The following is a 466,068-nucleotide window of genomic DNA, read 5'->3' as shown; positions in this document are numbered from 1 at the left end:
ACACTGGCACAGGATTATGTTTTGTGCTTCAGTAAAAACTGTTCGCACCCTGAGCCACAGATAGTACTCAAACTGTTTACTGTGACCTTGTTAAAACTGCTTTCTTGTGACTAATATTTTCCAACTTGTTTCCTCCTCCAGATTTGTAAAGGATCGAAGACCGTCCATATCCCCCAACTTCAACTTCCTTGGTCAGCTCCTGGAGTTTGAGAAGGGCCTGCGATTACTGCAAGCTTTGACCTCCGATGACAAGATCTCTGACACCAACACTAAGCAAAGCTCTGAGGTTAATGGAGTCGAGATGAACGGTCACCGCAGCAACTATGACTCTTCTGTGGCAGAGCCCCACATCCCACAAGAACCCAAGCTGCCATCACCCACCTCCCTCCAGCAAGGCTTCAACGGCCTGCACCTCTCCGCGGAGAGGATCATGGACACTAACCGGCTTAAACGCTCCTTCTCCCTGGACATTAAGTCGGTCTACTCCCCTAGCAGTCCCAACTGCCCCAGCATGGCACCCACACACTCTGAAGACGTCCCCAAGCTGTGCAAGCTTGACAGCCCAGGAACAGGCACCTCCAATGGTGTTTGCTCTCAGTCTCCCGTCCTAGACAGCCCCAGCTCCTCCGATTCACCGTTCCCCTCACCAGGCAGTGGGGGCAGCATTGGAGGTTTGCGGCATGGAGGAAGTGAAGTCCATCGGTCTGGTTCTTCCTCATCCAGACCCAGGAGGAAACCCAAACACAGCTCCGGCAGCTCCCCAATCCACTCCCACCCACACCAACCTCCACAGTCCCTCAGCTTGTCGCTGGACAACAAGAGCCCCAGCCTGGAGGAGAACCTTAAGGGCTCCCTGCTCCTGTCACTACCCTCCCTGCCCACCGTGGGCTCTGGGGCCATGTGGACCAAACACAGAGACACTGTCCAGGCTACCACTCCCGTCACTCCCGTCACCCCCACCACGGATGCCCCCTGGCACTTTGGGGCAGAAGAGGGCGGTGAGGGAGGGATGGAGCTGGGAGGAGGAGGGGTCGGACAGGAGGAGGAGTCATCGGTGAGGTTTGGGAGCAGTTCTGCATATGTGGCATTCGGGTGCAGCGAAGGTGTGCGGTTACGAGACAAATCTCAGAGGGAGAAGCCCTCGGCACCACAAACACAGAGAGACCACAGGGACTCCATGTCGTCGTCCACGGTGAGCATGTCCAACAGCGTGAACAACAGCGGGCCTGCGTCGGAGAAGCAGTTCAAGCGGCGCAGCTGTCAGATGGAGTTCGAGGAGGGCATCTCCGAGACACGATCACGGGAAGAACTGGGGAAGATCGGGAAGCAGTCGAGCTTCTCTGGGAGCATGGAGATCATCGAGGTATCCTGACAGATAATGGACATGACCAGAGCTGTCCTTTGAGGGCACAAATGGACCTGGTTAGAGGGAGTACAAGAGGCGGACGGGGAGCAGAAATTGCTTTTTTTTTTGTGCTCCCCCTCACAGACAGTGTTAAAGACTCCAAGTGAGAGAAGGACAAATAGATACACAAGCGAGAGAGTTAATGTGAAAATGTTAGCAAGCGGGCTAACATTGGCACCTGGACAGACAAAGAGCTTGTGATGTGGTGCTTAGCAGACCATAACCATCCTGAACTCTCACACGGATCTGAAGAAAAAGTCTGGGGAAGGGTTAGGGGTACAGGGGGTGACTGTAGGTACTGAAACTCTTAATTCTTCTGAGCTCTGTCACAGATAAAAAGAAACGACCCAGGGCAAGTGTCATGTTGCATCCTTACTATATAGAATATCCCTATTTTGACAGAGTTCGGACACAAACTGCTCGCCTGCGGTCAAATGTAGTGTGCTTCAGTGGGTGTATAGCCTTGTGATTTGAACCAAGCCCTGTGTTTTCCTCCCAAAAGCTTCACCCTCGGTGTCAGAAAGCCTCAGAACCTCGCACGGCTACGTCCGCCCTCCCTCCCCCCCTATCTGCCCCCCTTCCCATTGGCTCTGCCTGCTACAGACTCTGCATAACAACATCATCGACAATAACAGACTCCTTAACAGCACCGTCTCCTCACATCACCACAGCACAAGGCAGAGAGATTCCCAAGGACTTAATCTAATGGCGGTACTGTATCCAAACAATGAAGGATCCTCAGCATTTTTTGCAGCTGAAAAAAACTCTGAGTTGAAGACTCTTTAGCGACGGGCAGTGTTTCCCCCCCCCCCACACCCTAAAAGCACAGTGTGTCTTTCCTGACTTTGGCTCCCTTGTTTCCAGTGTTAACAGCGTGATGGGACTGAGGTTTCGGGATGGTGGCGAGGGTACGCTTTAACGGCCCTTTCGCTCCTTTATAGACCCCCTCAACCCCCCCGTCCCCACTGCTCCCAGCCAACCACCTTATGGTCACCACTGAGCATGCACCAGAAAGGCTGACTACAGACAGACAAATACTATATATACAATATGAATATATATAGCAATTTTAATGGACTTCTAATGGACTCTTTTTGTTCAGTTATAGTTTTAATTTATTGTATTGGTTCATTCTGGTAATGAGAAATAATATAATGTTTTGTGGATTTATTTCATTTTTCTTTTTTGTTGAATTATTATTATTATTATTATTATTATTATTATTTGCTGTATGGTATTTATGAACACACACAAACAAATACACACATTCAACAAAATCAAGCAAGCAATATGTGCTGTTCCTTCTTTTTTGGGGAGAGTGATCTATGACTTTTGAAATGCACTTTTCTGCTTTCTGATAAAACCAAGTTCAGTTACACCCTCACACCCTGGCAACACGATACTCCGAATGCCAAATCTTGAGAGTTGTTTGTGCTAATATAGAGCCTCTGTTTTTGCATTTGGAGGATGATACAGACATCCCACTAGTGAGTGACATAAGAACAGGATCTCTATTCATGGATTATCACAATTGAGGGTTCAAGCATTAAAGAAAAGATTGTTTTGTTTGATTGAGGAAGGCAAAACAGACACACACACACACTCAGTTCACTCACAGACAGTAAAACAGTTTCTTGCCAGCTTCATGAGGGCTTGCATAACAACAACTATATGCAAACAGATGCACGCTCTTACACAAGTCTGAAATTTATAGACTTGCACAGAGAGTGTCCTCTCTCCGAGGAGCCAACACCAGTCCATCAACATCACCACAGCACACGTTCCACCAAAGCTGAAGCCAACACACACACACACACACACACTCCCTATACTGTATGCACTTACATATATTTTCACACATTAAAGCATAGGCCCTACACACACACACACACACACACACACACCCTTTTGTTTATTCTCAGGGGATCTTTCAGTGAGCCAAGCCCGGCACAGGGTACACAGCTGCTGGTACATCAGCACAATGCATGTCCGTAAAGCTCCCTCGCTTTCTCTCTCTCAGTCTATTTTTTTTTTGTTTTGTCTTTTTTTTTGCTCTTATTTCTTATTTTCCAAAGCTTTGATACAAACAGCGTAACAAAACGGAAAGAAAAAAAAAGAGGATCTTCATATCTTGAGGTGACAGAAATGAAAAACTTTGCTCTCCTGGTGCGAGATGGTTATTTATTTATAATGTAAAATGTGTTTATTTTTTTTTCCTTTGACCCATAATTAGCTTTCTCTCTCTCTCTCTGGTGATCTCTGACCTTTGACCTTGGGCTGCTGCAGCTACAGTAAGTTCAGATAGAGTCCTAATGTTCCCCTCCGAGGCTCAAGCAACCTCCCCTCTCCTCGCCCCTCCTCCCTATATTTTTAAGAAAATGTTGTTAGAATTATTTATGACATGTAACAAAGATGATGCAGGCTGTCCCATTTGCTAAAATTGTTGTTATCAAATATTATTATTATTATTATTATTATTATTATTATTATCATTATGTTGTGTAAATAGCAACGCATCTAAGAACACTGATGAATTTAGATGAGTTTTTAAAAAGAAAATCCTGATACCTTAGGCTGCTTGACGCAAAAATACCTCAGGTTCTATTGAAAGGCTTTTCCTTCCCCTGTACATGTTTTGTGAAAATGAGACAAAAATACAGACATGACAAAATACAAACTGCTCTCTGCTTCTTCTTCTTCTTGTGTCCTTGCATGGGGGGCTTGAACGTGGGGGGGTGGCTGGGAAGGGAATTCCAACCGAACAGATGAATAACACATTACGACATCCACGAGTCCAAGAGTCTTGCTATTGATTTTGTGTTTAACCAACTCCTCTGTGACCACACAACACGGCTTCATTGATTTTTTTTTTTTTTTTTTTTTTCTCAGACTGTGCCACATGTTCCAATATGCTGATGGGATGGTGAATAATTTAAGAGAGAAGATGTGTTCAAAATTACTTTCCAGTAAGGGGCACGCCCGCCTTATTATTAAGTTTACATCATATTGCTGATAGTGCAAGAAGACTGGAAGACATTTCAACACAAGTGCTAACAGTGGTGGAAGAAAGTAAAAGTAGAAATATCATAAAAATACTTTGTTAGGATAAGATAGAAGTGTATTAATCCTGAAGGACATTGCTGAAAGTTACGAGTAAAAGCCCTAAAAGTATAATCAGCTAAAAAAATGCATAAATATGACTCTACAAGGAGAAGGTTAGCTTATAGCTTGGAAATAAGGAACAGCTAGCATTAGCCTAGCTCTGTTGTGTTTGTTCAAATGTTTAAAATCTACCTACCATCTATCTACCTACCCCTGAAGCTCACTTAATGATACATGTAAAAAATAAAAACTAGGGTTTTATGTGGGGTTGGATGTAGCCAAGCCAGCTGTTTCTTTGTTTCCAGTGTTCAAGCTAAGTGGAGCTAACCTGCTGCTGGCTGTAGTTTCATATTTACCGTAGGCCTACCTCCGTCAGAGTGGTATCAATCTTTTCGTCTAACCCTCGGCAAGAAAAAAAACTACTTGTAATTCAGAAGACAGAAAAGCACAAAAAAAAATCTGAAAAACAAAGGTGTCTGACAGCTACTAGCTAACTCTCTAGCTTAAATATGCAGGCAGCCACAGGTCAGACCCCAAAGCACACCTTAACAGGAAATAAATGCAAAACATGTCTTTGAGCAGCGTCACCCTGTTGTGTCCTATCTTCTCTCAGACTGACTCAGTGTCTGGTTTTTATCCCTGATGCTTCCTCTTCTCACGCCCAACACACACACACGAACAGTCGGTGTTCAGGTGTTTCCCTCCAGTTTCCCCGCTCCACCTCTTCCTCATTCTGTGGCTGTGGCCACAGGAGCAGGAGAGGGCGGTTGGTGGTGAGGGTGCAGTGTTTGCCAAATGATGTGATGTGTTTGAACAGCGCTCACCTCCAGGGGATGAGAGAATGAGGTGATGTAGCGTGTAGTGTGTGAGAAAGAGGAAGACAAAGAGAGGTATTTGCCCTCAGAGGACACAGAGTACACCGATGTTACAAAAAAAAAAAAACAGCGTCCAAATCCAGCGGGTGGGGGGCCAATTCATCGTGTCCCCTCAATGGGGGCGCGACTACAAAGGGCAGTTTTTGGTTTCATGATGTCATGGTGGAATTTCACCTCGTGCAATCAAACAACATCTCTCCGCAAAACAAAGCAGCCCCTCCTGAAGCCGCCGCCATGCGGTCCAATCTGACCAGAACAACCGGCGTGTTGTTCTGGGGACGGAAGGAGTGAGGTAAGGACGAGCAGCAGAGAAGATGGGGGGGAAAATCCTTTGAACACAAACACACACAATGACACAAACACACACAATGACACATGCATACACAAGCAAAACCAGACGGCCCCTGGCCTTTTTTCAGTGAGCACAATTGTGTCTTAATGAGCGTTTCGCTGAGTCCAATAGGAGACAGGCAGAGGTAATGGCATTACCAGTATCAGCACCAGCTGAGTCCCTCAGCTCCTCTCGTGTGTGTGTGTGTCTTTATTTTATGAGCATCAAGGGAATTCCCCCACGACTAGACCACCATGTGAATGGAATAACCAGTAAATCTTACCTTCTCATTTTCATTCTTCATAACGTGAGCCCAGCATGTTGGTGTGTGAGTTTATCACCTGGATCATAAAGGATAATCCTTTCACAATATGCTTCCTCTGAGTTTGTGTGTGTATGTGTGTGTGTGTAGGTGTGTGCGTGTGTGTGTGTGTTTTTCAAGGTGCCCTCAGCTCGTATTATATGGATCTGCATCTCGGGTAACCTGCACGTCTACAGTGTCCCCTCCGCTGTGCTGAAGTCTGCACTTCCAACGCAGGTTTCTTGTTGCCAATGTACTGTAACTCCTCCACAGGCCTGAAATAGCTTTCTGAGGCAATTTTCCATTTTATTTTTTTAGCTTTCATTTACAGTATATCTTCACTGCTTTTTCAAACACGTTGTAAGTTTAACGTCTGCGTGAAGCGATAATTAAAACGTGTTCTGAGTCAGCACGAAAGAATGCAAATGTGGAGCGTGTCGATACAAAGCAACTGTGTGTGTGGGACACGCTTTTATGTGAGCATTCATAGTCAGCATTGATTCTCGTGAGTTATTTATATTTTGCATGCAAATACGAGTGTGAATGCAGTTGTGTGTGCGTATGTGAATGAATGTGTGATGCTGTGTCCTCACTGCAGCAGCTGACAGATACAGAGACTGTGTCCAAGCTGCAGCTGCCCCCATGTACAGGTGAGTATGAGTGATGCATATGTCTTATTTTCATTATCAATTAATCTACTGATTACTCAAATAATTGTATAATGGTCTGTAAAATCAAGGAAAGATGTCGAAGAGTCACGAGTCGTTTGACCAGTAGTACAAAACAAAATGAATGTTTCATGTTTTAATGTACATTTTTGACAGAAAAACATATTTAAACGACTAACTAATTGTAAGAATACCTGCTGATTATTATTTTGTCAATCAACCGATCAATTAAGCCACTGATTGATTGTTTCATCTCCAATCTGCAGTTGTTATGATCTCATTTAGGCAGGTTTTTCATTTATCGTGTCACCTGTCTGTGCATGTTTGCTGCTCGCCCACACAGTATGTATGTATGTCGGCATAATATGACTGCATCTGCATGTGTGTGGATACAAACTGTGTGTGAATGAATGAATGAATGAATGAATGGTCATGTTGACATTTCGTGCCAGTGGGGCTCATTAAAATATCAAACACACACCTTTGTGTATGCATGAATGTGTGTTGCATGTGTATCCTCCCTCTCACATCGGTTGATGGGTACCAGACGTGTCCACGCTGAGGGGCTGCCTGGCGCCTGCTCCCAGGCCGCCTATATGGAAACAGTTAGGAGCTGTTACGTCAGCAGGCTACGGCACTCTGTCCGCTTTTCCACTCGCGCTCACATCCAAAGTGCACTCACGCACACACATATTTTCACACAACATGCCCTTCTTCTTCTTCTTCTTCTTCTTCTTCCTTTTCTTCTTCTTCTTCCTGCGTTGCTCCTTCTGGCACACTTTCATGTCAAACACACGCACTCATTACACACATTTTACTGCTCGAAAGTTGCGTCAGCACAGCATTCCACACTTTTCCACGCGTCACCAGGGATGACTGCCTCCAAACAGCATTTCTTGCCCTTTTTTTTCCATGGAAAACTCTTGTCCTTATATAACCCTGTAGTCTGGCAGCCTGCTCGTCCTACTATTCCTCTCTGTCTGTCTCCCTCCTCCTTAACCTCTCTCTCATCCTTATCCATCTCTCACGCAACCGGGAAAAAAAAAGCTGGAGCTCTGTGGGCTCCGAGGCCCGGACACCCTGTGGTAGTTCCCCTTCATCCTGTGCGTCAGGCCTGGTACAGAAACATACGTGAACAATCATTAAGCACATTCTGTCTTCATTTCTACATGAATGACAAACTCATCGCAGTGGAATAAGCTAAATAAATGAACGCAGGGGGATCATTAGTGCATTTTCTGCAGCGGGGCAGGAGTTTATGTGTGAGGCCTGTGGTGAAGGAGGAATCCCTGGCTGGCTCTGAGGCTCAGCAGGCCTGAGGTAATCCAGCTTAATGCAGTTAGCGTTGTCATGGCCACCTGCGTATTACACACCGCAGCGTTACGGCAAGACGAGAGGGGGTGTCTAGACTGGCAAATCACTGGAAAACAAAGAAAGGGCTGCGAGGGAGAGTACTGTGCTGTCTGAGCCTCTCATGTGAACAACAACAACAGACATTGTTGATTGTTGTTGATTTTTTTCATGAAGCACAGACATGTTCAATATGATCTCCATCTATGGAGGTGATGTGCAGGTTTGATGTGTGCACAGAGCAGCCCTCAGAAAGCAGACACTGATTACTCAGTCAGGTGTTGTGTAACTGACTGCTGCCACCTACTGCTGGCTCAGTCAAGCCTCGGCTTTGTCCCCTGACAGGAAGGTGACAGGCGATCGATACTTTTGTTCCGCGGGTCGAGCCAGCAGATTGAATGTGCATCGGTCCCGTCAGTCCTCAGGTTTCGCTTAGCTCCTGTTTTCAGCGCTGAAACTAAATGAATGGACAAAGAAGAAAAATGTGTGTGTCTTCATTTTCCTTCCCTGTGTGTAAACAGCCAGGCACCACCTCTTCACTGTCAATGAGTGTGTGTGTGTGTGTGTGTGTGTGTGTGTGTGTGTGTGTGTGTGTGTGTGTGTGTGTGTGTGTGTGTGTGTGCATGTGTGTGTATGTATGTTCAAAGTGCTGACTCAAGCAGCTGGACCTGCTGACATCTGTCTCTGTCTTTCTGATGGTGGAACAAACTGCAACTCTCTCACCCGGCATCAGCCCCATCAGCACTCTCTGCCCAGGTCCAAACCCCATCAATGCGTCAACACACACACACACACACACACACACACACACACACACACACACACTGTTCCTGCGCGCTAGCAAACACAGAGTGCATATCCCATATCTCAGCGTCTGCACCTCGAAAAAAAAAAACCCACATCCCGGACCACCAGCGAAGACAGACGGAGCTTCAGGTGGATGTGGCGCTGCTGACACAAGGTCAGACGCTGCTGCTGCCTCAGCCAGCATGAAAACTAGCCTACTGTAATCACAGGCTGTGGCTGTGACACATAAGTGTGAATAGTTTCTCCTCTACTCTGAACCAACCAAACTAATTAAGCACCATAACTGCCTCTTTTTTAGTTTTTAGGGTCTGCTGGGAAAACTTAAATACTTTCCTGTTCTGAATACCTTAAATTGAAGTTAATTCATGAAGGAATGATCAGCTGCGAGCTTCCTCTTTGTGGTGACACTGGCATTAAACACGAAGGTACGTTTCTCCAGACTGAATCAACAACACTAATCACACTAATTTATTCTTTCGGTGGATTTTTTAACACAAAGCTTTAAAGGATTATGCGTAAAACTGGCCTCTGATAAGGAAGTATACTGTTTTCTTTCCATCCTATAGTAATGAAACCTATATTGCTGACCCCTTAACGCCTCGTGGGCCAGAACTCGGCCTCGGATCCTCAAACTCGGCCCTCTTGGTCGCTCCTCAGTCGTGGCTAAAGACCAAAGGGGACGGCGCTTTTCTCAGTCAGGGCGTCCACATTTTGGAAAAGCCTGCCTGAGGGAATTAGACTCGAGAAAACCTTTTAAATCATTTCCATAAAACTCTCTTTTATTATGTGAATCACTACTTTCGCACCGCTGGCCAGCATTTCTTGTCTTTTCCTCCCTCATTTCCCTTTTATTCCTAATTTATTCACTAGTATTTCAGGCTTTAGGCTTTATCACAGAATGATATCACTAAAGACCAAATAAGCACCATGTCAATATGGCAGCTATACAATCACACGTCTATTTAGAGAATAAAGCAGTTTATATCCCACTGTAACACATTTTCATTCATAACTTGTGTTTATATTTGAATCTTTATAAGTTACAGACGCAAAACGACAACAGAGTCACGAAGCAAAAAGTCCATGTCCACTGTAAACACTCGTCCACGATTAGGTCTGGTGAACCGGTCTGACGAGCACAAAGACACGATGACTTGTATGTTGCTAAAACAAAGACTGAATCTCACACACACACACACACACACGCACACACGCACACACACAGCAGACTGCTCGCTGCTGACACACAGTGTCTGTGGCTGCTGCTCTGTTATCATTTCTCCCCTCTCTGCCCATGACCTCAGAGCCACATGCAAGCTATTTCTGTTGAGTTGCTTCTGGCTGAAAATGACTTCATGTCTGATGTGCTTGAAACAGAGAGAGAGGGGAGGAGGGGGGCTGGGCTGTATCACTGTGTGCATGAGAAATGTTATTGCATTAAAAACTGTTGTTGGTTTGAGTTTGATGCGGCTGCACCTCTTCTTCCTACTCCCCCTTTTTTGGAAATTCCTAATGGTTCTGGGTGCCTTCGGTCCACCGGTCCTTCTGGTTTCACTTCCCTCCTTTTCTTAAATCTGTTACATCTTCCTCTCTCAGCTCTCCTTCAACCGTCTGCAGTTTCAGATCCATCCCCCTTTCTTTCCTCCGCCTCTCTAGGATGGGAGCGCTGGAGCCAGGTAGGTCTGCAGACATGAGTAATGTGGCTGAGACTGACTCATACGCAGAGACATCAGCCGTCAGTGTGGAGCCAGCAATGACACAAGCACAAGAGCAAACACACACACAGACACACACACATTAGAGTATATACTGAATCGACACACTGGCAGACAGACTTGGCGGTGCCGACAATATGAAACCCAGTCATGCGAGTGGCCATTATCATCATCACCTTATATTATGTGATCATTATTGAGAAAATGAATCCATCGGCGATGAGATCAGACTGTAAACACATCTGTGACACAAACACACACAAACACACACAAATCTGTCAGTTAGGATAAGGCACTTCTTGAGTAATACGTAATTGTGAGTTTATTGTCATAATAATCTCACACTTAATGAGCTAGCGTGCTGATCTCGAGCTTTGTTTTCCAGGTTGTTACCTGAACTATTTGTGTTTCTGGAAAATAATAAAATCAGGACATTTCCAGTCGAAGTTTCACATTTTAAATATGTAATAAAGTATAAAAACTCTCCTTTTTTATGCTACAAAACAAATGTTACGTCTACTTTTCTGTTGCAATTTATGTAAACACACTAATGCACATGCGCAGACACTCCTCATTGCATCTATGAAACATTTATTATTCATGCAAGAGTAATGTGAGGTGTCTCCGTTTTAATGCCTCCTAATGGCTTTTTGAGTTACCGCTGCCAGCAATGAATAAATCATATCAGTCACGGTGCAGCCAATACCTCACTCAGTCTAGCACTGAGCTGATCTGCTGGTATGTGGTGTGTGTGTGTGTGTGTGTGTGTGTGTGTGTGTGTGTGTGTGTGTGTGTGTGTGTGTGTGTGTGGTGAACAAGACGTAATTTTCACAGGAGACATGTTGATGTATTACAGTAAGAAAAACACAGGTGTAAATCATAAAATCCACAGTGACTCACATGGACACTTGTGTATGTAACAAAGACATTTAAAGGTACAGTTCACCTGAAAAATTGAGCAGCAGCCATTATCTACTCACCCTCAGGTGAAGTTTTGTAGTCCGCAAAACATTTCCGGAGCTTCAAAGCGAAACAGCGCTGCAGCATTCTCCTGAACAGCTGAAGTAGACGGGGACTTGTTTGAAAAAAGCAAAGAAACAACATAAAAATGCCTCCATACAGGTTTTCCTGCATGATTCATGTCTTCAGAAGCCACAAGATCCCAAATGGATTTGAAAAAAAAGTTATTTACACACTTTTTTAAGCCGAAATCTCCACTTTAGCTGCCAAAACAACTGGAAAAGAGTCGCCAGAGATCCTAAAAATACTTGGCGAGATGTTATTTACACCTTTGATGCACGGCAGAGCCTGTGCACCCACTTCAGACAGGGTCGAGCTAAAACTTGGCAGCTAAAGTGGAGATTTCGTCTTGAAAAGATGTGTAAATAACTTTTTTTTCAAATCTATTTGGGATCTCGTGGCTTCAGAAGACCTGGGTCACTCAGGAAAAACTGTATGGAGGCATTTCATGTTGTTTCTTTGCATTTTCAGACAAGTTCCCGTTTACTTTAGCTCTTCAGGAGAACGCTGCAACGCTGTTTTGCCGTGAAGCTCCAGAAATGTTTTGTGGACTAAGAAACTTCACTCGACTTCCCATCGATTGGCATCGGGGTGAGAAGATAACGACTGAATAAGACAAAATATGGATTCTCTCACTTCCTTCATATTGGCCTCAATACAAGGGACTATACAGGACTGTAAAATCATTACAACACAACAGATCCCATCATCGTTGCTGTGACCAGGACAGATACTTTGACACCTTCTTCGTGGAGCTACAGCAGGTAACACCACCCACCACAGCAGCCACGTCACACCTGTATGAGGCCTACACTGTGCAATTTCTGTTGAGATTTTCCTCTCATCCTCCCTTGACAATGATCACATTTATTGGAGGGTTGTTATGTTGTAGATGGATTGAATGAGCTGACGCTGACGCTCGCGCTGCATCGGCCGGGATGATGTGGAAGAGAACATATCGACCCCTGAATGGCTCGGTATCGACGGGCGGATGGATTTCAGGAAGTGACCTTGGATAACTCAGACGAGCACCTGACCAGAGCCCGGCTCATTTTCCCACAGAGCACATCTCTGGCACCAGTCGACCCGCTGAAAAACACACTGCGGCTTATATCCTTGTGAGCGGTAAACAAAGTTCACGGCTCTAATCTGAGGTCATTGGAGAGAGCGAGCAGCCGCTGTTGTATTCAGGCTGAAATGTTGTGGAGGAGTGTATCATAAACGGTGGAGGTCAAAGAGAGTTAATGGAGGAGACGGAGCAGGATGTGACAGTGTGACAATACCAGCACCCCGAAACTGACCATCACTAAGACTAATAAGACTAACAGGAGCCATACAGGCTGCTCATGAGCAAGGCACAGAGTCATGCACAGATAGACTGATAGACTGGATTGTTATTGGTACTAACACTGGCCTAATCAAACAAAAAAAACAACTTTTTCTGTCATTTAAAATGTTTTCTGAGATTCTGAGATCACTAATTCAACAATAATCAGATGATTTAATGATTCATTGATTTTTTTTTACACTTTTTTTGTGTCCAACAGTCTTTTTGTCTTTCTGTGAGGATACATCGTTTATCATTATACAGTCATGTGTTTGTGTATTTTGCCTGTATTACAGAAATTTAAAAAACAAAACAAAAACAACCAATAATCTAATTAATTAGATATTTTTCAATATGCTTAGAGCACCACAAATAAAACTCCACTGACCTCCATTGTACTTCAGTGGGGGAGCAAATTTCTAGAACACATCATCTCAAAAATTAACGAAAACTGTCTACGAAAAGTGATAATTGAGTAAAAGTAAAGATATTGTGTTAAAATATTACTTTTATTCTGAAATTCACCCACACAAATAGTACTTCAAGTATCTGGAATTAAATGTACTTCACTAACAAAAGTAATTTCCTGGCATTAAATGTACTGAAGTATCAAAAGTACAAATAAAAGTAAATTATACATATTATTGGCCTGACCGATTATTGTATCCGATATTTAGTATTTTTTCCAATTATTATTTAAAAATACGCTACTTTGGCTCTGATGCTGCATGTAATCTGCAAAGTAACTAAAGTTATTGAATAATTGAAGTGGGATTGTAAGTATAAAGTAGCAGAAAATGTAAAATATTCAAGTACAAGTACCTTAAAAATTGTACTTAAGCACAGAGAAACATCTTTTACTGTCAGAGGCTGTTTATTTCTGACTAAAAACACTGCTCATCGAAGCTGTGAAGCTATAAATGCAAATATTTTTTTATAATTGGCCCTAAGTTTGATCATTTCAAACCTTTTTTCTCATCATTTGAAGACCTCTACATACTAAATAAACATTTTGTTGTGTATAATTTGAAGGGCCCGACCCCCAACCAGTAAATTAGTTATAACAAGTCGGTGTGACATCTCCAACAGAGACTCTCTCTGTTCTGTCCCTGAGTGGAAAACCTCCCCGAACACTTTATTCCTCCTCCAATAATGACAACAACTGTTTTATAACTGAGACTAAAGGCAGTGTGGTGTCAACAAACATCCCACAGCGCCCTCATGTGGCTCTGAACAGAACCACATCACATCACAACGCTCCACCAGCGTCCTGTCAATCATCTCTGTAACCACGCCTCACTGTGAGCCGATTGGACGGCAACAGGGCGCTGGAGAGGACAACCCAGCCAATGGTGTGTCTCTGCCTGCTGTTAACAGGGCTCATATTCTGGATGCCCTCTCTGTCACCTGTGTGCTGCTGTTATTTATAGAAGCCTGAGGATGCTGAGTGGAGCAGGGGAGGATGACGGGGAGGAGGAGGAAGAGTAGTGAGGAGAGGGTGAGACAGATAAAAGAAGGAGTGGTGGGACTCGATGACGTCCACGAGTCTCGCTCTAATGGTCTCTCAGAGAGAGGCAGACAGGAGCAGAGTCTTTTTTTTTCTTTGTAGGGCAAAGTGCATATTGATCGTATCCATGCAGACTGCATCTGTCTGATTGATGGGTTTCTTAAAGAGGAAAATGGAAGAAAAGAGGAACTGGAGGGAGAAGAAGGAGCTATTAGAGTGGATGGTCAAGGGGTTGAGGTTAAAGCAGAGGTACATGATGAACGACGGGATTAAATATATTCCTGAACCAAAATAGAACCGCCAAAGGCAAATGATAAAGACCAATGTGTGGTCACTGGTTTGCAGATATTGTGTCTTGTGTCAATTATGGGTTCAGCACATCTAGTCACAACAAAATGTTATATTCCCTTTATGCTGCATCTTTTAAGTGTTGAAGATGAGTTCAGGACTGTCACAGCCTGAGGGAAAGAAGCTGCTCAGTAGTCCGGTGGTACAGCAGCGGATACTTCTGTATCTTTAGCCAGACGGCAGCAGGGTGAACACCTCACTGCACCGATATCACTGATGCTGTGTAGACGGGTACCAACGATGTTCTGGACGGTTTTAATCACCCACTGCAGAGCCTTCCTGTCCTGGGCCGCGCACGAACCACGCCAGATTGTGATGTTTCCAGTCAGAGCGTCACAAACTGACTCGGTTCGTGTCTTATTTTACTAATATAAAATAGATTTAATCTGGGAATTTTGCTTCATATATGACTTAAAAGATTATTTTCCTCTTGATCAATTCGCCTAATCAACCTTTTAACCACACTTCTCTGGACGCAGAGTGGCTGATATGAAGGGGTGTTAAAGATGCAGTATGTAAGAATTGGCCACCTGTCAAATTGTTATTCAAAACAAATGGAGGGGCAGCATACCAGCAGAGTACCTGCTAACTGTAGCTGCCTTAAGCTAGTTAGCTCAGTGAGCCGTGCAGCTAATGGTTCGCTGTGGCAGCCAGGGGGATGTTAGTCACTACGTTTACACGATGTTAGAAAAAGTTGGACTAGATCGTTTTTTTTCAAAGTCGGACCGACACACCCAGATAATGCGGCTGGAAGTCAGTCTACTCTTTCATGTATCCGTCTTAGTCGGACCTGAACTGGCCTCGGCGTTCTGCTCATGAACCACAGTCCCAGCGTCGGGCATTGACCCAGAAGTCATCGATGTCATAAATCTGTAGCAGGAAGCCGGGAAAAACAAAAGAAGAAGACGACGACGACGAAGGTATCAAAATGGCGAGTGCTGGAGCAAGAAATACATAGTTTTGGAGCGTGTGTTCACCGTTCGCTGTGCAGCCGCTTCTTAGCTTGTTTGGTATGTGACGTAATAGGTCAACTGGATGAAGGTCCAGTAGCAACTAGCTGAAACGGTGCACATCGCCACCTACTGGGGTGAAGTCAATAAATGGATTCTCCCCTGGTGCTTGTATACTGGGACACTGACAGTAGTCCAGTTAAATGGCCTAATCGATCTATGACCGTAGCTCGACTTAAGTGTGCGTGGACACGTACTGACTGTTTGCACCGTTAGCACAAGACTTTTGGACTGGAATGGGCTGGAGCTAGCTGGTTAGCATGCTAACCTCAGTAGATATCTCTGCAGCACTCTCACAGCACATAAAAAAACAGTCTCTTCCGTCTCTGCAGAGTGGTGTCGGTATGGCTGATAGTATTTAACAATTTAGCCTGTGATGCGTTTGTCATCGCTCTAACTGCCTGCACCGGCTCACAGCGAGGGGTCAGTGCACACGAGTGCCTTCCTGCTCAGATTTACGGCCTCCGGTGACATTTCTCTGGGTTTGGTTCGGAGGCTTCTTCCTATTCTGTATGTTGTAATGATGAAAACTGCAGGAAGCTCACTAAAGGCAAGCGCAATGCGAAGATTAACCGGTGGGCTCCCGGTGGCCCCCGTTGACCCCCTCGACCTTACCAACCTCTGTGCATCGGGCATGTACATTGTGTCACCTCTGATTCCCATCAAGTACAGAGAGGCACACGGAAAGCAGACCGTGCGTGGCAGCTTTAATATGAACACAGACCCGGAGAGGTGACACTACTTTTACGCTGTTGTACAATAAAACTACCTGGCCCGAGGCGTTCTGTGCTTGATTATAACTTTATTTAGGAAATAAAGCACTAAAATCTACAAGAAAGGGGCAGATCATTAGTGTAGCTTTGTGGATATTGTACATTTTGGATGCAAATTCCCAAATAAAGCTAATCAAACGACTAAAACCCTTTAACATTTGGGGCTCCTGGGGGGTCTGCAGCCCTTCTTTTTGCAACACATAACATTTTATTTTGAAAGTCCACTGCACTTTGCACGAGACCTTGTGTTATAATTAACGTGCAATAAGCAGCTGTGATCATCCCGCAGGTCTACAGTGGCGTGGACGGCGTCAGACTCACTACATATCCCATTGCATCCATGTTCGCACAGCCCTGCGTGACACGCATTTTACGCACAGGAGAGACAGAGTGGGTCGGGTCTGTGTTTACTTCCGGACTCCGATTTAGACTTCGCTCAGACAGCAGCAGCTCCAGTGGAGGTTCGAGCTGTCAGCTAGCACGGCAGCCATACAAGGCTTCATGACAGAGGTTACCGGGTTGACCAGCGGCATCCCGACAGACGAGCTCCTCGCTCCTCGGCGCCACCGCACACCGGACACCGCGTCTCCAGGCGGACCCGCACCGCTTGCCCCGCGCTCTCTCCTCCGCTCGCCTTCGTGCTCAAAGTCACTCAATGCTGCGCTCCCGCTAACCAGCTAACAGACCGATCGGGACTGATCCGAGCTAGCTGAGGATCAAAACAAGGACAATCGCTCCAAGTTTGAGGCGGCGTTTGCGTTTGACCGGCCGAGGATCCAGCAGCTGGGAGAGAGCGACCGGACGCAGCCAGGGCAGCGAGGGTGGTGGCTGGATAAACTAAGGGGGGGGGGGTCGCCTCCAGCTCCTGGTGGATTTATCCCCTGCCAGCTAACGTTAGCTAAGCTAGCTCCAAACAGCGCCATGGACTGGTTAATGGGGTGAGTACCAGACTAGCTAACCCTGCCTTAGCCAGCTTTACTCTGCTCCCGTGTCGGGTCAAACTGCGCAGTCTTTCCGAGGCTGGCTGCAAAATTCACATGACGGTGACCGACACCGGCACAGCCCGCAGGAGGCAGGTGCACTGTCGCGTTTGAACGCCGCTCAGTTTTCCACTCTAAACACACATTAATTTAAGCCACAAGCGGCTAGCGTGTTGGCTAACTTAGCTTAGCCCCTGCGATGCTAGCTTGGCAAGCGGGTCTCATGCTGTTAAACCAACCTGAATGTTACCCGGTGGGGGGGGCATCTCTGTGGCCTGCAGCTATTTGGCCTGACGATGGCAGCGCCCAGATTAGGTTCAGGGAATATCTGTGTAGAGGCCAGTTTGCTGCACAGGGAGCTTATTTATAGGAATGATTAACAGAGCGGATGGGATGCTAGCAGTTAGCCGCCTGTCAAGTCTTGCTAACGCTGCACAGCCCGGGGGTTTTGGGTTTATTTCCTTTGCAAGGTGCAGAGCTGGCCGGCTATCATGGGAGCTCCTGTTAGCACTGATGCTAACTGAGCGTTACCTAATGTGGGACACAGGAGAGGTGCAGGTGTCAGATATAAACCTTGGTGAATGGATAGATGAACACTAAGCAGGTGTTTGTGAGCATCTGAAGCTCAAAATATGCTGTTTTTTTTATTTTTTGCATTGATGTAAGCAGGTGACACCTGGCAGACACTGATGATGCATCACTTTCTGCTTGCTTTTGAGTTTTTGGTTTACATCTGTGTCATTCAGACACCTGCCACGATCACCGTGCACAGGATTAACCTGTGACTGACGGAGGAAACCTGTCGGCCCTGCGTTTGCTATCGCAGAACCCAGATATGCTATCTTACAATCGTGTGTGTGTGTGTATTTGTTATGCAAACTTAAAGCTACCAGACCGTCTGGTCACAACAAAAGTGGTATTTGCCTGCGAGTACAGGAGGGACTCGGTAAAGACATTTTCATGCTCATGGGTCAGCTTTATATTTCAGTGGGTTCAGATTTGCCTCCGAACAAGGAGACCATCGACAACATCTTTCTCGTGTCACCGGGTTTGGGTTTGCACAGTGAGGTGTGTCACTGTGAGGTTATTGTTTTTTTGCAGACTGGCTATCAGGGCTGAGGAAGGGTGGAGGCTCGCTGTCAGGGGTGTTTTCTTCACATGGTGACATTTTGGCTGAGAGATAACGAAGCGGTGCCTCGACACCTCCCCCCCAACCGGTGTTTACCAACTCCTACCTCGGCCCGAGGAGGTTTTAATTTTAATAATAATTGAAGATTATACTTTAAAGATAGTTTGGCTGTAGGCAAAGGGAAGTCTGATCGGTTAAGCACCCTCATTACCACTTATAAAGCTGTTAAAATCCTCTGTCATAACTCTGAAGTGTGAGGTTTATGAGCAGAACTAATTTATCTGGCACTACTTCATTCAGCGCTTATCGTGTTGGTCTCGCTTGTATTTGCCTACAACACACTTCCATATTATTTACAAACTCGTATTTTTTTGCCGCACATTTCATCCAGTGTCGGTGCATTTGAAAACCCCTGAGAAAGGTTAGTTTTTGGTGTAGGTGTTCGGTCTCTGAGAGGCTTGTGTTTCCTCCCTCTCACACTTGTTTTCCTGGTTTTGGTGGCTGGTTCTTGCATTGACTTGTCTCAAGTTGCATCAGTGCTCTCTGTTGTGAATGTGATTTATAGGGCTTAACCTCCTGCTCCTTTTTCCTGTTAGTCACATGAAATAATGACAGTTTTTTTGCCCCAACAGTTGGTGCTGTCCGACCTAAACTGGTTTGCTTAGTGATTTCTTAGGAATTCAGAAGCAACACCCAGTTATGTCTCGGTGTCAGACGAGGCGAGGAGCGCGAATAACCGCATACAAGTAAAAGAGAGCCAGGATTATCGTGGACTTAACTAGATGTAGTTGGTATTAATTCACATTCTCCCTCTCAAGAAAGTTGTTGAATCTTTTTTTTTTATGTGTGCGTGTGGTGTCGCCCTTTAAACAAGTCATGCAGCTGCGTGTTAAAGCCTTTACGCCGCCTGTTGTTTATATACGCAGGTGAGGTGTGCGCATGTGAGCTGGTTGCATCGGAGGCGAGCAGGCATGCGTCCAGCGTGCGTCACTGACAGAGTGGAGTCCATGAATGAGTTAACCAAGCGTGTAATCACTCTGAATACAGACCCAGGGTGAAGGACGCCACGGCCAGGACCCGATGGAGGGCGAGGAAGTGAGGGGGAGAAAAGAGAGTTGATGGAAGGAAAAGAGGGATGGAGAGGTGGAATCAGCTGATTTGGGGAGATGAGGAGGGAGAGAGAGGATGAAAGAGGCGTGATGAATGAGAGACTGATAACGGGAAAAGGCAGGGTGATGTAAAGGGATGGAGGAATGGCAGACGGCACGTTTATGACCGATGGACAGGAAGGGGAGGGTGAAGGGTGGAGGAAGGGGATGTGAATGCTTTTGATGGAATGGGTTGATTAGGGAGAAAATAGACGAAACGAGCAGGTGGGGAGGAATGGGTGGAGCGGTTGATACCAAAGATGAAACTCCAGGGAATCAAATGGAGGTCTGTAGCAGATGACGAGCACATGACGGCCTACTAATGGCGGATGGATTGAGGAAAAGGAGATGTAGGGACCGTGATAGGAGGGTACGGCAAGACGACAGGAACAGAATTGTTTCTCTGTGGTTTCAGCAGGAAGCTACAAATATCACCTCTTAATATAAGCGTGCACCACCTCAGTGCATGCCCTAAAAAAACAAAAAACGTGAGGCAGTGTATGTTTGCAATCTCCATTTAGGGGTATCTGCGTGCAGCGTATTTATTTTTTGACGGAGGGCATTATTTCAGAGCTGAATGACCTCATCTGTCCGCATTCAGCAGTCAGACAGGATGTGAAATCAGCGGGGAGAAGCGCGACGCCTAAATGTGTCTTTTTCCTGCTGGGTTGAAACGGGCAGGGTTTTGACAGATGTTTAATCCCCTTTTGCTTTTGAGTGATGGGTCGGTAATGCCGAACGAAGAGCGAGAGAATGGAAACTACAGCAGCTAAGTGGGGCGCTGCTTCAGGCTGCCTGACCTGAGCAAAGAGTCAGGTTTAATGTACACTTGGCTCGCACTGCGTCACCTGTCACTTAATGTCATATAGGCAGCGTGTCGTGGTCGCTGGAGTAACACGAGTAATAGTATGAACAGTAATAGATGAGTTGCTTTATCTGTTGTTTTTTAGGTTCTCGTATTTGGTAAGGCATTCTTTGTTTTTGAAAGTCTTGATTTTCACCCAAAAATCTGTCAAGTGTGACTAAATATTTTGAGATTTAGGTTTATTTTTTCTTGCATGTGATTTAAGGAAGGAAAACCTACCTTTTTCCTGTTCATAATCCTTTACATAATGTATTATTGGGTACACCTAAATGAAAACCAGACCCTTCTACTCGCCAGCAGCGTTCGTACACCTGTGTGCACCTGTGTGTAGCCATATCTATACCGAGCAAGTGAACTGTGTAGCTTCAAGCAAATGTCAGCATTTTTACAATTTTTGATATTTGTTTTTTGTTAGAATAAAAGAAAGTTCTCAGGCTTTCGTTCTCTGGATCTGTTCATGTTTTACGAAGGGTTTAACCAGAGCCTTGCCATTTAAAAATGATATCACAGTCTGTATCCGGATGGGAAAAGCTGTATCAGAACATTTCTAATTTTTTATCGGCTATTTTGGCACATTCAGCAACGTTCTTGTAAGAAAACATTTGCACTGAAAGCTTCAAGAAGTTTGGTTTGTTTCTGAATAATGTGAATATTCCTTCGTCTGCAGCCGAGTCGCTCTCCCTTCAAGAGTGTTTATATTATCGTCCCTTCCTCTCAGACCTTTCACACTGTCAGCTAAAGTTGTTAAAAATAAAGAACGAGAGTGAAGACGACGTCAGGTGATCGGTCTGATGGCAAACAGAGAAGGGGAATTTACAACAACTACTTATAGGCTGAACTTCCTCTCTGGTGGAGACAGTCGGCCTGATCGCTGCGGCTCGAGATGTGAGCTGTGGTGTCTCGCTCACTGTTAACTCGTCTGATTGCTCTCACGTTGCGGTCGTGCATTTTCTCTACGGTTGTGTGAGCCGTGGACATGCTCGCAAAGATCTCATGACTCCTGCAGTGAGACAGCTGCCATGTAAATGTGAATACTGCATGATTTTTAAGTTTAAAAGCGTGGAGGGAACATCTCATGGATTATAGGGGCTGTTTCTTCGAATCAAACCAAACTGTCTAAGTGGTCGGACGTGATCGTCTGTTACAGTGTTTGATCATATTAATAGCTGTGCAGTAGGTGGGTTCACATCCTGCTCCGGGGGTTCCTGCAATAACGACCCCATTCATTTTTTTCCACTGGAGCACTTTGATGAGCGTGAAACTTTCCTATTGAGTCATTAAACCATTAAAAGGTTGATTTCTTTTAAACCCAACATCAAAGGTGTACGAGGATATATCATTTTTGTAGATAAGACTTTGGAAAGAAACGTCAATTCTGCTGCTGTAATTTAAACAGTATTTTAGTATTTAAAAGCACCGAGCATGCCAAACTCCAGCAGGGAAAAAAAGGTTCATTGTTGGGTACAAAGATGAAATATTTCAAGTAACCGAGGACCATAACTTATACCCCCTGTAGCATCATTAAATTATGCAGCAGCCTCTTGTGTTTCCATGTTGAGGTTGTCATAACCTTTAAGTGAGACTTCACAGTCGGGAAATACACTTTCCATTCTGTATCTGACAGGAAGTACTCGGCTCTACCTGTCTTTTCAAAAATATCTTCAAATATCAGTGTGAGAAATCTCTATTTGCATATCAACCGATCTCTGCGTGTGGTCCCCGAAACCGAGCCTGAGACAGTCAGACAGAGACATTTTTGGGTGGTGGTGGTTTTTAGTTGACTTGTAGTTTGACTAACATCCTTTTTGAGCTTTTGACACGCGCTGCCTGTATATGTAGCTGTTCCCAATGGGGATTTTTGCACACTGCAACCCTGTCCTCATTCAACCCCACCGGCTTATTTTCAGCTCCACACACACACACACACACACACACACACACACACACGTTAGCACATGCATACACACACACAGCCTCAGCCCAGGTGGCTGCTTCCGCTGCTCGCACCGCAGATGCAGTGCTGATAATAGGCTGTGACAGATGAGCAGACATCATCTCAAAGCGCTCACCTGCCCGAGAACCGAAGCTAACCGGCGCTGTCACCGCGTTGCCTGGTCTAGACGAGGCTGGAGTGTGACTTTACTCTCTTTTATCTAACTTTAAAATCATCCGCTGTGTTTCTCTGCTACACTGTTAGTTCATTGGGACTGACCTGACGGCGGTGTAGCAGTCAGCTTACCAGACGGTCTCAGGGAAAGAGCTCTTAACTAGCTTCTTACTGTAACAGTGAAGGGAGCTTCTGCTGTCGTTGTGTCCGAGCCCACAGTATCAATTTATTGCGTCCGGCACTGTTGTTGCTTTACGACTACACACCCAAGGCAGCCTAGGCCAAGATGTTTAAGACCACGTAAGCCAGCCAAACCTTTAATGACACTAATGTGGTTTAGTTTTACAAACTCACCTCGTGTTGCGATTGGCAGCCAGCCCGACATCTCAGCAGACGTCGGCTCTATACTGCACCAGGGTTCACAGACTTCCTCTGACTGATGGTGTTAGATACCTTTATATAGATAGATAACTCATTCATAAACTGTTCAGAAAAGTATGAACCCTTGTTTAGACTTGTAATCGCCAAATATTTTGACAATCAATCAATGGTTTCAGACATTTTTTAAGCAAAAATGTCAAATATTAGCAGGTTCAAGCTTCTTATATTTAAGGATTTGCTGTTTTGTTTGTCCTTTATGATAGTAAATTAAGAGTCTTTGGGTTTTGTACTGTTTTGGACAAAAGAAGCTATTTGAAGATGTCACTTTGATCATTTTATGGGCTGAACTATGAAGCGATTCATTCAGCAGATTAATCGATAATGAAAATAACTGTTAGTTGCAGCCCTAACCCTTTTAATATACATTACAATCCAATTTTATGGTCCTCCACGAGCTGCTCAGTGCTGTGACAGTGGATCCTGATGAATTGCATACATTAAAATGACGCGTTTGTCCTCCGTTTACATACGAGAGGCAGCAAATATGAGAAACACCGGCTCAACCCGGAGCCTCGAACCAGCCCGCACAGTTGCTTCAGCACCTCCTCTTTGGCACAGAATCAACAACAAGAATAAAACATTACAATCAGTAGTTATTTCAAGGCATTTCTATTGGATTGCAATCAACTGAACGGAGATGAATGTTTCTGTCATCATCGGTTCATGTGCCTCAGTTTTTTTTTCCCAGTCGAAGCCAAGATCAACTCAGCGCTGCTTTAATGCAGCTGGGCCCTGGCCTTGGGCTCAGCGGTACGCCTCGGGCCATTCTACCGTGATGTGCTGCCGTGCTGAGGGATTGGCTGGATGACAGCAAGGCTAGATGGTTTGTTTACTCCCCAGAAAGGGCATTTTAGTCACTTGCAAACCCTCCACCTCGCTCTTTCGCTTCCTTGCTTAGTTTATCTCTCTCCCTTTAATTCTCTCCCCCCCTCTCTTGCTCTCCTCTCTCTCGGGATGCTGATGTGCAGAGACGTTTGCGTGCTTGACTGCTGCCTGAGCTGGACTGTTTCGCCGCAGAGAGCAAGGCAGCGCTGAACAGGCCCAGGGCAGCCTCAGCCCTCGCCGAGAAATGTTTAACAACAAAAGCTAGCAGGGGTGTTGGCTGCGTTCGGGAGCTGAGCATGTAGGAGGATAGCCTATGTGCAGAGTGATATTGTGCGAGCGCTATCCTGTTGTTTTTTTGTGCTTTGGATGAGGGACAGAGGGAGGAAAACAGAGCTGGAGGGGCAGAGTCTGAACAAACAAGTCCTCAGCTCCCCTCTGTGACATCAGCCCCCATTTTTTGACTTTTGCTGGTGGTCACTGCTAATCAAGGCTGCCTTGTCCATTTTGGGGCAAAAGTAGCAGATTCTTGCTCTCCCACAGCAGCAGGACGGAGCGAAAAGCGAGCAGCGGGGCCATCGCCTCAGCTGTCACAGTTCAGAGGTGTCAATGACTTCGGGTTTCACAGGAAGATGACACCTGGAGCATGAGGTCGATCTCGTAACGAGCACAGCAGGCAGCACACTGGCTGGACGTGTTTGCAGTCAACACATAAAGATCTGCAGCTTGTCTTCCTTTTAAGTGATAAACTGCAAAACTAATTTAAGGTTTTCTGGTGAAAATATCGCACCGTCGTCGAGTGAGTGTTAAGTCGGCCCTCCCCAGGCTCAAAGACACAATACTGTATCATGGAGTGTTTTTAGGACATCAGTGTGCATCATTGAGGGAGATATAAAGGCTCTATTGAATGCCTTTTCTGAGGAGGCAAACAGCCTGGGTACAAGAACACAGACACACTCCTGAGTGAATACGGCTGTACTCTCCGGTTTGTCTCTCGAGACGCCTCTCTTTACTTCCCCGTCTTCCCTTCCTCTTTCTCCGAGACAGGGACACGGAGAGGCCCAGAAAACGAATGCGATACCAGAATGACTCGGCAGTTTGCCTTCCGCTGAATATGCATAAGTGGATAATTGGACAATCCAAATGCATGCGCCGCTGAATTAAGCACTTCCGCGAGCACTCGAGATGGAAACTCTTGCTAGGTGTGGTGTTTTTTTGTTTTTTTGATGCCAGTATGTTTGAGAGTAGATGAGGTTTCAAAAGCCAGAGGACAGTGCATGCTCTGTGAGTATGGTGCAACCCAATACCGTGATGGATCAAGAGGCTGCAAATGCAACCCAACTCAATACCTGAGCTGGCTGTGTTTTTGCGAAGCCTCTCCGCCTACTCAAATGGGTCCTGACCTACTCAAAAAGCTCGAACATGCTGCATTTCACAATGTCAGCGGCACTTTTAACCAGCATCCTCTGATGCATACGCTGAGGTAACCACTTAGACCTCATTTTATATAACGTGCTGGTAAATATTGGAGAGAAATTGATCCTGAGATGCATTTTGTTCTCGCTTTCACTTTAAAGATGTTCTGCTCGTTTGGGCCACACCGTTATCGTGTTGCTCCTGGCATGGCCTCGGGTGTCAGTGTGTCTGTGTGTGTGTGTGCTGCCTCTATTTCACTTGGCAGGAGACTGGCACCATGCTGTGACTGTGTTTACTCTTTCGTAACGCCCTCGGCAGCCCGGCCCAGCGCACACAACTGGCACTGCCGTCGGATGGAGTGAGGCGAGGGAAGAGAAGAGACTGACAGAGGACAGGAACAGTCACGACTAATCAGCTGCTCTCTCTCTCTCTCGTCCCCTCTATCTCTTGTTATTGGTGAAATAAGGACAATAAGTTCAAACCAATGTTGTCACACACAGATCCGAGACTTAACTGGTTCATCCACTGGCAGGGCTGGCCTCCACAGGCCTGGAAGCAGCTACTGTTCTGTCAGAGAGTATCATAGTCATGGAGCGCTGCCAGCTAGAGCTGTCTTAAGATCAGCTAAAATAAGTTGGACCCCCCCCTGCAGCAGGATTTAGGGTTGTTGTTGCTGTCCACCCACAAGGGACACCCTGCAGAACACTCGGCTGCGTCTATTTCAGGACTGGTTGCAGTCTTTCAGATTCAGTTGCGGCTATAAGTTGCATTTAATGATACCTCTCCACATTTTCATCTCTAAATATGCACCCACTTTATTGAAATAAATCAGACAAGTACGAGCTTTCTGTGAAATTATAGGTCATTATAAGAGGGCGACTTCTGAATGTTTTAATATAAAGTGGCATACATTCTCATTAGTAGACGAGCCTCATTCCCAGACAGAGTTTCATTGTGATGTCTAACTTATTGATCAGCCCCATAGTTCTGGTTTAATGCGCTGCTGATACATTTTAAAATGGATGCAAGTCCTGCTGGTGATTATCTATCTAACTACCGTAAGTGTGGTCTTGGACCAGCACTTATATCCTCCAGCCTGGACTTTTCCTACTTGTAAAGATGGAGATTTTTCTTTCAGAAATGACAATGTGCTGCTCTGTATTATTACTAAGTGAACATATGTGGGATTAATCAGAGTCTCCTGAATCACACAGAACCTGATGCATCTCATCTCTCTCCTTTTCCTTTTTCCTTTTGCTTTGAAGGACACGATCTGGTCGAATTGTGAAGCAAACATTTTTTTTGGGCACTGACGGCTGTGTCATTGTTAGACTCACATCTGAATTTGTAAAGATCAACAGATCATTAGGTTTATGTCCTGCCAACAGTCACGTGCATTTTCAAATTCCTCTTTAAGAAGAGCTGGGTGTTTTTACAACAGCAGCTTGAATTTATCCTGTTGGCTTTTTGCACGTTAGGGATTTGCAAGTCCGAACAATATTCACCAAAAATAAATACTCCAGAGTTCAACAAAAAGTACCACCCTTCAGGGATTCAACAATAAACAACAAAAGGTAGAAATTCAGTTTATTACCACGTTTGGTTCCCCACATCTGTCCCGAGTAAACCCTCTTCCCAAACGAATCAATAAAGGATCTCTGGTAATGTCATCAGTTCTGTTCAGTTCAGTTCTTCCCCCGTGAATAAACCTTTTTCCCAAACAAATCAATAAAGGATGATTGAAAAGAAAATACACCCAACATCTGCAATGCTGTAGAAGTTGCCTTCAAGTACCAGTCAGCTGATCGTCCTCGTGCACACAGGATAAGTGTCTGGAAGTTCAGCTGCAGGATACCGGAGAGCCAGCTGTGTCGTTTTTGAAGTGTTGGGGTCTGGGAGAAGTGTCGATCCTGCATTTTAATTTTACTTATTCCAATAGATTTTCAGTGACAATAAAAATAGCTATTTTATTCTGTCAACTGTTGTTGTGATGGTCCACTTGCAGCTGCAGACGAGGCTTTTCAAAACGTACGCTGATATTATCGTGCATCCCTTCTTGAAAGCCTGGTGACTTTAGTGGAGACACTCTCTATTAGAGGCGAGGAGGGCGTCTCTATTATAACACTCATCCTGACATGGAAGTGTGATGTGCACCAAATAACATCATTTCCCACCAAATCTCATTTAAATCTGATCGGTTTTGTGGTCATCTGGCTAACTAACAGACCGACAACATAACCTCGTTGACTGAGGCAGTAAGATGGAGAGTTGGGATGTGAAATGTAGGGACAAAAAATGGGCAGATGGGTTTACTGGAGCTGATTGCAAATTGAAAAGAGAGGGACAGAAGAAGAGAGGGCAGCTGATAAGGTGCAGAGCAGCAGGAGAATATAGAAAGTGCAGGTAAAGAGCGGGGGGAAGGAGGGAAACGATAGCGGCGTGGAGGCGATAGGTGAGATATGGAGATAAATGGGAAGCGGCACCGTGGGTCAGAGAGCCAGATTAGAAACAGCAGAGGTCTGCAATAGAGGACAGAGAGGGAGATTTAACAGCAGGGGCCCAGGCCGCCAGCGACACACAGAGAAATGGAGTTTGGAGCTTTGTGCGAGTCAGAAAAAGGGGGAGGTGAAGGATGGAGAAATAAAACGTATTGGATTCCTTCTTTGGTTTTGATTCCCAACACTTTAAAAACCAAGAGTTTGAGTGTTTGCCCTGCAGAAACTGTTGGTCCTCCTCCTTCAACCAGTGAGATAAGAGACCTAATTTGTCTTGGAGGAGAGAAGCCTTCAAATTCTAGGTGGGTTTTTATTTATTTCTCACCAAGATGTGGTCGGCACCCTTGGGCGAGGCTTCGGCTGAGCGGTGAGCTGCTAAATCTGTGCAGAGCCGGTGGGCTGCTAGCGCTGGTGTAAGCTCGCTAGGTTTGTCCTTGGCGGCTGAGGCTAGGCTGCTAGGCTGGTCTGAACTGTAATTGGATTAGAGATCTCTGCGTTGCATCAGGCTAGGCAAGTCGGGTATACTCACACACACACACGCACTCAGACAGACAGACACACACACTTTCAAAGCACACATGCCTGGAAGCCAAGTTCATCTCGGTACTCGAGGCTTCACTCCTCCTCCACCTCATGTTTTCCTCTCAAACTTTCTTCTTTCCTCAGCATGCCGCTTATTTTCTTTATCCCTCTTTAATCAACAACCTACCCCTTCCCCCCTCCGGCTCTTCTGTACATGCGTAGGTGTGTATGCGATGATGCATTTTCGTGTATGAGCTCGTAAGTGTTTGCGTGCGCGTCTACGGATCAGCCCCTTCACCATGCGTACCCTCTCTAAATGGGACTACAGGAGTTGCAGTGGCGTCCCATGCTGAGAATAACCGGGAGAATAAAAGACAGGAAAATGAAAGGGATGAAAACCCTCATACTGAACATGACGGATGTGAATATGAAGGCACGCTTTCATTCGGTATTTGGAGAAAGGAGTGAGGGAGCTGCTCTTGACCTTTAGTTCAATTGTGAACTTCCTGTTTAGCAGCTTTGGACAGGAAGTAGAGGGTGATGTCATGGGTCGTGTGCATCCTGATTGCCTCATTTACCCCTAATTTCTTTGTGTCAGCATGACTTTAACTGGGTACAGAGCCTGCCTCACTTTGTAGCTCATTAATGTATTTTATGTGTTATGGAGGTTGAACAGATTGGACTAATTTAGCTGCTCCTCCTGTCTTTTAGAGGCCCACGTTAAATGACTGAGTGGAGGGAAAGGTGAATTTCCAGGTCATCAACATTAGAATAATCTTGCACAATAGTCCAAGTGCCCAGGAAACAAAATAAAACCAAAGCCAGGAAGAATAATGGACTTTATTCCACTAAAGGGTGTCAGGTGTTACTGTAACACATGAGCAGGGTGTGGTGAGGTGTGTTGGACAGGTTTATACAAGAAACTGAGAGTGCAAAGAAAGAGAAGAAACCAAAGCAGCAGCAGCAGCAGCTCAAAAGATGTACCAGAGAAACATAAACCCCCCCCTCTCTCTCTTTTATCTTGTGTTCGTACATGCATGTGTGCGGTTAACACTCGAGCAGCACATGTGGATGTGGTCGAGGCGAGAAATTAAACAGCAGCAATGCAGTCGGTAAGATTAGAGGGAGACGGCGATAGAAACCGGCTTAATAGCTGACAGGCCAGCACCAGCAGCCATATGTTTCATATGTGTCCGCTGACAACCCCGCCGTATGGCTCTGATCCGCACATATGGCCTGTACATCTCTTACACTTCCTGCCTCCATGACAAGCCAAGTGAAGGGAGGGAGCAGATAGCATGTGGGCAGAGACGGAGGGAGCTCTGATGTGGGATGATCTTAGAACAAGATGTGTTTTGAGGAGTTGATTTCTGTGTAATTGATGCAAAACACCCAAATCCACACCCAGCAGATATTATTCAGAGCCAAGGTTTCAAACCTGACATCAGTTTAGACTTGTTAATTTAGCTTTCTGGATTTGTTCAATTTTCCAAAGCTCATATTCTGTGTTTTTATGGCAGTCGACAATGAAAATAATTGTTTGTTGCCGCCCTACTGAAGACATATTTCTTTTAGCTTGCACATCCATTAAAATCTTTGTTGCCTTAACTGTTACCTTAAAAAAACATACAAACCTAAAGAATATATATCAGATAGCAGCAGCTTCTTCTTTCTCCACATCTGCCGATTGAACAAAGGCTACTACTGTGGCCCGCCCGCTGCAGCCTGCTAAGCATTAATGTGTGAGTCTGTGAGTGTGGCACAAGCCAGCTCCGCGAGCTGCTTCACATCTAAAAAAGGACGTGGAGGAGGAGGAGATGGATGTTTTCCAGGGAAGAGTTTGACTTGGAATGAAGGCGAAGGGATAACAAGAGAGGGAGCCAGTGTTCAGGGTCGCCTGATTTCCGCTGCTAGGTTAGGGTCGCTGTATGGGAGCTGCCGACGGGGACGCACAACAGAGGAATTGACCCCTTTAAAGGCCTCTGATATTCCCTCGAGGAAGTGTGCATGTGTGTGTGTATGATTGAGTGTAAACACGGATAAGTCTGACTGACTGCGGGCTGACAGGGCCACGCTGGGGAACATGTTTGTCCGTGTGCCGTCCTATTCATGCACACTGTACTTCATTATAACACAGCGGATGTCTGGCGTGATGTCACAACGCTGGCCTTTTTCTCCTTTGTTGTGCGCTCCCAGCCGTAGACCTGCTGAATGTGACCTTTCCTGAAAGCCTTTTTTAATCACCGGTGGTCTCTGAGCTGGCTGGCTCATGGTAAATGCTAACACTGAGCCAACAGTGTGGTAGCATTAGGAGCTAGGTTAAAAGCTAGCTTTGCTGAAGGCTGGCTGTGAACACAGGGTATTATGGAGAGTCCAGGCATGGGAGCGAGGCCAGCAGCTCACTTTGCCACAGTTTAATCCAGGAAACGACGGCAAGGAAGGAGGGAAGGAAGGAAGTCTCACCGTCACGTCCAAATCATTCTGTCAATGATATACTTCATATTATAATGTGAGAGGCAAACTGTGTCTTTCTGTTTCTGCTGTATCTTCAGAGAACTGTTAGACCATGAAAGGTAATTTGGTAATTTGTGGCAGACAGACTTAACAAGACTTAAACTAACTATCAAGGTTTTATTCCTGAATTTAAGAAATTATAAATGTGACAAAGGACAAGACTAAGATCTGGGTCCAACATGTTTTTGAAAAGTCACATGAGCTCCAGCCTGGAAACAAAGCTGGGGAGTGGAAGTCTGCTCTGTCATTCCCTTCTCTACCGTTTTTTATCTTTTACCTCCATTTTTTATCATCCCGGCCTCGTTCTCTGCGAGCTGTCTGGCCCGTACTCCCAACAGAGGTTTTTGCTACCTACAGTAGCTGCCTCGCACTGGAAGCCGGAGTGGGCTGAGTCATATATCAGGGGGAGTGTGCCGAGCTGAACGGGCTCCTACAGATTAGAGGTGAGGGAAGTGTGCGGCTGATTTATTACCGGCTGTTAGCTGGTTAAATGAGGCTAAGTGAGCTGGCCATCTCGGGGAGGTGAGATGGAAGAGATTAGCCTACATAAAGAGCGATGGAGGGAAAAGATCTGTGAAGCGAACTGTGACTCCTGACCTCCCGTCTTTTACATACTGTTTCTCTTCATCTTCTCCCTCGTCCCCGCTCGGCTCAGCCTCTCCGCCCTTCTGTTCGACCTCGGCTCCTCCCTGCAAGTATCTCATGTCGCCTCTGCAAAGCAGTGCCGGCTGGTTTGAGGCTTTTTTGAGAAGCAGCCAACAATGTTCTCAGTGTTGTCTAATTATTATGCAACAAGTTAGTGCTTGTAATTGTCAGTGACAGTGCTGCTTGTTCTGTGTGCAGCATTGCAGCCCCGAAGCTTGGCTTGGTCATACTCTCATTACTAATGTACTGCATGTCAAAACATATCTATTTTTAAAAGTGCAGTTGAAATGGCTTCGTAATTTTCCTCTGTAGTTTGAGTGTCTGTTTGTGGAAGGACTCAGTGCTGAGAGAGACTTCATCTGAATTTCACACCCGCCTGAACCAAAGTTCAGATTTATATTTGAGTCACAAGGAATTTTTGCTGCTCTGTTGACGACTGTGGATCGAGTTATCTTTCATTTGTTGCTATATCTTTGCAATATCTAATGGTTAACTGAATCTTTCAAGTTTTGGACCCTTTATTGAATACACCAAGCCGTTTGAGTACACTATACTGGGCATTATATTTTATTATCTGACATTTTATGGATAGTGATTAGTCCCAAACTAATCTGCAGAGACATTTTTACAGAAAGACAAACCTGACTGATGTTTCTTTAACTTTAGTAGATTTATTAATGGATGAAAATATTGAAGTGAAGTTCAGAAAAGGAGCAGAACGCCCAGGGACACACAGGAAGGAAGGACGGCAATAGCTTTCCCCTCTGGCGTCTATTTTTTGGCCATTTTTAGAATGAAAATAGGAAGTTTCACAGACAAAACCGTTCCTTCAGCAGTAATTTGTACGAAATGGTCATAAGTTTAGTTTAAAATATCCAATAAATGAAGTAACATTATCTACTAAATGTGAAGAAACAGCAGTGTTGACGTTAAATCAAAGACCTCTCAAATACCACTTTGTACCGCAAGAGGCGATAGTCTGATAGCTTAGCCCTCCGTAGTTTCATCGCCTCGCTCACTCATGTCAAACACACTTCGTTCAAACTCGACATAAACAACATGCAGTTCACTAAAAGACATTTGAACAGATATATGCCAAGATAGGTGGATCCTCTTTACACATAGGAGCAACACCTTTCTGACTCTACCACAGATAGAAACATTAAAGGGCCTGTCTGTGGCTCCTGATGAGGCTGTATGTGCACACACACACCCCGGTGGTCTGGACATCCGCTCTGTAAGCTGTTTCTGTCGGTTTGCACGTTCGTTTCTTGTGCAGGCGACAGAGAATGAGAGCGAGCGAGAGACATTCCCCACATCCGTTTCCTCTCGTAGAGGAACAGTAGGTCAGGGGTTTTTGGTCCGCTCTGCTGAGTTCATGTGTTGCTCAGGGCCAGAGAGGAGGGGAGGGGGCAGACCGACAGTGCAAGCAGATGGAACATTTCTCATAATCACTCAGTGAAGTGGTCGGCGAGTCTTTCATGTTAAGGAAAAGTTAGTGAAGTGAGGTTTAGTGAAGTGTGACACTTGCTGACTGAAGGAAGCTCGCAGGTCATGAGTCTTGGTTTGATGTCTGTCTCGTTGTGGTCTCTGTCCTTCCCCCTGACGACAAGCACACATGCAGTCATCAGCGATCTGACTGCATGTGTGCTTGTCTCGCCTTGGTGTGTGTCCTCATGTACACCTCTATCTGTGCTTCTGTTTGCATATGTGATTGTGTGTGTGTTAATCCTTTATCTCCCTCCCGGCCCCTCCCTGTACTGTATCGCGTGCTCCTTTCCTCCTCATTGTTCGGCCTCTCTGCCAGCAGACCAGGGAGTCTGGGGCAGGAGCTCGCAGGAAGTCTTTGTCACTCGTTGCGCTGAAGGGGGAAGGCAAACAGTGAGATGCACAAACACAGGAAGTGCTGTTTTCCTCACTCGGGCTCCAGCTGGGCGTCTTTTCTCAGTCTTTCGGTCTCCTCCGTCTCGCTTAGTCTACGTGTTCCCTCCACAGTCGGTGATAACCGGCTCTGCGCAGCTGCACATGAAGCCTCGTAATTGGGCTTTGTGTCCTCTGCCATATTCGTTAATTTGAGTCAAGTGGCCTCGGGGAAATTGATGACATGTCATGCCATATGCCGTTAGAATTCAGGCAGAAATAAAAAATAAAAAGATACCTGGAAATGTGAAAAACCTCTGATTTAAGGTGGATTTTTCCTTTTAATATGTCCTTATCCTGCGGTGTCTGTCCCAGGAAGTTTAATAAAATGCATAAATTCTTAATTTAGCTTCTTCTGACTTTTGCTCTGAGCTGTTGACCTCGCCATATTACTTCCTCTGGCCGTATATCGCAGTGAGACTCCACTGAAGCTGGGATATTACAGTTATCTAACTCTAACAGCTGAAAGGTGAGCAGCTGCGGTCAAAGGTGGTTAGAGGTCACTGCTCTCTTCAAAGCCTGTGCAGAGACTGGATAATGTACACTTCCACACACACACACACACACACCACTACACATACCAGCTGTTACATAACCACGGGCAGCTGTGGAGCGCACACTACAGGAAGTGTGTGTTTGTGTGTGTGTATGCATTAAACTAAGGAACTGTTTCTTTCCAGTGTGGTGATTAACTACCTGGCTAAAGCCTTTTCAGCTCAGAGCCGCTGAGATCAACGCACGCTTTCTGTAGCGCGTTCACACAATCACGAGTGTGGAGATTTGAATACATTAAACCGAGCGTCATCGCACATTTCCCTGTCGTTTGGATTTGGATCTAAGTCACTCTCAGCCCGCCGCTGTCAGGCTCAGCTCACAGCTCAGTGTTTGGTAATGCGGATCAGGATGGGTCATGTTAATGTTTTTTTTTTTGTTTTTTTTTGTCTTGCTTCTGTCATTTTGCAGAAAGCTCCATTTAAGGATGTTTTGGTCACTGTGACTGAAGCTGTGCGCTCTTATCTGCATCCTCAAGGTCATTTGCGGATTGTCAGTTGTCAGTGTCAAGTCTATGTATTTCTCAAGGGGAAAAAAAGAAGAACAGCTCTGCAGAAGAGCTGTGAAACTACTTCTGTCAAAAATAATAAAGCTACTTATATAAATGCCACCAGATCTATTAATACACCTCAGATCTGCATTAATTTGTCAACAATTTAAACAATGAATAAATTAAGTCTGTGAAATCACCAAATAAGGGATGGACCCCGGGAAGAAAAGCCTCTTTTTTGTTGATCCTTATTATTGAAATGAAAATGACCTTGAATGTTATTGAGACGTCCCAGATGTTCTTGAACATCCTGATGTGTTTGTAACCGTGTGATGGAGGCTGAAAGAGGACCCGTGTTTCTTTTTTACCTCCCTCTTGTGGTTAGTTATTATGTGGCTGCCCTAACAGCTTGTAGACGCTCCTTAGCTAATCTGGTTTGTCAAGCTCTGCCAGGCTCTTTCCTTTTTTCTTTTTTTTTTCACTCTTTCATCAGTCTCTGGGCTGGTAATACTACAGCAACAGCCCAGGATTTCACCATCCTCTTTGTCTGAAATACATGCAGTTATATGTGTGCCACAACCCTCAAAACCAACATTACTAGCTTGACTTTAGATAGGATTGATGGATTGCTTTAAAAACAGCCTCTGGATGTGCTGTCGTTTCACCACAAGAGGGCAGCACCTGTCCACTTCACATGACCGCCCAGTGGGCAGGAGGCAAAAGAAAATGCTTACCTGTCAGCAGTTGGGTAACTTTGTTTGGTCAATCATATTGATTTACGCGGGTCACTTGAGTTCTCTTGTTTCTAAGAGAGGCTGGTGTGCACTCAGCTCTGTGTGACGAGACAGGAAGCAAATCAAAAGTAAAAGAGATGCGCAAAGATAAATGTAGATAAAAGTAGAAAGAGTTCGGGAGAAGAGGAAGAAGGAAGAAGGATCAGGGAGGAGAAGAGAGAGAGAGAGATCCAATGAGCATGAAATCAGATCTTGTTGCATAATCGTGGCTTGCAGGCCTTCCCAGTGTGCACCGGGCTCTGTCCGTTCTTTCCAGTCCCGTATCACATGACCATATCAAGCAGCTACAGTACTAAACCAGCAATACCAGTCGACCAGCAGCCAGAGGCAAACACACATCAATAGTGCTGTTCTTCTCTGTGCTGAGGCGTGCTTTTTTATCTTTCCTTTGAGGATATTTTTACATTTTCAAGTAAAGGTTAGGGGTAATTACTTTTCTTTCCAAAAACCAGCTCAAGCCAGATCATGATCTATTGGTGGTTCAGTGTCTTTATCCCATATTCTCGCCTTGAGGTCTGAAACCGCTCGCCTGGATTTATTTTCTTCACTGAAGAGAAAAAAAGCCCCGAAGCTTTTAAAGATGTTCTTAAAATCTTAGCGTGGGATCCAATCAACGCTCACAGAGCCAACAGCAGGCCTCGCTTCTACCTCGTATCCCTCTGTTCAATGTCTGTTCACATACCAGCAATACCAGATGTCACTGTGGCATCAGCGCTGCTTTCCTTCACCTTCCATCACCATCACCATCCCTTGTCTTTTTCTGTCTTCTTCTTTTTTTTTTAATCTCCTATCCTCACCTCCTCCCTTCCATCGCTGGTGCAAAGCCTTTATTCACATGCCAACAATACCAGACTGCTGCATACCAGTCAACAGGACATCAGTGAGCGCACACACCTTCAGCCTGCAGGTTCTCTGCCGGGCCGGCCTGCTGCCTTTCTCTCATCGCTGCTCCTCAGCCGTCAGCACAAGTCACTTAGCACAGCGAGCCCCAGAGAAAGAGTGAGAGAGTGGAGACGATCGTCTGCTCTTTCCACATGAGCGCTGCGTTATTTCTTGCTAACAGTAGGTGGCGTCATAGTCCCACCATCCTCAGCAGCTTCTCAGATCAGTGCTTCCACTTTGGTGTGTGAGCCATGAAAACAAAGCAGAGCGCGGAGTGATGAGCAGTTCAAACAACGATGGTTTTCTCTTTTAAGGTTGTTATATTTGGTTTGAGAAGCAGAGAGACAAAATTAGACACATTTTCACACATGAAAGTCTGAATAGTGTTGCACAGTCTTAGTGCGGAGATAATGAACAGTTATTTTTCTGGACTTAATATAATCAAACCTTAAGTCTAAAAATGCTCCAGTTAGCCTATAAAATGGCCACCTTTTTTAAAATCTAGAGTGTAAACTCCCTCCAGGCTTTTAAAATGCAAAAATGTGATTTGTTTTCATTATCGTTTGTTCTGTACTATGTCAGAAAATGGTGAAAAGGGAACATTACAATTTCCCAAAGTCTGCAGATATTCAGTTAACAATCATAGAAGGCTAAAAGTTAATTTTCCAGCTGACCTGCACAACCAGAGACGACTCGCAGTTTTAGACGTACGCATGTGGCACCAGTTTTTTTAATAACCAATAAATAACCATAATTGTTAGTTCTGCTTCTTTCTTAAATGGTAAACAGACTGCATTTTTACAACACACATCTGCCTTCACCCATTCACACACACATTTACTGTATACACTGATGACCGAGGCTACCATGTGAGGCGCCACCTGCTCATCAGGAGCAATAACCATTTCGACACAACATTCACACGCCAGTGGAGGAGCGTTTCGGGGTTAAGTATCTTGCCCGAGGAAATGTTGACGAGTAGACTGTACGGGCCGGGGATCGAACCACGACCCTCTTATTAGTGGACGATCTGCTCTTGCCACAGCCGCCCCAATATGACATTCAATTGCCTGAACGTAGGCTAACCACTGCTTAGGATTATTAAAACGGTAACATTAAAACTCAAAATAGCTGATGCCTCATTAGATTTAACGACCACCGTTGAGAAAGAAGGTTAACCCTAAACCTTGTTTGGTGATGTGTAGGTCTTAAACTATGGATCTGGAGCTGCAGAGGCTCCACGAGTTTGCGGGGAGACGTTACTTGTGTGCAGCTTTCGTGAGACGCACTCACCCAAACTACTTCACTATCGATACTGCCCTTCATGGGTCCTCAGCAATACACCCACCATTTGTATTTGTTCAGATGAACAGCTGTTGAGCAAATCAATGGACAGATAGACATACGATCCTTCCATTTTAGATGATTAACTAATCCATTAATCAACTGATTGTTGCGACTCTAAAGGACGCGACCTTTAGTGTTTCCACTCATCGCTGCCATCACACAGTGTTGTCATCATATCTATGGGAAATTTAAAAAAAAAGTGATACTCAGTCTTTTACAAGATAGATGGTTTTCCAATTGTGGCGCTGAACTTCACATTCTCTACATGCCTGAGCAGTGATCAGCGCGTGGGTAAGGTTGCATTTCATTTCCTGGAATTTGAAGGCAGTGGAGATATGGAAAGATAATACTGATTGGGTGCAGAGACCAGAAACACCCCAGACATAACATTTGCCTTTTGGGGGGGGGCATCTGGGAGACACTTGAGAAAATGTCACCATCACTGTTTTTGCACATTATTTCACACTTAGGCTTTCATTAGCTCCGACATACTGAGGGAGTGTTAGTGGAAGCTCCCTGGGCTCAGTGCTGGTAGATGGTCGGACGTGAAACCGAGGCCTATAGGACGACTTAAAGGACAGACAGAGACATAGACTCACTGAGGTAACTATTAAAGGTGAGCTATACTAGTGTCCCCTTAATATAGGCCGGGCTGTGTGTGAAGGACGGACACGCAGACGGCCCGACCGGCTCCTGGCGTCGTCCAGCCTGGTCGTATATATAGGCCCTTTCATACTGCTGCCCCTGGCCCGGCCCCAGCACACATATACCTCTAACTGTGCTCAGTGTGTGTGTGTTTGTTTGTGTGTGTCGAAACATATTTAGAGTGTGTGAGAGAGACACAGTATGTTCTAGGTTCTTGGCAGCGAGACCTTGTGTACATTAAATTGCGTAATACACACATGGTTTTATAAGATTCATCTTTTTTTGGCATCGCAGCAGGCGTGTGTGTGTGCGTGTGTGTGCTTTCTGTCAGTATCACCTCTGTGCCGGGGATCTTGCAGCGACACGGTCTCTCTAAAGCGCTGCTCTCATGCATGCTGGAGCCACAGTGAGTGTGTGAGTGTGTGTGTGTGTGTGTGTCCATTTGTGTGTGTTTGTGCACTGCGGTCCAGCGTTTGCCTCTGTGCAATGTATTCCTGGAAAGCCTATGTAGGAGTGGAGGGGCCAGTGTTACACCACGGCCGCAGCGAGGACTGTTTTCTGGAAGCTTTCCTGTTGCTGTGAATGAAGCAGAGAAACAGTATATGTGTGTTTTTTATTGTGTCCTGTGTATCCACACCTGCAGAGAAGATCTGCAGCTCCTTCCTTTGCATTGACTGGCATCTTTTCACTCCCATTAGTATGCACGGACAGGCGCTTTAAAGTTCACATCAGTCTTGCACAACATGCAGCAGGAAGAGGAATGCAGGGGAGGGATTGAACTGGAGGGACAGAAGGGGAGAAAAGAGGGGCTCGTGATGAGGATTGCGAAAGAAGCAAGAAAAGCTCAAATTAGCTTAATGAAGGGGCTGCGAAAGGAGCAATAAAATCAGGGGGCATTTAAGGTGCAGGCGATGAATAAGTGCAGGAAGGAGGAATGGATTGAGAGTGAATAGGAGGAAGGGAGAAGGGGGGGGTTGTTTTGAACTGCATCAATAAAGCTCCGGCTAATTGTGCCTCTGTGCTCTGCAGTGTTTGTTCACCCTCTTTTTCCTTCCACCGTCCTCCCTTGTTTTTTGTTTTTTTTACTCTTTTCGGTCCCTCCAGAGTCGTCTCATCTTCTGTCAGTCCTCCTCCTCCTCCTCCTCCTCCTCTTCCTCCTCTTCCTCCAGTGGCTGTTGTGTAACTCTGCAGCGACTGAATGAGCAGCAGCAGCAGCAGCGGCGGCGGTGGTGGTGCGATTGATCAGCAGTTCTAGTGCCAGGTTGCTCTTACTGTAATAAACGAGCTCGGAGCCATTGAAACCAACCCTGAGTGCTTTTTTGCAGGAGTAGAGGAAACGCACACACTGAGACACTGTACCGCACTCTCATGATGTAATCTTAAATTTACCGCTTGTCTGGATTCATCATTTTCGTGCTTCTCCCTGCTTCAATCCCTCAAGACCCAAGCACACAAAAGTTAATGAAACATTTTATTTTATTATTAGAGACTTTTTTAGTAGTTGCCCTCAGATGAGCTGTACTTGTCCTTTAATTAATTTCTCGTTATGATCATGGATATATAGTTTTGAAGCTCCGTGTCTACGAATCTCTTGCAAATAGCTTAATAAAAACGTATTTTTGGGGTTGTCTTGACAAGTTCAAGCTACTAAAACACATTACATGTAACCATAAACTATTATTCTGGGTTTAAAATCCAGTGTTGGACCCTGGTTGCACGTCTTCCTCCCCTTCTCAATGCTCACTCTGTAAGAAAATCACATCTGGTCTTTCCATTTTATCACTCGTTGTGGTCTGGCCCTCTGCTCAACATATCCCCACTCTCCCCGTCTCCCCCATCCATCCATCTTTCCTCTTCTCCAGCTCCAGTGTACCAACTTTTTTTTTTTTTTTTTTTTTTTAATCCACAAATCCAGACTTGACAAAACAAGAGATTGTGCCTCACCTTAGCTGTGTCTAGTGTACACACACACCCAGCTGGAGAAGCGGGCTTTGCTTCCCCCCGAGGGCACGCATACACACTCGAGGCCGTTGCTGGGTGCGGCGATAAAGATCGCACTTTGTCATCGTAAAGCCGTTCCAGTGTCACCTCTGTGTCTGCTCAGAGTCACTTTGAGTTAACCTGCCTGTCATTTTCCTCCACATTTTAACATTCCTGGCTGCAGCTAATTTCATTGTGAGTTCTCGCTGTTTGTTGGAGAGGATGCTGATGCTGAAAATGCTGCATAACACGGATGTTACTCACTAGCAGGCCAGTGATTATGGTCCATTGTTATTGGTCACTTGGTCATTGTCCTCACAGCAGCACCTGGTGTTGGGTCAAGAGTTCGTTTGGTGCAGAAGTGGCAGATTGAGTGAGGTAGACCTCCAGTTTTATCATCATTACAAGGCAAACAATGATTATTTTCATTGTTGATTACTCTGCTGATTATATTTACAGCTAATCATCTGCTCTATAAAATGTGAAAAACAGTCCAAAACCCAAAGACTCTTTAATTTACCATCACAAATGACAAAGAAAAGCAGCTAATCCTCACATTTAAAGGTGCAGTATGTAGTTTTGGGGAAGAAATTTCGTTGACTGATATTTTTTTATGCCAAACCAAGCTTACTAAACAAACTCTGTTTACTTTCATGACTGAATTAACTAACTAAACACACACAACACAATTTCATACTGTTTTACTTTGTTTATATGTGGCGGACCCTGCCACCATTTAGCTTCAAACGGTGTTCTGGGAACCTTACTTTCCTTTGAGGACAGCTTGTTTATTCTGAGTTTGTATTATTGCATCATTAATATTGTAAATAATATAATTCAGACTTTGAGTATCTTCTCCAAAAACTACAAAGTGCCCCTTTAAGCAGCTGGAACCTGCAAATGTCTGTCATTTTAGCTTGAAAGCCGACTGAAACACTTAATCGATGATCGGAATAGTTGGCTGATTTGTTTGACTAATTGATTAATCGATTAATTGTTGCATTTCCCGTCAACAACCAGCTGCACAATCATGAAAAGTTTAAATCCCAGAAAGTCATCATGTCTTTCCTTATTCATCACATCCTCTAATAATAATTTAATCCAGTGATATATGTGCTCATGAATTATCAATCAATCCTCTTCCTGGAGTTCAGGCAGCTTCCTGTATCATGAAATGTAAAGAGTGTGTGTGTCCATGAGATAGACACACACACACACACACACACACACTTGGAGGACTTTGGATTTAAATGGCATTACTGGCTCCTCAGCCCTATTCTTAGCCTCAAATCTGTCTCACCCTCCGGGCGGTGACAGGAGCCGCGTTGGGCTGGGGGAGTCTGGTTTGTGTTGGGCATATGGAAGAATATAAACGTGTGTATATTTATATATTTATTTATATATAGCTCCTCAGATAGGAAACGCTGTTGAAACACGAGAACCTCGTGAGGAGCGTGAATGGCGAGAAGGAAGCTGGCGCGCATCGATAACCATTTTTCATAAAGGGGCGGCTTGTAACTGTGTTTCTAATGTGTTTTTTTTGTACGCAAGCGTCGCTTTTAGTTCTGGTTTTATGCCGCCGAACCGAGCAGGAAGAGGGGATGTAGATGTGGACGTGTTGACCGAAAAGCTTTAAGTTTCATCTGGGTGTTTTTTTTGGGAGTGGGGAGTAAAAACGCGGATGTTTGCGTCAGCGCGGGGCTGCGTGGACACAAAGCCTCCACCAGACTCCCTGTAAAAATCACTCAATTCTTCTCTCGCAACTCCGGAGCGCACGCATGTCACCGATACGAGCTGTTTTTCTTGGTTTGAATCGAAACGCCTGCAGCCTGAGGACTCGTTAACCCTGCCCCACGGAAACCAAAGGGGACCAGGGGAGGAGGAGGAGGAAGAGGAGGAGGAGGAGGAGGAGGAGGACCGGGAAGAAGCGATAGAAAGAGGAAAAAGGTGTTGGAGGAGTGAGAGAGGGACCGCAAGGAGCAACTCCGTATTGTTCCGCGGTTGTGTTTGCTCTGCAGCTCCACACACACAGACAGACACACACAGACAGACAGAAAGAAAGACACGGTGCCGTTTGTTTCTTTCGGGGTGCGACAGAAAGCTGAAAAACGCCGTCAATTCTGGATTTCTTTATCCGCTTCCTGTCGTCCAGGATGAGGTTTAAGAGGAACGGGTCCTATACGCTAAATAGGTAAGAGGCTGGTGTAATGTGAGCTGCGGTGACTTACTGTAGTAATGTGTTGTCCATATGGAGAGGTGGAGGTGGAGGAGGAGGTGGAGGAGGGCAGCACGTTGTGTTACATGCCGAGCTCATAAATCAGTTCACTTTCTCTGTGTGATATTTCCACAGTGGTGCTCACACTCACTTCATAGTGTCTTTATTGCACTTTAATGTTTGTCTTTACCATCCCACAATAACTCTTTAATAAATGCCAAAAGGAGACTTTGTATCATTGTATTGCATTATTGTGCACACACACACACACACACACATGCTGCAATGACACCGCTGAAGTCTTTGTTGTGGAGGAGGATGACATGCTGCAGCTAATGTGAAATCACTGCTGTGTAAATTGAACTTGCATCATACAGTTTGTTTTATAATCGTAGATATGTGCGATTTTAAAATCCCTCCGGACGTGTATAATGATGCCAGGGTCCCCTGACTTCACCAATGTGGCGCCCACGTGTAGCGAGCAGGAGAAACCTGTCCGTCTCGCTTTAAGGAGGGGTGGGCTCTCTGTCTTTTGTCTCAAAAGAGCAAAATGATCTCTCCTTTCCCTCCCTCTTTATCTCACTCTCGCTCTCCTTCCCCTCCACAGAAGTGCCCCCTCTCGCCGCCCCCCATCACCTAGCAACTTTGTATGAGTGCAGCAGTATGTGTGTCTTTCCTCTCCCCCCCCATCCTAACCCACTTTCCCCCTTGACATGATTGCATCGGCCCTCTATTCACATCCTGGCGTTTCTAAACCCGGTCACGAGTCGGGTCTTTCCCCCCCCCACCCTCCCTCCCTGCTGCCCAGTGGTTCGGTCCCACTCACCCCCCCCCCCCCTCTTCATTGTGTTATCTCTGCAAGTCACAAGTTTATAAGAAAAATTCTTTCTTTGTCTCCATAACGTCCGCTGACCAAGCTAGCTGTTTTTTTTGTTTTTTTGCATTCAGTCAGAGCGGATGTCTCGCTTTTTGTTGTTTGTCTGGATTTAATGATAAGGCTCAAAAGTTTGAGGAAGCACACACACAACGCACACAACGGCACGCAAAAGGGACCCACAAGAGCTCGTTCGTATTGTTGAAAGTGACAGTTAATTTAAAGCCAGTTTCACTTCTTACACTTTTCCACCGCCACTCCTCTTCCTCTTTCTCCTTGTAATAAGGCATCTGGCCTTCCGCTGTACTTGACTCACACACAAAACCCACATCCTGACTTTTAGGTACCGAAACACAAAGGAGAGCTAATGAGCGCCAAAACACTCGCTTCATCACACGGCACGAAAAAACGTGATAACGATGCTTATCGCTGTATACCTCCGATTCTGTTTTCACTTAGGAAGTGTGGACAAAAAGTGTGTGTTGCTGTCCCCCCCCCCCCCCCCCCCCCCCCCCCCCCCCCCCCCCCCCCCGAGATCATTGTGTGAGATCACGTGCTGCACTCACATCTGTGTGTGTGTTTGTGTGTGCGTGCAGGTGAGAGGGATGAGGTAATTAAACAGTGCAAGGGGAGGCCTGTTAGATGCAGCTCCTGGTGACTGGCCTCCAGAGAGGAGGAGGAGGAGGAGGAGGAGGAGGGATGACGTCATGAGATGTGAAACAGCTTTGCTTTGCTGCTGCAGTTCGTCTTTGTCATCTTTTATCTCAGGAGCAGAAAGAAGCGGCGGAGGAAGGATGTGCGGTGTCGTGCAGCAGTGTTAGGTGGTTATATCCACCAGCTCTGGCCTCTACTGTTATAAATCCATCTCCCTGTTCAGGAGCTCTTTGATAAGTCGCTGACAGAATAAGAGCAGAACTGTTCCCCCTTGTGCGGCTGCCACACAACCGCCATCTTCTGAAGGTGACTGTCACCTCTGCCTCCGTCGTCTCTCCAGCCTTTGTCTTGCCGCAGTCGTTTGTTTTCCTCTGAACGGAGAGTTCGACATTGAGCGTCAGCATTCAGTGTCTGCCTTCGTCACGGTCGGTTAGTCCCGTGTTTGCTTCGATCGCAGCGTCACTGCTCCACCTGACCGCTGCAGTCCTCACGGCTGTTCCTGCACGTGTGTTTTGAAGCGTAAAGAAGGAAGTGATTAGAAAAAGGGCAATGTAACGAGGCCCATGATTCAGTCTGTCCTTCACCTTATTTGCCTCACGCCGGAACAGCCAGCGCTCTGCAGTGATTGGCTCGCTTCCTGGGGGCTTGTCTCTGTGCTAGCCCCTCCCATCCCGTACTGCTGCATCATTTTATGTGAATGAAGAGTTACTGCATACGTGCCCGAAAACACCGCGCGCCCCTCGGCTGCGTGTTTATTCGCCTCGTCAGTGTTTACTTTCGAGTTGACAATTAGCCATCTGCTGTCGTAACCTGGTCACATATCACTTACCGTGCAGACGCGTGAAGAGGCTGTCAGCCCGCTGCACTGATTAACTATCCTGAGTTCTGACAGGAGTCGACTTTGACTGAGATTTACAGTCCAACAGTCTGTGTTTGGTGAGGTGGGATGTTTATAGCCTTTGTTTAGGTTGTATACAGATGGCTGAGATTTCTGCCTCCCAGGGATTGTTTCCCCTCTCTCTCTCTCTCTCTCTCGCTCTCTCTCTTGCTGTCTCTGTGTCCATCTCTCTCTCTTCCCTGCAGTCCACCCTGTGCTGTCCAGCAGTCAGCAGTTTGTTTATGGGACTCTGTTTGCCAAGCTAATCTTCCCGCCTTTCAAGTGGGAGCCAGCAAGTGAACGAGGGAGAGAGAGAGAGAGAGAGAGGGAGGGAGAGGGAGGGAGAGAGAGAGAGAGCGAGGAAGAGTGTGAAAGTGAGGCAGGCAGTTGCAGTAGTTGGACAGGAGAGAGAAAGGGAAGCATGCTCAGAGAAGTGTCTGGTTTTGTGAATGATTTTTATTTATTTATTTTTGTTTTGGCTGAGTCCCTGAACGGCCTTGCCTGCGTGCATCCGTCCGTCCGTCCGTCCTGCGATAAAGTCAGACTGTTTCGATAGCTGCATGATTACACAAGGTGCTATGCTGGAGCTGCTGCACCTGTAGCCAGGAGACAGGACCGGAGACTGGGGAGGTGAAAGGGAGGAAAGGGTGCTGCGGGTCGGAGCCTCGTCACCCCGGCTCTGCTGCCTCACCGCCGGCTGGATGGGGGTTCTAGTGTGCTGCGACTGCTTCTTCTATCGGTAGTTAACCAAGTCACTTTAACTGTTTTTTTGTCTTTTCGTGACCTTTCTGTCCTCTTTACTGTTGTTGTTTGTTGACATCCTACCTGACTTTTTTATCATTGCTCAACTTAACATTAACATTTTCAGACCTTCATCAACTTCTCCATCTCACCTCTCCTCCCCCCCTCCTCCCTCTCCGTCCCATTCACCCTCTCTGTTATGCTGCTGCGGTTTTGTAGGAGACATTTGAGGACAGTGCTGCTGTAGCAGGCAGAGATTCTGCTGTAGTCAGACACACGGCGTATTCTTGACTTGTGGGAGGGGAGGAGGAGGACGAGGAAGAGGAGGAGAAGGAGGAGGGAGTCGAGGACAGAGGGACAGCGATGGCACATAGCCAGCCCCTATAGCCGAGGAGTGTTAGACGTCGCTGGTTACAAGGTTTGTTGAGAAGTTAGCTGGAATGAAATGGCACGAGGCCAGATGTCAGCTAGTCGGTGAGGCTTGCCCAACTTTTCCTCTCGTCCTCCTGTGTGCCCCTTTGGCTTTGCAGCTCTGTTTGTCTGGACACTGTGTTCCCTGTGTACAGAGGGGCAGGGATCTGTTTTCTTTTCCTTTTTTTGTTGTTTGCAGAGCATCGACTTATCAGACTTTGCTCTTTTTGCTGGATGTAAGCACCTGAATTGTCAGTGTAGTCACCCCACACAGATATCATGTGTTAGAGAGATCTTTGCCGTTGTATTTCAAATCTGGCACTGGTATAGCTGGTTATTGTGCTTGAGAGAACGGATAGATGATTTAGGTTAGGCTCTCTGGCAGTCGTAGCAGGATCTGGCTCCCCTCTTTTGTGGTTGTGGGGTTAGCCAGGCTGAGCCTGCCTTAACTGCTGTATAAAGTCTAAATATAACTTACTGGTTCTCTAAGGAGCGTTTTGATGGTGAGTGTAAAATTGTAGCTTTAGCGCAGACACACACAGCACAGCTGGATTAGATTAGGCCTCGCTGTGATTCAGAACTTTGTTTACACTTCACTGCTTCTCTTAGTATGAATAACAGCCTGCCATTTATGTGTGTGTCATGTATCTGTGAGGCTGCACATGTGTTATATACTGTAGGTCTTGGTTAAATACACACAGAAGCCTTGTGAAGGCAGGGTTTGTGCCAGGAGTACTTATGTTCCCTTCTCCCCCAGTCATGATGAAGGCAGGGGCGGGTCCTGGACCTGCACCGATGTCTCACGGGCTCATTAAGCCAAAATGGGCCGTCACGTCTATTTTTAGCATTTCCTCTCCCTCGGCGTCTCCGTCAGCCAATCAGCCGGCCCGGCGATGATGTTATGGCTTGATTGATGTGTGTTTTTTCGGAGGCACACCCATCCAAACAGGTCCTCGTTGACCTCGGTCCCGGCCAGCCCTCCGTCCCCTGGGCTCCGCCGGTGTTTCGGCTTTCAACAGTAGCATTGTGTTGGAGTGGGAACTGCCTGCCAGCAGTGTCGAGACTAATGTTGATCATCCTGTTCTAAAGTATGGAGTGATTGAAAAGTCTCCTGGCGCATGACGTAAAATAAAATAAGTTGAAATTGACCTTCATTTCTCAGAGGAGCAAAGACTTGATGGTTGAGCCAACCAGGTCTAAAATAGCAGGAATATGATAGAATAACACCTCAGTTTAACAATGAATACTATCCAAAAAAAAAATATCAGATTATTATTATAACACCCAGTTCAAGGGAGGATTTGACATTCATTTGAAGGATTTTCTGGAAATATGCCGTTTCACTTTCTTGCCAAGAGTTAAATGAAAAGATAAATAAAACCACTCTCATGTCATGCCAGTTAGCTTAGCTTAGCATTGAGAGTGGACGCACAGGACGGCTAACGAATATCCTGACTCGCTATATCTTTGTCTTGTTTCATACTTACGAAAAACAATGTAAAAACATAACTCTGTGGTTTTATGAAGGGGTTAAGTGCCAGAATATTTCTACACGAGGCAAAGTGACTTCCTGGAGACTCTGGTTAATAAGGAAAACATTCAGAAAAATGCAATATTCCTGCATGTACTGATACCTTTTGACCTTGAAAAGACTCTTTGGCAATAAAATAGTATTTAAACATGTTTTAATGTCATATCCCATGCCTTGTGACACCATTAAAAGTTATTTTAGCATCCTCCCGCTGTGTTCTCTACAGACTGTATGGACATTGACACATGTGAATGAGTTCTCTCACACATACTCAAACTCAGTAGATCAATTTTCCAGGGCCTCCTGACAGTCCTGAGGCATCTACCACAGTTGAAGTTGAATCCTGGGTCAAAGTTTCATCATTTCTTTATACACAATGGCAGCATGAAACTGAAAAAAAATCAAATTTTCAGCTCAGTTATGAGCTCCAGTGTTTCTGTACCCAAATGATGTATTGTTGTCGACATGTTGTTGGAAAGCAGGCACATTCAGACCTGGAGGCTCCAGCACATGACAAAAGCCTGAGCGTGACTGTGTTTGCTCTCAGCGGATCAGTTGGTAGATTTTATAACGTGTGGTGTGCAACAATACTTCTGAGTGTATCATCATACTGTGCGTGTGTTGTATTAGCAGAGAGGGCCATACTGTTTTCCATGTGTCTCTCATTAGGCTATCTTTGGCAGGCCCTGCTGCTTCCATAGAGCTGAGGCGTGCAGCTTCAACAAGGACACCATTCTCCACCAACAAACCCTGCACTCCTTCCCCTCAGCCCAGCAGACTCCCTCCTCGCGTGGCTGCCCTTTACTCAGACGGGGTCTAGTTTGAATCAAGTTGAAAAATCTTGTGGGAAAGTTTCTTGAACGATTTGGGCTGCTGTGGCTCCGATTAGTGCATAGAAATCTCCTCAGATTATGATCTATTTAAAAGCTCTGCCAGGATGCCGTTATTTCATTTAGCTGGTCATCTGTTGTTTCATCAAGCTGCTCTGTTATTCTGGCTGCAGAAAATGTTGAGACACTGAACTAAACAGCAAAAAAGAGCCTGCTTTAATTGAAAATGAAGGTTTGATCGTTGCTTGACGATGTATTTTTAGGAAAGAACTCTTGGAAAAATATGGATCTACTCAATTTTGATTCTGTATGACTTAGTACTGACATCATATCTTGTGGCAGATTTTCCTCATAATGTGCTGGCCCAGTACAACCCAACTTGTGTTAATCATACGGTACTCCACCCAAACACCACTTAAACAAACAGGGCATGCAATCCACTAAGTAGATGCTATCGATTTCTTATTATCAAGCCAAGGTCAGAAAAACTTCCTTCCCTAGAATTGTGATAAAAAAACAGCCTTTTCCTCTGTTTAATGAGCTTGAAGGAGTTTCCACCATCTTCTTTTCTTCTGCGGATTATCTTAATGGACGACAGGTAAACCTGGCCCAAGGTGTGTGAGTGCAGGTGGTCCTGTCAGGACATGTGTCGCGTTAGACTGTCAAGGAGGGACGCTGACCTGCTCGGTGCAGATAGAAGAGGTCTGTCGGTCTTGACTTGACTGACTGTCCTTCTCTGTTTTCACCTGCCCTCCACTCACTGCGGAGGGCAGACCTCACACACGGGGCCAGTTGCATAACATCGACACTGTGTGGTTGTGTGTGTGTGTGTGTGTGTGTGTGTGTGTGTGTGTGTGTGTGTGTGTGTGTGTGTGTGTGTGTGTGTGTGTGTGTGTGTGTTTTCAGGAGCAGCCTAGTCCTGCTGGCTCAGGAGGAGAAAGAGATGGCCTTGCACTAACCTCGCCTCCGCATTTAGATCCACCCAGTCAGCACACACACAAAAGCATTAGGTGTCGTTGCAGCTCTTTTGTTACTGTAACAACTTAATTCAAAAAAAGGAGCAAGAGCACAAGAGCAGCGGTAACACACTACCTGTTTAAAACGCCGCGTCAGTGCTGATCAGATAAACATCACTGGCAGCATAGCAAAGTAAAAGTTGTCTGCGTGTGGCAGCAGGTGCCCTGTAGGCATGGAAAAACTCATTACAGCTGCTTGGTGGCCCAATTGGCAAGTGGATAATGGCTTCATTGTGTTTGGCTCCGTTCGCAGGTTGTTCAGGTGGCAGGAAAAGGGTTAGATGGAATTCACTACCAAAACAACAGGCCTGGAGGCTTAGTGAGTCTGTAAAGGTGGCAGAGAAGTCAGTCATAGCAGTTGTCGCAGCATTAGCAGCAGCCGTGGCTTCTCTGGGAACAAGAGGCCCATTCGAAGGGAGACAGGAAGTGCCTGGGCGCCTCACTTCCTGTTTATCAAATTTGTCCCAGGCGAGAGTGAGAGGGAGGGAGGGAGGGAGGGAGGGAGGGGTGGTCTGGTGCAGCCTAATTGAACGGAGAAGGTGGTGGCGAGTAGGCAAACCCTCCTCATTCGCTCCCAAACTAAAACTCACACTCTCACACACACACACACTTGCCTGCATAGCTGTGTAATTGCCTCTGTGCTGCAGTGCCTTTGGCAGCTGTGCCCCCTCATTTGTTTCAATTATCTACCATCTGACAATGGCGCTGTTACCAAGGATAGACGGGAGAGGAAGAAGAAGAAAACACAAGACAAGCAAAGTTTTAAAGTGCCCTCCAGAAATGCAACTTTATTATGCACAGTCTGTCATATTTCACACCTTAAAAGCACAGCTGGATCCTCACTTGCGTCATGATCAGATTCGTGAGTCACCCCCACACACACACACACACACAAACTGAGCTCCCTCTTTGTGAGACCGTATTGAATCAGAGAGTAGCTGTGGTGGCGAAGAGGCTGCTCCGGAGCGAGCAGGGAAGCTGCTGACTGCAGCATGTTCTGAGGTGACGTTGCTTTCATTTGTTCTGTTCGCTTACAGAACCTGGAGGCTGCGGGCCAAACAGAGGCTAGCCTTACATACCCTTCTGTATCACTGAGGTGTCTCTTGCTTTCTGCCGGTGTGTCAGGGGGCTTTAGTCGCAGTGTTTTTGTTTTTACCTTTGTGCTGCAGACAGATGTGCATGCTGCATTAACAACACCCCCCACCTCCCTCCAGGAGAGATGATGTCACTGCATAAGCTCATCTCCCCAGGTGGGAGCCGGTTACTCCTCTAGCTCCAGCCAATCAGAGGCTTGTTTACACCTGAATCCCCAGACGTGGAGACAGACTCACACACGCATGTTCATCTTCACAGTGTTACGAGCCGCTGATCTCATCTGCTAATAAAATGATCAGATTATATCGTCCTCGGATGCATCACATCCTTTACCGTAGGATGTGATGAACATCAGTGCTCGTCAGTGAGCGGTGGAGGGACACACACGTCCCTGCTGACGCTGCTCCAAGGACATCTATTGATTTGACCTCTCTTGTGCGTCCTCTCTATCCATCTCTCTTTTATTTTCCCATTCTGACACCGGCAGCTGCCTCCGCCCACTTCCTTCCCTCGCTCTTTGATGCACCATCTGTAGACGTCAGCCGTGCTTTTTGTTTAGCGGCATATGTGTTGGAAAATAAGTGTGCTGTGCGATTGTTGGTGTGAGTCTCGAGGATCACATAAACGTTCGCTGGGCGTCTATTCCCTCAGCCTGCCTGACAGGCTCTAGTGTCTCCTTCACGCCAGTGTCTGACAAAGGGCAGGGCTCTGCTGTGGTTTCACTGTCATCTCAGCGATGCCCTCCAGGCGCAAAACATGCGTGGCTTTGTCCAGGAATTTCTGTAACATTTACTGCCTTTTTTAATGTTTTTGTCTCCATGCTTCCCCCCCTCTCTCCCTGGTGCACCCCTTCCTCTCCTCTGTTGTGACCGCGACACAGAAAGACGTGACGTCATCGCCACATCTTCCTGAACAACACCGCTTCGCCTTTGCTGTCTGCCAAACACGTACACAATGTCTGTTTTTCCCCTGATTAGCCCACAGAGACTGATATTTACTGACATCCCTACATGATCTCATGTCAGAGCTAATTATCAGAAAACAGGTCTACGGTGTGTGTTGTAGCCTGTGTGTGTGTTGTGTTGTGTTCGTGCTCTGTGTTATGGGACCTGCTGTGGGCTAACCAGCGGTTGTTTTCGAGCTGGTGGCACTGTTGTTGTTGTCGTTATGGGTGGATGTCCATGAGAGGCGGGTGCTGGTGGTGAAATCACGTCTATCCTTCCAAGTATCTTCCTTTGGATCGGTCCGACTTCCTCTCTGAGCAGGGAGGTGTCGCTTCATGCCACACACACACACACACTCTCATTAAATTAGGCCCTCCGAACACCTCTAAGCCGATTAGAGGTTAAAATGCACAAACGAACTTCCTTCAGGAGCAGCGACTCGCTCATATTTTTCCACCAGCTTGGCTTGTAGCTTGTTAATCTGTTGGCCTCCTTCAGTCTCATGCTTCTCGTCACCTCTTTGCCCAATCCTGGGTGTGACCGCTTCCTACGCCTTCATCAACTGTTAATCAGCCACACACAATGGGCCAGAGTTTCCTCTGCTGAGATCTCGTCTAGTCATCAAGAAGATGTTTCCTTTTCTTTTTTTTTGTTTATCCTCTTAGGGTTTTTGGATAAACCAACGCCCTTGAACTTTTGATTAAGTTTTTTTTTTTTTTTTTCTTACAAGGTCCTTCTTGAAAAGTCTTCAGTAAGATTTTGACAGGTCTTAAAAATGTATGGATTATGAAGTCAAAGTTACTTTTATTACATTGCATGAACTTCAAAATGATGAATTAGATGTTTACATTTCACAATAATATCATAAAAAAGACTCGGTATGTAAGCTTGTGATTGATGCAGGGGGTTTCTACCTTGAGGTTACTGCAAGCAAACATTGTGATCGGTTCTACTGATCTCACTGTAACAAAACTACAATATGAAACTAGCATATATAACCACTAATGCTATCTGTGCAGCCTGGTCAGAATTCATCGTAGCACGCCCAGCTATTGTGTCGCACTGTGGTGTGTGGGCTAACTTAGATAGCTACTTCCAGAAGCAGTGAGTTAAAATCACTTCTGTTTTCGTTACTTTCATCTAATATGGGTAAATTCAACAACATCCAACTTAAAGCCTGTTAAACTTAATGATTTAGAGAGCTAGAAAATTTACTCAAATTAAGAAACTTAACTTTTCTGCCAATATTGTTGATAATGCGTCCTAAACAGCTTTTTATAATGTCCTTAAAAAGGTCTTAAAAGCTCTTAAATTTGACTTGTTGAAACCAGAAAAAACTTTTTACATTCATATTCCTGAGTCATCACTGTTGGAAGAGAACAGCATAGACTGTGTTTAACTCAGGGTAAAAGATAATATATATTAGTGCATTTGATTATAGTTTTTAATCAAGCACCTTGTGAACTGTGGTACTCAGACTGAATGTGTAAGCAGCACTAATGAGTTTTAAAATGCACTACTGAGTGTGTGTGTGTGTGTGTGTGTGTGTGTGTGTGGCCTGGGAGGCACTGGCTGTACTCTCTGAAAATGTCCTTGTTCTCTCTGCCTGACTGTGCGGTTGTTGTGATAAGCAGCAGAGCAGCAGATGTGAGTCGGCTGTTTTTTTTTTCTTTTAAAAGCCTACCAGACTCTCAGAGACCGTCCGCTGCTGTGACGACTGCAGCGATGCTCTCCAAAGATAACGGCCACCGTACAAAACAAGCCGGAGCCGACGGATACACAGCGTTCGCACTCTCGCATCTGTGGACAGCAGCGTTAGTGAGACTGTGTGCGCGGATGGTCATGAGTGAATCTTTATCTCACAGTGAATGACGTGGGCTTCTGAGAAATCAAAGGAAATCTGACAACAGAGGAAGGTTAACACATAAGTCCCATAAATACTGTCCATGTTTACTCTGCTACAAGTTTATTTACCTAAAAACAGAAACTGAATCTGTTTTTTTTCTGTATGCAGGTGTTTTTATGTTTTCTTGCGGTCTGATCTCATTTAAACTCCTCACATAAACTTAATGCAGTCCTGCAATAAATCCTACAGTCATAGTGGTTATAATGGGGTTTTTTTGTTCGAGAGGTGTTGTTTCATTGTATTGCTTTATACAGAGAGGTGCCTTTTGATATTTAGCCTACCCTCATTGGTATTAACGGGGTGGCCCTGTCACTTTACTTTTTTTTTTTATAATAAAATCCTGTGCAACATTTTCCTCCATATCTCCTCCAAAATAACACTTGAGTCCCAATGAGTAGATCAAAAACATTTCCCAAAATATAGAAGTAATTGAAAACGAATTAATCACCCACCCAAGTATCAAGTAGATGTAAAACTGTAGTTACATGTACAAAAGCTATACTAACTTTACAAAATACACTTTATATTGAATACAGTTAAGGCTGGGGGATATGGAGATATCACAATACACTCTCAAGAGCTTCATAAAAGCTCGGACTGGTTGACAAAATCAAATAACACAAAAGTTTCAACCAACTACCTCAACCTCAACGTTGCGACAATATTGTAGGGATGACTATTGGTACAAAGTTTTGTACACACACATGTTTAACGTGGGCAGTCTGTCCAGGTATATAAATGACTGCCTTAGTATATTTGGCAAGTAACAAGTGTTGATAAAGCATAGATCTGTACAGTTTGTGTAATATTCATCAGTAGCTTCATCTTAGCAAGTTTAAGACCTGGTCAGTTAGCTCCATGCTCTCGGGACTATAGAGCAAGAGCCCGGGCCCAAATAACGGATCAAACACAAACGTTGCTGTTCGCTCACATGCCAGACAGTCTGATGAAGTTGTTCTGTCTGCTGCCGATGCAGGAAATGTAGAAATTTCCCCTGGGACAGGGGTCCCTCAAACCTTTCATCTATCATCTCTGTCTGTTATTGTTTGTCCCTCACGGGCCGAGAGCACTGCAGGAGTTATGTAACATACCTAGAAAACAGACTTCAGCGCGTTAAGAAGCCGACTAATGTGATTTGACTTGTGCTCTTCAGGCAGCTCGGTGATCTTATCAGCTTGTCTTTAAATCATTATCATCTCATCTGACTCGATGGCTTCTTTGATTCAGACTCAGCTCCAGGGTGACACTGTGCCGTACCTTTTCTTTATGTCATAAAGATTTTAAACATTTTTCAGATAGTTGCCTCATCTCATCGGTCCACGCTCCGTTAGAGTCGGACAGCCATATGTAGAATATGTCGCTCAAAGCGGAGATGAACTATGTCTGCTCAACGTCGATCAGCCGTTCAGATCGGTTTGTCGGACCGTGAGCGATAATTACGCCACTAAAGGAACATTCTGTACATTCGAGTGTGTTCCAGGAAGAGCTGTATACATGCACATTCCCCAGAAAACGCAAAGGAAATCTGTGACTAAATGCCTTCACTTATGAGTTAATGAGCTGGATCAGGGCAGGCATGCACAGCATCGTAAGAGAAAACAGGAAGCCACCCAAACACTGTGCTTGAACTCCACACCCTCCTCTTTATCCCTGCATCATTTGTTTTTAAGACTCACAGACGGTCCCTACAGGGCTGTCTTTGTGTGCTTTGGTTCTGTCCCATTTTTCCCATTTAGAGCTCCTCGTAGCTTGACAGTGCTGTCACCTATTTTGTAGTAGTGTAAGATGATGTCTGAGCCTGTATTCCTCGCTGCTGTTGTTTTATTTATTTATTCTTAGGACCGTGAAAAGACAGCTCTGTTCACTCGTATGCCTACACATCATACTCCTCCCTGCACACATACATCCTGTGCAAACATGGGCGCAACACGAATCCCTTTTCCCGCCACCACCTCTTCGCTTCCTCCATCTATTCCATGACGATCTTTCTCCTCCATCCAGCCCCCCTCCACCTTATTCTCCACACACACTCGCGCACAGACTGCCTCTTGTGCTCCTGAGCAAACAGTAGCATATGTTTGACCACAGCTCTCCCTGCACCTCTTCCTTTTACGTCACAAACTCTTGCCCCCAAAACCTCACCTCTCCTCGCTCAGTGGTTTCACTCAATAAACTGTTGCTTCATTTATATTTTTCATTTTTCACGCTTTGCTTCCTCTTATGTTCCAGCTCAACCGCACCAGTAGTGGAAAAGTAACTCGTAAAGTTTTACAGTCTTCAAAGGATGCTGTCGTCTGTAGCGCCAGCGAGAGGGCTGGTTTCAAGTGTCACAGGGTTGCGCGCACACACACACACACGCACACACACACACACACACACAGCATCCACACCCTTATAATAAAACCTGGAATGGAAAAGTGGGATGGAAAACTCAGTCTAGCTGTGAGGTTGTGTAAGTTTCAGACAATGTCTGCAGTGAGAGGCCTTTTCCAAGGGTGGGTACCGTTCATGGTGATGTAGCCGTCTCGGTTTCATCGCATTGCATCGCCTCTAAACTTCTCTTCAGAGTCGGGTTGCTGCTCTGTAGGTTTCAGAAGGTTTTGTATTTTGACATCACTTACCTGATGTGAAAAACTGTGCACACCTACATTTTGTGCCAGCAGGTGGCAGTGTTGCTCTCACACCTTAGTTGTCTCGAGGAATGTTTTCTCTCTCTCACAAGCCAAACCACCCTGCACACCGCTGTGTTACAGCAGGAGCTGTAATCTGAAGGTAATGTTTTGGTTTCCTTCAGAAATGTTCAGAATTTTATCAGCATTTGGGAGATCAGCAAGTTCGCTCTGTGTGTGTGTGTCCGTCAGCCTCAGTGCCAAGGTTATCACAGCCTTCCCAGAAAAAGCCACATTCTTTTCCTTTTTAGAGGTTTATTAGAGTTCTGGGAAGACGTTCAGCCTTCGGGAACCTTTTCTGTTTCCTTCCAGCAGCGCACGAGGCATAACACATGCACACACCCACAATTGTGTAATTTGTATACCATGGCAGCTATCAGTTTGAACACTCGCACATTGATCTTAATACTACAATTCCATGACAACTGGGCAAACTCCACAAGTTCATGTGACATGATCACAAGCTCCAGAACAGCTACTAAATGGACCACATTGTGAGATTGTTTTCTTCAGTTTGAGTCCAGAATGAACCCCGAACCTCATTCTGACACCTCAGTTTCCACATACTGTGTACCAGAGCCCGACCAATACTCATTTTTTCAGGCCGATACTGATATTAGAGACTAAAAAGTGACACTAGTGCACTAAAACAATAAACGTACTGAAAATGTGATAATGATAAATCCTCCTAGGCACCTTTTTTCTGCATTATATTCTCTAAAGTAAGAGTTTTGGACAACATACACGCTGATACAGATATATATGTGATAGGCCATTATTGGTTGATAATAATGGCCAACTGATCCATAAAGAAAAGCATTTCCTTGTTGAACACTAGGACCGAACACCCCTCACCCCTCTGATATAAGTCATTAACAGTGCACAGGACACACACTTTCCCACAGTCTCTGTGCCCTCAGTCTCTTTTGTCATGTGAATAATCTCATGACGCTGATGGAGCGGCTCCACCACAGACGAGAGCCATTAGCAGGACAGAGAGCCTCATTACTACTTCCTTTCTACCTGGCGGGCCTCGAGGACAAAGTCACATTCTGGCCGTGCCATGAACACCTGTGAAGCAGCAGCATGTCGCAGGTTCTTCCTCGGGCCGGGCTGCCTCACCTGACTCTCCTCCACCTTGTCCGTAACCTTGTCGCCTCTGTCAGCTCGTTGATCGTTATAGCTGACCTTGCACCTCACAGTTTGTGTGTGTGTGTGCGCTCTTAAACTTGACACACAGGTGTTTGGCTACTCAGGTGGCGATGATGAGATGGATAGAGACTCTCCCCGGCTCAGGAATGTAGGGAGGGAGGAGTGCAGCGGGCGGACAGGGCATGCTGTGACAACCTCCCACGCTGAGCCAAACTCCTTCAGTCCTCTCATCCTCACTTCTGTTATTACTCTAATTCACTCTCATTTTTCTGTTTTTCACCTCCCTGCTCATGCCCTCTCCTCACCCCCTGTCCCCGAACTACCTGCTCCTCTTTCTCATTTCCTTTCTCCTCGTCCGCTGCCTTCTCCCGTTTCATCCCTCGCTCCTCTTCATATTCCATTCTGGCCCATTCCCGCTGATATGATAGTGGTTAATCTAAGCAGTATCCATGGAGATGGTGATTTATAAACGTCTGGACACGAGTCTGGTATTTCTCATCTCCTGTCTTCCGTCTCGCTAAAGCCCTCTCTTCCTTTCGCTCATAAACCAGTCCGAACATGGCCTCCCGTCTTTCAAACATACCTGGCTACTCTTTTTCTTTCGTTTGCAACCTTCCTTTTTGAATTCGCTCCAGTGCCAGAACACATGCAGAAACATCTCAAAATCCAAACCAACCTGACTTCTAACTGGGCTATGACTGCAGTGGTAATTAGGCAGTCGAGTAATATTCCTCTGAGCCATTGCTGCCGCTAAATGGAGCATGAAGTTAAACCCTAATATGTTTGCTCATGAAGTGCACACATCTTACCTCCCAAACAAGAAAAGCCAAGTCAAACTAAACTCAGATCTGCTGCTCTCAGCCTCCTTTAGCTCACTCTTCATGTTGCTCTTCTCTCCTTTGTTTAGCCAGGCTGTGTGTGCACAGAGCGATGGCATGTCTTTGCATGCAGCCCTTCCCCGACAGGAATGCAGAGCAAAGGAGAGATGAAGCCAGCGAGGAAAAGATCACACATGTAAAGAGAGAAACAGGACTTCAAGACCTTAAAGTTGCAAAGGAGAGAAAAGGCCAAAGAAATAGTGAATGACAGGAGCTGGTCCACCTGTAAAGAGCTCGCTACATTCATATTATGTCTGAAAAGCCGTTTATATATATGACAGCAGTGGTAACAGCATTGGTGTTTGACTAGTTTGATGCTGGTTATTCTGGCCACAGTTTTGTCTGCACATGCATAGACATGCTTCATACATACTCAGTGTTTCATGCAGCGCACTCGGGCCAGTTTTTAGAAAATGGAGGGTAAAAGCTTGGAGCCGGTTCTGGGACCTAGATCGGACGATTTTGTTGGGATGCAGAATATGGATGTTTTATAGCTGATGGCCGATACAGATAATTGATAATTTTACATTTTTGTATTTTAAAATGGGCACATAAACTGTAGTTTATGCACACCTGAGAGTAAGAAAGGCTAAGATACAGCGAGAAATTCAACATAATTGCATTTCTCTATATTTTCCCGACAATAATCAAATATTCCTAAAACTTTCAAATCAAACCAATTGTACTAAAACAATACTACAATCACTTAAACCTTACATTTTGTTAGACACGCATTTTTTTTTGTGAAAAACAAACAGTCAAATAATCTTAAATAAGTAATAGTAAATCATCAAAAATTTGTTGGTAACCTTCATCTCTGTGTCCTTTTTTTAGTTTGGAAGAGAGGGACAGGCAGATTATTTTTTGGTTATATTTGCATCTCTTTTAGTCAAGGGCGCAGAAACAGCTCCCGTTTGTGTAATTGAGCAGGTTGGTTTTACCGGTCGGGTCGTTGGGTTCAGTGTGCAGAGTGTCTCCTGGCCCTGCTGACCTCTATCCGGGCCTATAGAAAAACCCCTCTGGCTCTAAAGACCTTCTGTCTGCACTGTTTTCACTGGCTAAGACCTTACCTAAACATACTACACCACTCCCACACACCCAGAACAGCATCGCCAAATGAAGGTCTTACAGAGCAACTTGGAGCTAGCTCTCATTTTTATTTATTCATTTCGGGTTTTTAAACTTGGTTGGGTGCCCGACCCGTCCATCATTTGGGTTCCAGCTACGATTGGCTGGAGATTTGCCGTGGCAGGGCCGGGACTGAGCTGTTGCCAGGCCCCAAGGCGCATCTGCTGCGGTTGTGACTCATCTACTGCTGGCCTGGAATCAGTGTTTTCTTTGTCTCAAAAAGGTGGAATGTCCACTGACTTTCAGACCCAACCTGTTGGGCCTGCCATCCATCTGTCTCGGCAGTGAAGAGAGCGCTGCAGGCCAACATACTATGTCCAAAATCTCCCACTCATTTGGACTTTTGTTGTAGTCTAGTGTCTCTTTCATGTCAGCAGATGCAGCAGTCTTTTCTTGAATTTCTAACATACCAGCATGACATATTTCTTTCGACTAAGGACTGACCGCCTCCTAACTCATGACGTCAACACTGTGAAGAATTTAAACTGGTTGAATTTTTATCTCCTGCTGTCTTTATTTCCCTTGTGTTATCAGTTGCTCTGAGCAGTCAGTGATGCTCATTGTGATTTCTTCACTCATCAGACTGACACATCCATCAGTCACAAGGCGAGTGACGTCACAGTGTTGCCATGAACTGCCTTTATTTCATCTCCTCCCCTCTTTTCAAATGAGTAGTGTGTTTTCTAATGAAATTTACTGTCTGTGTCTCCAGGGTGGTTGTCTTTTGATGAGGTTAGCATACTTGAAGCGGTAATTAAAGTCAGGCTACAAGTGGTTCAGCCTCCAGACTCGACAGGCATGTATGTTAAATTAATCTGGAAAGTGTTGTTTTTCACGTACGTCACAAGTTGTTTTATAGTTTAAAAGATCTTTAGGTCTCCCCACAACTTCTTATGTAACCCCAAGTATGCATCTCCGACAAAGAAATACGTATGTAATCAGAAGACGCGTGTTTTAACTCGTATTTACGCCCCTCGTTCTTTACAACGCAGACGTTTAATTCCCGTGAAAGGCTGGGTGCCAGCAATCGTTACATCGCAGCAACATCTGGTTCGGTGAGAGCAGGTGGCAGGTGAGTGATGCCATGTCTTGTCTGCATGTAGGAAGGGAAGGTGGCTGTGACGTGAGCGGAGAACAAAGAAGTAAACCTCTGTCCGACCAGAAGATGGAATGTGGCCGTTGGTTTCCATCCACGTCAGCCGGTTGCGTAAGACGACCCGGCCGGTGCAGCTTAACGGCTCCATCTCTGTCAGCCTGCCACTCGCATAGCACGACAAACTGCAGGCGTGACCGCACATCACCTGTTTAAGCAAAGAAAAGGCCACTTTGAGTTAAAATCCACCTGCTCTTTGACATTCATTCCTGATTCATTCATTGTCCGCAGTAACTCAGAGGTGAATGCAGAGGCCCAGGCCAAGCCTCAGTGATCTTGAATGGACGTCTTCTATTTTCAGTGACCGCACGGATCCAATAGTTCGAAGCAAATTAATGGAAAGTTCCCTGAGCACGGGATTTCCATTACAGGGACAAACTGCTTTCTCTTGGGCGGTCACAAGAAGCACATGAGCACTTTGTGTATGACAATTTTACACAGTAATATACAGTATCACATAGCTCTGTATATACAGTATGTATGATACACTGCACTATGCTACATGTAGATATGTAGACTTTTTCCACTCGGCTCTAATTAATTTAACACTGTCACATCTGGTTGCAGGTCGCAGTAACCCCCTCACCAGCTCCGTCACTGATTAAGTTGTTCTCATATTTGTGCATACCCACACACAGACTCTCAAACACACACACATAACACACACACACACACGGCATGTTCCCCCTCCCGTCCCCCTCTCTGTACTGTTCTCTGTGTTCTTTATGGGCCCGGCCAGGCAGGCCGATGCTATATTTAGCGCCAGGGGGAAAAGTCAGCGCCCTGTTCTGGTCTCTCTCTCCCCCCTCGACCCTGCTGCCACTGCAGGAGCCGCTCGCTCTGGGGCCCCCGGATCACCCCGACTCCACCCACCGAACCCTGAGCAGGAAGGCAGTCAGTCATGTGGGATGAGGGTTGCAGAGAGGCGCCTGTCAGATCCTCTGTCCCTTTGATTCTTTCACATCGTTCCTTTGGATCACGTGGAGGCTTTTAAACATAAACAAGCGGCGCCTCAGAGGGTCCAACAGTCCACAGTCAACATGCGAAACGCACACGAGCACAGGGCCTCACATGCTACACCCTCACAACGTCTTTTATCTTCTTCACTCGGCTACTTGCACCCACCCGCATGCAAGGAGCGCACATAGCTCCACAGATCCCATAGATTAGCGTGTCTTTGTGTGTGTCCATACTGCAGCCAGCCAGCTGGTCCAGCGATTCTCACATCTGCAGCCACAAAAAGTTTTGTCTGAGGAGACGGAGAGGAAAAAACAGACAAGTTGTGGAGAAGCGGAGACAATGAGAGGGAGAGGCATGTAAAAACAAAACCAAGAAAGGGAGGAGAAATGTGTGAAGAGAGCAATAGAAGAGAGAATAAGAGAGGATGCAGTAATTAAAGGGAAGAAGCAGGGCGAGGGAATGATGGGTCCTTAACACGAGTTGTAATCTTCTCATGAGCCGCACAACTCCCAGTATTCAGTCCTCATTTCCTCGTGTTCATTTTGTACTTAGGTGTCGTTGGCTCAGCTCTCTGTGTTGACAATTTAATTTTAATTTACATCGCCCTCGTGCTTTAAATCAAGTCTGTTATATGAAACGTCTAAAATTATTACCAACAGTTCCCTTGGGTGAAGGCTTGTCTCACAGACGCGCACAGAAGAAAACCTCTGGGTATTCTTGAATCTGGCTCTCAAAACAGGCTTTGTTTGATTCCCTCTCGGCTCCGACGTGTTCGAACAGGCCCGACTGCTGCCAGCCTGCCGTACTAACCAGGTGAAGTTCAGACTCAACGGCAGGAATGTTGCCCCACAGTCTTTACGTGCACGTTGCACTTAACCACCAGTTCTCACGCCGAAAGAAGTGCGACAATGCACACATTTTTTGAACACTTCAGTCGCCTTCACGATCCCGACACACAAGTCCAGTTAGAGTTGTACCCTCTGGTCAGCTTTCTTTTACTTTGCCTGCTTTTACGTCTTTGTTTAACAGCTAATCTAACATCTTGCCAACGGACATGAGTAGAAAATTAGCCTGCGAGTCAAAACTTGCTCATTACAGTGAGAGTTGTTAAACAAAAAAGGATAAAAATAGCTTGACAAAATAATCTCAACTCAAGGTCGACTTGCTGGCTTTTTCCAGACCTTTCAACCACATCTCACATCCTCATTTGCTCAGTTTGATAATGTGCATTTATAAATGTGCCAAAATAATAAGTTGTATGAGATCATGTGTTATTTATAGGAATAAAAACACAAACTCATGTTTTGTTTTTGTTTTATTCTGGCTCTGTAAAGCATTTTGTAGCTATATGAATACCTCCTCCCTTAATTTAAAAAAAAAAAAAGATGAATTATAATGTGACAAACTAATACATTATTCATATTTTATGACTAGTTTTATTTCTTTCTTCTTCTTCTTTCCTGTCATTGCTGCAACAGGCTCATAAAAGCGTAACAACACCTTTTTTAGAGTTCATTGTAGCCTCGCAGTTACTAGCCGACCACCTGTTGCTACATTGTAGCTTCACTTCAGGGAGAGACGCACCAACCACGTCCACATGGGCAGACTGTTGACGTCACCACAGCCCGCCCCTGTCCTCGTCGCTGATTGGTCGACAGAGAAGGCGGGCCTCGTGTGAAGTCCTCCACAAAGATTTTTTTTTTTTTTCCTTGTATTTTGCGGTGCAGCTCGAGATCAGAGCCCGGTGAGAGGCGGACAGGACGCACTGTAACCTGAAGAGAGGAAGAGGGGGGGAAGATACTGTTCCGTCACATATTCATGTTTTAAAAACTATGGTGGGAGATTATTGCTCCTTCTCTGGAGATAAGACGGACATGCACTCTCAGAGAAACTCCAAAAACGGACTAAGTTGCAAAATGGTGCTTCAGGCAGTCGGAAAAGTGCTAAGGTAAAAAAAACTTCAACTCGACACAGTGACGAGCCTTTACTGTAAAAGTGATATTTTCTTGTTTATATGTATACATTTGTTTTACAAAGCGTCGACGGACCGAGAGCCATACAGCCATACCTCTGTTAATATAACGACATTATTGCTTCTTTCCCCCAAGTTGACTTTTCATGTTGTATTACAATGTTACACACGTCCAGTGACTTTTACAGATTGTATATACGTCGAGGACGTAAAGCAAGGTTGCGTTCACGACCCCCCCAGCCTGATGTTTAAAACTAACTTGTGTTTTAAACGTTTTACTCTGCATCTATTAGCTCCAGAAAGACAAGTTACTAGTTGTCTCCTCTTAGTGGGTAATTACAGACGTGTTGGGACCCTCATGTTCAAGGGGTCACAGCAATTCATCAGCCTGTGGTGATTGGGTCGGTGGTGGGGGTCCGTGAATGCCTCATTCCTCTTCCTGCAGCTCTCGCTACTAACAAGACTCAACAAGAGCAAGAGAAATGTGAGACTGTCTCCTCATCTGGTCTGATTTATTATTTAAGAAGCCCGTTAACGTTTTAGCATGGGACTGCTTAAAGGGGAAATAGTTTTAAATCACAGAGCTCAAACTTTTCCTTTTTTAATTGAATTGGATTAAAAAGAGCACATCATGGTTAGAGTTGAGTGTAGTGTGACTTAATCATAATTGATTCCCATCTGAGCCTCCCATTCACACTGTAGCCTACATTATAACCTGAAATTAAAGAAAGCACATGCAGCTATCTCAGCATTTTGACCTATATCTGTGGTAAATAATGTGCCGTATAAATCAGCCGTATGAAAAGGCCATTATATGACCTAGAGCGCGTAAGACTCAAAGAATGCTTGACCTAAATAGGAATGTTACCGGCGTGTTTGTGTGTCGCACAAAGTGACACAAACAACCCCTGTGAAGAATCAAATCAATTCGAGGAAAACCCAGTTAGTGTAATGCAAATTTTAATCCAGTTTACACATGTGTAATCACACCGTCTGTGTCATGTGAGGAGGACGTGGAGTCATTATGAGTGTCTTCCTCCAGGGGGGAGAGAACGTCCTGTTAATGCTTTTGTGGAGTTTCCTGTTACCTTTCAAGTCTGGGGACAGGTGTGTTTTCAAGTTGTCAGCCCAAAGGGCACATGCCTTCAAAAACCTGTTGTGAAGATGTGTGAAGAGTGACACAGAGGAGGAGAAAACATCCACCATCTTAGGATCTCTTTAACAAGATTGTGGGCAGGATGTAATGGACGCAGCAGAGGAGTGTTATCGTACAGTATATTGTTTTGTCTGTTGCAAAACCTGTGACAGGTAGAGACAAGCTCTGCGGCTCGTATGTTACCGGGAACTGAACCGCCTTATTTAGCTGGAAATACACCTTTAATTTATTTTGGGAAGGACAAAAGGGAGGGGATTTCCACAAGTTTGACGTCTTGAGGAAAAAATGAACAAAAAAACACTTCATCAAACTTAACAAGGATGCATAGTTTTGGGTTTTACGAGGGGGTGGGGGGATGCCGTGGACCTGTTTATAGCTCCACTTTCAACCAGTTTCCTCCTTCAGTGAATGCTTCAGTGCCCTTGGCTTGAATGCAGGTATGAAAACTTGACTGGCAAAGATAACTTTAATGGTCCACTACCCTGGGAAGATGTAGTCCTGTGTAATCTTGACACCTTTTCAGGATTGTCTATCTCGGGCTTGAATAGCGTGGGGAGAAAAATCCTGACTCACACGCACCCATTCCCTCTTTGTTTTCCATTCAGATGGACTGATTGCATCAATCAGAGTGTAGAAAATCTAATTTAGCTCTTCAGTCACATCATCCACATCAGTCGCTTCCTATCCGGGCAAATCAATGTTGAAGCTAACCAGTAAGGTAATATTAGCGGAGTGTTTGAACAGCGGCTCGGCCTCGTCTCATCCCCAAACTCCCCCTTTCCTGTCACACACGTGTGTTGTGATGTTGATGAGGCTCCATTATGGTGCTGGCAGGGGGTCCTTACATACTCTGCAGGCCTGAGAGCCACTGAATGGGATTTGGCGCAGAATGACGAGGAGAAAGAGGAGGAAGCCAGGACTGTGCTGGGGAAGGGTCACTTGTGTGTTTGTGCATGTTAAGACCGGCACCTTTGCTACGATTCTCATTTACTGATTTACAGTGCTGCTGACACTCCCATCAGTGATGGTACTGATTAAGTGGTTGCAATTCTTTGTTTTTTTGTTTCCGTCTTATCTCTTTACTCCAGAACTAAAACTGACAGAAACACAGAAACTTTGACGGAGCAGTTACTCTGGAGATTTAAGCACTGCGAGGCTGAACCTCTGGTTAAGTCCATCCTTAACTCTGTCTCTTTTTAGTCCCGTAATGGCTGCTGCGGTGTAGCTCTGGTGTGCTCAGACTGCCTGCTCCCCCTCTGTCTGTGGTTTTTCGGAGAAAAAAGCCATTGAGTCTATTCAATTTGAATCCTGAAATAGATCAGGAGGCCAGGCTCGGAGAAAACCGATCTTCCTGACTGATGCTACTCTTTTTACAAAATGGCAGAGTTCATTCACTCAGTTGAAGTCTTATCTGCTGAGATCGGAGCGATATCCTGTTGCTATTGATGTTTTATTGCCATTTCTAAAACCCTGAACAAGGGGTTTGTCAAGGAGTGAGCAGCTTCCTGACATTTGATTGATTCTTCCTCTGACCTATCAGGTGTTTATTTGAAGGTCAGCTTGGTCAGAAGCGTTTGATTCCTCTGGGCTTCCTCTCCAATCCTCGTCATAAACCGCAGAGGTGTTTTCAGGTAAACCAGTAATGTATTGGGACCATGTGGTGACGAGAACTTCTTCTTGCTCCAGATAGATAACGAAAATGTCCTGTAGCTTAGATATCTTTAAAAATTAGGTTCTTTAATCATTTTCTGCCTTTCCTGTAACGTTTGGCTCCGAGTGCCAGTTGCAGAAGTCAAAAGCAAATCTCTCGGATCACTACAAGCACCCGCCATCTTTATAGTAGATGATCGACTTCTTTTGTTGGACGGATACATGTGCTGTTCACCCCAGCGGATCAGATTAACTGCATCCATATGCCAATAGTTGGATTCCTCTGCTATCCAGAAGGCCAATTCAAGCAACAGTTGTGCAATATCAGGTTTGGCAGCAGCAGCAGGCTTAAGGGGGAAAGTCATTACATGGGTTTTGTTGAACATGCTGCAGAGTGAAGTTGTGTTCAGTCAGAGAGAGAACCGAATCAAAATCCTGCATGTTTTTGTGTCGAGTATGAAAATTCAGTCGGCATGTGTGTATGTGTGAGGGGGTGCAGAGAGGGAAGAAGGAGCTCTTTAGTACCAAATTGTTGTATTTTAGACAAAGCACTTAAACTAATTCTCCAGCATAGCTCTGTAATGTGGCCCCGAGTGATTCCAGCATTAATTGGAACCATGTTCGGGAAAGGAGTCGGGCTTGTGGTGGACCTGCCAGAAAGCTGCTCCTCCTTCCACAAACTTTATTTTGGAAGCGAGCGTGTTCAATGTTCACCAGCCTGCACACGGTCAGCTAACATACAGCAGCTGATACATGCACCACCGCGAGCGAGGCCAAAGAGATGTACGTTTGACACGCTTTAATCGAGGCTGGACCGTGCCCGCACACACAAACACACTCCCGAGGCCTCAGACAGGACTCTCTCTTCTTGTGGACTTTCTCGGGGTCTCTGGTGGGATCAGGCTCGTGAGTGACGCAGCTGTTGTGGACCAGCTGGAAGGGGAGAGGGGTGGAGGGGGGGCTACAGCCAGAGACATGTGTGTCTGTGTGTGTGCACGTGTGTGTTTATGTGTGCAGCCCTTTGTGTGAGTTGGGTGCTGCTGATAGTGTACAGGAGGAAAGGTAGTTTGCAGGGGGGAGGTGGCGTGAGTGAGAAAAGTGAAAGGGATAAGAGAGTGGCTAGCAGACGGAGTTGAACAGCTGTCAGGTCAGTCACTCCTCGGCTCTGCAGCACTGACCTCCGTGTCACCCGACTATCCAACCCTGTTTCCTTATTGTATGCAATTGCAGATAAGCATCAGCATGTGTGTCTTCCTGCTTCACGCCCTCCACCTCAACTTGAAGAGTTCAAAAGACGTCAGTTTCGGTGCACGTGATTTGTCTCATGGCTCTCAGTGGACTCATGTTATTCCACCGAGCCTGACCCGGGGTTTCTAGATTGTGGAGTCTGTATCACAGACTGGTTCCTGTTGGTGCCAGGCAGGCCGCGGCTGCCCCCACCCCTCAGCCTGGAGACATGTGCCTGGCCCTGGCCTCAGTTCCCCTCCACTCCTGCCTTCTGGCCTGCCCTGATCTGGTGAGGAGAAAGAGGCATCTGCTGCCTTTTATGGCAAAGACTTGCCCGGGAGATCTTCACCAAGAACAGACTAAGCTGTGTGTGTGTGTGTGTGTTGTAGTGAGGACAGACTATGTACGTATGAGGGGAGGAGTGTTGGCATAGAGGAAGTTTTCTTTATCCTAAAATAAACTAATGGCTCCAGAATTTCACCTCCCCTTACCACACAAATGTTCGCAAGAAGCGGAGGAGGCGTTTGTATGGAAAATGATGAAATTACACAGGGAGAGAGGCAGGAAATAGCTCAGTGAGACAGAATGTTTTCAGAAGGAAAGGAGGGAGGTGGGGAGCCGAAAGAACCGAGTTGAACCTCTCGCAGGAGCCGAGCGTTTCTTTTTTTTTTTTTTCTTCTAAGGGGCTTAGCGAAGCCTTTGAAAAAGTTGCGAGAGCTGACAGTATCTGTGGATGAAGCTCCATCCTCTGGTAAAGCTCTTTCACATGATGGAACATGTAGCTCACGGTTGCAAAAAAACCACACGGACCACATGAAGCCGTCTGTACCCACATTAGCAGGAAGAAAGGGGGAGAAGGAAGCAGACGGAGATAACGGGGACGAAGAAGGGAACAAATGCTTAAACAGATGCAGGAAGGAGCCTTAAGATAAAAAAAAAAAAAAAAAAAAAAAGAACGTTAATTAAAGTGTGAGTCAGTAGAGGTCGTGGAGTGAGGTTAATAATAGTTGGGGAGGGAATGATGAAAGGCAAGGGCAGATAGAGATGAAAAGAGAGGGCAAGGATGGGAGTGAACCGTGAATTATTGGCTGTTTGAACTACAGCTGCAACTAACGATTATTTTCATTCTCGATTAATCTGTTGATAAGTTGTTTCTCCACAACCCAAAGCTACTCAGTTTTGTGTCATAGAGGAGTAAAGAAACCAGAAAATATTCACTTTTAAGAAGCCGATGCGGTCGTTACAGTGCTAGTTTGGACAGGTGAGCCTGCAGCTATGAAGAAGGAGCGGACAGAAAAGAAATGAATACAGGCCTTTAAGAAAGACAAGGAACTGAAATAAAGAGCAGAGCAACAGGAGAAAAGCGGTGAAACAGAAAGTGGTCACTCATAAATAATTAGCCAGCAGCGTAATCTGCGGTGTCCATGGTTCTTAAATGAGGCCGAAACAAGCTCACGAGCTGCCTGATAGGAAGAGTCCCAGTACCTTGATGAATCATTACCCACCAAACCAGAACCTGAGCGGTGTGTCTCAGTTTTCCAGAGAAGGCCCAAAGGCGGTTTGCAGCTAACCATTTCTCCTGACAGCTAAATTAGATGACAGCAGACATGTTAAAGGGGCGGGAGAGGGGGGGGGGATTTAAACATTTACAAAGGGCTGCAGGCTCTGTGTGCATCCACATGTTGACATGCCTTCCCTTGTTTGCTGTGGTGGAAAAGCAGGGCGACGCTTCCTGGAGAGGGGGAATTAAATTGCAAAGGCCTTTCGAACACCGTGCTCCGGCCAAGAGGCCTCGTGCTCCACGGTCCGTTCATGTTTTGTACGTGTTTATTAGTTCCCATGGATATCAGCCGGCCCTGTGTCGATCTACCTCCTCTCTTCATTCCTCTGCTCCCACTACTCCACCCCTTCTATTCTCAATCCTCTCTCTCCAAATCTATTTCTGATATCTCTGGCTGGACTGTGAATGTAACCCCCTCCCCATATTTCCTGCAGAAACCCCACCAGTCTTTGCTGCTGTCCTGTAAAGTCGCAGCAGAGCCTGAGTGAAAGTGAGAAGGGTTTTTGGCTGCTGCTGGAAAATAGTGTTTATGATCCCCCTCGTCATTACTGCCGTTAGAAGAGCTCTCGGCAGTCCAGGAGCCGGAGCCACCGTCTGTCGGGGGATCTGGAGGAGTGTTACTTGGGAGGAAAGGGTAGAGCCGAGAACACATGGCTGGATCAGTGTGTTTAGACGGAGGGCTGAGAACTTGGAGATAGAGGGGGTGAGTGCAAGATGAGCGGAAATGAGGGTCAACATAAGCGCAGTAAATTCAAGGAGCAAACGGAAACTCCCTTGTCCTTAAGCAAACCCAAACAACGGTAGCAGAGCCAAGAAGAACTGAAGATGTAGGAAAAAGTTGGGAACGGGAATAGAGGAAAGCCTTGAACAGAATACTAATCAAGTTAGCTATTGTAAGCTCCAACTTTCAAAAAGTCTGGGGCTGTCGATTACATTAGTCTGTATTTTGCAACGACCGTCCCAGACAACTCTTCCTCTGTGTGTTTGTCTCACTCATGTATCAAGCCTTTCAACCTTTGACCCCAGATTGCACTGCCTCCACTGATACAAGCTGGGAGCGGGGGGCTGGGTGGAGGAGAGGTTACAGCCCTGGAAGTGCAGGAAGAGTGTGATATGACATCCTCACGCTAAAACTAGCAGTGGAAGTACAAGGCGCTGGGGACGGCTGTCTGCGCCGAGACTATAGAGCTGACATTAGGTCGGAGGTTGGAGTTAGGGGTCAGATACAGCAACAGAGGACTCTTTGTTTGGTCTGCTGAGGTCTGCTGTGAGTTCACTATGGAAAAAGTTGCGGGAAGTTTGTCTTTTATAACTTTTTCAGTTGAGTTTTATTAGATTTGCATAGCAAATAACCCGTCAAGCAACTGTGTTGGCTCAGCATTTGACTTGCACTACCTGAATGTCTGGTAGGCTTCCATATATTTTGCAGTGGCATCTTGTCGTCTGAGCACTGAGCAAAGAGCTTACGTTGTAATTTCCTTCCTTATTTTATTACCCTCATCAAGTTGTTCGCAGCTCCTTAACCTGTCCCTTTTCTACTTCTTCTGTGTTACAGGAAGTCGAAGACGAAGCCAAATGGGAAGAAGCCTCCGACAGAAGAGAAGAAGCAGTACTTGGAGCTAGAGTACACAAAAATCCGCGTGGTGGACTTTGACCTCAAGGAGCTGGTGGTGCTGCCCAGAGAGATAGACCTCAACGAATGGCTAGCCAGCAACAGTAAGTGACTGTGATGATACGTGTGGGAATACATGGAGCTCAAACTGTAAAAGCAAGCCTGTAGAGCCTGTACAAGCAATTTCTTATGGGCATCGTTAAAATGTAAAAGACTCTTATTACCTTATTTATCCCGTAAAAACTCTTGAGTCACGCTTCGACTTATTTATAGTTTTCCTCAAGTGTTTGGAGTTGTTTTTCCAACTCGGTATGTATTTGACGAGATGTTCCAGCGGTGCTGGAGATGCAGCTCTGACAGAGCCAAGCCCTTAACATGATCCAGGCCTGGCACAGTGTTGAGTCTGTTCCCAATAACAACACACACAAACACACACACACACACACACACACACACACTGCTTATTTAAACACAATCGTTTACTGCCAGCTTCAACTGTTACTGGAATTTATAGCTGTCATTACGAGCATCATTTCTGGAGCTCTGTAAACTCGCTGCGTCCCGGCAGCTCGATCGATCTCGTGAGACTCTTTTATTTTGTCCGTCTCCTGGACTTTGTTTTGGTTACGTATCCAAACCAGCCAGGTGCTCGGACGGGAAAGGGAAAAAAAACAAAACAACATTCTTCTTTCCGTTTTATTTTAGAGTCATAAAACTTTCTTACGTAAAGCAGATGGGACATGTTTGCACATGGTAATGTGTTGAAATTGGAAGTTACATAAGCAGGCTTGTATCATCCTGTATCTACCACTAATTGGGCTTTTGCTTCATCACAAAAAAGAGGGCTGCGCCAATGTTTTGAGTAAAGAGGTTTTTTTTTAAAACCAAATCAATAATGAGTGGAGTCATTTAATTCTGCCCACATGTAAAAAACCAACAGTGCAGAATATCTCCCCACTCAGCAGCTACTTTGTTGAGCAGGAAACACAGGACGGTCCTGTGGGACAGAACAACTTTAAAGTGTCCTTGGGTTGTTCGTTCCACATGGAAAGAGATATCAAAGAGTCATTTCACACTGTGCATCCATTTCATCAAGAAATATGATTATTTGCTCAACGTGACATAAAATAATAAGTTTCACAAACTGGATCGAGATCATTGTCTGCAGGTTGAACAGAAAGTGAACCCTCTGAATCACAGATCCACGTTATGTTTCTGGAGGTTATTATTTGGCTTATTTATTGATTAAAGTGATTTAGCAAGTTGGGGATGATTATGTTGACATCGCTAATCGACACCGAATGTTGCTCCAGAACGGCCGAGAATGCTACGCTGACAGTTTAAAAAGGCTTCAAGCAAATTGTTAGCGAAGAAGAAATGTCAACACACCAGGAAGATCCCACGCGTCTGCATCTCACATACAGAACAAAACATTTTTGACATTTTTCACCTGTAACAGACCCCATTATTTACCCAATACTTTGTTGAACAGGCTGTGGAGGAGTTTACCTCACAGTAGAAATACCTGTTTCAGTTTCCAGTCACTGGAGCAACAACTCTCCGTGCTTGCCAACGCTGCAGCAACCTCCCATTTTTCTGTTTGTTTCTGAGGCTCACACACTGTTGAAGGATGTGTTGACCTGACGGATTACTGTTGTACACGTGACTAAGATTGCCCTACTAATCAAACTGACAGATAGACAGATAGTGTTTAGTACTGTAGGTGTGTCTTCATCTTTCACAGAAGAACGTGACATGGCAGTGTCAAGAAGTTCACATTCATTTTTGTGGTACTTAAGTATTTGACTGTCCTCTGTGATTTACACCTGTGTAACAACTCTTTCTCTGTCTTGTTTTTGTCGCAGCAACAACATTCTTCAATCTTATCAACCTGCAGTACAGCACCATCTCAGAGTTCTGCACTGGGGACACCTGTCAAGCCATGACGGCCTGCAACACGTAAGTTATCTCCACCGCTTCTGGTTTATTCATCGCACACCTGCCCGGGCTCATTGGTTTATTCATCAGAAATCTAGCGTCCCATTGGTTAATTTATCAAGGGGACAGTTCCCGACTGTCGCAGCTCGGAGGGTTTTGCTTTCAGGTTCATTTTAACAACCCACCACGCAGTCCATCTTGGAATGTGCAGTATGCAGCTTAATGTACTCCAGCAGGATGTATATTTACCTAAGAGCTGCGGTGGGTTCAGTATGGCACCTGTGTGTCTCCGTGCCTGCTGTGTCTCTGCTGCGGCACATTTTTTCGAGTCTAAAAACCCAATAGTCTTAAAACTATGGTCTGCTGACGCCTCAGCTGTCTGACTTGGAAAAATCAAGTGGTCTACAGCGTTTTTAGTACCAAATTCCTTCCTGTTCTTACAATACTTAGCTGCACACAGAAACCATTTACCCCCTTTTCTGTTGTGCTTTCAGACTGTTGTCTGTGCCGCAAAACCATAGAAAAAGATATCCTGTTTACTGCTCAGGAAATTGCAATTGCTACTGTCCCTGCTTATTGATGTCATTATCACAGAAGAAGATGTACAGATTTTGAGTCACGGGAAGAAAAGGGTGCCACTTAAGAGGTCTAGAAATAGCAAATGAATCCCCTCATGTGATTTATCTTTCGAGTGAGTTTTCTTTTCAGTCAACTGACTGAAAAAATCTGGATTCTCTGTGTGTTTTTGACCTCTTATTCCAGACTATATGTCAGAAACACAGGAGTTTTATAGATCATTGTCATGCCTCCTGTGATGGTGAAGTCATTCTCTGAGTAAAAGTGTCCACATGTCGGAGAAAGATTAAAAAGGCTAAAAGAGCCACAGTATGACTATGTAGTCTGGCAAAAGTAGAACCATGTGCTTCTAGCTGTAAATCATTTAGTTTCGTCTCCTCTCAAGATCCATAACTTCGTCAAACACATCCAGTGTAGCCGCTGCATTAGGATCAATTTATATACAATCTGACCGCAGAGTGGAGCAGCGAGAAACTGAAGACCGGCTGGGGATGGACATGGTGTAACTTCACCTTAATCCACTGCGGTCCAGCCTGTCCAGTGTTTTCTTGCTGCTATCTGAACGTCTGCTAATATCATCAGATGCGGCACTACTCTCCAAGACCTGTAAACGCACTTTAATGTGTACAATTGGTGAAATTGCCCTTTAAAGTCCCCCGCACAGATTCTTTTACAAATGTCTGTGATGTTTTCAGAGGGCTGTTGCAGCTGCAGTTTTCTTCAAAGGTGGTTAATTTCTACTGTGTACAGTAAAGTAAAGCCTGGCATACCTCTGCAGCAGTTAAACGTTTAAAGATAATCATAACACGGAGGCCTGTTCATGCCATGTTAACAGAGGGGGAGGTGACTAAATGCAAGTATTTATCTAACTAGTTTGCCCTGTCAGGGCGGGGTGCCATCTTTATGTGTGAGCTCCTTGTCTTTGGAGAGAGGCCTTCATTCCCCCTGTGTAAACTGAAGGCTGGAAAAACCTGATTACCCACAACTGTACTCGCTACACACACACAGCTCCTAACACATTACCATCAGGCTACACGTCTGCACTCTCCGGAGAGTAAATGGCACAATGGCAAACAACACAACTCTTGAGACGTGACACACATATGACAGACTTGTCACGAGTCGACCTCTCTGTCAAGTGTGGAATTTTCCACTGCTGTCACCTGAAGGTAACTGCCTCTACCCCACACCGTGAGAAAAGGTTCGAGGCGAACATGCTTTGCCTGCGGTATGTGAAGAGCGAAAGACATTAGTGCAGATGAGCATGTTTTTGTTTGCACTGTGTATTGACCTGTTTAAAACAGAAGTATGTCTTAATGGAGAGGAAAAACACAGGATTGTTTGTCTCCACTTTTAACAAAAAGTTTAAATGCAGTTTTTGTTTTTACTGTCAAAACTGAGTTTCTGAGAGGAGGCCCAACATTTATGAAAGTACCCTGCCCCGGTACCCCACCCTTTCCTGCCCGTGCAGGACCCTGGCACCAGTGCCCTCGCCCCCCCCTCCCCTCTGTGGTGACTGAGCCACAGTCACAGCAGCGTCAGAGACCCGGCCCGAAGGCAGCACTCGGCACTATTTTAGGAAGAAAATGTTTCCATGAGCTATGAGGGAACGGAACCATTTGGTAGCTATTTAGACCCATTTGGTACGGATGGGTGGGTAGATGGGTGTGTGTGGGAGAGAGGGAGATGTGTGGTAATGCGCTCACACTGTACATTAACCTCGGGTTTCTTTATAGTCTGCTCCGTTTTGGATTTGGTTCGGAAAATACACAGATTAATCTCATCAAATACTTTGCTTTTTTTAATTTAAGTGTCAAACTTATAAGCAGTTTCATGATCAAACTTTTTATGCTTTTATTACGTCCTTTATACATCCACACTGTGCAGCTGCAGCCTGGTATCATATAGCAATATAATAGTATAGCACTTAACCCCACCTGCAGTACCCCATCCTATAACTCCTAAAACTAAATAAAAATCTATCCAGGAAATAGAGTTGATCCAAATATCGATGCACATCAATTTTGAATATTTTAAACAGTTTCAGTACACATTTTCCGCAGTATCGATACACCAGAACCAGCATCTTCAACAGAAGCTTTTAAGTAAGCAAAAACTGCATAAATTAATAATTAGTAAAGATTAATAGAAGATAACGCTCTAAAGCCCCCGACCCGTCTGTTCATAAACACTAAGTAACTCGTCCTGCAGCTGTATGTGATTCTGTGCATGGCCGTAGTTTCATCATGTCTGAGTGGGATGTCGGAGTGGAGAAGGCATGTTTGTAGTTCAGTCGGTCTCTCCCACACAAACACACACAGTCTAATCCTGTGTGAGTAAGTGTATTGTAAGAGTCTGGTCCTGGTGCTGTGGTCAGTAGGTCTCCCTCCTGCAGGGTCAGTTATGTGGACGCTTTACATTCCTCAGGATTTGTAATGTCTGACCCGCTGCCTCCCAGACCCGCGCTGCTAACACACGTACACATATCTGCGTATTATTAATCGGACCTTTTCCAGCTCGGCGAATCAGTCGGCTCGCCTCGCGTCTCTGCGGTTAACTTATCAGTCCTGATTCACTCCCTCGTTACATTACTAATATCTGCTCGTTCATGTAGTTTTAAGGTGGTGACCTGCTGTACATTTCTATCTATCTGGGTCACCACCTCTGGAAATGTTTGACCAGTAGCGACAGCGGGGGAATTTGGCCCAATGAGGAAAGTAAAGCTCTGGGTCAAAGAGTTCAGTGAGTCCTTTGGATTGAAAGCACGCAAATGTGATATCTGGATAAGGACGCGTCCGTGTGAGACACAAGAGACAGTTTGTAGTCTCACCAGACCGTATCTTCGTATCTTCAAATTGTCATTGGTATTCGTGTCAGTCAGTCACTGAAACGTCATGGGAAGTGTGGGTTTTTCCCTGAATGAGGAAATAGGGTCAGGTGACGAGCCCCAGTGATGTCTCACCTGTGTGTTGTTTGTCTCCCTGCTTGAATGAACCACAGACATTCTTAAGAATACAATCATAATGATTAATTGTATCCGCAGTTCACGGTTGTGTAAATGTCATTTTGCAAGGCGTGTGTGACCACATGGATTGACGTGTTTTCCTCCGTCTCTCTTTTCTCTTCGTAGAATATACTACTGGTATGACGAGAGGGGGAAGAAGACGAAGTGCACTGCTCCACAATATGTTGACTTTGTAATGAGTCTTTGTCAGAAACTGGTCACAGATGAGGAAATCTTTCCTACAAAATATGGTGAGTATCTCTTCTGTTGTACAGGGTTACAGTCTCCTGATGTTGAGCTGCTGCCCCCTGCTGGCTTCACTGGGAGAAGCAGCAGAGGGCAGTGAGAGTAAATGAGTTGGGTCCAAGAATAAAGATTTGAAGAAATGATAGATATTAGTTTGGGGTGCCACACGTTGTTAAACATTTGCAGATGCTCTAACACATCGCTGTTTTCAGTCTTTCTTCAGATTTGTTGTCAATAAAACGAACAACGTCAGGCTCCTGTCCCTAATCCAGTCTCTCCTGTCCCATTTTTCTCCCCTCAGGTAAAGAGTTTCCCAACTCCTTTGAGTCCTTGGTAAAGAAGATCTGCCGGTACCTGTTCCACGTGCTGGCTCACCTCTACTGGGCGCACTTTAAAGAGACGGTGGCTCTGGACCTGCAGGGCCACTTGAACACTCTGTATGCACATTTCATCGTTTTCGTAAGGGAATTCAACCTGGTCGACCCCAAGGAGACCTGTATCATGGACGACCTGTCCGAAATCCTCTGCACCCCCGCCCCGCCGCAACCGGCGCCCGCCGCGGCCCCCTCCACCCCAGCCTCAGCGCCCTCCCCCTCTTCACAAAACCACGTGACGGAGAGATGAGCGGGGGGGCGGCGGCGAGACAGCAGCCCTGGGGGGTGATAGAAGATAAGATAGAGGAGAGAAGGAAAGACAGCCTGGCCCCCTCCCTCGGTGCCAGCAGGACTTTAAGAGACCTTCCACTACCCTTATATTTCGCTACGACACCAACCAACCAGCCGGAAGGAAAGGGGGGAGGGTTTTCGGGGGGTTTGGGGTGGCGGGGAGGGGTTTGTCACGCCAGCAGGAATTGGCGTGAGCGTTCCTCCCATTGGGGCAAATCCCTCCCATCTTCTCTGCAATTTAAACTAGGAACAAAAAAGTATGTGTATGTTTTTATTTTTTGGTTTTTGTTTCACTTTTATTTTTTTTTTTGTTGGAGTTTTATTGAGTTTTATTTTTTGTTGTGGCTGGGGGGGTGCCCTCACCTCCCTCCATCCTCTACCTAACATACAGTACAGGAAGGGGGCTCTGCTTTGCTTCAACCTACTTATTGTACAGTGTTGTTAATGTGTGGAGAAGAGGCGTCTCTGCTCACCTGCGGGCTCGTCCCTCCCTCCTCCTCCTCCTGCAGCGGCGGGGAGGCCGGCCTTGCGGGAGCTACGGCGACTTCGCCGGACAGTAGGGAGCCACGTTACTGCCTGACGGGGCGATACTAGCCAATCACTGTTTGGGTTGTTTATGTGGGGGATGATTAAAGCGCTTCCTACTCAGGACCTGAGAGAATACGTCACTGCTGCCAGAGAGAAGTCACTCTCTCTTTTTTATTTTTATTTTTTTTCATTCTCTGTCCCTCGTTCACCAGACTGCTCAGTCCCCCTCGTACGACAGATGTCGATCGTGTTTAACTTAGTCACATAATCACCCGGTGTACCCCTAACAAACATGTCCCAGAGCCCACCTGTAGAGGGCAGCACACATATAGACAGCGCCTCAGACAGACAGGGAGACAGAGAAGAAAATATAAAGATTGTATGTTAGATATTTAATCTGATCGGAGAGTCGATACTTTGAGACAGACCGGTGCCGGCATGAGGCTGAATCAGAGCTGTTTGCTGGTGTAAGCAGCTCCGCTAACCACCGACACCACCACCAACACCCACTCCTGCAGCAGAGAAGGACAAAGACATGAGGTAATGTCTGCAGGCCCAGAGCGGCAGAGACAGAGAGAAAGAGAAGGGGGTGGGAGGAGACGGTGTGGAGCTGCTCCGCTGTTTAACAGTCACCAGTGCTCCCAGTGCAAAACGACAAACAAGAATCTACCAGTTCTGTTTTTTTGTTTTTTATCTGTCCCTTTAAAAATTTGCTTTTTAAAAAAAAGATTATCAGAGGAAAATTTAGTTCAGAAATAATAACGACGGTATCATTACACATGTATAGAAAATGCACAGTCTGCTTGGACTTTACTGTACAAAGAATCGCAAGCGGGTTCTGTCAGACAATAGCCTCTGTATGGAGGAGGATTGGGTTTATAATTCTCCTTTTTTATTTATTTTAATTCTGTTTTTTTTTTTGTTTATTTCTTTTTTTTTGCAGGGTTCTTCAGTTCTGGCTCTCGTTTTTATGTATTTTAATTATTAACTAAGTTAAAAGCAATTTAATATTTTAAGCTCTGCGGATTATAATCTAATAAAAGAGAGAAATGCCACTTTGTCTCAGCGTCTTTTGTATGAATGAATGTCTTTGTGTTAATTATGCAAGAAGAAGAAGGAAAACATGATCGTCTGGTGTGTCGCCTCGTTAAGATGATGCTCTTTGTAAAGACACAGTTTCCTCGTCATGAGGAGCGTTAGTCGGTCTGTAAACTGTTTTGTTATGTGGTCTGTGACTCAGAAACCCTGATGATGTCATAGTGATGTCATCAGGGTCACGTTTATACAAAAACCTGCCCAGTAACACTTGAAAGATATGGAAATCAACGTGTTACTGGTTGCATTATGGGAAATGTAGGATGTTTTTATGTGTCTGCTCTGACAGTAGCCGTGGCTGAAGGTCATCGAGGGACTTTCCCCAAATTTGGCACAAACGTCCAGTTGGACTCGAGGATGAACTGATTAGTTTTCCAAACACTTTATAATAACCATCATTAATCAATGTTAAATTTATAGTTAATCAAACTTGAGTTAATTCACTGTAAGAAGGTGTTTTATAAACCTTTATTAAGCCGATGTAAAGGTTTATAAACATCAGTTGCGACTCTCTAATGGTCGTCCAGATAATATCTGTAACTTCACAGTATTTGTTCACCTTTTATAAAGTTTTAGAAACATGAGTCGCAACTTTAAAATAAAAAACTAGCTCAAAGCAACATTATGTAACTTTTACCTTGAAATACTAATACTGCCCCTACAGAGGAGTTTTAGGGCCAGAGGTGAGAAAAAAAATGAGAGGAGGAAGTTTTTTCTTCATTCTGCACTTTAAGAATAAAGTTGAAATACTTTGAGTCGACTCTTCTGGTCCATCAGATCCAGTGAGGGAGCGACTGAGCTGCTCGAGTCTACAGTCTGTGTCATCACTACATCCTGGATTGGAACAAAACCTTCAAAGTCCTCATACTGACTTTATTCTACACATTTACACTTTACTCATGAAATGTTTCTTCGTCTTTCTTTTCAACATTTTGACTTTTTTTCTCAACATTTAAAGTTTTCGACTTTTTTCATGAAATTGTACCTCGTCTTTATTTTTCAACTTTTCCACTTTTTTTCTCGACTTTTCCTCTTTTTTCTGAACATTTCAACGTTTTGACTTTTTTCTCAAAATTGTACTTGAACTCTATTTTCAACTTTTTTCTCAATATTTCGGCTTTTTTCATTAAATTGTACTTCGACTTTCTTTTCAACTTTTCAACTTTTTTCTCAATATTTTGACTTTTTTCTGGAAATGTTTCTTCAACCTTATTTTCAACATTTTTACTTTTTTTATCAACATTTCAGCTTTTCCACTTTTTTCATGAAATGTTACTTCGTCTTTCTTTTCAACTTTTCCACTTTTTTTCTGAACATTTCCTCTTTTTTCTGAACATTTCAACGTTTTGACTTTTTTCTCAAAATTGTACTTGAACTCTATTTTCAACTTTTTTTCTCAATATTTCGGCTTTTTTCATGAAATGTTACTTCGACTTTTTTTTCAACTTTTCCACTTTTTATCTAAACTTTTCCACTTTTTTCATGAAATTGTACTTCAACTCTATTTTCAACTTTTCCACTTTTTTCTCAATATTTCGACTTTTTTCATGAAATGTTACTTCGACTTTTTATTTTCAACATTTTGACTTTTTCTCAACTTTTCCACTTTTCAGCTTTTTTCATGAAATTGTACTTCAACTCTATTTTCAACTTTATTCTCGAAATTTCGACTTTTTCTTGAAGTGCATAATGAAAAACCTTCCTCCTCTCATTTTTCTTCTCACTCTTGGCCCTAATACTCTTCTGTAGTGCCCCCATCACCTGTGAGAGTTTGGATCGTTAAGATGACGCTCTTTGTAAAGAGGAACTTGACACAGTTTCCTCGTCATGAGGAGCGTTAGTCAGTCTGTAAACTGTTTTGTTATGTGGTCTGTGACTCATTCTGTGAGGAATAAACCCTGATGATGTCATAGTGATGTCATCAGGGTCATGTTTATACAAAACCTGCCCAGTAACCCTTGAAAGATATGGAAATCAACGTGTTACTGGTTGCATTATGGGAAATGTAGGATGTTGTTTTTACGTGTCTGCTCCGACAGTAGCCGTGGCTGGAGGTCATCGGTCCGTCTGTCACGTTCTTGTGAACACAGAGGCTGTGTCCAAATTCAGGGGCTGCAGCCTTCAAGGACGCGGCCTTTGCGGCCCACGAGGGCCGGGTCCTTCGGAGAGACCTTGAAGGCCACATCCACCGCTGTTAAATGGGACGGTCTAGCCTTCGGAGTATTTCCTGGTTGCGTCACCAGGTGTTCATGCATTAAAGTCTGTTTTGGTTCAAATCTATCAAACGTGTACATTTATTTGTGTGTGTACAATGTGTCAAATCTGAATTGAATTATCAACATTACAAAATAAACATTAACCCATTGGTGAATAACAACTATGTTTACCATAGCATTACCAGCTTCACGTATTTTAACTGAAAGTTAAACTTTGGAGGTTTTATAGTCTCTTGAAGTTTAACATATCTGGCGTTGGATGTTCAAATGAGTAAAAGCCGAGTATAAACCCATTACTTAAATTTAAATGTCATGTCTGCGCTACTTGATGTCGCCATTTTCTCTTGCTTCCTCTTCTGTTTCGGGACTGAGCAGCGGTGCGCAAAGGATCTTGGGATATGTGAGGCCGCGAAGGACAGTAGCGGTGCGTCCTCCTAAACGAGGGTGGGGAAGGCTGCATTTGTGGGCTGCATGTGGAGCAGCCTTCGAATTTGGACAGCCTTCGCGCAGCGTTGTGACGTAATTGGCCTTCAAATGCGCCCTTCGTGGGCTGCAGCCCCTGAATTTGGACACAGCCAATATCTCAGAAACACATCGAGGGACTTTTTCCAAATTTGGCACAAACGTCCAGTTGGACTTGAGGATGAACTGATTAGTTTTCCAAACACTTTATAATAAACATCATTAATCAATGTTAGATTTATAGTTAATCAAACTTGAGTTAATTCACTGTAAGAAGGTGTTTTATAAACCTTTATTAAGCCGATGTAAAGGTTTATAAACATCAGTTGCGACTCTCTAATGGTCGTCCAGATAATATCTGTAACTTCACAGTATTTGTTCACCTTTTATAAAGTTTTAGAAACATGAGTCGCAACTTTGAAATAAAAAACTAGCTCAAAGCAACATTATGTAACTTTTACCTTGAAATACTAATACTGTCTCTACGGAGGAGTTTTAGGGCCAGAGGTGAGGAAAAAATGAGAGGAGGAAGTTTTTTCTTCATTCTGCACTTTAAGAATAAAGTTTAAATACTTTGAGTCGACTCTTCTGAAATGTTACTTCTACTTTCTTTTCAACATTTCCCCTTTTTCTCAACTTTTCCTCTTTTTTCATGAAATTGTACTTCAAGTCTTATTTTCAACTTTTTGACTTTTTTCTCAAAATTGTATTTGAACTCCTAATTTCAACTTTTGAAATGTTTCTTCGACTTTATTTTCAACATTTTGACTTTTTTTCTGAACATTTGAAGTTTTCGACTTTTTTCATGAAATTGTACTTCGACTTTATTTTTCAACTTTTCCACTTTTTTTCTCGACTTTTCCACTTTTTTCTGAACATTTCAACGTTTTGACTTTTTTCTCAAAATTGTACTTGAACTATTTTCAACTTTTTTTCTCAATATTTTGACTTTTTTCATGAAATGTTACTTCGACTTTTTTTTCAACTTTTCCACTTTTTTTCTAAACTTTTCCACTTTTTTCATGAAATTGTACTTCAACTCTATTTTCAACTTTTCCTTTTTTCTCAATATTTTGACTTTTTTCATGAAATGTTACTTCAACTCTATTTTCAACTTTTCCTTTTTTCTCAATATTTTGACTTTTTTCATGAAATGTTACTTCGTCTTTCTTTTCAACTTTTCCACTTTTTTTCTGAACATTTCCTCTTTTTTCATGAAATTGTACCTCGACTTTATTTTTCAACTTTTCCACTTTTTTTCTCGACTTTTCCTCTTTTTTCTCAACATTTCAACGTTTTGACTTTTTTCTCAAAATTGTACTTGAACTCTATTTTCAACTTTTTTTCTCAATATTTCGGCTTTTTTCATGAAATGTTACTTCGACTTTTTTTTCAACTTTTCCACTTTTTTTCTAAACTTTTCCACTTTTTTCATGAAATTGTACTTCAACTCTATTTTCAACTTTTCCACTTTTTTCTCAATATTTCGGCTTTTTTCATGAAATGTTACTTCGACTTTTTATTTTCAACATTTTGACTTTTTCTCAACTTTTCCACTTTTCAGCTTTTTTCATGAAATTGTACTTCAACTCTATTTTCAACTTTATTCTCGAAATTTCGACTTTTTCTTGAAGTGCATAATGAAAAACCTTCCTCCTCTCATTTTTCTTCTCACTCTTGGCCCTAATACTCTTCTGTAGTGCCCCCCATCACCTGTGAGAGTTTGGATCGTTAAGATGACGCTCTTTGTAAAGAGGAACTTGACACAGTTTCCTCGTCATGAGGAGCGTTAGTCAGTCTGTAAACTGTTTTGTTATGTGGTCTGTGACTCAGAAGACTTCTGTGAGGAATAAACCCTGATGATGTCATAGTGATGTCATCAGGGTCATGTTTATACAAAAACCTGCCCAGTAACCCTTGAAAGATATGGAAATCAACGTGTTACTGGTTGCATTATGGGAAATGTAGGATGTTGTTTTAGGTGTCTGCTCCGACAGTAGCCGTGGCTGGAGGTCATCGGTCCGTCTGTCACGTTCTTGTGAACACAATATCTCAGAAACACATCGAGGGACTTTCTCCAAATTTGGCACAAACGTCCAGTTGGACTCGAGGATGAACTGATTAGTTTTCCAAACACTTTATAATAAACATCATTAATCAATGTTAGATTTATAGGTAATCAAACTTGAGTTAATTCACTGTAAGAAGATGTTTTATAAACCTTTATTAAGCCGATGTAAAGGTTTATAAACATCAGTTGCGACTCTCTAATGGTCGTCCAGATAATATCTATAACTTCACAGTATTTGTTCACCTTTTATAAAGTTTTAGAAACATGAGTCGCAACTTTAAAATAAAAAACTAGCTCAAAGCAACATTATGTAACTTTTACCTTGAAATACTAATACTGTCTCTACGGAGGAGTTTTAGGGCCAGAGGTGAGGAAAAAATGAGAGGAGGAAGTTTTTTCTTCATTCTGCACTTTAAGAATAAAGTTGAAATACTTTGAGTCGACTCTTCTGAAATGTTACTTCTACTTTCTTTTCAACATTTCCCCTTTTTTCTCAACTTTTCCTCTTATTTCTGAACATTTCAACTTTTTGACTTTTTTCTCAAAATTGTACTTGAATTCTATTTTCAATATTTTGACTTTTTTCATGAAATTGTATTTGAACTCCTAATTTCAACTTTTGAAATGTTTCTTCGACTTTATTTTCAACATTTTGACTTTTTTTCTCAACATTTGAAGTTTTCGACTTTTTTCTCAAAATTGTACTTCGACTTTATTTTTCAACTTTTTTTCTCAATATTTTGACTTTTTTCATGAAATGTTACTTCGTCTTTCTTTTCAACTTTTCCACTTTTTTTCTGAACATTTCCTCTTTTTTCATGAAATTGTACCTCGACTTTATTTTTCAACTTTTCCACTTTTTTTCTCGACTTTTCCTCTTTTTTCTCAACATTTCAACGTTTTGACTTTTTTCTCAAAATTGTACTTGAACTCTATTTTCAACTTTTTTTCTCAATATTTCGGCTTTTTTCATGAAATGTTACTTCGACTTTTTTTTCAACTTTTCCACTTTTTTCATGAAATTGTACTTCAATTCTATTTTCAACTTTTCCACTTTTTTCTCTATATTTCGACTTTTTTCATGAAATGTTACTTCGACTTTTTATTTTCAACATTTTGACTTTTTCTCAACTTTTCCACTTTTCAGCTTTTTTCATGAAATTGTACTTCAACTCTATTTTCAACTTTATTCTCGAAATTTCGACTTTTTCTTGAAGTGCATAATGAAAAACCTCCTCTCATTTTTCTTCTCACTCTTGGCCCTAATACTCTTCTGTAGTGCCCCCATCACCTGTGAGAGTTTGGATCGTTAAGATGACGCTCTTTGTAAAGAGGAACTTGACACAGTTTCCTCGTCATGAGGAGCGTTAGTCAGTCTGTAAACTGTTTTGTTATGTGGTCTGTGACTCAGAAGACTTCTGTGAGGAATAAACCCTGGTGATGTCATAGTGATGTCATCAGGGTCATGTTTATACAAAAACCTGCCCAGTAACCCTTGAAAGATATGGAAATCAACGTGTTACTGGTTGCATTATGGGAAATGTAGGATGTTGTTTTTACGTGTCTGCTCCGACAGTAGCCGTGGCTGGAGGTCATCGGTCCGTCTGTCACGTTCTTGTGAACACAATATCTCAGAAACACATCGAGGGACTTTCTCCAAATTTGGCACAAACGTCCAGTTGGACTCGAGGATGAACTGATTAGTTTTCCAAACACTTTATAATAAACATCATTAATCTATGTTAGATTTATAGGTAATCAAACTTGAGTTAATTCACTGTAAGAAGATGTCTTATAAACCTTTATTAAGCCGATGTAAAGGTTTATAAACATCAGTTGCGACTCTCTAATGGTCGTCCAGATAATATCTGTAACTTCACAGTATTTGTTCACCTTTTATAAAGTTTTAGAAACATGAGTCGCAACTTTAAAATAAAAAACTAGCTTAAAGCAACATTATGTAGCTTTTACCTTGAAATACTAATACTGTCTCTACAGAGGAGTTTTAGGGCCAGAGGTGAGGAAAAAATGAGAGGAGGACGTTTTTTCTTCATTATGCACTTTAAGAATAAAGTTTAAATACTTTGAGTCGACTCTTCTGAAATGTTACTTCGACTTTCTTTTCAACTTTTCCACTTTTTTTCTGAACATTTCCTCTTTTTTCATGAAATTGTACTTCAAGTCTTATTTTCAACTTTTTGACTTTTTTCTCAAAATTGTATTTGAACTCCTAATTTCAACTTTTGAAATGTTTCTTCGACTTTATTTTCAACATTTTGACTTTTTTTCTCAACATTTGAAGTTTTCGACTTTTTTCATGAAATTGTACCTCGACTTTATTTTTCAACTTTTCCACTTTTTCTCTCGACTTTTCCTCTTTTTTCTGAACATTTCAACGTTTTGACTTTTTTCTCAAAATTGTACTTGAACTCTATTTTCAACTTTTTTCTCAATATTTTGGCTTTTTTCATGAAATGTTACTTCGACTTTCTTTTCAACTTTTCCACTTTTTCCTTGACATTTCCACTTTTTTCTGGAAATCTTTCTTTGACTTTAATTTTCAACATTTTGCCTTTTTTTCTCAACATTTTGACTTTTTTCTCAAAATTGAATTTCAACTCTTACTTTCAACTTTTCGACTCTTTTCTTGACGTGCATAATGAAAAACCTTCCTCCTCTCATTTTTCTTCTCACTCTTGGCCCTCATACTCTTCCGTAGCGCCTTCCTATCACTTGTTCCTGCACTATGTAACTTCAGTGAGAGTTTGGCTCGCAGCGTCACATACATGTTCACTTCAGGATACAAGTTTTCAACACGTTGTGACGTGATGAGTTGTGTTTGTAGTCAGCAGCTACGTTACATCTGACAACATGCTACAGACCTGGGATCTGTATTTACGAAACTGTGGAAGGCGCCAAATCACACAAAATGACAATTTCTACATAATGTTGCTTTAATAAATGGTTTATAAAGCATTTGATTGTTTGTCAACAGGCAAATAACTACTAACTACATTTATTATTCACCATTTATTAATGATTAATTATTATAAAGTGCTACCCTGCCTCCATCAGCCCAGTAACTTTATTGCAGTGCATAGGTCACATTATTGAGCCTCTCCATCCTGAACACACTTCACATGAGACTTTCTCTTTTATTGCTCTCAGACACATGCAGTCACTCTTGATTAAAAAAATAATTAAAGATAAAACACATTCAAAGTGGACTTCCGGTTCTGTGCCCCAGAACAGTCACGTGTCCTGATCCTCAGTGCATTCTGTCTTTGTGCGTCTTCACACTGACCCTGAGTGAAAAGCTTGTTAATCTGACTTTTACGCATATATATTTATATATTATACAATAAATATAATCTTTCTCATTCAACGATCCTCACACTACAACAGCTCTCGTATAAAACTGATCAGCTCTCCATCCTGGACCTGCGCACCGTGCCGCCCCGCCGCCTTCTCACAGACGCCCGCAAGGTGACGCCCTCGTCCAGCTTGAAGCGGGCGATGCCACCCGCCTCGTCCAGTTTCTTGGCGCTGCAGCACGGGGTCGGAACCTTCATGGTGTTGCCGAACTTTGAGTAGTCCACCGCGTACATGCCGTCCTCCTCGGACACCGTGGGCACGAAGCGCTGCCCCCACAGGATCTCCTCCGACACGTACGACGTCCTGGCCTGCGTGGTGATGCCCGTGGTCTCCACCACCCCCTCCAGCACCACGATCACCTCGATGTCCTCGTGCTGCAGGTCAAAGGCGGACAGCCGGTACAGAGGGCTGTTCTTGTCGATCACGTGGCAGATGATGAGGGGGGACACGAGGAAGACGCCGTTGGTCCCCACCGGGTTGTCCATGTGGATGTCGATCTGGTCCAGAGGCACCACCTCGCCCTCCTCCGTGGTGGTTCTCTGCACCACCTGCATCCGCACGGTGGCGCTGATGATCATGCTCTTCCTCAGGTCCCCGATGCGGATCATGAAGCACAGCTTGTTGTTGCGGATGGAGATGACGGCGTGCTTGCTGAAAATGAGCGTCTCCGCGCGCCGGTTGGCCTGCGCGGTTTTCATGAAGATGCAGCCGAGCATGATGGCGTTGATGACCAGTCCGACGATGTTCTGCACGATCAGGATGATGATGGCGGAGACGCACTCCTCCGTGATCATCCGGCCCCCGAAGCCGATGGTCACCTGCACCTCAATGGAGAAGAGGAAGGCGGAGGAGAAGGAGTGGATGTCCGTTACGCACGGGACGAAGTCGTCTCCTCTCTCGTCCAGGTCGCCGTGCGCGAAGGCGATGAGCCACCAGATCATCCCGAAGAGGAGCCAGCTGCACAGGAAGGACATGGTGAAAATGATGAGCGTGTGGAGCCATTTTAAATCCACCAGGGTGGTGAAGACGTCCTGCAAGAACCGGCCCTGTTCTCGGATGTTGGTGTGCGCCACATTGCAGGTGCCGTTCTTGGCGACGAAGCGAGCTTTCCCCGGCTTCGCCCTGAACTTCGGCTGCTGCAGGACATCCTCAGCCAAACGTGTCAGCAGGTAATCCTCGGGGATGAGTCCTTTCCTGGACAACATAGCGCTCCCATACTACGGAACCACAGCCTTTCTGGCTCTGGTTCGGCTAAAAGATGGAGCACTTTCCTCTTTATCGCTCTTTTCTTACCAGCCGGGAGGACGAGTCTTGTGGTCGCCTGTTTCCTGGAGGTATGCGCGCTCCTCACGTTGCTTCCAGATCAGGCGCTTCACAACTGCGGGGTCCCATGAGAAGATTCTTCCTCCGACTCTGCAGCTGCCGCCGTCAGTCACGTCTACGACCGACCGTCCACACATGTAGTCGTGCCACGGCTCCCTGTGCCATCGTGGACCCGCCCGGCGGTGGTGCTCTGCCTCGGGCGTGCAGGAAAAAAATTCAGTGAGATGTAAAATGTTGGTGCTGCAGAATAATGGCCCTCTGAGCTGAGTTTTATCACCTTTGGATGAGAAGGCAGGTTTTTAGTGGCGCAGTTGGCTCTGCTGACTCCGCCACTTCAGTGCAGCTCGGTAACGTGAGATGGAGACGCGGTGAGGTGGAGAGGCAGTCCCTCCCTCCTTCCCTCCCTCCCTGCCTCCTCCACCTCTGTGGTGCCCTCCCTGTGATTCCCAATGAGAATGCAGGAGGGAGACAATTACGCACCAAAACCGTGCAGATGTGCAGCTCACACTGAATATATAATGGGTTAAATGTAGGGCACATCCTCCTCAGGCTGTGTGGTGTGAAATCAGCTTTACATGAATACATAGTGTGTTCGCCCACAGGGACCAGATTTAGTCTTTTTGTTAACGTCCAGGCCTGTATTTTAAACTCTGATCATCCTGTTCTGCTTCTCTGTGGAAAGACTTTATTTTCCAGGCCACTGTGCTCCTCCGGTCGCCATGTGTCTGTCTGATGTCAGGTGTAAGTCCTGGCAGCAGCAGCCGGAGCCTCTCACCTCACTCTGACACCCTGGGGTATTTGAAGATGATCACTATGCCGTGCTTCTGGCTCTTTGCCTCAGCTTGCCCCGGCAGCATCATGTAGTCCTCAGCTGTGCCTCGGGTCATTTTAGACCAGCGATGACTCATTTGGTTTTTTATTTCCAAAGCAGAAAGTCTCACACAAGCACAAGAAACTTCAGTCTGTTCAGTCCCAATCAACCCCAACAAAAAAAAGCAACGTCAGTGATAATTTATGTTTTTATTAACAAAGAATTAACTTTTTTTTATGTACAAATATAATACAACATGGTTAAAAAATAAAAGGAATATATTCCATGGGGACAATTGCACTTTGAATGTCTTCTCTCCATCTCGCTCTCTTCTTTGTGCTACTTGTCTGCTCGCACGAAGGAGGTGAAGACGCTGTCCTCCTTGTCCAGCAGGGCCTCGGGCCTGTCGTACTCCAGGATGATCCCCCGCTTCATCACAATCACCAGGTCGGCATTCAGGATGGTGTGGACGCGATGCTGCGCGGCGGAGGGGAGAAAAAGCAAAGATCAGTAGACTGAGCGCAGAAAAGCTGCTACACGCTACACATCTGAAATCAGACAAACGCTACACCAAACTATCAAGTAGGAGATGAAACTATTTCAAATGTTCAGCTCAGTCCTGCAGGAACCGTCCTTTGTCCACGCTGCATTTGTTTTGCACCAGTTTACAAGCGCTGCACCAGCAGTGCAGGACGGAGGTCAGCACTCTCAGGGGGGGAAATGGGACAGAGCTGCATGCGTTACTGTAAACGCCTGAGGCTCTGGCACAGTGTGGGGGAGATACTCACTGCTATAGTAACTACTGTGCGGTCAGCAAAGGCGGTCATCACCACTTTCTGCAGGATGCTCTCCTGTGAGGACAGAGAGAGGAGGGTGAGGAGGGTGAGGAGGGTGAGTGCGACAAACGTACTTTAATGCTGACTCAAAACAAAAAGTACATGTGTGAGAAATAATAAAGGTCTGTTTCAACACTCTTCTTGAAGCTTATTTTTCAACCTGTCCCTGCTCTTCTTCCTCAATCTCGGCATTCCTGATTAAACGCTCCACTGTGTCTCCTCGAGGGCGATGCAGCTGCGTTACCGTAACCCAGAACGGTCGCTCTTTGTGACCCATCATCCAGGAGAGAGGTCTTAAGTAAGAAGCAGCCATTCTCAGACGCTGACTTCCCCTCAGGCTCTCACTGCGCTCACTATCTTCCCTTCCACTTTATCTTTTTCTGCTTCATGCACACCTCCTCCACTCCCGCTTCCTTTGTGTCCTTCTCTTACATCATAAAGCATCAGATAAAAGAACAAACACGTGATCCACACTTCATTAGAAGCAGCCGTCACCACCATAACCACAGACTTTTTAAAAGGCCGTTAGGTGAAGTGGTTTTCTCTTTATGTCTTTGCTTCACCCTTCACATAAATCTCTTCCTCTTTCCATCGTATTTCCTCTGAATGCTCCTCTACCACCACTCTCTCTCCATCTCTTACACACACACACACACACTCTGACACACACCGTTGCCATGTCGATGGACGCCGTGGCTTCGTCCATGATGAGGATGCTGCTCTTCCTGACGAAGGCTCTGGCCAGACAGAAGAGCTGTCTCTGACCCTGACTGAAGTTCTCTCCTCCCTCCGTCACCGCGGCGTCTGAAGAGGGAAAACAACGTACAGAAATCTTAATGTTTTCTGATGTGTGAACAAATGTGTGACACGTATCGGCAATCCAATATTATTTTGGGTAATTGAGAGGGCAGAGTCAATTGGCTGTTACGGATCAATATCTGAAAACCTGACCTCAGGTCAGCGCACACATGGTTTATAAAACTGATCCTGCTTTAAATCACATGAGAAGCTTTTAATGCTTTCATTTTCTTTCAAAACAAAAAGCTGAGAATGAATTAAACTTTGAAAATAAAGATTTATATGTCTTTTCTGGAATTATCATCTTTATTGGACAGATAAATGTTATAGAGATATAAACACCACTGGGCCACCAGAACAGCCAGAAATTGTAGGTTTTATATGATGCAAGGGGCAAGGTGAGGTGAAAATTTCAAATATTCCTAAAAAATGTATAAAAATGAGAACACCACACCTCCAGATTTGCTGTTTTCCAATAAGTAAAAATCAAAACTACATTTACTACATAAATATGACCAAATAAAAGTGTTTAGCATTAAATAAGTCTATTGTATAATGAAGTAAAACATTATTATTTAGTTTAAACTCACCATCAGTACGGTAACAAACTCCTTTTATAAGCACCATTAAACTCTACACACTGACGCTGTGTGCAAATCTAATTGGGCATTAACTCCGGGGTCACAGATCAATACCAATTTGAACATTTGGCTCCAGTGAACATAAACAAAAGCAGCGACTGGCTATGTTTCAAGACACACACACACACACACACACACACACACACACACACACCGTGCAGAGAGGAGACCAACACGTTCATCATGTATGTAGGTGAAGTCTGCTGCAGCGGCCCTCCACTAATATCTGATCTGATCATGAGACCGTCAGCTCTCCTGTGAGCTAAGAATAATGTGGCTGCTTCACACCCAACACGACTCGGACGGGGAGGTTAAAAATTCATGCTCGTGTGCTCTGATACAGCCGCCCGATCTTTGTACGGAGACACGAGAGCAGCTGACAGATGTGATGATCTCATGTGACCACGGACGAGCCTCACAGTTCAGTCATATACTGTAATAACACTGGTCCTGTCCCGTCTGTGGCGTTACAGCTTGACAACAGTTTGTTTACATGGTAGAGTTGAGCTAAGTTAGTCTGGCCTCATAAATGTGCATCAGTCTGGTCCCGCTCAATTAATTTTTGATTTCAGTGGGTGCATATCAACTTTCGTCTGGACGCAATTGGACAAACCTACAATCAATCAGAGCAATGAAACGTGTGAGTTGCAAGTTTAGGGCGGTTCCTACTTCGTTTTCAGGCAGGAAAGAAATGGCAGTAACACAGTCTTTATTCATATTTGACCAGCATCGCCTCAATCTGAGTTCTGTGAGCCTGGAGGGACCTGCAGCCTGCACGCTATTTGATATACCTACAAGCACTCAGAGTCGTGAAGAGTTAGATGCTTGACTTTTCAATCTGGACCAGTGAAGCTCTTTTGTCCAAAAATAAAAAAGGGGGGCTCCTCTTACTACGTAATCCACCCCTTATCAGTCTGAGGACAAGGAGGGCACCAGGAGCATCAGATCTGAGCAGATTGGTCCTCTTCACAGGCTAATAACACATGCTTATTAGCACCGAACACAAAGTACAGCTGACAGGAACGTAATTAGCTACATTAGAAGTCAGAAGATCATCAATGTTATTACAATTCATCCTGAGGGGAACATGAATGTCGGCACAAAAGTGGTGGAGAAAGCAGTCGAGAAACTGACCGACATTTCCATCTCTGGAGTGCTCAGAAGGGAGAAATTTCAGGAAGAGCAACAGACATGAAATAGAGTGAGTCTCTGTGTGTGTGTGTGTGTTCGGTTTGTGTGTCTGTGTGTATACTGACACACACACACACACACATATAGATTACATCCAACACATTTCCTCACCCAGGCCTCCTGGAAGGGATTTAACAACCGGCTTCAGCTGAGCGATGTCCAGAGCTTCCCAGAGCATCTCATCTGTGGCTTTCATCTCTGGGTCCAGGTTGAACCTGCACACACACACACACACACACACACACACACACACACACACACACATATTAAAACACTTGTGCAGGGACTACTAACTATATTAACACATTCAACACTAACATCAACGTTGAAGAAGTGAAGATCAGCGATGGGGAGTGATGCGTTCAGGGTCAAGACACCAAACATGAACATAACCTTTAAATCAAAATATACTTTTACAAGATTTGACTGAAATAACAAAAACTTGTTTTTCACTCGTGAAGAAAATTTGTTTTTTTCGCGTCAAGCCAAGTTTCCGGACACACAAAATGTTTTTTTGTGTGTCGAGCCGAGTGAAATTCATATTTTTCAGGGGTGAAAATTTTTTTTTTTCATGTGTCGAGCTGCTAAAGCACAACGTGAACTGCAGAATTAATAAAGAATGTTTTCTGACCTCCATCTCAGACACATACAACTCGTTTTCTGTCATTTCTTGCCAGAAATATGCACTTTCTTCATCATCCGAGTGAAAAAAAGTTTTTTTCACAGGTGAAAAAATTTCATTTTCATGGGTGACAAAAAACATTTTTCACGTATCGAGCCAAGTGAATTTTTTTTTTCATGTGTCGAGCTGCTAAAGGACAAAGTGAACTGCAGAACAAACATTGTTTTCCAACCTCCATCTCAGACACATACAACTCGTTTTCTGTCATTTCTTGCCAGAAATATGCACTTTCTTCACTCTTCCAAGTGAAAAAAAGTTTTTTTCCCGGGTGAAAAAAATTGTTTTTTTTGTGTCGAGCCGAGTGAAAAAATGTTTTTTTCACGGGTGAAAAAATTTCATTTTCACAGGTGACAAAAAATATTTTTCACGTATCGAGCCGAGTGAATTTTATTTTTTCACGCGTCAAGCTGCTAAAGGACAACGTGAATTGCAGAATTAATAAACAGTGTTTTCCGACCTCCATCTCAGACACATACAACTCCTTTTTTTGTCATTTCTGGCCAGAAATATGCACTTTCTTCACTCTTCCAAGTGAAAAAAAGTTTTTTTCATGGGTGAAAAAAATTGTTTCTTTTGTGTGGAGCCGAGTGAAAAAATGTTTTTTTCACGGGTGAAAAAATTTCATTTTCACAGGTGACAAAAAATATTTTTCACGTATCGAGCCGAGTGAATTTTATTTTTTCACGTGTTGAGCTGCTAAAGGACAACGTGAATTGCAGAATTAATAAACAGTGTTTTCTGACCTCCATCTCAGACACATACAACTCCTTTTTTTGTCATTTCTGGCCAGAAATATGCACTTTCTTCACTCTTCTGAGTGACAAAATGTATTTTTCACGGGTGACAAAAAATATTTTCATGTGTGGAGCCGAGTGAATTTTTTTTTCAGAAATATGCACTTTCTTGTTGCAACCTCCATCTCAGACACGTACAACTCGTTTTCTGCCATTTCTGGCCAGAAATATGCACTTTCTTCACTCTTCTGAGTTAAAAAAGTGTTTTTTTCACGGGTGACAAAAAACATTTTTCATGTGTGGAGCTGAGTGAAATTTTTTTTTTTTCCCAGGTTGAAATTTTTTTTTCATGTGTCAAGCTGCTAAAGGACAACGTGAACTGCAGAATTAATAAACAGTGTTTTCTGACCTCCATCTCAGACACATACAACTCCTTTTTTGTCATTTCTGGCCAGAAATATGCACTTTCTTCACTCTTCTGAGTGAAAAAAAGTTTTTTTCACGGGTGAAAAAAAAATTGTTTTTTTTGTGTCGAGCCGAGTGAAAAAATGTTTTTTTCACGGGTGAAAAAATTTCATTTTCACAGGTGACAAAAAATATTTTTCACGTATCGAGCCAAGTGAATTTTATTTTTTCACGTGTCGAGCTGCTAAAGGACAACGTGAATTGCAGAATTAATAAACAGTGTTTTCTGACCTCCATCTCAGACACATACAACTCCTTTTTTTGTCATTTCTGGCCAGAAATATGCACTTTCTTCACTCTTCTGAGTGACAAAATGTATTTTTCACGGGTGACAAAAAATATTTTCATGTGTGGAGCCGAGTGAATTTTTTTTTCAGAAATATGCACTTTCTTGTTGCAACCTCCATCTCAGACACGTACAACTCGTTTTCTGCCATTTCTGGCCAGAAATATGCACTTTCTTCACTCTTCTGAGTTAAAAAAGTGTTTTTTTCACGGGTGACAAAAAACATTTTTCATGTGTGGAGCTGAGTGAAATTTTTTTTTTTTCCCAGGTTGAAATTTTTTTTTCATGTGTCGAGCTGCTAAAGGACAACGTGAACTGCAGAATTAATAAACAGTGTTTTCTGACCTCCATCTCAGACACATACAACTCCTTTTTTGTCATTTCTGGCCAGAAATATGCACTTTCTTCACTCTTCTGAGTGAAAAAATGTTTTTTTCACGGGTGAAAAAATTTCATTTTCACAGGTGACAAAAATATTTTTCACGTATCGAGCCGAGTGAATTTTTTTTTTCCCAGGTTGAAATTTTTTTTTCATGTGTCGAGCTGCTAAAGGACAACGTGAACTGCAGAATTAATAAAGAATGTTTTCCAACCTCCATCTCAGACACGTACACTTTCTTGCCAGAAATATGCATCCATCCTTCCGGTTTCAAACGATATCTCAGGCTGAGGGATACCACTGATTGTCGCACATAATTTTGGCACGTGAAGAAAAAAAACGTAAACGTTTCTCATGAGCACGAGAAAGTATCTTGTGCACGTGAGAAGCACGTGTCCCTTTAGGGGCTCCGTAACTCGACACATTTTTCACTTGGCTTCACTTTGAAAAAAATGTTTTTCTTCATGTGTCGAACATGAAAAAATGTTTTTTTTTCACTCGGCTCGACAGATGAGAAAAAGAATTTTCAAGAGTGAATTTTTTTTTTTCACTCTGTTTCACACATAGAAAAATAACTTAGAAAAAGGAGCACCAGAAATAAAAATGTTCTCCCTCGCCCCTCAGGGCTTCAGCAGACAGTGCGACACAGCCTCTTTATATTTCTCCTCCTCTTCTTCTCCAATGTGACAAAGCTTTTATGGTCGCTGCAGCTGATGTCTAAAAATAAACCCTAGCGGTGGAGTTTTCAGAGGAATGTCCTCTTATCTACGAACCCTCAGCTCAACTCATGCTTCAGATAAGTGTGTTTAAAGTGTGTCACGGTCTGCCAACTGGTCCTGTCACTGGAAATCTTGGGCGTTTCTCTTCTTTTTAAAAACTACGTCAGTGTCACAGAATCCAAACCTCAGAGATAAGATCGTCGTACCGGATGGTGCCGCTGAACAGGATGGGGTCTTGGAGGATGATGGACAAGCGAGATCTGAGGGTCTGCAGAGGCAGTTTGGCGATGTCGATGTCATCGATCACGATCCTGCCTGTGAAGAAACAAAAATCATGATAACAAAGTGCCGTAATAACGAGAACATTTTCAGCATTAAAGGCATTTAATACATCACTAAACATCATTGTATTTCAGTTGATTTTAAGCGTTGATGTTTTACCCTCAAACATGTCCACCATGCGGAAGAAGGCCAAGGAGAAGGAGGACTTGCCGCTGCCTGTCCTGCCACAGATCCCCACCTAAAAATAAACACATTCACTCATGAATGAATTCACATTAACGTTCGCCTTTTCCCCCCCAGTTTTACTGACACACAGTGTGGTTACCTTCTGCCCAGGGCTGATGTGTGCGTTGACATTTTTTAACACGGGCTTCAGCGTTGCGTCGTATCGGACGCTCAGGTTCTGGATCTTGATCTCTCCCTGTCGGGGCCAGCCGTCAGGGACCTGAGTCACCGCTGAGACGCACAGAAACATCTTTTTTAACCTCTCAAGACGCCAAAAACAAGATTATAACCACATCAGTTTCTCAGTCACTAAAATTATTTTTTACTCTGACTGACAGTGCATTTTAAAGACCCTCAGGTGCAAACTCTCTTTGGCTGAAAGGAAAGATTTGCATGTAAGGCAGATTAGTAAGGTATCTAAAGGCATTAACTTATACAAAAAACATCTGAAGGGGGATAAAGATACATTTCTCGTGAGCACGATGATACCCTGCTTCAGCTGACAGTGACCAACGTGGCTGTAGTCTGACTTTGATTCATTCTGATGAAGAAATCATAGAAGCCACAAACATGAACCGGGTGTGGTTTATTTTTGTGCACCTGCTGAATCAGTGCAAGACGGTTTGGTTTATGTTGGAAGTGTGAGCGTGTCGCTGCACTCACTGAGCAGCCCCTCGTAGTTCTCCGGTTCAGTCTTGAGCAGGCCGTTAATCCTCTTGACTGAGCCGAGCTGTACTTCCATGTCTGCCAGGTTACGCACCATCCAGTTCATGTAGTTGGATACCTGATATGTGGAGGGAGGAGGAGGAGGAGGAGGAGGAGAAAAGTTGGGTAACTGTCAGAGCAGGCACACGGAGGGCATGTGAGTCCTTTCAAACGTAGATTAATGATTGAATGTTTATCTGATTATATCAACTTTCAAAAGACATGAATAAATTCTGTAAACTTACAAAAAAACACGCTCTGTTTTCAGCTTCATGACAATGTGTTTTTCAGATAGTTTATTTGATTTGACTGGACAGAAATGTAGTAATAGTTAGAAAGAAACACTTCAGACAAACATCTCGTGCCACAGGTGGAAAAATGAGAGAATACAGTAGTTTTTTACTGATTTCAACTATTTTTTAAATAAGTTTATATGTTCGAACAGAATTTCAGTTGGATTTCACGATCTGACATATTAAAAAGTTGTATTTCCTCTGATTATGCATCCAGAGTTGTTGCCTTTGCAAGAAAATATTAAACTACTGAACCAAAAGTGGTATTTTAAAATATATTTTCACCCAGATTTTTGAATAACTTATGCTTTTTTCAGTAATTGATATGGTCTCCATGATTCAAATTAAAAAAAAGAGTTGTTAAAAATAGTTTAAATATTAAAAAGGAGAACAAAATACTTCATTCTGAATTGGGAAAGTTTGGAAAACTTATGTAGAATATGAACAATTTGCAGCTTTAACCACCCGTATCGTCTTTATACTCACCATGAGTGCGTAGGTCAGTCCCAGCCCCACCAGTCCAGTGGACAGCTGGTTGTAGAGACAGTTAGTGATGGAGGCTACAGCTGCCACCAGCACCACACAGGCACCGATATACTCCTGGAGGGACAGAAGACGATACAGCAACAACATAATGCATCACTGAATAATTCAAAAAGGTAGATAAAATAAAAGAACGTCAGCTTTTATAGATCTGTTCGGCGTCAACAGGCATCACAAAGAAGCCCGTTGTTGACAGAACGTGTTTTTCTTCTGCATCTGTGCACATGAATCCATAAACGTGTGTCCCTTTTCTCCTCTGCTGCAGAGAAACACGAGCTGCGTGCAGTCGATACATAAAACATCACACGCACACGGATGCGATGTATAAAAACGATTACAAGTTCAGTTTTTCAGCGTCCCAACAGAGGGAGCAGTTATCCAGAAAAACATCAATAAAATGTGAAGCAGCTGCCGACTGACAAACAGGACTGATCCTGATCATTACCATGCGGACCTCCAGCCAACGGTTGGCTGCCGTGAGGAAGAGAGAGGCGATGTTGTTGGCATCTGTGAACTGCAGTAACCTCTGTCTGAACCTGGGCTCGTACCTGCCGACGGGAAAAACAAAAAGACAAGTCTCGATTTTATTTGTGCCTCTACGTCCTGAGAGTCCACCTGCCTGAAATGGTGGGATAATAATTACACAACTACTGAAGCAAACTACTGTAATCCAGGTGGAGTAATGGAGTGGAGTGGAGTAATCCCTCTCAAACGATGTTGTGCAATAGTCCTCTACTAATAATTCCTCATTCAGTTCAGGTAGTTCAACTTCTGCACAACTCTGAGAGTGCGTATTGTGGAAAAGGGTGTAAAAATGTGTTCGTAACAATCACCTGAGGGCCCTTATAGTGGTGAGACCCTCCACTGTCTCAGAGAAGTGGGAGAGCAAAGGGAGTTGGGTGCTGTCCTCCAGCTGCTGCAGGTCCCTGACAGGAAGACAGAAAACACGGCAGAGACGGAAATATCAACTGAAGCAAAGCTCGGGTCACATTAAAGTGCGTCAGGTTGGAGCAACGTGATATGAAACAACAGCACAAGATGAGGTTCTAACAGTTTGGATGTGTGTCTGATCCAATAGCATCGATGCAAAGCGAAAACATCAATTTATGTCGCTGCCATCGTTAAGATACGCCTTTATTTTGAAATTCCCATGGCAAGTCTGTGTCACCGATTCCTGCCCGGAGGAGAATGGCAAGCAGCCGAGACAAAGACAGATAAAAAGATGATGAGGATATTATTTACTCCCCTCTCGGGAATAAGTCAGTGAAGTGGAAATATTTTGGATTTGGGAGAAATGGGAGTCGATATAAATGTAACTGATTGCGTTAAATGGACATTTGATATCATCTCATATCGATCACAGGCCCCTGTGAGTATCAAACTATACTCGTCATGTACAGTTACTTGCATTGGAGTGATGGATAAAACTGCATATTTCACATCCTATCAAGGCTTTAATTTTGAAAAACCCCTAACTTTAAAAGGGGTATTTTAGTTAAATGTACATGTAATGATCTAAATGCCTTTGCCTCACTCCAAGGAAGGTGGAAACACACATAATACCTCTTACTGTATTAAAATGTTTGAATGTTCTGGGGCTGAAAACACTGAATTCAAATCAGCTGAGTCATAAAACAGCTATTAAAAACCTTCCCTGTGTTATTTGTATGTATTTACAGGATGTAAACTCTTCTCAGGTCGTAAAAGCTTTGAGGACGTGACCTCGGCGTCCTCCACGGAAAAGCTACAGCTCTGATTACAGCAGCGTGAAGTCTGCGACATCCGGCCCTGTGTGTCGTCTCACTCACCTGGAGGCCATCCGGAAGTATTTCTGGATGAAGTAGCAGGTGACGGCCAGCGGCAGGAGGGCGATGAGGAAGACCGGGGTCACGTAGGAAATGACGCCCAGGGCGGACACGCACAGCAGGGTGGAGCGGCTGAGGCACTCCAGGGTGGTGGGGATGTGCTGGTCGATCGTGTTGGTGTCCGTGGAGAACCTGTTGAGGATGCTGCCGAGCGGAGTCGTCTCGAACAGCCTGCAGGCATAAAAAAAAACATATTTTAGAGATTTCCACACGGTTACAATAAAAACATCTGTTTATGAAGCTGTGCATGTGAGTGTGTATGCAGTACGTGCAGGTGCGTTACGTGCATGTGAGCGTATTTCTGTAAGTGATGTCTCCTAGGTTTTGTGTGAGGGACAGCAGATGGTACTCTGGGTAATGGGGCGAAAAAAGGTGCTTTAACTGTGTTTTCCTGCTTTAAATGATCTGTTTTTATCACACACATCTGCCTCCTTCTCAGTCGTCACGAGGTAGAGCTGCAACACACACACACACACACACACACACACACACACTGAGCCTCGTACCTCATGGGGGCCAGTACGATCTTGTGCAGGAGCTTTTGATGAAGCTCTTTGGCCACTTTGAGGCCGGTCCACTCCACGGCCACAGAGGTGGCCAGACACAGGACGATGCCGAGGCAGCACAGCACGCTGAAGATCGACAGATACCACGAGTGACTGAAGCCACAGGCCTGCAGAGAGAGAAAGTGTGGGGGTTTTCCTGTCACTCAGTTTGCTTCAACTGTAATTAAAAGCCTAATTTAACTCTGGGCTGGTTAACGATTAGCTATCTACGGGCAGTGAAGCGTCGAAAGCTGATCTGGCAGCCTTTTAACAAGAAAGAAACTCAGTTTCTCCTCAATTTACCTCCCACCTCATTTCATGCCTGGACTGATTCTGTCTCATCTTTTTCTACCTTCATCTCTCACTTAAAACATTCACATTTGCGACGCCACACAGCCAAGATCCAACTTGACATAAAAATACAAATGTTCATGTGATGCACTGGAACACATGGGACCATCCTCAACACAGAGATCATAAACCCCCAGCAGAGCCTGAGACAAACAACTTCTAACGAACATGTAGCACATTTAATGTTAATGGTGGAGGCGGCTGCGGAGGTGGAGGGAGTGAGGCGGCAGGTGATGTAAGAGCGAGGAGCAGTGTGTGTGCGCTGCAGCAAGAAGAATGAATAATCACCGCTCAGATCATACAGACCACCGACATGAATGGGAAAGATCATGAACATGAAGATCAATTGAATTTATACAGCTCAAAATCACAAACCTCAGATGTCTGACAACTTCTAGCCTTAAAACCTCCTCGCAATTCATAATATCAAACAATTTCTCTTTTGATATTATGGATGAATGCTCTGAATAATAGACTCATAAATATAAATGTGTCATCTAATATTGCTCACATGATAAATACATTGACAATTTTTTATATACTGGGCAGCTACAATATCAGAAGTTTGTTTACATCAGAATTATTGCTTTTCATCACAGCTCAGTCGCCAGAATGAAATGCTGGCGTGGTACGTTTATGCATTTTTCACATTACATGTTTATGACCTGATTTTCATTTCCGGAGGAGGATGGGATGGCGTTCGGCGTAACAGCTGGGCGAGATGGCTGCCAAGCTGGAGACGACTCTGAGAGACAGCGTTTCACATTTCGAAGTGTGAAGCCACTGGATGGTTTCAAGGAGACATCAGGACTTTTCCAGACATCTCAGCGGCAACAAAACTTGATGAAGCTCAGCTCAAGTTCAATCAGGAAGACTATCTTTTTCATTCACCTCTCTCCCTGCTCCCTCCAATCACCTGACACGACCAGATTCGACTCTCCTTGATCACTATCAGACACAATGTTTAGAGTCTAACCGCCAAAGACTTTCTCGTTCTCTTTTGTACACATTGCAATAAATCTTCACATACATTTAAAAAAAACTACGAGTCCCTCCTGATTGAAATGCTTTAAGTGAGACGTCAGGACAATTTCCAGGTGTTTCTGGCGACAGAACCAAACAAATCATGCTCTTCTCCGAACCCTAATCTAGTGGTTTTTGTGCCTAAACCGAACCAGAGCATAAAATTGAAAAACTGAACCTAAAGAAAGGTAAAGTTGGACAAACATTGCCAACATTTTTGAGGCATGTGGTCAAAAATTGGCCGTTCGTACATCTTAAAGCTCCTTTATTTCCAGACAGATAAAAGACAGAAACTGTGCAGATTACAGTGAAGTGAATATTCAGTGTCCTGTGCTGTCACACAGCAGCCTGGCAGTGATTTAAAGTGTCGGCCTTGTGTTTGATAGCAGAACAGGACTTCTGAGTGTCTCCACGTGGATTAGTCTGCAGCACAGCGGAGAGATTAGATAAACCTGGCAAATACTCGCTAAAGCTCAGCCAAACACGATGTCCTCGGCAGTCAAGCGGCAATCTATCTGCACTTAACCGTACATTTTGCCTGTGTTTGTGTGTTATAATGAAACAGAGGAGTGAAGGAGAGACGACTGCCGCTCTTTGTGTTGGATACTTTAACCTGCTGTCACCAAAGTCACAGCCACAAGCACAACAAAGACACGCATGCATCTCATATGTGACTATTAATAATGCCGCCTCACTGGACCTGGAACATGATAACTTGCCAGCAGCTGCTGTGGCCTCCCCGACATGTGAACGACACGGCTTAACCTTCGCTGGTATAAATATTGTGTTTACGAGCATGTGTGCCTGTGTGTCATTTAGCTTTCACAGATTATGTGCGTGTGTGCGTGCCGGACTAAAACTGGGGAGGAGGGAGCTGAAAAGACGAGCTTAAAATTGAATAAAGGTTAAAGAGGCGCATGTTCATGCACACACACTTCTTAATCAATTTATTTAAGGTCAAATCAGCCTCAGACATAATTTATTAACATGATTTTTGCAGCTATTTCACCACATCTACATGAATTAAATCTCTGAATTTTTACATTTCCCAGCAGCACTTTCTCTGAGTCGTCCCTGACAGCCGCATGTGAGGCTTCACAAACACTCTCACTCTGCTGTAAACATCCTTTTTATAAATAGCTTCTTCATTTCGACACAGAGACTCCGTCGATGCATTCTCGTGCCTCTAAAAACATGCAGATGAGTCTGAGCTGCAGTCGCTCCGGGCCGTGTTGGAGAAAACGCTCCATCTGGAGCTGGCAGCGTCTGCGATTGTGTTTTAGGTCAGCGCCGTTCAACTGAGTGAGAAAACTGTTACGTAATTTCACTCTGGTCTGTTTGAGAAAATAACACAGATCTGATTAACTCTACTCGTCCGTACGTGAGTTTATTTTACTGTAAATAAGGGCTGCAACAAACTTCACATTCATTATTGGTTAAAGACGCAATACGTGAGACTCCGAAACAAACGGGGGCAGCAGAGTAACCGCTAATTGCTGCTAAATTTGGTGTTGTCGGGGCTGGGGCTAGCTGGTTAGCATGCTAATTTCAGCCAAAAACCTAAAAATATGCAGTTGAGTGCGTTTTGCAACCTTTTTGGCTGTCTGAGTTCCTCACAGTGTCTTATATTTATATATTTTTAGAGACAAAAGGTATAAAACTATCTCCAAAGACTGGAGATAAAAATCCACATTTGTGTCGTAAAACTTCTCCTTTATTACGCCAAGAAACATCTCACAAACCCGTCAGATCTATCCTTTGACTCAATGGAGGAGTCTTTACCTCCCACTTAGGGCAGAAGAAGAAAATCAGTTAATCGTCATTGAGAGGCTGCATTTAAAGTATTGATGTGTGACCCCTTAAGAGCAGCGACAATCAAGAAGAAAAAAAAAATCAATGGCTCGTTAAACTGCTGATCAGCACAGAGGACAGCTGACAACAAGAAATCATCTTAGTCAATTTTCAACAGGCTCTTACCTGAACGACGGTACAGTTTCGAGCTGTAGCTTCGATCTTGGCTGCAATGACCTGCGACGTCCAGCGTGCCAGCCAGTAGTCGATGGCGACCATGAGGGAATGTTTGAGGAGCTGCGACAGGAGGAGCAGGCTGAGCAGGAGGACGCCGGCGGACGACAGGTAGGTGCCGCAGGAGCGCCAGGGGATGGTGGCGCGCTGACGCATCACCTGCGACAGGTTGTCGTCGTCGTCGCTGTCCGAGGATTCCTCTGGGATCGAGACAGAGACGAGTTAAAATGGTGGAAGAAGCTTTTTGGTTCAGTTTAGATTTGACCAGGCCGACTGCATTTTATCTTTGATAAAGAACACGATGGTGCCCTTACAGATCTGTTCTTTCTTTACATGAAAGATTTCTGTATTTAACTGTGATCTCCTCTGCTGTGACTCACTGCTCATATGCTCTCTGACATTTCTGACGTTCCTCCCTCTACCCTCCTTCATATATAATTGACCGTCATCATTTTGTCCTCATGTTTCTGTCTTGAGAAGCACTAATAGCACAGGAGAGGAGAGGAAAAACAGCAGAGAAAGAGGGCCAAACCAAGCAGATGCTCATTTATGCGATAGGCGTGTTTTTTCAGGTGCGAACAGAGCAGCCATGGCACACTGACCGGGGTCGAGGAGCTAATGTTAACGACCTCCCCACCCCTGATGTAAATATATCACATCACATCATGCGGCAAGCTTTGGAGCATGAGGCTGAGAGGCGAACAGGAGGCAGAGGAAAAATAAATGGAGAGAATGACTGGCAGGGTTAAACAGACTGCTGCTGCCATCATCCACAGAACAATCATGCTGCCATTTTTAGATACTGAGGAGCAGGAGTGACAAATGTTCAGGGAAGAAGTGCGAAAAAGAAAGAAAAAGTCTAAATGGACGATGAGATTCTGAGATGGCGGGAGAAGCTGACACATCCTCGATTTTCTTGCAGCGTCAAGAGTTCACGTCAGTCCATGCTTTCTGGGCACACCTGCTTGATCGAGGGCAGCAGCTGATGCTGGAGCCAGCGCACAAATCCACGCAGGGGTGCCGTCAGCACGTGGGAGACAACACAGAACACAGATAAATAGTACAGCCACTGCACCTCAGCACCCTTCACCAACAGCCAAACATTTAACAGCAGACACACGCACATACATAAAGGATCAGATTCAGTGTTTGGCTTAGAGAGAAGGTGGTGTCATATCTGAGAGGGTCTACAGAGAAGCCAAGACCACCAAAACGGCCTGAAGGGTGTTTAACACCCACGTAAAGTTTGCTTTACACGGACAGGAGAGAATAAATAAAGGACAAGGAGACAAGAATGCAAACATTGCAGCAGTTGTTATCATAAAGCTTAACGCCGCTATTATCATCAGTGTGCACTTATTGATTGCAATCATCCACACGTGTAATCATCAAGCTGCTCATCTCCTGTGACCGCTGACCTTCCTCGTCCTCTTCGGTCCTGATGGCCTCTCTGGAGTACATCGCCCTCCGCAGGTTTTTCCTCTCCAGATCTGTCATACTCGCCGCCTCTGTCTCCTGAAAGAGGCACAAAAGCAAACATTAAGGCAATCTAACTGGGGTTGTTTGCACTTTTCCTGAATCTATAAACTCTTAAATTTAACAAAAGCAAAAGATTTTAAACGTCATTAATCACCGTCTCAAACTCCTGGTCCTGTCTGTGCATCAGGGTTTTCCACTGCTCAAAGAGTTCAGGCTCAGACTTCTGGATGTCCTTCAGAGTCCCTTCAGTCTGGATGGTGCCATCTTTCATGGCAATGATCTATCAAAACACACACACACACACACAATCGGTCGCATTAGCTGACACTGGAGGTCAATCATTATGCGCACCGGGATCTTTCAGAGATAATGTAAACTCTCTGCACCCAGATAACAATGTTTACATCATGAATTATAGAACAGCAATCAAAACGGGCAATCGTATCAATTACTGTGGCTACGAAAGAGTAAACGGGTCTTTAACTCCACAGTTTATCGGGTCGATTGAGATAATAGCTGCCAATATCTCTGGTGAACACACCCGTACACACACACACACACTGGTCTCACCCAGTCTGCATGTGGTAGATACTGTAGTTTGTGTGTGACCAACACCACCGTCCTCTTCTCCTCTCTCAGGAGCTTGAGGATGCCGTCCTGCATCAGATGGTCACTCAGGTGGATGTCTAAGGCAGAAAATGGGTCATCCTACAAAATACATAAACATAATACATACATGAACAAGAACAACTGCAAGGAAAGCATCACAGATTTACAAGAAAAGGCTCTGCAGTGATTAAACCACCCAGAACATCATTGGTACTCATCTACTGAGCATCAGTGATATCGGGGAGATGCCTCCACAGAGCCCAAAGTCTGTCTCAGATGTCTCAAGTTTTGGGGGAGTGTGCGATTGGACTGCAGGAATGATCACCACCATAAGTCGTCTCCAATTTGTTTTCTGAGAATTTGGCAGTACATCCAACTGGGTTAACAATCACAGATGTAGCAACGACAGTCCAGGACCTCCACATCCGGCTTCTTCACCTGCATGTCTGCCTGAGACCACCCTACCGGACAGCTGATGCAACAGTTGGTTTGCAGAGCCATTTAATTTTTAGCACCAGCTGGTCGACATGGTTTCAGGAAAGCTCATCTGTGTGCTCGACATTCTCGTCAGGGTGTGGAGTGAGCTCCTTTACTGGCACTTTGGAGAAATGTGTTCTGCTTGGATGCCTGGGTTTCACTGCATCAGGCAGATGGCGTGTACGGCGTTGTGTGGGTGAGCAGTTTGCCAATGTCAGCGTTGTGAGCAGAGTGGTAACCCATGGTGGCGGTCGGATTATGGTAATAGCAGACATACGCTACAGACAACCCACACGAGTGCACTTTATTGGTGGCAATGTGTACACACAGATACTGTGATGAGATCCTGAGGCCCATTGTCGTGCCATTCATCCACCACCATCACCTCGTGTTGCAGCGTGACGCAGGAAACACTTCAGTTCTCGCAAGGCCTGCAAACTCAACACACGGGTCACCTTTGAGCATGTTCAGGACACTTTGGACCAATATGAACAACATCTGACAACTTAGCACAGGCTGCGTTGGCAAACATTCCACAGAAATGACACTGTGCGCCATATTTGCCATCTGTCATCTGCTCGAAACAGTGAAAACAGAAATTCTTTGGTTGTGCAAACCAACTGTGGCATCAGCTGTCCGGCTGGTTGGTCTCAGACAATATTGCAAGTTGCAAGCAGTAAAATCCATCAAGAACTGACATTTTCGAACTGTCAGTAGAAAGCTGCATCTAACCTCTCAGCCCTGCAGCCGAGCTTAAGACAGCGTGTTGCTATTTCAGTCACATACGGAGGCATCAAAAATAGAGACACTGTTTCACTGTGGAGGCGAACAAAGCTACATACAAGGTGTGCAGACTCACCAGAAAGACCAGGTTGGTCTGCTGGTACAAGGCTCTGGCGACGCTGATGCGCTGTTTCTGCCCGCCTGACAGGATGATGCCCTGCAGCAGCGGTCGGGAAAGAAATGTGAAGAAAATTTTATGACAAAGACGAATGAACAAAATGGTTACATCCATAAATGCCTGTTGTACTCGTCCCCCAGAGTAACACATGAGATCAGGGTGTATTTCTTGTGTTAAGGCTGCATGAAGACATCCAACATGACAGTGCTCTCGGTCTGAACAAGGTCAACGCAGCTCCCTGTACACACAGACATCACGTCCTCGCTGCACAGTAACGATCCTGCACTGCAGTGAGCCACAGTGGGATGTTTGTCAAGATCTGGAAAATAATAAGACCACAGAGGAATTTAAGGAAAAGTGTAATTATTTCTGTGGTACTGACCCGCTCGCCGATCTCTGTCTGGTCCCCCTGTGGCAGGATGTCGATGTCAGGCTGAAGAGAGCAGGCCTCGATCACGGCTTTGTATCTGTGGAGCACAAACAGAAGCTGACTGACAGCAGCTGCTAATCGCCAGGAGGAAACTACAGGCCCGGCTTATCATCAACACTGTGAATATAGTTCATTTGAATTATACATCTTGTATATAACCTGCTGTTATGTATGCACAGCACAAGCCATCGAGGTTTCTGAAGAGAACCGTGGAGGTTAAGTGAAGTAAAGATGAAAAGAGTTTCATCCTTCGTGGTTTAAACTCGAAGGACTTCGCCCACGGTGATCGATCAGACTCGCTTCAACAACAGAGAGAAGACGAAGACGATTCAGAAATAGAAATAAAGACGCACTGGGAACAAATGCCAGTGCTGCATCAGTCGTTCACTCATGTTCAGACGTAGAGGAACATCACGCTGCTCATTTAAACAGGTTAACAGGAAAATATCACCTTAATGAGTGTGCAGCCGTGCTAGCAGCTCTATGAAGCTGGTTTGTACTTGAGCTGACTGTTGTGCACAAACACACAGTGACACAGCAGCAGACACTGTGATTAAATCAGCTTTGAGGACACATTCATTTTTATTTATTTTTTGGGAACACCTGGTGCTGCAACGACGAAGGTGAGTTAGCCCATCTGGATCTTGCCAAGAAATAAACAGACAGCAGGACAGGACAGGACGGGGTGAAGAGACGCAGAGGCGTGAAGACAAAGACAAAGGAGACAGCGAGGACAGGCAGCACACGGCGGGCAAACATTTCCACAGCAACAAACCACAGTCCATTAGACTGAGAGAGAGCCTGGCTGACCTTTCATAAAAGACCATTCGAGTGTGTGTCGGTAAATGTGTGTTTTTGTGCCCACACAGGTGAGAACAGTGTGTTGTTGTTGCCAGGAGTGACATTGCAGACGTTCTCAGCCAGGACAAATCCTGCCTGGAGCTGCCTCAGCGTCTCACAGTTCATCACTGACCGGCTCAACACTAATCAGACATCAACACATCCACTTTACCACAGCGGCCTCAGGGAGCAGGAAGGTTATTGCCTCTATTTTGTATTAACAGCTCGGCCTGACGACTCATTGATTACTCTGCTTTAATTAACATCGCTGGATGTCATTTTTAAAAAGGAGAATGTGCTCAGACAGATAGTTTTATTGTGATTATGGGTGTCACAGCGCTGAAGCCACACAATTGACGGCAGAGAGCTTACACACACACACACACTAGTGGTTGCTAATGCAAGCCTGGAAGGTTTCGTTCAATCAACCAACAACTACACCCAGTTATCAATTAATTAGGTACACTGAGCTTTAATTAATGCAGTCGTGCAATGAATCAACTTTTGTCTGCAGTTTCTGGTGCTGCTCCAACTGCTCTAATCTCAGTATTGAGCAAAATGTTTGTTTTCTTTACTATCTGCCCATTCTGTCATCAGCTTTCTGCTTATTCTTGTATTATATTTGTATTTCTGGTTGCGGTGCCTCGGTGGTCTCAGGGTTTACAGCAGCAACCAGCCATATCAAAGTAGGAGAGGGACCTTTTTTGCATCTCATGTCCCATCTCTCTCCTCTGCCAACTCTTGACCCGGTCTAACAAAGTATCCATCAAACTTGTAGTTATCAAACTACTGAGAAGCTCAGCAGGTTTTGAACCTTAACAGATGTTGGCATCAGTGCAGGTACGAGGATCTTACCTGGATTTGATCATGGGCATCTCAAAGGTGATGTTCTCCACCACCGTCGCATTCAACAGCCAGGGCTTCTGGGAAGCGTAGGCCACAGCACCTCTCTTCCTACCAGCGGGGTTTAAAAACACATGAAGAAGAACAATAATCTGCTCTCTATGTTTACTTGGGAGGATCATTAAACACCGTGATGTGTTTGTGAATCACTATGTGTAGCTGAGGGGTCGAGAGGGAACATCACGTGCTCTCATCTTCGGTGGGTTTCTAGATAACTGTAAGAAAAGCTGTTATATCTCTACTGATAACAGTAATGCGTCTCCATGGAGACCGCCCGCCGTGCAGCGTGCTGTTACTCACCTGATGTCGCCGTCACCTGCTGCATCTCTGTCTGTGGGGCTGCAGAGGAAAGATCGGACACACACACATGTACACATTAGATAACTAATACTGCTCCACCTGAGATAATAGACGTTATTCACACACACACACACACACACACACACACACAACTCCTCACCATGGCAATCATGTCACAGCCCCACAAACACAAACAGGCCGAGCGCTGCCCTACATGAACACGTCTATCATTAGCAGTGATCTTATCCTTCTATAAATAACACACCCGCCCACCCACCTAATTTTTTTCTTCCTGTAATTTGCTGATATAGAAATCAGCGTCAGCCCCGTTTGGATGCTGATATCCTGATTCATCTTGTGTATGACTCTCACTTTAAGTTTCCGTGTTTGAGGTGAGAAGAGATTTATTTGTGTGTGAAAATTTGGCATTTCTGGCGTCAGAATGTGTCAGAAACGTCCAGATTTTTCAAAAAGACAGACAAGGATAATTTAAGGAACTACTGACGTCGTGTTGTTGATCGGTTTTGGGGAAATAAAGGGACGTTCGTGATGTTGAGTTGATTTCTTTCCTCTTCACTTTTACAGGATGGCATGTTTTTTCCTAAAGATTGACTCTGGGTTTGAGGTGACAAACTCTCTACGTGCCATCCTTCCTTCCTTCCTTCCTTCCTGACTAGACAGCAGCGTCTGTCTCTGATCCTGACGGAAACTTTCCTCACCAGTGACAGTCAAAGAGACACGTGGAGCTAAAAAAAGTTTCAACACTGAACACTCTGCTGAGGGTTTGTTTCTAGATAGCAATGATCACGTAAAAAAACACCTAGTGTGAAAGTAATTAGGGAGAAGGCTTTCACTTTGAATGTTATAAAAGCTAAACCACTATTGAAATGTATTATACTGAAGTTTTAAGGTTTTTATCGTCTGTCACACAGTTTTACGTACTACATGATAGGATGATTGTGTTTCTTGCTATTTAATGTTTTGTGTGTGTGTGTGGCCAGTTGAGTTACAAATATAAACAATGATCCACAGTGCTCAAAAATACCATCTACACCTCCTACTTATGTGAGCTAATCCAGTGACGATGATGAATTGTCAGCAGAGCTTTATTTATAATTCTGATTTATAGTTGAACGCTAATGTTTTATGTGCAACAGCTTAATCGAATGTCGACTGTTTGGTTGTGCTTCATGTATTCGCCTCAGATCTCCTTTGAGGGACCATTAAAAACACATCATCGCACTGCTTAGTGCACTTACCTTTCATCTGCCTCCGAGTCAAGTGTTGGCAGGCTGCATAAAAAAATAGAGATATAACTTATTAATGAAAGTGAAAGCAATTTTTTCACATTAAGAATTTAACAAGTACAGTGAGAAGAGCCAAAGGCCAGGAGCAAAGTTATGAAGTCGGCTTATTTGATTGATCAGGCCTCACATAAACTCTTCTTATGTCATTATTAAAATTCATTAACATCTGATTGGCTGTTTGAGGCTTTGCACATGCTCAGTAGCGTCTGCGGTGTATTTTTAGGTTCGACACGCTGACACCTCTCTCAGTCGTCCTGAGAAGGTGACTCTGACCACAGAGCTGATTTACAACAGTGACTCTAAAGCAGCAGCGGAGAGCACCAGCTGTTAGGAAGTGAACTGGCTGACTGACATTTAGGACGCTCGACATGCCACATTCATACATGTAAACACCAACGTTAACTGACTGTGTAAAATAAGGAAAAGAGATTAAATGCTCGGTGTCAGCAGCTCTGGTCAGGAGGTGTTAAACTGAAGTTAATCTAACCAGAGCAGACAATATTTGTATTTATCTGCACATTATTGTGTGTATTTAAAGTTTTATATACAGTTTATTAAATAATTTTTGTTATAGAGACATTAATATAACTCACATAAAACAGACTTTGCTACATTATTTTGTTAGTCCGTATTGATTTTACTCAAAAAATCAGTCATTTTATTTTTAGTTAAAGGTGCAATATGTAATAATTGGCTACCTTGTTCATTTCATAAACCAGAGTAACTGCTAACTGCTGCACATCCGTGTCTGTAGCAGCTGTTAGCTTGTTTGTTAGCCGTGCAGCTAGCCGGACTATCGGGGGAGTGTTGTTTTCAGGCCAGGGGCTAGCTAATTAGCATGCTAACTTCAGTAGGTATCTCTTTAACACAATACACGTACGTCTTTGACATCAAAATTCTTATTTCTTTACATTGTGTTCATAATGTTTGTTTATTTTTTTTAATGTTTTGAACTAAAATTCTTGGCACCTTTAAAAAACATGACAGTTTAAAAAAATAAACATGACAGTGTGGTACTGTTCAGCTGTCAGCAACATTAAATATGACTAAATATACATATATTACTTTTAAAAGTGTATAATTATAGCAAGCCCTGAATCTTAACGATGTATTGGTTGGCTGGCTGTGCCTTGTTTTCCAAAAAGGAGAAACCTTTCTCATCTTACAAGAATGAATTTTGATTTTTTTTCTTCAGAGGACGGCTTAAGATCGACAGCTGCGTAGGAGAAGACAGAGCGGCGTCAAAATCAGGAAGAAAAACTCCCAAACACGATCCACTTCACTTGCAATTAAGCTTAATGACAACAAGGTTTCGGTACTTAAGTACGTAACAAGCACCGAATATTAATCCTTTGTCTTCAAAAGGAAAGAGGCCATGTGTTGTGAATATTCAAATCAACACGTGAAAATCCATTTGACATTTTTGTGGGTGCTTTCTTCAGTTATCGGCGCTAAACTGAGCAATTTCTAACAACAAACAATGAAAATACTCCTTCAGCAAATAACCTCATCAGACCTCATCACCTAATGACACTTGAGAGACACTGGAGACACTGAATGGACAGATGATGGTCTTTGTCCTGCAGCCATCATAAAAACAAGGTAATCACGCTGCAGCTGATGACTTTTTATCTCTGACTGAACCGCTGAGGGCCATTTCCCCTCAAACTCAATCAAACACCTTCAGTGCTCAAGGTCACGTTAGAGGAGAAGTCACGAGGGAGTCGAACACGACACAGTTTCTTTATAAACTCGAGTTTAATCATCAAAGCCGGACTGAGGATCCTCCCACAGTCTCTAACCGTCTTTAATTAACCCAAACATCCGTCACTAAAAACTTTAAGTCGCCCCTAATGATGAAAGGGAGTAATGGAGCATGTTCACTGGGACGACCACGCCTGATAACAACTGATAATACTTTCCTGTTTCTCAACAAACAAAGGTTTGTATACACTTTATCGATCCCCTGCAGTCAAGTGCTGTTTTCACTGTCTGAGTTTGGGTCGGCCACTCGATACGCAGCAGTTTATTACCTCAGAGGGAATCTTTTTGGGTCACAACCTCGCTACGCTGCCTCTTCAAGGACCTCACTGCAAAACAAGATATCTAACACGCACAGCTTCGACTGGAGACTGAGGTCAAGATACAAATAGTCGTCCACATTGATGACACACCCCTGCTCCGTGCTATATTTGGTGTGGAGTAGGGTGGGTAGGGGGGAGGACAGCGGGAGCCAGAGGCAGCAGGTGGGGGGAGGATGACCGGTTGTGTTCGTGAAATACTGCGTCTGTAAACATTTCAGCCCCTCGAGGAAAAATGGCGGCTTCCATGACCTGTATTTTGACCCACTAACAGGTTTAACTTTCTCAAAAATGAATCGGATATGAACACAAAAAGCGTAGAGCTCTCGAGAGAGCGAGAAAAGTGAAGCGCTGCGATTTAAAAACGTAGCCTGAAGCTGAATTGAAACTACACAGACAGGCAAAACTTCAAACATTCATTAAAATCAAAGACGAAGACAACTTGGACCTGAAGTCCTTCAGCGCTCAGAAAAATGGACGCTGCAAAGAAAACAGGGCAACTTGACTTATTGACTAAAATGATCCTAGTTGGGAATATTCTTAAGATGATATAAAATATTCATATTACTCTCTGAAGCGCAGCACAATCAGTAAACAGCTGACTCTCAGAGCCGCCAATCACCTTCAAACAAGTCAAAGAGGCCGTCTTCACGAACATGATTAGTCATGCTGTTCACTCCTGCCAGGCACATGCTGCTCTCGCTCATCCTCTGCTGCCTTTTTTGCGTTATGTGCATTTCCTTATCTCAGTGATTTATCGCCAACTCTCCTCTTACAGTCCAACATATGACTTCCCATCAAAGTGCGGCCATAAATCTTCACGATTTGAAACACAGCACGACAATAACGACAACAAACACGGTGGAAATTGCTCTGAAATGTGTGTCTGGACCCTTAAGGAGGACAAATGACAGCTACTCAGTCTCTCCCTCGGACACATGATAAGCTCGAGGATTTGCTGCCCGGCAGGGTGCACGATCCAATCTCATATCAAAGGGAGTTCCAGCGCGGGCCTGGCACCGGGACAGAACCAGGGGGCTTGTGTGAGTGTTTGTGTAGCTCGTGAGGGGGAACTAAACTTTGTTGACAAGTGGAGACCGATGGCGGTGCTATCCTGGGTAGGTGACGAGATACTCAGACGCAGGGGATCAAAACTAATGACTCCCAAAATGCATCAGGTGGTGTCAGTTTCAGCTGAGGTATTTCAAATGTTCGCTGTTTTTCTAGATCCGCTGGGTTTGAAACATACAGTCGGATGTTCACTTTCTGCAGCGAGATAACGAGGTGACGCTTCAGAATAAGGGAACAGATCATATACGTAGATATTGATTAACTAATGCATGAGTTATTATAAGTTAGGCATTACTTAAGTATATGATTTGTTCCGTACTGACGACCGTCTAAGAAAGACTGCAGAGGTCACTGTACAAAAAGCATTGGGATCAGGCCCAGCATGAGCAAAGTGCTCCATTTGTGTTATTTTAAAACTAAAACACAAATCCATCAGAGCAGAGAAATGATTTAGTGCAACAGTCCACGCAAATAATCACAAACCACCGTACTGTAGCATCCAACAGAGCAGAACTATGACCCTGATTCTCTGAAACACAGAGATAACGCTGCAGTGAGCTTCATTACATCTCATTCATTCAGCACAGCGGTTTCCAACCTACAGTATGTCTGACAATCATTTCATTTATACAATTTTAATGTGCAGAGGGCGGCTTTTGCACACCTTCAGGTCGACAGGTGCGCAAGAGGAGACCGAAGGCCGACAGAATCAGGAAGAAGACTCCCGCACGCTGTCCACTTCAAGTTATCTTCTATAGATAAAGATAACCTGATGAAGGTCTATGCACCGAAACGTTGTTGTCAATAAACTATAAATTCCTGATATTTTAATGTGAAATACTGGAAACATTGAGAATGGAGGTTCATTACGGACACTGGAAACACGCATCTGTAAAACTAGTTTTTCCAAAGTCCCACAGCCATCTTCACTGATATATGACCTTTTATTCTTTTATCTGGGAAAAGCTAGTCAGCAACATTTAAGATTATAACATATAAATACATAAAAGGGCTTGCATTGAATTTGACATTTACCACCTGTTACCGGAGATCAGGAGCAGAGATTTCTGTTCTTTGAAGAATCACAGAAAAAAAAAGGTCACATCACATCTTTTAAACAGAAAGTCGCTCCAGAAGGACGAAGCTAATCCTGATTTGTCCCAATTATCTGATAGTAAGCGATGTGGTCTCATTAGTGTAACATGAAATCACTGATTTAGCAAACTTAAAAAGTGACCTACAGCAAGTAGATTAAACCTCCAAAGAGAAATGTGCTGGATTTAGTTTTAAAGCCTGCAGTCTGCATTTAATCAATCATGAATGTGTGACACTCCTCTGTCCTGTATGTGTCTGCCACAGACAATAAAAGCTGCAATATCAGCTCTACTTCGCTGACCTATAAATAAATTTATGTTATATTGCCTCGTCGAACTCCGGGATCTGATTTTGATGCTAATTACTTCGTCCTATCAGGGACGTAGAATTTATCGCTGCGTGTAAACACATAAATAAAAAACACTCAGCCGCCTCCGACAGTCCAATTACCAGAGAGGTTTAAAAAGCAGCGCTCCGGGTCTCCACTGGGAGCGATTCTCTTCAGATTAACCTTTCACCATCTCAAGAATGATCTTTATAACACACAGTGCATCGGTTTCCCTCGGGTCACATGTATCATATTGGTTTGTAACTGACTGGAGTGGGAGGAGGTTAATACACTGGGCTGACCGCCGTATAGATCCTGTTATGTTAATGACACCAGCGCTCTCTTAGTGACAGAACCAGGAGACCAAATCCTTCACATCCAACACATCAGAGTCAATCAGCACAGAGAGAAAACCAGTGAACTCATCGCTGACCTGTTCCAGGTGACGGTTCCTGACACTCTCTGCATCTCACCCAGCGCCGCCAGCAACAGAGACGATTTCCCACAACCCACCTGGCCCACGATCATCGTCATCTTACCTGAGAGGTGTGATGAGAGAGAGAGAGACAATATCACAGTCAGTTAATGGCAAAAGAAACTGGACAGAGAAACAAATAAGGAACTGAGGAGGTACGTGTCGCTGTCTGATGCTCACCAAAAGGAATCCTGATGTCCACATTGGAAAGCGTTGGCGGCCCGTCGGTCCAGGTGAAATAACCGCTGTTTATCTGCGGAGAGCACAGCACGGACTGGTTTAGGTGTCAAACAGAGATTTGGTCACGTTTTAAGATGTAAACGGTAAACATGTCAGTGGTAGTGAGGTGATATGAAGTCAGTGTGACTTCACTCGTATCCAAGATATTGTGAATGACACGCCGGGAATTAATTGAGCAGGCGACTCGCTGCAGTTTGATGGATATTGAGCTTGAAGGATAATTTTCCTACATTTCATAATGTCAGCAGCGTCCCAGACATTCGAGACACGTTATTACCGCCTCTCTAAGGGCAAAAAATGTGATGATGAAACCTCTGCGCCAATTAATTCATTTTTGAAAATGCTGTTGACGAGCAAGCAAGATGTGGAGATACTGTGGCAGGGATTTATTTTATACATAGAAACAGATGTTTTCTGTTCTTCTTTTACCTCTAAATGTTATTTACAATCATGTTTGTGGATTTATTTTTGAGAGGCGAGGACATGGAGGGGAGATGCTGATTTGAATGAGAGATGACACCCATAATTAAAATAAGAAGGAGCTTTTAATATGCTGTCTTTAACTTAACTGCATCTATTCTCACAGACATATTGTGTTAACTATACCTGAGAGTATTTAATTTGATTAGCTCTGATTAGCTTTGCCTCTCTGTTCCTTCACTCTCTGACAGAGATGATTAAAGAAAAGCTCTTGTTTTCTCTTTGTTTTCCCTCCTGACAGGATTAATCCACCGTTACACCTGCAAACTATAAAATTTTTTGGATAATTCAAAACATTATTATTATTTTCATCTTCCTGTTATTGCTTCTGATGCTCACTTTTATAATGATTATGTCCTGAAATGTCCCTAATTGTTAGAAAAGTCCAAAGATCATAACTTTAAAGGTCATATCTTTGTTTGAACACCTTGTCACCGACTCGTCCGGGTGATATCGGATATCTGTCCTTTCTTTGCGTCTCTCACCTTGATACAGATGTCCTGGTCCATGTCCTGAGAGGGCCCGTCGCCCTCGTGGTCCCCCTGTGAGCTGTAGTTGTTCCAGTCGTCCCTCGGGGGGCGCTTCCGGTTCACCACCTTCAGGGGCTTGAGGTACCGGGACAAAGAGGAGGAGGAGGACGAAGGGAAAGGTTTAGAGGATGACTGGAGGAGGGGTGCATAACGTCACGCACGAGGTAACAAAGGGAAAAAATGGTGATATCATCAGGAAGAAGACGATGATAAGGTGCAGGAAGAAAAACAACAGCAGAGTGAGACGGCCTCGATGCACCAGCAGGGGAGATAGTGAGAAACAAATGCTTTTTTTTTACCTTGATGATAACACAAAGAAATGTGCCGCATGAACTCACCACAGCCTGGTATCTATTTTGGTTGTGATTGCTGGAGCCGGAGGTCAACAGCGCTCTGGGCTCCTGCTCGTCTCCAATCTCGTCGCTGGAGAAAAACTCGCTGAGCTTCTGAACGCTGCAGATTAAAAACAGGAGAAGGAAACAGAGACGTAAAGTCATGAATGATGAAGTGAACTGACAGAGATCACTTTCATTCATGTAAAGATAACAGCGTCCACGCTGAACGAGCTTCATCTTCACTTTCTCTCCCTGTCACACACACTCACACATCTCTACATCTCTCAATTAAATTATCTTTTCTTCCACTACATAAATACTTCCCTGAGACATGTCACGCACGTCTAATTACTGAATCTGAGCTAAGTAACTTATCTGTAACCCTCAACTAGGACGAGTTTCCTTCAGTTTACTCATATATGTACGCAGCTTCTCAAGGATCAAGACACAGTTAACATAACGCAGTGAACTCAGCGTGTTAGAGCAAATACTAAAAAGGAAATCTGATTAAATATATTTATAGTTGCAAGATGACTTTGCATTTACGACACTGTCAACTCAATTCTTCCTCTACAGAGAGACGATTTCTCGTGTTGAAGTGTGAAGATAAACTGAGGTGCTGCATCTGCAGTGCAACGTTTCTTCTTCCTGGTGTCTGACAAAGTGTGTCAGATCACACGGGCCCCAAAAATAGACGTCTCAAAGGATCTCAGGCAGCGTCCACATGCAGGAAAGAAAGAAGCTACTGCTGTTAAATAAGGTGCTGACACCAGCACAGTTTTTACGAGCTGGCCTCCTCCTGGATGTAGAAGATGTGTGATGTGAAGTCCATTCGGCCGTTACACTCCTGACCTGTGATCATTTCCGAGACGTACAGAAGGAGATGATGGGATTTCAACTGATATGCCCTCATTGCCGGTGCAGTTTCCTGCTTCACTGACTTCGAGAGACACCATTAGATGTTATAATCTTGTAAGCAGTAAATTAATTCTTATCTCATTTAGCTAATCATCTGAGGGGAGAGATTTTAGATCTAGGGGGCGTAACAAACCACTTTAGGGTAGAGCAGGGAGGTTGTTACTCACAGAACAGCAAAATATTGAAAATTATATTTTATTTTGACTATTTTTCCCGATGTTTCATTTGTAGTGGTGTAAAGATACATCGATCTGGAAAAAATACTTTATTTTCCATGCACATGCACATGTATACTCTCTCGTAGCTCAGGGACACCATTATATGTTCTACTTTTCAATCTGGAAGTTAAATTTAGCCTGAAGTATGTTTCCACTATCTGTGTGACCTTTTCTGAACACCCAACCTTTAAGATGAAACTGGTCAGCGTTCACAATAAGTTCACTTTACGCTCGATTCACGCTTTATTGCAAGTTGTCTTACTTGATTTCGAATTAATTCACCTCCCTGCAGTTAAAAAACCGAGTCAGCTAAATGACCTCTTAATCATTTGTATCCTAATTAGCCTAAATACTGTCAATATAAGAAGTGCATCTACAACAACTCAATATAACAAGAGAACAGTGTAATCATCCAGAAACATGATAGGACGGGGAGTTATTAACTCGTTCATCAGAGTCAGCAGAAGAGGAACAGAGATCTTCAATTCTGCAGCAGCGTAATCACAACAGATGTCTCGATGGCCAAACTAATTGGGAAGCTAATTGCTGAAGTAAACAAGCAAAACATTGCAGCGTCAGACACAAGAGCAGCGAGAGCACCGAGAAATGAACAAAGGCTGATCGGATAATGCAGCTGATCCATCAACTGCAGGAAAAAAAGGTCAACTTATCTAATCAAGTTGCTTTTTTTAACTACTCTGCTCATCGTCAGCAGTGTTTCTGTTGTTCCAGCTGTCGTCTGCTTCCACATGATTGTATTTAAAAAAAACAACAACAGTGTTTCCGAGTTTATCTGCAGATTATGAACCTGTATTCTTTATAATTTATTAATAAAGGATAAATCTGACTTTTGCAAAAGTTTCTCACCTAACGAGAGCCTTGACGGTGGAGCGCACCACACTGGAGAGCAGGAAGAGGGGGGTGACCAGGATGTGGAAGAGGGACAGAGAGGCAAAGGCCACAGCTGGGGACAGATCAGCGTCCTCGGAGATGTGAACGTGAACCACAAACGTCTGCAGGATGAGAGGGGGTTAGTCTTTAAAACAAGGATTTAAGATCCTTAAACCTGTGAAATAGTAACTTTTAATAGGCTGACAGTCACTCGTGGCCCGTTCAAAGACAAATCACTATCTGTCTGTCGGCATCAAGCTGCTGCTGAACGTTTTTGTTTGTTATTTATGCTCGTTCTTCTCCTTGGTATCTGTCTGACTTTTCTAATTTGTCTCCGCTCAAGTCTGCAACCATGAAGGACTTCTATAAATACAGACAGGATTTCATGTGTAGCTGTCAGAGAGCCTTTAACTCTGGACATCTTACACTCCGACACTGCGTCTGCTCCGTCCTTCACACGGTGGGCAAAGTCAAGACTCAACGGTTATTGGCTGTATTTATTATCAGACATAACTTTAAGCAGATTCATCTTAAGGAGAGCGTATTGGATCATTTTACATTCAGGTGAATTAATTGGTAGAAGAGCTAGAAGTGAAACTCACCGTCAGCACGGCTGCGATGGGAATAGCTGCATTCATGAAAACTGAAAGCAGGAAAGAAACAGACGTGAAGGTGATTTTCAGGACTTTAACCAGTGAAAATAAACAATGTAAAGTAGAAATAGAGATGAGAAAATTCAACATGCTGTACAAGGTTCATTTATGTGTCATTCAACACAGGGTTGTACAAGGAAATGCAAGGTGTATTATGCAAGTTAGTAAAGGTGGAGTGCAGAGGATGAACTGTGTAGTCTGGTGGTACGGCAGCGGATACTTCTGTATCGCTTGTCAGACGGCAGCAGAGTGAAGCTGCGGCTTGGGTGTGTTTTGGTATCGGGGCAAAGTGCATGCTGATTAATCACAACCATTGCGTTAATGGTTTATAAACCTTGGTCTCTATTATTGTCATGAATTATTTCTGTTTCATTACTCTTGTAAAAAAACTGCTCAGGAGGAAACTATGATTGCTCCACTCTCCTTATATCAGCAGCTATTGATTTTAGATTGGACACAGTCTATTGCAGGACTGGAGCCATGCAGGCTGCAGCCACTGTTCACTGGAGAGCACGGCGGGAGATAAGACGTCATAAGAGGTATTATAATAAAACATTATTTATCTTTACATCCAGTTATTTTCATACTTCTGCTTTGAATTACAGATATGTACAGGTAGTAGTGTAGCTTGAAGCCTCATGCCTTGCTGTGAATATTTTGTTATTTTCTGCACACTTTCATGAAGTTCAAATGCCAGAGAGCGAGGGGTCAGTGTGTGCAGAGGAGGAAACAAAGTGCTCTTACTGGATATGGACGTGTAAAGAGCGAAGGCCTGCAGGCTGGTGAGCTCTTTGCCCCTGGTCTCCTCCACACTGTCACAAAAGATGTGCTCCCAGGCGTAGAGCTTCAGCAGCTTGATGCCCCTCAGCAGCTCGTTGGTCTTCTTTAAACGCTCGCTGGAGTATTCCTGTTGGTTGAAAAGGTTGGACTTTGATTACGCTGCTGCGATCTGAGACATCAAGGACAGACGAAGTATAAGAGGTGCGGCCAGAGGGCGAAAAGAGTGTAATCGCTTCGACTTCCATCAAGCCGTCAAAGCAAAGTGTTTTTCTCTGATATAAAATCGTCCTCCACAGTATCAAAACAGCATTTAAATAGTTTTATTGAATTTAGCAAGTGGAAGCGGCAGACAGGCTCGAGCCAAGAAGAGCATATAGAAAACATGTTGTTGTTTCTTGTCCGGATAAAACAAAGATTTTATTCCCTTAGGAGATAATGATTGTCGTTTTGTGGTGTCGTTTGTGTGCGTGCATGTGACATCAGGGCTCGACAGCGTCATTACATTAGCTTCATTACCTGCAATCTTGTGTGCAAAACCAATATTGACCAACTGTGTGTGCAGCGGTCGTCGTGATCTCTTTGACAAACGCATTGAACGCACTGTTTGCATTTTATTCCAGCGTGTGAAATGATTGTTGGTAACCAGGCACTCTCTGAAGCTGTAACGCTCACTGTAAAGTAAACCAAAGCATCTGACAAACTGAGGTTGTGACGCGATGATGATGCAAGATGAAAAGTCATCTCATTGCCTGAAGCTACACATGCATGATGTTTCCATCCTATAGAAATTTCCCTGCAACCACAAATGTCAACCTCACTGTCAGAAGTAGAAAAAGTCAGAAGGATTCATCCTCTGGGAACCATAAATGTCTGGCAATCCATCCAAGAGATGTTGAGATATTTCCTGCCCTAAAAAAATGGTCATAAACTGTAAATATCTCTGGAGAAAAGAGCCAGTGAAATACTCACCAGAGTGCTCTTTTGTGTTTGGGACAGCTTGGTGGCCACAAAGTACTGTACAGGAGCTAGCACGGCGATGACGGTCGCTCCAATCAAGGCACTGATTCCCAAGAGGTAGTAGAGCAGGATCACTCCCACAATGATCTGAGAGAGGGAAAATGACAGCCTTGAGGAGAGAAGAGGCAGTTTTCGGTAACACAACGCTCCCCACTGACCTTATAAAACCGTATTAACGACATATTGTGAGGAGCAGTGACCTTGAGCATAATGAGGGTATCGGCATCGGCCATTCAAGAGACACACAGCTTAAAAGTCTCGATTCAAATGATCTAAAATACGCATGAAAATGAAGCTTTATTCATCCTCCACATACAGAAATTCTCCCTCTCCTGGTAAGGAAGATACATGAGTCATGTTTCCACCTGTCCTTGGCTCCTTTTCCAGCCACCCACCGTCGTTGGCATCAGACTGAACACATGCAGCGTTCAGAAAATCCCCAGGACACACAGAACAGATGGAGATGGATGTGACATTTCACACTCCTTCTCCTGCATCTGTCACAGGATAATGTGTGCGCCACTGGGTAGAAAAACAGCATGATATGACTCGACCTCCTCAGTAATATCTTCATAAAACGAACACCTATTTACAGATGCTGCCTCTAATGACTGCATTGTAGAGTCATGGAGCCGCCAACCCCCACAGTTTCTGTCGGCCTCTCACATGAATAGCATGTGATTGAAGTGTGGTGTTACGTGCAGCACCATCACCCCCTCGTATTTACCAGATCGCCTTCTAGCTGCAGTATTTTCCTCAGCACCTCAACGTAAATCATGAAGAGTCTGCAGCCATGCAAGCGGCTGATAACAAGGTCACACTGACAATGGGAACACAATGTTGGCATGCTAACAAAGCCATCAGGATTCATTCTCTGGGAACTATGAACGTCTGTACAAACATTTGTGCCGATCTATGTTGTAAATTATTAGATATTTTATACGATATTCGAAAACTTTGATCTACAGGTGGCTTTATACAAAAAGTCAGGTGATCACTAAAGTCATTGCTGTTCATCCTGAAGGGGAACAAGAATGTCGGCACCAATTTTCATGTTAATCGATCCAATAGTTGTTGAGATATTTCAGTCCGGACCAACAGGAGTCTAAGTATGACAATCTTCTCTTTAGGTCAACACCAGTATGCATTTTTCTGTAACTGGTGATCATCTTATGTGAAAGTGATTCAATGAGCAGCTTTAAACTGACAATTTAACAAACAATAAACACGACAGGCTTCAGAAATACTGAGCACATGAGCTGATTTAGCTGGAGGATCAAGTCTACTGAGTCTTCGACACATAAAAGATCTCATTTCACAGCAGACATTTTGGCTTGTCTCAGCAGGAAAAGGTGGAATTGAGAACATTAAAAATGACTGTAATCCATTTAAGCCAGTTTAAGTGATCCTGAAACTGGCTTAAATGGATAACAGTCACTTTTAATGTTCTCAATTCCACCTTTTCCTGCTGAGACATGCTGCATCACTGTCAATCGCAGCTGTGAGTCGCAGCTCTGTGCTTTTTCTACTGTGTGCGTCAAAATGTCTGCAGTGGATGGCCTCATATAGACCACACTGAACTTGAAGAACCCAGAGACAAGAGGCAGTAAAAATCCAGCACAGTGGATTCATTCACAGTTTGGGGCAGACAGGTGGGTACTGATGGAGAATACTAACACAGTCCAGACCAGCAGGTGTGAAATGCTACTGAAGGGTGTAACACAGCTTGTCTCTGTATTATTATTCATAAATACAACATAGATCTCATATTTTTGTTGGGAGTTGAATTTTAAAGAGGTCACATTATGCTACTTTTGAGGTTCATACTTTAATTTGGGGGTCCTGGTAGAATAAGTTTAAGTACTTTAACTTTCAAAAAACACATTATTTTTCTCATATGGTGCATTGCTGCAGCGTCCCTCTATTCACTGTGTCTTGAACGCTCCGTTTTAGCTACAGAGTGAGACATCTCGCCTCTGTTCAGTCTTTGGTGAGAGTTGCACATGCGCATTACTTAACGGGCAGGATGTAGCCAATCAGAGGCAGAGCAGGGCGGGTCATGCCGAGCAAGGTAGTGTGATCTAAAATAACGGCACTACAGCAGTAGCCACTGTATGTCTGCTGACTGACTGGAGTGTATATATCTTATAATATATATATAAAAATATAATTTTAATAACTTTATTAAAGTTTAATGTGAAATTTATAACCGAGCTCTCACAGATACATTTCCCTGATGTGTTTACATTGTGATTACAGAAGCAGCCTGTCCCACAACTCTTTGTTAAGAAGGATTATGCATGTTGTGTTTTAGGCCCCAGGATGCATCCTTGTATTTTTTGTCTCTGCTCTTTTTGTCATTTCAAAATAAAAAGCACTTCGAGCTCGCTCACGCAAGAGAGAAACACGTCTTCAGGACATTGCTTCCTGCTCTAAAGAGATAAGACCGCAGCTATTACTGGTTTCCAAAAGCTCAATAAATGAACAATTTGAAGCAGCAGGCTGATGTAAATGCAGCAATGTGTGTGATTGTTGTTCTGCATTAAATTTTCATGACATTTTTTGTGATTCAGGCAAAGTTGGTTTTACATTTGCTATGCATGAGGCCAGAGTGAAGAAAGAAATCACTGTAGCGCGCCCAGCAGGTTTCCTGAGATACTGAATTTCCATTCGAATTGAGTATTTTTATGATTTACAAGCACGTTCGTTTTTACAACTAAAAAAGTCCCTGAAGATGAATAACAACACCGATCAGACAGTCCTGTGTGTCATGAGAAGGACAGGATCACAAAGCATGAAGGTCACCGCCTCGCAATCAACTGCACATTGCAGTGAACCTACTCTAACTCCCACAGGGGCTGTAACACCTGACGCTCCTTTTTCAGCCTTAACATCTCTGTATATGATGGTAAAGTGACCTTTGCCCTATACCGTGAGCCTCATGGGAAAAGACGCAATACACAGCGTGATATATAACAAACAACATGCAGCGCAACACAGCACACAAGAAAAAATACACAGTAAAAAGCAACACAGGCAGCAAAAATTTAAGGCACTTAAAACTTGATTTGTAGTCATGCGTTGAGGGATGTCGGTGTGGCGATGTAGCTGAGACACATAGCGCTAGGTGACATGAGTCATGAAGGCCATACACAGCCATAAATCCAGCTTAACACGTCATGACAAACGGTCTTACCTGTACCGGCATGGCCCACAGGTTAGGAAGGAGGAAGAAGAACCACATGAGCTGGTTGGTGTCGATGGCGACCAGGTTGCAGATCTGGGCAACAGTTAACTCGCCCATGGACATGTTGGACGTGCACAGACGCATGATCTTGTTGTAGATCTTCGTCTGGAGATAAGGGACGACCACAGTCAGATCCATGTAGACAAACAGCGTAAACTGCCGAGAGGTCACGTGTGTTCATACCTGTATGGCCCCGCGCAGGTTGATGCCTGTTTCGATGGCCACGTAGTAGGAGGCCTGGAGGAAGGTCCTCTGCAGGAGGAGGGCGAGGAAGAGCAGCACGGCCAGCACATACGCATTCTCCAGGAACTCTTTGGAGGAAATGAAATAGATCCCCAGCAGCCTCATCTGCAAGCACAGATCGGTGGTGATATAGAGGTATCGACCCGTTTATCATTGTTAGTCAGGCAGGGACCTCGGCAAGGTCAGTCACACGGACTGAACTCTGCAGGATTGGACCGCAGGAGAGTTTCTTTTAAGTGATTCATCTAGAAGTCGACTGTAACAGCATCCATTTACAATGTACCAATCCCATTATCACAGCAGGCTATAAACTGAACTGAAGCAGAGCCTCTCAGATGCTCATATGTGAAGTGTGAGCGGGGAAACCAAAGAAGATTCAGTTCAGTTATAAGAGACGGATACAGTATCTCCCCTCAAAGATTAATTAATTCTGCGGCGGGGAGATTATTCCCCCCCTGCTGGAGGGATCACAAATTATTGATTAGAAATGTGCCTCAGCTCCACATCCACTCATTCTTCACATTTCATTCGTCTTTTTTCTCATCCCACTAGAAAAAAATGTCTCACTCTATCGATAAGGCCGTGAAACACCATCCTGCTGCACTCTCACTGGCTGTTTTTAAGGGCCTCTTCTGTCCAAACCGACACGTCGTTGTGGGCATTTCTCTGACAAGCCTTTCAAGCATTTTCAAATTAACTTTTGCTATGTCACCGGTTCACATGGATGCGACACTCTAACAAATAACTGGAGAGTCATTCTCGCAGAAGGATGCCCGAGTGGCCGTCTGGTGTAGCAGTCTGCCCCGTGTGGAATCTAAGAAAGTGATACAGCTCCAGCAGCAATAAGTCTCATAAATATTTAACGAGGACAAAATTAGAAACACCTTCAGGGCAGGTGCACCAAGGAGAGAGGGCATCGTAAACATCTCATCGAAACTGTAACTGTGACCTTTGAGAGGCAGAAGGAAGCCATGTGATGCCTGCTGAAGCTGTCTCAGTTCTTGGTTTAATGCTGACAACATTCCCGTCTCAACGTATTTCTCCAAAAAGAGTTAGCTTTCACCCAGAACTCATCTACCACCCAATGCCTGAACTTCATATTTACTGTTCTCAAATAAAAACAAACACATTTATTTCACAGGAGAGATTTCTGTCTGTGCTGGTTCAAACTTGGACACCCACACAGTCCTGATCAAGCAGGTTTGCTGACTTTTTGAGTGCTAAACTCTTATTATATAATAACTGCAACTTCTCTGTCACCGCCCTCTTAATGCACAATTACAAAGGATGCCTCCTGCAGGAAACTTAAGTTTAAGTAGTCTCTGAATTTCTTATTAAACTATGTTATGCTATGCTAAACTATGTTACGCAATGCTATGCTATGTTATGTTATATTTATGCTGTCTCTGCCTATGTTGTGTTATGTTACTGCTATGCTTTGCTATTCTATGCTATACTATGCTATGCTATGTTATGTTTATGCTATGCTATGCTATATTGTGTTATATTTATGCTTTGTTAATCTATGTTATGTTTTGCTTTTTGATATACTATCTTGTCATGTTGTGGTTATGTTTATGCTATGCTATGCTTTGCTACTTTATGCTATGCTATGTTATGTGACTGTATGTTGTGTTGTGTTGTGTTGTACTGTACTGTGCTGTGCTGTGCTGTGCTGTGCTGTGCTGTGTTGTGTTGTGTTGCGCTACTGTGTGTACGGTTGCCCCCTCACCGGCTGCTGGATGGTGCGGTTGTCCTTGCTGATGTGGTGGACGATGCCAGAGATGCAGAGAGGACCGGCGAAGCCCAGCAGGTCGGCCATGAATCTGAATGTGATGCTGAGCATGAGAGGTCTGCCGAACGCTTTCCTCAAGGCCTGCCAGATTAACTTCGGGCCCTGGGGTGCCGTACCCTGAGGCCTCTGAGGGGATATGAAAAATAAAGGGACAGAGTTGGAAAATGTATCAGCATGCTGAGTGGATACACCAGAGACATGCACCACGTACAGATGTCGATTAGCATTTGCTGAATACAGCTGATCATCATTGACCGAATTAAAAACTGTGAGACATTCAAATAATTAGTGTAATGAAGATGGCTGCTGTTGAAGACGAGTATAAATTGGTTGGTTCAGTCTTTGCATGGAAAAGAATGTACACGGCCGTTTCTCTCTGTGGAGCTGAACTGGCAGCACAACAAAGGGAAGATAAACTAGGTTAGACAACACAGCCTGCTAACAGAGCAAGAGGGCGTAATTGCTGGAACATAAAGGCTGAGTTTGCACCATTAAATCCAGAGTCGGTCCACAACTGCAACCAAAAACCTGTAAAATTAGGTCAAGTTCAGCTTTTTTTCTTCCTTCCTCTGCCGCATCATGAGCTGCGGTATGTTAACTGCTCTGCTACTAATGATGCTGAGGAAACCGTGACAATCATGCCGAAGACGAGGACGTTTAAGGGGTTTTCAAATTACTTCAAATCACCACAGACAATCTTCAGACATTAAAAATCTATTTGAGAGTCGAACAGATTGTCGAGGCAGACGAGAGGAGCGACTGATCTTCATTCACATTGATTTATAATATCCACGATACATCAGCTTCACAAATGATAACGACAGCTCGGTTCATTGAGTCGGTTAGCAATGATCAGAGGAAAACATCTGGACTGTCACTGTGCGGTAAACACTCCCAGAACATTTCCACTGTGTGTGTATGTGTGTGTGTGTGTGTGAACATGAGTCATTCTCAGAACTGTGAGAACAGACGTGACCACTATCGAGTGTCTTTATCTTTCCATTCGAGCTTTTTTATTGAACTTCAGCCTTCGTACACAACACGTGTCACATATACAGACAAAACACACACACACACACACACACACACACACACACACACACACACATCCTTTTTCTTTCTACCTTGGGTTCAAACAAGACGGAAGGAGGACGTTTCATTCTCACACACACAGAGTGAAACTAGCTTCCCATGAAGTGCAGTGCTTTCACCCCCGCAGGGGTCGGGATGTCGCCTCGTTCACAGTACAATGGGAATGACCTCCGTGCCTCCGGGCTCTCCTCTTAATGCCCCGCCTCCCCCCACCTCTCCACTGGGATCTCTTAATCCCTCTCATCCCTCGCTCCTGCCGGAAGGAAGTGGGGTTGCTTCACACCGGACGCACACGCAGCAGTGACGAATCTCCGTGACCTTCCAAACACTGGAAAACAATGACCCTGTCGAGGAGGCCCTTCACCTCCGACTCCCTACACGTGCTCCGAAAAGTGAGAGGGAGTGAGAGAAAAGGAAAAAAGGAAAAGAAGGAAGAATAATGCAAAGAAACATCCTCAGTTTGAACTGAGTTAATAAGACTGGACGAACGTTTCCTCGGGCGAGAGCAGCGGTCCTCAATCAGGGCAGAAGAAAACCGAAGGGACAAAAGCTTATGAAGCTTAAAAACTGCAGATGTAAATTAGCTCTAAGCTAACTCTTGTACAATGCTACAAAAATGGCAGCTATTACACAACAGCTGTCATTTAATTTATAGATGATTATTTCATTTATAAAGGAGTATATATGTCTATGAGAGCATGTGAGGATACACTCAACTAAAAACATTGTTTCAGGCTTTTGGCTTGCATTGCATCGCTTTTCTCCAAAGCACCCCCTCCCATATACAAGCACACATCATCAGCCAGTCTGATGATCACACTCACTGCCTAATTTATTCACTATTTCATTGCTGAACAAATCAGAAATGTTTCAGAAGGTCGGCAACAAGTATAATCAGGAGTTTTCCTCAATGACATTTCAACATGTTGACACAAGTCATGGATCGAAGCACCAGAAGCTTCCTCTTGTTGTATTAAAGAGCATCCATCCAACCCGACCACCTACTTTCTATACCAGCTTAGAGTCACAGGGGTCCAAAGTATCTAAGCATGCAATGGACAAGAGCCAGGGGAGTTTCCAGTTCACTAAACATGCATGTCTTTGGATTGTAGGAAGAACCCAGAGTACCTAAAGACACGGGGACAACACGCAAACTCCACACAGAAACACGTCTAACCTGAGGAAACAGCTGGTCAACCACAAAATATATCTAAACGCCTGAGAGCTCACCATGTTTGATAGCTTGAAAACCAAGTGCCCTGCAGCCTCCGCAGCTGAGGTTAGCACACCAAGAAGTCGATCCCTCCATGGACGACAAAACTTAAACTGAGGCATCGACATCTTCAGCTGATAGCTGGATAAGTTGTCGTTGGAAAAAACTGCTGTTCTGGTTGACGTTAGCTTAGCATTTTTACTAGTGCTAGCCAACAATCAGCCACTAGCTGCATTAATAAAATAAGGAAAATAGAAAGATGTTTGAAGGCATTGAGACATTTTTCTGTTTCCTATTACCAATCGTCTCTATGACGTCTGAGTAAAGTTTAATGGTCCCAGTTCAACCAGGGCTGAGTCATCACGGGACAGAGATCAACGCTTTAATGACAACAGCTGTAGCAAAAAAAAAAATAAATAAATAAATACAACTGCAGTATGTAAGATTCCCACATCACTCCATGCTCATGTCAGACATCACAAGCACAAGATTTATGACGACAGTTAAACTAACAAATGGGCTCAAAATAAAGTGGAGTGGGGACACAAAGAGCCAAACAAGCTGCACTCTAAGCTCTTATATAAATACTTAAAACCTTATTTGTGTCTGGACGAGAGATCCAAGTTGATCCCTTGATGATAATCACCACATTCGGAAAGAGATAGTTTTTTTCCCTATGTTGTAATCCGGTTCGCCCCAAGTACATCATCTTAGTAACATGAGGACCTTCAACATGGAGATGTTTGCAGAATACAGACACTTGAGTTCATGAGAGAAACAGCCAAATATCATCACTCCCGCTTCTGTTACTTTCTATCGCCATCTGCACCAGAGCTGGTACATCCACGATTATTTATTCAGCACCAATGCAGCAAGAAACAGCGTGATGCTTTCATTTTTATCTCATCCAGCAAGACCTCAGATCTGAGTGCAGTGAGCTAAAATATCAAACTTTGGACTCAACTCCCACGTATGTGAGCTCTTTCACACTGATCTGTGGGCTAAGATGATTCAAGCACTAGACAACAATCAGTTGACCAACAGTCTTCAGTCTGTAAACTAACCTTCTGGTCTTCGAAGGCCTTGCGTAGCTTCATGTAGTTGGTGAGGGCTCTCATCGCGATGGGCAGCTTGCCGATGACCTTGAGGTCGATGGGCCGTCTGTGAGCGGAGGTAATGAAGGTGTTCATCCACCAGTAGGTGGCTTTGGACAACAGGTTGACAAACGGCTGCAGGAAACGAACGCCGAGGTCCTGGAGGTCCTCGGGAGGCTTCACCTCGGTGGGGTCGGCGAAACACATGTAGCGCTGAGAGGAGGACAAAGGACAGAAAGACAAGTTTAATTTATTATTCTTGCTCTCTGTTGTCCTGAATACAATGGGTGAACATGGACATTCAATGAAACAGAACCATCAACTTGTTTTTTGACAACATCGGTGGATTTAACGATTATAATCTTCTCCACGCTGTTTTTGAGGGCTGCAACACAATGGATATGACAGCTGAAAACACAGTGGGAGTAAGTATAGCTGCCGAAAGATAAACTCTCTCTGTTGCGTATAAATTACAGGTTATCTGACATCGCTGTGTTGCAATTGGATCTCGGTGAAGCTTCATATTTCAAATAGATATTTTTCTTCCACAAATATTAGAGATAGGAGCTGTTACAATGATATTATGAATAGAAAAAGAATATATGTGAAGCAGTGATAATAAGCTTTGCACAATTTTTATGTGACGACAGAAACAGAGAAGCAGAGTCGGTGGAAACCGGCAGATAACATCCAAACAGCTGGACTATTTATACACACAAACACAAGTCATTATATTCTATTTAAAGTGGGTCAAGATAAGAATAATATTCATCCAACTGCATTTTGCAAATTCATGTTTCGCGGCGTGTTAATTAATTAAACTTCACTGAACAATTGGAGCGATCTGCATGCAATTAATTGTGCCAAGTCAAGAGGATTAAAGAAAATGCCACGCAACAAAATCACTGAGGTAATGCTTGATTATAATAATGCACTTAAACAAAGGCATGTTTTGATTACATAAACACAAGAACAATTGAACTTCAATTGAAGAGCTCCTTTAAAACGTGCTGTTAAATGAACGACATACATCCAGTTCAAAACACGTATTGGTGCCCCGTGTGAGGGGCTGGAAAGGACATCATACGATACAGCCAGATGAAAAAGAGAGTAACATTAAGTTCACTCCGCTCTCAGAATCAATCTTCTAGATATTGTGAGATATATTTCAGTCACAGTTTAGTTTGGTATCAGGCTGGGAAACCTTTGAACCCAGTATGAGCCAGATGGCAGCCGGAGGCGACTTATTGTTTGTTTCATAAAGCAGAGACGTTCTGATCTTTGCCTTCATTTAATAATCTTTATTTCTTTTTATGTTGTGTTTTCTTTTTATGACAGTGGCAGTGTTTTTTATCCTTCTTGCCTTGTATTTGCTCAGTTTTTCCCGAGAAGTTTTGTTTTTGTTTCTTCTAAATGTCGTCAGTTGGTTCACCGCGTTGGTCCAGACGGAAATATCTCAACAATTACTGGATGGATTACAGTTTGACATTCACGGTCCCCACAGGATGAGGTCAAATGACTGTAGTGACCTTCCACTATGACGTTAAAATGTTTTGTTTTCGGGGGAAATATCTGAAGAACTACTGAATTGACACGAATGTTGCCTTCACTGTCGCCGCAACATGAACTTTCCATCAATTACTTTTTGTCCAAAACGTACGTTTACGACAAAATACTGTACCTGCAAAACTAATGACGTTCAACCTGAGCTGCATCTTGTATTTAGTGCTTACAAACCAAACTATGATAGTATATGTGCATGTAGCAATGATATTATATTGATTTTTTGGACAACGATACGATATTTGCCGACATCACAAAGTCTGCCGCAATACGATTTCTATTCGATTCGATACAGGGGCCTGCGAACGATACGAGATGACATCATCTGCCCATTTAACACGATCAGTTACATTTATATCGACTCACAAAAAGCAACTCAAACATGATTTGACAGTTTTATTACTGAACTCTTCAGTGGAAATATTATTTTTATCAATGGTTCCAGACTTTTAAATGGAAAACAGTCTATTAATAAAAACAAAGCACTGTTTAGAACGGAGCTGGACGGAAACAGTGACACAGACGTGCCATGGGAATTTCAAAATAAAGGCGTATCTTAACGTTGGCTGCGTCGTTACAAAGTACAGCCTCACAGAGTCACTAGAATGACTGTAAACTCTTCTTACTGTATTTGCTTCATTTATATTTTACGATCATTATCACCACCAAAAAGCAGACACACACTCACCCTGCCCAGGATGACGTTGATCTCCACGGCGAGAAGGAGTCCGTACAGCAGCACCAGCAGTCCGGTGATGCAGTATCGTAGCTGCCTGGGGCCGATGCCGTGCTCGGTGTACTTGGCAAATTTGATGGTCTTCATGATGAAGGCCAGCACCCAGTAGATGAGCAGGGCTGAGGAGATTTAGCAGGCAGCAGGGAGAGTAAATCACTGGACGAGCCAAAAAAAAAGATAAATGAGCCGACTGTACTGTAGGAAGACGACATTATGTTATGATATGTGTTTTCCTTCCTCGTCTACGTCTTTTTTTCTTTCTCACTCCCTCATGTCATGCCAACAGCAACATGTCAGCAGCGTGTGTCTAACAGCTTTCGAGGTCGACACCTTTAATCCGGTAAACAGCAGGTGAGTTTATTGTCTTTACTCCACAAACCCATGATCATGTCAGTTCAACAGGATATTTTCAGCATATTGAGAGATTGATTGTCTAAACACAAACGCATAAAAGACGAGAAAGCTGTCAGGGGATGATTACACTGCTGGGTAACAAGACCATAAACTCCGACTCTGCAGCAGCAGACTCTCACACAGTGTTTACTTCTCCTGCAGCGTGGGTCAATAACAGAGTCACGATTTAGACCCATTCCTGTTCATGCGCTGATGAACCCGGTGAGGCTCTGCCACTTCACTCAGGAAGATCGACTGTGATGTAGAGACCTAAAAGCCGGAGGCGGCTCATGATCGTGATGGAAGTGGAGAGTGAAGCGATCGAGAACCGAACACAGAAGAGTTAATGACGCGTGAGGAGGAACCGAAAACTATGAACAGTCAGAGAGAAGCGACAGGGCGCTCGTTACAGGATCGAACACGGGAGCTTTATGACAAAGAGTTGAAGATGTTGATGTGAAACATAGAAAAATAACATTGCTATTATTGGGGGTGTTGTAATTACTCTTACAGATCAGAAAGAATTGTGATGAAAATCAGGAAACTGTGCAATCGCTCACCTGAAACACATTTTCTTAATGAAAACAGATAATTAACATCGACCCAGCAGCGTAATTACACTAGACGAGATCGCCCTCAATCAGTTTGCAGTCTGATCTGAAGGTAATGATGCATTCATCTGTAAATGGCTGCACTGATCCTGTTGCCATGTTTTATAATGATATAATCCTGCAGAGCTCATTTCATCTGAATCTGCTGTTGTTTTACGACTTTAACGTCCAAAAGGGTCAGTTTTCTGTTACAAAGTTTGGCTTCATTGGTCCTCATTGCTCTTCAGCAACGGTTTCACAAGACTTAATCAAATCTTGAAACTAAGGGTGCACTCAGCGCTTTGGCCCAGTTGCTCTGTACCGTGCCAGAACATGATTGTTCCTCCTCCGCAATCCTCCACTTGCCTGCACTCACATCATTATACTTCATGTCCACGTTGCACACCTGTGCCTGTGCTCGAGCATGAGCAACCATATCGTGCCGAAGCACACTTCTTCCTACCGTGCCAGGGCGGTACGGAGAGTTCACACTAGTCAAACAACCTGGACTTTGGGGGTCAAACATGCTTGGGCACGGTAACCTTGAAACCCTGACTGAGTTTTTCAGCGGCATTACCCAGAAACCAACTGTAAAGAGTTCGATAAACTTTTTTCAGTAAGCAAAAGATGGCTGAATTTAAGGATACTGTACCTAATAGCAGTTTGGGGAAGTTGGAGGTCTCGATGTTATGATAGTAGATAATAGAGGTGATGCCGGCCATGAAGGCCAGACCTGCAGGCATGTACAGGTGAAGATGGAGGGACTGGCTGAACCTGCAAGTGACAATAAGATACAGGAGGAAAAAGTTTAGAGATTACTGACACAAATGTACAACACTGATGAGGGACACCAGGGTTTGAAATGTATGTTTTCACCCACTAATGACTGTGGCTACTTATTCAGTCACATCCAGAGAGAGAGACATGAACAACCATCCAGAGCTCTTCAGCTAAAAACTGAAGTCCGTGTGCAAAAGCCGGGTGAAGTGTCGAGCAGATGGGCAGTTCTTCTATTCACTTCAGTGACAATCACCCGCCTCCAGTCTGCAGAAATACTCATAAACAGTAAACAGAAATCCTGAGTGTTTACTAGAACCTGCTCCACATGGATTCACTGCATCAGGCAACAGCAAGAAGTTGTTGGATTTAAAGACACAAAGGACACAGATGGGTTTTATATCCAGCTGTGTCTCCCTGTGTCTCTTCATGACTTGTCAACTCACATTTACCTCAGTGACAAACTCACACAGCTGCTGAGTTCGAAGGCAAAAAGGATGAAACAGATTGGAAATACAGTGTTTAATAAATGTATTTTGTGTGGTTGGAAAGGCACAGTAAAAAAAAAACACCTACATCTGGCACTGCTGGCTCGCTAAAATTAGCTAAGTAGCCGCTAATTTTAGCAACAGAACGAGCAAACGCCGTATTGCTACAGTAATTCTGGCTATGCACAATGTGATTAGCTGTATTAACACTCACTCAGTAGTTATTTGCTCTGTTCCTGTAGTTAATGTTTTTGTCATTTCATCTTTGAAGACCAGAGTCATGGATGGAGCCCAACACTCACCTCTCTCCTGGGTTAGCATTAGCTTCAGCTAGCTTTCAGCTGCTTGAATATAAGCTTTAGAAATATATGCTGAAGTTAGAATATAAACTTTAGAAAATTGCTGTTTCATGAACAATCATAAGTTGCGTCACCATCCACAACACATCTCAGCAACACAGTTTAGACATAATAACTCTCTCCTGAGCATTATTGGGCTGTTTTTATATGAATGCTGATAAATAGTGAAGTGCAAATTGCAATTGATTGCATCAGTCTGCCCTCGCAGCTGCAAAACAGTCTCTGATTAGATGACAAATGTGCACCAAAACTCTGAGGAACAGCTCAATATCTCATTGTTGATTATGTCTATTCGTCATAAATACACAAATGTCACAAAACTCCCATACAAACTTTTAAAGGTCAGTTAAGTACATGCACCTGACTGAAATTCAAGATGTCAGATTAGTAGCCGGTGGGTCGAACGTACCCATCAGAGACGATGCCCTCTGCAATCTCACAGACGAGGATGAAGAGCAGGACGAAGGTGAGCAGCCAGCGCAGGTTGTGACCGGGGAAGTGGAGCCAGGTGCTGTGGTGGATGTGGACCTTTGAACTCTGGCTGCCCCAGCCTCAAAAACAGGAGACAGTAAACGAAAAGCATCAAGGCTCCGTCACATTCAACACACAGTCAGTAAAATCAAATCTTCTGCGGACAATCTCAGTATTCATTTTCTGAGTAGCGGATAATGAAAGCGACCTTGTAACTGTCTTTCCACTGCCAGTACAGCCTTGAACATCTTGACAAAGAGCTCTCATAAATGACTAACAGAGATATACAAAGGATGGGTCTGCAGCCTGTCGGAGTCTGTTAGCTCTTCATCATTCAATTACCTGTGATATTATCACTGTTACTCTGCTCAAAATACAAAAGGCAATAAGAGCGGCGAGACGGCTGCATGAGACCAATTACTTCATCTCTTTTTGTGGCTACAACTTCTTTATCGCTTTGCAAGACATTTTTGTTTCAGCTCAAACTGTAATACAACAGCAATTCAATCATCAGAGGGTAATTTATTTTATTAAGGTGAGTCAGCGCTGTCATAAGAGACAGGTCTGCTGATCAAATTGTGTTAATGACTTCCCTGCTGTTGGCACCTCAGCCGTTGGACGGTGTATCTCTGAAGTGTTGGCACAGGCTGCCTCCGCACACACACACACACACACACACACACACACCGACACACACACTTAATCTCTTCCTTTATCAGTCTCTTTTCCAAACATGCACACACAAGCACATTCATACCATCTGCTCAAGCACTCTGCAATATCATTAAAAATCAGTATCATATTATTATTGCGAATAAAACAAATTTCCCATGTTGGTGCACGAATCACATATCGATATTATCTAATTGATGCAGTGAACTCACAAATTATTTCCCACATGGGTCAAACTGTTTTGTGTAAAAGCTAAAACTAGCTGGAATAAATTCAAAGTCTGCAGAAATACCAATAAATCACTGGTTCCTGCTTCTCAAATAAAGAGATTTGTGATAATGTGGGTTTTGGACGACTGGTCAGACAACACAAGACATTTGAATATGTCGACTTGGACGTTAGACTGAATAATAAACAGATTAAATGATGATTATTGTCAGCTGCAGCTTTAACTCGGGCACAACTGACTGCCGGTCGAAGCAAACAGATCCTACAGTCCTGTGTGGTTCATGTATTCACAGCATCCTCTTACAGTGGTAGCCTTGATATGACTCCCTGAACTCATGAGCCAGCACTGTACAGAGCAACACACATCCCATAGCTGCAAGGCAGAATATACATAACGAGCAGGCTGGCCTGAGAGCCTTTGTCGGGTGACTCAAGGTGGAAAGAACAGCTTTCACACCCCTGAGGTTACGTTGGGGTTAGTGAAAGCAGCAAAGCTCAGAGTGACCGGGGAGAAAATCACTGCAGCCTCCAGCGAGCTTTCCTTCTGTTATCCTCCGACAACAGACGCTGCCTTTACACCTTCACTCTGCCAATTATTGTGTTTTAGTTGAATTCATTTGCAGGAATGTTCAAAGCTAAAAACAAAAACTTAACAGGGTTTCAGTTAGCAGCACCTTTGCCGTTTCTACACACCACAGATATGTCCATGGTTGACATCTGCGGCAAACGTGACATATCACGTTCATGTTATGTGCCCACACATCAGGAGGTGCAGGGGGATGGAGGTGGCATTATTACAGCCAAACACTGCCGACTGCGGTTCGAGTCACACCCGTGGATATTTTTAAGGTCACCTGGGGACATTTTCCAGATACTTTTGCGGTGTCAAAAGCAGGTTGTTTCTTCAGGAGATCTGCAGACATTTCCAGCTGTTTTGTGTCAAACAAAACCGGCTGTTTTTCATGGGAAGTCAGACCGTCTCCATCCATGTTCGTGCCAACTAAAACAGGTATTTAAAGCCAAACCATAATGATTTCTACCTAACTTAACCAGAGCATAAGCAAAAGCATTTTGACAAGAGAGGAACAGAAAACTCAACCTGAACAAACGTAAAGAAATGTTCATTTTGAATTTGTCTGTGGTTTTGCAGAAACTTACTTGGCTAACATGCATTCTGGTGATTGTGTTAGAGTAAAACCAAACAAGACTACTAGTCTGCAGCCATGCAAGCAGCTGAGATAATGCTAACATGCTGATGGTAACCTGGCCTATCTGGACCAGTCAACCTTGTGTTATTCCATCTGATAGTTGTTGAGATATTTGAGTCTGGACCGAAGTGGTGGACTGACACACAGACAGATATTGCCATCTGCGGAGCCATGTCGCTAGCATGGCTGAAAAGAGTCGACACATAATGACACATAACATCGTGACAGGAAAGACACTGAGAGTTGAGGAACAGCCTGAACTACAAAACATCCAAACACACCAATCACCACTAAACAAAACATTTGGAAAAGACAAGTAAAATGGAAAGAACTGGAAGTTTAACGTGCTACGTATGAAGACAAAGTCTCTCTGTGTTACAGGATGTAATCAGGAAGGTCGCATCTTCTGTCAGTGAACAACAGGAACACAGAGCGACTGTCAAACCAGCTGTATGTCGAGACAAAGTGACAAAAAAGGGGCACCAAGTACCTCCAGATTTCACAACGCACGTGGCTCACACACACACAAACACACTGACATGAGAGGACAGATGATGAGTCCAGAGCATGTGTGACAGAGTGTCTGCAGCAGCACGAAGCCGTCCCGTTACACGCCGACGATGACACTAATGGAATGGCGAGCAGCCAAGAAGAGGCGTAAAAGAGGTGTAACCCGACGCCAGCCCGGTGGCATCTGTGTGGCCCCTGTACGCTACATATCATCGCACGATGTCACATTTGGTTTCAAAAAATGCTTGCAGCTCAAGAAATATGTCCTCGTGTGCTACCAGAGTCAGGAGACTCGTATTTCTGCTGCTGGCTACGGGACAGAACAACACCTACAGAGAAGGGTGAGAGTCTAACTCAGGGAGTGAAGTGCACAGTCGAACAAGCTCATAAATTAAATAAAGGTTAAGAGTGGATAAAGGGTTAAAAGTGTATAGATAAATGATTTATGCTTTCACTTGTATTTAGCCTACACAAATAAATGCTTGCTTGATCAAACACATCATGCAGAAGTTCATTAATCACACGCAAAAGTAAACAAGCTGATAGAGAGAGAACCGAGAAGGACAGATGGAGAACATGCTCGTCATCTGAGCACAAATGTGTGTGTGCTGGTTGTGTGGACTGTCCAGGGAGGTGTGTCTGTGTGTGTGAAGAGGGTGAGGACCTCCCAGAGACACTCACCGATGAAGAGGATGGGAAAGGTGATGAAGAGCAGGAAGACATGTGGCACCACGTTGAGGGCGTCCAGGAAACAGCCGTTGTTCAGAACCCCCCCGTCCACGTTGTAGGCCACCGAGTTATTCTCGTTCCCACAGAACGCCAAGGACATGGTGGAACCGGGACTCTGCAGGGGACCGGCCGGAGGAAGAGGAAGAAGGGGGGAGGAGGAGGAGCGGAGACAGAGGACAGACAGAGAGATTTTAAACAGAGGCACTCAGAGCATGTCGTGTTCAAAGAAAGGAACGCTGATGTCGTCCTCAGTGGATCCTTGTAAAATTCCCAAAGAGGTCTCCTCTTCCCGTTCCCTCCTGAATACAGAATCCAAATATCAGATCCAATTAAAGAGGGAAGGAGGGGGTCAGTCACAGTCCAGTGCAGCAGCAGCAGCAGCGGCTCCCTCTCCTCTCCAGCGGTCTAAGCAGCTCTACCGGCCGTGCTGGTGAGAAACATCTGCATCCCGTCCGCCCGCAGTCCTCAGACATCCTCTAAAAAACCTGAAGCTCCACTTTGCGCGAGGCGCTGCACAGCTCCACAGGAATGCATTCAGTCATGCTCACACATATTACGAACGCGCACACACAGCGAAGAGCAGCGGTGGCATTCTGCAGTGCACCTTCTATTCCTGTCTCCCTGCAAACCAGAGCTCAAAGTCGACCTTGGAAGACGAGAGAAGAGAGGAAGAGTGTGCAGGCAGACAGGCAAGGCAAGAGGACTGAGAGCTGCTGAAGGTATGGGGGTGGAGGGGAGGATGGAGAAGTGAATGATGAGGAGAGAGAGAGGAGAGAGAGAGGAGAGAGGAGAGGAGGTACAGCTGCTGAATGAGCGGTGGAAAACGTCATGCAAAAGGTACGTGTGAAGCATGAGCAAGCGCTCTAATCTAAATCCCGGCACCACGTTTTCAGGAATTACATAACTCTCCCCCTCAGTCATTTATCACTTTACTTCACATTTAGAGCGCTGCATGAGAAAAGACCACAGCGGAGGGACTGAATAACTAGGCTGCACGCATAAAAAAACAAAAAAACAGAGGCATGAAATATGAATGAATCCCCGGGATGGATGCATTGTGCTCCCGGTCCTGCAGGGAGAGATCCCTGCCTTCAGCCAATGGCAGCGGACTTGGTCTTGAGGGATCAGCTAAAAAAGCCACATGGGAGCAGATTTTGCTAATCTGTGTATCAACAGGGACGGATGGACTCACTCGTCTTTTCTTAGTGGTTAAAATGATTTGTGTTTAATGTAATCCACGTCATGGTGACCTTCATCTAGTAACAGCAGAGATAAGCTTAAATGTAATGAGCGGTTTACGCGAGTGTTTACACACACAGACGGACATCTGATGTTAACACAAGAATATGGAGATGCATTCAATTGTTTTTATGATAATAATGTTTACACCTCCTGCATCTTCTCCTCAGAATGACTGGTGACGCCTTTTGCCATTACAGTGCACAGTTAATACATCAAGCTGAGGCATAAATATGCATGTGGATGATCGTTCCTGTCCAGTCCAAGCAGAATAAAAACAGTCTGGATAAATATACAGCAGTGGTGGCAGTAGTGAAGTATCTTAAAGGACGAGTTCACCCAAAACTGAAGATTCAGTCGTAATCTGCTCGCTTTCATGCCGACGGAAAGTGAGGAGGAGTTTCCACAAAAGATTTCTGGAGCTTCACAGCAAACCGGTGTCGCAGCATCCTCCTAAACAACTGAAGTCGGCTGGGACTTGTTTCAAAATGGCTCCGTACAGCTCGATCAGCGTAATCCAAGTTCCCAGACGCCCAAAGATCCCAAATTGAATCGATACGTCTTTCTTTACGCTCTTAATAAAGCTGAAATGTTTTCGCTGTAGCTGCTAAGCTAAAAGTGTTAGCGCTCAACAGTCTGAGTTGGGCGCACAAGCTTGACTGTGTCTTTTCAAATCAGTTTGGGTTCTCAGGGCTTCCTGGAGACTTGGATTACGCCGGACGAGTTGCATGGAGCCATTTTGTGGGGTTTTGTTTTTTTTTACATTTTAAAACAAGTCCCTATCTACTATCACAACGCTGGAACGCTTTTTTGCTGTGAAGCTCCAGAAATGTTTGGCGGTCTACAAATCTTCATCCAGACTTTCAATCGGCACGGGCGTGAGTAGATAATGACCGGATTTTCATTTCTGGGTGAACTGTTCCTTTAATGTTGAGTTATATTAGGCAAAACGAGTGCAAATCGTTCTTGGTGGAGTTTGAAGCAATGGGAGTTGTCACAGATTTCTCTTTTAGCGGCTGATGTAGGTAAGTGAAGGTCAAAACGCCATTTTAGAAGCAGTGAAATGCTGAAAGTGAAGAAACTCTGACGTTTCTTTCACTTCCAACGCCTCAAAATGAAGAGTTCACATCGCTGCAGTCGTGTCCTCTCACTTCCTGTCCCAGAGTGAATTCTCTCCTTTCTTGGAAAAACCATGTTTACACCAGCTGACAGTAAAGAGTGAAACATGGAGTCTTCAGAGGAAACTGATATTTCCACAAACAAATGTCAATCAGCAGAGCACAGACTATCCAGATGTTATGTCGGCAGGGGTTTCATCTGGGGGAAAAAGCTCCCAACACCAAAAGCCTCTAAAGAGAAATTATATTTTTTCTCATGCACTGTTTCTGCGCTATTATCCCTTTTTCACAGCTGGTGATAACTGGCCGGATTATACGTCTGCGGTTGCCCTACATCAGACATCAGCCCTGTCCATCACTGGATTGCCTGAGGAGGGGTGGAAGTATCAGCGAGCACAGAAATAAAAGAGAGCCGCTCACTCAGAGAGGAAAAGGAACATTTGAGCTGCAGGAACTAAAAAAGGTTAGGTTAGTGTAGCTGGAGGGGGAAAAAGACGTGAAACAATGCATTCATATAATCTTTAAATATCAGATGAGATTGTTATGCAGCTCCTTCGCCGTACAGCTACACATCAGTCCGTGGGAGTAAAGTGAGGCTAGTAGGTGAGTGATGAATCATGCATGATCTGTGTTAATTAATCTTGCAGGTCCCTCTCTCACCTAAAGTGAGCTTCAGATCATCTTTTATGAAAATGTCTGTGAGGACAATAAACCCATTGGATCCCAGTGATGTATGTGAGATCCCATCACAGGGATTCCTTGACTTGACTATGTCCTAACATGACTTGCAGCAGCAGCAGCATCCATCTAAACATGCATGCATGCAAATAAAAAAACATAATCCAGGATGTGTTGCACCTGCGTGCAGCACTTACCGGTTTATATCGTGAGATCATGATGTTTCCTCCTGACTCCCAGTCACACTTCTTCTTCAGGTGCTGTCACATCCGTCGCTCGGCTGTCAAAGAAAGACAAAGAGGGTGAAGAAGTCTCCCGGTTCGCTGTCTCTCATGTGTCCACCTCCCTGCTGTCCCCACTTCTTCTGTGTTTGAGCGTCCAGCCGGCGGCGGCGGCTGGTTTAAGGGGTGGAGGCAGGGGAGCTGTCCACGGTGCTGAACCCGAGGAGGAGGAAGAAGAAGAAGAGGAGGAGGATGAGGAGGAGGAAAGAGGAGGAGGAGGAGGGTAGATCCTCCAGCCGAGAGGGGGCCACGTATGGTTTGTAATCATGAACCAGGGCAGAGGGGGGGAGGCTCTCAGCCAGACTCCCCGCAAAGGTCGATGCGACGCTGAAACACGCAGCGGACAGAAGTCACGTATACATCATGACTGCACAGCGTTACGTAACAGACACACATGTTACATGACCGGCTTTTACAGTTTCCTTTATTATTTATTTATTTATTTAATACTTATGATTGAGGACAAACACGTTGCATTTACCAGAATAAAGTGTAAGACTGGATATAAATGTGATCCAGGCTCCTTTAGTGACACTCAGCTTCATTATAAGTAGAATTATGAACACATGTTGGGATTAACTGAGCGAGAAGCTGCTCAGGAAGGAGCTCTGTTGCCCCCTGTGGACAAAATAAAATGCATGCTTGCAGTAAATCCATGCAGAAACATCTGTGTTTACCTAAAATTCATCTTTAAAGGTGCATTATGAAGTTTTGGGGGGGAGAAATTAGTTGACTTTACTAGAAAACTGTGTTGCCTTAAAAGTATTATATAGGAGACGTATTCAGTTTACATTAGTAGGCTCGACTCAAAATCATTACTTCACATTAATTATTTCTTTTCAGGAGTTGTACAAAATAACTATCTTAAGTTCAGTAATACATAAAATAAGATTAATCTGTAAAGAAGTGTCCTTTAATTTATATTTCTTAACCATCAAGTTCCTGTGAAAGTCTCTTGAAGAGTCTATACAATCCTTCAACTTGCTGATAATTACTTTGTTCCAGTATAAAACTATTTTTTCCATATTTGCAAGTAATTTTAAAAATGTGATTGAGTCAAGACTGAACTCAATAATAACCTTTATCAAGAAAAAAACTTGTCAAGAAAAGACAAAATAAAGGTCTCGGGAGAGTTTTTACTCTCATTTAACAATGCATGCTGGGAAGTCTGCCCCTCCCCTCCCCTTACATAAACTTAACACACTAAGTAATATGTGCTTAACATGAACATTGTTCTGTATTATTCATCACAAAACATAAAAGAATAATGAACTAAACTAAATCTGGGTTTACAGAGAACCTAAACAAGCTAAATAAACAAACTCTCTTTGTTTTCATGACTGAACAAACAAACTGACCTTAAAGGACGACACAGTTTCATACTGGTTTACTTTGTTTATATGTGGCGGACCCTGCCACCTTTCCAGCTTCAAACAGTGTTCTGGGACCTTATTTTCCTCTGAGATCAGCTTGTTTATTCACTGATGGAAAAGATAAAACATTCGGATTTTGTCAGTTTTCTATTCATAATTTTCTTGGAGTCATCTGGACGACAGAAGTTTGTAAAATGATGACACGATGTGATCGAACCCGACTCGATAAAGGTCAGACGATGACAAATAATGTTTGTTGTGCGTTCGTAGACGTAAAAAATCAGCTCAACCTTTCAGACTGACTGAAACTGAAAACAGCACGAAGTCACGACTTCTCGATAATCAATTTCTGGACAAACATATATTTGTAAATGTTATGATACAAGCATTGATTATGCTCTCTATCAGAACAGCTTGTTTATTCAGTAATGGGGGGAAAAAACTGTATTACTTCCTCATTAACATTGTAAATATTAAAATTCAGAGTTTGAATTTCTTCTCCAAAACTACGTAGTGCCCCTTTAAAACGTTGTTACATCATATATCATAACAATAATACATACAATCATTTCCCATGACAGGGTCTGCCTCCCAAACTGACATCAGGGAGTGAATAAGCACCTTTAAAAGCACACAAATCTGCACCTAATCATTACTTCTGAAAATGCTGCTTTGTGCCGATTGTGTCGGCTGCCACACCAACCGGTCAATGTAATGATTAAACTAGTAAAGAAGAAGAAGAAGAAGAAAAAAAAGCAGGGAATCGACGTGCACAACAAACCGTTCTGTGAGCAGTCCTTTATTGGGCTTAGAAAAGGCAGATTAGACGGTTGCATTCGATTACAGTTTTTCTTGTTTTAACTCGGCCTTCGTTGTTACACTGACAGATGAGACACACCTCTGAAGGGAAAGATCAGCGAGGCTGAGTGCATCTAAATGAGGTCGGCCACCTCCGGGCTTGACAAAAGGTGAGAAAGATTACTGGAGACAACTAAGTATTGATTCGATCATCCTTTGACAAACCGACACAGCGAGAATGGTTTGATTCCTTAAAGAGCTTATAGAAATGTTATATCTAAAAACAAAAGACCATTATTTTTAGCTTGTTTGTCTAAAGATGACCGTGAAGATGAAGAGGAAACAGGATTATTTTATTGTGGTTGAGAAGAATCCTGCAGGAATCATCAAGGATGAAAATCTTCTTAAAATCAGTCTGGTTTTCTTGGCAGGCTGTTGATGCGACTAGAAGAACGTCCTGCAGGAGAAGAAAGAAGAGTTAAGAAACAAAACGAGATGAGAGCAGATGTGCAGCAGCAAAACCTGCTGTAAACTTTACTAACTGGACTGCTAAGAAAAAGTTTGCTCTCTGCAGTCACTGCACATTAAAACACAACAGACCAACACACATGCAGGAGAGCTTTTCTTTTAAAACACAGGGCTTTAAAGGTGTAGTTTGTAAGAAATGGCCAGAATTCAAAAGGTACGGTTGTATTTTTTCTATTTTTTAAGGAAATTGGTGTAAAAAAAATACTTTCCTGATGTTTTCTTGACTTAACAGACTAAGTAGCGATCTCTGATTTTACATCTCCTGATTGAAACTACGGTGGCCTATCAGACTATTATCTTTTGCAGCACAAAGCGGTACTCAGCGACAGGACGGGCTGGAGCTAGCTGGTTAGCATGCTAACTTCAGTAGATGTCGTATTTAATGCACCACAGTTCATAGACATCTTTGACGAAACATCAAAGCTGTTGTTTCTGGCCTTTTTTCACAAATTGCTCCTTTAAATTGTACTTTTTTGTCAACCTAAACAAAACCCTGATCAAACCCTGCCGGCAACATATTGACATTAACTGTAGCAGAGGAGGAATCCTCGTCTCAGTGCTACCCAGTGTCACTTAGTGTCTGTGTGTGTCAGAACATGTAACAGTCCTGAGGAGCAACATCAATCAGAACAACTGCTGAAGGCTGGTGAGTCCAAGTCTGCTTTTATTAGCGTCCGTGACCTGGTGATGCAGGACAACACCACAGAGGCCGCATACACGTTACACATGTGTTTATATACGGCTCACTGGGTCGGGCTTTGGCAGATATATGGTGGCGTGGGTCACTGACCGCATTAGTTGTAAGATGTCTCCACTCAAATAGCACGGCTGCATCGTTGTAGAGCACATGCTTCGGCATTAATGAAACATCGCCTTGAGGCATTAATATACTGTATACGCTCTAGCTTTTCTTGGAAGTACCGCAGCATTAACGGTAAGACATAAATCTGACTGTTTGACAAAGGTGAGGGGACATAAATACCAGAATACAGTTTGCTTTCTTCTGATTGACAGGGAGACTGTCACATGTGCTCAAGAAAAAACAAGCCGCCACACCAAACCTCCCCTCTGAGACGTGCAGTGAGGAAGAGGAGGAGGAGGAGGTTTGAAGACTAAGTGGATTTACCAGGACGAGGGTGAGGCGGGAGGAATGGGGAGGGCTAGTGCTGAAGTAGGTAGCCGTGTCTGTACAGTGTTGCACTGCCTTCAAACACCTTTCTGTTCAAAGTGGGACTGACTGATGCTGACTTAGGGCTGCGTACACATGCACATACACACACACAGACACACAAGCCACACTGTCACATACTTGAACATTTGAATAACAGTATACATGATGTGATATTATAAAACATAAAACATTCGGAGGGATTTTCTTACACTTCATCTTCATATTCTTTCGGAGGGGAAACGGCAATCACGACATCGATCCAGTCCTAAAGGTTAAAACAACACTTACTTTCAATTTGCACCGGATTGAATCAATAAACAATATGAACTCGAGCAACCTGATTGAATCTGCAAGTAAAAGTGTCACAACAACAATCAATCAGGGTCGATAATCTGAGTCCTACCCCGCCACTGTTCCAGGCTCGAGCCAGAGAGTTTTGTCCCTCGTCCAGCGTGGCATCGATCAGGATCTTCCCGTTCACAGCCATGAGTTCATCCCCGGATACGATGCCACCTGCGAACACACACATCAGAGACCGTTTACTGCCAAACATATTCATGCACGACTCGGCTGCAGAGATGAATACACAGTCTGCGTGAAGTGGCACTCAAACATTTAAAACTCTGCATCGACTCAAGTCAACTCTGAACATGTTGTCTCCTACAGCGCTGCATGTATCTAAACTGTATTCACCGTAATGTTAACAAGCACCACCATGAACAGTACTCAGCTATAAATCACCATGGAAACAATATTGACAGTGTAATAATAAAGTGCAAATACAGGCTTCACTTAATAAGCATAATGAATGACTTTGTATTCATGAGGCCCTGAGCCTCCACAGTAGGACTGAGGCTCTGATTATGAAATGTATTTGCAGTGCAAATATGGTTTTTCTGTGATTCTGCTTAAAAGGCCGAATTTTTATAATAAAGAGCAGAATTAATTACCATTTTATCAAGCAAATGCAGCCCAAAATAAAATGGTCCTCCAATAAATCCTGCAAAACCCAGCTTCAATCTTTAGTTTTTTACTGAAACTGGTTTAAAGATGGTGGTTTTGGAGGATGTGGTGGTGTTTTCTAATACTGAATTAATTCCCTCAGAACAAACTTTAGACACAGAGTTTAACTAGCTCTCTATGCAAAACTGTTGTCTTGATCAGCTGACATTCATTTATTTGTCCAGCACAACAGGTTTCATGATTTAAAGTTGATCCATCATTGAGTTTAATTCTGAAACCAAAACAAATGAACTGACCGTGTTTATCTGCAGCTCCGCCTTCATACACTGAAGACACCACCAACTTTCCCAACGGAGAGTCTGCGCCCCCCTCCAGAGCGATGTCAAGCTGTCCAGCCTAATGAACAATAAACAAAAACAATCAACGCTAGTAGCTTCACTTTAAAAGTGATGAGTGGTTCCTCTCATCAATGAACTTATCTGAAGTGTGAGTCGTCTGAAGTGACGGCAGAAGTTGGCGGTCTGTACCTTTTTAATTCTCAGCAGTCTCACGTCTCGCCCGTCTATCTGGGCATCAGAGAACTAATCAACAAAGAAACAATTAAAGGAAAAATAGTTAAACACACAAAACAACACTGCAGCTGCAAATTAAGTAGTGAAAAAACAAATAGAGGTGCCAACATAAACAACTGCTGCCTAATCACTGAGTGTGTGTATGAATATGAAAGTCTAGCTAACCGCTAATGCTAATGCTAGTTTTAAGGCATCTTTGCAATAACGACAACTTATTTTCTAACCTCAAGAAACATCAGCTCTTGTGGTAAAGCAGACATACAAGCTTCATATTTTTCTTTGCAAGAGCTGCGACCTCTATATCTAAAGCTATCTAACGTGGTCAGGATACAATACCATGGAGTGGGGATCAAACTCTTCCTCGTATTTCTGAAATCCCTGAAAGAGAATCAACATTCAGTTCATTGAAAACGGATCATTATCATCAAGAGAGAGTCAACAACCAGGGCAACACAAGAAACAAGTCACATTATAAAGACCGGGCCAGATTTCCTTTGACAACCACTTCTTTGTTAGTGTTTTTAATTCCAGCCGAATAATTAGTAACCATGGTGATGCTCTGAGTCATTAAGTCAAAAAGCACAGTGGCTTTTAAAGCTTCATACTTTCATTCAATTCATCCACAGATAATCACTCCTCCCGATGTTGACAGCTATTTAATTTCAAGGTAAGGAAATTGAAGAAAGCCTCTCAGAGAAAAGGACGTCACATTTATCCAGAGAACATTTTTCTTCCTGCAAAGTAAACACATTAATCTAGCTGTTTATTTCCTGTTGTTGTTGTGCAGACAACTCATCCGTGGACATAAGAAATGAACTCATTTGTAATATATGTTTTTATTTATCGTGGCTTGAGACAGAAATTGGAAAACAGTATTAGTGATGTGGTGTTTAGTCTGACAGATGCATTAAATCAAATGAGACAGACATGACGACCGGCTTCAACGAGCCTTTACGGGACAGCCTTTGACGTACGAAACCATCTGTTGCCAGTATGCATCAAAACCAATAACAGCAATAAAACCACAACACATGCATTCCCACACTATATGTTCACAGTGCTCCACGTCAATAAAAGCGCAGTCATGCATAAGCAACACAACTGGACCTAAGGGAAAGTGATGCACACAACAGAGAGAAGAGATAATGAAAAAATAAAGGAAGAGGCTCCAGTGAACCATGAGGACACCTGATGTGTTACCCCAGATACATAAAGCAGAGAAAGAAACAGGTGGAAAAAGCACTCAAGAGTAATAATGATTTAAGGGAGGTGGTGATAGGTATGGATTACTTGTCGTTTGGTGTTAGATTTAAAAGACGAGTTGAAAGGAACCATCCGTTTCAGCATTTCCTGAGGCTGAAACACAAGAACGGGTATCAGCTCTTAGCGGACGTGTAAAAAAACAAACCAATGAAAACAAAGCGTGTGAATGATTTATGGTATCCCTTCCTTCAACTACCACAAACAAGCACATTTCACCTCCAGCTGCAGAGGTATACATTAACTAAAGGAAGAAGTGTGTAGCTCTGCCGTTGTGCTCCCCAGGTGTGAATGTGTGGCTCTAATAAAGTGAGAAGATTGTTGGAAAGCGCTCCTCCAAAACAAATTCAGTTTGTGTAATAAAACAATGCGTCCAGTTTCATTACAGCTTCATGACAGGAGTGAGAAATAGCTCCCCGGTGTGATGTAATAACCACAGATTGTCTTTCTGTGAAACAGGCTCGTAAAAAGAGGCAGAGATGAATCCCTCACCCAGATGATGGCATACTGCGTCAGATGTCTGAATGCTTTATGACCTTACTAAGCTGAATTTAGAGTTTTGTCTCGTAGTAGCAGGATATGATTGCGGTGTGTTTTCATACCAAGCCGTCAGAACGGAGTGCAGATCTGTGCAGGTCTGGTCGGTGGGTCTGGGACTGGGGCAGCATGACGGGTTTGGACATGACAGGGGCCATCTGACGCCTCTGGTTGGGGGGACTAGGAGCTAGTTGCTAGTGGGGAAAGACCATGTTTCCATGCTACAGCTGAGTATCGGTTTATATTAACAGGATGCTCATTCGATAAATTATTTCACAATAAAAGCCTCCTGGACGGGATTGCATGCAAAATGTAACATCTGATGTTTACAGAACTCACCAAGGGAGAGCTTGAACTGGAAATTCGACTGGCATGTGAGGTATTTCTCATAACCTGAACCACAGTAAAATAAAATGAATTTCATTAGCCCCCCTGGCACAGACAGCACTGCAGAAATATCAGTGCAACACACAGATATCACAGCTTGGTGGAGGTTTCAAAGGCAAATCGATGCACAACCAAGGAGAAGGTGCATTAAGAGGAAAACAACCACAAGCACACACTTTTAAAAAAAAAAATCAGCTCCTCTCATGAGCTATAAGATGCTGCTTCCATCCCCGCTGCACATCATGCAACACTCCACTCAGTTTAACAAACCTCAGCTACAAGAAAACATCAATAACAACACACTGCATCCCTGAGTGCATTTACCTCAGCACAGAAGAAAACTGTAAATCAATGACTGCCCACTTCAGTCATGCTAATACCCTGTATCGCTTTCTAGTCATGCATAAAACATCCCAACACATAGAACAGAACATGCACATAAATCCACCCATTAAAAAGAATTGAGTCCTGCAGCCTTGAAAAAAATAAGGAAAGGAAAAGCCACTCAGACACGTCATCCCTCTCAGGTGAGAACCTCTAACCTTCGGACTGGAGGGGTAGGACATTTCACTGGTGTTAGCCGAGTATATTCCTCCTCTCGGGAGGTAGCCGCCTGACTCCCACTCGCTCCTGTGCTCTGGAGGACTGGGAGGGTGTTGGAGGTGATGGTGATGGTGATGACGCTGGCGGAGCCCGCTTAGGGTTCCGACTCGGTCCTCCGAGTGTTGTGGGGGTGGTGGCGGAGGGGGAGGCGGTGGCGGCGGTGGAGGAGGAGGTGGCGGCGGAGGAGGCCGCGGAGCAGGCTGAGGGGAGGAAGGAGGCCACGACGACTGAGGTGGAGGAGGATAGTGGGAGGAAGGTGGGCGAGCAGGTTGGGAAGGGTGAGGATGAGGGTGAGGCTGAGGCTGAGGGTGAGGCCTGCGCCCCTTGTTGTGCAAGGTAGGTGGGGCAGAGGGAGGTTTTCGAGCAGTGGGTGGAGAAGGAGGGCGCCGCTGTGGGGACGCTCGAGAGGAAGGAGGGGAGTAGTTGGGTATGGTAGGGTGCAGCTTGGGTGAGGGTGGAGGGAGAGGCAAGGGAGGGGGAGGCTGGTTATTGCTGGGCTGGGTAGGGGCCAGTCTCTTCAGAGGGCCCCTCAGGCTCTGATCCACCTCATCCAGGTTAATGTCGTCCAGATCTGTGGTGGCGAGGTGGAGGCCGCCAGCGAAACGCTTCACCTTGGGCTCAGAGGCAGGGGAGCGCGGCGGGGAGAGCTTAAAGTCACAAGGACACGGAAAATAAATTGTTTCACCTCATGTGTCAAATCTCAAGAACACATCTGCAAAGTCACTGAAGGTGCTGGGTAACGATGCACAAAAAGACAAATAAATACAGGCAGACTTTTGTCCTACTTTCCCTGATTCTTTTACGGTTAGCTGACGTTCATTTATGTCCAAAATGTTTGTCTATTTGTAGTATTTAAGAATTCATTCTCAAAAAATTCACATTTTTACTACCCTGGTGTCTCTCTTGTATATTCAAACTAATTTCACTTGGTGAAAAAGTTATTTTTAGTTGTTTGAGCCGGTTTCTAGCGCACCAACCCACTATTGCCTCACTACATGCAGCATATATATCATATAATAGACCATTTGAAGTGAAATAAGCAACAGAATAGCACACATAATGGTTTTTGCTGAATTGTAATGACTGGGAAAAAAGGCTTTCTGAACTTCTGAGCACTACTGAACTGTCCTTTCAAACATTTAGACCAAATAATGTTAGGAAAGAGTTGTCTCAATGCTGTCATCATCAATGCTACAACAAAATATTGTCGAAGAGCTCTGAGTGCAGAGAGGTTTAGACAGAGGAGGTCTCACTCTGTACCTCTGGGGATTCGTTCTCCACGCAGGAGATCTGCTCCAACCGAGTCTGACAAAGGCGCTCCACCCAGTGCTGCACTTTCTCCGACTCCTCTAGGTCTTCTCTCTCCGTCTCTGAGACCTGGTACGAACCCAGGGCCACGCAGCATCAGACAATAAGGAATTTAGTGCAACATGGTTACATTTAGTTAAAACTTGTCACCCTGAAAGACAAGCCAACATTGCCATAAAGTGCTTTATAAAAAGTCCACTCTAACGCCTCTTCTCGTACCTCCTGAACCAGCCGATTGATCTTCAGTTGCTTCTCTCGTTCATACATCTCTTCTTTCTCCTTGGCGAGTTTCAGCTCGAACTCCATCTCCTTCTTGTTTTTTCTCTGCTCCTGTAGCGTGTCTGTGTTGGAAGTTTTCTTCTTTTTCTTCTTCTTTTCTCCTTTCTGGGATGTCACCAATAAGTCAAAATAAAAAGCAGGGGACAGAAACACATCTGCCACTCCGAACCACACACGGCATGACATGCAGAAACAGCTAGTGACACCACACTGTTTATAAGTGATAAAACCACAGCAAACAACTTTGTAAATTATGAATTTGAAACCACGCCTTTGTCACGATGATATAAAAACCAGTTAAAAACCAGAAACTCCACTACACCACACTGAAGTCAGGCAGCTGACAGTACCTTGCGGATTGACGGCAGTTTCCCTTCATATCGATAAAACCAGCCAAACGCTAAGGATGGAGATGAACACAGGTCTTAAAAGTATGTTAAAATAAGTCTCAGCACACTCCAAGCCTTTCACATGTAAAAAAAGCAGGACAATACACTCAGAGTCACAACACAGCAATCGAAAAAGAAATGGAAGAACATAGATTTAGTTTGTTTTGGATGTCTGCAAACTCCTCTTGAAAACCAAGTGATGCAAACTGTATTTTAACAAATGCAAAAATAAATATTCAGTAGCTGGATTTTTTTGTTTATCAGTCTCATTTAGTTTTTGGCAGCATTTAGCAATCAAAGTAGTTTCTCCAATGGTTGAATCTTGGCTGTCAAAGGAAATCTAGCACTTGTCTGTGAGTACAACGGTCTGCACGAACATCCTGCTACCACAGCTGTGACAATGACAGCTGAGACTCACTTGTTCATCCTGCTCTTCCTCCTCATCTTCCTCTGCGAAGAAGTCGGCTGCATCATCTTAGAGGAAGAGGCCATAGAAAGCAGCACAGCACACAGGAGTGACAGAAAGAGAGACAGAGCATGCGTAAAACAGAGGAAGTGAGGATAAACCCAGGAAAGAGTTACCTCTACAACTCTACGGTTTGAGAAGAAAAGGGAAATAGAGGATTCATGCACGTTTATTTCAGGTGTCCTTACGAGAACTCTTGGCCTTTGGAGACGGGCTGGTCTTCTTCTCAGGTGGGACAGGTGATCGGCTCTTTGGACTGCGGGGGCTCTTTGGACTCTTGGGCCGGTCTTTGGCTCCCCAGTCCTCCTCCCACTCTCTGTTGTGCTTCTTCTCCGCAGCCTCAATCCTACGGAGGACGACAAAACAAGCGAGAGATGCAAGATATTTTACACATGCCAAAACAGTACTGAATTGGCACTTTATGGACATCTAAAGTTCGAGTGTGTCAGATTTAGAGGGATCTATTGGCAGAAATTGAATATGATATTCATAATTATGTTTTGTTACCTTAGAATGAGCCTTTTATATCTACAGAGGGAGATGTTTCTACAGTAGCCTAGATTGGACAAACCAAAACCTGGCTCTAGAGAGGGCCTTTGCAGTTTTAAGCGCCCAGCGTGAGGCGAGGGTTATTTTATTGGTTGTAACCTGCAACCTCATCGCTAGGTAACACTAAATCTGACACAGTGGACCTTTTAAAAACCCAAAACGTGTTGTATACTTCTCCATCTCCTTCTTATAGCGCTCCTCTTCCTCTGCAGCTTTCTGAGAGATCTCCATCTGTCTCCTGTTAAAAACATAAACACAAAATTAAACTCTGTACACACAACATACTGCAGCAGAGGGCTATAAATACAGAATAGCATGCAGGAGCTAATAAGAGTATCAGTCCTGCAGCACATTATGCAGTCACATCATTCATCAAAAATATTGCCGGCATCAAAGCATTGAGAGCGTGTCCTCTGAATTTAGGAACGCCTGAGAAGAATGCGCCAACGATATATATATGGTGATGTAACTACAGAGCAATATAAGCGGTCGTTGGTTAGATGGAAAATCATTGCAGGTGCTGTTTAGTTTCTTTGTCCCCAATATATGTAAATGTATGCTTGTGAAGCGTTTGCCTAGCTGACAGGGAAATGATCGAACTCCTGTTTTTGTGTTTTGTGTTTCTCTGTTGTGTTGTGGTTGAAGCAGGTCACGCACTGCCCTGAATGCATTTGTGGTATATGAATTCAGTGTGACAGGGGAGGTTTGATCCACAAAGGAAAAGAAAACAAGCAGGCTATTGAGAATACATAATTTAGCACTGACTGACAGATGATATTGGTGGCTGAATGCGGAGGAGGCTGACTCTAAAATGTCAATCAGCTGGTATTCACCAAGCTGATTATTGGCCCCAGTTGTTGGGTCAGTTTGTGCTCGTATTCGAGGGGAAATCAATTTCAGCTGTGTCTGACAGTCCTGCAAAGAAAGCCACTCTCACACCCTCAGCTTGAAGGGGATAAAGACATAGTGGGCACACACGGGGCACCATTTATGTTGAGATGTATCAAAATGTCAGCCAAATCTCGGAGAAAAAATGGCTCCGGTCAGCCAGAGGTGAAACTACTTAACTTGTGAGCAGCATTCACAGCCTTTTCTCTATGTGTGTGTGTGTGTGTGTGTGTGTGTGTGTGTGTGTGTGTGTGTGTGTGTGTGTGTGTGTGTTTGATATCCACTGCAGTCGCTCATCAGTTTTAAATAGAAATTCTATTTATGTCATCAAATCGATGCACTTCCAAATTGGGTCAAACCCTGTGTACACATCGAGTGATCTCGTTGACAAAAATAGGGTTTGTATTTGTGTGATAAGATGTGATTTGAGGGTTGTGTCACAATATCTTTCTGAGCTGCATTAGACCAAATTCTCCAATTATAAATGAATATACCTCCAACAAAGACACAAAAACATGCGTCTTGTGGTGTGTTCAAGCACAACAATACAAATGCCATTCTTCTACCAAACAGCAAAGACCGAAGAAAAGTTCAAGTTTTGTTCTGTTCACTCACTGCCTCTCCTTCTCCTGCTGCTCTTTAATGATCTTGTTGGTCTCCAGCGCCACCTTCTTCTGATGCATCAGCTCCTGCCTGTCCAGCTCCCTGCGGGCCTCCACTGCCAGCCGCTCCTCATCTGTCATGAACAGATCGCTGCCCTGAGAGAGTGACAGCAGCAAGAAACGATAATCAGGCAGGGACATCGTGCACAGCAGGAGGTCCTCAAACCTTTTGGCTCGTGTGACCGGAGGGCAAGACCAAAACCAGTGTCCCAGACCAGAGATAAAGAGGGACGTGCGGATGGGTAATTTCTATAGTTAGTATATAGTTAATATATAGTTAATAGGTATATTCAGGAACAAAAACCTATAAAACATATACAATACATACAATTCATTTACATTTAACGCTTATGTGAAAAAATGAATTCACGTCATGTAAGAAACAGTGTCCATTTTGGAGCATAGCCTTGAATGTTAATTATTTTGAAATTTTATTAATGTGGATGTAGTGCAGTCAAAAAGAGACAAAATGAAGACGGACACACACACACACAGACACTCAGACAGGAATAAATGCTTTAGACAGGCACCAAGAAAAACGGTGAATAAGACGGGACTGCTTGTCTCAGTTATACAGTCATCGTCGCTGAGTCCCGAGGCAAACAACCTGCCGAGTGACTTCACTGATGATTAATGTTGCTCCTGCAGGCAGCCAGACTGAGGCACAGTGAGGTAATGTGATGTCTCCATAGCATCTGTGCCGTTCAGGAATACCAATTGGAGAAGGTAGAAGTTTGTGTTCCCACATCCATATTTTTTTTTCATTTCTGAGTGGCTTCAAAGGTAATCAAGCAGATTTTATCCTCATCCTTGCTTACATGTTATTCTGTGAACTATTCTATCCACAACTTTACTTTCACTGTGCCGTTTTGTTGCCGCCTGGTACGAAATCTCCCGGGAAACTCCCAGGCTGACTAGGGATCAAGTCAGGCTGGCAGTCTGGCACCATTTCTATCAGCTTGAACATCTCCATTCAGTGCAAATTAACAGATAAACTCCCGCAGACATCCGTCATATATAAATATCGTTTAGAGACGCTGGGGGCTGGGGGGTGGGAGTTGACTGCAGATAAGATCCGAGTCAGACTAATATCCCAGAAACCTGTGAATCTTAAAGTCAGTGGTGTTAAACGTGTCTATGTTGAATTCAACATACTCACAAGAATTAGGAGTTATGTGAGATAAGTTAAGCAAAAGGGGACATACTGTAGTGCTGAATGTTTCATATATTATAATTAATTTCTATTAAACATAATGCAGGTAGGGTACTTACAGCTCCTGTCAGGACAGTAATAGTCAGACTCCTGCTGCTCTTCAGGACTTTCACAGCCTGGAAAGATAATAAAAGAAGACTTAAAATAATGCTCTCAATCGTTAAGGTACAGTTTATTTCAATGAATACAATTAAGGGTAATATGTTAACAGTGCTTCATGGCCTGTGTGAGGTACACGTGTATGTGTTGTGTGTTTTTATCAGAATGTGAAATTAACACCAACTCCTGGTAAATACTGCAGGCTTTGTTTTCTCCATCAGCCACTTTGGCGAATAACCAACAGGCCATGAGGGACGTTTTCGAAACCTGCAGAAACCATTTTGGCTGGTTAAATGCTAATTTGACTGTGGCTCTGCGGCTCAGTGAGTAAAACACTGAACAAACACTGCCAGCGATGAAAGGTTTTACTTCTACCAGCATCACAAGCACAGTTAAAACAGATGCTCTCATTGTGCTGTGGGTGCTTTGGATAAAAAGGACAAAATGTACAACATTGTTTATCGATGTAAGATTAAGAATGACTGATGAACATTGGACTGAAGCGGACAAATAATTTAATTGAGCATAATTCACCTCTTTGTGGTGCATATTGGTGAAATCCACACTGTTCACCTCAACGATCTGGTCTCCAACCTACATTTTGGAATAAGACACAGAAGCAGTTTACAGCAGGCAGGTATGTAAGACTCAGGATTTCACAGGGGTGTTTTGGTCACTTTGAGCAAATCACCTCGAGTCCAACTTCCGCAGAAAGAGAGCCTGGCTTGACGTTACTGATGTAGATGCCGGGTTTCTGTGTCGGACCACTGGAGATGCTGATGCCCATCCCCTTTGAACCCACGAGACTGAGGAAAACCTTCTTCTCCTTGATTTCTTTACCTCCAATGGACGCCAAGCCTGCAACGCTGCTTTTCTTCTCCTGCAGACAGGTAAAAGCTGTTAACTGTTGCCTAAGGTGCTAAGACACCTAAGAACAAAGTTAATCTGTCTCTTACCCCTGACTCGGACACAAACTGGTCGACAAACTGCCACTTGAGAGGTTCATCTGATGAGCTGGAGAAATGAACGTAATCAAATGAGAACACAGTGATCTCTGCATGTCACTGCCCATTTCACCATTCAAACCATTAATGATCTTACCCTTTCACTGGGATCACCCCCACGTCTGTTCAGACAGAAAAAAACAAAAAACAAATTAAAAACAATGAATGATGCCTCTGCTGTTAAACAACATTCACCTTCATGCACATCAGTCATTCAGCTGTTAGTTGGAGAGCGAGTTTGTGTTTGACGTACGCCGGACTTTAAGTGACACAATCTTCTTGGTCTTGATGAGACTGATGACCTCCTCGTGGATGCAGGAGGCGATGGAGTATCCGTTGATGCGCACAATCTCATCACCAACCTAAACATCAACACAGGAGGGGATATCATGGATGACGCCTTCACTTTTAATATTTCAAGATCACAGATGATTTTATTATTAATTACATTATATATTGATCTATGTGACCAATTTACATTTTGATTATTCATCGATTTAAGTCTAGATTTCAAAGCCTAATCAAGGGCGGGGGCTGAACATAAGATAGACAGCCTTTATATATCACAGCTGTTGTATTGCTTCTCTGCATGCAACAAATTTTACCTGTATGGTCCCTGTTACATAAACTAATAAATAAACACCACAACCCCCTTGATTGTGTTTTGTTTATGCAATTTATAATAAAGTACTGTTATTGTATTACTTTACATAATGCACTTCAAGTCTCGTGAAACATTTGGAATAGTTTTCACCTTTTTAGTGAAAGGTAACTATGTCATTTGTCACAAGAACCACTGGTAAAGCTGCCATGTTTTACATGATTCTGTGGGTTTTACTCAGATATAACGTCGGTGACAACCCTCACTTGGATGTAATTACAAACCAGATTGCAGAGAGCCACAGCGGTCATTCTGTCTCATCTATATTAAAGCATCGATCTAAAAATGTACTTTTTCTCTCATGATAGAAGTTTCTTTTATTTAAAGCCCATCTGAGAGAGACTTTCATGCAAACACTGTGTAAAAAACATGGTGCTTTACCCCACCTAGTGGATGCTGGTATAATGACACAAACACTGAGACACATGGCCACAGAAAACCATTAGAGTTTTACTGAATCTACAGACAAGGGGTCCCCTGCATAATCCTTCATTTTTGTGAAAATATTGAGATTATCATCTACACACACATATATTTTGTAACTGATTGCAAAAAGTAATGATATCCTTCATTAAAACTAGTTCTTTGTAAAAGAAGTCCATATTTAAAGAGTAGTTTAGATAATTGAAAACAGTATTATCATCACAGTTAACTCTCATACAAACGTACCTGCAGGTCAACATTTTCAGCCTGACTGTCTTTGACAATCTGTGATATGTAGAGACCGCAGCCAAACTCCAGCCCGCCCCGGACACTCAGACCCAGTCCATCTCGGTGTGTCCGATCCAAACGCACCTCTTTCAGCTTCCTGCACCATCGGGAGAGAGAGAGAGGAAGATGTACAACAGGATGTGTGAGACAGGTAAACTTTACAGAGGGACAAGAGGAATGGCTTCGATATGAAAACAAAGAAAAATCCTGACAAGCACGGAGGGATATTATGGTGTAATCACATCTTCTTTGTAGGTTGTTTTCATTACGTAGGCACAAACAGTATGTGATACAGACCAGATGTACACCAGTACTAGAAACACGAGTCTATGCTGGACTCACCGTGACCTCTTGGGGGTGAGCAGGTCGTACTCCACCTGGTGTTTGAGCGGGATGAGAGGTCGGATGGCGTCAAACAGGGGCAGGCGTTTCGGTTCGTTGATGACCAGCTTCAAGTCCCCAACGAGCACTCGTAGATCCATCGACCTGAGAGAGGAGAGGGGGGATGAATAGTTTAAGTTTTGTAATTTTTTTTAAATGCAGCTCCTTCTGGAATTCTGGGAAAATACAATATAAAGGTGCCTTTACTTTTTACAGCATGAAAATTAGATTTAGAGACACTGAACGTCATATTGACTTTAGTCTAACGTACAAGTAATATTCTTATTAAATATAATCCAACCATCTTCCCTTCAAAATTCAAAATAGGACAAGAACAGAAATTAAAGCAGCAGAGTAAAAGCTACGGTGTAAAATCTGTCCACCTGGCCTCCTGCTTGAATTATTAATAGGCTCCGTTTGGAGGATGAACATAAAAAAAAAAAGCTTTTGTGGCTAACTGGCCAGGCTTGTCGGAGCACAGTGGAAACTGATCAGAGGCTTAACCGGCAGGGCCACAGAGCTCTGCCTCTGTACAAAGATTAATTGAAACCTAGACCTGTAGCCCCCTCGGTCCGACACAACCCCCCCTCCCTCAGCTCTCTGAGACCAGGCTGTTATCAGAAACCATGACCGAGCACACGGGTGAGGTTAAGCTGGAGCTTTGAGTGCATCGGTGTGACAAGATTAAGAGCTTTTTGAAAACTAAACATGAAAAAGTTAAAAGTTAGCGACGATTAGTGGAGGTGAAAAAGGCATTTGGGCATCATTTTACCTGCAGCCAACACAGAACAAGAGGGAAATACAGCAACACTGGAGGCATAAATATATGCAGAAACATCACTTAATGTCACACGTTGAATGTTTTGAATTACACTTTATCAGTTCTGGTTGAAAGCAGTGATTATTTAAGGGCACAATCTTTCTTTCTCTTCGTGACAGAGACAAAACAAAACAGAAAAAGCAACGTACTCGCATACACACACACACACACAATGTAACCACACTAAGCAGCGACAGATGCTACTCACTGGTGATACATGCGGAGGACATCATACAGGTAATCCTTCTCTGCTTCATTTTCAATCAGCAGCTCCACCTGCAAGAAAGGACAAACATTTGGTGCCATCCGTCTTCTCACTGTAGGGATACATCAGCCCACTGACACACACTGCACCTCTCTCCTGTGGTCCTGTCAACACCACCGGGGGGTTGAACCACCACCTGTGTGTGTGTCTGTGTGTGTCTGTGTGTGCGTGTGTGGGAGTCATACAAACCTGACGCCGGTTCAGCTGCAGCAGGATGGGTTTGAGGAAACGCTTCGGCCAATCGCTGATATAACACATTTTGCTCTTTCTTCCTTCACTAACTATCGTAAAAAACCTTCAAACCCAACCTCAGAAACTTTATTTAAATCAGAGTGATAACTAAAATTAAGCTTTCAGGATGATGAGACTCCTTGGACTGAAGCAAGGTAGTAATGGACTGCTCTTCTCTCACTATCAAACCGCTGGGAGGGAATAATGGCAGTACAGCTGAGGAGAGGCTGCAGCAGGAAGGTCAGCAGTGTCATCTTACATCTCACGACACAAACAGAGGTTAACATTCACACCCAATATTCACACGCATACACATGCATGAAGCAGTGTCAGCTCAAAGATCAGAGAGCAAAACTCACGTACACATTCACATTCAGACACCTCTGTGTCATTGTAGGTAAGGATTAAAGAAGCCCAAATCAACTGGCAGCCCTTACACAACTTATCCTGGCCCTATTATCATTTTGTTGTATGTATTTCATTAAAACGAGAATCAAGCTGACATCCTACTTCTAACATTAAAAAGATGCATTGTTTCTTTCCTGTACTTTTGTGTGTATAATGTGTCTTTTTTCAATTTTGAAAAACTAATAAACAAAGCAGAGGAAATAATAAAAAGCGCATTTACATTTTCGAGCTTTAAAAGGCTGCAACCTCACTTTTTTGAAGTAGTTAAACAGGCCTGTGTTAAAGCAGAGCTAGATCACCTGAGACTCATTACAATAATAGTGTACATGTAAACTACGTGGACCCTGCAGGGTGGCTGCTGTGAGGGTGTGTGTGTGAGTGTGTCATGGTGTTTACGACTGTCATAAATTTCTCTTGCTCAGGGGAAATGAGACACAGTCGGCCTCCGCCTGCAGACTTTGGCACCATAAAACCAATAAGGCAAGGTGATAATTGATCAGTCAGAAACTCAGGTTTAGAAGATTCTGGACCCTATAGGCCAGAACTTTTGTTATCCACCTTTAAATTGACCAAAAAAAAGATAATAAAAATGCATTTCTTCTGTGAATGTTCAGTATAACCGCACGTATACTCAACCAAACAGAGATACGTGACGAGGACGATGTCCCCGAAAGACACAAAGCCTCATTGTGCCATGTCGTGTCCCCTCTGCCTCTAATTAAAAACAGTAAATTGCCACATCTCTTCCGCTCAGCTGCTCCTGTCTGACACTGCTCTGCCATTAACCCAATGCTGAGATGCCCTTTTGAAGAGCTTCCAGTGTGGGACCCTGCCCAACTGCATGCAGCACAGATGGCTGTGTGCTGATCCCGACATGCTCTGGGGCCGAAAACACTCTGAAACAGATCATGTTCCCGTCCTTTGTTATGTTTTTTTACTCATTAGGTACCTTTGTGCCAACGCCAAACCACAAAAACATGGCATGATTTGTGCTTAATTCATGGAAACCACATCACTAACATTTGTTTTATAATGGACCTCAGCTGCATGATGTTTACCTGAGCTCAGGTGAGACACATACAGAAAGGAAGTCCTCCAATATGGCTGCTGAGAACTTACTTTTAAGATATAAGTAACTAGTCTGCCTGTAGTTACCATCTAACAGACTGAAAACACTGTGAAATTCATTTTACACCAGACAATCAAAGAAAAACACTTATTCCAGTTGAATGAAAACCAAAAAAATCTATTAACAACAATTAAATAAATAGTTTACACGAGTAACAAATTATATTTTAACCCTAAATTACGTTTGACTCATTATATTTGTGATGTGCTCTCAGAAAAAAGACTTTATGGAAATAAAACTTGAATGTTTTTAAGTGTTTCTGTCTCGTGAGGCTGTCGTCAGGCCTGCAGTGCGTCTGCGTAACACCCCGCTGAAAGATAACGTTACACCTGAGAGACAACCAGGTAAGGAAAGAGCTTTTAATTAGATATTTAATTAATATCCGAACAACTAAAATGTCTGCGTCTTACCTTGTGCCTAAACTCCCGAGCAACTTTCCTCTCCATCGTTGAGAGACACGGCAGCAAACAGACCGACGTGAGAACCAGGAGCCGGAGAAGTTTGACGGGACCGAGCGTCAAGGTGGACGTAGAGACACCCGAGCTTCCGGTGGAGATTTTCACAGTAAGACGATAATTAACGACGATAAAAATCGTTTTGATAATGTACATCTACAAAAACATATCGTGTCATGATGTTAAGTGTTTCACTTTGTTGTACTTCATGTCCAATTTAGGCATTTTAATTATGAATATACATTTTGTCATACACCTATTGAATTCTGGTTGGCTTTTTCGCAACAGGATGCATGAGCTGATAGTTACAAATAATTACATTTTGTTTAATAATATGATTTATTATAGGTAAATTTTATGTCCACAAATCTAGATTTTTTTTAAAAAAAATAGAAAAGAAAGAAATTTGTTCCGAGTTTTGTAATTAATCTTCATTTACTTTCTAATCAGTTATGATTTTTTTTATGATTTATTATAGGTATAGTTTATATTCATAAATCTAGATTTTAAAAAAAAAAGTTGTTTCGCCTTTTGTAATTAATCTTAATTACTGAATAATATTTAGGCATTTATTTTGAAGGGATACACTTTTCCCTTTTGTTTCCGTCGACAGTTGTTACTTTGCCCATCATTCATGTTTTATATTAATCATAAGTAATTTAGGCACTTAGTTTAAATATAAATGATGTCTATTATATTACAGACACACATTTTAGAAAACACAGAAAAATCGCTGGGCGCACAGAGGGAAGGAGAGTTTCACCCAAAAAATCATGTAATGACTGCGGAAACATCATTAATCATGAAGAAAAACTCTTTCCCTCTCATTTATCTTCACTGCCACAAAGTTTACAAGACAAATTATGTTGTTAATTGCTTATTAATTGTTTCACGAACCCTCCACTAGTCGCAGTACCGCCGCCTGCCGCTAGTTGGCAGCATAACAACGAATCGCTCCAGTTTCCCACGAAGAAGAAGACGAAGGGGTGTCAACTTCCGGGTTTCAAAAGCTCGCTAGCAACGAACATCACAACTTCTGCTGAGACCGACGCGCTGTGAGTTTGTGACTGTGACTGTGTGTAAACTGTGTTATTGTGTCGCCAGAGAGAAATATACTGAAGCTGAATTGTTGTACCTGTATGTGCTGACTTTATTTTAAGTTTCTCCATCAGTAACTCTTAAGTTATATCACGAAAGACAGGCAAACGTTATTTTGTTTTGCAACCAAAAATGAATTGCTCGTTTTGTTTCTCTCATTGTGTTGATTTTAACACACCTGACTGAGCTGGGCTGTCTTCCAGCTGAATAATGTGTGTCCAAAGCGTTAAAATATAAACTTCTAAACACAGTAGACTGTGCTTTCAGACGTCCAGCTCCCCCTGGCGCCCAGCCCGTGGTAACATGTCCCTTATTGTGTTGCTATAAAACATTTTACACCATTTAACCCACGTCACAACACCTCTTCATTGTTAATATTCAAATTCCAGCCTGAACGTCGATTTAATTATTAGATTATATAATTATATACATGTAAGACTACACATCATTGACTTGTTTACATTTTAGTAAGATGAAATGGACTGTTAAAGTGAGAAAATGGAGATGGGAACCAGGGAACCATTTTCTTTGATACTGATGAGGCCACTAATTTTGTCGCTTTTCTTTTCAGTGTTTTGTCTGGGATGGGGTCGCCAAAAAAAGATGCAACGCCACACAGGTAAGATCGTGTGGTCAACACACCGGAGGACACACGTTTTTTTGTGGTTTCTCCGTGAGAGAAATGCAGCTGTAGCACTGAGCGTGTCCATTGTGTGAGGGGGGGGTGATGCTTTTAACTGTAATCCTCCTTGTTGATGCTCTGGCTTATTTTGTCAGTCTGGTCTCCCACTGTTAAAGTCTTATCCCACATGGATTTGGTCTTACTCCTTAAGTAGGTTTAACTGCCTGGCTAATCATTCATTTTATTTCTTATGCCACTTATAAAATTGGCAGCAGACATTTACTGAACAAGCACAGGCAAATATGTCATGTTATAATTCCATATTACCCTATAAAAGTCTTTTTCTCCCCGCAGGACCAACACGCATACCCCGGGTCGCGAACCTGACTCCCCACTTCCTCCCATCCATGAGCGGCTGGCGTACCTGCGGCCCTCCAGGGAGCTGCTGGAGTTCTACAGACAGAAGATCGCCCAGTTTGACGGGGAACACGAGGAGCTGCTGCAGATGATGGAGAAGTACAGAGGCATCACAGAGGACCAGGTGAGACGCAGCCATGAGTCGTATATGACACTGCTTTTCATCTACGCCAGAGTATATTCACCTCTTCTAACCGGTCTTCTCTCCATCCTGGATATCTTAACAGCATAAGCTACAGTGGGAGGTACGCCAGCGTGAGGGAGAGATTGTGGAGCTGCAGAACGCCCTGAGTGACATGCAGGTCTACCTTTTCCAGGAGAGAGAACAGTCTCTGCGGCTTTATGCAGAAAATGACCGACTAAAGATCAGGTAGGTGCACCGTTGATAATGAAACCACGGTGCAGACTGTTCTTTACTGACAGAGGTCTAATCAGCCTAGCAGCCTAAACACCCGTGTGAGTGTGCAGTTATTCTATAAAACTATCTATACACCAATCATTGTTGTGCAGAGAGTTGGATGACAGGAAGAAAATCCAGCACCTTCTGGCCCTGGTGGGTCCTGATGCAGGAGAGATCACATACTTCCACCGGGAACCTCCTCACAAGGTACAAGTTTAATTCATCACATAAACATGTGACATATTACTCCGACTGCTGCTCAAAGTGATGCCACACTTTCTTAAATTAAAGGTTTGCATGCATATATTAATGACTCAGTCATGTTTTTCAGTTTCAATAAATTAAAACTGATATAGTTTAGTTTATTTATTGCATGTTTCTTAAGTGAATAACAAAAAATTATTCCACTTTAAATTCGGTCTGTACCGGCAAAAAGGGCTTAAAGAAAATTAAGCTGAAAATGTTTTTAAGAAATTCTATATGTGACTTTATATTTCAGGTGACTGTCTCACAGAGGGACGCTGAGTCCAGACTGGATGACAATCTCAATCTGAGGCCAACAAAGTTAAAACCAGCTGCGACCAGGAAAGGTTCGAAAACATTTTTACAAATGCTTTTTCCTAATGTAATATTTAAATGTTGCCTATAGTTTGAGAAAGATGTGATTGTAATTAGTTGTTGTGTTCTATAATCACGACATCAGTACTGATATTGTGTTCAAACAAACTACATGAATAATGACAGTATCTGTAGTAAAACACACAGAAGACAAGATGACTTGTGAACTATTTGCAAATTAGCAATCAATGAAACATTACTCCAAACAGACTGTGCCATTTTAATTTCATGTCTGTTTGAGCAGAGAGTGGCAGGAGAACAAAATCAGTAGATGGAGTAAATGGAGAGAGCCTGGAACAATACAAGAGCGATAACCAGACGTTGCTGCTACAGGTAGGTCGAAAGTGTTCACTTCCTGGATGCAGTCAGATGGGATTTATGTGCCATCATCTCTCAGAAACGCATCTTCACTCAGGACTAGCATTTCCCTTTTCTCCTTTCTCTGTGATTTTGGCTATGAGATGACCGAACTTTGTGGCTCATGTTTTCAGGTGGAGGCTCTGCAGGCTCAGATGGAGGAACAAACCCGTCTGGCCAAAGAGCAGGTAGAGTCTCTGCTGGAGGATCGACGGATCAAAACAGAAGAGGCACAGGCACAACGGCACAGAGATCAGGAGCGAATCACAGCTCTGAATGACAAGTGGGTCTCCATTTTTAGTTGTTCACTCCTAATGTACGATCTACAGCTGAGACATGCTTCTTTTCATGCTGGTAAAAGATTTTTTTTGGAATTATACTTGTCACAATGTATAACTCTCACTTCCTCTCTCATTTGACACCTCAGGCTCCAGCGAACCCAGAACCTGTTGTATGGGAGCACCAAAGATTTCCTACAGCTAAAGTTTGACTCACGGGGTCATGAGAAAAGCTGGATGGCGGAGAAGGACCGGCTGCTGAGGGATCTGGACTCCTGCCACAACCGTCTGAGGAAGGCTGGCCCTGCCGGTACAGAGCCGGGCCGACCGTGGCAGCACAGCAGCAGCACAGCGCTGCTCCTTTCTAAGCCTCAGCCAGAGTTTCAACAAACGCATAAGGAGGAGCTAAAGGTAAAAATGTGCTCTTTTTTAAAATCTAAAAGAAAGAAATCTATATATAGATGTTCTAAAGAAATCAGTGTTGTAAAATACTGTAAATAACATCTTCCCATGATATATAATATCAAATCTCTTTTTGCTTTGGGGTGTTTGTTGCAGTTTTTTAATGTACCTATCTAAATGTTTCATCAGGCATTGCAGGAGGATCTGAAGCAAGCCCACCGTCTGGCAGAGATGTACAGGGAGCAGTGTATCACTCTGGAGACAGAACTGTCACAAATCAGAGAAGAAGGGGATGTGGGCAGGGAAATATTTAAGGTAACACTGTTGTACTGATGCTTATGTGTATAAAATCCTCACACACTTGTATGTATTTTATGGCAATCTTCAATGTTGTTGTCACTGTTTTCTGGGCTGATTAAATTTTTATGCATGCAGGAGCGCTCAGACAAAATGGCCAAGCGTCTTCAGCTGATGACTCAGCGTTATGAGGCGCTGGAGAAGAGGAGGACCATGGAGGTGGAGGGCTTCAAGACGGACCTGAAACACCTCAGACAGAAATTCAAAGATGTAGAAAAACAACTTGTCAAGGTAAAAAAGAAATTGTCTATGAATGTCTTTTTCCTCCTGTTTAGTTTTGTTTTTCTTGAACATAAGAAAATGACATGTTGTTGTTGTTGTTGTTTGTTTTAAGATATTTTCTTAAACTTATTTGTCTTATTGAAATCATTTCTTCAGCTTTTTTATACTGCTGATGTGATAGGTAATATTAAAACTGTTTCACCTGGTGTCTATGTATCTACTGCTTCAGGCTACTCTGAATGTTGGGCCCAACCAGGACTTAGCAATTCTGCATGAGGTACGTCAAACCAACGCCAGAACAAAGAAGGTCCAGGGTGAGCTGATGACGCTGAAGGCAAAGATCTACGGGCTGGAAAATGAGCTGAGATTTAGCTGAGGACTGGACTGTGATGTCTTGTGTCTGCTTATAGAGGACAATCTGTGTAATATATGAAGTGTTTGTGCCACTGTGTGTACTGAGACTTAGACTGAATGTTATTTCTATTTTGTACTTTGGACTAATAAAATGTTTTGCTACAAGGATTTTTTAGTAATTGATTTTTTTCAATTATTTACAGAATGAATTCTGCAAGCAGCAGTAGGCTTTTTTTCACAGCAGACATTTTGATTTGTCATAGTTGGCAAAGCTCAGGTGTTACTAACATTAACGATGGCTCACTTCTGTTCAGGATATGACAGAGTGATGGTGAGCTAATATACAAGACCCTCAAACTGAAGCAGCTAAATGCTAAAATCAGTCTTCATTATGTTTATTATTTACACCTGTGCTAGATGGTAAGAAATACAGACTCTTACCGCTGCATGTCAAATATTTATAGAAGCTACAGTCAGGGGAAAGCCACACAGCATAAAAATAACTTCATTTAATAACTACTGTATTTATTCTTGTATTGTGATTATTATGTAGTGAAATCCATGTGCCTCCTACCTGCATAGGTTTTTTGACCTCAACAACATACATATTATATTTGAGCTTAGCTTATTTCAGTGTATCATTTTCCAAAACTGTAGGGTGACTACTACATACTCCATAACCAAAAAGGAAATGGGGGAAACAAAGAGAAAGAGAAAATAATTAATTGGTAAAACAATTAAATAAAATTATAAAGTATAACAACAAAGTAAAAAGCTTAAACATTTGGTAACAAGTGTTTGTATGAAATGTTAGACACTCGTAAACAGACAATCTTGGGCTCTACAAATTAAAAAAGTAAGGAAATTAAAAATCATATAGATTTTAAAAATAAAATTTTTTTAATAAACATACAGATTTTTTGGCCACATTTTATGAAGAAACACTTCTTAAAGCTTAAGTTTCATTTCTAGTGAACACTTCAGCGTTTCCAGTAAACAACATGACGTCGTAAAGTACCTGTCAGTTTGTCAGGTACTTTACTACCTCTACAACATATTTGACAAAGAAACCATTTCATATTTCATGTTGAGTTTATTTATGAGAAAATAATTAATTGGTAAAACAATTAAATAAAATAATTAAGTATAACAACACAGTAAAAAGCTTAAACATTTGGTAACAAGTGTTTGTATGAAATGTTAGACACTCAAATATATAAAATCATGAAGGAAGCGCGTAAACAGACAATCTTGGGCTCTACAAATAAAAATAAATAAATAATAAATAAATAAAATAAGGAAATTAAAAATCATATCGATTAAAAAATTTCATGTTTTAAATAAACAGATTTTTTGCCACATTTTATGAAGAAACGCTTCTTAAAGCTTAAGTTTCATTTCTACTGAACGCTTCAGCGTTTCCGGTAAACAACATGACGTCGTAAAGTACCTGTCAGTTTGTCAGGTACTTTACTACCTCTACAACATATTATATTATATTTGACAAAGAAACCATTTCATATTTCATGTTGAGTTTATTTATGAGAAAATAATTAATTGGTAAAACAATTAAATAAAACAATTAAGTATAACAACAAAGTAAAAAGTTTAAACATTTGGTAACAAGTGTTTGCATGAAATGTTAGACACTCAAATATATAAAATCATGAAGGAAGAGAGTAAACAGACAATCTTGCGCTCTACAAATAAAAATAAATAAATAAATAAATAAGGAAATTAAAAATCATATAGATTTTAAAAAATACATTTTTTTAATAAACATACAGATTTTTTGCCACATTTTATGAAGAAACACTTCTTAAAGCTTAAGTTTCATTTCCAGTGAACGCTTCAGCGTTTCCGGTAAACAACATGACGTCGTAAAGTACCTGTCAGTTTGTCAGGTACTTTACTACCTCTACAACATATTATATTTGACAAAGAAACCATTTCATATTTCATGTTGAGTTTATTTATGAGAAAATAATTAATTGGTAAAACAATTAAATAAAACAATTAAGTATAACAACAAAGTAAAAAGTTTAAACATTTGATAACAAGTGTTTGTATGAAATGTTAGACACTCAAATATATAAAAATCATGAAGGAAGAGTGTAAACAGACAATCTTGCGCTCTACAAATAAAAATAAATAAATAATAAATAAATAAAATAAGGAAATTAAAAATCATATAGATTTAAAAATTACATTTTTTTAAATAAACATACAGATTTTTTGGCACATTTTATGAAGAAACACTTCTTAAAGCTTAAGTTTCATTTCTACTGAACGCCTCAGCGTTTCCGGTAAACAACATGACGTCATAAAGTGCCTGTCAGTTTGTCTGGTGCGCATGCGCAGTGGTTGTCACTGGCGCTGGTTGAATGATGGCAGCCGCGCAGCAGCAGCATGAGCAGATAGTTGAGTGTTGACTCTCACCGGCCGAGGAGACACCATGACCCACTTCTTCCGTCGTCACAGTGGCTCGGTGGACATTCACTGTTAGCTCGGCTAAAGCTAGCTCGGTTCCGTCCTCCATTGTTTGTTGTTTACCCGCCGGTTTGAACAAACAAACAAACAAACACACAGTGAAATGCAGAGGCTCAGTCCTGTGAGAAGTGGCTGGCAGCTGCTGAAACCCTGCTGTGAAGGAGCAGCCAAACAAGCGAACACCTCGACTTCGACCTCACGACATTACAGCCATGTGAGTAGACTCTTTATTCAGACTTTTACTGACATTAAAATGGTGTTTTTTATCAGCTGGCTGTTATAATTAACTCCCATTTCAACGTTGAAGGGGGAAGACAGCATAGAAATACACTGAGTAGCATGCTGAAGCTAATCACAGCACACACACACACACATGATTAAAGTGGTGGGAGATAAAGCACTACACATTTACAACCACATTACTATCTTATCCATCTCCAATAAAACTGTGGTGTCACAGTCACAAAGTCTCAGTTAAGTTAATGATCATGTTTTTACTCTACATGCTCCATCTCTGTGTCCCCAGCTCCCTCCTCCTCCTCCTCCTCCTCCTCCTCAGGGCCACAAGTCCTTCGGGCTCCTCTTCGACATCGACGGGGTGCTGGTGCGGGGCCGGACACCCATCCCCGAAGCCAAGCAGTGCTTCAGGAACCTGGTCGATGGCAACGGGAAATACAAGGTGCCCGTGGTGTTTGTCACCAACGCTGGGAACTGCATGAGGCAGACCAAAGCGGAGCATCTGTCCCATCTGCTGGATGTGGAGGTAAACTGAGCGTCTTGTGATTCATTTTGACTGCCCACAGTTTGTTTTGTGTTTTAAAGTCTTCTTCTCTGCACTTTTTCTCTATCTCAGGTGTGTCCAGACCAGGTGATGCTGTCCCACAGTCCTTTGCGAATGTTTACCCAGTTTCATAAAAAGCGTGTGCTGGTGTCGGGACAGGGTCCTGTGGAGGAGGTCGCTCACAAGTATCCTGTTTTATTGGATTTTAGTCTGGTCTGGTTTCTGCGCCCCCGCTCGATGTTGACCTTTTAAAAGTGTGCGTGTTCTGTGTATTCAGTGTATTTTTGTTCATGCTCCACTTTGTTATCAGTGTTTAATCTCTGTACCCTTTGTTCCCTTTGCTGCCTGACTGTCTCAGTGAGGCCATTTTACAGATTTCCTGTTTTTCTTTTTTTTTTATCAGCACGAGGGAATGTTTTTCTTTTTCTCACGTGGGGTTATTAATCCAATAAGTCAATATGTGGATATTTGAAGTCATTTTTCCCATATTAACCTAGTGGTTAATGCAGGAAACACATCATAAAAGGCCTTTACAAGGTCCCAACAGTAGTATTTCAATCATACGTGTGTTTTGTGGCTCAACCATATTTTACTTTAACACACCGACTTCAGCCTGGGCTTTCAGGATGTTGTCACCATAGATATGCTCAGAGAAGCGTATCCTCTTCTCGATGTCGTAGACCACAACAGAAGGCCCAAAGATAGTGTAAGTAGTATTATTTTCTAAGTTGGTTTATGTTCAGGTACGGATGAGTTAGACATCTTAAAAACTGTGTAATGTCTTACAGATTCCACCCTCCAAAGGCTTACGGCCAATCGATGGTATGTTTTCACACACATTCGACAATGTAGGAAAAAGCAAAATGCTTAAAAGCTTATTAACCATTTATAATGAACACTTTTATGTTTTTTTAAATATTGTTTCCTTCTTCACCTGCTTTCTGCAGCCGTCATCTTATTCGGCGAGCCAATCAGATGGGAGACCAACCTCCAGCTCATCGTTGACATACTCCTGACAAACGGGAACCCAGATAATTCCTGGAGTTCGATGCAGTACCCTCACATCCCGGTCCTGGCCTGTAACATGGACCTGCTGTGGATGGCCGAGGCCAAGAATCCCAGGTACAGTATGTGTGTGTGTGTGTCTCGTTGGAATGAACGTCACACCCTGAGACATTATTAAAAGTCTTGATTGTCACTACAGTGTTATTATACTAAATGCTCCTGTCTCATAGGTTTGGACACGGTATGTTCCTGGTGTGCTTGGAGAGCCTGTACAAGAAGGTCACAGGCTACGAGCTGAAGTACGAGGCTCTGATCGGTAAACCCAGTGTGGTGACTTACAACTACGCTGAGCTGCTGGTCAGACAGCAGGCGGAGAGACTTGGCTGGACCACACCTGTGAAGAGGCTGTATGCTATAGGGTGAGTGACTCAGTCTGCTCTTGACTACAGGCCCACATTTAACACTGGAAATCCTGTTTACTATTTTAACTAGAAACTGTATTGACCTCTTGTACTTTTTAATGCAAATGTATATCGTCTCCAAATATCGCCTCGATTAATAATAAATGCAGATCAGCCGATCCAAAATTCTGTCTAACACCAAAGTCTTAATGTAAACTCAAAGCTCTGTTTAATGTGTTTTCACTCCATCTCTTTTTACAGTGATAACCCCATGGCTGACATATACGGCGCCAACCTCTACAACCGCTACCTCCAGGCTTCTCACCACACCAAGGCCCAGATGCAGGCTAAGAGTGGTGGAGGAGGTGCAGACCCGTTGGCAGAAACTGTCGACAACGCCCCTAAAATGACATCAGCAGAACTGGGCGGAGCGTCGAGCACGTACGGGGCGGAGGAGGACCTCCCCGAGGGCTGCAGCTCCATCCTGGTGTGCACAGGAGTGTACAGCAGGGACCAGCAGGAGCTGCCCTCAGACCCGACGCAGACCGTCACCGAGCAGCGCATCTTCCACGGTCACAGGGACTTTCGCTTTGACCCCAGCCTCACGCAGCCGTCCGTCATTGTGCAGGATGTGAAAGAAGCAGTGGAGCTGGTGTTTGAGCAGGAGGGCTGGCCTCTGGAGTAGGATGAGCAGATCATGTCACATCTCACAACTGTCCAGTCAACAGCTCTAACAGCTCTTATCTGGTGGTAGAAGAAGTTTTGTAGGTGTATCTTTTTCTAATCTATGCTCCTGATTATCGCAGGGGAGATGTAGCTGTTACTGTGGCTAGTTCTTAGAGAATTAAGTGCCATACAGTCCACTGCAAAAAGCAACAATATAAGGTTTTAACGCTATATATAGGAAAGTTACACACATTTTAAGTCAGTCATGCATGGTAGTGTGTCACCAACTGCTGCTGCAGTATTTTTTTTGTGTAGTATTCACAAACAACACATACATATCACCGTGTCTAGTAGCTCTACCTGCTGTATATGAAGAGTTTATTTGCAAAAACAGATTAAAGCCAGTCTTAAAATGACCGCCAGTTTTAATGATTTCCAGTTTAAGAAAACATTTTAGATATCTTATTGAAACAACGCAACAACAGTTTGATTGATATTCCCTTGCGTGCACAAGTTAAAAAAAACATGAGCTAGGAAAATAAAAATCAAAACAGAGATGACTGTTTTTGCAAATTAGCCCTTCATATACAATATATGACAAACATCACTGTCCAGTTAAAGTCTAATTTCACACTTTGTACAACACCAACCAAACTGGATCACCTTGCCTTTCCAAACCCCCCACCCCTCCAGCAGGTCGTAACTCGACCAGTTCTTGCTGTATTTTGTTTTTACTGCTGTCATATTTCAGCCTGATTTGTTATTAAGCTCGGGTGAATGCGTAACCACTAATGCTTTTAAGAGGAGATTAAGTTCCCAGGTTTCACTTTAGTACCTCATTAGTTTGGATTTTAGCCACATTTAAGAAGAATTTTATTTAGTACTTTGTGTGAAATTACCAGTCGAGATGGAAAAAGGTGCTATTTTTCTGTTAAGTGGTTTAAGTTGTGAAAATCTTATGAATGGGTCATGTGACAAGAGTCTGTATTAGAGGGTTTTTGTGGGAGAAATTAAAAAAAGTTTCGTAAAGTGCTGGTTTGTTGACGATGAATGATTAGTGGTTGACTTCACGTTGAAGCTACTGAACGTTGATGTACTGGAAAAAGCCATACTGAACGAAAGAACTATTAAAAAAGGATGAAAGACACATAAAAGTTGTTTGTCTAGTGAAAACATTGTGTATTGTCCTACAGACTTAGTACAAAGTCCTCCAGCAGAGGTGTGGTCTGTAGTGCTGGAGTCATTATCACATCCAGCAGCAGTTATCCTCAGAAGAATCTTACAAAATACATTTGATAAGCAGCCGCCATTTAAAACCTGTGTGACTGATACTATTATAACTGTATAAATAAAAGTCAAAACATATACAAAATTTACATCCACACACACAATGCAACATGTTTAGTTTCCCCAAAAACAAACCCTTGTAAATCCCCCCACTCACTTCAGGCTGCCACCATTTTCCAAACAAGACTTAAACAACACGTCCGTGCCTCCGTCTGCTCAGCACCCACACTTCTTATCCGAGGACGCGTTTCCAAAGACCGGATGAGAGCTGTTATTCAGCATGAATTGAGGCGAGTCTTGAGAGGCCTCGTCTGTGATGGTCATGCCGTTGCGTGCCAGCAGCTCCCGGGCCATGAGGGTGAAGGCGGCGTCCACGTTCTGGGCCTCCTTGGCTGATGTTTCCAGAGCGGCCAGCACGCTGTTGTTTTCTGCCAGAGTGCAGGCATCCTCGAACAACACCTGCCTCTGAGTGTGGAGGTCTGACTTGTTACCTGCAGTGGTGAGCAGAACAGGAAGTGTTCAAAACAGGAGTGGAGAAGATGTCTGCCACACAAAAAATAATCACTCAACCCTCACATTTTAGAAGCTGAAGTAAGATAACGTTCAGCATTTTTGTCTGAAAAGTGACACAATTAATTGATTACCAAAACAGTCGTATAATTTTCTGTCGGTTGTCTTTTATAGTCGATTGTTTCAGCTAAATTTTTATTCCGTTTACGATGATATAAAACAGAAAAGCAGCAAATGTTCACTCTGGAAAAGCTGCAACCAGAGAGTAACTGGACTAGTTTTTGATCAAATACTTTACAGTTGATAGATGGTCAAAATAGGTGCAGATTCAGTCAGTAGACATGTATTCACATAAAGATAAACATATTGGTGTGAGGCTGATCCTCAGTAAATTTACTGTCACAATAACCAATAAACTAGCAGCTATGACAGGCTGACTGTTGTGATATCTAAACACCATCTGCTGCTGAGACTAAGTACGGTAAAAACTAGTAAGCAAGCGAGCAGAAAAGTTTAAATAGTTGTGGTGGTTTAGAAGTCCAGCTTTTGTCACTCCAAGGAAGAGACCCAGTCTAATCACTATGTGAATAAATGATATACCGTATCAATTTCCATTTTTATATATTTCATAGTGTCAAAAACCATCTAATTTAAGGTTGTATTGGTCCTTTACTTGCTTAACATAAAAGCAACTTGTCTTCACTCTGCTTACCGATGAGGATCAATACCACGCTGGCAGCTCCAAACTGCTCCACCTCCCTGATCCAGTGGGGAACGGATTCGAATGTGGTGCGGCGTGAGATGTCATAGGCCACCATGGCCCCGTGGGCACTGCGGTAGTAGCTCTGAGTTATGGTGCGGAAGCGCTCCTGTCCTGCCGTGTCCCACACCTGCATCTGCAATAACAAAACAACACAAATCCTCCTGGTGTGACTGAAACAGTGTGTAATATCTGCCGCTAGGGGTCCCTCAATTGACACAAAACAAAAGATTGTGAGTGGGATCATGGGAGTTGCTGGCTTAACTTTTAAACAGCCAACACTGGTGACGCTCACACTCTGACTCTCTCACAGAAGTTAGAGCAACAGGCGAATAAATGAAACGTATGCTTATGGATTCCTCCGAGTTTGAAGATTGTTTCGGATAATGCAAGTACACAACTCAACTGTAGACACTATAGGGTCTTGTATTTTTTTAGACCTTTTAATGCAGAATTGTTACATATTATGTCTTTAAACATTACAAAATGCGGGTCAAGTATCTCTTATCTAAATCGCTCTGTTTAAGCTGGTCACACATGCTGTGAAGTCTGAAGGTGATCAGTCATTTTTGAGCCATGCTTGTGTGTAGACATCCACAGAGTTCACAAATTAACACACCCAGAAAGCTAACACACACACACAGATGATATCATATGCCACTCCTCCTTTTCTTAAAAGAAAAAAATGATTAACTGAAACAAGCAAAGGATTATTTACTTTAAGACAAGAGTAAGTACGCAGGCCAAAATACACCCATGATAAAATTAAAGGATGCTGAATATGTGTGGCAATGATTGTGCATTATGTGTCTGATAAAACCTGACCTGAGTCACGTACCTTCACTTTCTTGCCGTCGATGTCCAGGGTACGAACAGTAAAGTCCACCCCGATGGTGTTTTGCTGCTTCTCAATGAAAATGCCAGACTTGAATCTCTGGACCACGCAGGTCTTCCCCACATCCGAGTCCCCGACCAGGATGATTTTAAAAAGAAAGTCGAAAGAGTCCTCGATCTCGGGTCCTGCAGACTGCATGGTGACGGGAGGAATATATACACAAAAACAAACACGCTGAGGCTGAGCACCTGATCCAAGACCTCTGAGCCTCTATGTAACAGAACTGGTTTCTTCCACGTTGTGTCAATAACTGAGTGTATTTACAATAAAACAGCAGTCACATCCTCGTCAGAAAAAAAAGGTCAAATCAAGTTTACACCAGCTGGAGTGTAACAGTTCACATGTGAGTCAGAGATAAAATTACACTTTTAAATCCAGTTTCTTCTGTCATTTTAACCTCGTGCACAGACTCTACTCAGAAACGACTCTCAAATCAACTTAATTATCCCATTGTAGATTATTCAAATTCCTTATTTCCCCCAGACGAGTAGAATGAGCATCCAGAAGTCTTGTTTCTTCATCCTGTACTCGTTTCTACATCGACCACATTCTTGAAAACACAAGTGTAGTCTGTAACTGCCCTTTGGACTGTCGCTCTGGCTGCCCTCTACCTCTCTCTCCCTCTCTCCCTCTCTCCCCCCTCATTTTCATTCTGTCATATTGTAGACACGCCCTCTTACCTGTCTGGGTAGGTGTGTTCTCCAGCCGCCTGCCCACCTGCACCACTGCATCTTGGGATATGGATTTTCAGTTCAGGCTCTTTAACAGGACACAATACCTAGAGGAAACAAATAAAACTCAATGAAGTACTGGCTCAGAAATAAATATGGATATAAAAGGGTTGATCAGTTTATACATAAGGAGCCATCTATCGTCGGTTTATCTGGTTGAGACTCACCATTTCACCAAGTAGTAGGTACACACAGAGGCAAAGTGCTGGAGGCTGACTTTGAACACAACCTTTTTCCTAACAAGGCTCAGTGTGTAAATACCCCAAAGCAATAAACAACTTAAACATCTCCTGCAATTTAACTCCTCCCGGCAGAACGTAAACACTTGGCGTCTTTTGTCTCAACAGCTGTCCTTTGGACCCCCAGAATGTTTTTTTTGTAAAATTTAAAAATGCCCTACATTATCAGCCCCCTCACTGACTCCTGTCAAGTAACACATTCCACAGCAGACAACAACAGAAGGAGGTAGAGCGCAGAACAAGCAAGAAGAAAAAAAACACAACGGAGAAATCGAAAAGGAGGTAGTTAAAGACGGGTTAATCGAACATAAAATAACTGAAATCATTTACCTTGAGGCAGCATACATTGGTTTCACAGTCAGATGTTAAAACAGAATGAACATACTGCTCTGAATCTGAATCAGCCTCTCTCTCTCTCTCTCTCGCTCTCTCTCTCCACCCCCTCACTCGTTTCTGTCGTCATCTCAGCCCACAGAAGAACAAGGCACAGCTGGACACGGAACAATGTGTGAGTGTGAGGGGCACTTGACCGAGCCGGGTCTATCTTTGGCTCTGACCACCAACCAGCCTCTTTCTGTGTTGTGGCTGATGCCTCATTAAGCACAATGAAATATGGTTTTGTTGACCACTTAGTGGTGGCGCAAATAATAAAAGCACAAGAGTGGAAAAATATTGTTGATTATGCCTCTTTTATCCGAATAGCAAAGAGTTTCAACATATAATGACACAAAATAGATTCAAGCCTTTTAAATGTCAGCCAACATTTATGCTCAATAGTATTATGGTAAACATCTTTGAAAAATCATATAAAAGATCTGAATCCCAAACTAATTTGAGCTAGTGCATTATTACAAAATCCCTCTAGTGTACAACAAAATATAACAATCCAACATATAGACACGGTAGCTTGTCTTAATTACCACATTCACATTACAGAACAGAAATACTTCTGTGATTCAGCAGAGTCTCAGTTCGGGAGCTGCGGTCGTGTGGATGAGTCGTGGTGAAATCATAGTTGAGCTGTAGCTAAGCTATCGTATCACAGTCACAGGTGTCAGTCTGCTGTGTCATCTCCTCTGCAGCGACTGTCCTGCACTTGCAGAGTTTCTCAGTCTAGAAGCAGTGCCGGGGCGTTGTTGGCATTTTCCTTGTCTCTGAGGTTTCTTGCCAGACGTCTTATTCGAGGATGTATCTGGAGGAGGGACGTGAATCGGTTTCCATGGGATCGGATTGTAGAAGCTGGGTGATGGGTAGGATTTGTCGTAGGGACCTTGAAAGATGATATCAAACCAATACAATATTAATACATCACAAATATCAGCAAGGTGCATGAAACTAATAAGCAACAATCACATTTAATGGAGTCTGAAACCATCATGTTGTCTGAAAAAACATGAATAAATCTTATCAATTATATGGTGTCAGTTAATCCAAAAGCAGTGAGATAAGATAATCCTTTATTAATACATTTGCAGCGTTGCAGCAGCAAAGGGGAAAGAACAATAATCAGAAATATTAGTTTAAAAAAAGCTAAATACGTAAATAGAATTGAATAAATAAAAGTAAAAGCAGACAATGGTTGAATTTACGTTATTATACATAATGGATTTTCATATTGCATGAGTGAATCGTCAGTTTGAAACATAGTTAATAATTTCCAGATGTCCTTACCTGTTTGGTAACAAGGTGATTTTGGACTGGCTCTGCTCTTCTCATTGGATTTTGACAGCCATTCCTTAAACTTCTCCTGTGCCCTCTTGCGGCGCTCTTTCTCCTGCTCCTCCTTCAGGGCAGCTTCCTCCTGTCAAGACAAAAAAAGACCTATTAAACTCTGGCCCTTTCTGCTTGTCAATAATAACAGTTCATTGAAAAATATTTTCAGTAAAAACAGAATAACACATTACTTTCTCCCTCTTTTCCGCATCTATCTTTTCTTGGTTCTTCTTCTGCAACCAGTTTTTGTACTTTTCCTGAGCTTTCTGTTCAGTCTCCCTCTGTTTCTCCTTTTGTCTCTGTATCTCCTCTTCCTCTTTGCTCTGTTTTACAAGTTGCTCGAGCTTCTCCTGGGATTGCAAATAAAAAACAAATAGCAGACATGTCAGTGTTGGGATAGTGTGATATTACTGTGTAATTAAACACAATTTTGACAATACAGTCAATCTACTATGGCACCTACCTGTTCTCTTTTCATATTCAGCCATACTCGGATCTTCTCTTCCATGATCATCTTTTTCTCTTCCCGCTGCCTTTCTTGTTGTTCTCTTTTTCCCTTCAGTATCCGCTCCTAATTCAAAGAAAAAAAAATGTTCTGAGAGATTCAGACAGGATGTAATAAGAAAATATGTCTGGGAGTAAATATGATGAACCTTATACTAAAAGCAAAGGAAAATAAGCATTATTGTGTTTAGCCTGACCTTTATCAGCTGATTTTGGCGGATACTATATATCAGTATTAGGGTATATATTGTCCAATATGCGTAGATATGAAAACGTTTTGGTTTTTTTTACAGAACATAATGCAAACAAAAAAAAACATGCTTGGGCTGATGAATAATTTTTAAATTCCCAGTTAAGTTTATTGTTCCAGTGCACAAATGTCATTTTGGACAACAAGGTTAATAGTTAAACTGTAAAATGTCCTGTCTCCATGTGTCCAAGGTAGCTACATATATTAGTATCAATATGAATATCGACCAATATGTGTGTATCAGACTTTTAGAGGCATCGGCCCCAAAATTTCAGTATCTGTCCGGCTGCAACATCGGTGGAGTGAGATGTCTGCACAGAGCCCAAAGGATACTATAACACACAACAGTAGTTATATAGTGAAATAAATATGATTTATCTGTGTCTTGCCTCCTCTGCTCTCTTTTCCAATCTGAGCCGGTCTTCTTTGGCTTTGTTCACCAGCCACATTTCCCATGCACTGAGAGTAGGTGAGCCTGCAGGCTCCACAGCTGCATTCAACATCTGCGATGAAGGTGTTCTTGGTAGCTCACATCTAAAACAAAAACAGATCTATAATTATACATGTTTTACTCTATATTTACATTGTGTCTGTCTGAATCATGCACTCAATCATGGCCTCGGTTCAGAAAGTATCTTCAGCAGTACCTGACTGGTGAAACGCTGAGACTGGAGTTGTCGCTCTGCCTGGGTGAAGTCTGCTGAGCAGGACTGAGCTCCAGCTCGTCATCGCTGTCAAAACTGTCATGATATATGGGAGAAAGCAGAGAAAAGGTGTCTTCGTCATCCGATAGGACTCCGTCGTCCAAGCCCCTGGACGGCCGGAAGTCTCGCCGCTGACTCGTTTTAACGGGAGTCGAGCTGAAGTCTTTGGACGCAGATGCGGGACAGTTGGACAACCTCCCTCCAGACATGACCAGCCGATGTCTGCTTCAACAAACAAACACAACGTCGACACATGAGAATGTTTTCCAGGAGTTTTGTCCGCACAATAAACAACCAGCTGATGTTTAAATGCTCAGCTTGTTTACACGGTTAGCAAAGTGGAGCTAACGTTAGCAAACAATGGTAACTAGCAGCTAGCCGTAGTTAGCTAACTTATCTAATGTGCAACGAAGGTTTAATGCTAAGTACGAGCTAACTCTACATGCGTGGTGTGTCTCTGGCTAACTCTGGAGGAACTGTGAACATTTATTTTGTTACCTTCGGGCGTTTATTAGACGAAAAGTGTCGCTGCGGTGCTCGAGTCTCTTCCCAACGCTGCAGCTGAGCGTTGACTTGTTTTCCCATGATGCACCGCGCCCCACGCTCAACCTGACGCTGTAACTATGGTGATGCGTGACGCGTCGACGTCCGTCTCTTTAAATGAGTCAGTTTTTATCCCACATTCACACGTGTCCTGTTTTTATTTCGTCTTTTCTTAATCATGTGTAATGTTTTTTATATTTAACATGTTGCTACTCGGTACTTTAGATGCAAACACAGTTTTTGTTGTTTATGATAATTAGAATAAAACTCTCTTGAGTCGCTTAATTTTCACATTGATTGAAATTGTACAATTTTAACATCTGAGGGGGATATTAAGGCCCGACAGAAAATAATCTTGATACAATTCAATCCAACTATACAAACTGAGGGTTTTTTATGGAGTTCCTAGACTGTTTGATTCAAGGAGCATTGATGCAGCCTCACGTTGGATGCAGAATTTGCTTTTAAGCTAATTATAACAGTGATAAAATGTCCTTTTTTTTAAAGGATTTTGGATTCTGGCTTTATTATTTTAAGGAATAAATTAGTAGCTTGGTAAATGGACTTGCATTTCCTTTTCCAATCTGACTGTGCAAGGCATTAATGTTGTCACATTCATACACCAATGCATGTTCATCAGGAGCAATTTGGAGTTCGGTATCTTGCTCAGGGGTGCAGGAGCTGGGGATTTGAACCAGTGACTTTCCAGTTGCTGGACGACCTGCTCTACCTCCTGAGCTACAGCCACCTGAGCAACTATGTTTAAGTTTGTGGGTTCACAGTACACAGTAAGAAAGTTTAAAGATGATCCAACTTCTTATCTGGGGTTACATGTGTTGCGATACCTATGCAGATTCTTTAAAATTATTCTTTTTTATCTTATTTTGGCGGTCGACCGCTAACCAAATGTTTCTGACAGTACTTGACTGGCCTGTTGTCTCTGACCCGGCTGAATGTAACCTGCCAACGCACTTCACCTCACTCCCACTTAACGTTATCAGTCTAATTACCAGCAGGCGTCACACTGAAGAGCTGCTCTCACAGAGACATGTGGCATTTTGTGAGTGTTTGTTATCACATGCGGCGCTTATTACTTTTTGTCTTGTTTCATGTCTTTTAATGCTAAAACCCACTGCTGAGTCAGCATTGTGTCCACTTGATTTGTTGATTATACGTTTACTTCATGACAAACACTTACTGAGTTTCACATCAACAGGATTTTTTAAAATCAAGTGTCAAGAGTGCAGAACTAGATCACTGTACTTCTGTATCAGTGACAGAAGAAGTACTCAGAAGTAAAAGTTGTAATATCACAGAGTAGAAATACTCAGTTACAAGTAGAAGTAGGCGTTTCAAATTTAGTAAAGTAAAAGTACATAAGTTTTAGCATCAAATATACTTAAAGGGTCAAAGATGGGGTTGATTTGAGGTACTTTTAGATACTGCCGGTACCTTAATGTTTAATAATACATCATAATTTATTTGAATATTTTTTTTTTGTATTGATAATCAGTGTTAATCTGCAAAGTACGTAGCAATTAAAGCTGCCAAATAGCCTTAATGTAGTGGAGCAAAAAGTACAATATTTGCCTAAAAAATCAGCATAAAAAGGAAATACTGAAGTACAAGTACCTCAAAATTGTACTTAAGTACAGTACTTGAGTAAATGTACTTGGTTACTTCCCACCTCTGCTCTGCATCAGTCATTAGTGAAACAAACAACGACCACATGTCTGTATCTTGTCTGTAATTAGAAATATCTCTGGGCTGCTCTCTACATCGCTCCCATCCATCACTCCTGCTGCATTCATTATTCGTAATGTGTCAGATCCCTGTGAGGCGTCCGCAGTTCTGAGTAACATCCTGATACATGAGGATCATCAGCCACCAGCACGTGCAGAATGCAGGTAGGTGTGTCTGATCCTACGTGTCTCAGGTCCGGCGTCACAGTCACACCAAAGTGAGGGATTCCAGCTCCGGTCCTATCCTCAAAGGGCATTCAGCGCTCCGTGTGGTCCAGTACAGACTCGCCGGCTCGCTGGGCCAAGTGGGATGGTGACGGGGGACCCTCAGAGACTGCCGGAGGGCAGAAGCAAAGCGCGTCGACTCTCCCGGACCCCTCGTCCTGACCAGGGACCACCGAAGAAGTCCCGCAAGAAGCTCCAAGTTATCATCTGTGTGCTGCTTGTTGAGCTGTGTGAGAGATTCACTTTCTTTGGGATTGTATGCAACATGATTCTCTTCTGCACCATGAAACTGGGCTATGAAAACTACCTGGCTGCCACAGTCAACCTGTGCTTCGTAGGGGCCAGCACCCTGACCCCTGTTCTGGTTGGGTGGTTTGCAGAAACCTGCCTGGGGAGGACCAAGGTGCTCTACTTGTGTGCTTTCCTTCATTTCTTTGGTAAGAAACAAACATGTTGTCTGATGTCAGCAAATTTGAAACTATTTTTACTTCTCGAAGCAAAAGGAATTGTTGTAATTGTACTTTAACACCACTTTAGATATTTATCTGAATGTGTGAAGTATCCAAGGTGGATGCACAATCATCTGACAGACTACATATGAATCTTTACCTTTAGTGTGAGCTCATTTCAACAGCGTTATAAATCTCTGTAAGTGCTTAGTCATGACTCTGCTTCCCTGAAGTCACACTCCTGTTTGAAAACTAGCTGCAACCACGTGCCCTGACTTTCTCCTGTCATCACACTATCTAGGCACCGCCATGCTGCCCGTGGTGGCGTTCACGTTCGAAGATTTCTACATCGACAATCATCACATGATGCACCAGCTGGAACCTCGCGAGCAGCAGATCTTGTTCTACACCGGCCTCCTGGCTGCTGCTCTTGGCATCGGCGGTATCCGGGCCATCCTCTGCCCCATGGGAGCTTACAGTCTGCAGAGCTACAACCAGCACCAGCTCCTGTCCTTCTTCAACTGGTTAGCCTATAATCAGACTCCGAACAGTCCATTAATAGAGTAACATGATCAGAGGCATCATCAACAAACTTAAACTTAGGTGAACATAATTATTTATTCCAACTTTGATGGAAATCTGGGACGGACCAGAAGGCACACAAAGCCCGGACCTTGCGAAAATTAGGTATAACTACACCAATATTTCGGTTTAAAAATATTACTACTAAAATAATACTATTATAATACTATTTTCTGGTTAATGTGGCCTCACAGCTGCCGAACTAAGAGTCTACAGTCATGCCAGCAGCCATAATTTGTTGGAATGGTAACATTTTGCTAATTGGCAAATGTTTTTGCATTATCTTTTCCAATGTTCGAAAAAAAATGACGTGACAGTGCCCTCTTGGACGCCCCTATGATAGATAAAACATGATAAAATGCCCTCTAGGGTGCCCTACCGACGGAAAAAAGATGGTGAAAGGCTGTAGCGTCCAGTTCACTATATATGTATCATGACTTCCTGCGTGCTGGTGCCCCACCACTTACAGTTGGTGCCCATTTTTTCCGCCCCTGCCCCTCAAACATCCTGAGTCCGCCACTGGTTTTGCAGGTTTTTGACAATAATTTGACAAATTAAAATTCTCAAATAATGGTGCCGAAAGACAAGTCAGGCAATCATGACAGTCAGTAGGATTCATCCTCTGGTGACCATGAATGCCTGTAAAAAATGTCACAACAATTCATATAATAGTTGTTGAGATATTTCTGTCTGGACTCCATTGGTGGACAAACATTCAGTGTGCTCATGAAACGAGGGACTTATGTTTGTTTTCTTTATGTTCAGGTTTTACTGGTTGGTCAACTTGAACTCCACTGTGGTGTTTCTGGGTATCGCTTACATCCAGCAGTCTGTGGGCAAAAATCTGGGCTTCCTTATCCCCTTCACCTCTGTGCTGCTGGCTCTAATAGCCATACACATGATGCGGAACAAACTCACCTATAAACCCAAGAAAGGTAATACATTAAAAAAAAAGCACTTGTGAATATAACTTGTAAAGAATGCCACCACATAAAGACTTTCTTATCTTCTGTCATAGGTGGATCATTACTGACCACACTGGGAGTTTTCTTGAACTCTCTCAGGATGTGCTGCCTCCACTATCGGCACCTGAGTGGCGATGTGGCATCTTGGCTTGACCGGGCCAAAGAGCACAACGGTGGTCGTTACAGTGAAACACACGTGGAGAACGTGAAAGTCCTGGCGAAGCTCTTCCCTCTTTACGGCCTTCAGCTGCTGTACCGAGCCTGCGTCACACAGGCAGGTCACTGGGAATATAATGGGTGTTTATAATAAAGCATGGCAAAGGATCATTCCCATGTTAAGGACATGTTTCCTACAGATTCCCTCGGGTTACTACATACAGACGATGAACTCAAACCTTCACCTGGGCAACCTCCTGTTGCCCATCGGCACCATGAATGTGATCAGCATCCTGCCTCTGCTGCTCTTGGCCCCGGTGATCGAGTGTGTGACGACCTGCTACCTCTCCATGGAGAAAACTCCTCTGGCACCTGCAAAAGTCATCAGTGAGTATTTCTATGTGCACACGTCCCTAATGCACACGTCATGTTCACGTCTTCACCTAAACATCCCTGTGTCTCTCTCGTTCTTCTGCCTCTTTTTCCTCCCGTGATTGTTCTGCAGCCCCCTCTCTCATCACCCCTCCCTGTACATCCTCCCCTTACAGCTCTGGGCCACGCCTGTGCCACTCTGTCGGTGCTGGTGGCGGGTTTGTCTGAGCTGCAGAGGAAATCTTACCCTCTGGTGGAGCAGACTCTGTCTGGAAAGGTTCTGCAGGTGTCGTCCATGCCGTGTTTCCAGCTGGCTCCTCAGTACATCCTGCTAGGTCTGGCAGAGGCTCTCGTCACCCCTGCATGTGAGTGATCCCAAAGTCAAATATACATATTTTTCCTTTTACCTGAAGTGCTGTTCATCCTTCTAGATTGTTTCTGACTGACACGTAACAAAGGTGTCAAACTTGGCATTTGTTGTCATTCACTCTGACTCACATGCTGCCACATATTTAACAAAATATCAGCAGGAAAGATGATGAAACATTTCTTGTCTCCTGCAGGTTCCCTCATATCCTTCCAGCTGACCCCGAGCCACATCAGGGGGATCTCCCTGCACTTCCTCACGCTGTCCTACGGAGGGGGCTGCTTCCTGGGAGCCTTCATCATCCAGCTGGTTTACCTCCTCTCTGGAGGTAAAATAAAATACTGGATTGCATGTTCTCCTCTAAAGACAAATGACACCAGAGTGTGATTGAAAACAATATTTGATCTAAGATGATTTGACCACAGTGATATTTCGTCTCAGGTAACTTCTACCCAAACACACTGCATGATGGGAATCTGGAGAGATTCTTCTTCCTCCTGGCCTCACTGATGGCTGTTAACACCCTTGTGTGTTGGAGAGTATCTTACAGGTACAGTATTATCTCTAACAACCTCGACTATAAGGACGATTACATTACAATTAGATCATTAATTATGCAAAATGATCACTGTCATGTATGGATTGCAACACGGGACCATTTTCAGGCCCATCATAGGTGCTTTTCTACAGCTGGTGAAGACATCTTGTGGAAAAGCACAGCAAATTTAAGCAAACGTGTGTCCAACCCACAGCTGGATTTAAGAAACTGATTTGTTAAAACTGTATCCTCTCTGTTTCGTTACAAAGATGATGAATCAAAGTGTGATTTCTTGTGATGCTTGATGTTTCCAGGTTCATAGACCTGAGTGTTCAGGGTAAAGGCCTGACCATCAGCCCTCTGACTGAGAAGCTGCTGCATTACAAGGCCTGTCTGCGCTTCTACGACACCGTGGATCGCTCCTACACAAACGCCTCCATCGAATCTATTTTATGACCGTCCTCATTATCACTTTCTGTCAGTGGCGCTGGCGCTGCATGTTTCTATGTCAAAACATCTTAGTTGAGAATTTCTGGGCTGAACTGTATAAATGAAATGTTGTACATTGAATGTACATAATGTTTTGTGAGCATGATTTATTCAATTTAGATTTTAAAAGTGCAATTTGTAAGAAAGTTGATTTTTGAGCCACAGTCCCAGCTCGTCATATCACTTTGGGATTGTAGGTTTGGGAATGTGACTCGAAAATCAACTTTCTTACAAGTTGTACCTTTTAAATTTGCAGTCAGATCTATAACAGAAAAATGTAAATAATAGCACTGTAACCAAATAAAAAACAGAGATATCATTGGTAAAGCACGGTCCTTTATTTCTGAAAAAAAACAACAACATAAGACAAATGTGTATGTATAAAACAACCATTAAACCCAGTAATTATATAGGCTGTACTGTGTTACATCTGGCACTGCCACGAGGTGGAACCATGAGACTACGATGATTCACACACTCAACTTTTACCATTAAAGGGAACTGACTGCTGTAAACAGGGCAACCCCTCATCAGCAGTAACCAGCGAACATCTATAATTGCTATAATTAATATTCTATACAGCATTTGTATCAGATGAAATGACAGTGGATACAACAAACATTAACCTGAGGTCACATGGAGCTGCTGATACCAAAGACACAACTAAAAACTGTATTATTAACAGACTGGAGCAGTCGATACAAGGCATCAACGCCCGTTTCAGGTCTTAATTTACGTTAATTACCCCCAAATACTGCAACTTCAAATACAATAAATACATTTAAATGCCGTGTTGCATGTTTCCACTAATAACAAATGATGGTGAAACAGGAATGTGATTGAAAAACATCTCCTTTACTGTACTACTCCAAAACTTTGGACCATTATATTTGTGAGTATAAAACTGAATTATTCTGTGTCAAATAATAGCAGATTAAATCAAATAAACAATAGACACATTATCTGAAATGCAAAGACTTTTATTGGCGCATATTACACTAAAGCAAAGTCAGTCTGCCTGATTGATTTTTTTTTTATGATTGAAACTTCAGAAAAAGTACAGCAGGAGTTTCAATTAATAAGGATTTTAACACAGTAAAGAATTAATTCCAGCGTGGTTCTCAAACATACAACAAGCGACAAAAACATGAAACTGTGATATAGATTTTAGGCTTGAAGAAAGATTATTATACTGCAGCATAAGTCTTAAAGCGGAACAATATAAAGTTTGTTGCAATGGACCATATTCACACGGCGGCCATTTTCCTCTGACGTCAGGCTCAGGGTGGGAGGCTCAAATGTTGTGCTGCTGTGTTTCAGGTTGAAAGTCGTATAAAAGTATTAAAACGCATTTAACTGCTTCAAAATTGATTCCTGAGTGGAAAGACAAACAAATTCAGAGGCTCATCAGGCCATATTTCTTGGTAAAATTACATATTTGAACACACAAAGATAAAGCAGCATAAATGTTTAAATGGATCTTAGATGTCGCATATTTTCAGTGTTGAGCCTAAATCAACAGAAAACCCAGGATAGAGAGGTTCAGTGAAGGTGGTCTGGACTTGGAGCAGCAGATCGAACCTGCCGCCATCAGAAACACTGAAGAAGTTCAGTGTTCCTGCTTTGTAATCCAGGTGAACGCCGGCTCTGTGGGAGCGAACCGGAGGGATTTGACCTTTGTGAAGATTATTGTGCCAAAAGGTGCAGCCAGACGGGGAGCAGGTTAGTTTCCAGGAGACCTTATTGTGACCAAAAGAGCAATCATTGCCTGAACCCTTTCTGTTAATGCCTCTGTACGACACAGCTAATTCGACAATGCCAACATCCCACTCCACCTCCCAGTAGCAGCTGCTCTCGAGGCCCATTTTGCACAGAGCCTGGTGATGGAAGGTGAATCTGTCAGGGTGATCAGGGTGAGCCTGGTCCACGGCACTCCATGATATCTCTCTGTTTCTATCAGACAAGCAAAGATGCGCAGCGACTGTGTTGGGATCCAGCTCCACCTTGAAGTCTGCAGGGAGAGATGAAGCACTCATTTAGCCGGTGAAGCTCACGTGGACGTGTGATGATACTCATGCAAAGTGAATTAACATCATGCTTACTCTTATATTTGGTCAGAAGGTATGTTCTTGATGGGATTTCCTTACGCAGCCTTGGTGCTCCTGACACTGTGATGAAAAGAAAAACATTCAGTCTGCACAATAATAGAGAAAATACTGACTAAAGGTTTTATGTTTATTGATCCAAACAGGTCACTCTTACACAGATTTTTTTCAGAATGACTGAATAATTCATTCTTCTCTTTGTTGCACATGTTTTTCAGTTTATCTTTCTGTGCAGTGACAAACACTGTCAGCGTGTCAGGTCTTTCACGTGAGTCTGTGAATGCAGGGAGGTCATCCAGGGCCTGGAAACCCTGCACAAGGTAAACACATACAGTATGTTACTACAGAAAACACTTTTTTTTTAGTTTAGCTGAGAAAATAGATACAAAAAACATGTTATTACCTGCAGAAACTGAATGGGGTCCTCTGTGAGTGTCAGCTGGTCGATTTGCTCCTCTCTCCTCTTCAGCTCCAGCACTTCACGCTGCAGTCGCCCGAGCCGACTGTCGGTCCAGTCCACTCCAGTTTTCTCTGCTTCTCCAACTTTCTCTCTCATCTCGGAGCACTTCCTCTCCACAGAGCGGACGTATAAACGTACATGCTCTGCACACAGTCGCTCAAAGTCGTCACACGCTTCCCACGCAGCATCCTTGAAGGGAAACATGAACCAGTTTTCCTGTTATGACTTTACAGTTCCTCCCATTATTTTACAACATATGACAACAAACTGGATTTTTACAGAGGTTTGTCTATCGAAGCTGCTTTTAATGCCGTCTGAGAATGTCTCAAATTCACAAGTTAATTATTTCATTATCTCAGGATAACAAAGCTCATACTCTTGTAATAACAGGTTAATTAAACTTATAAGATTTTATAAGGGTGGACCACGATATACAAACACTGCTGGGTTAGGGGTTAAGGAGTCTTTGCGGTGTGTTCAAGTGCAGCTCTGTTGGCTGAGACAAAGGTGATGCCGGGCAAAGAGACAGTCGGCCTGCTGGTTATTTAATGTGTCTGGGCACTTCAGAGCTGCTTCCCTCTGGTCTGAGTCATTATGCTAAGCTAAGCTAACAGGCTGCTGGATGTAGCTTCATGTTTAACAGAGGGGCATGAGAGTGGTATCAGTCTTTTTACATTTTCCTGCTGCCGTCTGTACACAGTCTGCATGTACCGAGCCAGGTGTTCTTACTTTTAAATAAACACATTTCTTTCTATTCATTTAGGAAGAGAAGAAACACCATCACAGCAAACATGAAGCAATTATTTGTATGTATATGTCTGAGACTGGATGCCCCCAGAGAGGGAGAGATGGGAAACTCCCCTGCTGGAAACAACTGTTGCCCAACACAGTTCACACCCACATCCAGTTACTCTCCTCTGTCTGGGACATCTTATCTGTGTGTGAGCAGCGTTGACCACAAACTAGGCATTTTGATTATCTTGTATCAACATTTAAAATTAAAAAAACAGATCTAGTTTGTAAATGACACTCACTCGTATACAGTCTGCAGCCTTCCTCAGCTTCTCCATTTTCCCCTCTGAAGTCTCCACTCTTTCTGTTATGCAGCTGTGCAAAAACAGTCTTGTTTTCAGCTTTGTGACTTTGTATCATGAAGAAGTAGGAGAGTCTTCTCACTCCATAAAATCAAAATTCAAAATGATCACATTTGGAGATACACAGTTTTTACTGGACAGGACGGGAGGATATGAACAAGTAAAAAGTACGATATCTGCCTCTGAGATGTTGTGGATTAGTGTGTAGTATAAAGTAGCATAACACTGAAATACAAGTACCATGAATTCCCCAGAGTGGCCAAGAAAATAAAATCTATTCATGCATATTAACCATAATGATGCTTTTGATTCAGTTAGCAAATGTTTTTTTTATTAAAAAGAAAAAATAGAACTTCTCAGAAACAAAGCAAGAGTAAACTTACCAGAACGTATCCGGACTTTCTTAACATTGTACAATGTACAGTGCCTTTTGTTTTTAACCATTATATGCAAGAATGAAATCAAACATTTCACAGACACTGATTGTTTTCAGATTGCATTAACATTAGTAAGACTGAGCGAGCAGAATCTGACCTCTGTTAGTTATGAACACTTTAACAGTCACGACGAGCAACAAAATGCTTTACAGTTTACAGTTGAACTGGATTCATCACATGATGAAAAACAGGTGCCGTACACGCAAAAGCCCTTGAAAAAACATCACCTCTGCACAATTATTCTGCATTTTTAAGGAATATAATCAAGCTTTAAGTATTATGAGCGATGATAAACAGGTAACACCTCTGTAGCAGCACTGGTGTGTAGCACATACACAAGACAGTGCACAAAGACTAAACGCCCCCTCGATAGTGGATGCTCTTTACTTTGGTGTCACTATCCTAACTGAGCTCCCTTTGGAGACTGCGAACCCGGGATACAGAGGCTGGGAGAAAGTGGTCTGAACTCTGTGAAGGAGCTTCATCTGACCAGAAGAGGACACGCTGTAAAAAGACAGACTCCCTGCCTTATGGTTCAGATACACTCCTACAGTAGAGGAGCAGGGGCTGAACATAGCGCCCTTGACTGAATCGTGCCAAAAGACGCAGCAGGATTTTGAGAGGGACATACACCAGGACTGGTCTGTGTATCCAAAGGCACTTTCTACCAGCTCTGCCCCCTTATAGCACACAGCGACCTCCACCCGGGGCCCCTGCCATTCAACCTCCCAGTAGCAAACTCCAGTTAAGCCTTCGGTGCACAACACTTGGTCATACTTGGTAAATCTCTCCGGGTGGTCCGGATACATCTGGGCTTTTTTGATCCAGGTTACTTTGCTGTTTCCCTCAGAGAGCAGTATGTTTTCAAAGGCCGTGTTGCGATCCAACCTGAGCTGGCAGGAATCTGAAACGCAGATTTATTTATTTTTTATTATTGAGTGTGACAAGTGAAGTAGTTTGGAGCACAGTGGCTGATTCAAAGATATGTATTCTTCATTAATGACTCACAGAGGGAGAACTCCTGTCTCGTCTTCGGATCAGGATCAGCTTGAACTAAAAAACAGAAAACAAGACGACAGAACATTTTTGTTAACCGGCTATTCATACAGTATTACAGTCAATACATATATATAAACTTACTTTCTTCAGATAATTCTGCTATGGCTTTTGCAATGTTTTCCATTTTTCCTCTCAAATCAGAAATGGCCTTTGTCACAAAGTCAAAAGAACCGTGCAGATCGATGTTGAAATCAGAGGACACGTCAGGTCCTGGACAGTCAAAAATGGACTGGCAGCTCTGGAAACAAAAGAGAAACACAACATGAACCACAGCCCTACTCACCAAACTATCGACATGTATTTGTCAGTCTGTGTACCTGCAGGAAATGAATGTGATCCTCAGTGAGTGACAGCTGCTTCAGTTCATCCTCCGCTTTTCTCATCTCAGAAATCTCCCTCTCAAGGCGATCCACGAGAGCCACGGCTCGGCTCACCGCAGCTTTCTCCTGAACTCTGATCAGCTCGTTCACAGAACGACGCCTTTTGTCCGCCATCAGGACGATTTCAGCGTAGGCCTTTTCATTTTGGTCGACCGCTGCATCCCCAGAACCCTGACAGTGGAGAGAAATGATGAATACTGTCGGTCACTCTGGAGGGATACAGGACACATTACATGTGTTTAAATCAGCAAAGAAAAAGGTAAAAGACAATTCACCTGCAGTTCTTTCACTTTCTGTCTCAGCTGTCGCAGCTGCTTTTCTTTCTCCTGTATTCCCTGCAGGTATTTTTGCTTCTTCTTCCCAAATTGTTTCTGAAAAATAAAATCATAGTGAATGTTATGGTGCAAAACAATAATGTTATATTTGACAGACATGTACATTTACAGACAGTATAATATATCTGTGGCCAAACTAAACATTCTTACTTGTTTCTCCTTCCTCTCCCCTGCAGCCGAGACAGTGTCATGACCTTTGTGCTCATCCATCACACAAAGCAGGCAAATGCACTGGCCATCACTGCGACAATACACTTCGAGCAGCTTGTCGTGCTTAGGGCAGATCTTGTCTTGCATGGAGGCAGAGACTTCCACCAGCTTGTGCCTTTTGAAAGCAGCAGACTCATAGTGAGGCTGCAGGTGAGTAGCACAGTAAGAAGCCAGACACACCAGGCAGGACTTGACGGCTTTCAGCTTCTTCCCGGTGCAGAAATCACACTCCACGTCCCCGGGGCCCATTTCATCCCTCTCAGGACTCTCAGGAGGGGCTGCTGGTGGTCCTGCTGCTGCTGACATTTCTCCTGCCAGATCAGCCAGCACTGTGTTCTTGTTCAACACAGGTCTGGTTTTGAAAGTGTGTCTACACTGGGGACAGCTGTACACACCTCTGCAGTCCTCCAGGCCCCAGTAGCCATTCACACAGTCCAGACAGTAGCTGTGGCCACAGTGCAGGGTCACTGGGCTCTTCAGTATATCCAGACATATGGAGCAAGATAAAGGGTGAGGATCTTTGCAGCTCTGCGCCATGTTGATCACAACACTCTCTAACTTTCACTTTCTCTGAAACCGAAACTGACTGATAAATGGGAGTGACTTAACCTCTTATGGTGCTTTCTCTAATGTTATAACTGGAAAAACCCCTTAAATCCAAAATTAATATAAAAAAAATAACAGAAATGATTTATTTTTTATAATAAAAACTTGTTTCTGACATTTTAGGAGCTTAAACGAGGAGACAACAGAGGAAACGAGAAAAACACAAATCCTGCGAGATTTGAGGCGGAACGCGAGATTTCTTTGGTATCCATGGTAACGGCGGCACCGCTGCGGACGGAGGAGGCGCCGGTCCCTCCTCGTCCTGATGTTTTTTGGCGTCAGCAGGGAGCTTTTCCTGCACCATGGACCTGCCGGACACGATCAGAAAACGTTTAGAAGACTTCTCTCGGAATGTTTTATTCGACCAGAGTCGGACTCAGACCCTCACGAAGGAGAACGGCGCGTTTTTGCCACACGGTAAACTCCAAAAACACACACAGCTAACGTTAGCATCGATGGTAGCCTAGCTAACCACCGACACGAGCAGCTGGACTGAGCCTCCAGCGTAGTTTTACACGAGCTGTTGCTGAAACTGGGTTGTTTATTTCGGTCTGTGTTGTTTTTGTGTGTTTGTTGTTGTTTACAGACAAGCGGGTCCTGTCTAGTCTCCACCTCCAGATGTCTCTGTACTTTAACATGTGGTTCTTCCCCCTGTGGTGGATCAGTGAAACTGTAATGCTGCAGCTCAAGGTGACGTAAAACCAGAGAAAGTGAGACATGAGGCGAGTAAACAGAGACGGGATGAGGAAGCAAGGCTAATGTGAAATACTGTTCATGTTAAATTATCAATACATGCCATCAGTTACCCAAAAAACACGTTATTATTAAGGGAACGTTTGTATTTAAGTGTATATGTTAGGGAAGTGATCAAATGATCCTGGAAGAATGATGAATTGTTGTGAACTACTGGTCAGGTATTTACTTTGTTTGGACTGTCACATTTGAATTAATCACATTAAATTCAGATCATTTAACTGCATTGTTCAGGATCCCAATGTATCCTGGAAAATCTGGAAAAACAGTCTTCCAGTAATGGAAAATGAGAGAAAAAGCAGAATGTCCAAGAAAGTCGCGTGTTGTCCTGACAAAAATAATTTAAAACTCCCCAAAACTAACAATACAGTATTTTTAAAAGGGAACCAGTTAGTTGTTCGTTTTAAGAGACTTGCCTTTTTTTTCCTTTTGTATATTTACTATTATTCTTGATGGAAGCAAAACTTCCAGCAATCCTTGGTCACTGGTGTTCATGCTTTTCAGTTACTGATGTTCAGGCAGCAATGGATCCACTAATTAACAAGAGAAAAAGGGCATTGGGCTTATAAATTGATTTATTAAGGAACATATTAGTGTATAGGCGTGCTTAGATCATCACTTGTTACTGAAAATGATCTCTGGAAAAGAGTGGGAACCCTGTTGTTATTGTCATTTCTACCAGTATCCTGCCTTGCCAGACTACTACAAGTTCATCCTCGTCACCGTTCTCATCCTGATGACTCTCATCGAGGCCATCAGACTCTTTCTCGGTTATGCTGGGAACCTGCAAGAAAAGGTGGTGCATCACTCACACAAACATGAAGATGCAGTAAACAAAAATGTGCAAGCCGGAGGTTGTAATCCCTGTGATGTCTGTGTTTGTGGAAGGTGCCAGAGTTGGCTGGATTTTGGCTGCTGAGCATCCTGCTGCAGTTTCCTCTCATCCTGTTTCAGCTGTTCAACGAAGCCATTCTCATACAGCCCCTGGAGAGGGGCGTTCACATTGTTCTCGCCATGTTCATACTCACACAGGTACAATAAGTTTCTTTCCTTAAAAACTGACTGTTGTAGTTCTGCCATTTCCAATCTTAGTACTGCATATGCTGAAATATATGTTACATTGGGATTGTTTTCAAGGTTTCATAATTTGGTGATTGTTATTGATTACTTTTTTATGATCCAGGCTCTGTCTGGGTTTGTGGCGCTCCGGGACATGGTCAGGCACACAGAGAGCCAATTTCATCTACAACAGTTTGACTGAATCATGAAGCTCTGACGTCCCTGCTACATCTCGCCAGGCCGGGACAAATCATTACTCCACACCTCACAGACTCGGATGGATGACAACAAGAAATTATGTGTTACTTTTTGTATGACTTGTAGTACGTGGGTTTTTTTCCCCCAAGAATCATTTGAAGATTATGTTGAAAAACAATTGAACATATTTATTTTTGTATTCGAATCACAGTTTATTCGATGGGATTGTATTTTTTAAGTGTTGCAATAAATTAAATCTTCGTAAGTAACAGCCTGCATATCTTTTATCAAGCTGCTCATGTATCGCATCATAGACTTTGTGTTGGTGTAGTCTGAAAATTCAAGCATTAGGGTTTGTCATCTCTAGTTAAATTTTGGAGTTTATATCAATTTTATTAAAAATGAAAGTAGATGCATAAATTACATTAAACAAGGGTTCACATTTATTTATAATACACAAGTTGGAAACATATCAAATCATATCTGTGTCATTTGTGCTCAGCATGTCTGTCAAAGTTTAAGCAAAAGTCATATTCCTCTTCACCGAGCAGAAGAGATTCACATCACTGGCCAGAGTATCGAGGGAACAAAATCAATCTGTAGTTCCCAGATTATGAATGTTGCGCCCTACGGTGGAGCAGACTGTGATGATCTTGTAACGGCTGCCTCTTGTGGCGCTGTAATTGTTTGGCTTTTTCTTCCTGAGCCATAGTGTCTGACATTCGTCACCTGAAGCCTAGCGAGGGTGACGCTCTGTGGGCGTGGAAGTTCGATCTTCGTGAGGCCTGAAGGCTTTGGTGCAGGGGATACAACATCCATCTGGCTTTTATCTCTCAAAGTTTCTTTGCATAATCTGAGGAAAACAGACAAGGATCAGAGCAGAGTGAAAAACCATAAACATTCTGTAAATGCATAATGCTCATCTTATCATTATTGCACAAACATCAGGGCTCATGTCCCAACCAACACTTAACAAAACAGTGCTCAATAGTGCCCTTACTGTTTTCCTCGGAGGTCTGTTCCCCTCAGCACAGGCACAAATAAGCTGCTGGGTGATTTAGTTTCAGGGGTGAGATCTCTCAGGTTCTGCTCTCCAAATGGTGTGGACCTCAGCGGTGACAACCCCACTAAATAAATGACATGATTAGGTAATAAAAGAGGAGGGAGTGAGGTTAGCTGCCAGCGATAAAGAGGCAAAATAATAATTTCAGTTTCATTTATTAGTGTAGTGCATTTAAACCTTGTGAGAGATGTTCTTCCTGTTCCATATTCTGCTGTTTGGTCTTGTTTGTGTCAGCGTGTGAGGAGTCCTCCGGGTCAAAGTAACGTTCTGGGACCTGTAAAGAGTTTCTGTCTCTAAAAAAACGCCGGTCGTTGAATTTGTCAGTGGTGAAACTTGACAGCAATCGCCTTGTTGGAACAACGTACATGGATGAAGGAGACCTGTGAAACAGGAGACATAACAATCCTGTAACATGGAGTCATCCACTGTCTACTGATGAGTGTACAGTGTCTCTGTGAGGTTTACCTGTGGAACCCTGTGATGAAATGTGGCTGCCCTGAAAGAGACAGACAAGGCGGACTTAAATCAACCGAGGGATGATATAACCTTGGAATTAATACGGCTCCATAAAGCACAAACCTCCGAAGACTTTATAGGAGATGAAGGCCTGTGGGGGGCAGGGATAATGTGAATAATTTGGTAAAGGTGGAAGGAGAGCGCTCAGGTGAAGCAGCTGAGAGGAGCATCTCCAACGTCCAGCATCCATCCCTGTGTCATCTGCAAAAGACATTCTTGTGTTTATATTTCTGTTGAGTGTAGAAAGACTGAGCCTCCCAAATAAACACATTACCTGTGTGAGGTGTGACAGCTGTGTATGTGCTGAGATGTGGACATGCTTTCGTCCTGTGATGCTGGTATCTAGCTTTAATATTTGCCAGAGAGTCGTCCTAAAACACAGAAAATGTCCCAAAATCAAGGTCAAAATTACAGATTGTGTTCTTGGCATTTTGTACATTCTCATTATATTGATAAAACTTGATGTGAGTATGTGAGTGAAGCCCTGAATCATCTGCGTCATCCTCACCTTGACCGGCTTGCAGCCCTGCCACAGAGTCACCTGACTGACCTCCTTAGGGTTAGTGGAGAGAGGAGGGATCACAGCTTTTCTTATGAGACCGTTTACCTTCACAAAGACAGAAATATTAAAAGCAACAGCTCAGGAAACCTACTCACGAAACTGATCCACACTCTCTACCTCATACCTGCCATTTTCTCCTGTGTCTTCCAACAGGTCTCTCTTGGATGATCTCTTTAACTGTGTTCTCATGGGGCAGGTTGGACTCCTGAAAAGACCGTTCACTAATCAGTCTAAGTTGATGACAGTGTGTGTGAACTAATTAGTGGGTTATTAAGTCTCTTACAATATTCTTGATGCTGCTCTGCAGGACTTTTGGCTGTGTGTTATTCTTCACTCTCTCTCGTCGCAGTCTGTTCCTCTCTCTCTGACTCCTCAGGCGTTTCTTTTTCTTCTTCACTGGGGTTTGCTGAAGAGGAGAGCGGGAGCTTGTGGTGAACTGGTACAAGAGAAGACACGATTCGAAACGTTCAGATTTTCACAAATGTGATATGAAATAAAGCACTCGTGTTAAAACAGCATTTATGAGAGAGTGGATGTATGTCAGTATACCTCTGGATGGGCAGTTTGTGGCTGCTTCAGTAAATGAGCCGGGAGTCCGTCAGAATCTGAACTATTTGAACCGCTGGTGCTGTGAGAGCAAACAAGAAATATTCACATTCAAGCTGAATGATAGAGCCTTTTATGGCTACCCCATATTGCTCAAGTGTGCTTTGCATGTGTATTAAAAATTATAGTAATAATAAAATATCACCTGGTTTCCAGGTCAGACACAGAAAAGTCGGTGTCCAAACCTTTGCCCAGCCTCTCTCTGACCTGCTTTCTTAACAACGCTGCCAGCTCTGTGAGACAGTACGCGGTCTGGGAGGAAACAAATTCAAGCTTTAAAAACTATGTCGGGGCGTACCATCATCTGTTTTTTTTTTTTACTTAGAGCTCCAGCAATTAAAGGGAATCTTCATTTCTTACCTTTGTTGCATCGGGGTCACAGTAGTCCAGCAGGGTGTCACAAAAGTGAAAGCCGATGGACTTCAGGTCTCGAGTCGTAAAATGTGTTCCTCTCCTGTCACCTGACGTTCAGACAGATGAAAGATCCTCAGACAAGAGACATGCAAGCGTTCACACACATAAACACACATCTGGAAAGATCTACACTCACCCAGAGTGGAGCCTCCAAAGGTGGCCTCCATAGTGTAGCTGTTTTTGACGCCAAGTCTCCACATGGCGATTCGGCCTGTTCCCTCTTTGCTCTTCTGCACCCGGAACTTACAGCTCTTAAAGGAGAACTAAGGACGACAGAGATTTAGATTTAGTTAGATGTTAGTTTAGATGTTCTATAAAAGGCCAAAATTACAAGTCTTCAAAAACCTTGAGAGTCCGATGCTACTCTTTACCTTGTCACTGGCATTCTTGCTCATCATTAGTGGAAAGACTCTCTCGTGAAGCTTCAGTGACGCATCACCGCGGTTGTTACAACCGTACATGAAGACGTTGTTTTTACGGTTGTGGCCATGAAAGTCACAGTAAAGAATCACATCCATCTCAGCCACCAGCCTGAGGAAAATACAGCATAACAGGGCCAGAGATGTTAATAGAGCCATGACCGGGACGCTACTTTGAAGAGTTACATTTGCTGCCTCTGGTTTTTTAATCTAAATCTTTAAAACTATGCACTAAAGGCGGATGTGCCAGGAAAAAAGTTAAGTCACGAAGCCAATTAAATTTGCCGTTCAGTAAAAGTGCATGCAGTGAAGTAACTCAAAAGTTTGACTTTCCTCTTCCATAAGATCTGGGAGCAAATACAAACTAAATAAGGCAATCTGTGTTCATTGCAAGAAGACGTGCAGTGAGTGTTAGTTTGTTCTCAGCCGTCCAAATCTGTCAGAGCCAACAGTCCTGCTCTAAACCTCAACCAAACAACACAAACTGGGTACTCACTGACATAAAGGGGAAGAACTGATCATTTTCTGTTCTGTGTAAGCTTCAGATTCATAAATAAAATACTCTTTGTAACATCTGACCTGCACATTGTTTACAATTTACTGGATAAATGGACATGAGAGAAAGAAAGGAAAGACTACTGAAAACCACATAAAACACAAGTTCTTTAATATGTAATACATGTTTTGATTTCCTACCTTTCCACCATGTTGCGGGTATGCCACACACAAGGAAATGACTCTCTGAGCAACGTCTTGTAATATCTGTTGAGGTCCCTGCCTGCCAGAGAGCAGCGGTAATTGCCCACAATCACACCGTCTGGATTCAGCATCGGCACCACCTGCAGCACCACAAATCACCCAAAATGTATCCCGATTTGTCATATGTTATATTCATATGATCATGGCAATAAGACAGATGTGCAGACAGATGTGAGCCTACAAGCTTCAGTTCCATCACCTTAAAAACAAAAGTGTCCCTGAGTAGCTGAGCATCCTCCGAGTCCCCGAGCAGGAAGTCAAGGAACCCCTCCATCATCCAGGAGCCGTTGGTCTCTCCAGGGTGCACTCTGGCCGTCACCACCACAGCCTTCTTGGTCCTGCTCTGCACCCTGCTGACCCCGCGGGACGTTACTGTCACCACGTACACGGCGTTCCCAGCCAGGCTGTGGCACAGCACCCGCAGCGTACAGTATGATGCCACTGCTGGGTTGGAAGTAATACGCCTCAGGTAGCGCTGCAGGTGTGAATAGGTGTAGGGGTAGCAGTGGGCCAGGAAGCAGGTGTCTGAGTCGTGAGGGAACTGGAGAGTCCAGGTGAGCGAGTACAGGGTGACTGTGTCACTGTTGTTGTCCTTTGTGCTCTGATGGAGACATAATGTTTTTTTTCTCAGATAAATCCTGCTTCTATGATTATAATTTCAGTTATAATGTTCTTGAAAATGAAAATAAAAGCTGCTGGAAAAGTAGGAAATGGGACAGTAAATTTCAGCGTACTGACATTTTCAGTTCACCCACCTGATTGCAGCTGCGATAGTATCTGATGTTGGAGCCGGTGCGTTGCCATCCGACACCTTCCTCCATGGCCGCCCTCTCAGAATAGAGGAGTGGTCTCATACCATGAGAATACAGGCTGCTGCTCTTCATCAAGTTGATGATAGTGAAGCGGTAGGTCACTCCGGCCTTCATGTTCCCGACCCTGAAGTAAAACCACTGCGTGTGCTTTTTGGTGTACATGTCTGTGCGCAGGGTGAGCTCGTAGTCATAGATGCCACTGAACAGGGAAGAAATATGGGTGGCCAGTCACAGTAAAAACGTACAGGGATGAAAATACGATGCTTGAAGTTGAAACAACGAATCAGTAGATAAGACTCACACTTGCACAGCCTTCTGCAGGTTCCCACTCTCAAAGCGTGACTCAAACTCGAGGGTGAAGTCTGTCTGATTGGCATCATTCAGAGCCCTCTTAATGGGCCCCCTGTTTCCTCCGACACGGGAGCAGGTGAAATAGGGAAGCTTAGTGGCTTAAAAGAGTGAGAACAACAGGAAAACAGTGAATATCAAAGCCTAAATCTGCACAGGTGTCAATAAAACCGTTGCTGTGACATGAAGCAACAGCATTAGGTTCCTATCTTTATCCAAGAATTTGTCAAAACCACTGTAATGACATATTGTACTACGTAACCACATCATGTAATGTGGCGGAAGAACATTTAAAACAATGCCTTTATCGTTACCATGGTCGATGCAGTACACCACTTTCCCCCTCTCCTCTCCAGCTGGCATGGGCGTCCTCTCATGTCCTGTGGGCTGGTAGAAAGGCTCCGGCTCTTCGGGGTCCCACTCTACAACACAGGATCTCTTGGTCTCATTATGTGTTAAAATTAAAAGTAAAAGGACATGCCAAGTTTGTGCATATCAGTAACATACCATGTAACATAACGGTTTAAATAAAATGTTTTCCTACCTATGTGATGGATGGTGTCACTGATGACCTCACACTCGATGGGCCATCGGGGGCAGGAGATGGAGGGGAAGTTAACCAGGTCCAGCGGCGCCCTGAGACTCAAAATAGGTCGTCCAGCATCAAAGTCTATGAGCAGCTGCCTCGTCCGCAGAGTCTGATTTAGCTTTTGAGACACTGAGAGGAGACACGAATCACACCGTCAATAGCTGTTCTTTCAGGCTCCTGTTTCTTCAAACGGGGCACTATGGACATACATTTTTCATCAGGTCAGCCCCCTTACTTCACAAAGCTTGTCCATTTAAAAAGGGATTATACTGCTCTTGATCGCTTTAATTATCTCAATCACAAAAGAGCTCTTGTTTAATATATAATGATCTCCTTTAGAGAGGAGATGCCATGTCTACAAGTGCCCACAGCATCTCTCCACAAACAGGAAACCCCAAGTCCCACTCCATATCAACAGATCTTTATGAAATCCACAAGTGTTTCAAATTAACAGCACAATAGTTTTATTTACGTAGAGGATACATAAATATCTTACACCGCCTCCTCCCTGCTGATTCCTCCTCGTCTTCCTCTGTGTTGGAGTCATTGATGTCCGATTTGTCCAACTGGCAGGAGTCCCACCAGTTCCTGACGGCAGAGACGGGCATGGCTGATGTTTTCTCTGCCTGATTGGAAAAAGTGGAAGTCATCAGTGTTGTTTCCTAATCACCAAACTGAGTCAGAGATGTACTGGCTTCGGCTCTTGTATCAGCTCTGGCTTGTAATCAGGATAAAACAAAGATCAATCAACTAATATTGATGTTTCTGAAGCCAATAAGATAACATAACTAATATGAGTAATAACAGAGCAGACATAAAATGTTATAGTAGCCTATAAAAACCTTGATGATGAAGGATTATACTTTTTTTTTAGCTAATTTCCACTAACTGGTGGCTAACATGAGCTAGTGAATAAACAGACCTTGATATTGTCCAACCCTGTTATGATGACATGTATCTGCACATACTTGCTATCAATCCTAAACATTTCTGAGGAAACTTACATGTGAGGAGCTGAGGGTTGAATTTCTCACAGGTTTCTTCATGTGCCTTTCTGCTGAAGTCCTCCAGTCGCCATTCAGTGTTTCTACCGGTGTAAACTGCAGGTTAAATCCAGTTTTGTCACTTTCCGCCTCCTTCACCACCACATTCAAAAAAACATGGCGGTCTTTTTCAGGCTCCTTACCTGACTTCTGTTACCGCGCCGCTCTAAACTTGTACAACATTGTTTTTTACAATATCGCGTTTAATATTTATAAATGTCTAAACCCGCCTGCCTCGCTTATATCTTAGTTACTCTTATTAACAAAGGGAAACTTTTATAAACAAAAGAGTGAAGAGCTGACGGCTCTTTCAGGAAGTGCGCGATGTTGCTAAGCAACTGATTGTCCGGACAACAGCGCGGTTGCTGTGGTGATGCTGTACCAGTAGTTTTTTTTTTCTCTCCCAGCTTTATTGACAACATGGAAATACAAACAGTGATAATAAAACAGTAGTCCTCAACCTTTTACAGTTACAAACCCCCACAGAAAGAAAAATCAGGTTGGTGCTCAAGGCCTCCTCACCTGGACTTCTCACCTGAGAGTTTTTAAAATTATTATTATTTTTTTTTAGACACTCATGATAAAATTAAATCACTGGCAATACAATATAAATACTATCCCCCTGTCTAACAGTTTTTATTTTACTTTTTTTCCCCTCCACAACCTTTTTGAGACCCCTGGAAATAAACCTGCGACCTCCATGGGTGTCCTGACCCGCAGGTTGAGAACCAAAGACAGTTATTCCAATTACATGAACATTTTTAATACTATGTAAGTGTTCTTGCTAATGAAAAAACCTTAATCTAAACCCAAGAAGGCAACAAATACTAGCCAGTCTGAGGCAGACTAAGGTGGGAAATAAATAATCTATTGGCCAATGTATCTTAAAAGTGTGTGGACGGTATTGAAAATCATCAGTCTAAGTGTTATGCAACTCATGTCTAATAAAAATGGTAAAAAGAAAAAAAACGCATGCAGGTTGTCATTTAAGAACTTTTGTTTTTAATGCATAATAAAAATACAGAGCACATAAAAAACAAAACAAATTAAGAGATGGCTTTGGAAAAACAGTTTAATAACTTTTTACAAAATGTACAAGTTCAGTTGCGTTCCCTCCCCTTCCAAAAAAAACTTGACTTATACCATTTATTCATTTTTATGTACACAGTTGTAAAAATGTTCAATAAAATAGACAATCCCTCCAAACAAACTGTGGTGGTCATCTATGTCGGGGGTCTATACAAAATGGTGGTGGTGTATTTCTGATGAACTCAAGACATTTGGCACATGAACAATTGTGGCGACAAAAACAAGAAAATAACATTCAAACCCCTCTGGTGGATGGCCTGCCATGTAAGGGCCTCTTAATGTCCACAGATCATTAAACAAAACTTAAGCTGGTGGAGGATGATCTTATTGGTAATGGTTGGAGTGGATTTAAAAAAAAAAGAAAAAAATGAAACGGTGGGCGGCGTTTGACCCAAGCCCGATGTTACGTGTTATTCGTCAACTTCCGTTTCTTTATCCGGTTCCGCCAGTCATCGGGAAGCGCCTCGAAGTTGGCATTCTTTGAAGCTTTCCCTCTGTAGAGTTAAAAAAAAATGTCAATGAAACACTGTAGCTACATCCTTATATCATCATCATGTTCATTCATTTTCGTAGTCAGTCCAAAAGTAAACATACGTCAAGAACTGCTGTTGCTTCCAGTCCTCGATACTCTTCTTGTTGAGCTGATCTCGGTCCTCGTCACTGGAGCTGCTTTTCTCTTCCTCATCCAACTCCTTCTGGATGCTCTGCCACTTCTTCACCAGCGATGGCATTTTGATCTTACTCTTTTTTGACTACAGAGACGCAGAAGGACAAAATTACACTGTAGATTCGTTTGAGTGTTATATTTAATCACTGGATTACAAAGATGGCTCGACTACGTAGACTTGACAAAAATCAACATAATTGCTCATAACTTTTTTCTAACTTATCTTTTGACACTTGATGATGTGAAATGTTAACTCAGACACAAACCTTATCCTTTTTCCCTTTCTTGGTCTTGTCTACGGGCAGCGCTTTAGCTGCGGGTGGTTCATAGGGCGGCTGGGATGGTGGCAGTGGTGGTTGAGGAGGTAGAGCTGGGACAGGCGGGGGAGGAGGTTCACATGGGACCAAAGGAGCAGCGACAGCCGGCATGCCCCAGTACGCAGTTGCTGAGATTATAGGGGCTGCAGACAAAGAAAGATGTATTAGGTAAACACTTGAATGTTGCTTAAAGTATTGCAATGACCTCTCACTCCTGTGCGGTGTTAATGTGGTGAGCCCTTACTCCATATATATACACACTTCTGGTTACACAAATATGCATTTTTGTGCCTGATATGATTAATTTGCACTGTAACTGCAGATGCTGAGTAGTGATATTGTTTTACCTGCAGTGGCAGCAGCAGGCTGTGTGTAGAGAATGGCACTGCTGCCAATAGTAATGGCTTTATTCAGCTGACCAGCCTTACGTTTCTGACCCTTCCCCCCCAAGGGGCTCGTCGACTCCACAATCTGTGCAAGTGACAAGAAATATGATAAATGTTAACAGCAGCTGTCCTCTTTTATTCTGAATTTACATGCAGCATTATCAAGTACAGCAACAATTAGAGTAGACTGATTAAAGAAGAAACCTGATTACTCTCATACCTTCATGCTCGCGGTGCCTGGAGGTAAAGGAGGCCTCACACCGGCATCTTCCTCTGTTCCAGGTGCGGGAGGCTCCCCGTCGTTATCGTCATCCATCTCCATTTCCACCTCCATGATCTCTCCATCGCTGTCAGGAGGTGGAGGGGGTGGAGGTGGGGAGCCTGGTGGGAGAGGCGGAGGCGGGGGGTAGTTGGAAGGTGGAGGTGGGCTGTCAGGAAGAGGAGGTTGAGACGGGGACCAGAAGGTTGAAGCACTGGGCTGAGGAGGTGCTGGTGGAGCAGCAGCAGAGGGAAAAGTAGAAGATCCTGTTTTATTTAAAAAAAGAAAAAAAAGGTTATAACTCGGGGTGTTAGGGAGAAAAGCGCTTTGTCACAGTTTGTACTTCATGCAGCAAAGCAATGTTCACTGTTCAGTAGGAAACTTACATTTTTTCCCCAACAGTCATCAAACAAGACGCTTGAATGCAACATGTAAGAACTGGCCATCTGTCGAGTGTCACTCCAAGCAAATAGGGGGCCGCATATCTCCATAGTAACCGCCACCTGTTGCTTTAGCCATCTATAGTTATAACAAGCTGCCGTTAGACGTGCAGCACGTGGCCCTATTAGGGAGGTATTTGTGTGTATACTGGGCAACGAAACTGGCTCAGCAGCCTCCCAGTGAAAAGGCCAGACTGGAACTGAACACAGCCTCCAAGACAGATGGAGGCCAAACAAACTAGCCTCTCATGTGCATCTTGCACCAGCTAACAAGACAGGACAGCATGAGGCTAGCTGGTTTGCATGATAACTTCAGTGCACAGTAATCTTTGCCAGAACTTGAAAACTCCTTTACAACAAACAAATTCTGATCATTTCTTACACACTGCACCATTAACAGGTTGGTCCAAGTCGCAGCAAAAGTAGACATTGACTGACCTGTGGCCCCAGCAGCAGAGGCAGACGATGTTTTGGTATCCGCTTGGGTGGACGTCTGTGTCTGGCTGCCCTTCAGGTCCTCTGAATTGTCCTCCTCTGTTGGGAAATCCCACTGGGAGGCATTGGTCCGGTCGTTCACATAGAAATATCGCCTGTGCTCTCTAAAAAGTGGGACAACAGAGATAGAAGGCAAGAGTCTCAACGACCGGCCTAGCAACTGGCTGAGTGGCATGATACCCTGGGACAGTGGGGGCAAGGGAGTGGACATAATAGCCACAGTAGGGGGGCAGGAGTGTTGGTATGGACGGCGACTTTAGCCATCCAAAAAGAAGGGCCCAATTAGAGTGTGGTTATGGATGTGGATAGGGAACCCACCTTGCTCTCAAAAACAAAGAAAGCAAAACAAATCATCTCTAGGTCCTGAAAGTAGCATTCAGCAGCTCACACCATGGTTGTCACATTTGTTCCGTTTAAGACAACCATTCCCTCCCAGACACAGGAAGACGCCAGGGAGGAAGCATCATCATTGTCATAATCAACAACCATAGGTCAGAAAATAACAAGCACACAGTCAACTCATTTTACATCAGAAAGAAGAAAGTAAAAAAAAACAGGAATACAAATGAAATAGAGTAGGTCTGACCTGCTGGATTCCCGTCATTGCTCCATCTTCACCTTTTATTTGATGCAGGACACTCGACGATTCCAGGGCATCACTCTGTCTGCATTGCATTCTGGGGGTTGTAGTCCTGTAAAGTGCAAAGCTCTCCCACGCAACCAACCTTCCTACCACATACAGTACCTCCCCTCCCAATTTCTCCACTGACTGGACCCATAATCAGTCTACAAAATGCCCTCACAACAAAGGGCTTAAGAGTCTGTGTTATAGGGACAGGGAGTCCTCTCTGTGGCAGGGTTATTTAACAGGAAGCAGGCTGGCCCAGAGTGGATGCTCCCTTACCAGTACGTGCAAGGCAGAGTGCCAGGATTGCATCACAGAAACCTGAAGAGTCTGTTTCTGGTAAGTATTTAGATCCTCTCGGACTGGTTAAGCTTCTCCCCAAGTCATGATACAAAGTCTGCAACCTCGGCACTGAGGGGGTTGTTGTCACACGGTAAGATTTTTGGGGGACGAGGGAGTTTAGAGATGTGAAAGGTAAGGAGCGCGTACCTGTCCCAGTGGCAGGACCAGCCTTTAGGTGTGGCGTTAAGTTCGTAATATTTTATGTGTTCGGCAGCTTCCTGCAGCCTGCGGCGAAGATAGACCCCGTTCAGAGCGCCCTCCCTCCAGTCAGCAATCCGAGTCTGGGGGAGGCAAAGGAGAAAAGAGAGAAGAGTGAGATAAAGCCCAGAAAGTTGAGGTAAAGGCAGATAACAAAGACGGAGGAGCGACAAGACAGAGGAGGACCATGGAAGAGTAATTACATTAAGTCTCCAGTATGACACCTTGTGATGGATTATTATGAGAATTTTAAATATTAAGTACTACCCACATGGCTGTGTGCGAAATCATATGAAACAAAATTAAGTGTTAAATATTTTAAAAGTCACTGGGATAGCTGCATCTGGATAATACTGCTGAGAAACTGAACCTCTCACCTCAGTTTGTAGCAGAAGCAGCTGAAAGTTTGAGATCGCCTTTTTGTGTATCCCCAGGAACTCCATCTTGCTGGTTAAGGTGTTTGCCAGTTGTCCAATCTGAAACTATACGTTTAGACCATCAAAAGCATGTCTTAAAGGAGACCGCAGCAATTATCGTGTCAGTAATAGTAACGCTGTTGTTACCTTGAGCTCAGGCGTTTCCACTTTGAGCTCAGCAGTTTCCACCTCTTCTTTAACGATAGGTTTTGTAACCGATTTCTCCTCGTGACTGTCTGTTTCCTTGTCTTCTCCTTCTGCAACACTCTCAGTGACTTTAGCAGGTGCTACAAGACACGAGAGAGGCAATCAGGTTTGCAGGAATTTTTTTTGCAAGTGGTATTCTGAATGTATTTCCTCTCCGACGGCGTGCGTAATTCCTTTGACTCACCTGTCTCTGTGTTGTCGGGCAAGTCTGAGCCTCTGCTGTTAGAGTCGGGGCTGGGCAGACTGGGGAAGGCGGTCTTCCACCGGTTTTTCTTCGGTAAAACACTGCGAGCACCAGAGGCTTCTTGGCTCGTCTCAGAGCAAGGACTGGAGCCCCCTGCGCTGCCATCACCTTCCTCCAGCGCTCGGAGCTCAGCCTGAGAATCAGACAACAGGTTAGAGGCAGGACACACTTAAAATACATGTTTCCATTTGAAATACCACTGCTGTACATGAGAAAACAGCTTGATGGCAATTCCTGCCAGGAAATCAAAGTTTCCCTCACCCTCACCTTTTTCCTCTCCAGAGCCAGTTCCAGCTCCATTGTGTCCTCCTCTGTCCCCTCCTCAGCATCAGAGTTTTCTCCCGACTCCTTCTTGGTGCCAAGCTCTTTCTGCACAGCGGGGACGAGGTCGGGGTCCCGCAGAGGGGTAGAGGGGGATCCTGCAGGGCGAAAACCTTCCCCATCAGAATCCGGACTGTTCTCAGGCTCATCCACACCTTTAAGCAGTCGTTTTCTCCATTTCTCTTCTGCTTCTTTCACTTCAGAAGGGATCAGAGGACCCAGCAGAGATGCAGCCACTCCGCAGCGCTCCTCCTCTTCGCTTGTGAGGCCTACGACACTCTCAATCACCTCCTTTCAGACAAAACATGAGGCAATATGTTAAAACTCAGAATAAGAATCCTTACACGCCACAGAATCAAACTGATGCACGTGTGTGTTGTACTTAAATTAAACTTGCCTTCACTTTGGTCTCTTTCACTGATGCAGGGGCTGCAGCAGGTGCAGCGGTTGCCTCGGTGGGATAACCTGCATGTGCTGTGCCGTTGCCATTGACACTAGCGCTACAAGGAAAAACACAAAAAGCACATTATACACAGATGAATTTCTGCACAGGAGACGACACCAAGACCAAAACAGGTCTACATCAGATCATGCAAGTACACTGATTTCATCTGGCTTCAATACAGGAAAGTTATTCAAAATACTTCCTCTCCTACCTGTTGGAATACTGCCCCAGGCTTTGCACCTGATCAGCCAGATAGTGCGGCAGCTCCCAGGACACCTCGTTGGACAGAGTGTTCCAGTAGTAGTAGCAGCCGGAGTTCTCATCCCAGACCTCCTGCCAGTCCCCCATCTCTACACCCACTGCAAATAAAAGCACATATACGAGATACTTAAAAACAAATGATAGCATGTTCTAGGTGGTACTATGCACAATTTCTCTCTTTCTGCAAAACAGAAGAAGAAATAAAAGTTACCTCCAGCTAGGGAGTACTGAGTATTGTACTCAAACTGTGAGCTCTGTTGATTCGGTCCTTCACTGGCAGCTGGCTGCTGAGCCTCGGGTCTGGGAGGGTCAGTAGTCGGTGCTGAAGGACAAGATGCTGCATCATCTGAACTTGGCTGAGTGGTGATGGCATCAATTTCCTGCGGTGGGTAACAAACAGCAACATGAGTTTTTTACTTTTTTCTCTCCTTACTTTCAAGAACATGTTTTTATTTCTAGGAATAGCCACACTGTTTTAAAAGCTCATTTGCAACCATTTACTTTACATAAATAATGTGATTTATTAATGAAATAAAGGCTGTTTAGTCTGCTGTTTGTTCTGCAGTGTATGTGGACTGATCTAGGTACACTCTTTACATATAACATTTCATTTTAATTAGGCCAAGTGCAGTGTCCAAATCTCAGAAGCGGCAATTGTTTTCAATGAAGTCAAATGTGTGACAAAACATCTTCAAGATTTAATAGTTTTTTCAGTGAAAATGAAAAATTATCATGTGAAAATGATCATTCCCACTAAGCATGAATCATATTGCAATTGCATTACTGTAAAAAGAGATGAAATGACCGATAATAGAAACCAACATTTTTATGTTTTTTTATGCACCTGAGTGCAAGAAAGGCGAAGGTGTAGTGAGCAACGATGGTTTACATGATATCCCGTCGCTGTGATAAGATTTAATGATTAAACTTAAAGCCTTTTACTCTCGTGTTGTGTTTTTCCTGCTCACACCAGTGATGACAAGTGTGGCTCTTGTCTACATTGAGCGCACACAAGGCATACAGCAGATTATACTCACAGCCATGAAGTTGGCCAATGTGCTGTCGATGTCATTTGACTGGTTGAGTTGAGACTTTACAGTTGAACTATGAGTCTCTCCATCTTCATCATCGCTGTCCTCGTAGGCTCCAAGCAAAGATAAACCCTCTACAGGGGGAGACAACAAACAGCTTTGGTCAGTCTAATGGCGTTTATTGTCCTTGTATGCACTAACACACATACACACACAGTTAATGTTACCTGTGGCCTTCACTGCGGAAGTCTTCATGTTTGCGTGTCTTTCTCTCACGAATCTGTGGCCTTCACCCTCCTGTTCGTCTGCAAAACAAACCAACAAAAAAACGTCAGCTGACCGCTATGCTTCAACAGTTTCTGAGGCAAGCTAGCTGCAACGTTAGCGTTAGCCATTAGCATCCACACATTGGCCGTTCACAGGCGGACACCTGTCGTCTCATACTCTGCGGTAAAGCAAGTCAAATGTATTTAACAGTGTTTGCGTAATGTAGGTTAATATCATGTGGATAAACTGGTCAAGTAATTTGCCATAAGCCTATTTTGGCAGGCTCCCAACAACTAGCTAGCTACTAACGCTAGCTTGCTAACGGCTGTCTTAGCACGCTAGCCGCTAGCTTCTGGTCGATCTGCTAAATGAATACAACGTAACGAGCATTAGCTTTCATTTAAGTTAGCAATTACGCGATGACGATGTATATTTGCACCAGATGTTAACTAACACGGCAGCTAAATTTCGTTATTGTTGAGCGAATTACTTTTAACCGGATGGGCCCTTTCTTCACACCCTCGAGTGATTAGCATTAAGCTAACCAAAAAAAAAAAAACACCTACCGTCAGATCCCGAGGGCGCTTCTTCCCGCTCCCCGGCAGCCCCACTACGAAGCCCGGGGGGTGAGAGCTGTAGGATCGTTCTGCGACCGACGGCTCCTCCTGTGAGGCGAGTTTTCTTCCCCATGGATGTCTGTCGGTCTGACGGCCTCCTCGCTCCCTTCGCTGGCGTCGTTGTCGCGGCTCCTTCTCGGTGGCACAAAAGAAGAGATCAACTTCCGGGTCGTGAGATCAACTTCCGGGTCGTGAGATCAACTTCCGGGTCATGAGGTCATGTTGTTGTGTTTCAGCGGCAGCAGCTTCCGGAAAACAAGCTAGCTAAAGTCGCTGAGGGGCTTAGTTTAGACACCTTCGGAGCAAATCGGTAGAAAACATCAACATTAAACCTTTAGAGGGATATTTTAAAGTGTCGAGAAGCTTATGGACTAAACTCGAGGACGCTAAACTAGCAGCAGCTAGCTTAAAAAAGCTAACCCGGTGCGTCTGTGCTTTAGTTTAACATGGGAGAGCGGAGATAAGCGATTAGCTCCGCAGCGTCGGAGGGGAAACACCCACCGATGTATGAACATAAAGAGGACCCACCGCAGGGGCAGCAGTCGACGGGGCTGCAAGGAGGAACGAGTGCCCAGACCAGGACCAGAACCAGGAGAAGGTCGGCGGGTTCCGGATCGGACACGATGGGGCGCACGGTGGGACCGGTTCTGCACTGGGCGCAGGACGTGGCGGCTGTGACCCTCCTCAAAGCCCGGCGCACTTTATTTCAGGCCGCCGTCCTGTTGTGCGTTCTGGTTCTGCTCCTCTGGGTGTCCATCTTCCTCTACGGCAGCTTCTACTACTCCTACATGCCCACCGTGAGCTTCTCCACCCCGGTGCACTTCTACTACTCCACCGACTGTGACACCTCGGAGTCGGGGCTCTGCTCCTTCCCCACGGCCAACATCTCCTTCATGAGGACCGACCGGGACCAGGTGATGGCGAACGGGCAGCCCTATCGCGTGTCTCTGGAGCTGGAGATGCCAGAGTCTCCTGTGAACGAGCAGCTGGGCATGTTCATGGTCAAGATGTCCTGCTACACCAAAGGTGGGAAGACCGTGTCGTCAGTGGGGAGATCCACGATGCTGCACTACCGGTCCAGCCTCCTGCAGACCCTCAGCACCTTCCTCTTCTCTCCTTTCCTTCTCACCGGGGTGTCCGAGCAGAAGCAGCTCATCGAGGTGGAGCTCTTCTCGGACTACAAGACGAACGCTTACCAGCCCACGGTCGGTGCCGTCATCCAGGTCCACTCCAAGCGGGTGCAGATCTACTCGTCTCAGCTCCGCATCCACGCGTACTTCACCGGCATAAGATACGTCCTGTACAACTTCCCCCTGACCTCCGCGGTGATCGGCGTGGCCACCAACTTTGCCTTCCTCAGCGTCATCGTGCTGTTCAGCTACCTGCAGTTCATATGGGGCGGGATCTGGCCCCCGGATCAGGTGAGAGTCCGGGTGATGATCGGAGACAACACCCGCATCCAGCAGAGGAGAGAGGAGGCTCGCAAGCGCATGGAGAAGGAAAACTCGCAGAAGGAGCTCAGCGCTCCTCAGGTGATCGGAGCCGTGAACGAGGCGTCTGATTTCTCGGGAAACGGCACCGAAAAGAAGCCCTCCATGGTCCCGGATGCCTCGGGGGCCGATGTGCCGGATACCGAGAAGGACGGGTCTCATGACTCCAGAGGGCCCGAGGAGACAGACGGCTCTGACGCGCTGCCTCAGCAGGGGGAGACGACGCTCCGGCAGAGACCCGGACCGTGGATGAGCCTGTGAACCGGGCCGCTGCACATCGTCAAAGTACCTGTCGCATATGCTCACATGCCTCAGTCATCATGTACGTGATTTGGCAGATACTCGCTGACTGGAGCCTAAATTATAGATGCATGAGAATCTAACACTTGTATTGTTTTTTAGCAAACTAACTGCAGCTTGTTGTGTTTGTGTTGAGAACACGTTACCTCATTTCTGTCTGCTTATTTTCTGCCCAGCTCTGAAGACAACAGCACTTCTTGAAGCTTATGTTTGTGCTATCTAAATGTGTATTATGTCACAAGCAGGATGTGCTACATTCCTCAGAAATCTGGCATCACCTGCAACAATTGAACACACCTTCATAAAGATAAAACCTGCCTGTGTCTCACAGCCCTGACACACACATCCAGACACTCCTCTCAGAGCTGAGCCTGTTTCTGAACGTAGCTGCACCGTGACAATAAATTTATTCTGGTTAAAGTTGGCATTTCCAAAAGTGCTTCCCACCCTTTCAGAGGCTCCACATAAACCATCCTCGTGATCATTTTTACTTGAGAGGCTTCTCGGAGCAATTGGATTTGGAAAGTGTTTCTAAAATAGAGTCTTTGTTTTAAATAACCTCCTTGAAAGGAATATATAATCGGTCCGGCCTGAAGGGACAGAAGACACTTGATGCTTTTTCTTCTTTTGCATTAAAGACGTCCTGTCTCAGTTCAACCGCTGCGGCACATTTAGTTCAAATCGTTTGCGTTCACCGTCTGTTACAGTGCAGTTTGTACTTTACATGTTTAATGTTGTCAAAATGGTATTTATCGTGCTCTCCAGGATGTTTTAGATGGAAGCAAGAACAGTTTGTTAGTACGTCTGTTAACTCAACGTGTTTATATTGAACATAAAGCAGCAGACGGTGTAAAAAGGATGAAGTTACTGTTTTTGAAATTGATGCTGGTTGTGCTAATAAAGTGAAGGTGATGTTGGTTTATAGGCTCCGTTTATTTAAGCTACACTTGAAGGGAGGTTCTGGTTCAAGCAGGTGAAAGGACGTGTTGATGTACCAAAGATTATAACTCATCATGCACTCATCTTGGACTCTGTCACGCATAATATTCCCTGTAAATGCCTCTGAAGTTATACGAATGTGTTATTTGTGCATTTAACACGTTAAATAAACACACAGCGTTCACGTCTTTTTCTTTATTGTCTTTCCTACGAAACTGGAGGACATCTCTGTCAAACAATAATAAAGATATAATAATAAATAATGAAACGACTCACATTTTTGTGTGTACACAAGTCTGCTAATTTTGGCACTTGCAGTAAAAGTAGCAAAAAATGTACAAAGTGTCCCTTTATTTGTGAATTATACATGAAGTAAAACACACAAGTCATACAAATCTTCTACTCTCATAATATTTCAGATTTCAGTTTAAGAGTCAAGAAAACCTTTTCCAGAAACAAACAGCTCTCCAATATTGTTGTATGAAATGAGACAGTGACTAATACAAACCTGATCTATCACCTCAAAATGTTCGTGGTTGGAAGCAGAAGATATTAAACATTTATTTTTCTAAACACCACACACACATACACTTCAGATTACGTTACATTCGTAGTACGTTCCTTTTTTAAACTTTTCTGATTTAACAAAGGATTAAAACCAAAGAGTCAATCACAGGTGATATTAAACGCATGTTGATAAGAACTTGGTCAGTGTAGTTTCTGCATGTTTAGTGAAGAAATGTAGAGTGAAAAGAAAAATACACGCTCATGTTTCTGTGCAATCGATAAACAAACTCCCTGTTACATGTTTGCAAACAGTAACCAAGCTAACGACAGACATAAAGTCTGCATTCCCCGTGAAACATCTTTGTAAATTGATTTGAAAGACAGAAAGAAAAATGTCTTTATTCGCTCACAGAGTCTCACAACAGAGTAGTTGTTGTAGCTGAGTTGTGCTCATGCGGTTTGAAATCATCTCATTTCCAGGAACACGTCTGGTACGCAGCATGTTTTTAATCAGGTTTTCCTGCATTTCCTAAGACAGAAATTCAAACTGTCAGGACGCGGATGACGTTCGGTCGTGTTTACGTAACATTTCCGTGGCCGACTTGAGTATTTTGGAAAAAGCTGCACTTAGGATCTGTGGCAGATTAGAGCCTCATGGTGATGATATTAAGGCCCATTAGCAGTCTTTATTCAAAGCCACATCCCCAATCTATCAGATGAATTATGCATTGGTCTGGATAAGGAGTGCACTAATTGACTTAAACCATCCATCACTGGTATTAAAAACCTCACTGAATTTAGCCTCAGAAGGTACAGATACTATCTCAGACTTCGTGTAATGAGTCCCTTTTTTCTTTTTCTCGTTTTCCTGCGCTGAGAGTCTCTGGGCTGATGCGCTGGCATCATTTCCCTTTTTGCTGATTTAATGGTTTTTGTTTTTGCATCTGCTGACATCAGCCTCGAGAACAAGGTCTTACACAAGCCACAGAAAAGCCCCAGCAACTAACTGCACGGTCACTTTAAAGGAACATTATGTGGAAATTGGCATTTTGTGTGATTTAACGCCCCTCCCACAGTTTCTGAGTGCAACACCACTGTCGTAAACACAGATCCCAGGTGACAGAGACACCATTCAGCCTATTACAAGACACTGAACCATCAACATGATTTTAAAGCTGCTGTATTTTAGGCTGAAAAAAGTTACATAATGTTGCTTTAACAGAAAAGCATGAATGGATTGTCTTGCAAACACACCACTAATCAAGCAGGAACGCACGCTTGCCAGCAATGTTTTCCTACAATCTGTACAATTTTATAAAATCATCAATTAATATGTCTCATCCCACAGAATAAAACTTTATAAATAACAAAAAAAATCTAATGTGGATGAAAATGAATAGAAGCTTAACGTGTTACTGTTGCTGCTGATCATTTAAGGGCACATACAGAGTTTTTACAAATAACACTTTTTGTTTTCAGGATTCAGATTTCCCTTTTTTCCACGCAGACCACGCTCTTAAAGCTTATGTGATTTTTTCGTAACCATATAAGGACGAGCCGTCAGCCTGATGAACAACACTCCACTCTGAGTGTCCCACTTGAACGTCACCCCGTCCCGCCTGGCCTCACACCACAGCTGGAGGTCACTTTGTTCCTCGACCTCTAGATGTTGTGCTCCTCCTCGGTGTGTGCGTCCGTAACCTCTGCCGTGGTCTCGCTCGCTGCTTTTGACCCTTCGTCCTCCTTTTCGTCGTCCGCGCAGTCCGCCCAGCGCCCGACTCTTCGGACTCCCTCCCCCACTACCGGGGCGTTCACGCAGGGGTTGTGGTCGTATATGACCAGCTTCAAGCCCTGCAAGTGAGACAGGCCCGGGAAGCGGCGTATTTTGTTCCGATCCACGTCAATGACGGCGAGAAAGTGCATTTCCAGCAACACTGGTGGGAACTCTGCCAGCTGGTTCCCCGCAAGCCAGACACTTCTCAGCTCCTCCAGCCTGCTAAGCTCTTTAGGTAAACTCTGTATCTGGTTATAACCGAGGTGCAGGGTCTTGAGATTAGGGAGCTCGCAAACCACAGCAGGGAAAACAGTGAAGCAATTAGTCTCCAGCCACAGAGTGGTAAGTTCCTTGAGATCACTCAGCTCTCTGGGGAGGCTGTAAAGCCTGTTGTTACCCAGGTAAAGGATGCTCAGCTGGGGCAATCTGCAAACGGCTGCAGGGAGCTCTTCAAAGCAGTTAAAGTCGAGGGCCAGGAGCTGCAGCTTCTTTAGGCCCTGCAGCTCAGGAGGTAAACTACTGAGGTTGTTGTCACTCAGGTAGAGCTTCACCAGCTCATCGAAGACGCAGGCAGCCACAGGCAGCCGACGCAGCTGCCGGCCGCTCAGGTCGAGGGTCCGATCGAGTGGCATCTCCTTCAGGTCGCCCACTAGGAAGCGTTGGCAGCGCTCTGAGGGAATGAAGGCAACGACGCCTCGCACGGCGTTCCCCATCTCGCTCGAGGTCTCTGACACACCACCGGTCCTCCACATCAATTCAGTGCCAGACAGGGGTTTGCACTGAGGTAGGCTGTTGACGTCTCCGAGTCAATTTGATGGCAACCCATTAATGCTCCTTCACCGCATCCCCTCCGGAGTTATTGATCTTGACAATATGAGAAAACAAAACAAGTTCGTAAAACACTTCGATGCTCTTTCATAACACTAAGCATTGTGGTCAGCAAGACAACAGAAAACACAACAGGCATTATGAAGATCCCAATCACGATCGAAAAGCACCTACTTTCCCATGTTTTCCTGCTGATGTCCATGACTCTCAGCATCTCCTACAGTAAGCGATGTGTTTATCCAACTTAATGAGCTGAAAACGTATCGTATTCTCTGGGCAGATATTCCCCAGTGCCGTCCTCTCACTGTCTCTCAGTGGCTCGGAGCTTTGCCCTGACTTTCATGGCGATAGCAACCACAAGCTGCTCTCTCCTCCCCATTTGTGCCTAATGACTTTCCCCCCTTCTTACTCCAAGAAGACAGAGGTAGGAGAGAGAAAGAGAGGGAGAGAGACAGGAAGGGGCAGGGTGCCACGGGCAAGCATAAGAAGTGCTTTGTGATGAAAGAGCAGCGAAGGTCATTTACATTCTGTTTTAATCGGACCGTACGCAGTTCTGGGTCCGTGCCACCGGGCCAGACGAGTGGGGCCTCTGCTGTGGAATAATTTCAAGAATTTGTCAGCGTTCACAAGGAGACCAAAGAGGGAGTTTGTATGTGTTTTGCTCTGACGTTGATTGTAGGCTGTTTTGTTTCTGCAGGGAGAAGAGACATTAAGCTACATGAAGTCCCAGAAAGAAACACAGAGTTGCACTGAAGTGTGGTGGACATCAACCTTCTGGTCTCTATGAAGCAAAGACTTCAGTTGCCACAAATCCTCCAAACGAAGGTGCTGAGCTGTAACAAGTGGCGTGTCACCGTACCTGCCCGAGGTGTGATTTTACCCGCGCTATCTCACATGCCTTTATTAGAAACTATTTTCCAACCAGATAAAACCGAGAAGGAATTTCATTTTTCTTATCAGCAGGTTCGCCGCTTGTCTGTTTTCACTCACTCACAGGCTGTTTTTAGCACTCGTCCTTCTCCTTATCCACTCGCTGCCTGGGGGCCTCAAACAGGCAACAATACAGCCCACGATAAAGAACCACGTGAGCCACGATAGATCCCGTTAGTGGCAGAGATTTTAATAAAACTGGGTTATTACTGGAGGATTTAATGTGAAGGTGTCTCCATCAATGTCTGAAGTTACACCTGCTTTTCCTGCTATGACAATTCAACATCTCTGCTGGGAACAAAGGTGAAGAAACCACGTCTCGTAGTCTTCTTCATGATGGAGATGGCTTACTAAACCATCTATTGACGACTGAGCAGCTCCATCTGGTGAGAAAGACCATGAGATGTTGCTGAAAGCTTCGGAAACAACCCGTACATTGGACCTCGTGACCTTGAATTGTAGCTGCTGTTTCCAAAGATAAGAACGGACCTTGAAGCTCATCTGTAATATCTTTGCTTAGTCTAGTACAGCAGATTCCCACATGGCAGGGTCGGTCTGTCCAAGTGACGGGCTTACACTCGGCCCACATACACTAATGAATTAAGAGCCGTAGATGATCCAGAAATGGTTGCCAGATCGCAGGGGGCCCGTGACAGGCCTGCTTGGGCACCTGGGCATAAATAAGCTGCTGGGCTCCAGTGAACCCTCACTTTCTGTGCACTGTGCACAGTTTCCCATGTTGGGAGACAATCTGGCCCCAGATTTGCTGTGTGTTACTTTAATTAAACACAAATTCATGCAGGAATATGCAACATGTAAGCACACTCTTCCACAGGAGCCCAAGATCACGGCTTTAAAAAGTAAATCACGTGTTTTCAAATCAATTTGGGATCTTGGGGCTTCCAGAGCCTTGGACTATGCAGGACGAGCTGTATAATTTGCTGCTAATTTTCAGGTACATACATTTATTTGAGGGTCCTAGTTGAAATATGGTGCATGAGCAGGAGCAGCGTTTTCTTCCTTTGTCGTGGACTTTGGGCTTTTCCACTTTGCAGAACTTTTACATGCACAACAATGCTTCATAACACAATAAAGGAAAGGGAAAAACCCAAAACGCATCAAATGACTTCTCTAAAAGAAGTCAACATAATGTCTGTTGTTCATTGTTTGCTGCGAAAGCTCAAGAAATGTTTTGTGGACTACAAAACTCTCCATCGGCATGAGGGTAGGTAGATAGTGACAGAATATTCATTTTTGGCACACTGTGTTTTGGTAGTGCTGCCACCAGAGAAATTTTGTGTGTTTTCATATTTTTTCCTTTCCTTAAAGTGTCTACGAGGAGCTTTTAAGTGTTTATGAAACAGTCTGTAAATGACCTGTAACAGCAAACGAGACCATCAACAAAAAAAAAATGCTTTTTTAATATAGTTATTATTAATGCCTGTGCTTGGGTCCGATCACATATATCACATATAAAATCACATATAAATACGTTACCTCATTGCGATCCACCCTGCGGTCTCTCTGTCACTCGCTTACAAAACAAATGCACGCACCTTTATTACAGCAGGCGCTGGTGTCGTACCACTTTTATCCACAGGGGGCGCCAGAATCAACAAAAACCGAACGTTCCTCGTAGTCGCTTTAATTTTTATACTTTTTCTCCCCCTTTTACTAATTTATTCACCAAAAAAAGCGAAAAAAATATATTATTACTACCAATGTGTGTGTATAAGACACCTTTTTATTCCTTTTTTTGTTCAAATACACAAAAAAACATCAGAATTTAGAGGTCTGCTTAATAAAACAGGTACATTTTCCAATTTCTTTTTGTTTTCTTTTCTTTTAAATCTCTATCGTTCATTTTGTGAATGTCTTATTTAGCTTAAAACAATAATCACATGAGTTGTGCACATTTTCTTCCATCACAGGTGGGAGTCTGACAGTGTTTTATGATCACTGATAATAAAACATATAATGCAGATGTTGTATTTCTTGCTGTGTCTTTGTGGGTCTCTGGTGTTGTGTTGTGTTGTGTTGTGTTGTGTTGTGTTGTGTTGTGTTGTGTTGTGCAGCTGGAGGATGAACACAGTGTGTGTGTGTGTGACAGTGTTGTGTACGGAAGTGGCCGGCAGGTCGGGGGGTCAGAGGGTAAAGGCTTTCCCCTCTTTCGATTCAGGATACACACAGCCATCTTGGATCTAACGAAGAGAAGGGAAATTAATGCGGTGAGGATAATTTACTTATTTTCGCCCCCCCCCCCGTCATGTGAGCTCGGTTCTGTACACGCGCAAAGGTTCGGGATGAGATATTCGTGTCGTCGTTTTCCTCCGTTTGGACGCGGAGCTAATGTTTAGCCGTTAGCTTCCAGCAGGCTGCTGCTCCCGGACACCGAGGCGACAAAACGGGGACAGCTGACTTGTGGATACGCGGAGGCAGAGAAGGGCCCCGAATCACACCGACTGCCGCTTTGTAGCCAAGTCAGAAGTGGCTTTCGGAACCGAGAAGCTTTGCGATGCTTCGCTTTCTGCTCGGGCAGCCCGCTCGCTAACTGACGTTAAGCTAGCTGAGCTAAGCTAACGCGGATTGGTTCCAAAGCGCTTTAGCCGCTCGCTGCTAAGCTAACTAGCATGCTAGCAAGCTGCTGGTGGGTCTTTTCCCTCACCAGGGTGTAATTAGGTGAGTGTTCAGCGCCGGAGACCTGCTAACACCGGTGCGAGTTGACCAGGTGAAGCGTTACCTGCTCCTGCCGCTGTCACTGGGTTGTTTTATGCGTGTTGTGGATGATTTAAGAGTTTATTTTGAGGAGGAAGTTCAACATTTTCTTTCCCCCATATGCGAGCAACACACAGCAAAGTTGGCACAGGCTGTTAAAACTTTGTTTCAGCAAGCCTGACAAGCCAGGCATGTCAGTGAATGACAGAGAAGTGATATCAGATAATGATTCAGTTGATTTAAAGGTCCACTAATTGAAAAATATTGTGCTGTGTGTGTGTGTGTACAAGTTGAGATAATATCAGGGTTGTGTAATGTCAGTGAAGTGCTGGAAGGAGCAGATGCTGAATAAAGAAAATAAAATGCTGTCAGTTATGGTGGAAATAGTTGAACCTTGATGGCTGTGTGACAATAAAACTACTTAAAGTGACACATCAGGTGGTGAATTTCAGAAATGTGAATGTCTCTATAAGATTGTGTTCATGTTCGTTCTGATTTTGCTTTTTAATAACTTGCACATCTTTAACGACGACACCTCTCTCTCTCTCTCTTCCTCTCCCCAGGTGACAAAAGGCATGTTTGGTGCTAGAAAGAAATTTGTAGAGTTCGTCGAGGTAGTCGATAACGACTTCTCCGATGAAGGCATGTACTACAACCAGCCGATGTTCCCACATCGATCGGACAAAGACGTGAGTTCGTTCCCCGTATCTCCGCACGTTTTCTGTCGTTTCCTTGAGTTATCGTCAGTGGATACGTCTCCTGGTTTTCTTACCCTGTCCTGTCCTGCAAATATTTTTCTTTCAGATGCTTTCATCTCCCTCGCCATCGTCGTCGGGTCAGCTGTCGCAGCTCGGTGCGAGTTTGTACGGTCCACAAAGTAAGTGTTTATTTTCCCTGCAGTCACACACAAAGTAGTTTTCTCAACTGTGGCGTATTTGGGGTAAATTAAAAAGTCTTGAGCGAGTGGTTTTGCAGAAGAGTCTTCTCCGAGCTGTCTGACAGTGTTTGTTTTTCTTCCACGTCTTTCTGCAGGTGCACTCGGCTTCTCGGTAAGGGGCATGGGGAATAATACGCCTCAGTTAAATCGAAATCTAACACAAGGCACGCAGCTACCCAGTCACATCACCCCCACGACGGGGGTCCCCACCATGTCCCTCCACACCCCTCCATCACCAAGCAGGTGTGTACGAAGGAGTTGACTCGTTCGTGAGTTTGCAGACTCGGTTTAGACGCACAGGAGTGTGGTTTATAATGAATATAATATAATTTGAATCCACTGAATCGGAGCTGATGATGTTTTAACAGGGGGACATTACCGATGAACACGAGGAACATGCTGAATCACTCTCAGGTCGGTCAAGGCATCGGAATGAGCGGCAGGACCAACAGTATGGGCAGCTCGGGGCTGGGCAGCCCCAACCGCAGCTCGCCCAGTATCATCTGTATGCCCAAACAACAACCAGCACGGCAGCCCTTCACCATCAACAGGTACGCAGACGCACGTTCACTCGTGTGACACGTGTTTGCACAGATGTGCTGCTTTGTGTCCTGTACAGGTCTTAAAATAGAAGTAAGTGTTTCTTGTGTTTTGGTTCTGTTTTTAATCTCTGCAGCATGTCAGGATTTGGTATGAACCGCAATCAGGCTTTTGGGATGAACAACTCATTATCAAGCAACATCTTCAATGGCACAGGTTGGTGTGGTGAGCCAGGTGGGCATACCAATTAATCATTAATTTGGGTGTTTTATTCAAATGTACTCTCATGGAATTTATCTTTTCATATATAATATAATTATTATAACAATGTGGGGCAATCTGATCTAAAAAATGTGATTATGCAAAAAAACCACAGTGAGAATTACATTTCATAAACTCACCTTGCTGCACAAAAATGTTTACGTTAGGGTTAGCGTCGTCATGACGAGATGACCTCGCTTACTGTGAAATGCAGCGACCAGTGTCTTCTTGAAGCAGGAGGATCAGTGTAAACTGATCTGGGCATTTTGTTGGTGAAAGTAAAAATTAATTTCTGAATAAAAGCGCAGAGAGTAAAACCGTCGTATCACTTTATGTTTGTCTGCTGAAGCAGACGCAGAGTAGTAGTAGTTAGTAGTTTTTGGGCGACAGTCATTACGTAGTCGAGGGGCCATACTTTCATTCATTCATTAGATTATCAATAATGGCCACGTTATTACACAAATACATTGCGTTGAAGGTGACATTGCACGTTACAAGTTCCTAACCTTCTGTTGCTGCAGATGGGAGTGAAAATGTAACGGGGCTGGATCTGTCAGACTTCCCTGCGTTAGCAGACAGGAGTCGGAGAGAAGGGACTGGAAACCCAACACCGGTGCTCAACCCACTGGCTGGACGGGCTCCCTATGGTAGGCCATTAGGCCCGAAAAGATTTCTTATTTTCACACGAGCAGTAGGCAGTAGTTTCCCCTAGGAGAGGAAAAGGTCTCTTGATTCGGTTTTTACAATATTAGCCAAGGCTTTGTTTTGTCCACAGAAGCATGAAGTGCTTATGATGCCCTTTTGTTGTGATTTGTTTTTTATTACACTTTGGGGAACTATAATCTCTACTTCACTGTGTTCACCATCATCATCAAGTTGGCATGGTGACCAAGCCATCGACCGAACAGACACAGGATTTCTCCATCCATAACGAGGACTTCCCTGCACTGCCTGGCCCAAACTATAAGGACCCCACGTTGAACAGCGATGACAACAAAACTGTAAGTGTGAGCCACTGATGGCTCTCCAGCACAATCTGGAAGGATGTCTGTGTTTTCCTTTTCTTAAACGCTGCACATCAAAGAGAATCGTTCATGATGCATTTCCATGTTTTTATCTTTCTGTGTTTTAAAACTGTTTTTCTTTGTGCTCAGAACTTGAACTCCACAAGCAAGAGCACATCCAACGCAGATGGGCCCAAGTTCCCCGGAGACAAGACGGCCTCAGCACAGAACAACAACCAGAAGAAAGGCATCCAGGTGTTGCCCGATGGTGAGACCTCTCAGCCAATCGTATCGCTCCAATTCCACTGAGACATCCCTTCTAAATCGCACAACTTGGGTGAGGCAGTTGGGCTCTCTACCCAGCATTTGGTGTTAGATGATTATTGGATAGGCTACAGTGGGGAATCCAAAAGAATATGTTCTGTATGATACAGACCATCATCATCTTTCCATTAGTCTGTCTGTGGCCATCACTTGATTAAAAAATAATTGGCTTGGTTTGCTCTCCAATGCGTGCACACAATGTGGTTTAGAAATGTGGAGGTAATGTATTGACAGTAAGTATTAACTGTACGTCGCAGCACAGTTTTCTGCAGCGTGTTGAACTCTGAATTATCCTGCTGCCACTGCTGCAGGTCGGGTGACGAACATTCCCTCAGGAATGGTGACAGACCAATTCGGCATGATTGGCCTGTTGACGTTTATCCGGGCAGCGGAGACGGATCCGGGGATGGTCCATCTAGCGCTGGGAAGTGACCTCACGACACTGGGACTCAACTTAAACTCACCAGAGTAAGACAGCCGTTCTAGCCTAGATAAATGAGATATTTACAAAAAAACAAAGTGAGCGGAAAGTGATTGTTCGCTTCATCATCTTAATCATTAGCGTCTCCACTGGTGAAGTTTCCTTCCTCTCGACTGCGTTTTGAATAGCATTGGTTTGAATTCGGGTAGTTTTATCAGTTTGTTCTGTTTCGATGTTCGTAGCGATTATGAAGAACTCACTGCAACTTTCTTTTCCGACAGGAACTTGTACCCCAAGTTCGCCTCGCCTTGGGCCTCATCGCCATGTCGACCTCAAGACATTGGTAAGCCATGAGCGTGAATTTTTTGGGGGGCGGGACGGCTTTTTAATCTTTCTTTAATCATCTTATTTAAGTGATCGTTTGACAGTCACAATTAGATTTTTGAGATTTGGCAAAGTCTGGAGACATTTTTATGCTGACAGGCAGGAGGGGGAACCAGGTGAAGCCTCCTCGTCTAGCTGCACACTTCTTTATAATAATGTTACATACTGTATATCATCGGCTGTAGGATCTGCTGCTGTCTGTTGTTTTAGAGCTGTAGCACTCCCGTGTGAGTTTGTCAGTTGCTTGTTTGTGCAACTGGACACATCCTGTTGGCAGCTGAGTGCTGTAACCAGTGAACTAACTGATTTTTGTGGTGTTTAAGTGCATTATTCTTCACAAGTCTTACACTAGATAAGATACTGGTTTGTGGTGTGCTGACCTACTTGTGCTTTCCTTTTTCAGACTTCCATGTTCCCTCTGAATACTTAACCAATATCCACATAAGGGACAAGGTAATTATGGGCTTCAGCACAGCGCCACAATAAGTGGTTTTAACCCTCAGAAGTGCACAACTAATTTTTTTTATTTTTGCTGTCCTGCCTCCAGTTGGCTGCAATTAAACTGGCTCGATATGGTGAAGACCTGTTGTTCTACCTGTACTACATGAACGGTGGAGACCTGCTACAGCTTCTGGCGGCAGTAGAGCTGTGAGTACTTACTGCTAAATGTTTCTTCTCTGTGTGGACAATGTTGACCTATTTATGTGGTTTTTTTGAGGTCACAAGTCAGTCGCTGGATTTCTTCCCCCTTTTTTTTGTGCTCAACTTTTTGTCACTTCACTCTCCAGCTTTAACCGGGACTGGAGGTACCACAAAGAGGAGCGGGTTTGGATAACGAGGGCGCCTGGCATGGAGCCTACACTGAAGACCAATGCCTACGAGAGGGGAACGTACTACTTTTTTGATTGTCTTAACTGGAGGAAAGTAGCCAAGGTAACAATTTGTCTGTCTTTTCATAATCTGCCGAAACAGCATCAGTGTTGCGCTTTAATGACTTGTTGTTGTGGGTTCTAGCTTCGCCTGTCGTGTTAATGTTGTGTCTGTGTCTCTAAGGAGTTTCATCTGGAGTATGACAAGCTGGAGGAGAGGCCACACGTGCCAACAACATTCAACTACAACCCAGCCCAGCAGGCCTTCTAAGGCCCGACCAGTCCAAAGGCCGCAGCTGTTCCTGCACACAACACTGCTGTCCAGGAGGGGCGCTGTGGTCCACACAGCTTGGTTTTTATTCCTGGAGGATTTGGCTATTTGACTGCAGGGGTGGTCACCACCATCAAAACTGCCCTGCCTTTCCAAAATTACATGCTGCCCAAAAACACCAACACTTGTTTTGTTTTTATTCGTTAAGTTCCTCCTGTTTTTTCTTGTTTTGAGCAGGGTCTGTGTTATGTTTACGTCTCTGAATCTGAAGCCTGTTTTCTTGCAGAAAGGAGGACTGACCTTGTGGCGCAGGACAGTGACAGAACAAAGGTTACGCCTCGTATTCACAAGTGTTGAGAACAGATAAAAAGCCGGGGGAAGCAAAAGTTGATACCCTCAGACGCCAGTGAAAGGGTGAAAGAAATGCAATGTTTATTGTTGCACTATATTTAGTAATAAAAGAACACAAAATTTGTTTGTGATTTTTTTTATGTGAACACTCCCTGATAATATTTTTTTCCTTTTCCATTTTTTTGTTATGGGTCAGGGGGGTTCATGCAACTTTTCCACATGCATCCCTTCATCATCTCGCCCTTTTTTTTTATTTCTTTCTTTCTTCCTTCCATTCACATCGATTCCAACCTCTGCATTTGCACCACCGACCTGTTTTCCGTCTCATACTCTGCCTCTCTCCCTCTGTCCGTCTCTCTCTCTCTGTGAGTTCTGTACCAGTCGAACATGGACACAAATCTGGGAGAAGACTTTGGTTTTCCACAAATGTGGACGAATCCTCGAAGAAGCTTAACAGCTAAACGATGTTGCTCCTGAGCAAACAAACACTTTACAGTCTTTGTTACAATTTTGTAAGAAATGTGTACATTTTTTGTTTCTTTGCATCACATAAATTAGTATATGTATGTACGAATGTGTATATATGATTGCTATATATATATATATGTATGTATATATATATATATGACATCTATTTTGGAAGAAATTTTGCCCTGCCTTGTACCTCGTTTTTATGAGGTGAGCATGGATGCAATATGTGAACGTAACAGGACATTTCTGGATCTGCTGGACAGGGTGTCACATGGCACTACGGGCACTTAAATCAAAAATAAAACAAAGTTAAAAATGTCATTTAGGGAAAGGCCTGATTCTCAGCCAAAAAAAGAAGATACACAAACGGTGGGGAGATCATCCCACCCCCCCCAAAGTTTCGAGTCCAAAGCTAAAGAAGGGATGCATTTCAAATCGGTGCTGTTTGAACAGCAGTGAGCAGCAGCATTTCATAGGAAACGGAAAAATGACAATTTGAGGAGAAAAAAAATCCAGACCAATCTTGTATTTTCTGAAGTTAAAAGCTTCTTTTCTTTGTATTAAAGCAGAAAAAGGCTTTCCTGAACCACTGTGTGTCTGTCGTTTATTCATCCTCATTAACTTAAAACTTGTCTTCCGGTGACTTGTTTAATGCCGTGTATAAAAATCTGCATTGCCGAGAAAGACGAGTGAAATATTTTGCAGGAGCTCAACTTTAAATCTGAAGGCTTCAGTACAAACTCTAAGACACTAAACTCTGTTGAAAGTGCAAGTTTTATTAGTCTTATGAGACTTTACAGAACTTTCTCTTCAAGCACGTTAATTCATGGAATGTAATTGACCAAATTACGGCCTCATTGTCACATGTACCACATGTTCATAGATACAAAATTGGGGAAATTAAAAATGTAATGATAAATCTCCGTAATGAAAGTCTGTCCTGTGCAACACTCGGAAGAAAATGTGTGTTTTGATGTGTTATTTCTTAATTAATCAGGCTATCAAAACACAGCACAGTTTAGAAAGGCACATACACACCTTAATTCATACAATGTAGAAAATGGACAAAACAAAAAAAATAGCAGTGGACAAAATATGGCACAGGAACATAAGATTATACACTGAAAACATTCCCAGAAGTCCTCGTCGCTGTGCTATAATCTACAGAGGCAATTAAGAACAGAGCTGCCGTTACAGGCCGTGAACAATCAAACACAATTAGTACATTGGACACCAGCAAATCAAAACAGAGATGCAAAGTATTCACTGATTGAGCAGGTCTCTGATCGGCAGAGGCTTCTACTGTAGAAAAATAATCCAGTCCATCCACACACTGAATGTACAAGTATCAAAAGGAAGTGCGGCAAAGGAAAAGGACTCGCTTTCACCTCACACCACCTGAACCTTTTTTTTCAAACTGCAGTTGTATAAATGCTACAAATTCAAGCTGAATCTATTAGATGTGGCAAACATTTTTAAAGCTGTGGGATGTTACATCGATGTTTTCTGTAGAAGGGAAACAGAAAGAGACGCTTCCTGCAGTCGCTCCTTCTCTAGTGAAGACAATCACTTCGTCACAGGATGTTAAAAAAAACAATATCCTTCAATTGTTAGTTGTTCTGATCCAGTTTCCAGTCTCTTATCCCAGAACTACACACATGTTGCAGTGCAGTCAGCTGCAGGTAGTCTTCTCTTCAGGGCTGTGATCTCACCGTGGCGGTCACTTCGAGGCGGCTTCAGTGGGGGTTGAGCCGTCTGAAGGACCTCCGGCTTTGGCAGCTTGTTCTGGTGGACAAAATGACAGTTTAGTTACATGTGAAGATCTAAAAAGGAGGATGAAGACACACAGACCTCATTCTCCATTAATCAGGACACCATCTTTCTATCTATGTATGAAACATCATCTACAAAAAGACAGTAAAATAGGGTGCCGGTGGTTTTGCATAATTAAAAAGGCTCCATCAATCATCACAGCATGACCTCACCTTTATCTTTCTTCTCCTGAGTCTCCTCGGCTGCAGTCTTATCGGCTCTGAAGAAGATCCGGGCGCTGCTTAATGAGAAGTGGAGCAGCTCGAACTCCTGTAGTGGAGACAAGTATTTCATTTCAGATCATCTGATTGCCACAATCTGCAACTACGCACTCTTGCTTGGAGTCATAACTCAGTCAATTCTTAACACACAGATATGATATACAGTTTTTTATGTAGATCCTCTTAGAGACTGTACCTGAAGGTAGATGTCCAGCCTCTTCTGAGTGAGGTTCATCGTTTGCAGCAACTTCTCGTCCTGGCTGGCAGACTGGACGTTCTGCTCCTTCACCACGGCGCTCATCTCTTTCTTGTACTTATCTCTGACGGCCTGGAACCAGTGCAGAGAGTCGAACTCCAGATACTGGTCCAGTAGCTTCAGGATGTAGGCCACGCCTGAGAGACGAGAGATACAGACAACTTGAGCTGATGTCACTCAGAACACACTGCATTCAGTCGTGTGTATTTATGAGTTCGGCCCACTCACCCATCGCGAAGCCATCGTCTGTGAAAGCAGCTCCAGTTTTGTTCTTCTTGTTGAGTTTCTCTTTGCAGCTGATGGAGTGCTCCACAAAGTTCACCGTCTATGGGAGATGATTTGTTGTGTCAAGTGTTAAGTTTAACAAACAGAGAGATAAAAGAGTGTTACAGGTAGTAGCACGGGAACAAAACATCTGGTTACTGACCAGTGGAGGTACGATCATGTAGAAGTTCCTCAGGTGCATATTCTTTGCACTGCGAAACTCGGGTGCAAACACGGCCACCAGCATCTTGAAGTACTCCGTCCCCTCGGCGGAGTTGCTGGTCAGATCCCCCAACACTGAATCTAGGATGCTGAACATGACCCATAATATTTTAGAGATGCAACAATTGTTTGAATGAGCTTCTTATTATCAACATTTTCTGGTTTCTTTATTTCTCTATGACAGTAAACTGAATATCTCTCCGTTGTGGACAAAACAGGACATTTGAGGATATCATCTTGGGTTTTAGGAAACACTGATTTATATTTTTCACCATTTTCTGACATTTTATAGACCAGAAGATGAATCAGTTATTTAAGAAAATTACAGATTTATTTCACAAATGAATGAACATTGTTATTAGCAGCTCTACAGTATTTCTGAACTATGCAAACAACAGGTGATGTTTTATTTACATCTTACCAGCTGTGGTGCCCTCTGCAGGTGTGAAATGGAAATGCACTGAATGTATCTTGCCATTATTGAATGTGCAGGACAGAAATATTAAACCACAACAGAATTCAATATCAACTGGATTAAAGCTGGACTTAAACTGGACCTAAAATAACCCCAAATGCACAGAAAACGGAACAACAAGGTCGTACGAGACAAGGACTGACATGAAAGTTATGATTTATAGATATTAAGAGCAGGGTTTTTAAATGCCTGTACCTGGCAGCTCTTTGGGTCTCCTCTGACAGCCCCTCCTCCTTCACCAGCTCCTCAAAGTTCACTATGTCCTCCAGGTCGGGGACGAACCTGGAGATGACACAAAAACATTCTGGTGAGAAAATATGTCATTGGATACGTTTAAATCCGATTTAACCTCATATTTACATAAAACAACATTAATGCGTCCAATATGAGCTGATATAATCGGCACAAATAAACAGAACCAGTCCTCTCTATTACCTGATCGCACTGCTGCAACAGTGGAGGCCTCCAGAGCGGATCATGCGCACATAACCCATGGCGTTACCTGAAAGAAACCAGTGTTTGTTTACCAGGTTTGCCTGCACCTATGCGCCAAAAAACAAATGAACAACATTCGGGTGATTTTTCTCACCGATCTGGCTGATGAGCTGTCTGAACTGGTCCAGGTAACTCTGCCCTTCAGGAGTGATGCCCAGCTTCCTGATGCCACGGTTAAACTTTTCTGCTCGCTCGAATGGATACTGCAACAAAAAAACATGGACGAGTGCAGCTGAAGAAGAGCTGGCAGAGAGCAACGTTATGATAACTTCAGGGTGTGATTACAGGAGGATGAGACGGCTCAACTGGTTCCAAGAACAGAAAATCTAGAAAAGCACTTGTTCCCGAGATCCGATATAATTAAAGTCTGTGTCTGTAAAGATATGAAAACTTGCTCATTGGCAGGTTCATTTCAGTTAACAACTCAGTTTAGTTTCCAGCTCTCTCTGGTTGGAGCTCAACTGGCATTAAAACCATACAGCCAAACTAAAACCGTTGCTGCAAAGGTGCAACACTCACCATCTGTCCAGTCTGCTTCGTCTGTGTAACTGCTGTAGATGACTGAATACATTTTTTGCACAGACACTGAGCCTGTTCTTACCTTCTGATCAGACTGGTCCTTTGTCTCTCTGAAGAAGCGGATGTCTTTGATGAGTCTCGACTTGATGTGTTCGTCGTACATAAACTGGCTGAAGATGTAAAACTTCTTCCGCAGGAACTGGTAGGTGAAATTCACCTGAAGAAAGAAGAGAGGAGATTTGCGACAGGTGAGGAGGCAAAAAAACATTCAAATACACCTGGATGTGAGGGAAAAAGAAGAACAACACGCCTGTCGTGTAAACTCACCGTGGTGTTCATGATGCCTGTGCCGTGGGTGCGGATGGAGTTGGCGATGTGACGGATGTTGATGGTGTTCAAGTGCTTGTTGTTACTTGCCTTCTCTATGAAGATCTACGGGAGAGAAAAAACACTTTACATTTAATAGACTCAACCAATAAACGTAAAAATGATCTGCAGATGAATCGTTAATGAAAATAATCATCATCCGTTGCAGCCTGAGCACAGACAACTGCTAGACTCAAAATAGAGAAGGTGAATATGGGAGATCCAAGTCTTACCTGGTTGTTGAGGTTATAAAGGTAGCGTGAGACGAACACGTGAATGTTCCTCATGATCTCCAGAACGTCCAAACCCTGATGAGAACACACCAGTCATCACTTTTACTTCTTTAATTAAAAACTTCGCCTGTCTCATTAGGTTAAGCTGTCAGCACACAGACCTGCTCCAGGGTCTGGCTGGGCAGGTGTGCCTCCGTCATGGTGAGTCCGTAGCGCTGTGTGGCGAGGTTTCTCATCTCACTGTAGGTGGCCCAGTCGTGCAGAGCGACGGTGGTCAGGTTGTAGAAAGTTTTATCCAGGTAGTGGGTCACATAAGCTGCGAGGACGTGAAACACGAGACAAAGTCAGTTACAGCCTCATCGCTATTTCACAGTTTCTCAGCAGGTGTCAGCATTACAGTACACACATGAAAATATTGTATGTGTGTACATGAGCACAGTCCTCCAGCACCTTTGATGTGAATGAAGCGGTTGAAGAATCGGATGGGTTTGAGGGAGAAGAAGTGGGCCAGGTCCTTCATGCCGACTTTAAAAGGGTTCCTGTCGTCCAGCTTCAGGTGGGTGTGAACAGAGAGACGCAGGTCCTTCTCGATTTCCTTACACAGCTTGTCCAGCAGGTGCTGCAAGAGTTAAGACGCCAGGAAGAAGTGAGAGTAAGGGTCAGAAATGTTCAACAGAAACATGGAGGTTAAGGATGCTGTTGTTCACACTACACTCTTTCTGCTTCACTCATGTAATTCGCCTGCTCTGTTTTATCTGCTCTCACCTCGTTGAACACGTCCATGATCTCCTTGTCGTAGCTCTCCAGTAGCTGGTCACATGACTCCATGTGTTTGGCGTGTAACATGGAGGGCACGCTGTCCCTAAGTGCACTGAACATGTACTGCTCCGTCCAATCACAGGTGTCATTCAGGAAGATAAAACAATGACACAGCCAATTAATACAAGCAAGTAAGAAAAGTGAAACCAAATAATACACAAACAGACAACAGTTGATATAAATTGGTGGATCTTCGGTCGCATCATTCAGCAAGCTAGGTTCAAATTGCCCCTCGTGCACAGGTTTATAAGAACATCACAGTGCTTTGTGATCCTGCTTACGTGTATTCGTGCTGCGTCCACGGCATTGTCATATACATCATCCAGGTAGATGGGAAACACAGCTCGGTGCCAGTAAAGAAAACTACAGTCACACTGCAGCTTCACCCTGAGGGACAAAGCAGAACAGTCCCTGAGTATCGTCTAAAGCAGGTCAAAGAAAACATCAAACTGCCACATGAACGTGAACACAAGGATTTGTGCCAAAAGTGTATAAACAGGTTTTTGAGATGTCATCATTTAAATGAATCGGTGATATAAAATGTTAAGCCTGTTCTCAAAACTTCTGTTCCAGCTCGTTGACTAAGAGCCAATGGCATCAATGCACAACACCGGTTTTCCACTGCACAAGCTGTTGAAAGCCGTCCGTCACACTTGCTCAACGCCTAAACGTCTGGAAGTTTTCCTTATTGCCTGCAGGGTTCATCACTTTGCCAGCTCTTGGCAGATGGATTGTGTCGTGCACTGACAGGATATTTTGCTCAAATTGATCAAAAGAGAAAAAAAAAAACCTCGCACCTCTCACTCAGCTCGCTAATCAGATCCAACTTCTTCAGCACGAGCTGCAGTGGAAGCAGCTCCTCATCTTTGAAAGTTTTCTACGAGACAGAGAGAGATTTAAATATCAAGCTGAGAATCAAATGAAATAAAAAAGGAAACAGAACTTAACTCCCAACGTACCAGCTGAGTGCCGACACACAGAGCCAGAGACACCACCAGGCGTCTCTCCTTGGTGCTGGGTCCACTCAGAGCATTTTCTGCCAGCACCAAAGACGACAGCACATCCAGCCGCTGCTCGCTGTATTTCTTGTCAGAGATCACTCTTTTCTTCAAAAAGAAAACCACAAAGCGTCACAGAAAATGAAGCTTGACCTCCAAAAATATCAACATATGTGTGGATATGTACCTTGGCCATGCCGATGCTGTTGAGGGCCTGTGACTGCAGCTGCTGAGTGATGTGAGAAACAGAGTCTGCTACGACCATCGACCGCCTGTGAAATGTGTGCTCCACAGCCTAGAGGGGGGAAGAGAGACACGTTACATGACTTTACCTTGACCAGGTGAAAAGCATGGAGAAACTCAAAAAGCACGAACACGCACCTTGAGCAACTCAACCAGTCGACACAGAGCTTTGACAGAGGTCTTGGTCATGGGCCGCTGCATCGACATGTACATGTTCATGGTGGTTTTGATGATGGTGCTGATGCTGTATGCGTACAGGATGCCCTGTGAGGAAGAGGAACATGGAGGGAACGGTGAGGGAAGAAGTTTAAGTGTCTTTTGTTTGGTCAGTTTATCACGAAATGTCTCTTTTTTGAGGATAATCAATGCAAGAATGTGAATCAGCTGGTCTTTGTAGTCTCATGTGCTGCTCTGTGATCGTTGACAGGAGATGCAAATGTCATTCCTCACCTGCACAAACACATTACACCTGCTGTTAAGGTCTTCAGCCAGCTTGTCACTTTTGTGCTCCTTGGACAAGATGGACTCCATCTTCATCATCCAGGAAGTTACAAACACGTAGTAGGACTGAACATCCCTGAAGAGAAGAGACAACAGAAAGAGTCAGATTCTCACATATCATCATCTGATTTAAACAACATGAACGTGACAGATTTTTTTAGCGCTGCTGACTTTGTTAGTGTCTGAGCTCTTTGCTGCAGGTAGGTGTCTCTCTGAGCCCGGATGCCCTGAACACTCTTCTTATCCATCAGTTTAGCTGCAGCAGGGACCTTCGTGATGAGGAAAGTGTCGGGAAACCAGATGATGTTCGACGTCAGAGTGACAGCTGGAACCTAGAGGAAGGGGTAGACACAAACACGCATGAGCAACATGTTTCCATTGCTGCAAAGGAGATAAGGAGAAAGAAAAGAAGCAGGCCGAGGAACACTAAACTACCTTTTTACAGATGTCGAGCAGGGCTTTGTAGAACTTCTTGTCGACGCTCCTAAAGATGTGAAAGTGAAGCACAAAGAGACCACATACGCCCGCATATTTATCTCTCTGGTCAATCTCTGAAGGTTCACCTGTCAACAAAACAGATGCAAAGACAGAAATTACATTGAAGTTGCAGTCAAGATTAGTCACAAGTGTAACTGGTACATCTTGAGAAGAGAAACTGACCAATTTTGGACTCAATATTGGTGAAGATGGTGCGAATGTTGGAGGCAAACTCCTCGGCAAAGGCACTGTTCTTGGCGACAGCTACTCCTTCCCCAGGCTCATCGAATCTCTGCTCCACACAGGCCTGTCACACAACAGTTGTAGTAAACACTTGAACCCCAGAAAAATGATTTGTACAATAAAATAAAAGCCTGAAAGAAATGAGGTTACCTGCAGTATCATGCCATCCAGCAGCTGTCCCTCAAGCTTGAGCAGCAGCTTCTCGAACGGTTTCAGCTTCTCTTCAGGGATGGAAAACTTCCCGGGGTTATGGTGCACAGATTTCAACAACCTACAACCAGAGGATGCAATTATAGAAAACTATAGAGCCTTTACATTTATCTAGTACAGGATATATGTTGAGGGGTTTCCTTCATGGTTGCCCACGTAAGTTTCATCTTCTGTATTAAAAAAATTGACTTTTTTGGCAATTGTAGCCTTTATCCCACTAGTTGTTATAGTCATGAGAGTCTTTACCTTTTATACATCTTCCAGTGGTCTTTCAGTGTGCCATGATTTTCCATTATCTCATCGAGCGTGAGCAGAACCACCAACAACTCCCCGAGGTGTTCGTACACTATCTGCAGACAGAACGCGAAACAGAGACGGTGAGTCATATCTAGAGTTATTTAGAGAGAAAACATACTCGAGACATTTAAAAGAAATTAAAAATCTTAAGACCCACCTGGAAATGGACACCCGACGACTCGATGATTTTCGTTGCACCCCTAAGATATGAGAGGAGAAATGATTTTGTTTATACAGCAGAGCAAAACCTGAATAAACACAGTCTGTAACTTGTTGTGAAGCATAAAAGGCTCTTTTGACATTAAGGGTGTTTGAGCCAATCCAACAAGAACAGTAGATTCACTGTAACATTACTTGATTCAGCTGCTGGATCTTACTTGTTGCTGTTGTAGAGGGCAGCCAGCTGATGGACGATGTTGACCACCACTTCATAACATCTTGACACAAAACAGGACAGCTCCTGTTAAAAAGGAAAAAGGAGAGAAACTCTCAGTGTTTTTCCAGATTTCAATAAACCAAATTATGACAGAAATGATTCATCGCCTACCTGAAGGAACGAGATGAATCTGCCCATCTGAATCTGGGACTCTCCTTCAACAACACTGGTGTCAGACACTGAAACACAAACGTACCTCTTATTTGTATCTAACAGGGCAAACCTAGAATAATAATTAATAGAAATCTTCGTCATTTTACCTCCCTCTCCGTAGTACAATAAGCCATTGTAGAACTTGGTTTCTGCCTGCAAAAAGACATAAATTCAGGGCCCAGATTCATAATTTGTATCTCACAGCACAACACAAACAACCGACATCAACATAAGTTTGAGGAAATGTTGCTGGAGGAGTTTTACACCTCTAGTAGTGCTATGGAGCTATGTTTCTCTGAGTAGTCCCCTGCTATATTCATCTGCATGATGGATAAACAATCCTACCAATGCCAGTAAGTTCAGCTTTGTAAATGTTTTATAAGGAAGTAAATTAGTTCATGACATTTGTTAGACTTCAACGAGACACACTATATAACCAACCTCACCATAGTGGAGCTGAACACATTGTTTTGACCACACTTACCTCGTACTTGAGCTTCTTCACTTCACTACACAGAGCAGCATAAACTGTGATGACTTTGTTCAAAACCTGCACACAACACAACACAATGGTCCATTTCAAGAAAGCAAAAAAAACAAAAAAAAAAATTATAATTACAGACTCTGTTTTTGTCTTTGTTTACCTTGTTGTCTGTTTTAATTAACTCCAATAGGGAGGACTGCTCATATGGGAGAAGCTAAAAAGAAAAGAGTAGAAAGTATTAGGAAGGAGTTTAAGTTGTGTAAAAACAATGTCGGTCTTTTCAGGTTGATGTGCAGCTTCTAGTGTTTGGTGTGTTACCTTCAGGGCGATGGGGTCCAGAGTGAAGTCCCACACATCTCCGATGGAGTCATCCAGAGCCTCCTCGATGCCCCTCAGCTGGGACGTGTACTCCTCCAGAAACTTGCTGTAGTTCTTCAGTTGGACCTCTGTGTGTATTTCTGTCGGGTGGAGGATTTGAACAAGGACATTTCAGCACGACTAATGCTGCGATATGAACCGTTGTTTTCACTTTGCATCGATGCTATTGGATCGATCCAGATCAATGTATCGTTACACCCCTAGTTAGCAGTTAACAGTACCATTGTTTTGGAAGTTAAAAGGTGCGATATGTCAGAGTTTTAGTTTAGATCATGCAAAACTTGACTAAAATTACCAACAGAGTGTGAATAAATAAACAGATTACAGTGTCATTGTGTCAGAGACGTTTATCTATTGTACTGTAGCGATATCTACTGAAGTTAGCATGCTAACCAGCTAGCCCAGGCCCATCCTACTATTTTGTACTTTAAGAGAGGATGTCTGATAGCATCGATCAGGCCACCGGAGGCTTGTGCCGACTCATGCCAACCTCCCTCTTGCTCCTCTCCTATGTTACGCGTCTCCGTACCCCAACTAAACCCGCCACGTCTCCGTCGTCAATGGATGGGCTGTAAATCGCCTCCATACCGTACCTGTGGTCAAACCTTTCTCCTAAAATGGGGGAAAAAAGTCTTTTAGGGCCCCGGTGCATCACTTGACGATGTGATTACACATTGTCAAGTGCCTCGATTACTCCTGGGTGCCTCAGCTCCTACAATCCGCTAACTGCATGGCTAATTGAGCTAACTAGCTACAGCAGCATAGGCTACTTTGTTGACATGCTGCCCCCTTTTCGGCCAATTCTTACATACTGCACCTTTAAGAGTGATACTTTTAAAAATGTATTTAATGCAATTTATGTCTCCTGATGGTTTAACACTACGTGTGACTTTTAATAGCCAGAATCTGACACAAAATAATTAATTTTAAGTTAAATATTAACTGCAGGAAATCTGACACCAACACAAACACAACAACAACACTACCTTTGTCCCTTTCTTATTGCGTTACTCGAGTAAAGTTGGGTTTATAATCCTGTTTATACCGTTTTAAAGTGATCTAATGTCAGAACCGCTCAGGGGTCGTTAAGCTGTCAAACCGACCAGCTGTCTGTCGTTAGCATCGATAACGTTAGCTAACTTTGCTATCACTTGTCGCTAGCTACTCTTTACGTGACAACTGGCTGGACGTTTAAAACACATAAAAACAGAAATAAATCCGCAGAATAGTTTTTTTTAAAGTGTCTATTATGAGCATTTGTTTGTAATCAACCGTAACGGTCGCTGCGTGCCAGCAAATAGACGGCACCCGGAGGTGATAGCATCTTGCTAGCAGCGGAAGCTAGCTGTTAGCACCGACAGCTAATGTTTAGTGACGTTTAGCACGTCGCCTTTTTTTGTTTCTGTACTCACTTTGCGAACCGTCGTCAAAACGGTCAAACTCCCAGTCATGGGCGAGGGTTTCTACCGCCATCCTGCCCGCACAGGTGAACCAAAACACCGCTGCTAGAAAGTGGGCCGACACGGTCCCATGATGGGTCTCATGATTTTGTGAATGGGCGCTAGCGCTCATGGGAAATGGAGTGCGGAAGGAGATGCCACTGGAAGCTGAGACTGTTGAGTGAAAAGTTTGTCTTACTTGAGTAAAAGTGAGGATATTGTGTTGAAATATTACTTTGTTTAAAAGGGAAGATCCCCTACATGAATATTAGTGGAGTAAAAGGCTTTAAAGTATTTGATTTTAATTAAGTAGACTATCAAATGTAGCCTAATTTTCTGGTAATGAATGCACGCAAGTATCAAAAGTTCATGTAAAAGTTAATTATTCAATACAAAGGATCCAGAACAAACTGGAACAAGAGACTGCTATATAAAAAATAAAGATTTTATGAGCAAAAAACAAAAATAAAAGAAGAAAACCAGGGAATCTGATCAACAAACAAATGAAATAAGTAGTCTGGGGTCAGTGTGGAGTCACAAAACATGTAGGTATCTTATGGGCAAAACTAGCACTACACGCAGAACAATTTAAAACTGTTTGCACCCTAAAATGACCAATGCACAGCAAGCGAAGGTGACTTAAACCACACCAGAAACACACACATGAACTCTACCCTCTAATACTGTACAACAACAGCCCCACAAAGAAAACTAAACAGAAAATGGCCCGGTCAAAAAGCAAAGTAAAAGCACGCTTAAAAAATCTGGGAAAAACAGTGTTCGGCTCCTCTAGGAGTGTGTTTTGCAGTCTTTTCCCTAAATCCAAGACATGCAGGCGACTGGACGCTTAGTCGTTGGCTGATGTGCTTCAGCAATCACTCCCAATCAGTCCCTCACCAAACACGGGGACTCAAATCAAGTAGCTAACGAGGGCTCGCCTCAGCTGCTCCCTCAGGTGTGTCTCGTTAAAGATCCCCACACCCTTTTATAAACACACGGTGCCTGGCTTCCTGTCCTTCCACATATTTATTTACGTGCATGTATATATATTTTAGCATTTTTCAGCAAGATAGATAGATATTTGTTCAAAGGCCCAATTCTATGGTGTTCATTGGTTAAATCTATGTAGGCTACTTGTCCCTGTACAAATAAACACTGCATGTGAAGCAACAACCAAAACAACTGGATTGTAATGCAGTCACAGGCTCAGCACCGGACTGCACTTCACATATGACTGTCAACTATGTGTGTGTATCCTGCTGTCTGTCCGCTGTACTTGAATATGCATGATGATAGAGGGGGTAGGTTAGAGAAATGTCACACTGGAGACTCAGCTCGCCATTCAGAGGACGACAGAAGCCACGAGGAAGAGTCACGGTCAGCAGTGGAGTGTGAGAATAGATGCCTCTTCTTCTCCTATGCTTTCACGCTGAGGGTAAGGCACATGTTTGGATTTTTTCTTTTGCTATTCTACTCGTAACTGCAGACAAAATGTTGCTCAGACTGTCAAACTATATAAATATATAACAGGCTGATTGTTGTGGGATCTGTGTGAGCAGAGACACTGAGACAACGAGAGAAAGTGAGCGTTACAAATCAATTTGATGCGAGAATTAAAACTTTCTCTCAAGTTTTTTTTTGTCCTCTGATCGTGATCTTGAAGATGATTCATGTCGAACTGTAGAAATCCTTTCATGATACAGTGTTTGCTGGATGTACCACACTTTCCTTTAGATACTCTGGTACATCTGCAGATCTGTGGGTCCAACAGTACAGAACTTTTTATAGAAAACACTTTAATGGTTTAACAGTTTGGTTTGGGAACCTTTCTGACCATTTTCAGGGGCTTGATTTTTAGAAATAGCTTTTTTATCATTTATTTATTCATTTTATTTGTCAGGGACAGTGCATATTGATGAACATTGCTGTAAATATGCCAGAATTAGCCAAGAGGCTAGTTTTCATCTGTTGTCCCTGGCCAGATGTAAAGTGGCATATCATAACTATAAAACTAATCTGCCAAACTGTAGGCGAGACTATAGTTTATATAAACACTAGCTACTATTCTTTCAAGCTTTTCAACAGCATTGTGTTAAAATTGTTATTTATTTTGTACAATCCCTCGCCTGCAGCTCTGCCACCTCAGCTGTTTACTACCTGGTCATCTCTTAGGAATTTCTAATGAAGCACATTGTCTCCGTCAGACAACACAGCCTCAGTGTTGCTGATGGGAATCCGGCATGAGGAATGATAATGTAGGCAATCTGTTCCATCAGATGACTCTGAGGCAGCCTCGTTCAACAGCCGAGCACACACATGGCAAAGTCGCACACTTGATTATTCACGGACGTAAAATAAGTCATGTATGTATCTCTTCGGCGCTTCAGAGCTTCTTCACTTAAAGGAGACATATGATGCTCATTTTCAGGCTCATGATTTTATCTTGCGTTGCTGCTAGAGCAGGTTTACATGCTTTAATACTCAGAGAACACATCAGTTTTCTCATACTGTCTCTTTAAGGCCCCCTCCTCCTTAATACCCAGTCTCCTCTCATTGGTCAGCTCACACACGCCTGAGCAAGCACCGCTAACAACAACAACTCAGCTGTGCTAAATTAATTTCTACGGACCTAACTAGCCGCTTTGCATAAATCAAGCAAACGTGTGACTCGGTGACGTAGAGTGATGTCACAAAGTCACTGAATTAAAGGTGTGCCGACTGACGAGGCGTTTAAGGAGCAGTGTTTTCTGTGGGAGAGAGGAGCATCTGTTGGTGCGGATTTGACCTTTAACTTTTGCTGATATTGTTATGCTGCTCCGCATTCATCAGTTCTTTATTGCTTTTATCTGCTACTAATTATAACCACTCATTTGTGTCTCGTTGTCAGACTTGGGAATACTTTTCAAAGCAAATCATTTTTGGTGCTGCTCGTTTTCTTTTCAGGCCAACTGCAGTGTCGGTGCCACCGGAGCAGCAGGGATAACGTCCTGCCAAAACCCAACTTCACACCATGGTTGTCCCAGAGTCACAAGACGGGCAGCTGTCCCCAAGTGGCCTTGCGGGCAGAGGCACCAGCCAACAGTACAGATCCAACCCGTCCTCGTCTCAACCCTCTGGAGGTCCAAAACATTTAAGCTCTAACGAGAATATTTCACCAGTCGACGCCAGTATCCATCATGAGCCGCAGGAGTACACCGAGACGGACTTTCTGCTCCCGAGTAAACTGTATCGTGCGTCAGGGGTCAGCGGATCCATGAGAGCAAAGCGTGCAGATGGCTCCGGTGCACCTGCTGAGACAGTCTGCTCCATGGTGCTTCAGATCCTGGTGCCATTTCTGCTGGCCGGGTTCGGGACAGTCTCTGCCGGGATGCTGCTTGATGTGGTTCAGGTGAGGAAAGGGGGAAAAAAAACAGAAACTGAGGAGGAACAATGAAGTGGTTTAGTTGTCATTTCCAAAATGCCTTCAAGCTAGAGATGAAGAGTGGAAACAGGTGCAGAGGGAAGACGCAGGTAAAGTCGGCCCGGAAATTCTGTTGGCGCAGGATGGAGGTTCTGCTGTACTGAGATCAGTTAGAGGAGAAACTTGGGAATTAAAAAACAAACCGACCAAAAACTAATTTGAATTTCAAAGTTGGTGTTTTTAATCTAAGTGTACGTCACGTTTTTAAAAATAAAGATGAATCGTTGTGATGTTTTGTGGTGCTGGTGTGTTTTGGACCAGAACTGGGACGTGTTCCAGGAAATCACAGAGCTCTTCATCCTGGTCCCTGCAGTGTTAGGCATGAAGGGGAACCTGGAAATGACTCTGGCCTCTAGACTCTCCACTGCTGTGAGTGTGCGCACGTAAACACACACACACAACTCGTGTAATCCAGTCACACACACACCGTGACGCACACACAAAGTGACCTCTTACAAAGAAATACCGTGAGGTGTGAGTGAGACGGACGTGTTTACAACTTTACACACAGTATAAAACGACAATTAACACAATGCAGTGAAAGATGTATTAAAATGGACAAAGTGGGCGACGTACTTATAAATAAACTGATTGTCGGGGTAACTACGACCTCTCTCAGAATTATATTTCTGCCTTATTGCATCACGGGTTTTCTGTCCTCGTGTGAAACTCCTCACCGACCCGTGAAGACCACTGCAGCAGACCAACACGGAGGACATCTTCTGCTGGACAAAATAAAGATAGTCCAACAAATCTGACACCCTGGAGAAGGGGGGATATAATCAGCAAATGTCTGTTAACAGCTCTGACCATTCAGAAAAGTGCTATATAAGCCCAATATATTAATTATTATATTATATATTATTATATATCTGTAATTGTCAGGTGAATGCAGGAAAAATGGAACCTGCCAGTGAAAAGTGGATGTTGATCGTCGGGAACCTGGCGCTCAAACAGGTATCGTGTCTCATTTCCTGACTACCTGCAAAATGTAATTGCACTCTACCGACACTTTCTTCACACCGTCTTCATCTTACAGCTGCAGGCCACAGTGCTCGGCCTGTTGGCCTCTATGATGGCGACTCTGCTGGGCTGGATGGCAGAAGGAAAGATGCCTCCTCACCACGTGGTGCTGCTGTGTTCGGCCAGTGTCTCTACGGCCTTCATGGCTTCACTGCTGCAGGGTAACAACAACACAACCTGCCGTCATCTCCAACCACTCACCTTTACATCGTGATCACACACCTACACACAACATCATTACATCTGTTCAAACCCAGTCTCTCCCTCTCTGCTTCATCCATGACCTCTGGAGTTTAATATGATATAACACATGCATTATATACATTTTCTTCTCGTTTTGTTAAGTGAGCTTCTCTCAATGATATAAATGAATGTAGGAAGTGTAGTATGAACACAGGGACTGTAACGAGGCTCATCTAGGGCATTTAAATCGTGGGGTTTATCAACGTTGGTAGCAGAATATCTTCAGATGAACCCATAATTTGATTTTCGGCAGGGACTGCTTCTTTTCCTGCTACATCACCTTTGTTTTCTGCATAATCAAAACCTCTATTTACATTCAGGTAAGCATGAGTGTATCAGTTCTTTCTGACTCACCTCATAGGTTAACATTACTACCTTGTCTTTAACCCTGTCTAGGTATTATAATGGTGGGAGTGATAGTCGGCTCCCATCGGTTGGGAATCAACCCGGACAACGTGGCCACACCGATGGCTGCCAGCTTCGGGGATCTCATCACTCTTGCCTTGCTGGCTTTCTTCAGTCAGTGGTTCTACTCCTTCATGGGTAAGAGAGAGATGAAGGCTGCAAGATGGTCTGGTGTAATTTCCACTGTTGGCCAACAGATGGTACTTGTGACCCTGAAACTGACACATCAGTTAGGATCAGAACCTGTACATACTTCATGACTGTAAATAAAGGTATAAATAATGACCCTTTCTCTTGACAGAGCTGTATTCCTACGTGTTGTACCTGGTGGATCTGTTATTTCTGTGCCTGATTCCTCTTTGGGTCGTCATCGCTTCAAAACATCCGGCCAGTAACCTGCTGCTGCGCACAGGCTGGGAACCAATCATAACAGCGATGGTCATCAGCAGGTACTCGCCTCGTTCTCTTATCTGACTTTTTCAAAAAAAGCGTGCACACGTATCCAGACTGCTCGGACTTTGTACATTTTATGAGTAGTGTGGGTTTGGCGGTTTATAAAGTCATTGATTTGTTAGTTTTTAACATGTTTGTTCTCTCTGTGACCAAAAAACAGGACAAAATCTAAAAAGTGATAAGAGGCAGCTCTAGTAATGTTGTCTGCCTCCTTTCATGTATCAAATATGGCATCACATATTTAGGAAAGAGTCTAAAATAGAGACTCTGGCATTTTGTGGTGCTGAAATGATGATTCCTCGTCGTTGTGGTAAAAAATCAGACCAGATTTTACTCATATGTGAACGCAGATATATACGTTGTGGAAAAAACCTCTTCAGATGAGGCCAGTGAATATTCAGGTCTTGAAAAGTCAAAGACAGTCGGGTGCAATTCTTAGATTTACTGTAGCTTGGTACAAAGTACAGCAAACTGAGGTGAATACACAGATCCCGCTCCTTATATACCATGGATGACCGTCTGGATGTGGGCATGTTCCTTCAGGGTACAGAGGTCAGTATTTGATATCTTGATGTCTTGTATCACATGTGCCGAACAGCCTTTATGCATGAGTTGGCACAAACATAACATACGTGACACTTCACAAGCCTCTACAGTTTCCCAGCAGATCATTGTTTTGTTCAGGATGATTAATGTTATTTTACTTTGTGCGTCAGTCGTTTTGATGTTGTAGCTGATTGGTGTATTCTGTCGGGGTACGTGCCAAAATTACTGAATCATGGCATGAATCGACAGGCGTGTCAGATAACAGAGAACAGTCGAGGAAGGCATGTGAGGCTCTGTGACTTTGTTAAGTGAGGTGTTTGTTATACTTTTCTCAATTATTTTCAGATCTTAGTAGAGCGTTCAGTTCAGCTTCACCTACAGTCTCAAAAAAAACCCATTAACACCTGCTAACATCTGGCTTCTGTTTTTAATGAGAATGGGTACAGTGGGCATTCACTCCAGTGTCACACGGTACTCATCGGCTCCAGCTCAGGTGTTCAGACATGCCAGTTTTCGGAAGAAGCGAGAGAGGTTTAGGTGGTGCTGGTTAGCGGTCTGCAAGCCCGTGCCCATGAACTGCTCATGACGTAGAGGCCCGACCCGACAATAAGCCCGACTGTAATGCACCATTTGAAGCCCGAGTCTAATCCCGAATATCAGAAATGGACTTGGGGGCAGAGAGCGACAAAAAGCTGCTCTAAAGTCAAAGGCGCTGTCTGTTTCCTGCTATTTATGGAGCGCATTATTCAGACAGTCAGATTCTAGGTTCTGTATTGTAGGCAACTGGACTTGTTTCAGTTTCTTTAACCTCTCATCCAAGAGGCTTCTTCAGTTCTAACTAACTGGAGGGGAGTTGCAGGCTTGTAAGCTCTGTGTGGGAGCGTCCTTACAGAGTCGTTAAGGACACGTGTGAGCTCTGAGTTTAAGAGTTGTCAGGGCCCAACCGGCCTTCATGTTTAAACACAAAGCCCGACCCGGACCTAGCCTGAGGTCGGGCCTCAGGTTCAGTAGGGCTCGGGTCGTGTTGCAGACGTGCTGATGGTTGTTTGACACATTCAGGTCGTCAGCCAGTTGATGGTTTTCTTCAGTGCGGGGGTCCTGGTCGTGAGCTGAAAACCATCTTTGACATATTTGTGTAGCTCCTCTTCTACTCGGACCCTCTTTGTAATGTTGTAATGCACATTTCCCCTCCAGCTCCAGTCAGCAGTCAACGTGAACATGAACACCTGACAGTGGAGGTCACCTCCGTGCATCGCTGCTGCAGTCAGGTTGATAAACGGGAGTGACAATAAATCTGCTTCTTAATCTGTAACGTTTAAAAATTAATCTCTGAGCTCTCCTCGCGTTGGTGAATGGCTCCGGATCCGAGAGGAACCAAACGCAGATCTTGGACAAAACTCCACACATCAGGTTGGCCGATGTGGAAGCACATACTCTGCGACCACATATCAATTAATAATGGTTTGTAACCTACAACGGTCTGAGCAGCGCGCAGAGTCAGGTCTAATGTATGTTTATTGTAAACTACATAGAGAATACAACAAACCATTGTGAGGAACTGAAGGAAGGAGCTTGTATCAGTCTTATATAGGGTCCGAAGACCGCCCCATGTGCGTCACCGAACCTCTTCATCACCCCTTGTGATGCCGGCTGCCTGTGAGTCATCAGTATCTTGTTTCTCAAACTTGATTTCCTTATATGGAGTTGTTTTTCTCAACTTGACCATTCGCCAGTTTTGATGGGAGCGCATCCAGGATTTCAGGCATATCCAGACATCTTACACAATAACTTTTTCAACATCCTCCAAAACATTTTTCGGTTGAACCAGATGTGTCGTTTCAACAGAGCTGTTATTTAAAAAAGTATCAAACCAGCAGACTTTGTCTCCCAGTTGTCCACAAGTGAATCTTTGTACATTTCTAACCTGATTCATGAGTACGATTATACATTTTCCATACCATGATTATCGTGCACATTAATACTGTTGCGTATATAATGCTTTTATTTTGTGCACATTATCACTTCAAAACACTGTCTGTAACCAAAACATCCCTTTCCTGACCCTCCTGTTTCCTGAGTGTGTGTGTGTGTGTGTGTGAGAGAGAGAGAGAGAGTGTGTGTGTGTATTTCAGGCCTCAGTCCTTGGACAAATCAGTCTCTCATACACTTTCATACAAAAAAACCCAGTAACACCTGCAAACATCTGGCTTTTGTCTTTTGAATGTGAATGAGGACGACGGCATTCACTCCCGTGTCAAATGACCCGATGGTCACGTGTGTTTATCAGCTCCAGCTGCGATCGGCTCTGGGGTGTAATCGCAACAACCGGGTGGACACGCTAATTGTCGCCCCTTGTCAGGCTTGTTAACGTCACGTCCGCTGGCTTTGGAAGCTTTTCCGTCGCTGTTCGAGACCCGCTGAGTTTAAAAGAGTAACTGAAGTAGAAGATACTGATGGGATGAAATCATCTGTTGTGGATTGTATTTCTTTCTTGGCATGTAGCCACATCTGTTTCACATTTCTGTCAATGTATGGAGGTTTGAAGATAAACACACAGCGACAGGTATTACTATTTACAGGCTCAGACGAGTGACCTGAGCTAACCTGTTAAGCTGTTCCAGATGTTTCTTTGTTTAGAGTTACTATCTAGTCTTCTTGAGGATCTCTCTCTGAGGCAAACTCGTCTCTTGGCAATGGGAAGGGAGACAGTGTTTTAAAAAAAACCTGCACATACAAGCTAATTTTGATGTAAAAGTGGTAATAGTGCAGAGTCCAAAGAGTTTCCTGTCCCTCCCTGTGTTTTCACCTCTATGCCTTCCAGTCTGCCGTAAGTGGTGCGCATGTTGTCTTACTTCCTCTTGGACATACTATCATATATCTCATCCTTATCCGCCATCTCCGTCTCCTCTAACTTTTTCTTCAGCGCTGTGTTGAAACTTCTTTATACTGAGGTATCATTCAGGTTTCTGCTGCCAAGATCTGCAGGTGTTCACAGCACCCTGGTCTATTATAAATCAACATGAATTACATGTTTGGTGCTCCCTCATCTACAGCGTTTGGGACTAGTTTAGTCTATTTTCCTGCCTTAGCGCTCTTTCTGTTACTGGCACCCATTCAAGGTGATTCGCTAGTGGTCCCTGACCTGCTGTCATAACTTCCTCTTATTCCAACGTTTTCTCTGAATCAAATGATACAGAAGCAGTTAAATATGTAGCAATACACACAGTGGGATTTTTCTTAGCAGAAAGGCACTTGGCGTACTCTGTCCAGCTCCTTTACCAAGAAAAGCTGCAATAATCCGACCTCTTACCTTCCTCTACCCACTCAGTACGTACGAGTATGTACCAAGTTTCACTGTTTACAGGATGTGGTCACTTCTGTTTGTCTGAGATATAGACCGGCTGTGTTAGTAAGTGCTCTACAGTCTAATATGTTTCTGACAATGTCGTCATCTGCACCTGCAAAACCAAGTGCATGAATATGTGATTAAAAAAAACAACTCCTTATATGGTACAAACAAAGCTCAGTTTCATTACTAAGAAATATGGTTCAGCTGAGGACAGGCACAATCCATGTTTCAGTAGTTGTATCGGTGATCGAACACAGACACAGACACAAAACAAGTCCAATAAAATAGACTAAATAAACTAAATAAGATATTTACAGTATTTACATGAGGTGCAAAGTAGCATTGATGGGAGGTGGATGGGAGTTTAGGAGCTGAACAGCCTTGGAAACAAAGGCTCCTCTGTGTCCTGCAGCAGAGCCGGCGTCCTGAGGGGAGCCATTCAAACGCTGGGAACAGAGCGTGGGAGAGGTTCTGAAGGATCCTGCGAGCTGTCCTCAGTGTTCGCTGCCAGAATGGGCCAGTTGGTTCCTGGTACTTGTTCCAACACTTTACCAAATAGTAGTCTCCACCTATTTCTTAAACACCCGCACCTGAGGGTGCTGAGGGACATTGCCCGATTTGTCTGTGGCCCTTCTCATTGGTTGACCTTTTTCGTCACACCCAACGCCTGCCTCCTTTTAGGTTTTGTACATTAGCCAATAGTATCTTTCCTGAAAATTATAAAAGGTGTGGTCAGTATATGATTAAACTCTTGGCCCCCTGAAGAAGTAATCAAGAACCAAAACGAAAAGGTGAAAAAATGCCCTATCTTGCATTGTTCAAAGAGGTGATCCTTTATCAGGATCCACACCAAAAGTTGAAGGGGTCTATTCTGGGCCGATACCCACCCTCCATCCAAGTTTCATGGAAATCCGGTCAGTAGTTTTTGTGTAATCCTGCTCACAAACCAACCAACCGAACAGACACAGGTGAAAACATAACCTCCTTGGCAGAGGTAACAAACCGTTTAACAAAAACGCTGCATACTTATCCAAGTTATGATTATTTTGATAGCAGGTTCAGCTACAACAGGAAGTTGTTTAAAGCATCCCGCTTTGTTCAAAAATTGAGTCTGTTAATATGTTGTTGTACCTGCAGAATGTGCGGCGCTTCTAAAAACATGGTTTTGGTTTTCTTCCTTTTTAGTATCGGAGGACTTATTCTGGACAAGACTGTGTCAGATCCAAACCTGGCAGGAATCATAGTTTATGCTCCAGTCATAAATGGTGAGTCGTCCTCTTCTGGGCTGCTGTTTATGTTTGTTTGTTTGTTTGTTTGTCTGTTTTTGAAGATGCAGAACGAAAACAAAAACATTTAACAGATGCTTTTAACACCCAGTCGTCCACAACCAACAACGCTATTTGCAGCTGAGGTGGAACAGCCAGTGTAGCTGTTTTACACCCAGGTGAAGCTAAGCTAACCAAGCAGTAGGCGGTGCGCTGAAAAAGCACAGCCCGGATGTCACGTTGTGGTGTCCAGTCACACAAGCTGACGCGTGACTGAGACCACAGTGGAGTGATGCGTCATGTGTCTGTCATGTGTTTGGTCAGTGAGCTCATGACAACACGTGTCACAGGTCCGATCACAAACACAGTGGTCGCCAGTGTATCGTTTGAGTTTGTTTTTTAAAATTCAGATATCTTCTTTGTTTGCGCCACATGTCAGTATGACCTCACTGTTGACCCCGCCCACACCTTTTCTCTCCCGTTCAGGTATTGGAGGAAACCTCGTCTCCATACAGTCTAGTCGTATTTCTACTAATTTGCATTTGTATTACCCACCTGGAGAGGTTCCTGAAGACCGCAGGAGCTGCTTCAACCCTTGTCGCTCTTTCTTTGGTTCAGGTAAAGATGTAAATACAGGCAGCCTGTTAATCTAATACACACACACAGACACACTCCACCTGATGTTCGGCTTTGTCATGGCAGGACCGAACCATCGATCTGCTCAGGTTCTGCTTCTCCTGGTCATCCCCGGTCAGCTGGTCTTCTTACACGCTATTCACCTGATCAAAGGAGGCCACACTTTGCCCAGTCCTCTCTTGACTGTAACCTTCTTGTCCGCGTCACTGATCCAGGTGAGTCAGATGTGCTTCATCGCTGCTTTACAATATCTGAAAAAAAAACAAAGTGTGCTTCTTCCCTTGAATTTCCAAGACGAAAAAAAAAAGCTAATCTAGTCACTGCATGTCTGCCCTCTAGGTCTTCTCCCTGCTGTGTATAGCCGACTGCATGGTCCACTGTCTTTGGCGGAGGAGTAAAGACCCAGACAGTTATTCAATACCCTACCTGACGGCTCTCGGAGACTTACTGGGCACTGCTCTCCTCTCTCTTGCCTTTCTCATGCTGTGGTGCGTTGGCGACTCGGGCAGTGTGTAGATTAAAATCAAGAGAAAAAGGTTTGAGGAAGAAGAAATATAACAACAAAGCACCAATTATAGCAGTAACATAATATTTAAAAAAAACAAAGGAGGTGATCACTTTCGTGCACTCAACTGCAACACACATCATGTTTGCAGGACCGAGGCTTTGCAAACTCTTTACATCTGTCGTTTTTGGGGTCTTTTGATACGCTGAATGGAGGGAAATGAAAGTGGCATCACAGTACATGTCTGTATCTTACTCTCTGTTCCCCTTTTTAGATTAGCACATGTGTTTGTCTCTGCTGACTCTGAAAGTAGAGTTACACTGAGGTACCTCTCCCCTCCTTAGCCATATTTTCATTCGTAGACTGAAGGAGGAACCGTTGTGTTGACAGCTGCGGCGCTAAGGCGAGCCACTGAGGTGTATGCTGTTAGATGCAGCATATTTATACAAATGGTTCGTATTAGGAGGATATATTGGACTGTTAGTTGCTGTTTGGGCCTTCCTGAATTGGAGGTTATTTGATTAGGGGTACCAGAATGCTGATGGTGCTGCTGTCAAGATAACATATACCAGATTTTAGGTCAGCAGAGTCATGGAGGCCCTGGGTCAGAGGTGAAGAGCAATATGGTGGGGCACCCTCTTCTCATCTGTCCCTCTCTTAATATGAAACATATGTTATAACTAAGTTTTTGACCAAAACAAGCTCGGTATATAAGGAGCTGTCTGCATATTTTCGTCAGAGTTTCATTATTCGGCTGGAGGCTCTCCAAGTAACGTGTTACTTGATTACGATACTGGACTTATTGTAATAAATTTCTTATACAACTAAGACAGTGTCGGCGGAGTTTTTCTTCAAACATCTTCAACTGCATCGCCTTTAATTAATCATGGCTGTTGAATCACAACATCAGTAAAAACATGCCTGCACATTTCAGCCATGAAGGCCTTCATCAGGTAAAAAAAATGTCCGCCTTTGGGCTCTCACATTTATAGGTTAGCAGACAGTCACATGATCAGTATAGACAGTTGGTCACAGGATCAATGCAGACAGGTGAGCAGTAACATGATCCGTCTAGATAACCACATGACAGCCTATTCAATTGTCACATGATCAGCATGAGCAGGTTGGTAGTCACATAATTAAGCGGTTAAAATCAAAAGACTGAGAATGTTTAGCAGAAAAATATCACAAACGTACAACAACAATATGTCAATACACTCAGAAAAACATCAATTAGTCATTTCTCAAATGCCAGAAGTAACTTTTTCTGGTCTAGTTCCCTGTTCAAACTACTGGGTAGCTTTCAAGAGCCTTTTTAAATCTGTCTCCTCCCCTTGTCTCTAACTTAAACTGGTGTTGTTGGAGCGTCTTGTTAGCTGGATGGTTACAGCAACACGCCGTATAACCACAATGTCACCGGTTTCGCCACAGCTGCTGACCTTTGTTCTCTCCGCTCCATTTCTTGTCCGTCTCGTCTTTACCTCACTCTGTCAAATAAAGGCTAAAACAAAAAATCTGTGAAAAATTGTTTGGTTTATATTGTGAATTTTAAAAGCACTGTTATACACTGAGCATTAAAAGTGTGACAATACTGTAAAAGATTGTTCCCCATTGTCGGAGTCGGATTACAAAACTGCCAGGACAATCTTCGACTTGCGAAACATAAAAATGTTGATCTGAGATTTCAAATCTGGGTTTCCGTTAAGTGAGAAAGATTGTGTTTCCTGTTATTGCCCAACTGCCCGGACTGATGTATTTTGCAAATGACCTGAGGAGTCTCAACTTATCATGATCATTGTCAGAAAAGTTGAGATCCATACACTCCTGCCGTACACAAATGCAAGTATAAAGGACATTATACATAGTCCTTGTCTAGTGCAGATGAGAGTTGGTCAAACGCCAAGTTCGACACAATATTTCTTTTCTAGAAATTCCTTTATTGCTTGCAAGAGTCACACATCAGCAGCGCATAGATGATGACTGAAGAGAGGGAGTGTAGCGGTCACAAGGTTACATCTGGACCACTTAGAATAACACTCCCATCATCTCCACTGTCTCCACAGATTAACATAAATTTAACATGCACATGCATCCCATAGTTTATGTTTCATATATCAACCGTTATCAGGACATGTAGACACAGGAGAGGTTTACTCTTCAGGATGAACTCCTTGGACAAGAGTCTGTTGTCTTATCTGTGTTGGGTTTTTCAACCCTCTATCACAAATGCTCTGAAACCATAAAACTGTCACATGACATAAACCACGGGAGGCCCATAGACACAATGTTTCCACTCTTAACACGTCTTCGATACTCGTTAAGTTTCATATAAGGGACATTTGGGAATTTCCCTCACAGTATTGAAGTTAAAACATAATGAAAATAAGAAATAGTTGCATCAAAATGAAGCAACTAATCAGTTTTAAAAGAGTTTGTACTAAGCTGAGGTTGAGAAAGTTGAAGTATCACGATGCAAAGACATCGAACTAAATAATGGATTACTTGAACTGCAGATTCACTGGTTGCTGCACATTTAATAGTCTTCAGAAGAGGAAAGCGGTGTTGTGGCTTTTATCTGTTTTGCATTGATATGCTCCAGTGGTGTGGGGGGAGGGCTCAGTGTGCTGCTGCACAATGCTCCGACTTTACAAGTGGCACCTTTACAACCACCTCTTATTTCCCGGGGAAGAGCTTTCAAACAGTTGACTTGTATGCCGATCTTTGAAGAGAGTGAGAGTCTGTTGACACCTTGCTTTGATATGCGTCTTAGGTGATCTAATCAACGTCAACAGCTACGTCAATTCACACCTGGCTTTACAACTCACTCAAGTCTTGAGTGGCCACTTGTGATAATGTCCCACTTCCACGCTCTATGTGCAAATAAAATCTTTTACTTGCTGGGAGAAACAAACACAATGTATTTACACATAGAAAGACATTTGCATGTTGTAAATGTACAACTTTTGCAGAATTCACAAGAAGGCCAGGGACTTCCTCCATGGGTGACCAAGAAGAAGCATTTTAGGTAGTTTATTGTTGAGAGTAAGACACACAGAGGCAGGAAGGTTAAAAAAAAGCTGTAAAGCTTGTGTCCACAGTCCAAAATCCAAAATGCAAGCAACAAAAGGCAGGCAGAGGAAAGCTCAAAGAAAAAAGACTGAAGAAAAACACAAAACTGAGGACAAACCAGAAGTCACGGAGAACAAAGTGGGGACACAGATGAAACAAACAAGTGCCGATGAACAAACGTAAACAGGTGTACACAGAAAAAGGGCGAGAAAAAGACAAAGACAGGAAGTGGAAAATCACAACAAGACACACAGGGAAGAATCTACAAAATAAAACAGGAAATGTTTACTATATCTAACTAAAAAGCATAATTCAAAGAAAACACTTCCACTGCACACAGTATATATGAGTACTGCTTCTGCGTTTGTTTACTAGCTGATCCTGACTTCTCCAATATGGCGGCCGTGCAGATGCATCGCTCGAACATACAGCAGCCAATCAGTTGTTTTCCCAACAACATTTTATCTGAGGGACTTCGCACTTGGATCCAAGAAAGTGCTGTCGAGTGTCAAGTTGTGTCATGTGGCACATTTGATAAACTCTGAATAAACAAGCGTTTAGGATGCCACTCAGTTCAGCTGCTTGTTATAAACACTGACACTCTTTCTCCGCCCCTGTCTGTCAGTTTTAATTTTTAATTTAGTACGCTTTATTGGCATGAAGGTTATGTGAACAATATTGCCGAAGTGTTAAAGATAATACAATTTATCTTATTAAATTATTTGTGAAAGGATTCACAAATGGCTCAGGGCTGCATTTGTTTTCACCATGTGTCCCCATTCCTCCAAGAACACTCTTGACCTTTGACCCATCACAGTCTGTGAGGTACCGGTATTGTCTGTTAATAACAACAAGAAGTAGTAGCCCGACCCTGACACTCAGCAATTAGTCCCAGACCTGAGTTTTAGCTGCCACTGCTGACTCGTACCGTCGTGTATCGACTTCTTAATCTTTGTTTGTCCAAAACGGTTTTTCAGAGTTTCAAAAAGTCACCAATACGGGGGCTGGGCACCATGGTTTGTCCAATCCTGGCCCGTTCTTTTGTTTATGTATGGCACAAGCTCTCCATCGAGATGCCCCTTGGTGTTTTTGTGCAGCTGCCTTCCTCGACTTTCTCAAGCATGTCTTATCTACGAAATGACCTCCCCTGTGCAGCGACTGTCAGACTTTTGTTCTCTCCTCCATGATATGTTCTGCTGCCTTACTGACTGCATCTCTTTTAACAACAATAATACAAAATGTGGTGCATTTAGTCACATGATTTCACTCTTACATTTGTGGTTAACGCAATTCAGTAGTTTAATCATCAGTTCAATTAATAGATGCATGTTCAATCAACTAGTGCAGAGCAATACCTGTTTTAACCATTCATTTATGATTCATTCACATTTTGATTAGTTTCTTTAATATCTCAGCACTTGTTACCAGTTGTCATTAACCACTAACTACTTACTCATGGTTGTATGGTTTTGTTACACTACAGTACTTTTACAGCGGTGTATCAGTGAGAAAATGGCTAAAACTGAGGCTACATGTCAATCATTTCTGTTTTTTTTTATCCTTATCCCACATTAATGCAAAAATAGATTTTCCTGTGAAAATCTTAACTGCATGTTATATATTGAGACTGGGATGTCTACCTCTGGCAACGGACTATATTAGATAATACACACTTATTCTCACACACACACACCGTTCTGTTGCAAACACAATAAGTCAACAAAGAGGAAGGGTGTGTGCCTGCATGCCTCTGTGTGTGTGTGCGTGTGTGTGGAGGGTCGTGACCTAAGGCAGTTCATGTAGAGGTGGATGCCATAAATGCCGTTTGTTTGTAGACCCCCCCACCCGGCCTGACATCCAGTAATGATAAACCCAGATGTGAGTTTAAGGATGCGTAGTAAGCTCGTGCTTTTAAGCTGGTAGAGGCCTGAAGAGTGTCCATCTATTGGAGGTGAGGACCGGTTCTAATGGTGGATGACATCGCGTTATTTGTCTATGGCCCTTAGTGGTTGACCTCTGGTGGAGTGCATAGTAAGCATTTATAGCTGGTAGGAGATTAGCATATAGGGACCCAGGTGATCTCATCTACAGTAGATGATCAGCACTCTACACTCAATTTACATGGTTTATCTCTTGTAACTCGGGATTAAATCTGAACACACTGTATTAGAATAGAGTTTTACGCAACACTTCCCAGCCGACATGTGAAGTGCATGGGCTGCCGTCCTCCAAAGGTGTCGGATCTCAAGCCAGCGTCCGAACCAGAGTGTGGCCACTCCCTGGTATTCTCAAATCTCGGCAAAGTGATGCCCAAAAAGCTTTGCCCTCTGCTCTATCAGAACTCCTCTCGGACCCTCAGTCTTAGGAGATCAACCAAAATTCACCCCCGTTCTCTGGTGTGCGGGTCCTTTTTAGAGTCCGTTCGCTCGTACCCGCCTATTTCCTCTAATTGTTCACTTTTGGGGAACTGAGGGTCCCTCTATCCTGTTGGAAAAGAAAGGGTCTGCATAACACCTCTAGAGAATATCTCTCAAGGGAATGTGTTGTGTGACTATGTTGATGTTATCTAAAATTAGCCTGCAAGTCTCTCTATACTTAGATGGAAATGTATACGTTGAATCAACACTGAACAGCTGAACTGGTCAGTCCTCGGTGTGGGGCCTCTTTCTTTAGCTATTCTCTGACGCACACTGCAGGGCTAATGAGTTGTTACCCTGGACATGAGACCGTTACGTTGTCCCCTTCCCACATATACTTAAAGGGAAGCATCTGGTCTGTCCCATCCTGTCCTGTCACTCAGAGCTCAGGAGGTATAAGAAACACGCAGACACTACACATGTTTCTCACCTCAGACACAGAGGTGTTAGGACGGGGCTGTCTGCGTTTGCTCAGAAAAGGGGTGTGAAGAAACAGCAGCATCTCTGAGACTTCCTCTTCTTCCAGATGAAATAAAACTTAACCCAGTGGTGATACGTGTTTGCATCAAAACACTGCATCTACGAGACGTTGTCACGTTTTTATATATGCACTGTCAAAGGAATTTCCATCTGTTAAGTCTCACAGGTTCACAGTCATAAATGTGTCTCCACACATCTCACACTGTGCTCACCCAGGAGGTCGAGTTGCCCTGAGGTCACGCTCTGATGTCTCCACATTCAAATGTTGTTTTGGGGGCAGCGGTGGAGATTAGCGGCGGAGATTAACGGTGCCGCCTCCCGGACAACCGCGGTCACACTGTGTTCCTCCTGCATCTAAACCTTCACTATATCTCAGATGAGAGACGTGCCGGCGCCACGATGGACTAAACTCCATATTCTCCTGCTACTGTTGACAATGTGATCAAAGTCCTGAATTTGAAAACTAATTTCCTGCCATTTATAAAGTAAAATATATAAAAAATAAAGTACAACTATTAATTAAATTTTCATCACATTCTTGTTTTCCCACTTTTTAATATGTTTTAAATTAATGAAATAGAGAGACAGCGTTTGACATCGCCTACCCACAGCAGTTCAGAAGGCAAACCACACGCAGAACTGGTGACACAATAACAGAAATTTGTCAGAAATTTAGTTATAATTATTGTAGTGGAAAAATACTGCACATGGGACATCCTTTAAGACTCTTTATATCACCGGTCAGGCCAGGAATGTTGTTTTGGACACAATCCTGGTGCCAGTATGGACAGATGTGAGGAGTTATGCCTGCTTTTGCGTTTCTTATGTTACCATCCCCCTCCGTGTCTCATCCTTGGCTTTGAGTCCCAAAAGGTAATAATTGTGAAGTGTGTTGATGTACAGACCCAGATGTGGGTTTGTTTGAAAAACCCCACAAGAGGATGTTTTGGGCCTTTAGCCAGAAAGGGGGGAGGGGTATGTATGGTAATGCATTGATAAACTACAGTGTTGTGGGGGCAGGGCTCAGTGTGCTGCATGTTCAATAACCTTCAGCTCTTCATAAACAAAATGAATCCTTCTCAATCATTACTTATGACTCACTACTGCCTGTATTTTCTTTATTTAGTTTTATTCCAGACATTTGTGGGCAACAACCTTTAGATAGTGTCCCTGTAGTCCCCAGCAATTATCAGCATGCAGGCTGTGAGGTAGCGATGCATCCAAGAAGAGGGGCCAACTGTGAGCGATGGCATTTACGAGCCAGAACAAACAATCCCTGCAAATCCTTTAAGTGCAAAGAAGGTGATAAATTCTGGCGACCTGTCTGATTTGTGGTTGATTTAAATATCAAAACACTGACTTCACACTGAAGTGGCACCTTTCCAACCGTCGCCTGTTCTCCGGTTTTAAACTCCTCTTTGAATGAAAGGAGACATTTTCTTACCAATCGCTGCACTGTTGATATAATAGGAATATAACAGAGTTTTAGCTTGTAGTGTTGGACGGTAACAGCATATTTACTTGAGAACTTTAGGCTTACTTAAGTATAAACACATATACACTTGTTGTTTGAGTTTGTCTGAACCAATCTGGCCCCGGTGAAGGTTTCTTTTCCACCATATTCCTGAGGGAACACCAAAAGTTGTGACCCTGCCAGCTATGGAAAACTACATTTCTACATTTGCTACTGCAAAAACTGGTAAATGTTGCTGTTATGTGCAATTCAGTGGTGAGAAAATGAAGACTGCTGATGTCTATAATCATATTCAGTAAAGAAATGTTTCACATTAATAGTATTATTGAAATTAGACTACATTGTTGTGTTTACAGGGATATTGTTGGTTGTCAGAAGTCCAGGTTCTGGGCCAGAGAAAAAGTCTGGACTTCTTGACACAACTCAATACTCAAAGGAAACCACAGGAGATGAGCAGAATCTGTTGCAAAAGAGTTTATTGTGTTTTCCACTCAGCAACACCATTGAACCCGAGCAGGCCCGTGAACATAACTGAATCTGAGCCTCGGGGTGAACGACCCTCCAGGGACTTTACCAACTGCTGATTTCAGTATTTTTTGTTGGTATTTTTTCCACTGCTGCTTGGTTCTTTTACACCATTGTTTTCTGGCCTTTTCAGACTATATTTTTTATAAAGTTCACACAAATCAGAGTATATGAGTTATAAAACACTGAGTGCACAAATTATATGATTTGTTTAAAGCTTAAGTTCATCACAACAAAATACCAGGGACATATATTTTTCTTAGGATGGGAGGGTCGTGTCCCCCCTGTGATTTATGCTTAAGTATACAGTTTGTAGTGTCAGTGTCATGTTTCTGCATAGTCAGAACTAATATATCCCCTTTTCCACTGGTCAAAAGTCCCACTTGAACCCGCTACGATCAGGCTTTTGTGTGCAATGGGAATATGTAAGCTGCTTTTACACCCGGGTCAACTGACTCTGCAGAAGACACAGGTTATATCACCTCGGCTCGGCTGGTGAACACGCTAAATCCCAAGTGATTTTTCAACATCCATAACGTAACGCTTCAGACAAAAATCACAGACAGGCTGCCCTTCCTGCGGGAAGTGGGAATGGGGTCAACACAGATTTTTGGTGGGTTGACCCACATTTAAAAAAAACTTTGTAGACCCGCTAATTTTGGTGGGAAAGCTGTAACACTTTCAAGTTCTGCTCAGTATGAACGTACGACCTCCAGTCGCCTCCATCTGCAGAGGAGGCTGAGGTCCTTTGGGGTGCAGAGGACATTACTTCCAACATTTTATGACACTGTGGCGGCATCAGCGCTCCTTTATGCAGGTAGCAGCACGGACAGGGACAGGACGGGACTAAACAAACGGGTCAGGAGGGCGGCTCTGTTCTGGACCGTCCACTGGACTAAAGGCGGTGGGTGAGGCTATGACACCCACTGTGCAAGAAGGAGCGCTACCGCAGATCATTGCATTGCATATTTTTCTGATTCTCTGTCCTGTACTGTTGCATCTGGATAAATAAAGCCAATCTTAATCTTAATTGTCAGAATTCGGACTTTGAAGAGATTGTTACTGATTAATTGTATTTCAACGCTGACAAAAATAAACCCCCTCCTCTCATTGCATCCTGCACAACTCCTCCATATGAGAGCGATCAGCACATGAAGCGTGCCTGGTGGATGAGGTCAGCAGCTGAGGAATGCAGTGGACTCCCCAGAACCAGAACCTCCACAGAGAGCTGGAAAGTACCAAGCAGCACAAGGAACAGAAGAAGAAGGAGAAGAAACTGCTGCATACTTTTTTTTTTTTTGGTGCACGACATGTTTTTAAACGCAGGACTTTGACTTGTTGCGTTGCAGCAGTAAAACCCTCCTGCTCCTCCTGCTGCAGGTGACGTCACGGCACCACCGAAGAAGAAGAAGAAGAAGAAGAAGAAGAAGAAGAAGAAGAAGCTGCGGGCGGCGCTGAACCCGCAGAGAGTGCGGGGCGAGGCTGGATGTCGGACGGTGTCGCTTCTCGGTTATTACACCCCGACAGAAGTGGGATTATCCCGGTCACAGCGGGTCGGAACCGAGCTCACACGGATGTATTCGCGCCGGAAAAGAAAGAGGAGCTGCGCGTTGTGTTGTTCGCCCACTTCCGGATACGAGAACCGTTAATTTTCCAAAGTAAGCTAACTTTCTTTAGCCTGCGGTTGAACTGATTGCTGTGCGGGGGGTTTGCGGTGCGGTGCGGTGCGCACAGGCTCAACAGCCTCTGTTAAAGTTAAAGTGATTTATTTTAACTGCTTTATTTCCACAGTTTTCACTCTATGAAGCGTTTTCTCAACTTACCTGAGCCTTTTTTAAATGTTATGTGTTCAGTTTAGCAAAAAAAAAAAGTGATGTTGCGATTATTTCTGACAGATAATTGCGATGTAATTCACGATTACTTATTAAGGATGATTCAATTTTTAGTCATTGCCATTGAACAACTAGTACAGTCATGTTGATGTGGTATTTCTCCAGGTCTCTGCCAAAACAAACGTGTTTTTATCACGTCTGGAGAACAAGTTTGTGGACCAGAGCGTCGCATTAAAACACTGTTTTGTGACACATCATAAAATAATTGCAGATTATCATGTGATGAATTGTGCAGCCCTAGCTCAGTTATTGTCTACAGCTTACTTTCTACTTTTTATTAGCCTGCATAAAACTCAAAACTAGCAAAAAACAAAGTGTAACCGAGATGAGTCACAGCTCTTTGACAATGAAAACAACCCTGAAGCATCCTCAGAGCCATGAACAATTCATTACGCGTAACTTTTCTCGCTTTAAGTGGACAATGAGGTTGACCCCAAACATAGCAGGGGGCCTTTAAGGTATGCCGGGACCCCCACGTTGAATCGCCATTCAGTTTTTCCCACGGGTTGGCAGCATAACTAGGGTTGGGAATGAGGCGTCTTTTGTCTATTGGAAATGATTTTAAAGAGGTTTTGTATGATGCACTTGAACGCCCCGTTTTGGAAACCATGGCTGTGGTACAATTGTATATTAGGGCTGCACAATTAATCGTCCCTTCGTGGATTAGTGGTTTGTTTTCATTTTCAAACAGCTGCGATTGGTTACACAGCTAGTTCGAGTTTCATGCAAGCTAATTAAACAAACTTGGGACAGTACCTGAACTAGAGCTGCACAAATGTGTCACAAAACAGTGTTTTAATAAAATGTTGTCGTGCTGCAGAGATGCTCTGGGCTGCAAAGCTTGTTCTCCAGATGTGATAAAACATGTTTGTTTTGCAGAGACCGGGAGAAAAACCACATCATCATGATTTTACTAGTTTCTCAATGAAAATCATTGTGATGTAAAATATAATCAGCCATAATAATCATGAATACACATCACAATGGCAATATCTGTCAGAATAATCGCAATATCACTTTTTGACCATATCGTGCAGCCCGACCATGTACATTTTATAACATATATAGAAATATATATATATATTTATATAATGCCTGTTACATAGTGACTCACATAATTTGAGGACGTAAAGGCTCGACTCCAAACTAGGCAGTGCAGGAGCTGTGTTTTCTGTGGGGGGACTTTGGGCAAAAACCCAAAAAGCATCATATCACCTCTTTGAATAATGCATTGTCCAATCTCAAGGAAGTGATTTCATATTTCAGCATTTTAAGTCTACTTGGGTCTGATTTTCCACCTTTCACATATACTCCTGCTTAAAGGATCCAAGCTCAGTCCTCTTTATTGGAACCAAAAAGTGGACCGACAGACAAAGGGACTCGGTCCTTTTTGTGTTCATGTTGTCAGTTAATTTGAAAGAGGACTCCGATGTCTTTCTGATTCATTTCGCCTCTGATGGGGCCTCGGTCCAATTTGTGGTCACACTTCCTCTGGGATTCCTGGAGACCTTTGCTGCTTTGGATTATGGGAATTCTTCACTAATGAGAGCTGCCATACCTGTTTTATAATATTAATTGTGATTGTATGTTTTGATCATGGTTATTTAACGCTTGCTTATTTTGACGCCAGGAGACGACTAACAAATATGCTGACGGGATTTTTTGTTAGTATTAAAATATTAAACACAAGATTTTGTTATAAATTCAGTATTTTGTAAGGAATATAGTCAAATTCAAGCATATTTATAACCTTGAAAATATAAAAATATGAAAATAAAATGAAGCATTGATTCCTGGGTAGCTGTAGGAAGGATTCAGCCTCTGCACACAGGGTGAATTTTCCACCCATTGGGGAGGTGGTTGCTTCAGAGGGCCCTGACCTCTGAGCGATGCTGACTTATTGCTCTGAGTTCATTTTGAAAGCACGTGTGAAAAGTGTTTGCTCACAGACTACTAGATCTGTTCACCTTGCGTTTTCCCTCAGCTTAAATTTGCTTAACATATTTCCTCTGCTGAGAATATGTATCACTTATGACTTTTGATTATAGATGTTATTTCCAAAAGGAGCTTGATTAGTGAAAGGCTTATTTCAAGTAGAAACTCTGAGCATGACCTGGTCTGGACCAGGTTAGGTCTGCAGCATTATACCGCTTTCCCACCAAAATCAGCGGGTCTACACAGGGTTTTTAAACACGGGTCAACCTGCCAAAAATCGCCTATTGACCCCATTCCCACTTCCCACAGGCAAGGCAGCCGTCTGTGATTTTTATCTGAAGTGTTGTACGTCACTGACGTCATGTTTCACGTCACGAATGCGCCAGAAACAGTTGTGACTGAACAGAAAACAACAACAGACCCATTGTGAAAGAAGCATCTGTAAAACGGTGGATAATTTATCTGAGCGTCATAACCTCTGCGAAATCACTCGTTTCACTGTCATAATTTGAGCCATTCGGTCCGATAACATTTAAAAAGTCAAGAAGAGCCACACAATTACATTATTTTATCCCCTTTAAGTTAGCTGAGCGCTAAACCAGTAATTAGCCGGCTTGGTCAGCAATCCAGTTGTTTTCATAGTCGGGAAGTTGAGCTTTTTTAGCTTCAAAACACCACTGAGCAGCTTTCATAGGAATGAACAGGGCTCCACCTCCAACACTGTGTCCAGTAATAATAATAAAACATCCTTAATAGTCCTGTGATGGAAATTCTCTAATGTCCCTCATTATTTTGATATGTTATTCCTCCATATGAAACCTAAGGATTGTAGATGCAACATCAGTATATATGTGAAGTGAAATCTTGTGTCTGTTGGCTTCAGACATGAATTCTTATGACAAACATGTGGTTGCAAGGTTTGAGTAGATGTATTGTATTGTACATAATGTGTGTGTGAGAGTTAACATAAGGAACTTATTTATGGTGTTCATCCTAAAGGGGGTTTGTGAAGCCCATTCAGTGTATTTGTGTTTTGAAAGAGGGTTGATGTATGACGCACATGTGTGTCATGGGGCGGATGTTGAGGTGGTTGGAGTGAATCATACGCGGTCTTGTGGTAATGCTACAGTTGTGGTTAAGTATTGTTTTGGGTTTATTGAACATGACGGCGTGTTTGACAGTTTTATGATTTTGACGGCAATGTCTTGACTGACACTTCCAGACCAAGCGGTAATGTGCATTTTATGGGCTTTCCATTAATGTATTTCTTCAGGAGGGGTTTAGCGTTGAATGTGTTGTATGTAAAATAAGCACAGGGTATTGATCACTATCAGCAACATGCCTTTCCTGCTCTTCCTTTTTAAGAGGGTTAGTTCATTTTTTTTAATGAATAATCTGTCTGAAAAGACTGTTTACTATAATTTGCCCGAGCTAGACAATGACTGAAATATTTCTATATGTAAAATTGTACAGCTTTGACAGTGCAGCCCTTAATGTTTCTCTGACAACAATTTAAGTTAACACTTGAGTCTCACAGGACAAAAAGAGGTTAAAAATCCCCTCTGACAATAATCATCGGACCAACTGTCTCTCCATGTATTTCCTATACTCCTTCATGCCCGCTGTGTGGGTGAGTAAATTAATATCCAGTAAAAGTCAACTCACACCATGTGAGAAAATACAAATGAAATAGTAGTCCCAACGTACCGTCATTCAATACTTGTTCACTGTTGGGATATGAAACAGCAGAATTCCCACTTGAAATGGTTAAATAATGAAACTGGTGTGAAAATGTGTCAGTAATCCCTCTCCAGATGGTCATTTAATCTTCAGTGATGGATCACAGACTTTCTTCCTCAATAATAAAACATGTTTACCACACCACTGTTTTTGGTCTCTCCACTCCTGGCCAATATTGCGTTAGCATGCCGCTCATTACGTTTGATAACCTATTAAGTGCCTGGGCCATCGACAGTTAACTAACACTCGGAAACATGTTTGTTAGAGTTGAACTGTGGATAAACTCTTGTACGGCCTTTCATCTACTGCTGATTTAAAAAAAAAAAGCCATGTGACCTGTGCAGTGAGCTGTGGTTCCTGCACCTGGCTGACACTCTGCACTTTGAAATTCAAGGGAAATGTTTTGTGTTGTTAGATCCTGAGTTGTACGGATTGTGATGCTGGGAAAAAGTGTACCACATGTTTATCAGGATCTTTGTAATGTGAGGTTTGTCTTAGACCGATAGTGGATTTTTAAAGGCCGATATAATAACGATAGTTTGGAGCAGGAAAAAGCCGATAGCCGATTAATCGGCCGTTATCACTCCCAACAATTATAACCCATACACTGGTAAAACATAATGATTTAATAGTTTAAATGTGTAAAATCAGTAAAGGGGAATATCAAGAGAAATAGGCAAATATAAGATACAACTGTGAGCAACTTATGCAGGGTGTTTGCCAAATACCCTTAGACCTAGCTGGAGCTGCGAGTGTGTATGTGCAACCAGATGCATCAATAGTTTAAAGTCAATAGTTTGTTGATGTTCTTGTGTTCTTCGCTCACTTAGAACGGAAGTGGACAGGGATCAAGTATTTGCCATTGTTGATTCAAAATATTCACACTTACAACCTGGCAACAGGTTGCAATTTTTGTGTTATGACTGGCCATGTTTTGTCACACATGCTGCTTGTATGGATTAGGTCCAAAGCACACTAAGCATGGCGTGCCCACATTTTGCTCTTATCATCATTTAAAGGTGTAGTGAATAGGATGACTCCCATTTATGTCTTACACAGAGAACTATGACCTCTGGGTTATGAAATGGGACCTACCAAGTCTCAAGGATGACCCTTATGGAAAGTTAAGTAACAAATAAACCCCACAATAAATTCTGAACTCACAGGAGCTGGGTACTCACGTTCAGTTCAGACCATGCGCAGACCTGATCTCACGCCCCTGAAACCCCAGGATAGAAAATACACCAATAGAAAGACATCTCAGTAGGAGTGTTTTCAGAAAATAGGTGGTGACTAGTCGAGATCTCTAGGTAACGAGGAGCCATGAGAAGTCCACTTCAGTTTGGTCCCTGAATCTGCTTGAGTTTCTTGAGGTTGCTGTCTGAGAGAACGCAATAAACTCTTTTGCAACAGACTCTGCACAACTCCAGTGGATTTCTTGAGCATTTTCTATGACTCTGATAGACTCTGAAGAAGCATTTTGTGTTGGAGCAGGATCCAGGTTCTTCTGCATGCACTAAACATGTTGTCACTGCATACATTTTTTGTTTTATGACGCTTTATTTTTTTAAATTCCTCTTTCAGGAAAGGTACCTCTTTGACCTACTACAAGGCGTAACGGAGGACAAAAATGCAGTCCTTTGCATGGAGGAATGGACAGTACCAACAGGTCGGACCACCCTCTCAATCCCAACAAGGTGCTTCTCCGCTAACCTCACCCACAATGTGGATTCAGCAAGCTGGGACAGCAAACAACTCCTCAAGCACAGATCTCCGACCACCACAAAGTGCTCAATCCACCTTTCGTGATGGAGCTTACTCTGGAAGACAGACTTCAGACTGGCAGAACTCAGGAGTTCCTCATCAGGCAGTTTCTTCTCAGCTGCCAGCAGGAGGGGCGACTAACAATTATTATGTGGCAGTGATACCGGGCAATCTACAAGACTCATTTACAAATGCGCAAAGTGGAAACCCTCTTGTCACTAATGGACTTCAGGTTGCCGCTCAGCAAGGTTTTCATTCTAACACTGGATTTGTCAGTTCAATGAGCCAGATTCCACAAAACATGATGAAATCAAATACTACGTACCCTCAGCAAGACATGTCAGCACTGTGGAACCAACAGGCGCTTCAACATGAACAGATGGTTTGCACCAACAGGCAGACTGCTCATAACCAGAATCACAGACAAAATCTCGCTCAGCATGGATTCTCTTCTTCCATCCCCCCACCACCTTATAATCAGTCTGTCTCTCACTCTGTCGGAAACTACAGAATTACTGCAAACCCATCCTCAATTGAGCAGGTTTCCAGTGTGAGTCAGAAAACTCAACAGTACCAAACTCATGTCAACTCAAGCCATATCAACATGAACTATGAGAGTCAGCGTTTCTTGTCAAAAACAAATGAGATTCCCTTAAATCCTGCTGCTGCTACACAAGATCAAATGCGCACGCGCCAGATAATCGCAAGAATAGCGGATGAGTTACGCATGTCGTGCACACAGAAGTCCAATCCAAAAATGCAACCTGTGACACAGACTGTCGCTAACACTAACAGTTATAACTCAAATTCTGGACTGTCTTTGTCTAACAGTGTTATGTCAAGAATGCAGCACAGCGTGAATGCACCACAACAAAGCTCTGTACCAAATGTCTACGTCACAGCAACATCAGGTGGCTGTGGAGAGGTCAGGCTGACAAATGGAGGTAAGGCAGCCAATGCATTTTTTGCTGAAAGTAACATGGTCTCAAAGGGGAATCTTGTTGGATCATTACATAATACATCTCAATTACTGAATTTGCCTGAGAGACTTACAGGAAAGAGAAAGCAGGGAGAATCATCTGCACCAAACGAAATCTTAGAAATTCTTGGAAAGCTCTCATCAGTCACGGCAAATGACGGCTCCATTCACTCATCTCCCGGTCGCACATGCACAAGAGCTGTTGCGGTTGTGCAACCGTTGTCACAGGAAAGCTGCCAGCAAACCTTTTCTAACATGATCAATCAATCGGCTGAGCACAACGCATCAGCTGAATCTTTAAGTAACCCTAAGAAATTATGTACCTCGCCAGCTGTGGCAAAAAACAAAAAGGAATTGTATATGAGAGAAGGAACTTATCCTTACCCCGGAAACCCAAATCATATATCACCTTCAGATTCAGTTGGGCATCAGGACTCACAAAAACAGTTATGTGCAGATGACACAGGATCTGAACCAGCTGCTGGCATGCAAGAAGACCAGTGTGTTGCAATAACAGCCCAACAATCAGTCGCCTCTGAAGTGACAGTGAACCATGAGGACAATTTTGCTGTTTTGCTTTCTTCAGTCCCTGCAAAGCCATGGACAATTGATGCATTATCTAAGTTGATACTTGATCATGAAAAAACTCAGATGGAGCTCAGTAAAAACACAGTGTTAAATACTGGAACACAATTATTAGACCTGTATTGGGATGGTAGCATTAGAAACTTGGCATGTAGGCTCAGGACAGGCTGGTACAAGAGCCTACTCTCGAATACCACAGGATTCCTCAGCAAACATGTAACAGCAGATTCTGTCATACTGTCACAAGTAAAGCAGGGCTATAAGAAGACACTCATAGGATACCATGTCCTCAAAGATGATGAAGTTTATTCAGGACCACCTTACAAATCCTCATGGTTGAATGTCAGCGAGCAGCTAGATGACATTGATAAAGAGTTTGGCTTCCCGTGGTCTCTGAAGCATCATTTTTACCTGCCTGAGAGTCACAGCCAGCCAGATCAGGTAGAGACCGTCAAAAGCATTCCTGCGGAAATTGCAAGTGAGGTGCCTGACAAGGTCTCGTCTCAAACGGAGCTTGAACCAGTTGACTCGGGTGAAGAAAAGCGAGCCTCCACTCCCGGCGCCGCTTCAACACAAGCAGACTCCCCTGATGAAACAAAATGTGATGATTCCAGTGACCCATTTTACTCAATCGAAATCCAAGTATTGCCTCCAGAACAGGCCAAACTTATCTTTGAGCAAGCACAAAGCATGATGCCACAAAGTATGGACACAGACAGTCAGCCAGAGAGTGTCATGAATAGCTCTGTGGAGGGTGAACCACTGGAAGCTATAGATGTCACATTGAATGGCTCAGAACCGAAGAACACGTCCAGTTGTCCAATAGAACAGGTTTGCTGCCTTTCAAAGTGGTTGGAAAAAATTATGGGGTCAAACCCACTTTTGAGTGGATGCAATTGCATAAATGAGCAGAGTCTTAAAGATTGTGCTGAAAAAACCCACGATGAGGGAGAGATGGAGGTACAAAAGGAAGGTGACATTTGTGCGAACTGGTCTGACAGCAAATTCGACATGGAAGGAGAGAGTCAAGCCGAGGGCCAGGAGAACATCAAGAGTCAAATGATCACATATAGTCGGTCTGAGCCATGCAATAAACTCAGTCAAGCCCTTGCCTTTGCTGAAAACATTATAGTTTTAAGTGAAAACAAAGATGGAGATCTCTCCAGCAGTGACACTGTAATACAGTTGGACCCTGGAGTGGATCATATACAAGAAAGTACTCAGTCATGTACTTCAGCCAGTAGTGACAAAGACATTGACAATCCCCCCGGCAGCGAAAGTGAGATTTCTAGCCGGGTATCAGACCTTGAAGAGGATTGTGGACAGGCTCAGCTGACATCTACAGATGTGGGAGTGTCAACATTGGAAACAGAAGAAGAACAAACTCAAATTAGTGTGACGGCGGCAATGCAAACAACTTTCAGCGGTACACTTGAAAATGCTGAAAGAAAGCTTAAGAGACAACGCAGTCATGATAGACCTTTCCCATGCCTTAAGAAATCGAACAAATGCGAACCCCCTGGTGATTTGGATTCAGAGCCTTCAGAGCCTTCAACTTTTAAGGAGGTTTCGATTGATGTGACCGATAGTGAGCCTTTAGCTTCAAAACATAGAGCTGTACAATTGGTACTGTTTGGCTCAGCACCACAAGACAAGTCTGTTTTGATTGGGGGCAGAAAGAGATATAATTCATCTCCAGGGGCTGTGCCTGATGGACCACCAAGGCCTCCAGAATTTATCTCTGTGAAGCTCAGTCCCTTGAAGAGAAAGTTTAGTGATACTGTCCCGACAGGAGGGGAACAGTCCGTCAAATGGAGGATTCACGAAAAATGGAGAAGAAGTCTACCACCAACTAAAATGAGGCGCCAAAACAAACTGAAAACATGGAAGTGTACTTATGCCTCTTCATCTGGGTTTGGTATCAAGAAAGCTAAAGCGATTGGCCCCACCACCACAGAGAGGCCGCCGGTTTCTTCTGAAACGAGGATCTTGAATCCGAACCATGGTACTAACCGCTGCTTGAGTCTGAAGAAGAGGAGGAGGTCTCTCCCTGCCAGACTCAAACACGGAGAGGAGACGATGAGGAAGTACGTGGTCACACTCAAACAGCCTGCTGATCGAGAGGGACGTAACACTGAAAATGAAAGCCAAGCCGGCAGGCCTCTCCAGGAGAACAACGTCCTGAGATTCAGCGTGTTACCCAACACCTTCAACTTCAAAGATGGATCCATCGACAGAAAGGAAACCGATGACTCTGTTCCAAGTAAGTCATAATACTGAGATTTAATAATGATTACACACAACTGCACACCAGACAACTGCTGATTTTGATTGGTTTTGCCATGCTTACATTACATTTATAACATGTTTCAGACAACCTACATCAAGTACATATTGTATATAGCATAACATGGCCAATGCAAGCATAACCATGATCGCCCATTATTGACTTGGAAAAAGCTTTTGGGGATTGTAAGGGAATTTTCCTGGCATATTACTGCAGGGTTTTTTGCCCTTGCTTGCATTGACTGTTTGTTTGGGGGTCATGCAACATTCACACCATGAGCTTACGACCTCCTCCCATTGTATTTGTGCCGTAAGCAGAATGAGTATCTACCTATGATCACATAACCTGTTTTTCTTCTGAATAAGAGGAACTCCCATACAATTTTCTTTTCTCTGTAAATAAACTCTTTCAAACTTATAAGCTGCAGTCTCTGCATTTTCTACAGTTAATCTCTTAAAGACATATTCTCCACATCAACAACTAGACCTTTTGTAGCATATATTGTTGAGTTGTGTTCTTGCATTATCCCAAATGTTTCCAACAATGTTCAAACCCAGAAAGGTTGGCAAACGAGAGTAAACATGAAGTGAATAAATCTTTAAAACATGATCACGTCTGTGAACATTTCTGCTTGAATCACGCGGATAGATTTTCATCAGCCGTGGTGTTTAACAATGAAGACAACAACTCCCACGATCCCATGCTGCCTACGTCTTTTGTTTTGACTTGACTGAGACCCTTAGGGACAGAAATGACGTACTGTGCATTACGGACGCAGTACAAAAATCTTAGTTTTGTCTCTAATTTTGTCCAACCCTAACCTGCATGAAGCGATAGATTACCGATTGAGTTAGGTTGTTGATGTTATGTTCCCCTTGCTTGTTCAAGAAGAATTCAAAAAAAAGAAAAAGAAGAAAAGCTCCGCCGACACTGTCTTAGTTGTGTAACAGATTTATTACAAATAAGTCCAGTATCGCAAACAAGTAACACGTTACTTGGAGAGTCTCCAGCCGAATAATGAAACTCTGACGAAAATATGCAGACAGCTCCTTATATACCGAGCTTGTTTTGGTCAAAAACTTAGTTACCACATAGGGTTCACATCAAAGAGGGACAGATAAGAAGAGAGGCCTCTTCACCTCTGACCCAGGACCTCCATGACTCTGTTGAGCTAACATTTGATATCTGTTACCTTGACCGCATATTGTTCACATCAAAAGAAAGGGACAGATAAGAAGAGAGATAAGAAGAGAGGCGCCTCTTCACCTCTGACCATCCCGTGTCAGCAATCAAGCTGAACAAGCCAATCAGCAGGTTCAACCTGTTCACAATGTCATCAACCTGGTACCCCTGACCAAATCATCTCCAGGTCAGGAAGGCCCCAACAGCAACTAACATGCCAATATATTTTCCTAATACAAAAACTTGTATTAATATGCTGCATCTAACAGCAGACACCTCACTGGAAATGTCTTTTTTTCAGTGTAACATTTCAGCTAAGCCTCCTTTTTTTCCCCCCTCCTCTCAGGTAAACCTGCCCTTGATGAAGACAAAGACAAGAACCCCAATAAGACTGTCGGGAGGCCAATGGGTAAGAAATACAATTAAATCATGTATACATTTTTCTTAATTTTTTAATTTCTTTATCATCATGTAGGCAGCGAGTACAGTTTTTCCTAATCGGTATGATTTTGATTGCACCGTAGGTACATGGTATCCAAATCCCGAGAAGAAGTATTGTCCTCTACTGTCGCCTTCAGTCCCCAACACCTCCAGCCTCTTCCAGGAGTTTCAGAAGAAGTACAAGAAAAAGACGCAGCCATCGACGGATGAATTAACTTTTAGTGCCAACAGTGAAATCACAGACTGTCCAAACTCTGGGAAATAATTCATTTGAAAAAAGTCCCTTCAAGATTCTTACAGAAATCGTCTTCCTGCTTTTGTACTGTATATTCAAGGAGTAAATTGAAGTTGTGCCAGTTTTGTAAGTATTTGTTGATAACGGTCTACAGCCACTACAGACTACGGTTCATGTATTCTACACAAAACGCTCATTTGTTTACATGGCTGCAAGTCAGATATAATGTCCTCATGCCTCAGATATTATGTGCCAAAACTTTACTTGCAGACGAGTCTTTAAACTATATATTTCTGGTATATATTGTATTATAATTTTATTTCTTTTTTACATGAAGAATATTCGTATGCAATATTTGCATCTCAAATGTATATTTTTATAAGAAACACATTTTTTTACGACTTTTTTCTTCTTCTTTTTTTAACTCTACATTCAGTATTCTTGTACAGTCACAAAAGATATCTTTGAGTTGTTGTACATAACTGAGGAGGTTGATGTGAGCTGCTTTGTATGTATGGGATTAGGGAAGGTGGGGTTGGAAAACATCCTGGCCCTTACCCGTCCCTCGCACTGAACAGGACAAAGATATCGTCGTCCTTGTGAACAACTGTGTGTCTTACTGTTTGTTCTACTGTTTTGTTTGTGTCAATAAAGATATCGGTCTACAGTTGCTGATGTGTGTTGTATGGAGGGGTTTCTTCTTCCAATAGAGTTTTCACTCAGTAGGATGTATTTTAATCTATAACTCGATGGATCATCAGCAACCTCAATTCAGAGGTAAGAGAAAACTATGGACGAGGACTCGACGGAGACACTAGAGATTGCTGATCTTCACAAGATATTCACATACATTCTGCTCACGTCCACTGTGACCTGTTTCAGCTGTCAACACTGCAATATGTTATGACAAAGCAGATCATACCTCAACTTTATACCTGTTGATTACTGATTGATTTTGGATACGAGTTACATCTCGATTAAACACCTTTTAACTCAACTGGCTTATCTGCTCGAGGCATCCAGTCACACTCCTGTAGAGACGCCTTCTCACTGCTCCCGCTCGGTCCAGGATTTAATTTGACAAACAAATTGAATACGTTACTCAAAGTTATAAACTTCATATGTGCATATTTCTCTAGTTGAAGCCCTTTAGTCATTTATTACCTTTACCAATGTATTGGTTATAATCCTTTAACTAAAATGTAGTTTGCATGATAACAAGACAAACATCACGTTAAAAAGACGCTTGACAAACATTAATAAAGACGATTGTATTGTACAAAACATGCACAATAAGGTATACCTTTTCCCTTTGACAGTGTTTTCCATTGATACAAGAGCACAGGAATGGATACAAGACGTTTAATAATCTTTTGTAAATCTTGAACTCTCATTTTCTTTCCAAAGCTTAGAAAATAAAAGTTTCTATACGCTGGTGAAGCTTCTCAGTCATCCAGATCATGCTATATCTATCGTAAGTGCTACGCGGAGGCTGTAGTCGAATGTAACCACAGTAAAGTAGTTAGTGGTTAATAATAACTGGTAATTATAGTGTGAAGAAATCACGATGGATGGTTGAAATATGTATCACTCTGCACCATTTGATTGAATATGCACCCATCGATAACATTGAGGTGTCTGCTGTTAGATGCAGCATATTTATAAAAATGGTTCGTATTATGCTGTTTGGGCCTTCCTGACTTTATTTGATTAGGGGTACCGGGATGCAGACATGATGGTGCTGTGGTCAAGCTAACATATACCAAATGTTAGGTCAGCAGAGTCATGGAGGTCATGGGTCAGAGGTGAGGAGACATATGGTGGGGCACGCAAACAGAGGTGCCTCTATTCTTATCTGTCCCTCTCTTAATGTGAACCATATATGGTAACTAAGTTTGTGACCAAAACAAGCTGGGTATATAAAGAGCTGTCTGCATATGTTCATCAGAGTTTCATTATTCGGCCGGAGGCTCTCCAAGTAACGTGTTACTTGATTACGATACTGGACTTATTGTAATAAATTTGTTATACAACTAAGACCGTGTCAGCGGAGTTTTTCTTCAAACATCTTCAACTGCATCGCCACTGGATATACGACAACATAAAGTGTGAAATGTAACCACAGATTTAAGAATGAAATCGTGTAACCAAATATACAACACTGCAGCGATGTGCAGCTGTGATTCAAAGGTAGACGGAGGGGAGTTTCAAGAAAAAATCCCCGTGTCAGCAGAGTTGAGGAAGAGTAAGGATTGGATGAGACCATGGGAGGAGGTGGGTATTTCCAAAAGTCCAGCTGCCTCCGTAAATGAAGTTTCCACAATCCAACATAATTTCCTGAATCTACGATTAATATAACAAAAATGTAACGATTCACGTTTGTAAAAATTGTAAATTTGTAAAAATCCAAATAATTAAAGAACTGAGACTTAATTAATGGTTTCTGGTCACATTTTTCAGCACAGAACGCATGGCGTCACTTACGTAGGTTACTTTGTATGAAGGCGGTCGACAGCTGGTTAAAGCGACCTCAGCTCCAGTGAACTACAGCTAACAATGAAAGGTCCGTTTATCATGAGGAAAGTGTCACTTCTTAATTGGTCGGATGTCCCTAAACTGTTCAGTGTGTATGAATACTGTAAAATCCATCACTGTACTTATCATCACTTTTATAAACCTCATGGCTGCAGGAGTTCAGGGGGGCTTTACTGTGTTTTACCTCCATTAGTGACCCCTGTGGGGCCTGGAGATCAGTATCTTTTGGTCATGTATTATTAGCCTGAGGCCTGCATGTTGGCATGTGTGACATAAGGTAGACAAGGATTTTTTCACTTAGATTCTCAGTGGGATGAGCGACCAGTTAACTTAATCTGCATGTCTTTGGACTGTGCGAGGAAGCCGGAGGAGCCACGTGGTGCAGAAAGGGTCGTAACTAGGAAAATCAAACCCAGGAACTTAATGCTGTGAGGAAACAGCGATACTATTAAACTCTAATAAACTTCTGATGAGTTAATACACTTAAATTAGTTGAGCCAATCTAAACTGGGCATCAGAGCAGAAGTAGTCAGTTGGTTGGTCTCATAGTAATGTAGTGGATAACTACTTGTCTCAAATTAACACTTATCTTTACTGTTTGACTATAAAACACGCTCACAGTGGGAGTCTTGACAATAAGGATGAAACAGCTGGTCTTCAGGTCAAGGTTGTGTATTACACATAACAGATACATGCAGTGAGCTCTCCCGGGAGGAACTGAATCACTCTTCTGATCGCTCAGTTTATATACCCCGCCCCTGAACCCTTCTTCACTTACCACGATCAATACAGTTTTTCCACTATTAGCTTTTACAATAACATCATACCGGTGAAATGTCTCCCTTCTGTGGGCCCTGTGTGTTCTCCTGATGTCATTAACTCTTTATTGTATACATACCGGGCAAGAACAGCTCTGTCTTAAACACTGAATATTCCTTGTACGGTGCTAATTCTTTCAGTGGGGCCATCAGGTACTTTCCAATTGCTCATTCGAGGACCGCTGCTCTCTCTCTCTCCATGCATGGTGATATGCATGTGAGTTCACCTCAGACCGCAGACCACAGGGACAGATTTCAGTCACTACAGTAACTAAATCAGCTTGAGTTAATAATGTCCAATTACTTACCTTTTAGAGTGTGCAACATTTTATTATTAATATAAGCTGGTATAATGTTTTTCCTGTGTTGGAGCTCCACAGAGAAATACAAAGAGAGGGCGTAGATTGATTTATACGGAAGTCCTGAGGGTCAAGTGAAGTCATTTGTTTTTGTGGTTATCCATTTTCTCGGTCTGACAAAATTGAGAAGGTATTATAGGGTGCAGTTTTGTCGTCTGAGCTGCCGTACTTGCTCTTATCTAGAGAACCAAACCTTTTGACGATATTCTCGTGTCTGCTGTGTTGTAGACTGAAGAAGTGGACGCTCGAGCACTTAATGAACCGTCTGTTTACACTTTGTATCACGGGACACCTCCACGTATGAACCGCCTTCATCATAATGCAGGACGTCTCATCAGAACCATTTTATAGGCTTAGCGGAGTGAAATTGCTGAAGGGTTTCCACTCCTCCAGTAAAACCCTGTTCACACGCTCTCTGATTGAGCTCAAATATTGACCTGCTGTCGCAAAACTTGCCCGTTCAGCAGATGAAGTTTGCCGTTCCTAAATGTAAATGGATTGCAAACGTCAGCTTTGAATCTGAGTAATCTCAGCTCTACCAGGAGTTATCTACCAACTACCACGCGTGCATATTAATACTTCTTTCAGTCTTCAGTCTTGCTTCATTGTCATGAATGTTTTTTCTAGGTCGTATCGCTCTTTACTGATTTCAGAAGAGGGATCAGTTTATTTATTTATTATAAGTAGAATTAAAGCCTCGCGGTTGTGTACCTCCGCCAACCGTCAAATTACAGTTTACATCCATGTTTAATAAAAGGTGATAAGTGCAGCTCTCGGTGAAATGTGTTGATTCCAGTGAGAAACATGCCATACAGTGCAGAGGACTGATAGAGAGCGGAGTCACATGGTGCAACAACAATCACCTGAAGCTCAATACCAGTAAAACCAGTTATGTCATGTTGGACTACACAGAAATAGGGGGGTCAAATTCCCTCTGATGCAACACAAAGAGGCTACAGATTGTAAGACGTGGATGACTGAATCCATCAGCACAAGGAGATAAAGGAACAAAAACACAACAAGCACATCCAGAGGGTATCAGTATCAATAACCACAGTCACGACACAATTGAAGACAAAGAGGTTTTGTTTCTTTTCAAAGAAAAAATAAAAGTATAATAACGAGCAGACACAGCACTTTAGTCTTTGCTCTGAATAAAAATTCAGTCCAGGGTCCCAGATCTTATCAAACACATCTCCTCTGTCTTCATCGTAAAATCTCAGTCTTTCCAGAAGTAATGTGTTTGACATTTCTGTTGCTGTTTCTGGGCTGTCTTCATCAAAGGTGTCGGCGTGTAGTTCGGCGATAAAAGAATCTGCGGAGGCGAGGCTGGGTGGAGCAATCTTTATTGAAACAGATTTCAAGCCTGCGTCCGAACCAGTGTGGCCGCACCCGGTGTTCCCAACATCTGGCAAAGTCCTGTCTAAGGCTTTAGCCTCTGCTCCGCCAGAAATCCTCTCGAACCTTCGATCTAGGAAATCTACAAGTAACCACCTAACTTTCTCTGCCTGCGCGGGCCTTTTTAAAGTCCTTTCGCCCGCACCTACCTACTTCTTCTAATTGGTCACTTTTGGTGGATTGAGGGTTCGTCTATCCAATAGGCGAAAGAGGAGTTGATCTGCCTCCGATCCCTCTGGAATAGCTCATCTTCTGTAAGTTACCTGACTCTGCTGATGTCACTCCTTGGGGCTGGCAACCTAAATTTGACTGGACTGTCTCTCTGTCCTTATATGGAAATGTAAAAGGAGTCTCATCCTGTAGCTAAACTTTAACGCAAACACAGAGCTGATTAATGACTCTAGACATCTCAACCCAAACATCCGCAACATTCATTATCACACACGAGCAGAAGCAACCTATCACAGTTAAATCATAATTGAGAAAGGAAATCCAGGAGTCGTGATGCGTTACGTTTAAGTATTTAACGAAGCTCGATCGAGGAGGACGCAGCTCAACAGTACGTGTAGCAACACAGAGTTTGGTTTATCATGGCACCAGTGTGTCTGTCGAATGAGATACAGTGAAGGTCTAGATGCAGGAGGAACAGGATGTGACCTTGGTTGTTTGGGAGGCAGCAGCTCTAATCTCCACAGCTGCCCCACAACAATGTTTCACTGTGCAGACATCAGAGCGTGACCTCAGGGCAACTCTACCTCCTGGGTGAGCACAGTGGGAGATGTTTATAGACACATTTCAATGTGGAATATGGTCACAATGTCCCTCCTTTTGTTCCTGAGCATTGAATAATGGCTGGAAAAGTGTTTTTGCAGAGCAGGGTGACGTCCCAGTGAAGTCGACCTTTGACCTTTTGGTTATAGAATGACATCACTTCCTCCTATCAGCCATTTGTGTCACATTTTGTCATAAGTGGCATATGAAAAACAAATAACCTTGTGTTTCTCTGTTGAACTCAAACCAGACTGCATGCCTCTTGTGTTGTCCGAGCTAAACAGCCTCATCAACAGTCTGGGACTGACGAACAGTTCTGTTTATGGAAAGTCATGAAAAAGTAATGACGTTTAATATTCCCGCCACAGTGAGAACACACGCATAACGATTTTCCGAAAATGCTACTTATTCTGTTCATAACAACTGTGGTTTCTCCTCAGATGATTACTCGCCGCACTATTTGTCGCTACATTATTGCTTTTTTCTCGAAGACGACTCCGCGGGCCCCGAGGTCCCAGTTCTGCTAACAGATGAGACGGTTACTAATGTCTCGGGGCTCAGAGTTCAGATCTTGCATAATAAGCTACGTTGCACAGCTTGTTCATTATTAAACAACGGATAAGATGCTAAATAATTTACAGAAAGCAACATTTCTGTGAAGCCCCAAAGGGAATATTATTTAATTTTGTAGTAATCTGATTACTGTGGCAGAAGAAAACCAACACCAAAAACTAAACACTGAATCTGGACTTTTAATAAGGTAAATGTGATATAACTTCAGGTCAACTGGGGACAAGATCTTTTGTTTCACACCGCTGTGACGACATCCTGACAGAGGAGGTTGTGAAAGAGCGTCTCGCCTGAAGCTCAGCGAGCGAAAGCTTCAGCTGTTGTGGTTTTTATGTATTTTGTGCGCTGTGCAGGCGCTGCGGTTATAAGACATGACGAACGAGATGTACTCAGGAAGCTTGTGGCGTGAGTTGCTAAGATGTTCTGTCTTGAGCCATTTGCTCTGACTTGACAACTTTGATTAATTTTTTACTTCTGTGGTTTCCTGAATTGAAGACCTAGAAACGCTGTAAAACTTGTATTTTGTTCATCCCAACTGAAGTTCTCTTGTTGGCTCCTCTCTCAAAGGTCATCTGACCTTCTGGGTAAGATTTGAACTTTGCTAAAGGCTTAAACCTGGATGATGATTTAAAGTTTATTAGGATTAAAGTGTTTGAAGGTTAAAGTTGTGATATGAAAGTTGTGATTTGACACTGATGAAGTCCTGTGGTGTGTTGTTCATGACTGAAACTCATCACATCATTCACATATCGATGACTTCACTCTGGTAGTGATTGATGTGTTTATGTGGATGAATTTAGAGGTTAGGGTCAAAATGGGGAAGTGATGCTAACCCTTACAGAACCGGAGACCCCCGTAAGGACAGAGTGGGGTAGATTTTAATAATAAATCACTCTGAGGTACGACTGATGAAGCTATTTAGAGGACTCGTGTTTTGGATTTTGGACAGAAATTAAACAAAATATTCAAGAGAAAGAGAAAATGTTTAATTCTGTATGTAAATCCACAGAGTAGTACAGGAATTAAACATCCACATGTAATGACTTTGCTTTGTCATTCTGCCCATTTGCATCCTGGGTATTAAAACATACCAGGAGATAGTTGTAGGCATTTTCATCGTAAGGCACCAAGTGTAGAAAATAACTACAAACTGCTCACATAAACACCTCACACAGTCCTTTTCACAGGTGAGTTCATATTAAATTACATTCAAACATAAAAGCACGGCGGATCCTCTCCGGTCCTCAGAGTTCAGGACGGTAGCACCAAACGCTGCTGCAGGTCAGACCGTAGTTCTCCTCTCTGACAGACTCGGGCAGCTCAAACTGAGCCCGCAGACGCAGCAGTCGTCGGATGCCGTGTTCCTCAAACTGGGCTCTCCCTGGGTCTCCGATCAGGACTTGGGTGCCGTGGGTTTCGATGCAGCGGTCCAACCAGCTGTGAAGGCTTGTGGCGAGGGCCTCGTCGTAGAACATGTCACCCAGGAGGATCAGGTCAAAGCCCTCGGCCGGTGAACCAATCATGTTGTCAGTGAGACAAACGGGCGGCTCAAGGCCGTTCAGCTCCGAGTTCATGTGGGTGGCAACGGCTGCAACTGTAACACAAACAGACATAGTTAAGACTTTACCCTCTACTGCACTACCTGGTCTGAGGCATGACGGGAGGAATCACACATTATAGTGCACATAGGAAGCCATGATGTGACGCAGCAACCAGAAGTATCACTGAAGCCTGGCTTTCATCTGCATGTACCCTCCATTCAGTCACTTTATTGACAATTTCAAGCCTGAATGTGATTCTCCACACCAAATGCCAAACTTCCACCACCCCCATCCGGGTCACCCAGCCGTCCTGTCTCCTCCTGCAGCTCACCTACCACATGAAAGAGCTGCTCACTGCAGGGATCAAACGCACCCTTCATCTCTTCCCCCGTCTGACTCCCATGTTCTCTCCTCTAAGCCCAAGTTTGCCCTCAAGAGCTTCAGCCAGTTTTGACACACTTGTCTCAGTTGAGTCTTGACTTTGAAATTAAACTTTCACCTTATTATCTGAGTTGTGCCGTATAACTGGAGAAAGACGACAGTAAATCCTACATTTTTCTTGGTCCTTTATCGATGTTTGGTCCAATTCTTCCGCTCTGTAGCTGTTTTTTGTTTCACGACATCAAACATTAGATTTTGCTTTTACACCAATGGCTTTTAGGCCTACAGGAATAATCCCAAATACACTTAGATCACTGGAAGCACGTACATTATGTAAACAGACACTCAGTCAGACTCTTGCAAGAGTTTTACCATACCAGTGTCAATATCATTCGCAACAACATGAGCAGCTCCACACAGTTTAGCAGCGATGGCTGAGGCTCCACAGCCGCTTCCCAGGTCCAGAACCGTCTTCCCCCGACACACTGCGGGGTCGTCCAGCAGATACCTGCACACAGAGAGCACCAGGTGAGGTGAACAGCAGCGACTCCCAGACATTAAACGCAGGTGTTTATCATTAGGGGTTTTTACCTTGAGAGCGCCTGTCCTCCCGGCCAATAAATAGCCCAGTACGGGTCATCAAACGGCCACAGTTCTGGTCTTTCTCGCCAGAACCTGCAGTTCGGGGTGAAGAGCCGCAGTTTGACCTCCGGAGTCAGACTCTGCTCTCCGACTATCTCTGTGTTCTCCGAGATAAATCTCCTGATGTCCTCATCAGACCGACAGCTGGCGGACAAACACCGCTGTCTACTTGTCTGTTTAAGTGACCCGATGAATATTTTAACATGACGAACATATTTCTGTGGCGCTAACGACCCGAACATGACCAGAACCAGCTAGCTGCGCTGCTAGCTAGCTTTCTAGCTAGTTAAGTTCTCCACGTAGCTGCTGTTTGGAGCCGATTTCCATGTTTCCTGCAGCAGCTGACAATCATGTGACACCTCTGAACATCGCAGCTTTGACGGATAAACGATAAAAGACTTATTAAATGTCCATTCGGCTTAAAACGAGACGGTTTGTTATTGTTTCCACACGAACGCAAAATAGTGGCGGACAGAAGTTCCGTCGACCTCCTGAACACGGGACAATCTTCGTTCCGCTCAAAAAAAGGTTCCCCCGCAGTTTGTGTTGGAATTTGAACGAGTAACTATAAAGTGATATTATGAATCAATCTAAAATTATCTTTTATATTTTTTAATATAACTTTTAAAATGATCTGTTAACTGTTAATATGAACCTTACTCTAAAACAGAGTGATAATATCTACATGACTCAATATTAACTTTGTTTTTATACTCTTTATTGGTGCAGTGTGGCAGTCACCTGATCTGATATAATTATAATTCTGATTTCAAATCAAATTATTGTATTTATGTCGACCAAAATCACAATAACATTACCTCAGTGGGCTTTACAGTGAACGGCATCTTCTGTCCTTAGACCCTGGATTTGAGTAAGGAAAAACTCCCAATAATAATAATAATAATAATAATAATAATAGTAGTAACTGTTTCAACAGGGGAAAAAAGATGGAAGAAACTCCAGGAAGTATAGTGCATTATTTATGACCGATTTTTAATTGATCCCGTTTTGGGGTAGATATTTAGTATTCGTGCATATCAGCCACCCACACTGTGTTTCTATCGTAATCTAACTTTTTCACAATCTCTGCTCATTGACAGATTTCTCATCCTCCCCGTCTGTCTTGCTGTTGTTACAGAGATGTCTGGCTAAAACTTTCCCATCCATGTCTTCAAGGTTTTGTTCCAGGGCTGGATTTGTAATAAATTGTATCAAATCAAATGTCAAATTGATTTTGAATAAGATTTTTGTTACATCTCGAGCAGAACCTTGAAGTTCACTTGGGCTTTACTATTATTTCGATATGTTGTTCTTGCATATGAAACCTAACAAATATATAGATGCAACATTAATATGTGTGTGGGGTGAAATCCTGTGTCTGTGGGCTTCTGGCGTGTGTTCTGTCTAATGACAGCCATCTGGATGCAGATAATGAAGGGATGTATTGTATATGGTATAATGCACCGTGAAAGCAAACACAAAGGAACTCAATTAAGGAGCTCATCCTGGAGTGTGTTGACCTTGGGTTGAAGTATGGCTCAGTCTTCATCTACGTGCTGCTGATGTGTGACTCTTGCTTGCAAGAAATAAAAAACTTCTAGAAAAGAAATATTGCGTCAAACTTTGTGTTTTGACCAACTCTTATCTGCACCAGACAAGGGACTGATTTTCAGTTGCCACAACAGCACCTACATGTAAAATCTTTAGCTCTATATTCAAAAACCTAAACGAGACAGATTCAATCCAACATGAAAAATATGTTAGACTGTAAATGCACATCAAATTAATAGTGGTCCTAGATAGGTAAAAGGTTGAAAGTGAACATAAATAATGAAATCCCACTACACCGTCTGTCTTGCTGTTGTTACAGAGATGTCTGGCTGAAACTTTCCCATCCATGTCTTCAAGGTTTTGTTCCAGGGCTGGATTTGTAACAATTTGTATCAAATCAAATGTCAAATTGATTTTGAATAAGATTTTTGTTACGTCTGCAGCAGAACCTTGAAGTTAATTTGGGCTCTCTGTTCCCTCGAGTTTCTTTCTTTACATTGCAGAAAAACAGAAAGTCAGCATTCTACACATTTTTACCAAAAGATCAAGGGAACGTTTGTATTTAGCAGATCAGGAAACACAAGCATGTTTGACAGGGAAAAGGATATACGAGTCTGGGAGGTGTTGAAAAGCTGTTTCCAGGGCAGTGCTGAGACCTGTGGTCCTCTCTGGACCCCGGCTACACAAGGTGGTGACAGGCGCACTGCTGCAACCAAGTTTATGAAAAGGTGAATTCTCACAGAAAAATAAAAGACAAGATAATATTATCTTGCTCCCAGGATGCAATATGATTAAACTTTTATTTCATTATGGACTGTGAGGGAAATTCTCCAATGTCCTTTTATTATTTTGATGTTGTTCTTGCATATGAAACCTAACAAATATATAGATGCAACATTAATATGTGTGTGGGGTGAAATCCTGTGTCTGTGGGCTAATGACAGCCATCTGGATGCAGATTATGAATGGATGTATTGTATATGGTATAATGCACTGTGACAGCACAACACAACACAAAGGAACTCAATTAAGGAGTTCATCCTGGGGGGAGGTGATGAAGCCTTTTCCTGTGTATAAGTGTGTTGACCTTGGGTTGACGTATGACAGGTTCAGTCATCATCTACGCGCTTGTTCTGACCAGCTCTCGTCTGCACTCGACAAACATATGTTAGACTGTAAATGCTAACACAAACAAGATGACGTGCATCAAACTAACAGTGGTCCTTGATGAGTAAAAGGTTGAAAGTGAACATAAATGATGAAATCAGGAGTCCGATTTAGATGTTAAATGTGAGAATGACAGTGTGTGTGTGTGAGCAGTCATACGCAACACACTCTTCATCCCATGGCAGTGGGGGGGGGGGTGACTGGAGCCCCGAGGCTGTAATTACAGCGTCCCTTATGTTCCCATCTTGTGTAAAGGTATTGCTTTTTGATGGAGGATGTGGAGGAGTCCTAATGGACACTTACCTGGAGCTGACCCCCCGTGGGCAGGACCAGCACACCGGCAGATCTACTCGGGGATTGTTTTTATAGATGGCGGCTGCCTATCAGGGCCAGCGGGTGGAGTGACTTGATTTCATATGGGAGTTGCAACCTTGAGCCCCCGGGTCCATGCGTCAGTGTGGCGAGAGTGCAACAGTGTGTTCGCCTTCGTGAGGATGAAGGAGATCAGATATACACGGACCTTTGTCCTCCGTTATCAGGGCTGTGATTCAGGCATCTTTTTATAGTGTCACATATGATTTGCTCATTTCACAGGCCTCAAATTTAACACTTCAAAAGCAATTTCAATCTCGAGGCTGCTGAGACAAGGAGGTAACTATTTTCAGGGATTCGAGGACATGAAGGTCACGAATAATGCCACACGACTGCTCTCTGAAACACACTCAGTGGGCAGTATGTGTGGCTCTGTCTAACAAGGACACTTCTTATCCAGTCATGAAGAACGCAATGTGAGAAAATGGTAACAGTTCATTATTTCCCACTGTGTTTGGTTTTTATGGTCTCAAGCTACATAAGATAACTAAGATAAGACTCCTCTGATCTCTGGAGGGGTTTTAGGTTTTATAGCAGGGCAAAAGAGAGAGCAGATGTGTGTATATATATATATAAAAAGATGCAAACAGGTTAAAAACAGGAGAAAGTAAATAGAAATAGCTTCTTATGTTCTTTCTATATCCTTTCCAGCCTTTAAACTTTTGCTGTAATTAAGAGTTTTTCCTTTAAAAACAATCCTGAATCTTATGTTAGAGCGCATTAAATATGTAAATCAAGCCTTCCTGCATGTTAGTTCCGGTAAGTCTCTACATGTATGCTTTTTCTTCCCTCTCCCAGGTTTTTTATCATCATGCCCTTCCTCTGCTCCTCTCTCTTGATCTTCTCCATGACCGGACTCCCACCAGCCACATTCCTTCAGACACATAAAAACGCCGCTCCTTGATGAACTCCACTTCACCGACTGACACACTCCCCTACCCCCTTTCAACTTAATTGAAAGTCTGTGTGTCCTGTTATCCCACATCCCTGGAGTGAGGTCATGCAGGAATGCTATGGCAGAGACGATGCACTTAATACCTTTAAATCTTAAGAGCCTGAAACCATTTTTTTTTCTCCTCATGGAGGAAAGTGAAGTAATATAGTGCAGTAGTTCTTCAAATATTGCCAGGGACCTGCGGGAGTCCTTAAAGGATTCCCAGGAACGAACACAAAATCTTAGAAATGGTTTCACCGCACTTTAGAGGTCAGCATCATGAATCTTCTTCGGTTTCCTACAGACGTAGTTTGGAAAATGAGGTATAGACAAAACATTACAGGGCCGCAAGGAATACAGCCTTGCAATGTGTGATAAGTGTTGTTTTCTTTTTGTTTTTGAGAACAATGTGCTCCGGAGAAACAATCAACATGTATTGCAGAGGAGAAAGTTCAGCATGGAGACTCGTGTCCCTGCCAAGTCACATTTCACTTAATGACTTTAACACAATGCATCAAAGCATAAACTGCAGAAGCACACAAGAGTTGTGTTAAAATAATTACTTGATAGTTTGGATCAAGAGGAAGGAGATCGGAGCCAGCTCAAAGTTTAACAAAGTTTATTCTTGTACCTGAGGAGCAATCACAAAGCAACAACACAGGATTGTTACAGAGCGAGAACTCAATTTCTGAGCAGGAAGGCTCGGTATTTATTTGTCTCTGTGGGTGTGCAACAGCTACTGGGTGATGCCTTCTACACATAAAGATACAGGTCAAGAGGGGGTGAGTGGAACATTCAGTGGTGTATTCACTTCCCTAAACTTAGGTAGAAAAACAGTCATAAAAAGAGGTGCAAGACGTCAATTTACATGTCTTGATACGTGTGTGCAAAATTTCCATCACAAGTTGATTCTGAGCGTCTGCCTGACGACAGCGTGATCTGTGTCTGTGTGGCTCCACTTGAGTTAAATACATTATTATTATTATTATATAGTAGAAGTTTACCTTTAATTCTTAAAATAGTTTTAGCTATAAATATGGAAAGCTGCATTTGTAGTAGGACGCTACAGAAATGACCAAAAGCAACTGAAGGAGTCAAACTTACAAGTATACAAATGCTGTTGCTCCCCCTGGTGGCCAATCTGGTTATAAAAAAAAAAAGGAAAATCATTCCTGGCTGTTTTATTCAAACCATGATCATTGTGTGTGTGTGTGTGTGTGTGTGTGTGTGTGTGTGTGTGTGTGTGTGTGTGCGTGTGTGTGTGTGTGTGCGCTATGAGTGGAACAAAGCCATGTTCTCAAAAGACACATTATGAAATGTGATAATTACTGCACCCTCCTGTCACACTCTGCTGGCTCTTCAGTCTCATAATGTGAAATTCACTCTCGGCTTTTCTTTTGTCGAGACCTTCACAGCCTTGGTCGAGCTTAACAAAACCCTCCTGACATGTCACACTGGCCTTTGCCAGTCCGTGAAGACTTTAGTGAGCTTGTGACAGCACCATCTCCATCATTAGAAACACAGAGACGACTAGTGTGGCACTCAGTAGAGCGCATACCTCCACCAAGGCCCAGCAATTCGCTTTTGTACGCGCTCATAGATACCAGCCGCCGAGATACGCTTGATGTTTTTCATCAAGATCCAGGCGTTGATCTCTGAGAAAAAGCCTAAAAAGTCTTTAAACATCAGTGGTGGAGGACGTATTTAGCTCATTTATGTGAGTAAAAATATCAATGCCACGCTTTACAAATACTCTCTTTCAAGTGAAAGTCCTGCATTCATAATGTTTGTAACCACTTTCTGCAAAATGTCCTTAAAGCATCAAAAGTAGAAGTACTCACACAATTCCTGCAGCGAGTGTTGTATATTAGATTATCAGGTGTTCAGTAGCATTTTACTGCTGAAGTCGAGTGTTGTGGAGCAGAGTGGCGTAGTCCGTCAGGTTCCCTCGTCTGAAAGTCTTAGTTTTTTTCCAGTTCTTACATATTGCGTCTTTCATCTGTAAATCAAATCTTATTAGTTTTTTGTGGGTAAAATCTTAATTTGTAAAGTAACAATAGTTGTCAGATTACACAATTGTAGGAGCCTGAATATAGTCTATGTGATGTTTAAGTTATTTACATTTAATAATTTAAATTTGTGTGGATTAAGAAGCAAGTGGAAAGAATATTTACATTTTTGCATGTTGATATTCTCACAGTTCGTATCTACAGTGACCAATAAGTTCAAATGTCTTCAGATGTGTCGATAATTTAGTTTAAAATCTCACTTATATTGCATTTGTAGTATTTTGGAGGTCGGTAACTATGATAATCATCTGCCAGTCACTGTGCTATTTTATTTTGAAAGTCTGGTGAGAATAGTTGTGTATTCGAGGTGCAGTCAGGCAAGGGGAGAGTGGAGCCAGACAGTTTTTTCACCTCTAACTGTCGAACAATTCTCGCTTTAGTCAATAATAGTCTCGAAATGGACAATTTCTCTGTACCGTATTTTCTTTTGTCGAAGTAAACTGAGCGCGCCTGTGGATTTCTGTTGATTTGGGTGATGGAGGGAACCCTCAGAGTGTCAAACAAAGACTTCATCAGTGGAAACCTACAACAGCATTCCCCCTGATTTGTAGTAGAAGTATAAAGTAACATGAAATGCAGTCAGAGTTGTCCTGGATACGGCAGGTCTACTCTGCTGAAGATGAAAAAGCACCAGACACTAAATTCTGGTTAAATGAACACACTCTCCTTTTTATTTTGAGCTGTCTCTGTTTATCCTCGAGCAAAATTGTTTTGGGACTAATTAACTGGATTCATTAGTTGGATGGGTTCCACTCTACTTTTTTTTATTCTCTGTGGTTAATACAAGTTGATATTGTTTGTCAAAGCGGCCGTTTCCTCCGGCCTCGTCGGGTGGATACTGACAAAACAGCATTACTTGATGTCTGCCTCTGAGTTCTGCTCCATTACGATCATTATGATAATGGGAATCTAACCTCGCTGACCGCTGCATACGGCCCGTCGGAGCCAGCAGGCGGTTAACTCTCTGTTTACTGTTGACTCTGAGCACACGGCGCTGATTCCTGTTGAGAATGACGAGTCTTCAGTCGTCCTCGAGCATCATAACTAACTATGCCAATTGAGAATATTCTCTTTCATGTAAACTTCAGCAGTATCACAGGCCCGAGGTCATGAAAATATAGGCCTGGCGCCCCCATTATCATATCTAACGTGTACGAATAAAAAGAAGTTTCAGATTTGTGGACGGGTTCGCGGTCACGGTGCTCTCTGCAGTCCTCTATAGACAGGCTGATGTTTATTATAGATACATAGGACATAATGAAGAACGAGCTGAAGGCCATCAGTGTTCATGTGGCTTTAACTTTCCATGCTATTGCCATAACTCAAGGACAGGAGACCAACAAGTTCACTGAAAGCTATGATTTAACATCACCTCAAAGGTTGACCCGCAGCGTGATGAATATCAGTCCCACACAGGAAATAAATGCTCGGTTTAAATCCAGGTAATCGTAGATATTCACTCATTATTTCTTTATTATTAATTGGAATCATTTATGTTCAATCGTCTGCTTCTCTGTTTACACATTTAACATTTTTTCCATGCTCAGCTGACCTTCTGTGCTGTAACTGAAGGGCCCTCTGGCTATGCACTGTAAGGGAAATGCTCCTTGTCAAGGTGAAGAGTTGAATTACAAACTCTCTTTAATACATGCAGCGTGCAGAGAAGAGCCACAGCCTCTCCAGTCTGCCAGATAGTCTTGACTTATATAAAGCAGAACAGTGGTGACATACTTCATGTCTTCCCCAAAGCACCGATCCTCTGATGTTTGTGTTGAACTGACTTCCTCAGGGCGGCGACCCTTTGATGTTTCACTGGACAGTAGGTGTCATCCTCGCTTCCTTCCTGTTAACACCTGAGGCAAAGAGAATCGCACCTCATATGACTTCCTGACCTGACAACTCCCCACACCTGAGGTGAGCGGGGATCTCCCCTCCCTCTCACATACTGATATGTTCTCATCCATACATTGATTTCTGAATGTAAAGCTATTTAATTCCCACAGCACTTCACTGAAATCAATCTCAAGTCAATAAATCCAAAACTGTCTCTATTTTCCTGTAATTAATATGAAAACACATCTAAAAAGGAGCCTTTTTGCATCTGTGTTTACATTTCACTGTAAGTCAACTTGAGCTTTTTCTCCATTTTACCTGTGCTAAAGTTACATTTACTCAGTTTACTTGATTTTTTTGAATAAATCGTACTTTTCGGAGTAGTTTTACAGCCTACTTGTACTTACGAGTACTACTTGTACTTTTACGGCGTTACGTTTGGTTACATTCATCACGGTCCCAGGTTTGCTCGACATCTGATATCCTACCACACCCACGTCTCCATGACTCTGTTCAAAGCAGCATAATGGCCAAAGGTACAGGAGTAAGGCTTTTAAAAAAAGAGCTCACTGCTAGGCGTAACAGATGAATTAACAGTGCGGCAGGCTGCCGTCGTATGAAGTCAGCAGAACATCAGAGAAACGTCAAAACTACTTCTGCTCTCATGGTAATATTCAAGCTAACAGTCTGCAAGCGTGTGCATGTAACTAGTCACGCTCACTGATGTAAAATGATGAATTGAGACCACATTATGCACATTAACTACTTTTCTTTCAGGTGGACATGACCGATATGTTTCAAACTCAAGTGAACAAATGAACACAGCCGGCAATTAATAATGAAACACAGCCGTGTGCTGCTGTTTTTTCTTTTTCTCGTTACTCATTAAGTTACTCACTTCTCATGTAACTTTTCCAGCATGTACTTTTGTTTTTCTGTTCACTACTTTTATATCTACTCGAGTATTTGTTTTTGAAAAGTGACAGTAGTTTTTGTCTATACTAAGTAACAGATTACATGAAAATTGGTGTTAAATTACTGAATGTGCCTGTTTTATTCACCAACATGAGGGTTTACTCGTTGCTTCAAAGCTCCCTCCATACTTCCAGGAATAACAGTTTGGTAAAAGTAGTCACATAAGGATCGTGAAATACTGGAAGATTTACAAAATGTGTATTTTTTCGGTAAAATGTTTCGCACAACCCCAGAAAACCAGGAAAACAACTAAACATGACCTCAGGTGGTAGCTTCTGCTGTGAATGATTATTTTCTGCTGACTTCACACCACACAAGCTGCAGTTTAAATAATACATACAGCTATACATAAAATACTGCAAACTGCTTATGAAGTCGATGTATACCCTAAAAACAATATTTTCCCACCTGGTTTGAGAGAAAGCAGCTTCAGCCGCTCTCTCCGAACACGTCTGGCTCGGTTGACAAATATGCACAGCAGGGCGCCTGCAGCAAGACCTGCCAGGAAATTCAGAGAGCATAATTTATTTACAGAGCTTACTCTTTGATTAATACAGATCAAAACAATGAGCTGTACTGAATTGATTTTCCTCCTCTCACTTATTACTGCATGTGATTGGGGAAACAGAATCAAACAACGTGCTCGAGCTGGAACCGGCTTCACAGGCGATGCCACAGGACTGATGGCGCTAACAGAACGACGTGCTTCACTGTCAAAGGGAGCTGATAAAACAAAGTACACGACGGTATCTCTTAGCTATTCTTGTATTACCAGCGACTCATTTCTCCTGTTATGCAAATACCCCAATTAATATGCTTCAGGGGAATAAAGCTTTGTGCAAGAGTGAGCTCAGTAATATCCTCAGAAGAACGAGAGGTACTTCTGATTCCATATAGGAGAGACGGAGGGGGAGAGGAACGCTCGGTGCGTGAACGTCTTCTCTCTCGCTTTCGAGTTTGTTGACAGAGTTACAGTAACAAGACGTCTGATGTTCGCTGTTTTCTCTCTCTGTGTTCTTTTGTGTGTCTTTGAAATGACTTCTGCGTTTGCTGAGTGAAAGTCGGAGCTAAATTAAGTTACTCTGCTAAAATTGTGAGAACGTGTTAATGTTGTTCGACTGAAATGTCAGGTTTTGGGAACTTGCATTTGCTTTATGCCGGATTAAATTTTGTATTCTTAATTCAATTTGTGAATCCAGCTATTTATTTGTCTTTTTAAACTGTAAATACATTTTTAATTTGAATTATTTATTGATGGATTCATATTTTATTTGTAAATTCTATTTATAATTCCTCTTTTTTTTGCCCATTAAAATATCAAGTAATAAATTACTTTGTAATTTAGTCTATTTATTAATAGATTAATAAATTAATTTGTAAACTTGTAAATTTGTAGTTAAATGCTTTATTACTATTCCCGTGACACTTGTGGTCCTCCATAGTGTCCGTCTGTGAGAGAGAGAGGGACAAAATGGCCGACAGCCATGGATATTAGACTGACCATTAGTAGTACTTAGTCGTACTCATTAACTACAAAATACTTAGTTATTAAAAACAAAGATGGGGAACATTATTATTTGAAAGGAGTTTCTGGCTCTATAAATGAAAGAATGTTTGTGAGTTTTGCTTAATTTCCAAAGAAAATACCTCCCAGACTCCGGCTCGTATTAAAAACACCGTAACTCTTACCGTCTGAGCGACAGGAGTTAGAAAACTGCTACTGTTTGCTCTCCTCCAGACATTTAGGCTCACATGTAACACGGGAGCTTCTGAGGGTTGGTGGCTTCAAAAGTCTAAACAGCCGAGAGTGTAAGTCTGTTTGCTTTCATGATTAAATGCCTGCGTGCAGCACAAAGTGTCCTGCTGATCTGTTGCAGAACATTTTACAACACCAGGCTTGTAAAGCGAAGCTGAGTTTGAGTCCTGCTACATCACAGACGGACAAAAACCAAAGCGATCTATTTAGTTTCGTTCTGGAGAAACAACAGCGACCTTCAGTACACTGCAGATGCATCACACAGGTTTGATACCCGTCGTAAACTCACACTCTTCCTTCAGGCTCCTGCGGCGGCTTGTCTCCGTCGTTTGGCTCGTCTCGTTCGTCTCGGTGATTCGTCCTGTCAACCCGTCCATCACCTGCAGGACGAGAGAGAGGAGCGGTGGTAGTTTCACGTCTCTTTGTGGAGGTTTGTTTTGAGTGTATTTGTGGAAGTTTTGTGTGTATTTTGTGTCATTGTGGAGACTGTGTGTAATTGTGGATGTTTTGTGTGTAATTGTGGATGTTTTGTGAGTCATTGTGGAGGTTTTGAGTGTATATGTGGAGGTTTTGTGTGTATTTGTGGATGTTTTGTGTGTAATTGGGGATGTTTTGTGTGTCATTATGGAGGTTTTGAGTGTATTTGTGGAGGTTTTGTGTGTATTTGTGGAGACTGTGTGTAATTGTGGATGTTTTGTGTGTAATTGTGGATGTTTTGTGAGTCATTGTGGAGGTTTTGAGTGTATTTGTGGATGTTTTGTGTGTAATTGTGGATGTTTTGTGTGTCATTGTGGAGGTTTTGATTGTATTTGTGGAGGTTTTGAGTGTATTTGTGGAGGTTTTGTGTGTATTTGTGGAGACTGTGTAATTGTGGATGTTTTGTGTGTAATTGTGGATGTTTTGTGTGTATTTGTGGAGACTGTGTGTATTTGTGGATGTTTTGTGTGTAATTGTGGATGTTTTGTGTGTAATTGGGGATGTTTTGTGTGTCATTATGGAGGTTTTGAGTGTATTTGTGGAGGTTTTGTGTGTATTTGTGGAGACTGTGTGTAATTGTGGATGTTTTGTGTGTAATTGTGGATGTTTTGTGAGTCATTGTGGAGGTTTTGAGTGTATTTGTGGATGTTTTGTGTGTAATTGTGGATGTTTTGTGTGTCATTGTGGAGGTTTTGATTGTATTTGTGGAGGTTTTGAGTGTATTTGTGGAGGTTTTGTGTGTATTTGTGGAGACTGTGTAATTGTGGATGTTTTGTGTGTAATTGTGGATGTTTTGTGTGTATTTGTGGAGACTGTGTGTATTTGTGGATGTTTTGTGTGTAATTGTGGATGTTTTGTGTGTCATTGTGGAGGTTTTGAGTGTATTTGTGGATATCTTGTGTGTAATTGTGGATGTTTTGTGTGTCATTGTTGAGGTTTTTAGTGTATTTGTGGAGGTTTTTAGTGTATTTGTGGATGTTTTGTGGATGTTTTGTGTGTCATTGTGGAGGTTTTGAGTGTATTTGTGGATATCTTGTGTGTAATTGTGGATGTTTTGTGTGTCATTGTTGAGGTTTTGAGTGTATTTGTGGAGGTTTTGTGTGTATTTGTGGAGGTTTTGAGTGTATTTGTGGATGTTTTGTGTGTATTTGTGGATGTTTTGAGTGTATTTGTGGAGACTGTGTGTAATTGTGGATGTTTTGTGTGTCATTGTTGAGGTTTTTAGTGTATTTGTGGAGGTTTTGTGTGTATTTGTGGATGTTTTGAGTGTATTTGTGGAGGTTTTGAGTGTATTTGTGGATGTTTTGAGTGTATTTGTGGAGGTTTTGTGTGTATTTGTGGATGTTTTGTGTGTATTTGTGGATGTTTTGAGTGTATTTGTGGATGTTTTGTGTGTATTTGTGGAGGTTTTGTGTGTATTTGTGGATGTTTTGAGTGTATTTGTGGAGGTTTTGAGTGTATTTGTGGAGGTTTTGTGTGTATTTGTGGATGTTTTGTGTGTATTTGTGGATGTTTTGAGTGTATTTGTGGATGTTTTGAGTGTATTTGTGGATATCTTGTGTGTATTTGTGGAGACTGTGTGTAATTGTGGATGTTTTGAGTGTATTTGTGGAGGTTTTGTGTGTATTTGTGGCTGTTTTGAGTGTATTTGTGGATGTTTTGAGTGTATTTGTGGATGTTTTGTGTGTATTTGTGGATGTTTTGAGTGTATTTGTAGAAGTTTTGTGTGTATTTGTGGATGTTTTGTGTGTATTTGTAGAAGTTTTGTGTGTATTTGTGGAGACTGTGTGTATTTGTGGATGTTTTGAGTGTATTTGTGGATGTTTTGTGTGTATTTGTGGAAGTTTTGTGTGTATTTGTGGAGACTGTGTGTAATTGTGGATGTTTTGAGTGTATTTGTGGAGGTTTTGTGTGTCATTGTGGATGTTTTGAGTGTATTTGAGGATGTTTTGTGTGTCATTGTGGATGTTTTGAGTGTATTTGTGGATGTTTTGAGTGTATTTGTGGATGTTCTGTGTGTATTTGTGGATGTTCTGTGTGTAATTGAGGATGTTTTGTGTGTCATTGTGGATGTTTTGTGTGTATTTGTGGATGTTTTGTGTGTCATTGTGGAGTTTCTGAGTGTATTTGTGGATGTTTTGTGTGTATATGTGGGGATTGTGTGTGTATCTGTGGGGACTGTGTGTGTATCTGTGGGGACTGTGTGTGTATCTGTGGGGATTGTGTGTGTGAATCTGAAGGGATTGTGTGTGTGTGTGTGTATCTGTGGGGATTATGTGTGTGTGTATCTGTGGGGATTGTGTGTGTGTATCTGTGGGGATTGTGTGTGTGTGTATCTGTGGGGATTGTGTGTGTGTGTATCTGAAGGGATTGTGTGTGTGTGTCTGTGGGGATTGTGTGTGTGTGTGTGTGGGGATTGTGTGTGTGTATCTGAAGGGATTGTGTGTGTGTGTGTGTGTATCTGTGGGGATTGTGTGTGTGTGTATCTGAAGGGATTGTGTGTGTGTGTATCTGTGGGGATTGTGTGTATCTGTGGGGATTGTGTGTGTGTGTATCTGAAGGGATTGTGTGTGTGTATGTCTGTGGGGATTGTGTGTGTGTGTATCTGTGGGGATTGTGTGTGTGTGTATCTGTGGGGATTGTGTGTGTGTGTATCTGAAGGGATTATGTGTGTGTATCTGAGGGGATTGTGTGTGTGTATCTGTGGGGATTGTGTGTGTGTATCTGTGGGGATTGTGTGTGTGTGTATCTGTGGGGATTGTGTGTGTGTGTATCTGTGGGGATTGTGTGTGTGTGTATATGAAGGGATTATGTGTGTGTGTGTGTGTGTGTGTGTGTGTGTGTGTATCTGTGGGGATTATGTGTGTGTGTATCTGTGGGGATTGTGTGTGTGTGTGTGTGTGTGTGTGTGTGTATCTGTGGGGATTGTGTGTGTGTGTATCTGTTGGGATTGTGTGTGTGTATCTATGGGGATTGTATGTGTGTGTGTGTGTGTGTGTATCTGTTGGGATTGTGTGTGTATCTGTTGGGATTGTGTGTGTATCTGTTGGGATTGTGTGTGTGTGTATCTGAAGGGATTGTGTGTGTGTGTATCTGTGGGGATTGTGTGTATCTGTGGGGATTGTGTGTGTGTGTATCTGAAGGGATTGTGTGTGTGTATGTCTGTGGGGATTGTGTGTGTGTGTATCTGTGGGGATTGTGTGTGTGTGTATCTGTGGGGATTGTGTGTGTGTGTATCTGAAGGGATTGTGTGTGTGTATGTCTGTGGGGATTGTGTGTGTGTGTATCTGTGGGGATTGTGTGTGTGTGTATCTGTGGGGATTGTGTGTGTGTGTATCTGAAGGGATTGTGTGTGTGTATGTCTGTGGGGATTGTGTGTGTGTGTATCTGAAGGGATTATGTGTGTGTGTATCTGTGGGGATTGTGTGTGTGTGTGTGTGTGTGTGTGTATCTGTGGGGATTGTGTGTGTGTGTATCTGTTGGGATTGTGTGTGTGTATCTATGGGGATTGTGTGTGTGTGTGTGTGTGTATCTGTTGGGATTGTGTGTGTGTGTGTATCTGTGGAGAATGTGTGTGTGTGTGTATCTGTTGGGATTGTGTGTGTATCTGTGGGGATTGTGTGTGTGTATCTGTGGGGATCATGTGTGTGTATCTGTTGGGATTGTGTGTGTCTGTGGGGATCATGTGTGTGTGTATGACAGCTTTAGTCACTTTGCAGATTCATGTAATTAATATAAACACTCTCTGATCAAACTTGATGTGTTGTTGTTACTACCCAGCAGAAAGCAGGAAGTCGTGACCTCAGAGACGTCAGCACAAACACAACACAGACACACACAGAAACGTGAGACAGGTCAGCGTGCTGCATTAGAGGACACTTAAAGCGACACTGTGTCATGTCGGCATACTCTGCAGAAAGATGAGTCTCATTCTCAGGTCGTCAAATAGGTCGCACTTTCTTTTCACTTGTTTATTTTTATATACGTTTTATTTCAAGATGTATTTTCTGTGTTTATCCAGAAGCTGTAAAAACACTCCTGTGGGTTTTGAGGTGGGGCTTAAGTCTGCTCTGGTTGGTCGGTTCACACAGGCCTGAGCCACCACAAATCAACATGTCTCCGGTCAGCTCTGCTGGTGTTTGTAGCTCTCGGCTCGCTGCACTTCTACCATGAATGAGACCACAACAACTGCTCCTAAACCAAAAACGTCACCACCGCACAATCTGATCCTTTTTAGTGGCCTGCTGGGCGATGAGGCCGGGGCTCATGTTACAGCTTTGTAATGATCTTTGCATGGTGTTATCAAGCAGGATGCTGTGTGCTGATCAAAGTTGCACACAGTTGCAAAGCAAATGAATTCCTGCAATTGTATCATTTGTTTTCCCACAGAGCTTCAGCAATATCTTCCAAGGCAAAGGCGTCCGCACCACCTTGTTACTGGGCTCGCTGGTGAACCAACACTGGCGACAGGTGAGGACAGTGAACCGACTGCCGGCGTCAGGCTAGCTTCTACCGTGGCCCTGAGCTTGTCCCTAGCCAGGCCAAAATGCGTCCACCTCGGCCCGAACTAAACACGCACACTTCGGGCACGCTTCTACCAACAAGGCCTCTGTAACCAGAGACTCTGCATGCTGGCGGGAACGCACGAGGGCTCATAGGATACGCTATTACCAATACCAGTCAGCTGATCAAAGCTCCTGCTTCTGCCATTGCCACAATGTGGCCACAACTTACAGTGTAAAGGAGCGCACGAGGACATTTGCAATGCAAGATAGCTGAAGTCTGGTCAAGTTAACCTGTAACTAAGAATGATAACACCAGGTTTGCCCAGCAGACCACTAACATCTGGATTGCTGTTACTGAACTTTTCTGCCCAGAACTTGCCATGCTCAACATAGTTTATCACAGAAAACAAACCTTCAATACACTCAGAAGGACGTAGACAAACTAACAACCGCTCAAGAGAAACCTTCCACACATCTGCTCTGATTGGTCAGTTCACACAAGTCTGAGCCACCACAAATCAACATGTCTCCGGTCAGTTCTGCTGGTGTTTGTAGCGCCCAGTTCGCAAAACCCACAGGGTTCAAAGGAAGCAGAAGTATTTTAAACAGGTTTTGTTTTACTGAGAGGAAATATAAACAAGTCTGGTTACAGCGCTTAAATGCATTTATTTGATCTAATTTATAAAGTATTTAACATGTGTATAGACTGAGAGCCACAACATTAGAACCACTGACAGGTGAAATAAATAGCATTGATCATCTTGTCCCAATGCCATGTTCTGCTGGGAAACCCTGAGTCCTAGCATTCATGTGGACGCCTCTTTGACAAGCACCACCCACCCAAACACCGTTGCAGACCAAGTGCACCCCCTCATGGCAGCAGCACTCCTTGATGGCAGTGGCCCTCCAGCAGGACAGTGCACCTGCAACGCTGCAAAAACTGCTCAGGAACGACCCGAGGAACGCGGCAAAGAGCTCAAGGTGTCAACCTGGCCTCCAGATTCCCCAGATCTCAGTCCAATTGAGCATCCACAGGATGCACCATAACCAAGAACGATCCACGGGGGCCCCAACGTGGATGGGACTTGGCTCTGGTGCATCCCATGGATGCTCAACTGGATTGGGATCTGGGGAATCAGGAGGCCAGTTTGACACCTTGAGTTCTTCGTCAGGTTCCTCAGACCATTCCTGGGCAGTTTCTGCGGTGCTGCAGGTGCACTGTCCTGCTGGGGGGCCACTGCCATCAAGGAGTGCTGCTGCCATGAGGGGGTGCACTTGGTCTGCAACGGTGTTTGGGTGGGCGGTGCTTGTCAAAGAGGCGTCCACAGAAATGCCAGGACTCGAGGTTTCCCAGCAGAACATTTGACTGTAACAAGATGATCAATGCTCACTTCACTTGTCAGTGGTTTTAATGTTGTGGCTGATCAGTGTATATATACATGTTAAAAATAAAAAAATATACATGTTAAAAAATAAAAAAATGTAATCATATTATTTATATTCTATATGAATTAGATCAAATAAATGCATTTAGGTGTTGTAAACAGGCACACTGTTTGTATTTCCTCTCAGTAAACAAAACTCATTTAACATGTTAAACTGAAACAAAAAAGTCCAGTTGCCTACGATATAACACTTAGTAAAACCCATTTAAAATACTACTTTTACTTCCTTCTTTTATTTCCCTTGGAAGTTACTTGTAAATCGCTTGTTTGCAAATTTGTCTGCTTTTTTAATTAGATTTTTAAAAGAGAAAGAGGGAGAGAGATTGGGTTAGGGTGTCCCAGCAGTGACACTGTAGTGGCGTCTGCCAACCCAACCCGTCAGTATTCAACGGCCTGTGAATGAGACTCAACTATCCTCCAGAATCACTTACTGATCCGAGTGTTTTAATGAACAGCATCTGACAAATCTTACACTTTCTGCCTTTAATTTCGGCACCTCCATTGCAGCACTGACCTTGTGAGACCAGGTATCTCTCCTCTCCGGGTCGGATCAACACACAGGTAGAAGCTGAAGACAAGTCCCACTGTTCACTGAGGAAGAGGAGGACGTACTTTAATATAACATCACCTTTTTTCCTTTGCTTTGATCACATAAAACATGTATATTAACATTCAGAGAGCATATTTAGGCTTGGACTGAATTAGCTGAAACCAAACAGGCGAAAGTGAGAGTGGACATCTGACAATTACTGGTGCAAGCTGAGGCAGAGCCCGTAAACTATCTTGATTAAAATGCTTTTTTGGTTAATACCAGGTCCAGTTTTCTATATTATATTAGTAAGTAATCAGTTTTTAAAACAAGGTTTCCTTGAGATTTAAATAGATTCAAAATACAGTAGCACCATTCAGACACGAGGCAATTCAAAGTGCTTTACAGAGACATAAAATACATCACAAATAACACATTAAGAAAATGTTAAAACTGTACTTAGATAGTAGAAACTACTGTCAGTACCCGGTTCATGTGTCCTTACCAGTTAATAAAGGCAGCTGAGCTGGTTACATGTTTCCCAAACCCTGCAGTGCATCTGCATCAACTTTAAAGTCAGCTAGCTAACAGCGACCATAACCACTCACTGCAACTGACCAGTACACATTAGCTAACCAGGCTTCATCCCGTTTTAAAGAATAAATACATTTTAAAAAGTTTCATGCCGATTTTACCTAAACTAGCGACTTGTTTTATGATAGTGTCCCAAATTGAATTTACTGTGCATTATTCATGTAATAAACACGGCAGAGATAAAACGGCCAAAATCACAATGGAGGTTTGGTGTACCAAACAAGACATGACGTTCATCATGGATTTATTTAGCTGTAGTTAGAGGATTATGTAAATAAATTTAAAAAGACTTCATGCCGATTTTACCTTAACAAGCGACTTGTTTTGAGATAATGACCTAAATTGAATTTGCTGTTCATTATTCATGTAATAAACACGGCAGAGATAAAACGGCCAAAATCACAATGGAGGTTTGGTGTACAGAACAAAACACAACGTCCATCACGGATTTAACTGGATGTACTCAGAGGATTATGTTCAAGCCGAATTTACCTCCACACTTCACTGTTTAATGAGACGTCTCCAGCTTCATGTTCAGAGTTTTTTCAGAGACACTTGAGGCAAAAACAAAACTCCCCGACATCAGAAAGAGGCTGGCTCTCTGATATACGAAGGAACATCGCCTGTGCTTATTACCGGAGATCGATAAATAATAACAGATCTATAAACCTCCCACACAGAGAAAAACACACCTTAACTGAGCAGGTGACTGTACACATGAAGCAGCCTCACACAGGATAGTTTACTGACCGTGTTCGTGTCCTCAGAGAAGAGCTGCTCCGACCCGAGTAAAGATCCGACTGCGACTTTTAAAGCCGTCTAAAAGTTTTAGCGCGAACTGCGCTCACTTTACGCGCGAAACGAGCGAGACAGCGCATTTTGGCGCGCACCGAGCCTGTGGGCGGGACTTAGTGAGACAAGCACCTGAGCGTCACCTGGATCGAACCAGAGAGTACCAGAACCGAGACAGGACACAGAACACACAGCTGTTAATGATTAGATTAATTAAATGAGGTCATTTTTTTATTGATATTTCATTTCTCTGGTCTTTATTTGTTATTTTTGGTTGAAGTAATCCAAAAGTAACGGAAAGTAATCAAGTTACATTACTTTAATATTGTAATAGGGTGAATTTGGGTAATCTGAGACACCTCAGCTCAAGTGTTATTGTGTTTCTCTTCTGTACTTTTACCATAAATTAATGATGATGTCATGTGAGTGAAATCACATGACATCATGGGGGTGATGTCACAGAAAGGGGCGGGGCACTTGTCAATCATGAGTCATAAATAAGAAAATGTTTCTCATTTTTATCAGATTTGTGTTGTTGTTGTTGTTAAATGTTTGTGATCTGTTTCAACATGTTCATTAAAATGTTGAAAATGTGTTTTCGTCTTTTTTTTAATTAAACATGTTTTTAGTTTATCAGATGTGATGGATGATATGTGACATCACGGTTCAGGTCATTATGCCTCATCTACCAACATGTAACATACAAGAACCACGAAGTTTTATAAGAAGTTAACTTGTTTCCTCTCAAAAAAGTAATTAGTAGCGTAATTATTCATCAAATTAAACAGATAATTATCATTTTGCAGTTGAAAGTTGCTGTTAATTTGCTTATCGTGTGAAAGAAAATATATAATGAGAGACTTGGAGTCGAATTTAATGAACGATCAAATTAATAACCAGCTCATCTAACTGTTACCTGCAACTGTTTTGTTTTGACATTTTAAATGAATGTTTTAAATTAATTGACTTGATATGTCCACTTCAGAAATATTATACTCTATATAATATATAATACTGTTGTACATGTATATGTTTATGTGAATTTATTAAGTTTAATTATACGTTTACTTTATTCAGCTTTCTGTCCTTGTCCCTGTTCATGAGGCTTTTAAACAAATGGTGACATTGAGCTGTGCATGAGTATATTAAGGTGATTTAGGCTTTTTTAAGATTATTACAAGTGTCACAGATTATAGAAATTTTGCACAAAGAGCACTAATAGGTGTGACATGTCTCTGGGTATGATGTCTCCATTATTTCTTCTGGTGTGGTTAGAAAACATCTCAGGGGTTTCACGAACGTATAATGTTGTAGGCGTGTAGTGTGTTGGTAAATAAACTCCACTTAAACTAACAAATCTCACTCAAACTGACTTAAAATACAAAACAATCAAGACAAGTATGGTTTTATAAGTAGAGCTGAAACTCTGCTTGTGTTACTGTGAATAAATACACATATTCAGCGTCCAGAACACTGAATATCGTCGAGGGTTGGATGGATCTGTTGGTGATTTTCTTCCTGTAACTGAACTTCCTACATTAACTTTCATTTCAGGATCCTGATAAGGACGATCCTCCCAGCTGAATGTGTGGAAATTATGGTGGGAATATTATTTTTTCTGTCCATTTTCATTAAATCAGTATCATAAATTGATCTTGAGGTTTCAGATCATGAAGAGTAAAATTCTGTGGGGGAACAACTTAAATCCATGATGAACTTTAAGACAGCAGCTGTTTACATTTAGCAGACACTTTTGTCCAAAGCGACTTACAGTAATTCATACACTGATGGTAGTGGCTGCCATGCAAGGTTATGCAGTTTGTTGTTCAGTATCTTGCCCAAGGACACTTCAACAATCGTGGGGGGAATCGAACCAGTGACCTTCTGGTTACAAGACCCTCGCTCTAGCCCTGAGCCACAGCCTGTTATTTTTTTTGACATGGAATGAACGTGGCATTATGGAGGACCGCAAGTGTCACGGAAATAGTAATAAAGCATTTAACTAATTGTACAATAAATATAGGCATTTATTAATTAGTTTAAAAATTAATTTCTAAACTAAAAAGAGGAATTATACATTTAAATTACAAATGAATCCATCAATAAATAGTTCAAATTAAAAAGGGATTTACAAAAACAACATATAACAGTCAATAAGTACATCATTTAAAAAATACATTAATTAATTCATAAATAAAAAGTGGAATTTAAAAATCTATTTGAGTGGATCAGATTACGTCGAGTTGTGTGCAACTCTTGTGTAAACTTTGGCCGCCGCGTGGTGTTTTCAAGACATTACATCATCACGACGTGCTGAGTTTTGTTTTCAGTCGGCACGTAACGTTACATTACATCTGACAAGTAGTTACAGAAACCTGGGATTTTGTTCAATGACACTCAGTGACTGTAGGGGGCGCCAGATCGTAACAAAATAGGAAATTACTGCATAATGTTGCTTTTACTGGAGGAAAGGCAGAAGATTGGTGCTTGGGGGCACATTAATGAAAGATGAACGATGGAACAGATACATGGCTGAGCTGTCACATCACGTACAATATATATATTTACATCATGCATGTTGTTGCTGTGTGCGAACTTCAGAGACATACGGTGAAATATGCACATCATCAGCTCCAAACATCCATATTTTTCATACAAAATGTTGCATCTCAGCTGCTCTTGGTTTATTCCAGCCCTTTATTATGACCGTGAAAACCCCACAACAGGGCGCCCGTACAAAGAAACAAATTAAGTTCATGTCGAGTGTCAACAGTTCTCTGAATGAGATTATTTCTTTAAAGAGGGGAGCCATGGGAACGGCACAAGATGAGCCATATTCACACAGACACACGCGCAGCTGCATATGACAAGCCCTGTGTGTGTTTGCTTGTGTTTGTGACAGCGCTGCTACATATGCATTTAGCAGAGACATTTTAATGCACAGAGCGTAAATGTCATTTAATCAGGTCATACAAGAGCTGATTGACAAGTGAGCTGCCTCCAAACAGTCTTCAGAGGAGAGACAATGTACCCTCTCATCTATGTCCTTGTCTATAAAAAAAAACAGGAATAAAGGCCCAGCTGGAAGAAGAAAGTCCCTGATAAAAACCCATTATCTGTTTAATTAGCTTTCTTTGTGCTGCCATAGAAATCAGCTGCTCTTCATGTCTAAGGTTTTTGCAGCGTATCGCCAAATAAATCAATTAAATGTGCTTTACAGAAGTGCAGTTTTTCATGGTTTTTTCATTCAGTGTCAGGCTGACTTTTCACAGATGGTGACCAGACGTTGTTTAAGTTGTCACAGAGTCCCAGCCGGCCAGTGTGTGTGTGTGTGTTGTGTGTTGTGTGTGTTGTGTGTGTGCACTGCCCGCTGTGTTACACCAGCCTCGGTGACACACAGCTTGCAGGGAAATGGAGAGAAATGGGAGTAAACAGACACAGTGAGAGTGGAGAGTGACAGGGGAGTTTCAAGAGTTATTGAGAGAAAACACACACAGGAAGAAGGAGATTGTCTTTAGTTCCCATCTGTGATATGAAAACCTCACCTCTCTGCACTGAGCCGAAGCTGCTGCTGCTGCTGCACCCCTGAGAGTTGCACACACACATAAAAAAAAAAAATGTCACCACAAAACAGTACAAAATAGGCCGTTTCCCCATGAAAAGACTTGTGTTTTCAAAGGCGGTTGTGAGATGTGAAGCAGGAGGAGGCAGCAGGGCTCCCTGGTGGATAACACTTACAGAAGATAACGGGAGGAGGGGGTGGTGGTGGTGGTGGTGTAGAAGACGGAGTGCACATGCAGGCAGCAGACTCATCTCTCTAAATACTCCCTGTGTCAACCAGTTTGAATCACCAGCAGGCGGCCATGTTTAACGTCCCGGGAGAGCGCTTGGAGAGCGGGTCACTGCTCGGCGCGCCGCTTGATCTGAAAAGGATTGTTTGTACCGAAAGGAGAAAATAGATGGAGCACGGCGGGGAGGATTTCTAGGTAGTTCAAGGTTAAAGCAGAACTCTCAGCGCCGGGGCTTCGGGTGCAGACGACACGCAGAGACGTGACTGCAGAGAGAGCGCGGAGCTTCTGTTGTGTTATGACAAGAAGCGTGAGCTCCAAAGAAAGTTTGAGTGTTGACGTTGTAATCAGAAACTCACAAGGGAGATTTCTCAAAGTTGTTTTGTTTTTTAATAAGCCGTCTTACCTCCCAGTGATGCCCCTTAAGTATGCACTGAAATGTGTCATTAGTCTCAAACACAGGGGCATTTGAGTTTTGAGTCCCTCTGAAGTGATAGAGGTCCATCACCGCTGCGTAACTGTAACAGAGGAGCTGTTTTGAAGAGGTAGCTCCTCTACAGCGAGGCAATATGTTTTATCTCCATCTTCTGTGGCACATCTTGAAACTCTGCTGTGATGCTGGCAGGGGACGATGTTTGCTTTGTGTGAATGAGAACGCTTTTGCTTCTTACATCCAGCATGCTGTGACTCAGGGATCGTCTTAAAGCTATATGGTTGGTGAGTTATTCTCGAGGCATATTTTGTTATGTTTGTAGAAAGTCTCTTAACATCGACGACAGCAATCGATAAATCAAAGTATCTGTGGCCGTCACAGGCCTCTAGTGAGCCCTTCACCTGCCTGTGCCTTCGTTATGCACGACTGTTCACTGAGCAGAAACATATCCAAAAGACGGTTATTCACGACGGTGTTGAATAGACTTCAACTGGAGAGCCAAAATGAACGTTTTTTTGACGTCAGCGTTCACTGGTCTCAACCTCAGCAGTCTGAACGAGGTATGTACTTAGCAGGAGAGCTATTCATCGGCTTTATTAAATACCATGTTTTGCTCGTCCATCCTTCATCAAGAAGGCTAATGATCCAAGGTTAGATGGTGGAGATGATGTGGAGTCTTCCTCAGGGCTAGGCGGATATATTGCTAAAGCTATTAGCAAGCTAGTCTCGAGAGAGTGCAGCTAATACTTCACAGCAGTGAGTACCGACAATATCACGTTCATTATGATACTGTCACATGTTTTCTTACGTGGTAGTGAGACATGAAGTAGTTGGGTGTGCTGCACTCACAGCACACAGTCGTCCAGCAGCTAACCAATTAGCACACACCTACAGCAGTGTGGAGTTACCGTCGTGCCAGGCGGCCTTTTCACACTGAGGTTACGTTCGTGATAGCTGTTTTCCTTGTGTTTATATGATTGTGGCATTTAACATTTATTTGTTAGACCAAAAAAACCCTGGAGATCTTGTTGAACGTGTCCCAGCTGGACAGCGAGAGCTACAGGGCACTAATGCCTCCGACCTTTGACCTTTACCCCAGAGCACCAGTGGCACCTTCCTCCTCACAGAGCTGTGGATGTGATGCAGCTGCCTCCTTTTTCTGTGATAAGCATGAACTCATGTGTCAGCGCCTCATCTATTATTGATTTCTTTGCTGACCAGGCTGAACAAAGTCATTTATAAGTGATACGTTCATGTAATTACACCACATCTGTCACTGTAGAGATATGGCCTGACCAGTGCTGAGGCCTAATTATCACACTCTCCAGCTTTATGTGTTAACATCACATTAAACTATCGTGTGGTTGGATTTGACATCGGCTGTCATGAGACCATTTAAATCACTTTCATGTCATGAATGCTTTTATTGAGCCTCATCTACAGTGGTACAGTTTGGACTTTGGACCCAGGAGGGTGAGGAGTGAGACAACAGGGAGGGCGGTGGTGGTCAGTGTACATAGGATCAGTGTGAGAGCAAACCACATCCCCACATGTGCCCTGAAATCCTGATCAAGAAAACAGACCTCCACGTCTGATCCCAGACTATAAAACTGTCTTGCAGCAGATCTTCGGGTCGTTGACGACTGAAAGGAGCCATCAATTGATATACCGCGTCTCATCCAGCTTTAGAGCTCTGTTTTATCAGCACCTGATAATGATAATAAATAAACTTGAGTGCCCCTAGTCTGTAAGAGAGTGACACATTTATGACTTAAGAACAAACAAACCTCACAGGAGGCAAGTAACTGTTTTACCAGGTCCACACCAGAGCACACAGAGAGAGTGCAATTAAGTTTATGGTACAAACGGTACGATGACAGACTGCAAACGAGTGGCAGAGGTCCAGATCAACCTCTAACTTAAACAAACAGAAGATTTATTTTTTTTGTCTCTCCACTTTAACTTGTCTGTGCTCACGCTAATGTGTGAATGTGATTTTGAGAATCAGTGAATCAAAGTCTAATTCAGAAAACAAACAAACAAAAAAACTGTATCTGTACTTTGAAGATTCACTGAATTATTCTGTAAAATAACATCTTCATGCGTCAAATTCAAATGTTTTCATGCAATGAATATTCGTAATTCTACAAAAAGAAAAATACTGTGAAATAACAAATATTTACGGAAGCCCTAAAGGGCCATGCATTCATACATTTTATCTCCTCCGTTTTCCCGAGATAACGGGATAATTTTCTCGAGATCTCGAGATAACGAAACTTTGTTTTCCCGAGATAACGATATAATTAATTTGAGATCTAAGTGAGCCTGATGTCGTCATTAACTACAGATCTCGAGAAAACAAATGAAATTAACTCTTTATCACGGGAAAACAGAGGAAATAAAATTTATGAATGCATGGCCCTTTAGGGCTTCCGTAAATATTATATACTGGGTAGAGCTGTAATTTTACAGTACTCATTGTGAATTGTGTCATTTAAGCTGTATGAATGCAACAACTGATGCTAAAGAATCAAGCTTGAAATTAAGTTTTGCCTTTCAGAAAATGGTGTATATCCGGTTACCAGATGGGCGACAGTGGCCACTCTCGATCCATCAGTCCACTTTTGCTCCAGCGTCCGCTAAAGGTTTCATTCATTGCTGCCGATGACCTCGGCTCTGTCTGATATCAGCAGTGACCGAGCTGCAGCTGACGACACAACCACCTCCAGAAGCTCCATCAAAACCAAAGTGACACGGCTGCAGAAGCAAATGGAAGTAATGATCGGGTGTAGACCCTGAAGTTGCCACATTATTTTTCGATTTGGTCGATTCTGCCCCCGCAAATTGCTGCTTTCAAGCGGCTGTTACGATACGTGTCTGACCTGGTTTCTCTGTTGCTGCAAAAGAATCTTTTGCCACTGCAGCAACAATTTCCCAAGATACAGGATTTACTCAGCTGTCAGTACTTGTTGTCTCTCTTTTGTCTTTGATGTATTGTTAATTAGACGTACTAGTACTTGGAAATAAATGTGTGTAAATTAAAGGGAAAGGTCGTCAATATCATTGGTTTTAATGTGGTTTCAAAGCGTTTCTTTATGCCGCCACCCCGACATAACAGAGGTGAGTATAATTTTATTTGTGGTGCTGAAAACATTGAAAAATTACATTTGAAACACTCAAAAATCAGCGTGCGGCGAGATTCCTCCGTCTTACGGTTTTCATATACTTCCCGTCACAGAAGCAGTGAAATGCATCACCCAGCTCGGCATCATCTCACCACTCATCCTTCGGGCTGATAAAGAACATGTCACCCCTCTCAGGACTTACACCTTCACTACTTATAGCTGTAGGTCATCTGAATTATTCTCTGCTCATCATTCACACGCATCGTCCTCTAATCCCATTTAAATACGCATCGCTTCACGCCAGACTTCATTTGCTTTACTGCAGCTCTCTCCACATTTTGTAAGTTATGTCTGCAGCCACTTACACTGGAGTGATTCGGTGGCGTCTGTTAAATCAGTGCCAGTTTGGATGCAGTGATTCCTACACAGTTTATTGATATCAGACACTATAAGTAAGAGTTCACTTCACTCACTGCGGGACAGGAGGAGTAATAACTAAAGACGTGCTGCAAATGCCTTCGTGCTCTCCATTTAACGCAGAGGGAAACGTATTTGTTCACCTTTCTGATGCCAAAAAAAAGTAGGTCACATACTTATACACATACATAATAATGTGAATTAAAAAATGTGCACAACAAGGTCAACGTGGAAAGGATTGGTGTGAAGGATCCAAGGATATGTGGTCCCCCAGCCTGAAAAGAGGGAGCAGTTGTCAGACGGGATCGTACCATGAACAGATAAAACATCGCAGAGCGTGGACCTCTTTAACCTTGACCACGTACGTTGTTCCTGCACTCCATCTGTGGGTAAACATGGTTCAAGAAAGAGCCATCTGCTCAAGGTTCAGAGACGGGCAGAGATTGATGGAGCCTCACTTTATCTTTGACTCTTTTTTCTCTCTCTTACCTTGATGGCATTCATGAGCTAAATAAAAGCATCAGACTGCTTAAGATGTTTTATTGAGAAAACAGAGTGAGTGCATTGCTTGTAGTTGCCAACACATAAAAAAAATGAGTTTGATTTTCAAAAACAGCCAGTTGTTCTGCATACAGAGGAAACAGAAAGCCCAGCAATCAACACCTTATATCTGTTTGTGTTGGTCTGTTTGTGCTCACAGCATTTTGGACCAGATCCACTGTACCTGTCCACCTACTTCAAATCTGCGCTAAGCTAAGCTAATTGTCTCCTGGCTCCAACATCACAGACATGAGAGGGTTTTTTGGGGGAAAGTGCTCCTTTAAATTGAAGCATTTTAGTGTGTAGATGTTTTTTTTTATCCAACACTGTCAAAAATTAAACCCTACTACATTTTTTTAATGATGATCAAATTATCAGCACCTTAACAGTGAAAATAGAGTTTGCATTAAGTGAACCATTGCCATCTGAACCCTAAAATATTCTGAGTGATGTTCTGGTATTCTTCACACGCTTAAGATCAGAAGCTGAGATCGTCCGTGCTTACAGTTATTCTTTGTGCACCACGATGCTTCTTTTGTGATGTGTCCAGTCTACAAGAGGCTTCGTCGTGCTAACTTCAGGACGTGCCGTCTGCCCGTCTTCCCGTCCTCTCTTCAGCAGACTGGATTAACAGCAAGCTGCAGCAATGAGCGAGGTTTCTCTGTAGACCAGCGGGTGGTTCGGATGGACTGGGTGGCTCTAATTGGGTGAGAGCAGCAGGGTTCTCCCTCCAGCAAAGTCACAGCCTCCCTGGTGGTCGGTTTGCACGCTAGCATGCCGTTCATTACCCTGAACAAACAACAGGGTCCAAAACAAATCAGGGGAAAAAGAGGAACGATAGCAACGAGAGGGCGTTGAGAAGACTTATGCATTCTTTTTACATCGTCTTTAAAGCTGCCATATCCAATGATTGTATATAAAATAGTTCGAATTACTAGGATACATGCATGTGACATCATTTCTGACATTTAGCAGTTATAAAGCCAGATATTTACCTCAGGAGTAGGTGCAGACCGATACTAGAGATTAAAGATAAGTAATTATTGGGTTGACATTCAATATTTACTTACTTGCATTCATCAGGTGTTAGAAACATGACTCCACCACATAAGCCATAATTAAAAATATGTTAGTGTTGCGTTTACAGCTTGATAAATAAACAAATTAAAAAACGTTAACGCAGCTTTAAGATAAGCTTTTTGTGGATCGCTGCTGCAGTCAGGTTAATAAACAGGAGTGATGATGAATCCAAAAGTTAAAAATGAGTCTCTGAGCTCTCCTCCCGTCAGTAATCGGCTCCGGATCAGAGTCTGACTCGGGATGTTTATTCCTCCAGAAGGTTCGGCTCTGCAACCGACTCTCTCTTTCATTTCTAGACGTAGAAATCAGATACGTTGTGTTTCAGATGCACAGCAAGGAATCGCAGTAATACATGGACATATTTTCTGTTTCGATGGTCGTCTGTGTGTGCTGTGCAGTTTCCTCCACACAGCCGCAGCCCTCTCGATTTCATAAAGCGTTATTAGAATCACATTATTTCCGCAACAGTTCATTTTCCACAATTCTTGCCTTCCTTAGAAAACCGGCCTCTATGTGTGCATGAAACAGATCAAATTTTATAGAAGATTTCACACCACGGCCGCGCAACTTAAGAGCCCCACTCTCACCAGTCGACATGAGCCTCACCGTTCAGTCACTTTATAGAGGGTTTATTTTTTCTGTGTTTATCACAATAATGGAAAGTGTTTCATGTGCTGCATGGCTGACACAGTCGGTATTCATCTTTCAGGGCGAATGAACAAGAGATTTTTTATGGTTCCATCTTTTCTAAACCCTTTATGAAATTATGGAAATGGTCGAAGCCTGCCTGACCATCCTGGATTCTGTTTATCTCATGTGAGTGAATATATTATTTTCTTATTGGAAAAAAAGCAGAGAATGAACTTCATATTACTGAATTAAAGATAAAGGAAATACATTTAGGCTACTGTATTCATTTTCCTCATTTGTTCAGCTGGATTGCAAATTAGTCTGAATCTGAACATGTGCCTTTGAATGAATATTATCTATTTCAGCTACGTAGTATCTTCTGTTTGAGAATCACCCATTAATGATCCCACGCTGACGCCTCTTTGTGTCTCCAGAGTGAAGAGCCTGTCAGGTTGTTTCCTGACAGCGGGGTCAGTCGATAATGACGGAGCACCGTGCCGCCCCCCCCAATCAATGTTGTTTTGTCTTACGATTTCCTCGGGGCGAGCTGATTTGATACTTAGAGATGTTGCATATTAGATTGTGCTGTTAAATATAGCTGTCATGTTGTCAGATGGTGAGTGATGATATTTGTGTTTTTGTTTCTCACTACATCGACTCGGCTCTTTTGGAGGGTGATTTGGTGCACAGATGAAACGCTGCAGCACCACAGGGAGGGACGAAATGATATTAAACTTCCTCCTTTTCCCCATAAAATCTCAATATTTCATTGCTTCTCTATTTTGGGTACTTTGTATATTCAGACAGTTCAGTTCACCTCGAAGGGAGAGCGGTGTTCAAGCTTCATGCTGGTGGATGTGTTGGTGCACGTCCCTTATGCAGCGGATACTTTCCATATTCGAGATCTAATCTATTAACATTATTGGTTTTATTAGTCTGATCTGAGGAGCTGACACGAGTATCAATCTCATCTTCATATAGTTGTATTAGCATATATATTTGGGTTAGGGTTAGGGTTAGGGTTGGGGGGGCTTTTATTGTGAAGAAGTTATAGAAAATGAAAACGTGTTTGTAACTGAATTAGCGGAGCCACTTTATTAGCAGTGATTCTTCGATAGTACTGCGGGGAGCAGAGCAGATGTAATGGAAAAACAGCACTGGTCCCAAAGCCCCTGTGCTAGTGGTATACTGCTATACTGGAACTGAGCTAACAGCTGCTACTCTAGCGATATGCTTACATTTAGGGAGTTTAGCAGACTCTTTTGTCCAAAGCGACTCATTGGGTTTCAGTTTCAGGACACTTTGCCATGCAGACCAGGGGAATCGAACCAGCGACCTTCATATAACAAGACGCTGGCTCTACTCCTGAGCCACTGCCTCCTGCTTGTTTTGACTATGAATCTAACAGGCTGTTCTTACATATTGCACCTTTAAAACCTTACTTTTCAAGTCAGCTCACTGTATATTCTTCCATAAAGGATTATGAGCCTCGACTTTTAATCTGTAATCACATTTACCCAAACGAGATTCCATTTCTCATTTCAAGATGTTGTGTTGCACTTTGCACGGAGCGCAGTTGATTTCTTTGGTATGCGTCAGTAAAGGGTTAACCTCCAGCGAGGGACTTAACTTGCCAGCAGGCACAGGGCTCAATCATTTTAATCAAATTTTCACAAAACCGTGCGCAGCAGCCAAACGCTTCTCGGTGTCTCTTCTGGAATATATATTTTCTATTGGCAGCGGTGGATTCACACACTCTCCCATTTGAGACGAGGCCATTTTGTTGATCCCATTACAGACAGGAGGTCTGATTCTAAGAGCCTGCTCAGAAAAAATGTGATTTGTCCCGATAAGCCAATAAATGCCTCTTCATCGGTTTAGTGTTCAAATCCATTAAGGGAGCACTCTCCTTAGCAGAACAGAGAAAAATGACGGAGTACAAACAGCGCCTCGAAAGACGCTCATTGATCTGAGAGATCAGAAATATCAGCTTCTGCACCTCGGCTGAATGTCAGTCGGGGAAAAACATATCACGCAGGCAACTTTCAAACTAAATTTTAAATGTTTTTCTTGCGACTTGAGCTCCAAGTGGGCACTTGGGAGTGGGAGCAGGTGAGACCCAGGCTCAGGTGGGCAGCGAGGGCACTAATTAATTCAGTAAGGTGAAACCCAGCAGAGCGAATTGGTCTGGAAAGCGACGTGAATCACACACACAGGAGGTCTGCGGGGTCTACTAGGACTAAACTGTCTGCAGGGAGGCAGACGACGAGATGGTTCACATTAATTAAATCTGCCATATGTTGGCTCCTCTGCCTCTCTCCTCACATCCCAGGCTGCAGCTCCCACAGCACAGCAGATGCGACAAACGATCAATTGTTTTGGAAATTCAATCTATCAGGGCTTGAAACATGAGAGATTGAGTGAATCAGCCAATCGCTGCTTCCGTCCGCATCCGGTCAGGTTTTTCCAGCTTGGCGTGAATCACAGTTCGTCTGAATGCTTGCCAAAAAAAAGGTTGTCGCACGTCGGTCGTCTGTCCTGTTATATCTCGCTCTGATCTTTGTCTTAAAATACTGATCCAAATTATAAAGTTAACGTCTTTGAGAGATTTTGTTTTTCCATTCCGGGTGTTAATTGAAGCCACGGTGGCTTCAGATGGAGCTCAGATAACTTCAGATCCTGACAAGTTTTTATTTGGTTTCTGAATGGAGTAATGTCACACAGTGTTGTGCCTCACAGACTTCTTACAGTGGCATCAAGTGAGTCCTGATCTCGGCCTGCAGCTCTGCTCTCTGGGAGAGAGATAATCTCTGTCGAGAGCACCATCGTCAAAGGAGTTTCTTCCAAGCCTTTATTGCCACTAATTAGATCAGCGTCTTCGAGAACCCCTGAAGGCCCTGTCAGTTCACTCTTTTTGTGATCATCTACACGTGGATTCTCTATTTTTCTTCTTCTTCTTCTTCTTCTTCTTCTTCTTCTTCTTCTTCTTCTTCTTCTTCTTCTTCTTCTATCTTCTCTGTAGTTTTAGTTTGTAGTTTGAGTGGAAGGACTCTGAGTACTTCGGTCAATAGCATCCTCGTGGAGCTAAATCTTGATGGGCCTTTCCGATCAATTATTCCTCAAACTGCTTCAACGGGGATTAACTACCCCTCTGAGGGAGCTTCTCAGGTCAAAGCTCGCCTCATTTAACAGCTAATTAGATGCTTTCTATTGAGCATATGGTTCCTGTGAAGCCTCCGTTTCAGCAAAACGTACAGTTAACGCTGAATGTGCACATGCTGGTCAGTGGGAATACTGCAGCCCTGCTTTGGCTGATAAGGAAATGGGATCTGTGGTTTCATGTTTGTTTGCCTTCAGAGTTTTTGTTTTATTTTTCTTTGTGATCAATAGGCGGCAAATTGCCTGCAGTATATTCACTGACTTGAGTAATGTCGAAATGTCTCGTGGAGTTTTTAAGCACAATTCCCTTTTTAAACCAGAACAAATCATCATGACGCCGGAGTGGAGCATCAATTGTCCCTCCATTACCCGATCAATCAAACCCGGCATGCCACTGGCAACTTCCTCTCCCTATTAGATTTCAAGACGAATGGCGCAGCAGATTCTCTGTTCATTACTCGTACCGAGCTAACGTCTGTCGGTGTTGTGCGCTAATCATGCTCGTGTTTGCTCTTGTTAATGTGGCTGCAGACAGTGTGTGTTGTGTGTGTGTGTGTGTGGAATAATACACAGCCAGAGCAGGTCAGACTACACTACGCTACAAGTCCCTCCACAACAGACCCCGTTGATTATATTTATAAAATTGAATTACTCTGACACAGACAGATGGACTTGCTGTCAGTGGGGACGCTCATCATTTGTTAGCATCAGCGGACATGTCAGCCCTGAGGTACTGATGGGACCGGGCCTGTGTGACTGGAAACAAAAGAAAGAGGAGGGAGAGAGACAGACTGAGGAGAGGAGGACGAGGAGAGCCGGTGATCGACTGATATACTGTAGCCCTGAAGAGCCTGCACTCATTCAGAGGAAAAGTTTGATGGTAATTTACTTTGCAAGAGTCGGAAGAAAGGTTCACTGTAAACGTCGTGTCCCTATCAGGACGAGGCAGTTAGGCTCAATCCCATTTCCAATTTTCACCCCCTCGTTTTCGAGTGGCCCCTCGGCCTTCAGAACAGAGTTACAAGTGGTGGTGGTTGAAATCTCCCTCTGTGAAACGGGACAACCACTCAATAACATAATCAGTTGTCATCGATCACATCTACGTACACAGATGCAACCGAACATTTCCATTATGCGTCTTCAGCTGCGGAGCTTGCATTACTGTGGCATTGTCACGATGCCATTTGCCATTTATCTGATGAAGGTAGAAAAGCATCGAGACTCGCAACTGATTCACAGCTTTAAGCCATCAATCAAGTAGCTCCTGCTGCTACTGGAGGAGCAGGAACACGTGCAGCAAAGTCGCCGCTGAACTTGAGTTCAATTTCTGCCGTTGTATGCCATCAGAGGAGGGGAATTAAAATGTGGGACCATCATGCACAAATCAGTAATGACAATGTGACATTAGCTAGTGAGCTCCCGAGACATCAGCAAACTAGTAGAGGTTGTTTTTACGCACAAAACCGAGGGGAAGGGCTGCGTGGTCGGAGCACAGGATGTATTGGGATTGGTCCTTGCCCTGATGCTGTTTAAAGTTGCATTAAATGCCTTATTTACATGATTTATCTTGTTTGTTTCACTCACAATATTATTAATATTATGTGTAACCTCTTAATAATTAAGAGGTTAGACATGCACTAGCCAACTGGATTCAAATGTACAATCTGACAGACTCCACATAGTCACCAACTATAACAAGATAGAGAATAACGTGCTGATTTGTGAGTTTTAGTCGGGATATACCTTTGGACAGTCCAAGGCTAGCTGTTTTAGCAGTCCTTGTGCTAAGCTGATTTTACACTTAAAGGTCCGCCTGTAAAAATATGTGTAATAATGTCATCGGGCTCATCATGAGTTAGGCTCGAGACTTTAACCGTTTGACAGAAAACCCGTGTTTAAAACCATAACTGAACTTAATGTTGTGGCATTTAACAGACAAGGAAAGTCCAATGAAAGATGGAGTTGTATTGCATTATGGGGGATGTAGGATCCAGCATTTGTGCAGCTTGACTAAAAATCTAAGATATCCCGGCCTCTGGTGCAGCTTTTCTTTCGACCATCTGGAGGTGCAGCAGTGAATCACTAGGTGAAGATGAACTGTTTGCTGGTTGTTGCCTGTAAAACAAAGACAATGCAGTCAAGAAAAACTCACAACCATCCACGCTGATGTTTTTGTAGTCAGGGTCCATCTTCCCCCAGCGCCCTCCTCCATCCCGTCTCTTCCGTTTTCCCTTTCAACATATTGAAATTGGATGTCTCGAATGCCGTTTCAATGAATATAAAATCTATTCAAATTAAACCGAATGGAATAGATGCAGTACTTGGGCCTTTAATCCAGCTAGATGCCGCTCTGTTCGGTGCCCTCTGTTGGTGAATTATGGATGAGTCTGGAAATTAAAGCTTGTTGGGAATTCATTGAGGAACTGCTGACAGTGTTGGTGTACCTTTATCTCCACCGTGGGAGCCGTGGGTGGGCGCAGGTAGACGAGAAAAAGAGACTGGGACAACGGTTCAATACAAAGTATGTTAGGTAAAAAAGCTAGACAAAGAAAAGCAGCAATCGTATGAAACTTGCCCCGAAAAAACCTTCAGCTGCCGCAAGCTGGGATGAGTGGGCCGGGAAAAACACTGAGGCCAAAACAGAACTCACAGAACAGGGCTGAGAAGCATGACGTGTGATCCGATCGGAGCCTGCAGGGTTGTGATCACACCTTCCTCCTACTGCCTCTGTGATACCGCAGCCCACGCCCCGTGCTGTGCTTTAGTTCTCCTTGTGTAAAAAAAAAACTTCCATAAGTGAGAAGAGGAGGAAATAAAATAAAAAACAAAAATCCCACAGACCTTTCACACCTACTGTTCTCTGAAAGTGAGAGCTGGGAAGTGAAAGGAAGAAAGAGATGCCAAACGGGGGAGGAGGAGGAGGAGGAGGGAGAATGGAGGGATGTGGGGCACCAGACCAATACTCACATCTAAAACATCTCAGCGTTTGGACTGGGTTTTTCTAAAACCTTCCGGAAAAGAAAGACAGAACTCTCCTCGGGGTAAGATCCTTTAGAGCAGCCTGGCTCTGACTGTCTGGTGAGAGGCGTCAGCAGGGCCTGTGATGGAGCGCCAGTAGATAAACTGATCCACTGTATTCTACTGAGAGCACCCTGAGGAGGCCGGGAGGAACAGAACCAGCGCTTTGCTGCGAGCTACAGAACCAAGCGAGGATTTCACAGTCTTTTTATTTATCAGGCTGAGACTAAAAAGTAGTTTTGCTTGAGTATTGACATTTTATTACTCTTCATTTACAAAGAAATATTATACTTTCTACTGCTTCTACGTTTTTTTGATTATGATATATGATTTATATGTTTTTGGCTTCATGAGGCTCCTTGTCGTGTTTCATGTTTGCAGCTCCACCGAGGAGACATCAGCCTCATCGGCACCGGTTAAACATTGGAGAGGCAACACATGTAGGTAATGTTAGATGATGTCACGATGTGTGCACAGGTGTTGGTTTGAAACAGTTTACTTGCCCACAAACAAACCGATCATTATCTGATTGATGGAGTTACCAGATGATTCAAGTGCTCAGTAAATATAATGCGATATGCTTTATTGGATAAAAATGCGAGTGGATGCAGATGTGTTTTCTGCGTGAAGAAGGAGAGCATTATTTTGGATGCATCGCAAACGTAACAAACCCCACATAAGGAGCGATAAGCGACGTCATGTTGACGATGAAAAACAAACAGTTTTACGTCATGTACTTGGAAAGAAATCCAACTAACTGACTGAATCATGTAAACTTGTTTTTTTGTGTGTGTGCATGTAAACAGATTATTATAATGACCTGATTATTCCCAGTTATCGGATTGTTGTGGTCACTGACCACTTAATATGGTCCGAGCTTCTGAAGCCAATGTGGATCTGCATTCCTTCTAATGGCCATGAAGGAGCGACTCCACTGGTTTCAAAAAGAAGTCTGATTGCATGTAAGCATATGAGAGAATGACCCTACTTCTCACTTGATTCATCACCTCAGTAAAGACTTTCTCAACGAGTTTACAGTCTCGATCGCTAGTTTCAAGTCCTCGTCAGTACAGCGCGATGTTCATTTTGTAAATGATGGTCCCGTTTACAGTAAAAACAGACGATAAAGCAGTTCAGTCAAGTTTCAGTCAGATCCAATCAGAATATCCAACCCAGAACCTTCTGGCTCCAAGAATAACAAGACAGCGACTGCTATAAAGCCAAACTCCGGGTGACGCCACACAGGGTTTGAACATTGACGTATCAGCATTAACAATCAAACAATGTCAAATATAATATTATAATAAACATTTTTCTGCAGAACAAACTCTGAGTACATGCCTCTTTAATTTAAATAGGACTTCAAACAAAGGATCTTTACTTATCTTGTGTTATTGTTACTTTTACTTCAGGAGGTCGAAGGGTTTGTGTATTTCTTCCACCGTCTTTGTCAGAATCAATACGAGACAGACTGTAACACAAACACGCCGGCTGTGAATGTGTAGCTATTTACCCCGTGATGATCCTCAGAAGCAGCATCCTGTTGTTACTCACCTCCTGCTTGATGTTACGTCTCACCTTCCCTCTCTGTAGATGAACCTTCCGCTTCATTGTGCATCATAAAAAGAGCCCCGGCTTTTCATAACCTACAGACGCTTTTTAAAATTAGAAAATTTCTAACGCCTTTTTACCTCAGACAGTAAAACGCCTAATTACCCTTTTGCAGTATCACAGCAGCGGAGCAATCACCGTTTGCCCCTCACGGAGTGTGTTTTCCACCCAATAGGGCAATAAAGGACGAGATCAATTGAGCGTTTAATTATTGTAAAGATGTAAAGCCCTGATTTAGCTCCTGCTGACGGTTAAGAGTAGACTTACAGCCCTGATAATAAACATGTATATGGAGCTTTAACTGCACTGCTGTTATCATTGAAGCTCTTCTCTGTTATGTGAAATACTTGTTGAGATTCACTGGCGTCTTTTTATTTTTTTAACTGCAGCCTGTGTGCGGATAATGCTGACGGTGCTGAGTTAGGCTGGGGGCCTGCTCGCATTTACCTTGAGGAGTTCTACCCAAGATGCATCTCTTCCAGCTGGCCGTTTGATGTTTTTGAAATGAAAGCCCCCCTTATTAGGATCAGTGGGGAAAACAAACTAAATAATCTGTGAGCGAACTCACGCTGGAAACAAATGCCTCGGAGAGATGTCATAAAAATGCAACTATGACTACAAAAGATGCTCGGAGAGAAAGAGAGGGGGGGAGAGTGGAACGGCGATGGAGGTGAAGAGGCAAAGATGACCGATGAGGTGCACACGGAGGGCTGGTGTGTGTTTGTGTGTGTGAGTGCACGGGGGGGAACATAACAGTATCTGAATGATGGGTGTGACAGAGGCTGATGTCTGCTCGGGGCCCGTGTGGCTCCGGTAATAAAGATACTGTGGCTCAAAGTGGATCCATTCCGTCTTAAATGCTCCTTAATCTCTCCATAAATGACATGTTTGGCTCCCAGTAAGGAGAGTGACAAATGCAAACTGTTTGCGCCACGTCCAACTGGGATTTTTAAATGGCCGAGTCGACGGAGAAAAAGCTGCCGAGCGTAAAATGTCAGGAGAGCGTGATGCATCCCCTCATAATTTTTATATAAAACATTCAGATATGATACACTGCATGTACTTAGCTTGTGGAAATTACAGCCTTACAGTAGCTTTCAACACTTAAGTGGCAAGAGAGAGATGATAAATATTGTGTGCTGAAAAAAAAAAGCCACGTGTCTCTTTAAGTGCTTCTGTAAGTCAGATACAAGACAGGAATAATGTTTTTCCTGATGTTTCTCTGGTCATCAACAGCACTTTTTATGAGTCACTTTAACCGGATCGTCAATACGCTCCGTGTTCTGGTCTGACCTTTTCTTCTTTCTTCTTTGAATCAATGCTTTTCTACAAGGAGGGCAATTTGTGGAGCTCAGAGATGTGGCAGAAATCATTCACTGCCTCTCTACTGCCGGGTGTCACCTTTGTCATAGCACATGTCTACACTATGTATGCTCAGACACACAACATTCACGCAGGATGATTGTGTGATGAAAGCGTGTGGTTATGTCAGTGTGACAGCAAGAAAAGCTCATAATTTTGCAGACTTTTCTGGCGGCGCGCCCGGATAAGGGCCGTAAAGAATCGATCGTTGGGATAATGAACCTGCATGACACACCTGCAGCTGGAGAGGCAAACTCCAAGGACGTCTCACGACCTCCTTTCGCTCCCACATCTCATTATGACCAGCGAATGGTTAAGGCCGGTGATTACAGACAGGCGTCAGGGCAGAGCAGAAGGAGGGGGATTTACTTGATGGAGCTTATTTGGCTGACGCTGACACAACCGTGGTGCTGAAAGGTCGAGAAGGTGCTTAAGGAGACATTGTTGGAAGCTGGTTTCACACTGCGCTCCTCGATGCCTTTGACCTGAAGTTTCTGCAGCTGTGATATTCATCTGCCTTGAATCTGAATAGCGGTGGGAAAGTTGTTTCATAAATCTGCTTTCGGGCACCAAGCGAAAGGAAATAATCAGGACGAATCATGTGTCTGTTGTGTTTGAGTCTAATAAACATAATATTAGTTGCTTCTGTATATTAATGTGATTCTTTATTGATCCCTGCAGGAAAACTCTTGTTTTTCTTGCACTGGAGATGAGAGCACAGCAGCGGAGACTCTTGCCTACTCAGTCTTTGATTCTTAAAGCTCTCAGCTCGAGGGTGATCTTCCTCCTCATCCTGCCAGCAAACCTCCATCTTGTCTCGATTTACTTGTTCATCATGTTTTCATTCTTTACGAGGCAGCAGCAGCAGCAGCAAGACGAACATGTTTTAACCTTCTCTACACACATGCAAATCACTGATACAAGAGGAGTCTGCACTCGCACAACAACGACTGAACGTCTGAAAGCGACTTGGACATTTTGTCATACTGTAGTGTTGCTCCTGCGTCCCAGGAGCTGTCAGTGTGACGGATGTCAGCGGTGCCCCCTCTCCACACGACCACAAACCATTTACTGAATAAAAATGGTTCCTTCAGCTTCTAACACCTCGGCGTGAGCCTGTTATTCATGCTGTAAATGTGTGTGTGAGCTTTTCTTGCATCTACTGTGACCTCTGCACTTCTGTGTGTGTGTGTCTTGTCAGGATCAGTGATTCAAAATCAGTGTTGTGGCAGCAAATCGCAGAAACATGTTGTGCACAGTGTGTCATGGTTTTGAATTTTATTTTAGTTGTTTCCTGTTTTATTTTGTAGGTTTATCCTTCTGCGTCATGTTCAGTTTTACACTTCCTGTCTTCGTCTCCCTTGTGTATCTCGTCTCTTTCTTTGTTGGGTCGTCTGTGTTTTCTCATCTGTTTCCTGCGCCTGCATTTTGCTCCATGCCTCAAAATAGGTCCAATACGTCAATAACAGACTGGCCTTCCTGACACATTATTTGATAAGGTGGAGGTCTGTTCCTCCTCTTGTGAGTCAGCCAGGCAGAAGAGCCTCTTCAAAGGTGTGCTAGACGGCCTCGTTGTGTTGAATTTCATGGATATCAGGAGAGGTCAGACAATTGTTGTGAGAATGTGCATGAAAAAGCACGTTTGATATCCAGCCACAGATATAACTAATATACCTGTTCCACTGGTCAAAAATCCCACTTCAACCTGCTAAGATCGGGCTTTTGTGTGCAATGAGAATGTGTTTGGGAGACATGCAGACAATCGACCTATTCAGTGGTTTAGGTATGAGGATGTGCTGGGATAGTTTGCTGATAAACAGCTGAAGTAGATAGTTAAAGGTCGTGGATAAATAGTTTGCTTAAAGTGAGTTAAAAGTTAGCCAGAAGAAGAAAAATCGTCCGTGGCGTCAATGAAGGGGCACTGGAGTTCATCTGACAGGGCTTTGTGCTCCGCCTGACAAACGAGGCCGGATACCAGTCGTGTAGATTAACAGAGGGCTATTTTGCATTTCTCAATATCAGCATGCACTTCATATTTGTTAGCACTATTGATAAGAGCTTAATTTGTCAGCACAGTTAAGGAGACAGAAAGGGGTTGCCGGTATTGAGTGCAAAGAAATGGGTAATTAGCTGACGGCTGACTCAGGCCACTTGCAGCTTTGTGTGTCAGGGTGTGGATGGAAAAACCGATGAGGAGCGTCTCCCCGGGTGTCATAAAGCTCTGCTTTATGGCCAGTTTGTGTAGCCGCGCAGATTAAGTTCAAAGAAAGACGTCCGCTCTTTTCTCCATGCATCTTAAATCCTGTTTCTCCTTAGCTGGATGTGTAGATCAATTCTGTAGCTGCACTGAGATATCCCTGGTGTCAGCAGCTATAGGGCAGCTTCAGGAAGGATGGGGAGGACCGGGTGTCTAAAAATACATTATTAAAAGGGACAATTTCACCTCAGATTTAATGGTGCTCACAGAGCAGCATGACCGTTCCACTCAAATTACATACTTTCCTTCAGTCTGGAGTGGCTTTCTCCCACAGCATAAGCATTGAAGCCCGTAGCCCCCAGCGGGCTCCAACTGCAGCCCAGGAAGAGGCGATGCAAGAATTTGAAAGGCAGAAAAATCACAGTCAATCAGTGGCTCGACTATGAGTCATGCAAAGCGTTCTTCCCTCAGAAACTACTTCCAGCATTTATCTCAAGAGAGCAGCACAAATGCGCTGGTGTCTGGAGATGGCACGCTTCTTTTCTCTGTTTAGACACAAAGACCAATTTCAAATGGTGGAGCTGGCAGAGAACCTGCAGCCGTCTAATCTCTGACTATACGCCACTGCAGACAGCTGCTACCAGCTGAATGATCCCCGTATTATTCTTTTTAGCTTCAAAGTTAACGCGAAAATGAAACAGCGCGAGCAGCATGTGTTCTGTCGTGTAAAAAGACATATCTGTCACTACAGACACGTCGGCAGGAGTGAAATTTGGCTGCGAGACAAACCAAACACAGAGGGATTAAAAGATAAAAGACGGTGAACGTGCACCATTCTCTGTTCTGAGCACTAAAACTGAAGCACTTATTCACTTTTCCTCGGGATTGAAGACATAAAAGACACATCAAACAAATATGGTTGCAAGAAGATTTCAGCAGCGTGGTAGATATGTATTAATATGAATAATTTATTTTAAAAAGTCTAGAAAATATAAACAGTATCACACTGACAAAAAATGCCCCAAAAACACCCGGCACATAACATCAGCACACTTGCATCGAAACAGTTAATCAGTATTTACAGTCATTAAGTATTTATAGTAAGAAAAAAAACAAATATATTCTCATATTCGTGACATTTTCACATAGAAATTAGAGCCGCTGTGCACTGCAGAAGATTGCGCCGGTGACATTTTAATCCTTTTTTCCAAAATGCATTAGAGACACTTGGAAGGCAAGCCCTGTAATTTCTTTTTTTTTCTTCTTCTCCTCCTCCCCCTCGCTTCCTCCGTGTGTCTCACCTCCAAGAATAACACTTTTTTGTCAGACTTCAGGTCAGATTTGCTCTTTCAAGTGTCGTCTTTTTCTCTCTGAAAACACTGAAACGATTAGAAAATGTAATCATGACAAAAAAAAAACAAAGCATAGTAACTTAATCACATCGGGACTTTGCGTCTTAAGAGTTTTCCATCAACACAAACAGCAGTTAGGACTTTTTATTTTGGATCACACAGGCTCATAAATTGGGCACTTTTAATATCTTTAGCAAAACCATTAAAAAGTGACAATACGTGATCTTAGGCATTATTCAGAACTGAGATAAACTACATTCAATTTATCAGCATCGTGACGGAGGAAAACGTCGGCGTGAATAAATAAATGTAATTCAAATCTTCTATGTGACGGGTTGGAAGGTCCTGTGTTCCACCAAACTATGGGACAAGTTTCTGAGCTCGGCCGCGGAGTGGACCTGTTTGTATCCGAGCAGAGCCAGAGTGTCGTTGCACAGATTCTGCACAGTCCTCACGATGTCGAAGCCGAGACGAAGCCTCCAGCTCTCCGCCGTCGCTCTGGAGTCTCTGGTCGTGGAGTACCTGTAGTTCCACTCGGACGGAGACGACGCGTTACTGTTGGTGTTCTTTGCAATCCACATCCGCACCCTGTCCTCCATCTCCAGCCCCGCAAACCTGTAGATCTCCCCGGCCTTGTCCCTTGGGTTGAGCGCCAGGTCCTCGTACCGCACCAGCAGGTAGCGCCCCCGCAGCCACGCCGGCCTCTGCAGGCCTGTCTCTGCGGAGGCCGCCATGTCCTTGCAGGTGCTGGTGATCTGCGACAGGTCGACGTACCGAGGCTGCCGTCCTGTCGCGTTCCATATTTTCCAAGCGCGGAACTGATCTGAAAACGCCATCATGCGCGAGGCGAGGATGGCTCTGGGGTCTCTCACCAGGTGGATGATCTTCAGGTCCAGACGTGGATCTTCTGTCAGAGTGCGCAGGTCCCCCACCTCAGGGACCCGCACGGTCTTTATGGCTACGTGTCCCCTTGACAGACATGACATCGAGGCTAGTGTGAGATTAAGGGCCCCACACTTCTTAGGACACCAGCTTTCATCAGGCGGGTCGGAGGCCGCTACGTCCCCTCCTTCGAGACACACCGGAGGGGAGCAGAGGGCGTGGCTGGAGCTCCGGCGGAAGAAGGAGCTCGTGACGTGGTCCTGTGGCTCCGGGCGGATGTAATTCTCAATGAAGTGAAGGTCGCAGGCGTACAGATTGAGAAGGAGGTCCCGGTACGCTCCCAGTAGCGCCCGGCGGTCCAGGGTGCGGCGCAGCCTGCTGCTGGAGTTGGTGAAGGCCTGCTGGACGTGATAGAGAGGCTCATACACGTAGAAGATCTCCGGGTGCTGGTTGAGGAGCTGCCCGGTGAACGAGGAGCCGCTGCGCGTGGTGGCAAACAGCAGGATGTGCTTCCCGGGCGAGTCGACGGGCATCCAATCACACAAGGCTCTCCACCTGGAGTCTGAAGAAAGACACAGTCTCATATTACATGATGCCAACATCAGTTCCATCAGAAGCTTTTAAAAAAACACCTTATACAACCTGTTTTCCCTGTTTCCTAGTTTTTGGTGGAAGAGGAGGCACTTCACTTACTTCAGAAGAGTTATTTCAGCTCGTGAGAGAGAAAGCGAGCCAGCTTTCGTCATAACTTCAAGCCAGGAGAAAGTAAACGACTGAATCAAGCCAATAAAGCTTAAATAATTCAGAGGGTAAACATGCATGAGTAAGTTGCTTGTCTGCCTGGTGGTTACCGAGGGGGTTTATGAAATGGCGGATCTCTAAATATAGCGCAAATAGCTGAAGTGTAATTACTGCTGATGAGGAGTTGATTGCAAAAGGGATGTTACTTTTGTGTACAGGAGCTCGATGGCGGCGGCGGTGGCGGCTGCAAGCTACAGCTGCGCTACGAGGGGAGTTTAATGGAGATAAATTTGAGGATAATTGTAAAGCGAATCACACATATTTCATTTCTCTGTCCTCCACACTTCTTGGGAATTCCCTCATTTAACGACCTGCCTTCCTTTTTCCTCTTGCTTCAGTCACAGTTTTGATGCAGAGGTAGCATCTCTCTAAAACAGGTGTTACAGGTGTGTCCGTTTATTACCTCACACACATACCTCATAGATCATTTCTGTTATATTTGCATTAACAGGAGCATTTACACACCAGCAGCTTCACACACGCTCTGTTCTCAGTGCAAGTATGTGGGGCGACCCTGACTGGCTGTCGAGGCGTACCTCTGTGGTGTCTGGTCTGGCACCGGTAGGCTCCTTGACAGGGTCCAGACAGCGAGTCCCTCAGGGTTCGGATGGCCGTGTACTGGACCCCCAGAGACGCACACACCAGCAGCAGCACCGTCTTCCAGGAGCACTCCATCCTGCCCCCCCCTCCGGCTCTACATCCTTCACGCTGACGCCGCGAGGAAGACACACACACACACACACACACACACACACACACACACACACACACACACACACACACTCAATGAGATTTCATTTTGGTGCATTTTTCTCAGCTTCACACATGTGGAGCTCCGGATCATTTTTTTCTTTTACGCCTGCAGCCCCTCCACTGACGGCCAGTGAGCAGCTCTTGCTGGAGCGATGAGTGTTCTTGCTCAAGGGCACTCAAACAGTGGAGGGTAAATTATGTCCCATTAACATTTCCCATCCAGATTTCCCTCCTGTCATGAGAATGACAACCTTTTTTGACCCGCAGCCGGTTAGCTTATCTTAGCATACGGATCAAAAAGAGGAGGAAACAGGAAGACAAAACAAATCGTACATGTTCAGCTCACTAAATATCTTGTTTTCTTTTTGTTACTATACATGAAGAGAAGTGTAGAAGGTATAATTTGAGGTTTTAAGGGGGTCATTAAAGATTAAACAAACTATAACCTGTTAATTAGTCAGCTGTAGAGGAGACATATCAGGCTGGTTTTCAGGTTCTGTCTCTTTAAGGCTCCTCCTCCTCTGATTGGTCAGCTCACACACGCCTGACCCAGCACCGCTAACAACAACAGAGCAGCTGCGCTAAATCAATTCTTATACGCCAAACTAGTAAATAAAATGCAAATGTGTGACATGGTGACGCAGTGTGAGGTCACAAAGTCACAGAATTAAAGGCGCGTCCACGGACGAGGCGTTTCAGGGGCAGTGTTTTGTGTGGGAGAGGGGAGCTTCTGTTTAACCCTCAAGACCTTTTACATGACAGTACATGAATAAAACACTGAGGGAAAGGAAAAAAAAGCATTTAGGTTAGCTGTTTCCGCTTGTTTCTGCCAAGCTAAGCTAATGGGCGGCGGGTTTCGCTTCATATTAGCAAGGAAGCAATTTATAGTATTTATCAAACCGTTTCCCTAAAAGCATATTTGCCGTGTTTCTTAGAAAACACAGATTTGAGAAAAGGTTGCTCTCTCTCTCTCTCTCTTTAAAAAGAGCAAACAGACAGCACCTCTTAGCATCTCTAAACACTTTAAAGAAACAGTTTTAAACGTTTCTCCTAAAAGATCCACAGATTTGTTCTGCAGAAAAACACGACCCCAAGGTCAGACATTCACTGGGAAAATTGTAGCGGTAATGTTCCCATCCACAATAGCCCCACTATTCAGGATACCGTGCACACAGTTGCGTAATTGCATTTCATTTTTTTGCTTTTCCTCTCTTCTGGGTAATTAAGCCTCTAAGCACAGCAGCGAGCTACACACTCGGATAAATATAGCCGTCTGCACATCGGCTGGATGAGTGGAGAAGTTTCCTTTATACACTTCCGAGTTCTTTGCCACTGGGCCTGAAAGAGCAAAGGGAGATGCGATTTTCCAAATGGCTTTTTTCGAGAAAAAACAGGTGCTGCCATCCATTTTTGTCCACATGCACTAAGTTGATGGTAGGTAATCACAGGAGATCTCTGGGTGCAAACCATCTCCATCACTCAAAGTGGCCTCACTGAGCCAATCATCATCAGAAACCACAGGTAAATATACATCATATTGCTGACAAAAATAAATACAGCCTTCCTGTTTGCTTCCTCGGCCTGTTTCTCTGTCGCTCTGTCTCTCTCCAGTCTGCCTCTTGTTCATTAATGATGTTTATGTGTCCCTGGCAGACTCGTGTCCTCAGGAACGCATCACACTGAGCTCGGATCGGCTTTTGATGTTCCATTAATCACAAACAGCGCAAAACCAAAGACATTTACTCTGTGGGTGAGGGGGGGAAAGAAATCGAGCTGACATCATGAGGCAGTCTGTTTGAATATGGCTTAAAAACAGCGATCGCAGAATGAACTCATCAGGGGGAAGAAAGTTTCATTTTCTTGGATTCGTACCCGGGAACGGTTTGTCTCTTGTTTCAGAGCGACTTTAAAGCAGCTTGTCCTGTTTTTGTGTGTGTTCGTTGAAGGACAGGAGAGACGGATGAAAAGGCAGAGATGTATAAGCACGAATGACTGCAGATAATGAGAAACTTTTGACCGAGCTTCTTCTCGTCTCTGACACTTAAGAAAATGTCAATTTGACAGTCCTGCCATCCGTACCCTACATGTGCTGCACAGCTGGCTGACCAAGGCACATTCCTCAGCGACAGGTTTTGTTTTCGTGATCAGGGCTCAGAGCCTCTGTGCTACACACCCAGCTGCCCTCTGGAGAATGAAGACAGATGCTTCAATGGATTAAAGCAATTTGATTTGCAAGTCCTCCTTTTTTTTTCTCCGTGACTTATAACTCCTCCCGCACTCACACCAGGAATAATAGACACTCTGTCAACAGCTGGAAGGGGACTGCGAGCTTCAGACGGTCTCCGCTTTTGTGTCCCTCATACAATAACAGTGCTTACAGGGGATAAAAGCCTCGGGGACGGGATCAGCCAAAGATTACACTGTGTGGCGCACGCTCCTCTGGCAGGTTTGAGTTGTAAATTCAGTGAGCAGCGCAGGCGTCGGTGCTGCCAAGATAACACAGCTAGCTGCAAAAGTGTTGGGAGATAATAACATTTGTGCACGGTGCAGGAGAGGCAATTGCCTCCGTGCAAAAATAAAGGCAACAAATGAGGTTAGGAGTTAGTGATGAGGTTGGGACTGAGGGATTTGGGATGCAAGTGATTGAGGGATGTGACAGTGCCAAAGATTTTTCTATTAAGGCACCTCGGTGTGTTCACAGACCCTCTGAGTGAGGCTGTTTATTGGCAGAGCCCGGTGATCAATCCTGGAAAACACAAGAGTTGAGCAGCAGTAGCAAAAACACCGGGAGGAGCTTCCAGTCTCTGGTTTGTCTTTATCGCTCTGTTCTCCATCTACCCCCCCCTCTCTAAACCAACACCACACACACACACACACACACACACACACACACACACACACACACACACACACACACACACACACACACACACACACTCAGAGAGCCACAGGCGGAGAGCAGAGCAGAGTAGAGCGCAGAGGAGCTAATCTGACCCCGGGCTAAGAGTTCCTGCGATACGAGAGAGGATGAATCCCGTCCTACATGATTCCTCCAGCCGCACAAACAACACGGAGCAGAAGCACCGACACTGGAGGGAGGACGGCTGGAAGATGAAAAGGTCAACTCCTCATCTGATCTCGTCCAATTTATTTCTCTAATGGGATGCTGAGCGCAGGTGGTCGATTCAGAAACAGAGAGGAAGGAAGGAAGGAAGGAAGGAAGGGCAGCGCCGGAGTAACTGAACCGAGAGAATAATGTAAAGTTTGGTAACGATGACACTGAAGGATGGACGATGAGATCAGCTGCGTCTGAGCTCAAGTGATTATGTAATTCAAACTCAGAATGAAATGAGGGAATATTGTTTACAAAACTGAATAAACGAGCTGTTCTCAGAGGAGAATAGGGTCCCCAGAGCACTGCTGGGAGCTGGAACGGTGGCAGGGTCCGCCACATGTAAACAAAGTAAAAACAGTATGAAATTGAGTTGTCCTTTAAGTTCAGTTTGTGAAAAATCAAGTCAATGAAGATCAAAAACTACATACTGCACCTTTAATCTACATGAAATTTGGATCTTAAAAACAAAAAAATGAATAAATAAAACAGTTTAAGTTGTGTTTTAATAACTGTTGGATGAATAAAATAAGCATATGACGCCACATTAAGCTCACGAGGAGCGTGACAGTGAACCACACGCTGCCTGTAAAGTGAGACCACATCACTTAACTCACCACTGACGCACTTTAAAGTCAATCACTGACACATCCACTGATTATCCTTCCTCATCTGCTCACTTCCACGTCTGTTGTCACTGCGCGTAAAATGCGCAAAAGACGGACACAAAAAAAAAAAACAGAAGAAGAAGAAGAAATGATGCCTTACCATCAACGCGCTCGATCTGATAGGATTCCTCCAGCCGGTCCGGTCCTCTCCGCTGCATTTGTAAAAAAAAAAGTGTGTGTAGGAGAGAGAGAGAGAGAGAGAGAGAGAGAGAGAGAGAGAGAGAGAGAGAGAGAGACGGAGGATGGATGGATCGAGCGCGGACCCGAACCCGAGGTGGATTCAGAGGTGGAGATGCGCCATGGATGGAGAGCTGCGAGATGCTGAGTGAGGAGGAGGAGGAGGAGGAGGCGGCATGTCTCAGCCCTCCGGAGACCACACAGGCTGCTGGAGCTCAGTCTCTAGATTGGATGCAAGATTGCCTCGTGCGCTACGCTTTAGATGCCGTCGGGTACGTTTCATTACGTCTTTGTGCAGCTTTGACAGGCGGGTTAACGCGACCTGCATCACCGTCCAACTTAAAAAAAAAAAAATTGGACTCTTATGCTCGCCATCCTTACTTTAATTACTCCAATCTCCCTTTTTTTTCTCTCAGCAGCTCCAGCCAGGCATCAACAACCACCTCAGCATCAGCACCATGAGCATCACAGTGTCACTGTCACAAACACACACACACCTCTCCCATGAGATTACAGTGGCACAATGACCTCTATTTTTCCTCATTCCAGGGAGGATGACTGCTATCATCAGATGTGTGTGCACCCCCCCTGCCTGCACACTCCCCGGTGTGAAGGGATGGGTGCCATCTCATTGCCCCCAGGGGGGTTACTGTGGGGTCAGATTTGGCCGGTGACAGCTCCATTACTCCAGGGAATGGAGGAGGAGGAGGAGGGGAGTCGATTCTGTTTTGCGGTCTGTCAGATTTATCTCCTGCTGTGGCAGAGACACTGTGTGTCTTCTAATGTGAGAGATAATGTTAATATGTCTGTTGCTGCAGCTCAGTTTTCTGCTGTTGCAGGAGCATCAAGTTGTTTTAACTTCTCTGCCCTCATGTGTTCAAACCTTTTCCAGGCAGCACAAGTGAGGACACCAAAGCAAAAAAAATCTCAGAAATGGGAACAGGAGAGGCTGGAAGTCCTACCTACGCACGTACAGAACAAGCTTTTTTCTCTGGTGATCCGCAGTTCGTACTCTACAAGTGCACACAAAAGGACGGCGAGCTGCCAAGAAACGACTGGTGAGTGATACAAGAGTGTCCTGTCCTCCGCACCTCTCCGAGCTGATCCCTCGCTCGCTCTGCCTGCCTACAGCATCGACTCTCCCGGCACCGAGCAGCCGAACGCCCCCACACACCTTCTTGGTGAGATTTTTTGAAAAAAACAGGCGATGAAGAAAAAAAAGTTGAATTTTTTACTGTGAGCTGGAAAAAAAAAACTGAATCCTCCACGGGCCTCCGTGTTTAGCTATACCCACACTCGCTCCTCAACCACGCACACATGCAAAGAGCACAAAATCAGATGTGGATTAGAGCTTCGGAGCTGCCTTTCATATTTTTTCTTCTCCAGAACCAGCCCGGCTCTTAACAGATGCCTCACCAATCTGCACTCTTTCTTCCCCCATATCTCTATGATCCACCCCATATCTGATCTTTAACATGACAGCAGTCTTTCATCATAAAGTGGATGGAAATGCTCAGCTGAAATCTCTCTCTACTGTTTTGGGATAACCTTTTTCTCCTTAGCTCGCTGACTTGATTTTTTTTCTGGGCTTGCTCGGCAACTTTCTGCACCTTCCACTTTCTCTTTTAAAGAGGCGATCCGTCTGTCAGATTATCTGTCAGCGAGCTTGTCACAAGGGAAGGCGGGTTTCACAAAAGTTATCTAAGGGAGGAATGTTGCCTGTGGAGAAAAGCTAGTGTTTTTTATACACTCGCTCTCATTTTGAGGGAGCGAAGAAGAAAAAAGCAGCCCCCTTTATTCAGCCCTCCCTCGCTGTAAGTGCAATAAGCAGGTGAAAAAGAAATCTCATTTCACCCACTAGTATGCCAGCAGAGACGACTAAATCTAATCCAGCAAACAACCAGCGCCGGGCTCACCAGCACACTTTCTCTATTTATTACTGGGGATGTGCGGCGGCAACGTCGAAGAAGAACTCCCCCCAAAGTTATTTGTGGTGTTGACACCATCCAAAAACACACTTATTTCATTTAAAGGAAGTCATTTTGGGAAATAAGTTCATTCACTTTAAGCTGGTTAGCTTAATTTGGCAGGAAACAAGGGGAAACGGCGAGCCCGGCTCCGTCAGAAGGTAAGTAAATCTACTTAGAGAGACTTCAGACTCGTGTCTGAACTTTTATAAAATAGATTTTTTAATTTGGAAAACAAATCTAGTGGATATCGAAGTTATGTGCCAAATACTTCTTGAGCGTGAGCATCACTTTCGTGGAAGCTCTGCTTGTTACATGGCAGCAAAAACAAAAAAGTGAAATGCTGTTTTCTTTTCACTTTTTTCACAAATAAGATATATAACTTACATTGAATGATAAGTTCATCATTACCTCTTCATAACCTCGTGCTGATGGGAAGTTTCTGGAGCTTCACAGCAAAACAGTGTTGCAGCGTTCCTCCGAAACAACTGAAGTAGCTGGGGACTCGTTATAAACTGTAAATAAAAAAACAATAAAGAAAACCCAATCCAAGTCTCCTGAAGCCCGAGGAGCCCAAATTAATTTGATTAGACGTTATTTACACACTTCTTAAAGCCAAAAGCTTCACTGCAGCTGCTAGGCTAAACGCTAAAATCCATGATGTGGGACCAGAGCGGCTCAGGCAACGTTGTTTCAGCATCGTAAGGTGGTTTTATTTATAAGTGTTACCATATTACACCTGGAAATACAAACTATTTTACAAAAACAAAATAAATACTCTGGCAAAACGTATCATAACTCAACTTAGGATAATTCAAACTCAAATCATGTGTAAACGGCTCCACGTCACATCCTCCCACCTGAAGCGCTTCAGACAGTCTGCTTATATAGACTCTGGGCAGCCGGAGTCAATACCGGCTGTCCCAGTGAACAGGTACACCTGCCTTCCCTGCAAACAGGTGAGTCATTCACAACATTCATTAAATCCACATATTTCATCTTATATACTCTCATCTCGACTGCCAATCAGCTGACATTACCACAGAACGACAACTTAACCCGGTTTATCAGAAATAATTAAATCAGCTAACACCATACCACCCCTCTGGACTTGGTTTCTCCCGCTGACATCATCAATGATGGTATAAAAGGAGGAAGAGGAGCCATTTTCCCTCCTTTTAGCCCCTGGGACATGTGGTAGGTTTGGTAAGTACAAAACAAGATTAAATTATGTTGTCTACTGAACAAATACACTTAATTAAACTTAACAAGATGTGTGTGTGTCATTTAACCCAAAGTGATGTGATAGTTACCAAAATACAATACAGAACATAAGCCTGGGATTATGTAACGTCTGCAAATTAAATGGTGGAAATGTGGTTCAACAAAACAAGCATGGTAAATTAATCAGCTTATAATGGACCCAGTTTGTCACACTATATCTTATCTATCTATGAGAAACGGTGTGAATAAGCTAGCTTGGCTTTGTGTAACATTACACGCGTTATGTAATATGTGTTGTTCATCTTCATGCTAACGTTAGCGAGGCTGCTTACTGTGCAGCTGTACCAATGATCTCATCTGAAGCTCCCGAGACCCAAAATGTCAAAACTGTTTCCCTCAATAATGAAATGATCAGAGTATAAACGGGATATGAACTCGGAGAAAGCCCACGCTCTGTGTTTCCTCTTGCCTCATATTTCCTGACTGTTAATGGGAGGTCGTGATTGAATTGACCCCAATCAGACCCGATGTGGAGACTTTATGCGATTGCTTGTTGTTCTGAAGCCCAACAGAACCTCCCGACCGGCCTCGCCCTCGGTTCAGCGTTCAGCGAGCCGTTTTAGGGAGACATCAAGGATCACCCGGGCGTACGTTTGTATCATCCGTAGACAATCCCCACCGCTGCCTGTTTTCTGTCAAAGCTCCAGCAGCCCCGTCTTTATAAACCAAAAAAATCTTTCAACTAACATTTACCCAGTCGTGGTGTTCCCGCCACGCGCGCCAATTTCGCTAAAAAAAGCCTTCATTTATTAGATTTGGGGGGGGTTTGCGAGGCCGAGGTGCGTCGCTGCTGGCAGAGCGAGAGAGAAATCTGCTGAGTGACACGAGAGATGATGAGAGGAAAGGATGAATGTGGGACATGAGGGATGAGAGATTACAGCAGAGAGGAGGAAGGAGGAAGTTTACACACACCATCTGTGCATCAAAGGTGTGGCTGTGCCGGCTTGCATCCACGATGCGCCGTCTTGTGATTGTTTTTGAACGAGAGATCTCTTGAATATAGATGGTCTCATTTTCACTCCCCCCGTCTACCCAGATTTTTTTTATTTTTTTTTATTTATTTCATCTGCACATGAGTGAACAAGTCGGCTCTGCTGTCGTGTTTGTCGAAAAAGCCCCGCTGTGTTGTAAACATCTGCTGTATGCGCGCGGCCAGCTCAACACCATACGGTGAAATTAAAACTTTCTCCTGGCTTTAAAGTTTTTCTCCCGACACCCGTCAAGACTTCCATCGACGATTCTTCTCCTCCTTATACGCCAAAAAGGGAGACAATTACACGAGAAGCATTTTCATGTCTGCCCGGTTGTTTTTCCTACTCTTCACAAAATGTTCCCTTATGATGCTTCACACATGACTCATAAAAAGCCGGATAAACTCCTTTTTGCTTGTAAACATCACAGAATGATCACAATCACACCAGGGGATTAAAAAGCAGAATGATTGCTCGTGGCGCACCTCCTGCCTCCCCCGACAGTTTGATCACACAGGGGAGTTGAAGTCTTACAATCTTGATGGAGAGCGAGTATCACAACATCTCAGCCTCACGCCCACTAGTTTCTAGGTTATAGACTTCAAATCAAATCCACTGAAAGCCTCTGAGACTTCCAGAGGGGAAGTCAGTTTTATTGAGAGCGTTTGATTGGTCCTGGTCTCGCTTGGATTTCCCCTCTGAAAATAACAGACATAAATTCCTGCATGGCTGCGATCCAACCAGACACCTCCACATGTCTGGGTAGCAAGCAGCGCGCTATTAGGACAGAAAAGTCCCAAGTGGCTCGTCTCCCTCCTGTCTCTAAATCTGATTTCCTTTTTTATTTTTTTGTGGGTTTGTTTTTGGACCCAAAGGCCTCGCTCTGCTGCTGTTTTTTTCCCCGGCACTTTGGCTGTGAAGCCAGCCCATCAGCGGTGCTCTCCGGTGCATAATTGGTGCCATTAGCACGACGCATCGCACGCTTTCAGGCTCTGCGGCTGGACGCCGGCAACAGCGAGGTACCCCGCTCTCTCTTCCTCTTTCTATCTCTTTATCCCACCAACTGTTTCACACTCTCAGGATTCGCAGCCATCACATTTGTGGGAGTAATAGGCCTGGCAAATTACAGCAGATCGGGCCACAGCAGGCTCAGCCCGGCAGCCACCAGGGAGCAGCGAGCCGACGTGCTGATTCCACAGAACACGGCCTCCTGATCGGACAGAAAGAGGCGCCCTGGGAGCGAGGGAGGGGAGCCAAGGAGGGATCATGTTAACATCCGCCGGCTGCGATTTTGATTGTTGCATTGGTGAGAGACGTTGTCTAGTGTGTGTGTGTGTGTGTGTGTGTGTGTGTGAGAAAACTTTAGATAATCCTCAAATTGGGAGTCTAGTCAGACATCTCGGTGTGCTCTGCAGAAGTTCTTCGAGCCCAAGTGAACACAAGAGACTCAGAGTAACAACTTGTCTAAACACAATTTCCTGGCTGATTTCATTGATTATTTTTTTTTTCTAACTTCAGATTTCTGCTCCGTCACTGCGACAGCTCAGTTTGCTTCAGCTCAAACACACACACACACAGCAGAGACAGAGCTCGAACACGCCCTCCCACACACACAGATGGTCTGAGAGATGCCTCGACAATTAAGCTGATCCATTTAAAGTCTCTCACTGTAACAAGCTGAAGGAAGCCTGCTGCTGGATCTCGCTGCTCTCTGAGGCGTGCTGATTCCTCTGCGCTCCGTCGGGCCTCCCGGGGGCCTTTCTGTGTGACCGAGCCCTTTTCTTAATTACACCTGAGAGCGGCGAACAGCTGCTCCTCTTCCACATCTGCGTCTCCATCAATCAAGCCTGTGAAGGAGTTTATGTGAAGCAAACTGACAGACGTGTAAGATCCTCTTTCTCCCTCCCGTCTCTTTCACTCATCTGATTCCTCTGATGCTTCCCAGGTACAAGCAGCAGATGTCTGCGAAAGTTCCTGGTTTTGTATCGAGTTAGCGGCGGTGCGTCAATATTAAATCCGACTGCTCATTCCTCCGCCAACAACAAGGCTCATCTTGTCCTGAGAGTATTTACGATCGCAGATTTTGTCATTATAAAGTTATTATTGAAGACAAAGCATGACACTGTTGACATAACAGAGCTCAGTTCTCCAAAAAATGATGCTCTTCATAAAATTGGTTAGTTTTTTTTCAGCCCATTTATTTTTAACCCATCTCAGGATTGTGAAACTGGAAGACGATGATAACGGAGACCACACTGCAGGGAAACCAAGGACATCAGCGCTGTTTATATTTTTATTTTGTTTACAGAAATAATACCAAAAAGAACAGAAAATAAGCAAGAAATTGATTCATGATTTTCTGCTCTATCTTCCAGAGAGATTTCTGTTGGACCAAAACAAAATCAAATTAAAAACAAAGATGGATTGTGTTTTATATAAAACCAGCTGAGCAAATACTTATACCCAGCAGAAACTGTGTTCTTCCCTCGAATTTATTGCCTACTGCTGCGGACCATAAATATTTATCAGGGATCAAAAAGGTTAAGTGCGTGGGAGTGATAGAATCTGGCAGCTGAGAAATATTGCTGAAACACAACGTCTCCAGATTATTCTGCAAGATGGAAATCTTCGAGAGCACGCAAGTGGCCTCTGCTGCAACAAACATCTCTTAAATGTCCCCCACGTTTTGATTTGTTTCGCATAATGAGCCTCGTTAACATCGCAACTTGTTACTGCCGACATTTTTGGTTTGCAGACTGCGATTTGACCTCTGCTCATCAAGCACCACAGAATTACAGCAGGCCGACAGTTATGCAGGTCATGAAGTTGAATTTCACCATGTTTTATTATGTTCTTTGGTCCAGTTTTGATGATATAGTACATTTTTTTTCAAATACTTTCTTGCTGAGACTTAGATGAGACGTTTAATGGCACTGTCATGTCCGTACAGTGAATATGAAAGCTAGAGCAGCAGCTAATTAGCTTTGCTTAGCATGAAGACTGGAAACGGGGGCATCATCAGCAGCATCGTGCTAAGAGAAGCTAAATTACTGTTGTTGGTAGCTTCACATGTATTGTACAGACATTAGACTGATATTGATTCTCTTATTGCTCCCAGCAAGAAAGCAAATTAGTGCAAATTACATTGTGTCAACTCTTAAGATTGCTTCGCTTGCGTGAAGGCTGAAGAAAGGTGTTACACACCTTGTGAAATGTGTGGTCGTTACATTATCATAGTAACTGCCAGCTGCACGGCTAACTGAGCTAACTAGCTAACGGCAGTTACAGTTAGCAAGTAGTTAGTAGTCCGGACTGGGAGCTCAGAGTGGTTTTTAGGAGACAGGACAGGCCAGGCCAGGGCTAGCTCGTTAGCATGCTAACTTGAGTAGATATCTCTGCAGCATAGCGGTTATTTCTTTCTTTTTTTTTGTTTGACACTAAAATTCTTACATATTGCACCTTTAAGGTTCAATGAATGAAAACCTTTTTGATATAAACATTTGAATGTGATAAACAATATATGCAAATGTGTTGGTCAGTGTAACAACCTGCAGCTATACAGTAGCTACACAGATTTATTGTATTTACCTCGGGTCATGATGGTGATGCTGATCTTCTGTGTGCCACTTCACTCACGCTGTACATAATAAAATACAAATTTTCCTCTTGTGTCTGGACGTACGTGATACATGCTGTCAGATCAGCAGGAGCAGCACACACTGTCTCATACATTATTGAAGCTCATTGTGAAGTGTGGTCAGGCACCAGGAGCCTTTTCCAAAGCACCGGTGTTTCTGACAACCTGAGACTGAAGTAGAAGTGTCTCAGCGGCCTCGCTGCGGGAGGAGCTCAGGGTTTTTTACCTCCAGCAGCAAAAACAAGCTGCAAACCGCTGCATATTAACGCTAAACACGTTATCGATTACATGGATAATCCAAGAATGAGACGAGCGTTTGTTCTCTCGGCCGGGAGGTAAGGTAGGCTTCTAATCAAAGAAATCATAATCAGATGGACATGATGATGATGATGATGAGGCATTTTCCATATCCCAGTTTAAAAGTTTTTATTTAAATACATGTGCCACAAACGACACTTGAAGGAGCTCAGTTTCCTCAGCACGACACTGTAGCAGCTGCTCACAGACCTCACACTCAACTGTATATTATCATAATAAAATGCATAATTGAATCAATATGAACACAGTCAGCTCGTCAATAATACATACGATTACTTAATGTACTGTATCTCATTTTGCAATACAGGATCAATAGCGATGTTCACTCTGCAGCAGTGTGCTGTGAAACTTGTTCGGTACTCAGCAGCTACAGCAAGATATCGATTCAATACTGCATCTTATGTTTGTAGTATTCAGGGACATAGCCTCGGGTACATTCTGATAAAAAAGACAGGAGAAGTTAGCAGACAGGATAAGAGATAGATGAAACTTGAGCATTTGTCAAAGTGTTGTTTGTTTGCTCACATACCAAACCTTTAGAAACGTTAAAGTAGAGGTGACAGAGTCTAATCCTCTGATTCTCTTTATTATATTACGCAACGCTGCAAAAAGGCGCCTGATTCATTTTTAGAGGAATTCACTCAAATCTGATTTTTACTTTTTATTTTTTTTGGTAGCAATTCCAAAAATAATAAGCAAAGATTTCTTTGAAAGTAGAAAAAGCGTGCCACGTGTTTGGGCTGCTGTTTGTGAATCTTTTTCTGAAAATAAGGCAATTTTCCATGATGAAAGTCAGGAGAAGCATTTCTTCTTTAACGAGAGGTAAGCTGTTTGGTTTGTCTGTTCTGGGCTGCTGTGGAAACACTGGGATGCAACAGGACCTGCTCCCTCTGGAGATATGAAAAGGCTCATTCAAAAACACAATGATTCATAGTTTCAGGAGATTATATCCAAATTAAAACATCAAATCCTCCTCAATCCTCCACACTTTACCTTTAAAGCTGCACCGATAAACATTTCCATGATATCAACAGATCAACTGACAAGCTGAGTGTGTTTCAGAGTCTGTTAACTCGTTGTTTTGGTTTCTCTGCCTGCAACTTTACTGTTTTTAGTTGTCTGTGAAAAAGCTCTAAAATCGTCTGTACGCCATCTGCTCAACACCAAACAGCAGACGGACACAGAAAGCGACTACGTGGTGAACTTACTGGAGCGTTTAGCAGCTAAAGAATCAGATATTTCCCTCAGGCTGAGGTGACAAAAGGGCAAAAGGGACCGGTGTTGTGTTTACAGCTTGTTGCACTGCCTCTAAATGACAAAAAACTTTATTACACTTGGCCACCTGTCAAATTCACGCTCAAAACAAATAGGGAGCAGTATATCACCACAGTAACTGCCACCGACTGTAGCCGCCCTCAGTTAGCCGTGCAGCTAGCTGATCGGACTGGGAGCTGGAGGACCAGGAGACCATTGGTGTTTACACCGCTAGCACAGGAGCTTTGGTACAGGACTGGCTGAGAAACCTGGTCAGGGACCCAGGTCCGCCTGCAGTTATATATTGATTACTTCAATGTGCAGCACAGCAAACAGAGTCAGAGTCACAGTGAAATGACTCTCTCTTGTTTTGGATTCTTCAGACGGGTGCTTCAGGTTCATTTCGGCCGTTACGCTCTGCCTTATTGGCACCGAGCGACGCGTTGACAGGAGAGCAGCCTGACCAGTTTTTAGTCATCATTTAATGTCACATTACAGACATACCACCCTGTCAGGTCATCAGATAAGTTCCCATCATGTTATTACACTGCACTGACTATATGGTATTGAGCAATCAAGTACAGAGAGAGAGAGAAAACAGAGGAGAGACTTTGTGACAGTGTGAGATTTCTTTCTTTTTAAAAACAAGAAGATACTGATATTTTCAGACACAAGTCAAACTGCATTTTAACAGATTCTGCTGAGTGAAATCCAGTTTTAGTCACGAGCAACCCGGCATAAACATGAAACTGAAAGTTTAAATACAGTCACCAATTAAATGATCTCCCCATCCAGCTGCTACGTGCAGGTTTCAAAGCACAGTTTCATGTCAGTTGCATAGAAAATGTCGTGGAGCGACGTCACACGACCTGTTAAGCGCTGTATCCATCATTGTGAGTCAACCTCTCAGTACACCCTGGGTCCACGTTCATTTTTATGTCCCTGGTCGTGTCTAGTCTGGATCGAGCGGCTGCTTCTCTCTGCTTCGGTGAGGCCTTTGACCTCTTTTTTACTACAATCACTGCGACGATCGCCCCGACCACCAGCAGCCCAACAAGTCCACCTCCCACGGCGTACGCAGTCACATTAGAGGCTGGTGGCGGGTCGGCTGGGGTGTTGTTCGCTGGTGGAACTGGTGGCTCTGAACCAACACCCCTTCCCTTGTTTAAGCTCGAAATGTACAAGATGGTTTCCTGTTTGAAGATGCACCTGTGTGTATCAGGCCAGTATCCGTCATCTTCCCCAGTTTCATCCTCAGTGTAATCATCATCTTCTGTCGGTTCTTCGGTATAATTATCTGCGTACTCCTCCTCCTCCTCATCCAGTATTTGAGGGCCCGCTAAAACAACACACCAGTACACCCCTCGATCTCTCTCCTCCAGGAGGGAGATCTTCAGCGAGGAGCCATTCTCGGACAGAGTCACTCTGCTCCTCAGATCCTCTGGGATGGGAACAGTCTTGTCCTTTGAGTCTTGGATGAGCTGATTTTCACCTGATGGTGTTCGGCGGTGCCACTGGACCCTGCGGGGGTCGCCTTCACTCACTTCACAATTTAATATGACGTCCCCGCCTTTAAAAGCAACTTTTTCTTGGGACTCCTTTTTGGGGCAAACAACCAGCGAGTACTGAACTTCAAGAGAAGTGGAGACGCATGAATACTGACCACTGTGGTAATCAGAGACTGCAGGAAATACCAATGAGAAGTCCTCTGAATCGTCACCTAATGATATGTACATCTCATTGTCCGTCTTACTGCTGCCATTGATCTTCCCCTGTGGTGTCTCCCAGTGCTGGAGGTTACCATCAGCGGTGCAGTTTAGCACCACTCTGTCGCCTTGAGAGGCAAAAACATCCCTGCTTTCACTTTGGTCAGGCAGGTACAGGTCCTGGAAACTGAGACACTTCTTACCTTTGATCACGGTGCAGTAAAATTGCTGGTTATTCTTTAACACAGTATTGTCAAGCAAAAGCAACGCTCCGCTATCTCTGACCTCAATGCCTCCCTGCAGCTCCTCCACCAGAGGGTCCAGCGACACGCTGCTATCCAGGAAGAGCGTGGGCCGAAAAGACGGATACATCTCACTGTACCAGCGCACAGAGGTCCCCTCCAGACCGATGGAAGTGCTGTTGCATAGGAGCTCAGCCCGTCCACCTTGTTCCTTCACAGTGATCTCTTTGGATTGAACCTCCGCTTCACACACAGAAAGCTTCTGCGTGTGCTGGCTGACAAGTTTCTGGTTCTGCCAGCATTCCCTCCTATAAGTCCCAGAGTCCACGTGTGTGAGGTCACTGATCTGCAGGCCGAGCAGGTGCTGGTCTTTGTTGATCCGGATGCGACCCCGAAGGTCTGCTGGAGGTGTAACGGGCGAGTCGTCAGCTGAAGAGTTGCCAAGCAGCTGGTCTCCCGCCGGCGTAGATCTGTAAACAACGATGTAATCCACTCCGAAACAATACCCCATCTCGATAACGCTGCCCTCGGCTCTGAACACGGGCTCTGCCTCCTCGCTGTAGACCTGCTGGAGGAGGAGGAACAGCAGAAGCTCCAGAAACCTGACGGAGGTCATGTTGTCCATCTGTACCAGGCCATGTGCTTGTCACACTGTGGAAAGTTTGCTTACAGTAAGAGCGGTTAAATGCATCCTCTTTGATTTGTCACTGTAGATCCGCCTCCAGTTAATAGTAGTTTCCTCCTCTTTCACATTCTTCCACAGACCTAGACAAACACACACTCAGCTTCAGAGTGAGGCACGCACGCACACACACACACACACACACACACACACACACACACTCAGACACATGTCAACCTAGTTAATGAGTGACAGGAGTGGGAGGAGCGGCATCAAAGTCATTAAGGTCATTATGACTGTGGCAACCAATCAGGCTTAACAAAAGCCAGGAGACAGCTCACGATAAAAACTTAAGAGTTGCACATTCACCGTGTTGTTGTGCGGTCGGACAGGTTTTCCCTCGGCTGTGGGTGTGGTCAGCCGCCGCGCAAGGTCGTCTAGCAGCAGTTACAGGGAGTGTTAAGTGCCCACGCGTTGTGATGGGGATTCCGTGCGAGCAGGCATGATCACACATTCGCTCTCCCATGCAACAGTGGCCTTTAGTCAGCGAGCGGACTAATCTGAACTAAATCTAAAAAGCATCAGTTAATCTGTATCAGGTCTCCTTTGCCTGGCAGCTATCACTGTGTAATTTGTTTTGAGTAAGCACAAAAGATCCATTCAGGCTTCGCTTTTCATCAAATGGACGGAACTGCGTGATTCACTTTCATCTTACGCAAGAGTCGAGTAATGTGACGCTCGGCATATAATCTTAAAATCAGAATCAGTCCTGTGCTTTTTTTTTTTTTATGATCGCCGCAAGTCAGCAACATTTAGAAAATAGAAACATTTCTGGTCATTAGTGCTGCTGCTAATGGCCTCATGATGTTTCACTTTGCATCCTGACGAAGTGTGTTTCATATTTATGATTATGTTTTTATGTAAATGTTGTCATTTTGGTGTTTAATCACACAATCTGTTAATACTAAAATAAAAAGACATTTTGCTGACAACACGCATAAAGTCAAAAATCTGACACAGACGTCCTCAGTCCAGCAGCATTAAACAACTTAAAGATGACCTATTATGCTTTTTACTTTATTTACTTTCCTCCAGTGTTTTATAGACGTTCTTGTGCACGTAAAAGATCTTGAAAGTTAAAAACGGGGGAACTCCTCTCTCCCACAGAAAACACTGCTCCTTAAACGCCTCGTCGGTGGTCTCGGCTTAAATTTGGTGACTTTGTGACATCACACCACGTCGCCATGTCACACATTTGCATAAGTTATGCCACGTAAGAATTGATTAACTGCTCTGTAGTTGTGAGCGTTGCTGGGTCAGGCGTGCGTGAGCTGACCAATCAGAGGAGACTGGGTATTTAGGGCCTTAAAGAGACAGGTGCCCATTTAATTCAACTCCTTACTTCATGAAACCTGATGTACTGTAACAGCTCCTCACAGTTAATGAATAGCCCAGGCTAACTGTACTACTCAATACATCAATACTCCTCTCACTGGTGTTGCATTCAGGTTGTTGCACAACAGGACAAACACTATGTGGTTAAATGCAAACAAGAGTTTATTTATTTATTGCAGCAAGGATGACGATGATCGATGAAACGAAGGCAGCAGGTTTGTGATTCACAGCTGCCTTATCAAGAACTATTTTGCTCTTGGTATCACTGTCCCTCCCTATCTCTCTCTTTCGGTTTCTCAGGTGATTAACGCCTGGAGTTTATGTTTTGGTGACAGAGAATACAAACACATTGTCTGGGAAAATCCCTGTACTTTGTCCACCCATGCATGAAGCGGGTCAGGTGGCAACCTTGGGTATTATGTAGGGAAATTACGCTTGTTTGTTTTAAGGGGAAGATTTTTGGTCAGGTGTGGCAAAGGTCAAGGAAATTTACAGCCTGTAGAAAAACACCCTGAGCTCCCTACAGCGGACAGAGGAATGAGATAAACGCCATCTGGAAGTTCTCGTTGTGATTTTACTTCTCCAAACTCTGTGCGTGAGCATCTGCAAGAGGTCTGCCAGCCTGTAACACATCATGCTCGTGTTGCCCAGTGGCTGCTTCTCCCTTCCTCTTCCAGTTCACTGCCCTTTGTTTTCTGCTTTACGCCAACATCTGGTCCGAAGCTCTCCCTTTCTGGCTCTTGTTGAGATGCTGTTGTTTTCCGAACTGACTGTTCTGTAACCTGGTGACGTCTTTCATTTTTGTGAGAGTAAGTAAACATTACATAGTCACAGTGAGGATGTAGCAGTTTTAATCAGGGCTGGGCGTGTTACACATCCTACGCCAGCTACACAGAGAAAGGAAAATATTGGATGAAGCACATCATGCAGCTTGGATTGAAAGATTCTTCAGATTGGCATTCTCAGCTAGGTATTATTTGACACTCGGTTTTGTCTGTCTGCCCAATTTTTTTTCTGCCACTGACATTTTCTCTTCCATATTCTTTGAATTTTTATGTTTTTAGTTCCTCATTCCTGCTGAAACCACAGCAGCATTGTAGCAACACAGGGTGGATACTGATTGCGTGACTTTGCTCAAACCTTTGATAAATGCCAGGGATACAGTTAACAGGTTGACTGCCAATGTTAGAAGAGGGACCGACACTGTTTACACTGCAGGCCCACATGTTATTTTATACGCCTGCTTCCCTCTGGAGAGAAAGCTGCTTCCCATGAAACACAAATGCATGTCTCTCTTTTGGACACGATCCTTCGGAGAGACGGTTTAATTGCTAACTGAAACAGTTGTTATTTGTAAATGTGTTGTGCTTTTGTGCATTTTGCTAATAAAACTGATAATACTGTTAACAACAATTTAACAGCATCAGTGCACTCCGATGACCAGCTCACTCCCGTCAACATATGGGCATTAAAAAAAGAAAGAAGCACCAACCTGTTTCCCTTTGAGACACATCATCTGTTTACTAGTACATAAACTATAATGAACCCAGCTACCCACTCAGCAGCAGCAGCTTCAGTGCTGCGGAGGGAACAGCTTGCAGGGCTGGTGATCAAGCATCATGATTAAGCACCAACTGCGAGAAAACTCTCCGTGTGTTCGGTCCAATTCAGCCCCAGCGCTGATTACACTCATCAGGTCCCCGTATGCTGCGGGGTTTGGAGGCGCACCAACTGCTGTTTGAGATACAGATTTTTGCCAAAATTATTTAATTACTGGACATATGGGCCGCAATAAAAGAGCAGGGCTTTTGAAAAGAGGAAAGAAATAGAGGCAATGGGAGCATTAAAAAAAATCACATAACACTCACATGTCTACGCTCTGCTCAAAAAATGTCCCCCCCCCCCCAAGAAAAACATAAAATCAAAGTTATTTCAGGTCACATTTGAGCTGTAAGTGCTTAGTTGTGCTGCGGTGCAATACCGCTCTCCACCGCCGTGTGTCGCTGTGGTGCGCACGACAACGCAGCGACCAACCGTAGAAGAAGAAATCAGTTCCATAACAACACGTCACATCCGCTGACCGCTGCTAAAGGTAACTGATTTCATAAGAGAAATGTCGATATATTCGCTAAACTGTGCGCATATTTACAAACTGCTGTCGCAAATAAGTGGCAGCAATCGAGTTAAATCACGGGGTTGAGTCACATCACGTGCTGTAGCCGTGCTGCTCCTGTCTCGCTGTTCTTGTTAGCTAACTAGCATGCTAAACAGATAGCATGCTCCTTCAATTAAAATACTGGACTGGATGCAAGAGGACTTTTATTTTGAAATCGTTGACAACAGGTTCCTCTGCTCGGCACGAATAAAACGCACTAATGTGCCTTATTGTGCCTTTATTATGCTTTCAAACGTGTTATCTGATAGTGTTCGGCTCACTGACTGTGACTCATGTTTCAGTACATCAGCAAGTTAGCTCATGCTCTCCCCCTGTGTAACATCTGTCAGCAGATGTGCAGGATAAGCATAATCCTCTTTTCAGGTGGGAAGGCTGCGATGAGTGACTTCACAGAAACAGCAACCGGGTGCACTTTATTAAAGCAAGGAGATTAAATTACAAAGTGCTTTTAATGGATTTAATTACGGTATGTTAGTTTGACAATAATACAGGGTGCAGTCATCAGGGTTTCTGATGGAAAATGCAAAATGAAGTCATATTTCTGTCAGCGTTCTGCCAATACTTGTTTAAAAGTGGAAGTAGTTCTGAAGAATCGCTGCTCTGTTTCAAGTTGAAATTCACTTTGCCTCCTGATTGTGTGGCTCAGTGACAAGTCAACAGGAAGCTTCGGAAATAACCCCTGGCTGTGCCTGATGTTCGGAAGATACTTCATGTTATTTATTTGACCAGTGGAACAAATAAGATAAAGAAGAGTCCTGGTTGTCAGTCTCCGGTCCGGATAGGACCTCATGACTGCCCTCCAGCCTCACAGAGCATCACCACAGCTGCTACTATCACATTATTGTTTGATGAGCAGTAGCAGTGTTACTGTGCAGCAGTCTGCTCCAGCTTTCATTATCCAGCTCTCTCTGCTACTTATCAAGGTGAAGCAGGTATTTTTAGTAAGTAGGTATGTTCTGTGTCTGCTTGGTTGTCACCCACTACACTTTCTTCTTCTCCCGCTCCTTTAGGTGACCACCTCAGGACTGTGCAACAATGTTGCGCTTGATCGCGACATCCCTGTGCCTCCGGTGCCAACGTGTCCCAGCTCTACCTCTAAACCTGAGGCCATGTGCAACCCTGAGCTCAACGGAGAACCAGCAGACAGTTGAGGATCTCTACGGTCTCTCTGTGGACATCCAGAAGATCCGAAAACTCAAAGGATGGGTCCTGCATCAGAGCCCAGCCTACACAAAGGAGGTAGCTGGGCTCCTGAATGACATGGGAGCCTCGGGCTCCATCGTGGCTCGGATCTTAACAGACCACCCCGAGGCGGTCCTCTGTCTCCCAGAGCAGATGCAGACCCAGAGGGAGCTGTGGATGTCCGTGTGCCCAAACCAGAGGGAGCTGGTTGGCATCATCGAGAAATTTCCGGCCTCCTTCTTCACTTCCTCCAGCCACCATGACAACCAGCGGAACAACATCGCTTACTTCCAGAGCTTAAACCTCAACAAGCGAATCATCACTAAGCTCATGGCCAGCGCCCCGCAGAGCTTCAGCCGGCCTGTGGAGCAGAACGAGGTGATGGTGCGTACGCTCCAGCAGGCCTATCAGGAGCTTGGGGGAGAGGAGGACAACATGAAGATCTGGCTTCAGAAGCTGCTGAGTCAGAACCCGTTTGTCCTCCTCAAGCCTCCCGAGGTGCTGAGACAGAACCTGCTCTTCCTGAAAGACAAAGGCTTCAGCACGGCAGAGCTCCTCCGCCTCCTCTCCAAACTCAGGGGCTTCGTCACCGAGCTGAACCCGGACAGCATGCAACTCACCCTGGCATACTCCCAGGACACGTTGGGCTGCTCCGAGGCAGAGCTGCGGGACATCGTCCTCAGCTGCCCGGCTGTGCTTTACTACCCTGAAGCTATTTTGGCTGAGCGCATTAAGGGCCTCCTCAGCGCCGGGATCAGCATGTCTCAAATCATAAAGACTCCGACTGTTTTAGAGCTGACCACTCAGATAGTGACTTACCGCATCCAGCGACTGAGGGCGCACGGTTATGACGTAAGGACAGGTAGCCTGCAGGTCCTGAATGGCACTAAGAAGGACTTTGAGATGAGCTGTGGAAAACTACAGCTGCGTAGAGAGAGACCACTTTTTAACCCTGTTGCCCCTTTAAGGGTAGATGACTGACAGAGGCTGTGTGGACCAATGCAAGTGAATGACAGCTGTAACTGGATGTTTACTGTCCTGATTATTTATATCAGTATCCAATTAAAGTGTCTAAAGGTGCTCTTACGATCAGCATTTCATTTATAATCAACTGCCATCGCAATATTTTAGTTTTCTGCGATCTGTATATTGTTATATGAAAAAAAAATACAAGAATTTTCTTCAGATAACTTAAATACCTACAGGATATTTGGAAAGAATTAATCATTCTTGAGTGATTGGGGTGATTTTGTTTGGAAGTGCATTTTATCGAACAACCACAGGCCCTGCTTTGTTTGATAAATAGATTGTAGCAGTCCAATTGTTTGACTTGCCATTTTTCTTTGTTTGGTGTGACGACACCCTGATTGAAAGGCTTAAAAGAGGTGGGAAATGTCACACCGGGGGCTCTCACCCTCATACCGAATCTGCCCCTGACCCAGTCTGAACCTCTCCCTGAACCACAGAGAACCTCATTGCCCCCTTAGATTGTCAGCCAGAAACTTGTAGGAGCACATTTATTTATTATAGCGGGAAGAGGCATTTGTTTATTGTTCATTGTCCTAGTAGTGGACACTGGGCATTCCCCTAGTTTTACATGTTTTTTGTTTATATTTTTATGTAGGTTGGGCTGCCCTGTAAGCAATTTACAGCCAGTACTGGCACAAGATTAAGAATGATCGAGATTCACACAGCCTGCACTCACAAGCAACAAACTCCAATATACCAAACAACCCTTAAATCAGATTAAATTAGGTTATATTAGGCAGCTGGCTCTTGTAGATGAGTCATGGAAAATGAGAACTGTGTTGAGTTTGTTGAGCATGTCTGAGCTAGTTTGCTTTACTTGGATGGGTGGTAAATGCACACTCAGGTCAAAGTACAGATACTTGCATAAAAGAAGACTCTGGTAAAAGTAGAAGTACTGATTCAACTTCTTTACTCCAGTAAAAGTAATAGAGTACAGGCTCTGAAATGTACTCAGAGTATCAGAGTAAAAAGTCTCCCTCTGAAGGACATTTGTGGTCAAAGCTAACTGAAGCTCACGTCATATTAATATAATTCAAAGACTATTAAAGTTAAAGGTAGAATCCGTAGGATTTGTCCCAGCTGTTCCTGAACGCACCACAAAGATAGTTGATAGTTGACAGATACCTGAAAAATCTTAAGTATGTTACTTCCCACCTCTGCTTACTCGACTGCACATTCTGTGATGAGATTTTTCGACGATATGACGATATATTGTGCAGCCCCTCGGTGAACTTGACAGTGAATCTCAACAGTGAGGGTGCCTGAGTTAAACTTGTAGTTTCCTGTTTATCAGGGAGTCTGACGGCGCTGCACGTGAAGAGCAGCACACTTTTATTGCAGGTGTAAATTCATGTTGTAAGAGACGACGAGGGTGGAGTGATATCAGAAAGTGAGACGAATGTAACGGCATCTTAAAGTGTCGTGCTTAATGCTCGTCCGTTGCCAAACAGAGGATTTATTCCTGTTTATTTACAACTTCCCTCATCACAGTTAACGTCACATAAAACACCTCATGACATAACCGCACAGACGGATGTGCCGACTCATCCGTCAAACGCATTTCTGACTATAAGCGAAGACAAACAAGGCTTTTCAAAGCATTTTATTTACAGCCGGCGTAAGTGTCTCATTTTCATACTCTGTTCTTGGCAGCACAAGTGTTCCCCTCAGGGAGGAAATCTGACTGCGTCTGAGATTTGTATTGTTTCTTTACAGATGGAGACACTTTATTATAAGTTATTCTACTGCAGAAATGTCACGTTATTATCATTTCAAATGGATTCAAATGCGCCCACACTTTAGGATGACAAAAAAAAAGTCCTTTCACTCGGATTGGGAGTGCTTTATTTGAAGGCACTCTGCAGTCTTTGTTCAAAAAGAAGTTTCAGTTCATTTATGCAAAATAGATTTTCCATTATGTTTGGCTTCATTAATAAGGTTTTCATGTCTGTGTGCGTCATACGGAGGTTAAAAAAAGGGCTTTTGGATTAGTGCCCACATATATTTTTGTATAAGCCACAAAATCAATATACAATCTTTCTGAGCATTGTCTAAACCGAGAGCGGGCGTTTTTTATAATGTCCCCCCTGTCTCGTTTTGAATGTGTCTTAATGTTTCAAATCCAGCAAAAAGCCCTTTAAACATGCTTTTTTTGGCCTTGTAATGGGAGCGAGCATCCCGGCTAATGAAGTCATGACTTTATGCCTCAAGGTTCCTTCGCTGGCGTAATGTGGACGAGGGGGTCACAACAAAGAGAGAGAGGACTTGTGTGTCCAGAGGGAGGAGGAGGATGGAGGAAGAGGCTGAAGGGGGGGGGAGTCATATACATTAACAACTTCTACTCCCCATCTGCTGCATCACTCAGCATGGCTCTGTAGTCATGGCGATAGCCACTGGGCAGATGATGCGAAAGTGAGTGCATCTGGTAATGAATGTGAGCTCTGCAGATGGATGCTTGACTCGTGTTCATTTTCCAGACCATTCTCGACACGGAGCCCCCCGAGGGCCGACGACAGTACCTCAAGTGCTGCAGCTGATGTGCTGAAGGTTCCTAATTTTACACAGACATCTGTGACTTTTTCTTTAATTCATCATGTTGCAAGCGTGTAGCTCTCAGTGGCGCCGAGTAATAAATACAGGGAGTTAATCAGGATGGATCAAGGTGAGGCAGATGAGACAAGGCCTCAGGTGACTACATGCGAGTCACCTCTATTTCTTACCCGCTGTCCTCTTGTCCCCTGTCGGCCCCGCGCTGCGCTTCTTGAATTACACAGACAAGCCAGGGAGGTTAATAGGAGGGAGTATAAATCGTCCTGTTTCATTTCAAACATGACACTGGTTGATATTAGCCACGCTCAACTCTTTGCTTTTATGGGTCCTATCTCACCAGAAACAGATGACATCTGCAATTAAAAGCTATGATTTCCAGCTGCAGCCAGAGAACGGGCGACCGCTGCTGCAGTAAATATTCTTCTTTTCTTTTAAAGTCAATGTAAGTTAAAGGATAAGTTCACCCAAACACTAAAATTCAGTGTTTATCTACTCACAACATGCTGATGGAAAGTAGAAGTTTCGTAGACCACACGACATTTCTGGAGCTTCACAGCAAAACAGCTCTGCAACTCCTGAACTAAATGGCTCCATACAGCTCGTCCAGCGTAATCCAAGTCTCCTGGAAGCTCTTGGATCCTAACCTGATGTGAAAAGATGTTATTTGCATCGTTGACACACAGTAGAGCTTGTGCACCCACTTCAGAAGCTTTTAGCTCAGCAGCGACTATGACTTAAGTTTTCATTTATGGGTGAACTTATCCTTTGAGGTCAAGATCTGGTATTTTAATTTGGAAGCATTTGATTAAAAGCAGCTAATATAGGAGGAAAATAAACATATATATTTATATATTTATATATATATTGTTATTGCTCTGGTGTTCCTTCCCTTTATAATAACATTTGCAGTGTGGGATGTCAGTTTGCACTCAGCTCAACTCTTCTCTCCCCACCTACACCAGAAAGTTTGCTTTCTGTTATAATTACTTATCTCTCAGTAGAGACTCCTACCTGCGCCCCGATGACAGACCACAAATATCCTCTACAAGCTGCGGGAGAGAAATAAATGTCACTTTGATGGACGTTGAATGCACCAAAGCTAAACAACCTCCTATATTGAATGTTGCATCTGAGATTCACAAAGGCTCATCTGTCACTACTGGTGATTTGCCTCGTGGCGAGGGGAGGTCTGTGAGGATGGACGGTCGTGTCACTCCTGTCTTTTATAATGTCATCGACCATTTAAAGCAGCTCGTCCTGGAGACTCAGACAAATGTTTCTTTTGAAATCACAGGAAATCTGATCACAGGAGGCGTGCCAACATGTCTCAGTGATAAAACAATAACTGATAACTCTTTAATTAAACAGAGCCATTGTTAACGGTGTCTGTCTGGTTCCTGTTACGACAAGTCAAAACTGTCTGCGGCGAGAAAAGCCTCATTGTTTCATCTCCACAGTCGACAGCCCTGTACTTTCCTCGGTGTATTGGGATTTTTCACAGTAAAATGCTTTTACCCTTTATGTTTGGGTGTATTGTAGGTGAATGAGTTTGTCTTAAAGTGTAGGAAGTTATAACACGAAGCATTTTTTATACTGCAGCAGACGAGGCAAGCTGAGTTTAGCTCCGTTTAGACACGAGGCAGTTTAAGGTGCTTTACAGGAGAATAGGAACACATAAAAAATAAGACTTTAAGACACATTTTTAAAATTGCATTTAAAAAAAAAAACGACCAGCTGCTTCACCAGGCTTGGTTTTGATCCTGCTCCAAAACCTTTTAGTGCTTTTAGAGACGAGTAATCACATTTTAAAATCTGACACACAGGAAGCCAGTGCAGTGATTTAAAGGGGCATTATGTAGAAATTCAAACTCAAAACTTGAACATATACAATACTGATGAGGTAATAAAACAAACTGAGAAGTATTTATATTTTCCATAAGTGAATAAACAAGCTGCTCTCAGAGGAAAATAAGGTCCAAGAACGCTGTTTGAAGCTAGAAAGGTGGCGGGGTCCGCCACATATAAACATTATTATAAACACTGTGTTGTCCTTTAAGCTCAGTTTGTTTATTCAGTCATGAAAACAAAGAGTTTGATTATTTAGTTTGTTTAGGCATGAAATAAATCAATGAAGATCTCTCTTCTGATTAAAATGTCTTCCTAGAAACTACATAGTGCACCTTTAAGGGTTTGAAAAGTTACTTTGACCATTTTTATAATTATTTTATTGTAACAAGACCATGAAACCATCAGTGTCCAATAGAAAGAGCTCTCTAACATAGAGCAAAAATGCCCATTTGGCTGAAGCTGGTGGTTAAAATCCAGGACATGTTGTTTGGTATGCTCTCGGTCTCTTGTTTTCTGTGATATGACCCCATCTAGTGGCAAAAACTACCTATAACCAGTAGATGAGGTTCAGAAAATGTCATTTCTATTAAAAAATGTACCAGTTTGACTTTAAACAAACTTTATTACTGTAGCATAAAAGTCATACATTAAATGGAGCTTCAAGTTTCTGAACACAACATAAAGTTAAAAAGAACGTGACATTTAAAAGAATAATAACGGAGAGATAAAATAAGAAATAAGACATGATAGTAAAGATGCAAGTCTGAACACACACACTAAATATGAGCCGGTCTAAACAGGTGAGTTTCTTCCACAGCAGGTCGTCCCACAGGCCACCAGAAGACCTGAGGGATCCAGTGGGTACAGCCATGAGTCCAAACAGTGACAAACCTTCATCAACAAGTCTAAACCAGGCGGTTTACATCAGTGCATTTCAACCCAGAAGGCTTTATATTGCTAACGCTCAGTCTCTGAGGTGCTCACACGGCCAGCTGTTTGTCTGCTCCAGTGGGAAGAAACTGGGGGTCTTAACAGTGTTTATCCTGCTGGATTAACAACACTATCTCTGGGCAGAACCTCCCAGTCCTGGGTAATCTGGTAGCTCACTCCACCAGGAGTGTAGCCACCTCCTGGGTTCCTCTTCCAGAAATCTGTGCAGCTGCTTCATGGCAGGGTTAGGGTTGTGACTTTTTCCACGTCTGGGCGAGGATGAGACGGAGTGGAGAGTCCTCTGTTCCTCGCGCCATTGATGGTACAAGACATCCAAGGAGTGAGGTCGAAACAGATTGTAAGTTATGACTATGGATCTATGAGAAAGAACGATGACCGTCACCGTCTCTTGTCGCTCATAGCGGGCTGAGGTGAGAGGAGGAGGCGTCATCACCTGGATGCTTTATGGGCGGCGAGCCAAGCCTCCTAAAGTCAGTCACACGACTTAGTTAGTTATATGGTCTTCAGGATAGGTAGATGATGGCATCAGTCAAGGTAAAGACCGTGGTGACGGTCATCGTTTGGTCTTATGGATCCATAGTTATAGAGTAACTTCACATAGAAACTTGGATAGACGAAAGGATGTGCTCTTTAAGTGTCTGTGCTCACACTGTTTCAAGTTTTTCATGGATTACACATTTACACCTGTTGGAATGTGTTTGTGTTTTGGCAAGTGTTGTCAAAGACTTTGGCTTTCCTTCAATACAAAGATTCACTGTGAGTTTTGGTTTTAGCGTGTGTGTACAGTCACACTCGGAAAGAAATGTCTAAATGGACGAGCAATCAGAAAAAAACACACACGAGAGTGATTTTGCTTATTTTCTGTGTTCTTCTGTCTACACTGCATCACTAGTCTCTCTCTTGAATACCTGACATTTGTACTTAATGCCGTTGTCCTCTTGAATTCCACTCGGTACATCGGGAAAGCTGAAAGAAGAAAAGGTTTTACAGGTTCATTAAAGGCCAGAAAACAGCTGAATATAAGAATTAAATGGATAAACAATTTAATGAAACAGTAGGAACGCTGGGGGTGGAGCTCAATCATGTTCAGAACCATGAAACAGGATATAAATGAGCTTTTACTGGTGAAATATGACTTTTCAACAGATCATTAATTAATAAACTACCAAACTTAGTACATTTGCAGTAACTTTGCTCTTGAAACAGCCGGTGGCGGTGATGTCAGCAAATCCTTTCAAACACTGACCTCGCAGTCTGTCCACACATTGTGCTGACGGTTAGTTTGTAACAAAGGGACGGCAGCGTGGCACAGAGCGCATGGTTTGCTGAGTAACTAAGTAGGGGTGAAGTTCAGACTAGTCACACAGATTACAGTGGTTAAGCCTGTTTTCGGTAATTTCGGGTGGTTCAGAGCAGAGGAATAGACGGCGTGGGACGTTGTTTTATATCCAGACTTGTGGGAAAGATATTATCAAGTTTTAGATCACATCCGTGTCTGTGCTGTCAGATTATACGCTGTGTTTAATGAAGAGTAAAATGGAAGAGGAGAGCGCTGCGTGGCTCTGACGGCTGATCTGACAGGAGCTCTTTATTGGGGCAGATGGGAGTAAAAAAAGTAGGCGGCTGTGGACCAGCTTGTCTTGTAGGGCTGCCCAAAGGGAGGCCCGCGGATCAAACAAAGAACATGCATCTTAGTAGAACGTAGTAGTTGTGGTTTTAATTAAATTTATTTTTCCCTGGTAAAGTTGTGTCGATTTGAAAATGCGCACCGCTCCTGCTGCCTTCAGGCGGATGTAATTAACCACAAGAGAAAGCTTTCACAGCGGCTGTGGAGGACGAGGACAGTTACTGGTCAGCTACTTCCAATATTATTTTTTATTATTTTCGATGGTAAACCTCTGACATTTCTGCTGTCTGAAGAATACAGAGTGTGTCTGAGTGATTTTGGAGAGGTGTGTGAAACCATCAAATAATGCCGGAGGACACAGTGCATATCGCTGTCACCAAAACCATTAACACCAGTGGTATCAGACATCGATCTGCATAATAAACACACACACCTGCTCCACCTGACACGCAGGTTCAGCTTAGACCACAAAATCCTAAATATGTGGAAACGATCCAAAGCTCATTTAATGACAAGCGTGTGACGGGCGGAGTAGCCAAGCTTTGAGGATGAGTCTATTTTGGGAGATACGGACGCGTTAAAACCTGCAGATTTTGCTTCCTTGCCAGTACTTTAGGACAAAGGAGGCTGAGCAGAGAGTGTTTTCTTTCCAGGAAGCACCATTTTCTTACCTTTCTTGTACTTTAAACAGCTCTCTGTCAAACTCGGGGAAGAAGACGTCGCAGTCGAACTCTGCCATGACGTCCGTCAGGTAAACCAGGTCACACCACGGGTGCTTCAGCGCATCCTGATCATACACAAGAGAGGCTTACATTAACAGTATTAACAACCTGGCTTTGCCATGTGAAGTGTAGCACAGTGTTAACACAGATGAAATCTAAGCTGCACAGGACAACTTGCATTTAAAAGGCTCCAAATGGCAGCGGAAATTATAATCCTGCCCAGCAAACATCATTTTAGTTAAACCAGGAGTGTCATGTCATGCATAAGTAAAAACAACTCTGAGGGCACAGCAAAGGTGTTTATGGTCTTTAAAGCTTATTTTCGTGTCTTTATTCATTTATCTCACATAACATTAGGACCCTGAAACTGAAGCAGCTAAGTGGGAATGAAGCCATCGTGACCTTCATTATTATTTAGACCTGTGGTTTTCCTGTCTTGCTAGTTTACCTCGTAGACCCGCGTCCCGCCAATGATCCATATGGTCTCAATAAGGTCAGCGAGGGGGGGTTTGGCTGCCAGGAGGACGGCGCTCTCAAAGTCCTGACACAAGAAGTTGGCGTGATCTGGAACTGTGCTGTGAGAGGAGAGACGTCCAGCAGTCAGAAAATAAAAGCATGACGATGAAAACCTCGGGTGGTTTTGATGCAGATGTTTGTTTGTGTGTGTGTGTGTGTGTGCACTCACTTCAATGTCGTACTCAGCACTACATGCAAACTATTGGCTATTGGGAAGGTAGTTTCTGGGTGGTGTTGGAAGCAGCGTCTGCCCCAGACCAACAAGTTCATCTTTCCTGAAACAGACACAAGAAAGTATGTGACACTGAACTCAACATCTCAGCTACTGCAGCTCTCACATCTCTTCTTATGACACACAGTACAGGATTGGGTGCTGTATCGTAGGCAACTGGACTTGTTTCGGTTCCTTGAAGACATTTGTGAGTTGCAGGCTTTTAAACTCTGTGTAGGAGTGTCCTTACAGAGTCGTTAAGGACACGTGTGAGTCGTTGAGAAGTAAAATAATAAATTCATGTCACACTAGAACGACCGTCTTTGACCAGAGGAGGCGGCCTACGACAACTTATCACCCACCCACAATGCAGTGCGTCGTTTTGAATCATACCCAGGCCTGTATGAGGTGTTTATAACGTGATGATGTAATATTACCTGGTCTCGACACCCTCGTGATTTTGTCCATGAAGAACTTGAATTCAGATCTGCAAAAAGTCACATTTTCAAGATTAAATGAAGCAGAAAACAGTCGGCTGTTACTAAGCTCATTATTTCTAAGCACTGCTGCTTAAAGTTTACACATGGAGCAAAGAATGCCCTGGGGAATGAGACGTAGTTACGTATCACAACATACCGAAACACAAATGAGTCACCACTACTATAACTACACATTAACTACTCTACTGCACCACTACGCTCCACACCCTAATAATTTCAGCCATGTAAACAGTTGCTCCTTTACACTTTTCGGTGGAGTGGCCAAAGAGGAGATCCTTCATCCTTCTAGTGTTTCATATTTTAGCACATATTTTCCTTTTCCTGTTTCTTGCTGCGTGTACTGTACTTCTGAACATTTCAAAGTGTAATATTTCTAATATGTCAAGCACAGTGCTGGAGGGGCAGACAAAGCAATTCACCGCACCTTTGTAGAGTTATGTTGAGTATGTGACAAACAAAAATGCAGTCCAGCTGCTTCCACTGAGGTAATAACTGGTTACTGTTTGTAACTGTTACCTTTGAAACAAGTGCTGCTGGTTTTCAACTACCACTGAGTTCTGAAGCCTTGTTTAAAGAGGTCATGCTGTGCTAATTTTCAGGTTCATACTTTTATTTGTTGGTCCTAGTAGAATAGGTTTACATACTTTAATCTTCAAAAAACACATTATTTTTCTCATATGGTTCATTGCTGCAGCCTCTCTTTACACACTGTGTCTTGAACGCTCTGTTTTAGTTTTGGAGTGAGACATCTCGCCTCTGTTCAATCTTTGGTGAGAGTTGCACATGCACATTATGTAACAGGCAGGATGTAGCCAATCAGAGGCAGAGTAGGGCGGGTCATGCTGAGCCAGGTAGTGTGATCTAAAATAACGCTGCTACAGCTGGTAACCATGGCTGCAGGACAGCTGTATGTATTTTATAACATATATTTAAATATATATTTATATAACACCTGTTACATAGTGATGCACATAAGTTACGTAAATAAAGGCTCAACTCCAAACCAGGCGGTTCAGAATTTAACAAAAACAAAACAAAAACAAAAGTCATACTCGAGTAAAAGTTAACACAAAATATTACTTTGGTAAAAGTCTTCCGAATGAATAATACTCAAAAGACTCGTAGTAACTGATTTTAAATATACTTGATGATCAAAAGTATAAGTACATGTAAACTGTGCATGTATTTAAAAGTACATATGTAAATGCTGTCTACTATGAGTCGTCTGGCAGATTATCGGTGGATTTTTCTTTATCAGTGGGTTTTTTATAATTATTTTATGACAGATAAAACAAATTAATTAAAAAATGTGGCACTTTGGCTCTGATGCTGCAAAGTAAACTAGTAACTTAAGTTATCTAATGAGTGAAGCAGAGTAAAAGTACAATATCTGCTTTCAAAATGTAAACATTAGAAAATACAAATACTCAAGTAAAGTACAAGTACCTCAAACTTTTAATTAAATGTACTTAGTTACGCTCCATCACTGATCATCCATCAGGTTCAGTCCTACATTTATGGACTAACTTATTAATTATATTCCATATTTGACTTTAGAATAAATTCTGCTTTCATGGCCTTTAAAAGCTTTTCCTTAAAATTAACTTACACAGAGGACTGAAAAACAAAACACAGTCCTCCTGCACAGATGTGGATCCTCATCCACAGTAACTAGTCTGTCTCAACCATCCTGCAGAGAAATGTTTTCCATCTTACGGTATGTCCCAGGGCATTTTCCCATCCTTCCCCATGCCCCTGTCGTTGCAGACTGCCGCGATGAGGCGGATAGGTTTCTTCTGCACTTTGTCCTGACACGTCTCCATCTTCAGCAACACGGGCAGGATCGAGATCAACAGGCTGGGGCTGACTGCGCCTGTGTGCAGGAGCCATTTATTGAGGCTCGAGCTGAGATATCACCGCCCACCGGCCGGCAGCTGCTATTGGTCACCGAGCATCCTGAGCGCGAGTCAGCGGCTCCCCTCCTCCCCGAGGCTGCCTCGTCACACAGCAACGTGACTGGCTCGTGAGCGGCTGTCCTCACTGTTTGCACAGGCATTATTTATTCTGCTGGGTTTACTGCACTTTTATTATACAGGTAACACAGTGTAGATCAGTCTACCTGGACAATGACACTTCCCTCAGCTGTTAATACATATACAGTGGGACAGATTAAAGCCTTATTTAAAGAGGTCATATTATGGTAAATTTCAGGTTCATACTTTTATTTGTTGGTCCTTGTAGAATAGGTTTACATACTTACATTTTCAAAAAACACATTATTTTTCTCATATGGTGCATTGCTGCAGCATCCCTTTATACACTGTGTCTTGAACGCTCCGTTTTAGCCACAAAGTGAGACATCTCGCCTCTGTTCAATCTTTGGTGAGAGTTGCACATGCGCATTACTTGACGGGCAGGATGTACAGGTCACGCCGAGCAAGGTAGTGTGATCCAAAATAACGCCGCTACAGCTGGTAACCATGGCTGCAGTACAGCCGTGTATATTTTATAATAAATATATATATTTATATATTTATATATTTATATAACGCCTGTTACAAAGTGATGAACATAGGTGACAGAAGTAAAGGCTCGACTACAAACCAGGTGTTTCAGGCAGTGCAGCTGTGTTTTCTGAGGGAGAGAGTAACTCCCTTTGTCGTGGACTTTGGGCTTTTTCACTTCGCAGACTTTTTACATGCACAAAAATGTTTCATAACACAATAAAAGAAAGGCAAAACCCCCCAAAAAGCATTATATGACCTCTTTAAGATGAGCTAACATTGAAAAGTGGTATTAAAATCTGCATGTTTTAGGAAAAACATGTCAACACATGTTCTCAATTCCTCTGGTTCAAAGTTCACATATGCAGAGTTAATAAATAGGCAGTGGCAGCTCCACATGATCTTTTCCTGTTATTGTTGAAAAGCTTTGAAACAGTGGTGACAAACACTTTTTTAATCGTTAATTGAAGTCGTTAATGCAAAAAAATATATTCAATGTCAAAGTGTGAACAAATTTAGTTAAAATACAAAACACAAAATAACTGATTCACTTCAGGGAAACAGTCACGAGCAAATTCAAATTTATGCAACGAGCACATAAACAGCATTCTGGTTCAATTAATCTATGTTTTGTGTTGAAGTTAGCATGCTAACCAGCTATCCCCGGCACGTTTGGGTCCAAGGCTCCAGTGCCAGCAGCGTGAGAACCAATTCTCCCTCAGTTCCCCCAAGCTCCCAGTCTGGACCGGTAGCTGCACAGCTAACTGGCTAATGGCAGCTACAGTTAGCAGCAGTTAGCAGTCACTGTTCTTACATATTGCACCTTTAAAGTATCCGACTGCCAATAAAATGAATTTAAAATTGTAACTTAAGTTATCGAAAACTTGTAGTGGAGTAATAAGTTAAATATTTGCCTCCAAACTGGAGCTAGTGGAAGTATAAAGTAGCAGAAAATGGAAAATATTCCATCACTAATCAATAAGTCCTGAATTGGACACAGGATGTCTGAACCGCGACACTGAACGGGAATGTCTGAACTTTGTAGCATCACATGGCTAACTGATAACATCTCAAGATGTCACGCAGGTTTTACAAGTCCGTCATTCTTCCTGTAAAAAGAGAAATAAGCGATATAAAGTGTCATTAAAAGAAAGATAAATCAAGAGGTAACAACCGTAGTTTTATCTTTTATTTTAATACAGTTAGCATTTGGTCATTCTTTGTACAAAAATAATAAGATTTACGATCACATGGGAGACAAAAGCACATGCATTCACAGTTGAGCTCTCGAGTTTTGGTAAGACATTCATTACAAAAGGAGCCGTGAAACCCCACGACCAGATATACAAAAGTTGGAAATCAAAAACAATAAATATTTACAAACTTTTATGCTTTTTGTAAGGCCTGATTTATTGCCAAACCCGACAGTCTTGCTTCTAATACTTTACTACCGTACATCAGACCTTTGTGTCCTAAATGTTTGAAAAAAATACATTTCTCACATTACTAACATTCATGACAGTGTGAATATTCTTGATGTGAAACATTTCGGGGCGTCTTTTTAAAGGAAAGAGACAACTGTGTTTAACCCAGGTCTGAAATATGATTCAGTGCTAACAGTGGGCGAAGGTGTCAGCTGTTAGTCACAATTCCCTCCAGTCTCCTGATAGTTTTATCAATGAGAATCAGAGGCTGACATTTAGACATCCAGCTGATTGAATAACCGATGGAAAGACGGTGTTTTGCTTCCTGATTACAGTTTTATCTCGATGATTTCCTTGCCCGACTGATGTGGGGTGCTGCAGTGGAAAAAAAGGGCATTCATGATAATGATTAGTGGCTTTGACACACTATAGTGGAAGACAACAGGTGGCCTGACAACTCTTCGATGTCAGGACTTTATAGATCTTTTTTATCTGCCTTCAATTCACTTCTGCTTCAGGCTTCTTTTTCTTCTCTCAAGTCCTTCCTCTGTTCCTGAGATGTGAAATGTGTCTTATCTTAAGAACAAGACATGTTAACAGCCGACTGTCCAGTCCAACTTCTGACAATTTAAACTGACTGCACGTATCATGCACTATGGGGGTGTCCTTTCGTCAAACAGACGATGCTACCAGTCAGCTCTTCAACCATTCTGTCTCCTCTGTGGTTGTTCAGTTACTTCTGTGCGTCAGCTAAGGGCACTGAAGGAGAGGATGATATCCATGTGATTGGTCACGATGAGGGATCCTTTGTGTTCGGCCTTTTTGCTCTCTACTTGCTCTGCCGCCAGCATTTAGAGATGCTTTCCAGTGGAGGATCTTCACAGTGCCGTTTCTGTGCAGCATGCCCTCTTTCTGCATTAAAACATGACACAAAGGACACACGTCAGGATATGATTTCAGGTTCACATGGTATCAGCCTGCATTTTGTTTTGTGAATCACAATATACCTGGCCTTATTCCTTCCTTTTGCAGTTTGCAGTGGTAGCTTACTATCGTTTTTCAATATTTCTGGCTTGTTTTGCCAGAACAACAGTAGTTTAGTTATGCTCTGTGATAAGGTCAAGCATTCCAGTTACCAGTTCTCAAAGGCCAACAGTGATCATGCAGGCCACTGATAGCAGCCATTTGATTTCAAGCTACCAAATGACCTAAGTCTCATGATGTCTCTGAGAAATAACATGTATGTATCTTGCCTGCACTGTACAATAAGTGTATGTATGTATCAACGTGCAAACAACTGAATGTCAGCCATCCATCCTACAAAACCCACCTGGAACTCGGCTGATCCCGGTGTTGACTCTTCCGACATTACTGCGATTCGTGCCATTGTGATGATTGACGGGTACTGTTGCCAGCAGGCCTGCAAGGACACCAAAACATTTTAATTTAGCCACAAGAAAACAGTTGTTTCGGGGAGAAAATTAGGAACATTAATTTCTTTTTTTTGAGGGTGTGAAAACCGTTCTTTAGCCTGAGAGAAATCTGTGGCTTTTGAAACAACTCAAACATGAGTAAGTTAACTGATTAAGAGAACAAATGTCAGAGCTTCAACTCAAAGACTGAGTGCTTTGAAAAATGTGGAACTAAAAGCCTAAAAAGCAGCTGATTGGTGATAGTGTTCAAATGGTAATTACTAGAGAGCCAAATCATTGCAATTTTCTGCAGTGAGGTCACAGAGTCATCCGTCAGTAATTGTACACTCAGGCTTTCACACGGCAGCACCTGAAAGCTGTAAATACTGAACCACAAAGGCAACATCTATCTGTTTAGACCGGTGCTTGACCTAGATAAGCTGACAAGGATGTGCATGGATATTATCTGCAGAAGAAAATTAGACCTTTCTAATCAAACATGTGAACCCTTTAAAGCCTTTTTATTTCTGGGATCATGAAGTGTTTCCACATAGTTATTGCTAATCATTATATTGCTAATGTGTTTTTTTCCAAGTATTTAAAAATAAATCGAAATGACAGCATGAAAGTGTGAGTATGAGGTGATCAGTATCTGGGTCATGTCCCTACCCAGTCCTCTGTAGCAAGAAAGCTGCTGGTAAATTTGCTTCATCCGCTCGATGTTGATGCGGCTGGCCCCAGCGTGGTTCACCATGGGCTTGGGGTAGTGGACTCCTATGATGCACTTGACTGACTTCTGCAGTTCCTCCGGGGCGTTCCAAGGATCGTAGATGTATTGGGCTGGAAAGCCTCTCAACACAGGCAGATAACGCCTGTGAGCAAGAAACAGAAAGTAATTAAAACAGATGTGGAAGATAACAAATGGGTGGAACATGATATAAGCTACAAGAGGCTGATGTAACACATGACAGAAATATGTGACGGCTTCAGATGTGCCATATTACATAAGCTGGTGTTTAACCTCCATTAATTCTGAAAGCTCATTATTATTATCCCCATTAAAAAGGAGTTATTCTAACTCTTTAAGAAGTGTTGTATGAGGTAAACTGATACCGTTACATCTTTTTATGCTCTAATCAAAGCCACCAGACTCTGTTGACAAAAACTGTATTTTTACCTCGAGGACATGGGAGTTGCCTTGCTGAGTTAGGTTGTTTGTGTTATCATGGGACTTCAGTGTTTTGTTTAAATGCACCAAAGTCACACAATAAAACAGTCAAACAAATCGATCAAGGCAGTGGTAGAGCACCAACTCCCGTGTTCTGTTCTTACAAATACAAAACTTCTATTTGTTGATGTTTTTGTTATCCCAGTGCAACTGTGACAAATCATTTCCCCCATGTGAGGCTACAAAAGAGCACAAGGTAGCCGTGAGGTTTTATTTACCCATTCTGATTTTATTGCAGGGGGCACACATACAAATCAGCCTTTCAGAGGCCGCTGCTTTTATATTCATGTGATGCAGATGAAAGTAGCGACTAACCGTATGAAGTCTCCGTTGGGATCTGTGCGTCGTCCAAATCCCACGGGACAGTAGCAGTGGAAAAACTGCTGGAAAAACGAGCTGCAAGAAAGCCACATCCAGCTGCCGGCGTTCACACTCCAGTCGGCGTCTATAAGCAACTCTTCAAACGCCTGCGCGAGAGAAGTCAAGAAAACGCATGTTTGTAATTTTAACCATCAGGACAGCACCTTCATTTACTCCAACTTTTCTTTAAAAGTGTAAACCCTACATACTGAAGAGCCTTTTCCTCTGGTCTTACCTTCATGCCTTCCTCCCAGCTGATCCACAGGTCTCCCCTGGTGAGGAAGCAGGCCACAGCGTGCCTCGCCAAATGATGGATCCACCCCTCCTGCCTCAGCTGTGTCATAATGGCGTCTATCCAGGGAAAGCCCGTCCGTCCCTCTGCCCACTTGGCCAGTGCCTCAGGGTTCCGGTCCCAGGGGATCTGGACACACATAGGGTTTCCCTCCATCTTGTCAAAGCAGGGGTTGTTGGTGGCAGTCGTATAGAAGAACTCCCTCCACAACAGCTGGCCGTACAAGGAGAGCGGTGGGTTGTTGTCCTTCTTGACCTGACAAGATGGAGCGAACAAAGGTTAGAGGATACAGTAAGTGAGTAAAAACAAGACGTAAAAAACATAACATTTTTTTTTCCAAATATGAATTGTTCGTGTTGGTTCATGTCTCGTCTGTGGTCATTCGTACCTTCTTGTACAGGTCAGTGAGTTTGAAGTAGAAGAGGCGACAGGAGAGACATCCGAAGCGCAGGTAGGGACTGAGGCCTGTGGGACTGGCCAGTAGGGAGTTGGCGTTCATACGTGGACGCTCAAAGTTTGCCACCCATGCCTGCAAAACAGATTCATTAAGATAAAGCAAGCAGCTTTGACTAAAATCATGGAAAACACATTTAAACACTCGTGTCTCATGAGGATCATGAGTAGAGACAAGCACAAGACACTTGTCATTTTCTTACATGATATAGACTTCACCCAAAGATAAATTAAATCCCTCTAAACTCTTTGTTATTTTGGTTAAAATTGTGAATCTAAACAGCAGAGGGCTACAAATAACATATTAGGTATTTACTCCACAGCACTGAATCTCTTTAATATTTAACACACGTCCTCCATTTCAATTAGAGGTGCTGTGTTAGTGAGAAAACTTGTCGCAAGATGATTTCATGGTATTAAATGTTTTTTTTGTTTTGCAAGAAATAAAAAATATCCTCAATAATGTCTAAACTCGTATCATGCCTTTCATATCTTTTGTGCATATCACAAAAGGCACATGGGACAATATGGCCGTACCTCAGCATGATTGGTTGGTCAGCTAAAGCCAAAGTTGATGATAACTGTATGTTTTTAATTTTGTGCATATACTGTATGGTAAAACGTCTTTTTTTACCTTCCTCTCCAGATGCCTCTCCAGCCTCATGAGGGCTTCTGTTTCTCCACCTGGCCACACCGCTGTGGTCAGACCGTCCGTATCAAAACCTGAAAAAACAACATAAATGTAAACTGTAAGCTGGGCAGCGCTTGTTTATATACAACATGACCAGCGTATTCATGCACACAGACAGTTTCCGATGAAGGAAAAACCTTACCGAGCTCTTCCAGGGAGGGCACCCCAAACTTGTCATCATGGTCGTCGCTGATGGGTGTGGCACAGTTTCTGATAACCTCAAGTGTGACTGTCTCCGCGGGGAGCTCCACGGCATCCATACGGTTGATGAGGCCCTGGAAGCGCTTGTACGTGAGAGGAGGGTGACCATCGTTGAGTTCGATGATCCTATAGGAAAGAAAAATGTAAATCATCAGACAAACAGGCAGGGACAATCCACGCTGTTTCAAATCCACTGCTACGGGACATCTGATTCGGATGATACCGTATCGTCACTCACTTGGCCAGATCGTAGAGGGTGTGTGAATTCCGCACGGTGACCTCCACCCCGGCCTCGCAGGCTAGTTTTTGAATGGCAGCGTCACGTTCCTTGCTGAACGGCTCAGAGTCGTATTCGTAAGATAAACGGTTGATCTGCCATTCCTGAGGAGAAAATTAATACACACGCACAAATACAGTTAAAGATATGATTTACTGGTTTGTGCTTTAAATGAATGCATGAAAAGGACGGACTGACTACAATCTTACTTCTTATTCAAATATCATGACAACAAACTGTTTCCGCTCTGTTGTTATCTACCTTGAAAAGACGAGGGAAGACATCTGTGGGCTGGCCTCTGATGACGAACAAGCGGGAGTTGAGTTTGCGCAGGCTGGCATCCAAGTCCTCTAAACACTGCAACAAAAACCTGGAACCAAACAGACAGAAGGATCATTTAAGTAGTTAATACAGCTGAGATAACCTCCTCACACTAAATGCAATCAAGAGATGACTAATCACAGATGTAGCTGATCTGATGATCTACACCACAACTGCTACTGCACCAACATGGTGTGTGTGTGTGTTTGTGTGGTGTGTCACATTTCAGTGGAACAGCAGAGGCTGTGTGGACCGTCCTCATTGTGTTTAGCTTGTTTGATAAGGAGTTGTTTATATAGTAGGAGTCAGCGTCTCAGGCTGTTGCTTAGCATGTGAGCGGTTAAACTTCATTCAGCCGTGAATCTGCAAATATAGATAGCTGGGAAAAGTTTGTGGCCACGTTACACAAAGAAACTGAATTAATCACAATAGTTAACCATCCCCAGCATGACAGAAGGCAGCAATAGTTATTGTCACCATTGTTTTGACAGCGCGCTATTTAAAGAAAGCATCACTTTGGCTGCATGTTTATCAAAACTTAAAATTAAGAAGACATAAGCATTAGATTCAGGACATACCACTGAGACTGTGTTGCAGAAATTAAATATTAGGCTTAGAATTAAACACTAACCTTACAACTAATTCAACTTAAATGTGATAAATCATTTGAACTGCACTGCAGCAGCACAAGTCATTTACAGTTGTGAACATAGCATCACATAATATCTTGATGTAGTCAAAATTAAAATTATGATCGTCACCTGATCAACACGTGATATTAATAATATATTCAGACTCATCAATGAAGAGAGTGCATGAAGTGGAAGTGTTCAGGTGAGAACAGGGAGCCCTCTTGTGGTGAAATATTTTTAAACACACACCAAACACTGACGCTGCACTTGCAGTACTGCATGTGACTGAGGACAGCAGCAGAATGACGACTACATAACAAGATAATCACACTTTTTTTTCCTCCCTGCTCACAAAAACGTGTGACGGTCCTGTAACCAATAGCATTTCTGGAGGAAATAATTCTCTTGTGGTATAAACATGAATACTGATGAGTAAATTCTGTGTATTCCTGAAAAAAATACTGCAGACTCCACATTTGAAGGTTGAATAAAATATTAAACTATCAGTCTCTTGTCCTGGGTTTTCACCAACACTTGTTATTAGAAATAAATAACATCATTTTACTGCTTACTCTCTTCATGCAGCACCAATTTTTAAGCATTGACCACTTGACAATGCTTCAGCTTGTCTAGGTTTTAAAACGAAGAGAAGTCAGATGGGGCCAGCACTGCCAGACACTTTGAAAAGCTGTCAATGTGCACACAGTGACGTCAGAAAACCTGGTCGATGTCTGTGATGAGTCAGAGATAGCGTGCACGTGAGGTAAATGAGGTAGGGTAGTTGACTGGAGAGGGGGCAGCGGAGGCTCTGGTGAGTGTGTGTCTAATGTAGGTCAAAACTGTGCAGGGGTATGATGACCCAAATTCACTGCACTCCATTCAGGGCTGAGCAGCAGAGATATTAAGCGGGAAAAATGACCTGCATCGTCATGGTGGCTGGCCGCCACGATTCACTGTTCAGCGTTTATTTTCATTCTTGATTTACCTGCAGATTATTTTCACGATTAATCAATTAAATAGTTGGTCTATAAGAGGTGACACCTTCAAATTACTTCAACCATCAGTCCAAAACACAGAAAAACCTTCATTTACAATCTTCGTTTAATATCACAAGTGCCAAAAAAGCAGCAAATCCTCACAATTTAAGAAGTTGGAACCAGCAAACGTTCGACACGTTGCCTGAGAAATTACTGAAATGATTAATCAATTATCAAAATAGAAAGGAATTAATTATCTTTTCGATTGTTTAATCAATTAACTGACTAATGGGCCTTTACAAAGGGCCTTCTCTGGACATGAAGGTCAAAGTCCTATTTCCATAACAGTAATAGACTCCCCACTCATCCAAAAGCGACTGACTGATACAATCATGGCAACGGTTATATTATATATTCAAACGGGCAGTCAAGGAGAGACGACTGAAGATTATCAAGCTCTGTGGATTGTCACCCACCACAATGTCCTAAACTGCGCTCAACAACCAAATACAATTAACATTAACATCCTCTATTTTTTTTCTGTTGGCTCTCAAGTGATGAAAAAGTTAATTAGTTGTAAAGCAAAAAAAAAACCCAAAAAAGTCCATTAACTACATATATCACTGATGATTACACTACAAAAGACAGCAGACTGTATATTGATTGAAGGTACGAACTGAACCCTACACCTCAACTTGATACTGGAAGAGACCCAAAAAACATCTTGATATCTTGAATGCATGCATGACAAACTGGACAGTCAGGTTGTATTTGTACATTAATACTGTGGCAGTAACATTAGATCAAGTCTGAAGACACTTTAAATTCCAGGTGGTCCTATTTTAAAGCAGGATTTAGGCAGGTTAAATGCTTTATGCTCTGTGTTTTTGGTTGCATGTTGGCAACTCAGGGGGGAGTGACAGTGGCAACAGGGTTCACATGAGGACATCCCATGTGTACACTTCAAATACAGGCTGTATCCAAACTCTAAAAACATTTAGTGTCTCTTTTGCATACTATATAGATGATTTAGGTTACCCTAAAATGCCACAAAACATATAGCGATAAAACAATTCAATCATGCATTATGGATTACATAAGTAGTCTGACACGCCATATAATGTAAAGGAATTATTGCTTATAATTAAAGGATATTAGAGGCAGAACAATACTTTTTAGGATTAACCAAAATTGAAAACATAGGGTATTTTGCACAGACTAGCAGGTGGTTCAATCAGGTGCAGCTGTGATATCATTAACATGGATAATCAGTGAGTGTAATTAGAGGTCACTTGATTTGGGGTTGAGGTCCAGAGTTATTACCTCCACCCACACACATCTAGCAAGTTCTGACATCACGTCTGGACCCTCACCTCCACCTGTTGATGCCCACGTTGGAGGACCCTGCGAACCAGGGGTCCAGGATGTAGATGCATCGCAGGCTGTCGGCTCCCCGGATGGAGTCCCTCAGGGACGGGTTGTCGTGCAGCCGCAGTCCCTTCCTGAACCAGTGGACGGTGTTGACCACCATGTTACCCGCCTTCTGTGTTGTAGAAAGAGAGGAGGTGGTGTCCCCAAAAAAACAACAACAAAGATGTCCTCTTCTGTTGTTTGGTGGTGGTTGTTGTTGTTGTTGTGTTGTGTTAGCAGAGTCTAGCTTTAACCTTGCTCCATGAATCTGTCCACAGAGTTGAGTCTCCTGACCAGCGGTGGTTGCATGTGTGGAGAGCAGGTGACCACGGCAGCCGCAGTAACAAAAATGAAAAAACACAGGACAACTACAAGCAGCAACGACGAAGTGAACACATCAGATGGAAGAAAACAGAAAAGAAAGATTTGTTTTTAGCTCCGTAAGCTGCCTCACGAGGTGCCAGCTGAAGCTAGCTCGCAAAAAGTTGACGCGCGAAAATACGTCCGATAGTTTCCCCACACAAGTGACTCTAATCCAGCTCAAGTTACCAGAGTTTAAACTTCAGAATAAGGTTAAAATGTTAGTATAAAGCGTAACTCTGACCCGACGCGCTCGTCCTGAAGGAAAGCTGCCCTCCGTGTATCAACATCTCCACCCGCCGGGACGCGCAGGGAGGAAATGCGGCGCTGTGATTGGCTGAGACCGACCGTTACACAAGTTCTCCCGTGTCACGTTTCCGTAACGTGCTTTCTTACCAACGCTTAAACGCCGTTTCCGCTCGTTTTAAACCACCTAAACGTCGATTTTCTTTCATATTCTCACACAATTTTGTCTTTGCTTTAATATTCCGGCGACAGAAATTCAAAACAACCCCTTAAAAGCGTCTGACGTAAGCAGCTAATCAGAGGCTTTGGTCGGAGTTATGTCTACACTCGGAAGTACCCGGATGAACACATGCCGCACGGCGAGGCTCGGCTCAGAGCGGATGTGTTCGATTTAATACACGGGACGCACCGCTCTCGCTGCCGGTGTGCGTTTGTAGCAACCGTAACTAAACCCCGCCCACCCGGGGCAGCGATAATGTTTAAAACAACGTGATCCTCGTTAACTTACATAAATGAAAAAGTTGGGATAATAACATGCGCAGGAGATTTTCTGCAGCGGTGTCAGGGTTGTTGTTGTCTGTGTTTCTGTCTTATTATGAGTAGAAATTACAATTTAAGAGAAAAATGCACTTCTTGGATATATCTTGGATAATGTCAACAAACACAGACAGCAGTAGGCCCCCTTTTTTATTATGTTTCCATGTGACTTCATGTGGGTGACGTGTAATTTGCAAATAATTCAGATGAGTTTAATTTATTTATTGTGCTGGGAACAGTGTCACCTTGCACAGGCAGTGCAATCAGGCTAGAGGCTGCCATTGTGTTGCTGTTACATGATCCAAAGATGATGCTCTGCTGTTCTGAATAGAGAGAGATTAGAAAAAAAAGCATGGACTGCAGACAATGTGTGACCTTTGATGGAGGTTGGATTTGACCTTTTTTTTCCCACACGGGTATTATTTTATTTGTGAAATGGCTTAAAAGCGATTTCTATCTCTCTCTCTATATATATGATGTTCAAAAAATGATTGACCCAGGCCCGTGGTGCTGAACGATCCTCTCTTATATCTCTCCTCGCAGGCTTTTATCTTGTTCCGAACATTACACATGGCAATTTTCTATTTCTGTTATCTGGAATAGACTAAGGGGGAAACAGCTTGACTCAAAACACCCCGCGCAGTGCTTCAGAAACTGAGATCTAACAGTAAACAGCAAAGCTAAATATATATAAGGCAGTAAAGTCTGTACTGCAGCTAATCCTGGCCTATTCATGACACCAGTTTTCTTCAGGGGCTCCAGTAGTGGCCTGGTGGTCCTGGGCCAACACATCCCTCACTTCCAGAGTCAATTATAGTGGATGTGCCTGTAAACCCACAGCAAGCTGGGTTTTTTTTAAGGTGCACCTTTGCTTTCCAACATCACACATTTAAAGTGGTGAGCTCAGGCCTCTCAATGTAGAACAACACGTAATTAAACAAGTAGTTTAACTGCATTTTGTGGCAGCTTACTGGTAATTCAGCTAGATGGTATTTGCATAGTGATTGCAGGAAATTACTTTTTTCCTCTCGCTGACAGATATTGTATTCAACACCAAATGGAGGCAATAGTGGCTGTGTTGTGTTTTTCCTTTATTTAGGCTTTGACCTGTGAACAAGTTGGGATGTTTTTTGAATAGCTGACTGGCATTTCTGCATTTCTTTCTGTATATTTTCTTATAATTTCTGTATGACGTGCATTGTGTGAATTCATGGATAGCTTGCCAAGCAAAAGTAACTTCCTCAACACCGTGCTGTATAATAACACTGTGCAATATGTGCTGATTTTCTTGAGTGGAGCTCCGAATCATTTTGCTTCTCACTGATTAGCTTTTCCTGAGTTTTCCAAAAGCCACTCTCCAAATACTTTAGGTAGTCATTTCTATTTATTCTGATTGCTCTTGTCAAAGACTTGGCTGCACCTTAATTTATTAATTTCACCGTGAAGTTATCTAACCAGGCTGTGTTGAGTTAATTAAGCTGCATCAGTGTTGTAGGTTATAGTGATCAGAGCAAACAGCTGCTCTCATAAGATAAGACCAGCTTCATTCAGGAAATAATGTACATTAAAAAAACATACATGTAGTTTTTGCGAGTGGACTCTAGATGGCAGTCTTCACCAAGTATTGTTGTTGAAAAGCCTTGGCCTCCTCTTCGTCACATTCTCAAGGCTTTTGTTTGATGCTGTGAGAGCAGTAACACGTCTAACATAACTAGCACTGAACCAAAAGTTGGGAATTTAGAAAGAAAGCGCATGACTGAATGGTTGAGGGGAATCATGAATGTCTGTACCAAATTTTAAAGCAAAATATTTCACTCAAAACCATGAATGTCAACCTCTGGTGGCAAACGAATGACTGTACAAATATTTCTGCCAATCAGCCCAGATGAGGTTGAGATATTTTATTTACTTCATGGCAATCAATAGTTGCTGAGATATCATCGTGGACCACAGCGGTGGACAGACCTTCAGGACAACATCACCGTCCTTGGACTCGTGTCGAGCTCCTGATCGGTTAGAAAAAGGTTTCTTTTTTTTAAAATCACAAAATCACCTGTTTAATTACCTCCTCCCCGGTCGTGCTCCCTCTGACACGCTGCTCCCTCTATATTAACTTTGATTAAATAAAGTCAGTCAGCGTGGCGAGAAAGGTTATTTTGCCCCCAACACAGACATGAAACTGTGATATTAAATCATCTCTAGGACGATTTAAATGACATTCAAGGTGAGTGCTGCTTAAATTTTTACAATAATTGATTCACCTCAATTATTTGGGGCCCAACATCATCGCCCCGTTTTTCTTCTTAAAGGATAGGGCTGTCATTTAGCTATCAGTGAGGTTACTGAGATAAATTAATGAGTTGGACTCAATCAATATCTGTGCCTCTCTGTCTGAACCTGTAGAAGGAGGGCATTACTGGTAAGGAGGCAGATCTCCCTCCTATTCACTGTTATTCACTGTTTCCTGACGTTGATCCTGGAAAACGTGTTTTTTTCCACACATCCTGCACCGCCTGTTTTTTTAGTCTGAACAGTGTCTTTTAAATGTGTATGTGCAGCAATGTTACATGCTTGTAATGTGTTAACAGGCCTTTTTCACAGCACAACATTTAAAGGACAGGTGTAACTAATAGCAGTGTCCCGGTGAACAATGACACTGAGCGAGCATGCACAAACACCAGGAGGCTGAAAAAAATGATGCAGCTGAATTAAATCCAGCCATCATTAATTTAGTTATTTACACCTCTGAGATGGGAATGTTATCTTCCTTCCTGGAGCTTCAAAGCAAAACAGTGTTGCAGCACTGAAGAAGATGGGGGACTTGCTTGCTTTGAATGTAATAAACAGCAGGAAAAAAAAGAGAAAGCAACAAAATAAAAAGCCTTGAGATTTGAAATTGATTTGAAAAGATGTTTTATAACATTGATGTGCAGGCGAGCTTGTGCACCCACTTCAGACAGGGTGCATGATAGTGCTTTAAGTGAGGATTTGGGCTTAAAAAGTGCAAGTAAAGTCTTTTCAAACCATTTTTGGGGGGTTCGAAGGGCTTCTGGAGGCTTGGATGATGCTGGATGAGCTGTATGGAGCCATTTTATGTTTTTTAGTCCCCAGCTACTTCAGTTGTGTAAGAAATGCTGTTTTTTTTTGCTGTGAAGCTCCAGAAATGTGTTTTGTGGAAACGACAAAACTTCACCTGTGAATGATAATGACTGAATGTATCATTGATGGGTGAATTTATCCTTTAAGCCGTCTTTCCCTTACAAATAAACTGGCGTTTCGCTGCACAACACCAGGGTTCACTGTTGCTCCAGAGACTCGTGCAGCCTGCTGTCAGATGCAGAAGCTTCAGTTTCTCTGCAGCTCAGATGCAAAACAGCTCCAATCCAACAGATCTGTCAGAAAAATCTCCACTTCAGGGAGTAATTACTTTTTTTTTTTTTTTTAGATTAGATTTTTTTCCACCTCGTAGACAATTTTCAACTGGGCTTTTTTATTCACACTGAGCTAGTTTAGTCAGTGTTACAGTGGAGCTGCTGTTATTTCCAGTATATTCAGTGTAAACTCCTCACTGCTGCTTGAGAATCAGGAACACATCTTCCATTTTTTTTTGGATATAATTATTGAATCCATCGTGACGTTCACTGAGGTGGACTGGGGGTTCATCCAGACTCCACTTTTCAGGGTTCAGGGGGAGGAAAGGTTAGCCAGACCCTGTGAGTGATCCCATCTAATGACCTTGAAAAGTAATTCAGATCTTTTTCATTGAGCTCTCCTCCAGAGGAACGGAGAAGAGGATACATTATGCATGCAATCTATTATTAATGCTCTTGAGTCATGTTACGATCAGACATGGGGCCCCTCAGAAAATATGTGAAGAAAAAAAAAAGCCTGATCCTCTGGAGGACTTGTCCTCTAAACATGTTTATATATATATATATATGTAAAAAGCAGCTGCTTGTGTATTGTGTGATTTATTATTCACTGCAGTTTCTGTCTTTACTTATAACATTTGACAGGATTTCTGCAAAGTTTTGAAGAGTAAAGTTTTTCCTGCAAGTCTGCAGAGAATAAAACACTGAAGCACTGTGCTCCATGAGTGCACTGCCTTTTCTTTTTTATTATTAATAGGCCTCATCAGGGTTATATTGATGACTTTCTATTGATTCTCTAAAGCAATCCAATTAAAACTCTTTGCTGCTTCATCCCGAGAGTCCATTGGCTGACAGCTGTTCTCGGCTCTCCACCGCCCCGCCTCCGTCTGTCAAGCACTGCGCTGGTACAGCACTGTGTGACTGTTGATGCGCTGTAGTCAGATTACTACTCTTTAACTTTAATGCGACAGCGTTGGATGGACTTTACAGAATAAAACAGATTCACATTTATCGTGGTGCTCGTGCAAAGACGCGTGCGTAACCAAACTCCACCGCCTTGAATATTTTCCTCCACTTTTCCCCCCCAAGCCCTCCTTTACAGCATGAAGTGCAGTTATGGCAAGGAGTAGCAAGACAGCAGCGAGGACCCTGGAGGATTTGACGCTAGACTCGGGTTATGGTGGAGCCGCCGACTCCTTCAGATCTTCCAGTGCGTCGCTGTGCTGCTCAGAGGCACATGGGGGGAATCACTGGCATCTAACCGACTCGATGCACAGTCGACACAACAGCCTGGACACTGTCAACACGGTCCTGGTCGAAGACGCCGAGATCCTGGAGAGCACCGGGCAGTGCGCTAAACTACCCGAGCTTGAGGATGTGCCGTGGAGCCTCGGGGAAGTGGCGAGCGCGCTGAGCAGGGACGAGGAGATGAGCCTGCCGACCCCCCCGCAGGACGTCCTGCACAGGCTCTCGGTGCTGGTCAGCCGGGCCCTGGTGAGGGTCGCCAAGGAGGCGCAGCGCCTGAGCCTGCGCTACGCCAAATGCACCAAATACGAGATCCAAAGTGCCATAAAGATGGTCCTGTCGTGGACCGTGTCGATGAACTGCATCGGCGCGGCCCTCAGTGCCTTGTCCCTGTACAACATGAGCACGGAGGAGGACAAGTTCAGCCGCGGTAAGTCGGTGCGCTGCGGACTCATCTTCAACGTGGGGAAGTTCTTCAGGTGGATGGTCGACAGCAGGGTCGCGGTCAGGATCCACGAGCACGCCGCGATCTACCTGGCTGCGTGCATGGAGAGCCTCTTCCGCGAGGTGTACGCGCGGGTGCTGCGCAGTGCGCTGCTGGAGAGGGATAACGGGATCCCCAAGTTTACTGTGGAGACCCTGGAGCAGGCCATCAACAGCGACGCGGAGATATGGGGGTCTGTGCTGTCCTGGCAGCATCTGATCTGTGGGAAGAATGCAAGCGGTGAGTTATGAATACTGTAAGTCCATGCAACAGGGTCCTGCTCCACTTCGCCCACAGATATCAAATCCCTTATGCGCAATATGTCACTTGTAGGAGTCCCCCCTCTCATCTCACAGTAGATTCACATCAGAGCCACACTGGTGAGGCTTCTCGCCCATTTACTAAGCAACAAGAAAGATGATACTGATCCAAACAAGCCTCATCTGTGTCATTAATGATTATGAGCAGTGCCTGATCTCTGACATAAAGTGTACACACCACAGTCTCTCTTTTGTTGAGCAGCAGTGAACTTTAACTTAAAGACATCAGTGAAAGAGCTTTCATGGTGCAGAAGCTGCAGGCAGGTGATGACTGACTGACTGAGTGTATCAGGATCAGACAGAGTGGTCCTCTCCAGGCCAGCTCGCCTCTTCTGTCTTCTGTGCAGCGCCACACTGCAGATGTTATTCTCTGGTTGCCCTTCTTATACTGTATGTGGCTGTTTTGTTAGTGCACAGAATGATGAAGCGGGCCCTGCGTGTCCCCGGGCCTACTGCCTCACTTTGAGAGCTTTCAGTGAAAGGGGCTCTCCCTGTTGGTTTTCTCACAATGATGCCCTGCAGAGGTGAGTTTTATTCTTTTCACCCTAAGAGGAAGGAGGTCTTTGATTCCTGTGTACATTCGCCGGTTCTGGTGCACACAAAACCATTTCACATCAGCTTTCTCCAAGTGCCGAGAAAATACCTTTTGGTGTGTGCTTTTCAAAGTAAGTGTAATTGCATTCAGAGCTCACTGCCACTAAACCAGCAATACATCACAGACCACTCCAACACATGCTTGCTCCTGTTTTGATGGATGTTGTAAAAATGCTGCTGTGGCTCCTCTTGCAACAGGTTTACGTAATGAAAGGCCTTAGGGGACCTATGTGCTATCATGCATTATGCAGAGTGATGTGAATAAAACTGAGTTATAGAGTGAGGGGGAGAAAGAGAGACAGACAGGCAAACAGAGAGAGAGAAAAACTTACAGAGACTCTGTGACCGTATTGATGAATCACCAGCAGAAGCTCGGCATCATGAGAGGAGCACTTTACTTCACTGTACCTCTTTGTTTTAAAGGCACAGAGAAACGTCTGCTTGTTTACAGTAAACGACTGCACAGCTTCTGCTGCACAGTCAGAAACAGACTCACGTAAATTATTTGTCGTCATGACAGCGTGTAGCATCATTATTTTACACTGCGTGTCGACACATCGTGCAAGGAGCGTATATGCTGTACAGTATTAAATGTCAATGTTCAGTCACTCTGCACACTCAGGCCACTTGGCATGCAGCTCCCGCTGTAGAAGAGGTGTGGCGAGTGTTCAGTGGTGCATTGGACCGGTGAATAGGATGAGATGCAAGAAAAACGTCTGGAGCGTGTGGAATATTTAAGTAATACCTAAGGGTAAAAAAAAAAGTGGCATTTTGTGCAAAGTGCTCTTCAGTATGTGTCGTACGAGCACGAAAACGTATCCGACAGCGGCTAGAATCGATATTTTCTCGTAACAGTGCAACAAATGACTTTACAACGTGAAGAGGTCTTTATAGTGGCAGGTTACTCACTGTTTTGGTTTTCTAGCTCGCAACTCTATCGCTTTGATTCACTCTTACCACTCTCTGACTGTAACGAACGCTTAACAACGAGCTATTTTATCAGCTTGTTGGCTAGATGGTGAACATAGTGAAGCATTTAGCAGCTAAAGAGATAAATGTTTCCCTTAAAACGGCAATATGTATGGATTTAAGTTGAAAACATTCAAAAAATCAACTCAAATAATCAAAAGAATGTGAATAAACAGCAGTATTGACATTATGATGTTTATGTGTTGGGCTATTCAGAGATATCGACTGATGTTAGCGTGCTAACCAGCTACCCTTGGCCCGTCCTGGTCCAAAGCTCCTGTGCTAGCACTGTAAACTTTAACACTCCCCTGGTCGCTGAGCTCCCAGTCCAAACCGTTAGCTGCATGGCTAACTGAGCTAACTAGCCGACGGCAGCTATTGTTAGCAGCACTTAGCGGTCACTCTGGTGATATGCTGCCCCCTAGTATGAATTTAAAAGCTGGCCAGTTCTTACATATTGCACCTTTAAGGGACTGGAGGAGACCAAAACAAACCAACAATGAATATTGTACCTGTTCGTCAGGTGAGCTCAAACACAGCTCCAGATTGAATGCAAACGTGGCTCCATAAATAGGCAATTCATGCTAACGTGTCAGATATATCAACTTAAAGGGTAATTACACAAAAATGTTTCATTCACAGCTTCTCTCTGCTGTCCCTGAGAGGCAAAAATCAAAATGAATTAATGCAGCCTTAAAGTGAAACTCTCGCCAAAATGCAACCTCGGCTTTTTTTGTGAAGGAACCTTCTCAAACCTTCTCGACTGGCAGGACGTCGACGAACGGAGCAAGCTACTGCTAGCGTGAGTTGTTCAAAACCTTCTTTTTAGTAAACTCTGTGTACACAAATGTTCTCGATGCTCGTGTTCATGTGTAGAGACCCTGGTGATACTACGAGCAAAGTTTCACGTTGTGTCGAGTCTTCTTAGTGTTTTAAAAATAGCGATTTAGATGCTACCGTTATGTTGCCCCTAGCACGCCACTGAAATTGATTTTGACCCGAAAACAAAAAAAGGTTGCATTTTCGCCAGAGTTTCACTTTAAGTCTACAATACTGCAGATACACACAGTATTTTATCAGATTTTAAGATGCACACTGCCCCCTCTTAAGTTCACCATATAAACTTTAAGTGATTATATTCCAGTGTTGTGTCCACAGTTTGTTTCTGCTGCCCTGAAAGGGGCTGAAAAGTCAATTACTGCAGGTTTAAGGCTGAAAGGTTAACACACAAAACAGGCGCTCGTCTGTTGGAGGCGTCAGAAGATGACTGGTTGAAATTATTTATAGGAACTTCCACATAATGGAAGATTTCGCCCTCCATCACATTTCCTACTGTGACACCGCAGGACCTCTAAACCTCAAGATATCCTCTATCTGCAGTGACAGATAAGGCAGAGACACAGCCGCATTATTTCTTGTCTTCACAGTAGAATCAAACAGCCAGTCAATCTGAGGGTGGGTTGACCTTAGCCGAGCCGCTGCCTGCCAAATTGAACCTCCGTATCGTTCCATCCATTCTCTCCGTCTCTCTCTGCCAAGTAGGAGTAATTGAGGTGATTTTTCCATATTATGCTAACGCTGGTAGCCCTGCTTTGTCAGGAGGCCTTTATGAATATCCTTATTGCATCTCCTCCACATAAGCTGATGTCATTTTTTGTGCTGTCACAGATTCAATGAGGTAGTGACCGCGTTGTATGTTTTTTCTTTTTTAACCTTTTAAACAGGTACCTTGGTGATGAGCTGCATCATTTTGGCAGCATTGTCTCTTTCACAGAAGGTTAAAGGTGCAATATGTAAGAAGTTTAGTTGTAAACTTTTTTAAAAAATGCCTCAAATTATCAACAGGATGTGAACAAATAACAGTTTTGACATCATGATAGTTATGTACTGTGTTGCAGAGATATCTACTGATGTTAGCATGCTAACCAGCTAGCCACAGCTCGTCCCGATCCAAAGCCGCTGGTCTTCCATGGTCCCAGTTTGGACTGCTAGCTGCAGGGCTAACAGCAGCTAGTTATCACAGTTTGCAGCAGTTAGCGGTTACTATGCTGATATGCAGCACCCTGTTTGCCTTTATTCTTGCACATCTCACCTTTAAAGCAATGGTTTTGTCTTTTGGGGAAAAGATTTCTTGTGAATAAGATGAGAAGATTGAAACCACTCGTACAAGTTAACAGTAATTATAAAGCTACAGTCAGCTACCGGTTAGCTTAGCTTAGCATTAAAACTTGCCTGGCCCTGACCAAACATAAAATCCACCTTCCAGCACATCTAAATCTCTCTAATTAGCACGTCATGTCAAAAACTGAAGTATGAAAACAACACTTTGTATTTTCTTGGCCGGGAACAGTCACTTCCTCAAACCTCATGCTGGTTGGCTGGCAACTGCACGGTGATAACATAAGTAGATTTCAGGAAGTTTCTGCTTCTGGCTAATCAAAGGCCTGCTAATGCAAAAGCTAACAGCTGCTGGCTGTAGCTATAAATTAAACCGTACATGTATGAGAGTGGTATCAGTCTTCTCATTTAACTCCCAGCAAGAATGCAAACATGTGCAACCCTCACGACTCATCGGTAATAGAAAAGCAGTCCAGGTACTGTTTGCTGTATGTTATATACAGGTACGCATCGCTTTATTTCTTTGTTGTTCAATTTATACGAACAAGGGGAGAAAGCCTGTTCTTGTTCGTCTCATGAATTGATGTGTCTGGCCTCAACACAGGATCCATAATTACCCGGCGCTATAATGTCTGTTCGCACCTACTGCACATCACAGTTCTGCAGTGGCTCATCCAGCATATGGCAGGCCTCCCACACACAAGCCCAAAACACACACTCTCACACACACATACATCAAGATGTCAGGGGCTCCTCTCCCCATGTCTGACTCAGTGTTATTTGCAGGTGGGTGTTGGATTTCCCTTCTTCGGCGGTGGTATCCTGTCAGAACAGGAAACTGCTCTATACGGTGGAATATTTCTTATGGCTCCCGCTAGACACGGGAACACAGAGATGCTTTGATTTCCTTTAACGACGTGTGCATGTCACAGAAAATGTCTGGTGGAACGTGATATCCAGCGCTCAGGGATACGTACCACCCCGAGGACGAGTTTGTAATCACACTCGAGGTGTGAGATGACTTTCAAGTCTGGGCAGAGCCGGTTGTGTTGAAAGAATTAACAGCGAGTTTTACCCTAAAGACATTTAAAACAAGTTAACATAAGGTACATCGCCATTTCAGGCCGTTTGGTTTTATGGTGGTGTTTTTTTTTTACAGGTGGACAAACATGCATGACTTGATGTTGAAATGTTGCCAGTGCAGCTACAACTTTAACTTGTTATGACACATTCTCATTTTAATACCGATGCCTGTAAATGACCTACATAAGCAAACTATGATAGTGGACTCCATTTCTAAGTTAGCTAACGTTAGCATTAATTGCTCTCCATTAGCGGAGAAGCGAGAGGCACTAAGACGAGTCACTCAAGAAGTCCTTCGCAAAGAAATCCACAGCACAGCAGCATGAAACAACTTAAACAAATCATCCACAGGCTCGTATAGGCGAGACGGACAGACAGATGGCTAATACAAAAGTGGTTAATATATGTAAATTGCTATAAATAGTTACATATGAAACATACATGTGAAATCGATTCTCTCCCAAACTGAAAGAGGGTCTGAGGACGGAGACGGAGGCTGTTCGCAGCATCTTTAGCTCATTGCTTTGGTGCTCTGGTCGACAACATACCATTTTGGTTCACTTTCATTTAGCATCGACATTTAACGATCATCACAGATTCTTCTTCTTCTTCTCGACCAGTCGCAGCCTCAGTAGAAATTCGATGCAGCCACAGTTTGCATCTTTGTGGAGCTGTTGCCAGTAGCATGTGAAATATAACCCTTGTCGGGGGGTAATTCGAGCTAATTCAAACAACTTGGGGATGCTGCTCTGTGGTATTGTTCTCTCTTCACTCTTACTTTTTCCTCTCCTGGAAAACATTCTTCACTGTCTTTTTCCAGCACAAACAACACACCTCTCTGAGGGCGAGCCTCACACCGGGCTCAGGCGCGGTACACTATCCTGGCCCTGGCACGGTTGGAAGAGGTGTGCTTCGGCACGGTACGGTCGCTCATGCACGAGCACAAGCAAGGGTGTGCAACGTGGACTTCTTCTTGCTGTCTATGATCAAAACAACACAAAATAAGCCACAGAAAAGTCAGTAAAGTTACAGTCATGTTGTCTGTGATGTTCTCCATTGTGCTGCGACCGGGCTACGACTTGATGACGTATGCACAAGAGGTAACCGTGCTCAGGCCCGGTTGCAGCCGGAGCGATATGAGTGCAGGCCAGCGGGGGACGGGGGAGGAGGGACAATTGTGCTTTGGTACAGTACAGAGTAACTGGGCCAAGTGTGAGTGCGCCCTGAGTCTTGTCAAAAGGCACTCTTTATGGTGTGAAGTGTGTAACCGAGGTGTGATTTTCCTTTTAAGGCCTTATGTTTTCGCAGCAGAATATAATCTGGTTGACCCAGCAATGAGCATTTAACTTTCAAGAGTGAGACCTCACTTCTGTAAATTTCCCAGACGCAGACCTCATGTGTGAAAACCAGAACAAATGGGGCTCTTGTTGTGGGGTTAGGATGTGGATGCTATACGAGCAGTGACACTGTTCTTCCTTTGGGTAGTTCTGTGTGGTTTTAGTTGCGCTTCACGGGGTTGAGGCAGTGCAGGTCCGATTCCATTCACAGTGCTTTTGTTCCTTATCCAATAGCGGGCGTTGAAGTGCGAGGTCGGTGCCTGGTGCACACATGCTGCGGTGACGGGCAGGCAGACAGGAATGACTGCGGTCTGCAGCGGTACCACTCTGTACCGGTGGAGACCAGTCCCCATTATGTCTGGGAGTGAGCTATAACATATCTGTGCTAGGGAAACCCTCACACAGCAGCGTACCCTCGGGCATATAAGGCAGCTACATACGCAGAGAGTTTGGGAGTAAGAATGAGGAATGCGTGATGTGACGTGGAGTCTGGTACGGCGAGGTGGAGCGCCGGCCAACTTGACTTCAGTTGATTAAGAGGAGACAGGTGACAGAATACAGTCGAGGCTACGCCCAGCTGGCAGCGCCGGCGATAGACCGGGCGTCCTGTAATCAACCTGATGCACCTCAGAGGATTGTGTGAAAAGTTTCAGTTGCACGCTGTCACTCAGCGCTGTGTTTGTTGATACATATTGACCCTATTCACACGATGGCCATTTTCCTCTGGCGTTGTGGGGGGAAGCTTGAACGCTGGGACAACGTTATGCTGCTGTGTTCGTAGGGAAACGTAAAGAATCTGACATATTCGAAGTTATCGGACAATGAAGATTTGTTTGTGTTTCACTTCCAGGCTTAAATAAATGTGGGTTAAACATGGGTTGATATTTGAGAACTAATTTATGCTTTTCCTATCGTATCATGTAACACTATCAAACAGCAATGTTAGCTAGGAAGTGGTTGAATGCTCATGTTAGCTGTTGATGAAGCTAATGCGTCATCAAATATGCTGTTTTACCTTGTAAAATGCTGCAATGTCCCTCCGGATTTTTTTTTACTTTCCATTGTCTTTTGAGTCGCTGATCAATCTGGAAGCAGTGAAATGATAATGATGATTGATAAGCGGCACCACAGCTGAGCGTCAGTGGCCGCTGTGTGAAAATACTCACAAGAAACAGACTAAAAAAATACAGAATTAGTCTCCGACTGTTGAGGATTACTGTAGCGGCCCTTCAGGGTAACCATCCTGTTTCTGACTTTAACAGAAAAACAACAAAATATATTGCAACTTGACTTAATGTTTATGGATATTTCTTCGAGGCAGAAAAGCATTGCAGTGAGAAAACCCGGCTAGAGCTCCTGCAGCTCCGACTAATTTTGTCGATTTTTCTCATTTTCATGCTTGACCTTTTACACCGAAATGAGATTTACTCCGTTATAACCCTGACAATGTCAACCCAGTGTGTGTGCTCTTATTATTTTGAAATCACTCTGCATAATGTGTTTAGCTTTTCTATTTACTGTCAGCAGTTTTTTATGTCATGGTGACATTATTGAGGGAGCTTTATCTGCATTATTCCTGGGAGAGATTTCTTTCCCCTCCGGTCTAAATCTTCTGGGATGAGTCGTCCCAACGCACAGGTAGAAAATGAAACTTTTCTCAGTATACCAAATACTAGACCAGAATAGTTTTTAACAATAACAGTGCACTTTGGAGCCAAATCTGGTGAAGCCATAGCTAAGAAGGAATTGTTCATGATGTCAACTTTGGAGGAAAAGCAGAGGGAGAGAAAGAAGCACAGATGGCAAGGATCAAAACAGGAAAATCCATAAGAGAAGCTGTGGGTGACAGATGAGACCCAGGCAAGCAATGCCGACTTCTTATTATAGCAGGAAGAAGACTCTGGGCAAACAAGTACCAGCAAGTGGATTAGCTTGTTGAAGCATCAGTATCTACTGCGCTGTGTTTCTGCAGCCCTGAACTCCTATTGTTGTACGGAGGGAAATGATCCAGTTTAAATAACAGCCAGTCTGGCTGGAAGTTATGAAGAAGATACTGGTAAACAGGCTTTTGTGCTTTCTCTCCTCTTTGATGTGAGCGCAGCAAAAATTCAAAGAAATGTTGTTGTCACCATGAGAAAAGCGATATGTGTGATAGAGACAGCTGCGTGTCAGGACGCGTCGCGGTACCTCTCGATTCACGGTTGATGAACTATGAACCGACCTCGCCTGCCGACTGTTTCTGAACAAAGCAGGTTTTCAGCAAATCAGTCGCCACCAGCAGCGATATGCTAATGTGTTTACGCCTGCATCATCTCACCTGTTGTTGTTTAATCACAGGAACACAAAGATGACAGTCGGAGGACCAGCTGGCAGCAACATCGCTGATAAGTTCATTACTTGTGAGGAAACAATCTGCGGTGACAGTTAGCCTCCTCTGGGTGTGTGTGGTAATCCTCAGCTGATAACGCTGTCATGTCAAGACATCATTTCCCTAAATCAAGCAGCGGTCCAGCACCACACAGAGCCTGTCAGTCGGGCTGGGAGTCGGTGTGAAGACGAGCTTCTTATCTGCCCACTGGCAAACTCCCACTTTCACTACTGTGTATAGTTTTCACAAAGAGTTAAATGAGAAGACTGAGACCATCTCTCATCTGTACTAAACATCTACAGAGCTTCTAGAAAGATGTAGAAGCATTTTGTGGCTGAATGCTATCAGTACCACCTTTAAATATGAAGCTACAGCCCAGAGACAGTTAGCTTAGCTTAGCATAGGCCTGACACAGCCAGTCAGGCTCTGTCCAGAGGTAACACAATCCACCTTGCAGCAGCTTTAGAGCTAACTGATTAGCATTTTATATCGTATTTGTGTAATCCACAAAATAAATTACAATCCATGTTTTACAGGGGGGTTGTTTTGGGGACCTTTCTTGGACTTCCTGGAAACGTGTTGCCATCATTAGGTTGCCAGGCAACCAGAGGAGACTTTAGGAAATAAAGGAGATATAACATTTGACAGTTAGTGAGCTTTAGAGGTGCTGCTGGGTGGATTTAGCTAACTTTGGACACCTTCGAATAACTGTTTCCCCCTCCTTTTAGTCTTTATGCTAAGCTAAGCTAACTGTAGCCCCATATTAAACAGGCAGACATGGGAGTAGCTGATTATCTTGTCTAATTCTTGACAGACTAACAAAGCATTTTTAGGATGAGGGGTATTTATTCCAGGCTCGAGCGACAGCCTCTCAAAATATCAGTGCTCATCCCCGTCGTGCCTGAATCACCGGCCATCCTAAACCTTTGACAGAAAATCAGCCAGGGCGAAGAAAATGTGCTCTTATTTGCCTTCTGAGCTGCCGGCGTTCAACTCTCCTGCGGTCCTCGCTAATCCGTGGATACAGTACAGTAAAGCTATAGGGGTGCAAACACGGCTGGGATTTTCTGATGTGATCACGTGGAGCTTTACTTCTTATTATTTCAGTCTAACGTGAACCCCTCGATGTTTCCTCCTGCACATGACGACTGCAGACTCATCAGCTGTATAAACACAGAGCAGATATAGTTCATGTGACAGATATAAACACACTCTGCCTCTGACATGCCAGCCTTCCCGTGGAGTAAACATATACTTTGACTGGAGGACATAATTATCCTTGGATATATGGATATATACACTAGTTTGCGCTGATCGCTGCTGCAGTCTGTTGTGTCGTTACCGAATCCTTTACAAGCTGCTCGCTGGTTCTGGATCAGAGTTAAGTGACGACTGAAAATCTGAGATTACTGCACAGAAACACACCAACCTGAGCACCTGAGCAGACCAGATTTCTGTCGGTCTGCGTCATAGACAAACACTCATTGACTGTTTCACACATCTTCCCCTGAATGGGTCTGGACTTGTTTTATTCACTCGCAGGTGAAGTGATCGTTGGTGAAGCCGATAGTGTCAGCGACGCCGAGAGAGCAAGTTTATCCAGTTTAGAGTCATATTGTTGCTACGATGCATTTTGGTCTGTTGATTTGTCTTTGTAATTAAATCACTATTAAGGGTCCAAATCCTCCATATGTCTGAAAGGCAGTGAAAAGTAAAAGCAAAAAGTCGAAATAATACGAGGAGATGTTGCCAATGTAGTTCACATTTAGCTTTTAGTAAGCGTGCTGCTGGAAGGAGTCCCAAAACCTGGAAATAAGTTATAATGTTTGCACTTCCGGCTCCTTAAATCCTCAATGGGTTGGTTTTTTTTAGTGTTTTTCTGCTTCGAGGCCTGAAATAAGGTCTGTGGCTAACACAAGCTTAACAGATCACATCTTCACGTCATCTTAATGGTTGTTTTTGAAGCGTATGAGCTTGTTTGTGAAAAAAAGGCACATCCTGGGGCTCAGTAGCAATATAGGAGGCGTTGAATCTGCTGATGCACTACTCATTCTGTTCCACTGGACCGGTATCCCATTACCTCCCATGAGAGCTCCGAGCGCTGACCTTCGGACCGTGTGTGTGTCATTGCATATATATATATATATATACACACCGACGCATGTTTCAGTAAAGTGTGTACGCCGCTCCTCTTTTTCTATTTTCCGCTGTGCAATCACCTCAATCAGAGCTAGTGACCCGAAAAAGAATTAGCCAGATAATTTTAATAAAACTAATCAAGATGTGAATATAAATCTATTTGTTCTCCACACTCTCTTTTCTCTCATTCTCTCTGTCTTGCCTCTTCATTTCCTCCCGTCTGTTTCAGTCCAGCTTTTCTTATTCACTGCAGATATAATGAGTCCACAGCCTGCCACCGCCTTGATGGAGAGTAAGTGCCGAGTTGAGGTAACCTTGTCCCGTCCTACGTGTCTGGCGGCGCTGTAATAGTTCTGTCAATCCAGACGTGGAAGGCCCCCCCCCGCCGCCGCCGGGGAGCCTCGGCAGGGCTCACACCGTGGACGGACACGTGTGTCTGAACCATGACAGATCTGTAACTGCAGTTATAGCTGTGTGTGATGTGAGAAAAGTCCATGTGAAATGTGCCCGACATCAAGACTTTGCCTGAGTATCAATCAACATTTTAAACATCAGGTCCACATCTGGTTCCTCAAACTTTGCACTTAAACAGTCGAACGCTGGACGTCGTCTCAGTCCTTCACTCCGACTGAGTGAGTTTGCTCAACCCCCCAGCTGAACTAGCGGCATATGGTACAGATTGCCACGGTAGAAGGTATATGTCTATTTTGCTCGTGACATTTTTTATTACTAACACATGCCAGCTCCTGCTTCACTTCCAGCCCTTTTCTTAAAGTGCATCGCTGGCAGAATAACAACCACACTGTGAAAAGACAGATGCAAGCAGCAACTGTAACTTCTGCCCTTTAAAAAAAAACCACTCAGACATTTCCCTGTATATTTTGTTATTGCAGCCAGAGCAGTGAAGTACCTTAAACCCCAAAGATAAATATGTTCTTGCAGTAATTTAATCAGAGTGCTGCAGATTGTATTCATCATCCCCCCCTAACCTTTCCTTTAGAGGAAATGATCATTGTTTGGTACATATGTTGGGTAACTGTGAGGATTTAAGTCTTCAAAGCAGTAATGACATACTTATGTAATGATTGCAGATTAATTACATCCTTTCAAAGTATATCTGTCAGTAGGATTAGAGAACGGGTGAGTGAGGAAAAGTGCTGAAAGTTAAATATACTTTTTAAAACTTAGATTTTTTTTCCCCCTAGTGTTGTCATCTGTTCAAATTTCTCTGTATACCTGATTCATAACTGTATAAAATGATTAACTATAGAGCTGTGTGTAATGACTGGGTCCCCATATTAGTCATATATCATGTTCTGCTGGCCACGCACGAGGACCCACAATCACAAAGGTGAAACTAAATGTATTTCAGAGAGTACTAGTACTTCCAGAAACATGTTACAGCGATCAAAGTCAAAACACGTGCATGTGTTTTTCAAGAAACTTGACCAATACTGGTCAGAGAGTGGTGGCATGAAAAGGAGCTGTTAAAGGTGATGCATCAATAAAAGAGGTGAAGAAGAAAAAGAAAACGAGCTGATGTAAAAACAAGACTCAGAAGCCACCGAGGACGTGCGCCAGCCTTGAAGAACATGTTTGCATAGTGGCCAAACAGTGTAATTACAACATCACGTGATGCTCTGGGGCCCAGGAAGACTTTTTTCCCATAAGCTTGCATTGTGAAAGTTAGCCGGAAGCTAACCAGCTCTCCGACAAAAGTCTCTTGTGCGCAAGTTTAATGTTTATACCTTGTTCACCATCGTAGTTTAACATGTTAGCATGCTAATACTTGCTAATTGGCACAAGCAGGCTACAGCTGTGGCTGGTGTCATGAGTTTTTGCAGATATATTGAGTCATGAGACAAAGCACTGGACAAATTACAACTTTGATCAGATGCAGTATCACCAAACTTATTGGTCAACATGGATGTCTGAACCAAATTTCATGGAAATCCATCCAACAATCGTCAAGATATTTGAAAATCGATTTAGTTTTTGACTTATTTCAAACTGGACCAACGCAGTCAGAATCCTCTCAGGTCTAATGGAGACCCACGTTGCATATTAGTGGGAAACAGTGAACATTAAAAGCAATGTTTGTTCATTGTTTATTAACCAAAGCTAATTTCCAGGAAAACACCCACACCACTGCCACAGTACAATGGTGATGAAGGCCACTATAAATGAGTCAGCCTCGTCATCCTGCTCTGATAAGTCTTTTAATTCAGTCACCGTCTCGTTTGGACCGACAGGAGTTCAGAGCTCTCTGTGACTCACAGGATGGAGAGGAGTCGAGAGGATGACACGCTGCCGGTGAAACAGGTGTGTCTGTCAGTTTTTATACCTGGCATGGTGTTGCATCAGCTCGGCCACACGACTCTGATCCACACGGTCTCCGCTCGCAGCAGGAAGTCTGTTTTCTAAAGGACAGGAAGAGCACCGGGAGGATGAGTTGACTGCATGCTGGGAGGAAAGGCTGTTCACTTTCAGATAATCTCCCAACCTGCTGAAAAATACATGAAGCGGGGAAACTCTCATGAATTCTATGCATTGCATGAATATTGTTTATTCAAGCATCTGAAGTTGAATCATTTTTGAGGCACTGTTGTTTATTTTTATTTTTTTGCATCCAGAGGGAAGGAATAATAGCTTTTTCATGTCATGTCAGTTGGTACCCGTAGGCTCCTGCTTTGTCCGAGGGAAAGATCCGAGTCTAAATTAAACTTATCTCAGGTTAATGCCTGAATCTGATTAAAAAAAGATCACACCTTTATCTCTGGGGTGGAAGAGGATTCATTCACCAGCCCGCTGCTGATGTCCCGTAACAATCATGAACCTTCTTTACCAAATATCTCTGAGAGGAGAAACGAGCCCACCAGCGAGGGACGAAATGAAAGTCTGAAAATGTCAAATTCAGGCTCATTCCTCAGCCAGGAAACAAATTATTGATTGTCTCCAGGTGATGATGACTGATTGCAAAACAAGATTTCTGCCGTTGTAACCTTTTGTACAGCTGCCGAAACTTACACAGTGAATGAAATGATGAATTCAACCTCTGCTGCTCTCCCACGGTGTGTTTTGTTGTAGGAGCACGTGCGGTGTGCTGTGTGCAATCACACGGACTGAGTTATTGAGAGTGCGAGAGTGAGTGGGGGAGAGAAGAGAAGCAGATGGAAGGCCGGATATGAAAACAAGGTGAAGAACACTGGCAGTGAAAGCTTGAAAACAAGAGGCTGCACATTTGTTTCTGCGTGAGTGTGTGTGACGGATGAGAGGGGGCACAGCCGAGATCTGAAGTGAACTATTAGGGTCGCCTCTGCTGCCGAGGGAAGCTGCATCCATCCAATTTTGGTCTATTTGCTTGCCTGTCAGCGGCTTGAACCAAGTAGGCTAAGCGGCACCTAAAAGCAGCGCTGCCACAGTGACTGTACAGTCAGAAGGACGGATGACAGAGGATGCAGCAGTACACTCGAGTACTGATGGGTGAGGTGTGTGCGGGGGGTTGGGTTAGTCAAAAGACGACAGCTGGAAAGAGATGTTTCTTTAAGCTTCAGGCTGTGATGAGCACGGGACAAAGAGGACGTTTTCAGCTTTGTAATCACATGTTGATGATGTGAGATCATCAGGGCATTTACTCAAGTACTGTACATAAGTGCAATGTTAAGGTACTTGTACTTAAATAGAATATTTCCACTTTTTGGCACTTTTACAACACAATATTCCCTCCTACAATGATTTGACAGATATCATTATTAACAACTAACAGATGAAAATTAGCCTCTCTGCTAACACTGGCCCGTGATGTTGATCAGCGTGTATTGTCCCTGAAAATAGATACAGAAAAAAATACATGAATGAATGAATGAAAGAATAAATGAACATTTTTCTGTACAAAACATCATCATCGTCTTAAAATATGATGTGTTATAACAGATAAAGGAGTTAAAATTTGTTCCAACTCCTCCATCGAAGTCCTGCTTACATGTTAATACATCAGTAATAATAATAATCCAATAATATAATTAATAATTAATGTTATTATCAATTGTTGAATTCATACTATTCCAAAAATAGGGTTGGTTGGTTAGCATGCTAACTTCAGTACACAATACGTAGACATCTTTGACTTAACGTCAAAATATTTAAGAAACATTATTCTAGGTCGAGTCAGCCGCCATCTGAAAGTACATTTTACTGTTAAAATGTTTGAATGCAGGGCTTTTACTTGTAAAGGAGCAATTTGAAATTGTGGTATTGCTATCAGAGTACTTCCTCCACCACTGCCCACTACACATGTTCAGCAGTCTGAGCTGCAGAGGAAGTATAGCATTAGTGCGCACTATAAACAAGCTTCAGTTTGCAGGAGAGAGCCGGGAAACAAAAATAACAAGGCTGAAGTGTGTGAATTATGTATTTCAGTTCAATACAAAGGGAAGCAATTATCCTCTTTGAGAGAAGAAGAATGCCACGATGAAGCTGGGTTTGGTTTGTGCTCAAACTTCAATCAGTTTCAAATTAGAGTCTGTTTGTCGGTGATCTGTCACTGATAGCTGCAGGTGACGTGACCGGCAGGCGACCTGTGATGGATGAAAACCTCATTCCCTCTTTGATATACCTCGATCGTGGTCGTAAGACTATAGCGTGGCAGATTGTCAGTAGTCAGACGGTACACAATAACTCTCCTGTAGCGCAGCAACATGCACTACCTGTTGCCCATCTACCTCCACTTTGCCTCTGCAGCCTTCTCTGAGCGGCACCCCGCTGTGAGCACAGCTCCCACTAATCATACATTGACGGCCTTTGATCATCACTGCACATGAAATGAGCTGAACTTAAAGGCCTTGCAGAAAACTTGTCCTACTTCTCTTTAAGCACCAGTGTTGTCGGGCCTTTTTTCTCCCCCTGACTGATGATGCCTTCTGACTGCAGCTGTCTGCCGGCTGATGTTTTAAGGCAGATTCCTCTGTAAAATCGGGTTTGAGGGGCGCTGAGATGGAGACCCTGCCCTTTGCCCTCTCCTACCACTTCAGGCTGTTTGATAAAACATTACAGAGAGAGAGAGAGAGGGGGTCCTTTGGGCGGCAAGCGATGTCGACCCAAGTGTTACCTGCCCTGTGGGGGCAAAAAGATTATCACGTAGACATCGCAGTGTCTGTTGCAGCTGCTGCAGCTGAGGGTGGTGTTGAGTAACAGAGGGAGCCTCAGGATGTGACTAAATCCACACAGACAATAAATTCAACATTTCATACAGAGCATCAGAGGCAGCGCTCTTCCTCTCTCTCTCTCTCTCTGTCGCTCTTCGCCTCCCGTCATCCAAAGTGCAGAGCGAGCACTACGAAGCTGTAGCATTGATTTTCAGACGGATTTCAGCTTTAATGGACGAAATGATGAGGTCAGATTCAGCCTGATAAGAGGCCGACTGCATTCCTCCTGTCACCTCTGGAAAGTTACAACAGTTAGAAGAGAGAAAGAGAGTTGCAGTGATTGTTTACTCATGTAGACACAAGATTTTTAAAGATACAGTATGTAAGAAAACGTCTAAAAACAACGAGACCTTTTACTGAATTGTGTCCATCAATGTTCAAACCAGAGAAATCAAGTTCATTCAAGGATACGACACGTTTCATTTGGTTGCTCGTCGCTTTAACTCTGTCATGTTATCGGCTGCTCTGAGGCTGAGGCTAATTCCTGCCACACAAAGACTGATATGAGTGATAGCAAGGCGCCGCTGCTCTCATGTCATAGTATATACTTGCACCAGCCAAGGAGATAGGGTGTTTGAAGATGCGGCGGGATTTGATTTTCTCCATGGACATGGGATTACTATTCAGGATTCAAAACAGATACGAGTCATTTGCATATTCTTTCTGGCGGGATGAGAGCTGACCTGCCCCCTCCAATCTGTTTCCATCAAAAGCCATATTGGATTTCTGATTTGAGGGATAACAGAATTGCTTGTACCCAGATTCTTATTTAGGGCAGACATTGTGAAGGTTAGGAGTGAATATGTGGAGATTGATGCTTGACAGAGGGGGTCATTTTATGTATAATCGAAGTTGGGGAACCATGAGCTGTGAAATTTGTGTGCAGAGATTTGAAATGTCTCCTCTTTGTGATGCAGACTCAAGCAAATAAATCACGTCCGACTTATCACATGAGGCATGCCTCTCAAGGCCTGATTGTCAGCGGGAGAAAAATGAGAACATAGCGAGGATGATTTTGATCTGCTCAGGGACCCGGGACAGATAAATCATTCAGTCACCTCCAGCTGACAAAGTCACATTTTTCAAGATTTTTTTTTTTCTTCCTTACCAGAAATGTTGACATTTTGAAAAGCAGCTCAAGTAGCGGGATGTGATTAGCACGATGATAAGTTCTCATACAGAGCAGCTGACAGTTTGAAGTGATTCTCAAGTGCAGCGTCATTAAAAATATCTTCTGTACAGAGATTCAAGTCAAACAGTTTTAACTTTTTAATGAGGAAAAAACCCCCTCTGCATAGCTCAGCCTTGGCATTCACGAGATGATAGGACACGTTTACCTTCAGTGTTTGCTTATGTTTACGGTATCGTTCTGTATCAGAGAATAAGATCAGCTCTTTTAATCTCTTCTCGTCTCAGGAGAAAATTTGTAGTCGTTTGGATCAATTCAAAGATGAATGTGAAGGCTGTCGTCTTGTGACTTGAAGAATGACATTACATAAAAGAAGATAATGGAGCTCATGTTGTTTTATCATTATTACACTCTGTGGTCTGAGCTGGTAGTTTGCAGAAGTCCTCTAGTAACACTCAGAAACTGAGAAATTAAAGCCAAAAAAATACTCGGTTAAGTTAAGGCAACACAAATATTTGGTTAGGTTGAGGCAACACAAATACTTGTTAGGTTTAGGTGAAGATGGTTCAGTTGAAAAGAGACTCAACATTAATCACACACTAGAAAGAATATCTTCTCCCATGTCTGTTAGTTTTCTGGTCTTTATCCCAAGTCCATAAGCTATGACAGTACAAAAACGTGATTGGTGAGTTGCAATGCGACAACAATAATTATGATTCATGACCCTCACATCGATTTCAGATGTGCATGTATTGTTGTGTCTAATATCTCCCTTTGATTTTCTCTGAGGCTGTACCATTTTTATGTTTCAGAATCACATTACTTGTAAAAAAAAAAAAAAATTAAAGAGGGATCTCTGCACAGTTTGTCTTTCAGATAAAATAATTTGCATACATCATAAGCACAAATCTCATCTGAAAGAGAAATGACTCAAGTTAGATGTATTGGATCTGTGAAGCTCTTTATTTTCTCCTGGATTCACTCCGTGCCTCTGGCGGGGCCTCAGTGGGATTTAAGCATCATTAAGGAACCATTAAGATATGCTTTACTTTGAAAATCCTTTTCTCTCTACGCACGGAAACTACATAATGTGGCTGGATCTCATGCTCCGCTGTGTTGAGCTCTCCTCTCCGGAGTGTGTGTTGAGCTGAAGCTGCTCTGACAGAAATTATGAGGTGTCTTGTTCGAGTGTGGTGTAATACTTATCTTACAGCGGTAAGTTCAGTGGTGAGAATCATCCTCAGTGACTGTGTAAGGCAAAAAAAAAAAAATCCAGCATTTAATATCTTGAAAACTCAGTCACGAAGGCCACCTATAAGCCTGTGAGCTGCGAGCTGTAGTGTTTCTCTCTGCGTGCACTGGAAATGTTATCTGTGCCGTGAGAGTAGATTTACAAACTCATTGAATGTGCTTTTGATTCTGTAGTGGATGTTATAGTGCTCTGCAGCCCATAACGAAGGGAGGGTTAACAGTGTATAACAGCTCATCTCTGGGGGCCCAAACCACCGCTGTGATATCACTGTGGATGTAGATCAAGAGCAGTGGGGCTTTAAAGCACCCTCTCTTTTTTTTTTTTTTTTACATAAGTGTGTCACATCCGATTATCTGATCACTGTTTATGAGATGAACTACTGTTAATTAGCCATTTCTGTCCTGCAACACAGACACTCAGCTGCTCCTTTACAGTATCAGTGTTTGCTGCAGGGGCCAGTTTTCGTTTATAATCGATAATGTCGCCTGGATTTCACATGTTCACGGGCAGCTTAATGAAAATTGCCCCATGACATCACCGCTGCCTCCGCGGGCCTATTAGGATGAGGCAGCGTACTGAGCAGAGGGGGGACCCACATGCTTGGGTTGCGGTCAAGTTGGTTTTGGGGGTTTTTAGGCCCATGGTGTAATGAAGGAAAGATGGCAGAGAGCCACATGAAGAAAAATCTACTATGAGAACAACATTCCCTGATCCACAAGCAAGAGGCCTCCGAGCATACTTTTCGATGTCAACACTCAACATGCTGATGGCGGGCAAATTAGGAATTAACCGTGGTCTTTCATTTCTTTTATTATAGCGGGGTTATTGAGATGATGTAAACAATTAGCAAATTAAACACAAACATATGGAAAAGATGTTCTTCTTGAAGTTAAGATGAAAAGAAGAAGTCACATTGTGCACCATGTTTTTGTTCCAGTTTACGTCAGCTTGAACAGACGAGTGTCAAACAGTATTATCCTGACATCCACACAACAACAAGTCTCAGGTACATCGTGTGTCTGGGTGTTTTGCCACCTCAAACCTTGTTCTGTTTCCCAAAAATACCGTGCTGACACGCCCGCTGGCTTTATTCAGCTTTGTGGAAAGTGTGTCTATGACAGCTGCAGATCAGGTGCAAGGCATTTTTCTTTTTTTTGACATTTCACTTCTTTCAGAGAGTTAGCTAGCCTACAGGCAGCACCTGATTGGCTTAGCTTAGCATAGAAACTGGAAGCAGGGGTATTAAACGTGTGAGATACAGTATAGCATGTTAATTAGCGAGCTTTAGAAATGCTGGTAGGCATTATTTTACTGACAGATCGAGGCTAGCTGCTTCTAATCTTTATGCTACGCTAAGCTAATTAGAGGCTGCCTGTAGCTCCATAGTTAGCATTCAGTCATGCGAGTGTCTCATTTAGCTCCCGGAAAAGAAAGTGTCAAACTACTCCTTTGAAAATGGAGCTAAGAGTCGGGGTGTTGTTAGCCTAGCTTAGCATACAGACCAAAAGCGTGTTGTGTTAACGTGGCACATTTTATTTGTTCATGAGCAGAAATTTCAAAAGGACAATTTGTGGTTTGAGGCGTCTGTTTCCTGAAACTATTTACTTCTCTGAAGAGATGCAGACTCTGTTAATACTGTGACGACAAGACTTCAACTGCATGCAGCTGTTGTTTTCTCCCCATAAAGCCTCCAATTGTCGTTTTTACACATTTGATTGTTTACAGGTTAAAAGTAATGAGATGTATCAGTCGGGGTATTGATCGGTGTAGTCTTGTACACGGTGACAGAACGATTCCTTTAACGATGACTGGTGCTGCAACGATAACAATTCAACTTTGTACAGATATTTAGGCCTGTGCTGATTATGTGCATGACTGTTCTGCTTGCATAGCTTTTATATTGTACGAAAATAATGGTAGACAGAGAATGAGAGAGGTCTGTAATCAGAGACTCGGCACCTAACCCTGTGCTGACAACTGCAAACTGAATTTCCTCTCTTACCTGTTGTGCTCTGGTGGTGTCAGGTTCCCCGGGGGGAAGGAGATTAACATGTCATACTGTGTCTCTGATCCTTCACCCTGTGCACTCATTACGCTCTCTGCTGTGTCGCCTTTACCCACATCCTCCGTCTGATCCTGCTTTTAACTGAGCTCAGCTGGCACAAAACACGATGAAATAAGAATACAAAAAATAGCTGCGTCACTTTTTCCGCATGTAAAATAAAATACGTGGTGTAAGCTGTTTCTTCAGGCTCAGAAAATGTCACTCTGTCCTGCTTGTTCGTGTCCCATGAGGGAGTAATTTGGCTGAAACATCAGGGAGCAGTTTAGGATGAAAAAAAAAAAACACAGTTTGTTTGGTTGGGTATCCATTGTTGCAGGAGGAGCTGGAGAAAAAAAAAAAAGAGAGGGCTTGTGAGAGACACATGGCTCGACTGTGCAGGAAGATCTATGTTGTCAGAGGCCGCTGCACACCATCCAGATGGCTAATGGCTCCCTGAGCCTCTCCTGAAATTGTTAACTGTCATCTCCTTAAACCACTGACACAGCTGGAGGCCGGCCAAAACATTTCTGAACACACACAAAAAACCAAATCAATCCGTGATCAATAGAGTCAAACATGCAGCCGTTCAAGTGGCTACACAGCAGTGTTTGATCAGCGTGTGTGAGATCAATGAAGGATTGTCCTTTGAGTGTTCAGCAGTGTGGACATCAGCACAGCGAAGACAGCGTGTGCCTCAACAAACGACTCAGTGCTGAGGCTGCACGGGTACGACGACGCAATAATACGAACACGATACATTGAAACAACATTCAATACGACAATCTATGACTCAAATACTGACAAAGAGCTGACTCAACACTCTGACACAATCTGTCACTGATGATGTGACTCACAAAGGTTGTATTTATTGCAGGACTTGTTATTACATTGTCTAATATCACGCAGTTGTTTTTGTTTTTGGGTCGACTCCCTGCGGAGGTGACTCTGTTTACTTGTTGCGAGTGTCATAACAGATATTAAAAAGGGGAACGAGGAAAGGCTGAGATGAGGAGGGAAATTTCTTGAATGTCACAGAAAAACACCCAAAATATTATTCCAGTGTTCATATATAGATGTCTGCCTGTTATTCAACATTTTAAAAATAATCTAAATTATAAGACTGGTTAGACAGTTTGGGATCTTTACCGCTCGAGCGACTCTGACAGCAGCAAAGAGCTGATCCGGCTCTGTCAGACGGTTAAAAACATTCTGCTTACCTCCAAATCTCACTAATTTCCATTTTATATATCTCAGTTTTCCTTCTTTTTTTAATGCAAACACAAAGAAGTGTAAAGGTACTCAGAGTATGAGTTACTTTTTAACCGCTGATGTTTAATGCACCATCAATAGCAGGCGTTCAGTCAAAGATGTTTCTGTTTCTTTAGTCTGAATTACTCAACTTCTGCTCAGTGGTCGAGGTCACCTCTCCAGACCTGGGCCAACTGCATGTATGCAGCATAATAATAATAATAATAATAATAATAATAATAATAATAATAATAAGAAGAAGAAGAAGAAGAAGAAGAAGAAGAAGAAGAAGAAGACATTTTATTTGCAGAGCGCTATTCAAAAGACTCAAAGACATACTTAAGTAAGAGTAAAATTACTCACTTGAAAGTGCAGGTACCCCCAAAAATGGCGTAATTGCAGTAATTTGAGTAGATGTAATCTGTTACTTCCACCCGCGGTATATCTGAAACTGTATTTCCCAAAATGCTGAACAGTTTCTATATCACTTATTGCATTGAACTATAATAATAACACAAAAAATGCAGTTACACAATTAATATTGAGTTAAAGACATCCTTAAGAGTTTGTTGCTTTTTCTGTTAACCGACAGACTCACATCAGGCGTGTCAAGATAGAAAATCATGACTTCAATACCATGAAAAAATGTTAATTGGTACCACATGGTGTGTTGAATATTCACTGTACAATAACAGAGCTCGGAAATACACCGTGCGCAGCAAGTTAGAACAGACAGGTGGAGGTAACCTGCAAAGACTGAAGTTGTGTTTTGTTGTGCAGATGTCTTTGGACACCGAGGTGCTTTGATGCAGTTGCAGGTAGCTGGAAGGCTATTTTGTTTCTGCTCTGGACTCCCTCGCCTGTTTGAGGCTTTAAGTCATTTCAAGGTTGATTGAATCGACAAACTTTGAATACAAATGTTCTCTGAACGTATTTAATTTATTGCTCCATGTTCTGGGAGAATAATGAGAAATGTATCTTGCAAGTAGCCACAGTATATTTGAGGACAACCCACTTTGATATCATTTAATAGGCTCAGTGTGTTTTCCGGCACATTTCTCAAAATGTCTGCTGGAAAATGACCGTTGTATAATCACACCTGCACCTAACCCTAACCCTGAGAAAGCAAAGAGGCAGCAGCAGGTACTTCATCCCTAATTATGTAAATCATCCCCTGATTGTGTCACACTGATGATCTTTGACAGAGAAGGTGAAAGCTCCCACCTGTTTTCAAACACTTGCCTCATCATCCCTCCCTCTTCCACAGCCGACGCCTGCAAGACATTTTCCCCTTTTATGTTTGATTCATGGTACGAGCTGCTTTTTACGGCCTCGGACACCTGCGGGTCAGAAACTGAACACACCTACAAAGAGAGTCGGTGCGTAACCCTTTGAACCAGTCGGTTCTCCCCTCTGGTCGTCCTCCCTCTTTACCAGTCTGCACACAGAAACAGCAGCCTCGCAGGTGTAATGGCCGGTATCAAATATCGTTCTCGCTGCCGGGGAGTTTAGACAAAACCACTCAGTTAATTTCACGGGAGAAAAGTGGACGGCCACAGAAAGGTCATCTCTATTCATTAGCCACGGCAGCAGCTAAATCTGCATAATTCTGTTGTCTTTGGTGTAACAGGGACATTAACATCGTGGCCTCTGTAAAGGTTGGATCAATTTCAAAATAGTGCAACCGAATTACTTTGTGTTCACTGTTACTTACATCAAACGACAGCGTTGTCCTCTGGTTTTGAATGAGAGATGAGCTTTTCTCAAGGTCTGTGCAGAAAGAGAGAGAGAGGTGGAGGACGAACAGAGGGAGAGGGAGGCACCGTGAGAGGGCTGCGCCCTGCAGTCCGCATGCTGTAGTCATTAGTTTGTGTGGTGGGGAGCTTTATTGCTTCCCACTCGTGTTAAGTCAATCCAACAATTTACTCTGCTGCCCTCGCTCCCTCTCCTCTGACAGTTTCATGTACGACTGTTATGTCTATGGACGTTTCTGGTCAATCAGTGCAATGTTCTGGATGGTTGAGCCAGCGGTCTGTCAGCCCCCCCCGGTCGAGGCCGTGCAGTTCCTCGAGGCAGCATGACGGTGGGTGGAGCTCTTCGTCTTGGAGCCCTTCACTGGATGGCTGCAGGCCAGTGGCTAGGACAGCCTCCAGCTATTGATGTCATCGCGGCTTTTCTGGTATCAACACCCTCAGGATGTGTGCTCAGCCGTGGTTGTTTGTTTCTGTAGGACAACAGCGAGTCGCAGTACCATCCAACCATTTCCTCATTGTTCCCGTGTCCTTATTTTAGCCCGCGTCTCGCCGCTGTTTCGCTAAACATAAGTGAAGCTAAATGGGGGACAAAAGCTAAATGAACTGTAATGTGGCTTTTTAAACACTGATTACAGGGGGCGACAACAAGGGCCTATTTTGGAGCTGTAAAAAGTTGCTGACCTGGAGCTGACGGGGGAACGATTGGGTTTCACAATGCTCCTGCAGGCTGTTCTGTCCTGCTCTCAGGGCCCGGAGGCAGACGCACTATCACATTTTCCACCAAAGGGCATCAGCCACCACGCTCCAACCTTCAGATTGTATTTTTGTCTCTTCTGCATCTGGGCTCGCATGTCACAAGGTCACCGCAAGAGACAGCAGAAGCCTTTTTGCAGCTGACTGATAGTCACATCTTGGCAGGTTGTATCTCCATAATATTTGATGACAGGGGAAGCGACTGTCAGCCGTGCCGTCTCCAAATCCTCTCAGGTCTATTGACTGTCCATCACTGTCTCCCTGTTTTCATTGATTTTCTCTTTTTGATTTTGACTCTCCGCTCTTCGTTCACCCGACCCATCACTCCTCGCTGTCTGTTTTTTTTCCACACATCACACATCTGGTCGTCCAGGTCTCTCTGGGTCTCTCTGGAGGTGCATATGAGTCACAGTCGAGGGTGAACAGAGAGTACAAAGCCCTCATTTCACACCTTTAGGCAAAATAACTTTTTTATTCTAAATCAGTCTAATTATTCTGACCTGAATTTGTACGTGCAGCTCATTAATATTCAGCACATTGTTTGTTCTCCAGTAGTTTGTACACATAAGATGAGTAGGATGCCATTTTTACCTCCACCGAGGAGGTTTTAACCTGTGTCAGTTCTCTCAAGATGGATCTCCACCCAGAACAGACCCCATTAGCTTTTTGGTGCGGGTCTGGCTCATGGGCAGATCCAGGAACTTTTTCAACACTGTCGTTAATTTCTCAGGGAGTAATTCAGGGATCTTGATGAAGAAAATCAGCCGTATTTAGGTGTCTGATGTCTGTGAGTAAGTACAGTTTGATGAAGATCCTAATAACATTCTGGACCTCTGTTTAGCTGCTATATGATAACAAACAGGGACCTGCAACTACCACCAATGTGCAGTTGAGATAATGGAGATTCAGAGAGGTGCCAACAGTTTTAATATATGTAACATAGTTATCATAGATTTGTGGGGAGAGTAAACAAGACGACGCTCAGCAGTTTTGCAAACTTTTTAAATCCGATACCAAACGAGATCTGCTTAAATGATTTAGCAGTTATGATTGGTTTCAAATACAGAGCGATGCAGGGCTATCGAGTTTGAGTGCCATTCTAGTTTTAAATGTTTTAATTCAAATAGACTGAGGGACGGCAGGAGAATGATTGGGTTGGAAGTGGAGGGAGAGACTCTACCTGAATACCATCTGCCCTCCAATATCTCAACTTAATATACTATGTATCGCAAAACGTCCGCCTGTCCCATTTTCATGAACGCGATATCGTCAAGTTTAACACAAGCTTCCACTTGGACTCAGGGATAAACTGAGTGGGATTTGGTTAAAGGTCAAAGGTCACTGTGATGGATAAAATGATGAAGTGATGAGGTGACATCATCATGTTCTTTTCCGGCCCTTATTAGTTCTAGTTTGGACCAACGAGCTGCTCAGTAAACGATCATTACAGCCGTCGAACATGTCGGAAGCAACTCTGTGGCTTGTGATTGATTGTGATGCTCACCGCAGTATTTCCTCCCACAGGGCTTCACTCTTCTGAATGAAAACATACATGACTCGGATCAGATGATGATGTAGCCTGAGATCAGATGTCCGACTGTGCCTGAAAATCAATAATTATGATGCCCGAGCGCTGACAGCTGAGCGTCAGATATCAAAACGTACACTATCTGTGAAATAATCTAAGACGAGAAGAGGTTGTAAAGATTACCTACTCACTGTGTTTCCCTTCTGACCCCCTCTCCCGTTCTAGTAATTTTCTTACAGTCCCTTACATTTTATGTACGTGAGGTAAACCTCTGACCCTGCCAACACTTTATGCCCCGCTCGCCCAACCGCAAAGGATATGACGCTGTATGATTGTGAGTGAGCCTATACAAAGACTGCATGTTTAAGTGAAAAAGCACAATATAATGAGATAATAGCACCGGATATTTTAATGTCCTTTGGAACCGTGGAGTCACTTTTCCTCCAGATTCAGAGTAAATTACTCCCAACTGTAGTTTCACCAGGGATACAGACGAGTAAAACACACACACAGATTTTTTTTTTCGCACACACACGAAAACCCCCCCATAACGGAGCATGGCTGCCATCTGGTGCAGAGGCGTCCTCTGCGGAGTCAGATTACCTGTCGTTCAGGAGGGTTGCCATGTCTGACGAGAAGCCGAACCCTTGCTCCAGTGACAAACACCGAACACAGACTCACAGAAGTGTTATTTTCTCGCTCGTGGGGCCCAAAGGTGTTTTTCATGCATGTGACAGATAAAGCGAAAGAAAATCCCCTGGTCCCCAGTCGAACAGCGCTACAGTGGCTCTATCAGTGATATTCTTGTGTTTTGACCCGGAGTAAATAGCTGGATCGCCAGCACCATCCCCTCAGGGAGGATATGAATGGCTTGCCAGTCATTCATTGGCAAATAAAAAGTTCTCTGGCAGATATAAAGTCCCTGCAGGGAGCTGAGCGACACCGGTGTGGCGCAAGCTGTCCGCTGACTTCCTCTCCATTCACAAGCTAATGCCCACCGAAGGTCCTCTTCATTCTTAACGCGTTCAGTAAACCATCCGACTGCAATTACTCCGCTGACTTCTCCTCGATATACAGGTCCTTGTAAAAGATGAGACACCAGCACATTGTTCTCTCGCCAACTTAGAGTACAAATGAAGTCTCATTTCATCTAAATGAACTTTATCGATCATTTGAGCTGGACAGCAGTCGAGGAGATCAGTCAGGCATCCTCCCACATCAACGCTGTGTTTGATGCCGTTCTGGCATTTCACTCACACGGCTCGCTGATTGACTGTGTAATTCCTACGCGATATGTTGTCGTAATTTGTTTGCCTCGCAACGATTCATAGTGTTTAGCTTTGTGTGTGTGTGTGTGTGGATAGTTTTCACCCTCATTTAGCCAAAATCGAAACTTAATTAAAAAAACAAAGTGGCTTAGAGTTGTAGGAACTTAAGGTCGGCTCGTTTTTTCTCTTTGACGAGTTGAACTGAAAACATTAATAGACCGTTTGTTGGACGCCAGAAAGCAGCCTCCGTGACTCATGTGAGATATAAATGACCCTCTCTCTCCTCTTTCTCCTCTCTCCTGAGCCACTAACATGCCAGCCTCCGGATGATTGGTGCATCATGTGGCCAATGCGATTTCAAATCTGGTCATATATAGTTTATATCAGTTTTGAGAGCCCTAAACATGGAAATTATGCATGTTTATGTAGTTTTATGCGATATGATGTGGACCCATTGTGTTTTCTAGCTAATAGTGGCAGTCACAGGTCATCTGCAGGCTTATTTTTGTATTAAAGAAATAAATAATTCATAAAGTGTGTTCAAACTCCTGTAGATTAATGCTTAAAAAGCCTCTGACAGCTGGGGAAAAACATCTGTTTATAACCTTTCAAAAGAGCCAAAACCATGCCCGTACTCCAAATGTTTCAACAACAGATTTGAATGTACTTGGATCGGTGTGTTACGGTTAGTTGAAGGCTGTTTGTAGGACCCCAAAGCAGACACAAAGACAGGGGTGAAGGTTTAGAGGAATTTATTGAATTGCTCAGGTAGCAAGCAGTGGAAGGAGGCTCAGGCTCCCGGTGAGTGAAACACAGAGGAACATCCACTGTAGAGTGTAAAGCTGGTGGCAACGGAGCTGACGAGGAGGTTGTTCGATCGCTGGAGAGGTCGAAGAGAAACAAAGTTAACAAAGTCAGAAGAGTTGCAATCACTATAACACAAGAGGCAGTTGCTGAGAGGCCACATCTAGGAGATGAGATAATCTGGCAGCGAGCAGAGCGAAGACCAGAGTATTTGAGGTGGTGCCGATGATTAAATGAGCTGCAGGTGTGTGAGAAGCAGCAGCTCCGGCCATCAGGGAAGCCACAACCGGCCTCTGGAGAGCACCTCTGAACATCAGAAGTCCAACTCATGACAAGGTGTTCAGGACGATTTTACATACATTTCCAGGTACGACAGCAGGTTAATGCTGTTCATCCTCTTGTCAATCAGTCAATTGTGATAGGGCAACACACACACGTGCAAACGTAGCCTTTTAATTTGCACCGAAATGTATTTATGCATTTTAAATTGGAGCCTTAGAATAAAAAATTGATGAGAAAGTATGAAATTATTTAAATATGAATCATATTATTTATAATTTAAACAAACTTGAGCATAATTTGTGTCCCTGTCCGAGCATATTTTCTTGCAGGAAAAGGTTTGTCAAGTAAACACTGAATGAATCAGCCTTTTCTAAGTGAGACATCAAATGCATTTGTCTTTTTAGTAAAATATTCATCTTCTTCAAAATATATATATATATATGTAAGATAACGAGGCAACTCCCACCAGCAATGTGTTTGTCCAATCACTCTTAATTCTGTCGCCCCTTCCTGTCTGAGATGTCACTCTCTGCTGTAAATCAATAGGTTTTCATTTGTTTTCTTGGTTATGGTGCCTCTCTGTTTGTCATTGCAGTGTGACAGCATAATCAGTTTTGTATCGGGAGTAGGTGGAGAGAGGAGGATGTGAAGAAAGGATCAATGAATGACTTAATTCTCACAAACAATGGGTCTTTATTTCAGCACGCAGAAGCTTCTCGTTTTGAATAAGCCGATGTATTAATCACCGTTTAAAAAGTACGTCAGGCAGGCTCGATATATATGATACCAATGGTTACAACAACAAAAAAAAGCAAGATATAGAGATCCTTTAACTTGTGCCATACATTATTTTTAGTGTTCGTATAAATGCAGGATTCAGACGTCAAAGAATAAAGGACTGATCCTCAGGAGGACATCAGGCTCTCATCATCACTCTCTCAGATCATTTACCAGCTGCCAAATGTAAACATTTCAGTGTGTGCGAGCAGCCGGGAGAACTAACTGACAGAGACGAGAAGCATCCTCGAAAAACGCTTTGTTGAAACAAAGAGAAAATAAGATGTGTCATTATTCCTACTTCCCCACATCACACGATAATCTCCAGACTGGCTCTGAAACGCTGATAGCACAACTAAAAACAAATCAGTTTGTCTGGATGAGACGTTACATCCACTGTGGGTTTGACAAGGCCAGACTATTCAGCAAAAATGTATTTAAAAATCAATTTCAGTCGAAGATTTATATTTCCAGAACAGATATCATCCAGTTTTCGGGTTAATCGGAGTGAACACCTGATGGAAAAGCTTCCAAACTACACAGCAAGCGCCATGTGCAGAGGCGGACTCGGGATGTTTGAGGGGCAGGGGCGATAAAGATGGAAAGGGCACCAGCACAGAAAGTCGTTATTCGTTTTGTCCACCGGCAGGGCACCCTGGTCGGCACTTTTGTGGCATTTTTTCCGAACAAGGGGGCACCAGAGGGGGCTATCACAGTCCACCAGTGGCTATGTGTATGAGGTGAAGGGAGGATTCATGATTGAGTTGCAGCAAGGAAAAGACGTCAATGATTTTTCTTTTCTTTGCTCGATGAAAAGATTTTTCAGGTTTTGATCTTTTCAAGTCATAATACAATAATCACATGCCCATACATATTACGTACGTTGAAAGACTAATCGGTCACTGAAATCACTCGACTGTGACTGTGAGAGCCCCTCAGAGCAGCAAAATAAGACATGGAGGACAAAATCTGCAGTTCAGCCGAAGCAAACATGACAATGAGAATTTCTTGCTGTTAAACTTTGTCAGATGCCCACTTGATTTGGCTCATTCAGATCTGCTGAAGCCTCGTATTATCTTCAGGTGAGCCATTTTATCCGTATGGATTTTCACATTTAATTGATCCGTTCTGAAGCGTTTACTGACCCTGCTCTGATTATATCAAGGATTTATTGTTCCTACAGTTGCACAGGCGTTCAGCGTGATCAGTGGATGCAGCTCTGATGGTCGTTCCTCGATCCCGGCTTGTGACTAAAGGTGACCGTGGAACATTTTTACCTTTTGAATCAGACAGGCTGCATCATTTGCATAGTTTAAATACCTTTTAAAGTCTTTCCTTTATGTGAAAGTGCTGAATATTTAATACGTTTCTACAGATTTTATCTTCCCACCACTGCCATTTTACTCTTTCAACTTTACAGGAACATTTTGTGAACTACTCCGTAACCTTGTTAAGTAAAGTGCTATACAGATAAAGTGTATTATCTGACCTCCACTCGGGAGTTTTGAAGCCATCGACTGGTGCTGTTAAGTTTGACTTTGCAACAAACTGTTGCCATTCAGCTTCCGCTCGAGCCTTCAAGCCCCGCTGCTTCGCCTCAGCTGCCAGCTGAGTATACCTAAGCATTTTCCTTTCATACACCTCATCTGCTGCATCCTCCCATCACACTGCGAACTGCTCAGAATACACAACCTGCTGTGCCGTCTGACCACAACACCGAGTCTGACTTGAAGGTACGATTGCAGCTCTCTCCACAAAACTGATTCCCATTTCCCCCGGCCGCCTACCTGCCCTGAAATTCACTGCCTCTTTTCCGCCTCCATGAAAAAAAGTAATATCTTTTCTTCCTGTGAGCTAACAAATTAATTTTTTACCTATTTCCTCCCAGTTGTTGCCGCTCATGGTTATGTTGCCTGGTGTGTGGGGACAGACAAAATATGCCAAAATCTAACTGCAGGAACAGGCAGCGTCCTCACCTCATTTCTTTTCACTGGGATTTTGGGGGTTAGCGTGAGAGGATAGCACATCGTAGTTGACAATCTCATTCATTTTATATCCCAGAATCGGCTGCCTTCCTGTCGCTTCTTCCTCCATCCATGAATGTACAAAGCCCCCAGGACCAGCAGCAGGCTTTGAAACAAATTTTCATGATGCACTAGGGCCCAAAAAGACTTATTCTGCTGTAAGCTTACATTGTGAAAGATGCTGCTGTAATGCGGTGGGGTCTATATAATGACAACATTGCAAACATTCATGTTTTTTATTCATTGAAGTCTCATCGAATAGTTATTACAACGATTTCCAACAGTTTGAGAACGTTTTGCAAACTTGAACAGCAACATACCACAGCAATTCCCCAGACTCCATTAGAAAATCGCTCATTTATGTGAGTTGTCAAGTCAGGAGAAACTTTATAAACTTTGTGAAACTCTGTCAATAATAAATTCTTAATTATTTGGGCCTTCTTGTTGATTCGGCATGTGTCATTCATTCAGTTTGTGTACAAAAAATACAGAAGTGCCTGTTTGTGCAGCCGAGATGCATGCACTGACGAGCTGTCCTCTTAGGTGCCACTTTAATAGTCTAGGTGACTGATATGTAATGATATTGTATAGTTTAGAGATTTCCCTGCTCTAACACACCTGATTCAAACTGCAGGATCAGCTCGTCATCGAGCCCAGCTGAAGCCTGATAACGACCCACTCATTTGAATCAGGTGTGTTGAGGCAGGGAAGCAAAATCTGCCTCCTAACACTTATGGAAACTTATCTCTGAAGGATTTAAGGAAGTAACTGCCTGTTACCGTTGTAACGTTGTTTTCCCCTGCTTCCAGTCTAAGCTAACCGCCTGCTGCCTTTAGTTTCACACCATCACAGGGAGTGGTATACATCCTTTTATCTTACTCTTGGCATGAACGCCAATAAACCTATTTCCCAGATATTCATACAATCAATGAGATACCTCCATCTTGCACTGCGGCAGGACATGCAAATCAACATGGCGGCCACACAGCAGCTCCCGTAGCGCGCTTAAAGCAGGGACTCTAAACTTTGAGAAGCTGCAGTGTGATATCTGATTGTCTGGAGACGTCAGTGTGCAGCTCTCATTTATTGTGTTTGCTTTAACGGCGGCTCTATCACTGGATTTAGACACACCGCTGTGGAGGACACATTTTTCTCTCCGTCCTCTGTGTTTTGTTTCCACATCAATCAGGTTGGCCCGGACGGTGTCCCCTGCTGATGTTCAGGATGAACTTCAGATAATGACAAAAAAGAAATAAAAAAAACAGACAAAGAAGCTGTTGAGAGTCGACTGTTAGAGAAACAAAAACCTGTAAAACCTGAATCTGTGTGAGTGGGTTGAAGTCAGGTAATGGTCACGCTGGGTACAGTAACGAAAACAAAGACTGTTATCAGGTGTGTACCTACCTTTGTACTGCCTCTTCATGCTGATGTCCAGTAAAGTTTTGTAGTCTAAAACAACTGAAGCAGATGGAGATTTGTTTTAAAACATGAGAAGAAAAACCCTCCATAGTCTCCAACACTGATCTGACGGTTGTCGCTGTAAACCTTAAACGTGTGTTCGAACATGTACACCCACATCAGACAGGGTGTCCGCTAAAGCTTTTAGCTTCGCAGCTTCATTGAAGATTGCAGCTTAAAAAAGGGTGTAAATTACATCTTTTCAAAGCAATTTGGGATATCTGAGCTTCTGGAGACTTGGATTACAACAGACAAGCTGTATGGAGCAAGTCCCCATCTGTTTCAGTTGTTTAAGAGGATGCTACAACTTTTGTGTGAAGCTGTGAAGGTCCAGAAATGTTTTGTAGACTACGAGACTTCACCCTACTTCCTATTTGGTAGATAATGATTGAACTTATCCTTTAAGCAATAATCCTACAGTCCCTGTAACAGACGAAGGCAACATGCATGTCATTTTATCTCTACAATCCAGGTGACACTAAATTTAATGTTGGTTTAGTCTCAGTATTCACCTGGAAGGCCCAAATGCTCAGTACCTTTATATCTTAGTCCTTAGTCCTTCTGATCACACTGTCAGGTCATTTCAAGGCTTTTCGACTCCAGTTCGTCAGTGTTGGTCGCCGTGTAGAAGTTGCAGTGACTCACACTCAGAACAAAAGTCCTCCGTCTTTTTAAATAGCTGATATGATTTGATGGCAGCCGTCTATACGGTGAAAACATCTGCCTGACGGCCCCCTGACATATTTAAAGGCTGCGTCACTGTCATTCATCCTTCACTTTGACATGGCTGAGGGAGTGAGAGGACCGCACAGCCCTGGCGTGGATAACATAAAGGTAGCTAATGTGACATGGCATGAAGTGATTCATATAGACTACCACCACACTCTCGAAACCGTCTTACGTGAAAGGAGTCAAAGGACGATTAGCGACCTTGTGTGCAGACACGCAGGCTAATCTCTAGTAAGGCAGAAAACACATCCATGCCGATAGCGCTCGCAGGCAGCACATCGCCACGGCACGCTCTACTGTCAAACACGTACTAATACCAAACACACACACAAGGGTCACTCACGGGTTCAGCCTAAGAGGGGGCATTGTTGGAGGAAATTAAAAGAAAACAGCGATGGTCTAATGGCCGAGCTGACTTTTAACTTTAATCTCCCGTCTGATTGGAACAGGCAGCTGAGTGTTTTGGAAAACTCCAGCAGGCAGATTTCCGTTCGAGGCGTAGGCCCATACTCAAACTCTCCATCAAGACCTTGGCTGTAATACCCCTGGCAGGCAAGTCAGCATTATATAATGCATATGTGAGTGTCTATTGTGAAAAACAGAAGAGACTGCTATTAATGGCTTAGGGGTACTAAGTGACGCAAACAGAGAAAATCAATTATGGAACGAGGAAAGCAACAACAAGACGCCAGTGAAGAATGGGTGGCAGTTCGAGAGCAAAAAAAAAATCACAAGCCTATTAATACCAGTGTGGAGACTTGGACTTTTTAACCACAGGACTGTTGACAGCATGATATTAAACTGTGACAGGCCTCTGGGTGTTACTGCTCTCATTTTACTGAATAAGACACAGGACTCATAAGCCTGGCACAAGGCTTATAAGTCCATGAATTCTCATGTCATTTCCCCGCGCTCACTGCAATTAATAATGACTGCCCAAAAAAAGAGAGTTTTTTTGTGCAGTAGAAGTCAGCCAATCATGCATTCAGTAAGTCCTTGGCATCTTTGTGCTAATCTTTACTGAAGCTCTTTGTACTTTGTACTCGTATTAATGCTTCGCCGACTTCGGGAACATACGAGTTGGCCTCGAGTGGAGAAATGAGGCAAGCAGAACATTTGGAAAACAAGTTAGAGCTACACCCATTTGGGATAATGGGGCTGATGTAGTCCATGCAAGGCAAGGCAAGGCAAGGCAAGTTTATTTGTATAGCACAATTCAGACACAAGGCAACTCAAAGTGCTTTACAGGTGCATACAATTACAGTAAAAGCATTTAAAAAAACATTAAAACAAAACATTAAAACAAGTTAAGAAATAAAAAACATTAAAACAAAACATTAAAACAAGTTAAGAAATAGGAAAGTATGCTAAAATAGAATAGGTTTCCTGCTGGATTTACCTCCCATTGTTCTACTTGTCACTCATTCCAGTGCACTTTATAATTATCCTTAAGACCCGGTCGTCACCGCGAATTCAGTTTGTTTACGCTACAAATTCTGAAAAAGCAGCCAACCAGCGGTAATAACCTTAAGAGACCCCTTGTCTCCACTTGGTTCCACTCGGCCCTGAGTTGGCCCCCAATCCAGCGGTAAAACAGCTTAATAGGAAAAAACACCTTTTTTTCCTATTAGCTCCGACGTTCCCAGAACCCGGTATTACTCTGCCCTGAATTGGTCCGAGTCGCCCAACTATCACAATGATCAATAGAAATCCAGCAAAAATTACTATTCACAATAATAGAAAACCAAAGTCACAGCAACTCAATGTGCTTTACATAAAAAAGGAAGCATAAGACAGAAAAAAAAAACAAACAAACAAAACACTGAAAACAGAGTTAAAAGCAAGAGCAAATAAAAGTAAAATAAAAGAAAATAGATAAAGTTTTAAGTTCTCAGCTATAAGCACGTGAAAAGAGAAATGTTTTTAACCTGGATTTAAAAGTGCTTACAGTTGGGGCTGATCTCAGTTCTGCTGGTAGTTTGTTCCACTTGTGTGCAGCATAGCAGCTAAATGCTGCTTCACCATGTCTGGTCTGAACTCTGAGCTCCACTATCTGACCTGAGTCAGTAGATCTCAGAGCTCTACTGGGTTTGTACTCTACTAACATGTCATTCATGTATTCTGGACCTAAACCATTCAGTGATTTGTAAACCAGTAGCAGAACTTTAAAATCTATTCTGTAGCTGACTGGGAGCCAGTGTAAGGTCTTAAGAACCGGGGTGATGTGATCTGATCTCTTTGTTCTGGTTAAAACTCGAGCTGCAGCGTTCTGAATGAGCTGCAGCTGTTTGATGCTTTTTTGGGGGAGACCAGTCAGAAGACCGTTACAGTAGTCTAGTCTACTGGAGATAAAAGCATGAATCAGCTTCTCCTGATCAGTATGGGACATAAAACCCTTAATTCTGGATATGTTCTTAAGTTGATAAAAGGCTGATTTGGTGACTGATTTGATATGGCTGTTGAAGGTCAGATCTGAGTCTATCAGCACGCCAAGGTTTCGGACTTGGTCTTTAGTTTCTAGAGACAGTGACTCAAGATGTTTACTGACAGCAACCCTCTTCTCTTTATTTCCAAAAACAATGATCTCAGTTTTTTCTTGATTTAACTGAAGGAAATTTTGGCTCATCCAATTTTTGACTTGCTCTAAACAGTGACATAATGACTCTATTGGACTGCAGTCATCTGGAGACAGTGCAAGATATATCTGTGTGTCATCTGCATAACTATGATAGTTGACATTTGAGTTCTGTAGAATTTGACCCAAAGGCAGCATATACAGGTTAAACAGAAGGGGTCCAAGGACTGACCCCTGAGGAACTCCACACGTCATAGCCACTCGATCGGATTGGTAACTACCAACTACCATGCGAAGCCTTTTCATTCACAGCTTCTCTAAAAGGATAAACGATGCTGTTTAATGAGGGCGCTTTGTGTTGATACTGTGGAGGTGTGAAAGCACGTGGACGCAGCCTCGCAGAATCTCATGCCAACGGTCACGCTCTTCAAAGCGAAACATCACATGTGCGACTCTCTCAAAGGGCCGCTGCACTTCAAAGTCAGACTATCACTCACTGTGGAGAAACTCAGACCATTTGACTTTTAGAAAGGTCCTTTCCTTTTTTTTCTTTTTAATCTAAAGCTTTCTGGGGTTGGCCAATTTCCAGCTCAGGCTATTCAGCCAAGTGCATTAAGCCGCACAGATGAAGTGCCACGGCCAACCAAGCAGAAAAACAACTTGTGCCCGCCTCCACTGGGCCGGGTGGGGCCTGGCCCGGGTTAGGTTTTGACTCCGTAGTGCCTGGGGCAGCCTGGGACTTGGCCACCATTAATTACCACTAATGAGTTAAGCATGAGTGACCAGATGATGATGGACTGTACATCATGCTTTCATGAGCAAGAGAGGAATATGGGATCTAACGCTGTGATGGGACAGTCGTGGCTGCGCTGGTGCTGTGGTGCAGCGGCAGAGATACATTTTGATGGTGAAGATGAATAATCGCTGAGGAATGAAGAGTCTGAGTGCTAATGTCTTGATTTATCGTGCTTGGGGATCAAACTAAGAGTGTGAGGGTAGAAATCTTTTAACTCCACAGTGTAATAACGCACTGTTTGTGTCTTTGAAAGACGTCAGTATCTGTGTTTTGCTGTTTTAAACTTTGAAGTGAACTCCACCTCAGGAGCTGAGCAGAGAGCTCAACACTGAACTCGGCCAATTTTAACAATGACTCCCTTTTTGCATTTATATTCCTGGCATGCTGCGACTGTATGAGTGAGGCAGGAACATTGGAAAAGACGGATATTGTGTGTGTGTGTTTGTGGGTGTGTAGGGGTGCATGTGAAGAGCGTGCATGCACATTCCAGCTCCATGCGTGTGTGTTTGGATTTGAAGTGGCTGCTCCCGCCCAGCCAGCCTCCTCCCTCCCTCCCTCCCTCCGCCCTTCCTCACAGCAGAGCCAGTGTGCCTGGGAAAACATGTGTGGGGGAGAGCCCGGAGGAGCAGGAGGGGAGACCCAGCCTAAACCTGCAGCCTGTAGCTGACAGGAGTCAGTTGGTGCAGGGCAGACACCCAAAAATACGATACGTTCAATATTTGCTTTGGCTCGGCTCGTGTGTTCGGTTAAAGGATGTACTGTTGGCACGGTGTGTGACATTTTTAACCTGCAATAACAATCCCGCTTTGGGAGCATGTCCTTGTTGTGTGCCGCGTGCGTATTATTCAGATCATTTCAGTTTATGATGCACGAGACAGCAGCACTGATTCAGTTTTATTTGGGTAGAAGCGTGAGAGGACGTGCTCTCCTGACAGGTGAGCCTGCACAATTGATATAGAGAGTGATATTGCAAATTGCTCAATTACAGCTTGGCTGATATTCACCCCCCCCGAGTGTGAGAGCAATCGTTCATTCTCAACACTTAACAAAGACCACATTGTTTTTTCTGTCAGACTTGCCACTTTTTCCATAATAAGCATTACAGTTGAGGTCAACGGGGCTCCTCCTCTGAGGTAAGGAGCATTTTTCAAAACTGACTGATCACAGCTCAGGTACGAGGCCCCTGCATTATGAAAGTGACAGGGATATTTGCTACCAGAGGCTCCTCAACAGTGAGGGTCATCCCCCTGGAGGAGGTGCTGAGGTAGGGGGGGAGCAGCAGGGAGCGACACACAGCCCCAGGCCTCATCACTCTCTGCCAGGCATGGCCCACTTCCAGTCAGTGTCTGTGCTACACAGCAGCCACCTTGCAAAGTCAGAAAATGATCGATTACACCAGGTGAGTTAAACAATTACGGAGCAATTTGGAGCTCTATGCCTCATAAGGTGCTAGTCTCCCATTCTGAAACAACCCCCGGAAGAGTAATGAATCAACATTTGGAAAAAAGAAAGTGGGATAAACCGCTCAGGCAATTCTTTGATGTTAATAACAACAATATTATGGGAACGAGTTTTATTTCTCTGGCTGTCAAAGACTTCTGCTGCTGTTTTGCTTTATCTACTTTATTGGAAGGTTTCAAAAAAAGGCTTCAAAACCATGAAGGCAGCAGTCAAACCGGTCAAACACGTACGAATGAGAATAACACACATTGAAGTGAATTCACACAAACACACACGACACGACACTGTGGCATTGTGTTTTTATCCTCTTATGAAAGCGAGAGAGCTTCATACCTCCACAGTATCATGCAGGTGACTGATAACTGACACTGAATGCAACATGAATACAACAAACCCTCATTTAGAAAAGCAGATGAGGAGCAGGCTTGAGGCGACTCTCCTGTGACGCACGAGATGCCGGGGGTCCGGCCTCTTTGCTGGGATGGCGGCAGTTATCCGATTATTTCCGCCAATTTGCAGACGTGGGACTCCTGGGAGGAGCAGGAGGAGAGTAGAGATACATTTTGTGGCATGTCAGGTGTCAATACTGAGTGGGTACTGCACAAACAGCGGCTTACATGTCTGAATGTGTTTGTGTACCGCTCTGGACATGATGGAAAAGAGTCGGAGGAAGAAACAGTTGGATGTGAATGTTGAAGCGGCCTGTTTGGAAAACAGAAAAGTACTATTTTTAATGTAGATGGCGGTGTGTGTGTGTGTGTGTGAGCGGTTACTGGGCACCACAGGAGCCACTGGAATGAAACATAAAAGGACCTAAAGCATGACCACATTTTAAAGGATAAGGCTGGTGTTATTCTACATTATTCTTATTATCAGCAAAACCCCAGAAAAGACCAAAAACCAACAACATATATTCCCGCCTCTTCATACTTCCCAACTTCCCTGTTGGTGCCTCGTGAGCCCGTTTGTTTCCACTGACAGAAGACAGAAACAGAGGTGGACTTGGGATGTTTGAGGACAGGGGCGGAAATAAAAAGGGCACCAGCAAGTAAACAGAAGTCGTGATATAATCGTAGTGAATAGATTTGTCCACCCTGGAGGGCACTTAATCATATTTTATCTACCATACGGGCGTCCAAAAGGGCACTTCCGCTGCGTTTTTTTTGAACATGGGGGCACCAGTGGACATAACTCTTAAAAAACGGGTCCCAAATAAAAAGTCAGTTGTTAAAATGATGATGATGTGACGTCTGTTGGTGTCTTTACCAAACAAACATGTTGTCTGACATCTAGAGAACAAGATTTGGAGGCCAGGACGTCTCGACATCACTACAGTGCATCATTATAATGCTGTTGTGTCACACATTTAACCTTTTATAAAACAACTGCAGCTTCTCCGATTTGGGTTTTGCCCTTGGTGCAGCCCTCACACACCTGATCACTATAAAGAAGGAACGTGTCGCTCGGTGCAACGATAGGATCATTTCGTGGTTGGTTCTGGTATTTCTCATTATCCTTCAGCTGTGTCAGTATGAAAACATGATACACATCCTTCACCCTATACATCCTCCACTAAACCGGATCCACTGTGGATTACAAATCCCGGTGTCATCATTCATCATCGCTGCTCACATCCAGTCAGTCGCGTTGTTTTTTCCCAGAATACTTTGAATCATCGTCTCTCCCCCCTCTTGTTCCAAATGCCTTGCTCACTACACATTTCCTCTTTTACTGCTTTTAAACGTGACATTTACTGCTACATCTGCTGCAGAGTCTATACGCGGTTATAGAGATGTGCAGCGCAGGAATGTTCATTAAACAGAAGCTACTGTAAAAACATTGGTAAACACCATTAATAGTGGATGAGAGATGGGGTTTGTTTTGTGTTTTGACCAGAAATCTTGATGCCCTCTCCCTCTCTCTCTCTCACACACACACAGACACACACACATCCAAACACACACTTCACACGCAGGCGGTGACTGTACCTCTCCTACCTGAAGGATTTACTGTCTTATCTGCTTCGCTTCACATTTATGGTGCTGAGGTTTTTTCATGTCTGAGAGCGTCTTCGCTTAAAAAGCTCCCACTGTTTACAAGCAATGCATCTCGGCATGATGTCACCCCTTTAAAATGGCCCAGAGGGAAAATATCCCCCTCGTAGCAAATCTCATTTTATGACATTAGTCATATCCTTTAATTACTTTAGTGCCCTCGGTGCTAAATGAGCAATTACTTCAGAATATTGTTGCATTTAGCAGGACTGCTGTGTCTGTTTGTCGGAAAGTTCAGCGGCTTTTCATATTTTTCAGTCACAAGAGCAACTCCGTCCTTGATTTTTACTCTAATGCGACAGACCACACACACACACATACAAACACATGCACACACTTTTTCTTTTCCCCTGCCCATATCAGATTATATGAGATAATTGTAAGGAAGAAAAATACCGTAGCACTGCTTTTTAAGACTCACAGAGAGGTAGTGCAGGGCGAGCGGGGAGAGAGATTACGGCTCAGTGACTTCAGATTTTTCCCTGCTGCTGCTGATTGCCAGTATTGTCTGGACAGCATCCTGCGGGAAGCGTTCGACTGGATATTACACGCAGATTTATTACCCTTGACAGAAGAAATGAGATGAAAAGAGAGAAATAATAGTGAAAGAGCTGCTACCTCAGGATGGAATAACACAGAGCCTGCAGGAAGGCTGGTTTCCCTCTGATTGGAGCACATTGCGTAATTCTAGTTGTGTCCTTGTTGTGCGTCGGTCACCCGTCACAAGTCCTCCCCCTGTGTGTGTGTTTGTGTGTGTGTGTTTGAGTGCATGGCCTATTGTGTGTGGAGGACTTATAGTATGAACTTGCATGTGGTTCATTTTTTTTTGCTTGACTTGTTCTCGTCTGTCTCCTTTTTAAGCCTGCCTGTTACTATTTCCAAGCTGCCTGCAGTGATTCAGTGGCCACAGTCTGCTCACCTGACCTCTCAGCTCTCTACAGTATTATCTTTACTTTATTTTAGCACTAGCTCGTTGATGCTACTTAACATTTTGTGCATTAGATTTTTATTACTTCTTAGGTTGAACAATCAGAAGAATTAAAGGGCCAACCTGTGATTAAAATGTGCAAAATGTAGCCCAGCATTTAAGATCTGGCTCTATCTAGTAGAGTCCACAAGCTAGTCGCTAACTGTGTCTGTTTGATGGGCAGGTAGCATCTACAGGGTTTATCAGAGCTTTATTCATGACCTGACTGCTGCTGGAAACATAGTTGATGAGTGCAGAAACCAGAAGATTGAAGATTCGAGGTGTAAATAAAATATAATGAGCTGAAAAGCAGTAACACCAAGTGTAGAGTGATCGTTTTCTGTGGCTTCGTCGCCACAAGAGACTTTCACACGACACTTTGTCCATCGTGTGTACACAAATATTGACTCACGCAGCTTAAATCAATTTTACAAATGAAATAAATACTCCTTTACAAAATTATACTTACACCTCTCCAATTAAAGTGCAGCCAGCAGATGCAGGGGCTCCGTTTTAAAGTCTACATCAGACTGTGAGCACACTGCTTTCTTGATTTTCTTGCTGTCTAATGAACACCTGCTTCAAAGAAGGTCAATGATGAGGCGTGACTTCAATCAAGGAAATCTAATCTAATACAAGATTCCCATTCGCACAAACACAAGTGGAAAAGCAGCGCGGCGGAGGACAGCAGGGTGACGAAATGATTAATTGGATTGATTAAACCTCCTGCGAGCAAGAATCTCAGCGAGGCGTCCTTGAACAAGATGTGAGACGGTGACTCCCTGTCGGCTCCACGAGGCGCTGTGATGCACCTGAGCCTGACCTCTGACCCGCTGCATGGGGGTCAACAAGGGATCAATGAAGGGTCGCGTTTAATTTTACATTAAAACAAGAGAAGAAGAGGTCTGATGTGCGTACAGTTGGCTCTCCTCACTGATGATCCCGACACAAAAATAAACCTGAACCTACAGTCAGAACGTGTTCCCGTTGGCGGTTTACTCATACTTGTGTAAGAACACATCAGGAGGCTTGTGTGTTTCTTTCAGAGTGACGGAAAAGCATTTTTCAGTCCGCTGCATTAAAGGGGATCTTCAGCAGACTGTATCCTGGATGCGGTTGCCCAGCAAAAAAAAAGGAAGTGTTCAGTTTGGATTTAGCCGAACACATTGTTCTCTCTGCGGAGCACACTTCAACCAGGCGCAGAGTTCCTGGGATTAAGACTTTTTAATTACTAATAATTATCTGTGTGTGTGCGTTGTTGTATGCAGCATGGGCTTGTTAATAATTTGTTTGCAGCTACTGACTGCGAAATGGCATTTGTGTGTTTGTGTGCGTGTGTGTTTGTGGTTCATCCAGCGTTCACATGCCTTCTGCTTTTCCGCCGGTCTCCTAATTTAAACAGACATTTGCATGTGTACATGTATTTTTCTCCGTCCTCCCTTCATACCCCTTGTGGCTGACGCAGGACTAAACCCATTAAAAGACTACAGGCTACCTCAAACCAGAGTGTGGTCACCTGAGAGCCCCGAACCAAGACCGTACCTCTGGAAGGTTTACAATCTACACACTTACATTTTCATATTCACACCTCTACTTCTACTCCGAATGAATAAAGCAGCCATTTAGAAACAGGAAAGGCGTTCTAACACATCTGAACACACGTCACCGCTCTGTTTCCCGTTTTTCCATCCAGCTATGTCTCCCTCTATGATCGCTCGCTCGGCATACATATGGTAGCCATCTGGCCTGGCAGAACAGAGCAGGAGCCTAGAGAGGGGCAGCACTACTGTGATCCATGTACAGTAACAACATGATTAACCCTTTAGAGCCACAACGGTGCACTAACAGTCTTTCTCTTCTGCTCTCTGGTATCTCTGAACCTTTTCTGCCTGACCGTCACATCCTGCAGTCGACTCAGATAATTTATCAGAGTGACTCCTTCAGTGTACCTGTTTGAGCGGCACCTTCATAATTTGCTAGATCAAAGCAGGACTCTCGCTGTCTTATCTGAAGCCGGCGCTCCTGCAGAGCTGCAGAGTTGTTTAGGGAAGTGCACTCCTCTGCTGTGTGTCCCCTCCGAAATAGATTTAAGTGCAGGGTACGAGCCACATCGAGGTCAGCATTCCTGCCCCACTGCTCTAGTCAACCCTGAGACGAGTCAGAGTGGATCTGAACCCTCTGACAGACAGAACCAGAGAGTAAAAAAAAGACATTCTGCACAGCTCGTTATGTGATTTCAGTGATAAATGCATGAAACAATCTTCAGATAAATCAAAAGCAAACAAACAAAACATGTAAGTCAGTGCCAGGGAGTTGGATTAAAGCAAGAGATCGCAGATTAACTGAAGTTAGATGAAAAGTTTGTTTCCTCTCTCATGTTCGTACTTTAAAGTGTGAAATGTTCAGCCAGACATAGTGGGGGGTCGACTGTGTGCAGGGGCTTACAAACTAAAATAAAATAAATCACTATGTCTGCACACACACTGAATTTGAGCATGTTTGGTACAAATGATTAAACAGTTTTCTCTGTACTGACATCTCTAACGACTCTTTAACAGGACGCTACATCGTTGGATGTTCAGTATAACGAGCACAGGTGGCGTTAAGGGCTGGAAGCCGCAGTAAGCCACCTGCAAGCGTGTTCGCTTTGACCCGCGACACAGCTACACGGTTCAGCGACACGTGAACCACAGACCCGGCTAATTAAAGTGACAGAGTGACAAACACCTGAGCAGATGTGTTAATGAACAGGAGCAGGAACACACAGGTGTGTTTGTTTAAAGTGCGTCTCCGTGAAGCTGTGGTTTGAACAGACTGTGTTTTACCTGGCGTGAGGAGGATCCGGAATGGCTGAAGAATTTGGCACCGGCCCCTGAACGTTGGCACGCACACCAACATGAAGCCGGAGCTCAGTGAACATCCAGAGTGCTTCAGAGTCAGTTTAACACTGAATATCAAGGAGAGAAAATTAGCTTTCTTTTGGCTTTTGAAGCAATTTGTTTACTGGTCACTACAAATATTAAGGAGGACACGTGACCCCCTTCCATCCCCCCCGACCTTAAATGGAAAGCTACTGCTAGCTCCTCCTCAGCTTAGCATAGCACAAAGATTTGACACAGGGGAATTAGTTTGCAAAAACCAAGAATGACCTTACGACAGCAGTTCAGTGCCAACACCCGACCGAGAAATAGTTTTGCACATTGTAATCCTGATAAAACCTGAACTTGTCGCTGTTATTTGCGTTCAAACTGAATTTTAGACATGGCACGACTGCAAACAGAGTCACCTGACACAATGACGTGTCTGACCGAGCTGAAACCATTTTTAATTCAGGTGAAAATGGAGGGAAATAACAGAACTCAAGCTCCTGGTGCGTGCTGAGCTCAGTCAGGACACAATAATTAAGTTGTTAACTAATGAGCTTTAAAGGGGCTAGCAGACATATTATGTGACAGAGCCAGGCTCGCTGTTTCCTTGTTTCCAGTCTTTATACGAACCCAAACTAACTTGCTGCTTGCTGAAGCTTAATATTTACTGAACAGACACGGAAGTGGTTCAAGCACATTTCCTCAAACTATTCCTTTGAATAGTTAAAGCGCATCAGCAAGAAAACACCGATGAAAGACTCAGGAGAAAGTTGCATTTGTGGTTTTATTTTGTCTGTTTTTTTGAAGTGTCTGTTTATCTGGCAGTGAGTGTGTGTTTGCCATCCACTGAACCTCCTCTGTGCTGCTGCCTATCACAGAATATGACTAAGGTGCACCGAGTGACATCTTAATGGGAACTCTTCTCCTCATTACTTCTCCTCCAGTGGCAGGGTCGTGCCTGGAGCATCATTCAGCCCCCTTTTCTTCCTCTGCTCTCCTCAGCGACACTGACTAGCTGCCATAGGGCAAAAAACAGGACCGGTCCACTTAAAGAGCGGCAGGTGACCAATATCATCTTCCACCGCTGCACATCGTAAACTGCAGCCGGCGCTTGTATCGTTACGATTACGGCCAGTAAACGACTTAAAACATCTTGTCTAGCTGTAACGACGTTTAAGGTTTCTGGTGTCGTAACAATCAGGAGGATAGTGACGAGAGTTATCTCACAGAGAGAGAGCAGCTACTGTCGGTGGCATGCAAGAGCTCCATCAGTTCCTCCCTGAGGGAAGACAGTGCCTTGCATTAGGACACAGAGAGCCAGTGAGTCACCTTGCCTCAGTCCATCCTGAGAGCATTCAGCACTTCACTGTCAGCTTGCCCTGTTATTTCCCCGAGCCAAGGTTAAGGAGCTGGACAGTCAAAGCTCAAGTGTAACAGTAAGGTATTTTTATTCATGTTTTTCAGAGAAGACTTCAGATCTCCCTGACAACAGAAAACGTAATCACGCTCACATCTTTAAGGGCGAGGGTTAAAGTGAAAGAGGCTTCTTTCATCATTTAGCCGCCGGTTATGAAAATGATGCCGCCTGCAGTGCGATATTCAGCTGACTCTCACCTGGGGGGCCTTTATTCTGTGTGCTTCAGAAGAGGTGGGTCATGCATCCCGTGGTCACGCTCGAGGGGGCTATTTACTTTAGGTTTGTAATTGTTTGAGAAGGAAGTTGGCAGAGAAAGGTGCCCGGGTGGAGCCCCTGCTGCTTTAAATGCTTTACGATGAATTTCCTGGAGTTTGCACAACTACCCGCCAAAGAGGGCACATTGTGAGCAATAAAAGCAATAAATGAGGTGTTTCAGAGTCCCAGCAGCAACAGAAAGAAAACTCTCCTTACCTCATAATTGATCCTGTTGGCTTGTCTGGAGCCTTGGCTGAAAAACTGCAGCTGTTTAGGACACCTGACACGGGCGCAGCAGATGGTGATGTCTCCTGGTCTTTGTTCCAGAGTTGTGCAGGTTGTCAGTAGCTGTCTGGCCTGACCCGAACAAAGATGTAGATGAGGTGGTGCCCACGGCTGCTCCGAGAGCAGCTGCTCTGGAGGTTTAGACGCTGGATTACTCCAGTTTTTTATGACTGGGATTGTGCACGGTGAATAGCAAACACAAGAGTAGAGTTTAATCAGAAGCATTCCTTTTAAAATCAGCACATTTTAAAGAGCCTGTCGTTAGGGACTGTATGAAAATGATTAGACCAAGGAGGAGGAGAAACAACCTTCCTACAAAGTAATACAGCATGAGGCCTTTTCACTTTTAACTTTTCACCCTGAAGGAAAGTCAGGTGAAGTTTCGTAGTCCACAAAACATTTCTGGAGCTTCACAGCAAAACAGCGTGAGAAATAAAAACACAAACTTGGCCCCACACGACTCGTCTAACATAATTCAAGTCTCCAGAAGCTTCAAGATCCCAATTTTATTTAAAAATACTTTATTTACACCTTTTAAGATGAAACCGTCACTGCAGCCGCTAAGCTAAAAGTGTTAGCACACACCCTGTCTGAAGTGAGCGCACTAGCTCGACGTCAAGGGTGAATTGAATTTTCCTCTTTGGGGTGAACTTATCCTTTAAGACAGCAAGTTTTGATATGAGAAAGGGATCTGTGGGTGTGGGGTTACAAAGAAATGAGCTTACAAGACCTCTGCAGACTACATTAGCCACTACTAGCATATAACACCTGAATATCCTGCAGAGCTGTCGATAGTCGAGTTGTATTGTGGGTAATGTAGGCGGCTGGTGTCGACAAGGAAGAAGAATGCAGTGAATTAAAAAGATATTCCTCGGTCTACTTTACTTAGCTGTTAGATCACACACCATAAGCTGAATTAAAATTAATTAAACATTACAAAAGACTGCAACAAACACAACCCTTCACCTTTCCTCACCCCCCTCCACCAGTAGTTTTGGTTCAGTCCGTTTCTATCTACTGTCTCAAAGGCTAAAAGTTAAATGAATCGCCCTGAGAGCGACTCTCTGCTCTCACAAGATGAATGAAGAATGTCTCCTTCGCCACAGGCAGCATGTGCATTAAATTAGCAGCATATTATGAGAAAGGAGCCATTAAAGCCAGAGCTTCCACAGTGATTAAAGGGCTAAGTCGAGACTCACTGCTCTCAGCCATTTCATAAGTTGACACCCTGCAAACAGCAAAAAAAAAAAAAGGGTGCAGCACGAAGCTGCAGACGAAGAAGAAACGGAGAGAGAGCGATCTGCCTCGTCACCCTCAGAGCGTGAGGAAGACAAACTAACACACGGAGGTGTGAATAATGAAAACACATCCGAAATATTACACATTGTTACCTCTGGGAGAAGTTCTGACAGGTGCTACTAGGAGGCATAATTACTTCCTTGTATGGTCTCCATTATATTCTCATTCAGCGACTCACTCTTCAAATAATTACACATTAATATGACAAATGTATAAAAGGGAAATAATGAGATATTACTGACATTTAAGAGGAGATACTACAGTGGGTTTTTTGGGCCTTTATTGATAGTACAGCTGAGAGAGGGGGGTGCACGACTTGCAGCAAAGGGCCTCAGGTCGGACTCAAACCCTGGACCGCTGCAGGGCCGCCTGCTCTACCAGCTGAGCTACTGAGATACTACGTTTTTTTATTCCCCTGTGGACCTGTAGAGAGAAATCACAAGTGTAATTGCGAACACTGGCTGAATCAGACTAGTCTTGTGCTCTCCCATGATGTTAATGTAACACCCCTCTCTCTTCTCTCTTCCTCTCTCTCAGGTGTGCTCAGTCTACCTGAGGGTTTGATTCTTCACAGGGACCAGCAGCAGCAGCAGCAGCAGCAGCAGCAGCGAGCGGGAAAGAGCGGAGATGGAAACGCCTACAGCCAGACTGAGCTGCGCTCCATTGAACAGTGTTTACTGGCCACAAGAGTGGGCAGCATCCCAGAGCTCAGTGAGTCCTGTGTGTGTGTGTGTGTGTGTGTGTGTGTGTGTGTGTGCGTATGTGTGTGTGTGTGTGTGTGTGTGTGTGTGTGTTTGGGCGTGACGGGAAAAGTCTGGGTGGAGAAGTGAAGGACTGTCGTTGACGCCTCCCTCAGTAGTCAGTTCGCCCTTGAGCAAGGCAATAAACCGCCCAACCACTCGAGTGGAGCTGCTCACGGGTCACCTGGTCACGATAAGTTAGACAATGTTGTGACGTTCAGTCGTTCACTGAATCTATCCTTGAAAAATACACTGAATGTCTGTGTGAGTATTTGAGGGTTTGATCGATACGTCTGATAGCTGAATTTGCTGAGACCTGTTATTTGTGGCTGATATCCACCAGTTTCAGATTGGACCATTTTCATGCATGAATGAATACTTGTTGGTGTTTCCCCCAGAATTTTGTTCTTGGACTGAAAATCCATCGAAGCAGTATTTAAACCGTCTGACACATCTGATTTTATTCTGGGTGTGTTAGCAGCTCGTCTCAGGCAGATTGACCGAACACTAATATACAGATTGTGTTTTTTTAGCCACGTTAGCGACGTGACTCTAAGGATTGGTATTGTCTTTATTTGGAGACTTTGGCCCGGACTTAAAAAATGTCCCAACAACTATCAGATTGATGCCATGAAGTATATTTGACACTCATTGTTCCGCTAATTTGACTTCATGCACCAACAGCAAGTTAAAATTGTCATTTATTCCGTCAAATTCAGTCAACTAGTTGGATTTCTTTCCAAGTACATGACGGAAAACAAAAGAACGAAAGAAACAGGATTAACGGTACACGTGCTCTGAATCAAACAGGAAATTGGGCAAAAAACTAGGTGTGTTCAAGCATATCGTTACCAACATGCTGTTTACATGACCGCTTGAATAATCTCCATAAATCAGATAACGATGGGTTTATTAGCGTGCATGTTAATGTGCTCACTGAAGGTGTTCAGCTCCGGTCAACCAGAGGTCTCCTTCACATTCGTGACAGAGCGACATTATTGGCTGATATGATGATGTGATGTTTTGTGTGATGGCACAAACATTGTTCGGCACTATCAGTAAATCACTGTATCATAATCCTGCTGTGTGCCTGTTAAATGACTGCGAGCCAGTGGGAGTTACACTGTCAAAGAGAGCATTTCTAATGAATTACAGCCATTTAGTGAAGCTTATAAGTTTGACAAGCCCTCCAAAAGTTAATTGAATGTCTTTCCGGTCCCAATGTACTCATTATTCAAACAATAATAGGCCTCAGAATGCTTATACAGTATGAAGTCATTTACATCGGCTTATGGAGTCGGTTTTATGTCATAATAATAGATTTTCTGCATCATTTGAGAGATTACAACATGATTACGTTCTGCTCATTCACAAAAAAAAAGTTATAGTACACGATAAAAGTCGGACGATGCCTTTCTGACAAACTTTCACAGAGCTTAAACAAATCTGCAGTGGCAAGAACACAACTTCATGTTCTCCAGTTTGATGTTATCAGATATAATCACAGAAATCAAGACGCTCATCGGAGGTGATGAACAGTTTGGGTGCGTGCGACTCTGCCGCTGAGTGCTGCGACGTCCTCTGACAGAAGAAGAACAAATTCAGTCGCAGAAGCGCAGATTGTTTCCTAATGTGCATGAGAAAAAAAAACCCTTGAGCCAATAACGGGGAAGGGGATCTGTTTCTGTTTACATGGCATCGGTACGTCAAGCCGGCGAGGCTGGAGAAGTATTTTCTGTACATCCTGTGTAAACACTTATCATCTGAGCAAACAGCGAGCCAATCGTCCTCACCGCATGTCATCGTGGGGGGGTGGGGTGCAGCGTTGGAGGTAAATCTCCAGTCCTCTGTCCCCATGTTGTATTGATGAGGTCAAGCAAGGACTCATTCTGTTGTGTTGACAATGCAAACACGCTCTGAGACGAGAGAGCGGCCGATTGGATGATAGCAGAGCTCGGTCCGGTGGTAATGTTCTCGGCTCTGGAGAGGAGTTTCTGTAAATAACTATAGGATTTGCAAACAGACACACCAAAAACAGAAAAAGAGTAATTGAGAAAAGCGGAATAGCCGGCAATGATTGCACCATCAGGCCGTGACACTGTGCATCTGTAAGAGAGCAGGATGTGGAAACAGGAGACGAAGAAAAAGATGAGAGTTTGATTTATTTCAAAAATCGATGCCACGGAGTAAAACACCATTTGCTGCTCCGGCGTAGGAACATTTGCATCCGATGCAGGGACGGTTTTCTGCAACTGGCATTTAGACTAAATTTTAGAGGTTTGCCACTGATTCGCCTCTTTGTATTCTCTCATTTTCTCTTCCGCCAAAATGCCAAATTAGCATATTTGAAATGACAGTCCAACAAATGCTCCGATTATTGGGAGCTCAGTCATGTCGGACCAGATCCTGCCTCGCATACGTTCTGATAGGCTTTACTCTGTATATACATGTAAATCCACACAGGTGGGATGTGTAATAAAACAACAAGGTGAATCAAGGACCTTCATCCGGTTGACCTGTTACATCACATACCAAACAAGTTAAGAAGCGGCTGCACAGTGAACGGTGAAAACATGCTCCATGTTGACACCTTCATCGTCTTCTTCTTTTGTTTTTCCCGGCTTCCTGCTATGGATTTGTGCCATGGACGACTTCTGGGTCAATGCCCGGTGCAGGGACTGTGGTGCATGAGCAGATCCTTTCACTTTGCCTCCATGAAAGTTGGCTCACTTGACATACACAGCTGCCTTATTGAACGTTCTGTCATCTATCACTTTTTCTATCATAAAGACGTGTTATTTTACCGTGTTACGGTCCATCCAGTGCGACATTACTGTAAACTGATTGCACTCCAGTGGCAAAGGAGACCACTGTCTCTACTTTAATATCTGTTTGCAGTTATTACCCTGACCATTTACTCCAGTTACTCCAGTTACACCATCACAAAGAGTCTTTTTTTAATCACTTCGATCTGCAGTAACATCATTAACTTACCTGTGAGGAAGTGTTTGCCACAGACACCTGTGCTGGCGACGGCTGCTCTCATCTACAGACATCAGAGTGGTTTCAGCTTTCTTTTAGCTGTGTGCTACATAAGTCAACTTCTTGTGGGACTCATTCTGTTCTATAAGAATAATATTTGAGTTTTAACATATCAAAGACGACTCTTCTTTTTCATCCATCAAACAGTTTGGAGGCTTGAACTTCACGTCACGTCCTCGACACATGCAGCTGGATCTTAGTCTTCACTTATTATTTGTCATGTTCATCACGATCCTTTATCTTGTTTGCTAAATTTTATTACCTGCAACTTCATTTGGTACTTAAAGTAATTATGTCAGTATTAACAATTCATGTTCTCTTACATACTCCGGTGGATACTTTTGTCATACAGTATTAATGCTGATTAAAAACTTCTCTTGAACATCGTTATTCATCATCACTGGACATGGAGCTCAAAGCGCATTCTGTCAGAGCGAGCAAAAAGACTTAGGGAGCTCCAGAAATCTATTTTTTGAGTCGTCTGCTGCTTATGATATATTTGCTTTGATTTAACAATAGTGGCCTTTAATTCATACCCGTGTGGAATTAATGTTATTATAACGTACATCGCACCTCCTGTGAGCACACTTTCTTCACTAATAGAGCCCCACGAGGCCTCTGACAGCCAGAGAGTCATCACGCGATGCTACTTGTGAAAAAATACCATGTTCTGATCAGACCGGACTCCCAGACAGATCACTGCAGGGACGCCGTGTGCTCGGTCCTATCACAGATCCTAATGTATGACTCCCCGGCGTTTTATAACGCGAAGTCAGTCTGGAAGCTGAAGTAGAGATGGGTAATGATGAAGAAAGACCTTCTTTGGTGGAGTTCCACTACATTAAAAAGAATATTTATATTCATGTTCAGTCACTTTTTGTCAAGCTGTTGCTTTTCTTCATCTCAGTGAGTCTTCTCACATTATCCCCACTAGATTTTAGATGGAACAGCTCCGCGCAGATACTGTTTGTTCCCTCCGTTGTAATCTGATATGCATTGGCTGTTTTCAAACGGAACAAAAGTAATAGCAGGAGGAATAGCTTAGCATCTCGTTTGAGTCAGGATGGCCACGGGCGACCAATAAATGTAATCACAGCCGCATAGCAGCAAATAATTGAAACACAGAAACTGTGATGGTGGCAGCAGCTGCACGGTGCAGCGAGGATGCATCCGTCAGGAGGGGAAAGAGAAAAGCTGGTTACTGCCTGAGCTCACTTACCTACAAAAGGCTTGACTATAATCGTCTCTCATCACAAATGAGAGTCAATTTCTACATTTTCCAGAGAGTAAACTCTCTCCCTCACTATCAAACATTCAACAGCCTTCACACTCTCTGAAGTAATGAGCAGTTTTGGTTGTTATGTGGGAGCCGCGTTGACCTTAGAGGTGCCAACTCTCATAAAATCCCTCATGAATCAAAGCAGTGCCATTATGCTCTGGAAACTGTCATATATGTGTGATTTTTAATTCTTCTTCTGAGATTTTAAAGCTGTGAAAACAAAGCGAGCGCATTTAGCACTGCCAGAGGTAATCGCCAAGTATACCCGAGGAGCTGTGCGAGTCCTCTAGCGCTCCTCCTCTTGTTAGCATAAAGAATTAATTACCCGGGATGAGGTATTGATTAAAGGCTTGAATCTTATAATGAAAAGGCTATTGACGTTTTAGCTTATTAACCTGCTGTACTTCCATCCATCCCTCCTCTTTATGTTTTCCAAAACAAAGAGTCCTGACTGCACGGCCGAAATCAACGAGTTAAGCCTTTTTTCCTCCTGCTGGAGGAGCGGCGGTGAGCTCATTTTAAGCTGCTTCTACTTCACTACTGTTGCACTCTCCTGGCGTTAGACATAATCTTCCTCCTCAGCCCTGCCAGCCTCCTCTGCTAGAATAGGAAATGTCACAGGCCGGCATAAATAAGACATGAGAACCGGCTGTCGCTGACCACCTCAGCTCCCCTTACCGGGCTTAGGAGGAGGCACCGTTACAAGCTTATCTGTATCCCCGTTGGTACAATTAAGAGAGAAGACGCAGGAGGAGGTAACGGATAGGAAGACGGAGAGAAACTGCAGGTCCGGTTTGTACAAGACGTGTTCGCTCCTGTCACAATGTTTCCTGCACATTGCATCAGTAGATGCTGTCCAGCCACACTTCTCTATCAGTGTTCCCAGAGGACAGTCGAGAGATTGACTGTTTTATTGCATGAATGCCTTCCCCTCATTCATTCGCCTCTCGCATTGTCCGAGCTAAATGGAATGTTGGCAAGCGCCAAATAGCCCAATTTTGATGCTAAACAAACCCTTTTGTCGAAGGGAAATGACTGTTTGTACCCACTCTTGTATTGTATAGGCACTCATACGGTACCGTATAGCTCATTTAGACCAGGGAACCAAGTGCCATTGTGCTCTATTACTTTTTTTTTTTTTTTTTTAGCCTTGAATGGTATCAAATTGACCAGAACACTATGACACAGAGTGTGTTTTCTCAGATCGACCCGGCTTCAGAATTTCATTACACTCTTTCATAGCGCAGTGGGTCTAGACGGGAAGGAGAAGCGACAGAAATCTGACAGCATTCAGTGAAATGGGATTTGAGGCCGCTGTAATAATACAGGGCTTTTTTTTTGGTGGTCTGCCACTCAATAACGAAGGTGCCACAAGTCACAATGATTTCTTGAAGTGGATGGTTGTCTGTCTGTGGAAGACATTTCTTCAATTCATCGTTAGGTTTTTGGGTTGGACTGAGCTTCCTGCACTTAAAGGCTATCAGTCCTCTCCCTGAAGAATTAAAGAAAAGGGGCTGAACGTGCTTTTTTCCAAGAACTGTTTACTTTCTTTTAAACCCGCCTAGAGAATATTCAAATTTTTATTAGCAGAGTTCCTCCCCAGCTTTGATTTTTTCAAGCCCAACTGGATGACCTTAAAGTACTGACAAATTATGCAGGGGAAATAGCTTGGAGTAGCTAATGTTTATCCATAAATATTCATTCTTCACACAGTGCAGTCCTGAGCATCTCCAGCTCTCCCTCTGTGAGCCGCACAGAAAGGACTGGGATGAACTCTGTCTCTTTCCAGACTGCGGCTCGTTGTGGAAACTCTCGATTCCCCCTGACAGAGCGAGCTCTAAGGGAGCTGGAAGGAATGAGGATGATTCCCCGGCGTCTTATTAAAAGGCCATGTTCTCAAAATATTCCTGTCTTTTCACCCTTGTGCCTGCACACGAGTTCCTTTCTCACTGCTCATGATCCTTTTGTGTTTCCCCCGTATGATACATGTGTGTAGGTGACCTGGTGTCCCGGGCCATGCACCACCTACAGCCGCTGTATATGAAGAACCACAACAACGGGACGCCGGTCCACCAGAAGGCCAGCGTCATCCACTGGCAACCCGAGGCGATCTACACGCTGTGTTACTTCATGCACTGCCATCAGATGGAGTGGGAGAACCCCAACGTCGAGCCCTCCAAGGTCACCTTACAAACAGAGAGGTGAGACGCAAACATGGCGATTAAAATATAAAAGAGGAGCTCCGGATTCCTCAACGCTGAACAACACAAAGGGAAAAAGGCAAACTAGAGATTAACAGGAGTCCTAGGCTCAAGATATTCGATTTGTTTATTATTTATATCCCATAAAAAAGACCAGAGGCAGCAACGATTTGGTTTAACTCAGAAATATTAGCTTTAATATCGTCCTTAAACACATGAATGAGCCTCACTGCTGCACCGGCTGACAGCAGGTTCCTTCATCACAACAAACCTGGGCTACAGGGGTGAACTGACGGGGCGATCGCACCCCTGGTGCCCACATGTTCGAAGAAACGCTGCGAAGGTGCTCTCTTTGACGCCCCTATGGTAGATAAAACATGATAAAAAGCCCTTCCAGTGGACAAAATGTGGTGAAGTGCCCCTCAGTTGCTGCTCCTTGGGTAAAGTTTTTCTCAAGTCACCAGCGCTCAGATGTTTTTTAAATTTAACTGGATATTTGTTGCCCTTTATAAAATATTTACTATTTACTGCAGCTCGGAGATGAGAGCTTTAGACGGGTTAATTAAGGAAGTGGAAATGTGTCTCAGTCATTGTTGGGTTTGTCTTGTTAAAGAAAAGAAGAAAACAGAATAACAGCAGCCTTCACATGCTGGGGTTTGACCCTTCAGACGTTGAGAATAAGGGGCTGAAGACGATTAATAGTCTGCACAAGTTTTCTTATTTTCACAAGCAGAATTCAGCACCACCACAACACGTGGAAAAATGTTTTAATCACATGCAATTTCTAAACAAAGTTGCTGTATTGCAGTTATACTTGTTTTTAATGATGAACCCACAGTTTATTACAGAATCTGCAGTTCTCCTCAGCTCTACAGAGCGTTTTAGCATCTTTCAGCTGTTTGTTTTGGTTTTCCAGCCTGAAACTTCGTTCGTCACTCTCATCAGCATTGATTTCAGATAAAGTCGGCGACTGTTTTCACAAAAAAAGCTCTAAACAATCTCGACTAAACAGACTGACAAAGTTAGCAACTAGCTAGTGAACATAATGGAGCACATAGCAGCTAATGAGCCAGATATTTTTGTTCAAGAGTTGGTGGCGACCAAAACAGAAGTAAAAGGAGAGCGAGTATGTCAGACTCCAAATGAATACCATCTCAAATGGTGATAAATATGTCAATGTTGTGTTAAAAGAAAACCTGTTATCAAAATCTTTATTAAAAGCTGGCGCCATTATGTAACGACGAGCACTAATTTATCTATAATTACGGCTTTAATCAGCCTCCATCAGGAGCTGAGAGGGCGGACATCTGCAGGTTTGTGACACAGTTTACAGCCTGAAACTGGAATGTAAAAACGAGAGGAGCTGTAACAGGAAAAAAAAATCTCATGAGGAGGTAATACAGCACAATATCAGTACAATAATAGAAACCATTCTTTATTTTTCCTATCTGGGAGAAACAACGTTGTCAGCTGCAGTGTCTAGATGCTTACTTACAACCCCCCATCCTGTTTAAGCCGTGAGATTTGTTTTGGTTTTTATGCAGCGAGGCGCAGAACAAGGCGAGCAATAGAAATGTTCGGCATTGATTAATCTATCGGACCTCTTCACCTCATTTTCTGGGAGAGTAAAAAACATCGCACAATAATAAAATAACACCACGAGACCACAGAGAGAAAGAGTGCAATCTTCCTTTAGTCGTCCACTATTCACATTCATGCATCTGTCCTCCTTCTCACCTCGGTGTATAACTTTACAGACACTATCCAGTGCTAATTTTTCCTCAGCTGCAGAGATCATTGTGCTGTAACTGTACACCTCAGCAGTACTTTTTATTATATTTCTGGGCTCTCTGTGCTCGACCCTGAATGAAGTGGCGCACCAGATGTTTTCCTCTGGAAGGAAAGTACAGTTTTTATGTAAGTGAATTGTCAACTTATTGGCTACTTGAGTGAGCCCTCTGGGTGACCTGAGCAGCAAGCAGGAAGCGGGGCGTGCACGGACATGTGCTCAGTCAGTATTTATAATTGCCTTCGCTTGACACAGTGGGACATTATCAGCCGGCAGCTGTAGGACTTGTGTTGGTGACTTATGCGTGAATGACATAAGGATTAGGCAATGTTTCCATGGTGTTTAATTCCCCTGATCCTTCGTCCTGTAGTTTTTTTTTGGGCACTTCATAATTTTCCCACAAGTCAGAACAGTCAACATAATCTTCACAATTTCTACTCATGAGACGCTTTTTTCTGCAACGTTTATGAGCTATTTTCTTTTTATTCTTCCACTCACAATATTCCACTGTAGCATTTAAACCTCGACCTGGTTTTCGGTATTTCCCGACAGTTTGGTGGAAATCCCAGTGAGCTTAGCGGTCGAGGTGGGAAACAATGCTGACAGTTGAGCCTGAGCAGTCCTCCTCTGGGGGCTTCACACTTCATCTCCTGTAGCGGAGCAAGTTATTAGCTCATTGTGTGTCCCAGGCGTCCAGTTCACGTCCCCTTTATCTCTAATCACCATTTGTAATAAAAAATCACATTTGTGTTTGTTTGTTTTATTCAAGCAAACTGCAGGATCCCAAATAATTGCAGCGTTTTTGCATTATAAACAGTGAGACCTTGAACTTCTTGTGAACTACAGTCTCCATTGGGTTTCTGCTGCCATTGTGCGCTGCCTGCCTTTTAAATAGGTGTTGTGTGCTGCATTTAATGAAGCCTGAGGAACCAATAACGTCACGTGACTGGAGGTCAGGCTCCTTTTGAAGCGAGTAAAACAAAAGGGTTAGCATTTCTTAAAAGCTTAAACTGTTAACTGCTCAGAGAAGCACTGATGAGCGACTGATTAACAATGAGTGGCAGATGTGGGCCGAGCATGTGTCAAGGACGGTACAGGCACGAAGACACCCCTTTGTAAAGTGATGTATTGAGCAGTGAATCCCGGAGGACTCGGCCAAGTTTCATCAAGTACACACAGCATAGATACGTGACAGCTCATACAAAACACAGGGCCAGCTTATTTCTTCAGCAGCATTCAAACGAGCTGAATCAAAGGAGATTGTAAATGATATGAACTGAATATTGTTTTATATGATTAAAAAGATACATGCTAGAAAAAAATAATGAAATCGTCACATTTGACACATTCTGTTCAGACCGATGAGTTTACAGATTGATAACTAAGCCATAAAACTTTCTTTAAAGCCCGTATCTTAAAGGTTCAGGAAGATTTCACTAAAAAATTATCGACTCTGTCTGTTTGACTGAGGGCGGGGTGAGCTACACACACACAGGCAGAGCAGAGAGGCAAACAGTGGAGAGGATGAAGCGTCTTGTAGCTACCATCGAGGACACTGAGGTCATGTCCTCGGTATTTTTTTCTGGGTCTTTGATATCATGTCTGGTAACACTTTATAATATCTGTCATATAGTTAAAATAACAATTATAAATAATAAAACATGCAAATTTATATTTAACAAGCAATGAAATGCTTTATAAATTATTTATTAGCAATTGTTTTTGCAATTGATGTTCATAATACTTTGTACATTTTTGATAAATACTGTGTAGTTCATTTATAAACATTATTTGGACATTTTTAATATTTACAATTGCTTAATAGATGTTTTAGGAAGCATTTCATTGTTTCTTACTTAAATAAATCTAATAAACTATAAATTTACTATTTATTAATGATGATTATTATAAAATGTTACCCAAGTTCTTTTTAGCAAAGAAAAAAGTTAATGAATTTAAGTCAAACTGGCCATATTTGTTACTTATCTTCTTCTTCTGTCGGACTTTGAGTCCAATTTTCATCTATTTGCTGGAACTGATGTTATTTATTTATTTATTTATACTGTAGTATTCAAAATGGTCTCGATGGATGGGTGGGGGTGGGGGGCATGACCTCGGTATTTTTAAAATACTACCTATGTCCTACTTACGACACAACAATATCCAAAATCTAAGACAACATATAGTCTCAGGTCATGATGACGAAATGTATCAGGTATAATCCCCAGGAGGAGGGGACGCCTTTGAATCCTGCGTAGTGTACCTTTAATTTTTATATACTTATATGTATCTTTACACGTGTATACTGCATCATGATAGTCAATAACAGCCTTATATATAATGTGTTAGACCAGCATTCATTAGGCCTCAAAATACCCACAAAGCCCTTTGAATGACGCACTGCTCTCTGTAGCTATTAAGTATAAGAGTGTGGTTATGTTTAGCATAATGTATACATGACAGCATTGTGTGTATTTATATCCATAACATGGCGTCAGTACAGTAACGAAGGTTAAAAGGTGACATCATGCATATGTATATCCGTGCATATGGAGTCCATGCGGCTGCAGTAAACACTGACGCAGGATGAGTGGAGGGGGGAGGTGGACAGGAAGAGAAGCTCTTTTTGTTCATCGTCAGAGCTGCGAGTTCTGCAGAACCAAAGTTCTCACTCCACAGTTTTTTTATCTCAATGAGACTGTGGTTCTGTTTCTTCTGTGCCGCCACATTTTCACTGTTTCTCTCTCAGCTCTGTTCAGTGTGTTAACTCTTGGATGTCAGGATCAACTGTGATGTCCTGCCTCTTACTGAGCTCCCCTTTGTTTACTTTAACCACATGGTGAGCTCTCATAAATACTGTACGCTGGCATGCAATAACCCGCACTCTCGCTATCCATTATGTTTACAGAGACCACCGTTATGTTCGTACGACCTTAATAATGTCTTGCAAAATAGATTAGAAGCGAAGCAATTGCGGTGCGTTTCCTGTAAAGTGTTATGATGATGCACTATGACTGTTTTAGCTCCATAATTGCATTTTGAGACAAACCCACACTATTATTGTGCATCACCCATATATGGTGTGTGGTGTTATAGCACACTGTAGATAAGAGCTTCTTCAGTTTAACCAGCTGAGCATCATCAGATTCAACACAGACAGTTGATCAGGCGCTTCAGACTTCACTCAGACAGTGGCTTTCTATATGTGTTGTACATTCTCTGATCTCGCTCCGTTTGGCTTTTCTCACATCAAAGTGTCTGTCTGTGACATTCTCAGCTTGGGCCTTTGAGTTTCATCTTTCTAGACGGAGTTCATCCTGTTCTCAAACATCCGCTATACCGGGCAAGATCTCCAAAATAACTTATGCAAATTCTGCATAAGGTGGATTTTCTGTTGCAAGTGCCCGGGCACACCAAGTACTGAGGATGACTGAAGTTCAAAATGTGATGTCTCTGGTGGCCTGAACATGTGCTTCTATCTCCCCCTACAGGCCGTTCATGGTGCTGCCGCCTCTGATGGAGTGGGTGCGTGTGGCTGTGGTCCACAGCGAGCACAGACGCAGCTTCTCTGTGGACAGCGATGATGTCCGGCAGGCTGCCAGGCTGCTGCTGCCCGGAGTGGACTGCGAGCCCCGTCAGCTTCGGTACGGCTGTGAGCAGCGTGTGCTCGCCCTTCAGGCTGTGCACGCAAAACCTCCTCATACGCACATAAATAAAACACCAGCAGGCACACACGTGTGAACAGCCACACACACTTGCACGTCAGTGATAAGAGCAAGAAGTGATACTCACATTTCCTGTGCACTCGTCTCCCTGTAGTGATAAAAAAATAAAGCTCGTCAGGTGTTCAGGGAAAATATGGCGCATTGCAAACAGTCTGAAACAGTCTTGCTTGCTCTGTGAATCACTTTTGTGTGCTTTCGCCCTTCAGAACGGATGACTGCTTCTGTGCCTCGAGGAAACTGGATGCTGCCTCCACTGAAGCAAAGTTCCTGCAGGACCTGGGCTTCCGTATGCTCAGCTGTGGACGCACGGACCTGGTGAAGCAGGCTGTCAACCTGCTGGGGCCCGATGGCATCAACAGCATGAGTGAGCAGGTTAGAGACACAGTCAACACATTAAATAATGCATATGCAGGCACATTTACACTGATGCACACACACACACACACACACAGCCTGTGAAACAGAAAATCTGGTTTGCTTGGTAAACTGTGGCTCCTTCACCTTTGAGCGAGTTGTGAGCAGAGAGGCGGTCATGAATATTAACGCTTCATTCTGACATATATTTTTCCTGCAGCTTTCCTGCCAAGATGCTCTGTATTATATGAACGACCACCACCTCCAGTACAGTAAATCATCGGGGGATTACTGCATGTGTAACTCCTGATTTTCTGTGGGAAAATCAGCACTTACTGGAGGCTGATACTAAGCAGAAACTTTTCAGAAACTAGAGTCTGGTACTGTATGTTTCTGTCAGACAAGGTGTGCTGACGTCCCCGGTGGCCCAGAGGAGATCCTCATTCATAAGGCGTCCTTTCAAACGATCAATAGCACAATATTACTCTCATCAGACTCAAGGTACCAGGAGTGGAGCTGTCAAGGATAAGTTAAGAGCAGGCCAGAAGTCAAGCTTTGCTTTATACTGATTCATTGTTAAAGTTGCCGTTAGCGTTATTTTCTTGTTAAAGGTGTTAGATAGATCTATATCCCAACAGTAATCACTGTTATAGAGCGACCCCTGGCTCTCCTACACACGCTCATGCAGTAAAAGAGAAAGGACATTTTCTGGTATTCCTGTCCACTTTATCCAATCAGGACAGAGAAGTCCATAAAGAGAACGGGCAGAGAGCAGGATCCTCCTGTTCTGGTACCAACACCGGCAAACAGGGAAAGCTACTAAGTACCAGTACTCCTGGTGACGGCTTAAATTACCAAACCAAGAGAACAGAGAATCTTCCAACATCCCCTAACGTTTCCAAGAGTTACTATATTAATGTTGGCGCCGCCATCACACAGACAAACAAACTGCTAACGTTGGCAGAAGCTTTCTTGCTGCTAGCGTTAGCAACATGGCCACTCTTAGCAGTCTGGATATCTGAAACAACTGTAAATATCCCAGTTTGACCTACAGACCCCAAGGTAGAGTAGAATATCCAGTGGTAAGAGAGACACATTGAAGTGACTGCTCCGTATGTGCACTTTCTTTGCCTTTTTTACCTCCTCCATCAAAGGGTTTTTTTTCGCTTTTGCAGGTTCAAAGTCTCCACCGATGCTCCTGTTGTTCCACAGAGATACCGATAGCTACCAGGAAAAACAAATCCCCTTTCCTGTTTCAGCTGCGCTTTGGTCTTTAAATCAGTGGCAGCCCGAATAGCACAGTGAAAGCGAGTCTTACAGGGAATGGATTTAATCCTGGATGTAAAGGTTTGATAAAAATGTGGGAGTGTGTCTTTAACTTGTGAAATGTTTCTGTTTGCTCTTGTTCTGTGCGCCTGTGCTCTCGTAGGGGATGACCCCGTTGATGTACGCTTGTGTCCGTGGAGACGAGGCCATGGTACAGATGCTGCTGGACGCCGGAGCCGATATTAACAGCGAGGTCAGTGCTTATAGACTGCTGCTATTTTGGTTTGGACGCTGGGTAGATCAAAGTCAAATGAAGGAAGGATTTAAAAATCGCACAGAGAAGAACAGAGTACACATGACCCTCATCTTTAACTTTCTATAGACAGTGTTTATAAAGTTACATTTTAGTTAGAGACATCTGCATTTCCTTAATATGTCACTTTTTGTAAGCCCTGAAAACTTTGTGTTTAGCTTTAAATTGGGGAGAACTGATCATGTTGTCTCTCATCTCCCTCTCTGTGCTCCCTCCCATGTGTCTGAATGTATAAGAGCTGGAGATCATGAGGCCCTGACTTCCCTTCCACAGTAAAGGATTTGTAGATTGACATTGTACATGCAGCGAAACTCACTTTGGACTCAGTATTTGGAGCGTAAAAACATGACGCAAAAGGTTTGTTGCTGAGTCATTTTTTTTCTCCGTCAGGGGGCGAAAAAAGTGATAAAGATCGCCTGACTTAAAGCAAACTGAATTCCTCACAGAGTCCGCGGAGAATCGAGATGGCATCCCTCGACTCTGCGGCTGACTTCAGAGTGGTGGTTCAGTTAAGGCCTCATGATCTCACGGTCCTCACGGTCTTTGTTAGTCACCTCAGCATCAGCATGTACCATCAGCCATTGTGTGTCAGAGTTGATTTGCAGTCCGCTGCGATTCATGACCCCTGGCCAAAGCACAAAGCACTGTCGACTGAAATATAAAGACCACACTATCAAATTCAGTTCATGCATCTGGTTTTAAACCCCAGACCGTTTTTATGCTGGTTGCCTCTGATGTGTGCAAACATGTTTCTTTCAGCCGCTGGGCAGCGTCAGGCACCATTGAAATACTTAGTGTACTTCACTGCTGGAATTTAAGTGTTGGTACAGTGGAAGAAAACAACACTATGGGGAACAAGGGGGAGAAAAATGGTGTTAATGACACTGATATTCTGCAGAAACATATAAAGTAATCACAATATATTGGATTTTACATTAACCTATGCTACCGTGTGCAGCAATTGAGTTTTAGGGCAATAAGGTTTGAAGCAAAGGGGTACAGATCCAGCAGTAATGAGGAACTTGTCAACCATTAAAGGCACAGTTCACCCTAACCTCCCTTGCGGTGCTTTTTATCAAGCTAGATTGTTTTGATGGCGCTTGGCTTGTGTTGCTCGAAGCGAAACTCAAGATAATCCACAGACCTCACTGTGAACATTCAACGTAGGAACTATTTTCTTTCCACCAAACAACACACGCCCACCGAATCGCTGCGCAATGGACGAAAGGCTAACTGAGCTAATCTTGAACGTTAAATCTCAGCTGAGGAGACAACAACCATCGTTAATAAATATCATTTAACTTTAGTTAATAGTTATTTCACTGTTAACAAACAATGCTTTATAAACCATTTATTTAGCAATTGTTTATTGTCAAGTTGCAACTAATGTTTGTAATACTTTTTATTAATTAAATGGTTAATTAATACAGTGTAGCTCATCTATAAACATTATTTGGATGCTATTATAGTTGAAAATTATGTTTATTAACCTTTACAACTGCTTAACACATGGTTTATAAAGTGGAATAACTATTATCTAAAGTTTAACTAACAGTAGATGTACCACTTATTAAAGATTAATTAAATGTTAGCCCACTACAGAGGCGTTAGCAGCAGTGTAGGTGCTGTTCCTTGTAGTAATGGATAAAGTTACTTTATCTTAAAAAATCTGCTGTCAGTCTGACTAAAAGTGCTAAAGAGTTGTAGGTATAGAGGAAAACTAAGACCAATAAACACCAATAAACCTTGAGGAAGACAAGAAATATTTCGTGGTTTCACTCATCGACTGTGCCTTTGTGCTTTGTTCCCGTGCCTGAGTCTCATGTCTGTCCTGCTTTTCATGTGGCTCATAGTTTTTCCACGGCAGCCTGACCAGAGAGAGACGAGTCTTAGAGGGGTCAGGGTCACGGCCCCGTCGCAGAAAAACCCACAGCAGAGGACGGAAAGATCAGAGCGAAACCATTAGGACTAACTAGACAGATCAATCCATCGTGTTCATTAGGAGGCGAGCACAGTGACAGGATGTCCTCTGCAGCCCCGGGGTTCCTAGTTAATTACTCCAGTTTCTCCTGTAGAGCTTCCTGTCCTCCCCCCCCTTCTCTCTCCTCCCCGCAGCTGCTTGTCTTGCTCTCCGTCAGGCCGTGTAGTAGTTTTAATGGCTTCGTATCTCTCTCCCTCCACCTTTCTCCCTCCTACCTACCCAACCCACCTACCTTGTGTCCCCTTCCCCAGGTGCCAAACTCAGTGCACAAGCACCCCTCAGTCTTTCCCGAAACGCGGCAGGCGACGCCCCTCACTTTCGCTGTGTTACACGGACATGTGCCTGTGGTGCAGGTAGTGACTCACCTGTGATTCTCTCATCTCGACCTGTCGTTGTGCTTCAGCTCATGGTTGGTCATCGTTGTCATTTTTTTTGTCATCGAAGCTTTCCTGGTGGTGATGACGATAATGGTTCTCCACTATGAGTTCTCTCCTGTCTCTCTTTTGTTATTTTTCATTTTTCTAACAAATTGAGATGCTAATTGCGTGAAGTGCAATGTGATGCTTTTGAAGAGGCCATTTAATCAGTCAATCTCCGGGTCGGAAACAACACGGCCCTCCTGTCAATTTGCATTTTAGAGCGAATGGATCAGACTGTTTAGCTCTGAGCGAGTGGAAAGTGGAAACACAGCAGTCTAATTGTTATCGAACTCATTTAACTAATTCAGTTTGTCCTCTAAATGATTTGTCCAGTGGATTTTGAATCGTTAATTTCTAATGGAAAAAATGTTTATCATCAAACTGTCAGATTTAAGAAAAAATGCAGTTAATAAGATTCAATTCAGTAGCCTCATATCTATAATGTCACTCTAAATTTACCAAGATATTAATTTTAAATGCCGAGTCATTAGATGACACGAAGTTATGAGATCATTCTCTCACTTACAAGAAGGAGGATCACAGCCTCGTTTATGAATGATAAATGTCAGCCGATGTATGAGCAGTGTTATATATAATTAAAAGACTTTAAATGTTAAAATATGCAACAAATTACAGTTAAAATGATAATAACAAGTTCATAAAGACTTGGCCTTTATTCTTGTAGATCTTATCACTGCATTTACTTCACAGAAATTAAACAAATAGTTTAACATTTTTGGAAATAGGCTTATTAACTTTCTTGCAGAGAGTTATACTGAAACAGCTCTCATGAAACTGTTAGCTTAGCTTGCACGTAGCATAAAGACAGCTAGCCTGGCTCTGTCGAAACTAACAAAATCAGCCTACCAGCCCCTCTAAAGCTCACTAATTAACATAATATATTATACAATAAATCAATCTTCTCATCTGACTCTCAGCAAGGAAGCAAAAACTATTCCTTTAAATTTGGCAACGAGAACTGTCATAAGCTACTAGTGTAAAAGTTAAATATTCACTTTTCCTGATACATATTTTTTAAACGTGTCATCAGATGAGAGAAACTGACTCTTCCTCCTCTCCTCACCCTCCTCACCCTCCTCTCTCCCCTCTGTGTCACCACCCCCGACCACCTCTGCAGCTGCTGCTGGATGCCAAAGCCAACGTGGAGGGGTCCCTGCAGGACGGGATGGAGAACTACACGGAGACCCCGCTGCAGCTGGCTGCTGCTGCAGGTACAGAGACGCAGCGTGACTCCCGTGTGTCTGTACTGTAGCACGCTGACACCTTCTGTAACCAGCTGACAGCAACACCTGACTGTCAGCGGGAGGCAACACGCAGAATAATGATCAGATGTCTTATTTCACTGTCTCTGTCTCACACAGGAAACTTTGAGCTGGTGAGTTTGCTGCTGGAGCGGGGTGCCGACCCCATGGTGGGAACTATGTACCGTAACGGCATCTCCACCGCGGCGCAGGGAGACATGAACTCCTACAGTCTGGCAGCAGCTCACGGGCACAGGTAGGTAACACACACACGGACTCACACACACACATTCATGCTGAATCAGTGGCACACACTCCCGAGAGGATGAACAGAAGATACACAAGCACAGCCTGCTCACACTGTGTATTCAGCATATTATCTTGTTTGTGCACAAACAGACTCACAAACAGAGCATGTCCATGAATTTGACTCCTCATCTGTTGAATTGGTTTTGACTGAACTCCTGTTGTCTCCTTCCTGCTGGTGCACACTTTTGTTTTTCACGATCCAGCGTCGAAAATACGAAACCGCACAGCCATCTTACAAGTATAAAAATAAAGAGAATTTAATTTAGACTGAAGACTTCTGAAAATTCATGAAGTTCACGTTAAATTCATCACAAGTATTGTGTGAATCTCTGACAACAACATAAGTTTACTGACAACAACGTTTCGGTACTTAGACCTTCATCAGGTTGCAGATCCCCGACAAGTTTTAAACTTCTTAAAAAATGATAAAGACGTTAACCTGAAATGCTGCTGAAGTCTTAAGTCTAAAAAAATCATTTCCCCCTCTGCATTTTTGTTTGTTGTGCAATTTCCACCAAACCTGATGCACAGCATCAGTCTATCTACCTCCCTTTAGCAAAAAATAAATAAATACACCAGTTATGTTGGGCTGGACAGCTATATTTTATGAGATGTAAGCTAATATATAAAAAAATGGGCATCACTCACTGACTTTTTATCCATTTTTCACAAAATGACCCAAAACATTTAGCACACATGATTGATGCCCTTTTCTGGTTGTCTAGTTGGATATAAAGAAATGAGTTTAGCCTTTTAAATGACAGCTTATTATCTCGAGTCACTTACATATATTTCACACTAAATGTAGAAGTTCGTCCAGTTTAAAAATCTACAATGTGACCATATTTGTCAATCAGATTGAACTTTGAATGTCTTTTTTGTGTGTTTTTGTTTTTGTTCGTCCAGAAATGTTTTCCGTAAGCTGCTGTCCCACACAGAGAAAGGGAAAGGAGACATCGTATCCCTGGAGGAGATTCTGGCCGAGGGTTCGGAGCTGGAAGGTAGAACTCCGTCTCAGATCGACATGATCAGAACCGGGAAGGCCAAACTCAAAGCCCTGAAAGAAGCCATGTACCACAGCTCAGAACACGGGCACGTGGACATCACCATCGACATACGGAGCCTCGGTTAGTTTCCATAAACAACATTCTGTATGCAACATTCATGTCTGCTCTGTGCGTGTTTGATGTGTTTTCATGTGTGTTTACATCCGTCTCCATTTCTCAGGGATCCCGTGGACTTTGCACACTTGGCTGGAGTCCCTGCGCACATGTTTCCATCAGCACCGCCGACCGCTGATCCAGGGTCTGCTGAAAGAGTTCAGCTGCATCGAGGAGGAGGAGTACACCGAGGAGCTCATCACGCACGGCCTGCCGCTCATGTTCCAGATCCTCAGAGCCAGCAAGGTAAAGACAACACGTGTGCCACGTCACGATATATCCAAAGATCATGAACCTCAGTGACGTTAAAATCTCTTCTGTGATATCAAATCTAGCTGCTGTTTACTCAGCTCGTCTCTTTTTGTGATGGTTGTCAATAGGTAGTCAGGTCATCAGCTTCACAGAGACTGACACAGCCCCAGAGGCCTACTCAATATCAATTACCTAAAATGAAAATGATGTATGACATCCTCCCCCTCCTGCTCCTCTCCGTTGCTGCTCATTAGATCAGGGCCCTGTCTCATTACTTAAGCTCATGATCCCCTTGGTAGGCCATATTAGATTTGAAAGAGCACATCACCGTCCCGTCTGGCACCTCTGTTTGTTTTGTCTACTTTGTCTTGGCTTAGCACTGCCCTGCCGGCGAGATGAGCTCTGCTGTCAGTGCTGATATGAGAAGAAACACTGCAGTGCACAAACACACACACACACACACAAACATAAATAACACACAAGCAGACTTGCAGAGACTTGTATGCATGTGCAGTCTCATACTCACAGTATTTCTTCTCTCTCACACACACACTCGCCGTCTTAGCCTTCAGTGGAGCGTTGCATTGTCAGTCCTTGTCTCTGTCTCGGCTAAAATATGACGGTGGCCTGTGACCCTCGTCTCTATGAGGGCGTCAGAGGGGCCCACTGACGCTGTTTACTCCCCCACGAGGACCGGAGACATCAAGGTAGGGGTCGTTCATCTTCCCTCTGCCAGAGAGTCTGCTGCCTCGGCTCCACCGAAACCTTAACAGGATTTAATTTAGTTAAATACAGTTCACATTAACTCAGCCTGGGAACCAGCAGTTCAAAGAAAACTGCTACAAGCTGAGCGTTATTTATTTACATTTATTAATCAGAGCGTTCCCAATAATCACTCAAAATCAGCAGGGAGAGGTCTGCAACATCTGCAGAAAGCAGCTGGCTGAGAAACCAAACTGACACGTTCTGTCTGTCTGTCTGATGGACAGACTCGCTTCTTTAATTAACCATCACTCCATCATTTCGCAGCACAAATGGCCACTTACCAAAATATTTGGAAATTAAAAAGCATCACACCACCACATGCCAGCTCAGCTCGCATTAAGTGCACAAAACTCAGAGCTTTAATTACGCTTCAGGTGTCACTGTGAGACATAACCGCTCGCTCTGTCTCTCTCTTTTCAAACTCAGATTTAAAGTGTCTGCAAACGAGGGATAGGACAGGATGGATGGCGTTAGATATTACACAACATGTATTTGATTGTGACTACAGGAGGTGCAGGAGCCTATCAAATATGTATCAGTTCAAATCAACTTGTTTCACTTCACTTTCAGTTCATCTCAGGTCAATCTATCTACCTACCTACATGCCTACCTACCTGTTTCACACTGTCACACGTTGGTGAATGTGGGGGAAGGTTGCAGAGAAATGTACCTTCAGCTCCAGGTGGAATAGGTGGCTGTTAACGGCTGTTTGTCGGCGTCATGCCTCAGTAAGAGTTTGCAGTCCGACTGCACGCGTGGGGCTTGTAGCGTTGCGCACCGGTGCTGCAGCTGAATGCCACTGCCCCTCCTCCTCCTCCCTGGGTTTTTGCACCACACACAGAGACACGCGGGAAGTTAAATGTAAGGAGAACAAAGATCTCACACTCCTGTCTGTCTCTTTCTCACACTCCTACGGTAGCTCGGCTTGTCACCACGTTCCCCCCTGTTATAGTAATCTCCGAGGGAACAGTGGGTGTAAGAGATGAGCCTGATATTCATCTGATCTCCTGTCAAAAGGTGTGAGATAGCCATAAATATCTGGCTTACTGGAGCTTGAATAAAGTGGAGTGTGATGCAGAAGTTAAACCCTCTCACTGTGCTGATAATTGTGTTGTGGGGATGTTTGTGTAGGAGAGGATCATTACAGTGAGTGCTCCCATCTTCTTGCGTAACATGAACTCCTGGATGTTGGCTGAGCACTTCCCGCCCAGGCAACTTTCCCTCTCTGATGTTTTGTTACTCCGTCTGTGTTTTGTCAGAATGAGGTGATCAGCCAGCAGCTGTCTGCGATCTTCACCCAGTGTTACGGGCCGTACCCCATCCCCAAACTGGCAGAGATCAAGAGGAAGCAGTCGTCACGCCTGGGTGAGCGCCTGTCTTTATAATCTCTTTCTTTTTAACTGTAAAATACTGATTAACAACGTGAAAACGCAGCATTAAGGCAGGACAGAAGCACTACTTGGATGTAGGTTCTCAATTCATTATGCGGAAATATGGGAAGTGCACATACCGCCATCTAGTGTTCAGAGATGGGAACAGAAAGCAGGAAAGAAAGTGAGCAAACATGTAGCAGAAATGAATCTAGACTGGCTAGTAAGGCCAAGTTTGGACACCCTGTTTGTTTCAAGTTTTTCAAGTTTTTCTGGCCATGTGTCTTCCAGATCCTCACTTCCTGAACAACAAGGAGATGTCAGATGTGACCTTCTTGGTGGAGGGGAAGCCTTTTTATGCCCACAAAGTGCTGCTCTTCACTGCTTCCAACAGGTACGCTCACTAAAAACATCAGTTAACATCAGTTAATTCACACAGCCACGACCGAGCGGCCTCACACACTGTGTTTTTCTTCCTGCTGATCCATAAACTCCTTTAATTTCCTGCCGTCTGGGATCCTCACAGGACGTCCACTTCACTCCTGAGTCATGTTGCATTGATGATGACCGATCAGTCACTCAGATGTGTTGTTGACACGATGCCAATAACTCTTTTTAAAACTCGGCCATTAATGTACAGCGACTATATCAAGGCTCGTGCTTTACCTCCGCGCTATTCACAGTGATTTCTCTCTTTTTATGTCTCTCTTTCTTTTTCTCTCTCAAGGTTTAAAACTCTTCTAGCAAACAGACCTTGTGGTGAAAACACGTGCATTGAAATCAGCAATGTCAAATATCACATTTTTCAGGTGAGTCATACTCATACATTCATACTGTATTCGTCCTTGTGTGGCAGCCGTGCAATATGTGTTTCTTTCTCTTTCAGCTGGTGATGCAGTACCTGTACTGTGGAGGGACGGATGCCCTGCACATCAGGAACACAGATGTTATGGAGGTTAGATCATCATTATAGTTTTACTGCCATCAACTATAAAGCTTAACAAACCTTTAAACGATGAACCAGTTTACAGTCCCAAGGTCATCTATGCATATTACGCTGTTTGAATATTACAGTTATGTCTGTGATCAAATATAAAACAGACACTAAATTTTAATTTGAGTTGTTGTTTTAATTTTTTTTATTCAGCTTCTGTCTGCAGCCAAGTTTTTCCAGTTGGAGGCTCTGCAGAGGCACTGTGAGATTATCTGCTCCAAGAACATAAACACTGAGACGTGCGTGGAGATCTACAACCACACCAAGGTGCAAAAAAATAGCCCAGAATGAAAACACCCACACGAATACGAGCGGACAGTACAAACTGAAACTATGCATGAAACTGCTGTTGCACTTTATTTCAGATTTCAGTGAGAAACATGTTTCCCCCTCTTTTGTTTCATAGTTCCTCGATGCTCCAGACTTGGCGTCCTACATCGAGGGCTACTTCCTGAAGAACATGGTCATGCTGATCGAGCTGGAGCCGTTCAAGCTGCTGCTGTACGACGCGCCTCCCGACAGCCCCGGCTGCGAAATCCTGCGGGACCTGGAGAAAACCCTGGCCGTCCGCATCCAGTCCATCCACCTGTCCTCCTCCAAGGGATCCATCGTCTGATCTCCTGACCTTTTTATGAACACAGTGACGCTCACAGAATATTCATCAGAGACACATCAGAGACATCACACTGTACTGAGATGTATCTTAAAAAGATGGATCATCGCAAATGAAAGAGAAAAATAAGACACGTTGGACTGTCCGGTTCAGATCTTTGTCTCTGTGAGAGTTGCTAATATGCTTCTTGTTATCATAGCGCAGACGGTTACGAGTCTGTCTGTCTGCCTTGTTGATATCTGTCAACTATGAATTACAGTAACATACAATGACTGTCATAAGATAGCTGTATAATGCCACAATTTGCCACTAACATACATTACTGTAACTAATGTCCCTCATTCAGCAAAGGATTTTTCTCTGCTACGTAGTTACATGTCGCACTGAACGGGTCGGGTGGGGGAGTACGGAGGACGAGTTGCAACCAGCGTCTGAACGCATGTCTCCATGTGCTGGGACGGTAGACCAACCTCAGCGTAATGTGATAAGCCATCAGTGTACGAGGAAGAACTGCTGCCTCATGTCGTGATTATTTGCTTTAACATGTGGACCTGTACAGAGTTACTAATTTGTATATTTGTCAGTCACTTAGCATTAAAATGTGCTGATTACTCTTTAAAAGCCAAACAAGACAAAGAACTGAGAAGCACCTGTAATGTGACTGATGCAAACGAGGGACTTTGACCATGTGACTTTGGGTACCCGGGTGGGAGAGAAGACTTTTTTCCTTCCTGTGTAAATATTGTTGATAAAAAAAACAGAGCTATTGATAATGTAAGTTAATGTATATATATCCACAGATGTTTTTCTCATGTGTCTTACTGTTGGATATCGCTGTACAAAACAAGAAGCTCATCTTTTAAATATCTGTGTTTAAATGTTGCATGTCAGAGGGATGACTGTTTTGTTTCGTTTCTGTTTGAGCCGATGACATCGAGGAACTGCTTCCACACTCGTACGACTGAACGGTGGACGAGAACATTTTTTCATCATGAGCATGAGTCACTAAATGTGTAACAGTCAGATCGGTGTGGTCATTTCATGTGTGAGAGACTTTATGACTTCAGGCTGTCAGCTGAAACCACATGACTTGTGTACGTGTGACTTGTTTTATCTTTCCTCTATAAAGATTAATATAAAGAACGCTGTGAATCCGCTCTCAGGTTTCTTCTGGTGCAGTCTCGAGTTGGGCTGCGAGGGGGACATCCATTATTCTGTTTGATTTAAACATTTTAAAGGCTGTCCCGTCGTTATTTTGTTCTCCACAGTCGAAAGGTTAGATCTCAGCTGGGAGGTGGTTTAATTTGGCACCCAGCTGCACACGAGCCGATGCAGTCCTGGATAAACAGCCCCGAAATCAATGACAAAAAAAACTCTTTAATTAGTTCAGTGGTGCCCCAAAACTGATGAAATGTTCTTATATAACTACACCAGCAAGTGCATGTAATGTTTATCATCCATATAATATACTCATTTGCTGTAACATGCCTGTATAAACACTTCTAGCATAGCTAAAGCATTTTAGCGAACTAACGGCAGCAAAGTTAGCTTCTCATGCTAATAGGAAGTCCCCAGATGGCGTGTTTCTATCTTTATTATCATCTTTAGTTGTATTTTGTCCCATTGAGGACGTGTTTCTTTTAAAATGCTGGTAAATGCATCATTTCATGTCTCTTTTCTCGTAATGTCAAACAAACTTAAAACCTTGCAATTAGCCTTCGCTGGCTAACTTTGATTTTGTTCAAAATGTAGGAAGTAATTTGAGATTTCGGACATTTACTAATCACTGTAAATCTAATGCAGAGTTTCAGCATGCTAGCTTGAGGTTACAGCAGTTTAGCTGAAAAGGCCTGTGCACATTGTGTTTAACTAGGTATAGCCTACCAGTGTTTCAAGGTAAGCTAGCTAGAAATTACTGTTATTTTTTTAGTTGCCAAGTTTAATTTATTACGTTTTAATTTATGTTTTCAGCTGATTTGTGGGAAAGGAGAAGTTTAATGCTTTATATATAGTCCCAAGTAATTTTTGGGACGTGGCGTTATACCTGTCATCTTGTTCTCCAGGAGAGCTGATATGTATCTGAACCAGTTTGCAGATGTGCACTGAGAGTTCAAAGAGACGGAGGTGCAGAGGAGGTGTCGCAGTCAGAGAGGAGAGACAGGTGTGAAGCAAATCAGAGGGGAAAAGCACCTACTGCATAATAAGAAGTAGAAAGAGGGAATCAAAGCTGTGCACAGAGAACAGACCTGGCCTTGTTCTTCACTCTCTCTGCAAGAGAGGCTAAAGGCAAAGGAGCAGTGAAAACCTTGTGTGTGGTCACTTTGTGCTGTGTCGTCAGTAAGATGCTTCTCATGCAGACGTGCGTTGTGTCGCATTTTAAGATAATAGTGCAGTTTTAAAGTTAATCTCACATCCAAAATGTACCAATAAAAACAAAAGTTCAGCATCTCAGGATCGACACTGACAATCAAAGAGTAGCACTCATTACTCAGTGATCACTAACAACTGGTAGAAGACTACGTGGATCACTGTTTGTGTATTTTTTTAAATTCATTTAGCGTAAACCAGATTCCATTACATCCTTTACTGCATGGATCGTGTTACCTCACAGTTCATGTCGAACAGCTGAAACAGAAATGCTGCAATAAGTTTAAAACGGCCTTATTTTTAGCGTTAAAAGACCCGAACGCAAGACACAGATCGATATCGAAATGCAGGCAACAAAACCAGTTCATGGAAAATCCAAGAAAAACAAGGAACAAACCAAAAACCCACTGGGAACCAAAGTAGGAAGGTGGGGGAACACATACAGGGACTGAACTAACCAAGGTGAGCAGGAAAAGGACAAAGACAGGAAGCAGGAAGTAAACCATGTCACATGAGGACATAATCGACAAAATAAAACAGCCACCCTGGGATGGGGTGTGATCCACCTCGTGACGGGAAGAGGCGCTGAAATGCCACATCACCTGCTGCCATTACATAATAATCTGGATTCTGCTTCCCGTGCTCCGTCCATGCTGAAAGGCTCCTGGCGTTAAATGTCCCAATTAGGAGATTCTGCATTGTAGCTGTAGATGAAGCAAACTGCAGTCTTATTCACAGTAATTGTGTGTCATCGTGGCAGATTTTTAACAAACGTTTAACATTTTTACACTGTTAATTAAATCAGCAAAGTGATCCACGATTGACTTTTGTTGTGCAGACTGAAGCAAAAAGTGAACTCTATGTGGGGAAAAGTGTGTCACCAGCTGTTTAAAAAAACACTGCCCCGGGGCCTGTTACAGCATCAAACATGATAATAATATTCATTTTTCTTCATTTGACATAAATGTCAGGAGCAGCAGCAGCAGCTCTGTCTGGCTCCATGATATTTAAAGATGTTTGTTTTGAAATGGTAAAATCAAATTACTGAGAGTAAACAGCCAAACTGTCCAAACAGGCTTGTTTTTGTTATTTCTTTGCATTTCCAGATATTGAAGTGTGTCTCGTCTTATCAGCGATCCGCTTTAAATGTCTCCACAGAACTGTTGCAAAATACTTCTCTCTCTCTCTTTGAGTATGTGTGGCATTTGCAGTGTTTGTGTGTGTGTGTGTGTGTGTGTGTTGTTAAGGAGTCGCCATGGTTACCGCCGCCCAGGGAACAATGTTGAGTGTTAAAAGACTGAATGGATTCCTGAGGAGCACATACATGTACATGCTTTTACACACACACGGCAACAATGGACACACACACACACACACACACACTTCACTTCACTAGAAGTCGTCGTCCAATCGGATCGACTCATGATTCATAAGGGAATCTTGTATTTGGGAGCAGCGAGGATCCATCATTGGATTAGCTGTGTCAGACAAGAGGCCGTGTGATTAAGCCGTGGAAATGTCTCTGTTGCCTCTTTTCTAAAGCACCGCTGGGCATCTTAATTTACTGGGCTGTGAACTTGCAAGTGGAGGGAAGTCATGAGGGGGAGCTCCACAGGGGGACGCGTTCAATTATTTAGGGCAAAAACCAAACTGTTTGACACTGTACACGATTGGGTTTGTGTCAATAGCTTCATTTTTCCTTGTCACGATCAGGAATTCCTGAACACATGACTTCGTGTGCTGCCATGCGCACATTTCTGAGCGCCTCTTGTTCTGCGAGTGGGTCTAATGCGTGCATGTGTGTGCATGAGCAAATGGGAGTGTAAGGAGAAAAAAAAGGGGGTGTTTGCCCTACTAACTCTGCCCCCAGCGCGAGCCCCTTCATCCTCCCCTTGTTGTCATGCACAGGCGCTCTCCCTTTGGCACAAAGTAGGCTGGCAGCACAACAGCCATGTGTTTAAGCTCCACGCTTTGAAGGGCTTCGAAAAAACTTTTTTCAGAGCAGTTTCTGAGAAACATTGTGTACAGGGAGAGACAGAGAGAGAGAGAGGAGGAGGAGGAGGAGAGTGAGGGTGAAAGAGAGTGTAAGTGTGAGGGAGAGAGAGAGAGAGAGAGAGATGGGGAGCAGACGGAGCTGCAGACAAAAACAAGCTGTCTTCAATGTGCTGATTTGATCTCAGTTGTTGGAAGAAGACTTTTCTTTTTTTGGGGGACGATATTTGGGGAGATTCTGCAGGAGACTCAGCAACAGGTGAGTGTGCAAAACATGTGTAGTCCTGTTGGCTCAGGCCGACAAACCAGAGGGAGCTGTTTTGGGGATTCGGTATGATTAGTAAAGTCTTTTCTTTTGGTTTAAAGGTGCACTACGTAGATGTGGGGAAGACATTTGAATCAGAAGATAAAGATCTTCATCGACTGATTATTTGTGCCGAAACAAACTAAGTAAACACACTCAAACTGACCTTAAAGGACAACACAGCTTCATGCTCTTTTACTTTACTTATATGTGGCGGACCCTGCCACCTTTCTGGCTTCAAACAGTGTTCTGAGAACAGCTTGTTCATTCAGTTATGGGAGAAACTACATAATGGCCCTTTAGTGCAACTTTTCACTGATGTTTCCTCTGATTTGATTGGAGCTGCTCTGGTTTCAATCTTCACACCATTATGTCTCCTGTTAACAGGAACATCTAAAGAGAAACATGTTGATCTTGTTCAGCTTTCACAACTGAATTGTCCCCCTTTTCTCCCCAGAGGTGGCTGTAATCCTCACTCTGTGCTTCCCCATCCCATCGTTGGATTTAGCCACCAGCTGTTTTCAGCGATGCAGTGCGACGAGCTCTCAGCCCGAGACGAGTTCACCTACAGCCACATGCCCACCCTGGAGAGGGGCGGCGGGACTCTGGAGAGGGGCTGTGGGACTCTGGAGAGGGGCGGTGGGACTCTGGAGAGGGCCGGAGGGTCGCTGGGACGACGGGGCGACAGGGGAGCCGAGAGAAGGCCGGACAGGCTGGAGCGGTATAGGCCCGAGCGGGACAGCTACACAGTGGACGTGAGGGCCAGTGACCTGCAGCTGGCCCAGCCGGAGCCTCTAAAGCACCCCTGCTTCAGCTACAGGGCCTGGCTCTACAGTGTCCTCATAGGGGTGAGAGGAAGTGGAACACATCACAGGGTGTATCTGTTCAGTCCGTAACACACAAATGTTACAGGTTGGGCTGATCTTTTCACTGATTAAAGAGCATCCCAATCTAGAAGTTTTGAGTGAGATGGCTGCAAGAAATCTTGTTTTGTGCTTCCACATTTAGAGGCTGTTCACATTTGGTATCCACATGCGTCCAGCGTGATCCGATCACAAGTGGACAGCTTGAGGACCGGAAGTTCACACCTGACATCGAATGCGTCTCGAGTGATCGGATCTCACTTCTTGCTCTCCATCACTGAAACAAACCAACAAATATCTTCATGTATAACATTTGTCAAATTAACGAGAAGCCACAAATAGTTAAGAATATGTTGTGGACAGCGTTGACCAACGTTTGTAAAGTTTCTCCTAAAGCAACAAGTCTGAAAAGGGCAGACTTTCTCCTCGGGCGTCAGAGAAGTAGTATTAGTGACTGTTAACTGAATTTGTAAAAGTTGCCATGCTTACCATAAATATGTACAGCTGTTGAGAGGTACAAAGTACTTCAGACACAAAAGAAACAACTTAATTTATTATGTTTAATGCCGAATTTACAAGACGTCACCAATGATTTAAAATGTACCGTAGCTGTTTCACAAGGTAAGTTAAGTTTCTCCTCCTGCAACAACTCTTAAAATCACAGGATTTGTAAAGGGAGTCTGGGATATGTGGGTTACTAGTTTAATAGTTAGTTGAAACAGACTTATGCTGTTATTGTGGAGGACGTCAGTAGAGTAGGCAGCCTTTCAGTGTGGCCATGGACACAGATCAGGACATACTGCTAAAAAAAATGTGGTCATGTGCATCTCAGACCACCTCCGAACGTAGGAAAGCGATCAGATCTCAGATTCTCAGATCTCAAATGCGTCCTCACTGCGTCTCAGGTGTGTTCACACCTGTACTTAGAGCTGTCCACTTGAGATCGGATCACTCAGGACGGATGATAATGCCACATGTGAACGGGGCCTTAGACGAGGAGAAACGTGGCGATATGTGTCAAGACTGTACAAGATCTGACTGATTTCATGGCTCTACATGATGCATCTGCATGTGTCTGTGAGAGACTGTCAGGATTCTCAGACAGTCTCACCTGTTGATCACATTTATGAGTGTCTGTGTTTGTATATGCATGCATGCCCGTCTGTGTGTCTGTGTGCTCAGGGCAGTCTGCTCATCACATCGGGTTTCTCTCTGTACCTGGGAAATGTGTTTCCTGTTGCCATGGACTACCTACGCTGTGCCGCAGGCTCTGTAAGTGACCATCATAATCACGGTCACATTCGATGAGTTTACACAAATTTGTTTAGATTAGACCGTCGTGTCTAAATGCCAGGAATTTTTCAGACGGCATCTCTGCGAAACAGATCAGCAGCTCATTTGTTGCTGTTGTTCTCAGGGCCTCCCTGCAGCGATAGCCAGCTTTGCCATTGCCAAGAACAGACATGTTGCAGTGAGTAAACACTAAACACACCAACGGCAAGAAAGAGATAATTATGTTTTAATGGATTTTTAATTGAATTTCCTCGAGGCACTTGAGGCTCGATGCTAATGAAGGTCTGATGATGTTTTCTCGTTTGTGACAAGGTGTCAGATTTCCAGGTGGTCTACGTGTCGACATTTGCTGTGACCACAACCTGCCTGGTTTGGTTCGGGTGTAAACTGGTCCTGAACCCCTCTGCTGTCAATGTAAATCCACTTTGGTAACATAATGAGAACTACCGGCACCTTTATCGTGTTATTCTTTCAGGATGAGACATTTTTCACTGTTTCCCTTCTTCGATGTTCTCAGATCAACTTTAACCTCATCCTGATGATTGTGCTCGAAGTGTTGATGGCCAGTACTGTCATCATGTCAGCCCGCTCTGCAGAAGACTGCTGCTGCCACAGGAAGGTGTGTGTGAGAGTGTGTTTATGTTTGTGTGTGAGCGATTTATTGCTTCTATTTCATTCTCCTCTCGCTCTTTCCATCCATCTTACAGACGTATGAAAGACCTGTTGTTATAAAGCCTGCAGTGTTCCCCACCCGACTCCTCAAAGCATATTCTGTGAGTCTTTTTCAGCTTTTATTCCCATTAAATTTGTGTCCGGTCGATGCATCGCAATCACTGAAGAACATCTCCAACAGGTGATCGAAGTGATCGTGGGGATCTCCGCTGTGTTTGGAGGGATTATTGCACTCAACATGGACGCTTTGCTGCCTGGCCCCTACTTGTCCGTCACATTTTTCTGGATTCTTGTGGCTGTAAGTTTCCTCACTAAAACCTTTCATTATGAGAGAGACTGCAGCTGAGATGCCGTCCATCACTGGCATTGTTACATCACTCTGATCTTTGATCTCTTGCAGTGTTTCCCCAGCGCTATCGCCAGTCATGTTGTGTCAGAATACCCCAACATATGTCTGGTGAGTACAAGAAACTCTTCATGGTGTTCCCCAAGGTTCTGTTCTGGGTCCAATGTTGTTTGCCTTGTTTGTTTTTCCCTTTTCCTGTAAAGTAACATCCCAACACAGCCATGTAGATGATACTCTATTATTTAATTTAAGCCTCAAAATGTAGCAAAAATTGCAAATGCCAACAAAACTATCGGCCTTATATCGGGAAATTTATATTATCGGCCATTTATCAGTATCTGTAACATGGTAAATAGGTAAATAGAGCAGATAATGTTGGCCACATTTCTTTCATTAACTTAACAAGTGTAGCATCTACACACGCCGATGCAGCAGGTGGCAGTATGCAACAGTAAAGCTGGTTTGTGGCCCGCCAATAAACACAGAGAAGAAGAAGAAGACGAAGAAGAAGAAGAAGAAGAAGAAGAAGAAGAAGAAGAAGAAGAAGAAGAAGAGCAGCAGCTATGGAATATTAAATCAGCTTTGACATCGACGTTACATCTTAGCTTTTTTTACCCTCAGGTGTGCATCAAGTACAGATTATGAACTTATTTTTAAAACATGAAAATATGAAATTATCTGTATCTGCCATGAGAATTATTGGTTAGCTGTACTGGCTGAAAAAAATCAATATCGTGCATCTTCACTTATTTGTGCTCCAGTCTTGTCCAAACATAGTCTCTTCCCTCTTATGTTAAATTGTCCTCACAAAATTTAAGCATCACCAAGAACCAGGCTTTGACTCTTGCCCAGCATATTAAGTGTTTCCTGTTATTTCATTTCCTTTTATTCAATTTCTTACTAGCCATCCATGATCACATACAGAGACGTGCATGTGCCTACATTAGAGATCTCCTGTAGGTCACCTGTGGTCCTCTGATCGGGGGTTTGTTGGTTGTTCCTCGCCCCAGATCCTAAACTTCAGAACATTCTCTCTTTTGACTTATGATCTGAGGACCCTGTTGACAAAAGGCAGCTCAAGACTTTCCTTTGTGTCATTTTTCGTGACAGTATGTTTTTACGTCTATATTTATCTGCTTCTTTTATTCCTCTGCCGTTGAAAGATGCTATAGAGATAAAGTTTACTACTCTTGTATAACTTCTCATTTATACAAACTGGGTCTGTTTCCTTTTTATTTATTTCTCTACAAACTTTTTCTCTCTGCTCCTCTTTTTTTCTCTCTCTTCCTGGTGTCTCTCAGGTGGAGGTGCTGATTGCCATCAGCAGCGTGACATCTCCCCTGCTCTTCTCAGCCTCCGGCTTCCTCTCTTGCAGTGTGATCAGCTTCATTGAAATGTTCCTGCATGATGTGCCTACAGCCAAGGTGAGCTCAATGGAGTGAAAATTCCCCCCTCGTGGTACGAAATGTGCAGGTTTTTAAAAAGTATTACCTATCCGGCCTTGAGCTCCTTTTACATGAGAAATACAGGAACAGACTTTAGAGAAATTGTGAGTCCCCAAATGTCCTCTTTGTGTGTGTGTGTGTGTGTGTGTGTGTGTGTGTGGTCACAGCAATCCTACGACATCCTACTGCTGATCCTGATGGTGCTGCTGCTGGTGCAGGCTATTCTAACTTCGGCCACTGTGGTGCACTGTGCCTCCTACAAGAGTCAGCTCCGCATGGGGGCTGTGGAGTGCGATGACAGCATGCGCACCTCGAGTCATTACTGTGAGGTAAGGCAGGTGAAAAGCAGGACACAACTGGACACATCTGTCCGTCTTTTATCTTTCCCTGAGATGTGAAAAGGTGCAAAATAAGAAATGTAACTCTGTTCCAGCTGTAGCTCATGTAGACTGCATTTAAATGTGCGTACATAAAAGCCAATGAGCTAACGATACGTGCAATAACGACATTATGTCGCTCATCCTTCATGCATCATTTATCTCAATGTTTCTGTCACCGTTCCCCTTCCACATCTAATCTCTCTCCGCCCTCCCTCTTCCCTGTTTTGCTCCCTCGGCAGCAAGCATCCAACGGAACGCTGCAGGACTTCGACAAAGACAGAGCCTGGAAGGCAGTCGTGGTCCAAATGGCCCAATGAGCGGGTTCCTACGGTGCGGAGAGAAGTTGATGATGAGAAAGAAGGAATACGACAAACTCTGTAAGCTGTAAGCGCAAGAGTACAATCCTGAGACAGAAAAAGAGGTGGAGAGAGAGTCACAGAGGAAAAGAAATCTGAGGGAGGAAAGTTTGAAAGAATGCAGAGAAAATGATTTTTTAATTTGTTTCTGTTGACGATGTTTGCATAGATAATGCTCGAGGCACTGTGCTTTGATGTCTGTTCTCTGTTTTTTGTTCTATAATTGTTGCCGGCGTACTGAAGTGGAGAGGAGAGGCTTCATCTGACCTGGGAACGGAACCATGCTCGGTAGTTTAATAAGCAGAAGTATATTTACATTGACACCACGTAGGTGCAATGAACAATCATGTGAGTCAGTGTTCAGTAGCATAAAGATGATGTTCAGTAGCGCAGTAGTGCTTGTTTACTACAGATTATCACAAGAGGATTGATCCTCCTGGATTATTACCTGATGTAAAGTGTTTTTAACAGAGATTATGTTTTATTTAGAGAAATAAAATGTTTGTCATCAACTGGAAGTAAACGTGTGTGTGATGATTTATGGTTGCTCCTCCTGTTGCCTCCTATTATCTTCTCACCCCCCCATGCTGATAGAAAGTCGGGTGATGTTTCGTAGTCCACAAAACATTTCTGGACAGCTGAACAGTGCTGCAGCAATTTGTGGATGGGCAAGGTTTGTTTGCAGACTGACTCTTCTGATTCATGCTCGGGGGTTACAGATACTACCTTGCATGGAGCAAAGTCAGATAAAAAGATTGAATGTGCTACTGTGGCTCTAATGCAGGATTCACCGCCTGAAGTCACCACCCTGCTGTCTCAGTCGATGTCCTGCCTGCAGCCTGTCAACAATGAATAATGTGAACGTGCAAAGTAACTGTAACTAAAGTTACCAAATAAATGTGAGAGTGAAAGTATAGAAAGTGGCAGAAAATGGTTAAGTACTTGAGCAAATATACTTAGTTACAAAATGTTGCAGTTGTATGTTTGATCCAACTATCTGTGATCACTCTCCTGATAACTAATGATCAATATCAGTATCAACTCTGGAAGAAACATGAATCGATCCTGATTATGAACTTCTTAAAGCAGAGCTGTTGTGTTTAAACAGTGTATTGCTGAACACGTCAGGTCTGTGATGAACGCTGCATCACATCTCAGACATGGACACCAAGATCTCTGTGATGGAGGGGAGGGGGGGAGGTAGAGAGAGAGATGAAGAGTGAGGGAGAGAGAGAGGAAGAGAGGGAGAGAGAGGAAGAGAGAAAGAAAGGGGGAGAGAGAAGGAGGGAGATAGAGAGGGAGATAGGGAGAGAGAGGAAGAGAGAAAGAGAGGGAGAGAGAGGAAGAGAGAGGGGGAGGAGAGAGAAGGAAGGGGAGAGGGGGAGAGAGAAAGAGAGAGAGAGAGGTTGAGAGAAAGAGAGAAAGAAAGAGGGGGAGAGAGAGAAGGAGGGAGAGAGAGAGGAAGAGAGAAAGAGAGAGGGGGGAGAGAGCGATGAAGAGATAGGTAGAGAGAGGAGGGGAGAGAGAGAGGAAAGGGGGAGGGGGGCAGGAGAGAGAAGGAAGGAGAGAGAGAGGTTGAGAGGGGGAGAGGGGGGAGAGAGGGGGAGAGAAGGAAGGAGAGAGAGAGGAAGAGAGAGAGAGAAGGAAGGAGAGAGAGAGAGAGAGAGAGAGAGAGAGAGAGAGAGAGAGACTATTTGGAGGCGGACTCGGGGAGGTGCGGCTCCTCTAACCGGTGGAAACCGGCTGATGGAGGAGCAGAACACGGCGCTGACTTGTGGCTCCGTCCAGCTGACGAACATCGGGAGCGCGCCCGCACACATCACCGCAAACAATCCCAGCAGAGCCGAGAGGCTGCTGGAGGCCGCAGACTAACTGTCCCCGCACCGCGGTGATGTGGTGGAGTAATGAAAAGGCGATCAGTGTGTGTGTGTGTGTGTGTGTGTGTGTGTGTGTGTGTGTGTGTGTGTGTGTGTGTGTGTGTGTGTGTGTGTGTGTGTGTGTGAGCTCCTCCATCATCAGCTGCAGGAAGCTCGGCTCTAAACACTTCGGGTCGGGTCGGGTCGGGTCGGGTCGGGTTTACCTCCACTGTGCGCTCCCATGACTGTGGCTGTCTCGCATGTAGCTCGTCGCCACACCCCGGTCCATTTGAATGACAGAGATGTTTACCATTCGTTGTTTTTGCACGTGTCTCAGGCCAGTCCCACAATCACAGATGATGGACGGGCCGGATGAACCTATGAACAGAACAGTAGAGCCCATCAGAACCTCGTGTTAGGTTGTGGATTTAAAACAGTGGCTGCCGGTTTGTAGTCATTCAACTAAACTGATGAGTCCTCTGTTTTAACACAACATCACTGTGACATCCATACAGGGATCCTGCTCTGTAATATTTTAATGATGATATAATAATCAGGATACGAGTTGAGTTCATCCTCCAGCATCTCTGCTTACACAACACCTGTCCTCGTGCACCACGGGCGCGTTTCTGCGCTCCGCCGCTGGGACGCGAGCTGAGCTGAGCTGAGCTGAGCTGAGCTGAGCTGAGCTGAGAGCTGATGTGATGAACTGGAGAATCTTAATGCGTTATCTCATCGTCCCTTGTTTCTGAGGAAGAGGCAGGGCAGGGAGGGGAGAGGAGAGAGGAGAGAGGGCTTTGGATGGGAGGGGAGCCGGGGAGGGGGGGAAAAGGCGGAACAAACCGGTGTGCTCGGATACATGCTGTAGCTGCTCGCCCGCACTGCAGATTAACTCTTACCGTGCCGGGAGAAGCAGCGAGACACGGTGAGTGAGATGTTTTGTTTGTTTGTTACCACCTATGCTGCATGCACATGGCTCGGGAGTGTGGCAGGTCTTTTCCAGTGTGGACAGGTAGACAGCTGATGCAGGTAACGGGGTCTGTCCTCACACACACACACACACTCAGACACGGAGCTGCACACACACACACACACTCACACACACACACTCTTAAGATGTGAAGCAGCTCGTCTCCGGCTGGCTTTTCCGGAGCTATCCGCTCCTCAGGTGCTGAAACTGGCTCGTCATCTGCAGGCAGCTGCAATGCAAAATGTCTCTCTGATGGGAAGTGTGGTCCTCCCGGGCTGCCATTCACCAGCAGTCCTGTAGCTCCACAACCAGCTAACTAGAACATAATGATCTCCTCAACCTGATAAAAAATGTCCCTGCATTGTTCCCATAGGCACTCACTCAAAAAGTGAGCAAACAGCGAGGATACTTTGCAGCGTTTTTCTGTCACTGTCTGCCATCAGCTGTGTTTTTCTGAGTCTCTGCTGAACAAGTGTCACATCTTGAAACTTCTCCCCTCTAATTGACGGTGAATGACAGCCAGGGACTCCTCTCCCTCAGCTCCTGGAGCTCAGCTCTGCCCTCTTTTGTGCTGCCCGCAGCCAAGCGGGATGCTGTAGTAGCCAAAGAATGTGGGATTTCCCTCTCTAAACACTGGTAGCATCGCCCAACTGAAGGGCATTATCTGTTAAACTGGAGCAGTGCCAGTGGCTCGCAGACAGCAGTGCAGCCCCTCTCTCTCTCTCTCTCTCTGGGCATCATGAAATGTGATGCTGCCCCTTTAACTTTAAATTATGCAAAGTTTTATTTCCCCTCTTTTTACTTGAGACAGTGTTTGAGGATAAAATAGATAAAGTTGGCTTGATTGTGTTGAGAAAGCAGTGCTGTATGCTGCGTTTACCCCATAAGGGACATCTTGTTCTCCCCCATTAACATATGCAGCCTTGAATAATCTTCTCTGATAACATTTCAAAAAGAAAACCCTCCTCTTGTGATCTTTTCTCAGCATGCGGGTGAGACAGAAAGCTGACCACGGTGCACTAATTGTCCCCTCCGCTCATGAAACCGCAGTCTTGAGGTTCCCCTCCCTGAGACATTAAGTATACTTTGGTGGAGTTGGCTTTTAACGATTTCATAGACGAGCTGTGTGTTTGCATAATGAGAGGAAAGTGAGAGGAGGAGGAGAGGAGGAGGACGAGTAATGGAGAGAGGAAGAAGAAGAAGAAGAAGAAGAAGAAAGTAAAGAGGGGGGGAGCGAGAGGGTGAGGGTTGTTGATGGGAAAGGGGGTGATGCGTTCACGCTCCTCTCGAAGGGCGTTCAAGTAACCTTCAAGTCAAATGAGCATGCACCAAACCCTGCACAGTTACACATACATGCACACACACACACACACTCAAGACGTCCCGCTGACAAGTGTCTGGGTTTCACCTGACATCCCAGCGTGAACGTGCTGCTCCACGGAGATAATGACCACCAGGAGTCCAGAGAGGGGAGCTACAGTCAGTGTCCAGAAAAGATAAGGTTGTTCTTCTCACAGGAGAAATAGAACATTTGTCAAAATCACTCAATATATTCTGCTTTTAATCAATTTTCCTTTAAGCAGACTCCCCGGAGAGTAAATGTGCCCTTTTAGTGTCCTTGCTCGATCAAAGCCAAACGTCCCCTCAGAGGTTACCACAGTCGCACACTCCACTGGTCACAGAGTGGAGGATTAGTCGTCCTCAGCTACACGACTGCATTATAGAGGACAACGGACGGGAACAGAGACTTTTCCTGGGGAAGGTGTGAGAGACGATAGAAAAAATTCATGCAATGCCAAGTTTGACAGATGACTAAGGTCAGGGGTTAGGGTTAATTATCTATCGTACGACAGTAGTGTTTCTAATAAATGGCATCTTGGACCTCGCTGTACTTTTTTTAAAGGTGCACTATGTAGTTTTGGGAAATCAGAAGAGAGCCTCAACAAACTAAATAAACAAACTCTCTTCGTTTTCTTGACTGAATAAACTGAAACAAACTGATCTTAAGGGACCCTGCCACCTTTCTGGTTTCAAACAGTGTTCTGGGGACCTTATTTTCCTCTGAGAGCAGCTTGTTTATTCAAAATTCAGAATTTGAGTTTATTCCTCCCAAAAACAACATAGTGCCCCTTTAAAATGCAAACACTGTACCGCTCTAACTGGTCATCTGTCTTTCAGGAAATGGTCGGTCAGAGCTTCTCCTTCCTGAAGCTCACGTAACAGCTCTTCAGCCAGCAGTCCCTGGGGATCTCAAAGGGCGCCTCCTAAACTCAGCTCATTCCTCAACCTGCCACGCTGAGTGTTTGGACCGAGGCCAGGCAGCGTAGAGATGGGCCAGAACATGGAGATGCACTCAGAGGAGGCTGAGCGACGGGTGTGCTTCTGAATGTTATGCCTGTGCTTCTAAAAGAGACGAGCTGTGGAAGGGAGCAGGGAGCCTCTGGTCTCCTCTTCAGCACACAGTGAAGTTGTAGCGCCGATGCAGAACATCCTCGATCAGAACTTAGACATGGCCACAGCTCTACTCGCCGGCGAGAAGCTGAAGGAGCTGATCATGCCCGGCTCGTCTCAGGATGAGAGGGGTGGGGCGCTGGCCAGCCTCATGGTGCAGCTCAAACTGGAGCTGCCCTTTGATCGTGTTGTTACTATAGGGACGGTCATCATCCCCATCCTGCTGGTCACCCTCGTCTTCACAAGGAACTTTGCAGGTGAGACTTTTCTGCCACTAGATGGGGTTCATTGGCACAGTGAGCCGCCTCTCAGGGCCGTAAAGCAGCAAAAAAGTCACAAATAAACCCAAAGTCTGACCACAAGAATGAAATGAAGGTTTTCCACATGAATCACACCCACACCGTGCTGTGCTTTTTGTGTCATCTGTGAGATTATCGGGCCAGGCAGGAAGAGATTCACATTCACAAGTGCATTGGAGAAGCAGACAGAGAGAGAGAGCTAAAAAAAAAAAAAAAAGGGCAAGAGAGATTCTGGAGACATGAGGGGATGGATTACAGCGAGGGGGAGAGGATGGTGTTTGGTTAGAGGGAGGATGGGAGAGATGTTAGTTCATTGCTGAGTCAGACGCTCTGCATAGCAGCATTAACCATCTGGGACTGAGCGTTTAACTTTAGCAGCAGAAAGATGTGGGTGTTTGGACCGGTTCTTCAGTATTCCCTCACTGACATTTGGGGAATTGCCAAAGATTTTTTTTTTCACATGAGGACAGCATCTTCTGTGACTGTGACAAAGTAATGTAATTGCACATATTGCACCTAGGAACCGTTTGCAATATCAAATATCACTGCACTTAGTTCCCGAGATTAAAGTATTACCTCATTAATGCTGAGTTTGAATTCCTTCTCCAAAAGTACGTAGTGCCCCTTTAAAAAGTGGACTGGCTGCAGCACTCAAACCACTTACATTCGTACCTAATGGACGGAGAAGTGATACAGCACAACTTTGACAGGAAGGAGTGTTCTCACTTCCTCTATCTGAGCTTCTGTCGTTTGAAAAAGCAGCACGAGTTTTATCAGAGACACGCAGCGCGGTGAGCTGAACGGATGAATGATGCGAAAAGATTCCCCCGAGATAAAGGACCAACACAGAAGTCACATAGATTTAAGATAATTCATAAAGTTGCATCTACTACTGCTGTTTTGAAACATCTGTTGCAATATTCCCCACCCATCTCTCAGAGCTACTGAATGGTTACTACGTGTGTGCACATGCAGTTTCAGAGCACAGTGCATGATTACAACAGATATTTCAGGTGTGTTTACCTATTTCCAACCAAGAGCTAAAATGTCACAACTGATAGGAGTGACGAATGAAATTATGAAACTAAGACCCAGGATTTACCTGCTGTAGGATTCATCTTCTGTCAGCGAAAATAATTTCATATTATGAGATTTAACTTGTTTAATGTGCAATATGTAAGAATTGTAGTTTAAAACATTGGAAAATTAATTAAAATTATCAACAGAGTGTGAAGAAACAACAGTTGATAGAAGATAGCATGCTAATCAGCTAACGCCTGAACAACACAGACACTCCCATGATGCGCCGATCTCCTTATCCGAGCAGAGTGAGCTAATGCGCTAACTGCACAGTTAAATGAGTTTACTAGCTAATAGCAGCTACAGTTAGCAGCAGTTAGCTGTTACTCCGGTGATATGCTGCCCGCTATTTGTTTCAACCGGTGTCCAATTCTCACATATTGCACCTTTAAAGTGATGTTTGGGCCTGATCCTTTCTCTCTCTACTTCCTCCAGAGGAGTCCATATACTGTTACACACCACACAACTTCACCAGAGACCAGGCACTGTATGCAAGAGGCTACTGCTGGACAGATCTGCGGGATGCTCTGCCCGGGGTGGAGTCTCACCTTTGGCCTTCACTATTTGAACACAAGTTCCTGCCCTACGCCCTGCTCGCCTTCGCTGGCATCATGTACATTCCTGCGTTGGGCTGGGAGTTCCTCGCCTCCACGCGGCTCACTTCAGAGCTCAATTTCCTGCTTCAAGAGATTGATAACTGCTATCATCGAGCTGCCGAGGGCCGAGCCCCGAAGATCGAGAAGCAGATCCAATCCAAAGGGCCTGGCATAACTGAGCGGGAGAGGAGGGAGATCATAGAGAACGCGGAGAAGGAGAAAAGCCCCGAGCAGAACCTGTTTGAGAAGTATTTAGAGAGACGAGGCCAAAGTAACTTTCTGGCCAAGCTTTACCTGGCACGCCACCTGGCTATTATCTGCCTCAGCTCCATCCCCATTTCCTACCTGAGCGCCTACTATGCTCGCCAAAGGCAGAACGAGTTCACCTGTGCGCTGGGTGAGCCCCCGGACATTAGCAGCTATGCAGAGCTCAAGATCAGAGTCAACTGTAAGCTGCCTGCTGTGCAGCTGCAGCGCATCATGGCAGCTGTAGATATCTCTCTGCTCTGCACTATGAACCTCATCATCCTGATTAATTTGCTGCACTTGTTTGTCGTGCGCAAGTCCAACTTTGTATTCGACAAACTGCACAAAGTTGGCATTAAAACACGGCGGCGCTGGCAGAAGTCTCAGTTCTGCGACATCAACATCCTGGCAATGTTCTGCAACGAGAACAGGGACCACATCAAGTCGCTCAACCGGCTGGACTTCATCACCAATGAGAGTGACCTCATGTATGACAATGTGGTCCGGCAGCTGTTGGCTGCACTTGCACAGTCCAACCATGACGCTACACCCACTGTGAGGGACTCTGGGATTCAAACCCTCGATCCCAATATGGAAATCGGAGTGGGAGAGATGGGTGGTGAGCCGCTGGTCATCAAACGACCCCGCAAGAAGATTAAGTGGATCCCAAGTTCAAATCCTCTTCCACAGCCTTTCAAGGTAAGACCACGTCTCCGCTTGCAATTCATCATCATTCATTCGGCATCACCAACAGCAGAAGGAAACCTGCTGTCCTGTTGAAGCAGAATACTTACTACAAGAACTTGTTCACTGGAGCACAGCAGCTCATTTCAACATGGACTGAATGTCTGTTCGAGGTACTTCCAGCTGAGTCATAGCAGCTCCTGATAAGAGCCTCTTTCTGTGAAGAGGCACAGGAAGTGGTCCTCATTTAGGACTCCAAAATATGAAACACTTTAATGCTGCTTTATTCATTGCCTGTGGCTACCTTACCTGTAGTTTAAGTCAGGATTTAATGACCTGCTTTTATGTTTTCTGTCCTCTTATAAAGGAACCACTCACCCTGACACGGTTGGAAAATAACACCAAGCCTGAAAAACCCAAACCAGTCAGACGAAAGACGGTTGCAGACAACTTCATTGCACCACTTCTGGACAGCAAAAGCACACAATATCCTGCAACGAAAGGTATGCAGTGCTATTAACAGTAAGTTTGTGAAATATACTTTATGGCATCTTTCAGCTTAATGTTTAGTTCACTCTCAGAATATTATTTCCAGCTGTTTAAAGAAAAATGCTTTGATAAACCCACTAAAAACTCCCTGACCACAACAAAGCACCAAACTGGCAAAGGTAGCAACTAGCTAATGAACGTAGTGGATGTTCGAAAGATAAAAAATTGGTGGTGGAGACCAAAATAGAGCTCAAAGTAGAGTGATAATCTGACTCAAATTTGCCAGGTGGTTAGAAACACACCTCTATATGAATGTTATGTTTCTGCTGGAGGTTTAAATAAGCAACTGCTTGGACGGACGACCTGTCACTTTGCAGTGATGTTCTGCCTCCCTGTAAGTCAGACTTTTCGTTTCCGATCACAGATCTAACTGCGATGGAGAAAAAGCACGCACGCAACTTCTCTCTGGACGTCCACCCGTACTTGCTGACCATTCGTAAGCCCAAGGTGGAGGCCACAACCGTAGAACCTCTGCCCTCAGAGCACAACATGGACACGGTGTACCTCGAAGGCACGCACACTATTGTTCATGTGTCCGGGGCAATTACAGGTGAGCCTGATGCGTCCCTCGCTATTTCTCTTTCTTGGGTCAAATAAAACTACAAAAAGTTACTCGACCAGATGTTAGATAACTTTAGCCTTAGCTGCCAAGTAACGGAGCAGCATTAAACAGCCTTAGCTTTCACTTGTTGCCGAGTGTCGGCTCCAGCTTGCTAGACCACACCACTGCATCCTCAGAGTCTCCCTGAGCAATTATTGCTGACCTGTTTCTTCAAAAGGTGACACACTGTCTATACTGACTTCCTCCTCTCCTCCCCTACCCCGTCCTGTATTTCTTTCTTGCCTCCACAGAAACTAAGGTATGCTCTCCAGAGTCGACCAACACTGCCTTTTCTACAGTGACCCTGCCCACCACTTCTTACGTCAACGGCGTGAGCCCGAACCCTCCCTCCAGCGAGGACCCCCTCAGTCCCAAGTCCTCTCCTCCTCAGAGGGAGCCTCTCGCCCCGACGGAGAACCCCGAGTGTCAGCCGCCGCCTCTGACCAGAGCCCCTACGCACCAGCTGCTGAGCATACATCACACTCTCTTTGAGGAGGACGAGGATGAACAGAACCGCAGGGACAGACTAGCAGAGAGACCCGGGGAGCTCATCGCCGCTGGGGAATGTTGAAGAAGGGGAAGAAGAGGAAATACCGACACTCGACAACTACACTCTGCACACATGAACCTCCATGTCATCACCTCCTATCAACAGCCACCTCTTTAAATTAGCTCACACAGTCACGTGATGTGTGGATTGGACAGATATTGGACAGAAATGGGACTTTTAGACGTGAAAATGATCCAGAGAGGGTTAGACAAGAGTTTGTGTATTTGTTAATGTTGAGTGTTACTGTAGGAAATGATGTCACATTCATGTCTCAGGATGACTGTGTACAGCTAAACACCCTCCAATGAAACCAGCAGTGATATAATTCAACAGGGTGCTACAGTGCAGGGTTTAAACAGCTACATCGAACGAGGTCTGATGAAAGGACGAGCGAGCGACGAGAGATGAGTGAGCTCTCTATATAAAAAAAAAAACGACACACACCTTTGAGACGCATATCTGCAAAGAGGACTGTTTTATGGCTTCAAACAAAAACGTATTTTAAACACATATGATAACGCTTAGTCCCTTTATCCCAATAGCCAAGTAGAGAGGTAGCTCACGCAATACAGTTGTTGAGATCTGCACAATTAATATGCAAAAGATCACAATATATTTGTGGCAATAATGTATGCGCTTGCGGCACCATATTTCACAGAACGCTATACATGTATAGACACTGTATATGGCTCACAGTGTTCGTGGGGTAGTTAGAATATGAGACACGTCTCATGGCTTTATCATTGCCATCTCACCATTGATTAGGAATGTGTATCAGATCTTGACTATACTTGCACGTCATAATTAACAGGTAAAATTGGCATCTTATATATAAAAAGAACAGCACAAGAACAGGTGTGGAGATGTGAGGTGACGTGCGACCACAATACTGCTCTGATATCTATGAGATCTCGTCAAATAAGGCGGCGACGTGGGTGTTTTTTCTCCTTGAAGACTTTATTAGCTGCTCCGATATGATGAATGGAGCCGGACTCGCACCGGTAAAAATGATGTGACTTTCGTGTTCTGCTGGCTTCTTGTGGGAGTGCTGTGATGTGAAGCGAAAGCAGTGATGAGTAGATGTTGGAAGGTTTATTACACGATGACTAAGCTTTCGGATTGTCATCTTGCTGCAATCTAAAATTTCTTTCGGTAGTTCTGCCCTGTTTCACATTGTGCTCACATCCACCGTGAAGAAATGAATAGTTAGAATTAGTTGGTTATTTGTAGTAAAAAAAAAACAAACGTATAAGGTGTGTTTGCACTTTTCACAGGGGGACGAGTGAGAGGACAGGGGGAAACGGGTGCCTGCCACAACCTCTTCATATACATTTCTTGCAGCTGCATACATGATAACAGGAACTTCAATAAAGGAACTGTCTGCACTGAGTTACACACCAATATGACATCTACTGTAGAAGACATTAGTGCTGTTGCCAGCGGGCCTACTTGCAGTATAGGTAGACCCATCAATATGCATACTCATCCTTTCTTCTGGGGCATTCAGTAAACTCACACTCCAGCTTCCAATTATCTTTCAGTGGACATAATAAATGCTCCATCTCATCATCAGAAATCAGCTTTTTAATGGCCAAGTATGTGCACACATAGTTTGTCATTGAACCAGGTTGGCTCAAGGTTGTTAAGAGTACTCAAGCACACTAAATGCATCCAAAAGCACTTTAAAGACTCGTAGCAC

The 466,068-nt window shown here is 43.6% G+C and overlaps 29 protein-coding genes and 1 long non-coding RNA gene across 44 annotated transcripts in view; 14 read left to right on the top strand and 16 right to left on the bottom strand.

Annotated features, from left to right (window-relative positions):
- The window catches only part of dusp8a (dual specificity phosphatase 8a), a 47,304-nt gene extending 43,222 nt beyond the window's left edge, over positions 1 to 4,082 (top strand). Inside the window, exon 5 of one of the 2 annotated variants that reach the window (XM_073472590.1) lies at positions 142 to 4,082. In XM_073472590.1, coding sequence (XP_073328691.1) covers positions 142 to 1,372 — 1,231 coding nt within the window. In that variant the 3' untranslated portion in view covers positions 1,373 to 4,082. The remainder of the gene's footprint in view (positions 1 to 141) is intronic. The other variant, XM_073472589.1, reaches the window with a different exon arrangement.
- A 12,860-nt stretch (positions 4,083 to 16,942) lies between these two features.
- On the top strand, positions 16,943 to 78,457 carry mob2a (MOB kinase activator 2a). 4 transcript variants are annotated; one of them, XM_073471950.1, is made up of 5 exons: positions 16,943 to 17,477; positions 70,389 to 70,549; positions 72,311 to 72,404; positions 76,090 to 76,214; positions 76,511 to 78,457. In XM_073471950.1, exons 1-5 carry the CDS (start codon positions 17,461 to 17,463, stop codon positions 76,831 to 76,833), a joined length of 720 nt encoding a protein of 239 aa, XP_073328051.1. In that variant the 5' UTR covers positions 16,943 to 17,460; the 3' UTR covers positions 76,834 to 78,457. The 4 variants fall into 4 exon arrangements, with proteins under 4 accessions (XP_073328051.1, XP_073328049.1, XP_073328048.1 ...); XM_073471948.1 differs by lacking the exon at positions 16,943 to 17,477 and adding an exon at positions 42,229 to 42,424; XM_073471947.1 differs by lacking the exon at positions 16,943 to 17,477 and adding an exon at positions 45,243 to 45,592.
- An 8,211-nt stretch (positions 78,458 to 86,668) lies between these two features.
- On the bottom strand, positions 86,669 to 87,826 carry kcnj11 (potassium inwardly rectifying channel subfamily J member 11). Its single transcript, XM_073472391.1, has one exon. It carries the CDS (start codon positions 87,824 to 87,826, stop codon positions 86,669 to 86,671), a length of 1,158 nt encoding a protein of 385 aa, XP_073328492.1.
- A 1,268-nt stretch (positions 87,827 to 89,094) lies between these two features.
- Positions 89,095 to 139,209, bottom strand: abcc8 (ATP-binding cassette, sub-family C (CFTR/MRP), member 8). Its single transcript, XM_073472162.1, has 38 exons — positions 139,062 to 139,209; positions 135,701 to 135,842; positions 134,320 to 134,441; positions 132,637 to 132,803; positions 130,356 to 130,598; positions 126,924 to 127,112; positions 125,132 to 125,296; positions 124,898 to 125,053; positions 121,654 to 121,788; positions 120,649 to 120,811; positions 119,854 to 119,894; positions 119,228 to 119,373; positions 117,228 to 117,342; positions 116,845 to 116,964; positions 115,820 to 115,892; positions 115,598 to 115,703; positions 110,542 to 110,574; positions 109,283 to 109,321; positions 108,935 to 109,033; positions 107,192 to 107,276; positions 106,768 to 106,848; positions 105,393 to 105,530; positions 104,977 to 105,102; positions 104,762 to 104,858; positions 103,296 to 103,543; positions 99,906 to 100,072; positions 99,343 to 99,570; positions 98,368 to 98,460; positions 97,980 to 98,082; positions 97,478 to 97,591; positions 96,657 to 96,777; positions 96,094 to 96,224; positions 95,928 to 96,006; positions 95,693 to 95,801; positions 92,333 to 92,436; positions 90,262 to 90,395; positions 89,544 to 89,606; positions 89,095 to 89,232 (listed from the first exon to the last, which is right to left on the bottom strand). Exons 1-38 carry the CDS (start codon positions 139,207 to 139,209, stop codon positions 89,095 to 89,097), a joined length of 4,761 nt encoding a protein of 1,586 aa, XP_073328263.1.
- A 5,372-nt stretch (positions 139,210 to 144,581) lies between these two features.
- On the bottom strand, positions 144,582 to 162,550 carry ush1c (Usher syndrome 1C). Its single transcript, XM_073472446.1, has 20 exons — positions 162,491 to 162,550; positions 160,256 to 160,323; positions 159,189 to 159,332; positions 158,805 to 158,943; positions 157,728 to 157,836; positions 157,572 to 157,596; positions 157,427 to 157,484; positions 157,162 to 157,350; positions 157,005 to 157,064; positions 156,431 to 156,487; positions 155,112 to 155,254; positions 153,781 to 153,846; positions 153,248 to 153,405; positions 153,012 to 153,067; positions 148,167 to 148,208; positions 147,786 to 147,839; positions 147,555 to 147,654; positions 146,699 to 146,808; positions 146,505 to 146,560; positions 144,582 to 145,053 (listed from the first exon to the last, which is right to left on the bottom strand). Exons 1-20 carry the CDS (start codon positions 162,524 to 162,526, stop codon positions 145,041 to 145,043), a joined length of 1,683 nt encoding a protein of 560 aa, XP_073328547.1. The 5' UTR covers positions 162,527 to 162,550; the 3' UTR covers positions 144,582 to 145,040.
- Positions 162,551 to 163,534: 984 nt separating this feature from the next.
- Positions 163,535 to 167,828, top strand: ccdc77 (coiled-coil domain containing 77). Its single transcript, XM_073472296.1, has 12 exons — positions 163,535 to 163,590; positions 164,205 to 164,252; positions 164,610 to 164,796; positions 164,900 to 165,042; positions 165,183 to 165,279; positions 165,572 to 165,662; positions 165,935 to 166,023; positions 166,182 to 166,330; positions 166,475 to 166,736; positions 166,917 to 167,042; positions 167,163 to 167,315; positions 167,536 to 167,828. The coding sequence occupies exons 2-12, from the start codon at positions 164,218 to 164,220 to the stop codon at positions 167,680 to 167,682; spliced, it is 1,479 nt and encodes a 492-aa protein (XP_073328397.1). The 5' UTR covers positions 163,535 to 163,590; positions 164,205 to 164,217; the 3' UTR covers positions 167,683 to 167,828.
- Positions 167,829 to 170,011: 2,183 nt separating this feature from the next.
- hdhd5 (haloacid dehalogenase like hydrolase domain containing 5) lies at positions 170,012 to 174,157 on the top strand. Its single transcript, XM_073471942.1, has 8 exons — positions 170,012 to 170,364; positions 170,677 to 170,913; positions 171,004 to 171,116; positions 171,544 to 171,637; positions 171,720 to 171,753; positions 171,879 to 172,053; positions 172,167 to 172,355; positions 172,599 to 174,157. Exons 1-8 carry the CDS (start codon positions 170,254 to 170,256, stop codon positions 173,020 to 173,022), a joined length of 1,377 nt encoding a protein of 458 aa, XP_073328043.1. The 5' UTR covers positions 170,012 to 170,253; the 3' UTR covers positions 173,023 to 174,157.
- A 73-nt stretch (positions 174,158 to 174,230) lies between these two features.
- rab19 (RAB19, member RAS oncogene family) lies at positions 174,231 to 177,186 on the bottom strand. The gene is made up of 4 exons (XM_073471941.1): positions 177,136 to 177,186; positions 176,399 to 176,587; positions 175,513 to 175,696; positions 174,231 to 174,781 (listed from the first exon to the last, which is right to left on the bottom strand). Exons 1-4 carry the CDS (start codon positions 177,184 to 177,186, stop codon positions 174,507 to 174,509), a joined length of 699 nt encoding a protein of 232 aa, XP_073328042.1. The 3' UTR covers positions 174,231 to 174,506.
- Positions 177,187 to 178,095: 909 nt separating this feature from the next.
- Positions 178,096 to 181,183, bottom strand: ccdc34 (coiled-coil domain containing 34). Its single transcript, XM_073472137.1, has 7 exons — positions 181,095 to 181,183; positions 180,540 to 180,818; positions 180,282 to 180,426; positions 179,602 to 179,709; positions 179,330 to 179,488; positions 179,097 to 179,226; positions 178,096 to 178,695 (listed from the first exon to the last, which is right to left on the bottom strand). The coding sequence occupies exons 2-7, from the start codon at positions 180,803 to 180,805 to the stop codon at positions 178,493 to 178,495; spliced, it is 1,011 nt and encodes a 336-aa protein (XP_073328238.1). The 5' UTR covers positions 180,806 to 180,818; positions 181,095 to 181,183; the 3' UTR covers positions 178,096 to 178,492.
- A 2,008-nt stretch (positions 181,184 to 183,191) lies between these two features.
- Positions 183,192 to 186,991, top strand: slc15a5 (solute carrier family 15 member 5). Its single transcript, XM_073471740.1, has 9 exons — positions 183,192 to 183,543; positions 183,857 to 184,079; positions 184,903 to 185,072; positions 185,156 to 185,376; positions 185,459 to 185,645; positions 185,807 to 185,995; positions 186,194 to 186,325; positions 186,439 to 186,547; positions 186,850 to 186,991. The coding sequence occupies exons 1-9, from the start codon at positions 183,192 to 183,194 to the stop codon at positions 186,989 to 186,991; spliced, it is 1,725 nt and encodes a 574-aa protein (XP_073327841.1).
- A 992-nt stretch (positions 186,992 to 187,983) lies between these two features.
- On the bottom strand, positions 187,984 to 190,686 carry LOC141001722 (E3 ubiquitin/ISG15 ligase TRIM25-like). The gene is made up of 5 exons (XM_073472882.1): positions 190,624 to 190,686; positions 189,533 to 189,778; positions 189,287 to 189,440; positions 189,127 to 189,192; positions 187,984 to 189,035 (listed from the first exon to the last, which is right to left on the bottom strand). Exons 1-5 carry the CDS (start codon positions 190,657 to 190,659, stop codon positions 188,506 to 188,508), a joined length of 1,032 nt encoding a protein of 343 aa, XP_073328983.1. The 5' UTR covers positions 190,660 to 190,686; the 3' UTR covers positions 187,984 to 188,505.
- A 300-nt stretch (positions 190,687 to 190,986) lies between these two features.
- Positions 190,987 to 193,664, bottom strand: LOC141001721 (E3 ubiquitin/ISG15 ligase TRIM25-like). The gene is made up of 6 exons (XM_073472881.1): positions 193,045 to 193,664; positions 192,835 to 192,930; positions 192,497 to 192,730; positions 192,261 to 192,417; positions 192,129 to 192,173; positions 190,987 to 192,024 (listed from the first exon to the last, which is right to left on the bottom strand). Exons 1-6 carry the CDS (start codon positions 193,639 to 193,641, stop codon positions 191,504 to 191,506), a joined length of 1,650 nt encoding a protein of 549 aa, XP_073328982.1. The 5' UTR covers positions 193,642 to 193,664; the 3' UTR covers positions 190,987 to 191,503.
- Positions 193,665 to 193,942: 278 nt separating this feature from the next.
- On the top strand, positions 193,943 to 195,989 carry tmem17 (transmembrane protein 17). Its single transcript, XM_073472607.1, has 5 exons — positions 193,943 to 194,127; positions 194,297 to 194,400; positions 195,146 to 195,259; positions 195,352 to 195,495; positions 195,647 to 195,989. The coding sequence occupies exons 1-5, from the start codon at positions 194,013 to 194,015 to the stop codon at positions 195,722 to 195,724; spliced, it is 555 nt and encodes a 184-aa protein (XP_073328708.1). The 5' UTR covers positions 193,943 to 194,012; the 3' UTR covers positions 195,725 to 195,989.
- A 224-nt stretch (positions 195,990 to 196,213) lies between these two features.
- agbl2 (AGBL carboxypeptidase 2) lies at positions 196,214 to 202,866 on the bottom strand. The gene is made up of 22 exons (XM_073472555.1): positions 202,813 to 202,866; positions 202,305 to 202,434; positions 201,764 to 201,937; positions 201,534 to 201,641; positions 201,173 to 201,320; positions 200,815 to 201,070; positions 200,259 to 200,660; positions 199,997 to 200,139; positions 199,253 to 199,412; positions 199,018 to 199,144; positions 198,828 to 198,928; positions 198,613 to 198,719; positions 198,411 to 198,489; positions 198,145 to 198,267; positions 197,986 to 198,066; positions 197,808 to 197,906; positions 197,574 to 197,670; positions 197,363 to 197,500; positions 197,249 to 197,279; positions 196,961 to 197,163; positions 196,721 to 196,847; positions 196,214 to 196,573 (listed from the first exon to the last, which is right to left on the bottom strand). Exons 1-22 carry the CDS (start codon positions 202,852 to 202,854, stop codon positions 196,348 to 196,350), a joined length of 3,102 nt encoding a protein of 1,033 aa, XP_073328656.1. The 5' UTR covers positions 202,855 to 202,866; the 3' UTR covers positions 196,214 to 196,347.
- A 964-nt stretch (positions 202,867 to 203,830) lies between these two features.
- Positions 203,831 to 211,631, bottom strand: fnbp4 (formin binding protein 4). The gene is made up of 17 exons (XM_073472361.1): positions 211,428 to 211,631; positions 210,822 to 210,899; positions 210,601 to 210,728; positions 209,775 to 209,943; positions 209,514 to 209,661; positions 209,255 to 209,357; positions 208,804 to 209,148; positions 208,477 to 208,669; positions 208,233 to 208,372; positions 208,047 to 208,151; positions 207,619 to 207,752; positions 206,448 to 206,608; positions 205,531 to 205,835; positions 205,272 to 205,395; positions 204,874 to 205,067; positions 204,535 to 204,692; positions 203,831 to 204,434 (listed from the first exon to the last, which is right to left on the bottom strand). Exons 1-17 carry the CDS (start codon positions 211,549 to 211,551, stop codon positions 204,344 to 204,346), a joined length of 2,700 nt encoding a protein of 899 aa, XP_073328462.1. The 5' UTR covers positions 211,552 to 211,631; the 3' UTR covers positions 203,831 to 204,343.
- Positions 211,632 to 211,720: 89 nt separating this feature from the next.
- On the top strand, positions 211,721 to 214,475 carry LOC141001321 (seipin-like). Its single transcript, XM_073472360.1, has one exon. The coding sequence runs from the start codon at positions 211,982 to 211,984 to the stop codon at positions 213,227 to 213,229; it is 1,248 nt and encodes a 415-aa protein (XP_073328461.1). The 5' UTR covers positions 211,721 to 211,981; the 3' UTR covers positions 213,230 to 214,475.
- A 1,901-nt stretch (positions 214,476 to 216,376) lies between these two features.
- lrrc10 (leucine rich repeat containing 10) lies at positions 216,377 to 217,207 on the bottom strand. Its single transcript, XM_073471739.1, has one exon. The coding sequence runs from the start codon at positions 217,199 to 217,201 to the stop codon at positions 216,377 to 216,379; it is 825 nt and encodes a 274-aa protein (XP_073327840.1). The 5' UTR covers positions 217,202 to 217,207.
- Positions 217,208 to 220,396: 3,189 nt separating this feature from the next.
- Positions 220,397 to 227,380, top strand: cnot2 (CCR4-NOT transcription complex, subunit 2). Of its 6 annotated transcripts, none has more exons than XM_073472356.1 (15): positions 220,397 to 220,925; positions 221,525 to 221,650; positions 221,766 to 221,838; positions 221,994 to 222,141; positions 222,267 to 222,449; positions 222,575 to 222,654; positions 223,221 to 223,346; positions 223,576 to 223,700; positions 223,854 to 223,971; positions 224,339 to 224,495; positions 224,730 to 224,791; positions 225,236 to 225,285; positions 225,380 to 225,480; positions 225,621 to 225,765; positions 225,886 to 227,380. In XM_073472356.1, the coding sequence occupies exons 2-15, from the start codon at positions 221,537 to 221,539 to the stop codon at positions 225,970 to 225,972; spliced, it is 1,569 nt and encodes a 522-aa protein (XP_073328457.1). In that variant the 5' UTR covers positions 220,397 to 220,925; positions 221,525 to 221,536; the 3' UTR covers positions 225,973 to 227,380. The 6 variants fall into 6 exon arrangements, with proteins under 6 accessions (XP_073328457.1, XP_073328456.1, XP_073328454.1 ...); XM_073472355.1 differs by having other exon boundaries at positions 220,411 to 220,474; XM_073472353.1 differs by having other exon boundaries at positions 220,411 to 220,474; positions 222,575 to 222,672; positions 225,886 to 226,150.
- A 170-nt stretch (positions 227,381 to 227,550) lies between these two features.
- washc4 (WASH complex subunit 4) lies at positions 227,551 to 240,062 on the bottom strand. The gene is made up of 33 exons (XM_073471407.1): positions 238,309 to 240,062; positions 236,837 to 236,976; positions 236,679 to 236,732; positions 236,519 to 236,584; positions 236,142 to 236,187; positions 235,993 to 236,060; positions 235,823 to 235,905; positions 235,603 to 235,645; positions 235,395 to 235,498; positions 235,089 to 235,209; positions 234,879 to 235,002; positions 234,654 to 234,781; positions 234,390 to 234,550; positions 234,168 to 234,294; positions 233,856 to 233,981; positions 233,662 to 233,769; positions 233,436 to 233,582; positions 233,274 to 233,353; positions 232,758 to 232,863; positions 232,423 to 232,539; positions 232,108 to 232,276; positions 231,819 to 231,973; positions 231,658 to 231,732; positions 231,386 to 231,490; positions 231,141 to 231,275; positions 230,634 to 230,742; positions 230,480 to 230,546; positions 230,240 to 230,326; positions 229,511 to 229,658; positions 229,312 to 229,408; positions 229,024 to 229,220; positions 228,780 to 228,876; positions 227,551 to 228,579 (listed from the first exon to the last, which is right to left on the bottom strand). The coding sequence occupies exons 1-33, from the start codon at positions 238,466 to 238,468 to the stop codon at positions 228,515 to 228,517; spliced, it is 3,615 nt and encodes a 1,204-aa protein (XP_073327508.1). The 5' UTR covers positions 238,469 to 240,062; the 3' UTR covers positions 227,551 to 228,514.
- Positions 240,063 to 241,345: 1,283 nt separating this feature from the next.
- Positions 241,346 to 251,305, top strand: slc41a2a (solute carrier family 41 member 2a). Its single transcript, XM_073471408.1, has 10 exons — positions 241,346 to 241,723; positions 242,057 to 242,164; positions 242,681 to 242,752; positions 242,835 to 242,979; positions 243,458 to 243,604; positions 243,768 to 243,915; positions 249,000 to 249,079; positions 249,566 to 249,697; positions 249,782 to 249,930; positions 250,055 to 251,305. The coding sequence occupies exons 1-10, from the start codon at positions 241,346 to 241,348 to the stop codon at positions 250,229 to 250,231; spliced, it is 1,536 nt and encodes a 511-aa protein (XP_073327509.1). The 3' UTR covers positions 250,232 to 251,305.
- On the bottom strand, positions 242,636 to 243,883 carry LOC141000639 (uncharacterized). The gene is made up of 3 exons (XR_012179560.1): positions 243,791 to 243,883; positions 243,416 to 243,684; positions 242,636 to 242,972 (listed from the first exon to the last, which is right to left on the bottom strand). It is a non-coding gene; the product is annotated as an uncharacterized lncRNA (long non-coding RNA).
- Positions 251,306 to 259,551: 8,246 nt separating the features above from the next.
- Positions 259,552 to 271,895, top strand: LOC141000837 (uncharacterized). Of its 2 annotated transcripts, XM_073471714.1 has the most exons (4): positions 259,552 to 259,843; positions 265,337 to 269,343; positions 270,896 to 270,958; positions 271,074 to 271,895. In XM_073471714.1, exons 2-4 carry the CDS (start codon positions 265,383 to 265,385, stop codon positions 271,253 to 271,255), a joined length of 4,206 nt encoding a protein of 1,401 aa, XP_073327815.1. In that variant the 5' UTR covers positions 259,552 to 259,843; positions 265,337 to 265,382; the 3' UTR covers positions 271,256 to 271,895. The 2 variants fall into 2 exon arrangements, with proteins under 2 accessions (XP_073327815.1, XP_073327816.1); XM_073471715.1 differs by lacking the exon at positions 265,337 to 269,343 and having other exon boundaries at positions 259,553 to 259,843.
- Positions 271,896 to 278,640: 6,745 nt separating this feature from the next.
- Positions 278,641 to 280,684, bottom strand: etfbkmt (electron transfer flavoprotein subunit beta lysine methyltransferase). The gene is made up of 3 exons (XM_073472070.1): positions 280,190 to 280,684; positions 279,976 to 280,106; positions 278,641 to 279,270 (listed from the first exon to the last, which is right to left on the bottom strand). Exons 1-3 carry the CDS (start codon positions 280,480 to 280,482, stop codon positions 278,921 to 278,923), a joined length of 774 nt encoding a protein of 257 aa, XP_073328171.1. The 5' UTR covers positions 280,483 to 280,684; the 3' UTR covers positions 278,641 to 278,920.
- Positions 280,685 to 321,543: 40,859 nt separating this feature from the next.
- LOC141000616 (carbohydrate sulfotransferase 1) lies at positions 321,544 to 331,177 on the bottom strand. Of its 3 annotated transcripts, XM_073471368.1 has the most exons (4): positions 330,918 to 331,177; positions 330,723 to 330,826; positions 324,171 to 324,342; positions 321,544 to 323,395 (listed from the first exon to the last, which is right to left on the bottom strand). In XM_073471368.1, the coding sequence occupies exons 3-4, from the start codon at positions 324,307 to 324,309 to the stop codon at positions 322,275 to 322,277; spliced, it is 1,260 nt and encodes a 419-aa protein (XP_073327469.1). In that variant the 5' UTR covers positions 324,310 to 324,342; positions 330,723 to 330,826; positions 330,918 to 331,177; the 3' UTR covers positions 321,544 to 322,274. The 3 variants fall into 3 exon arrangements, with proteins under 3 accessions (XP_073327469.1, XP_073327468.1, XP_073327467.1); XM_073471367.1 differs by having other exon boundaries at positions 330,723 to 331,177; XM_073471366.1 differs by lacking the exons at positions 330,723 to 330,826; positions 330,918 to 331,177 and adding an exon at positions 328,268 to 328,291.
- A 12,692-nt stretch (positions 331,178 to 343,869) lies between these two features.
- On the top strand, positions 343,870 to 346,184 carry mterf2 (mitochondrial transcription termination factor 2). Its single transcript, XM_073472286.1, has 2 exons — positions 343,870 to 344,839; positions 344,927 to 346,184. The coding sequence occupies exon 2, from the start codon at positions 344,952 to 344,954 to the stop codon at positions 346,077 to 346,079; it is 1,128 nt and encodes a 375-aa protein (XP_073328387.1). The 5' UTR covers positions 343,870 to 344,839; positions 344,927 to 344,951; the 3' UTR covers positions 346,080 to 346,184.
- A 4,949-nt stretch (positions 346,185 to 351,133) lies between these two features.
- LOC141000528 (dihydrofolate reductase) lies at positions 351,134 to 356,897 on the bottom strand. Its single transcript, XM_073471239.1, has 6 exons — positions 356,769 to 356,897; positions 354,990 to 355,039; positions 354,511 to 354,616; positions 354,274 to 354,400; positions 353,775 to 353,890; positions 351,134 to 352,442 (listed from the first exon to the last, which is right to left on the bottom strand). The coding sequence occupies exons 1-6, from the start codon at positions 356,873 to 356,875 to the stop codon at positions 352,352 to 352,354; spliced, it is 597 nt and encodes a 198-aa protein (XP_073327340.1). The 5' UTR covers positions 356,876 to 356,897; the 3' UTR covers positions 351,134 to 352,351.
- A 1,834-nt stretch (positions 356,898 to 358,731) lies between these two features.
- On the bottom strand, positions 358,732 to 368,163 carry cry1b (cryptochrome circadian regulator 1b). Its single transcript, XM_073471604.1, has 11 exons — positions 367,198 to 368,163; positions 364,156 to 364,264; positions 363,856 to 363,998; positions 363,559 to 363,743; positions 363,360 to 363,448; positions 362,661 to 362,801; positions 362,216 to 362,527; positions 361,936 to 362,087; positions 361,062 to 361,264; positions 360,311 to 360,400; positions 358,732 to 359,892 (listed from the first exon to the last, which is right to left on the bottom strand). Exons 1-11 carry the CDS (start codon positions 367,353 to 367,355, stop codon positions 359,810 to 359,812), a joined length of 1,665 nt encoding a protein of 554 aa, XP_073327705.1. The 5' UTR covers positions 367,356 to 368,163; the 3' UTR covers positions 358,732 to 359,809.
- Positions 368,164 to 372,864: 4,701 nt separating this feature from the next.
- Positions 372,865 to 444,528, top strand: btbd11b (BTB (POZ) domain containing 11b). 3 transcript variants are annotated; one of them, XM_073472034.1, is made up of 20 exons: positions 372,865 to 373,721; positions 389,534 to 389,541; positions 406,464 to 406,485; positions 408,626 to 408,649; positions 421,258 to 421,346; positions 427,693 to 427,897; positions 433,178 to 433,330; positions 433,618 to 433,783; positions 435,195 to 435,284; positions 437,577 to 437,678; positions 438,883 to 438,976; positions 439,127 to 439,262; positions 440,222 to 440,442; positions 440,543 to 440,721; positions 442,752 to 442,857; positions 443,154 to 443,256; positions 443,590 to 443,671; positions 443,749 to 443,817; positions 444,010 to 444,123; positions 444,263 to 444,528. In XM_073472034.1, the coding sequence occupies exons 1-20, from the start codon at positions 372,865 to 372,867 to the stop codon at positions 444,470 to 444,472; spliced, it is 3,030 nt and encodes a 1,009-aa protein (XP_073328135.1). In that variant the 3' UTR covers positions 444,473 to 444,528. The 3 variants fall into 3 exon arrangements, with proteins under 3 accessions (XP_073328135.1, XP_073328132.1, XP_073328134.1); XM_073472031.1 differs by lacking the exons at positions 389,534 to 389,541; positions 406,464 to 406,485; positions 408,626 to 408,649 and adding exons at positions 419,480 to 419,495; positions 420,233 to 420,251 and having other exon boundaries at positions 421,143 to 421,346; XM_073472033.1 differs by lacking the exons at positions 389,534 to 389,541; positions 406,464 to 406,485; positions 408,626 to 408,649 and having other exon boundaries at positions 372,865 to 373,717; positions 421,173 to 421,346.
- Positions 444,529 to 449,659: 5,131 nt separating this feature from the next.
- On the top strand, positions 449,660 to 454,593 carry mlc1 (modulator of VRAC current 1). Its single transcript, XM_073472608.1, has 12 exons — positions 449,660 to 449,771; positions 449,826 to 449,980; positions 451,178 to 451,267; positions 451,413 to 451,466; positions 451,601 to 451,702; positions 451,806 to 451,921; positions 452,007 to 452,061; positions 452,142 to 452,258; positions 452,361 to 452,417; positions 453,608 to 453,730; positions 453,919 to 454,080; positions 454,371 to 454,593. Exons 1-12 carry the CDS (start codon positions 449,660 to 449,662, stop codon positions 454,446 to 454,448), a joined length of 1,221 nt encoding a protein of 406 aa, XP_073328709.1. The 3' UTR covers positions 454,449 to 454,593.
- Positions 454,594 to 459,792: 5,199 nt separating this feature from the next.
- panx2 (pannexin 2) lies at positions 459,793 to 464,390 on the top strand. The gene is made up of 5 exons (XM_073472905.1): positions 459,793 to 460,021; positions 461,579 to 462,684; positions 463,037 to 463,172; positions 463,583 to 463,768; positions 464,071 to 464,390. The coding sequence occupies exons 1-5, from the start codon at positions 459,793 to 459,795 to the stop codon at positions 464,388 to 464,390; spliced, it is 1,977 nt and encodes a 658-aa protein (XP_073329006.1).
- The last annotated feature ends 1,678 nt before the right edge of the window (positions 464,391 to 466,068 follow it).

Source organism: Pagrus major, chromosome 8 (assembly GCF_040436345.1).
Source record: "Pagrus major chromosome 8, Pma_NU_1.0".
Classification (NCBI taxonomy): domain Eukaryota; kingdom Metazoa; phylum Chordata; class Actinopteri; order Spariformes; family Sparidae; genus Pagrus; species Pagrus major.
Note: the sequence above shows the minus strand (reverse complement) of the source record. Positions and strands in the feature narration are given on the sequence as shown.

What these genes read in the sequence shown, in the direction of transcription:
- mob2a (XM_073471949.1), top strand. Translation starts at nt 63,100, where the DNA reads ATGGTGGGAGATTATTGCTCCTTCTCTGGAGATAAGACGGACATGCAC. An exon ending in GCCATGACGGCCTGCAACAC is followed by an intron (nt 72,405 to 76,089) that starts GTAAGTTATCTC and finishes TTCTCTTCGTAG; the next exon opens with AATATACTACTGGTATGACG. An exon ending in AATCTTTCCTACAAAATATG is followed by an intron (nt 76,215 to 76,510) that starts GTGAGTATCTCT and finishes TTCTCCCCTCAG; the next exon opens with GTAAAGAGTTTCCCAACTCC.
- kcnj11 (XM_073472391.1), bottom strand. Translation starts at nt 87,826, where the DNA reads ATGTTGTCCAGGAAAGGACTCATCCCCGAGGATTACCTGCTGACACGT.
- abcc8 (XM_073472162.1), bottom strand. Translation starts at nt 139,209, where the DNA reads ATGTCCTTGGCGTTCTGTGGGAACGAGAATAACTCGGTGGCCTACAAC. An exon ending in ACCTGCGCGGGGCCATACAG is followed by an intron (nt 125,054 to 125,131) that starts GTATGAACACAC and finishes CCTTATCTCCAG; the next exon opens with ACGAAGATCTACAACAAGAT. An exon ending in GACCGAAGAGGACGAGGAAG is followed by an intron (nt 103,544 to 104,761) that starts GTCAGCGGTCAC and finishes TCTCGATCCCAG; the next exon opens with AGGAATCCTCGGACAGCGAC.
- ush1c (XM_073472446.1), bottom strand. Translation starts at nt 162,526, where the DNA reads ATGGAGAGGAAAGTTGCTCGGGAGTTTAGGCACAAG. An exon ending in GTCCTCCGCATGTATCACCA is followed by an intron (nt 159,333 to 160,255) that starts GTGAGTAGCATC and finishes CTCCTCTCTCAG; the next exon opens with GTCGATGGATCTACGAGTGC. An exon ending in TATAAGAAGGAGATGGAGAA is followed by an intron (nt 153,406 to 153,780) that starts GTATACAACACG and finishes CGTCCTCCGTAG; the next exon opens with GATTGAGGCTGCGGAGAAGA.
- ccdc77 (XM_073472296.1), top strand. Translation starts at nt 164,218, where the DNA reads ATGGGGTCGCCAAAAAAAGATGCAACGCCACACAG. An exon ending in ACCGGGAACCTCCTCACAAG is followed by an intron (nt 165,280 to 165,571) that starts GTACAAGTTTAA and finishes TTTATATTTCAG; the next exon opens with GTGACTGTCTCACAGAGGGA. An exon ending in ACCAGCTGCGACCAGGAAAG is followed by an intron (nt 165,663 to 165,934) that starts GTTCGAAAACAT and finishes CTGTTTGAGCAG; the next exon opens with AGAGTGGCAGGAGAACAAAA.
- hdhd5 (XM_073471942.1), top strand. Translation starts at nt 170,254, where the DNA reads ATGCAGAGGCTCAGTCCTGTGAGAAGTGGCTGGCAGCTGCTGAAACCC. An exon ending in CCTCACGACATTACAGCCAT is followed by an intron (nt 170,365 to 170,676) that starts GTGAGTAGACTC and finishes CTGTGTCCCCAG; the next exon opens with CTCCCTCCTCCTCCTCCTCC. An exon ending in CCCATCTGCTGGATGTGGAG is followed by an intron (nt 170,914 to 171,003) that starts GTAAACTGAGCG and finishes TCTCTATCTCAG; the next exon opens with GTGTGTCCAGACCAGGTGAT.
- rab19 (XM_073471941.1), bottom strand. Translation starts at nt 177,186, where the DNA reads ATGCAGTGGTGCAGGTGGGCAGGCGGCTGGAGAACACACCTACCCAGA. An exon ending in GAACACACCTACCCAGACAG is followed by an intron (nt 176,588 to 177,135) that starts GTAAGAGGGCGT and finishes GTCACCATGCAG; the next exon opens with TCTGCAGGACCCGAGATCGA. An exon ending in CGTGGTATTGATCCTCATCG is followed by an intron (nt 174,782 to 175,512) that starts GTAAGCAGAGTG and finishes TCACCACTGCAG; the next exon opens with GTAACAAGTCAGACCTCCAC.
- ccdc34 (XM_073472137.1), bottom strand. Translation starts at nt 180,805, where the DNA reads ATGTCTGGAGGGAGGTTGTCCAACTGTCCCGCATCTGCGTCCAAAGAC. An exon ending in ATGCGGAAAAGAGGGAGAAA is followed by an intron (nt 179,227 to 179,329) that starts GTAATGTGTTAT and finishes TTGTCTTGACAG; the next exon opens with GAGGAAGCTGCCCTGAAGGA. An exon ending in ATCACCTTGTTACCAAACAG is followed by an intron (nt 178,696 to 179,096) that starts GTAAGGACATCT and finishes TCATCTTTCAAG; the next exon opens with GTCCCTACGACAAATCCTAC.
- slc15a5 (XM_073471740.1), top strand. Translation starts at nt 183,192, where the DNA reads ATGGTGACGGGGGACCCTCAGAGACTGCCGGAGGGCAGAAGCAAAGCG. An exon ending in CACCTATAAACCCAAGAAAG is followed by an intron (nt 185,073 to 185,155) that starts GTAATACATTAA and finishes CTTCTGTCATAG; the next exon opens with GTGGATCATTACTGACCACA. An exon ending in GGCACCTGCAAAAGTCATCA is followed by an intron (nt 185,646 to 185,806) that starts GTGAGTATTTCT and finishes CTCCCCTTACAG; the next exon opens with CTCTGGGCCACGCCTGTGCC.
- LOC141001722 (XM_073472882.1), bottom strand. Translation starts at nt 190,659, where the DNA reads ATGGAGAAGCTGAGGAAGGCTGCAGACTGTATACGA. An exon ending in AGGCTGCAGACTGTATACGA is followed by an intron (nt 189,779 to 190,623) that starts GTGAGTGTCATT and finishes TTTCCCTTCAAG; the next exon opens with GATGCTGCGTGGGAAGCGTG. An exon ending in ACCCCATTCAGTTTCTGCAG is followed by an intron (nt 189,441 to 189,532) that starts GTAATAACATGT and finishes TACCTTGTGCAG; the next exon opens with GGTTTCCAGGCCCTGGATGA.
- LOC141001721 (XM_073472881.1), bottom strand. Translation starts at nt 193,641, where the DNA reads ATGGCGCAGAGCTGCAAAGATCCTCACCCTTTATCTTGCTCCATATGT. An exon ending in GGGAGAGGAAGGAGAAACAA is followed by an intron (nt 192,931 to 193,044) that starts GTAAGAATGTTT and finishes TTTATTTTTCAG; the next exon opens with AAACAATTTGGGAAGAAGAA. An exon ending in AGCAGAATTATCTGAAGAAA is followed by an intron (nt 192,174 to 192,260) that starts GTAAGTTTATAT and finishes TCTGTTTTTTAG; the next exon opens with TTCAAGCTGATCCTGATCCG.
- tmem17 (XM_073472607.1), top strand. Translation starts at nt 194,013, where the DNA reads ATGGACCTGCCGGACACGATCAGAAAACGTTTAGAAGACTTCTCTCGG. An exon ending in CGGCGCGTTTTTGCCACACG is followed by an intron (nt 194,128 to 194,296) that starts GTAAACTCCAAA and finishes TGTTGTTTACAG; the next exon opens with ACAAGCGGGTCCTGTCTAGT. An exon ending in CTGTAATGCTGCAGCTCAAG is followed by an intron (nt 194,401 to 195,145) that starts GTGACGTAAAAC and finishes CATTTCTACCAG; the next exon opens with TATCCTGCCTTGCCAGACTA.
- agbl2 (XM_073472555.1), bottom strand. Translation starts at nt 202,854, where the DNA reads ATGAAGAAACCTGTGAGAAATTCAACCCTCAGCTCCTCACAT. An exon ending in ATCAGCAGGGAGGAGGCGGT is followed by an intron (nt 201,938 to 202,304) that starts GTAAGATATTTA and finishes GTCTCCTCTCAG; the next exon opens with TGTCTCAAAAGCTAAATCAG. An exon ending in GTGTCTGACCTGGAAACCAG is followed by an intron (nt 198,490 to 198,612) that starts GTGATATTTTAT and finishes TTGCTCTCACAG; the next exon opens with CACCAGCGGTTCAAATAGTT.
- fnbp4 (XM_073472361.1), bottom strand. Translation starts at nt 211,551, where the DNA reads ATGGGGAAGAAAACTCGCCTCACAGGAGGAGCCGTCGGTCGCAGAACG. An exon ending in TGGCTCTGGAGAGGAAAAAG is followed by an intron (nt 208,670 to 208,803) that starts GTGAGGGTGAGG and finishes TCTGATTCTCAG; the next exon opens with GCTGAGCTCCGAGCGCTGGA. An exon ending in TGCTTCTGCTACAAACTGAG is followed by an intron (nt 207,753 to 208,046) that starts GTGAGAGGTTCA and finishes TGCCTCCCCCAG; the next exon opens with ACTCGGATTGCTGACTGGAG.
- LOC141001321 (XM_073472360.1), top strand. Translation starts at nt 211,982, where the DNA reads ATGTATGAACATAAAGAGGACCCACCGCAGGGGCAGCAGTCGACGGGG.
- lrrc10 (XM_073471739.1), bottom strand. Translation starts at nt 217,201, where the DNA reads ATGGGGAACGCCGTGCGAGGCGTCGTTGCCTTCATTCCCTCAGAGCGC.
- cnot2 (XM_073472353.1), top strand. Translation starts at nt 221,537, where the DNA reads ATGTTTGGTGCTAGAAAGAAATTTGTAGAGTTCGTCGAGGTAGTCGAT. An exon ending in GAGTTTGTACGGTCCACAAA is followed by an intron (nt 221,839 to 221,993) that starts GTAAGTGTTTAT and finishes GTCTTTCTGCAG; the next exon opens with GTGCACTCGGCTTCTCGGTA. An exon ending in CTTCTGGCGGCAGTAGAGCT is followed by an intron (nt 225,481 to 225,620) that starts GTGAGTACTTAC and finishes TTCACTCTCCAG; the next exon opens with CTTTAACCGGGACTGGAGGT.
- washc4 (XM_073471407.1), bottom strand. Translation starts at nt 238,468, where the DNA reads ATGAGCGCTAGCGCCCATTCACAAAATCATGAGACCCATCATGGGACC. An exon ending in TGCTCGACATCTGTAAAAAG is followed by an intron (nt 234,551 to 234,653) that starts GTAGTTTAGTGT and finishes CCCTTCCTCTAG; the next exon opens with GTTCCAGCTGTCACTCTGAC. An exon ending in TTTATAACCTCAACAACCAG is followed by an intron (nt 231,491 to 231,657) that starts GTAAGACTTGGA and finishes TCTCTCCCGTAG; the next exon opens with ATCTTCATAGAGAAGGCAAG.
- slc41a2a (XM_073471408.1), top strand. Translation starts at nt 241,346, where the DNA reads ATGGTTGTCCCAGAGTCACAAGACGGGCAGCTGTCCCCAAGTGGCCTT. An exon ending in CCTCTAGACTCTCCACTGCT is followed by an intron (nt 242,165 to 242,680) that starts GTGAGTGTGCGC and finishes TGTAATTGTCAG; the next exon opens with GTGAATGCAGGAAAAATGGA. An exon ending in TTATGCTCCAGTCATAAATG is followed by an intron (nt 249,080 to 249,565) that starts GTGAGTCGTCCT and finishes TCTCCCGTTCAG; the next exon opens with GTATTGGAGGAAACCTCGTC.
- LOC141000837 (XM_073471714.1), top strand. Translation starts at nt 265,383, where the DNA reads ATGCAGTCCTTTGCATGGAGGAATGGACAGTACCAACAGGTCGGACCA. An exon ending in AACCGATGACTCTGTTCCAA is followed by an intron (nt 269,344 to 270,895) that starts GTAAGTCATAAT and finishes CCCTCCTCTCAG; the next exon opens with GTAAACCTGCCCTTGATGAA. An exon ending in GACTGTCGGGAGGCCAATGG is followed by an intron (nt 270,959 to 271,073) that starts GTAAGAAATACA and finishes ATTGCACCGTAG; the next exon opens with GTACATGGTATCCAAATCCC.
- etfbkmt (XM_073472070.1), bottom strand. Translation starts at nt 280,482, where the DNA reads ATGTTCGGGTCGTTAGCGCCACAGAAATATGTTCGTCATGTTAAAATA. An exon ending in GGAGGACAGGCGCTCTCAAG is followed by an intron (nt 280,107 to 280,189) that starts GTAAAAACCCCT and finishes CTCTGTGTGCAG; the next exon opens with GTATCTGCTGGACGACCCCG. An exon ending in TGCGAATGATATTGACACTG is followed by an intron (nt 279,271 to 279,975) that starts GTATGGTAAAAC and finishes TTTGTGTTACAG; the next exon opens with TTGCAGCCGTTGCCACCCAC.
- LOC141000616 (XM_073471366.1), bottom strand. An exon ending in CCAGACCAGACACCACAGAG is followed by an intron (nt 323,396 to 324,170) that starts GTACGCCTCGAC and finishes GTCTTTCTTCAG; the next exon opens with ACTCCAGGTGGAGAGCCTTG.
- mterf2 (XM_073472286.1), top strand. Translation starts at nt 344,952, where the DNA reads ATGTTGCGCTTGATCGCGACATCCCTGTGCCTCCGGTGCCAACGTGTC.
- LOC141000528 (XM_073471239.1), bottom strand. Translation starts at nt 356,875, where the DNA reads ATGGAGACGTGTCAGGACAAAGTGCAGAAGAAACCTATCCGCCTCATC. An exon ending in CACGAGGGTGTCGAGACCAG is followed by an intron (nt 354,617 to 354,989) that starts GTAATATTACAT and finishes TGTCTGTTTCAG; the next exon opens with GAAAGATGAACTTGTTGGTC. An exon ending in CTGTTTAAAGTACAAGAAAG is followed by an intron (nt 352,443 to 353,774) that starts GTAAGAAAATGG and finishes TTCTTCTTTCAG; the next exon opens with CTTTCCCGATGTACCGAGTG.
- cry1b (XM_073471604.1), bottom strand. Translation starts at nt 367,355, where the DNA reads ATGGTGGTCAACACCGTCCACTGGTTCAGGAAGGGACTGCGGCTGCAC. An exon ending in TCTTCCCTCGTCTTTTCAAG is followed by an intron (nt 363,999 to 364,155) that starts GTAGATAACAAC and finishes TTTTCTCCTCAG; the next exon opens with GAATGGCAGATCAACCGTTT. An exon ending in TCACTGACCTGTACAAGAAG is followed by an intron (nt 362,528 to 362,660) that starts GTACGAATGACC and finishes CCATCTTGTCAG; the next exon opens with GTCAAGAAGGACAACAACCC.
- btbd11b (XM_073472031.1), top strand. Translation starts at nt 372,865, where the DNA reads ATGGCAAGGAGTAGCAAGACAGCAGCGAGGACCCTGGAGGATTTGACG. An exon ending in GTCACCTTACAAACAGAGAG is followed by an intron (nt 427,898 to 433,177) that starts GTGAGACGCAAA and finishes CTCCCCCTACAG; the next exon opens with GCCGTTCATGGTGCTGCCGC. An exon ending in GCAGCAGCTCACGGGCACAG is followed by an intron (nt 439,263 to 440,221) that starts GTAGGTAACACA and finishes TTGTTCGTCCAG; the next exon opens with AAATGTTTTCCGTAAGCTGC.
- mlc1 (XM_073472608.1), top strand. Translation starts at nt 449,660, where the DNA reads ATGCAGTGCGACGAGCTCTCAGCCCGAGACGAGTTCACCTACAGCCAC. An exon ending in TCTACAGTGTCCTCATAGGG is followed by an intron (nt 449,981 to 451,177) that starts GTGAGAGGAAGT and finishes CTGTGTGCTCAG; the next exon opens with GGCAGTCTGCTCATCACATC. An exon ending in TTTTCTGGATTCTTGTGGCT is followed by an intron (nt 452,259 to 452,360) that starts GTAAGTTTCCTC and finishes GATCTCTTGCAG; the next exon opens with TGTTTCCCCAGCGCTATCGC.
- panx2 (XM_073472905.1), top strand. Translation starts at nt 459,793, where the DNA reads ATGCAGAACATCCTCGATCAGAACTTAGACATGGCCACAGCTCTACTC. An exon ending in CTCTTCCACAGCCTTTCAAG is followed by an intron (nt 462,685 to 463,036) that starts GTAAGACCACGT and finishes CCTCTTATAAAG; the next exon opens with GAACCACTCACCCTGACACG. An exon ending in TGTGTCCGGGGCAATTACAG is followed by an intron (nt 463,769 to 464,070) that starts GTGAGCCTGATG and finishes TTGCCTCCACAG; the next exon opens with AAACTAAGGTATGCTCTCCA.